Source organism: Lycorma delicatula, chromosome 8 (genome assembly GCF_047948215.1).
Source record: "Lycorma delicatula isolate Av1 chromosome 8, ASM4794821v1, whole genome shotgun sequence".
Lineage (NCBI taxonomy): Eukaryota > Metazoa > Arthropoda > Insecta > Hemiptera > Fulgoridae > Lycorma > Lycorma delicatula.
Genome location: NC_134462.1, coordinates 44,730,229 through 45,194,448, shown reverse-complemented (window position 1 = coordinate 45,194,448; position 464,220 = coordinate 44,730,229). Strand labels below are relative to the sequence as shown.

General features: G+C 30.1%; 4 protein-coding genes and 3 long non-coding RNA genes across 24 annotated transcripts; 4 read left to right on the top strand and 3 right to left on the bottom strand.

Moving 5' to 3' along the window:
- Positions 1-33,742: 33,742 nt before the first annotated feature.
- LOC142329025 (uncharacterized) lies at positions 33,743-187,642 on the bottom strand. 14 transcript variants are annotated; one of them, XR_012757405.1, is made up of 6 exons: positions 187,354-187,628; positions 185,194-185,454; positions 179,269-179,436; positions 146,096-146,288; positions 70,941-71,438; positions 34,701-35,533 (listed from the first exon to the last, which is right to left on the bottom strand). XR_012757405.1 is itself a non-coding variant. In XM_075373275.1 (3 exons), the coding sequence occupies exons 1-2, from the start codon at positions 187,470-187,472 to the stop codon at positions 183,851-183,853; spliced, it is 177 nt and encodes a 58-aa protein (XP_075229390.1). In that variant the 5' UTR covers positions 187,473-187,636; the 3' UTR covers positions 179,167-179,436; positions 183,825-183,850. The 14 variants fall into 14 exon arrangements, 3 of the variants coding, with proteins under 3 accessions (XP_075229390.1, XP_075229388.1, XP_075229387.1); XR_012757406.1 differs by lacking the exons at positions 34,701-35,533; positions 70,941-71,438 and adding an exon at positions 33,743-33,938; XR_012757404.1 differs by lacking the exon at positions 34,701-35,533 and having other exon boundaries at positions 70,713-71,438.
- On the top strand, positions 72,601-79,933 carry LOC142329058 (uncharacterized). The gene is made up of 3 exons (XR_012757416.1): positions 72,601-72,719; positions 78,888-78,956; positions 79,887-79,933. It is a non-coding gene; the product is annotated as an uncharacterized LOC142329058 (long non-coding RNA).
- Positions 112,566-113,378, bottom strand: LOC142329223 (ATP-dependent DNA helicase PIF6-like). Its single transcript, XM_075373626.1, has one exon. It carries the CDS (start codon positions 113,376-113,378, stop codon positions 112,566-112,568), a length of 813 nt encoding a protein of 270 aa, XP_075229741.1.
- A 255-nt stretch (positions 187,643-187,897) lies between the features above and the next one.
- LOC142328931 (uncharacterized) lies at positions 187,898-351,203 on the top strand. 2 transcript variants are annotated; one of them, XM_075373104.1, is made up of 12 exons: positions 187,898-188,015; positions 287,974-288,136; positions 309,199-309,378; positions 326,651-331,407; positions 334,934-335,168; positions 336,158-336,335; positions 337,712-337,903; positions 338,005-338,168; positions 341,588-341,762; positions 342,782-342,976; positions 344,548-344,778; positions 348,420-351,203. In XM_075373104.1, exons 2-12 carry the CDS (start codon positions 288,021-288,023, stop codon positions 349,431-349,433), a joined length of 7,437 nt encoding a protein of 2,478 aa, XP_075229219.1. In that variant the 5' UTR covers positions 187,898-188,015; positions 287,974-288,020; the 3' UTR covers positions 349,434-351,203. The 2 variants fall into 2 exon arrangements, with proteins under 2 accessions (XP_075229219.1, XP_075229220.1); XM_075373105.1 differs by lacking the exon at positions 309,199-309,378.
- Positions 351,204-367,046: 15,843 nt separating this feature from the next.
- On the top strand, positions 367,047-433,831 carry LOC142329201 (uncharacterized). Of its 4 annotated transcripts, none has more exons than XR_012757437.1 (5): positions 367,047-368,080; positions 378,566-378,790; positions 382,706-382,877; positions 420,345-420,452; positions 433,754-433,831. It is a non-coding gene; the product is annotated as an uncharacterized LOC142329201 (long non-coding RNA). The 4 variants fall into 4 exon arrangements; XR_012757438.1 differs by lacking the exon at positions 433,754-433,831 and adding an exon at positions 422,996-423,134 and having other exon boundaries at positions 382,756-382,877; XR_012757435.1 differs by lacking the exon at positions 433,754-433,831 and adding an exon at positions 422,996-423,134.
- On the bottom strand, positions 371,674-400,003 carry LOC142329202 (uncharacterized). Its single transcript, XR_012757439.1, has 3 exons — positions 399,868-400,003; positions 379,884-379,987; positions 371,674-371,908 (listed from the first exon to the last, which is right to left on the bottom strand). It is a non-coding gene; the product is annotated as an uncharacterized LOC142329202 (long non-coding RNA).
- Positions 433,832-437,074: 3,243 nt separating the features above from the next.
- Positions 437,075-462,607, top strand: Arp3 (Actin-related protein 3). Its single transcript, XM_075372991.1, has 8 exons — positions 437,075-437,279; positions 441,119-441,299; positions 442,433-442,589; positions 445,885-446,042; positions 448,084-448,401; positions 451,329-451,547; positions 453,820-453,903; positions 462,425-462,607. The coding sequence occupies exons 1-8, from the start codon at positions 437,239-437,241 to the stop codon at positions 462,518-462,520; spliced, it is 1,254 nt and encodes a 417-aa protein (XP_075229106.1). The 5' UTR covers positions 437,075-437,238; the 3' UTR covers positions 462,521-462,607.
- The last annotated feature ends 1,613 nt before the right edge of the window (positions 462,608-464,220 follow it).

The window sequence follows — 464,220 nt, the reverse complement described above, 5'->3', positions numbered from 1 at the left end:
ATTAAAAACAAATTTAATAATTATTAGGGACTTCCTTGGGCCTATCTTGCAAACCAAAGTTTTTCGAAGGAAGGTTTAATATTAGAAACAGACGCTGAATTCTTTTTCTATATTATCTGATATCTATATTTTGTCTTCAAAACAGCCACCTCAAAAAATCTGATTTTGCAAAGGTAAGATGTTGAAAATGATAATAGTATACCAAATGCTCTTGTTTTCAGTGCATAAAACTCATCATCTACCCCTGCCCAAAATTCAAACAGTGATTTATTGCTAAATTGTCTTTTGATTTCGCCACTTGTCACTTTTGTTTCACAAGTGCTTGTATACTTTGAAATCTTCCAGGCATTGAACGAGCATCATTAGTGCATATTCCGACGCAATTTTTACACTCTATGTTTGCCTTGTTTATAAAATCATTTAAGATAGCAAAAATTCAAGTGCTGTTCTTTTGAGTTCTGTTGGTTTGCAGAAAATTAGTTCTTCTGCTGCTGACTTACCACAACTAAATGAAACATAGGCAATGAAATGGGCATCTTTATTGTTATGTTGCCTCATGAAGCTGATGCTGTACATCAGCTTCCCAATTTCCCAAAAAGCTGATGCTGTACATCTTCAATTATGTCACCAATTCAACGGGCAACAGTATCAATTGATATAGGTATGGATTGCAATTGTTTGACAAAATTATCTCCAAATATAGTTTCTACAATCTCAATTGCAGCTGGCAAAATAAGATCTTCACCAATGGTATGAGGCTTTTTACATCTGGTGATTTTATATGAAACTTTGTAACAGACAAGTAAAGCTTTTTCATTCACAAAGTTTTTTTTTTTTAAATGATGTTTGCTTTTCATATGATTATAATTTTAATTCGAAGAATTCTCGGAGTTTGTTAATGAACTCATTATGAAGCGTTTCCAAATGTTTAAGTTTATTAAGTTTCATGCTGTCTGCTACCAAAATTTTTGAGTAAATGATACACAGGGACGTTTCTTCTTCATTTACTTCAATACTGGTAAACCCAAAATTTAAATATTCTTGAGAATATTTTCTTGATTTTATTTTCATTGCATTTGTTGATCCTTCACTAACATTTAATGCTCATTTATGCCTACTTAAAAATTTATCCATGATTCTGTATAAATCTACTGCCACGAATATTTAATATCATGAATTACAATTAACACGCAAATTACAACATACTCACATTTACAATAGATTCGATTGCAATAAAACGATCAAGTTGACTGAGATTGGCTGGAATTGAACGAAGTGCAGCATTTATACATGTTTGCATAGACAGTCACGCAGACGTTCCAGAATGTTATAGACAAATCAGAACTTTTCGCGAAGCAGCAAGAATGTCTGATATGGTGGACGAAAGACAGCAAAAGAGAGGCATCGATTCTGGTTTTGTCAATACAGCGGATCGGTGTTGCCAAATATCAATAAATCTACTTATTCTTGATAATTTGTAATTAAGATCGTGCTGCAGCTTTAGCGTCAAAATACTCAAAGTACATTGTTATTGGACGAGAGGGGGATGCGATGAAAATTATGATTGAAAATTGTATTGCAAATACTGAAAAATTGAGAAATGCTCTCCTAGACTGTTAATTGTTTTCTTAGGTGCCAAAGATTTTTCGTTAAGACAACTTCTTCTTCTTTTTTTTGTTTTCACCGGTATCCATGATCTAGTATTCAAATCCGTGTAAAAATAACTGGCTTTACTAGGACTTGAATGCTGGAACTCTCGGCTACCAAATCAACTGATTTGGGAAGATGCGTTCACCACTAGACCAACCCGGTGGGTCTTCGTTAAGACAACTTTCATCCAATACAAAAGTTAAGTTAATTTTGCTGATGAGCAATCCATGCTCAATGAACTGATTCCTGTACATCAAAAAAGTTAAGCAATTGATATTTTAAAAGCACAAACCTGATTTAAAGCCAAAAATAAGCGGTAGTGTCTCAGTCTTTCACCCAGAGGTCTTGGGCTCAAACCTGGTCAGGCATGGTAGTTTTCATACACTACAAATTTCCATTTGAGCTTAGAGATCACAGCAGTTGATGCCCGCCTATCTCATTAAAAAAAAGTAATCTTTTAAGTTTTGAAAAATAAACAATGAAAAATATGCATACAAAAAGAAAATATTTAAAGAAAATAACTATTATGTTCATGAATGACAAACATATTTAAAAAATAATAAAATTTGTACTATCCCGCACAAAAATTGTGACTAAATTTTAACTAATTAAACACAGAATCGTAGTAGAATAGCACACTTTTTCTATTCATACTTTGCATTTTCAGGCAAGTAATATCAAAGATTTTTTAGTATTTAAATTATTTAACACACTTTATTTAGTTGTCTTAATATAGTACTTCTCTGGGTACATTCTAACTCTCATTTATATGCTAAAAATATGTCAGAAAATACCCAACTTACATTTAAAAAACAAAAGAATAATAATTAAAAAAGACCATGATTTTTAATTCATACCATAAAGAAATTTTTACAACTGTAAACCTGAACTGGTCAACTATGTTAGAAAAAATAATAAAAATGATTCGCTTTAATTTTCATACTTATTTTGCAAACATGTAAAAGTGATACTGCACCTAGAGTTGCGATTAAAATATTAATATATAAAATACAAATCACACGAAAATTACAAAAATCTTCAAAAAAATCTGAAAATTTGCACAGCAAGAAACAGCCGCATTCAATAATCAGTGAAGAATAATTTCAAAATAAATATGTTTAAATCATCAACTAATAAATACATAAAATGTTGCTTTATTTCAGTGAAGAAATCTATTAAGAGAAAAAGTTTAAAAATAATTAAGTATAATTATATGCTAAACATACATTCTAGTGGTATAAGAATTAAAATTAGACAAATATGAAACAATACAACCTGAGGAAAATCCACACCTAAACACCTACAAGACAAGTACATTTTACAACATGTTTATTACCTTTGCATCTTTTTTTTTGCTTTCAGTTTTGATTAACCTTTGTATATTTTAAGTGATTGTTAATCTTCTTTGATAGGCTTAACTTTTCTATGGGGCAATACTCTCTTTAATAAGAAAAGCTAACAAATACCTTGCCAGGTACCAATTTGAAAAATTAAAAATATCAATGTTGCATACAATTCTGATTCCATTATGAACAGTAAATATACTTTCAAATGAGGGCCCATGTTGTTAGGGACACCAGTAGTCCCTAGTAAAATTCTGATCCACACAAAATAGCTTGCACTTAAAATGTGATGAAAATGCAATAACAAAACAGCAAAGTATAAAAAAATAAAAGCTACAAAATATACCAGAACAAGAACTTAATGTCATTTTGATAACAGGTAAGATAAAAAGTTATTAAATAATAACTAAGGGAATATTTCATGAAAATTAAAATTAAGCGAAAATTAAAATTAAAATTAGGCATATTAACCAAATGCAATAAATATGATACTTATTTTTCATGAAAAATTACATAACACATTACTATAGATTTTATAATATATGCATTGAAATCTGTTCAATTAGTGAAAAATAAGCAACCCCCCATACCCCAATTTGATGACGATGATACGTATGAAATTCAATTTAGGTGAATTCTTGTACAGACTTTAGCCCACCATTTCTGAAATGTCATCACTATAACAGTTATAAAATCAGTTTATTTCATAAATATAACAGTTAACAGTTAATATATTAGTTAACACAAAATAAAATAATAGTTAACAGTTTATTTCATAAAATCAGAGTAGTATAATCAGTGATTTATTTAAATAAAAATATACATGTAAAAAATAAAAAAAAATTAAAAATGTAGAATATGTAATAGAAAAGACTTAAAGAGTGTAGTAGGATTTTTTTTACCGTTTTAAGGTCTGAGTAAAAGACTAGTAGTTGTAATTCTTTGCGGATCAAAATTTAAAATACATCTTATCGAGTATCAACGTCATGGCATACAGAGAGTCAAAATGCCCGACCCCGATTAGGAGAGGGAATTCGTGATGTAGTTTAGGGACTATTCGTCCACACTCCGTGTGCCCTATGTTGTATAGGCGGACTTTGAATCGTTTATCGTACCGAAGGACACCGCCAACCAGAAACCGAACACCAGGTTTATTGACACGGTAGCCTTACACACCGTTCGGTTAATTTTTGTAATCGTGGAAGTGACGGGGGCATATTTGGGTTGGTCCTGTAGTATAATGATCCACCAGTGCAGACGACAACGTAATAGAAAAACTATAATATGAACTGCTGGCCCATCGTAAAAAATTGCGTAAAGAAATGACAGTTAAAAAAACAATATTAATGACACAGAAGATACTGTGGTATTTAACAGTAAAGCTATTTGTGAAGTTTGTAGGATTACGTGCTAAGATATATATTTTACATTAAAGAGAAGAATTTATTGAAGGATGTCCCGAAGATAGTACTAGTACAAATAAGAAAGTAGCCCCACTTTCGTACTACTATCAGGAATGCTTCAAAATGGTCAAATGATTAAAAACCAATAATGCTAAAATACAAAGACATTTACTACAATTGCAATTCAATTAAATTGTAAAATTTTAGACCGAGCAGTGGACTTAATACAAAGTCACACGAAACAGTATTTTACAAGTTGCCTTATTTCAAGGGTGTAAAGAAAAAAAAATCTTTTTAACCTGACGATAATTCAACGCTGATTATACTGATATACAAAATAAAACTTTCGAATTTAAGTCCGTCACAAATCAGTTATCATATTAACACTCTATAAGCCTTTGTAACGGTTTTCCCAACAATGAAATAACTGAGAGGAAATGTTCTTCAAGTTAATCACTTTCTGCCGTCAAAATTAGATATGAAAGCACAAAACTGACTTTTAGTGACTTATTATATCCCACCGCTCTGTATGAATTTATCACTTTATCTATAATATCCTGGTAATTTTTTGATTTATGGAAACCTAGAAAATTTTCGCAAGTTTCTTTAAACGCTGCCTAAGCAATGTTTAAAAAATATACAGATACAACATTTCATCTTTGACCAGTTCCGTTATTAGAGGATCATAAAAGAAATCCCTTTTTAAAAACTGCTTTTCTATTTTTGAGAATTTCTACCATATATACAAGAATCCTTGATTGTCCTTCTTCATACATTTAACTTTTTATTTATCCCAGTTTGATGTGATGGGATGGTAAAAAGTTCTTCTTGTTTAACTGGAGGCTCATGAATAATGTTTTCTTTTCACCAGAAGTTAACTACTCACTTTCTTCCGCTGCTTTACTACGTACCTGCTGATCCCTAGATCAAGTGCCACACTCACAAATAAAACAAAAATTTGTATGTTTAACAAAAGTTAGTTTATTTGTACCAACACTATGGATAATAAAAAAGCTACTTCCTTTTAATATACACACACATTGCAAGTATGCTTTTTATGTTTTACTTTTTCAGTAAGTTTCATAATATAATACGTTTATTATTAAAAAAGTTCCTTTATTCACAAATATATTCTCAACTGCTGTTTGAAAATTCCTGAATATAATTAAGAGGTAATGCAAGAATACACAAACCCAATCAACCCACTTGCTACTTATAAAAAACTTTGATACTTATAAAAAAACTGAACACAAATTTGTTAAAGCTTTTTAAACCAAAGTTCGTCACCAATATCAATTGATTAGCAGTTATTACACCACAATATTCTGATAGAAACCCGAGCTATAGAAAGTTCAAAATATTTTCGAATTTATTAAAACCCTCTTTGAATGCTTAAATTATAGCATTCAATTGTGTGTATGCCTTTGTGTGTGATTGTGGATAACGATTTTTTTTTACAGCATTCCGATCGGCTAGTTCATTTCCGTGCTGTGACTGGTAAAAATAAATTGTTTTCAAATTGATTAAAAGTATTTATACTCGTTATTGGTTTAGAAGTCGATGTTATTTCAGGTTAAAAATTATGACAATAATATTTTACTGAACGAATACTAGGAAAAGTGAATAAAACGTTCATACTTCTACTCAATTTTTTCAATGTAAGTACCAGATTTCCTCTTTATAAAATAGAAAAGAATATTTTTATGTAGTTTGGAATTTATTAAGACTATCTGGTGTTAAGACAGTAATTAGGTTGTGTGTGTCAATAAAGGTGGGTAATTTCGATAAGCTAACTAAATCTGTAAGGTAGTAAACTCATGTTATGTTCAATAATAAACATGGCTGTGTAAATGGGAAATTCGTGTATAAAGAACGAAGACAAAAAGACAAGTGCATAGATTATTGCATTTTAAAATTTAAGGTATCGATTTTATGGTGGGGGAGTTTTCCCGGGAAAATTACGAACAATGGGTGGGTGTTTTTGTCACCTCCTCTTAGTAAAATAAAAAATATAATCTCTAAGTATGAGAGGACGTTTTGTTAGCTCGAAGATTCGGATTATCGAAATTTAAACCCGGTTGATCATCTGATTCAAACACACTTTCATTAAATTTAGCCCTGCCTACTTATTATCTTCTTGAAGACGTGAAAATACAGTTTGGGAATTTTTTCCAAGCTTGGTTTTTTACATGCTAAAATTCAATCCTTAACAATATATACCTAAAAAATGTCGTACAATTTCTATCTCTACTTAATAACTGATATAAAGAGAATATATAATAGGATTGTTCCTCGTATGAGACCTAATGAAATAATATCAGGTATTAAGGACAAGAAATAATGCAATCCTTAGCCAGATTTCTTGGTTTCAATTCAATCAATATAGAATAATTCTGAATAAATAAGTAAAATAACTTAAAATAGATTCCACGTAAACATATCTTAATATTATAATAACAAAATGGAAAATAAATAAATTTTCAAAAGTTAACTATCTCTCTAAAGAATATACAGTTATTCTTTGGAATATTTTAAAGGGAACTAATTCTTTTTGAATGACGATCAGCCTTCGCTTTGATTTTGTTATCAAAATATATACCAAGTTATTCAGTGATACAATTTCAAAAAAACTATTTCGACAAACAGAAAAAGAAAAATTGGTTTAATATTTTCTGATAACTACAAAATTTAAATAATCATGTTTTACCCGCCAAGTTGGCATATTAAATAGAACACCATTTATAACAAAATCTGAAATTACTTTACACTTCGTATAAAATAATTTAGACATTTATTTAAACAATATATTCATATATTTATTATGTTTATCATTTTCATTATCAAAGATAATGATAATCGCATACATATTAACGATTCGTTGTATCCTATCGTAAAGTTATATATTACATCAAAAGAAATCCAGCAGTCCAAAAAAGGAAGGAATTTATGAGGGTGATAATTATTTAACACTATGAGTACGTTTAATTTAACGTATGATTAAAACATAATGTAAATAAATATTAATTTAAGCTTACGATAAAGATTATCGAAACTCGGTAATCACTATCGTGAGAACAAAATTAAATATTGTGAAAATGTTCCATAATGTTAACTAGAAACAATATGTTTGTAGGAGCAACCACGTGTTCCAGCTAAACTGGTATCACATTTAAATAGGAAAACATCCCCGTGTTTTCCTATTTAAATGTTTGCTGCCAACTGCACATATCTCAGTATATTTCCCAATTAAGGACCTTGCTTTTTTTTTAGTTTGCCTATTAATCGTATATAAGATTATGAGAGGAAATGAAAAATTGATTTTATCTCAGTTTGTCTTATGTCAAAAACAATTAATAAATTATAGAAGCCAATGTTTAATTTTAATCCGTTTAATTTTTTTTATATGCAGAGTGTTTCTAAAATGGTGAGGCGGCTATACTTTTTTGGTTTCTACTTGTAAAACTGAAAAAAAAAGTAGGAAAAATAGCAATTTCTTTTTCGTTCTCTCCCTGTCCACCATTTTGTTATTTTTACATTAAAACTTATATCTCAAGATCGGATAAAGGAATCACATTAATATTTGGTAAGCGTTTTTGTAATAAGGTTTTAAAATTAACAAAATATCAAAACTTAAATATCTTCCCAAATTACAAAATGGCAGCCACGTTTATTTTTCAATCCGTTATATTTCCATAAATATAAGTTTTATCAAAATACATGTTACTTGCTAAAGTATTAAGCCTTTTATTTTGAAAAAAACAAGATTTTATTCAAAATCCGAAAAAGTATAGCCAGACCACCATTTTAGGAACACCTCTATAGGAATTCAACATTGTATTTTAATTTATATAAACAAATCAATACATAAACCGTGAATTAATAATGAGATATGGTTTTACCCTGAATAAAATGAAAGCTAATCCCACCTCAATTAATCTATAAACTTTTATCAATATTTTTTATTTGTATTCCGTTTTCCTTAAATTAATATACAAAAAGAGCATATATTATTACATGTAAATGAATTCTGCTTCTAAAGAATATATCGTACAGTCAATTTGTATTTTTATTTGAAAATCCTTACCTACCGATTGATGTTTTTTCCATATTTTAGGGGTGATGAGGGTAGCTTAACTCAAGATTTTTAACACCCCCTCCTATAGAGCATTTCAAAAAATGTTTGAGTATTTCGAGTTTTTCAAAAGTCTATGTGAGGGGGATGTTAAAAATCTGGAGTTAACCTTCCCTCATCACCCCTAACGCATGAACAAAAGATCAATCAGTAGGTAAGGATTTTCAAATACAGCCTATTTTGATGACAAATTGCCTGTACTAATATATATTTGTTTCATCAACCACATAAAAATGAAGTGTCCTATAAATACGTTCTATTTAAAACGATATTGAGTAAGTAGAAAATAAAACGCAATGGGAATTTTCCGAAATATTTACATAACTGTAGTAAAAGGAATGAAAAATATTCGTACGTGTATTTTCAAAAAAGATGACAATGTCTCTATGACTGATTTTCAACCGCTTTACTTTTTCTTTAAATATGTTCCGATCTTTCCTGCGGAGTATTTTCAAAAAATGCATCAATGACCAAAAACAAAGATGGGAGTACTTGCTTTCCTAACTGTACAGTGCTCAGGAACTGTTATAATAAATGTAACAATTCCTAAAGGCATAAACAACATTTTTCTATCCTTGCTATACTTTCTTACACCTATTTTTATTGTATAAGGAGCATATGCTTGGCCAAAATTACTCGTGAACATGATGCATTTTAATGACTCCTTGAAGACTATGGGAAATAAAGATTGCAATAGGCTAAAGTACCGAGGACGTTATTTCATATGCTTGTCATTTATGATTTGGATTTCTAGAATGGTTGTCCCGTTCATAATCCTACTGAATATCTATCGGTTATTATCTATGATAGTAAAAATAATAATAATAACATCATTAGCTACGGATCTTTATGACGGAATAATGTTGTACGCTGCTAAGGAATTATTAGATATGTACAATGATTTTACGAGTTCAGCATCAAACTACTGCAAACATATCTACTCCAAAAATCCTCACAAAAACAATCCTACGTTAGATGAAAGAAAACGGATGGATGATTATCTACAGCTTCATGAGAAATTATCTAAATGTATGAAAACGTATAACTCAATGTACGGAGACTACTTATAGTGTTTTTCTTCCGTTTTTAAGTTTCAATTATTCAACTGTTAATGCGGATTTAACTAGCAATTAGGAACAAATATGAATGCAATAATCTTTGTGAGTGTTTTAAAGCTGTTGATGACTTATCTGCTGGCAGACACGGGAACCAGATTTTCTAAATTGGTAGATTTTTTTTAGTTAGTAAGAAATTGCCCCTGAATTATACAATTTTTGTTTTGAAATTGAGTCCATAAATTCTTAATTCTGTGCAATACGCAATTGATTAATACATATCAAATATCGGAATCCTCCATATATCTTGCGAAGGTTCTTGATTTGGAACTATCTGTGTAATAAGTGTAACTCTCTATGTAGATGTAACCAGAAAAACCCTAACTTATTAACAGTATCGATTTATAAGTAAAAATTTCTTATTACTTAAAATCCAATTATTTCCGGAGACAGCATTGTTAATTCATTACCGTTAAAATATTTCTGGTTCACCAGAGCAACCAACTGGAAACAGTGGCCAGAAACGATATATCACATACACACTCATTCTGAATATGATCTCAAATTACATAAGGTATCTGAATGTTAACAGAAGTTTTTATTAATCCAAATCTTTCAATTAAACCTAACTAAATATACAATGATTTCAATACTTGGAAGAATTTTATTAATGTTGATACAACGGAACAATAATGTATGGATTAATGCAGAAATAATAACGTAGTTACTAAGTCTTTTAATTCCACCCTTCCAGAAACTGAAGGACTTACCATGAACAAAATTATTTAATAATATTCAGAAGAATTATCTAGACTTTACTACAATCTATTCCCATATAATAACAACTTAAATAAAATTACACTAATTTATACTGGTACTCTTGCAAAATAATTATGTTACAAATTAATAATGATCATTTCATATAAATAACAAAAAAAGTTATCAATAATTAAATAGATTTTGCCGAATAAAACCAATATTCAGCTTATCATATTGGTAGTATTTTACTAGGCAATATAATTTTAGCTTAAGTAATACTGACAGGCATTTACAAATTATTTTATTTACTTTGGTTTCAGACTTCAAGGCTGATAAACGATTTGTACGAAATACCTACCGTTTGTACGATTACAAACTCCAACAGAAAGTAAGTAAAATAATAACATTTATATACATTTGTAATACTCAGTCGATAAAGGTACTGCACGTGTAAAAATAAAATGAAGAAACTAAAACTGAAAATAGTAAAGCAAAATGTTGTGCTGCAACTTAAATATAATCTCCTCGTATTAAATTTACTAAATAGTAATCATTGAAGTTAGAGCAAACACTTGCCCGTATCGTACGGAAACTTTAAAACACAACATTTTTTTTTTTTAATACAGTTTTACCTTGTTTTGTGGCTAGCGCAAAATTACATTTGTGAATTAATATGATGATCAAATGATCTATTAAAGTGAGTTAAATGAATTTCCCTTCACTTAGCGACGTGATGTCGTATCGCATCTAGAAGCTACACGCATTGCTAACCAAAACGAGGGGTCTGACGTTTTATTCCCATTAGGAGTTCTGAAATCTTTTTCTTACCTTGCAAACTAATTTTTAAACAATATCGATAGTAATTTTTACTAACATAAGATATTTTATAAGCAACAGATCTATTAGTGAAAACCTATTCAATAAATCACCCCAAATACAGAGTGATAAAAGTGAAAACTGAAATTTTTTGGCAGAATTAATGATTTAAATGCACAATATTAACCAGAATATTAAAACAGAAATGTTGAGGTTAAAATATTTGAAAGACATAGAACCGGTCAAATGAATGACGAAAAAATAATAATTTAAAAATACAAAGAGATGTACTGCAATTGCAATTCATTTCAATTGAATAAATTTAGAACAAGTAATCGACTTTATACAGTTACACAAAACAGTGTTGTACAATAAATTGCCTTAACTCAAGGGTGTAAAAAAGAATATAAAAATAATCTTAACCTGACAATAACTCAACGCTGATTACACTGATAACAAAATAGAAATTTTATCATGTTTCTCTGTGTTACATGTTTTCTCTATTGTTGTTATTTTTTTTTTTGTTAATTACCAATTTGTAAAAAGAATCTTTCTATCACATTCCGTTTTACAGAAATGGCATTAAGCGTCTATAAAAGTTTAAATGATTATTTTCATATACTTTTAAAAATGCGGTTGAACAAAAACCTTCTTTAATTTTTGCTTTAGGCATTTTTGAAAATTTCACATTATGTACAAGAATCCTTCTTCATAACTTTTACAAAACATTTTGTAATCCTAGTTTGATATGATGGGGCGGTAAAACGTTTCTCTGATTGAGCTAGAGATTCATGACGTTTTTTTTCCATAAGAAGTTAACTTCTCACTTTCTTCTACTGTTTTACTACATATTTTGCGCATTCACAAATAAATTAACATTATTTTGAATACCCTAACCGCAAGCCTAACAAAAGAGCTGTTATTTTTAAATCTCCAGACACGTTGTAACTACGCCTTAAATGTTTTACTTTTGCAATAATAGTTTTCATAACATCGTGCATTTATTTGCACTAATTCCATAACAGATCGGTACAGAAATATATTTATTATTATTGTGAAGTAGAATTGTTTTTAAGCTATACATAATGGAATCAATAAAAAGGCCTCACTCATCAGGTTCAAGAATTTAACCAAATTCTAACATAAGCTTATCAACATTTGTAAAGAAATCTAAGGAATTTCTTTTAGCAAAATATAGTGAAGCATCTTTCAATAGCCTGAGAATTTTGTATTTTTTTACAAATAAATTCCAACTTTGAAATTTTGAACTTAAATGTCAGCTTGATTTTTGATAACATATAATCCCTTTGGTAAATTAAAATCACGATTATCTTCTTCCATTAAGTCCATTTCTTCATCAAGGCTAGGTGAAAAAACAAGTTTACAGGAATATTGAAAACTGGAATGGATTCCCGTTTTTACACCTGTAACATGAGGTAAAGGTGTGAGTGCAGATGGCAATAAGGAAACAAACTTCTTAGAAATTCTAGGCACATTAATTAAATAGAAATAACAGCCGTTTAATTGATCTCTAGGTTCACAACAAACCATAGAGACTCCAAATTCATGGCCTTTTAGCCATCTGAAGTTGTCCGCACAGTGACTACATATTATATGAAGAACCCATATCTTATCCTGATCACTGAATTTACAGTCAAAGAATAATTTATAAGCTTTTTTAATTAGGGTTTAATGTTTTTCTTATGTGATATTGTAGTGAACTTACCACTCACGTAACAAAAACTTTACGAATCATTTCCACGCTTATGAGACATTATGAGACTTCACTGTTCTCTCACTTAGCACAACTTAGTAACTGATTGGCTGAATATATTATTATTTTAAAAGCAGTAGGATAATAAGCCAACAAATCTTATGTTGTTTTGAATGGTTCAAAACAAGCTTACTTTTTCAAGTAAGCTTCAAAAGAGAGGTATGATGTCGATATATGATGTTTATCTTAACAAATAGTTAATGGAGTTAAAAATATATACTGAGCACTTAAATATTGTTGCGTACTCGCGGCTCAATCAGGATATTGAGAGATTGACAATTGAAAATGTTTACATAATTACAATTTATTGGTTTAGAAATATGAGTAAAACAAGACAAATCAATAATAATAAAAATGACAATAATAAAACAAATAATAAAAATGGTAATCTCAACCACAATACATACTTGGCGTTTATAGACCTAGAAAAGGCATTCGATAACGTAGACTGAAATAAAATATTCAGCATTTTAAAAAAATTAGGGTTCAAATACAGAGATAGAAGAACAATTGCTAACATGTACAGGAACCAAACAGCAACAGTAACAATCGAAGAACATAAGAAAGTAGCTGTAATAAGAAAGGGAGTCCGACAAGGATGTTCCCTATCTCCGTTACTTTTTAATCTTTACATGGAACTAGCAGTTAATGATGTTAAAGAACAATTTAGATTCGGAGTAACAGTACAAGGTGAAAAGATAAAGATGCTACGATTTGCTGATGATATAGTAATTCTAGCCGAGAGTAAAAAGGATTTAGAAGAAACAATGAACGCCATAGATGAAGTCCTACGCAAGAACTATTGCATGAAAATAAACACGAACAAAACAAAAGTAATGAAATGTAGTAGAAATAACAAAGATGGACCACTGAATGTGAAAATAGGAGGAGAAAAGATTATGGAGGTAGAAGAATTTTGTTATTTGGGAAGTAGAATTACTAAAGATGGACGAAGCAGGAGCGATATAAAATGCCGAATAACACAAGCTAAACGAGCCTTCAGTAAGAAATATAATTTGTTTACATCAAAAATTAATTTAAATGTCAGGAAAAGATTTTTGAAAGTGTATGTTTGGAGTGTAGCTTTATATGGAAGTGAAACTTGGACAATCGGAGTATCTGAGAAGAAAAGATTAGAAGCTTTTGAAATGTGGTGCTACAGGAGAATGTTAAAAATCAGATGGGTGGATAAAGTGACAAATGAAGAGGTATTGCGGCAAATAGATGAAGAAAGAAACATTTGGAAATAGGCCACATACTAAGGCATCCTGAAATAGTCGCTTTAATATTGGAAGGACAGGTAGAAGGAAAAAATTTTGTAGGCAGGCCAGGTTTGGAATATGTAAAACAAATTGTTAGGGATGTAGGATGTAGAGGGTATACTGAAATGAAAAGACTAGCACTAGAGAGGGAATCTTGGAGAGCTGCTAGACAAAATAAAACAATAATAATAATGAGAATTATACAACAATAATAGTGAAAATAATGGAAAGTAACAATAATAGTACTAAAAAATAGCTATTACATATAAAACAGAATTTAATGTAATCGTCAGGATTCATTCACACGTAGATAAATATTGAGAACCAGAATTCAGTCCCATTGCCAAAAAACATGATCGCTAGACTAAACACTTTTAACCACTAGTCTTGTATTAACAACAATAGTACAATAGATAAAAGACAAGTATAAAGTTCTTACCTGCAAATACCTTTGCTTTCACAAATAAAACTACCCTAAGAATTTACGAAAGAAGTAGAGTAAAATATCTCTTCCACTTATAGTCTAACAGTAACTCTTCAAACCATTTCAGTTTTCATGTACTGTCGCTCTCTTTATTCCTGTTTAGCCTCCGGTAACTACCGTTTAGATAATACTTCTGAGTATGATATGTATGAGTGTAAATGAAGTGTAGTCTTGTACATTCTCAGCTCGACCATTTCTGAGATGTGTGGTTAATTGAAACCCAACCACCAAAGAACACCGGTATGCACGATCTAGTATTCAAATCCGTGTAAAAATAACTGGCTTTACTAGGACTTGAACGCTGGAACTCTCGACTTCCAAATCAGCTGATTAGGGTTCACCACTAGACCAACCCGGTGGGTCTTCATTGGAATTACTTGTCACGTCACCTTAATCGTGTCGAACTTAATTCAGACTAGAAATTCGCTTCTTTTCTAACCTCCTCGCAGAATATTCTCGCTGACTGACATTCCGCCGAACTTCATCTCGCAGATTGTCATTATAACGTCTCGCAAAGACTGACTGTCAACTTTCCTTCCCCGGAGTATTTAAACTCCAAACCTCTTTACCTGCAGGACCGGACCAAACTCTATGCGTGAGAATAATCCCTCTGGACAGCCCTCTCATTTTCCCATGAAATTCCAAATCTGGGTCAGGTAATTCTTCTCACGGAACAAAATTTGTTTATCTGTGTCTGTGAGCAGTATTACAAAAGATGATACTTAAACTGACCTGTTACTAAAAGGGTTCCTTTTATTCCCTTTTTGGATTCCTCCCGTTATTATATTTTATACTACTTTCTTCTAAATGGACAGGAATCGGTTACTCAGATCTGTTATACCAGTCTTGTTATAAAAAACAACAAAAAATTAAAAATGTTATGTATATAAACATGCCAGCATGTGTACAATTATTAAAACTCTTTTTAAAATAAATTTTGGAATTATTCAAAAACGTAGGGCGATGAAAGAATTCTGACTCCAGATTCGTTTTCAGATTACAAGATAGATTGGTTTCAGTTATTAGGAATATTATTTATTATTAATATTAATATACAATGTAATGAAAGAATCAATGAAAATAATGTAGCGTTAATTGTAATTTATTAAGAAACTATATCCACAATAAGATATAAGCTTACCTGAGTTTCCTAAGTATTTTAAAAAATGACTTTATTAAAAATCACTCTTGGCAAATTTTAATTCTGACAGTAATTTTTATGACTAATATATTTAATGATTTCTATCTCCTAAATGAAAAGAGACCAAAACACGAGTATTATTATTATATCCTATTTTTAATATTTATTCAACCTACATAATTAGGGAAATCCATTTAAAGAACAGATTTGGATGATGACATAGATAGAAAATTACTATCTAAATAACAAACAATAACACCTCTCATTTCATTTTGCTTAGCTAAACATAGTTTACGTTGGCCCCATAGAAATAAGTTACATAAATAATATTACTTTATATAGCAATTTTTTTTTCTTTTGCAGTTTATCAGCGCATTTATTTTCCAGTTATCTAATCGTGGCAATATAATTCGCTCCAGTACTTACCGGGTTTTTTCAAAAGTAATGTCAAAATGAAAAGTTGTTAAGAACAGGAACACAAGAAATAATATAAAACTATGTCAACGTATAATAGAATAACAACAAAAAATCAATATTATATAATATGGTTTAATATAATGAAAATAAAACACGTTACTTTACGATAAATAATAAAAGTATGTTATTATATGTTGAGATAATCCACGTTTACCGCTAAAAAATTGACCACTATGGGAAACGCCATAGCGGTCAATTTTTTTATTTTGTTAGTCAAATAACCGGAGGCAAGTGCAGCCAGTCACGCATACAGAAACGGCGGCAAAGGGCTGTGGTGATTGAGCAACAGCGAAGTACACCTTTGCACCCATTGAAAGAACTGAAAATAACAAAAAACCAGTAAAAATTATATAAATACAATTAATTTTTTTGTTTACTTTAATAACTATTATCAAATTTATTGTAAATTATAGATGATATGGTATAAAATTTGAACAATATAATATATAAGAACTATTTGTTGAATAGATTAGACTAAATGGGATAATTGATGTAAAACATTGGTATTCTTTAATGTAAAAAATTATTTATTTAAAACTATAAAAAAGTGTTTGAAATTGTAATTTTTATACCCGAATTTAACATTAATTAAAAAAAATATTCATTGAAGTTTTAATAATGTTGGCCAAAAATTAATAATTTTATATAATTTTAATAGTAGTATAAATGTTAATTATATTAAATGTACAGGTGATTCAAAGAAACGGGAAATTTTGAAAGTTGTGTTGGTAGCCGTGGGTGATTGGTACCACTTGATAAGTGGCGCCAGCCTCTCTAACCTAATCTGCCATTTAGTTGTCATGGATCCTTGGATTGGTGCGCAATGTGTATTTGCTATCAAAGCGTTTTACAAAAACATTGACAGTGTGGAGGGGGCGCGTAGAGAATTTCGCCTTCATTTTAATCTGGGACGGCACGACCGTGTTCCATCAGCACATGCAATTAAAATATGGATATCTAATTTTGAGTAAACTGGTTCGGTAATGAAAAAGAAACCTCCAGGCCGTGAGCGAACCGTCCGTACATCACAGAATGTTCAAGCTTTACAAGATGCTGTCACACGAAGTCCACATCGGTCAATCCATCGTCTCTCAGCATCTTTACAATTGCATAGTTCAAGCGTTCGAAGAATGTTAGTGAAGGAGTTACAATTCCATCCATACAAGTTGCAGATCGTCCAGGAACTGAAACCGAACGATGCAGTTGTGCGAGCACAATTCTGTAATGTAATGCTTCAGAAGATAAATGATAACAAAGAGTTTGTTCACGAACTGTGGATGTCAGACGAAGCGCATTTCCATCTCAGTGGATTTGTTAACGAGCAAAATTTCAGATACTGGGCACAAGAAAATCCTACGCAGCTACACCAGCGTCCGTTGCACAGCCAGAAAGTGACCGTGTGGTGTGCTATGTCATCTTACGGTGTTATAGGCCCTTATTTTTTTGAGGATGACAACGGTCTTGCGATTACAGTGACGTCGGCTCGTTACGTAGCCATAATTGAAACCTTTGTTGTGGAACAACAAAAGAGATTTCCAATTCTTAACACAGCCTGGTTTCAACAAGACGGAGCAACGTCACATACTGCACGAATATCGATGGCAGCTGTACGCCGATTGTTTGGACAACGTGTAATTTCACGAAATGGTGACATTAGATGGCCTTCCAGATCGCCTGATCTCTCAGCTTGCGATTACTTTTTGTGGGGTCACCTTAAAAGCAAAGTGTTCCACAGTAGACCTCCTACAACGGAAGAACTGAAGGCAAAGATTCGAGAAGCAATTGCGGAAATTCCAGTTGAGATGATACGTCAAACCTTGAACAATTTAACGAAGAGACTTCGTGAGTGTTTACGTAAAAGAGGAGGTCACCTGGAAGATGTCATCTTTAAAAAATAAACTAAAATGTATGTATCCTAAAATGGCAACATTTGTACAATTACATGAAATAAAATTCATTTTCTAAAACAAATTTTTCATATGAATATATGAATTCTCTTCTTTATTTTCACCAGTTGAACACGGACCTGTAAGTTTGTTATATTCTTCTTGAATCATCCTGTATATATATATATACAGGATGAATACATATATATATATATATATATATATATATATATATATATATATAAAATACTACTGTAATTTTAGTTTCGTTATCTTTTATTTCGTAAATTAATACAATCCAAAACATTTGATTAATTCAATATAATTTATTTGAAACATACTTTTAGTAAAAATAATACGTAACAAACAAAACATTATTAAAGAACAGACAAGATGACATATTTCTAAAATATAGTTGGATGACTGAACAACAGACGACACAACTATTATTTTTGATTTAAAGATTTTAATTTTTAACGCGTCATATACGTGAAGAAAAGTAAAAAAATGAAATCGTAAATGCTCCCGCTCTGGAGTTTCCAAACTAGACGGAAAATAATGACATTAACATCGTTTTATAAATCTAAATAACGTTTTCAGTTTACCAACCAAACCTCAAGATTGAATTTCACAATGTAAAATTTCCCAAAGTAAGAAGAAACGAACTCGATCAACACACCTGATTCACACTCATAACGAAATAAAATAATATCAGTTAAAGCTTCTTTACACCAAACTCCATCCCCAGTTTTACTTGATTAGTTGTTCTTTACACCTTAAAATTCTGAAAGAAATATCGAGTCACATAAAGTTCAATAAATTGACGAGTTTTTATTAAAAACCTTCCATTCTTAAATTATAATTTTATATTTTGTGTATATATATATATATATATATATATATATATTGTTTGTGTGTGCGCGCGCGCGTGTATGTCTGTATGCTTGGCGAAAATTAACTGCATTCCGATAAGTCAGTTCCTTTCCTGGTTGTGACTGGTGAAAAAAGTTTAAAAAATTTTTACACGTGATTGGTTAAGAAAATGAGATCTTATGATCGCTTAAAAATGAATGTAATAAAGTTTTACTGATCGTTTGCTGGGCAACATAATTTTTTATTTCTACTCTACGTTATTAAGAAGAAACCTTGCATTAAGAATTATTTTTATTTCACCTAGTATTTTGTAAGATTATACGGAGTTAAGAGAAAGTAATTAGGTTGTGTAAGTGAATAAAACTGAATTTGTAACGTATCACACTCATGTTATTTTCAGTAATAACAATCACTATATATATACAGTAATGTTCATGAAAAGAAGGTATAATATTAATTGAAAATTATGATTTAGAATCGTATTATTTTTTTGATTTTCTACTTTAATTTCTATTTAATTTTATTTAATTATTCTCAAATTTCTGTTTCATATTATCTACATTAAATTTAACTACAAAGTGACTGAAAAAGAGACCCTGACAAGAACAACATATACACTGAGGCATACATGCCCGATCTGTGATAAATTGCAAAAAACTCTTATCTTTTAGTTCATTACTCCTCTGATATTGTCGAACAATTATCTCCCTCAGTCGGAATTGACCATCATCTCGATTATTTGTTTTTTGTTGCCAATCATTTAATCGCTATTTGGTTGGAATTTGATGTGGAAACCATATGACTTCCTTGTACGCGTATTAAATTGTCTATGCACTTTTTTTTTTTTAAATGAAAAGTACATAAAATTTTATTTCATTAATAACTTCTGATTATTTTCATTTTTTTTTATTATTATTAAATTATTACTTACGGTAAACTTTTTTTGCAAGCAGAGATAATAATTATTAGGAATTGAATATATTTAAATTAAAAAAAAAAAAAGTTAAAAAGGAAAAAATAAATAAGTCTGGTTTGAACCGATGTACTTTTTAAGATCCAAATATTTTATTTACTAAAATTTTATTTTGTTATAACTCTGGACCAATGAAAATAAGTATATCATTGAAAAGCTCTCGATAAAGGCTTATTATTGCGATTAAGAAAAAGACCAAAATTCAATTTTTTTGGATTTTGAGTTAAGGGTTTTGATCTAATTGTTTTGAGTTATACGAGATACATACGCGCAGACGTACGTATGTACAGACATCACGCCGAAGCTAGTATAAAAGGATTTAGAATGGGTCAAAATAGATATTCCCGTTGAAATCTGAAAACAGAATTTTTCGCGATCACAATACTTCCTGTACTTCGTATAAAGAAGTAAAAAATATAATTAGTAAATTAAAGACGCCGATGTTTACTTTTATCGATTTTTCTACGTAAGAATTGATGAAAAATTTTTATGTATTTAAAATAATAACATATTAATCGTGAATTAATAATGAGGTAATGATTTTCCCTGATTAAAAGCTAAATAATTTAAACTCAGCTACCTTTTATTTTTATTATTACTTAAATGTATTATAGTATTATACTTTATAGTATACTATAAGTATAATTATACTTATACTATTATACTATTATTATACTTATACTATTATTATACTTATACTATAAGTATAAGTATAGTATACTTTATAGTATATATTACTTTATAATTATAGTATGTATTATACTTTATAATACTTATATATATATATATATATATATATATATAAAGTATTATAAAGTAATTTGGAGGTTATTCAATTTAGTAAATTAATAAAAAATTAGATCTTATAATTGTATTTTTTGTAAACGAATTCTGCTTTTAAAGAATACATATTTATTTCATCAGTCACATATTATTGAAGTATTCTATTAAATCCATCTATTTAAAAGGATATTGAATGGATAGAAAATAAAACGCAATGGAAATTTTCCGAAATATTTACATAACTGTTGCAGAAAAAATTAAATATATTCGTACGTGTATTTTCAAAAAAGAAAACGATGTCTTTATGAATGATATTCAACCGTTTTACTCTTTCTTTAAATATATACCGATATTTCCTGCGGAGTATTTTCAAAAACTGCATCAACGATCAAAAACAAAGATGGGAGTACTTGCTTTCCTAATTGTACAGTGCTCAATACTTGTTGTAATACAGGAAATTTTTTTCCCAGGTATAGGTAACTTTTTTCTCTTCTTAGCATGCATTCTTTCAGATGTTTCTATTGCATACGCAGCATTTGCATGGCCAAAATTACTGGAGAACATGAAATATTTTAATGACTCTTTGAAGACTACGGGAAATAATGATTGCAAAAGGTTAAAATACCGAGGACGATACTTCTTGTTCTTATCATTAATTAACAGTATTTCTTTCGGTATTTTGCCGGTCATTAAACTATCGAGTACCAATTTGTTACCTTATACGTTATTAACAATCGTAGGCGTAGCTACGGATCTTTATGACGGGATAATGTTGTACGCTGCTAAAGAATTATTAGATATGTACAATGATTTTACGAATTCGGTATCAAACTACTGCAAACAGATCTACTTTAAAAATCCGCACAAACATAATCCAGCATCAGATGAAAGAAAACGTTTAAATGGATATTTACAGTTACATGAGAAATTCACTAAATGTATGGAAATGTTTAATTCAATCTACGGCTATTACGTAATAATTTTTTTTTTCCGTTGCGGAATTTCAGTAATTGTGGTATTAGTAAGAATGTATACTACGAAATTGCTGCTAAATCAGAAAGTAATGATTTTTCGGCAAATTTTAAATTTGTTGAAGATTTATCTGCTTGCAGACACAGGAAGCAGATTTTCTAACTTTGTAAGTTTTTTTTTAATTTGATAAAAAATTACTTCTTATTTATATAATTATTATTTCTGAAATTAAGAAAATTGTTTTTCCATTTAATGCAATGCATAATTTGATATGTTCCATTTATCAGAAACCTATATAAACATTGCAGTATTCTTCATTTGGAAGCAAATGTGAAATAGGCTTAACTGTTCATGGCGTAGATGTAACCAGAATGCGTAACTTGATAAACACATGGATCTACAGATAAAAATACACTATTTTTGTCCGGGGTTAATACCATGGTGCCGTTACGGTTAAAACATTTCTGGTTTATTCGGGCCACGAAATATTAAAAAAAGAAGACAGGAATAAAGATAAGAACCACTTCGTTCTTCATTCTCAGTAAATTTGATAAAATGAATTATTAATCCAAATCTAAGGTTCGTAAAGGTACACAAATGTTAATTAAAGTTTTTGTTTATTCAAATTTTCAACCTAAACTTAATTAAATATCAAATAACCTAAATATTTGGAAGATTTTCATGAATATTGTTATAACAGAATCCAACAAATGAGAGAATGGAGAAAATTTAACGTAATTTTGATTAAAATTTTTAATTACATCCTTCCAGGAACTAAGACATTAATACTCAGAAGAATTATTTACAATTTATTCCCATATAATAACAACTTAAATTCATTACACGTATAAGAACTGTTATCCTTCCAAAATAATTGTATATTAAAAATGAATAATGATTAATTCGAATAAAAAATAAAGAAGTTTATATTAAATTCATTTTGGCGAAAAAAAATATTAGGCTTATATTTATACTATTTTTCTAAGCAATATAGTTTTAACTTAATTATTACCGAATGGTATTTTAATGTTTGTTTCAGACTTCACGGCTGATAAACGATCTGTACGAAATACCGACCGTTTGTTACGATTACAAACTCCAGCAGAAAGTAAGTAAAATAATTATTTTTATACGTATTAATAATAATCAATCATAAAAAATAGTTCATATATAAAAGTATAATGAAGGGAATGAAAGAGTAAAGCAAAATGTTTCTTTGTAACTTGAATATAATCTATTAATATTACTGTACATTGTTAACTGACGTCACAGCAAACTCCTACGTATCGTATAGAAACTTTAAACAACAAAATGTTTCTTTTATATACAGTTTTATCTTGTCATCTGGTTACCGAAAAATTATGAGATGAAACAAAAGGGATTGGAGAAACAAAATGTAAAACAAAAAGGATTTTTTATATAGATCACAAAGAATGTTAAAAACTAGATGCTTAAATAAACAATATTTTTTTTACACTTACAAGCGGAAACATTTTGGCGTAAATGAATTTATTGACACCATTGCGCGAGCGACGAAATATCGTTTGCGCATGTTGAACTTGGTAACAAAGACGAAATGGATGCCGCGCTAATCGCATTACGAGCTCAGATAATAATTTTTCTTAACTTATAAACTAATTCAGAAGCGGTGGACAATTTCAATGGTTATTTTTATTAGCTTCAAATATTTTATAAGGAAGAAATCGATTACCAGTTATATACTATTCAATAATTCGCCTCAAAAACTGACCCAGTAAGAGTAGTTAACACTGAAATTTATGGCAGAAGATTAGGAAAAGAATGGCAAATATAATGGAAGTTTAAATGCACAGTACTAACCCGAATATTAAAAAAAACAAACCAGACAACATCATCAAAGAAACCACATGCATCGAACGCAAGTGAATGATGAAAAAATTTATTGAAATTATAAAGATTTATGAAAATTATCGTCCAAAAAAGGAACCTCAACTATATCTTTAAGGAGTTCAATACCATCAACACAGAGACAAATATTATAATATTGACACCCGTTTATTTAACCAAATTATAAAAAAATAAAAATTAATAATGAAGATATAGTCACCTCAATTACCGAAGAAAAATAATTTTTTTGCATTGCAGAAAATAATGAAACATATTTTTATTTACTTTTGATATATGTTATTAATATAACTTTGTTTTTATTATTTTAGGTAACACACTTCGTTCAGCAAATAAAACTACTTTCACCAAAAATCAGTGCAGCTGACTACTTCATCGTTGATAGACGGCTGATTGCTAATGTAAGTATTAACTAACTATTCAGAATTTAACCATCGGCTTCTACAATTTGTACCTAATATAAATTTGTAGTATTAATCTGTTTATTGCAGAGATCTAATTATTTAAAATCCTGTGTTTTTATGTGTATTTTATTATTTGGGTAGTTAGCCAGGGTTTCCCTAGCCCGCTGGATTGTCTCAGGGTTAAAGTGTCAATTCAAAATTAGATGATTTTTGGATTTGAGATTTCCAATTTTCAAGTCTAGTAAACGTCAGTTACGTTTACTGAACTTGAAAATTAGTTCAATTAATACGGAATCGAATGCTAGACTGTGGGTATTGATATTGTTTGGTGATTTTTTCCCTTCATTTCTTGCCCCGTCACCCAGAGCCGGACCTGCATTAAAGCATAAACATAGCTGTGGGAGCCGCGTCAATCGCCTCAAACCACCTGGGAAGGAACTTTGAGCCCGGTTATTCCGTCCACAAAGGCCCTCTCACGGAAACTACGGTCTTATGAGTGCCATACTTCAAGCGAGCAGACCCCAAAAGGGATCCCCGCCGCGACTCTGGTCAGTCACTGCCTTCCCTCAAATAAGGGACCCCGAATGGGATCCGCTACCGGGACTATTTGGTGGTTTTTCTGTTTTTTTAACCTCCGGGACCACCGTTAGGTATTGCTTTCGAGGAGAAGATGAATGATAATTTCTGTAGCATATCAAAATATCATGCATGGCCGGGATTCGAACCAGGGACTTCCCGATAAAATGTCGACACGCTACCACTCCCACCACGGAGGCCGGTGCTTTGGTTTCAATGAACATACGACTCAGATGTGGTCAACCTGAGTCTGCTCCAGAATACATTTTTACCTGAACATTTACAGTTACATTGAAGCTACTACTCAGGCTTGGCAAGCCGGTACAGTAATATTATTTGCCCTTATAAACACATCCCATGTGTAGCTTGAAAACTGGTTGGAGAAAAACAGAAAATGGAGAAAAAAGAATTTTATTAGCAATTTTAATTGTAACAATTCTAATATATATATATAATGGCGTACACCTAATACGTTTAATAAGAAAAAAAACAAACATTTTATTATTATTATTATTTGCTATTTTGTATATAGATTTCACCTTAAAACAAATATGAAAATTGATTTAAAGATCCGATATGGGTGATGAAATTGGTAGAAAATTATTCAAAGTTTTCGAAAGTGAGTAATTTTATTTCAGACTTTTATGAATTGATTGTGTTTAAGGATTAGAGAAGTATTTTGCGTTGAAGGCAAGCAGTAATCCCTCTCGTTTCATTTGGGTACCTTAGATTAAGATTGCACTATAGCAATGAATTACATAAATTATATTGCTTTATATAGTAATTTTGTTTTTCTTTCGCAGTTTATCAGCGTATTTGCCAGTTATCTAATCGTGGTAGTACAGTTTTCTCCAGAACTTGCTATGCTCTTTCAAAGTTAAAACTTACAAGTGGTATAGAACAGAAAAACTAGTAATAATATAAAACAATATCACTATATAATACAATAATTATAACAGGAATAAATTAAGTTAAGATACTCGTAATATGGTTGATACAGATCACGAAAATAATATCCACTACCGTACGATAAATATTGATATTACTCTGTAAGATGAGATTAGCCACGTTTATCGTAGGGCTACTACTATAAAATATGTAACCTAAAACGGATTTGTTCCGCTATTGCAATTACCGACTAAAAAATATCAGCTTTTCCCAAAATGCAGTATGAAATTTAAAATATATATAAAAAATATGATAGAAACAGGAAAACATAATTTAATAAAAAAATAATTATATACGCAGCGATAAAATAAGATTGGTGTAAAAACAGCTTTAGATTTTTTTTAAACTGACTAATTTTAATAACAGATGAGAAACAGAATTACCACTCAGCGATTACTAATTTAAAACCAATGTTCAAGGAATATTTAGTTAAAACATTTTTTTATAAAATAAAAGTTTAGTCGACTAAAATTCTAAAAAAACATTATTATTTGGTTTTCCAAGTTTAGCAGGATCATCTATACACCATGAGAGCAAACGAATGAATCATACAAACTTGAAAGTTTTACTGCATTCCAATTTTTTAAAATAAGTAACAATGCTAGCACTAAGACATAAATATGAATTTATTTGGAAGATGATATTATGTGTGTGAAATATAACAGATGAATTCTGGTCAAAAGTTCTTTCCTTAAAACACTGTATATCATAAATTACTACTAAAAAAAGGATGGACTGCAAGCGACGTTACAGAATTAAAAAATATAAATTTGTTTATGAAGAAGAGTATAAGCATTTCTTTAAAGTTAACAAGTAACCAATCTTGAAGTTACACTCATTCTTTGAACTTAGCCTTCGTTAAAGTTTGCAAATACAAGAATTATAGAACAAACTAAAAAAAAAAACATAACTAAAGTATTGAGGTAATTACAACTAATCAACAGACTAGTATTATGCACCTAATAGAAAAAATAATGTTAGAATGATATAATAAATAATTTATTGTTATTTTTCGGGTAACAATTTATTTGTAAATACGAAGAAATTCCGAAAATTAAATGAAAACGAAAAACTTGTAATATGCAATAAATATAGAAAAATAAAAATAGTAAAATATTATAATAGTATTATATGATTGGCTGCAACTGATATATGTTTGATAAATGTATAAATAGGAGTAAATGAATCCACTTCGCTACCATTAAAATAAACTGCAATTAAATTTTTTTGGTTGATTTGTAACGTATGAATAACTGTGACAAAAAATTAAACTATACGAATCATAGAAGTGTTATGGCACCATATTGTGTATCCTTTAATTGAACAAAAAAAAAAAAAAATATTATTTTTAATTGTAACAAAATGTTTGAAAGTACTAGTACAGAGAACACTAATTGATAATATTTATAAAATAAAAAATATCCAAAAAATGTTAACAGTCTTAGTGAATAATTTAATCATTGTTGTGTAATTATGCAGTGGTAGAAATATTAATTATATTAAATTTAGATTTAGCGTTATGAACTGTATTCATGTTGTATTCAAATTTAGTATGAAACATTAAAAAAAATTTAAACTAATCACAGTTTTGTTGTATTTATTCTAACTAGTTTTATTTGCACACAAATCAGTATAGTTTTTCAATCACTAAGCTGATTAAATAAAATGATTTAGATAAAAACAAGCAGAGGAAAGCTCCCACATTAATAAACCGAATATTCATTTGGAAAACAAGGCTTTAAAACCAAAAAGGCATATCTCCATGGATTATATTTTAGAAAATCTTAAAAAATCAATAGAAATTAGTGTTTTTGTTTACAGACGCATAAACGAAGAAAAGTAAAAGTTTTAACATAGTTTTTAATGAATGAGACCTATTTAATTATTGAAGAAGCCAAAATGCAAAATAAATTCATGATGGACGGTGGATAATGCAGATGTAGTTATAAAGAAGAGATTTCTGCGTTTAATTTTGTTAAAAACATTTCATAAAAAATATATATAAAAATTGGTATATGGCATTTAATTTGTTTGGATTAAATATTGATTGTTTTTATTTATTGTTAATCCTAGTATTGTAAATTAGTATCAAATTACCAATAATTTTCTCACAATAACAGACCTAAGAATTAAAAAAATAAATCAACTACCTGTGATAATCTTGCGTTAATTGTTTTAGAAAGTTAGGTGTATTTCGTTTTCTTTTAAATAAACAGTTAACAATTGTTAAAAGTTATAAGAGATTTTCAAATTATTCACCATTAGAAATTACACTAGTCTTCTGTTTTCTTCGGAGAGATTGTGTTAACCGTATAAATATTCCGGTGGTATTCCTAATTTCTTGAAATCTATTTTGGATCCACTGTTGAAAATTCTCAATGTTCAGTATTGGAGTTGAATAAACAATATATTTCAAATGGTCAAATGGCCCCAAAGGTAGAAGTAAGAGGTTTTAAGTCATTCTATTGGTGTTTTAAAGGCACAAACCTGATTTAAAGCCAGAAATGAGTAGTAGCGTCTCAGCCTTTCACCCAGATGTCCTGGGTTCGAACCTGCTAAAACATGATGGTTTCCATATGCTACAAATTTCCATTCGAGCTAATAGGTCAGCAGTCGCTGTCTGCATTGTTCATTAAAATAAGAAAAAAACAATCTTTTCAAGTTATGAAAAACAAACAGTGAAAAATATTCACACAGAAAAATAATCTTTAAACAAAGTAACTATTATGTTAATGAATGACAATCATTTTTAAAAAATAATAAAATTTGTACCTTCCCAATTTTTAGTTAAAAAATTGTAACCTAAATTTTATCTAATTGAACACAGAATTGCCGTAGAATAACACATTTTTCTATTCATACGGTGCATTTTCAGAAGAGTAATAAAAGGTTTTTTAATACTGAAATTATTTAACATACTCTATGTAGTTGTCTGAACATAGTACGTCTCTGAGTACATTCAAACTGATAAACATAACAGAACCATTATTAAAAATGAAAAACAATTTCATAAAAAAAAAACTAAAATTAATCACCAGGCTTAAGGTTTTGATTTAATTTTATATATGTAAAAAGCGAGATAGTTAATAATATAAATATATTAAAACTATCATTTCTCTTCCAAAAAAAATGTTAAAAAATAATTAACTCTCGTTTAAAAAACAGAAGAAGAATAATAACAAATAAAGAGCGTGATTTTTAATTCCTACCGTAATGAAATTTGTACTTAAACTGAACTGAAAACCTGATCTGGTCGACTAACTTAGAAAATATAATAAAAATGATTCTACCTAAATCTTCTACTTATCATGCAGATATGAAAAAGTGATACTGCACCTAGTCAAAATTAAAAAAATTAATTAAATTTGTTTAAACATAAACTAATAAACACATAAAATATTCTTTTATTTCATTAAACCAATCTACTATGAGAAATGGTCTAAATTGTAAAAACAAAAAATACTTACTCAACAAGCATACTAGTTAACCAAATGCAATGAATGTGATTCTTATTTTTCATGAAAAATTATCTACAAGAAACATCACTATACATTTTATCATGTTTGCATTGAAATCTGTTTAATTAGTGAAAAATGAGCAACCTCCCATGCCTCAATTTGATGACGATGATACGCATCAAATTGGTCAAATGATGAAAAACCAATAATAAAATACAAAGACATTTACTACAATTGTAATTCAATTAAACTGTAAAATTTTAGACCGAGCAGTCAACATAATACAAGTCACACGAAATAGTTTTTACAAGTTCCCTTAATTCAAGGGTGAAAAGAAATAAAAATAATCTTATTAACCTGAAAATAATTCAACGCCGATTATACTGATATATAAACTAAAACTTTCGAATTTAAGTCCATCACAAATCAGTTATCATATTAACACTCTGTTTGCCTTTGTAACGGTTTTCCAACATTGAAATAACTGGTAGGAAATGTCCCCAAAGTTAATCACTTTCTTCCCGAAGGTGTGGCGGGAAGAAAAATAAGATATGAAAGCAGAAAATGGACTTTCAGTGACTTATTACATCCCACAGCCCTGTATGAATTTATCACTTTATCTATAATATCCTGGTAATTTTTTGATTTATGGAAACCCATAAAACTTTCGCAAATTTCTTTAAATGCTGCCCAAGCAATGTTTAAAGAATATACACAGATATAACATTTCATCTTTGATCAGTTCCCTTATTAGTGGATCAAAAAAGAAATTTCTTCTTTAGAAACTGCTTTTCTATTTTTGAGAATTTCCACCATATATACAAGAATCCTTGATTGTCCTTCTTCATACATTTAACTTTTTATTTATCCCTGTTTGATGTGATGGGATAGTAAAAACTTCTTCTTGTTTAACTGAGGCTCATGAATAATGTTTTCTTTTCACCAAAAGTTAACTTCTCACTTTCTTCCACTGTTTTACTACGTATTTGCTGATCCCTAGATCGACTGACACATTTACAAATAAAACAAATATTTGTATACTTAACAAAAGTTAGTTTATTTGTATCAACAATATGCCCAATAAAAAACTATTATTTTTTAATATGCACACACATTCCAAGTATGCTCTTTATATTTTACTTTTTCAGTAACAGTTTCATAACATAATAAGTTTATTATTAAAAAAGTTCCTTTTTTCACAAATATATTCTCAACTGCTCTTTGAAAAGTCCTGAATATAATTAAGAGGTAATGCAAGAATAAACAAACCCAATCAACCCATTTGCTTGATACTTATAACTAAATTGAACAAAAATTTGTTAAAGATTTTTGAACCAAAACCAAACTTCGTCACCAATTTCAATTGAGTGTGATGTTCTTACACCACAATATTCTTATAGAAAACCCGAGCTATAGAAAGTTCAAAAGATTTCTCGAATTTATTAAAACCATTTGTTTGAATGCTTAAATTAGAGCATACTTTGTGTGTATGTGTGTATGTATGTGTATGTGTATGTATATATATATATATATATATATATGTGTGTGTGTGTGTGTGTGTGTGTGTTTGTGTGTGTGTGTGTGTGTGTGTGTGTGTGTGTGTGTGTGTGTGTGTGTGTGTGTGTGTGTGTGTGTGTGTGTGTGTGTGTGTGTGATTGTGGATAACGATATTATTTTACAGCATTCCGATCGGCCAGTTCATTTCAGTTCTGTGACTGGTAAAAATACCCTGTTTTCAAATTGATTAAACAAGTCTATGTTATTGCAGGTTAAAAATTATGACAATAATATTTTACTGATCGAATACTAGGTAAAGTGAATAAAATTTTCTTACTTCTACTCAATTTTTTTAATGTAAGTACAAGATTTCCTCTTAATAAAGTAGAAAAGAATATTTTTATAAAGTTTGGAATTTATTAAGACTATCTGGTGTTAAGACAGTAATTAGGTTGTTTGTTTCTATAAAGATGAGTAATTTCGATAAACTAAGTAAATCTGTAAGGTAGTAAACTCATGTTATGTTCAATAATAAACATGGGAAATTCGGTAACATGGCAATTCAGAAATTCAGAAGACAAAAAGACAAGTGCATAGATTATTGCATTTTAAAATTAAAAGTATCGATTTTATGGTAGGGGAGTTTTCTTGGGAAAATATCAAACAATAGGAGGTGTCACCTCCTCTTAGCAAAATAAGAGATATAATCTCTAACTATATGAGGACGTTTTGTTAGCTCGGAGATTCGGGTTGTCGAATTTTAAACCCGGTTGATCACCTGATTCAAACAAACTTTTATTAAATTTAGCCCTGCCCACTTATTATCTTTCTGAAGACGTGAAAATACAGTTTGGGAATTTTTTCCATGCTTGGTTTTTTACATCCTAAAAATTCAATCCTTAACAATAAATACCTAAAAAATGTTCGTACAATTTCTATCTCTACTTAATAACTGATATAAAGAGAACATATAATAGAATTGTTCCTTGTATGAGACCTAATGAAATACTATCAAGTATTATGGACATGAAATAATGCAATCCTTAGCCAGATTACTTGGTTACAATTCATACAATAAAGAATAATTCTGAATAAATAAGTAAAATTAGCTAAAATATATTACCGTAAACATATTTTAATATTATAGTAACAAAATGGAAAATAGATAAATTTTCAAAAGTTACATATCACTGTAAAGAATATACAATTATTCTTTGGAATATTTTAAAGGGTACTAATTCTTTTTGAATAACTACCAGCCTTCGCTTTCATTTTGTTATCAAAATATATATCAAGGTATACAGTAATACAATTTCAAAAAAACTATTTCGACAAACAGAAAAAGAAAAACTGGTTTAATATTTTCTGATAACTACACAATTTAAATAATTATTTTTTACTCGCCAAGTTGGCATATTAAATAGAACACCATTTATAACAAAATTTGAAATTACTTTACACTTCATAAAAAGATATTTTGCCTTTTATTTAATATATTCATATATTTATTATATTTATCATTTTCATTATCAAAGATAATGATAATCGCATACATATTTATCGATTCGTTGTATCCTATCATAAAGTTATATATTACATCAAAAGAAATCCAGCAGTCTAAACGCGTATGGGAATGTTTTCCTATTTAAATGTTTGCTGCCAACTCCACATATTTCAGTATATTTCCAAATTAAGGACCTTGCTATTTTTTTAGTTTGCTTAATAAAATGGCAAATAAAATTATGAGAGGAAATGAAAAATTGATTTTATCTCAGTTTGTGTCTTACGTAAAAAACAATTAATAAATTATAAATATTTAATTTTAATCCGTTTAATTTTTTTTATATGCAGAGTGTTTCTAAGATGGAGAGCGGCCTGTACTTTTTCGATATTTACTTGTAAAACTCCGTAGGAAAAATAGCAATTTCTTTTTCGTTCTCTCCCTGTCCACTATTTTGTTATTTATACATTAAAACTTATATCTCAAGTTCGGATAAAGGAATCACTTTAATATTTGGTAAGCGTTTTTGTAATAAAGTTTTAAAATTTACAAAATATCAAAATTTAAGTACCTTCACAAATTACAAAATGGCGGCCACTTTATTTTTCAATCCGTAATATCTCATAAAAATAGGTTATTTTTCCATGGATTTGAATACTAGATCGTGTATACCGGTGTTCTTTAGTGGTTGGGTTTCAATTAACCACACATCTCAGGAATGGTCGAACTGAGAATGTACAAGACTACACTCATACATATCATCCTCAATCATCCTCTGAAGAATTATCTAAACGGTAGTTACAGGAGGCTAAACAGGAAAGAAAGAAGAAAGTTTTAAAAAATATATATTACTTGCTAAAATATTAAGCCTTTTATTTTGAAAAAATGGTATTTTATTCAAAATCCGAAAAAGTATAGCCAGCCAACCATATTAGAAACACCTCTATACGCATTCAACATTGTATTTTAATTTATATAAACAAATGAATACATAAATCGTGACTTAATAATGAGATACTGTTTTACCATTAATAAAATGAAAGCTAATCCCACCTCAATTTACCTATACACTTTTATCAATATTTTTTATTTGTATTCCGTTTTCCTTAAATTAACATATAAAAAGAGTATATATATTATTACATGTAAATGAATTTTGCTTATAAAGAATATATATTTGTTTCATCAACCAGATAAACAATCATGTTTCCTATAAAAACGATATTGAATGAGTAGAAAATAAAATGCAATGGAAATTTTCCGCAAGATTTACATAACTGTAGTAAAAAGAATGAAAAATATTCGTACATATTTTGTGCATTCACAAATAAAGAAACATTATTTTGAATACCTTAACTGCAAGCCTAACAAAACAGATGTTATTTTTAAATCTCCAGACACGTTCTAACTACGCCTTAAATGTTTTACTTTTGCAATAATAGTTTTCATAACATGGTGCGTTTATTTCCACTAATTCCATAACAGATCGGCACAGAAATATATTTATTACTATTGTGAAGTAGAATTGTTTTTAAGCTATAATACAGAATGGAATCAATAAAAAAACGTCACTCATCAGGTTCAAGAATTTAACCAAATTCTAACATAAACTCATCAACATTTGTAAAGTAATCTAAGGAATTCTTTTTAGCAAAATATAGTGAAGCATCTTTCAATAGCCTGAGAATTTTGTATTTTTTTACAAATAAATTCCAACTTTGAAATTTTGAACTTAAATGTCAGCTTGATTTTTGATAACATATAATCCCTTTGATAAATTAAAATCACGATCATCTTCTTCCATTAAGTCCATTTCTTCATCAAGGCTACGTGAAAAGACAAGTTTTCAGGAATCTTGAAAACTGGAATGGATTCCAGTTTTTACACCTGTAACATGAGGTAAAGGTGTGAGTGCAGATGGCAATGAGGAAACAAACTTCTTAGAAACTCTAGGAAAATTAATTAAATAGAAATAACAACCGTTTAATTGATCTTTAGGATCACAACAAACCATAGAGACTCCAAATTCATGGCCTTTTAGCCATCTTTAGTTGTCCGTACAGTTACTACATATTATATGAAGAACCCATATCTTATCCTGATCACTGAATTTACAGTCAAAGAATAATTTATAAGCTTTTTTAATTAAGGTTTAATGTTTTTCTTGTGTGATTTTGTAGTAAACTTACCACTCACGTAAGCAAACTTTTCGAATCATTTACACGCTTATGAGACGTTAGGAGACTTCACTGTTCTCTCACTTAGTACAGTTATCTGATTGGTTGAACATATTATTCTATGAAATGCAGTAGGATAATAAGCCAACAAAAATCTTATGATCTTTTGAAAGGTTCAAAACATGCTTATTTTCAAGTAAGCTTCAAAAGAGAGGTATGATGTCGATATATGATGTTTATCTTAACAAATAGCTAATGAAGTTAAAAATATATACTGAGCACATAAGTTCTGTTGCGTACTCGCGGCTCAATCAGGATATTGAGAGATTGACAATTGAAAATGTTTACATAATTACAATTTATTGGTTTAGAAACATAAGTAAAACAAGACAAATCAATAATAATAAAAATGGCAATAATAAAAATTGTAATCTCAACCACAATAATAGTAATGAGAACTATAAAACAACAATAATAGTGAAAGTAATGGCAAGTAACTATAATAGTATTAAAAAACAGTGATTACATATTAAACAGAATTTAATGTAATTGTCAGGATTCATTCACACGTAGATAAATACTGATAACCAGAATTCAGTCCCATTGACAAAAAACATGACCGCTAGTCTAAACACTTTTAACCACCAATGTTGTATTACCAACAATAGTACAATTGATAAAAGACTATAAAGTTCTTACCTGCAAATTCCTTTGCTTTTCACAAATAAAACTACCCTAAGAATTTATGAAAGAAGTTTAGTAAAATATCTCTTCCACTTATAGTCTAACAGTAACTCTTCAAACCATTTCAGTTTTCATGTACTGTCCACATTGGAATTACTTGTGACGTCACCTTAATCGTGTCGAACTTAATTCAGACTAGAAATTCGCTTCTTCTCTAACCTCTTCGCAGAATATTTTCGCTGACCGACTTCCCGCTGAACTTCATCTCGCAGATTGTCATTATAACGTCTCGCAAAGACTGACTGCCAACTTTCCTTGAGTATTTATACTCCAATCCTCTTTACCTGCAGGACCGGACCAAACTCCAGGTGTGAGAATGATCCCTCTGGTCCGCCCTCTCATTTTCCCATGAATTTCCAAATCTGGTCAGGTAATTCTTCTCACGGAACAAAATCTGTTTACGTGTGTCTGTGGGCAGCATTACAAAAGACGATACTTAAACAGACCTAAGGGTTTCTTTTAGCCTTCTTTTTGGATTCCTCCCGATATTATATTTTCTACTACTTTCTTCTCAATGGACAGGAATCTGTTATTCAGATCTGTTATACTAGTCTTGTTACACTATAAAAAAAAACAACAAAAAATTAAAAATGTAATGTATATAATCATGCCAGCATGTGTACAATATTAAAACATTTTTTAAAATAAATTTTGGAATTTTTCAAAAACGTAGGGCGTTGAAATAATTCTGACTTCAGATTACAAGATACATTGGTTTCATTTATTAGGAATATTATTTACTATTAATATTAATATACAATGTAATGAAAGAATTAATGAAAGTAATGTAGCGTTAATTGTCATTTATTAAGAAACTTTATCCACAATAAGATATAAGGTTACCTGAGTTTCCTAAGTATTTGAAAAAATGACTTTATTAAAAATCACTCTTAGCAAATTTTAATTCTAACACTAATTTTTATGACTAATATATGTAATGAGTTCTATTTCTTAAATGAAAAGAGACCAAATATTATTATTATTTCCTATTTTTTATATTTATTCAACCTAAACAATTAGGGAAATCCATTTAAAGAACCGATGTGCATGATGAAGTAGATAGAAAATTAATATCTAAATAAATCTAGAGTTAAAAACAAGCAATAACACCTCTCATTTCATTTTTCTTAACTAAATGTAGTTTACGATGGCCCCATAGAAATAAGTTACATAAATAATATTACTTTATATAGAAATTTTTTTTTCTTTTACAGTTTCAGCGCATTTGTCAGTTATCTAATCGTGGCAATACAATTCGCTCCAGTACTTACCGGGTTTTTTCAAAAGTAAAGTCAAAGTGAAAAGTTGTTAAGAACAGGAACACAAGAAATAATATAAAACTATGTCACGTATAATAGAATAACTAAAAAAAATTCAATGTTATATAATATGGTTTAATATAATGAAAATAAAACACGCTACTTTACGATAAATATTAAAAGTATGTTATTGTATGTTGAGATAATCCCCGTTTACCGCAGGTTAAACCGCTAAAAAATTGACCGCTATGGGAAACGCCATAGCTGTCAATTTTTTTATTTTGTTTGTCAAATAACCAGAGACAAGTGCAGCCAGTCACGCATACAGAAACGGTGGCAAAGGGCTGTGATATTGAGCAACAGCGAAGTACAGCTTTGCACCAATTGAAAAAACTGAAAATAACAAAAAACCAGTTAAAATCACTAATCAATAAAATAACAAAATTAACAGCTCTTTGCAATAAAAAATGAAATTAGAATACAAATATTACTCATTATACACAATGTTATAATAGTTACCTATTATACACAATATTACAATAATATGATATGACTGGATGATACTGATGTGCCTTTAATAAATGTAAGAATTATGTTGGGGGATATAAATGTATTCCTTTTGCACCAATATATAAATAATAAATGCAATTAATATTTTTTTTTACTTTAACAACTATTATTAAATTTATTGTAAATTATAGATGGTATCGTATAAAATTTAAACATTATAATATATTTATATTTTTTATTCATATTTATTTATTTTTGTTTTTTGTGCAACAGAACAGCTTAACAAAGCCTTCATATGTTGCACAGTATTACATGAAAATATATACAATAGTTACAATATCTATAAAGAGTTATAAGTAACAGTTAATATATAAGTTGAAAATACAATATTTAAATACATAAATATCAGTATACAATAATAAAAATAAATTATAAATTTTTCATCATTGGAAATAATAATTAATGCTTAAGTCACTATTTACAAAAAGTTTACAAAAATACATTAATTTCGTTCAACAAACGAACTTGCAGCAAGAAGTAATAATAATAATAATAATAGTTTATTTCTTTATTTTGTTTTTGTGCAACAGAACAGCTTTACAGTGCCTTCATGTTGCGCAGTATTACATACAAATATATACAACAGTTACAATATCTTTAAAAAAGTTATAAGTAACAATTCACATATAAATTGAAAATACAATATTTAAATACATAATTATTGGAATACAATAATAATAATAATAATAATAATAATAATAATAATAATAAAATATAAATTTACAACAATGGAAATAATAATTAAAGTTTAAGTCACAATTTACAAAAGTTTACAAAATACATTAATTTCGTTCACGAAACGAACTTGCGGCAAGAAAATCAGACCATCGCCTTTACCATCTTATAAAGCAATAGCAAATTTACATATATATGTTGATAAATGCAAGTTATGAGTCTGTGCATAATTATAAAATAATATTAATAGAATGGCCCAAAACCATTTTAATAACAATAACCGATATCTATGACATTATCCAGTAATAATAACTACAATTACAAAGAATAACCATTTAGTATTTACACAATTCAGAGTTTATAATATACATAATCAGAACATAATTTTATAATAATATATTTAAAACAGTAAGAATTGCAAAGTAATACAAAAGAATAAAACCACAGCAGTAAATAATTTCTATAAGCAGAAACTAATTCTGAATAAAACTATTTTATTAGTATAAAGTTAAAATATTGTTTCGGAAGATGAATTAAAAGGAAAAGGTTAATAGTTAGACACTGAAATAAGAATGAAAATGGATACAAACACACACACATATATATAAACATACACATATATATATATATATATATATATACATACATGTACATACACACATATATGCATATACACCATCTAACATAACCTAGTCAGTGTTACCAACCATTGCTCGATGTATGTCATCAATAGATGGACGAAAAAAAAGATCTAATAGATCAGCTAAACTATTTGCCAGACCAAAGCATCTTAATGCTGGAGAACACTCAGAAACTCTTCTAATGAAGTAGGGCCTAAAGCTCCTGATGTTCCGAAATGGCACCCGCAGTTGTAATTCACGACATTCCGGCAGGGTACCATGGAGGAGATCTGCAGCAAATTTCAAATCGAAAGCAGTTCGCCGATCTTCCAGTTTCTCTAGCTTCAAATCTCCGCATTGAGTAGCGTAGGAAGTGGTATCAAATTGACCAGGAAACCTGCATCTCAACGCCCAAAGCAGTTTCTTCTGGACGCTTTCAATCATATTGTTAGTGAAACCACGATCCCTGTTCCAAATAACCGTACAATACTCAGCAAGAGGACGAACAAGTGTTTTATACAGCAATAGCCATGTGCTTATTAACATAAAACGACGACAAAGCCATCTCACAACACCCAAATTCCTTCTTGTCAATGAAGTGATGGCCTCATATATAATAACTATTTGTTGAATAGATTAGAATAAATGGGATAATTGATGTTAAGTATTCTTTAATATAAAATATTATTTATTTAAGGCTAAAAAAAAGTGTTTTAACTTTGTAATTTTTAAACCCGAATTTAACATTATTTTTAAAAAAATATTAATTGAAATTTTAATAATGTTGGCCAAAATTTAATGATTTTTATATAATTGTATAATTTAATATTAGTATAAATGTTAATTATACTAAATCTAGAATTAGCGTTTAGAGGTTTAATTGTATTTAATCAAATGATGTACTTGTTAATATAAATAAAAAATTTCAAGTAATCAGAATTTTTTTCTCTAGTCTGATTTTTTTTCACTATTAACAGATCAATCAATTCAATATTTTCAATCACTATATCATTTAATTAATATAATATATATAAGGACACGATGAGGAAAGCTCTAGAAGACATTAAAAATAAAAAGGGGATTTCGCCAACGATTTTATTTTAAGGAATCTGAAAAAATTCAGTAGATATTAGAGTAGATCTTTACTGCCTATGTAAACAAATGTAATATTCATTCGTTTTAAAATAACTCAAAACATCTTCATTACATTTTTTAATAATAATAGTAATTCTTTTTTGACGTAACAACGTCTTATAAATCGATGAACGTCGGCAGCACGCACGAAAACTTGTCCCGTTCTGCCTGGGCCGAGCCGAACCATCGTGCAATGGAATATACTATCATGCCAAGCAGGTTTTGGCGGGCGCGAAGCGCCAGCGATTCTTTTTTAATTATTTACTAACTTTCTTTAAAAATTTCACATGTATGTCATAAGGACAATGGACAATATAAAAAAAACAGAGTTTTACTTCAAATTGCATTTAAGTCCTGTTTAAAATCATGTTTTTTCTTAAATGTTTATAAACAATAAGTAAGAAGAAGCAATACGAGCAAATAAGAGAAAAAAGAAAGAACATATTTACATGGCTGAACATACTGCCTGTCAAAAAATCGTAAAATTTTTTCTTAAATATTTATAAACAATAAGTTTAATAAACAACAGTAATAATAATTGCAAAATAAATTAATAAATTTTACTATCGTAATTCATTCATTCAATATCGTAGCAGATCTTAAAACAACTATTCTCGATACAAATAAATCTATACTGAAAATACTATGGATTCACTAATACCCTAATAATAATAACAAATAAAAATAAACAAAAGTATAAATAATGAGGGATTAAAATCCTCATTATTTTTACTTTTCATTATTCAATTACTTTACTTTACCACACAACACAAATAGTTGTGTGATATAAAAACAATTACATTACCTACAGTTTTTTTTAAATCATTCTTTTTAATAGTTTAATTTAAAATCTGTCAGCGTTAGTTTTAGAAATAATAATAGCTTTGATTAAAAAATATAATAAATGAACATATTTTTGTAAATAAAAATTATAAATTTATGATTTCGCTATTGTGTATTTCATCGTACTCCTTAAGTTTGCTCTAAGGTTCTGTTTATGACGAAATTTATTGATAATCGTCTACTATGCAAGAAATAGATGGTAACGAAACCTTTCTGAAACTGTTTATATGAATTTTCTTCTTTATTTTCAACAGTAGAACACGACCTGTAAGTTATATTCTTCTTGAATCATTCTGAATATATATATAAAATACTACTCTAATTTTAGTTTCTGCAACTTTTATTTCGTAAATTAATACAAATCTAAACTTTTTCATTGATTCAATATAATTTATTTGAAACATATTTTTAGTAAAAATAAAACGTAACAAACAAAACATTATTAAAGATCAGACAAGATGACAAATTTCTAAAATATAGTTGAATGACTTAACAAGTGACAATGCAATTATTACTTTTGATTTAAAGATTTTAATTTTTAACGCGTCATATTCGTGAAGAAAAGTAAAAAAATTAAATCGTAAATTTTCCCGCTCTCTCTCTTTTTCCTATTTAACCTCCGGTAACTACCAAAATTCTCCCGCTCTGGAATTTCCAAACTACACGGATAATAATAACATTAACATCGTTTTATAAATCTAAAAAAAATTTTCAGTTTATCAAGCAAACCTCAAGATTGAACTCCACAATGTAAAATTTCCCAAGATTTTCTATTTCACGCACACCTTGGTCTCCGCTCTCACATAAATCAGAAACGAGTAAATTATATGCTGTAGGACACTGAAATCGGAGGCCGATAATGCTAATTTGTAAGCAAATGCTAACCGTTAACCTACTAAAAAAAGTAAAATTTTTTTTTTTTTGCAAATATACACCCAACTGCAATTTGAAAAATCTGGTAAACCTGCTTTACACCAAACTCCATCCCCAGTTTTACTAGATTAGCAGTTTTTTGCACCTTAAAATTTTGAAAGAAATATTGAGTCACATAAAATTCAATAAATTAACGAGATTTATTAAAATCCATCCATTCTTAAATTATAATTTTATGTTTTTGTAATATATATTGTTTAATTGTGTGTGTGTGTGTGTGTGTGCGTGCGTGCGTGCGCCCGCGTATATGTCTGTATGTCTTTGCGAGAATTAACTGCATTCCGATAGGTCAGTTCCTTTTTATGTTGTGACTGCTGAAAAATGTTTAAAAGAATTTATACACTTGATTGGTTAAGAAAATGAGATCTTATGATCGGTTAAAAATTAATATAATAACGTTTTACTGAACGATTACTGGGCAACGTAATAAAATGAAGTTTTTATTTCTACTCGACGTTTTTAATGTAAATCCAAAGTTTCCTCTTATTAAAGTAGCAAGGATTATTTTTATTTCGCCTAGTATTTTGTATGATTATACGGAGTTAAGAGAAAGTAATTAGGTTGTGTGAGTGAATAAAACTGAATTTGTAAGGTATCACATTCATGTTATTTTCGGTAATAACAATCACAATATATACAGTAAAGTTCATGAAAAGAAGGAAACAAATAATCAAGTGCTTAGTATTATTGTGTTTTAAGATAAAACTAATGAAACATTTGGATCTTGCAAGGAAGGCACATCGGTTCAAATCAGACTGCAACTCTGTTTCTTTTTTCCTTTTAATTTAATCATATTGATTTATTAAAAATTATTAACCAGTGATTCTAAAAAAATTTACAATAAATAATTATTGGATAATAACTGTAAAAAAAAATATGAAAAAAATCAGAAGTTATTACTGAAATAAAATTTTATGTACTTTTAAAAATGTGTAATATTACATATTTACAATATTTCCCTCTTTGGTTTGATATAATTCTTTTAATTTGTGTACACGTTGTCTAGTTTTCTAGTTTTCGTTGTCTAAGTTTTTTGTCTCTTTATATTCATCATCCTCTTTTAATCTTTTATTCATTATATTAATCATTTTCTCTTAATCTTTTTGTTCTTTTCTTTCTGGTTTGCAAAATTTTTTATTTATTTTTTTTTTTAAATTTAAATATATTGATTTATTAATAATTATTAACCTCTGATTTAAAAAGGTTTTGAAATAAATTATAATTCAATAATAACAATAGAAAAAAGAAAATTAAGAAATCATAAGTTATTAGTGAAAATAAAATTTTATGTACTTTTAAAAATTTTATATTTAATTTTAATAGGCGTACAAGGAAGTCATGTGATGTCTATATCAGATTTTTATTTTAGCTAATATAATCAAATCATATAACATATTATGAGCTGCGATGAAACATCAATTTTATCTCATTTATCTTTAGTAAAAAAATTTGATGTGGAAACCATTTGACTTCCTTGTACGCGTATTAAATTATCTATGCACATTTTTTTTAAAATGAAAAATACATAAAATTTTATTTCATTAATAACGACCGATATTTTTCATATTTTCTCTTTTTTCTTTTTATTATTATTGAATTATTACTTATGGTAATATTGTTTTGCTATCGGATATAATAATTATTAGTTATTCAATATTTTAAATTAAAAAAAAAATTATAAAGGAAAAATTAGAGAAATCGGATTTGAACCGATGTAACTTGCAAGTACCAAATATTTCATTAGCTTAAAGTTTATTTTGTTATAACTCTGGAACCAATGAAAATAAGTACCACTTATCGTTGAGAAGCTCTCGATAAAGCCTTATTACTGCTGTTAAGAAAAGGGCCAAAATTCAATTTTTTTTGGATTTTGAGTTCTGGGTTTTGAGCTAATTGTTTTGAGATATGCGAGATACATACGCGCATAAGTACGTATGTACAAACATCACGCCGAAGCTAGTATAAAAGGATTTAGAATGGGTCAAAACGGATATTTCCGTTGAAATCTGAAAACCGAATATTTCGCAATACTTCCTGTACTTCGTATAAAGAAGTAAAAAACATAATTAGTAAATTAAAGATGCCGATGTTTACTTTTATCGATTTTTCTACATAAGAATTGATGAAAAAATTTTTTTTAATTTAAAATAATAACATATTAATCGTGAATTAATAATGAGGTAATGATTTTCCCTGATTAAAAACTAAATAATTTCAACTCGGCTACCTTTTATTTTTATTATTACTTAAATGTATTTCATTTCACTGAATTGAATAAAAAAAGATAGCAAGTATTATTATAGTATAAAATATAGTATAACATATTGCCACATATCATATATATATATATATAATGACATAAGTATTATAAAGTAATTTGGAGGATATTCAATTTAGTAAATTAATAAAAAATTTGATCTTATAATTGCATTTTTTGTAAACGAATTCTGTTTTTAAAGAATATAGATTTATTTCATCAGTCGTATAACAATGAAGTATATTATAAAAACCTTCTGCTTAAAAGGATATTGAATGGATAGAAAATAAAACGCAATGGAAATTTTCCGAAATATTTACTTAACTGTTGCAGAAAAAATTAAATATATTCGTACGTGTATTTTCAAAAAAGAAAACGATGTCTTTATGAATGATATTCAACCGTTTTACTCTTTCTTTAAATATATACCGATCTTTCCTGCAGAGTATTTTCAAAAACTGCATCAACGACCAAAAACAAAGATGGGAGTACTTGCTTTCCTAATTGTACAGTGCTCTGTACTTGTTGTAATACAGGAAATATTTTTCCCAGGTATAGGTAACTTTTTTCGCTTCTTAGCATGCATTCTTTCAGATGTTTCTATTGCATACGGAGCATTTGCATGGCCAAAATTACTGGAGAACATGAAATATTTTAATGACTCTTTGAAGATTACGGGAAATAATGATTGCAAAAGGTTAAAATACCGAGGACGATACTTCTTGTTCTTATCATTAATTAACAGTATTTCTTTCGCTATTTTGCCGGTCATTAAACTATCGAGTACCAATTTGTTACCTTATACGTTATTATCAATCGTAGGCGTAGCTACGGATCTTTATGACGGGATAATGTTGTACGCTGCTAAAGAATTATTAGATATGTACAATGATTTTACGAATTCGGTATCAAACTACTGCAAACAGATCTACTTTAAAAATCCGCACAAACATAATCCAGCATCAGATGAAAGAAAACGTTTAAATGGATATTTACAGTTACATGAGAAATTCACTAAATGTATGGAAATGTTTAATTCAATCTACGGCTATTACGTAATAATTTTATTTTTCCGTTGCGGAATTTCAGTAATTGGGGTATTAGTAAGAATGTATAGTACGAAATTGCTGCTAAATCAGAAAGTAATCATTTTTCGGCAAATTTTAAATTTGTTGAAGATTTATCTGCTTGCAGACACAGGAAGCAGATTTTCTAACTTTGTAAGTTTTTTTTTTAATTTGATAAAAAATTACTTCTTATTTATATAATTATTATTTCTGAAATTAAGAAAATTGTTTTTCCATTTAATGCAATGCATAATTTGATATGTTCCATTTATCAGAAACCTATATAAACATTGCAGTTTTCTTCATTTGGAAGCAAATGTGAAATAGGCTTAACTGTTCATGGCGTAGATGTAACCAGAATGCGTAAATTGATAATCACATGGATCTACAGATAAAAATACACTAATTTTGTCCAGGGTTAATACCGTGGTGCCGTTAATAAACCAGAAAAACATTTCTGGTTTATTCGGGCCACGAAATATTAAAAAAAGAAGACACGAATAAAGATAAGAACCACTTCGTTCTTCATTTTCAGTAAATTTGACAAAATGAATTATTAATCCAAATCTAAGGTTCGTAAAGGTACACAAATGTTAATTAAAGTTTTGTTTATTCAAATTTTCAACCTAAACTTAATTAAATATCAAATAACCTAAATATTTGGAAGATTTTCATGAATATTGTTATAACAGAATCCAACAAATGAGGGAATGGAGAAAATTTAACGTAATTTTCATTAAAATTTTTAATTTCCAGAAACTAAAACACATTATATACTCAGAAGAATTATCTACAATTTATTCGCATATAATAACAACTTAAATTCATTACACGTATAAGAACTGCTATCCTTCCAAAATAATTGTATATTAAAAATAAATAATGATTAATTCGAATAAAAAATACCAAAGTTTAATATTAAAGAGATTTTGGCGAAAAAAAAATATATTAGGCTTATATTTATACTATTTTTCTAAGCAATATAGTTTTTACTTAATTATTACCGAATGGTTTTTAATCTTTGTTTCAGACTTCACGGCTGATAAACGATCTGTACGAAATACCGACCGTTTGTTACGATTACAAACTCCAGCAGAAAGTAAGTAAAATAATTATTTTTATACGTATTAATAATAATCAATAAAAAAAAAATTGTTCATGTATAAAAGTATAATGAAGGGAATGAAAGAGTAAAGCAAAATGTTTGTAACTTGAATATAATCTATTAATATTACTGTACATTGTTAACTGACCACACAGTAAACTCCTACGTATCGTATAGAAACTTTAAACAAAAAATATTTCTTTTATATACAGTTTTATCTTGTCATCTGGTTACCGAAAAATTATGTGAGATGAAACAAAAGGCATTGAACTTGAAAGGAAGGAACTTGGTAACAAAGACGAAATGGCTGCCGCGCTAATCGCATTACGAGCTCCGATAACAATTTTTCATAACTTATAAACTAATTCAGAAGCGGTGGACAATTTCAATGGTTATTTTTATTAGCTTCAAATATTTTAGAAGGAAGAAATCGATTAGCAGTTATAATCTATTCAATAATTCACCTCACAAAATGACCCAGTAAGAGTAGTTAACAGTGAAATTCATGCCAGAAGATTAGGAAAAGAATCACAAAAATAATGGAAGTTTAAATTCATAGTACTAAACGGAATATTAAAAAGGAAACCAGACAACATCATCAAAGAAACCACATGCATCGAACGCAAGTGAATGATAAAAAAATTTATTGAAATTATTAACATTGATGAAAATTATCGTCCAAAAAAGGAACCTCAACTATATCTTTAAGGAGTTCAATACCATCAACACAGAGATAAATATTATAATATTGACTCCCGTTTATTTAACCAAATTATAAAAAAATAAAAGTTAATAATGAAGATGTAGTCACCTCAATTACCGAAGAAAAATAATTTTTTGCATTGCAGAAAATAATGAAACATATTTTGATGTTCTTATTTACTTTGATATATGTTATTAATATAACTTTTTTTGAATTATTTTAGGTAACACACTTCGTTCAGAAAATAAAACAACTTTCACCAAAAATCAGTGCAGCTGACTACTTCATCGTTGATAGACGGCTGATTGCTAATGTAAGTAAACTATTCAGAATTTAACCATCGGCTACTACAACTTGTACCTAATATAAATATGTAGTATTAATCTGTTTATTGCAGAGATCTAATTATTTAAAACCCTGTGATTTTATGTTTATTTTGTTATTTGGGTAGTTAACCAGGGGTTCCCTAGCCCGCTGGATTGTCTCAGGGTTAACGTGTCAATTCAAAATTAGATGATTTTTGGATTTGAGATTTCCAATTTTCAAGTCTAGTAAACATCAGTTACGTTTACTGAACTTGAAAATTAGTTCAATTAATACGGAATCGAATGCTAGACTGTGGGTATTGATATTGTTTGGTGATTTTTTCCCTTCATTTCTTGCCCCGTCCTCCAGAGCCGAACCTGCATTAAAGAATAAACACAGCAGTGGGAGCCGTGTCAATCGGCTCACACAATCTGGGAAGGAACTTTGGGCCCGGTTATTCCGTCCACCAAGGACCTCTTACGGAAACTACGGTCTTATGAGTGCCATACCTCAAGCGAGGTATGGCACCCCAAAAGGGATCTGTCCGCCGCGACTCTGGTCAGTCACTGCCTTCCCTCAAATAAGGAACCCCGAATGGGATCCTCTGCCGGGACTATTTGGTGGTTTTTTGTTTTTTTTTAACCTCCGGGACCACCGTTAGGTATTGCTTTAGTGGAGAAGATGAATGATATTTCTGTAGCATATCAAAATATCATGCATGGCCGGGATTCGAACCAGGGACCTCCCGATGAAAGGTCGACACGCTACCACTCCTACCACGGAGGCCGGTGCTTTGGTTTCAATGAACATACGGCTCAGATGTGGTCAACCTGAGTCTGCTCCAGAATACATTTTTACCTGTACATTTACAGTTACATTGAAGCTACTACTCAGGCTTGGCAAGCCGGTACAGTAATATTATTTGCCCTTATACACACATCCCCTGCGTAGCTTGAAAACTGGTTGGAGAAAAACAAAAAATGGAGAAAAAAGAATTTTATTAGCAATTTTAATTGTAACAATTCTAATATATATATAATTGCGTACACCTAATACGTTTAATAAGTATTCTTTTTTCCTAGATGAAAAAAAAACAAACATTATTATTATTATTTGCTATTTTGTATATAGATTTCACCTTAAAAACAAATATGAAAATTGATTTAGAGATCCGATATGGGTGATGAAATTGGTAGAAAATGATTCAAAGTTTTCCAAAGAGAGTAATTTTATTTCAGACTTTTATGAATTGATTGTGTTTAAGGATTAGACAAGTATTTTGCGTTGAAGGGAAGCAGTAATCCCTCTCGTTTCATTTGGGTACCTTAGATTAAGATGGCCTTATAGCAATAAATTACATAAATTATATTGCTTTATATAGTAATTTTGTTTTTCTTTCGCAGTTTATCAGCGTATTTGCCAGTTATCTAATCGTGGTAGTACAGTTTGCTCCAGAAATTGCTATACTCTTTTAAAGGTAAAACTGACAAGTGGTATAGAACAGAAAAACTAGTAATAATATAAAATAATATCACTATATAATACAATAATTATAACAGGAATAAAATTAAGTTAAGACACTCGTAATATGGTTGATACAGATCACGAAAATTATATCCACTACCGTACGATAAATATTGATATTACTCTGTAAGATGAGATTAGTCACGTTTACCGTAGACTATTACTATAAAATATGTAACCTAAAACGGATTTGTTCCGCTATTGCAATTACCGACTAAAAGATATCACCTTTTCCCAAAATGCAGTATGAAATTTAAAATATATATAGAAAATATAATTTTTCTTTTTAACTTTAAGCATTTAATAAATAAATAAAACATCATAATTTAAAAAGAAATCTTTTAGTAGGAACTAGGAAAATGAAGGAAAATTTCAAGATAGAAACAGGAAAACATTATTTAATAAAAAAATAATTATATACGCAGCGATAAAATAAGATTGGTGTAAAAACATCTTATTTTTTGGTCAGATTTTTAGAAATTGGTCAGATTTTTTTAAAACTGACCAATTTCAATAACAGATGAGAAACAGAATTACCACTTACTAATTTAAAACCAATGTTCAAGGAATATTTAGTTAAGACATTTTTTTATAAAATAAAAGTTTAGTCGACTAAAATACTAAAAAACATTATTATTTCGTTTTCCAAGTTTAGCAGGATCATCTATACACCATGAAAGCAAACGAATGAATCATACAATCTTGAAAGTTTTACTGCATTCCAATTTTTTGAAATAAGTAACAATTCTAAGCACTAAGACATAAATATGAATTTATTTGGAAGATGATATTATTCGTGTGAAATACAACAGATGAATTCTGGTCAAAAGCTCTTTTCTTGAAACACTGTATATAATAAATTACTAGTACAGAAGAATGGACTGCAAGCGACGTTACAGAATTAAAAAATATAAATTTGTTTATGAAGAAGAGTTGTGTATAATACATAACGTAAAAATAATTACATATTATTTGTAGCAATTACAATGAGAACAACTCTTCTTTAAAATAACCATAAGCAATTCTTTAAAGTTAACAAGCAACCAATCTTAAAGTTACACTTATTACCATTCTTTGAACTTAGCCTTCGTTAAAGTTTGTACATACAAGAATGGTAGAACAAACTAAAAAAAAAAAAAAACATAACTAAAGTATTGAGGTAATTAAAACTAATCAACAGACTAGTATTATGCACCTAATAGAAAAAATAATGTTAGAATGATATAATAAATAATTTATTGTTATTTTTCGGGTAACAATCTATTTGTAAATAAGAAGAAATTCCGAAAATTAAATGAAAACGAAAAACTTGTAATATGCAATAAATATAGTATTACAAAAATGAAAGATTGTAAAATATTATAATAGTATTATATGATTGGCTGAAACTGATGTTATGTTTCATAAATGTATAAATAGGAGGAGTAAATGAATCCACTTCTCTACCATTCAAATAAACTGCAATTAAATTTTTTTGGTTGATTTGTAGCGTATGAATAACTGTGAGAAAACATTAAACTATACGAATCGTAGAAGTGTTATGGCACCATATTATGTATCCTTTAATTGAACAAAAAAAAATTTATTATTTTTAATTGTAACAAATTGTTTGAAAGTTCTAGTACAGGGAACACTAATTGATAATATTTATAAAATAAAAAATATCCAAAAAATGTTAACAGTATTAGCGAATAATTGAATCATTGTTGTGTAATTATGAAGTAGTAGAAATATTAATTACATTAAATTTAGATTTAGCGTTATGAACTGTATTCATATTGTATTCAAATTTAGTATGAAACATAAATAAAAAAATTTAAACTAATCACAGTTTTGTTGTATTTATTCTAACTATTTTTATTTGAACACAAATCAGTATAGTTTTTCAATCACTAAGCTGATTAAATAAAATGATTTAGATAAAAACATGCAGAGGAAAGCTCCGACAGAAATAAACCGATTATTCATTTGGAAAACAAGGCTTTAAAAGCAAAAAGGCATATCTCCATGGATTATATTTCAGAAAATCTGAAAAAATCAACAGAAATTAGTGTTTTTGTTTACAGATGCATAAACGAAGAACAGTAAAAACGTTTTAACATAGTTTTTAATGAGTGAGACCGATTTAATTATTGAAGAAGCCAAAATGCAAAATAAATTCATGATGGACGGTTGATAATGCAGATCTAGTTATAAAGAAGAGATTTCTGCGTTTAATTTCGTTAAAAACATTTCATAAAAAAATATATAAGAATTAGTATATGGCATTTAATTTGTTTGAATTAAATATTAATTGTTTTTATTTATTGTTAATGCTAGTATTGTAAATTAGTATCAAATTGGATCCTTTGTTGAAGATTCTCAATGGTGAGTACTGGAGTTGAATAAACAATATATTTCAAATAGTCAACTGGCCCAACAGGTAGAAGTCAAGAGGGTTTAAGTCATTCAATTAATGTTTTAAAGGCACAAATCTGATTTAAAGCCAGAAATGGGTGGTAGCGTCTCAACCTTTTACCCAGACGTCCTGGGCTCGAACCCGCTCAGGCATGGCAGTTTTTATATTCTACAAATTTTCATTCCAGCTAACAGATCAGCAGTCGCTGCCCGCATTGCACATTAAAGTATAAAAAAAACAATCTTTTCAAGTTCTGAAAAATAAACAACAATGAAAAATATTCACACAAAAAAATAATGTTTAAACAAAATAACTCTTATGTTAATGAATGGCAATCTTTTTTAAAAAATAATAAATTTGTACCATCCCACACAAAAATTCAGTCCAAATTTTTAACTAATTGAACACAGAATCGCTGTAGAATAACACATTTTTCAATTCATTCTTTGCATTTTGCAGACAAGTAATAAAAGGTTTTTTATTAATGAAATTATTTAACATAATCTATGTAGTAGTCAGAACATAGTACTTCTCTGGGTACATTCAAACTGATAAACAAAACAGAGCCATTATTAAAAATCAAAAACAATTTCTTAAAAAAACGTTAATTACCAGGGGATTAAGGTTTTTAGATTTAATTTTTATAAGTAAAAAGCCAATTGTAGTAAAATTAAATTATTAAAAGTAAAAACTTAAACAATTAAAAGTAAAAACTTTTAACAATTGTTAAAAGTTATAAGAGATTTTCAAATTATTCACCATTAGAAATTACACTAGTCTTCTGTTTTCTTCGGAGAGATTGTGTTAACCGTATAAATATTTCGGTGGTATTCCTAATTTCTTAAAATCTATTTTGGATCCACTGTTGAAAATTCTCAATGTTCAGTATTGGAGTTGAATAAACAATATATTTCAAATGGTCAAATCGCCCCAAAGGTAGAAGTCAAGAGGTTTTTGGTCATTCTATTGGTGTTTTAAAGGCACAAACCTGATTTAAAGCCAGAAATGAGTAGTAGCGTCTCAGCCTTTCACCCAGATGTCCTGGGTTCGAACCCGCTAAAACATGATGGTTTTCATATGCTACAAATTTCCATTCGAGCTAATAGGTCAGCAGTCGCTGTCTGCATTGTTCATTAAAATAAGAAAAAAACAATTTTTTAACTTATGAAAAACAAACAGTGAAAATTTTTCACACAGAAAAATAATCTTTAAACAAAATAACTATTATGTTAATGAATGACAATCTTTTTTAAAAAATAATAAAATTTGTACCATCCCAATTTTTAGTTAACAAATTGTAACCTAAATTTTATCTAATTGAACACAGAATTGCCGTAGAATAACACATTTTTCTATTCATACGTTGCATTTTCAGAAGAGTAATACCAGGTTTTTTAATACTGAAATTATTTAACATACTCTATGCAGTTGTCTGAACATAAAACTTCTCTGGGTACATTCAAACTGATAAATAAACAGAACAATTATTAAAAATGAAAAACAATTTCATAAAAAAAAAACAAAAATTAATCACCAGGCTTAAGGTTTTGATTTAATTTTATATATGAAAAAAGCGAGATAGTTAATAATATAAATATATTAAAACTATCATTTCTCTTCTAAAAAAAATGTTAAAAAATAATTAACTCTCGTTTAAAAAACAGAAGAATAATAATTAAAAATAAAGAGCGTGATTTTTAATTCCTACCGTAATGAAATTTGTACTTAAACTGAACTGAAAACCTCAACTGGTCGACTAACTTCGAAAATATAATAAAAATGATTCTACCTAAATCTTCTACTTATCATGCAGATATGGAAAAGTGATACTGCACCTAGTCAAAATTAAAAAAATTTAATTAAATTTGTTTAAACATGAACTAATAAATACATAAAATATTGTTTTATTTCATTAAAGCAATCTACTATGAGAAAAGGTTTAAAAATAAGTAAGTATAATTATTTTCTAAACATACATTATAGCGGTGTAAGGATTAAATTTAGAAAAATATCAAACAATCCAACCCAGAGAAAATCCATACCTAACCACCAGCAAGAAAAGTACTTTTTTCAACATGTTTATTATCTTTACGTCAGTTTTGATTAACCTTTGTATATTTCAAGTGCTTCTTGAATCTTCTTCATCATCTTTAGTAGCCTAAACTTTAGTATGGGGTAATATTCTCTTTAGTAAGAAAATCCACGAAACAACTTGCCAGGTAACAATTTGAAAAATTAAAAATATCAAAGCTCCATACAGTTCTAATTCCATTATTAAGAGTAAATATAATTTAAAAAGACAAACCATGTTGACAGATTCATTAGTTTTATTAGCTAGAGATAGCAATAGCCTAAGCAAAATCGCTTGCACTTGAAATTTAATGAAAATGTAATAACGAATTATTAAAACATAAAAAAATAAAAGCTACAAAATATACCAGTTTAAGTATTTAATGTCATTTTGATAACAGAAAAGATAGAAAGTTATTTAATAATAACCGAGTGAATATTTCATGAAAATTAAAATTTAGCGTCTAAACTGTAAAAACAAAAAATACTTACTCAACAAGCATACTAGTTAACCAAATGCAATAAATGTGATTCTTATTTTTCATGAAAAATTATCTACAAGAAACATCACTATACATTTTATCATGTTTGCATTGAAATCTGTTTAATTAGTGAAAAATGAGCAACCTCCCATGCCTCAATTTGATGACGATGATACGCATCAAATTGGTCAAATGATGAAAAACCAATAATGTTAAAATACAAAGACATTTACTACAATTGTAATTCAATTAAACTGTAAAATTTTAGACCGAGCAGTCAACTTAATACAAAGTCACACGAAACAGTTTTTACAAGTTGCCTTAATTCAAGGGTGAAAAGAAATAAAAATAATCTTAGTAACCTGAAAATAATTCAACGCCGATTATACTGATATATAAACTAAAACTTTCGAATTTAAGTCCATCACAAATCAGTTATCATATTAACACTCTGTTTGAAAATGTGGAACTGTGAAATAACCCATACCACATTTTTTGACTTATTACCATAATTTCCTTCTTCAGCACAGCTTTAGAGCAGTGGTCTCGAAAGTGGAGTTCCGGGGGGTATGCAAAGTAATACTTGGGGACAAATAAGTAGTTTAAATAATTTGATTTTTGACTATATACACAAGTGGACGCGCGCGCGCACATACACACCCACACACACACACACACACACACACAAACTCACTCACACACAAACTCACTCTCACACGTACTCTCTCTCTCTCTCTCTCTATCTATCTATCTATCTCTATCACCCACGCATGGACACGCGCACACACACACACACATTATGTTATATGGGACACAACTTATCATTTTCGTCTTAGGGGTACGCCACACATATCTCCGTTGTGTGGAGATCACTGCTTTAAAACTACAATACCAGGCAAGCAAAATAAATTAAACCACTTTGTCCTGTAACATTCTGAGATAAAAAAAAGTCAGGGGTTTTAAAATATAGTTTTTTTAATTAGTATTATTTAATAAATGATTGATAATATAAAATTATTTTAATTAAAAAAAGAAAAAAAAATGTTTAAATAAATTACTGGGAATATCCATGAAATAAGGTCGGTCGGTAAAATATATAAATTTGCTAGAAAATACACCCAAATTTTTTAACAGAATTAGTAACAGATTATGTGTTTATATGTCTTGTCTTTATAAATATACTGTATTAAAAAAATTGAAAACTGTTATTACAATAATGTTTATTTATTCTACAACACACACATAAACACGCACAACATACACATCATGAAATAAGACAAAAAAGTGTACATCTTACTGTTACAATAAAAAAAAACCTTTAAATATTAACAAACAAAAGAAAATAGAAGAGTTGAAATTATATATATATCAATAAACGTACCTTATTTAACTACACGTACTTCGTTGTATATCCAGCGATGACTAACTAGAACGAGTCGGCTGGGTTGTTTGTTACATTCGTTCCCTTCAGCGTACAATCGGTCATCTTCGTTCTTAACTATACAACTGTTGACTCATCTTGTTAGCCGAGTTCCAGATGTACATAACAAATTGTTTTTATTACTTTATTTCAAGAGAAGGAAAATAAAATTATATTTTTAAATTAATAAATCTTTTTTTCAAGAGGTCAAATAATTATTAAATTATTCAATAAAAATTAATTTTTGTAATATATTTAACTAAAAATTATTTATTTATTTATTATTATTATTATTTTGGAAAACAATTTTCATTTACCATATAAATAATATCTGTATCTGTAAAACATTGACTGTACCTAATCGATTGATTCATCATTAACGCCCAGTAAAAACTACTAAAGATAAATTATTGAAAATTTTAATTAATGCACGTTCTTCTTAGGAAGAGCACATTAAGAAATAATTTTTTGAAATTCAGAGTGTTTATGTTTAAAATGTAATAACAATGAAATTTACTTTTTTATAATTTCTTGGTAATAAATTAAGGTATCAACTTGATTTTTGATACGTCTAATTTTCATATGAATATCTAAAAGCTAACATCTAGATTTTTCGAAATTACAAGTTTAAAGAGTTAAAATTGATTTTTGAATTTTTTTTTTCAAAAACGGCTGTTATTTTTTTTTTTAACTTTTTGGTAAGAGATGACGATATCAACTTGAGTTTTGGAGTGCTTAATCTTCATGTACATATCTAAAAAAAAGAAACAATTTCTAGATTTTTCAAAATTATTACACTTAACACTTATTACAAATTTTCCCCATTCCCGACTATACTAAACACGATATTCACTAGATTGGAGCTTGCAAATACTGTTCAGATAAATATCTAAAAACCATTTTCGGGTTTTTGAAAATTTTTGAAGGGTGAGACGGTATATAACGCAACGGTTCAACCAACGTAGCAACTGTTATTGTATGTCCGATACGACTGGCTACATCTGCTCCAGTTACTTGGCTAAAAAAATAAAAATAATTAAAAAATTAAAAATATAAGAAACGAAATACGGTCACCTTGAAATGGTATTTGTCGAGTAACACTAAGAACCGGGTAAAATACATTTTTACCTTTCCGAAGTACGAGTAACTAGTTATCTAAATAAACAAAAATGTATATGTTCGTTTGTTCAAAATCTTATGTCTCCGAAAGTTCTTCAGCAATTGCTTTGAAAAGAAATGATGGCGAGTGAACGTGAGGCTACATAGTCTATCAAAGTTACTCCTTCCACGACATACTCCGCCATCGAATATAGCAATGTAGATAGGGTAAATTAACCATAGGAGGAACTTTTCACCATCGTTAAACAACCGAACATTGACGTCACTGGATCTTGTCTGTTAACTTACTATGGCAACTTACCGTAACATTCAGTATGGCGCAGTAAACCATTCATCACCTGCAAAGTACTGTTTTAATTTGGAAAAAAAACTTAAGATAAACTGTTACATTTTTATGAAAATATTAATTAGGTATATTTAAAAAAAAATTCATATATCTAAAAAGAAAATAAGAAAAAGAGTAAAGAAAAATGATTTTTTGGGAGGCTAATTAACTTACCGGATAAATTCAAATATTGTGCATGAAAAAAAATGTATATACAGAGTTATCATAAAAGAATGGTGCAGTTTTGAACATGGTTTAAATTAAAACAGAATTACCGACGGTTTAAGTTTTTTTTTTCAAATCTTTCGTCTCAAACATTTTTTTACATAATTAATAAATTTCAATATGTGCGCCCTTAGTCGCTCGACAAATGTCCAAACGATACTCAATTTCTCTCCAAACATTAGTTAACATTTCTTCATTGATGGTTGTCATCGCTTCATTAATCCTGTTTTTTAAGCGGTTTAGGTCGCGAATTTTTTGCGTATAAACAACGCTTTTGATGTACCCCCACAAGAAAAAATCGCAAGGTGTCAGGTCTGACTCCTTGGAGGCCAAAGTACGGATCCTTGCCGGCCTATCCATCGATCTCCAAATTTTTCGTTCAAAGCGTCCGTGACCGATGCATTGAAGTGCGGGGGAGCACAATCTTGTTGGAAATGAAGACGATGAATGTTTTCGAGTTCATCCGGCTGAGGAAAGCAATAATCGGTTAACACGTCAAGATACATAACTCCATTAATTGTTTTTTCAGCAAAGAAGAAAGGCCCTGTTACACGATTTTTCATCGCACCACACCAAACATTAACTTTAGGCGAATCGCGTTGTTTCTCGATAATTGCGTGTGGGTTTTCAGAGCCCCGTATTCGTGAATTGTGTACCGATATAACATCTAGAAATTTCTCTGCAATCTTCCTATGAATTACTGAAAACGCACCATTCTTTTACGATAACTCTGTATTATAATTAAAAATTTAAATCGACTAAAGAAAGTTTTCAGAAATTCAAAATTGATATTTTTAAACTTTGATCGCCTCCCACAACCCCAATCATTACTCCGAAAATATTATTTTCGGGTCATTTGCACTGCTATTATGTTTTTTTTTTTTTTTCTTTCTTTAGCCTTCGGAACCACCATAAGGTATTATTTCAGAGGATGATATGTATGAATGTAAATGAAGCATAGTCTTAGGTCGACCGCTCCTGAGAAATGTGATTAATTGAAACCCAACTACCAATGAACACCGGTATTCACGATCTAGAATTCAAATCCGTATAAAAGTAATCGCTTTACTAGGATTTCAACCTTGTAATTCTCCTTCGAAACCGGCTGATTTGCGATGACGAGTTAATCATTAGATCAACCCGGTTGGTGCATTACTATTATGCCTAGGAAGACATAAAAATATCGTTGAAAAATATGAAATAAATAAAAATATAACTTTTTTCGAATATTCAAAAAGGGGGAAAAATTTAGGGCAATCATTTTAACGGTAAGATATATATGTACGCATGTACTGAAATTAATATAAAGTTATATTTGCAAAATTTTGAAAAAATTAACCCAAAGAAACTATTTACTCCATCACCTGGAGATATCGAACCTAAAATTTTACTAATAAATTTCCCCACACATACGAGCCTTTCTGTACAAAATTTCATCAAAATCGATTTATCCAGTCAAAATTTATTAAGTTTCAAACACACCAACACATTTACGTACGAACATTAACCCACCCGCACTTTTTTTTCTTTTTTGGGAACCCCTGGGTCGTGAAACGTTTAGAAATGCAAAACCCCGTACCCTATATTTGGACTGAATACGATACTTTCCTTCTTGCAGCATAGCTCTACAACTATGATAACAGGGAAGAAAAAAGAAAAAAAAAGGGAGAGACGATACATAAGCCCATTATCACATTTCATAATTGAAAAATATTATTTTTTAAAGCGGGAAAAGAATTATTAAATCTTTACTTTGTTAAAAAAAATTTCAGCATAACTACGAACGTAAATCAATTTATGTCAGAAAATTAAGCTAAGAGTAGCCTTATTTTATAAATTTACTAATTAATAAACTTCTGTACTCAGAACTAAGAAAGAACAAGTACTTACTTTGTAATAACTTGAGTTATTACAAAGATTTAACTTTCAAAGTTAAGTTAAACATAAAGTCCTCCGTGTTTAATTTTTTTATTATATAATTTTTCTATTAAATAATCATAGCGCTTAACTTTTAAGTCCGGAAAAAAATCCTTAAATATTTTTTTCACGGGATAATTTCCTTAAAATTATTTTGTTTTTATCAAAGGAACTTTGATAAAAAATTTTAAATAAAAAATTTTATTTCGTTTTTACTTCCTTGTACGAAGTAAAGGAAGTAATGCGATCGGTTTTCAAATTACAACGTAAATATCCATTTTGACCATCCCTGAATCCATTTTGACTAGTTTCGCCGTGACGTCTGTATGTACGTATGTATCTCACGTAACTCAAAAACGATTACCCGTAGGATGTTGAAATTTTGGATTTAGGACTGCTACAACATCTAGTTGTGCACCTCTCCTTCAGGGGTGCAATTGACCGGACCAAAAATTTCCAAAAGAGCTCAAAATCCAAAAAAAAAAATGTATTTTGGACTTTTCTTTAATCGCAGTAATAAGCTCTCATCGAGAGCTTTTCAACGATATAACATAAGTAGTACTTATTTTCATCGGTTCCAGAGTTACAGCCAAATAAAATTTTAATTAATTAAATTTTTGGATCTTACAAGAGGAAGGCACATCGGTTCGAATCCGACTTCATTTACTTTTTCTTTTTTCTAATTTATATATATTAATTTATTAATAATTATTAACCTCTGATTGTACAAAATATTTTACGATAAATAATTCAATAAAAACAATAAAACAATATATATATATAAAAAATATTAGAAGTTATTAATGAAATAAAATTTTATGTACTTTTCATTTTAAAAATATGTGTATATATAATTTAATAGTCGTACAAGGGAGGTAATGTAGTGTCTACATCAGATTTTTTATTTTTATTTACTTTTTTGTAACTTGATTTCTCGAATTATATTTTAATCAATCTTTATACTTAATATTCCAAAAATATATGTCAAATTAATATTATTTCTGACACAATTAATATTAGACTAATTAAAAAAAAAAAAAAAAAATTAATGAAAATTTTGGTGGTATATAGTTACTAGGAAATATTTATATTTAAAGTTTTTTAAGGTTCGACTCTATAAATTTATTATTAAATTATTTATTTCAAGAAAATTTTATAAGACGTCAGCATCCCGAGTGTATACAAACCCCGGTGGTTATCAGGAACAACTCACTCTCTCACAAGATTCTCTCTCAGACTGTCACTCTCAAATCAAGACGGTTTTGTTCATCAGGGACAAGAACCGTCAAGAATATCGGATACCATCTAACGATCGAACCACCTGCACGACTTCATCATTGTTTCTACCGGATTTTGACTGCCGGATATCAGGACGGCTACTCCAGCCTGACACGACTTGGTTATAAAATTAGTTATATTTCATGTTATAATTATTAGGTGAGAAAATTAATACTTAATTTGATACTAATTTACAATTTAGAATTAATAAGAAAAACAATTAATATTTAATCGAACTGAACGTAAAGCGGAGATCATGAAAACAGACACCTAATTATAACATTAATTTTCTGTCGTAACTCGGCTAATTGTTAACCGATTTTCAAAAATAAAATGTTATTTTTTTCAAAATAAAAAGCTTAATAGTTTAGAAAATAACATAAATTTTGATAAAACTAATATTTATGGAGATGTAAAGGGTTGAAAAATAAACATGGCCGCCGTTTTGTAATTTGCGAAAGTATTCGATCCTAATTTTTTTCTAATTTTAAAACGTTATTATCAAGAGGCTTACCAAGTATTAATGTGATTCGTTTAATCGAACTCGAGATATACATTTTTATATAAAAATAACAAATGGGCGAACAGGGAGAGAGAGAGAGAGAGAGAGAACAAAAGAAAAATTGCCGTTTTTCCTTTGGATATTTTTTGTTAGTTTAACATGTAGATTCGAAAAAGTAGAGCCAGCCCACCATTTTAGAAACATTCTGTGTATGCATATAACAGAGTACATAAGCAGCATTTATAAGCCACTGCTTAAAGTGTGATTTAATCTACATATCCGTAAAAACTGGAGATTAATAAAGCTCCTTTTGCTATATCTCTTCCTTATGGTTGGCTATTACGAATGTTGCTGGATACAAGCGACAACATTCGGAGTTGCTTTCTCTAAGAGTAATGATTTAATTACATACTCGGTCCCTATCTTGAACAAGAATGAAGATACATTTTTAACGCATAATGATCGTCTGAATTTCAGCGAGGGTTGAATATACTATCCCTAGTAAAATCTGCCAAATTTTGATAAATGTATTGTTTTTAATAAAATTACAATTACTTACTTTTGTATTTATATCCTTCTTTTTTTAACTTCCGGGAGCACCATTAGGTATTGCTTCAGAGAATGAGATGAATGATTTGTGCCGTGTATGAAAATGCCATGCCTGACCGGGATTCGAACCCGGGACCTCTTGATGAAAGTCCGAGACGCTACCGCTCGCGCCACAGAGGCCGGCTTACTTTTGTATTTAGTTACTGTAAACTTTATTCATACGATTTTATTCAGAATCAAATTCTCTACAAGTTGGACATAAAACCTTTTCTTCTAAATATAAAATAGTGTCTATTTCGACCCCAATATTTTATCTTTTACCCAAGATTTTTCGAAAATAACTAAAAAAACATATCCGAGAGCAATTTTATTTTTTTCTATTTTTTCATATAAAGCAATTAAATTTACTCCGTAATTTGGGTTTCATGAATTACAGTCTGGCTTACAGTATTACAAAGGGAGGCAGACATTAGGAGGAAATTTTCTACCAGCCGACACTCACAAACGAAATTTTTTCTGAACCTTGTTTATGTAAAATTTTTCTTTATTACACGAGTGCGCAAAAAAGGAGCGTAATGTATTTAGGGTTGAGGTATGTATATATAACCCACCGGGTTGGTCTATTGACGAACGCGTCTTCCCAAATCAGTTGATTTGGAAATCGAGAGTTCCAGCGTTCAAGTCCTAGTAAAATCGGTTATTTTTACACGGATTTGAATACTAGATCGTGGATACCGGTGTTCTTTGGCGGTTGGATTTCAATTAAACACACATCTCAGGAGTGGTCGAACTGAGACTGTACAATACTGCACTTCATTTACACTCATACATGTCATTCTAATTCATCCTCTGAAGTAATACTTGAACGGTAATTCCAGGAGGCTAAACAGAAAAAATAAAGAAAAAGAAAGTAAAATCTGCCAAGTTTTGATAAACGAATTGTTTAAATAAATTTCGAAATTCTTACGTTTGTATATCTTTTTATTATTATATTCATTTTTAAAGTTCATTTTTTAATGAGTTTTTTACAATATACATTTAAAATTAGGGTATTTTTTATGATAAATTGTTTCAAAAAAAAACAACAATATTTAATAAGTTTTTTGCATAAAAATGAAAATCATCGTAACTAAAAGTAATACAGATAGTTAAAAAAACTAACTAAAATTAAACTAATTAAAGCAATTTTTAAAAATAATTGGCTTACATCTAAGATTGCTAAAAAAATCATAAAAACTAGCGTTTTGAAAAGTAAGCAAAAAAACAATATTTAATAACTTGGTTTGAATAAAAGCGAAAAGAAACATAGATTTCAATTTAACAAAGAATATATGTATGATTACAACTTAAAGGAAAATTAATGTTTTGTTCTTTGAACAAATTTTCCACTTGCCAAGGTGCCAAATCTTGTAGGAACACTTTGTTGCATACTGGAAAATTTGTTTTACAAGTTGTGTCACAACCCTTTCCTTCAGAATCTTAATATAACCATCACTTTTCAATATATTACCATTTGGAAGTAATGAACAAGGGCCTTCAAACGTGAAACATCCCTAAACATTTTTTCTGGGGAATGGGGATGTTTTACCGATTGCTGGATATGAGCCAGTGATGCATTTCTAATATATGAAACCTTCTGCCCCTGATGAAAAAATGTGACTCATTGGAAAACAAAAAATTTTTCTCAGTATTCTTTGGTCCAGGTTTATGCTTTGGCCCTCAAAGCATAAACGCCAGCAATTTACACACTGCTGGCGTTAATAAAAGCTGCTTTTTAGCTGGCCAATGGGCTTTCCATCCAACTGCAAGAACTATAACAGTTTCACATGTAAATCTGTTTCACTGACTGCTAATTCTCCACTTAAGTCCACAGCAAACAACTTTGGATCAAGTTTAATTTTCTTTAATAACTGATCGTGTGTTGGAGTATTTTTTTACAGCCAAATTTACCTTTCTTTGAGGTGAAAATAAACCAGTTTCTTTAAATTGTATTAAAATAGCATTCACTGTCCCTAGTCTAACACCACACTCAAAGGCTACTTGTTGTTATGTCATACTGATAAGTTCAAAAAAAGAAATAATTTCCGAACGCTTTCTAGGAATATGTCCATTATTATATATTCAAGACACAAGAAAAAATACAAAAATATGATTTTGTAATAAAAAATGAAATAAACTCTCACAAAACACTATTCACAACAAGAAAATTGCTAAATAATCAAAGAACAATAACCTCACGTTACACAGGTAACTTAAAGAATGGGTGTGGTCAAGCAGTGTAGGCACAAAATAGAAATAAACAGCAAATCACCTGTGTTCAGATTAATTTGCACCCTATTATATACATTGTAACATAGAGTGAAATTACAACATATAATTTAAAATAAATTGTAACAACCTGTAGTCTAATTTTTAACTTGTAACATTTAACAGTTTTAATTACTTTACATGTAGTAGTTGTAAACAAACTGACACGAGAGACAAAGCCATCTCTAAAAACATCAATCATGAATAAATACAACCCATAATAGGCTTACTGTGGTATAAAATTTGTCGTATTATTACTGATAAACATGTAAAATAAAATAAAATAAAATAAAAATATTATAATTACAACTCGATGTTACTTTAGGTTTGTAATTCCTTAAATTATCGCAAGAAGTTTATATGTCAGTCAGCAAACTGGGAAATATCTTATAAAGCTAACCGATTTAAAACTTATGTTTTGAAACATAATTCAGTTTATTAACGTAAATACCTTTAAGGATTGATTGTTTGAGGAATTAGATTTCAGATGAGTTATTTATGGCGCGGCGTGTCAAAAATTGTAAAAAGATGTAAAATTAGAAAATGTTATGTACGCTAAAAAACGTTTACAGTAGAACTCAACAATTATTGTAGATTTATTGTTCGTGTTTCTGAATAAGATCGGTTGAACATTGTAATTAAAATACCCTACATTCAAAATTATTTTCTTACTTATTCCTTATACAAATAAAAAAGAATTTTTTTTTTTTTTTTTATTAAAATTGTACATCATCTTAACTAGCGCTCCAAACCCTCACATGTTTTAAATATAAAGATGTATATAGAGGGTTTGGAAACCCTCTATAAAAAAAAAATCATTCGATAAAAAATCTTTTGTGAACCTTTTTTGTTTAAGTTCCCCGGTAAAAATTTGAAATTATATTTCGACCAAAGCACCTCTAACCCTTTTCTCCAATCTTTGAAAAAATTTAATACATCCTTTCTCTCCGAAGGTAATACCGGTCTACAAAGTTTAAATTTCAAATTTTTACTGGGGAACTTTAACAAAAAAACGTTTCGCAAAAGATTTTTTATCGAGATTATAAATTAACAAAACCCAAAATATTTTCATATTTTCCACTCCCCAAAATTTTATTATTTATACGATATAAGTATGTACATTTTAGCTATATTTTGCTTAAAAAAAAGGGGTATAGGAGTTTGTTACATTTATATTTTGTACATCAATAGGGCTTTCAGACTGTACCGTAAAAAACCTTTTACCCGTACTGTGGTAAGAAAAAATAATACTATTTTAATTTAAAAAAAAAAAATTAATTTAAACTCATCTTTCGAGTTACCCGTTACATTTAAAACGTAAAAATCTTAAAATTTGATCTTTGTATTTTTTTTATTCTGTAATTTTGACTGTTAACGTACAACATGAAACCAAGCATCACGGCTGAAAAACACCTTGCCTAGAACAGAAGTGACATTTCGAATGAAACTTCTAAATCGCCGGCAATACTGCATTCGTTTCTCCTTATCTGGTTGTTGGAGCCGATGACTTACTTTAATCCGGTACGGATGCGATTTTATAATTTTAGTAGCCTTATGAACACTTCCGTAAGACAGCGCGATCCGGCTAGAAAGTTCTGGAAGAAACGTTTTTGGAGAACGAACAAGTGTTTCATTTATCGTCTGCAGACTGTCGTCAGTTAAAACAGTCGGACCGCTTGTACGCTTACGGTCGTGCGCGCTAGCTGTATCCCGAAAACGATTAATAAACGACATATAGAGGATCTGTTTGGCGCATTAGCACCTGGAAAAACATTTTTAAAATCTTCTTGACGCTTCGCGTACGATACCGTTTCGCAGGAACTCCCACAATAAAGGCGCGTTGTTCTTGCGTAAAAGAGATTGCTGCTCGGACTAAACAAACTGCTTTTTTCCACACCGACTGTTGCCCGTAGGCGTAATCTACATGTGCTACCGTACATTATTCTGTCGCACAAAAAATTATCCAAATTAAAATATTTTTTACATTCCTACAAAGCAGAACAATTTGGGTTGCGCGACTTTACCGTCACCTGTAGATGAAAGTTTGCTCTCTGTATTCCTTTCTGCCGACCGAAACGCTCTTTGTTACTTGATCGATTACATTTGTTACTGATTACAGGTTTGACTGCCGTCCAAAAAAAGCATCACCTTCCCGCGCCGATACAATTTTTTCAGGCCTCCGTCTATACAAAGTTTCGTCTCCTTTGGGAGATACGTCGACTCTCTTGTAATCCACCTTGCGCTTTTTTTTTACAATACGGAAGCTTATCGGTGACATTGTTATGAACTTTACCGACACTTAGTCGTACTATTTCGGCTATAATCTGAACTGTAACTCTCGGAAATCTTAGATGAAAGAATTTTTACCGTTTTGAAGGCTGAAGTTGACACTTCAATAGGTCGCCCGCAACGGTGGCCGTCAATCATTCAGTTCGACTGTATTTAAATTTTTCTATCCGCTTGTAAAAATTTCAGCGGTTCGTACAACTTTGACTGTATTGTTTGATCGTACGAGATTAAATTTTAACTTATTTTTCACCTAAGGAAGGTAAAAAAAACAGATCGCTGCATTCGGTTCAACTAATTCGCAAACTTCAAGAGAATTCACCATGGTAAAATGAGATTTTGAGGTTATAAAGAAAACAATTTTATTCAAACGGTTGGCAAAAGCCATCTCAGGGTTACCGACTTTTATTCTTTTTGTGTTTAGCTTCCGGAATCACCGTCAGGATTACTTCTTAGGATGATATGTACGAGTGTAAATGAAGTGTAGTGTTGTACAGTCTCGGGTCGACCGTTTCTGAGATGTGTGGTTAATTGAAACCCGACCGTCAAAGAACATCGATATTCACGATCTAATATTCAAACCCGTATAAAAGGAACCGCCTTTACTAGAATTTGAACACTGGAACTCTCGACCCTTCGAAATCAGCTGATTTTCTAAGACGCGTTCACCACTAAACCGACCCGGAGAGTAGGGTTACCAACTCAACTGTTCTTAAGGTATCGTAACCCTCTGACACTGTTTTGTGTCCACAGCTGTTTACGTTTTTGATAATTAAATGACCCTCGATTCTATCCGTTTTTTATATTTAAAATTTCATTGAAAAAGACAAAATGGTGGACAGAGAAAAAAATATATCGAGGTAAGCGATTTTTCCGCATTTTTTTTTTTTAATTTGTTTTGATATTCTAAATTAGTGCCTTAAGTTTGTCCAACCCCTTCCTGGGATATTTTGTATTTATATTCCTTACGTAAAAACGATAAAAAAATTCATATAAACATACAACGGGGGAAAGGCTTTGTTTTTTTAGCAAAAATATCGTCCGATTTCTCACTTTAAAGATCAAATAATACTTCATAGTAAAACTTAATAAATATAAATTACCGAATAAAATAATGTAATCTTAAGATGAGAAATTGAACTTCATCGGACTTTGAATGAACGATCAAAGCAGTCCGACGGACGGACGATATTACATAAGGAGTAATTCAACTAATGTTGAAAATAAACGTCGTAACCCTTATGAGCGTGAAGTAAATTTTAAGTGTTTTATTTATAAGTAAGTTAAAAAAACAAGCGTGATACAAACGATATTAAGAATAATTAATCGGCATAAAATATCATAAAAAGTAAAAAATTTATCTAAAACTTTTCCACTATAATACAACATTATTAAATTATTTTAAAATTAGTTTTTGAAAATTAAATAAAACGTTCTACCATTAATTTTTTTAATATTTTTTAACATCACCGTCATATTTCTTTTTTCTCATTATTTTTAAATCCTTGTTACCAATTTACACGCTGCATATTTTAACAATAATTTTAATATTTAAATCTCACCGTTATCCTAGTTTCGATTAAAACAATTTTTATGAACGATATAATAGTTATTTAACTTTCTTTCTTTCTTTTATAAATCTTTCGAAATTTTTTAATCTTTGATTAATTTATTAATTTTAATTAGTTTTCTAATGATGACCTAATACAAAAAAATGTTTTAAGTAAATTATTTGCACTTTAATTTTTTTTTCGTAATTCATTGTTTATTTTGTGTATGCGTTCGCGCGTAAGCGAAAATTCATTCGAGTTTATTATTAAAAAAATAATTTATGATAAAAAAAAACAAAACAGACCAAAGATTGTAGGTATTTCAACAACATCGACTTAAGAAATCGATAATAAAAAATAACGTATACATTTTAAAATGTATGGTTTTTTTTCACAATAATTAATCGCAACACGATAAAACAAGTGTTAATTGACGTATTTATATGTATTAGCGTATTATGATTAATTTCAAACTATAATTTATATCAACAAAGTTTATTCTTTGTTCGACAAACTTTTTAATCGTTGAAAAATTAAGTTTTTACTTCGCGTTCAACATGATAGCTGTCGTTTGTAGTAGCGAGATTTTACTGCAGCGTGTGCGATTGCGTTAGCGATATAATCCACCGGGTTACTCAATTTATTAGTCCCCCCACCGTTATTTATATAATGTCCACCGGGTCGGGCTAACGGTTAACTCGTCATCGCAGATCAGCCGATTTCGACGTCGAGAGTTCTAAGGTTCAAATTCCAGTAAAGACTAGTTACTTTTATACGGATTTGAACGCTAGGTGTAGACCAGAGGTGCCCAAACTTATTTTTCTCATAGACCGCTTTCAAAATTTTGCTGGTTCCGGCGGACCCCCTGCAGCTAATTTCTACCGTATTTCCACCCGACGGAAAATGTGAAGATTTAGATCTAACTATGAAAATTTGCGTTACGGCTGAGTTCCACGAACTAACAGCTTCCGAAAAAAAGTGAGAATCGATCGGTTAAGTTTTGATCGACTGTGCTGTGAGTGGATGACAAAAAAGTAAAGTTGGCCGATCAAAAATAAATGCTTCCATCCGACTTTTCATTTTGACATCTACTCACAGCACAAGAAAGCAATAAATTCTCACTTATTTTATTTAGAAAACTTCCCATTCAGAGTGATAAAAACCAAAAAAGAAAAATAGTATATTTTTTGTGTCGCATTTATTCAAATATGTAATCATTACGCTATTAATTATTACTGTTATCGTATTGCAATGTAATATTTTAAAATTGTCGTAATATAATTAAAATTAAACATTAATAACGTAATGTAACTTCTACAATGACGATCACAAAATATTTACAATTTTAATAAAAAAACAGTAGTTCGAAGGCCAATGATAAAATAAAACAATAATTTATAAAATATGCTGACAGACCAGCTAAGAGAAATAAATATTAGAGGTAATTATTTTTTCGTTTAATTTTTTGGGGATGACGCATCAATTAAAAGCATCTCTCAGTCTGACTAAGCTATGCTGTAGAGAGGGGAAGGGGGTTTAAGAAACGCAGGTGGCTTTCTTCGCTCTGATTGGCTACCGTTGGACAGTACAGTATCACGCGATGTAAACTTGTTTACATGTGTACATGTGTGTATTCCTGTCGAGTGTAACAAAGTTAATGTCCATATTTCTTATACAGACGTTCGATATAATTAAATTAAATCAAAATTTGTCGATTATTTTATATTTACTATATTTTATTTAAAATAATAATAATCTCTTCCTTAATTTTTATAGGAATATTTTAAAGGGTACTAATTCTTTCTGAATAACGACCAGCCTTCGCTTTCATTTTGTTATCAAAATATATATCAAGGTATACAGTAATACAATTTCAAAAAAACTATTTCGACAAACAGAAAAAGAAAAACTGGTTTAATATTTTCTGATAACTACACAATTTAAATAATTATTTTTTACTCGCCAAGTTGGCATATTAAATAGAACACCATTTATAACAAAATTTGAAATTACTTTACACTTCATATAAAGATGTTTTGCCTTTTATTTAATATATTTATTATATTTATCATTTTCATTATCAAAGATAATGATAATCGCATACATATTTAACGATTCGTTGTATCCTATCATAAAGTTATATATTACATCAAAACAAATCCAGCAGTCTAAACGCGTATGGGAATGTTTTCCTATTTAAATGTTTGCTGCCAACTCCACATATTTCAGTATATTTCCAAATTAAGGACCTTGCTATTTTTTTAGTTTGCTTAATAAAATAGCATATAAAATTATGAGAGGAAATGAAAAATTGATTTTATCTCAGTTTGTGTCTTACGTAAAAAACAATTAATAAATTATAAATGTTTAATTTTAACCCGTTTAATTTTTTTTATATGCAGAGTGTTTCTAAGATGGAGAGCGGCCTGTACTTTTTCAATATTTACTTGTAAAACTCCGTAGGAAAAATAGCAATTTCTTTTTCGTTCTCTCCCTGTCCACTATTTTGTTATTTATACATTAAAACTTATATCTCAAGTTCGGATAAAGGAATCACTTTAATATTTGGTAAGCGTTTTTGTAATAAAGTTTTAAAATTTACAAAATATCAAAATTTAAGTACCTTCACAAATTACAAAATGGCGGCCACTTTATTTTTCAATCCGTAATATCTCATAAAAATAGGTTATTTTTCCATGGATTTGAATACTAGATCGTGTATACCGGTGTTCTTTAGTGGTTGGGTTTCAATTAACCACACATCTCAGGAATGGTCGAACTGAGAATGTACAAGACTACACTCATACATATCATCCTCAATCATCCTCTGAAGAATTATCTAAACGGTAGTTACAGGAGGCTAAACAGGAAAGAAAGAAGAAAGTTTTAAAAGATATATATTACTTGCTAAAATATTAAGCCTTTTATTTTGAAAAAATGGTATTTTATTCAAAATCCGAAAAAGTATAGCCAGCCAACCATATTAGAGACACCTCTATACGCATTCAACATTGTATTTTAATTTATATAAACAAATGAATACATAAATCGTGACTTAATAATGAGATACTGTTTTACCATTAATAAAATGAAAGCTAATCCCACCTCAATTTACCTATACACTTTTATCAATATTTTTTATTTGTATTCCGTTTTCCTTAAATTAACATATAAAAAGAGTATATATATTATTACATGTAAATGAATTTTGCTTATAAAGAATATATATTTGTTTCATCAACCACATAAACAATCATGTTTCCTTAAAAACGATATTGAATGAGTAGAAAATAAAATGCAATGGAAATTTTCCGCAAGATTTACATAACTGTAGTAAAAAGAATGAAAAATATTCGTACAAATTTTGTGCATTCACAAATAAAGAAACATTATTTTGAATACCTTAACTGCAAGCCTAACAAAACAGATCTTATTTTTAAATCTCCAGACACGTTGTAACTACGCCTTAAATGTTTTACTTTTGCAATAATAGTTTTCATAACATCGTGCGTTTATTTCCACTAATTCCATAACAGATCGGTACAGAAATATATTTATTACTATTGTGAAGTAGAATTATTTTTAAGCTATAATACAGAATGGAATCAATAAAAAAACGTCACTCATCAGGTTCAAGAATTTAACCTAACTCTAACATAAACTCATCAACATTTGTAAAGTAATCTAAGGAATTCTTTTTAGCAAAATATAGTGAAGCATCTTTCGGCAGCCTGAGAATTTTGAAGAATCCATATCTTATCCTGATCACTGAATTGACAGTCAAAGAATAATTTATAAGCTTTTTTAATTAATGTTTAATGTTTTTCTTGTGTGATTTTGTAGTAAACTTACCACTCACGTAAGAAAACTTTTCGAATCATTTACACGCTTATGAGACATTATGAGACTTCACTGTTCTCTCACTTAGTACAGTTATCTGATTGGTTGAACATATTATTCTATGAAAAGCAGTAGGATAATAAGCCAACAAAAATCTTAAGATCTTTTGAATGGTTCTAAACAAGCTTACTTTTTCAAGTAAGCTTCAAAAGAGAGGTATGATGTCGATATATGATGTTTATCTTAACAAATAGCTAATGGAGTTAAAAATATATACTGAGCACATAAGTTCTCTTACGTACTCGCGGCTCAATCAGGATATTGAGAGATTGACAATTGAAAATGTTTACATAATTACAATTTATTGGTTGAGAAACATAAGTAAAACAAGGCAAATCAATAATAATAAAAATGACAATAATAAAAATTGTAATCTCAACCACAATAATAGTAATGAGAATTATAAAACAACAACAACAATAGTGAAAATAATGGCAAGTAACTATAATAGTATTAAAAAACAGTGATTACATATTAAACAGAATTTAATGTAATTGTCAGGATTCATTCACACGTAGATAAATACTGCTAACCAGAATTCAGCCCCATTGACGAAAAACATGACCGCTAGTCTAAACACTTTTAACCACCAATGTTGTATTACCAACAATAGTACAATTGATAAAAGACTATAAAGTTCTTACCTGTAAATTCCTTTGCTTTTCACAAATAAAACTACCCTAAGAATTTATGAAAGAAGTTTAGTAAAATATCTCTTCCACTTATAGTCTAACAGTAACTCTTCAAACCATTTCAGTTTTCATGTACTGTCCACATTGGAATTACTTGTGACGTCACCTTAATCGTGTTGAACTTAATTCAGACTAGAAATTCGCTTCTTCTCTAACCTCCTCGCAGAATATTTTCGCTGACCGACTTCCCGCTGAACTTCATCTCGCAGATTGTCATTATAACGTCTCCCAAAGACTGTAAACTCCCGTTTACCTGCGGTAAACGGGAGTTTACCGCAGGTTAAACCGCTAAAAAATTGACCGCTATGGGAAACGCCATAGCTGTCAATTTTTTTATTTTGTTTGTCAAATAACCAGAGACAAGTGCAGCCAGTCACGCATACAGAAACGGTGGCAAAGGGCTGTGATATTGAGCAACAGCGAAGTACAGCTTTGCACCAATTGAAAAAACTGAAAATAACAAAAAAAACAGTTAAAATCACTAATCAATAAAATAACAAAATTAACAGCTCTTTGCAATAAAAAATAAAATTAGAATACAAATATTACTCATTATACACAATGTTATAATAGTTACCTATTATACACAATATTACAATAATATGATATGACTGGATGATACTGATGTGCCTTTAATAAATGTAAGAATTATTTTGGGGAATGTAAATGTATTCCTTTTGCACCAATATATAAATAATAAATGCAATTAATATTTTTTTTTACTTTAACAACTATTATTAAATTTATTGTAAATTATAGATGGTATCGTATAAAATTTAAACATTATAATATATTTATATTTTTTATTCATATTTATTTATTTTTGTTTTTTGTGCAACAGAACAGCTTAACTAAGCCTTCATATGTTGCACAGTATTACATGAAAATATATACAATAGTTACAATATCTATAAAGAGTTATAAGTAACAGTTAATATATAAGTTGAAAATACAATATTTAAATACATAAATATCAGTATACAATAATAAAAATAAATTATAAATTTTTCATCATTGGAAATAATAATTAATGCTTAAGTCACTATTTACAAAAAGTTTACAAAAATACATTAATTTCGTTCAACAAACGAACTTGCAGCAAGAAGTAATAATAATAATAATAGTTTATTTCTTTATTTTGTTTTTGTGCAACAGAACAGCTTTACAGTGCCTTCATGTTGCGCAGTATTACATACAGATATATACAACAGTTAGATCTTAAAACAACTATTCTCGATACAAATAAATCGATACTGAAAATACTATGGATTTACTAATACCCTAATAATAATAACAAATAAAAATAAACAAAACTATAAATAATGAGGGTTTAAAATCCTCATTATTTTTACTTTTCATTATTCAATTACTTTACTTTACCACACAACACAAATAGTTGTGTGGTATAAAAACAATTACATTACCTAAAGCTTTTTTTTAAATCATTCTTTTTAATAGTTTAATTTAAAATCTGTCAGCGTTAGTTTTAGAAATAATAATAGCTTTGATTAAAAAACATAATAAATGAACATTTTTTTTGTAAATAAAAATTATAAATATATGATTTCGCTATTGTGTATTTCATCGAACTTCTTAAGTTTGCTCTAAGGTTCTGTTTATGACGAAATTTATTGATAATCGTCTATTATGCAAGAAATAGAAGGTAACGAAACCTTTCTGAAACTGTTTATATGAATTTTCTTCTTTATTTTCAACAGTAGAACACGACCTGTAAGTTATATTCTTCTTAAATCATTCTGTATATATATATATATATATATATATATATATATATATAAAATACTACTCTAATTTTAGTTTCTGCAACTTTTATTTCGTAAATTAATACATATCTAAACTTTTTTATTGATTCAATATAATTTATTTGAAACATATTTTTAGTAAAACTAAAACGTAACAAGCTCTTTGGGGTCGATTTACATTGTCGGTCTTTGCAAGACGTTGTCTCGCTCAAATCTCGTGCGAAACGTAGTTCCACACAAACTAAAGTTTTTTTTAAATTTAATTATTTTTTTTTAAATATTAAATTTGTTGGCTTTAATATTTAATTTGTTTCGTTTAATACTTAGTAAAAAATATTTTATTCAAATTCAAATTCTCTACATGTTTTGTTTAATATTACCTGGTTATTTCGCGCCAAACGTGAACATAAGTGTTTTTCGATCCCCAGTCTTTTGTGTATCAGTTTAGACTTCTCAAAAACTATATAATATACAGTTCTAGGATTATACTTCAATATTCATTCGAATTTTTTATTAAATCATCATATTGACCATTTAATTTGGGCCCCACGAATTACACTCTCGCTTATATAAACGAAAGGCGCAGGAATCAGGGCGTAATTTCACCACATAAGATTCTCGGTAACGAAAACTTTCTGAAACTGTTTATATGAATTTTCTTCTTTATTTTCAGCAGTAGAACACGACCTGTAAGTTATATTCTTCTTGAATCATTCTGTATATATATATATATATAAAAAAAATACTACTCTAATTTTAGTTTCTACAACTTTATTTCGTAAATTAATACAAATCTAAACTTTTTTATTGATTGAATATAATTTATTTGAAACATATTTTTTAGTAAAAATAAAACGTAACAAACAAAACATTATTAAAGATCAGACTTAACAAGTGACAATGCAATTATTACTTTTGATTTTAATTTTTAACGCGTCATATACGTGAAGAAAAGTAAAAAAATTAAATCGTAAATTTTCCCGCTCTCTCTCTTTTTCCTATTTAACCTCCGGTAACTACCAAAATTCTCCCGCTCTGGAATTTCCAAACTACACGGATAATAATGACATTAACATCGTTTTATAAATCTAAAAAAAGTTTTCAGTTTATCAAGCAAACCTCAAGATTGAACTCCACAATGTAAAATTTCCCAAGATTTTCTATTTCACGCACACCTTGGTCTCCGCTCTCACATAAATCAGAAACGAGTAAATTATATGCTGTAGGACACTGAAATCGGAGGCCGATAATGCTAATTTGTAAGCAAATGCTAACCGTTAACCTACTAAAAAAAGTAAACATTTTTTTTTTTGCAAATATACACCCAACTGCAATTTGAAAAGTCTGGTAAACCTGCTTTACACCAAACTCCATCCCTAGTTTTACTAGATTAGCAGGTTTTTGCACCTTAAAATTTTGAAAGAAATATTGAGTCACATAAAGTTCAATAAATTAACGAGATTTATTAAAATCCATCCATTCTTAAATTATAATTTTATATTTTTGTAATATATATTGTTTGTTTGTTTGTTTGTGTGTGTGTGTGTGTGTGTGTGTGTGTGTGTGTGTGTGTGTGTGTGTGTGTGTGTGTGTGTGTGTGTGTGTGTGTGTGTGTGTGTGTGTGTGTGTGTGTGTGTGTGTGTGTGTGTGTGTGTGTGTGTGTGTGTGTGTGTGTGTGTGTGCGAGTGTGTGCGTGCGTCTGCCCGCGTATATGTCTGTATGTCTTTGCGAGAATTAACTGCATTCCGATCGGTCAGTTCCTTTTTATGTTGTGACTGGTAAAAAATGTTTAAAAGAATTTATACATTTGATTGGTTAAGAAAATGAGATCTTATGATCGGTTAAAAATTAATATAATAACGTTTTACTGAACGATTACTGGGCAACGTAATAAAAGGAAGTTTTTATTTCTACTCGACGTTTTTAATGTAAATCCAAAGTTTCCTCTTATTAAAAGAGCAAGGATGATTTTAATTTCGCCTAGTATTTTGTATGATTATACGGAGTTAAGTGAAAGTAATTAGGTTGTGTGAGTGAATAAAACTGAATTTGTAAGGTATCACACTCATGTTATTTTCGGTAATAACAATCACAATATATACAGTAAAGTTCATGAAAAGAAGGAAACAAATAATCAAGTGCTTAGTATTATTGTGTTTTAAGATAAAACTAATGAAACATATGGATCTTGCAAGGAAGGCACATCGGTTCAAATCAGACTTCAACTCTGTTTCTTTTTTCTTTTTAATTTAATCATATTGATTTATTAAAAATTATTAACCAGTGATTCTAAAAAAAATGTACAATAACTAATTATTGGATAATAACAGTAAAATAAAAATATGTAAAAAATCAGAAGTTATTACTTAAATAAAATTTTATGTACTTTTAAAAATGTGTAATATTACATAAGCGTGTATGTAATAAACACCTGAGTATTTGAACACCTGAAAATTATGATTTAGAATCGTATTAGTTTTGGATTTACTACTTTATTTAATTTAATTATTCTCGATTTTTTGCTTAATTTTATCTACATTAAATTTAACTACAGAGTGACTGAAAAATAGACCCTCACAAGAACAACATATACACTGAGGCATACACGCCCGATCTTAGATAAGTTGCAAAAACGTTTTATCTTTTAGTTCATTACTCTTCTAATACTGTCGGACAATATTTTCCCTCTTTCGGAATTGACCATCATCTCGATTATTTGTTTTTTATTGCTAATCATTTAATCGCTCTTTGGTTTGATATAATTCTTTTAATTTGTCTAGTTGTCTAGTTTAATTTACGTTGTCTAGTTTTCAAGTTTTTTGTCTCTTTATATTCATCATCCTCTTTTAATCTTTTATTCATTATATTAATCATTTTCTCTTAATCTTTTTGTTCTTTTCTTTCTGGTTTGCAAAATTTTTTATATTTTATTTTTTTATTTTTTATTTTTTTTTAAATTTAAATATATTGATTTATTAATAATTATTAACCTCTGATTTAAAAAGGTTTTGAAATAAATTATAATTCAATAATAACAATAAAAAAAAAGAAAATTAAGAAATCATAAGTTATTAGTGAAAATAAAATTTTATGTACTTTTAAAAATGTTATATTTAATTTTAATAGGCGTACAAGGAAGATATGTGATGTCTATATCAGATTTTTATTTTAGCTAATATAATCAAATCATATAACATATTATGAGCTGCGATGAAACATCAATTTTATCTCATTTATCTTTAGTAAAAAAATTTGATGTGGAAACCATATGACTTGCTTGTACGCGTATTAAATTATCTATGCACATGTTTTTTAAAATGAAAAATACATAAAATTTTATTTCATTAATAACGTCAGATATTTTTCATATTTTCTCTTTTTTCTTTTTATTATTATTAAATTATTACTTATGGTAATATTGTTTTGCTATCAGATATAATAATTCTTAGTTATTCAATATTTTAAATTAAAAAAAAAAAATTTAAAGGAAAAATTAGAGAAATCGGATTTGAACAGATGTAACTTGCAAGAACCAAATATTTCATTAGCTAAAAGTTTATTTTGTTATAACTCTGGAACCAATGAAAATAAGTACCACTTATCGTTGAGAAGCTCTCGATAAAGCCTTATTACTGCTGTTAAGAAAAGGGCCAAAATTCAATTTTTTTTGGATTTTGAGTTATGGGTTTTGAGCTAATTGTTTTGAGATATGCGAGATACATACGTTCATACGTACGTATGTATCACGCCGAAGCTAGTATAAAAGGATTTAGAATGGGTCAAAATGGATATTTCCGTTGAAATCTGAAAACCGAATATTTCGCAATACTTCCTGTACTTCGTATAAAGAAGTAAAAAACATAATTAGTAAATTAAAGATGCCGATGTTTACTTTTATCGATTTTTCTACATAAGAATTGATGAAAAATTTTTTTTAATTTAAAATAATAACATATTAATAGTGAATTAATAATGAGGTAATGGATTAAAAACTAAATAATTTCAACTCAGCTACCTTTTATTTTTATTATTACTTAAATGTATTTCATTTCACTGAATTTAATAAAAAAAGATAGCAAGTATTATTGTAGTATAAAATATAGCATAACATATTGCCACATATCATATATATATATATATACATAAGTATTATAAAGTAATTTGGAGGATATTCAATTTAGTAAATTAATAAAATATTTGATCTTATAATTGTATTTTTTGTAAACGAATTCTGTTTTTAAAGAATATAGATTTATTTCATCAGTCGTATAACAATGAAGTATATTATAAAAACCTTCTGCTTAAAAGGATATTGAATGGATAAAAAATAAAACGCAATGGAAATTTTCCGAAATATTTACATAACTGTTGCAGAAAAAATTAAATATATTCGTACGTGTATTTTCAAAAAAGAAAACGATGTCTTTATGAATGATATTCAACCGTTTTACTCTTTCTTTAAATATATACCGATATTTCCTGCGGAGTATTTTCAAAAACTGCATCAACGATCAAAAACAAAGATGGGAGTACTTGCTTTCCTAATTGTACAGTGCTCAATACTTGTTGTAATACAGGAAATTTTTTTCCCAGGTATAGGTAACTTTTTTCTCTTCTTAGCATGCATTCTTTCAGATGTTTCTATTGCATACGGAGTATTTGCATGGCCAAAATTACTGGAGAACATGAAATATTTTAATGACTCTTTGAAGACTACGGGAAATAATGATTGCAAAAGGTTAAAATACCGAGGACGATACTTTTTGTTCTTATCATTAATTAACAGTATTTCTTTGGCTATTTTGCCGGTCATTAAACTATCGAGTACCAATTTGTTACCTTATACGTTATTAACAATCGTAGGCGTAGCTACGGATCTTTATGAGGGGATAATGTTGTACGCTGCTAAAGAATTATTAGATATGTACAATGATTTTACGAATTCGGTATCAAACTACTGCAAACAGATCTACTTTAAAAATCCGCACAAACATAATCCAGCATCAGATGAAAGAAAACGTTTAAATGGATATTTACAGTTACATGAGAAATTCACTAAATGTATGAAAATGTTTAATTCAATCTACGGCTATTACGTAATAATTTTTTTTTTCCGTTGCGGAATTTCAGTAATTGTGGTATTAGTAAGAATGTATACTACGAAATTGCTGCTAAATCAGAAAGTAATGATTTTTCGGCAAATTTTAAATTTGTTGAAGATTTATCTGCTTGCAGACACAGGAAGCAGATTTTCTAACTTTGTAAGTTTTTTTTTAATTTGATAAAAAATTACTTCTTATTTATATAATTATTATTTCTGAAATTAAGAAAATTGTTTTTCCATTTAATGCAATGCATAATTTGATATGTTCCATTTATCAGAAACCTATATAAACATTGCAGTATTCTTCATTTGGAAGCAAATGTGAAATAGGCTTAACTGTTCATGGCGTAGATGTAACCAGAATGCGTAACTTGATAAACACATGGATCTACAGATAAAAATACACTATTTTTGTCCGGGGTTAATACCGTGGTGCCGTTACGGTTAAAACATTTCTGGTTTATTCGGGCCACGAAATATTAAAAAAAGAAGACAGGAATAAAGATAAGAACCACTTCGTTCTTCATTCTCAGTAAATTTGATATAATGAATTATTAATCCAAACCTAAGGTTCGTAAAGGTACACAAATGTTAATTAAAGTTTTTGTTTATTCAAATTTTCAACCTAAACTTAATTAAATATCAAATAACCTAAATATTTGGAAGATTTTCATGAATATTGTTATAACAGAATCCAACAAATGAGAGAATGGAGAAAATTTAACGTAATTTTGATTAAAATTTTTAATTACATCCTTCCAGAAACTAAGACATTAATACTCAGAAGAATTATTTACAATTTATTCCCATATAATAACAACTTAAATTCATTACACGTATAAGAACTGTTATCCTTCCAAAATAATTGTATATTAAAAATAAATAATGATTAATTCGAATAAAAAATAGAGAAGTTTAATATTAAATAGATTTTGGCGAAAAAAATATATTAGGCTTATATTTATACTATTTTTCTAAGCAATATAGTTTTTACTTAATTATTACCGAATGGTATTTTAATCTTTGTTTCAGACTTCACGGCTGATAAACGATCTGTACGAAATACCGACCGTTTGTTACGATTACAAACTCCAGCAGAAAGTAAGTAAAATAATTATTTTTATACGTATTAATAATAATCAATAAAAAAAAATTGTTCATGTATAAAAGTATAATGTAGGGAATGAAAGAGTAAAGCAAAATGTTTGTAAGTTGAATATAATCTATTAATATTACTGTACATTGTTAACTGACCACACAGCAAACTCCTACGTATCGTATAGAAACTTTAAACAAAAAATATTTCTTTTATATACAGTTTTATCTTGTCATGTGGTTACCGAAAAATTATGTGAGATGAAACAAAAGGCATTGAACTTGAAAGGAAGGAACTTGGTAACAAAGACGAAATGGCTGCCGTGGTAATCGCATTACGAGCTCCGATAACAATTTTTCTTAACTTATAAACTAATTCAGAAGCGTTGGACAATTTCAATGGTTATTTTTATTAGCTTCAAATATTTTAGAAGGAAGAAATCGATTAGCAGTTATAATCTATTCAATAATTAACCTCACAAAATGACCCAGTAAGAGTAGTTAACAGTGAAATTCATGCCAGAAGATTAGGAAAAGAATGACAAAAATAATGGAAGTTTAAATTCACAGTACTAAACGGAATATTAAAAAGCAAACCAGACAACATCATCAAAGAAACCACATGCATCGAACGCAAGTGAATGATAAAAAAATTTATTGAAATTATTAACATTTATGAAAATTATCTTCAAAAAAGGAACCTCAACTATTTCTTTAAGGAGTTCAATACCATCAACACAGAGATAAATATTATAATATTGACTCCCGTTTATTTAACCAAATTATAAAAAAATAAAAGTTAATAATGAAGATGTAGTCACCTCAATTACAGAAGAAAAATAATTTTTTTGCATTGCAGAAAATAATGAAACATATTTTGATGTTCTTATTTACTATGATATATGTTATTAATATAACTTTTTTTTATTATTTAAGGTAACACACTTCGTTAAGCAAATAAAACAACTTTCACCAAAAATCAGTGCAGCTGATTACTTCATCGTTGATAGACGGCTGATTGCTAATGTAAGTAAACTATTCAGAATTTAACCATCGGCTACTACAACTTGTACCTAATATAAATATGTAGTATTAATCTGTTTATTGCAGAGATCTAATTATTTAAAACCCTGTGATTTTATGTTTATTTTCTTATTTGGGTAGTTAACCAGGGGTTCCCTAGCCAGCTGGATTGTCTCAGGGTTAACGTGTCAATTCAAAATTAGATGATTTTTGGATTTGGGAATCCAATTTTCAAGTCTAGTAAACATCAGTTACGTTTACTGAACTTGAAAATTAGTTCAGTTAATACGGAATCGAATGCTAGACTGTGGGTATTGATATTGTTTAGTGATTTTTTCCCTTCATTTCTTGCACCGTCCTCCAGAGCCGGACCTGCATTAAAGCATAAACACAGCAGTGGGAGCCGTGTCAATCGGCTCAAACAATCTGGGAAGGAACTTTGGGCCCGGTTATTCCGTCCACCAAGGCCTTCTTACGGAAACTACGGTCTTATGAGTGCCATACCTCAAGCGAGGTATGGCACCCCAAAAGGGATCTGTCCGCCGCGACTCTGGTCAGTCACTGCCTTCCTTCAAATAAGGAACCCCGAATGGGATCCTCTGCCGGGACTATTTGCCGGGACTATTTGGTGGTTTTTTTGTTTTTTTTTAACCTCCGGGACCACCGTTAGGTATTGATTTAGAGGAGAAGATGAATGATAATTTCCGTAGCATATCAAAATATCATGCATGGCCGGGATTCGAACCAGGGACTTCCCGATAAAATGTCGACACGCTACCACTCCCACCACGGAGGCCGGTGCTTTGGTTTCAATGAACGTACGACTCAGATGTGGTCAACCTGAGTCTGCTCCAGAATACATTTTTACCTGAACATTTACAGTTACATTGAAGCAACTACTCAGGTTTGGCAAACCGGTACAGTAATATTATTTGCCCTTATACACACATCCCCTGCGTAGCTTGAAAACTGGTTGGGAAAAACAAAAATTCTGGGTTTCCTTTATATTTGAAATATGCACCTTTTCTAAAGAATATTATTAGCAATTGTAATTGTAACAATTCTAATATATATATATATAATGTCGTACACATAATACGTTTAATAAGTATTCTTTTTTCCTAGATGAAAAAAAAAAACAAACATTATTATTATTATTTGCTATTTTGTATATAAATTTCACCTTAAAAACAAATATGAAAATTGATTTAAAGATCCGATATGGGTGATGAAATTGGTAGAAAATGATTCAAAGTTTTCCAAAGAGAGTAATTTTATTTCAGACTTTTATGAATTGATTGTGTTTAAGGATTAGAGAAGTATTTTGCGTTGAAGGCAAGCAGTAATCCCTCTCGTTTCATTTGGGTACCTTAGATTAAGATGGCCCTATAGCAATGAATTACATAAATTATATTGGTTTATATAGTAATTTTGTTTTTCTTTCGCAGGTTATCAGCATATTTGCCAGTTATCTAATCGTGGTAGTACAGTTTGCTCCAGAACTTGCTATACTCGTTCAAAGGTAAAACTGACAAATGGTATAGAACAGAAAAACTAGTACTAATATTAAACAATATCACTATATAATACAATAATTATAACAGGAATAAATTAAGTTAAGATACTCGTAATATGATTGATACAGATCACGAAAATAATATCCACTACCGTACGGTAAATATTGTTATTATTCTGTATGATGAGATTAGCCACGTTTATCGTAGACTATTACTATAAAATATGTAACCTAAAACGGATTTGTTCCGCTATTGCAATTACCGACTAAAAGACATCACCTTTTCCCAAAATGCAGTATGAAATTTAAAATATATATAGAAAATATAATTTTTTTTTTTAACTTTAAGCATTTAATAAATAAATAAAACATCATAATTTAAAAAGAAATCTTTTAGTAGGAACTAGGAAAATGAAGGAAAATTTCAAGATAGAAACAGGAAAACATTATTTAATAAAAAAATAATTATATACGCAGCGATAAAATAAGATTGGTGTAAAAACATCTTTAGATTTTTTTAAAACTGACCAATTTCAATAACAGATGAGAAACAGAATTACCACTCAGCGATTACTAATTTAAAGCCAATGTTCAAGGAATATTTAGTTAAGACATTTTTTTTATAAAATAAAAGTTTAGTCGACTAAAATACTAAAAAAACATTTTATTTAGTTTTCCAAGTTTAGCAGGATCATCTATACACAATGAAAGCAAAGGAATGAATCATACAATCTTGAAAGTTTTACTGCATTCCAATTTTTTAAAATAAGTAACAATGCTAAGCACTAAGACATAAATATGAATTTATTTGAAAGATGAAATGAATTGTATTTGTGTGAAAAATAACAGATGAATTCTGGTCAAAAGATCTTTCCTTAAAACACTGTATATCAAAAATTACTACTATAAAAGAATGGACTGCAAGCGAAGTTACAGAATTAAAAAATATAAATTTGTTTATGAAGAAGAGTTGTGTATAATACATAACGTAAAAATAATTACATATTATTTGTAGCAATTACAATGAGAACAACGTTTTTTAAAGTTACCTTTGCTTTACCATAAACAATACTTTAAAGTTAACAAATAACCCATCTTAAAGTTACACTTATTACCATTCTTTGAACTTAGCCTTCGTTAAAGTTTGCACATACAAGAATTATAGAACAAACTAAAAAAAAAAAAACATAAAGTATTGAGGTAATTACAACTAGTCTTCAACAGATCAGTATTATGCACCTAATGGAAATAATAATGTTAGTATGATATAATAATTAATTTATTGTTATTTTTCGGGTAACAATTTATTTGTGAATAAGAAGTAATTCTGAAAATTAAAACAAAACGAAAAACTTGTAATATGCAATAAATATAGAATTACAAAAATTACAGATTGTAGAATATTATAATAGTATTATATGATTGGTTGAAACTGATGTATGTTTGATAAATGTATAAAGAGTAGTTATAAATGAATCCACTTTTCTACCATTCAAATAAACTGCAATTAAATTTTTTGGGCTGATTTGTAACGTATGAATAACTGTGAGAAAAAATTCAACTATAGAAAGTCGTAGAAAGGTTATAGCACCATATTATGTATCCTTTAATTGAACAAAAAAATTTAAATGTAACAAAATGTTTGAAAGTTCTAGTACGGGGAACACTAATTGCTAATATTTAAAAAATAAAAAATATCCAAAAAAATGTTAACAGTCTTAGCGAATAATTTAATCATTGTTGTGTAATTATGCAGTAGTAGAAATATTAATTATATTAAATTTAGATTTAGCGTTATGAACTGTACTCATGATGTATTCAAATGTAGTATGAAACATAAATAAAAAAATTTTAACTAATCTGTGTTTTGTTGTATCAAATCAGTATAGTTTTTTCAATCACTAAGCTGATTAAATAAAATTATTTAGATAAAAACATGCAGTGGAAAGCTCTCACAGTAATAAAACAATTAATCATTTGGAAAACAAGGCATTAAAAGCAAAAAGACATATCTCCATGGATTATATTTCATAAAATCTGTAAAATCAACAGAAATTAGTGTTTTTGTTTACAGATGCATAAACGAAGAACAGTAAAACCGTTTTAACATCATTTTTAATTAGTGAGACCTATTTAATTATTGAAGAAGCCGAAATGCAAAATAGATTCATGATGGACGGTGGGATAATGCAGATGTTGTTATAAAGACTAGATTTCTACGTTTAATTTCGTTAAAACCATTTTATAAAAAACATATAAAAATTGGTATATGGCACATAATTTGTTTGGATTAAATATTAATTGTTTTTATTTATTGTTAATCCTAGTATTGTAAATTAGTATCAAATTGGATCCTTTGTTGAAGATTCTCAATGGTGAGTACTGGAGTTGAATAAACAATATATTTCAAATAGTCAACTGGCCCAACAGGTAGAAGTCAAGAGGGTTTAAGTCATTCAATTAATGTTTTAAAGGCACAAATCTGATTTAAAGCCAGAAATGGGTGGTAGCGTCTCAACCTTTTACCCAGACGTCCTGGGCTCGAACCCGGTCAGGCATGGCAGTTTTTATATTCTACAAATTTTCATTCCAGCTAACAGATCAGCAGTCGCTGCCCGCATTGCACACTAAAGTATAAAAAAAACAATCTTTTCAAGTTCTGAAAAATAAACAACAATGAAAAATATTCACACAAAAAAATAATGTTTAAACAAAATAACTCTTATGTTAATGAATGGCAATCTTTTTTAAAACATAATAAATTTGTACCATCCCACACAAAAATTCAGACCAAATTTTAACTAATTGAACACAGAATCGCTGTAGAATAACACATTTTTCAATTCATTCTTTGCATTTTGCAGACAAGTAATAAAAGGTTTTTTATTAATGAAATTATTTAACATACTCTATGTAGTTGTCTGAACATAGTACTTCTCTGGGTACATTCAAACTGATAAACAAAACAGAGCCATTATTAAAAATCAAAAACAATTTCTTAAAAAAACGTTAATTACCAGGGGATTAAGGTTTTTAGATTTAATTTTTATAAGTAAAAAGCCAGATATTTAACAATATAAATATATTAAAACTCTCATTTCTCTTCTAAAAAAAAAATGTCAAAAAATACCCAACTTACCTTTAAAAAACAAAAGGATAATAATAAAAAATAAAGACCGTGATTTTTAATTCATACCGTAATGAAATTTGTACTTTAACTGAACTGAAAACCTGAACTGGTCAACTAACTTAGAAAATATAATAAAAATGATTCTACTTAAATCTTCTACTTATCATGTAGATATAGAAAAGTGATACTGCACCTAGAGACAAAATTAAGAAATTAATCTATAAAATACAAATTACACGAAAATAACAAAAATCTTCAAAAAATTCTGAAAATTTTCACAGCAAGACACAGCCGCATTCTATTATCAGTGATGGTAAATTCAAAAGAAATTTGTTTAGACATAAAATAATAAATATATGAAATATTGCTTTTATTTCATTAAAACAATCTACTAAGAGAAAAGGTTTAAAAATATATAAGTATTAATTATACGGTAAACATACATTATGGTGGTGTAAGAATTAAATTTAGAAAAATATCAAACAATCCAACCCAGAGAAAATCCACACCTAAACATGTGCAAGAACAGTAAATTTTTATCAACATGTTTTTACTATCTATGCATCACATATTTTGTTTTCAATTTTGATTAACCTTTATATATTTTAAGTGCTTGTTAATCTTCTTTAGTAGGCTAAACTTTAGTATGGGGCAATATTCTGTTTAGTAGGAAAAGCTAAGAAACACCTCGCTAGGTAACAATTTGAAAAATTAAAAATATCAAAGCTTCATACAGTTCTGATTCCATTATGAACAGTAAATATACTTTCAAATGAGGGCCCATATTGAGAGATTCATTAGTTTTATTTGCTAGAGATAGCAATAGCCTAAGCAAAATTGGTATGTACACAAAATCGCTTGCACTTAAAATTTAATGAAACTGTAATAACGTTATCATCAAAACATAAAAAAATAAAAGCTACAAAATACGCCTGATTAAGAAGTTAATGTCATTTTAATAACAGAAAAGATAAAAAGTTGTTTAATAATTACTGAGAGAATATTTCATGAAAATTAAAATTAAGCGTCTACACTGTCAAAACAAAAAATACTCAACAAGCATACTAGTCGACCAAAGGCAATAAATGTGAATCTTATTTTTCATGAAAAATTATGTACATGACACATCACTAACATTTTATAATACTACTTGAACACACACCGTGTTCCCTATGTTGTGTAGGCTGACTTTGAATCATTTTTCGTACCGAAGGACACCGCCACCCAGAAACCGAACACCAGGTTTATCGACAAGGTAGCCTTACACACACCATCCGGTTATATTATTTGTAATCGTGGACGTGACGGGGGATATTTGTGTTGGTCCTGTGGTATAATGAGCCACCACAGTGGCTCGTTGAGTGCAGAAGACAACGTAGTAGAAAAACTATAATATGAATTGCTGGCCCATCGTAAAAAATTGCATAAAGAAATGACAGTTGAAAAAACGACGGTAATGAAACTAGAAGATACTGTAGTATTCAACAGTAAATCTATTTGTGAGTTTACAGATTACGTGCTAAGATGTATATTTGACGTTAAAGAGAAGAATTTAGCGAAGGATGTCCCGAGGATATCTATTGACAACGATCATAAACACAAACTCAACAAAAGTGTCTTTTCGCCGTGCCGTCACGAATACGGATGCGTACAGGAATAGAAGAACACTTCACAATATATTCACCATTTATAAGTAAGAAAGTAGTAGTATAAATAAGAAAGTAGCCCCACTTTCGTACTACTATCAGGTATGCATCAAATTGGTCAAATGATGAAAAACCAATAATGTTAAAGAATAGAGATTTACTACAATTGCAAAAAATTAATTTAATAAAATCAATTAAATTAAATTAAATTGTATTTCAGTCACACGAAACAGTATTGTACAAGTTGCCTTAATTCAAAATAAAAATAATCTTATTAACCTGACAATAATTCAACGCCGATTATACTGATATGTAAACTAAAACTTTCGAATTTAAGTCCATCACAAATCAGTTATCATATTCACACTCTATTTGCCTTTGTAACGGTTTTCCAAGAATGAAATAACTGGTAAGAAATGATCTTCAAGTTAATCACTTTCTGCCGTTAAAATAAGATATGAAAGCAGAAAATGGACTTTCAGTGACTTATTATATCCCACAGCTCTGTATGAATTTATCACTTTATCTATAATATCCTGATAATTTTTTGATTTATGGAAACCCATAAAACTTTCGCAAGTTTCTTTAAACGCTGCGCAAGCAGTGTTTACAGAATATACACAGATATAACATTTCATCTTTGACCAGTTCCTTTATAAGTGGATTAAAAGAAATCGCTTCTTTAAAAATTGCTTTTCATATTTTTGAGAATTTCTACTTTATATACAAGAATACTTGATTATCGTTCTTCATACATTTATCTTTTTAGAATTAACTTTTTATTTATCCCAGTTTGATGTGGTGGGATGGTAAAAGTGTTTAACAAAAGTTAGTTTAAATGTACAAACAGTATGCCTAATGAAAGAGCTATTATTTTTTAATATCCACACACATTCCAACAATGCTTTTTATGTTTTACTGTGGTGTGTGTGTGTGTGTGTGTGTGTGTGTGTGTGTGTGTGTGTGTGTGTGCAAACATGGCTATGTAAATACGAAATTCGGTGTATTAAGAACGAAGACTAAAAGACAAGTGCATAGATTATTGCGTTTTAAGATTAAAGATATCGATTTTACGGTAGAGGAGTTTTCTAGGAAAAATTACGAATTATAGATAGGTCTTTGTCACCTCCTGTTAGCAAAATAAGAGATATAACCTCTAAGTATAAGAGGGCGTTTTATTAGGTGGGAGATTCGGGTAACAAAATTTAAACCCGGATGATCTCCTGATTCACACACACTTTCATTAAATTAAGCATTCCTAAAGACGTGAAAATACAGTTTGAGAATTTTACTCAAACTTTGTATTTTACACGCTAAAATTTCAATCCTTACCAATAAATACCTAAAAAAATTTCGTTTAATATCGACCTCTTCTTAATAACTGAATTAAAGAGAACATATAATTGGAGCGTGCCTGGTGTGGGACGTAATGAAATACTATCAAGTATAATTGATATGATATATTGCAATCCTTTGTCAGGTTACTGGGGTTCAATTCACTCAATATAGAATATCATTCTGAATAAATCAGAAAAATTAGCTAAAATATATTACACGTAAACATATTTCAATATAGTAACAAAATGGAAAATATATTTTCAAATGTTACACATAATTGTAAATAATATACTGTTATTCTTTGGAATATTTTAAAGGGAAATAATTCTTATATATATATATATATATATATATATATTGACAACGAAAGGAAAGTGAATGGTTGAGCATTATTCATAAAGAATTATTTCCCTTTAAATATATATATTTCCCTTTAATATATATATATATATATATATATAAAAGTTATAAAGTGACACAATTTCAAAAAAAAGAAACTATATCCAAAATGAGATATAAGCTTACCCGAATTTCCTAACTACTTGAAAAAATGACTTCATTAAAAATCACTCTTAGCAAATTTTAATTCTAACAGTAATTGTTACGAATGTAATTGTAATGTAACGAATGTAACAGTAATTGTTATTTAATGAGTTCTATTTCCTAAATGAAAAGAGACCAAATATTTTTATTATTTCCTATTTTTCATATTTATTCAACATATACAAACAGGAAAATACATTTAAAGAATCGATGTGGATGATGAAGTAGATAGAAAATTACTATGTAAATAAATCTAGAATTAGAAACAAGATATTACAACAAATGAATTGTGATAGAACCTCTTTCCTTAAAAAGTGGTAATTACGCTATTTCTAAAATTATGGTCAGCAAGTAAAGTTAGTGCATTACAAATATACTTTTGTTTATATAGAAGAATCTTGTGTAAGATACAAACCTTAAGACATTATATATTATTAATAGTAAATAAAATAAGATTAAAGTAACCTTTAACAAAATTTACACAGTATAAGTATTATAATACTAACTAAAAGATATATATTTAAATTACTGAAGTAGATATATCTGATTTTTCTTTAGACTAGTGTTATATACATAATAGAGATAATGTAAGGACGGTATAATAATTAATTTATTGTTATTTTCCGGTTTAAAATTACATATTACATATATATATATATATATATATATATATATATATACTTGTTCCACTCACAGCTTCACCCGCGCTACATGATTACTTCCGTTTCCCGTAGCGGTCAATTTTTTTATTTTATGTTTGTTAGGCAAATAACCGGAGGCATGTACAGCCGGTTACACATACAGTAATGATAGCAAAGGACTATGGTGATTGAGAAACAGAGCCGTATACCTTATCACCCTTGAAATAAATTGGAATTTACAAAAAACCCGAAAATGATTTTTAAATCTTTATCTGTGGAGTATTTGCCAGCACAAATCTACTGAATAACTCGTTCATAGTCAGAATTGGGATAATTGTCAAATATTGTTCAAAAATCTTTTTACCTTTCTTCATCTTCTTTCAAGATCGAATTTCAGAAATCTTGAAATTGGTTTACTGATATGTAGATTACACTCACGAAATATCAGGTTTATTTTTTCATTTGTTACCAAGAAATAAAAAAAAGGGGTTTCAAAAAATACGAAAATAAATTTTAATCCTTGAGACTCAAATAATCTGGAAATTGGTTTTGACCAATTATTCAAAATTGGTGATAGACGCTCACAGTTCTCAATTTATTAAAATTTGCGCTTCGACCGTCAAATCGCAGCTGCTACGCTATCTATCTATCTATCTATCTATATATATATATATATAAATATAAATAAGAAGAATTCAGTAAAATAACACTATTAAAAGGAAACAACTGTTTGCAATAAAAAAATGAAATTAGATTACAAATATTGTACACAATACTATAATAGTATGATATGATTGGACGATACTGATGTGCGTTTAATAAATGTAAGAATTTATTCGGAGGATGCAAATCCTTTTACAACAATATATATATATATATATATATATATATATATATAAAATAAACGTAATTAATTTTTTTTTTTTACTTTAATAACTATTATTAAATTTATTGTAAATTATAGATGGTAAGGTGTAAAATTTAAACATTAGAATATATAACTATTTGTTGAATAGGGTAGAATAAATGGAATAATTGATGTTAAGTACCGTATTTATTCGAGAATACCCCGCCCCCGAATAAGCCCCACCCTCGATTTTCCGGACCGAAAATCTAAAAAAAAAATCGAGTATATACCGGTATTTTAAAGTGCACAAAAAAAAAAGATATGATAAAAAAATACGTAAATACGAAAATATTCAGAAAGTAAAACATTTAATTCGTTAATTTAAATTACAATATAAAATACATTAATAATTAATTACCGTAAGTACTAGTTTAGTTCAGAATCAGTAGTCCATTAAAACGAAAAGAAAGTATCATTTTGAAAAGGATCATTTCAATAGGATTTTTAATATGGTATTTTATTTTTAATTAATCACTATTTTTATTAATTTTTTTTAAATTTTTATTTTTAATCACGTCTTCACTACCTCAAGTTCATTAGATATTCTACATTTTTTAAACATTTTCCTTACTATTTCCGTGGAAATACCTTCCCAAGCATCTTTTATACAAATACAAATCTGGTTAAAATCTGGGCGTTTGAGTCTTCCTGAAGGCGTGAGAAAGAAATTTTCATCAGCCATCCATTTAGTGTACGTGTCTATGTCTATGTATTTTGGTTTAAGCCACGAAAAGCCCTTATATTACCGGTGCCTTTCACCAGAAGTTGTATTTTCTTACGCCAGTCTCGAATGCAGCTTTGATCTACGTCAAATTTTCTTCCTACCGCCCGATTTCCAATTTTTTCAGCCTCTTCTATAACGCGCAGTTTTTCATTTACTGTTCGTAAACGCTGTCCTTTTGTACTCATTTTAACGCCGTAATTAAAATAAATCACCGTATTAAACTTTACAAGAAAAAATGGCCATAACCGTCCACATATACAAACAGTACAATGACTATGGCGAATAGACAAGACGACGATGGGTAACTGATACTATAACTGAAGTGTCATTAGAACCGGATGCAGCCTATACAGAATAAATCAGTTTTATAAAAATACTGTAACTTCGTTACTATCGATAATATGAACAGTATGTTAATAATTAAGGATGCATTCTGTATAACCGGCATCCGGTATTGATAACCGAAAGCGATGACCTTAGTGTAACTAAGGCCACGTTGAGGAAAGCTCTAAAAGACATTAAAAACAAAAAGTGGATTTTGTGCTGTTTAATTAACGTGTTTGTTATACTATTTCAGTGACCTATTTTCAAACATTTTAATTTTATTTGCCACTTTAAGGGATTTTATTTGTGTTTAATTTGGCTTTGGGGCTAGTAAGTACTAGATAATATTTAAAACAGCCCGCTGGGGCATTAATATTCTATAATTAGGGAAACTCCGCCTGTTAACCATACATAACCTTCTAAGTTCAACTGTTTCGACGTTCGGCCCAGCTGATCGTCGTAAACAAACATCTCGACTGTGCTGATTCCTCTGCTTTCTCTAAGTACAGGGAAATAGTTATGAGTGTGACCGACCAAGAAAAGATTTTTAAAAATGTATCTGAGAAGACGCCTGACAGAAACGAACTACAGACAATCTGGAGTAAATTTGGTGAACAATTGATTAAAGCCGATCGCTCACTTTAAGGGATTTTATTTTTGTTTAATTTGGCTTTGGGGCTAGTAAGTACTAGATAATATTTAAAATAGCCCGCTGGGGCATTAATATTCTATAATAGGGGTAACTCCGCCTGTTACGAACTACAGACAATCTAGTGTAAATATGGTGAATAATTTATATATAAGCCAATCGCTCAGGGAATGACACCTGTCTAACTGGACAGATAAAGAGACCAGGAAGTTACGCTACAGTAACCTAGAAACTGACTTAGCCTAGCAAAACTCAAGCCATCGTACTGGATGCCATAGAAGATATTCCGATTAGTGCATGTATCGTGGTCATTGGTAAACTGGTTACTCCTAAGAATATCTTAGGATATGCTGCCCTCCCTGTGGAGGGCAGCAAAGTGGTGGTTGTCCGGTCACAGGGCAAGTCGTATGCTGATCTACTCCGGACTGTAAAGAATAAGATCTTTAAAGACGAGGCAGGGGAAATCCTGTCCCTTCGCAAGGGTAGAAATGAAGACTTGGAAGTCAGAATTAAAGACGCTAAAGATGCGGCTCAGTTTACCGCAACATTGAGAGAGAGGACTTCTGACCTTCAAGTGGATTTTCGTACTAAGGGCGACCGACGCGCAGTGGTACACGTTAAAGACATGGAAGAGAGTACCACAGCGCAAGAACTAAGCGCGGCTATTATGGCTATTATTGGAGACACTGAGTCTTTCAGAATTACCTCATTACGGCAGGCTTATGGAAATACTCGAAATGCGACAGTAATAACCAATCAGAGGGCTGCAACTAAGTTAATTTCCAGTAGAATCCAGGTCGGCTGGGTTCACTGCCGGGCTTATATCAGGACTGATAATATGAAGTGTCAAAAATGCTGGGCCGCTGATCACACGAGTACGGCATGTAAGGGCCCGGATAGGTCAACCCTTTGTTACAACTGCGGTCAGAAAGGCCATGAGATAAGAGACTGCAAGGAGGCCACTAAATTCCTTGACTGCAACGGCACGGACCATCGCACGGGAGGAGTGCAGTGTGGACTACCTAAATAATGTCTAGAATAATACTATCTAACGCCAACAGGAGCATTCTTTCCCACGATCTGGTGGGGGAGACTGCGAACGATCTTGAGGTTGACTTTATAGTCACCACAGAGCCCAACCTGAGAACGGCGGCCAGAGGTGATTGGTGGGCTGATGCGGTTGGGGATGTTGCTATCAGTAATGTCTCCGGCCGTCTTGGCTGGCACCTACTTCATAGAGGTGAGGGAATTCTGGCAGTAGCAGCACTCCCGGAATTTGTCCTTATAGCCGGTTACGTAAGTCCAAACATTAATATCGTGGACTTTGCGCAGTACATCAACGATTTGCAGCGAGTCATACAGCGGGCACCTAGTAGACCTATACTCTTAGGCGACTTTAATTGTAAGTCCATTTTAACTGGCAGCTCTTATACCAATGCAAGGGGACGAATCTTCATTGACATGATGATGACCACAGGGCTGATCTGCCTGAATGACTGCACTTTTACCTACGAGGCAAGAGGCCATAGATCAGTGCTGGATCTTACGCTGGTGGACGGCAGATGGAATCCTTCCATCTTTAGTTTGAGCGTTCTTGAATCTGAAACCGGAAGCGATCACCTAGCAACTTTGCTTGTTATGGAAGGCGCAAGACCTTCAACATCAGCCACTGCACGATTTAGATTTAGTCCAAGACAAATTGAGGTGGTGGTTAACAAGATTGCCAGGACCCTATCTGATGGAAGAGTAGTAACGCCGCAAGTCTTTCAAGAATCAATTAATACAGAACTGTCTAGAGTCCCGCACTTTGGAGGGGGTCGTTAACCAGTATACTGCAGGACGTCTGAAATTGCAGATCAGCGAAGAGTGTTACAATTTTGGAGTAGGAAAAACTGGGAGAGAGTTATATAGACGTCACTTTGGTGACGGGTGACTTGCTTCGGAAGACAGGTGGATGGACTGTCTGGCCCGAGGCCAGTGTGAGCGATCATAGGCTTATAACCTATGATATTGCTTAAGGAGGCGGTCCTAGGGCACCGAATCCAGGTCGCTACAACTTAAGGGGCCTGGCTCAACACAGGCTGAGGCGTGTGTGCGATGCTGCCCTGCAGGGATTGCAGTGGCGCATGGAGTGTAGGGAGGAGGTGGAATTGATGGCGGAGCTAATCGGCCGGGCCATCAAGACTGGCTGTGACGAGGTCCTACGGCGGCCTAGGCCAATGGACGGACCCGTCATAAGCAGCCAGTCCGCTGATCTGAGCGTGCCTGGAGCCGTCATGACCGCATTTTCCGGGGGGTCGTCTGCTGTGGAAGGCAGACGGAGGCCCGCCAAAAATGGTAGTCCTCTGACCTTAGCATGCTGCGCGCAAGAGTGAGGTCCGCGCGGATAAGGTACCAGCGCTGCCCTCTAACGGGGAATATCGTTAACCACGTGTGCGCTGAGCGTCTTCGGATCTACCGGCGTGCCCGTAACACATATGTTCACGCCATCAAGGAAGCCAAACTCAAGTTTTGGAAAGACTCCATGCGCGAGTTGCAACGCGATCCCTGACAGCTCACAAAGACTTGTTACAAGCCAAGGCCATTGCACGTCCGGTGCGGGTTAGGTGGTCGTGACCACACTTTAACATCTGTGGCGACTTACCGGGCGTTCCTGGATACTCTGTTTCCAGATGCTCCGGAGGGTGAAGCGGAAATCGGCGTTAGGACGGGTGAAACACCATTCCCTGGCGTTCTGACCGTGGAACCCGATGATATAGACCGAGTGGTTTCTCGAATGGCACTGAAGAAGGCACCGGGGATTGACCAACTTGACCCGGATATTTTTTACCATCTACTGCCTGTCATAAGAGAAGCGCTTGGCAGACTGTTCACGGGATGCCTAAGCTGGGGCTGCTTTCCGGCTTGCTGGAAGGTGGCCTTGGTAAGGGTACTCCTGAAACCTGGAAAAGATCCTGGTGAGGTCGGCAGTTATCGACCCATCAGACTCTTGCGGGTTTTAGGCAAGTTGCTTGAAAGACTGGTTGTGGAACGGCTCGAGGAAAACATTGATATGAGCTGTATTCTAAATCGAGGCCAATATGGCTTCATGAAAGGGGTTGGCACAGAGGATTGAATCTTAAATGCTCTTACCAAGGTGGAAAGCGCCGACTGCAAATATGTTTTGGCTATTTTTATTGATGTAGAGGCAGCATTTCCTTCCTTGTGTTGGAGTTCTGTCCTCTATGCTTTGGAACGCCACAATGTTCCCAGAGCCCTGCAGGCCATGGTAAGAGACTATTTGTCTAAATAGATTCAGAAATGGTCAAAATGTATATTACCATTGAATTCTGAAAACTGAAATTTTTCGCGATCACGATACTTCTTTACTTCGTACAAGAAAGTAAAAAAGAAAATTAAAAAATTAAAGATGCCGATGTTTACTTTAATCCTCTCTTTTTACATAACAATTAATGAAAAATTTTTATTTATTTAAAATAAAGTAGTACTAATCGTGAATTAATAATGAGGTATTTTTTCCTCTGATTAAAAAGCTGAATAATTTTTCAGCTATTTTTTATCTTTGTTATTATTACTTATTTCTATTTCATTTTACTGAATTTAATAAAAAAGGAAAGGAACTATTATTATAGGATATATATATATATATATAAGTATTACAAACTAATTGGGAGAATATTCAATTTAGTAAATTAATAAAAAATTAAATCTTATTACTGTATTTCTTGTAAACGAATTCTGCTTTTAATGAATATAGATTTATTTCATCAGTCGTACAAAAATGAAGTATATTATAAAAACCTTCTGCTTAAAAGGATATTGAATGGATAGAAAATAAAACGCAATGGAAATTTTCCGAAATATTTACATAACTGCGGTAGAAAACATTAAATATATTCGTACCTGTATTTTCAAAAAAGAAAACGATGTCTTTATGACTGATATTCAAGCGTTATACTTTTTCTTTAAATATATACCGATCTTTCCTGCGGAGTATTTTCAAAAATTGCAACAACGACCAAAAAGAAAAATGGGAGTACCTGCTTTCCTAATTGTTCAGTGCTCAGGAATTGCTATAATACACAAAACTCTTTTTCCAGGCATAGGTAACATTTTTCGCTTCTTATTATACCTTCTTTCAGTTGTCTCTATTGCATACGGAGCATATGTATGGCCAAAATTACTAGAAAACATGAAATATTTTAATGACTCTTTGAAGACTGTGGGAAATAATAATTGCAAAAGGTTAAAATACCGAGGACGATATTTCATATGCTTAGCAATAATGAACAGTATTTCTTTCGCTATTCTCCCATTCATTAAACTATCGAGTACCAATTTGTTACCTTATACGTTATTAACAATCCTAGCCGTAGCTACGGATCTTTATGACGGGATAATGTTGTACGCTGCTAAGGAATTATTAGATATGTACAATGATTTTACGAATTCGGTATCAAACTACTGCAAACAGATCTACTTTAAAAATCCGCACAAACATAATCCAGCATCAGATGAAAGAAAACGGATAAATGGATATTTACAGTTGCATGAGAAATTCTCTAAAACTATGGAAGTGTTTAATGCAATCTACGGCTATTACGTAATAGTTTTATTCTTCCGTTACGGAATTTCAGTAATTGCAGTATTAGTAGAAATGTATACTATGAAATGTGTGCCACATCTCAAAATAAAAATTTTTCGGAAAGTTTTAATTTTGTTGAAGATTTATCTGCTAACAGACACAGGAACCAGATTTTCTAATTCGGTAAGTTTTTTTATTATGAGAAATTACTACTTATTTATACAATTATTATTTCTGAAATTAAGAAAATTGTGTCTCCATTCACTGTAATATTTGATTTGACCAAACAACGGAAGCCTATACAACCATCGCAGTTTTCTAGATATGAAACAAATTGTGAAATAAGGTTACTGTTCATGGCGTAGATGAAACCAGAATGCGTAGCTTGTTAAACGCATGGATCTACAGATAAGAATATCCTATTAGTTAGAACCCAATTTTGTCCGTGGATAATACTGTAGTGCGGTTATCGTTAAAATATTTTTGGTTTTTTCGGGCAACGAAATAAATATAAAAAGGAAGAAGGTCGGAATAACGATAAGAAGCCACTTCGATCTTCATTCTCAGCAAATTTGATAAAATGAATTATTAATGCAATATGTAAGATTGCGTAAAGGTACAAAAATGTTACCTAAAGGTATTTTTTATCCAAATTTTCAACCTAAACCTAACTAATATCAAATAACTTCAATATTAGGTGGATTTAAATGAATATTTTTATAACAGAATCTAACAAATCAGTGAATGGAGAAAAGTTAACATAGTTTAGGTTTTATTTTTATGTTTTTTTTTTAGTTCATCAGTTTTTATCCCCTCCACCCATGGAGCCAGACCCGACACCAAGCATCAACACAGATCCAGGGAGTTTCATCGCCACAAACTGCCTAGTCGAGAACTGACGTTCCCCCAGACAGCCGGGACTCTGTCTTCAATTAATCTTCATGCTTCTACTGAAGGGACCATGTAGAAATTCCCCCACCGGTACTCTGGTCTTGACACCACGCCTAAAGTGAGAAACTCCAAAGCAATCCCCCACCGGGACAATAGTCTTTCTTTGCCCCCCTCGTCAAAGTTCAATCGGACCACTAAGAGAGTCCCGGTCCAATCACAGGCAGCGGGATACATAAGAAGCCAACCCCTCCTGGTCAGGGCTGTTCCAACCCAGGTCTTCCACAAAACACAGGAAAAACACCTCATTATTTGGTCTTAGTCCTGCATCCGCGACCACCGAGTGATTGCTGCCGAAAATTACAAAGGGTACATTTGGCCTCCGGTGGGCAATCCTTACGTAGACGCTCCGCAATCCCACAGTTGAAGTAATGTCCTCGCCTATTGGTACCGCCTCAGGACCCAACTCGGGGCCCAATTCCCCAACATCTATAGCAACGTTCCTCAGCTGACCTCCTTGAAACCCAGCAAGACACTCATCCAATGCGGATGCGGCCATCCTTCAGCAATTTATTCATGAGCGGAGACAGAAAAGCCACCGTCGCCGCTTGTGTATCCTTAATTGAGGGCCTCAAGGAGAGGAAATCTATCGTCACTGAGACTCCGTCTCAGTCTTGTGGATACCACGCACTGAATTCACCTCAGAGGTAAGGGTACGTCCTTTATGAGCAAGTTAACACGTTGAACGGTCCTACCGGCCGTAACTGTCGTGCCCTCCATCTTGTCCAAAATTTGTCAGTCATCAGCCAGGTCTAGATCGGGATGCCACCTATGTAAATGCCTCGGCAGGCATTTGCATCAGAAATCAAACTTTGCCTTCACGTAGGCCTCAAATAGACATGTTCACATCCAACTAAACATGATTTCCTCAAACTAAGAAATCGAAACCGTGGAAGCGCGGACCCCGCGCCTAGTCCAAATTTGACAGCAACGTTCGTGGCTGTGAATGCCTCAGAAAACAAACGAGTTAAAAGTTAAGTCAGTGCTACACTCATACCAATCAAAATTATTATAATTAGTTTTACGCAAAATAGAATTTCAGACCTACAACCAAATAAATCGAACAAATTAAGTCACCTAAAAAGGAGAACGTAACCTCATGGCATTCTCACCCAACAACAACCGAGCTGATTCCATCAAGCGATTGTCAGATATTCCTTTCCCTCCGATAAGTCCACCAACACGAAATAAATCGGTCCGCGTACGTCTACTGACCCACCGGCCAAATTCATCGCAGGGGTATTGCCAGCAACAACCTGACCAGCCCCCAGTGAGCCCGACAGAATCATCAGGCCCGCCCACGGCATCTCCTCCAACAACGCCAATAATGGCGAATAATGGCGCCATTATTCGCCATTATTGGTCACGTTATTGGGCCAACAACGGTGGCCAAATAATCTATCACTCGTGCCAGGTCGACCACCCACGCAAGGCCATCAGCTCCAATGACATTCTCCAGTACGACAGTGGACATAAATATTTCCTTGGGCCATCTCTGAAGGATCAACCGCGGAATTCGCTATTAACAACCCTACTCTCCAATGCCTTCTGCGCATCTATCCCAGGAGTACCTCTATCCGTCGTTTGAGTGGCCACATCAGCCCGCTGCAGGAGGCTGAATATCCCCCTCAAGCGGCTTGGCACCAACATCGCCTCCAGAGACTGAAACCGATCATCTGCAACTCTCTGACACTGCCGAATTGATGCCCCTCCCTTCTTCCTGTCTCGATGTTTACTCATTAGCCGCTCCGCATGCCTGATCTCTTCGACCGCCATTTCCCCAAGACTGTCACCTTCACAACTCTCTGACTCAACCTCATGGACGATAACCCGGGAAGCCTCCCCCCAACCGGAGTAAAAACCTCCGGGGGTACATCACCGGGCTGATCTAGTTCAGCTATAGTCCGAAAAAAAAACAAAGTACAAATAAACGAATCAGTTAATTAATTTAAATCAGTCAATGATTCAAAGTAATTCAATCAACCGAGTGTCCCATTAACAATAATATCCGGAAGACACAAAAAAACTAAAGTCTGTAGTATAATAAAAACCTCAAACTCAAAACAATAAAACAAAACTTCTGGAATACAAAACTGCAAAACTGATTGAATTTATTTCTCAAAATTTCCCTGCTTGAAACAGCTGATAGAAAAATTTTAATTTTTCTAAGTCTATAACATGTAAAGTTCGAGTTAGGAAACTTCATAACTCGAACGTAAACAAACCGAAAAAATTAATATAACCAGCTGCTGGATAACTAATCAACAAGCCTTAGTTACCCTAAGCCAATGTATTAAAATAAAGTTTAATATCACTAAAAAACCACTAAATTAATCCACGAAACTCAAATAACTCCAAAACGACAGCTAATATGTAATTACAGACCAACCAGTCAATACAGGTCATTAATTAGGTCGTAAAGAAAAGTCATCAGCACGACAATAACACAAAGCAACAAAAACAAAAAAAAGCCCAAGAACGTAAAACAACTTAAGGAAACATCACAAAACAACAAACGAAACAACGAATCACAATAAGAACAACAAAAAACGTGAAAACGAAAACACAGTGGGCATCCAAAGACAGAGCAAAAACAATATGTCTGCATTCTCACAGATTTCAACCTAAGCAACATATCTTTGGTTAAAATTTTTAATTTCACTCTTCCAGAAACTAAAGGACTTACTATGAATAAAAATATTTAGTAATATTAAGAAGAGTTATCAAGACTTTATTAAATTTGTTTCTTATATAATAACAATTTGCATTAATTATACAAATGAGAATTGTTATCCTTGCAAAATAATTGTATATTACAATTATTAATGATTAATTCAAATAAAAAACAAAAAAATTTAATATTATAGAGATTTTGCAGAAAAAACAAATATTAGGCTTATTATATTTATACTGCTTTACTAAGCAATATAGTTTTTACTTAATTATAACCGACTGATATATAAATGTTTGTTTCAGACTTCACGTCTGATAAACGATCTGTACGAAATACCGACCGTTTGTTACGATTACAAACTCCAGCAGAAAGTAAGTAAAATAATTATTTTTATTTGTATTCATAATATTCAACCAAAAAAATAGTTCATGTATAAAAGTATAATGAAGGGACAGAAAGTAAAAGGAGTAAAGCAAAATGTTTCTTTGTAACTTGAATATAACCTATTAAAATTACTATACATTGTTAATTGACGTCAGAACAAACCCGTATCTTATGGAAACTTTAAACAACAAAACGTTTCTTTTATATATAGTTTTATCTTGTCTTGTGGTTACCGAAAAATTATGTGAGATGAAATAAAACGATTGGAGAAACAAAATGTAAAACAAAAAGCAATTTTAATATAGATCACAAAGAATGTTGAAAATTAGACGGTTCAATACACAACCATATTTTTTTTTACACATACTAGTGGAAGCATTTTGGAGTAAATGAATTAACAACTTTGCGCGAACGATGTAATGTCGTTCGTGCAAGTTGAACTTTCTAACAAAGACGAAATGGCTGCCGCTCTATTCGCATTACGAGCTACCATAACAATTACCTTATAACTTAATTCTTAAGATAATTCTTACCTTATAAAGTAATTCAAAAGCGGTAGACAATGCCAACAGTTATTTTTATTAGCCTAATATATTTTAAAAAACAAATCGATTAGCAGTGATAATCTATTCAATAAATCATCTCAAAGACTGACCGAGTGAGAGAAGTGAAAACTGAAATTTATAGCAGAACATTTGGAAAAGAAGGACAAAAATTATGGAAGCTTAAAACGTACAGTATTAATCGGAATATTAAAACCGAAATATTAAGGTTAATATATTAGAACGGGAAAAAACATCATCAAACAAACCGGACATCAGCAACAAAATCACATGCATCGAACCCAGTCACGTTTACGTGATGAGAAAGAAAACCAATAGTGTTAAAATATAATGGGATTTACTACAACTGTAATTCAGCTGAATTGTATAATTTAAGATCCACCACTTGATTTTATACAAAGTCACAAAAAACAACCTTGGACAACTTGTTGCCTTAAATTAAGGGCGTAAAAAAAGAATAATAAAAATAATCTTATTGACCTGACATAATGAACATTGATAATCTCATTATTTTTGTGTAAATTAGAGATCTTTAAATAGAATTTTTCTCTCACCCTCAGTTTTAAAGAAATGGCATTAACCCCTAAAAGATTAATATGACCAATGTATATTTACTTTAAAACGTCTAAGAATATTTGCTCGTTTTGTAGGTAGTCTCAGATACAGCTCGAATTAAGATCAAACAGAAATCAGCTAGTATATTAATACCTTATTTCTCTTTGTAATCACTAAGATATCTTGGAGAAAATTTTCAATTTGTTTATTACTTACTGCCCTAAGGTGTGGCGGAAAAAAATAATATGTGAAAGTAGGAAATGAACTTTTACTGACTAAGTACATCCCATAGCTCTGCATGACTACATCAATTTATCTACAATAAACTGGTAATTTTTTTGATTTATGGAACAACCAGAAAACTTTGGCGAGTTTCTTTAAACATTGTTCAAGCAGACAGTTCTACATTATTCAACAATGAGTTAAACAATTCATCTCTGATCAGTTCCCTTTTTAGTGGGTCGACGAAAACCCCTTTAATTTTTTCTTTATATATTTTTGAAAATTTCTAATTTATGTATAAAAATTCTTGATTGTACATCATCATAACATTAATAAACAATTTTATTAATCCCAATTAGGTATGATAGGGCGGTAAAAAGTTCTGGTTTAACAAGAGGCTGTTTTTTGTTCGTAAGAAGTTGTTCTCATTATCTTCCACTGTTTTACTACACATTTGCTAATGCTTAGATCAGCTGTCCCATTCACAAATAAAACAACGGTATTTTGCATATCTAACCGCATGCCTAATAAAAGAGCTATTATTTTTAAAACTACATATGCTTTTTATGTTTACCTTTCCCAAGAACACTTTTCCTCACCTACCGGAATTCGCGCCAAACATTTAACACGACTATTCGCGGGTTGTAATTTATACAAAAGTGAAATTTTTAGTGAATATTACGTGCATTTTGACATAAAGCAAAGAAACTTTTTTTTTTCTTTTTTTTGTGAGTCCGAAAAATGTTTTTAGAAATGCGTATCTATGCCTGCACCATACTGACTAAACCTCCTACCTCACCAACACCTCCTCACGGGTCCGGACCCGCAATTAAGCATTATCATGGCTCTGGGAGGTGCCATAGCCTATAACTACCAGGATGGGGATATGCCAGGCCCGGCCACGCCGTTCCTAGCCGCCGCACCCCAGTAGCCGGGACTCGTTCCTTAATAGACGCGTACTTAAAAGAGATTAATATAACTGGTAAAAGTTTATTGCAGTAAGTAGAAATTTTTGCTGTGTTAAATGTTTTACTAAAATAACCAAAACTTTTAATATAAAATTTTGATTAGTTCATAAAACTTTTACTTAATTTAATATTCCAGCGTGACATCAGTACTAGCGCGTTGCATTTTATACAATATTCTGACATATTTCTGATTAAATTTTAATACCTCAGAATGTATGAAATTTTCGTGAAATTTGTTAACAACATATTACGCACAAGGAACAAATTAAGAAACACAAAAAAAATTTAAAAAGATCATTTTTGTGCTTATAACAATAAAAATATCAAGCCCGAAGGATAATATAATAGGTTTATTTCCTACTAATTCCATAACAGATCGGTAGAGAAGGTTATTTATTACTACTGTGTACATAATCTGCCAACATGTGTACAACATTAAAAAGTTTTTTTTGATGAAATTTAAAAATTTTTCAAAAATGTAGAGCGATGAAAGAATTCTGACTTCAGATTCGTCTTCAGTATTATACAACAGATTGGTTTCACGTATTACGTGGTAAGAAACCAAACACTGTCTTTATCAGTGATATTGAACTGAATTTCTTGAAACAAATTATTTTATTTGAAACAATTATTTCAAAATCAAAGGAAAGAATATGTTTTTCACGAATACTGCGTCAAAAAAAAAGAATCTGTCAGTTATTCTAAACGGTTATCTAAAAAAAATTGTACACAGTTCACATTTCATAGCATAAAAATACAAGACACTTAATATTATTTTGTTTTTCATCGATTGTTCGATGATCAGTAAAACGATAAATAGCAAAAACAAAAGTAATTACAAAAACCGATCATTTAAAATTATTACAGACATTCAGTTTACAAGAATCAATGCAAATAACATAATATTAGGTATCACACATAAAAGTAAAAAGTTTCATTTAAAAAATGTATAATATGTTGTGTTTAACAATTTTATAATTAATTACATATATATAATTTGTATAATTTTATAATATTTTACTAATTTCAGGCGTAAAAATAATTTTATATATAGTTATATATTCAAATTGCATACATAATATTTTTATTCTTCAGTTGTTAAACAAGAAAATTTTTTTTTTTTTTTAATAATTATATTTATTACTTCCTTTGTTCTTGCCGAAGGATAAAAAATAAATACACATTATGTTTAAAAATTTTCCTTGATTCTCGGTCTATGTATTTTTGATTAGAAATAAAAATAAACATTAAAAAAAGTTTCATATTATCTGTCTCTTTTTATACTGAATTTTAAAGCGAAATTTTCCCTTCCGTGAAACTAATTTAATATTTCCCCTACCTTTAGGCATTAAGATTTATGAAAATTATCGTCCAAAAAAGGAACCTCAACTATATCTGTAAGGAGTTCAACACCATTAACACAGAGATAAATATTATAATATTGACTCCCGTTTATTTAACCAAATTATAAAAAAATAAAAATTAATGAAGATGTAGTCACCTCAATTACCGAACGAAAAAAAATTTTTGTATTACAGAAAATAATGAAACATATTTCTATGTTTTTATTTACTTTTGATATATGTTATTAATATAATTTTTTTTTTATTATTTTAGGTAACACACTTCGTTCAGCAAGTAAAACTATTTTCACCAAAAATCAGTGCAGCTGACTACTTCATCGTTGATAGACGGCTGATTGCTAATGTAAGTAAAGTATTCAGAATTTAACCATCAGGTACTACAAGTTGTACCTAATACAAATATCTAATATTAATCTGTTTGTTGCAGAAACCTAATTATTCAAAACCCTGTGATTTTATGCGTATTTTATTATTTGGTTATATTATTAACCTGGGTTTCCTTACCCCGCCGGATTCTCTAACGGTTAAACTAGCCATCGCAAAATCAATAAATTTTTGAAGTCCTGAGTTCCAAGTTTCAAATCTAGTAAACGTCAGTTGCTTCTACATGGATTCGAATGGTAGGCTGTAGATATCGGTGTTATTTGTTGGTTTTAACCCTTCATTTCTTGCTCCGCCCCATAGAGCCGGCCTGTACTAAAACATAAACACAGTTTCGGGGGGTGTCATCGCCTCAAGCCATCCGAGCAGGAAACCTGAACCCGGCTATACCATCCCCTTAAGCCCCACCCAGAAAGCCGGGACTGGATCTTAAGTACCACGCTTCTAATAAGGATATCTCAGAAGAGATCCCCCCATCTCACCGGGACTATTTGGTGGTTTGGTTTCAATTAAACACAAGTCTTCCAGAATACATTTTTTTTACCGGTAATTTTACACTTACATTGCAGCCACTACTCAGGCCTTGCAAACCGATAGCAGTAACTGTATTTGCCTTTATATACACACCCCCTGTGTAGCTTCATAACTGGTTGGAGAAAAACAAAAAATCTGGGTTTCCTTAATACTTGAAATAAACGACTTTTCTAAAGAATATTATTAGCAATATTATACTAACAGCGCTAATATATATTTAATGAGTTTTCTTTTATCCTCAATGAAAAAGATACCAATATATTTTTATTGTTATTTGCTATTTAGTATATTTATTTCACCCTGAAAAAAATCTGAAAATTGATTTAAAGATCTGATATGGGTGATGAAATCATCCATAGAAATCACATAGAAAATAACTCGAAGTTTTACTAAGAGGGTAATTTTATTTCAAACATTTAGGAATTGGCTGTGTTTAAGGATTAGGGAAATATCTTGCGTAGAAGGTAAACAGTAACCCCTATCGTTTCATTTAATCTAATCTAAGGTACCCTAGATTAAGATGGATCAATAGCAATGAATTGCATATATGATATTACTTTATATTGTAATTTTCTTTTTCTTTTGCAGTTTATCAGCGTATTTGCCAGTTACCTAATCATGGTAGTACAGTTTGCTCCAGAAGTTGCAATACTCTTTCAAAAGTAAAACTGACAAGTTGTGAAGAATAGAAAAACAAGAAATAATATAAAATAATATCACTATATAATGCAATAATTATAACAGAAACCAATTTAATTTAATATACTCGTAATATGGTTGGTACTCATCATGAAAAAAATATTCGCTACCGCACAATAAATATTAATATTACTCTGTTTGTTGAGATTAGCCACATTTTTCGTGGGGTACTAAGAAATACGTAACTTAAAACGGATTTTTTTCTTTATTGCAATTACCGGCAAAGAAAACATCATCTTTTCTCAAACTTTTTTCAGCATGAGATTTAAGATATATATTTATATATGTTTTTTTTAACTTGAAGCATTTAGCAATTATAATAAACATCATAATTTAAAAAGAATACTTTTAATAGGAACTAGGAAAATGAAGGAGGAATTGGAGAAAGAAACAGAAAAACATAATGTAATAAAGAATAATCATATACGCAACCATAAAATAAGATTAGTGTAAAAACAGCTTTAAATTTTTATAAAACTGACCAATTTCAATAATCGATGAGAAACAGAATTATCACTCACCGAATACTAATTCGTAGCGATCAAAGAATAATTATTGAGAAATTTTTTATAAAATAAAAGTTTAATCGATTAAAATATTAACAAACATTATCTTTTAGTTTTCCAGTTATCAGGATCATCTATGCCATGAGAGTAAAGCAAATAATGATACAAACTTGAATGTTTTAGTGCATTCCATTTTTTTAAAATAAGTAGCAATGTTAAGCACTAAGACATAAAATACGAATTTATTTGGAAGATGAAGTAATTTGTATGAAATACAACAAATGAATTCTTGTCAAAAACTTTCTCCTTAAAACGTTGTAATTACATAAATTACTAAAAAAGAATGGACTGCAAGGGAAGTTGCAGAATTAAAAAAAAAAAAATTTTTTTATTCAGAAGAGTTGTGTATATGCAACTTAAAAATAATTCCATATTTATAGTAATAACCGTTAGTATAATACTAACTAAAAAAAAAAAAAAAAAACATCTAAAGTATTGAAGTAATTACAACTGATTCTTTAAGAGACTAGTATTATGTGCACAATAGAAAAAATAATGTTAGGATGATATAATAATTAAATTATTTTTATTTTCCGGGTTACAATTTATTTACAAATACGAAAAATTCAGAAAATTATTTTAAAACGAAAACTTGTAATATGCACTAAATATAGAATAACACAAATGATAGATGGTAGAATAGTATAATAATATTACATAATTGGATGAAAATGACGTGTGTTTGATGAATGTATATAGAGTAGGTGTAAATGTATACCCTTTTCCACCATTCAAATAAATTGTAATTACGTTTTTTTGATAGATTTTTAGCACATGAATAATTGTGAGAAAACATTAAAATATAGAAAGTGGAAGAAGAGTTATAGCACCATATTATGTATCCTTTAATGGAACAAAAATAACATTTTTTTTTTTTAAATACAAGAAAATGTTTGAAAGCACTAGTACGGGGAATGCTAATTGATAACATTTATAAAATAAAAAAATACCCCAAAAAATGTTAAGAGACTTAGCCAATAATTTAATCATTATTATGTAATTATGCAACAGTATTAATTATATTAATGTAGATTTAGCGTTAAGTATACACATGTTGTTATCAAATGTAGTTAACATAAATAAAAAATATTAAAGTAATCAGAGTTTTTGTATTTATTCTAACTATTAGCAAACCGATAAGTAGAGTTTTTCAATCATAAGCCGAATAAATAAAATTATTTAGTTAAAAACATGCAGAGGAAAGTTCCCACAGTAATAAACCGATTATTCATTTGGAAAACAAGGCATTAAAGAAAAAAGGCATATCACCATCGATTATATTTTTAAAAATCTGAAAAAATCAATAGAAATTAGTGGTTTTGTTTACAGACGCATAAACGAAGAACAGTAAAAAGGTTTTAACACAATTTTTGAAGAGTGACAACTATTTAATTATAGAAGAAACCAAAATGCAAAATTAATTTATGATGGACAGTGAATAATGTAGATGTAAGTATAAAGGAGAGATTTTTGCCTTGAATTTCGTTAAAAAAATTTTCATAACAAACATATCAAAATTGTCATACGGCACTGAAAGGTAGAAAAACTTACAAAAACGCTAAACAACTACTCATTGCTTCAGCGTAAACTTGTTACGCATAAGAAAGCTAAATGTATTGAATTACAAGTAAAATAACTAACCAACAAGAGAAAAATATTAAAAATTAAAAAATACGACTGCCGAAAACACATTTCTGACAAATATTGCTGTTTAATATAGTATAGTTGAAGAGCGTGCGATTTACAATTTTGATATATATATATATATATATATATATATATAGAGGCTATGATACTCCCGGTAACGTAAGGAAACCAACGCGTAGTCATACATATAAATCAGTTCAGCCGTTGAGTTGCTACAGTGAAACAAATATATATACATACATACAGCCTAAATATATTACAATAATCCTATTTGGACAGCCATATAAAAACACTAGTTACATAAATAAAATTTATCAAATGATATATTTGAAAATATCTATTAGGTGAATGAGTCGTTTTTGAATAACACACATCTCGACGCTTCATTCTGAACGATTCGGAAACCTCGTATCTCATACGTGAGATGCGAGTTATTCAATAAAAGAAATCGATTATTAGTTAATTTCTCGCATCGAAGAACAAGCTTACATGATCCAACATACTGGCCGTCAAAACATCATATGATTTTTTTCGTTAAATGTCTATAAACAATAAATAACAGTAACAATAATTATAAAATAGATTAATAAATTTTACTACCGTAATTCATTCATTCAATATCGTAGCAGATCTTAAAACATAACTATTTTTCGGAACTATAAAAAAAGATTGTTTTCTTTTTTCATTTTGCAGTCCTTTATTTCAATCATAACAAATATAGCTGAACATCAACAGTGATTAAACATTATTTGTATTTTTGACTGCTATGAATTGTCTGTATTGTGTCCATCTCCGTCATTCGAACATCGTATGCTCTGCGTCGTCCACCTCATGGCAGTAGTCACAGTTTGGTGTGTGTCTCTCTTGCCGAATCTTTTTAAATAGTAACCAATAACATCCATAACCCGACATCATCTGTGTTATGTAAAAGTTCACCTCGCCATGTTGGCGATCTAGCCATGCGTCCAAATCACTTATTAACCTTCTGGTCCAGGCCGCAGCATTAGTCTCTGCCCATACTTCCTTCCACCACTGTCGGGTCATCGCCTCGGTCTCAACTCTACTACACCCTTCCGCTTTCACTTTCCTGCTATTGATCTGAAATTCTATCGGCGGGACCGACGGAAGCACACATATAGCTTCATATGACAGGGTACGATACCCTGCCACCACTCCCAACAATGCCGTTCTGTGCATTCTTCGCAGTTTATCCTTGTTTCTTTGTATTCTGATTGCATCAGCCCAAACCGGCGCCGCGTATAACGCCGCAGACACCGCCGCCGACGCAATCAGTTTCCGTTTGGAGGCCCCCGGTACTGTGTGTTCCCCGAATAATCTCCTGATGGCTTTTATGGTGAGCCCTACTTTTCTGCACACATTTTCTATATGCCCACCAAACTTGAGATTAATATCAATTTTCACCCCTAGGTATTTTGTATCCTTGACCTCAGTTATAACCTCTCCACGGATCACGACCCGAACGCCGCGCAGTCTTCTCCAACCCGTGAAGAGGATACACTTGCTTTTTGCCGGGGACACCTCCATGTTGTTGTTTATTAGCCAGTTGTCTATGAGTTGGAGGGAGCGATTTGCCCTATCCTCTACATCACCAATTTCTTTATCTTCCACCAATAGTGCAATGCCGTCAGCGTAAATGACTACGCTAACTGCTTCCGGATAAGGCAACCGAAGCACAATATCGGCAAATAGTAAATACAGTTCTAAAAATTCTAGAAATGTGTTTTTTGGCCCTATTTTTAGTTTTAACTGGGAAGAGAAACTAAGAGAGATACAGTTCTGGGACCTATTTTTTACATTTCCCAGCTCAAAAACCATAAGAAGCAATTGAATTTGCCCCTTAATTGACCTTCCCAGAATTTCAGAAAGCCTTAATTTACCCGGAGGAACTGAAACTTCTTTCACCCTGTATAACTCGCAAACGAAGCGTTTTCGGACCTATGTTTATATGAACTTTTTTCTTATTTTTAGCCTCTAGAATGAGTATCAAGGTATTGTCCTATTCTCCTGAATCACTGGTGTATATATTATACAATATAATATTTCTAAAAAAATTTGTCTTTTCAGCAGTCATTATATTTTCTTTGTTATTAATATTATATTAAAATCAATAAATTAAATAAGTCCGTCAATTCAATTATAACAATTTAACAAATTACTATAAAATATATAACACGATAAAAGTTTCAATTAAGTTTTATTGAATATATATTCTTTATCATAATAGAAAGAACAGTATTTATAAAATATTCATGAGTGAAATAAAAAACAACGGTCTAAAATGAATTAAGACTCCAAAATTAAACAGTAATATTATAATAAATAAAATTATCTTGCACAGCTCTGCGCAAGATGGCTTTTCGTTAATTTAATTTGGTGTTTATATTTTAATATTTTCAATTAATCTGGTTTAATATTGATAACCATAAATACCGCAAATAAAGAAACGTAAGCGTTCCATCTTGCAGATCACAACGAACCAAGCTTCCAACTTAATCCGTTCAAATTTTTTTGCATTAAATTGAGCGTAACTCAAGAATAACCCAGCTTATCTTCATCTCAAGATGAGGTTTAGATCTATGAGAGTACAGACGTGTTATTTTTGCTCTATCTTTGGATGCCCATTGTGTTTTCGTATTCACGTTTTTTTTTCTTGTTGTTATTCGTTGTTTCTTTTGTTGTTTTGTGATGTTTCGTTTAGTTATTATACGTCCTTGTTTTTGTTTTCATTACTTTGTGTTAGTGCTGTACTGGTGACTTATCTTTACGGCCTAATTAGGTACCTGTATGGTTTGGTTGGTCTGTAATTTCATATTAACTGTCGTTTGGAGTTATTTGCCGTTTCGTGGTTTACTATATTGTTATTTTTTTTTTTATATATTACATTTTATTTAATACTTTGGCCTGGGATAACTAAGGCTCGTTGATTAGTTACCCAGTAGTTATTTTTTTCGGTTTGTTTACGTTCGAGTTTAAATGTTTCTAATTTTTCTATCAGCTGTTTCAAGTAGGGAAATTTTGAGAAATAAATTCCCTCACGCAGTGTTGTTTTATTAATGTTTTGAACTTCTCTTTTAATGTAAATACTTCTCTTTTTTATGATTTCCAAATATTCTTGTTAATCGGACACTTGGTTGATTGAATTAATTTGAATCATTATTAACTGATTTAAATTAATTAACCGATTCTTTTATATATATTTTGTTTTTTTTTTTTTAATTATGGCTGAACAAGATCAGCCCGGGGATGTCCCCTCGAAAGGTTTTCACTCCGATTGGAAAGAGCAGATCCGGTAGGGGGAGGGCCTTCTGGGTTATCATCAATGAAGTTGAGTCGGAGAGTTGAGAGGAGCGGCTACTGAGTAAACCTCAAGAAAGGAAGAACGGAGAGTCATCGATCCGGCGGCGGCAGAGAGCTGCGGGGTGCTGGTCTTAGTCTTTGGAGGCGATGTTGGTGCCAAGCCGCTTCAGGGGGATGTTCAGCCCCCATGCAGCGGACTCTCGTGCTGTTGTGATTGTTCAACCGAAATATTTGAAGCCGGCTGAACTTATGATCCTGGCCAGAGGAGGTGGTGTCTAGCTAATAATATGGCTATTCTTCTCCGTTAGTTTTGGCAGGTTAGATCTCTAGTTAGCCAACATGTAGTTACGAATGCAGAGATTAGGAAGTGTTCCCATAACATGGTTGATATTGCTCGGATTGTGGAATTGTTCCTAGACGTGTTGCAGGATACATCTGAGGAGCCAAAGAGAACGCGGTCGACTCAGTTGGACATAGTGGATGAGGCTAAGCAAACGTATTTCATTGTTTCTGATGTGACCACTCAAACGAACGGATGATGGTACTCGTGAGATAGATGCGCGGAAGGTACTGAAGAGTGGCGTAGTTGACAGCGAATTGCCCCTGCTGATCCGTCAGAGGATGCCCAAGAAAGTATTTACGTCCACTGTGGTACTGAAGAATGTTAATCTACGGTGGAGCTGATTGCCTAGCATGGGTGGTCGACCTGGCATGGGGGACAGATTATTGGGCCACCTCGGCGTTGTTGGAGGAGATGCCCTGGGCGGGCCCAATGCTTCTATCGGGCTCACTGAGTGCTGGTCAGCTTTTTGCGGGCAATACCCCTGCGATGGATTTGGCCAGTGGGTCAGTAGACGTAAGCGGACTGAATTACTTGGTGTTAATAGACTCATCTGAGTGTGAGGAACGTTTGGTTAATCGCTTGATGGAATAAGTTCGGTTAGTGTTGAGTGAGAATGCCAATATCTGTTTTTGTGGGCCACAAAAATTCTACATTTAAAAAATGTAGAAATTGGTTTATTGATATGTGTAGATTACACTCTCGAAAAATCAGGTTGATTTCTTCAATTGTTTCCGAGAAATTAAAAAAACGGGATTTCAAAAAAATACGAAAAAAATTTTAATCCTTGAAACTCAAATAATCTGGAAATTGGTTTTGATCAATCTTTAAAATTGGTGATAGACACTCACAGTTCTCAATTTATTAAAATTTGCGCTTTGACCGTCAAATCGGAGCTGCTACGCTATCTATCTACGTATATATAAGAAGAATTCAATAAAATAACATTATTAAAAGGAAACAACTGTTTGCAATAAAAAATGAAATTAGATTACAAATATTACCCATTATACACAATACTATAATAGTATGATATGATTGGATGATACTGATGTGCGTTTAATAAATGAACGAATTTATTTCGGAGGATGCAAATGTATTCCGTTAGCGGACCCGACAGACGTTGTCCTGTACACACGTCTTTAATTCGAAAATTTCAAACTTTTTTGAATAAGCTGTAACAATCTGGACCGTTATGATGAAAATTATTAAAAAGTTATTACAATATCTAACGTCATTACATGTACATTTATCACAATTCGACCAATCGATAGCGTGCGAGTATGTGTATACTGTAGAGTGAAGTAAAATGTAGAAGCTGTGTTAAATAAAAACTTATACTTGTTTTAATTAAAGGTGAAAAACTTTACACTCAAAAGTTTACATATGTATAACATATATTTTTTTAATTTGCAAAAACTTTAATTCATTGTAATGCCATTGGATGTACAATATTTTTGGTTAATCCTTGAGGAGTATAAACGAACAAATTCGATGGTTTTGCAACTCTGGAACACGCAACATATAATTGGCCGTGAGAAAAACACGGATTTTCTAAATCTAAGCCACAAATTGTCATTGTTTGGCCTTGTGACTTATTTATAGTCATAGCAAATGCCAAGCGGATTGGAAATTGCAAACGTTTGAATGGTATAGGTGAATCTGAAGGAATCATTGGGATCCGTGGTAGAAGTACAACTTCACCTTGGAATTTTCCACTCAAAATAGTGGCTTGAATAATGTTGCCCATGATTTTTTTTATAACTAATCGCGTGCCATTACACAATTTTGGGGCATTTAAATTTCGAAGCAAAATTATAGGTGAGACAATCTTCAATCGCAAATTATGTGGTGGCATTCCAGGTAAATCTAGTGAATTTAAAAACTCTACAGGATAGTTGACGACTTCGTCAGAATCAACAACAATGTCAATCGATTTGAATGTAATTTCATTACCAGGCAATGACTGTTGTATTTTAAAATTGATGGCGTCAACATCTAAATTTTTTGCGGCTAAAATAGATCGCTCTCGTAGCCATCCATGATTAGTATAATTATGTATCAAATCTGGAAAGATACTTTTTATTAACTCATCTTTGGTAGCCACCATGTTGCAAAAATTCTCTGGAAGTCGAATGCATTGTGTATCTTCATACAATTGAATTTTACCATTGCCAATGTCTAACAATTGTTCAGAGAATCCTGACGTTAATGGATCATTTTGAAGTTGAACGCGCATATTAATAGTAAGGCATAATTTACTGACACTTCGCCATATATAAGATTCTTTCAAACATACGTTTATTTCGTCCGCATATGTCGCACGTGGAATGACTAGTAATGTTTGCCTGAAATCACCAGACAGTAGCAGTAGAGCACCACCGAAAAGCCTAGTACTATTTTTTATATCTTTCAGGAACCTGTCGAGAGCTTCAAGCGAATGCTTGTGGGCCAAATTTATTGTACCAAATTTTAGATAAAAAACGTGTAATTTTATTTTTTTGTTTTTTTTTATTTAATATTTCCAAAAAGGAATAATTTTTAATAAAAACAATTGAAAAAATTCGTTATGAAATCAATTAGCTACATAAATAAATTTGTAGGTTAGGGTGGTTGTTAATCAACGCACGTGTAAATTTGATAAAAAATTATATGAAATATACTCACTTTGATTCCGCACTAAATTCGTAAAATGTATAGTTTTTTATGCACACTTCAAAACTCTTCAACACTAATTACATTTTGATGTAATATTTTAATTAGCACACGATTTTAACACAAAATTACGAAATATTTTTCTCAATTTGATCACAGCACCAACTGTCGAGACAAACTAAAATTAAAATAGAATATTATTGAATATTCGATACTGCGATGGTTAAATATTAAGACACGTTTAACATTTAACGTGTCAAAAGTACAAACTGGATAATGTCTGACACAACACCAATAACTCAAGGTAAAAACACAAAAATACATAAAAAAAAAAAAAAAAAAAAAAAACATGTTTGAGAGAACTTTTCAGGAGCCGAAAAAAAACACGCCCGGCCACGTGTCTTCGGTTACTAAGACACGTTTAATAACAGTTTCAGCTGTTCATTTATTTGTTTACATTTTTTATTTACTTTTGTAACTTTGTGTTTTTTATGTATTTGTGTTTACCGCAGTCTGCCGGATCCAATGTAAAACATTCCAAAATCAACTACTTTTACTCAAACATTTTCCAGTGGACCAAATTGTGAATCTAAACCATTCTCGAATCCCCTTGAACACACACAAAAAATTTCATCAAAATCGGTCTAGCCGTTTAGAAGGAGTTCACTCTCATACATACGCACACAAGAAATATATATATAAAGATTTGTTGAATAGGGTAGAAAAAATGGAATAATTGATGTTAAGTACCGTATTTATTCGAGAACTGCCCGCCCACGATTTTCCGGACCGAAAATCTAAAAAAAAAATCGAGTATATACCAGTATTTTAAAGTGTAACAAAAAAAAAGATATGATAAAAAATACAAAAATATTCAGAAAGTAAAACATTTAATTCGTTCATTTAAATTACAATATTAAAACTACATTATAATTAATTACCGTAAGTACTTGTTTAGGTCAGAATCAGTAGGCCAATAAAACGAAAAAAGTTATATGTTGAAAAGAATCATTTCAATACAATTTTTAATATGGGATTTTACTTTTAATTAATCACTGTCACTGTCAATGACTCTAGAAGAGTTGCCGGTAGTCTCTACATCGCTCTGCCAAAGGTGATAGATAGTCTTCACTACCTCAAGTTCATTAGATATTCCACATTTTTTAAAACTTTTCCTTACTAATTCCGTGGAAATACCTTCCCAAGCATCTTTTATCCAAACACAAATCTGGTTAAAATCTGGACGTTAGATTCTTCCTGAAGGCGTGAGAAAGAAATTTTTATCAGCCATCCATTTATTGTACAGTTGTTTTAATGCAGATTTGAACGGTTTATTAATGCAGACATCTAGTGGTTGCAATAGATGTCAGTCCGCCTGGAGTTATTACTTGGTCTGTTACACCCTTTTTTAAAATGTCTTTCACTTTATCATTCCTATGCTCTCGATAACTATCCATTACTAGCATACCGGTATTTTTTTTAGTAAGTAAATCTCCTGATCGCTTTTGCCATACACAGGTAATAACTTCATTTACCTGTACGGTAGGAAGAGGTTTTATTTTAAAAACAATGTACGGAGGTAATTTTGATCCATCAGAAGTAATGCAAATCATAACACTTTTTTCACCTTTTTTGTTTACGGTTTTGTCAAATGACATTTCAAAATATACGGGGGTTTGATCAGCGTTTCCTATTTGAGAAGGCAAATAGTTTTATCATTTCTGGGATTTATTATGTATTTGTGAAAATGTAATATTTTTTGTTGATAAGCGTCTGGAAGTCGTTGAGAAATGGTCGTCTTTCGTCTTATTGACAAATTATTTCTTGCAAAAAATCGTTTTTGCAAAAACCAGAAGTTGTTTCTTCTTACGCCAGTCTCGAATGCAGCTTTGATCTACCTCAAATTTTCTTCCTGCCACCCGACTTCTAATTTTTTCAGCCTCTTCTATAACGCGCAGTTTTTCATTTCCTGTAAAAGATCGTAGACGCTGTCCTTTTGTACTCATTTTAATGCCGTAAATAAAATAAATAACCGTATTAAGCTTACAATAAATAATTATTCTATAATAACAGTAAAAAATAAAAAACATATGAAAAAATTAGAAGTTACTATTGAAATAAAATTTTATTTACTTTTGAAAATGTGTATATTTATATTAAATCTCCATATTTACAATTTAATTTTGGCTCCACGAATTGCACTCTCGCTTGTTTAAACGGAAAGAGCAGAAATCAGGGCGTAATCTTTACCGCTTGATAAGATACGAAACCTCTCTGAAATTGAAATAAAGAAGAGAATTCATATATTAACTTCTTTATTTTCACTAGTAGAACACGACCTGTAAGTTTGTTATATTCTTTTTGAATCACTCAGTAAAACATATGCGTATATGTTAATACATATTGTTAAACATCTGATTATTTAATATTAATTGAAAATTATTACTTAGAATCGTATTATTTTTTATGGATTTTCTACTTTAATTTCTATTTAATTTTATTTAATTATTCTCAAATTTCTGTTTCATATTATCTACATTAAATTTAACTACAAAATGACTGAAAAAGAGACCCTGACAACAACATATAGACTGAGGCATACATGCCCGGATCAGTGATAAATTGCAAAAAATTCTTATCTTTTATTTCATTACTCCTCTGATATTGTCGAACAATATTCTCCCTCAGTCGGAATTGACCATCATCTCGATTATTTAATTTTTGTTGCCAATCATTTAATCGCTCTTTGGTTAGATATAATTCTTCTGATTTAATTTGTGTACACGTTCTCTAGTTTTCAAATTTTCTGTCACTTTATATTCATCATTACCTTTTAATCATTTATTCTTTATATTAATCATTTTCTCTTAATCTTTTTATTCTTTATTTTTTTGCAATTATTTTCTTCCTGTTTATTTATTTCTGGTTTGCAAATTTTTTTTTTAATTTTTCTAATTTTTTTAACTTTTTTTTAATTAATAATATTTATTTATTAATAATTATTAACGTCTGATTAAAAAAAGTATTGAAATAAATTATAATTCATTAATAACAATAAAAAAATATTAAAAAATCACAAGTGAAATAACATATTAGTGAAATAACATTTTATGTACTTTTAAAAATGTTATATGTCAGTTAATAGGCGTACAAGGAAGGCATGTGATGTCCATATCAGATTTTTATGTTAGATAATATAATCAAATCATATAAAAAATTATGAGCGGCGATGAAACATTAATTTTATCTCATTTTATCTTTATTAAAAAAATTTGATATGGAAACCATATTACTTCCTTGACGCGTATTAAATTATATATGCACATGTTTTTTTTTTTTAAATGAAAAGTACATAAAATTTTATTTCATTAATAACTTCTGATATTTTTTTCTTTTTATTATTATTAAATTATTACTTATGGTAAAATTTTTGCAAGCAAAGATAATAATTATTAGGAATTCAATATATTTAAATTAAAAAATAAAAGTTAAAACGGAATAAATAAAGAAGTCGGATTTGAACTGATGTACCTTTAAAGATCCAAATATTTCATTAACTAAAATTTTATTTTGTTATAACTCTGGACCAATGAAAGTAAGTATATCGTTGAAAAGCTCTCGATAAAGGCTTATTATTGCGATTAAGAAAAAGGCCAAAATTCAATTTTTTTGGATTGTGAATTATGGGTTTTGAGCTAATTGTTTTGAGTTGATACATACGCGCATACGTACATAAGTACAGACGTCACGCCGAAGCTAGTATAAATGGATTTAGAATTGGTCAAAATGGATATTTCCGTTGAAATCTGAAAACCGAAATTTTTCGCGATCACAATCCTTCCTTTACTTCGTATAAAGATACAAAAAACACACTTAGTTAATTAAAGATGCCGATGTTTACTTTTATTCTTTGTTTTACGTAAGAATTGATGAAAAATGTTTATTTAAAATAATATATTAATCGTGAATTAATTATGAGGTAATGATTTTCCCTCAGCTACCTTCTATTTTGATCATTTTTACTTAAATTTATTTCATTTTATTGAAATTAATAAAAAGGTTTAGCAAGTATTATTATATTATAGCATATAAAGTATTATAGAGTAATTTGGAGAATATTCAATTTAGTAAATTAATAAAAAATTTGATCTATTACTGTATTTTATATAACCAAATTCTGCTTTTAAAGAATATAGATTTATTTCATCAGTCGTACAACAATGAAGTATATTATAAAAACCTTCTGCTTAAAAGGATATTGAATGGATAGAAAATAAAACGCAATGGAAATTTTCCGAAATATTTACATAACTGTTGTAGAAAAAATTAAATATATACGTACGTGTATTTTCAAAAAAGAAAACGATGTCTTTATGAATGATATTCAACCGTTTTACTTTTTCTTTAAATATTTACCGATCTTTCCTGCGGAGTATTTTCAAAAACTGCATCAACGACCAAAAACAAAGACGGGAGTACTTGCTTTCCTAATTGTACAATGCTCGGGAACTGTTGTAATACACAAAACTCTTTTTCCAGGCATAGGTAACATTTTTCGCGCCTTATTATACCTTCTTTCAGTTGTCTCTATTGCATACGGAGCATATGCATGGGCAAAATTTCTAGAGAACATGAAATATTTTAATGACTCTTTGAAGACTATGGGAAATAATAATTGCAAAAGGTTAAAATACCGAGGACGATACTTCTTGTTCTTATCATTAATTAACAGTATTTCTTTCGCTATTCTCCCATTCATTAAACTATCGAGTACCGATTTGTTACCTTATACGTTATTAACAATCGAAGCCGTGGCTACGGATCTTTATGACGGGATAATGTTGTACGCTGCTAAGGAATTATTAGACATGTACAATGATTTTACGAATTCAGCATCAAACTACTGCAAACAGATATATTTTAAAAATCCCCACAAAAATAATCCAACATCAAATGAAAGAAAACGGATAAATGGATATTTACAGTTGCATGAGAAATTCACTAAATGTATGGAAATGTTTAATTCAATCTACGGCTATTACATAATAATTTTATTCTTCCGTTACGGAATTTCAGTAATTGCAATATTAGTAGAAATGTATACTATGAAATCGTTGATAAATCACAAAGTAAAACTTTTTTGGCTAGTTTTACATTTGTTCAAGATTTATCTGCTGACAGACACAGGAACCAGATTTTCTAATTTGGTAAGTTTTTTTATTATAAGAAATTACTTCTTATTTATATAATTATTAGTTCTTAAATTAAGAAAATTGTTTTTCCATTCAATGCAATGCATGGTATGATATGTAGCATTTATCGGAAACCTATATAAACATCGCAGTTTTCTTGATTTGGAACCAATTGTGAAATAGGCGTAACTGTTCATGGTGTAGAAAGGAAGAAGACGGGAATAACGATAACAACCACTTCAAATTTCATCCTCAGTAAATTTAATTATTAATGCAAAATCTAAGGTTCGTAAAGGTACAAAAATGTTAATTAAAGTTTTCTTAATTCAAATTTTCAACCTAAACCTAATTAAATATCAAATAAACTCAATATTTTGAAGTATTTAATGAATATTGATGTAATAGAATCCAGCAAATGAGTGAATGAAGAAAATTTAACATAGTTTTGATAAAAATTTTTAATTTCACCCTTCCAGAAACTAAAGGACTTACTATGAATAAAAATATTCATTAATACTCAGAAGAATTACCTACACTTTATTACATTTTTATTCCCATAAAAATAAATTTTCGGCTTATTATATTTATAATATTTTATTAAGCAATATAGTTTTTACTTAATTATTACAGACTGGTATTTTAATTTTTGTTTCAGACTTCACGGCTGATAAACGATCTGTACGAAATACCGACCGTTTGTTATGATTACAAACTCCAGCAGAAAGTAAGTAAAATAATTATTTTTATATGTATTCATAACAATCAACCAAAAAAATAGTTCATATGTAAAAGTATAATTAAAGGAATGATAGTATGAACAGTAAAGCAACATTTTTCTTTATTTCTTGAACGTAATCTATTAAAATTACTATACATTGTTAACTGACGTCCAGCAAACACCTAGGTATCGTACGGAAACTTTAAACAACCAAACGTTCCTTTTATATATAGTTTTATCTTGTCTTGTGGTCACCGAAAAATTATGTGAGAAGAAACAAAAGGGATTGGAGAAACAAAATGTAAAACAAAAAGGAAATGCAAACTCATTTTTACACTTATAAGTGGAAACTCATTTCGGTATACCCCACTTAAAATTGGGGTATTCCGAAATGGAACGACTAGCATTGGATAGGGAATCTTGGAGAGCTGCCAGTCAAACCAGTCAAACGACTTAAGACAAAAAAAAAAGTGGAAACATTTTGGGGTAATGAATTTATTTACACCATTGCTCGAGCGACGAAATATCGTTCGCCGTTGTTGAACTTGGTAACAAAGAAGAAATGGCTGCCGCGCTAATCGCATTTCGAGATCCCATAAATTTTTTTTTTATCTTATAAACTAATTCAGAAGCGGTGGACAATTTCAATGGTATTCTTATTGGCTTAAAATATTTTATAAGGAAGAAATCGATTAGTAGTGATAATCTATTCAATAAATCATTTCAAAAATTGACCCAGTAAGGGAAGTTTAACACTGAAATTTATGGCAGAAGATTAGGAAAAGAATGACAAAAATAATGGAAAATAAAATGCACAGTATTAACCCGAATAATTAAAAAACAAACCAGACAACATCATAAAAAAACCACATGCATCGAAGTCAAGTGAATGATGAAAAAACTTATTGAAATTATTAAGATTTATGAAAATTATCGTTCAAGAAAGGAACCTCAAGTATATCTGTAAGGTGTTCAACACCATTAACACACAGACAAATATTATAATATTGACCAAATTATAAAAAATTAAAAATTATTAATGAATATTTAGTCACCTCAATTACGAATAAAAATAATTTTTTTGTGTTGCAGAAAATAATGAAACATAATTTGTGTTCTTATCTACTTTTTATACATGTTACAAATATAATTGTTTTTTATTGTTTTAGGTAACACACTTCGTTCAGCAAATAAAACTACTTTCACCAAAAATCAGTGCAGCTGACTACTTCATCGTTGATAGACGGCTGATTGCTAATGTAAGTAAACTATTCAGAATTTAACCATCAACTACTACAACTTGTACTTATTATAAATATGTAATATTAATCTGTTTATTGCAGAAATCTAATTATTTAAAATCCTGTGATTTTATGTGTATTTTAATTGGGTAGTTAACCAGGGTTTCCCTACCCGGCTGGATTGTCTAAGGGTTGACGTGTCAATTCAAAATCAGATGATTTTTGAAGTCGAGATTTCCAATTTTCAAATCTAGTAAACGTAACTGACCTTTACTATACTTGAAAATTAGTTCAGTTGCTTCTATTGGGAATCGAATGCTAGACTGTCGCCCAGAGCCGGACCTGCATTAAAGCATAAATACAGCTCTGGGAGCCGTGTCAATCGCCTCAAACCACCCAGGAAGGAACTTTGGGCCCGGTTATTCCGTCCCCCAAGGCTCTCTCACGGAAACTACGGTCTTATGAGTGCCATATCTCAAGCGGGGAGACCCCAAAAGAGATCTCCCCGCCGCGACTCTGGTCAGTCACTGCCTTCCCTCAAATAAGGGACCCCGAATGGGATCCGCTACCGGGACTATTAGGTGGTTTTTTTTTAACCTCCGGAGCCACCGTTAGGTATTGCTTCAGAGGACAAGATGAATGATAATTTCTGTAGCATGTCAAAATATCATGCGTGGCCAAGATTCGAACCAGGGACCTCCCGATGAAAGGTCGAGACCCTACCACTCCCGCCACGGAAGCCGGAGCTTTGGTTTCAATGAAACATACAACTCAGGTGTGTTCAACCTGAGTTTGTTCCAGAATACATTTTTACCTGTACATTTACAGTTACTACTTTTTGGTTACATTGAAGCTACTACTCAGGCTTGGCAAGCCGTTAGCAGTAATTCTATTTGTCCTTATACACACATCCCTGCGTAGCTTGAAAACTGGTTGGAGAAAAACAAAAATCCTGGGTTTCCTTAATATTTGAAATATGCAACTTTTCTAAAGAATATTATTACCAATTTTAATTGTACCATTGCTAGTATATTGAATGGCTTACAAGTAATATATTTAATAAGTTTTCTTTTTCCCTAGATGAAAAAAAACAAATATTACTATTATTTGCTATTTTGCATATTTATTTCATCCTAAAACAAATATGGAACTTGATTTAAAGATCCAATGTGGGTGATAAAATTGATAGAAAATGACTCGATGTTTTATTAAGAGGGTAATTTTATGTCAAACATTTATGAATTGATTGTGCTAAGGATTAAGGAAGTATCTTGCGTTGAATGCAAGTAGTAACCCCTATCTTTCATTTCGGTACCTTAGATTAAGATAGCGCTATAGCAAGAATGAATTACATAAATTATATTACTTTATATAGTAATTTTGTTTTCTTTCGCAGTTTATCAGCGTATTTGCCAGTTATCTAATCGTGGAATTACAGTTTGCTCCAGAACTTGCTGTATTCTTTCAAAAGTAAAAAATCTAATTTTTTTTTGACTTGAAGCATTGAACAATTAAATCAAACATCATAATTTAAAAAGAAATCTTTTAATAGGAACTAGAAAAATGAAGGAAGAATTCGAGATAGAAACAGGAAAACATAATTTAATAAAAAAAAATAATAATATACGCAGCGATAAAATAAGACTGGTTTAAAAAAAGCATTTTTAAACTGACCAAATTCAATAATAGATGAGGGAATAGAATTACCACTCAAGTGATTACTGATTTAAAGCCAACGTTCAAGAAATAATTAGTTGAGACTTTTTTTATCAAATAAAATTTTAATCGACTAAAATACTAAAAAACATTATTATTTAGTTTTCCAAGTTTAGCAGGATCATCTATATACCATGAAAGTAAAGGAATAAATCATACCCCATCTTCAATGTTTTACTGCATTCCAATTTTTTAAAATAAGTAACAATGCTAAGAACTAAGACAGTTCTAATACGGGGAACACTAATTGATAATATTTATAAATTAAAAAATATCCAAAAAAATGTTGACAGTCTTAGTGAATAATTTTAATCATTATTTTGTAATTATGCAGTAGTATAAATATGAATTATATTAAATTTAGATTTAGCGTTATGAACTGTACTCATGTTGTATTCAAATGTGGTATGAAATAAATAAAAAAAATTTAACTAATGACAGTTTTATTTATTCTAACTATTAGCACACAAATCCGTATAGTTTCTTCAATCACTAAACTGCTTAAATAAAATGATTTAGATAAAAACATGCAGAGGAAAGCTCCCACAGTAATTAACTGATTGATTATTCATCTGGAAAACAAAGCACTAAACACAAAAAGGCATATCTCCATGGATTATATTTTAGAAAATCTGAAAAATCAATAGAAATTAGTATTTTTGTTTACATACGAATAAACGAAGAACAGTAAAAACGTTTTAACATAATTTTTAATGAGTGAGACCTATTTAATTATTGAAGAAGCCAAAATGCAAAATAGATTCATGGTGGACGGTGGATGATGCAGATGTAGTTATAAAGAAGAAATTTCTACGTTTAATTTCGTTAAAAACATTTCATAAAAAACATATAAAAATTAGTATATGGCATTTAATTTGTTTGGATTAAATATTAATTGTTTTTATTTATTGTTAATCCTAGTATTGTAAATTAGTATCAAATGAACAATAATTTTCTCACAATTACAGACCTAATAATTAAAAAAATAAAACACCTGTGATAATCTTGAGATAATTGTTGTAGAACGTTAGGTGTATTTCTTTTTCTTTTAAATAAACAGTTAACAATTGTTAAAAGTTATAAAAATTTTATTTATTTTCAAATAATCCACAATTAGAAATTACACAAGTCTTCTGTTTTTTTTTTCGGGAGATTGTCTTAACCGTACAAAAATTCCGATTCTATTCCTAATTTCTTGAAATCTATTTTGGATCCTTTGTTGAAGATTCTCAATGTTTAATATTGGAGTTAATATGGTAAAATGTCCCCATAGGTAGAAGTCAAGAGGGTTTAAGTCATTCAATTTATGTTTTAAAGGCACAAACCTGATTTAAATCCAGAAATGGGTCGAGCTAACAGATCAGCAGTCGCTGCCCGCATTGCTCATTAAAGTATATAAAAAAACTAATCTGTTCAAGTTTTGAAAAATAAACAGCAGTATAAAATATTCACGCAGAAAAATAATGTTTAAACAAAATAACTCTTTTAATAATCTTTTTCAAAAAAGAATAAAATTTGTACCATCCCGCACAAAAATTGAGACCAAATTTTTAACTAATTGAATGAACACAGAATTGCTGTAGAATAACACATTTTTATATTCATACTTTGCATTTTCAGACAAGTAATAAAAGGGTTTTTAATACTGAAGTTATTTAACATATTTTATGTAGTTGTCTGAACATAGTACTTCTCTGGGTACATTCAAACTGATAAACAAAACAGAGCCATTATTAAAAATCAAAAACAATTTCTTAAAAAAAATGAATTACCAGGGGATTAATAGTTTTTTAGATTTAATTTTATATAAGTAAAAAGCGACATATTTAATAATATAAATATATTAAAACTATCATTTCTCTTTTTAAAAAAAATGTCAAAAAATGACAAAAGGATAATAATAAAAAATAATGACCGTGATTTTTAATTCATACCGCAATGAAATTTGCACTTAAACTGAACTGAAAACCTGAACTGGTCAACTAACTTAGAAAATATAATAAGAATGATTCTACTTAAATCTGTTAGTCTAAGCAAAATTGGTATGTACACGCTTATACCCTTACGTATGTGCGCTTGCACTTAAAATTTAATGAAACTGAAATAACGTATCATCAAAACATAAAAAAATAAAAGCTACAAAATACGCCAGATTAAGAACTTAATGTCATTTTAATAACAGAAAAGATAAAAAGTTGTTTAATAATTACTGAGAGAATATTCCATGAAAATTAAAATTAAGTGTCTAAACTGTAAAAACAAAAAATACTCAACAAGCATACTAGTCGACCAAAGGCAATAAATGTGAATCTTATTTTTCATGAAAAATTATGTACATGACACATCACTAACATTTTATAATACTTCTTGAACACACACCGTGTACCCTATGTTGTGTAGGCTGACTTTTAATCATTTTTCGTACCGAAGGACACCGCCACCCAGAAACCGAACACCAGGTTAATCGACAAGGTAGCCCTACACGCACCATCCGATTATATTTTTTGTAATCGTGGACGTGACGGGGGATATTTGTGTTGGTCCTGTGGTATAATGAGCCACCACAGTGGCTCGTTGAGTGTAGAAGACAACGTAGTAGAAAAGCTATAATATGAATTGCTGGCTCATCGTAAAAAGTTGCATAAAGAAATGACAGTTGAAAAAACCACGGTAATGAAACCAGAAGATACTGTAGTATTCAACAGTAAAGCTGTTTGTGAGTTTATTAGGCTAAGATGTATATTTGACATTAAAGAGAAGAATTTAGCGAAGGATGTCCCGAGGATATCTATTTACAACGATCATAAACACAAACTCAACAAAAGTGTCTTTTCGCCGTGCCGTCACGAATACGGATGCGTACAGGAATAGAAGAACACTTCACAATATATTCACCATTCATAAGTAAGAAAGTAACCCCACGTTTGTATTGCTATCAGTGTATTCATCAAATTGATCAAATGATGAAAAACCAATAATGTTAAATTAAAAAAGATTTACTACAATTGCAAAAAATTTTAAAAATATATAATATCAACCAAATATCAAACCAATTAAATTAAATTCTAAAATTTTAGACCGAGCAGTCGACTTAATACAAAAGCACACGAAACAGTATTGTACAAGTTGCCTTAATTCAAGGTGAAAAAAAATAAATAATCTTATCAACCTGACAATAATTCAACGCCGATTATACTGATATGTAAACTAAAACTTTCGAATTTAAGTCCATCACAAATCAGTTATCATATTCACACTCTATTTGCCTTTGTAACGGTTTTCCAACAATGAAATAACTGGTAAGAAATGATCTTACCGTTAAAATAAGATATGAAAGCAGAAAATGGACTTTCAGTGACTTATTAATCCCACAGCTCTGTATGAATTTATCACTTTATCTATAATATCCTGGTTATTTTTTTTTATTTATGGAAACCCATAAAACTTTCGCAAGTTTCTTTAAATGCTGTCCAAGCAATGTTTACAGAATATACACAGATATAACATTTCATCTTTGACCAGTTCCCTTATTAGTGGATTAAAAGAAATCGCTTCTTTAAAAATTGCTTTTCATATTTTTGAGAATTTCTACTTTATATACAAGAATTCTTGATTGTCCTTCTTCATACTTTTTATTTATCCCAGTTTGATGTGATGGGATGGTAAAAAGTTCTTCTTGTTTAACTGGAGGCTCATAAATAATGTTTTTTTTTTCACAAAGTTTACTTTCATCAAGTTAACTTCTCACTTTCATTCACTGTTTTACTACGTATTTGCTGATCCCTAGGTAAACTGTCACATTCACAAATAAAACAACAATATTAGTATTTCGTATGTTTAACAAAGTTAGTTTAAACGTAAACACAGTATGCCTAATGAAAGAGCTATTATTATTAGCAGTTCCATCATCCGAGCAATTCCATCCATATTATAAACACACTTACTAATCTCTGCATTCGTATATACATGATGTCAAACTGGAGAACTAAGCTGCCTAAAATAATGGAGAAGAATAGCCGTATTATTAGCTAGACACCACCTCCTCTTACCAGGATCAGAAGTCACGCCACTCGTCACCCGCTCGTCCTTGAGCTCATCCTCTTCCATCGGGGAGGCATACTCCCGATTCAGATCCAAGGTCTCCTACCATGAGGAAAGGAACTCCTACTGCCCGCCTTTGGTTTCTTTTTCTCCTCCGTAGTCGGGGAAGAAAGATGCAGTCGTCGTTTCCCGGTCGACTTCAAAAATTTCGGTTCAACACCCACAAGCGTTAAACACATATCCCCCACAAGTGGCTTAGCACAAACATCGCCTCCAGAGACTGAAACCGGCAAATCTGCAACTCTCTGCCACTGCTGAATTGATGCCCCTCCATTCTTCCTTTCTCGATGTTTACTCAGTAGCCGCTCCGCACGCCTGATCTCCTCGACCGCCATTTCCCCAAGACTGTCACTTTCACAACTCTCTGACTCAACCTCATGGACGATAACCCAGGAAGCCTCCCCCTAACCGGAGTTAAACCCTCAGGGGGTACATCACCGGGCTGATCTTGTTCAGCCATAGTCAGAAAAAAAAACAAAGTATAAATAAACGAATCAGTTAATTTAAATCAGTCAATGATTCAATCTAATTCAATCAACCACGCGTCTCATTAACAATAATATCCGGAAAACACAAAAAAACTGAAGTCTGTAGTATAATAAAAACCTCAAATTCAAAACAATAAAACAAAACTACTTGAATACAAAACTGATTGAATTTATTTCTCAAAATGGCCCTGCTTGAAACAGCTGATAGAAAAATTAAAATTTTTCTAAGTCTATAACATGTAAAGTTCGAGTTAGGAATCTTCGTAACTCGAACGTAAACAAACCGAAAAAAATAATATAACCAGCTTGATAACTAATCAACAAGCCTTAGTTACCCTAGGCCAATGTATTAAAATAAAGTTTAATATCACAAAAAACCACTAAAGTAATCCACGAAACTCAAATAACTCCAAAACGACAGTTAATATGTAATTACAGACCAACCACTCAATACAGGCCGTATTAATTAGGCGGTAAATTAAAGTCACCCCAGCACGACACTAACACAAAGCAACAAAAACAAAAAAACCCCAAGAACGTAAAACAACTTAAGGAAACATCACAAAACAACAAACGAAACAACTAATAACAATAAGAACAAGAAAAAACGCGAAAAGGAAATCCCATTGGGCAACCAAAGACGGAGCAAAAACAATACGGATGAATTCTCACAGATTCCAACCTAAGCAACATATCTTTGGTTAAAATTTTTAATTTCACTCATCCAGAAACTAAAGGACTTACTATGAATAAAAATATTTAGTAATATTAAGAAAAATTATCTAGACTTTATTAAAATTTTTTCTTATATAATAACAATTTGCATTAATTATACATATGAGAATTGTTATCCTTGCAAAATAATCGTATGTTACAAATTATTAATGATTAATTCAAATAAAAAATAAAAAAATTCTCTATAATAATTATAGAGATTTTGCAGAAAAAACAAATATTAGGCTTATTATATTTATTCTGCTTTACTAAGCAATATAATTTTACTTAATTCATACGGACAGGCATTTCAATTTTTGTTTCAGACTTCACGTCTGATAAACGATCTGTACGAAGTACCGACCGTTTGTTACGATTACAAACTGCAGCAGAAAGTAAGTAAAATGATTATTTTTATTTGTATTTATAATATTCAACCAAAAAAATAGTTCATGTATAAAAGTATAATGAAGGGACTGAAAGTAAAAGGAGTTAAGCAAAATGTTTCTTTGTAACTTGAATATAACCTATTAAAATTACTAAATTTATTAACTGACGTCAGAGCAAACCCGTATCGTATGGAAACTTTAAACAACAAAACGTTTCTTTTATATATAGTTTTATTTTGTCTTGTGGTTACCGAAAAATTATGTGAGATGAAACAAAACCATTAGAGAAACAAAATGTAAAACAAAAAGGAATTTTAATATAGATCACAAAGACTGTTGAAAATTAGATGGTCAATTAACAACAAAATTTTTTTTTTACACTTACAAGTGGAGACATTTTGAAGTAAATGAATTTACACCTTTGCGCGAGTGAGGTAATCTCGTTCGTGCAAGTTGAACTTGCTAACAAAGACGAAATGGCTGTCGCTCTATTCGCATTACGAGCTCCCATAACAATTACCATCTAACTTAATTCTTAACATAATTCTTAACTTATAAATTAATTCAGAAGCGGTAGACAATGCCAACAGTTATTTTTATTAGCCTAATATATTAAAAAAAAAAATCGATTAGCAGTGATAATGTATTCAATAAATCATCTCAAAGACTGACCGAGTGAGAGAAGTGAAAACTGAAATTTATGGCAGAACATTAGGGAAATACGGACAAAAATTATGGAAGCTTAAAACGCACAGTATTAATCGGAATATGAAAACCGAAATATTAAGGTTAATATATTAGAACGGGAAAAAACATCATCAAACAAACCGGACAACATCAGCAACAAAATCACATGCATCGAACCCAGTCAAGTTTACGTGATAAGAAAGAAAACCAATAGTGTTAAAATATAATGGGATTTACTACAACTGTAATTCAGCTAAATTGTATAATTTTAGATCCAGCACTTGACTTTATACTAAGTCACAAAAAACAGTCTTGTACAACTTGTTGCCTTAAATTACGGGCGTAAAAAAAGAATAATAAAAATAATCTTATTGACCTGACATAATGAACATTGATAATCTCATTATTTTTGAGTAAATTACAGATCTTTAAATAGAATTTTTCCCTAACCCTTAGTTTCAGAGAAATAGCATTAACCCCTATAAAGGTTAATATGACCAATGTATATTTACTTCAAAACGTCTTAGAATATTTGCTCGATTTGTAAGTAGTCTCAGATACAGCTCGAATTAAGATCAAACAGAAATCAGCTAGTATATTAATACCTTATTTCTCTTTGTAATCACTAAGATATCTTAGAGAAAATTTTCAATTTGTTTATTACTTAGTGCCCCAAGGTTAAAAGTAATAACTTACTGCCCGGGAAAAAAATAATACATGAAAGTAGGAAATGAACTTTTACTAACTAATTACATCCCATAGCTCTGCATGAATACATCAATTTATATACAATAAACTGGTAATTTTTTGATTTATGGAACAACAAGAAAACTTTGGGGAGCTTTTTTAACCATTGTTCAAGCAGACAGTTCTACATTAGTCAACAAAGAGTTAAACAATTCATCTCTGATCAGTTACCTTTTAAGTGGGTCGACGAAAACCCCTTCTTTAATTTTTTCTTTATATATTTTTGAAAATTTCTAATTTATGTGTAAAAACTTTTGATTGTCTTTCATCATAGCTTTAATAAACTATTTTATTAATCCCAGTTAGATATGATGGGGCAGTAAAAAGTTCTGGTTTAACAAGAGGCTAATGAATAATGTTTTTTTGTTCGTAAGAAGTTGTTCTCATTTCTTCCAGTGTTTTACTACACATTTGCTAATGCTTAGATCAGCTGTCCCATTCACAAATAAAACAACGGTATTTACCATATTCTAACCGCATGCCTAATAAAAGAGCTATGATTTTTAAAACTACATACACGTTCCACACCTACACTTTTCCTCACCTACCGGAATTTGCGCCAAACATTTAACACGACTATTCGCGGGTTGTAATTTATACAAAAGTGACATTTTTAGTGAATATTACGTGCATTTTGACATAAAGCAAAGAAACCTTTTCTTTTTTTTCCGCAGGCACACCATTTACGGGCGAAGTGTCGGACTCGCGAACAGTTTCCGTAAAATGTTATTAGAATTGCGAAAGTGTGCCTGCACCATACTGACTAAAGCTCCTACCTCACCAACACCTCCTCCCAGATCCGGACCCGCAATTAAGCATTATAATGGCTCTGGGAGGTGCCATAGCCTTTAACTACCAGGATGTGGATATGCCAGGCCCGGCCACGCCGTTCCTAGCTGCCGCACCACAGTAGCCGGGACTCTTTCCTTAATAGACGCGTACTTTTTTCCCCTACATCCCTGGGCCGGACATCCAGTTAAGTATACTCGGCCCAGGGACGTGTCTTTGACTCTAAGGCGGTCTTCCCACCCGCCGGTTTTACACCCGGTACTGCAGGTCAACCGACCCGGTACAGATCTTTTTTTTTGCCTGCCTCTAATTCCCACCAACGGGGGCCAAGCCCGGGTATGCCGTTCCCAACCCCCCCTCAACAGGAAACCGGTCTCGGTCTTTATAGCTTTTCGCCTCTAACCGGCGTGACCAGCACAAGGGGCGCACGCACCCCCAGAACCAGCCCAACCGGCCGGGTCTAGGTCTTTTCTTTCCCCGCGATTTCTCCCCTGGAGACCCCGTCCCCTCATTGAAACCCGCACACCAAGGCGTGCAGGCTCTCAGAGACGGGGCTGTCCACCCTTCCCTATCACCGAATACGCCCACGGTTCACCCGACTTGACTCCTCTTCTTTGGCTCGAAGAACTGTGCTAGCAAAGTTTTTGAAAACATTCCAATTTTGCTCGTTGACTAGCGCCCACTCAATTATATTGTTAGCATCCAAATTGTTGTCTACAATAAATTGTCTATATTGTCCCCACCTCCAGCAGTCAAACACCGTGTAATTCACATCGTCCACCTCCTGGCAGTAGTCGCAATAAGGCGTATCTCTTCTGCCAAATCTTTTAAGGTAGTGTCCAAAACACCCATGACCGGACGTAAGTTGTGTAATATAAAAATTTACTTCACCATGTTGGCGGTCCAACCAAGCATCCAGATTGTGTATGAGCATTCTGGTCCAGGCCGCCACATTGGCTCCATCCCACGCCTCCTTCCAACACCGTCTGGCCATTGCTTCAGCCTCAGCCCTACTGCGCCCTTCCACTCTTAGTTTCCTACTTCTGACCTGAAGGTCTATCGGCAGAACCGACGCCAAAACACACGATGCCTCATATGACAATGTTCTATAGCCAGCCACCACTCCTAGTAATGGCGTTCTATGCATACTTCTTAGCTTGTCTTTGTTCCTTTGCACTCTAATGCCTCTGCCCAGACAGGCGCCGCGTACAACGCTGCAGAAACCACTGCAGATGTTATCAGCCTCCTTTTAGATGCCCCCGGTACTGTATGCTTTGTAAATAACCTTCTTATAGCTTTGATAGTAGGTACAACTCTCTTGCAGACCTTATCGATGTGCGCACCAAACTTGAGGCTCTTATCTATGGTTACTCCAAGGTATTTAGTGCTGCTGGCCTCTGTTATATCCTCTCCACGGATCGCAACTCGAACGCTACGAAGTCTTCTTCTGCCCGTGAAGAGGATACACCTGCTTTTGGCCGGGGACACCTACATGTTGTTGCTAGTAAGCCATGTATCTATAAGCTGTAGAGAGCGGTTTGCCTTGTTCTCCACATCAACCAACTCTTTGTCCTTCACAAGTATTGCAATATCATCGGCGTAGGTAACCACGTCGACTCCTCCCGGATACGATAATCGTAGCACTTGATCATAGAAAATGTTCCACAACAGAGGCCCTAAAACGGACCCCTGCGGGACACCTCCAAAGACTTGAAATTTCTCCACTCCCTCCACTGTACGGACCTCCGTCCATCTCTGTGCCAGATAGTTGTCTACCTGATTCAATAGGTAGTCGCTTATGTTCATTTGTCCAAGCGCTGTTATGATGGACTCCCACGGCACCGACCCGAACGCATTTTTTATGTCCAGTTGGATCATCAACGGGATCTTTCTGGTCCTCCAGGTTCCCCTCCGTACCTCCGCAGCCCAGTTAACCACCTTGTTAATAGCGTCCATGGTCGAACAGCCCTTACGAAATCCGTATTGCCCAGGATGCAGACTTCCGCTTTGATCCAGTTCAGCTTGAAGCCTAACCGCAACAAGTCTTTCAGCAGCCTTGCCCATGTTATTTAGAAGACTAATAGGGCGATACTCGCAGGTACCAGGGTTTGTGCCAGGTTTTGGCAGGAATACTGTTCTAGCCTCTTTCCAAGATTGGGGGAATGTGCGGTGCTGTATTCCGTGACTCAGAACGTGCGTAATCTCCCATGGGATCCTTCTTGCGAGGCCTTTGATGACCGCAGCCAGGATCCCATCTGGGCCCGGACTCTTCTTGTTATTAAGTTTATCAATAGCAGCCATCACTTCGTCCTGTGCGAACCTGCCACGTTCGCACAGTACTACCTCCTGTCTCATCACCTCCTACCGCGGGAAGAGCAGAGACATCTGACGTGTTGCTTCCTCTCTACTCAGCACAGGTACTCTTCTCCGCAGCCGTTTCATTATGATTTGAAAGGCTCGCCCCCACGGGTCAGCGTCAAGCTCACCGCACAATTTCCTCCACTTTGACCTCTTGGCGTTTTTGATCAAAATATTCAACCTTTTCCGAGCCTCCCTATAGGCTTCCATGGCCAGTTCACGATGGGCCTCGGATCCTGGTCTTGCCCTCCGTCGCTGAGCCGTTCGCTTGCATCGTTGTAGTGATGTTCTTTGTTCAGCTATTTCCTGGCTCCACCAGTACACATGGTGATGTCTATGTGTTACTTCCGGTATTTCAGAAATTTCGTGCTTAACTATTTCCTGGAAAACCTCCGGATCTAGTCTCCTGCCATCTGATATTTTCCTTGCCGCTCACTCCACCACAATTTCCATCTGTCTGTCGGTGAGTCTCCTTATCAGTTGCGACGCAGCAGAGGGCGCCAAACGACCTTGTATTTCGAAGGAGACCGCAAGATGGTCACTCCCTGTCTCATCTTCCAATACGCGCAGCACAACTCTGTTAGTGTCCATCCTTCCATCCATAATTGCCAGGTCCAATATGGATTCGTGGCCCCTCGCTCGATAGGTCGGGGGCCTTCGTTTATACATGTAGTGCCGGTAGCCGCCAGGAAGTCCTCCAGGACCCTTCCTCTGGCATTCGTGGTTCCTGCCCCCGCTACCATGGTCCTGCAGTTAAAGGCCCACAAAATAAGAACTCTTTTGGGGGACTGCATCACTAGTCGCTGTAACTGTATGATACCATGCTGATATTCCTCTATTGACATATTGGGGCTAATATATACTCCATATATTATATAATCTTCAAGTTCGACGGCTACCACACCCTCTGCTCTGTGATATAGGCAATAGTCACGACTGCCGGTAGCTCGCTTTACTGCTACTTTCCCTGCCACGTCAGGAAACCATTGTGAGAGAGCGGCCGCGTACACGTTCAGCTCGGTGGCCACTACGAAGTCGTATCTTCCGCGATTAGCTATCTCCTCTACTAGGTCATTGCTGAGAAGGCTCCGATTATTATTTGTTAGTAGAATTCTTAACATGTCTTTTTACATTCAGTGCTCCCGGTCCTGTGTGTTGAGCTTTTACAGTCGAGACATTTCGTGGCCTCTCTACATTCTCGGATGAGTTGCCCCGATCCACCACACAACTATAACACAGATTACCCCGGTCAGGGCCCCTGCAATTCCTGCTACCATGTCCCGTAGCCCAACATCTGTAACATCATTCGTTCTCCGTCCGGATGTAGGCCCGACAGTTGACCCACCCTACCAAGTCATAATCAAGATCCTTGATATGCACCACGGTCCTTCTATCACCTCTTGTTATTAAATCCACCTGGAGGTCTGCCGCTCGGTCCCTTAACATGCTGGTGAATTCGCCAGCCCTCTGTGTTCCCTGAATCCGGACCTCTAACTCTTGATTGCGGCCTTTCCTTATTGAAAGGACTTCACCAGCCTTCTCCTTAGTGACTTTGTTTTTGACAGCCCTTAGGAGGTCCGCATAGGTTTTCCCCGGCGCCCTCACCACCACTGTCTTGCTATCATTGACCGGTGGGGTGGCCCTCCGCACCGAAGCCGAACGGGACCTGGCACGTGCTTGATCCCCCGTACTGGGTATACTCCGTATTTCGGAGGCACCTGTTTTGCACGGGACAAATAAATAATTATCTCCCTTATTATCACAACCTCTTCTCCGGATGGAATGACAAACACAACCTCCTTGCTGACGACTCTTCGCATGGCTCTAATTATCTGCGCCGCAGCTGCTTTTTCTCCCTCCTCCGTACAGTACACAACCGTGTATCTCGTGCCTCTTATTGTGACTCTATTGTCCAACACAGTAGTGTCCTTAATCATAATGGCTCCAGGCTTGGTGCCATGGAATTGACTACCGGGTCTAGTTTTAGTTAGATTTACGTAACGACAACTGTCCTCCCCGTGCTCCAAATTGGTTATCTGGGTGATCCTGTTCATTGCCCAAGATGACCATCTTGTTGGCAGTCTTTCTAACAATTGATCGTCAGTCAAGTCTATATCCAGTATGCCATCCTCCCTACGAGACTTGTTCGTTTGGGTCGCTTGGGTTTTGGTATCCACCTCTGATGTTTCTTCCTCTATCGATTGGAGCTCCCTATAGATATCTGTTAGCTCCCTTTCGTGAGCCTTTATAAATGCCGGGCTGGATTTGCCCAAGCTCTATCGCAGCTGAAGTAAGGCGAGTCCGAACCTGCATGTAACACTTTTAAGAGTGAGCGGGGCATCTTCCTCCTCAGATGATCCCGCCCTAGCCCTTTTAGAACCTTTGGTCTCCACAATCTTCCAGGTCTTTTTTTCTTGAGTCTTAGATGACCCAGGGCCGCTTGTCTCCACCCCCTCCTCCATGGGGTAGAAGTAAATCGATTATTTTAGTATTTCTGGGTACTCTGCCCAATTCCTATTAATTTGATAGGTCATCTGATTCGTGCAGAACCGAAAGGATTTTTCTCTAGGTCCACCCAGTCAAAAGTTATTAGGGATTAAAAAGTTTCCCTAATAACTAGACGATTTGACTTAGTAATTCTTCTCCTGTCTTACAGTAAAACAACAAAAAATTTTCTAAGTGGTTGTTTACTACTTTTGGCAGGCCTGTATTGTCCTGCCAATCGACTTAGAATATTTTAATCTGCCAATCTATTGCTAAGATAGTAATGCAGATAGCTGTCTTCATACCACAAGGTCTTATAATGTATTTCCCATTTTTCCATTGGTATGCAGTCAATTGCTATAGTTTATCATTGTGTTTGTTCCATTAATCTATTAAATTTTAAAGCAAATTCTTGCTGACCGTATACATCAATTTCAACTGCGTTGATGAAATCTTACCAGGACTGTTGGTTGGCCTGCCTAGAAAGTGCCTTTGTAACATTCCTAGGTCTTTTATATGTCAATCTATTGTCATCCATAGCCAAATCCTTAAAAGTAACTATTTCTCACTGATTTCTGTTTGGACTGTTTCATTCCACTGCCCTACATCTTTTCCTTTTAAGAAAGGCTCAGTGCTTCTGCAGTCACCTGTCTCAATGATCCACAAAGACTCTCCCATTCAGCAACAGCATCCTCAACTGTTCCAATAGTGCCCAGCAAGACAGCCAAACATTGTTGATGTAATCTACTAATAGACTCCTCTCTCAGCAAAGATACTTTAAAACACTCTTCCCCTGCACTCTTGATTTGATTTTTACCTGCATGACACAAACTGAAGATATTTCCTACCAGCAGACAATGGTCAGTGTAAATTTCAAATCCCCTAAAGAACCTCATGTTACAAACCATCCTGGCCATTCTCTGATTCACAATAATATAATCTAAGATTGACCTACTTCCTCTCACTGCCCATGTAAACTTATGAATGTCGCGTTTTATAAAAAACTTATTCATAATTTTCAGCTGATTGTAGGCAACAAAGTCTCCATTTTCACAAAAAGTATTGACTTTTGCTTTCTCCAAACAATTTGTTTAAATGCAAGAAACAATACTCCGTTTAAAACAATGTTAGAAAAGGTCTGAATAAAGAGAAATTAAATTATAACACATAACTAGGCAATGATACAAACTGTCAGCACATCATAATAAAACCTAAATATGAGTAAGAAAAAAATAATAAAAATAAAAACCAATCTTAAATAGTGCAGAAAATGGTGTTATAGAGGAAGAAGAGGAAGTTGAGGAGGATGAAATGGGAGAAACAATACTGAGATCTGAATTTAAGAGAGCATTAAAAGATTTAAATGGCAGAAAGGCTCCTGGAATAGACGGAATACCTGTAGAATTACTGCGCAGTGCAGGTGAGGAAGCGATTGATCGATTATACAAGCTGGTGTGTAATATTTATGAAAAAGGGGAAGTTCCTTCAGACTTCAAAAAAAGTGTTATAGTCATGATACCAAAAAAATCAGGGGCATGAAATGTGAAGAACACAGAACAATTAGTTTAACTAGTCATGCATCAAAAATCTTAACTACAATTCTATACAGAAGAATTGAGAGGAGAGCGGAAGAAGTGTTAGGAGAAGACCAATTTGGTTTCAGGAAAAGTATAGGACATGGGAAGCAATTTTAGGCCTCAGATTAATAGTAGAAGGAAGATTAAAGAAAAACAAACCAACATACTTGGCGTTTATAGACCTAGAAAAGGCATTCGAAAACGTAGACTGGAATTAAATGTTCAGCATTTTAAAAAAATTAGGGTTCAAATACAGAGATAGAAGAACAATTGCTAACATGTACAGGAACCAAACAGCAACATTAATAATTGAAGAACATAAGAAAGAAGCCTTAATAAGAAAGGGAGTCTGACAAGGATGTTCCCTATCCCCGTTAATTTTTAATCTTTACATGGAACTAGCAGTTAATGATGTTAAAGAACAATTTAGATTCGGAGTAACAGTACAAGATGAAAAGATAAAGATGCTACTATTTGCTGATGATATAGTAATTCTAGCCAAGAGTAAAAAGGATTTAGAAGAAACAATGAATGGCATAGATGAAGTCCTACGCAAGAACTATCGCATGAAAATAAACAAATACAAAACAAAATTAATGAAATGCAGTAGAAATAACAAAGGTGGACCACTGAATGTGAAAATAGGAGGAGAAAAGATTATGGAGGTAGAAGAATTTTATTATTTGGGAAGTAGAATTACTAAAGATGGACGAAGCAGGAGCGATATAAAATGCCGAATAGCACAAGCGAAACGAGCCTTCAGTCAGAAATATAATTTGTTAACATCAAAAATTAAATTAAATGTCAGGAAAAGATTTTTGAAAGTGTATGTTTGGAGTGTCGCTTTATATGGAAGTGAAACTTGGACGATCGGAGTATCTGTGAAGAAAAGATTAGAAGCTTTTGAAATGTGGTGCTATAGGAGAATGTTAAAAATCAGATGGGTGGATAAAGTGACAATTGAAGAGGTATTGCGACAAATAGATGAAGAAAGAAGCATTTGGAAAAATATAGTTAAAAGGAGAGACAGACTTATAGGCCACATACTAAGGCATCCTGGAATAGTCGCTTTAATATTGGAAGGACAGGTAGAAGGAAAAAATTGTGTAGGCAGGCCACGTTTGGAATATGTAAAACAAATTGTTAGGGATGTAGGATGTAGAGGGTATACTGAAATGAAACGACTAGCACTAGATAGGGAATCTTGGAGAGCTGCATCAAACCAGTCAAATGACTGAAGACAAAAAAAAAAAAATACTGCAGTAAAAAAAATGCTTCATTTAATCTTTAAAATTTGGCCTTTTGTTGTTTACACCAATATTAAAAGAACTTAAAATTCTTAATTTGGTTCTGACTATCAACTGTCAAAATCTTAAAAAAGAAATGAAACAGCACTACTTTTTACTTTTATTGGAATGTTTTAACAACTGTTTTATTTTTGTTTACGATGTCTTTAGACCTATATAATATACTGACCATATGAAAAAATGATTATTCATAAAAAAAAAAAACAAAAGAAAGAAAACTGTGAAACAACAGTGAAAATAAATGTTTAAACAAAATAACTATTATGTAAATGAATGACAATCATTTAAAAAAAAAAAAATAACAAAGTTTGTACCATCTCTTCCTTGCAATATCCAAATGTTTCATTAGTTCAAATTTATTTTGCTATAACTCTGGAACCAATGAAAATAAGTACCACTTATGATATCGTTGAAAAGCTCTCAATGAGGGCTTGTTACGGCAGTTAGGAAAAGTTCAAAATAAAAAAATAAAAAATTGATTTTGGACATCTTTGACCAATTCGATTGCATTAAAAAAAGGAGTTGCTCAACTAGATGTTACAAAACTCCTAAATCCAAAATTTCAACAGGCTACGGCTAATCGTTTTTGAGTTATACGTGATACATACGCACATACGTACGTACGTACAGACGTCACGCCGAAACTAGTATAAATGGACACCGAAATGGTCAAAATGGATATTTCCGTTGAAATCTGAAAACCGAAATTTTTCGCGATCTCAATACTTCCTTTACTTCGTACAAAGAAGTACAAAAGATAATTACTAAATTAAAGATGCCGATATTTACTTTAAATCCTTTTTTTTACATAAGTATTGACGAAAATGTTTTATTTATTTAAAAAAAAATATTAATCAAGGTATATTTTCTCCTCATTAAAAAGCTGAATAATTTCACCTCAGCTATTTTGTTTTAGCTTTATTTGTATATAATTTTATACAACTATAAAAAAAAGGAAGTATTATTATAGTATATATATATATATATATATATAAAGTATTACAAAGTAATTTGGAGAATACTCAATTTAGTAAATTAATAAAAAATTAGATCGTATAATTGTACTTTTTGTAACGAATTCTACTGATAAAGAATATTATTTGTTTCATCAGCCACATAACAATTACGTGTTCTATAAAAACCTTCTATTTAAAAGGATATTGAATGGCTGGAAAATAAAACGCCATGGAAATTTTCCGAAATATTTACATAACTATTGCAGAAAAAATTAAATATATTCGTACGTGTATTTTCAAAAAAGAAAACGATGTCTTTATGAATGATATTCAAGCGTTTTACTTTTTCTTTAAATATATACCGATCTTTCCTGCGGAGTATTTTCAAAAACTGCATCAACGACCAAAAACGATGGGAGTACTTGCTTTCCTAACTGTACAATGCTGGGGAATTGTTATAATACACAAAACTCTTTTTCCAGGCATAGGTAACATTTTTCGCTTCTTATTCTACCTTCTTTCAGTTGTTTCTATTGCATACGGAGCATTTGCATGGCCAAAATTACTAGAGAACATGAAATATTTCAATGACGCTTTGAAGACTATGGGAAATAATGATTGCAAAAGGATAAAATACCGAGGACGATATTTCATATGATTATCATTAATGAACAGTATTTCATACGCTATTTTCCCGTTCATTAAACTATCGAGTACCAATTTGTTACCTTATACGTTATTAACAATCTTAGTTGTAGCTACGGATCTTTATGACGGGATAATGTTGTACGCTGCTAAGGAATTGTTAGATATGTATAGTGATTTTACGAATTCGATATCACACTTCTGCAAACAGATCTACTTTAAAAATCCCCACAAAAATAATCCAGCATCAGATGAAAGAAAACGGATAAATGGATATTTACAGTTGCATGAGAAATTCACTAAATGTATGGAAGTGTTTAATTCAATCTATGGCTATTACGTAATAATTTTATTCTTCCGTTACGGAATTTCAGTAATTGCAGTATTAGTAGAAATGTATACTGTGAAATTGGTGACAAATCACAAACTAATAATTTTTCGGAAAGTTTTACATTTGTTGAAGATTTATCTGCTAACAGACACAGGAACCAGATTTTCTAATTTGGTAGGTTTTTTTAATTTTATAAGAAATTAATTCTTATTTATACAATTATTACTGAAATTAAGAAAATTGTTTCTCCGTTCAGTGCAATGCATATGATATGTACCATATATTGGAAGCCTATATAACCATTGCAGTTTTCTGATTTGGAACAGGTTGTGAAATAAGCTTACGTAGATGTAACCAGAATGCGTAGTTTGTTAAAAATATCCTATTAATTAGAACCCAATTTTGCCCGGGAAATACTGTGGTGCCGTTACCGTTAAATTATTTCTGGTTTATTCGGGCAACGAAATATCAGAGGGGAAGACGGGAGTAACGATAAGCCCCACTTCTATCTTCATTTTCAGTAAATTTGATAAAATGGATTATTAATGCAAACTCTAAGATTGCGTAACTGTATACGAATTTTAACTAAATTTTTGGTTTATCCAAATTTTCAATCTTAAACCTAATTAAATATAAAATAACTTCAATAGTTCGAAGATTTTAATGAATGTTGATGTAACAGACTCTAAGGAATGACTGAATGGAAAAAAGTAACATAGATTTGGTTAAAATTTTTAATTTCACCCTTCCAAAAACAAAAGGACTTACTATGAATAAAAATATTCAATAATATTCAGAAGAATTAGCTAGACTTTATTAAAATTTATTCCCACATAATAACAATATGCATCAATTACAGATATGAGAACTCAGATCCTTGCAAAATAATTGTATGTTAACAAATTATTAATGATTAATACCAATAAAAAACAAAGAAGTTTAATGTTATATAGATTTTGCCGAAAAAAAAATATATTAGGCTTATTATATTTATACTGTTTTACTAAGCAATATGGTTTTTACTTAATTAATACAGACAGGCATTTAAATTTTTGTTTCAGACTTCGCGGCTGATAAACAATTTGTACGAAATACCGACCGTTTGTTACGATTACAAACTCCAGCAGAAAGTAAGTAAAATAATTATATTTATAATATTCAGTCAAAAAAGTAGTTCATGTATAAAGTATAATGAGTAGTATATAAACCTCACGTTTTGGATGAGGCCTCCTGAGCACAAGCCACTGATCCGGAACCTGAGGTTTTTGTCACGAGAGCGACCCCCACTTTTCAGTTAAATTTTCACCATGAAAGCTTGTATCTACTACAAAAAGCACAGCAAAACACGACTCTGTTTTCTTCAATAAATCAACACATTAAAAACTGATCGAGAACCTGAGTAAATAATTCAATACATTAAAGAAAATTCTTTCTAGTTAAATTTTCACCACGAAAGCGTGTATCAATCACAATTCTGTATTACAAAAAAAAAAAATTAAAAATAAACAACTAATTAAAATTTTATGAAATAAACTAATTATGAAGGTTGTTTTATTATTATGCCACTTAATGGTGAGTAAGCCACTATATTTTCATATATTAATAAACAATACGCGATTGTAATTAGTTTAAAATTCTCTTCAACTTCAATATTAATTTTCAACTAATAACACCCATTCTAATCGATTCATCTTGTTGTGAACAATCAATCACATACAAGGGATATTTGTTTTTATAATCTGAAAATGTATATGGTGAATCGGTCAATTATGTATGATTTATTATTATTATGTATGTTATGTATGTTGTATTATTATTTATTTATTATGTATGTATGATTGTTTAAACTCCACATCTTGTACATCAACATTCGATCCCCCTCTAAATCCTCGTATGGATAACAGTTTGAATTTATGAATACTTCAATATTTTTAGCGTACACGAATCAAATTCTGACGCATTCTTTGTAGCTTTATTTAATCTATCGGTTTGAAAGCCTATAATAACGTATCTAGGTTTTTCGTCATTTTTTTCTCTCAATTTTGCCAATTCCAATTGATACTGACTCGACACCTTTAAATATGGTACAAGCCATGCGACATCTGTTATTTATAGTCTAGATTTATGCTCTGAAACTGTGGCCAGTATTGCGTTTACATCATCACTAGTACGTTTCAATAACAATTCTTGTCTGTTGTTATAATTATTTTTTTTATAGTCTTCAGCAAAACCCAACAACAATGATAGGGGTATGTATAAAGTACACGCATATAAATTAATATCTTCTATATTAATTTTATTTCACCATTAACCCAACCGGCTTGTTCCAACAATTGAATCGAATTATTTTTTATTGAAATCACATTTTTCATAATAGAGGTCAAACGTATTATTATTTGTGTTTGCCACCTCTTACCCGTTTATTTTATAAACTACCTCATCGAATAGAAAAGCCCCCCCAAAATTAACTAACTGTTGATTGATTTTATTGTTTTCACCTACATGTTTCCCACGAATACGTAGACAACTATCGTTCGGAACTGTATACTCATCCGGTTGATTTATTCTTATTATAATCTTATCACCCGTTTTATAGTTATTTTCAAATGGAATGTGTCTATCTATTTGCTTATATGTTAACGATTCGCCTGTAGACGCGACTTTTTTAACATTTAAATAATTCATCTTTCAATCTACATAAGAAAAATTATTTTTTTATTTCAATAACTTATTGGTACATTTTAATTTTCTCCCAACAATTTCAAATTCTAGAGATCTTAATTTCTTACTGCTTTTCTCTGTCAATTTATAAGAATTTTTAAACTCTACATCAACACCATCACTTATATATGGCATTTCTAATAAAAAGAAAAAAAATTAAATTGTAATAATTTATTTATTTATTCTCTTAATACCAACGATATGCTTACTCGTTCGCCACGTAGATTTAATAACTGATCTTTTTCATCAATCAATTTTATTATCAAGTTGTTAATTTCTTTTTCATCTACTGGTACAAATGTAATATAAAATGGACATTCTTCAATCATTTCACCAGGATCTACACACAGTGGGAAATCATATAAAATGCTATCTTGTTTCTCGTTTTTATATCCACCCTTAATGATATACATTTTACACGTATTACATTTACAGGAGCGATATTTATTATTCGATCTGAATGATGTGTTAGATTTGGTTTGAGAATTCTTGACCCATAACCCAAGAGACTGCCAATACTTGAATCTGTATCTGAAAAATATATCCACACGGTGCTTTTAATTTCACATTGTAACGTATTATTGTTTGCCTTTAGTGTGATTGAGTTTTTAATTTTTTTTCATTTCGTTTTGTATATATTCACCAATATTTTCAATTTCATAACTACCCGTTGGTATTGTTATGCAATTTTTCTTTGTATATTCATAATTATTATTTTCATCTTTTTTAACGTCCTTGTCGAACGCAAAACACAATTTATTATTTTTGTTATCTTCAACATTTGGAATAGTATTGGCCGTCATCAACCATTTTAATACCAATTTATATTGCCCTTTTGAAAGATCAATTGGAGGAAAAAATGTTTTTTTAATCAACGAATCGTTTTCATCAATCGATAACCAACACATGTCTAAAATAAGAAAAATTAAAGTTAAAAATGTATAATTTATTCCAAAAAAAATTCTAAACACAATCGACCGCAAATTACATCATCATTGGCTTGATACCTGTTATAATTGTACGTTACATTAGATTTTCCAAAATAATTCATCAATTCTGGAGGTGGGTGTATGTTTCCTATACATCAAAATAATCTACATTTTTATCGACTTTTCTAAAGCAAACCCAATGTGTACCACGACCCATTGAAGTGTCCAAATTGATTATAGCATGTTCATTTTTTCTAATTTTTTTGGTAAAGCGTCCAACATAAAAACGCCTCTGAAATGTGGAATTTTCAATTTTTTTGCATACTCCATCAATTCATCATCATATAAAGCATGCCTCGGTATTGAATCGATTATTTTTTTTACTCATCCGCCACTTTTCTTTAATTTTAATCGACCACCAAATTTAGATTTCAATTTCATTACATTTGTTACAGAATATGCAGCTGCTCTTTCAGTCAAACTACTATCCGGTGCAATTACACGTTCCCAAGCTCTGTTAGCCAGTGCTTTGTCGGCTTCGGCTCTGGTTTTGGTGTCTGAATATTTCGAATAGGGAATATATCGTGCAATTTACAGGCATCATCCAACTTATTAACGCCTTTATCCCCCCGTTTTAATCTTTTATTCAATTTCGTGCCAGGTCCACAATAATTATAACCTGGTAAGTGTGCTTCAACTGGTAATAAATCTACAGCTTTATTCACCACAGAACCAATAATACCACGACTTTTTTCTTCGTCTTCGTTATCTTCTTGTTCATGTCTATATATAAAAAAATTTAATTTCAATTTAAATAAATTATTGATATAAAAATTTAAATGAAATATAATAAATTTATCTCAATAAAATATTTATAATATTTCTATGGTTTATCAGTATTTTTAATTTAGTCATTTAATTTTCTCGAATCATTGCCCCGACAATGGATTTAATCTGGTTCACGATGAGATCTTCTGTAATGCGACCATTTAATTCATCGTCTATATACTTTGCAATTTTTTCTTTAAGAGGTTCGAGGGAATCTTTCATAAATTCAACAGTTGCATCAGCAAGTTTCACTTTTTCATCTTCTATATATTTTTTAATGTTTACATCATGATTTATCATCTCCTGATTTAATCGTTCTACACCTACAAACTTTTCCCCGAGAGCTGTTTGTGTATTCGTCAAACGTAAGTTTACATCGTTTAAAATTCAACGCATCCTTATCATCAATAGGATCAGATATATTACACAATCAATGATGTTCTATATCAAAATTTCCATCTGGTGTGAGTAAAAAACCTTGTTCTCCTCGATGACGACCTTTACCTAATTTTATTCGTGACATTTCTCTATATAAAAATTAATATTTAAAAACCTATTCACATTCAAACATCTTTCAATTCTTTAACTACGGATATGATTTCATTTGAAACGCTCTTGTTTCCGCCATTATATATTCACCCACAAGTGTATACAATCTATCAATTAACTCATTTGGTTCGTCCCAATGTAAATATACTGGATTGTAATTGAATTGTGCATGTAACAACCCAGAACCACTAAAAGACGTGGATGGTGTTTTATATGGGGAGATTGAGTAAACGGGTTTTTTTGAAGGGAACAATTTTCTAATCACTTCATTATATTTAAAAGATTTATTAGATTTCACTGAATCTGTATCATGTCGCAACATCAAATGAGGACCAGTATGTTTCAACATTTCTCCATAAGCTTTCATATCTGCTGTGTGAACCTTTTTCAAGTCTGGATTTTTATAAATCACCAACTCTAAAAGACCTGGTGTAGTCGAATAGATTACACACCCCAAATGAATTTTATCATTTTTAAATTCAATATCACCCAAAGTACAAGTATCTGTATTTTTATCATACTTTACAACATATACATGATCAAGAGATACTTTTGGACCAGTTTTTAACATTTCCAAGTATGGTTTAATTATTTCAGTTGTAGTTATATCGGAAGACTGAATGTCTTCTAATATAGGCGTACATTTTGTATATATTCCAGATTGTTCGTCTTGATATTGTTCAGAGTATACTCTGAACAAACAACATTACAAACAACATTACTACTATAGTAGTAATGTTGTTTGTTCAGATAACAATGTTGAAGAGGCTACATCTTCTTTATCATCATCTGAAATTTCTAAATCTTGTTCCAATAAACTCTGTTCACACCTACCTTGGTGTCGTTCTAAATGAGCTGACAATCTATCACGCCCTACTCTATCTACATCAATTTATCCATCGGTTTGAAATGTTTAGCAAATAAAGTTTCTTCTTCAGCCAAACCTATCATGAAGGCTGCACGTTTACGTTTAAAATCTTTATTAAGCTTATCGATTTCAATCATTTGTTTCTCCTTCTTCATTGGTCTAAGAAGAAAAAATACAATTAAAAACTATTATTTTATTAATGTTATAAAGTTTCAGGAAAAGTATAGGGACAAGGGAAGCAATTTTAGGCCTCAGATTAATAGTAGAAGGAAGATTAAAGAAAAACAAACCAACATACTTGGCGTTTATAGACCTAGAAAAGGCTTTCGATAACGTAGACTGGAATAAAATGTTCAGCATTTTAAAAAAATTAGGGTTCAAATACAGAGATAGAAGAACAATTGCTAACATGTACAGGAACCAAACAGCAACAATAACAATTGAAGAACATAAGAAAGAAGCCCTAATAAGAAAGGGAGTCCGACAAGGATGTTCCCTATCGCCGTTACTTTTTAATCTTTACATGGAACTAGCAGTTAATGATGTTAAAGAACAATTTAGATTTGGAGTAACAGTACAAGGTGAAAAGATAAAGATGCTACGATTTGCTGATGATATAGTAATTCTAGCCGAGAGTAAAAAGGATTTAGAAGAAACAATGAACGGTATAGATGAAGTCCTACGCAAAAACTATCGCATGAAAATAAACAAGAACAAAACAAAAGTAATGAAATGTAGTAGAAATAACAAAGATGGACCACTGAATGTGAAAATAGGAGGAGAAAAGATTATGGAGGTAGAAGAATTTTGTTATTTGGGAAGTAAAATTACTAAAGATGGACGAAGCAGGAGCGATATAAAATGCCGAATAGCACAAGCTAAACGAGCCTTCAGTAAGAAATATAATTTGTTTACATCAAAAATGAATTTAAATGTCAGGAAAAGATTTTTGAAAGTGTATGTTTGGAGTGTCGCTTTATATGGAAGTGAAACTTGGACAATCGGAGTATCTGAGAAAAAAAGATTAGAAGCTTTTGAAATGTGGTGCTATAGGAGAATGTTAAAAATCAGATGGGTAGATAAAGTGACAAATGAAGAGGTATTGCGGCAAATAGGTGAAGAAAGTAGCATTTGGAAAAATATAGCTAAAAGAAGAGACAGACTTATAGGCCACATACTAAGGCATCCTGGAATAGTCGCTTTAATATTGGAAGGACAGGTAGAAGGGAAAAATTGTGTAGGCAGGCCACGTTTGGAGTATGTAAAACAAATTGTTGGGGATGTAGGATGTAGAGGGTATACTGAAATGAAACGACTAGCACTAGATAGGGAATCTTGGAGAGCTGCATCAAACCAGTCAAATGACTGAAGACAAAAAAAAAAAAATAAAATTTTAAAAAACGATTATTTTATTAACGTTAAACTTTATGTTGCAATGTTAAACATTACATTAAACATTACGTTCAATAATGATGAATTTATCAATATTGTTTCTATATCGACTTTTTTTATCCTTTTTCTTTTATCAATAACTAGAAAACTATATTGGTTTGTATTCCAAACTTGATCACACATTGATTTAAAATTATCAAAAGACATGTCAACGTTTACATGATCATCGTAAATGTGTTTTAAATTTAAATTTACTTGTTTGAATAAAATTTAAAAAATAAAATTGTCACGTACGAGTTGTTTTGGTATTTTAGTATATGTTTGTGCTACATAAAAACAATCAATTTTATTATGACGACCCCGTGCAAAATAAGAACCGATATTATTTTGTTTCTCTTTGATTACATCATCAAAAATCATTATTGAATGGGGTTCAATCGCCTCTGGTTGAGGGACTTTAATCGTTTTCAGTATATTCATAATAACCCATTTCAGGATTCATCATCATCAAATTTGATAACATTCTATAGAGAGGTTGATGAAGTGATTTTGAGAAAACGTACACCGTTTTCTCGAACTAAAAGAACTACATTTGTTTTACCACAATTCGATAGCCCGCATAAAATATATTTAATAGTGTTTGGCAAGAGAGAACCATGTTTAGTTTGTTTTTTGAATGTATATCCCCTCATTGCATTTACAATAGGGAATTTTGTTTTTTGTTGTACTTTTCTCTCTTATATCTCTCTAATTATAAAAAAATTAAAAAATTATTATAAAGTTAAACTTGTATAAATTAATAAATTATTGAAAAGTTAAACTTGAATCAATTCTAGTGATTGAATCAAAATTACAAGTAATTTTTAGAATTGAAAGCATCATCTATATATATATATATAGATGTAACTATAATCGATATATATATATATATATATATATATATATATAACTATTGAAATGTGTACAAATTACATTGACATACATTATTCATTTAATAAAGTTATATATATATATATATATATATCGAAAATAGCAGTCTCTTTTAAAACTTTTAATAAATCATTTTCATGTTTTTTTTCTAAATGACTACATCATCAATACAATAATATTTATCCAAAATAGTGTCACATATACAAACCATTTGACGACAATCTATTTTCAAATGTATTGTTTTATTTAAATTATTATTATTTTCGATAAAAGAATAGCATTAATTAATAATTGTTAAATATATTCATCATCATTATAGCAATTTATAATTACATTATATTTAATGTAGATGATGAATTTGGTGAAACAATTTTATTATTGTTGAAGCTTCATTTTGGAATCTATACAAAAATTAACTTTTTTTTAATTCAAATAGACTAATGATAATAGTAGTTTTTTGATTTATTTACAAACTCTATAAAATTAATAATTTTAAAATTTTCAATTTAAACATTTTTGTAATTTTATAAATAATTAAAAAAATATTTAAAATTAATATTTTATTGTTGTTAAAAATTATTCAATTAATTGATGATTATTATTCACAAAAATTAATCGGGCCAACAAAATATCCTATATAAAGTGAATCCAAAGGGAACAAATCCATTAGATTTAGTAATTTCTGGTTTGTAGATGAAAATAATGGAATATTATTACAATAATTTAAACTTTTCATTTTATAGAAAATATTAAACTATTTTGCAATTATGTAAAAAAATTAAAAATAATATTTTATTGCTGATGAAAAAATTTTATTTTTATATAGAAACAAAAATCATACTACACTATTTGGAGCTTTTAATATTTAATAAACAATTTTAAAATTTGGATATATTTTTTTAAGTTTATTCAATGTATTTTCTATTTTTCTATATTGAGTATAATATTTATACTCATTTATACTATGGTAATATACCATAACAATATATCCCAATTTTAAAATTGTCTATCAAAAATTAAAAGCTCCAAATAGTGTATAATTTTTAATCTTGCTTTTAAAGATTTAAAATTTAAAGAAAAACGTAATCATTTTAATATAAATACAGAAGTTGATGATTTTATACAAAAGTTGGATTTGTTGTATGAAAAAACTTTTAATACATTGGAAATCACGACAGTAACAGTAGAAGACGAGTAAATTATTATTTTATTTCTTTTTTAGAATACATGTCAATTAAAACTGATTTAGGGAAAGAATTACACAGGCCAGCTAAACGTAATTATCCTACTAGAAAGACCATATTAAAGGGGGTAGACGACCTAGTAAAAGCAGATAAAGTTGAAATGATACCTTATTCTCGATCCAATAAATGTTATAAATATTGCACCAAATCAAATAAACTATGCACCAAATCATCTAAGCTATAAGATAGAAATTGGTACGAATCTATAAATCGATATGATATTTCATTCTTGAGTTTTTCACAGTTGTTTGCAATACAAGAAATTTCAAATTTATCTTTCAATTCATCCATTGCAATTACAATATGATGTGAATCGTATCCACGTAAATTATGAAATACAACTGCAATAAATGTTGCGTGTTTACAATTTAAATTACAATTTTCATGGGCAGGGCCAATAAATTTACCACGTATGAGAATGTCTTACACGATTCCCATCAATCTCATCTCCACATATAACACATTTGGTATGTTTTTCAATATCTTTTTCACTCGTAATACACTCTTTATTAGTTTATAATTCCTTTTTGAAATATTCGTATTTATTATATAAATCAGAAACTTTTCAACACCTTATCATCATTCTACAACACATTGATTTTCATCAATAATAATATAACAATATCCAGATGGTTTATGAGTATATGATTTTGTAGTATTACTAGTACCTGGTTCAGGGTTTGCAATATGATTTGGAATTATAAACAATGCGAAATCTGCTTATATATCAAAAGGCATGCGTAATGTTGAAGAATAGTCTTTAAACAATACTATATTACCTCGTCCACGATTCTCTCCTACACCAATCATTCGAATGGCATCGTAATTCTCTGAACCTTTCCTTGTTTACAATCTTCAATATGTTTTGCAAGCTTTTCTTTAGCTTCGCTTTCACTAGTCCAAGATTTAAAATAATACAAATAGGGGCAATATTCACATTTTCTAAAACTTTTATTATTACCACTCAACATCCTTGATAAACCGTTATGTTTGTTTGTCATATTTATCAGAGTATAATGGGAGCGAATTAATTTAACATTAGTTAATAATAACAACCAAACAACGATTTTTCGATTATTATTCACTCATCTTATATATACATTATTCGGATTAAATGATTCTTTGTCATCTTCGATATCATAACACAACACATTTACACCAATATCTGGGTTTTGAGCTTCAAATTTATCAACGTCTTTAACAAACAGGATATTCCATTCCTTTCATGTTTAATCGATTTTCAAATTGTTTATAGGATGAAACACGACACTTATTTATATTGCAAGGAAATAGATGTGCTAGAACAGACCATAAAAAACATTTTTCATCATCATTTTGTACTATTACACATTTGTAAATATGTACTATTACTCCCATAAAGTGGATCGAATTCTGATGCTGAAAGAAAAATTTAAAATACTAATTTACTAACATATGTCTATATATATATGTATATATATATATATATATAGACACGTAAAAGAGTGGGGATTCCCATGATGTCATGAACTAATTTTAATTAATCATGCGTTATATACATGTAAAACAGTGGGGATTTCCCAGTAATTTTTATTTTTTATAATGAATGAGTATTGCACAATCATCTTTAATGTGTTGAATTATTTACTCATATACTGCCACAATCTTCTTTAATGTATTGAATTATTTACTCAGGTTCTGGATCAATCTTTAATGTGTTGATTTATTGAAGAAAACAGTCGTGTTTTACTGTGCTTTTTGTAGTAGATACACGCTTTCATGGGGAAAATTTAACTGGAAAGAGGGGGGTCGCTCTCGTGAAAAAAACCTCAGGTTCTGGATCAGTGGCTTGTGCTTAGGACTGGTCGGCCTGATCCAAAACTAGAGGTTTATGTACTACTATAATGAAGGGACTGGAAGTAAGAAAGAGTAAAGCAAAATGTTTCTTTGTAACTTCAATATAATCTATTAAAATTACTACACCTTGTTCACTGACGTCAGAGCAAACTCTTACCTTTATCATACGGAAACTTTTAACAACCAAACGTTTCTTTTATATATAGTTTTATCTTGTCTTGTGGTTACCGCAAAATTATGTGAGATGAAACATAAGGGATTGGAGAGAAACAAAATGGAAAGAAAAAGAATTTTTATATACATCACAAAGAATGTTGAAAATTAGATGATTCAATAAACAATTTTTTTTTTACGATTACTAGTGGACACTTTTGGAGTAAATGAATTTTATTTACACCTTTGCGCGAGTGACGAAATATCGTTCGCGCATGATGAAATGGCTGCTGCGCTATTCGCATTACGAGCTCCCATAACAGTTTTTCTTAACTTATAAACTAATTCAGAAGGGGTGGACAATTTCAATGGTGATTTTTATTGGCATAAAATATTTTGTAAGGAAAAAATCTATTAGTAGTGATAATCTATTCAATAAACTCAAATCTATTCACCTCAAAAACTGACCGAGTAAGAGAAGTTAATATTGAATTTATGGCAGAAGATTAGGAAAACAATGACAAAAATAATGGAAGGTTTAAATTCAACAGTATTAATCGGAATATTAAAAACGAAATGTTGAAGTTAAAATATTAGACCGGAAAAAAAAAACGACAAACAAACTGGTCAACATTAGCAACAAAACCACATGCATCGAACCGGTCAAGTGAATGATGAAAAAATGTATTAAAATTATAAAGATTTATGAAAATTATCGTCCAAAAAAGGAACCTCAACTACATCTGTAAGGACTTCAACACCATTAACACAGAGATAAATATTATAATATTGACTCCCGTTCATTTTACCAAATTATAAAAAAATTAAAATTAATAATGAAGATTTAGTCACCTCAATTACAGATGTAAAATAATTTTTTTGTATTTCGAAAATAATGAAACATATTTTTATGTTTTTATTTACTTTTGATATATGTTATTAATATAATATTTTTTTTATTATTTTAGGTAACACACTTCGTTCAGCAAATAAAATTACTTTCACCAAAAGTCAGTGCAGCTGACTACTTCATCGTTGATAGACGGCTGTTTGCTAGTGTAAGTAAACTATTCAGAATTTAACCATTGGCTACTACAACTTGTACCTATCATGAATATGTAATATTAATCTTTTTATTGCAGAAATCTAATTATTCAAAAACCCTGTGATTTTATATGAATTTTATATTTGCTTAAATAGTTAACCTGGGTTTCCTTAGCCCGCTGGATTATCTAATGGTTAAACTTGTCATAAACAAAATCAGCTGATTTTTGAAGTCGAGAGTTCTAACTTTCAAGTCTATTAAGCGTCAGTTGGTTTTGCACGGATTCGAATGCTAGACTATGGATATTGGTAGTTTTTCCCCTTCATTTCTTGTCCCGTTCCCAAGAGCCAAACCTGCGCTATAGCATAAACACAGCTCCGGGGGGTGTTATCGCCTCAAACCACCCGGGAAGGAACATTGGGCCCGGTTAAGCCGACCACCATGGCCTCACCAGGCAGCCGGGACTAGGTCGTAGGTGCCACGCCTCTAATATGGGATCCCCTCATCAGGAGACTACAGTCTTACGAGTGCCATGCCTCAAGCGAGGAGACCCCAAAAGGGATCTCCCCGCCGGGACTCCAGTCAGTCTTGCCTCAATTAAGGGACCCCGAACGGCATTATTTGGTGGTTTTTTAACCTCCGTTAGGTATTGCTTCAGAGAGATGAAAAATTTCTGTAACATGTGAAAATATCATGCGTGGCTGCGATTCGAACTAGGGACCTCCCGATGAAAGGCCAAAACGCTACCACTCCCGCCACGTAGGCCGGTGCTTTGGTTTCAATGAACATACGTCTCAGGAGTCTGTTCCAGAATACATTTTTACAAGTAAATTTACAGTTATAATGAAGCTACTACTAAGGCTTTGCAAGCGGCAGCAGGAATTGTATTTACCTTTACACACACACCTCCTCGATTTTTCTAAAGAATATTATTAGCAATTTTAATTCTAACAGTGCTAATATATTTAATAGCTTACAACTAATATATTTAATAAGTTTTCTTTTTTCCTAAATAAAATATATATATATATATATATATATATATATATATATTACCTATTATTATTTCCTTTTTTGTATATTTATTTACAAAATTTTGTATATTTATTTCACCCTAAAACAAATATGGAAATTGATTTAAAGATCCGATATTGGTGATGAAATTGATAGAAAATGACTCAATATTTTTCTATGATGGTAACTTTATTTCATACATTTATGAATTGACTGTAAGGATTCGGGAAGTATCTTGCGTTGAAGGCAAGCAGTAACCCCTCTCGTTTCATTTGGTTTCCTTAGATTAAGATGGCCCAATAGCAATGAATTACATAAATTATATTACTTTATGTAGTAATTTTGTTTTTCTTTTGCAGTTTAGCAACGTATTTGCCAATTATCTAATCATAGTAATACAGTTTGCTCCAGAACTTACAATACTCTTACATAAGTAATGCTGACAGGCTATTAAGATCAGAAAAACAAGAAATAATATAAACCATCACTATATAATGCAATAATTATAACAGAAACAGAATTTAATTTAATATACTTGTAATATGATTATCGTAAAAAAAATATTCGCCACCTCACGACAAATATTAATATTACTCTGTATGTTGAGATTACTCATACTTATCATAGTAAAACGGATTTTTTCTCTATTGCAATTACCGACAATGAAAATATCAGCTTTACCCAAAATTTTTTCAGCATGAGATTCAAGATATATATATATAAAATATCTAAGTATTTTTTTTAACTTGAAGCATTTAACAATTAAAATAATCATCATAATTTAAAAAGAATACTTTTAATAATAATAGGAAAATGAAGGAAGAATTGGAAAAAGAAACAGGAAAACATAATATAATAAAAAAGTAATTATAAACGCAGCGATAAAATAAGATTAGTGTAAAAACAGCTTTAGATTTTTATAAAACTGATCAATTTTAATAATAGATGGGAAATAAAATTACCACTCACCGATTACCGATTTGAAGCCAATGTTCAAGGAATAATTATTGAGAAATTTTTTTATAAAATAAAAGTTTAATCGACTAAAATACTAAAGAACATTATCTTGTAGTTTTTCAAGGTTAGAAGGATCATCTACACACCGTGAAAGTAAAGGAAATAAATCATATAATCTTGAATGTTTTACTGCATTCAAATTTTTTAAAATAAGTAACAATGTTAAGCACTAAGACATAAGATATGGTTTATTTGGAAGATGATATTATTTGTGTGAAATATAACTAATGAATTCTGGTCAAAAACTCGCTCCTTAAAACGTTGTAATTACATAAATTACTAAAAAAGAATGGACTGCAACCGAAGTTACAGAATTAAAAACTATACATTTGTTTATGAAGTAGAGTTGTTTATGATACATTACTTAAAAATAACTGCATATTTATTGTAGTAATTACAATGAGGATAACATAACCCTTCATTAAAGTTTACACAGTACAAGAATTTAGGAGTAACTTAGAAAAAAAACATAACTAAAGTATTTAAGTTATTAAAATTGATTCTTCATTAGACTAGTATTATGCACATAATAGAAATAATAATGTAATGAATAATTATGAGATAAAATTAAATTATATAAAGTCATAGAAGAGTTATAGCACCGCACCATATTATGTATCTTTAATGGAACAAAAATAAACTATTTTTTTAAAATACAACAAAATTTTTGACAGTTCTAGTACGGGGAACACTAATTGATAACATTTATAAAATAAAAAATATCCAAAAAAATGTTAAGAGTCTTAGCCAGTAATTTAATCGTTATTATGTAATTATGCAGCAGTGTAAATTTTAATTATATTAAATGTAGATTTAGCGTTAAGTATACTCATGTTGTAAACCAAATGTAATAGTAAACATAAATAAAAAATGTTAAAGTAATCAGAGTTTTGTTGTATTTATTCTATTAGCATACCAATCAGTAAAGTTTTATTTAGATTTCATATGAAAGCTACTAGTTGTAATGGATACCATGATTCGACTTCCGGAAAATTTTGACATATCTTTGCGTTTCACATCCTCCAGACCCAAAAACCACCGTCAGTTCAAAAGTTTACAAATACATTTACATACTCATGTATATAATATATATATATAAATTTTCTCCTAAATTATTCTTTTTGAAAGATTTACTTTTTCTCTACTGCAATAAGGGAACTCTTCCCTTGACGAGTTTTAACACGTTCAGTGTATTTCTAATCAGCAAAAAATATATTAAACAAGCAGGAAATTAATAAGCCGTTGAACTGGTAATTAGAAAAGACGTCAGTGTAAAAACAATATCATGTTATACTGTTCTGATCGATGCAAAAAATAGCTTTAATGCGAAAACCCCAAACGTTTCGATGTGTTCCTACGTTCCAATGCGAACGTTTTTTTTTTGTTTTAATTTCAGACCCATTATATATTTTATCTTACTTCAGTGCTCCATAAGATGGTAAGGTTAAATTCCTTTAATCAGACCTCCGTGTTAATACCTCCTCATAATCAACCATCAATACAGTAACATAAAAAGCCTCCACATCCCTTTTTTTCTTAGTTTTAATCTTTCCACACGATTACAGGATTTTCCATCTCTGTAACTACATTGCAACTGCAATCATAAATAGTTAGGAGAACCACATTCTCATTTGAAACACGTACTAACTAATTCGACTGCTGTTGCTTTCTATCCAACATCTTCAATTCTCTTACCAACTTTTTCGTTTCGGTTTATTCAAATAACTATACAAGTTACCACTACTTGATATGTGCTGAACTAAGTTACATTAATACATATAAATTCCAGCTTTTCCTTTCATAAAGCTTTCCTAATCTTCAATACTTCATTGTCAGACTCATTTTTTTCTATATTAGAGATGAGTACAAACGACTTGAGATTCCAATCATCATACATACAAATGTTTTTTTAATAATGACATTTTTTTTCAATTTCGATACATTGTTAAATTTAATAATTGTATTTGTGTTATTTCCGGTATTTAAACGTGAATTACTAGCACCAGTAATCAGTATGATTACTCTTGTGATCCCAAATGTAATCATCACGAATAAATTTACCTGTTAAAAACAAGGCTATCATAATCTTCATCCATAATACCAACACATTTCAAATGCTTTTTGGGTTTTTTATCCAAACGTTGTTAGATCCTAAAATGGCCAGAAAGTAGACAAGTGCACTACAGACACTTCTTCAAAGTAGAATATACAGACTGATAGATGTTAACTGATGTAAAGTCTAATGATGTCTGAAAATAGAGGGCTGTAAATTATTGAATCCTAAAGTAGACCTGTCAAAGCAACCTAGTTATCCTAAAATTTATTATTTTTACTCAACAATGTCATTATTATAAACATTTCTCAAACCTCTTTTGAAAAAATCAGATGGGGCTGTATCAGGACGCACAGCCATTGGTTTAACGTGAATCGTTACAGACCTTAGATGAAGTTCCTCCGAGCTACAGGCAGACAAACTTATCTGTAGAATCAAATGGGAGAACCAGCATCGTATTTTTTTTTTACAAAAGTGAAAGTCTCTGATGGAAAATTGTAGTTCCTTCATTTGGCCAACTCTACAGATAAATTGGTAGGTCTGTATACAACGAGTCACTTTTAGTGTATTGGATTTAAATAAAAACGAGACATTGACTACATACCTAAATTTAATTTTAACATAAAACAGACACTAAATGGTACATGATATTTATTTTGACTAATATTAGACAACAATTTTGTTCAACATAGGTGTGTGATACGAGAAGAGACATAAGGCATAATAAGCAGTAATAGAGGTGCTTGCGTCGACGGCATTGTTTACTGAGTCCACCGTGCCAGTTTGCAACGCTCCCGAAACAGTCTCACTCGCTCGGCACCGGATATGTCCGTCCCCATTACAGGATTTTTTCCAGCATGTTTCTCTCAATGCATACACTTATTCACACCAGGTTGGGCTGTATTATGTATGATTTTTCTTATTATTTGAGTTTAATACAAAAACGTTTATAAAACAATAAAAATCAGCTGTTTTTGTTATATTTTAAAGAAAACGAATGGTAATAGTAGAGGTTTTTTACTCAACAACCAATAATGTAAGATACCTGAAAGCACAACTGTGCCCTTACATAAGTATGAGTATATCAACAAACTTTTTTTCAGTAATTACTTGGACGATGGCAAATGAATATATAAAAATGTATAGATTTTGTTGTTTATAGAAATGCAATAATTAAATTACCTAAAACTCTTTTTATCACTCTCAGAAAACTTGGAAATCTCATAATTATATTAAAAAAATAATAATTTCATTGCTTTTTTTAACCTAATTGATTTATTTTCTTTTATTTTAATATACAATTTGCAACAGAGTAAAGCAGAAAGAAAATTGGATGTAAAATTTACTTGTTAACAAATAATTTTGAAGTTTAAACAAAAATCAATATACTAGTATTATATTAAAACTGAAATACTATCTACGCGAAAAAAAATCATCATTTATTATTGATTAAATTATTATTTTTTCATTAGACATAATTATACTAAGAACTTTTTACCCTTTATTTCTTCTATTACCAATTTTATAATTTAATAAGTGAAGATAAATACATTATAATATATGTATATACAGAGTGTTTTTAAAATGGTGGGCCGCTATACTTACTCAAATTCTACTTCGAAAACTAAACATAAAATATCTTTTGGGAAAAATGGCAATTTCTCCTTCGTTCTTCCCCTGTCCGCCATTTTGTTATTTTTATGTAAAAATTTATATCTCAAGTTCGGGTAGATAAATCACATTAATACTGGGTAATAGTTTTAAAAAATCAGGACTTAAATACCTTTGCAAATTACAAAATGGCAGCCATGTTTATTTTGCAATCAGTTATATTTCCATAAATATTAGTTTTATCAAAATTTTAAGTAATTAGCTAAAGTATTAATTTTTTATTTTGAAGAAAATGACAATCTATTTTTTTTTTTTAAATCGATTAACAAATAGTCGCATTACAGGAGAAAATTAATTTTTTGTCATAATTATTAGGTCTATTATTGTGAGAAAATTATTACTTGATTTGATACTAATTTACAGTACTAGAACACAATAAATAATTTCGAAAGATATAACGGACTGAAAAATAAACATGGCCGACATTTTGTAATTTGCAAAGGTATTCAAGTGCTGATTTGTTTGCTAACTTTAAAACTTTATTATCAATACGCTTACCAAATATTAATGTGATTCATCTACCCGAACTTGTGATATAAATTTTTATAAAACAAATATCCAAATGGTGGACAGGGGGAGAACAAAGTAGAAACTGCAATTTTTCCTAAGGATATTCTTTATTTAGTTTTACAAGTAGAATCCGAAAAAGTATAGCCAGCCCACCATTTTAAAAACATTATATATATTGTCGCGTATTCGCAGCTCGATCAGGATATTGAAAGGTTGATAATTTATAATGTTTATAATATTACAATTTATTATTTAAAGAACATAAGTAAAACAAGACAAGTTAATAATAATAATAATGACAATAGTAATAAAAATAATAAGCGACAATAATAAACTCACGTAATAATTAGAATAACAATTGCAACAGCGAACAATAATAATAATGTCAATAACAAACAAATAATAATCATAGTAATCATAGCCAAAACAACAACAATAATAAGAGACAGTGCCCTGAGGTAGATATTCCCCACGTCCGGAACACAACATCTACGTTCCACGTCCAGGGCGGCAACAGCTGTACTCAAGTACATTACATATAGCTGGCTAACGGGGTTCCGAGTGTTGTTTCTCGGATATGCTTTTTCGGTCGATTTACATCTATAGGCCGAATTACAGGACTGGACTTTACGGCCATCTGCAGATACGACAATATTAACGATTACGGAAATGGATTAATACCGCCTTTAGAGCTGGCGATGTGGCGGCCACGGTCAAAGTTATTTGCAGGTGTAACGGAGACCTTTCGTCGTCCACATGCCCCCCGCGATGGCAAGCATGTAGTTAAGGTGCCCATGTTCGGAGCATGGGAGCCCTGAAAGCTTCGGTGTGTAGGGGCCTGGAGTCAGTGCAGAGACTGCGCATCCGCTCTCTGCCAGGACAAATGCCGGTTCCACCGGAGTACCGGAACGGACCTCCAGGGTTGGTAGCCCTGGAGTGGGGGTGTACCCCGGCGGCTACCCTTACTACAGAAGGGATTATTTGTTCATGGAAACTGAACAATTAAACGTGGCAAAGGGTTCACGCAAACACCCTCGTTTAGAACCGGCTGTTTCGCCTGAGGCGAAACGTCGAAAGAGTACGGAGATTAAGAGGATTGAGATTGAGGCTAGAAAAAGCTTGCAGAAAGCTTTTTTTAAGAGCAGCATCCTAAAACCTAAGTATTTGGTTATCACGAAGGAAGAAGGTAATTTCTCGAAGGTGAGTCCTTTCCTCATCGCTCGGGAAATAAACAAATGTGCTGGAGGCCCTGTTAAAGAAATAAGAAAAACTTTCACGGGACTTCATGTAGAGACTGTTAATAATATACAGTCTCAGAAGATTCTAGGACTAAAGAAAATTGGAGAGCTAGCTGTACGTGTTGATCCCCACAGCACGCTCAACACCTCAAGGGGTGTTGTGGTCTGTCGGGATCTTCTTAACTGTACGGAGCAGGAAATTGTAGAAGAATTAGCGCCGCAAGGAGTATTAGAATGTCGGAGGTTGAACATGAGAAGGAATGGCGAAGTCCTTCCTTCTGCATCCCATGTTCTTACATTTAACCGGCCTACTTTACCGGAGAAGATAAGAGCGGGCATACATCGGTTGGATGTGCGAGCATTTGTCCCACAGCCAATGCGATGTTTTAAATGCCAACGCTTTGGACACACCCCTGTTAGGTGTGAGATGCCGCAAATATGCGTGTGCGGTGATGCAGTTCATGAAGGAGAGCCGTGTAAGGAGCCTCCTACCTGTATAAACTGCAGAGGACAGCATTCCTGTAGATCCAGGAACTGTCCTGTTTACAAAGACGAAGTGGCTGTGCAGGAAGTAAAAACCCTGCAAAAAGTCAGCTACTTTGAAGCAAAAAAGATCGTAAACACCCGCAGACCTAAAGCAACAACAACATATGCTCAGGCTGCGGGTGCTGTTCCTGCTCCTGCTCCAGTTGCTGTTGATGAGAGTGTAATCATCAACAAACTCGCACCTACCTTGGCTGGCTTGATTGAGAGGATAATCGAAAACAAAATGAAGCCTCTCAGCACTAAAGAACCTGTTAAGCCAAGAATAATTGTACAGCCTCCTGAAGACACATCTGCAAAACAAAAAGTCGCTCCAGCACAGAAGAAAACGGATACTAAACCTGATATCCAAGTCCGTCTTAGCGAGATTTTAGTTGAAGATAAGAAAGTGACAGCTACAGAGTCTGTTATGGAGTCTCCCAAGCCTCCTGTAACTGAAGTGGCCTCTAAGCCTCAGAGGCCACAAAAAATTTCACAGGGGGGACGAGTGTCCCCCCTTCCACGGGCGGTGACCGGTGCGCCCCCGTGTCGGGGAGCGGCCAGGTTGCCGCCTCTCAATCGGCGCCGATCCATGCCCGTCGTCGTCGGCGGCTTCGGTGGTCTCCGATTCGGAGACCGGAAGCTACACCGGCGACGATGTTCTCCGCGAACATGATGCCGTTCGCAATATGGAGAAGAAAAAAAAAGGATGGCCGAAAGGAAAAACAAGGTCATAATTTAATTAAAAATTAGCGAGTCGATTGTACAATGGAACATCAATGGATGTTTTTCAAACATCCATGAGCTCCAACGCTTGGTGCATGATGTAGACCCGATTTGTATATGTCTGCAAGAAACGCATTTCCGCCGAAATGAAAATTTTAAATTAAAAGGTTTCGATATATTTCGGCGAGATCAACCGCCAAATGTAAGAGTTAGAGGTGGAGTAGCTATATTAACATCGACTAGAGCTACCACCGAAGCGGTTGTTCTAAACACAAACCTACAAGCGGTCGCCGTTAGAATGAAGCGTCCGCTCCAGGTCACTGTCTGCAGCATATACTTGCCGTATTTTGATTGGAATAAGGATGACATAGCAAGACTAATTTCCGAGCTTCCCCCACCTGTTTTACTGGTGGGTGACTTTAATGCTCATAATTCTCTTTGGGGATCAGATCAAGTAGATCCCCGTGGAAGAGAACTGGAACGGTTCCTGATGAATTCAGAACTTATTATTTTAAACGACGGATCAGGAACCTTCTTCAATGCCAGAGATGGATCGACGTCCTGTATAGATCTTGCACTTATAAGCGGATCGATAGCACCGAGGTACAGCTTCCATGTCATAGACGATCTGCATGGAAGCGATCATTTCCCGGTGCAAATTGTAACTTATGTTACAAGAAAAACATATCCCGTCTCTAAAACATGGTTATTTGATAAGGCAGACTGGAGGAGCTTCACAGCTAGAACGATACTCCCAGAAACAACTGGAGTTATCGGAGACGATGTCGACGCCATAACAAATGCAATAATTCAGTCGGCATCGAGATATATTCCCAAAACATCTGGGAAACTTACAAAGAAACCCGTTCCATGGTGGAAAGATGAAATAAGTGAAGCTATAAAAAGAAAGAAAAGGGCGTATAACGCCTTTAAGAAGCGTCCTAGTATAGAAAATCTTGTTGCCTTTAAGAAATACAGGGCGTATGCAAAACGTCTTATGATAGATTCGAAAAAACTATCCTGGCAGCAATACGTGTCATCCATCGACAAAACTACTACTGCATCAGATGTTTGGAGGAAAGTGAAGGCGATTTGTGGGCGTAATGATTTTGCTCCCATAACTAGCCTTCAAGATGAAGATGAAATAAAAGATACTCCATATGAAATTGCAGAGCTGTTATCCAATCACTTCGAAAAGGCCAGCAAAACAGCCAACTACGAGGAAGGTTTTCGAACCAAAAAAGAAGAACTTGAAGGTCTACTAAATTTCAGAACTGAGCATAATTACTCATATAATGTACCATTTAAAATGGAAGAATTCGCGAAAGCGTTGGAAAAATCAGGTAACGCAGCTGCTGGTCCGGATGAAATCCACTATAATATGATCAGGCAGCTGAATACCACTGCAAAGCGTAGATTATTAGAACTTTATAATAAAATATGGCGGGATGGAACGTACCCGCAGCAGTGGAAAAAAGCTCATGTTGTTCCAGTACCAAAGAAAAATAAAAATTTAACAGACCCCAATAGCTACCGTCCTATTTCTCTGACGTGTGCTATGGGGAAAATATTGGAAAAAATGATTAATAATCGACTCGTCTGGGTTTTAGAAAAAGAAAACCTGATATCACCGTATCAAGCAGGTTTTCGGCAATACCATTCTACCACTGATCAAATGATCAGCTTAGAGGACATTATATATAACAGCTTTATTAAAAGGAAACATTGTGTCGGTGTTTTCTTTGATCTTCAGAAGGCTTTTGATATGACCTGGCGTCATGGTATAATGCTCCAGATACATGAATGGGGCATTCGTGGCAATCTGCCTATACTGCTCAGCAACTACATGAATGACCGTACCTTCCAAGTACGCGTCAACAATGAATATTCATGTGAAAGAATCTTGGAAAATGGCATACCGCAAGGTTCGCCGTTGAGCGGTACCTTGTTTACCATTGCCATTAATAAATTGATATTAGCCATTCCAGTAGAAGTCAGCAAAAGCGTCTATGTTGATGATCTGGCAATCGTATATGCCAGCAACAAGACTGCTATGGTGAGGTACAAATTGCAACGAGCGATCAATGCTCTAAATGAAGTTGCAAGGAACAATGGATTCCAATTCTCACCAGAAAAAACGTGCTGTGTACACTTTTGTAGGAAGAGAATTCCTCATCAAAGTCCTGCGTTGACAATTGATGATAATCCAATACAATATAAAGACAGCGTAAGGTATTTAGGACTATTATTGGATAAATCCCTTACATGGGGATTACATATACAGGACTTGAGTGATAGATGCAAAAGAGCCCTAAACATTATAAAATGTTTATCGAACTTAAATTGGGGCTCAGAAAAAGAGACATTATTGAGATTGTATAAAGCATTGGTTCAATCTAAACTAGACTACGGATGTATCGTATATTCATCCGCTAGAAAGTCGCACTTAAGAAAGTTAGACGTAGTTCATAATAGCGGAATAAGATACGCAACAGGTGCTTTCCGCACAATCCGGCGGCTAGTCTGATGTCTGAAGCCGGAATAATGCCACTACATTATAGAAGAGAGATCCTCTTGTTAAGATATGCAGCAAATATATGGGCTTTCCCTGCTCATATAAATAATAAATTGTTTACGAATCATCCCATGGCTGCATTATACGAACGTCGTGCTACCTATTCCAGACCAGCCGGAATTAGGTACCACGAATTAAGAAATAAATATGAAACTGCCATTCCAGATACATTGGCAATTTCTACTAGAGAAATACCGCCAGGGCTCTTGCCAGCGGTTAATACAAGTTTGGATCTCTATCAAGGAGAAATAAAAAAGAAACCAGCAGTGATCATCCAGCAGGAATTTTTGGCAACCGTCAGTAGTTACGAAGAACATATTAGAATTTATACTGATGGTTCTAAAACCGAACATGGTGTTGGATGCTCGATATATGTAAATGAAGAAGCCCACTTTTGGAGACTGCCAGATGTGGCCAGTGTCTACACGGCAGAACTCACTGCAATTCAGCAAGCTCTTCGCTACACTGAACACTATTGCGAAGAGAGAGTGCTAATATGTTCCGATTCATTAAGTGCACTCATCGCAATTCGGAACAAGAACATTAAGGATGTCCTAATTGCAAACATCCTGTCCATTTTATACGTACTAAAACAACGAGGACAGCGATGCGTATTTGTATGGACTCCGGGGCATGCTGGTATTACAGGTAATGAAATCGCAGACGAAGCTGCCAGAAAGGCTGTGATGTTTTGGATGCATTTCCTGTAAGAGTGGCAGATGTTAAAAACCGTCTAACAAACATAGTAAAAAACCAGTGGAATGCTGAATGGAGGAGATTAAATACAAAATTAAACACAGTAAAATCTTCTTCTTATAAATGGAAAAGCGACTATAAGTTGACTCGCCGTGAACAAGTAGCGGTGACCAGACTTAGAATCGGTCATACGCGATTAACAAATTTATATTTGTTAACCGGCGAAGTGAGACCAATGTGCGGTGTTTGTAATAAAACACTGACAATCAAGCATCTTATAGAAGAGTGTACCATATATGAGGACCTCAGAAAGAGGTTCCGTTTTAGAAATAATATTACTGCTGATCTGGATAATGGAAATGAAGAAAATATAGTTGCATTTTTACACGCCAGTGGACTTCTTAAAAGTCTATAAAAATGAAAGTTTAAAGCTGTGACAAAAGAAACTCTAAGCGGTAGCTTATATATATATATATATATATATAAAGAAAAAATGGTATTGATAAGTTTAATTTTAAATTTATGCATATATACATAAGGGAGTCTCGAAACGTGGCACGTATAGTGACGGGAGGTAGGCCTCTTGCCTAGGCCATTTTGGCTCACCTGCATTCAAGAGCAGTGAGTCGAGGTGTCCGATGATGGCATGGGGGACCCTCAAGGGTGGATTGAGGGCGCGAGGCTGTGGGTGTACGCTGTGCATGCCTATAGCCTGTTTATAAGAAGGATTCAACTGCCACGGCACCCTGGCGCGACTGATATACTGCTCAACGGCGGTTCTGGTCGCCCCGAGGGTGCTTAAACAAACTATAAATGAGACTCTTAGAAGAAAGAAAGAAAGATATGGTAGGATAAGTTTTAATTTTAATTTAATGGTCTTTTGGGAACCTATCTCAAATTTTAATATTGGGGCCCTTTACACCCCATAAGTGTTTTGTGATTGTCCTTGTCTTTATGTCTTAAATGTTTTGTGTAGTTCGTGTTTTTTAAATAAAATGTAAGGGCCCTTTACACCCTTACATATGACGATCCAGATGGTGATAGTAGTTTCTTTTAAAGATTGTGACGAGGGCTAATGACCTTAGCAGTCGATGCCCATAAAAATTCAGAAAAAAAAAAATAAGAGACAGCGATTACTTACAAAACAGAATTTAATTTTTTATCGTCAGAATTTATGCATAGATGAATAAATAATGAAAAATAGAATTCAGTCCCATTGACAAAAGATACTAGCATGACCGCTAGTCTTAACACTTTTAACCACTAATTTTGTATTAACAATAGATAAGACAAGTATAAAGTTCTTTCACTTGCAAATACCTTTACTGTTCACAAATAAAACTACCCTAACATTTATGAATGAAATTTAGTACATTATCTCTTTCATTTTCACTTATAGCCTTACAGTAACTCACCAAACCATTTCTTGTTTTCATACACAAATAATTCCAATTTGTGACATCACCTTAATCGAGTCGAATTCACATAATTCCTCTATCATACCACTTTCGCAGACTCACATCATAACGTCTCGCTTAGACTGATTTCAACTGGTCTTCCCCGGAGTACTTATACTATTATCTTCTTTACCTGCCACACCGGACCCAACTTGAAACATGAGAATGACTGACCGAGCCCTTTTAGTTTCCCATGCATTCCTGACCTGGGTCTAGTAACTCTTCTCACAGAACATCTGTTTAGGTGTGTCAGTAAGTAGCATTACAAAAGACGATTATTAAATGGACCTGTTACATTTACTAAAAGGGTTTCTTTTAAATCCTTTCTGCATTCCTCAAATTATTATATTTTCGACTACTTTCTTAATTGGCAGGAATCCATTACTCAGGTCCGTTATACTAGTTTTGTCTTGTATATATTTAAAAATGAATGTTTGTTTGTCCCACATACGTTCCTATACCATTCACCAGATTGCAATGAAACTTCATGAGTTGCGCGCAAAGATTTCTGAATTAGTTTGGACCCGCTAGGTGGCGCTGGGGTCGAGATATTTCATAAAATTGTATTTATGGTCCGATTTGGCTGATATTCAGAACATATGTTAGTTACAAGAAAAAAATTACAAAAATTTTTGCAAAAAAGGTAAGAAGGGAAAGAGGTGAAAAGGGAAAAAGGAAAGGTTAAATTTCGTGATGTTCCGTAATGTTCAGTTTTTTAATGTTTTATCAAACTTCCGTTTGTGTTCATTTCATCTAAGTATATACTAAAATCTAGCAATAGCGGAGCATTGCCGGTTCAACTAGTTACAATATATATGTATATACTTTGAAGGAAAAATCAATATGCAATAAGAAAGCAAAAACTAAAATGTTTCTACGAAATAGAAATCATATTTCATCTCGATTCAACATTTGGCTTGTATTTTAAAAAATGGAATATTTTCAGAATTTGTATCAAATCCTAAGAAATACAATACGTTCTTTAATTAAAATTATATTAAAAAATAGAAAATAATTAATTTATGAATGATCTTCAGTCGCTGTCTGTTTTCTTTAGATATGTACTATTAATATCCTGCAGTTTATTGTAAAAAAAAGCCTCAGCGACCAATTAAAAAACTGGATTTAATACCTTTCTTAATTGTTCAATGTTTTGCAATAGTTTTAACATGTGCATTCAGTAAAAGGCACGGAATTATTATTCATCAATACTTAACTTTCTACTTATAGTTACAATCACGTATGGTGGATTTTCATACCCAGAACCACAAAAAAATATGGAAAAGTATGATTTATTGATTAGTGTCGAACATAATGTACTGAAAAGACAAAAATATCAAGGATTATCCTTCATACGTTTTGCTTAGGCAACAGTATTTCTTTAGTTCAGTTTCCCTTTTTTATGCGTTTCAGTATAGCTGTGCTTTTGACTGCAATCGTACTTAAAACAAACTTTGTAGGTAAAATAAACAGAACTATCTTGTACATGTATGTTGCTAAGAAATTACTAATATGTAGAATGATTTTACGAATTTTGCAAACAATCTACTTTAAAAATCCGCACAGAAGTAATCCAGCATTAGATGAAAGGAAGCTGATAAATGAATATGTTACTTCATAAAAAATTCTCTAAATGTATGAACGCTTTTAATTCAGTGTACAGTTACTATACAATACTGTCATTCATACATCCTGGAATGGGGGTTTTTATTTCCTTGAACATAATCACGAAAGAGAAATCAAACACTTCTTATGATTGTAATGCTATTATGAAATATTATCTATCTATTGTTAGTTTATCTACTGGCTGACATAGAAACAAGATTTTCCAATTCGATAAGTTGTTTTTACAATTAAATTATACAGATAATACTTTGCTGATTTTAAAAATAATACTTTCAAGCAAATCGGTTGATGATTGGGCAAAGTATGATGAAAAACTGGTGTCATAAATCACAGATTAGTAACATATGTTAATATAAGTAAAAGTAGATTCAGAAAATTGTTTTATAAAAATTCCCACCACTGAAAAAGGTATTCAGATTGACAAAAAAACAATTTTTATTGTATAGTGTTATTCATTACGAATCATTATGTGTTACATATCAGAAAAGATATTTATAGACCTTAAGTAAAAGTGACGTATTTATGACGTATATCATAATTTATTATGTGTTTCAATACACAGATATGTTGCTACTAAGAAAAGCTATTTTTGTAAATAATAAATAAATCCATAATCATCATAGCAATTATAATACACAAGTCTCACACACACACACACACACACACACACACACACACACACACACACACACACACACACACACACACACACACACACACACACACACACACACACACACACACACACACACACACACACACACACACACACACACACACACACACACACACACACACACACACACACACACACACACACACAAGTACAGTTCTGAGAAAAAAATGGTCATATTCTTTCTAGTCTAAATAAAATATTTTACATCGTATAAACATCGTCGTCGTTCAAATTGTGTAATAAAACTGATTCCTTTGTGAAAATAAAACAAAATAATTGACTTAGATGCAATATAAAATGATTTTGTAACAGCGTTTTAAAACTGACGCCGTACATAACCAGTTCCAAGACTAAATGATCTGAATAGGTTAAAAAACATTTTCTATTGGATTAAATTGTGAATCTAAATCATTCTCGAATCAACTTAATCACACACAAAATTTCATCAAAATCAGTCCAATCGTTTAGGAGGAGTTCAGTCACATACACAAGGACAGAAGAAATATATATACATATATATATATATATATATATGATAAAATTATCTTGTTCTGGTGTTATTACCCATCAATTTGTAAATTCATTAATTAAAATATATATAAAGTCCTACTACTGACATCTAATATAAAAGATAACTCACTAATTTGTCTACTAAACTAAGAGCATAATTATAGTAATTGTTTATTATTATGTTTATAAAATAAACTAGAATTTTTATTATGTATTAAGATTTAGGTATTTGTTTATACACACAGTTATGTGTTACATATTGTACGCATTAATTGTTTACAATGAATGATTATCCCAAAATTATGTCACTATGACAGTAAATAAAATAATTTACACAATTTATAAATAATAATATAAAATGAAAAAATTAACAATGAGATTAAAAAAGAATTAAAGTTTTACAAAATAAATTTAAAAAAATATATCGCAGGATATAGTAAAATGAAATTTTAAGATTAAAAAAAAAAAAATGAATAGTGTGATGAATCAGCCCACGAACACCAAAAATAAGTGAAATAAAAATGAAATGGAGAATGAATGACCGTGGAAAAGGAGTGATGTAATGACAGTAACAGAAGCAAGGAATTAAAAATTTTGTATTAAACATATTGAATTGAAATTAAAATTATTAAAGATAACTTTACATTTGATATGAATTTTTTTTATTTTATTAGATGTTGGATTATAAGAATTAGAAATACTATATCTTAATTTCCAAACTAATCGTATATGCGATCACCTGTCTTGTTTCAAGAGTTCAAAGTACATTAAGTACATTGTTACTTGATTATTATCATGATACAAAATTATTAGTACACGTTGAGACCTGGTATTTTGGGGTGAATTACTAAATTTATTCTAAATATATTTTGTACACTTTTCAATACTAGTAACAAATCTATCCAAAAACATATCTTTCTTACTTTCAATATCTTTAACATTAATAATGAAATTTTGGTTTTAATATATTTCAGTAATAGATAATTTAATTTTTAATTTAAAGAAAGTTAAAAACTGCACCCTAAGAATAGAATGGATTTGCTGAACATATTACTGATTCAACAGTTCAAAGAAATAATCAACTTCTCAGTTAATAAAAGGAATGGACACATTTTTATTACATTTAAACGTTTTTAAAAGAAGTAACATGTAGGATTGATAAAGCAAATAAACAACTTTATTTGCGAATTATATTATTTGTATAAAGAAAAAAAAATTTCTGGCAAATTTTCTTTTATTAGATGTTTATCTAATTTCATTTTTATTCTGATAAGCATAAACCAAGGTGGTTTGATATGTTTTTATTATTACAAGAGCTACATAAAACAAAATTCATTAAAATATTACCCTCTCTTTTCTCATAGGCTTTTACATCTATAAGCCTTGTCTAATAACTTATTCTATGAATATTGCAATAGCCGATATAAAAAAATACAAACATTTCAAAAAATATAGACCTGATACTAATATATTATGCTGCAGAATATGATCCATATGGTATTTAAACTGTGATATTATATTCTAAACTTCTGTTAATTTAACCTTAATTATAATAAATTGTTCTACGTACTAAGAAAATCGTTTTTTTAATTTCAAAATTATGCTATTAATCCCCTATCTATACCATTGTAGATTAAATGTTTTCTGCAAAATTAAATTAAATGCCTAATGACTAGTTTTAGAATCTATACTTCAGGGAATACAGCATGAAAACTGATACATACATTTTATTTACGGTAATAGAAATGATGATATTAATATCCTCAAACCAGTTTATACAGTTCAAAAAATAACCAAACTTTTTTAATTACACACCAACAATACAACATATTTAGGTGTTCGTAGCAATTTTTGTAATGTGCGACTTTTTGATGATTGAATTATCTCAATGTCGTAGCCATAAACCCAGCTTTAGTCTCCCATTATGATCCTTTGCATGAATGTTTCATTGTCATCGGCTTGTTCAAGGAGTTGCCAGCAATTATCCACTCGATTTCTTTCTGCTGTTCAGTCATCAAACGAGGAACAAACTTTGCTGCAACTCGATGCATGTTCAACTTTTCAGTCAAAATGTCATGGCACGAGCCACTCAAGATGCTAACCCTTTCTGCAAATTCTCTGACAGTCAATCAGCAATTTGCATGCACCAGTGTCAATTTTCTGAACATATGTGTCATCAGTTGAAATCAAAGGTCTTCTTGGTCGAGGGTCATCTTCAATTGACTGATGACCACTTTTAAATCGTGAAAAAATTTGCAGCATTGCATACGGACCTACAGCATCATACCCATAAGGTTCTAATACATAAACATGTTGCACTCAAATAACAATAACATGGTAAGTAAACAAGATATCAACATTCAAGAACATGAGGTACAGAGGTTATGTGGAACACAATGCTGCCAACCACACGTCACTAAATATTTCTGTTAACATGTAACCTCAGCGAAATAATTTAATTTTTAATAATAATAGTTCTTATGTTATTTAAGTACAACCAATTGAATTTTTATAACCTATAGGAAAATATAATAATTATTTTATTTTTACTTAATGCTTTATATATTTATAATACAAAGAAATTCCACTATCATTATTGGAAAAAAAAAGTATTAAAGAAAAAATTAGAACAGAAATATTTCAATATGATTAGATTAACTGATCGTGTCCGATGAATACAACAACGTGTGTGTAAATGTATCCATTTTTATATCTATAAAATTTATTGTAACCACAAATTTTATTGATAAATTTATACCATATGAACATCTGAGACAAAATAAATTAAATTTTCCAGTTATTGTTTAGTTACATCATCTGCTAGTAATTTTATAGGGATGATGTATAATATGATTTATAATGAATTATATAAAATTTCCAGATCACACTTACAGAAATAATTAGCTGAATTTATTAGGCAGGTTTGATAAAATGATGTAGCATTTTTTAATGAAGATTACATATATAAATCTGCTTAAAAATGTAAGGTCACAGTAAGTACATAATATAATACTTGGTATATTAATTATAACTAAAATAGTTAGAATTATAGTTGTAATTAAGCAATGTAGTTAACTTATTAAAAAAAATTTAAAGAACTCAGTGTTTTGTTTTTTATTTTGACTATATCTATTAATACATCAATTAATGATGATTTTTCAATAATTTAATAGTCAATAAATTATTTAGGCACAAAAAAGTTGAGGACAAACCTTAAGTTAGTAAACAAATTATTAATTTCGGAAAACAGGATTCTTTTAACAAGATTACTTTTAAAGATTGGAGTGATTTCAAGTAATCAACTTAAGAATATTTCACAGTAGGGGATGGGTAGTGGAACAAACAAATAATTATCTCTGTAAATATTCAACATTTACATTATCAATTCTTTTTTGTACTGAAAACATATTTTAATACATCATTCAAAAAATGATTAGAAATGGAATGGGGGAAATTTTTTACAGCCATTTTAAGGTTCATTGATATAGAAGATATTCATGTAAAAATCTCCCATTAACTTCTTTTTTTGAAGCAAGAAATAGCTAAAAAGGAAAAAAAATATTGGGTGGAGGTGAATATTAAAAATATTTTGACAATTTTATCCTGTTGAAAAGGACTTTGTATAAAATTATTTTGATAAAATGTTGCAACAAAATTTTTTAATTAATTTCCGTCTAAATACTTTCCCCTTATTTTTCCCATTTTTGCAAAAATTTAATTAATTAATGCCCCTAAAAATGAAATGTTCCTACCAAATGTTTGAAGAAAATTGGTTTATAGAGTCTGGAGTTAAGCTTCAAACTGGCCAGCCAACATGCAGACTTATAAGTTCACTTATAAAAACGGTTATTTTGGGCTTAGGGATAACATTAAAAAAAGGTTTTTTCCAATTCTAATATAAAAAGTTTGTATCTTTATTTTGTGAAAATTTACCTATAAACGTAGTTATAAACTCTTTCAATATAATGTTAGCTACATCTTATTACTATATAAGAAACAAAATTTAAAAAATTTTCAAGACAATTAAATCAATCATTTTTTTTCATGATCTGAAGAAAGTTAACAGAAATAAGAAACCTTTTTTTAAAACTAAGAACAAGGATCTTAATGTGTGGAGGTTCAAGACTGCCAAAAATTACAGAGATCGACAGAAATTGTATAATATAAATGAATTAACTTGTACTATTTAGAACACATTTTAATACTTTCAGAGAACTTGGAAAGTACAGAGTATTTATTAAAAAATCAAATAAAATAAATTTTTTTGCGACTTTTTTTTTTTTATATACATGATATTTTACATTTTACTTCAAGATTAAATTTATAATAAAATATAGGACAAAGAAAAACGACATTTTGAAAATTATGTAAAATATATAAAAATATATACTCATATGTATTCAAATCAACATTGATTAATATATTAAACTGAAATGCTAAATAAGTGGATAATAGATAAGTTAATATTTATTAAATTGTTGGAAATGAAGCAATATTTTATTTTTTATACTAAAATTAAAGAAAATCTTGAATAAACCTCCTTTAAGAAAGTAGTATAATATATAATCATTTCAGAACAAATATAAAATACAATCTTATTAATTCTATTAACAGAATAATTTAATATTACACACAAATACATAATAATATATGTGTATAAATTTATACATTTGGAAATTTACTTTTAATATAACAAGTAAGAAGGCAAAAAATGCAATGTGTTTATGCAATAAACACTAAAAGGCTTGTATTTAAAGCAAAATGTAACATACTTGAAATTTGTATAAAATCCCTGGAAATGAAATGCAATACTTTATTTAAATTTTATTAAAAAAGGAATATTATTAATTTATGTACGATATTCAGAATTTGACTACATTCTTAAGAAATATACCATTGTATCCTGCTGTTAACTGTCAAAAAACGTTTCAGAGAAAAATAGGAAAAAGGGATTTAATACTCTATGGTTTGCAATATTTTTAGTAGATAAAATGAGTACGAACTCTATTGTTAGTAATCAACAAACAATGAATTTTCAGTTACTATCATGTATGTTGCACTTTCATGACCAGAATTACAGATATATACCATATTTGTTTTGCTAAATTTAATTTTTATAAAATTATATTGTAACTTACATTTAAATTAAAATCAATACACAAATTTAAACGGGTTCAGAAATACAAACTGTTGACTGCTTCATTGCTTCATACAATTTTCAGAGATGTGGCTGACAAACTATGAGACTTTGAAAATGTACCTAATGATCTTTGATTTGAATTTGATTAGCTATTTCTAAGCTTGAACCATTTACAGCTGCACATCATAAGAGCAAACCGATCTTTAAATGGATTTATATAATCATATGTTCTTCCTTTATTAGTGGGTAAACAGGGTTTACACCCGATCAACCAAGACATCTAATTAGCCTTAATGCTACCTGCTTGAGTTTTTCACTTAAGCTGATGATCTAAATCCAAAATAACAAAAAAACATATACTTGAGGAATTACTTAATCATTAAAAAAAGATTGGGGGCAGTTATATTGATAAATGTAATAATAATGTGTTCAGAGAAGAAAACTATCTAAAAATCCTAGGAATTTATTCTGAAATAAGGTGTTTTCCCCTTAATATAAGATTAGTGTCTTTTAATGATTTGAAGAGAATTCTTCAATTACTTTCAAGTGAATCAGAAGTAGGATAATTGATCTTAAGACACTAATCGATTTGGTGGAAAAATTAATAAATTTATTAGTGTAAATACATAAAATGCTACTGCAGAGTTTTTGAGAAGGAAATCTTCGATCCTTTTTTCTTCTTTTTTTTTATAAAACAAATTTTTAATTAATATTTATATTAAAATATTGAGTTAACCGTTTTAATAGAATATAAAATTCCTTCTCTTACATTTCACCAAGTTTCACTTGTTACTTTGCCAAGAAACTAGCAGGTCTTCTCATGTTAATTTTAAACTGTATACTTTAGATAAGTTAACCATTAGTAATTTTGAATTGTAGTTGATAGAAAGAAGCTTAAAAAAATCATTCAAAAACATTCAATCAATTGCCCATTTTACTGTGAAAGTAGAATTTAATGCAATAAAAGATATTCACAACCACGTGATAAAGTTTGGAATCATAAACTAGTTTTTGTTATAAGACATAAGAATGCTATATATATATATATATATATATATATACACAAGGATAAGTAGACGATACTTATCCCTAAAAGTGATACCTTCACTCTACAGGGATTGGCCTGAATAATGAGTATTACTGCTCAGAGAAAGCAAATATGACTGGTGTCAATTACATCGCAAATGCTTCATACATCACAGCTGTAAGAAAATACAGACTAATAGAGTAAAGCAACAAATTAGCTTATCCCTTTTCTGCTTAGAAACAATTACTTTATACGCATTGTCTCTGCTACTAATTGGAATATGTAACTGATTATTACCTACAACAATCATAGCAGTGAAATTAAATACATGTCAGTAGTACCCATGAGTATCCCTGGTGGACTCATAAATTTTTCAATATTTAATTATCACCGTCAATAAATGCTGATATTTCATTAATATATTAACTAGATTTAATTTTTTTTTTGCGACCCATGGTAACAGTTATGTTGCAACAGTCAGTCTGTTAAGGACAGGAGTTTCCAAACTGCAACTTGATCACAGAAAAAATGTTTAAGTCCTTAGTATTTATTAACATACAAAAAATAAAAATAATAGCTCAGGGGAGCTATATTTTCTAAAATCTTAGAATTTTAATAGACTACAATGAACATTTGTTAATGAGGATAAAAGGTGATCAGAGTATAAAAAAATCATCCTTTGGATTTTAATTTAATTAAAGACTTTTTAAACGGTGTTAAGGATAAAGGATGTGCAAGATAACAGAATGAATGAATAATATTCAGCATTTATTAAAATGTGATACAAATTACATCTACTAATACAAGAGATAGGCTATAAAAAATCAGCTTGTACTTATTATTATGAAGTCCCATCTATATTGTGTTTATTGATATCGTTCGATTTTGGGAAGACTGTTGATGTATAAATTTCTTAAACTTACGTAGTAATATGGAAAATCTCATCAACATTATTGAAAGCAATAGAAGGTTTCAAGTTGTAATAGGAGAAGGGTAGATAAATAAGGAAACTGAACACAGAACTCAAGATCAGTACTATCATTTCTGTTGTTTGATATCTGTGATCTCCCAAAAATTACAGCAGAGAAGTGTTCTACAGTACAATCTGATTTAGGTGTCTGACATAAAGAATAGACAATAACTAAGATAATACTGACAAATTATTTGTCTAAGTATGAGAAGTATTTTAAAATATAGAGTTTGTCCTAATATCAGTAAAGCAGGATATATACTTTCACTTAAGTAATAAACTTACTCAGAAAGAATTACAAGATAACATTTTGTGGCACACCACTCTGGCACAAAAGCATCTATGTAATACTACGTACAGTAATAAAAAAAAAGGTATCCTAACATAGGCTATGTGGAACAACTTGCAATCATCAAACACCTTAAGCATCTCACCTATAGCACTGAATTTTTGAAATGCTGAATATTGTCCATTTTAAATAAATAGTCTACAATGAAGATAATTGATATTCAACCACGCTTTAGGTATTACATCTAGGACTATAAGATCTACCTCATTATACTGGCTTTTTCTGCTGTGCTGAGATAGAACCACCTGATTAACAGAACCAACCACTTCTTTGACCTATGAGTAAAATTACCTGTGGTAGTAGAAAATGTTAGAAGTTGAGGAAATAAGTTCTCTAATATAGAATGACATCATTATGCTTACATATTACAAATTAGTATAATTTAAAATCCTGCAGAGGGAATATTAATAATGTTTTCTAGCCAACAAATAAAGCAGTAGTTTGGAAAAATAAATATCTTCATTAATATTTAATTTTATGGCTTTTAATTTAACCACTTTTAGAATTTCTAATAAATCATTAAGCACCTTATAATTAATAGAAATAGGATGGAAAATAATAGTCCAAAGAAATGTTAAATTAATTATTAAGTATCCTTTTAGTGGAGTTACTTGCAGCAATGTTGTTAAAGTGGCTACATATTCAGTTAGAGCTAACATTTTCAGAATCATTTACATATCTTTAAAATTTACTAATAAATGATCCTCAATGGTCAAGTAGTGTAAATAAATGTTACGGATACCCTAATGAAATATACTTATTAAATTTTAATAAAGAATGAAATACTATATCCTGAGCTGTACTTGAGTATAGGATTCAAAATGTATATGATTCAAGATTTATATATTTTAATTTGTGCAGTGATGAATGAGCAGGGCAATTATTAATCAATAATAAAATTTTTCTGTTATTTTTTTGCAATTCCAAATCCCATTTATGAATTTCTTGTTCAAAAATCATTGAAGTCATCCATGATTTAAAATTACACACGTAATTGACTAGAAAGTTTTTTTACATTCTTAAAACATTTTGGATTTCCTGATTTCCCTATTAATAAAAGTTTCAGTGTTTCTGTTCTAATTGAATTTGAGCACAACAAAATCGATAGCCTGACCTTTGACTGTTTCCCACCAATACAGTTTTCACCTTTAAATTTAAAAGTTTTGTCAGGGGGTTAATTTATAAAACAACCTGGTTCCAACGACATTAAAAATGTCCTCTTCATTATAACCTGATTTAATAAGTAGCCAATTATCATTCACCCAACTGCTCACAATTGAACTGTCTATGTTCTTAGCTTCCCCATTAATTTTTAAAAAGCAGTCTGATATCTGTTTCTAAAATGGTCTAACCATCTGTTGCTACAAATGAAATCTGCATAGCTGAAATTTATAGCGAATTTTCCAGCCTGCATTTTTAAAACTGGACCACTGATAGGTATATTTTCACTTTAAACCATGATAAGAGAGCGTAATCTAAGTCATCTTTGTCACATAGTCTGAGATTTTTGCTTGCATGTGATTTTTTCAAAAGCACTTCTAAGTTTCTCGTGACTCTTTCATACTGTTAAAACTGTGGATGAAGAAAATTCATGTTTTTTCCAAACATCTGAATTTGATAGGTCTCATTCCAGTTTTTGGATAATTTGGATTTTATCACTCACAGACAGTTTCCTTTTGATGCCCACCATCATCCATTACAAATGGACCTGAGTTAATAGAGTTTTACTTTAACTTTTTTTTAAATATACTACAGTTTTTTTAACAAGAAACACTAAAATGAAAATGCATTCACTGATGCAAGTACAATATTACAGTACTGTATATGGCTACTAGGTATCTGATTGATCACTTTAATGCAATACTGTTTTTTTAACTGATTCATGGTACAGTATTGTATTTTTAAACTGAAAATTATGACTATTGAATTTACCAATGAGGGTAGGACAAGTAAAATTTATTTTTAACAAAAAAAATTTTATAATACAACATTACAAAATACTAATAACATAATGATACATCACTCACAACCAACTTCAAAATATACATATAATACATGATATTAAATTTGACAATTAAATGCCAGTGATGTATGCTAAATGCAAAATAAAACCACAATGAAATATTACGTTAATAATCTAAATTATAACAATAAAATTACCATCTGCTACAGGTCAAATAGCATAAATAGCTAAAACATGCTATAGAAAACTCAAATATTTGAATATTAAAGGATGGCCCTAAGAAATCGTAAAACAAAAAAATAACATCACTTAATTTTTCCCCAACATACTTCACATGTTAGCCCCTAGTTCAAACTTGCGACGCAATGCCACATAACAAACACAATTAGAGAATATTTTTTACTTTTACAAAGGAAATTAAAAAAATTGTAGTGTAAATTAATAAGCACCACACTACAAGATAAATATAAAAAAAAAACTTCTTTACAATACATTTTTGAAATTCAATTTACATATGATAATTAAAAGTAGACGATTAAAAAAAAATTAAATTTGAAAAATCTCAACTGAATTAGTGAAGAAAAAGTAGGATAATGAAAATACATATTAAAAGTACACCAAAAGTATAACAGAACAAATAAGATAATGAAGAAGTAAGCCCACCCATATGACAGGTAAAGAAAAGACATTTTACGCGTTATTAAATTACAGTCAGTAAATTAACACTTTATATTTGAATATTTAGTTACACAATTTAAATTTAAATTAACAATAATTTAATAAATAGAACTATACCCACCTTATTACTGTGTATATAATACAGTCTATTTAATAACTGTTGTATTACTATTTTTAATTCCCCTAACCTAAATTTTACATTGACATTTGATAAAAGTCCAGCTAAATCCATGTTCACAAAAATCAAGTATCAGATAAAATGTGTAACATTATTTATTGAATTCAGTTACTGCAACAAATAGAAAAACATAAAATTAAGTTATTAATAATTAGTAATAATAATATTATCAGCAAATAAATAAGTCACTCAAACAAAAGTAGTACTATCAAGGCATTATGCAGAATAATTCAAAACTATACAGCAATCTCTCAGGAGCTAATTCTATAGTTAAAAATAGTAAAAAAAAAAATTATATAAATATAGGCCTGAAAATGCTTCATTATGGCTAGTGAAAAAATTCGCCTGGCTTTTGGTTCCCTGGGGAAATGAAGACTTCCTGAAATTCTGGAAAGATAAATTAAAGGGCGAATTTAGTTGCTTTTTTATGATTCTTGACCTAAAAATGTTAAAAAACGGGTCCCAAAATTGTACCTCCATTAGTTTTAGAGATATCTGACATAAACACAAAAATTGGGTGTAAAAAAAATAACACATTTTTGGGTTAAATGTAAGAAAAATTTATTACATGGTCAATTAACTTTATTTTTTTTCAATTAGAAATATTAAAAAATTTAATTCTTAAACGATTCATGTAAATTACTTAAGAAAAAATTGAATATAGAATATTGAAATTTAACTTTATTAAAAAACAAAAGACGAATCGTGAAAAAAGTTTTTACAGCATGAAATAACTAATTTTGACCATAGGTTGGAAACAGATTTATTTATTGAACATAAAATGAAATTAAACTTTGATAACAACAGAAAAATTACATTAAAGATTAGTGAAGGCTTCATTAATTAACTTTAAATTTGCTCAAAGTGGCCTCCATTTCGTTCAATACATTATTTCCCTAGACAAATCCATTCTTTTCTAGTCTTTTTTGTCTCATAATGTTAAGAGTATTCTTAATAGTTTCTGCAACTTCTATTATGTGATTTCTTATTCCTCTTGTGTGTTAATCCAATTTGAATAAACAACTGACTTCATCCAACCCCACTGAAAAAAGTCTAATGGTGTGAGGTTGGGATCTGTTTTGACCAATCCATTGTCTATATGTATTATTTAGATAATCCTTATTACATTATTAGTAAAACGAGGAGGTGCGCCATCATGCATGAACCCCATCTCCAACCTCTTTTCATAAAAAAATATCTTCCAAGAGAGTGGGCAGATTTGTTTCCAAAAAGTTTAAGTACGCTTCTCCTGTAAGTCTCCTTGATAAGAAATATGGATAAATTAAATTATCACCCAGAACATCAAACCATACATTAATTGAAAATGTATGCTGGAAATGTCTTGTTACAAATCTCATATGGGTTTTCATCCGCCTACATATGAGTGTTAGGAAAATTTATTATTCCATTTCCTTTGAAGCATGATTTATCAGTTATGAAAATACAACAAAGGATATTGCAATTTCGTATCCATTTTCTAGTTAACTATTGGCAGAATACCTTCTGTTTATTATGATCTTGTGATAATAACTCTTGTTGTACCTGTGTTGCATGGAACCAGTACAACTGTGCCCACCGTATACTTGATTGGGAAATATTTAAACCCATGATACCAATCTGGTGCTTGTAGTTACAGATAACTGAACAGCATTTATTATTATTGTTCATTATTATGGTTTCGTTGACAACCAGTATCTACTCATTTTGGTTTAAAACTGCCGGTTTCTCTAAGCTGTCCCTCCACAGAGTCATAAATTTTGCGATCAGATGCTGTTTGATGTTGATAAGTATCACAATATTCTTAAAATGCAGCCAAACCATTCTTGTTTACTTTACCATAAATTAATATCATGTCCGTACACTCTTCAAATGAATACATATTTGCTTTGTCTCCCATTATGTATTAAAAAAAATTTCACAACATTTTGTAAAAACTGTTTTCTTAATTGTACACAGATTCTCATAAATATCTTAATACAATAAAAAAACCACCATCAAGATTATTCAAACACTGTTTCAAAAAGTTAATTGTTGATCAGCTGATATTGCCAACCTATGAAAACAAATTCATTGTGATAAAAAAGTAGTAAATAAATGATCATCTGTTATTTCAACCTATGGATAAAATTAGATATTTCATGCTGTTAAAGTTTTTTTCACAATCCAGTCTGTTTTGTTTTTTAATAAAGTTAAATTTCAATATTCTATATTCAATTTTTTCTTAAGTAATTTACATGAATCTTTTCAGAATTAAATTTTCTAAATTTCTAATTGAAAAAATAATTCAACTTAATTTAATGAGTTTTCGTACATTGAACCCAAAAACGTATTATTTTTTTACCTCCAATTTTTGTGTTTATGTCAGATATCTTTAAAACTAATGTAGGTACAGTTCTGGGATCCATTTTTTTAATATTTTCAAGTCAGAAATCATAAGAAATAAATTCGCCCCTCAACTTTCCTTCTCAGAATTTCAACTTTTGTGGCTGAAGTACAATATTTTAATGTTCTGTTACATATAATACTTCTTAATAGTCTAATAATTTTTTGTCAGATTAAGTAAGTAAAAGTAAATCTTTAGCAGAACTTTCAAGGCTGTATATACAGTTTGACATTTTATGAAATTTAAAGGAAATATATTTGTTAGTTTATATAAAATGAAAATAAATGTTGTGCTGTTTCTGGTAACTGTATAGTAGGGCCAGTATTTTTGATCAGACTGTCAATAAATAAATGTACTATACGATTTTCAAAGAATTTTATGCTCAGTTAACAAGTGACAAAGAATATAGCTTCTGCCAACATGATGGAGCAACATATCATAAATCAAATGATTCATTAGCACATATTCATACAGTTTTTACAGAATGAACTATCGCAGAGGATGGTGGCCTTTTGTTCCCAGATTTTCTTAGTTGTAATTTTTTCTTTTTGGAGCTATTTCAAGGATACAGTTTATGAATTAAATTCTGACACTATCAACAAACTGAAGGCAAACAAGAAATCAATGGCATTGACAACATTGTGTGTCAGTGACTCTCAATATGAACACTCAAGCACAAAAGTAGATTGCAGCAGAGGGCGCTTACTTGAACATCTTTTTTAAAAGTAAGGTAAATATGTAAACACGGAATTTAATTTACATTTTCAGTTATTGTTACATATCACTACTGTGTTTAGACTGAAGCAGTTCGGTTTTAAATTGTTCAACTGATACGTAGCTGCACAAGAGATGCTGGATGTTACATAAGCAATGCTGCTTGCTATCTTTTTAGTAGACTAGTTGAGTGGAACTGAAGAGATCTGAGGTTCCTACATTTCACAAGAGTAAAAGTACAAATAGGTTTTAACCTAAAAGAGGTCCCATCATTCAATAGTTTATACTGAACGCAGCATATTTTTGTTAAAATGCATATACTGTAGTGAGATGGGTAAAATAATATGGAAGATGTTGGTACAACTGGAGCTGGAATGAGAACTATTTATTGCACGCATATTGCTAGTCTATGCATATCTGAGTCCTTGGCTTTTGAACAAGGTCGTGTGTAATTGTGTGTTGTTGTTTGTTAAAATGTGGTTAATGACACAGGTTATACAAGATATTAAAGCGGCAGTAATAAGATTTCCTCATAAATCTTTATCAAGACTAAGTTGGAAAAAAACGTTTCATAAGGTTCAGTTCACACTGCAGTGAGGAATGAGGAAATTGCTGAAATTTTATCCGTATCAAATGCGGTTTTTCCATGAGTTAACTAATGCTGATTGGACCTAAAAGGGTTCACTACTGTTAATGGTTCAAGAACTTCAATCCACAAACTCTGCAAGAATCAAAGACAGCCATTACCAATGCCATCCAGGAAATAGGCATGGTACAGAGTAGCCAACAACATGGCTACTCTTAACAAGAGTAGCCAGGAACATTGTCAAACGTGTTGTCAAGTGCATAGTACGGATGGACGGACGGACATTAATTTCAACACCCTCTGTAAATTATTCAAGTGTTTGCCAATAAACTAATATGATGGAGCCGCTTCTAAGTTGAACACCATATATTAAAAGTATATGGTAGATCTCAATAACAAGTAAAATATAACTAAATCATTATGGATAAAATGTTGATACAAAAGTACTAAGAATCATCAAATTTTCAGTTTGTAAATCAATTATATGACTTATGTTAATGCCCTCTCAAGATATTACTAATATTATTTGGCTAAGTAATCTTTTATTTGTAAAGAATTTCAAAATAAACAGTATAATACGTTAAGTATAAATTTCATTTAGTTTAATCTCAAGAGAATAAGAAATTACTGTATACCAAGGCTGTATTCAATAATAAAAATTATATAAATGGGTTACAAATATACATCTTCCGAGGAAATCAGGATTGGAAGATCTATAACATAAATGAAGATTATACTAATGTTTCGCTATACTTATTAATACTCTTTTACACATTTTTTTTTTCTATAAAAATAGATACTAAAAGATAATATTACCCCTTCTTCTGGATCAAGCAAAAAACTTACTTCAATAGCAATAACTTTTTTAAAATTTTCTTTTCTGTTGTTTTAAACATGTCACTGAAAAATAAAAAAAATTAACTTATGATAAGTGTTTGTAAAATGTAAAATACCCTGATTGATCTTCTAATAAGATTTACAGCTACTTCACTTTTGAAATAAAATATTGAAAAAAATGAGCGAGTGAAAAATTGTATAATGCTTTTATTACCTACAAGTAAAATATTGAAAAAAATGAATGAGTGGAAAATTGTATAATGTACAATTGTCTGATCAGTGCATTGCATTATAATGTATTATGTAGATCACATTAGGAATGAATAGATATACTTCCATAGATAAAGAAAAGAATTGCCCCATGTTTAGCTAGATGGATGACTGTTTGCTCATGGAATCATATGTTATTCCTTCTTATCTAATTGGTTTGTTATAAACTGCTTCTACTTAACTGTTACTTTTACATTAAAAACCACATTGTCTCATTAGTGAAAAAAATTTATTTTTAAATCAACATAAAACTTAATGAATGTTCAAGCTAAATTATTTGTGAAATCTGTTTAAAATTAAATATTAATACTAAAAATGATCTAAAATCAAAAAAAAATATTATTTATTTAATTACGTGAATATTTGTAAATTTATTTGATGATCTGGCACCTCTATGGTTCAATGAATTGACCTCTCAATACACCAAATGGAAATATTCACACATTGAACAATGACCACGGAAAACCAAGGTAAAACTAACAGAAAAGCATCACAGAGAACACTATTTATTATACAGATTGTCCTATGAAAAAACAAAGAACTTTCAGGGCATGTTCTACTTGTGAAAATAATAAAAAAAGGTCATATAAACAGAGGTCTGGAAACATTTTATTTTCAAGTTACAGCAAGCGAAAGATTTCACCTGGATTTCAGGTTTCTAATAAAAAGATACTGTAATTTTTGTGACCCAAATTAAAGAGTATACTTGGTGTTTCCTGATGTAATTTGAGCTGGGAAATAGGATGAAACAGGTCCCAGAACTGTAACTTTAGTAGTTATTAAGATATCTGACGTAAAACACAATATTCAGTGTCAAAAAAAAGTTTTTTTTAAATTTGTAATAGAATATATTTGTTAAATGACTAATAAATGTGTAAGATAATAACAAAACATGTAGAGAATTTAATTCTGAGAAAATTAACATAAATACGGCCAATAAAAACTTCTAAAAATTGATTTCTTATTGAAGCAAAAAGATGAAAAACAGACAGAAAATTGTATTAGGTACCTAATAAATATTATTCTTAATATAGCAAAACAAAAAAATAAAATGATAAATGGCAACAGAATAACAAACCTCAGTTATAGTAATTGTTCGAAATTCCCTCCTTCACAATGTACACAGCACTCTGCCCAATGTAAAATATTTCTGATGGTTATCTGAATCATCTCATGATCGTTTCTTATAAATTCAACATATGCATCATTGTGCTGGAAAATCCTTTGCAATCTAATTTGTAAAGGTACATCCTCCAAAAGAGCCGGCAAATTATTTTTCAAGAAATGGACGTATGCATCTCCCATAAGGTTTTCATTAAAAACAAATGGTCCCAGAATTCTGTCATAAATAATGTCACATCAAACATTAATGTGAAATCTATGTTGGACTAGTTTCCACAGTACCATGTGGATAGTCTTCGCTCCATAAATGATTATTTTTAGAACTGAAGACTCATTTCTCGTAAAAGTGGCTTCACCAGTAAATAAAATTGAATTTATCTTATCAGCATTGTCTAGAAGCCAAATAGTTATATGAAAAAAATAATGGTATTAAAGTCATATTAATTGTTGAAAATATAAAACACACGAAACAACATTACGTTAAATAAACCAAGATAGAAATATAATAAATAAGAACAAAATAATGCACAATTTAGAAGGTGTTAATAAAAATTATTTTAGTACATATATATATACATATTAATTTGTCTTTTCACATACATGTCATAGCGGTTGTTTGTGCTTTTAAGATACTGATGGTTTCTTGTATACATACGTAATATTAACCAATTAATAACTTATATATGTTTTAAATTTACTATGTATATATCAGAAAGTTGTGTTTTTTACTTACTTAAGATCCTCTCTAGAAATCTAGAGAAACTGAGACATGCCTTTGCAGTCTATTTCAATGCTGGTGAATCCTGACATTCACCTCCCCATGGTAGAGAGGGCGCAATGGCTCTTTATAACATGTTGTTATGTGCAGGCAGCAAACGAATAAAGAGACCGAGTATCTTCCAGGATAAGATCCCCTCTACAAATGCCAATAGCCTCTTTGAGAATGGATGAAAGGGTAGAGGTTATGGCACTCTATTGTCCTTGGAGCAGAAAATGCCTCCAAAATTGCCAAAGAGCCAAAATTGGTAAATAGCATTAGGCAACAGGAAACCACTGAATTAAAGTAAAGATCCTTAAGCATATCCCTTTGAGTTTACATGGCATGGCTCTGTTCAGTATAACTGCATGTCAGAGGAAGCTGTAGCATCACATTTGGAGCTGGCTACGTGAACCACCAACCATCACTAAAAGAAGATGCTTAAAAAAAGAAAACTCAGGAACCACTCGCTGACATAAATTTTTCTTATATTTACAAAGTATTTACTGAACTTCAAGGAAGGTTTTAAGCATAAATTTATAAACTCTATTACTGGGAAAATATTAAGGTTCATTTTTCATGAATAATTTAAATTTGCCAAAGATTAAACATGGCTATACACAGAAAAAGAATCAATTATCCATTAAAGATGTACTAATAAATGTATTATAATTAACAAAATAAAAGTGTATTACACTAAAAAGTTGCATGACCGGGTATAAAATTTGTATTTATTTAATAAAGAAAAAAATATGCTAAATTATACAATTAAAACACACAAAATACTAAACTTTTCTAAAAATTCTATTGCATACCACTGCACTGTAATGCTCTTTAAATTATATGACCACTTAAGAAGTTTATTAATTAATTTTATTTTCTGTTTGTGAGTAACAACCATTTTAATAAAATGTAAACAAAAATGGTGCAGGTTTATATATCATTAACATACATATCGTTAAATATATGCATAAATTGAACTTTCAAGAAATAAATCAATACAGTAAGCATAAAATTCATCAAAAATTGTAAATTTGATTAAATTTCAACAACTCGAGTTTCTTTAGAGCAATTCAGCAAACTTATTAACACTTACCTAATCATGTTTTAGATAAATTTTCTAACTAATACAAAAACAGGAAATACGCCTAAAAAATTATTTGCAGAAATAGTTACTGCAACATACAAATTTAAAAACCTATTAGTAAATCTTCTTAAGCCTGTAGAATTTATTGCTCTCTCACGAAGTCTAGCAAAATAAATGAGTAGATATTAAACGAAGTAGTTATACACTATAACACTTTTTTTAAATACATTTATTCACACAAAAATCAAATAACCCCAAAAAATATCTCTTACCTGTAACTACCCTGTCCGATTTTCGCAATGTTTTCATATTTGAAAGCGTCATCAACAAATTTTTCTTTTGTATTCATAAACCAGATATTTGTTTCTTTTAATTTACCCTTACCCAACATTTTAACGTACTCTACACGTGCATAAGCAAATAAGCTTTCATGATCATCGACAACACTTCAACTAAACAATTAATGTTACCAATAAAATCTTTGTTCAAGGTTTACGTTACCTGAAATAAAAACACATAACTAATCCAATATACCTGTTACTACAGACTGTACATACTGGAAAAATTATGAGTTTAATTATTATTTGAAAGTATAAATAGTATAGATAAATTAGAAGTTATTAAAGTATAATTTATCACTCCAGACTAATTGACGGTTAATATTAGTATTGTATGAATGCCTTTAAACAATTGTTTCAGAAATTTATCTAGTTATTTATAATAAAAGTGAATTTGGTATTCACGAAAAAACATTTAGGTGTGACCTACATAACGTTTCATTAGTTTATTCAACTACCACAATATCAAAGCGGCAGTGGCAGTATCAGAACGAAATGTCTGCTATTGTAAATCTGTCATTTCGTTTAGTTAGTCTTGTTATTAGAATGTGTTGAAGTGTAGTTTATCTACTGACGGTATTGTTTTTTACTCAAAGGTAAATTTTATGTTACAGCTGTTATTTTATCTATTTTACTGAAAGTAGCAATGATAACAATTTTTTACAAGTGGGCGTTTGATATAAATCGGTGGCGCCTGGATTTATTTTAAGTAGGCTAATTTAGTGAATATTAAACAAAAATGTATTTAATTCATTTAAAATTAATTAAAGTTTGTGACGTTATATATGATATAGCGGCCCGTTAATGAGTTGTATTTCAATTCTTATCTCCGGCTGATACACTCTGTCTACATTTTGTTAAAAGATATATTTTCATTTATATTCGCTTGTTTTTAGGAGGGATTGTAATAATTTTTGTTTTTTCGTTTGCTAGAGCTCTGTATTTTATACCGATTTCTTGGATTTATGATTTTTTTTAATATTTAGTTGCATAGATTATTGAGTGTTCTGGTGTACAAATGAAATATCTTTTTAATCTGTTATTTTGTGTACGAAAATTTATTTTTATATAGAAATATTAAATTTTGAAATTTTATTTTTAATTAGTTATTGTCGGCTGATCATTTCGTTTTTCAAAAGTTGTTACTGTAGTTATATAATATCATTCATCATTTTTAAAATAATGTAGCCATATGTTCAATACAATTAATATTTACAAATTAGTGTCTGTATACATATGTTATTCTGCATGGGAAACCCATAATTTTCGCAGTTGTGTTAAATTTATTTCATCCAAGATCATTAATATTACTAATTTATCATTGATTTTAATATACATGTAAATTGATATTTTACCTCCTAAATTTTTTCTATAAATTTTTAAGTGTAAATAAAATACACTTAAGGCTTTTTTGTATCACATTTTCTACATTTTTATTTTTGTGTTTTTTTTTTTTTAGTTTTTTATATGTATATTTTTATTTAAATAGAATCATTGATTATACAATTATGATTTTATGAAATAGTTTAACTGTTATAATAATGAAATATCAGGAATGGTCAGCTTAAGTATGTACAAGACTACATCTCATTTACACATCATAGATATCTTACTCATGTCATGGGGGAAGTGGGTTGCTTATTTTCATTAGTTAAACAGATTGCAATGTGGACATAAGGAATATATATTATAGTGATGTGATAAAATGTTTCATTAATGTAGATATGGCCCTTAACACCAGATTACTGTTCATGATAAATATCACTTTTATTGGATCTGGCTGACTAGTATACTTGTTGAAGTGTTTTGACAGTTTAGATACTTAATTTTAATATTCATAAAATATTGTCTCAATTACTTTTAAATATTTTATTATCTTTTCTGTTGTCTAATGACATTTTTATTCTGGTATATCTTATTTTTTATGTTTTGCTGTTATTGCATTTGTAAGCTATTTTGACTAATTTGAAAGCATATTTTATGTAAAGAACTATATGAAACTTTGATTTTTTTGGTATCAAACAGATACCAGGCAAAATATTTGTTAGCGTTTCTTATTTAAGAGAGTATTGCCCCATACTAAAGTGCAGCCTACTAAAAAAATATAAAATTAACAAACACTTAAAATAAAAAAAAGGTAAATCAAAACTGAAAACAAAAGAATTGTGATATGCTGGAAATGTTGAAAAATATTTTTTTTCTGTTAGGTTTAGGTGTGAATTTTTTTCCTGGTTATTTTGATATTTTTCTAATAATTTTAATTCTGATTTTACGAAAATGTATGTTTAGTATAGATTTATTCTTAATTATTAAAAAAAAATGTTTAATAGTAGCTTGCTTAGTAAAATGAAATGAAGCAACATTTCGTATATTTCTTTTGAAATTATCCATCGCTAATTACAGAATACAGATGTGTCATGCTATGCAAATTTTTAGAATTGTGATTTTGTCATTTAAAATTTAATTTGTTCAACCTCAACTTCTAGGTACAGAATCACTTTTAGATGTGTGCATGATATGTATGTAAATTTAAGTAAAACCATTTTTATTATTTTATTTTTAAGTTAGTTGACCAGTTTAGGTCTTCATCAGTATAATTTTGATTTTATATGAATTAAAAGTCGTGGTTTTTTTAATTCATTTTTTTTAAGTGGGAATTTTTTGACATTTTTTTAGAAATGGAATTTTCTTAATCCAAAGTATCTTGATTTTTAATTTTTTAAATTAAATTTAAAACTTAATCCTGTTAATCTTTAAAATTATTTTTTAAGAAATTGTTTTTCATTTTTAATTATGATTTTGTTAGGTTTATCAGAGTTGGATGTACCCTGAGAACTACTCTATTATGACAACTAAATAGTTATGTTACATAATCTAAATATTAAAAAAAAAATTTGTTATAACTTGTCTGAAAATTCGTAATATGAATAGGAAAAAGTGTGTTATTCTACTCCTGTTATGTGTTTAATTAGTTAGTTAAAAAAAACTTGGTCACAAACTTTTTTTTTGTGAGTTAGTTTGAACTTTTTTTTTAAAAATAATTGTCATTCATTAACATGATAATTATAAAACATTTATTTGGGGGTTTTGTGTGCATATTTTTACTGTTGTTTATATTTTAAACTTGAAAAATTAATTTTTATTTGTGGCTTCAAATAGGGTTTTTTTCCACGGAAGCATCAATTGCTTAACTTCTTTGATGTATAGGAATCAGTTCATTGAGAATGGATTTCTCATTAGCATTTTACTTTACCTGTCATTTTCATTATTTTCTAATATGCTATTCCCCTAGATATTCCAGATATTGCAGTACCGTGAGGTCATGTAAGAGATGCGGTTTACTATCTTAGGACGTAGGTGTCTTTGTAAACTGTTGTAAATAATAATAGGAAAAAGGTGTTACTGGATGAGGTAGTGTTTATTAATTATTTACTCAATCAAGTAACCACCAGATGATGCCCAGTTACAGTTAATTTTCTTTTTTTGAAATTGTTAAATTAACTTTCTTATTAGTGAAAAATGTCACATCTTGCTGAGATTCAAACCCAGAACATTCCGAATCTTATCTTTCTGCTACATTTTATATAAAATAAAATCTGCTGTATTTATTTAATAAAATCTGCCATATTTTATCAAAATAATAAAATTAATGAGGTTTGAATTTCTTAAGTAATTCATAATTTGGACATACAATTATTTAAAAACTAGTTTGCTAAACATAAAATAATAATTAATTTAAATAATAAACAGAATTGATAAAAATAATGGCAAGATAAAACATATATGTACCATCTATATCTAGATTTACATACTGGAATTCTTTTTACCATTCAATAAAGAAATGAAAAAATAACATGTTACTTTGTTCATATTTTTAAGAATGATAATTACTCTGAATATTATAAAGGAACAAATAAATAAGCGAGAGAACATTCTTTAGTTCTTTTTTTGGTGAAAATCAGTGACCATTTACAAATAGGAAGTAACTTACTCAAAACAATATTTACATCATTTTAATACATACACATATTGTTTGTAAGTAAATAGAAACTTATTTTCTAAATTAATGCTTCACCTTATTAGGATCAGTTAATCAGTACATTAACCATGTATTATCATGCCTAACTATACCTAACTATTGTTTCTTTATAAACACTTTCCCTCTCAATCATCTTGGAGAGAACTTTATTTTTGTCAAGACATGTTAAAATAACTTTCCAAGATATTTAGCCACTTAACTAAATAGTATATCAGTTTGACCATTAAAAATATTTTGATAAGACTTTATTTTCTTAGAAACTATGTTATATTGAAGAATCTTGAAGTAATTATTTTTACCATTGAACTTCAGGTAGTTGAAGAACATAAAATGTATATACATATTTTTTTTAGACTGTTATTTATATTTTATTCATTATTTATACCAGTATTATAGCGATTATTGTTATTTTTTTTATTAACACATTGAAAGAAAAAACAATTGAGTGATGTTGTTTAGTGTGTTTTTTTTTAATAAATGTGATTACTGGGATGCACGATTATGTATATTAATGTATTATACATTAATTTTTAAAAGTTTCATTGACAGGTTATTATCTAACCAAGGCTAATATCTTTTACTATACAATATATATTATTTAATGGTTAAGATTCCAAGGTGAATATCTATTTATGGTTACTTACTCATGTGTTATTATTTTTAGAGTGTATTCATTTTTCTATTATTTTTAAGATTTGCATTTAAAAAAAAGATTGTTATAAAGTCAAAATGGATTAATTTCATTTGTATTTATGTAGTATTTCTCTTATGATTAGATTTTGATCATTTAGTTGCTTAATTTTGTTGATAAGAAGTCAAATGTAATAAAATTTTCATGAGTGGCAGATTTTATTACTTCTTGTGTTTTAGTTTTGTCCCTTTATTCTTGAAGATGAATTTAGTACATTATATATTTTGATTATTAAATCAGAGTGTGTAGAAAACCCAACACAATTCTTCAGAATCCAGTTTATCTTTAATCATATTTTAACAGCAGTATACTTTCTTTCTTTTCAATTAATGTCCTCTCCTGGTAGTGGTACTAACAGGTTGTTGCAAGGAATTGTTTTATTATTTTGTCTGGAAATTATTCATTTGATGTTAAGTATTTGCTATTTGTTTTTTTATGAGGGCAGTAGCTGTTTTGGTTTTCTTTTGATAGGAAAAGTTCATTTGATACTCTTTTGTATTTTTTTTTTTGCAAATAAAATTTTAGTATTTTAAATGATAAAATATATTGATAATTCATATGTGGCCAATTGATAACATTCTCCTCTCTCATTGCTTGAAGTTGGATTTTTGAAATGTTCTATTTCAATTTTATTTTGATATTAAAAGTTTTTTCATACAAAAATTCAAAATAATTAGTAGGAAAATAATGGTTAATGTGAAAGGTAAAATAAACTTTCTCACACTTTGAGCCTTAATATACTCTAGTGATATTTCTCTGAACAGTTTTCATTATGATGCAAGTTTCTTTTGAATAAACTTTCTTTCATACAGGCAGTGTATTATGTAGGTCTATTAACATTGTAAATAAAAATAAAACTATTGATAAAATAAAAAAGAAACTAAAAAATAATGCTGTTTAACTTCTTTTTTTTAATTTTAACAGTTGAAGTCTGAACTGAATTAAGTTGTTTTAAAATTGGTGTAAACTTCAACAAGCCAAAATTTGAGTGATCCTCACTTCACTGCAAGGTCTTGTTATGAACTGAATGAAGGTGTCACTTGTAGTGTTTAATGTCACCTGCATTTCAGTGAGTTTGGTTGTTGATATGCAGTCAGATATTTGGTTTAGTGAATAAAACATCAGGAAACTGCTTCCCTAGTAAGAGTGGTGACATGTGATGCTTGTAACTCTCAGTTAGGTAATTTTGTGGAAGTTAGTGTAACTCATGTTGCCTACAACTGTTATGATTATGGCACTTTATTTAAGCTTATATATATAAATATATTACTTTCCTGTCTAGATTGTAATCTGTCCAATTTAGCATGTGTGGTTTTCACCAGATCTTGACATTTTGATGCCTTTTTGTTTTTTAAACCCAAAAAACTGGATGGACATTTTGCAGATGTTAATGCACATGTTTGTTTGGTGTTGGCCTTTAAATCACCATATATTTCCAGAACTAGCCTCGTGGCTATACCAATCTGCCAACCATACAAGTGAAATTTGTTCTACATAAATTTTGAAATTACATTAATTTGGTTAGTACTGACCGTCACTGCTACTACTGCCATACCCGTGCGTGCATATGGTATTCGTGCACGCTTAATTAGAATCATTGAATTAAATAAGTGAAAAAAATATTATATTTAAATAAAATTATAAGTATTTTAAATTAAGTTGTGTGTTTAAACGATGCATCAGAAACAACCTACAGTTGTAAGACTTTCCCAGAAAGTGGCTTTAGCCGTGTGACTGGAAAGTCCTACAACTGTGTTGTCAGCTTTTTTTTCAAAATGTTGATAGTATTTTTTTTTTACCTTGTGTGCTTTAAGGCCAATACAGATCTGCCAAGGAAGTGTTATAATTTGTTAATTATTTATAATATTTTAGCAAATATAAATTTGCTTGTTAGGGAGGCAGTTTGAATTGTTGTTTGTTAGCTAACAACTATAATTTTTATTAGCGATTGTCTTTAGGCACAACTCACTTCCTAAAATAGCTTAAATATTATCAAGAGTAATCATCATCACTTTCTGAGTAAAGCGACCAGAATTGTTGCTCATCTTCATGTCAAGCACACTGAATGCAAGTAATATGTTTAAATCCATAAGATGAATCATTCACCAAAGATATCAGCTGTACAGTAAACATTAATATCATTACTCTCACAGAAATATTAAGCAACAATTTAATGAACCTCTTCTGTTTTGAAACACTGCACTGCACACACTCATCACAGCAATGGACCAGTTTGTGAATATGAAACAATAATTTTGATCAATTTACTCTAAAAAAAGTGATTTTTAATATTTTTATTAACTTAAAATATGACATAATCAGCTTTTTAAATAAAATATTAATATGATCATAAATGTATATTTTACGTTGTAATGTGTATTTTATCATGTAATCAGCCTGCATATTATTACTTATATGCCTATTAAAAAAAAATAGTACTTTTAATTCTTTTATATTTTCTTTTTTTTATTGATTTTTATGTGTTGAATGTAGATGAAGTTATTGTTATTTTTATATATGATTTACTTTTGATACCATTAAAAACTTACATAAATTTACGATTGCAAACCACTAAATTGTTTTTGAATATGTTAATATTGTAATAAAAAAATATATCAGTCATACTATAAAAGTAATTCAACTGAACTGTTAAATAATTTTCAATAAAAATCCAAAAGAGGATAAACTCTCTGAGGCGATAAATTTCAATTATGTATGCTTTCACTTAAGCAGCTAGTACTTAGCATAAATGACATTGTAGTGGTGGGGAGTGTTAAAGGAACAGCTGTTTAGAAAGATGAAATGTTGAACAAAATGGATAAAATCTTGGAAAAATGCATTCTTTATTTTTTAATTTTGTTAAATTTCAGGTTGTTATAAATTATTGTTTATCTGTTAGATATCTCTTCAGTTTTACCAAAGTTGGTTATGTTCAGTTCGTAATAGATTTTTTAACAATAAATGATTTGTTTTACTCTAATTTATGTTATTCCGTAAATAAATTTATTAACTTCAATTGTACACTGCCATTTCAGATTTGTTTAATTAAGGATTGGTTTTTCCTGTTAAAAATCGTTTAACTTTGACTTATAATATAAACAAGAAATCTTTGTAAGAGTGTTATGATGTTATCAGTGGTACAAATGCACTTTAGAGAACACATACTTTCGCATGCAGATTTCATTAATATGATTACATGCAAGTGTCCATTTAGATGCAATACATTTATATTTTTTAATCATTTGTACATGCGCATACTTGTTATTTTCTATGTTAGAACTTGTTAAGAAAGAAATACATGATAAATATATAATAATTTTTTTTTTTACTTTAAATGTTGCATGTGAAAAAAAATGTTATTTTTCCATTTTTATTTATTTATTTTTAACAGATTTGATAATTTGGATATTATATACTGGTAACAAGTTGAGCCCAAACATTTACCTGGTTGCAAAAATATTACAACCATAATTGCAGTTTGTCACATCCACTGTGTAGTCTTCCACCATTGTGTACAGATTGATTGGTCTCATTAGTTGATCTCATCCACCAGTCAATAGTTACCATTATTGATAAATTTGTTTTATTAATGTTCTATACTTCCTTTAGTTACTGCTGAACCAATAAACAGTTTTTATATTTATCATTGGATACTATATCATTTATGCTGCACTATAGTACTGTCGAATCAAAGATTTTTTTCTCTGATGACCTTTTTCTTTGTCAGAAATCTTTAATTTTTGCCAGTCCTTGATTATTGGTTGAAATTTCTTTATTTTTCTACAGATTATTACTTAACATATCTTCATAGTATAGTTTTTATTTTTTTGTTAGTATTATTATGTATGAGGGTGATGAGGAGACTTGTTTTCTGTGTGCTGGAGGTTGGCAGTTGGAATTGGAGGCGTAACTGAACCAGTTATATTTTAACGCTTTCGGTTCCTCGATACTGTTGACTATGATTTTATTGTTGGGATCTAATTAACAAAACATCCAAGCCTTGCAATACAGGAATGAAAAGGCCATGGATTCCCACGACCTCTCCAAATCAGTAGAATTCCTATATGTATATAAAAACCCTTAAATATCGCACGTTTCAGGTAATATTTTTTAATGCGCGGTTATCGTATAGTAAAGCTGGTTTGTAATTTACTTGATCTCCTGACTTTCGTCGAGTTTCTGGGGTACGCATCTGATTTAAACGTTTTCCACTTGTTTGATTTAGAGTTTGAAAGGTTCCATATGTGTAAAAGTTTTCAAATTAAGAGTGCGCTGAATCAGGAAATTACGATTTAACTAATAGTTAAATTAGCGTTTACTAAAAATATAATCTGTTTTGATAGGTTAAACGAATATAAGAAATAATTCTTTCCCTGCGAAAAGTATATCATTCGGTAAAAAGATCCAATCGGTAACTCAGAATTTATTAATATTATACAAATCAGTCAGCAGAATGGATGTCCTAGCTGTAGTTATTAACAAATATTTAAAAAATAACAGAAAACACTGGATTCATTATTATTTAACTTTGTAAGAATATTTATATTATTTGATGATTTGTTAAGTACATTGAAATCATCAAGAAGTATCTGGGATACGAATTTAGATCTTTCATTTTGCTGAAGAAAATTAAGCAATTCAACCAGGTGGTAGCTCTGTGCGTTGCTCATGTTATCCTGGTTCCCACGACCAAGTGCGCATACCCTAATTATGAGTTTAGTGGTTGTCGCAAACTTGAATCGTCAGCAACCGATTGCTAGTGCGTAACGAGTCTTATCATTTAACTGTGAAACTTTTACTACAGTTGAAACAAAAACTTGTATTTCACTTGAGGGCTAGTATTATAACCCTCTGTAAATAAACAAATTAAATATTTATATTAAAAAAAAAAATTATTTATTGGTTATAACTTTCATATTAATACAGTAATAATTTGTAATATAAATATGAAAAATAAAAATAATTAGTTATGTTATATAGGTAAAAATATAGCAAAAAATATATATTTTATGTTAAGACAGATTGCATGGAAACTGAAAAATAATGCAATGAAGATTCAAAAATTTAATTTTAAAAAAAGAAAATTTTTCTGCGCCTAAAATTAAAAATAATTGACCAATAGTTCGCTGCCCCTTTTTTTAGGAGTTGTAAATTTTTAAGATGTGTTTAGGAGGTAAGCCGGACTTATGGCTCGTTGTATATAAGCCTGTTACGGCAGTTTTTGTTTGGTAACCGTTTGGAAAAAGGATAATGAACGTACAGTTTTTTGTGCTTTTTTATAATAATTTTTGAATTTCCCCACTCTTTAAAACGATCTCTTAAGCTGAGTGCTACTAGATTAATCCTCTTTATTATCGTCTTATTGCAATACTGCCTTTTTAAATACTTGTTATGTAAATGATTAGCTTTCAAATTGTACGAACAGTCTTGATTTGTGAATTTAAAACTACGAAGATTGTCGTATACTAGTAGCATTTATAATTGTTGGGCAATATTTAGTTGACTCATATGTTTATTTTTGTATCTTAGAGCTATCCGTTCTGTGTTTGCTGTGTGAGATACGAGCCACACACCATGAGGTCTTATAAACAATCATTCTCATTAAAAAAAAAAAAAAATGTAGCCATCATGTTATATTCTCACTTTACAGGTCATTTGTTTATAGTGGTTTTCTAAATATTCAACTGTTTATCTCAAATAAACTGTAACTCCGTACATCTTATGTTAAGTAATTTTTCAAGTAAAACGGCTATAATAATATAGTGAATTCATATGTATTAAAAAAAAAAAAATAATTAACCGTAAATATGTTTAGAATTAATTTGTTAAATAATTGCCTTCTTGTAACTAGTTAAAAGGAAAAAACAGTTGGAATAGGAATTTATGTTTTATACAATAAATTAATAGTAATGTTTTTACGTTATAATCCAATTTTTTTGCAATTTATGTTTTCATTTTATTTTATTTTTATGATGCTTAAATTAATGATTTTCTTACGGTTTAAAACTATTTCTTGTTGTCGGTACTAGATTTAAACCATCATTAAACAAAATTAAGGTTAATAGAAAATATCCCTCAATTCTGTTAAGATTATTCTTGATTAATAAAAATGTATTTTAAGATGCTAGGTACCATGTTCTAATAGGCGTATGCAATTTGACACAAGGTGTCAATGATTTCTGAAATTGGTATACCTATTCCCAAGATTAACAAATACACTTTTCCAGGCTCGCTAGTGACGGGTGAGGTAGTTACCGTTATCCGTTTGTCAAGCTCACTGAAATAGAGATGATATTCAATCCTGCAGGAGATACTTTTGTCGTTTTCATCACAGAGATCGACTCTATAATACTCATCGTTACTGTCAGAAACAGCAAATCCGACATAGTGTCGCCTGTACTTAAGATATTATTATTGCTTGTATACGTCGTAAGGAAGATTGGAAAAGATTGTTGAAACGATGTATTAAAGTATCCTTTCTTTGGGAAACGATTTATTATCCTAATATAGTTTTCAGAGTGGTTGGGTAAAACATGTATTCAGATTTTATAGAAAATTCAGATAATTATTTTACGTTTAACTTTTAATACGAAAATTAATTTTTATTTAATTACTTTTCATAAGCATGTTAAAATCAAAAATAATTTTTAATTAAAATTTTTGATTTCTGGAATCGGCAACGCTTTAAAAAAATATTAGTTTTTCATATTGTAATGAATTATAAATTGCACACCACTGGGAACAGCTGAACGGTTTTTAGTTAAGTTGAATATTCATTCCCAACAAATTACGGCGTTAGGTAAGGTTATTCTTACGCCTATTTTGAGGTGGCTCTTATTTTTCTGGAGGATAAGCAGTTTTTTCGGTATATATTTAAACTGGTCAGCTCAGACTCGTTAATCTGTAACGTGTTATTTCCATTTGGATAAAAATAGGTCCAACTATCGGGGTTATGAGTTGGTTGGGCAACCGTTCATTAGCCTAACAGGCCTTCATCTTTCCTCTCAGCGGGGTTGTGTCTCTTACAAACAATTCCATATCATTATAAGGAGTAATAAATATAAATTATAATTTTTATTAAAACTTTTTGTGTGAATTTCCTTTCAGGTTTTCATTGACGTGTCATTCTCTTTTTTGGTAAAAATAGCAACTAACTTGTTTTATTTAAAACCTTCTTTTAATGTATTTATTTTTTATGGTTTAGAAGTTATTTTTTTATCATTCGTTTGGCTGTACAATTTTTCTCTTATTTATATTTGAAAAACGTTATAAATATTAATTTAAGTAACTTTTTATTGCGCGCGTATGAGAAAGTGACAGTTGTTAGTCAATCGGTGTCAAAAAAGATTTGTCTAATGTCGTAAACATGTAATTTGCCAAATAAATTGCTCTTGGTACAAATACGCACAAACATTTATTTTTTTTTAATTGGGAATACAGTAAGTTTTTCCCAGAATTTTTTTATTCTGTAAAATTCAGTTTATTTTGTGTTCCAGAAATACGAAAACATTTTTACCAACGGAAACAAATATATAGTCTTATCTTGATTCTGAGTTCAAATCTCTGTCTGGCTTTGTATATTTAACAAGTTGCAATCACTTCTCATCCATGAGAAGTAACATTTTAATTGGAAACAGACTATGATTACTTTATAAATTAATAATAAGTAATAATTAGTTACGTAGGTACGTATATTTGTAAATAAAAAGTATTAAAAAATCAAAATTTATATTCAGTTTAAAAAAAAGCTGTTTTGTGTAAACAAAAGTCCCAAAGTGTGATGTTTTATAATTTTAATTTTATTGTCATTTTAATTACTAATTTTATTGTGTTGTATGCTTTAACTAAATATAAATAACTAGTTCTTATTCGTAACGAATTGATTTGAAAAGCGTGTACAGATCATGTTATAGATTCTGATTATACGTGCTTTTTTAAGATGTCGTTTGGAGACAGCTCGGCAGAGAATGAGCAGTTGACATTTACCGGCAATAAACTGCGTCATATTTAAAGTTAGTGTATTGGCGTGGATGTCGTCACTGCAGGAATTTCGCCGTATAGAAGTTTGTTATGATCTTGTCCAAAGACGGTCGGCGATGATATAAATTTGAAATGTAAATTTTTGTAACTACATTCCCAACAAAATTGTATAATAAAACGTTTTCAGTCGTCTTTATGATCATTTTTAGTGACTGGTGCTAATGTTTTTCCAATTGGTATTGCTGCCGGCGATATTTTTTTAATTAGAAAAACACAATAGAAAGATGATCGGAAAGTGCGTGCGTGTGATTGAATCGTGTCTGGTTAATTTTTTGTATGTTTGTTTATGTTTGTATATTTCATAATATTCAAATATGTTAAGATCTTCATTTTTGTGTATGTATAGAATACAAAGGCTGTTAATGTTGGTAACTTTGTGATTTGTGTCCGTGAGATGGTTAACAAATAATGTTGACTACGTTACTGTGGAAGGTTTTTAAATGTTCGCTGGAACTTTATAAGCTGCGTCCCGTTTGATCGGTGTATAGAACATTGTGCAATGAAACAGTTTAGTTTATGTGCTCCAGGAGCATTCCAAAAGTTATCGTCCTATCTCCTAGACTAGTAGCCTGTGCAAGGTGATGGAACGAATGGTAAACCGTCGTCTAGTATGGTACCTTGAGAGAAATGCCCTAATTGCCCTAGAACAATGCGGTTTCCGACAGGACAGATAGATCGTCCATTGATCACTTAGTTGCCCTACAAGCTGTTATTCAAACCGCCTCTTTATTTCACAAACATCTGATTGCTGTATTTTTTATTTTCAAAAGGCGTACGACACGACATGGAAGGGAGGAATCCTAAAAAAACTTCGTGAATGGGGTATACAGGTAATCTCCTCTCATTTCATCAGGGGTTTCCTCAGTGGTCGGTCCTTCCGAATTAGAGTTGGAACGACGGTATCTGAAAGTTTCACACTAGAAAACTGAGTACCTCAGGGAAATGTTCTAAGTTTTACTTTGACATAGCCATAAATGTAACTGCGTGCGCAAACCCATTCTGTGTTCTCTATTTGTAGATGGTTTTTCTATTTACGTAGCATGCAGAACTTTAGCTACAGGTTAGAGGGTGCTTCAAAAAAACACTATAACCAGCTTAAAATCGTGGTGTAAATCTACTGGATTCACGTTTTCCCCGGAAAAAACGAAGTGAATTTGCTTTTCCCGGTTGAGGGAAGATTTGAACCTCGACTATATTTACATGATGAACCATTTAAGGCACTACCGGGTTAGATTTCTAGGAATGTTGTGTGATCAACGACTAACGTGGGAGATGAAGGTAAATTGTCTAAAAATGTTAGACATACTGAAAGTTCTAATACTCGATGAGGAGCCGATCGTATATTCATGTTGCGCTTCTACCGAGCTCTGGTCCGTCTCCGCTGAGACTACGGCTGCGTGGATTATTCGTCGGTAACGGCCACCGCTCTAAAGATGATCGATGCAGTCCATTCATTCATTCATCCGTCTTGCCACAGGTGCGTTTTGATCAAGCCCCGAGGTAAGGCTGCTGGTGGGCAGTGGTGAACCGACGAAAGCAAATGATGTGCTCTTATGAGGTTCGCAATAAAGCGCAACCAAATCATCCAACCAGTGATGCGGTATTCTCCAACCAACACGTTAACCGCAGCCGAGATCTGCTCCGCCAGGCATTAGTGCTCAGCGCCTTTTCTCAGCTCTAAATATACAATTACTTCCAGTCCTTACTGTTGCTCCATGTTATTACACCCCTTGGCGGCCTTCTCTCGTTAATTACTGCTTCGGTATTTGTTTGTATCATAAAAAGAACCAGTTCCGATTATTTTACCAAATAGAATTTATAATATTATAAATAGCGTGAATCCTGCTGTTATAGTTTATACGGACGGCATTAAAAACGTTAATTCTGTTGGTTGTGTTATTACGATTGGCAACAAAACATACATGTTTGGTTTTCCCAGCATCGTCAGTATTTTCGTTACGGAGCTGTATGCTATTAATAAGGCATTAAAAATAGGTAGTCCAACATTTCAACATGTACTATTTGCTCAGATTCCACGAGTGCCTTACAGGCGATTAGTGACACGCATTCCAGACACCCTACTGTTTGTGAGATTCAATGTTTTATTTCGCTAATAACAACGTAATACAACCGTTAGCTTCTGCTGGATCCCCAGCCAGATCGGAATTTCAGGCAATGAGCGCACTGATAGTGCAACAAAAGAAGCTTGTTTCCAACCTCCTTTCATCAATCTTGGCCTCTCTTTCACGATCTTGTTTGTTTTCTGAAGAGGAAGGTTCATGTTAAACGAGAAAGTGAATGGAATGCTACCACGGACAATAAATTTCGCCCAGTTAAGAACACTGTGTCACCGTGGAGCTCCTCGTGCAGAAATAACCATCGAGAGGAGATAATTTCTCCAGTAGGGCATTGTGCCTTTTCCTTTTTTCCTGTGATTACTTCTGAGGTTTATTTATGAAAAGTTATTCAAACGTAACAGCTTTTGTTGGTAAACGAAAAAAATTATAAAAGTTATTTTCGTTTCATTTTTGTAAATTCTTAATTTTATTAATGGAAAAATTAACGACATAATATTTTTAGTTTTTATGTTTCTATTAATTTTATTCTCTCCTTTACGGCGGTATCCCGGTGAAGATAAAGCTTATTTCTTATTTTAGGAGTTATAAATTTAGTATACAATTTGGTGTAGTTTTTTCCTATAAAATAGATAGATCTTGAAGATTTCTAGAAGAATAAACAAAATAACTTCAAAACTAACATTTTGTCTTGCAAATAAATAATCACGATTGTCAAATTGTAATATCACTTAATGGTGAACACAAGTTGGAAGTATTATCGGCGAAAAAAGAATTCATTCTTCAATGAAATATGTATATATTTTGTTCGATTATGTAAATACACATTTCTTTAATGATTTTCAAATTCGTTTTAATTTTTATATTTTACAATAAGATTTTATATTACTCAATTACGTGTTAATAACCTGAAATAACTTTAATTAGGTTTTCGATGCGAAAGTTGCCCCTAATTTCGTGTAATATAATCTATTTCATCTCATTTTTAGAACTTTTACGTACATAAATTTATATTCAGGATCCTATGTAGATGTACTAGCGGACGAGGAAATTTATTTCCAAACAACTATAACATATTATTGAATAATTTGAAATTGAATTTCTTTAACGATATTCTAGACCAAAATATTTAGTAATTTTTTTTAAAAACTTACTTCAGACGTCTTTGCGACCGTTGTTGGATTATTTTTAAGGCGAACATGTGTTCAGAATGTTGTTGAAAAATATACACAAGCATCAGAACAGGAGAACTTGTCTTGAAGGTGAAGTTTTGAAATTACTTTTTCTTTTAATCGCTTTATGCAATTTTATACGATATAGTTAAAAAAGTTTAAATTTCAAATTATATATCGCCACCGCCATGGACAAGGACATAACAAATAATTAACTACATCTATATGACCTAATATTTTGACCATCATATATCTGGCATACTGACTATCTAGAAATGATTTTTCAGCTACACAATGGGACAAATTCGATATCTTTCGGTATTTGTTCTTATGTCCAAGTAAGATATGCAGTCTTATATGCAAGTAACCATGCATGGTTTAGATACTCTTTTTGAAATCATTCGAATATCAACTGCATAGTGAGAGTTGATGACCCAAAGTTTTAAGCCACAAGTTGGAAGAAGTATCGAGCCCGTTTATCATTCCTAAAAAATCAGTTCTACTTTCACAACTAAAATTGAGCAAAAAAAGCCTTGACGTGAAAGAAAAACATTTGTTCAGCTCTCAAATACGTTTGCTAACTGTTATAAAAAAATAGATGGGCATGCTCCGTAGAACAATTTCTCTGAAATATTGCCTATTCCACAATTTTAATTATCCTCACGAGTCCTTGTGTAATATAACAAACAATTATACCTCTGTTATCAGGTTTGTTGGGTATTTCTGGGTAAGGTTCATGAGAATCAACGTCGGCCATTGATTGAGCCTACATATGATCGTTTTGATAATTGAATCGACGGATTGTCTAAATAAAAACTCGATTAATTGGAGCTAGATACATGACTAATTTTAAAGATAATATCAAAGTCGATCTTATATGATGATTTCAGTCTTGAAAGAATTTGAATGGCTTGAAAGGGTTTCAAATCGGCATTCAGTCGATAATATTAGATGGTTTTATCTTGAACGGTCTGATTGATTTTTGTGATTGCTTTTACGGTGAATTTGTTTCTCTATTTTCACTTTCTACTGTTGGGTGGGGAAAGTAAAACGATTAATTACTCTCGTAACACTTTTTACCCTTTTCCAAATTTTGTCCAAATCTTCTTTTTTTTTATTACACTTTACTCATTTTGTATAATTTTCCATTTGGTTTTAATGAGTGCTCCTCCAGCCTCTGTACGGATTAAATGCGATTTTCATTTTTCTGTTCTTCGTTTAATGTTTTTCAATAAACCTAATCTGTAATATATGATCATGACTCGCAAAAATATTCTATCCTCCATTTTTCACCTACGTTATAAACCAATAGAGAATGGTTATCTATGATCCTGTGTGTAAAAAAGGTCAAATATAAACCTGTCGCTAAACGTGGTAGTGTAGAAACGTGCTTTTCATTTTATCAAGAAATTCGTTCGCACCGATAAGAGTCTGCAGAAAACTGGACGGCACGGCAAAGTAAACTTGCTATGCAGTTCTAAACATGACCTAACCTTAAAGTGAAATGAAAATGGGAAAAAGGATTAATAAATAAGCATGAAAATATATATTTCAGTTGAATTAGATGTATAATAAAGAATAATTTCAAAAAATACCTCGAATTTTGTTAGACAACGCTCTTTTTCTTCCATTTGATGATGCGCGGGACTCGAATACGTCACTTTTTCCTCAAAAAGGTCGGTTTACGAATCGTGCCGCAAGGTAGCAGTATTTGGTAGTACTAGGTAGCGTACAAAAACTTAATTGATAATGTACTTGAAATGATAAAATTTAAAAGAAAATATACTACACTTGTTTTAATGGTAAATTCTCTTATGCAAATGAAAGTACTGAAGATAAAACAATTTTTTTAATTCCATCACTTCATTAAAAGAAATAAAAGTATTAGTTTACAATAGGTTTTAACTGCTAATACAAAAAACACGAACAGAAGGAAAGTGTTGCAAATGTGCAAAAAAGATTTGTTACGTAAAAAGAAATAAATTTGATTGGTAAAATTTTTATTGTACAATTAGAACTATTTGAACTAATTGATAGAGAAATTAAAAAAGTTAATTTAGTAATAATATAAAAAGTGTGTCTACGGATACGATTAAAATTGAAGGTTACAAAATAATAAGTGCAATATTACATCACGGATCTTCGATTGAAGATCATTATACTAGTTTTATTAAAAAAGGCAAAATATGGTATGAAGTGAATGATATGACTATCAAAAAAAAAAATTGGCCGAGAAATTTAAAAAAATGTACATATGTTTGTTCTATAAAGACAATAAATTCTAATAAATATAACAATCGGTAATTCATAAAAAAAAATAAAGTAGTCTTAACAAAACGAAGTGATATCCAAAAAATTACAATGAAATTGTAAACCGTACGGTAAGATTCTCGCAGATATCATTTCTTCCGCTCAAATCATTTTTCTGATATCAAAAAAGGTTAAAGAGACTACATTCCTATTATCAAAATTTGTTATTAATACAGAATTTTGTTTAAAAAAAAGTACATGTTAAATATATGTACAATAATAGATAATAAAAAATGTTTAAGCGTTCCATATAATACGCAAAAAATAAAAAGATTTGTTACAGAACTCTTGCCGGCCGGATTTCATTTATTAAACAAATTCATATAATTATCAGGGGGTAGTATAAAGTCGTTACCACAGTTTTTGTTAAATTTGACAATTATAAATTTGCTGTTACAAATTTATCATTTACTCGTATTAGCGTTTATTTAATCGGGCCGGTAAGAGTTTTGTAGCAAAATTTTCTATTTTTTGCTTATTATATGAAACGCTTAAACACATTTTATTATCTATTTATATATCTTTTGTCTAATACATACATATAACATGTATTTTTTTTTAACAAAATTATAAATTAATAACAGATTTTGACAGTAGAAATGTAGTCTCTTAACCTTTTTTGATATCAGAAAAATGATTTGAGCGGAAGAAATGATATCTGCGAGAATCTTACCGTACGGTTTACAATTTCATTGTAATTTTTGTTTTTGCGTGTATTTATTTTGTATATTTATTCAAAATAATATTTAGTTAGGTTTTTTAAATTGACAAATTGTTATGAAATATTAAAAAATGTAAGTAAGAACATAATAAGTCACCCCATAATTCAAAAATGTTAACATTTAATGTACAACAAAATGTGAGTACGGTATTGATTTTATTTTTGCTGTTAAGCAAAAATAAATTATTATTATTAAGCGATAAATTGAGAGAATTTTTAGCCATGAAATCCCATCCAAGTAAATGATGGTTGTATGCAAATGAACTTTTAATGAAACTGGATAGGCAGTCATTAAAATTTATATTTTTTTGCAGCATTTTTTGATCAATTTTACTTATAATTTAATACATAGTTCGTCTTAAGCAAGAGTGAAAGTTAATCGGATGTGAAATAAATGTTTTACCCTGCACATGGTTGAATTAGAATTAAGGTCTAGAGATATTAAAATCAATCGAAACATTTGTTGAAAATTTTCACAATTGAAAAAGAAACATAAAACATTTCACCCTTATTGTTTATTTGTTTATGTATGTCGTTTTCACCCTCTTGCTTGTGTAGTCTAAGTTTACTTTCACTTACGCATTAATCAGTACTATATTCTCTTAGTTTTTTGGACTTTCCTTTGGTAAAATTTTAGTCAATATATTATTTATTTTTTTACTTACTATGAATAATGGTGAGGAGTATAAAAGAAAGATTAAATACAATTTAATATTTAAAATAAATGTATTTTTATTTAATAATGAACGTTAAAAAAATAAAAAACATCATGTAAATAATATTAAAATTACATCATTGCCATACTGTGCTCTTTTATAACAAATAATTATTTGATGTTTTAACCTTGTTATTTTGTAGTTATAGCTTACCTTTGTGTAATACATGTGGGCGTTAACATTATTATAATGCAGGAAATGACATTGATTTTCATCTTCATTGTTTGGGAAAATAATACGGTTTATTTATGATACAAAATGCATTAAATTTTTTTCTTAATTTTAAAAAAATCCGTTAACGTTCTCTTTACTACTTTTATATGCAAATTGTTTTGTTAAAATGAGATAGTTTTTATGTTTTTTTTGTTTTTTTTTAAAATAAATAATGAATTATTTTTTAACGTGTGATCACCTTTACAACGATATTCGCCTGTTTGAATGTTTTTTTGGTTTATCTCTGTTATAAGTTGTAGCCGAATCATTTCTTATAGACATTTTTAATTTGCCAAATATGTAGTATTGTTTGATATATATTGAAGAAAAAATATTTAAACAAAATTTCCTTTTTTCAAAGATATATTTGACAACATAATGAGAAAATTAACGAAAAGATTTATGTTTTTAAAATTGTTAATTGCTTTGTCAAATTTCTTCAACGTATCTATATTGTAAATATATTGTTTTTCCACGTATTTGCAATTTCTAGCATTCATTAGCTTGAAGTACATAAATTTTAAATTTATCTCGCTAATTTTTTTTAAAAATATTTTTAGTTCTAAAAATTTGAAAAAAAATTAGGTTTTTTTTTCAATTTCCAATATGCGTAGAAGAAAAATAATTTCTGATCGAATAGGTTATTAACCTTAACGAAATTTAAAAGAGAAAACTATATGATTTCTGAAGACCAAAAATAGATATTATACCAAATATTCTTAAAAAGTATATACTACCGATGGTCCGCCTGACTGAGGCTAAGCAAGTATATATATTCCTTTCATCATATTTATTTTTATTTTCTCTATTCTCTTGTAATTTTTTAAAGAGTAGATCAATTGGAATGGACTTTTTACTAAATGATTTGTGATTTCTTTTAGAAGTTTTGGGGTATTTAAAATATAAAAAATTTATAATTTGTAATTAATTTTTAGCAGTCGTTTGTAAGAGCGAGATAATTTTTTTTTCATGTATGCAGTATTTTTTTAGGGCTATAAATAATTTTTAGTAAAAATACAGCATTTTAAAAATTTAATAAAAAAGTGTATAAATAAACCACAAATATTGAAATTTTAAAGCTAACCCTTCTGTTCATTTTTGCCCTTTTGAGAGCTCAATACACGTTATATCTGCAAATAAATTTTTACATTGTATAATAAGTCAATTCAGTTTGATATTTGATTTTTGAACGGAATCTATTATTAGATATCTGAAGTTAAGTATTAGATATCTGAAAGTTTGTACTTCGTAATGCTTTATTGCCTCGTATAATTTTGGAATATTAATTGAAAATACGAAACCGTTTTGTTGATTTTCTGATTCTTAATATTGGTTTAAGGAAAATCCCGAAATTATCAAAACTTAAATTAAATATTCCTTTTGCCATATCCATAATACATCGTGCGATCCAATTCCAAAATACAAAATAAAGTTAAATGACAGTAAACTTGGTAAAAAATTAATAAATAAAAAAGCCCCCGAAAGATTAGAAAGTAATTCTTTGTTAAGTCTTTAAATTTTGACTTTGAGAACTCAGCATCAAAATAAAAATGCACCTACAAATAATTATAATCCTTAATTTGGCGTTGACAAAAAATAAAATTAAAAACTGGAAAAGTATTGCATCCTAATTTTTTGGATGGTTTTTTTTTTGTTACGGCCCGGAACGACCAATTAGTCACTTAGTTTTAGTCTTTGTTATCTTCCAATACTCTCTCATTTTCCTGGAAAAATCCCTTTTCCGTTCCTCTGTCCAAACCGTCCCCGTTTTCTTTTTAGGCTTTTCTGAAAATTTAATTACTTACGTTCAATTTAAGATCGATAAGAGACAATATAGCATCAGTTTGAGATATTCTTTTCGGTCGCATGCTGGTATTGGGGAGTGAAAATTAATTTTTTTTACCATTTTAGTTATGAGGATTACGAAAATACCGTTCATGTTTAAACTTTTATGGTTCGAAAATCTCCAAAACTACTTGATCAATTTCATTTAAATTTAGATATGCTGTAGTACTGCAAATTTTTGGATCGTTTATTTATACGTTTTTTTTTATTAAATTTTTTAAAATGCTATATTTTTATTAAAAAAGATTTATTTCCCTTTATTATCTTTATACGGTTTGATAAAAATGATTAAAGCAGAGAATCGATATAAAAAAACTGTTACGGAGCGTGTGCTAAGACATACCAGCCATACACAAGTGTGGCTTGTAAGATTATGTATCATTTGTACTCTAAGTTTTCCAATTGGTATTCTTGAATTTTCTCCCGAATATTTTTTAATTATTAGAATGATATTTGGATATATCAATCTAATAAGTAAGCAATGAACAGAGATGAAAGAAATATGCTTCAATCGTCTATGTTTTGGCTTTAAAATTTCTCACATCAGATACGTGGAAAAAACTTAACAATGGGACTGACCACCTGAAGAAGTTACTCCACAAAAAATTTAAAAAAAACTTAGAATTGAGAATCTCGTTTTTGGAATTTTTTTATGAAGAGCTAAATTTAAATAATAATGATACAAATAAAACTGAATAGAGTAATAAACGCCTGTTGGTATAAAAATAACCGTGATTTTTTTTTTACCAACCTTTCGTAAAGTACTGTATTACTTTCGGTCGCATGTTGGAAGTGGGATGAAAATTAATTTTCTTTACGTTTTGAGATACGAGGAGTACAAAAATAATCTCTTAAAATTGAATTTTCTTTTATATGTAGGCCTATGCATAAAATATTTGGCTCGAAAATATCCAAAAGCGGTAGATCGATTTTATTGAAATTTATGCTATATAGTATATCTAAGTTATTTATGAAAATTTGATGAAGACTGGTTTAGTCATTCCTTACTTACGTTCAATTTAAGATCGATAAGAGACAATATAACATCAGTTTGATATATTCTTTCCGGTCGCATGGTGGTATTGGGGAGTGAAAATTAATTTTCTTTACATTTTTAGGTATGAGGATTACGAAAATACCGTTCATGTTTAAAATTTTATGGTTCGGAAATCTCCAAAACTACTTGATCAATTTCATTTAAATTTAGATATGCTGTAGTAGTGCATATGGAAATTTGATGAAGATTGATTGAGTTGTTCTTGAGTTAAGCTCAATTTAAGGTGGACAACAGACAACATAATTTCAATTTGAGGTTATGTTGACTTTGTATTCGTGTATTTCTCATACGCGTTTATGCAGCGAGTCACAGAGATGAGTAGTTGAGTTAATTGAGATTCAGAAAGGTCTTAACTTCGAAAACGTTCACTACAGCAAATAAATTATTAGAATGGATTCGGAAAAATATGTAAAATAAATGTATGCCCTAGCGGAAATGAGCGAGCGAATAACTATTTAATTTGTTTATTAGCAAATTATGCGTGGCCTATTTCTTATATAAATAATAAATAAATAATGCAATCTTATCGAACGGTATCGTATAATTCTTCAGCCTTATCTCTTTATGTAGACCGATTTCCAATCTTTACGTTCTTCTGTTGCATCGCCAACAATCGAGCCGGTGCACCATTCCGGATGTAGAATTCCACATTGCTGAAAGTATTGTACTGTATTCTAATCGATGGACGAAGTCGTTACTTGATGAACATCCATCATAAAAATAAAAAACAACCTAAATATGTTACAAGATTTTCACAAAATTTATTTAAAAAATCACTACACCTGTTTCGGTACACAGTACCTTCCTTAGGTGTTTCGAACAGTACTCTATTCGTAAACAGCTGTTGTGATTTTTTTTAAATAAATTTTGTGAAATCTAATAACATATCTTTTTTTCTTTTGTGCTGCATTGTCTTTCGAGTTAACTTTCTCGGCATGTTCAAACAAGGACATTGTTCTTCTGTTATAACTAAATTCAAGTAAAGGAAAGTTCGTATTAGCTATTGTAAAAGAAATTAATCAGAAACGATAACGAACAATTTCATTTAATACGAAGGATTGTACATTAATATCCCTGATAACAATAGAAAATTTGTTTGAATAAGAACGCAATCGCAAAACTACTAAAATAAAATGATAAAATAAAACTTATAGATAAGAGTTTCGGGAACATTAAAAAAAAACCGTAATTTAATTGTGATGCTGAACGTAAAGCAAAACTTTAAATATCAGGCTGAATGAAATATTGTATGTTCTGCCTCACTTATTCTGTCAGTCGATTTTATTTGTTGTTTCATTGGTTTGCCGATGTTTGCAGTATGAAATTTATACCGCTGTGCAAAAGATAAATTCTTTCTAAATTGTTTTTATATCGTCTACCGGTCAACTTAGTTACTCCTACTGTATATGAAAACGTTTTTGTTTAATCTGCGGGACACCGTTAGGTATTGCTTTAGAGGATGAGATGGTTGACAATATAGGGTGTGAAAATGCCATGCCTGACCGGGATTCGAAGCCGGGACCTCCAAATGAAAGGCCGAGACGCTACCACTCGCACCATAGAGGCCGGCATTGTATATGATTACTAGACAGTATTTATGTAATCCACCAGGTTGGTCTTGTGGTGAACGCGTCTTCGCAAATCAGCTGATTTCGAAGTCGAGAGTTCTAAGGTTCATATTATAGTCAAGTCAGTAACTTTTATGCGGATTTGAATACTAGATCTTGAATACTGGTGTTCTTTAATGGTTGGGTTTCAATTAACTGCACATCTCAGAAATGGTTGACCTGAGTCTGTACAAGACTATACTTCACTTACACTCATACATATCATCCTCATTCATCCTCTGAAGCTAATACCTAACGATGATTCCGGAGGCTAAACAGGGGAAAAAAGATTGTATTTATGTACTGTATATATATATATATATATATATATATATATAATATTACATTACTTTTCTACCGCATTCGGATAAAAAAGTAAACTTTATAAATCTTTATTTGGTGAAATAAATGTTAATGTTGCGACTAAACCTTTCATACGATAATCGTTCACTTACGTTTTACTTTAATATTAAGAAAATGACAGGTAAACGAATTTAAAAAAAAAATTGTCTGTTTTCTTTTAATATGATGTTCTATTTTATTTATTTGTGACTTTTTTCTGATTATTTTTTAAGTTTAAATGAACGTTACTAAAAGTTTATAAATGTTAAATTAGAAAATTGATTTGAAATATTCATAGTGTAGCCTTGTAATTCAGGAAATCTGTGTTATGCATTACATTAGTCTGTATCTCTTTCCTGTATTAAATGATTTCTTTTGTCTGTTTCCAGAATAATATTTTATGTTGTATACGTTCAAAATGTATAGTTAATCTAGATCTAAAAACAAATGGTTTTTATATTTCATTTACATATTTAACACGGGAAATCAATTCCAAAAGTAGGAGTGCTGCAAGTTCCCGAAAATATACGATTTTTTATTGGCAGACTAGTATTATATTTTTCGTCTTTTTAACAAATTGTTGCTTTAACTCACTGTTGGATTATTATAGCCTGATTACTTGATAAAAATTCAAGTAAATTAGTTTCACATCTTATGGTGAAAAAGGAATAAATATTACCTCATTCCAAGAAAGCTTCGTAGTAGTTTCCTTATTATTATCCTCTGCGTTATTTTTCGTATTTTCATCATAATTTCGTATGTACTGTTACTTTATGGCAACATAGCTCTAGAACTGTGCTGCAAGAAGACAACCAATAGCAATAACTCAAAAATGGGGTATGGTTTTTTTTGCGTTTCTTGATGTTTGATTACCCAGAAACCCCAAAAACAAAAATGTAGAGGGGTAATGTTCGTAAGTACGTATGTGCGTATGTTGGCGTGTTTGAAGATTAATAAGTTTTGATTGGATAAAGTGACTTTGATGAAATTTTGTAGACTCGTGTATATGGGGCAATTTATTGGTAAAGATTTGGAGTATATATCTCCAGTGGGGTAGACAGTTTTTTGGAGTTAATTTCTCAGAATTTTGTAAACATAACCCCACTTGTACATGAGTGCATGTTTAACTTACTATTTTTAAAAAACATTTCCGCAAAATTCTCCCTTTCCCAAAAATAAAAAACCTATATCTTTATTTATTGCATATTTTTAACAAATGTTTACTTCCTTGTTCAAAGTAAATAAAGTATTGTTTGTGATCGCGAAAAATTTAGATTTTCAGATTTCAACCGAAATATTCATTTTGACCATCCCTGAATCCATTTTGACTAGTTCCAGCGTGTCGTCTGTACGTACGTATATAACTCAAAAACGATTAGCTGTAGAATGATGAGATTTTGGATTTAGGACTGCTGTAACATCTATTTGTGCACTTCCCCTTTTGATTGCAATCAACTGGACCAAAAGTGTCCAATAAAGCCCAAAATCCAAATTTTTAGATTTTGGACTTTTTCTTAACTGCAGTAATAATGTCTGATTGAGAGCTTTTCAACTATATATCATAAGTGGTACTTATTTTCATTGGTTTCAGAGAGACTTATAGTTAAATGAAATTTTAATTAATTAAATATTTGGATCCTACAAGGAGAAGGCACACATCGGTTCGAATCCGAACTTCATATAATTTTTTTTTTAACTTTTTTTAAATTTAAATATAGATTTATTAGTAATTGTTAAATTTTGTAAGAAAATTTTTGCAATAAATAATTCAATAAATACAACAAAAAAAATCAGAAGTTATTAGTGAAATAAAATTTTATATATTTTTCATTTTAATTCAAAATTTTTTACAAAGGTTTATAACTATTAATAAATCTATGTATTTAAATTAAAAAAAATATATGTATATAAATTCTGTTTTACACCACATAACTACTTGTGCGACATGAAACAAAATTAATTTATAAACTGATAAAAAATGCTGATACGGACGAGAAAAAAATATGATGCATTGTGGTGGACACCGCAATGCAAGTATGTAACTGTCCACATTATTAAAGAATTGCAGGATCGTATCTCACTTTCAAATGAAATAAGTTTGAATAAAGCGCAGCAAAAAATGTGTGTATGTAATTTAATAGGAGTACAAGGAAGTCATGTAGTGTCCACATGAATTTTTTTTTATATGGATACTTTTAGGAGGCCACATCTATTTCATACTAAAAATGAAATGTTTAAATATATTTATTTAATAATTTACTAATACCTCTTTAAATTCTTATCATTTTTAAGTCGGCGCCAAAATAAGTGTTAATAAGAAGTTATTCATTCTTTTTTTTTTAATTTGTGGTCTTCAAAAAATCCTAACGTAATTATTGAGTTGACAAACTGCTACTTTAATTATTGACATTATACGGATTTTACTTTTTTGTGCGTTTTTTAAGCTTGTTTTGCTGCTTGAAAAAGGCCTTTTTTTATAATTAATTTCGTTATGTATTTATTATTATAAAATTGAATAAGATAAGGATTTTTTTTTCTTTTTTATTTGACTGATTAATTTTACATTCATTAAAAACCATTAATAAATAATTATACAGTGAATACACTGACAGGTGTGATTAGATATAACTTTTTCGTAGCAGCTGTTGAGCAAGAGCCATATTATTAAACAATTTGTTGTATTTTTTTTTGCTTGTATTTTGTTAATTTTTTTTTTAAATAGTCAAAAGAATTTGTAATAATTTATATTTAAAAACTAATTTGAATATCTAGTTTCATGAACATATATATCTTATTGTATTACTGGATTTTAAACCTGTTGTTTCTTTTCTTTAGAAAGTCATGAATCTCTTTTATTCTTTATGCACACGATTCATTAGATACGTTGTTAATTATTTATCGTTTAATTAATTTAAACATCTGTTTGTTATTTTATTGTATTTTATTTTTATATTATGTTAATTACTTATTTACTTAATAGCTTATTATTATTAAAACGAAATTAATCTCTTAATATTATTATTTTTTTTATAAATTAGTAACTGGATTATTATTTGGTATTCACTTATGATGTTACTGTTATTCCTAATAACACGTTTACCTTACGTTACAAGTTTATAATATTAAAATAGTTTACGAAGATTAAAATTAATAATATGACTGTATTAACTTTCTAGGTTTTTATATTCTTGTACGGGGGTTTAAAAACTCATTAAATTTTCATTTCTGTTTATTAATATCGGTGATTACTTTCTCAGTAGTATTTTTAATAAAGCCAGGTAAAAAATAAAATAAAGAAAAAAATGGAATGGCGTCTGGCATGCTAACGTTTTCTGTATATAACCTTTTTGTGTTAATATATATCTTCAATTGCTCGTCAATTGAAAAAGTAATTTTATCTCCCACTTTTATTCAGAATATGTAGTAGCTTTTACCATCTGTATGTATTATATCTTATGATACAATTGTTCCGGTTGTTTTTACTTGATTGTTATTATTATTATTGTTGTTGTTGTTGAGGTATTTTAATTTACTTTGGTTATTTAACGGTTGGTTTAATTATTTTTTAAAAAACTGGTGTATTTTTTAGTATTATACATTTATTTCTTTATTATAATATTATGTTTCGGTTAGACGAGTGAAAGCTATGACTCTTATATGTAGTCTTAGGTGTGAGAGTTGGCTTCGTACGGTTAGGAAACATTCTCCCAAAAAATAATTTTATTAACTGTAGTATGTACCTTATCTAATTTTATTAAAATAAATAAATAATCGTTATAAATAAAATAATCAAATTTTCGACAAGTATTTCAGATTTGGAAATACAGTTGATTAATTGCCAGTTGAATGTTTCTAAACCTAAAAACCCGTGTTTTGTAATTCTCTAATTTTTTTATGCTGATTTGGATAAAATTTAAACTCATAAGCCTGATGTGTTATTTTCGAAAAAGTGTTTCTTTTTGTAAAGTGAAACAAAAAATTGAAGTCAAAAGAAAATCTCCGGATAAGAACAGTTCAGATAGCTTAGAAAAATAGTTCTTAAAATGTAGGCGTAGTAAAGGAAAGTTCAAGTCGGGGTTTAGAAATAACAAGGAATACCGCGTCGATAAATTGAACTAAGGTTAATTGAAAGCAAGGTGACATAGCGTTATTACTAAGTACTTAAGAACAGTGTAATGTTTGATACTTTTTACAAGAGCCGGGACTTACTCTTTACGAAAACAGTTCTTTAATATTGTTTGACAGAATACGCAATATCATGATACTTTCTTTTTCGTGTTTAGCCCCGGTAATTACCGTTAATACTTCAGAGGATGATATGTATGAGTGTAAATGAAATGTAGTCTTGTACAGTCTGAGTTCGACCATTCCTCCTGAGATGTGTGGTTAATTGGAACCCAACCCACCAAAGAACACCGGTGTCCACGATCTAGTATTCAAATCAGTGTAAAAATAACTTACTTTTACTAAGACTTGAACGCTGGAACTCTCGAATTCCAAATCAGCTGCTTTGTGAAGACGCGTTCACCACTAGACCAACTCAGTGGGTTAATATCATGATACTATATTGTGAAAAAGAGCACGTTCACATTTACATCTGTATCACGTATATGTGTCATCTTTCCGTTGCACATACTTATATCATTTTTTTTTATGCATCGAGAAAATTTCATTACATATATTCATTCATGATTTGATATATGAGTAAACCCTTGGTAAAGAGCCTTTCAAAATAACTGTATGTAAAAAATTCCATCCGTAATAGGCCGGTTTACTAGGGTAAACAATTTTTCAAGTGTGAAAAGCAGTTACAATTTATTTTTAAACTGGTGTATAAGAACATTGCTTCCGCCCTGGGTAGAAATGTTTCGATCTCCCAAAGATTTATGGCAGAAATGGGCATTTGCTGTCTGGAAGGGGTTTTGAAACCATTCTATTGGTGAATTCCTCATTTACTCTTCGATTTCTCTATTCGAAAAATATTTTTTAGTTCTTATTCTTTATTTCTTCTTCCCCATTTTGGGTTCTGTGGTTTTAAGTAAAATCCCAAATACTGTTTGGACTATTGCGAATAACTATAAGCTGGTAAATCCTTGGTGTGGCCGATAAGGCTTCCTGTAAATCCGTTCGATGTGTACAACAAGCCCGTCTCTTTATTTCTCCTGAAATAAAAAATCGAAACTATATAATTTAACACAAAGCAAATTGAACACACTGTATGTTGCAAAGTTATATAAGAGGATACAAAAAAATTGTATTCAGTATAATCCAGCAGACTCGAATTAATGTGGCCTGAAATGTGGCTATTACTGTCAGTAATGTTTTTAATGGGTAAACTTTCTAGAAAACTGTCTCGAAATTCTATCGTTTCAAAATAGTGGACGTACCCACTGAATATTTTTAGTTGATCGCTAAAGTAGCCTGTCCTGATGCATTCTGAAGCATTTCTATGATGTTATTAATTTTGCTTTTATAAGATTTTATTATATCGTTAAAGTTTTTAGAACGTATTTTGACAGCATATTTTCCCACAAACTTACTGTACCGATTTACGTTGTCAATAAATGAATTTTCTGTTATATTTTATTATTGTGTCTTGTTCATGGTTTCGAGTCGGCCGATTTAATGCCTAGGTAGCCCCATGAAAAATTAGTTCTCACAGAACATAAAAAGTTTTGTTAAAACTCAAGTGTATCTTGGGTTTCATTAGTTTCGCCACAACCTAATCTTATTTACAGAAAAAATATTGACACCTGATTTTTGATGATGTTCTGTAAAAAAGTAAATTAGATTATTCAATTCTTGCATTTGTTGTATTTATTTTTATTCTTACACTTTTTTTTATCATCATACTCTTTATTATTTGATTTTTTTAAATTAATATTTTACTTTTTTTTTAATATAAACCAAGAATTAGGTGATTTGTATTTGATTTTTTACTGCAGTATTATGTGACAGGCCTCATATATATAAAACTGTTCACAGGTAACCGACCAGGTGTGGTCACCATACTCGTGCATAAAGAAAAATGCTGTCTTTTTCTACGGGACAATGACCGCTGTATGTGTATGGACTCTTTTTTTATGCTTGCGACTAACCGACCATACCAGTATCAATCAGATTAGTTACTTGTTAAAACATATTACCTCTTGTAGTTTTAGCTAAGCATAAACGTTATTCAGATAGCGTTAAACTTTTCTAAAATTTTTAAGTCGTTTGTATTATATTTTTAATGCAAAATAAAGTTGTTGTTTACTTCCTGAATAATAAAAGTTTGGCGGTGGATAGGGGTGTTATATGCAGGATTTTGTACGTTAACTTACATTTATGGTTCCATTAAATTGTATTCAGTTAACTTTTAACACGTTTTATGGTGTAAATTTATATATATATCCTCTGATTACAGCAGTTTATTTTGGCTTTTTTTAAAGTTTTTACAAAAGTAGTTCTACGGCTATCATATGGAACCTGCGCTGTTACAGTTTAATTTCAGCAGTATACTTCCGGGTTTTGAGAGAATTAAAATTATACTAATTACTCGTAATAGATTAGAAACTTAGATATTAACTCGCATTCGTAATATACAACATTAGAAACGTAAATAAAATTTTTTATCGTGACTGGCTTGTGAATCCATACAACAGTAATTGAAATGCGATCTCTCTTGAATGAAACTGCTTTATCTAATCTGCGTTGAGAAAGCTAACTATCGTTCGGGTCCGTTGTTTATACATAGAAACGGAAGTTCGATTAGCTTTTAGATGTTATGAATTCAAAACGTTCTTGTAGAGGGGTAATCTTGATCACATTGATTATTTTTAGGATAAATAATATTTCTTTTGGAGGTAAAAAAAAAATAAAAAAGTAATTAAATAAAAAGTATTCAGATTTAAGAGAGTTTTTAATTTGTCTATAATCATAAAACTAAAAACACTTGATTTAATAAAGCTTTAAAGGATATGAGAGAACTAAATATCATAAGAAGAAATAATCTTAAGTAGAAATAAATTTAGAATTATTGAAAACAAGGGTTTTCAGGAAAACTCCGAAACAGAAATATGACTGCAGATGGAGCGAAGAAATAAAGCGAAAACAAGAGAAGAATAAAGAAATATTGCAAAGAAAGAAAGTCAAAAGAGAAAAAATGATTAAGATATTTATTGTGTTCTTAAGGTAGCCAATTCAAAAAAAAAAGAGAGAGTGCTATAGTGGGCATTACGATTATTCCCTCCTACGGTTCCTGATTTTGATCCAAAAGAAAGAAAATTCTAGTTTCATATGGCCATATATTTGTTCTGAAGTAGATAATTTGCAGTATTTCTGTGGTTTGTTATTGAAAATGTCAAAACAGTATTCTTATAAATTTTTGACCCAGTGTTACTGAACTTTAAATGCTTTCCTGTTTGATAAATTCCTACCCATTTAACGCCATTTAAAAGAAACAGAGGTGGTAATTCCGGTCGTTGTTCCTTACACGGAGTGGTTGTCGATCAATACTAGTTATTAAAAAGAGTGAAAGAAATCAACTGTTGCCTTGTATATATATCTTTTATCGATTTGTTTATCAGAACAAGTTAGAATATATTTTTAAATTTATGAATTTTCATGAAGTAATTTTATGAACTGTAATAACGATTTTCTATTATTTAATATGTCTGCTGTTATTTATTAATTGACTATACCACCGTATATGCAATGGATTTAAGTGTGTTTGAATATAAGGTGATGCGTACATAAGTTATGGTGTTGTACTAATTTAACTGTAATGTAATTTAGGTCGTTTAATAAATAAGTAGTTCGTATAATAACTCATACTCAGTTTCTGTTTTTTAAATTCATTCAGTTTAAAACAAAAAAATAATCAAATTATTATAGCATGTATGGAAACAAACTTCGAGTTACTGACGATTCTTGTTGCCGTTTTAAATGTAAACATTTTTTACTTAATTGTTGATTTTAATAAAAATCTCACTCATACATACAGAGACAACGTCCTTTTCGTATGTCCCGATAACCCTGAAAACTATTGAACCAATCATTACGAAATTTTAACTGTAACTTTCTTATTAACCCCGGAATGTTTACCGCATTTCAAACCTCACCAACCTCACTACTATATGTCACAAATAAAAAAAAAAAAAAACGTACAAATAACTAACCTAGAACTTCTTTTACTAATGTCATCTATATTGATGTCTATATTATGTCTATATTATATTATATCTATATTATCTATATTATGTCATATACATTGTCTATAAAAGATCAATTTGTATTATTATTATCATAATATACGTAAAGTACATTATTTCGATAATAAAACTATTTATATATTTAACAAAGTTTTGATTGTTTAAGGAATATTAAATTTCAACATCGATGTAGACTTCTTCCAAACGTTATGGAAAAAATAGGGTATTTTACGAAATTTAATGTCATTTTATAATCTGGCTGCGACCCGCGAGAACTCATCCTCACGAAAGCAAAGTAGCAATCTGGTAATTTTTATATATGTCGATCTAAGAAGTTCCACGAGGGTATTTTCATACACATAATTAGATAGATTTTACTTTCAATTTGTTATTAATATTTTTATAACGGGTCGGTCGGCGAGGTCACTGATAGAAAGAATTTCTAGGGCTACTAGAATATATAATGGGAGAAAACGTGAATCTACGTCAGATCGTTCTCAAAGACTTGAAGAACAACATATACGTTTGGCTCAAAATCGGCTTCAACCTTCGAGAAATATGTTAGGTCTTAAATCAGCTTTTCATTATCACGCTGAAATTTACTGTCTGAATTTGGAAATATAGTCAAATAGATGATATAATTAAAAAAAAAAAACAATACAAAATGCCAAAAAGTTTAATGATGAAACTTTTGGATTTTGTTGTGCCAGTGTCAAAGTAGTTGACACTGGCACAGCCAGTGTCAACTGTTGTTCAGAGGATTACAACTTCAGTATCCTCCTGATTTCATTAAAGTTTCGATTTTGGCCACAAATCTTTTACCGAAACATTTTAATTTGTTGGGTAAGTTTTTAATAACTACAAGAGCAAAGCCTAATGATTACTAAAAGCTATTTCCAATTTTTGAAGTTGTACAAAGATGTAGCACGAGCGAAGTCGTGACGGTGGATGCTAGTGTTATTAGGCTTCCGTTATTTGTTATACGGCTTTTCTCTGTATTATGTTCATTACCGTTTTAAGTGTTTCATTACGTTTTGTGTATCTCGATCTTAATAAAGCTTCACAAAAAAACCGTTGAAAAATATTTAAAAAAATTAATACTTTAAAAATTAAAATTTCTGTACATTACATTGAAACAATATTAAATTTATCTCTTTAAAGTGTATGAATTATATGTTTGACTTAAATTTATTGATTTTTCAGCATTCATATTACACTTATTCTTCTAGATTACCTGACATACGATTAGATACTGCTTTATACTACTAGGTACTGTAATCCTACAGTTAAAATCTAAATATTAATATTTTTTTTTAAAATGAAGGCTGCGGTATTTGCGGTAAGATTAAAAAATAAATGTGAATTCCTATGTAGATGTGCTTATTATTATTATTATGCGTCCCTGAATTTAATTCTAAAACGTGTTTCTTTCTTTCTTTTTGTGAATTCCAATGATTTTTGTTTATTTATTCGAACAGTTACAACAGATTCAATTATAATAATTATGATAGATAGTAATATATTTTGCTCTTGTGAACATTACCATGCTTGACTCCAGTCAAGCTCAGGCAGATTGGAGTCCTGTTTCGAACCCGGAACCTCCGGATGAAAGACTTTACGACTCCGCTAGAGAGGTCTTTATAAAAGTATATATCAGAATTGACGTTTTTGGAATGATTTATCCTATCGAGGTTTTTTTTAATAAAACTATAAATTATCAGTTTAATTCAAACCTTACTCAGAATCAAGGTCTTTACTTTTAATTCTTAATAACAAGACTATCGTTACCACAGTTTTTCTTAATGTATCTCGGTTTTTATGGATCTGCTATAACTTTATATTAGTTTCCTGTATTTTCCTTTCAGTTTGATCATATTACTTTGTTTATGAAACAACCAACGCGAGTTCTCTTTAGAATCCTGTCTATCGGTTTGGCTGTTTTAAACTGATTTATACGTAATTATTAATTATATACTGTATACCTTGCAGTGTTAAATTTATGAACTTTAATTATTTATCTATAAACCCAATGTCTAAAAAGTCACGATCAGCTAAATATTTTTATAGGGTGTAAAATTAGGGTTTCAAACTCTCATCGTAAATTCTTTACAAGTATAAAAATAGGTTTTTAATTTGTTTCGACTTCTGGAACATATTGACAAATTTTTTAAAGCCAGCGGTTCGTAATAAAATTTTAAGAGAAAATCCATGATGAAAGCCGATTTAATTATTTTCTTATCGTTATTATTTTATTATTTTCCTATCAGAGGTTATATTTTATGGAAATATGGAAAAATTATTTAAAAAAAAAAATTATTAATTGATACCGCGTTGAAACTTTCACGACAGGGCTTTTAAATATGCTGGGTGCTCTCCGATTTTATTTGTAATACATTATTACGGCAGACGTTCAAAGGTAATTATAATCCATATTAAGTTCCATTTTTGATGTATTAAATAAAACTATGCAACTTTGATTAGGCTATATTTCATGAAATCTATCTTGTTTAAAAAATATTTTAACGAACTGTAATTAATTTTTTTTATATTATTTTGTATATTTAAATTACTCTTATCACTATTTTTATTTTACTGTTCCTACAAGTTATGTATATCTCGATTTATTTTTTTTAAATAAGAATTACCTTAACATTTTATAAATTCTTTAACATTACGTAGGTGCTCGTCCCATCGATAACAGAAAAAAATGTTATCTGTTGCTTAACAATAGAGTACTGGTCATGGTAATAAAACAGTACACAGTAATGAATAATTTGTAATAAAAAGATTAATAAGTAAAATAAACAGGTTAGTTAATAGAAAACAAGATTGACAGCAATTAAATACAGACCGGATACAGGTGCAAACCGACATCATGAAATCATTGTGAGAGCATTGAAATATTATAAAATTAATTTCTAACAACATTGTTGACTGTAGCGCTACACAAAATCAGAAAGGTGGACGCAACCGGGCAACAGTAAGCTATTAATATAAGCATATATTTTAACTATTTATTAGTATTGGTATGAATAACGTTATAATTTAAATCTTTTAAACGGCAAGTGTCTGAGATAAGTGATTTTAAGTAAATTTAAAATAGAATTACGTGACTTTAAAAAAAAACTATTTTATTTGCTATAACTACAATATTTATGTTGTATATCTCAAGGTAAATATTTTTATACAGTATTATGTATTACCGACAACACGTATTTTTATTCACAAAATGTTTGCGAAGATTGTCTAATTTTTTTCTAAAATAATTCTAGATGAAGTAAACTGTTTGAGAATAATATAAAATATTTAAAAAAAATAAAGTAATTCATTATCTTTGCTTATAAAAAACTTGGAATATAAATTGTACAGTAATTTTTAATAAATCATACTAGAAATTGTCTTCTTAGGCAATGTACAACTCTATAAAATCCATTTGTTATTAAAATTATTAATGTGACAAAGAAACTTTAACCGTTCCATTCAATAATTAATCCTGTTGCTTCTAACGTAATCTTTTTTTTGTCTTCAGTCATTTGACTGGTTTGATGCAGCTCTCCATGATTCCCTATCTAGTGCTAGTCGTTTCATTTCAGTATACCCTCTACATCCTACATCCCTAACAATTTGTTTTACATATTCCAAACGTGGTCTGCCTACACAATTTTTCCCTTCTACTTGTCCTTCCAATATTAAAGCGACTATTCCAGGATGCCTTAGTATGTGGCCTATAAGTCTGTCTCTTCTTTTAACTATATTTTTCCAAATGCTTCTTTCTTCATCTATTTGCCGCAATACCTCTTCATTTGTCACTTTATCCACCCATCTGATTTTTAACATTCTCCTATAGCACTACATTTCAAAAGCTTCTAATCTTTTCTTCTCAGATACTCCGATCGTCCAAGTTTCACTTCCATATAAAGCGACACTTCAAACATACACTTTCAAAAATCTTTTCCTGACATTTAAATTAATTTTTGATGTTAACAAATTATATTTCTGACTGAAGGCTCGTTTCGCTTGTGCTATTCGACATTTTATATCGCTCCTGCTTCGTCCATCTTTAGTAATTCTACTTCCCAAATAACAAAATTCTTCTACCTTCATAATCTTTTCTCCTCCTATTTTCACATCCATTGGTCCATCTTTGTTATTAATACTACATTTCATTACTTTTGTTTTGTTCTTGTTTATTTTCATGCGATAGTTCTTGCGTAGGACTTCATCTATGCCGTTCATTGTTTCTTCTAAATCCTTTTTACTCTCGGCTAGAATTACTACATCATCAGCAAATCGTAGCATCTTTATCTTTTCACCTTGTACTGTTACTCCGAATCTAAATTGTTCTTTAACATCATTAACTGCTAGTTCCATGTAAAGATTAAAAAGTAACGGAGATAGGAAACATCCTTGTCGGACTCCCTTTCTTATTACGGCTTCTTTCTTATGTTCTTCAATTGTTACTGTTGCTGTTTGGTTCCTGTACATGTTAGCAATTGTTCTTCTATCTCTGTATTTGAACCCTAATTTTTTTTAAATGCTGAACATTTTTTTCCAGTCTACGTTATCGAATGCCTTTTCTAGGTCTATAAACGCCAAGTATGTCGGTTTGTTTTTCTTTAATCTTCCTTCTACTATTAATCTGAGGCCTAAAATTGCTTCCCTTGTCCCTATACTTTTCCTGAAACCAAATTGGTCTTCTCCTAACACTTCCTCCACTCTCCTCTCAATTCTTCTGTATCGAATTCTAGTTAAGATTTTTGAAGCATGACTAGTTAAACTAATTGTTCTGTATTCTTCACATTTATCTGCCCCTGCTTTCTTTGGTATCATTACTATAACACTTTTTTTGAAGTCTGACGGAAATACCCCTTTTTCATAAATATTACACACCAGTTTGTATAATCTATCAATCGCTTCCTCACCTGCACTGCGCAGTAATTCTACAGGTATTCCGTCAATTGCAGGAGCCTTTCTGCCATTTAAATCTTTTAATGCTAACGTAATCACAGAAAGTATAATCCAGAAGTGATTGATTTGGGGATCTGATTGGTCGTTTACCGATCCACTTGCAAGAACACCTCATTTAAAAATGCTTGATCAAAATCCAATAGCTGCATCACCACCTATTTTTAAATCATGTTCATGTTCAACATTTTAAACGGTTAAATTATTAACATTTCCTGGTAACATTTTTACCAGGAAAGCTGTTTGAAAGTCGGAAAGATGTTTGTTTCGACTAGAAAACATTTCTTAATCGGGTAGTTTATTTGCGTAACATATTTAGTTATATACTTTTTTTTTAAGGTTAAAACGCCTAAGTAAATTTCGTCATTTGTTCGAACTTGTAAAAAATTGTGTTAAAATTTTCCTTGAATTCAAATTTTTTTTTTCGCTATCTTGTATCATCGCCTACTACTCTTATATGAGATTGTTATTTGTTCAGGATTGGGGATCTGTGCCAAATTCATTAGGGTTTTATTTTAGTAAAAGGTTGGTTAAAAAGGGAATGCAATCAGTTTAAATTGGAATTCTGTTTGTGCTTTTTGTGTTATTTTTTTATTCAGTACAAATTAGTTTATCATATTCTTTTTTTAACTATGAATCGTTAGCGTAATTTTTGTATTAATGAATAAAATTCATTTGGGTTACAGTAATATTTTTATTATTGTTGTATTGTTAAAATTAAATATTATTAATTGACTAGAGCCTTGATTTATTCTCTTTTTTTGTTTTATTCAGTAAAAATATTAACAATACATTTTTATAATCCGTAACAATTAAGAATACAATATTTTTAAATGCATATACGCTTTTAATAATTTAAATAAAAGAAGTTTTCTGTTGTTACGTATTATTTAAATACAGGGTGATTCAAAGAAACGGGAAATTTGAAAAATTAAATAACGTTAATGAAAAATTTGTTTTAGAAAATGAATTTTATTTCATGTAATTGCACAAATGTTGCCATTTTAGGATACATACATTTTAGTTTATTTTTTAAAGATGACATCTTCCAGGTGACCTCCTCTTTTACGTAAACACTCACGAAGTCCCTTCGTTAAATTGTTCATGGTTTGACGTAACATCTCAACTGGAATTTCCGCAATTGCTTCTCGAATCATTGCCTTCAGTTCTTCCGTTGTAGGAGATCTACTGTGGAACACTTTGCTTTTAAGGTGACCCCACAAAAAGTAATCGCAAGCTGAGAGATCAGGCGATCTGGGAGGCCATCTAATCTCACCATTTCGTGAAATGAGACGTTGTCCAAACAATCGGCGTACAGCTGCCATAGATATTCGTGCAGTATGTGACGTTGCTCCGTCTTGTTGAAACCAGGCTGTGTTAAGAATTGGAAATCTCTTATGTTGTTCCACAACAAAGGTTTCAAGTATGGCTACGTAACGAGCCGACGTCACTGTAATCGCAAGACCGTTGTCATCCTCAAAAAAATAAGGGCCTATAGCACCGTAAGATGACATAGCACACCAAACGGTCACTTTCTGGCTGTGCAATGGACGCTGGTGTAGCTGCGTAGGATTTTGCTGCGAAGGGGATGCATTGGACCCTCCGCAAAACTAGGACCCCCTCATCTGCATCTGCTAGACCGAAAGGCACTAGCCCATTCAGTGGACGGATTGAAGGGGAATCGCGTCGGGAGAAGGGCGCAAATATCTCGCTAATCACCCAAGGAATAACCCGAATAAAAATACTTTTACGTCCACGATCTTTTTTTTGTTTAGCTTCCGGAACCACCGTAAGGTCTCGAGGATGAATGAGGACGATATGTATGAATGTAAATGAAGTGTAATCTTCTACAGTCTTACGTCGACCATTACTGAGATGGATGGTTAATTGAAACTTAACCAAAGAACACCGGTGTCCACTATCTAACATTCAAATCCGTATGAAAGTAACTAACTGCCTTTACTAGGATTTGAACCTCAGAACATTCGACTTCGAAATCAGCTGATTTGGGATGCAGAGTTTACCACTCGATCAACCCGTTGAGTTTACACCCACAATCTACAAAGATTCGCAATGAAGTCCCAAACTCCATCTTAAAAAAAAAAAATTGTAACCGTCATTAAAATCAAATTCCCATCGGATAAGTAGAAAGACCCAGCAGCAAGGGACTGATATCCAGGCTTTGCAGTAAATTCCGTTCCGTTCCATTCCGCGCGCCCGCGGGTGTGTGTGTGTATATATATATATATATATATATATATATATATATATATATACACAAAAAATATATATGTATATATATATATATTTTTTTTTTCAGAGAACTGTATAGCATACCATACGGTGACTAGATGCTGTGCAGTGGTTATTAATGCATTTATTATGGTTATTTGTTTCCTATTACTGAAAATCTTATTTATCACATATCCATGTAAGTGGAAATGTGATTCATGAATATTAACATATTGTGACATTAGTAAATTCAGAAGTTGGCTGCAAAAAGTCGTACGATTAACGCGGTTAGAATTATTTAATGGCTGAATTCCTGTGTAAATCCTTTTGAAAAACCCTTGTGTGGTCGACAGGTCGAGTGAAAGCTAATGACGGCAGGTAGACCCGCGTTGGGACTTCGTAAAACTACAATTCTTACGGATCTATGTTTTCAGCTGTAACGTATATTCTGTTGTTTACCAGGTGGCTTATCATTGAACCAGTTTCTTCAAAATTCTCCACCGTATTTAATGCCATGGATTGATGGCATCCCATTACTTTTATAGATAAATGGAAAAAATTTCGAAACAACGTTCGTTTTTTAACTCGGGTGATGTCAAATAGTAACACTATTTGAAAGTAATTTTAATAACACTGAAAAAAGAGAAGTTTTTAAAAAAATGTTGTGGCTTTTGACGTTTTCGGCATTCATTGTAACTTCTTTAAGGTCTAAAATTACTCATCGATTATTTACTGTCCAGAATAATTGGCTGGATTAGTAATAAACATATACAAATGTTAAGGGTGAAATTCCCTTTCTTTAAAATAAGTTAGGGGATAATCTATGTGCTTGTTATTAATTTGGTAAGTCTTTTTTGTAGGTTTAATAAATGTTACTTAATAGCTCCCGCGCAAACAGTGCCATTGCATTAGAAAACCGACAATGCACAAAGTATATTTGTCTTTGGATAAATTTTAGGCACATATGCATTAAATTGTAAAATATTTGCAGTATCTTTTAGCTGTTAAACGCGAGTCCTCCGTAACACATAATCATTTTTTTATTATTTAATAGAGTTCCTTGTTGGTTTAGGTCATATGTACTGGTTTATAGATAGATCTCTCGCCCGGTAATTAGATTCACCTGAAATTAATTGTCACACAGCAGGAAGAACAGGAATAATGGATCGATCCAGTAAATGCGTCAACGGGATTTCCAATTTTCTACCTAAAAAAAAAAAAAAACAATTTCATTATCCCCTACAATTACCAGTATATTATACTCAGCGTTTATTTTAAATTAGTTCTCTTTATTTTGTATTCAGAAAAATTTTAAAGTGAATGTATATGTAAACTGTATTACTTGAACGCTGCTTTAACATGAAATTATATTAACACGCCAGATTTTACGTATTTCTTTTCTATTCAACATTGTTTTTAATCACTTGGTTCCATATAAGTGCATTAAACGAAATTTTTTTCAAATCCGTTACCAAAATTGTTTAGCAAATCCGTTGACAAACCGAAATACCATGGTACTTCATAATAATTATTCTACATAACTTATATGAATGAAGTATCAATAGTTTCCTTCCTTAATTAGTTACTGAATTTCCCATTTTGACAGTTATAAGAATACCAATCGTAGGGGGTCATCTTCAGTCGTACCAATCACCCCCTACTGTACCTACTCAACTAGCCTCCAAATCGTAATAGTCGTCTTCTTTTCAGGAACATATTTTTTCTTATAATGTTAACCCATGTACCCTTGGGAGCCGAATGCGCAACTGAAATTCATTGCCATTAGACAGGAACACAATTTCCAGTCTGTACCCTTTATCCACAGAAACAAAACAGCAAATCTTTTGGTAAATATTTAAAATTTTACTTTATTACTTTATACTTTACTTTTATACTCTTAATAAATATTTTTACTCCAGCGTTGATTTCTAATTAGATAGGCCTTGTAACCATAAATCTGAAGAATTTAATCGGAGTGAAAGTTTCACGTAAAACGTTTGTGCGCCTTTTTTTTTTGTGAAGGCCATTTGATTTTGATTAAAATAGTTAAATCATTTTGAGGGTAATTGTAGAAAAATGTAAATTTATTGTTATGTTTCGTTTACGGTAACTCTTAAGTATGACATCAGATGACAGAAAGTCACAATATTTCAGATTCAAGAAAATTAAATCCATCTAAATAGCCTGTATTAATTGTTATATTTATGTAAAAAAAATTACGTCTTATAAATACTTTTATTGTTGTCCTTATCTTAGTGATAGTAATTAGGTACGGGAGTTCCTTTGTTTTACATGAAATGAGCTTTTATCAGAAAAACTTAAAATTGTAAGAAGGAAGTTGAATAATAAAATTACGTTTGTTTCTATAAAAAATAGGTTAAATCCTGTTTCATGTATGATATTAATTGTGTAAGTACTTATAACATTCGCAGTTTTCATTCATAAGTGGCTTTCTCCTTTAAAAATACTCGTATTCTCTTTAAATCTTTGTAAAAAATTAGATTTTCTTCTCCGAAAATGTATGGCACAATCTTTGAATTACCTCTTTTCACTGGTTTTTTATGAATAGTTAAACCAAGTAATATTAAACGGTCTATTTTCTTAATCCTTTTCGTGAAGTAACTGTTTGCCTAGAGCCTCATGGCCCATAAAATGTTAGTGATATTTTAAATCAAGTAAGTTAAAAAACTCTTTTAGAGTTTAGTCTTTTAGAGAAATAGCTTATTGTAATACCTTATTATCTTTGGAATTCGGTTAACGGTAGTAAACTAAGGTTTAAAAAAACTATTTATCAGTATTTTCTGTTTTCATTATTTTGTTTATTTAGCGAATGAAAAAGAGATTATATTTGATTGAATTAATAATGAATTCATCAAAATCACGTTCATGTTTTGATTTTTTTTCGTATTGTATTTCGTTCATTGAGCAAATTGTATTCGTTCAAGGAGCAAAAATTTGAATTTTTTGTACTTTATGCAACATAAAACAAAAATATTTTCTTTGAAAAGTTATTTGTTACGAATTATTTGATGGTATTAAAATTTAATTTTATGCAGTATTAAAACTTATTATTTTCTGCCGTATTGATGTTGTCAAGAAAATCTTTAGGAATTAGAGGAAATTATGTATAAATAACACTCAGTTTTTCGCCTATTATACTGATTTATGATTTCAACGTTATTCGATAACAGGTTACATATTTAAAAACATTTTGTTTACGTAGAGTTTTACCTGAAGTTTAAGTATTTAAAAATTAGTCCGGTGATAGTTTCAATTTTGAGGCGATTTTTAAGGTAAAATTCTAACTGGTGATTCCAAAAGGACTTCACAACTTTAAAAGCATATAACAATTTATTTAGAAAACTTACGGATTCGGTTGGGGTCTCATTTCATAGAAAAACTCATCAAATTTTGACTCAGGTAATTCATTAGTACTGAATTTGGCCACCGGCGCTATTAAAAATGGATACATTTACTGGTGCGGAACGTTATCGCTGTGTGTTTTGATTTCACGATTTGCAGTCAGCAACTGCAGTTCAACGTAATTTTCGTAGAGAGTACGGTATGGAGCCTCCTAGTAGGCATACGATTTACTCTTGGCACCAAACCTTCGTTGAGACAAGCTGTTCTGTTAAACATACAAAATCACCAGGACGCCCACGTGACCCTCTGAAGCTGCTGTGTAACAATTCAGAGAAAGCTTTGCATATAGTCCGAAGAAATCAACTCGACGTGCGTTCAATTGAGACTGGTATTCCGCAAACGACTGCTTGGCGCGTATTACGTGAACGATTGCACTTGAAGCCATACAAACTAACCATGGTTCAACACGTTACAGATGACGACTAAGTTGCTCGGCTGCAGTTTGAGTGAAAATGATGGATTGAATTGTACACAATTGTAATTTTTAGTAATTCATCAACGTTTCACATCAATGCCAAAGTAAACATCCATTACTACCAAATATCGAGGAGCGAAAACCGTCATGAAACTTTGCAGCAAATTCGTAACACCCTAAGGTCAACGGTTTTTGTGCTCTAAGCAAACAAAGACTGTACGGCCCGTTCTTCCAGGATGCAACCATAAATGGTATCGTTTATCTGGACATGCTTCATAATTTTCTAATTCCTCAGTTAGACTATGTTGAACAAGATGGATCCTTTACTAACAGCAAGACGGTGGAGCACCACTTCACTACCGCCTTAAAGTCCGAGATTTTCTTGATACTAGATTCCCAGGTCGGTGGATCGGTCCTGAAGGTCCAATTACATGACTACCTCGCTCCCCAGATTTGACCCCGCTAATTTTTTTTCTTGTGGTGTTTCATTAAAGATCGAGTTTATGTACCAGCCTGCCTGTTGATCTTGTTTAGCTGACTTCGAATTAATGTCGCATCTGCCTAAGTAACGCCAGACTTGCTTGGCTTCAGTCTGAAATGAAATTGACTATAGGTGGGATGTATGTCGCATTACAACCATATCGAACCGAAATGAATGTTAGGTGACAAACTTGATGTATTTTTCTATGAAGTGAGACCTCAATCAAATCTGTAAGTTATCTCAATAAATTTTTATATGCTTTTAAATTTGTAAAGTACTTTTTAAATCGCCTGGTATTTTGGCTATTAGTAAAAGATAAGAAATCTGTTTTCTTTAAACCATGTATTTTATAATAACTACTGCGGTACCGCACATATTATCTATTAACAATGAGATGAAGAAAGGGTTTTTAAGGAAAGAAGAATCTCCATCAAAATGGGCAGGAATCTTGACTTCTATAAGTAAAGCATAGAATACAGTACAGTTCATCCTTCTGCCTTATACTGTAGTATATTATTTTTTACTACTTTTTGTATTCGCCTTTTTTCAAATCGTTATAAATAGATGTAATTTTATTTTTATGATCAATCCTTACTCAACAGATTGGGACTGATATCTATGATGCATTTTTATTTTATAGAGGAAGTTGCTGTGGTAGTCATAATTAATTTTTTTTTCATTTTTTCTTAATCATTCCTGTTACAGAGTTACGGTATACATTTACACTGATCTGATGTCACTGATATCCTAAGAAATTTCGAGTGAAAATTCAACATTATTAATAACTAAAATAATAAAACATATCCAGTATTTCAGAACTTTTTTAGCACATTTTCGTTTGCAGTCTTTTTATGTCACCTCTGAGCATTCCTTTTCTTATTTTTCCCTCGCTTTCGTTTGTATTAGGATTTTTTTTCAATATCAGCAATTTTTTATATCCTAGTAATATTTTACTTAATTAAAAATTTTAAAATAAAATTATTTTAAAAAACAAACTTTACTGTAATGCACTAAAAAAGTTAAGTTCTTTAAACTTCAATTTTTTGATGCTGACTTCAGATTGTCGAAATTGAAACAATTGTGTATAGCATTATCTGATTTTTGAAGTCATTGTAAAACGCCATAGTTTTTGTAGTCTTTCAAAAAATAGATTTTAAAAGTTAGTTATTCATTAATTATTATTTAAAAATAATAATAATGGAGATAATAAAAGGATTCTGATTAAAATTTATTCTGTGATATTATCTTTTTGTCTGTTAACTTGTACACACTTAAAACAGCTGTTCTATTACCATATTATAATTAGCATAATTAATAAAAATTGTAATTAAAAATATTTCTGCGCGGGAATATAATATAAAGTGACGTGCTTTGTAATAAAATAATGTATTAATTACTTATACAGGTTCATAATTTTTTTTTTTGCGGAGTAAATATATTGTAATTATTTTTTGTTTGTACAAGGATATCGTAGTGAGTAATCATTTTACAGTAAATATATACGTTTGCACACACGTGCATTTTTGCTTTAAACACTGCACGAGGTTACTTTATTGTTGATAAATACAGTACATCATTAACAATAGAGTATCGCGTTTCTTGTTATTACATCATTCCTTATTTACTTACATCGTATATTCTCTCTTTCCTACCGCCATCCCATTTGCTTCTCTTTCTATTTATCTCCCTCTCTCTCACACACACACGCACGCGCATGCGCGCACATGATATGCTGATTGGAGTTAGTTAATCGTATTTGAATTACTGCTTTTTTAAGTAACAAAAATATAATTTAGAAACTTCATATTTATTTCGCTTATTTAACATTGCCGGGTGTAATACAAGCACTATGTGATTAAAATTCATTTACCGCCGCCTCTTGTGCATATATAGCGTTCATGACACTTGACGACTGACGTATTATATAGTACTTCTTAGTATTCTGTCACTTATAGTCAGCGATACAGATCATAGATTACTGTAGGATTTACTATTTATTTTTTATATCTGCCGATGAGTTTGAAATTTAACTAGATTTTTATTAATGTTATTTTTTTTTCACCATTCATTTTTCAGTTAACCTATCAAATCTCATTTTATTTGTAAAATTTTCTTTCAAAAAATTAAATAGGAAACAAGTTAGTGCCCGTTTTCGACTTCTTTTTAATCTAAAACGATTTTACACATCAAATAATAGGCTCATAAATCAAATAAAAATGTATTCTATTCTTACATAACATCCTTTATTACCTTATTGTCTTCGCTAAATGTGAATATATTTCTGTCTACGGTTTTTCAGTATCGGACATTTTACAGTAACTATTTCGCTGCAGAAAAGCTCTCTCTCGCTCACCCATATAAATAATTAAAAATACATATATATATATATATATATATTTAAATCCACCAGATATAGTTCAAATATAAAGTAAGAACACTCACCTATCTGTAGCGCTTTCAATATTTACTCCATCATCAGCAGACAAATTTTATAAATTACACACAATTATAAATTAAAATACATAGTTAAAGTTTAATAAAATCATTAGTATGTATATAAATATTGATGTATCCATATAGGATAAATATTGTTCATTAACTTACCATAGTCGATACAAGAGGTTTTAAGTATGAAACTAATATACTAGGGGTATCACGAAGTTCTCCCGGAACTTTATAACACTTTCTAGTTAAAATTCTAATTAAAATTTGTAATTAAAATTCGAATTTTTCTAACTTTTCTTTATTTTATTCAGTTATCTTACACCATTTTGTTGAGAATTTAATTCACTACAAGTGAATTGTTTTAAAATTTTTAATGTGTTCAATGTTTTAAATTTTTAATGTTTTAAATTTTTATGTGTTCATTGCCCGTTTAATAAAGTTTTTGTACGTCAAACATATAAAACAGGGTTTTTACCCCAATTTATTGCTTTTCACCCCAGATATTTTAAAACTTGCCACAGATACGTTTCTAGGATCTATTTTATTCGATTTTTTCAAAACCATAAGAAATTACTAATTCTGCCCCTTAGTTAACGTCCTGAAAATTTCAGTAAGACCTCACTTCACCAGAGTAGCTGAAATCCGAGCGAAATCTTTCACTAGTTGTAATTCGCAACGAAGCATTTTAGGATATATGTTTAGATGAACTTTTTCGATTATTTTCACGAGTTGAATAGGTTATGAAAGTCCCGGAAGAACTTTGTGATTCACTCTATATACATACTAATGACTATAGTTTTAATTATTTATTTCAGTTTATAATTGTGTGTAATTTTTAAAATTTGTATGCTGATGATGGTGTAAACATTGAAAGCACTATAGGTGAGTGAGTGTTCTTATCTTTTATGTCAACTGGTGGATTTAAATGTTTGATCTTAAATAGTTTTTTAGGTACAGTGTTATATAATATTTGAAAAAATAAATAAATATATATATGTCGGAGAGGCGAGGAGATTTGTCAGGGATTCAACGTTTTGTGTTTCACTCATTTTTATTATTACAAGTGGAGAATATATAAGATTATAATAAAGTTCAATTAATAAAAATGAGTAGATAACTCGTACAATGAAACAATTACAAATGATAACTATCACTTATCAACAACTCAGTAGTACACGAATTATAATATAAGATTAATCCAATCTAGAATTCAAACAATATTAAAACAACCCGCGATAGACCGAGGCTCAGGGAAATAACGAATTCGCGATCACCAGGACGTCTGTTCGATCTGGTTTCCAAAGCAAGACTACCCTTTCTCCATATTCTCAAATAATATACCTACTGCATATTTCCTTTTCCTTATTAATTTTATGATACCCCTATCGTCCTGGGATCCCGACTACGTTGACAACCATGTGCCTACCTAGGCCTAAGCCTACCGCAATAAAACAATTTAAACCTTATTTTACAAAATATTACAAGTAATAGTACATTTCTTAAAACTACTAAAAATACCGATATTCTAAAGAATATTCTCATCGTTTTGTCGGAAGATACTCCACTGTACTTTATTCTCCGACATATATATATACACGAGGGCTATATCTCTGAAGCAAAGACCAAAGGGAAATTTCTCTCCTTAAGGTTGGTGAATCTGTGTTGTTCATGGCCACGTTAGTAATGTACACACTGCATTGTTGTCTGTAACGTGTCGCGTTGTAGTATCTGTGATTACATGTGATTTATTACGTAATAAAATGAATAGGAAACTCTACATTACCGCCGACTGTGAAATACGTGGAGTCAAGTTTTTTAAACCATCAAAACGTTAAGCCGGCTGAAATTCATAGGCAGTTGGTTGCTGTATTCGGTGATAATGTAATGAATGAAAGAAACGTCCGAAGACGGTGTGAAAAGTTTAGAAATAACAGAATTAATATGCATGATGAAGAACGTTCGGGGAGACTCTCGATGATCACCGAGGACTTGTTGAATCGCGTCGATGATGAAATCAGAAAAGATCGTCGCTTAACGATTTCCGACCTGGTCCTTCTTTTTTCTAATGTTTCAAGAGCTGTTATTGGCCGCATTGTTCACGACCATTTAGGCTTCAGAAAGGTTTGTACACGTTGGTGCCGCACATCTTAACGGAACGTCACAAAAAAAATCGGATTGGGATCTGCTTTGGAATTTTTGATGCGCTGCACAGAAAAAGATGATGAGTTCCTTAATTTGATTGTTCGTATTACACGCCAGAGAGAAAAAGTTAGTCAAATGAATGGCGTCATCCTCGACCACCAACCAGACCAACAAAGGTCAAGCTACAGCCATTTGGACGCAAACTAATAGTCACAGTCTTTTGGGATCGGTTTGGCGTACTGCTTATTGATTTCATAGCGCGTGGAACGACTATACATGCCTACTGAAAAACTATGTAAGTTACGGCGCGCCATTCAAAATCGACGACGTGGGCGGTTGACCACGGCGTTGTCCTACTGCACGATAACGCATGTCCATATTTTGCGGGCCCGACACTTGATTTACTGAGAACATTTGATGGGAAATTTACGATCACCCACTATATAGTCCGGACTTAGCTGCTGATTACTATTGGTTTGGAAATTGAAAAACCTTTGAGTGGTAAGCAATTACCATCATCACGGTTCATCATCACGGGTGATGATGAACTTAAAACTGCTGTTAATCAGTGACTAAATAGATTGGCGGCAGAAGAATACGACGAGGGTATATTGAAGCTGGTGTATCGCTACGATAAATGTCTTAATTCATGTGGCGATTGTATAGAGAAGTAGTGTAAGGTATGTAGTTTAAGAGAAAAAAAACATATTTATAATGTTTTCAGAATAAATTTTTCTACAGTGAGACAGTCTTTACTTTAGAGGTAACCTCAATTACATATTTTAATGAAATTTGGTGTACATGTACCCAAAGACACCTAAAAAATAAATAAATTTCAAAATGGCGGCTATTTTCATTGTTTAATCCTTAATAACTTCTTTTAATATTAGTTTATCGAATTATCTTTTTTTAGATTAAATTTTTTAAACCTTTAATTTTGGATAAAATGACCTACACCTCATCTGTTCAAAACTATAAACATCTGAGATGTGGCTGAAATTGTTAATGGATCGCATAATTTAAGCCTATGGACCTAATCTAGTGATTAATTCGTTGTCGCAAATCAATTATTTTAACAGCTGATTTTCGAAGTCGAAAATTCCGAGGCCCAAATTTTAGTAAAAGTTAGTTGCTTTTATACGGATTTGAATATTGGACAGTGAATACCGGTGTAGTTTGGTGGTTGGGGTTCAATTAGCCACACGTTTCTGGAACGGTAGTTCTGAGTTTGTACAAGACTTCATCTCATTTACATGTCATACATTGGGCTTCGGGGAGTTTGCTTATTGTTCACTAGTTGAACAGACTGCAACGTACACATTAGGGAAACAAAAAGTTATATATTCTGAAAATTTTTACCTGTTCTATTATTATTTCTAAAAAACAAAATTATTAATTATATTTGATTGAATTAGTGAAGGAAGTTAAAACAGGCAAAAAATTGTCATAGTACAACATTTTTGTGACCCATATTAACAATTTCAAACATATCTCAGGTGTTTATAAAATAGCTGGAAAATGATGAGAGGTAGACGTATTTGTTCAGATGAATTTTCTTTTTGTTTTATTTTGATGTTCTGAATCGGTCCCTTAAGTTTGACAATTACCTTTAAGGATACCTATATAAAATATTCATTATTAGAAAAGCTGAAAAAATTTAATTTTAGTAAACTGAATAAGAAATGTATGTATTAATTAGAAGTAACCATTATTACGGGGAAGGCGAATTATTATTAAAATGAATTAAAAATGTACATATTTTATTTTTATTTATTTACTTTTGCGGAAATGAAAGTAACCATCACGTAACAAATAAACCACAAAGCTGTTTTTAAGATAAGGGTCGGTATAATCATTTCCTCGTGAATTTATTATTCAATTTGACTTTTAACTATATATACCACATAATAGTTGTGTTTTTTATCATACTAAACTTAGTGTGAATATAACCTTTTTTATTTGAAAATTTAAATCCCGGATTGGATAGTTATTTATTCGAATAATGGCCATTAATCGGGAAACCTTAGGCAAAAATTTCCCAAATTAAGCGTGATTAATTAAAAAATATCAGTTGTTTAGCGGTTAATTGAGGAAAAATGTTTAGATGTTTTCTAAAGCGCATTTTATTTACTTTGTCTTAATTTTGATGTAGGTTAAAAGTACTGTCTGAAAGTGTACTTTTATATATGTTTTTGAAAACAAATTTCAGCAATGAAATGAGTAAATTAAAAGAAAATTCTCTGTGAAGTTAAAAGTACTCTTGATTATTTTTTTATTTATTAATATTACTAAACATTTAAGCGATATTTTTTTCAAGTCTTTAGCAAAGATATAGTTCTACCATAGTATGTGGGGTAAGTTTAATCGAAACAAAAGGTTTTTTTTGTTCAAGTATGTAATAAAAATATATCGTTTTATAATTAAATTTATTACTTTTAATTCATTTGCTGCTTAAAAGTATTAAAATTAAGTTAGTATATTTATTAAACATTCATTATAGTATAAAATAAATATACATATTAGGAGTAATTTGTAGGTTTGATCAAATTGCTTAAAATTTCTACCATAGGAAAAAAATAAGGTTCCAAGATTTTCCCTGGAGTATGCTGTTTTTATAAGAGTTATGCGGTATAACTATTTTGCGCCGTGCAGATTTCTCCATTCCACTTGACGGCTACAATTGTTTCTCCATTGTTTACAGATCGTCAGTATTTTTATTATCTGCGCATGACAGTTACTGAATTGTCATGCTATTGTCGTTTTTGTTACAAAGTTATATTATTTAGGGATTAGAAAGAAATCTGTTATTAAAAAATTTGAATAACCTTGTTTATTTTTCACTTAAAAGAATTTAAATAACAGGCGGTATGAAAAAAGATGTTTCAGAGTTAAAAATTTAAACTGTAAAGAAAACACTTCGTACAATTAATTTAATAGAATTTGTCTTTTTTTTATGCTGTATTTTTCTTCATACATCGCATGAATTTTTATTTAATTAGGATTAAAAATCAGCTTTTTTGGGTCTTACGTTTGAAATTCTTGATTGTTTCTCTTTACTTAAAGGAAGTTTAATACTTGTGGGAAAAATAAATTGCTATTTTATCTTATAGAGTGGAGTGTTATTGCTATCTAAGGCATAGTGAAAAGCGGATAATAAAACTTGTATTGTTTAAAAAAAATAACTGTAAAAAGTCGATTTATTTATTTTATTTTATAAATAAATCTGATTTATTATGAGAAATGACAGTTAAGAAAGAATTGTTAAAATCTTTCAATAAAATTAAATTTAAAAGCATGTTAAAAGTTTAAAAAAAGTGTAATTCTTTAAATTACAACTTTTTAAAATAAGCGCCAAATTAAAAATTAATTATCTACTGATTTAGTTTGATGCCCTTCGAAAAATTAGAAAGTTTAATAATTTTTTTTTTAATTTTAATTTCATTTTTTTGGTAAGTTAATTTTTTTTACAATTTTCAGCGGATTTCCAATGAATTTTGAAATCGCTAGCTACACCCGATCATGTTTATTATATACATATGTATGTATAAGATTTTTTCGTTCGCCCTACCGGATGCAAATCGTAATAGATTTTGACGAAACTTGGTGGGGCAATGTAAACGTATTGGGAATAGAACACTATTGATTTTTAAGCAAATCGGTTCACAGGAAACTTAGAGGCAACAAAACTGGGTCTTTGGGTACGTTTTCTAGGTTAACTAAAACCGGGATTCCGCCCTTCTGACGCACTTACTGTGACACTTTTTTATTATTAGTTTTCTACTTATTTAAAACGTCATTATGCCTACAAAAATTGCTAACCGTATGAAGAAAAAAGTTTGCAAAAAACTAACTTTTATAAAAGAATGTGTGACAGCACAGATGTAGGACTTCCTGACACACGGCTTTTTTCTACAACTGTGGGGTTGTTTCTGATGCACGGCTTACACACACAACTTAATTTATAATATTTATCATTTTATTTAAACATCAATTATTTTAGTTTATTTAATTCAATGATCCTAACTAAAGCGCGCGCGAATACCGTATTTAATTCGCGCGGTTGTGGCGGTACTAGCGGCGACGGTCGGCACTAACTAAACTAATGTAATTTCACAACTTACGTTGAACAAATTTCTCTTCTACGGTCGGCAGACTGATGTAGCCGCGAGGTACCAGGTACCGATGTTAACGCACCAGGTACCGAGTCAACCGGGTGATCGAGTTCTAGTTCAACGAGCCTGACCGAGTTCGTTTTTACACTTTAAAAATAAATAAATTAGCCGTTCAGCCGTGTTCTATCCTTAGCGATTAGGTATTGATGTTTTTGCCATTGAAATTTTCCTGGCAGTTTTTATGGGTGGTTTCCTCCACTGCCTTCCTAATGTGGTTAATTGATACCCAAACACCAAAGAACACCGGTATCTGAGATATAGTATTCAAATCCGTATAAAACTAACTGCGTTTAGTAGGATTTGATCCTTAGAACTATTGACTTCGAAATCAGCTGATTTGCGATTACGAGCTCACCACTAGACCAACCCGGTGGGTTTTTTACACTATTAATATTATTAATTTATGTAATTCTACCGCTCGCCGTTGACGTCACAAGATAGCAGACGACTATAACTGCATTTTTTAGGGTGGGGCGCAATTTTTTGCAGATATTGTTATTTTTTAATTGTTAAAAAATTTAAGAAAAATATGGCCTTAATAAGGCGAAATCTCGAGTTATGAGGGTGACCTTGCTCTACAGCCTCACCCCTTGCAACTGTTGTTGAAAATTTAATGGCATAAATGCCCCGTTTATAGAAGTAATCTGACCAAGTTTGGTCAAAATCCGTCCAGTAGTTATAAAGACTGGTGATATAAGGAGATTTAGAGACCAACACCGAACACACACGTACAGACGAACATCAACATCCGGAAAATTTCCATCCGGTGAAAACCGCCTGTACCCAAATTGGACCGATTACAATACCTTTCCCTTCTACAGATGTAGAATTATCTAGACGGGAAAGTAAAAAAAACAAATACAGAGACAACGTCTTTATCTAGCATAACCTACGGCTTTCTTGAATGTTTATTGTTCTTTACTTTAATATACAGCCTGTCCCCGGAGATGGTGGCCAAACTTAAGGAACTGATTCATGACATCATATTAAACAAAATGAGCTCAGGTTGTCAAATTGACATGAACCCAACAATTTGTTCTACAAAATAAATAACCTTGAAAATTTCAAAATGGCGGCTATTTAAATTTTGTATTCATTAATACTCCGTAAATATTAATTTTATCAAATTATGTTTTATTAGAAAAGTATTAAATCGTTTGTTGGGAACATAATTCAATAAAACTTATTGAATTAATGATTAAATATTTTTAAATTGCTGCCGTTTTGGAATTTTAAAAGTTATTTATTTTGTAGAAGATGTGGGTATATATATATATATATATATATATATATATATATATATATATGTATCAAATGCCATTAAAATATCCGAATCCTTTCTAAAGATGTTAATTTTTGTTGAAAAATACAAAATGGCAGACGGAAGGAAAATGACGCGAGGTACGGCATATGACCACATGAACTTTTTTATTTTGACATACTGAATTTGTTTGATTTGTGTCCTTAAGTTTGGCCAACACCTCCCGGGACATATGCATGTGCGTATATATATATTTCTTTTCTCTTTTTCCACCTTCTACGTCAGGCTGGACCCACGTAAGGCATAAACACGGCCCGGAGGAGTGTCCTTTACTCTAATGAGCCCTCCCGTCTACCAGTTGTAAGTCCGGCATGACAGGCAGGCCCGCCGGTAGGATCTTGATTTCCTTGCCTGCCTTTAACTCCCAGTGTGAAATCACTAGGTCCGACAAAGTCGTGCCCTGCGACTCACCCCGGGAGCCGGGACTCGGGATTGGTTTGCCTGCCTCAAACGGAGGTAACCCGAAGATCACCTCCTCCGGGACTCAGTCCTTTAAGTGCCTGTCTCTACTAAGCGCGACCCACAAGCCGCACCTGCCGGGACTCGGTCTTACCAGCTCCTGGGCACTAGAATCTCCATGCTTCATCGCCGACGGCCACCCACAGACGCCGACTCCACAAGGGACTATCCAGCTCCCCATCGCTACCCCACCCTTCATAGTACTAAAATAAACCAGAACGCCCCCATACAGGAGGAACCAAAAGCCAGACATTGAACAGACAGCTACCACTCTCCACAACGTCTGTAGACACCAGGACAGCAACTCATCTTTCCGGTGATCCGCTTTCCCACAAATAACGCATACCCACAATTGGCCCGCTGATGGCCAGGCTGTCCGCAATTGTAACACAACGCCGAGCGATCAGTCCCACAACAAGTCAAGGACATGAACCGAAGACACTCGAAAATCAGCTGTCTCACCAACCACCCGACGTATGGCCGTAGTAATCTCTACCTCAGTCGTGATACATTCAATATCCCGCAAGTAGACCACCACCGACATGCGACCATTCCTAGTCTTCATGTCGACATGCAAGTCCTTGGTCTTATCCTGAAGAACTACCTTCAACGTGGTTGAAGGTATCAGCGCCCTCAACTCGAATACGCAAATCTCCAGCAGGTCCCTGTTTCACTGACAGCACATTACCCACTTCCTCCTTCGCTATTGTCTCCTATATATGCGTATATATTAAGTATATTTAAATTAAAAGACTCCAATTGTCTTGGAAGTTTAGCGTAGCGTGGAAATAGTTAAGACGACAAACAGTGGGTTCTTTATCATGACTCTATAACAACCCAAAACTAAAGAGTGTTGATAAAAAACATTTCCGATTGTTCCATTTAGATTATGAAAATTTTTTGTTAACTTTTTTTTATAACTTTCTCTGAAAGAATCTGACGACGTGATTACTCCGAAACTTTTTCCGCAAAATAAGAATGAATAAAAAACAGTTCATTTGATTCAATTTTCTTCTAATCTACCAGTTGAATTGAAAACGTCCTTTTTCTGAAGTTCAGTAATAAAAAGGTGGCTCGGTTTTCGTTTTAAAAGATTGAAAAAAAAACTATATATACATATAATACCATATATTTTTTATTTTTGTTATTAAAAAATATTTATTTGGCTGAAGGAAGTTATATCAAATAGTTATATCATCAATTGCCTAGTTTTTTATTAGTATTGCTTTTTTGTATGTTTTTTTTATTAATTACAAAAAATGTATCATAACAATTGCGAATTTTTTAATTGTTCTTTTTTTTGTTAAATTATTTTTAGCTAGTTTGCACTGTTAACACAGTATGCACCGATTCAATTTCGCGTATATTGTTCATTGCATTGTATCGAGGTGATGTTCTATGTCGGTTATAAGTTATACAACGTGTATAAAGTTTTACGGTAATAAAATACGTGTTGTTTTTACTTTATGCATGAGTGAAGGCTATTTGTTGAAAGGACGGTCGTGAAATAAATGGACATAAGTTAAAAAACTTAGCGTGAGTTTTTGGTGTTATTAACTGTCATACTGTCACGGATTGATTATTAATATATATTCTTTATTTTTACTTTTACTTCAGCATATATACCGTGCTAAGGTCTTTTTGTAATTTACTGATGGAGTTAATCAATTTAATTCCCGAGTGGTAATTATATGTTTATTTTGTTCCCTTACGAGGGGTTAATGGAATAATTTCCGGAGTGCACTAGCAGTTGGGCTATAGCTTTTAACAAAATATTTTTGTAGATCCTAACCGTTTTTTTTTTTTTTTTATTATTATATTGTTGATTGTAGCGTTAAAATATCAAATTTTTTCACGATATTCTTCTGATAATCGTTTTGTCTTTATAGTCCTTTTTTTAGTTAAACTCTGTACCTATCAATAAATTATTCACGTAATAAGATTATGCAATTCCTCAAAGTGTATTTTGTTTATTGTTAACGCAATTAGCCTTCGCGATATAGTATGATGATCGTTTTAACATTTACTTTCATATAAAACATTAAAGAAACATCCTATTACGCTAAAAAAAAAGTGTGAGGTATAATCATTTCTATAATTACCTCTTACTAAAACATATTCGCTTTATAATGATATTCTTTACAGTAGTATTATCTATCTAACTGCGTAGTTTAATGAATTAAATATTATTATATTTTTCAAACCTTATTTTTAAAAATATGAAAGTATTATTTTCATTTAAAAATAATAAAAAATAAGATGCAACCCTTTTGATTAGTATTTTCGCAACAACAAAAAGTTATTTCTGCTTAGCCCCCTGAAATTCGAAGGATAATTATACACAGCTTGCAATTTTAGTACAAAGTATTTTTTATTACTGTATTTAAAGAAAATCACATCGAAACTGGTTGATTTGTTTTCGAGTTATATATCCGTTTTCGTTCCGTCAGGAATAAATTAAATCTTATTTAAATATATGATAAAATGAATTTTTTCTTGTCTCAAATTTTTTTAGATTTTAAGTGTGAATGGTGTTGAAAAAAAATTGTAACAATTCATAATTGACCTGTAAAAAAATTCTAAAATGGATTGTTTCACCATGTTTTGTAAGAATGTAGAGGTATAATTTTGTTTAAACGAAAAAATTATACATCTACATTCTTATATGTGTTATTGTGTAGAACGTGGGTTTCTTTGTTGTTAAGATTATGTAGGGTTAAAAATAAAATGTTCTAATATTTTTTATTTTTGTAAAAAAAAGTAAAATAATGTTAAAAGCTGTACAAAACAGTTTTCAATAAAATTTAAAGAATGAGTGATAGGAAAAACTTATTAATAATTTTTCTTTGGCGAATGCTTTACAGTTTACCCAGATCTTCGATGGTAACCCAACGGAATGGTTTACTGGTGAACGCGTCTTCGCAAATCATCTGTTTTCGAAGTCGAGAGTTCCAACGTTCAAATCCTAGTAAAGGCAGTTACTTTTATATGGATTTGAATACTAATTTGCGGATACCGATGTTCTTTGGTGGTCGGGTTTCAATTAACTACACATCTCAACCAGAGACTGTACAAGACTGCACTCATACATATCATCGCCATTCGTCCTCTGAAGTAATAATACCTGACGGTGATTCCCGGAGGCTAAACAGGAAAAAAAGATCTTCTATGGAAGAAGATCTACTGAATGGTTTCTAGTTTAGTCGGATATTATTGGCACTTCACTATTCCAGGACTAAGCTGTTCTTTTAGGAAACCTTTACGGTGTTTTTAGGATTTAATTTTTTGAAAAAGAAGAAACTTCAGTTATAGGACATTTAAGTTAATCAACACAAATTCATTATTCGGTAACGTACGGTCAGATCTCAGTAAAAATGTTCCTTACCTTGTGACGTCGGCTTGATAGGCGTTTGGTGATCCTGAAATACCTCTGGGTGCTATTGTTTATTTCGTGTCGAAGTTTCTTGTCAGAACATCCGTCGTCATTACACACTCATTCGATTACTATATTCTTTATCTTTTCTTTTTCGTCTTACTTTTACTTTGTAAAGCTAGCGCAACCATGATATGTGGGAGGAGGATTGCCTATAACTTCCAAAGGAAATTCTGTTTCTTGATAAGTTGTTTTGTATTTCGCATTATCCAAAGTAGCTACCAGATAAATCGGGCCTTGCATTCCTCAGAATAATAATGCAGTATATAGTACAGTCCAAAAATTGGAGAAACAAATAATTAAATGTAGTTGAATTTGAATGACTAGATATAATCGACTGATGTAAATTTTGTTTCGCAGATGTCATTTCTGAATGATATATTGCATTAACAGCTGTTTTTGAATATTTGTTTTTATTCTTATCAGACTGGGAACTTTCAAATCTATATAAGTGAGAAATATGATATACTTCGTTTCTTAATTTTTACTACCAGTAATAATACAGCAGAATTCTCTAGATGAAAATTTTATAAAAGAAATTTTGAATTTTAGAATAGCCCAAGAATTCCAATCTATAATCGGAAACATTATTTGTTAGAATATAGTAAAGTTATTGATTCTTCTGTAGTTTACATTTTTTATATGGCTAATACACTAATATTGGTGGTAACTGGCATTGCATGTTCTGTAATTGAAAGCTTATTATCAATAGCCAAGGGCTATTGATAATATCTTTCAGCATTAATATCTTTAATGCTGCCTAGGCTTTATTTACGTGTTTTTAGCTTGGTTACTCTTCGAACTTAATTCAGCGAATAAAAAGACAATTGTATTTTTCGTTATTTAATTTTAAGTTTTACAATTGTTTTTTTAATTTTTTTTTTTTTTAATAATTCAAATTACAGATTGCAGTTTAAAAGTCAGGACTTCATTGGAATTCTTAAATTAAAGTTGTATTTCCAAATTCGATTAAACGGGGTGGTATTTACCTTTACTAGTAAGAGAATTTTAAGAGATACTATGTTTTTCTTTACCGATTTATTAAATCTCGACTTGTTTTACACAATTTGTTCTTGTTACTCCTCAGAAAAAGAAGTCTAAAAAAATGTTTGGCAGACTCTACTCTTCCTTGTTACCGCTTAGTAAGAAATGTCGCAGCTGTCACCTATTTCACCCTACGCCCTTTCTTACAATAAAATTCAATCTTTTTTCTTTCATCTTTGTATCTTCTGAATTTTATTTTTATCATATTGTCTCCATTTTATTTTATACATCAATAGAGTACTTATTTGTTTCTCTAAATTCGTCTGATTTCTTCATCCATCTAAGTAACATATAAACATTATACGAAGTTAATGAATACTTGAGTTTTAATTCAAAGTGTAGAGTAGTTTTGTTTGTTTTAAATGAGTAAGTTAATGGTTACCGCCCTGATCAGGATTGCCTTGGAATCTACTTTTTCGTGATGATGTGATATTAAACGAAATTAGTGTACCAAAAATAGATATCTTTATTCAGTTTATGCATATTTATTGCTTTTCTTTTCTAATTTTATTTTACCATATTAAATTACGTTTTTAGGTTTACGATGAAAATCTTGTTGTGACATTAGGGCGTTTCGCTCCTTTTCGTCAGGTAGGAATACAGCCGAAATTTTCAACCTAGTACTTTAAAAATATGTTAGTATCACTATTTCTACCGGAAGAAAGAAAACAGAAACATTACTGATATTCTTAAAACTGTTTGGTATCGAATGAAAAATTTTAATTTCACATTTTAAAACCCAATCTACTATGTGTATTTTGCTAGAATCAGATTTTTTATTAGAACCAAATACATGTGAAAAAGTTTCGTTGTTTGTTTTCTTCGTCAACTTAAAAAAGTTTAAAACGCTTTTATGATGGTGTACTCCATTTTTATCGTTCAACTTAAATCTAAAGATTACCTATTACTACCTAAATAAATTATTACTATGAAAGGAAAGGGATTCTTCAAAATAATGAAGTATCTTTTAATTAACTTTTTTTAGCCTTTTTTTGTCGCAGAAAATTATGACAATTTTCCTTAAAATTTGGTCCTACTAAAGACGGATCACTTTAAAATAATATAGTTCTATGTACTTCCACAACCTACTTGTTTCATTTATTGTGATTTAATTATGAATGACTAAATTTCTTTTAAAATGTTTAAGCCTATCATTAATTACTTCTTCTTTGATATATAATAAATGAATAATAGTATTTTTTTTAATTTTGAAATCATCTCCAAAACGGTATTGAGTAATATACAAAATATGTTGCTTGTATTAATTTATTCTCAGCACGCCTAGATATTAATTTTAGAGCAAAGATATTCGAGCTTATTTTTTATAAATGTAATTAAACTATTTGATAATTCTAAGAGAGGTTTAAATTAATCATTATACTTAAATATCTCATTATCGATGACCATTTCTAAAGTATTATAACCTATCCTGACAGTAGTATTATTTACGTTTTTGTTTTATTTACTTTTAAGTTTGTAAAGTTGAATTTATAGCTGCTTTAAAAAAAGTTGAATGTTCGTATCATACCTATAAAAAGAATCATCAATTTTTTCCATTATTCTTACTGGATTAAGTCAGTGTCGTGTCATTTACATTGATTATTGATTGATTCTACGTATAATCACTGAAGGTAGCGTATTGATGAAAATAAAAAATTAAGTTGAACTAGTATTGAACTCTGTGGTATTCCTGCTAATATTCGTACAAATTGGAACCGGTAATTTCTTGTTTTATCTCCACGTATTATTTTCTACCATATGGTCTTAACAGTTATTGGATGCACCTGTTAACTGCCCTACATCCTGTCAACGTATATTTGTACGGTTTTGTTATATTAGTATAATTTTCCTAAAGTGCAGCTTTGTTAAATCGATCGCAGTTGTGTCCCTTGTTCGATGTAGTTTATTTTTTAGCATCCGAGACCATCGTTCAATATTGCTTCAGAGGATGAGATGAAATTACAGTTTTGTAGCATGTAAAAACGCCATTCCTGATCGGGATTCGAACTCGGGACCTCCGGTTGAAAGGCCGAGACGCTACCATTCGCGCCACGGAGGCCGGCTTGTTCGTGTAGTTATTAGTGATCTTATGCACTGTTAGATGTGTTGATATTTTCTGGTCATCAGAGAATTTTGCACGTACACCAGTCTGTCTAAGCTTCTTTTAGCAGTCGCAACAAGAGGTCTGTTCAGAAAATAACCGAACTTTATTTTTTTAATCTTTATTATTAATTTTAGAGATTATTAGTTCTTTTTCCCTTCTAAGTACTCCCCTCCCCTATTCATGCACTTTTCCTGGCGGTGTTTCCACTTCGCAAAGCAGTTCTGGATAGCTTCATTTGAATTGTTCGTTAAGGTTCCTAACGAATTTGCTTTAATGTCATCAATAGTCTCAAAACCGCTTCTTTTCATCACTGATTTTAATTTCAAAAATAAGAAAAATCGCAAGGAGTTAGGTCTGGCGGGTAACGAGGCTGAGGGAGGACATTCATATGATTTTTGGCACAAAACTAATGAATTGACAAAGCTAAGTGTGCGTTCACATTGTCGTGATGAAGGAATCATGAGTTATCTCGTCATAACTCTGGTCTCTTTTTGCGAATTATTTCACGTAACCGTTGGAAAACGCCTTGATAGTACGCACGGTTCACTGTTTCACCGTGATAAAAGAATTCAAAATACATAATTCCATTAAAATAGAAAAAAACATAAAGCATTACTTTGACATTGGATCGACACTGACGTGCTTTCTTGAGGCTTGGAGATCCTTTGCCAGTCCATTGTGATGATTGTGAACTTTTGTCTCGATGTCGTACCCATAAGCCCAGATTTATTCTCCCGTTTTGATCCTTTGCATGAATTTTTCATCGTCATTGGTTTGTTCAAGAAGTTTCCGACAAACGTCCACTCCTTGTTCATTTTGCTGTTCGGTCATCAAACGAGAAACAAAGTTTGATGCAACTCGATGCATGTTTAATTTTTCAGTCAAAATGCCATGGCATGATCGAATCGAGATGATAACCTCTTCTGCAAGTTCTCTGACAGTTAATCGGCGATTTACACGCACCAGATCGTTGATTTTCTGAACGCGTCATCAGTTAAATGTCGAAGGCCTTCCTGGTCAAGAGTCATCTTCAGTTGATTGACGATCGCTTTTAAATCGTGAAAACCATACGTAACACTGCGTATGATCCAAAGCATCATCTCCATAAGCTTGTTTTAGAAGTTGAAACGTTTCTGTGAAAGTTTTCCCCAGTTTCACGCAAAATTTTACGTTGCATCTTTTCTCCCGAAAATCGTACATTACAAAAATCGCTGCTAACACTTAAACATGTTGGACTCAAATAAAAATAACACGAAAATTAAACGAGATATCAACAATCCAAGAACATGTGGTTACAGAGGAGATTTTGCGGAACACAATGCTTCCAACCGCACCTCACGAAATATCTCCGTTGGCGCGTAATTAAAAATGTTAGGTTATTTTCTGAACAGACTTCGTACGTGGCAGTTTCTTCTGGATTTCAAGCAATGAACGATCCTTTGTAGCCACTCAATTACTTTTAACAGCCATCTTTCGTGGACTGTGTTGTCGATTTCCTATTTTACGTGGAAAATCGATGAGTCTTCAGTTGAGAGAAGTGTGACAATATTGTTGTTTGTTCTTTTTGTTTAACTATCATGGAATTGTCACTTTATTCTTCATTGTATAGGTTATTCACCATTGCAATGTCTAAACTAGCTTATGAAATTACTGTTTTCTTAAATGACGCTACCGGTTAAAATTTACATATTTGTTTTATTAATTTTAAATCGTAAAGATACGCCCGGATCTTATTATTATTATTTTATACATTTTGATTTTTTTTCTCGTTTGTGCAGGTGGGTTTATTTTTAAGCAAATTACATTTAGCGTTTTGTTTTCTGGTTATTTATATTCAGGTGATAAATCATCGATGGGATTATCAGAATAAAAAATACAAATTTTCTCCTGCATTAATATTGATATTATTTTTTCAATTTACTTGTGTGTTGATATAATGATCAGCATTAATGGATTTTATTTTCAGCTGATATCTTGTAAGATTCGATTTCTACAGTTAGAAATTTTTCTTCTGCATTAATATTGATATTATTTTTTCAATTTACTTGTGTGTTGATATAATGATCTGCATTAATGGATTTTATTTTCAGCTGATATCTTGTAAGATTCGATTTCTACAGTTAGAAATTTTTTTCTGTATCGTAAGTCTTGTACTGTGACTAGGAGTTAGCCTGAGGCATTAATTATCGTTTTAAATGAGTACTGTATAACTGCATAAAGGAGGTCACAAAAAGAGCGGAATGTTTAAAAATCAATAATGTAGACTGTAATTTAATCTACTGAATCTCGTTGGTAGTATTAGGAATTTCATTTTATGTCTTAATTGAATTTTTAATTATCGTTTCATTATTTTGGCATGTAAAATATAATTATTTTTTCATTCCGATTATACGAAATGCTTAATTACATATGTAGTTTATATATCAATATTTGTTATATAATTCGGTTAATTTTAATAAACTGTACGTGTATATTTTGTGCCCTGGTAGATGTAACCCTATTCACAAATTTGCTGTGCCCTAAATTTATCGTTAAAATAAGTGTTATTGAAATTATAATAATAAAGCATTCGTATTCATATAATTTAAAACTTTCCATATTTCAGTCAAATTATTTCCACTTCCTTTAAAATTTTTAAATAATTATATATGTATTGATAGATAGATAGATAGATCTTTTCAACTTTTATTTTTGTTAAAAAAAAAAAAATATTTTAAAATGTTTTCTTAATCTGTAATAAATAAATCGAGAAATGTGAATAAAATCTTGCTGTGTATTACAGAAAGCAAAAAATGAATGTATATTTTGTAATTAACTAGAAAATGATAGTTCAAATATAACTGGTAAAAATAAGTGTATATTAATTAAATTTTATTATAGTAAATTAAAGTTTATTATAATAAATCTGAGTATGTAACAAATCTGAAAACGCTAATTCGCGCACAACAGTTTTTTGAAATAAAATTTCGGTGGCAGAAAGTATAGAAAAGTAAATAAAACAGCTAAGGAAGTTAGACTTGGACGATATTCGTAGAGCGTGAGATTCATTTCGATTATATGAGGTTTAAAATTATTTATGTTGGTTTAACACTGTTTGGCAAAGCGAATCGTTAGCGGTTGGGCATTATATAAAAAACTGTATTCGCGTCAAAATTATTGTGCGTCAGTTTCTGTAAAGAGATAATCCTTTGGTCGATGAATCAAGTAGATTCCTCTTGTAATCTGATTATGCTTCAGCATGTCTCTTCCAATTGTCATAATGGTGCATAACATCCTCTTTGATCTTTTACTTAAGGTTGCAGCGCATAGGTAATTCAATCTAATACAGAAAATTGGTGGCGTTAGAGGTGGCGGTGTAGTCAAAATTGACCAGCATTATAAATGTTTGAGATATGTTTGTTAGGTTATGTCCATTAATGTGTTTGTAGTTACTTTTCACTTTTAATGGAACTCATTGGTGACTCCTAGAAATCTATTGTTGTGAATAATGGATAATTTAACAATTTGTTATTTCTTTTTCTATGGAATTACTTTCCGAACCTTAGTAGTAGTATTGTTGCTGTTTGTGTGCCGCTGCTTCTTGAAAATGTTCATTTATGCAATTTCATGGCTGTTGCTTTGCATTTTTTCTTCAATAATCGTTTGTTTAATTGGTTTTTTGGTTTAATTGCAGCGCGATTTTTTGTATTCGATAATACCGCTCTGATTATTTACAGCGCATAACAACAAAAATTCTTTGTTCATATTGGCATAATTTTTTTAAAATTATAATTGATAAATAGTTGTACATTTCACTTTTTTGCTACCTTATTTTGGTGTCTACAATATTTTGTGGTCTCCAATGTATAAAGTTGATCCATCGTTTGGATAATGGATTAAATTCAATTTGAGGTGTAGTTTTTTTAATGCTCGTATAACCGGTGTTGTTGAATTGCTCAGTCACAAACTGATTGGATTGGTGATCAATTCGACAGTTGCCAAATCGGTCTCATTTGCCTATTGTGTGGCTGTATAATCTAAAAAAACTGATGTGGACACCACATAACTTCCTTATACGCCTATTAAATTACATATAAACATTTTTTTTTAAATGAAAAGTACATAAAATTTTATTTCATTAATAACTTTTGATATTTTTTTTTTATTGTTATTGTTGAATTATTATTTATTGTAAAAAGGTTTTAATAATTATTAGTAAATCATTATATTTAAATTTAAAAAAAAAAGGAGTTGAACCAGATTCGAACCGATGTGCCTTCCCCTTGTAAGATCCAAATTTTTTATTAATTAAAATTTTATTTGGCTATAACTCTGGAACAAATGAAAATAAGTACCAGTTATGATATGATATATCGTTGAAAAGCTCTCAATGAGAGCTTATTACTGCAGTTAAGAAAAAGTCCAAATCCAAATATTTTGGATTTTGGGCTTTTATTTGGACGCTTTTGGTTCAGTCGATTGCAATCAAAAGGAAATCTAGCACAACTAGATGTTAGAAAAGTCCTAAATCCAAAATTTCAACATCCTACGGCTAATCGTTTTTGAGTTATGCGAGATAATACGTACGTACAGACGTCACGCCGAGACTTGTCAAAATGGTTCAGGAATGGTCAAAATGGATATTTCCGTTGAAATCTGATAACCGACATTTTTCGCGATCACAGTACTTCATTTACAAGGATGTAATAAATATTAATTTTATCGTAAGTTTTTTCCCATCGTTCATTTATAATTGTCCATTTCTTAATTCTTTTCTGTTGTGAATTAATATTTTTATTTTTACTTATTTCTTACATCGTACACGTATTATTTTATTTATTTCATAATATAATTCGATTTTTAATTTCGTCTTACATTTTGTAAGCCTACCTTTAACACATATTTTTATTATTAAGTTTTTTAATGATTTTATTTGTTAATTATTTTTGCTCATTGTCGTAAGTCGTCTTCTTTCTTGTTAGTTTCTAATAAAAACCTTTCTGTTCTTTAACTCCTCTTAAAACTTGTTCATTTTGAACTTTATAAATTAGGTTAATCCTTCCTAATCTTATTTGAAAAATGATTCAATATTGTAATTAGCAGAATTTTGAATTGAAGTTAGTGTGATTTTTAAAAGTGTGTTGTGAAGTAAATTTTCACAATTTTAAATGTACACACCGTTTTATCTCGCACACAGTTTTTTTTATCGGTTGGCGATTTTCTTTTTATAAGGATGCACGTAAATGTAGATTTTCTTTTAAATTTTATTTTACGCATTAGATTTTTCAGTGAGAGTTGTACACAACTCTCAACAAAATTAAAAATCGAAGCAACATGGAATCTGCGAAAAAGATTTTTTTTTTATTAAAATAAATGACTATATTATTTTTTATTATACTCTATATTGCTTGTAAAATATCTTAGACGTTTAAATTTAAAATAATTTAAAATGTTATCTTTTTTTAACTAAGCATAGTGCATTTTGGGTTAGGAAAAAAATTTCTTTAATTTTCAACCTTTATCAGTTTCGTTTGACGTTAACGTAGAGTTAAAGGGTCTGTACACTAGTTTTCATAAGGTTCTTTCCCTTTTACTCTACTTCCAACGTAAACACAACCCTCGTCTGGATAAACAGCTCCCCACTTCACGTTATCTATAATTATTTATATGCTTATATGTGATTTTCAACTGTTTACTTTTAAGGAAATTAAGATCGTAACATTTTAATACTGTCGAATTATATTTTTATTAATAAGTATAAACTAATGCTTACTAATAATCAAAATATTAATACAAACTCAGGACTGAGGTTTTATATATTAAAATCGAGGAGGTGGTTTTTCGAAAAAAATATGTTCCATTTACTAGCAGCAATTATTAGCTATTTTTCTCAACAATGGTTATTTTTAAAAATGAAAATAAGTAAAGAAAATATTAGTAGTTAGGCAGTAAATTCAGTTAGAAAATATTAGTATTTTACATGGGCCTAAAGTCGAATTGAGTCAAAAAGATTAATCAAAAGGGATTAATTTCTTTTTTACTTTTTTTTTAAGACATTTAGATCGATTTTATTTTTCTCTTAGCACTGTCTAACAGAAAATCAAATTGAGGACTGAAATAAGATAACTCAGTTTTTTACTATTATGAAACGAGATATTAAAACCTCAATTCATCGGCAAAGATATAGGTTGATTAATATTAGTGAAAAAACAATCGGGTTTTTTTTGGCTTAAGGCGTAATATACCCCTTTTACCGACTGAGGACCACATGAAGCAATATTCTGCATTCATTTCTCTTTCTTTCGTACGTTTTCTTTCCTGGTCTTCCAGTCCTTCATTTCTTTCGCTTTGTTTTTGCCTTCTTTCTTTTGACTAAACATTGTTGGTTTTTTTATCCTTCTTTTATTTTTTATCTTTATTAGCTGCTATTTAATAGTGTTTGCTTAAGACTTTTACCTTTATTGGTCTTTGAACGAATTATGTTCTTTGGATGTGGCTTTTGTTGTTCATGATGTTTTAGATTAATTCATAAATATTTTCTTTACGATTGGATAAAAATTCTATTTTAAATGGGTGTGAGATAGATATTTTAACTAACATTTCTTTTTGTAAATTTTATTACATTTATTGTTTCTATTAGATAGATTTCATTAGAAAGCTTCCGGAAAATTTCGATATATCTTCGCGTTTCACATCCCCAGACCCCAAAACCGCCGTCATACATTTTTATATATATATATATATGTGTGTGTGTATATATGTATATACATATACATATTTCACTTTCTTGACACGATAACTGCCGTCATTTTGCGCCAATCACTTTAAAATTGTTTCATAAAAAAAAAAACTGGACTCAAAATCTCAGTCGAGTTCCTTAACGGCCAAAATCGGACATGGAAGTGGAAATTGGGTGGCTTTTTCGAAAAAAAACCAAATATATTGCTATAACGTTTTTATTAATTAAAATATCGAATTCATTTAAAGTTTCTACGATTCTTTGGTTAAGGGCCTAAACCCTATACAAGTAAAGCTTTTTGATATCACCAACCATTATCCCAGGGGGTGGAAAAAATGGGGTTTTTAAGACAAAAAACCAAACCTACCTTAATTGGCACAATATCGAATCGGATTAAAATGTTCGTTAGTCCACTAAACATTACCTAAAACATTTGTCTGAAAAAACGTTTGATATGACCAACCTTTACGGCAAGGAATGAACATAATGTTGCTGGAAGATGGGGCTTGTCGTATGCTAAACATGTGAAACTTTTTTTCACTTGCAACCATCGTATTGAGTACATTTGAAGTTTTTCAACTTTAAGGTAGAAATCTTTTTTATTCCCTACTAGCACCGGTTAAATCTACCTCCGTCTTCCGGTGTGCCGAAACGGTTTTTTTTATATTGTATTTATTACAAGATAATAAATAAATTTACTCGTTTACATGACGTATAATTGCGGAATAAATAAATTTGAGTCGACTAGATACTATGATTTTCGTCGAATTTATTTCATTCTTAAATATTAACCATCGATTAAAATAACTAGAATAAGATAAATTCAATTTTAGAGTAGTAGTAGTATTTACAGTTTTATTTATCAAATTGGGCCTATTCATTGTTAACCGAACAATGAACCGAATATAGTGGTGGTTCTTTCAATTTTAAACGATCAAAAGTAATTGATACATTAAATAATTTGATTGAATTTGTTTACAAAACTCTTTATAAATAATTACCTGATAAGGAATTAAGTAATTGACAGCCGGTCAAGATAGTGTTCGTTTAAGTGGTGGTGGGGGGTAGAGGGTTTCTCTTCATCTTTCTTGATTTGCTTTTAATTATCTTTGTTAGCTAGCATGACAAGTTTCTTTTCCTTTCAGTTCAAGTTCAGTGTTAACGTAGTTATAATAGGACCGAAGTTTGTTGCTGTTGTAGTTAATTGTTTTGTGTTTATTTTATGCGTTGAAGTATTTATCTGACTTCATGTTATTTTAGGTAAAGTTGCTTGTTTTTTCTTCTTATTTTTAATATTGTTATAGTGAAATATTATTTATGTAATTAAGTAAATCAAATTTATATCTCGTAGATCTACGTATATATTATTATTTTTTTTTATTAATTAAATTTCACTAAAGTTCTGTTCATGTGATAATTTTATGTAATAGATGAATCGTCATATCACTTCAGGATTTAACGTGTAAGGTTCCTTTCAAATACACACCTGTAGTAATAAGATTGGAAGTTTTATCATTTATATGTGTATGTATTCTGTTACGCACATACGTGTACTTGTAGATAAGTATATTCTTTAAGTACGAAAAGAATTGTAAGCAACCTTAAATTTATTTCTTTTCAATATTGACTGATTATAAAAACGATGGATAATAATTAGAATCTAGTTGTGTGGAAGATAGGAAAAAACCAGCTTGAATAGGTGAATTTTAGTTGTGTTCCTGTTTTCGTATCCGTGTCACGTTTTTTAATTTAAGGTCACATTTTACTTGACGGTATGCGTTATACGGCGGGAGTATTGCGAATTAAATTTACTACCACGTATTGTAATTGACGGTATTTCAGGTGACGATGTGATCAAAATAGATAATTAGTTTTTTTTTGTCATCAGATAACATAATACTTCTTTACTGGATTATTTTATTGTTTTAATATTTCGGTATGCATCAGAAGCTACTTTATTTTTTTCTTAATTAAGATTTTTAGATTAAAGAATATATTATATAATTTGTTGTTGCAAAACAAACAATCATCAGTTATTTATTTCTTGAGGTTTTACAATTCCTGATTAAAAAAAAAATCTTGTTATATTTAAAATTTAAACAAATTATAAATTTTGTAAAAATTTGTTTGGAATTACTTTGATAACTACGTTGTTGTTATATATTTTAGGATATCTAACTCACTATTATGAAATTTGCTGTCTTAATTAGTATTTGATTGAACTTATAAAATATTTTATTAATTTGTTGTATAAAAAAAAATGATACTATTACGAATAAAATTATATATTCTGACTGTTTTTGTACGAAACTTCAGAAAATTAGTTTAAAAACTTGTGTAAAAAATAGTGCTATATTCCTCATTTCCGTACAGCTACAGCTCAGGTTGATCTAGTAATCTCCTTACCTCGTTTCTTTGCATTCCTTCTTTTATTTCTTTGCAATTGTTTGCAGTTTTGTGGTTTTTAAGTCGTTTTATTATTTATTTAATTTTTTGTTTTTATAAATTTTATATATTTATATCAGTATTAATTACATATCTATTTAGTTAATTTTTGGCCGAGGTTTATGCCCGTTTTAGAGGTTTCTTTTTTGTTTTTCCCCTTCACATACACACCTTTATAAAATTATCCTTTTTATGCAGTTTGTTTGCGATATAGTTTCCTTTTAATTATTATTGTCCATTCTTTTAAACATATATATATATATATAAAAGAAAAAAAAAATAGGAAGCTATTAGCTTTTTCTTTGATGTATTATGTTATCATAAGACTAATTTGATCCGTAAAGATTATTTAACTATTTTCTGTACGTACAATATATATTTTTTTATGCAAAAGTTATCATAATTATGGTTAACGAAACAGATGTATCTGTTACATGCAGCGTAGCCTTGACAGTAACTATAGACTTAATGTTCGGCACGAAAGAAAAAGTTAGTCTTTAAAAAATTATATCTTAAAAACTCGACCGAGAAGGTTAAGTTTTATACCTTACTGTGTGTTTTTTTTTTTTTTGTAATCTTGAGAATTTCGATTTATTTCAACAATTCTTCTAGGAATTACGGCAAGTTAATATCTCGTTTAATGTATATTTTTCTAGCAGTGCAATATATGTAGCGTTCCTTAGATTCGTCAATAAATATGACAATTTAACGTTTTAAAAGTAATTTAATTAAAAATAAAAAAATACTGAGTTTTATCTATTTTGGTTTTGTAATTTAAATTAACAGTGGATTGTTAAAAGTTTTGGTTTATAGACGAAGTTTCATTTAAACTGCTGGAAGTATTTTTTTCTTTGTCTCAAAATATTCATCGTTTTCACAGTGCTCTCTCTTTTTCCTGTTTAGCCTCCGGGAAATACCGTTCAGGTATTACTTCAGAGGATGATATGTATGAGTGTAAATAAGTGTAGTCTTGTACAGTCTCATTTCTTCCTGAGATGTGTAGTTAATTGAAACCCAACCACTAAAGAACACCGGTATCCACGATCTAGTATTCAAATCTGCATAAAAGTAACTGCCTTTACTAGGACTTGAACGCTGGAACTCTCGACTTCCAAATCAGCTAATTTGGGAAAGATGCGTTCACCACTAGACCAACCCGGTAGGTTTTTCACAGTGCTCTACTGTGAAACAACTGTACGAACAAGTAAATGCAATGCCTGCACATTATTCAAAGTTTACGTGAAGCGTCTTTACTCTTTCCAGACTAATTGATAACGGAAATAGATAAATGTATCTTTCTTTCTCGAATCTTTACTATCATGTATGTAATCGTAATATTGTTATTGAACTACAGTATAGTTTAGTGTAAAATAAATTCCCCATCATTACTGCGAAACGAAATATATATATACAGTATATATTAATGACCTTAATAAAACAATAATTCTGAAAAATTAGAAAAAAATACTTAAACAGTAGATAAAACAGGTACTTAAATGATATGATAGTTTTTATATAACCTCATAACGATATTGTGGAATAATAAAAGTGCATTACCTTTAAAACGGGTAAATAAGTAATTTGTATCATTAATTTATCGTCGTAATTTTTACAGATTTTCTTTAAATAGATGTAAACACTCAAGAAAAACACACACAATAATAACGATTAAAATTGGCATATAACACTCAGTTTTTTTTCTTATTAGATGGTTCATAAGATATTCAGAAACAAGATTTTTTTCATAATTGATAAAAATTATGTTATGTAATCATTAAAGATTAATAAATTTCTACTCTAAAATATAAAAAATTATAAAATATAAATATTTCTTCCCCGAGTTTGCGGAATCAAGTATGAATTTGATTGATAGTATTTATTAAAAAAAAAATTCAGCCAAAATTTCCATACAAAGTAAGATGAAGTGATTGTTTTTTTATTGTAGTAGTTATGTAAATGTTACTCCCGAATGAAATTTTGTTTACTATTGTATTTTTAACATAATTTTAATTTATAAAGTGATTATTATTCTTTTTATGTTGTAGATAAACTAAATTAATTATAAATTATAATTAAAAATTTTATTAATATTCAAGGTTGCTGCAATTGACAATAATAAATGTGTCTAATATTTTTTACTTGTACAATATTTATCATGGAAAAAGATATTTAATTTTTGTATTATCTTTAGAAATTAATGTATTGCGTGTTGAATTTAATATCGGTTGTACATTATGCTGTACTATATATTTTGTACGTGTTTATGAATTTAGAAAGGAAAGTTATGATAATAATATACCTTTATTGGAGTTTCTCTTATATTATGAAAATGCAGATAATGGAAGGGCGTGTAGGTTAGTGATAAATTATGAGGCATTTGGGACTAAATTCTCAGGATATTGTATACACTATTTTGGTACATTATAATTGTAGTTTACTACTGACTTTCGTATGTAATAACGAAACGGAATTTATAAGTTATAAATTCTGGTTATCGAATATATATTACGGCATTCGTAATGAAGTTACGACCTAAATAATCTGATTATTATCAAATATTGTAATTATTTGATTGTCATATTTTCAATTTGTTCGTACTTTTGCTACTTGTCTAAACCTTTATTTTATATACACCTTTTTTTTTTCTTTTTCCTATTTATCCTCCGGAAATTACCGTTCAGGTATTTCTTCAGAGGATGATATATATGAATGTAAGTGAAGTGTAGTCTTGTATAGTCTCAGTTCGACCATTCCTTGAGATGTGTGGTTAATTGACATCCAACCACCAAAGAACACCGGTATCCATGGTCTATTATTCAAATCTGTATAAAAGTACCTGCCTTTACTAGAACTTGAATGTTGGAACTCTCGACTTCCAAATCAGCTGATTTGCGAAGACGCGTTCACCACTAGACCAACCCGATGGCTTATATACACATACTTAGTTTGACATCATTTAACTGTATTTGGTGTGCGCCTAATTGGATTAAAAAAAAAACACAAGTAGTATAGGGTTTTATTACGGTTTTGTTTGATTACATAAAAATAGTTTTAAGTAGCAGAAGGTTATAATAATTTTTCCTTTTATGAATGTACGATAGGTCGAGGCTTTTATAGCCGTATGCCTATAATTAATTCTTTATGCTATTCTGACTTCCTGATTCTTATTTGTTGTCTGTATGTTCTGGTAAACAATAGTTTTGATGTGGTGAATTCCTTCTAACGCGGATCCCGATTATTTATTTGTTCCGATTGAATAAATGATATAAATTAAATCTACGGTTACCTCATTTATTTAATGTTATATAGTGATCGCTTGTTAGAGGGGGATGTTTTTATCGCGAAAGCCATATGCGATTAATTTTGGATACTAGGAGCGTAGGCACAGGGATTCTAATCGTAGTTTGTATTTTTTAGAACATTATTTCTTGAGTTTTTTAGAGTAGCAAGTAAAATATTAAAATAAATAATTAATGCTGTAGGAAAACCACATGCTTTACTGGATTATGTCTGTACTTGCATCAGAATAGTAAACAACATTTTATTTACTATAGTCCATAATCAGTTGACCGTAGGTTAGAGGTCATAGAGTAAATTAGGAAAAAAAAATAAAATGATTTATAACATTGATATTTTTCATAGTGTCCCATTTTAAATGCCCTGTTTTGGCCCGCGCACTTCCAGCATCGCTAAACTGTTTTACAATTCTGTTCACAGAAGAACGAGTATTTCTATCGGGAAATCGTAGAGCATGCAAAGCTACTGTCTGATTAACATTTCGGTGACATTCCCCGTAAAGCAAAATTACCTCAGTTTTTTTCTCTAATTGTAAATCGTTCCATATTTTCCAATAATAAAAACTAAATAATTTAATATTTATTAATAGTTGGCGAGTAAGAAAGTAATAAAAAAATTAATTGAAGACATTGATAATACGTTCACTTACTCAAATGTCATTTGTAACTTGAACTTCACTTTTAGGATATTTTAAAAAGTTCGCTGGTGTTTACATGCTTAACTTCTTCTTCCTCATTATTATTAGCATTCATTGTTTTTATACTTAAAATTTAATTTTTTTTTTAATTTATAATTTAACATCAGCTAGATGTAACTCTTCAGCTGGGCCAGACTTAATAAAACTAACCCACCGGGTTGGTCTAGTGGTGAACGCGTCTTCCCAAATCAGCTGATTTGGAAGTCGAGAGTTACAGCGTTCAAGTCCTAGTAAAGCCAGTTATTTTTCACGGATTTGAATGCTAGATCGCGGATACCGTTGTTCTTTGGTGGTTGGGTTTCAATTAACCACACATCTCAGGAATGGTCGAACTGAGAATGTACAAGACTACACTTCATTCACACTCATACTATCCTCATTCATCCTCTGAAGAATTATCTAAACGGTAGTTACCGGAAGCTAAACAGGAAAAAGAAAGAAAGACTTAATAAAACTAAAAACACCAATTTGTAGGCATACAGCATTTTTGAAAATAAATAACTAAAAAAAAAAACTATAAATTTTAGAAACAAAAGTCTGAAATGATATTTTTGCAAATAATTCGATTCTAAAATAAAAAATATCGGTTCCTACTTCATTTTTTTAAGTTGACCTTGAAATTACCTTTTTTGATCTTATCAAGGACAACATAGGTTGTGAACGTAATTCCCCTTTGAAATGGAGAAACTTAATAGAAAACATTTTTTTCCTAAAAATGTGTAGTTTTTGAGATATAGATGTGTCATAGTTTAAATGAACCACCCGGTATATCCTCACAGATCCCCCTCCCCTTCTGTTTAAAATCGCTTAAAATTCATTAATTATAAACATTTCTTGTTAATCACTAAAAATTTGAATGTGAATTCGATATATTTTAACGTGATTGTTTATTCTATAGACAAGCTGTTTCTCGCAAATTTATAGAAAGAGGCATAAATCGTGTAAAAAATTGCCGTTAATGAGCTTAACAGGAAGCAAAATATGTTTTACGCAAAAAGAAATCCTTCAAAGAATACCAAACCTAACTAATTCATTTGTGTAAAATTCATACATCACGCTATAAACCTTACAAAACATTTAAGAGTTGAAATTCACAAAAGTCTGGAATATATACGAATAAAGTAGAATTTTTATTATCGTAATCTGAAAAAAGTGTTTGTGTACTTTATATAGCTCTGCCCTCACTCCTTTCTACTGTCCATAAACAATGTACCTTGGTATTCAAGAAAGTTCTGGTATGACATACCTTGTTGTACACTTTGTACATACTAGTAGTATTTGGCAGAACAAATATTTGCTGTAAAAAAGAACGACTTTTTTCTAGGAATTCAATTATTTTATGTTCCGAATGATTCAGTTTTTAGATAGTGAATAGTTTTTTCCTGATATTCGAACGAGAAATAAGAAAATATTGGTTGTTGATTGTAACAGAAATCGATTTTGTTTAATTTCATACTTTTCTTTATTTTTATGATTCTCTAATGTCCCACACGTACAAAAAAAGGAAAAGTTCTCCTTTCAAATACCAGTATTTTTTTTAAAGTAATTATATAATTACCGATCTGGATTTAATCTGTAAAAAGTATAATTGTATTTAAGATTAAATTACTACTCTTATTTTAATTTACTGAAATGTTAGTGGTTGTATTAGTCCATCTGTTTGATACATGTTCAAAGTTTGAACAAATGTTTATTTTTGTGCTCATTTTCCAATTACTTGTTTTATTTTCTTTACATCTGACATTTCTTTAAAAAAAAAAAAAAAAAAAAAAAAAAAAAAAAAAAAAAAAGTTATTGAAAATGTTTATTATGACCTTCAGACGTTTTTTATTATTTATTTTTTCTATTGAGTTGTATAATACTAAAGTTGTTTTTAATATCGAAACAAATTCTTTGATGCAGAAGATTATTCTACTAGTTTTTCTGTTTTTTTCCCAACTGTGTGACTTGTTTTATACTACTTCGTGATGTATAATTTTTATCGGAACAAAGTAACTCTACAGTACTAGTTCTTTTTTTTTATTTTATGGATAATGAAATTAGCGTTTAAAAAACCTATATATAGTGTGTAATCAGTCCTCCCCCTCCTTACGTTCTTGTGAAGGCCAATCCTTAGAGAATTTACGAGTGTAAACTAGTTAAATAAAAATATTTTTGATTTTTTTTTTTGGTGCTTTTGGATGTAAAACAAGAATTTAATTTTGTAGAAAGGAATTCTTCGGCGTTATTTGTTGTTACTTACGATAATAAAAAAGGTCTGTTTATTTTTACTTTTCGCATTATTTGTTGAAGTATAGCATAATGCAATTTTTATACCTTACAGCTGTTCCCTTTAATAAAATATAACGGATAAATATAAAAAAAAAGGTAGTTACTTCGTAATTTACGAATAAAAATCTTGGGTCCTATTGATCGCGTAGTGCTCTGGGGGATTGGATTTTTTTTAGTTCAGTTAAAAAATAGCTGTTAATATTTTCGTGATCTGAGAAGTACTGAAACTTGTTTTGAAAGATTAGAAAAAAATAAAGAAAAGAATTTTTTACCACTTGCTTGATTTTACACGAGTGAAAAACGCGAAAATTAAAATAAAATATGCTGTATTAATTAATTCTTTATATCATCACAGAATTTGGGTGTTTTCAACCAGTTAATATGGTCATTTTCGTAATTTTTTTATATTAGCTATTGCAAGAGAAATGGTTGTTTTTAAACTTTATAAATCTGATAGTACAAGTTTATAAAATAAGAAATTTGTTTTGGTAGTAGTCGATAAACGACGGTTAATTCGTGCGGATAAATATATATTAAAAAAAAAAAAAAAAAATTAATTATTTATTTCGTGTCGGTACGAGCGGTATATTTTACTCCCGCCAGAAAATATCAACTTTTTGATTTAGGGCAAACGCGCACTTACGCGGCTGCGCCCACGGCCAGGAAAGAAATTTGTACGGAACTCCTATGAATGAACGCGCACATGGCTGGCTGTTGAGACAAACTGGCCGCTGTAGCCAGTGGTTTATCGTTCTGGTCGCCACGACTAACCGAAAGGCAACAATTTCTATTGTAATGGGACAACTCCCGTTAAAGCCCATCAGGACTATGAACAGGGGGCGGACGACCGGAATCGTCACAAGGTGGGCGTCTTCCCCTACGGGAGTTGGGATGTAATGGGACAACGCGCAGATAGACGGCCAGTATGCGATCAGACAGCGACCTGTTCAGTTTCGTGCAAACGTATGCAAAATTATATTAAATTGTAATTTTAGTGCGTAATTTAGCAAAAAAGTGCAAAAGCATATATTTCAAATTCGTTTTTGCTCCACTCTTTTTTTTTAAATATTGATAGAATATCGGAAATTGATTTCAATACAGAAAAATTCATTTTTGAAGTTAAAGAAAGATCAAGTTTATGGAATATATCTTCCGATGAATATTCCAACAAAAATTTCCTATACTCAGACGCAATGATGTGCCTGTACCTCTAATGTTGTCCGCAATTTTATTAAATGAATCATTAAAAAACTTTTGACATTCAAAAAATCTTTTTCAGACTGACTGATCTTTTTTTTGACTGATATTGTGAAATTAAAAAAATCTTTATGTTGACGCAGATCACAAAAAAAAATTATAAAACTGTCTTTTGAAAAACGACTTCGTAAAATGGAATGTAAATGTACCCAGTACTTTTTTCTTTGCTGTTTCAAGCGATTATACAAATATACAACTGCAGCTATCTCTGTGACAACTGGACGGCCGAGGTACAGCCACTACCTTGCTGGCCGCTTGTTCGGCCGTTTGCAATGCGGCCACGACCGGCGTAGTGCGCGTTTTCCCTTATTTGTAGCGATCCACAGAAGCAGGTATTTAGTTTAGTATATTATATGATCATTACAGTGTTATTTCCACTCCGTATTAGTTAACGTAAAAGTTATCACCGTCTAAAAAATAATTACTATTTATTTTTACGAAAATAACAGTTTTTAAAATTCTTTTAAAATAGCCATTCCTTACAAAAGTGAATTACCTTGAAAAACGTGGCCGGTACTAGAATACAACGTTGATGAAAAAAAAAAATTCATCAATTACAATTTCAGAAGAATGTTTGTTATACAGGTTATAAGATATATGTTTTTTTATTATATATATTCTTTTTTTTAATCTATTTGAATTTGCATCATAGATCATTGTCTTTTGTTGTATGTAATACATAAAGAATCTTAGTGTATAAGCAAAAATGCCTCTTAATTAACTGTAAGTTGTATTACGTACAACGAATGATGAAGTCTTAGTTTTCGTCACGTACCTTAGTTAAAATTCATTAAATAATACATGATTCTAAAGCGAAATAAATTGTGGTTGCAGTTATTATGATAGTAATTCTAGTTGAAAACCACAACTGTTAGATATTAATTTTTTTTTTTTAAATTAACGGGAATTATCGTCAAATGTTTTATTTGTTATATTAAAATTTATATATATATATAGATTCATTAAATTTAATTTAATCTATTTATTTAAATATTTACATCAGGGATAAGCCTACTTAACGATTATCAAGACAAACTATTATTTTATTAAATAATACAATGCTCTAGTATTATAGCTCCAAGCGATGTGCTCTTATATTTAACAAAAATTTCTATTAAAAGTAAAGTTTTCTGTATATAAATTATACCCAGAAAATTATTCTTGGATGCTGCTATAAAATACAAATTACTGAAGCAAATTAGATTCTGATTGATTGAAAATTTAGGTTACAGATTTAAAAAAATCTGATTTGGACATCACATGACTTCCTTGCTTGCCTATTAAATTACATATACCCTTTTTTTTTTTTAATCGAATTATTATTTATCGTAAAACTTCAAATTTACTCAATACGACGATGGTTGCACGTGAAAAAAGTTTCACATGTTTAGCATACAACAAGCGCCCTACCTTCTTGAAATACCAGCAACATTTTGATCATCCTTGCCGTAAGGGTTGGTCATATCAAAAATTGTTTCAGACAAACGTTTTAGGTAATGTTTGGGGAAATAACAATCACTTTAAACAGATTCGATACTATGCCTATTAAGGGAGGTATTTTTTTTTGTCTTTGAAACCCCATTTTTCCACTTCCTGAGTTAATGGTTGGTGATAGAAAAAAATTTTACGTAGATAAGGTTTAGGCTCTATGCAAAGAATAGTAGGAATTAATTCGATAATTTAATTAATGAAAAAGTTATAACAATATTTTGTTTTTCGAAAGTGTGTGTGTGATATTTTTTCAGCCTCCGCAAATTACAGAATTAGAGAACACTTGCCTTTACTTTTTTATGTTCAAATACGTTTTCTGGTCTAAGCACATCTTCAGTGATATTTTTTAATAATTCATCTGTTTACATTTTTTACACATTAAATTTCATCTTTTTACTTTTATTTCGTAAAAATTGTTGTTAATAAGATTTAAAAACATTTTAAAAATTGAGAACAAATATTTGTTCAGTCAATAGAACGAAAAAGTATTGCAATACTTTTTCATTCTTTTTTTATTACATTATTGCTTTTAAGTCCGATCTGATCTCCTTGATCAAATGACGTTTTTTCCTTAAATGTTATTTAGTATAAAAGTATGAATGAAAAAAAATCAAAATTCTTAATAAATAAAAAAGAAAATGTTGGTTCCTTGTTGTTCCACCAAATGACATTTTCATCATAAGAATAATACCGTATTTATAGTAAAATTTCCAAAAAAAAGTCCCATTTGACGTGACCCTTCGCTGGACATTTTAATATCTGTATTGTTTTAATATATGTCGCAACTTGAAAAATAAATAAAGTATTAAAAATGATTGATCCCAGTGATCTTTTTTAAAAGGTTCCCGTGTCGTGTCAGTTAATACTAAATACAGTTAGATTTTCAATCTTAAAAATTAATGTTTAAAATACTTTACCTTTTATGTTCGGGTTCCATTCAGCTCCTTTTTTTGTGTGTTTGTTTGTTTGAAAGTTTATTTATTGGAGTAAGTATTTACTTCTGGCTAAAAATAAGTATAATTTACTAAAAAAATAAATATGGGTATAGTTACGGCCCCGTTGTCCAGTGATTCAAAAATAAAGCAAAGCTGAGATATATACATAACCAAATTCTTACTTTTTGGGGTAAAGGATTTTCGGGATATGTGATAGAAGCTGTTCAAATATAGTGTCGAATATCCCTCTTATCTCTAAATTCGATTGATAAAACTTAGGAATTTTAAATAAATATGTGCTTTCATCGTATTAAAGCTCAATTCTCTTGTATCATTACACAAATTGTTAAAAATTGAAATGACGAAAAGTAGCCTTCTCCTTTTTTAATGTTGTCCTAAACTACAATGGTCAAGATATACAAATTTTGTTAGACATCTTCAAAGAATCTATATTAAGCACGTCCGGAGGTATGATCAAAATACAGACAAACACACTTATAGCCGAGCAGTTGTAGCAAGGCGCTTGGAGATGAGAGTAGATGTACGGCAGTAAGTAGAGGAAACTTAAATTATGTAGGCCATAGATTTTAAACTTTAATTAAAGATTTTTTTTATTTTCTATTTGAAGAAATCACTTATGAGAATTTAAGTCAGACGAGGCTATATTTTCTAACAATTTAAACTTAAATGTACATAATAAATTTGTTCATTTATCTGTTATGCCTTTTACATAAACTCTTTTTTAAAGTTAATTTTATATTGTAAAGATTGTGCGAGTGATTTTTATTGACTAGTTAGAATTAATGTAAAAAAAAAGATGATTCAGCTTTTCCTAAAGTAAAATTAATATTTTTTTGCAATTATTAATTTATAAATAGTTTATGATTTATTAATATCAATAGTGAGCGAGTTTAAATTAAAATTATTCTGTAAAATGTATTTAAATTTTTTTACATTCGTAGTTGTCGGAGAGCTGGGTACTATTTTCCATCAGTCGTGTAAATGGACAAATTATATTGCAAATAGTAGTGGGGGGTAGGGTACTGAGAGTATCTCAAATCCCGACGAGAGACACGTGACAAGAGTCCCCGAGCAGGAATAAAGTTGAAAAAAAATCAGTTTCTTCCGTATATCTCTAGAAACATTTGTCGAGAAAAAAAGTTTAGAACAAATTTTCTTTCCTAGCTCTAAACTATTTTCCCTTTTAAAGCATTTTGTGAATCAATTTTTGCAAAAAATGAGAAAACGGCTTAAAAAAATAGTTGTTATTTGCCTTTAATTTCCAAAATAACTCGTTTTTTTTCAAAACGTTTTCATTGAAAATGTCTTGCCAATTAGTACGGAGGTCCTCTTCGGTTCCCTGATACCAAATCCTGAAGCACAGACACGTAGATAGGGCCCAAGAGCCCCCGGGCAAGGGTAAGTTGGCAAAAATCAACTTTTTCCGTAACCCCGAGGCATATACGTCGTATAAAATACGCTTAATATCAATAAACACTACTGTAGGTTACATAAAATAATAAAAATGTAAATAAAATTGAACTTTATTTACAATTCTGAATTACAAATTCATACATAATAATATTGTTATTGTATAATATTAATTTTAATAACGATAATCTTCAGTTAATTCACTCGGTTGTTATAATAGGTGATATATTTAATTTAACAATTTTAATACTGACAAGTTTCTAGCAAATGAAAAATTGTGCACATTCACAATTTTCTTGATTTTCAATGTTAATCGAGAATTATAAATACATTTTCGATAGTCAATTTATAATGCTGCTTATATAATCTTCATTATATAATCTAATCACTTCCTCATTTTTTACGTAAACTATTGATTTTACAAAAAAACTTGTTAAAGGAAAAAATTGTAGAACTTGGAAAGACAAGCACGATTTATTTTAAACCCTTTTCACCCGAAGCATATTTCTCGAGATAGATAGAAAAAGCTGATTTTTTGGAGCTTTATCCCTGCCCGGGGGCTCTTGTTCGTCACCTAGTGTCTGCTGTTTAGAATTTATCATCAGGAAACTGCATAAGACCTCCATACAAATGGATAGACATGTCCAATGGAAATCTTTTGAAAAAAAGTTTTTGTTTTTTTTTAAACTAAAGTCAAAAAAACAAAAATAAATAATATAAACATATACTATTTTTTATGCATTTGTCTCATTTTTCGCAAAAACTATTGATTTCATAAAAAAGGTGTTGAAGGAAAATATTGTGAGCTTAAAAACAAAATTTGTTGTAAAGTTTTTTTCACCCGACGCATATTTCTCGAGATATACGGAAAAACTGATTTTTTGCAATTTTACCCTGCCCAGGGACCCTTGGTCCCCAGTAACGTGTTTGCCCGTTTGGATTTGAGACACTCTGTACCGTCCACCATTTCCAATCTAATTTATCCACGATTGGAGGAAAAATCGTACCCAGCTCTTGTTTAAAAAAAATCTCGAATAAAAAAAATCTGATGTGGACACCATATGATTTCCTTGTACGCCTATTAAATTACATATACACATATAATACATAATACTTTATTTCATTAATATTTTTTAATTTTTTTTTTATTTTTACTGTTGAATAACATTTTTATTATTTATTGTAAAATTTTTATGATCAGAGTTTAATTTATTAATAAATCAATATTTTAAATTAAAAAAAAGGAGATGAAGTAGGATTTGAACTGATGTACCTTTCCCTTGCAAGATCCAAATATTTCATTAATTAACATTTTATTTGGCTATAACTCTGGAACCAATGAAAATAAGTACCACTTATGGTATATCGTTGAAAATCTCTCAATGAAGGCTTATTACTGCAGTTAAGAAAAAGTCAATTTTTTTTTAATTCTGGGCTTTTTTGGACACTTCTGGTTCAGTCGATTGCAATCAAAAGGGAAGGTGCACAACTAACTGTTAGAGCAGTCCTAAATCCAAAATTTCAACATCATACGGCTAATCGTTTTTGAGTTATGCGAGATATATGTATGTACGTATAGACGTCACGCCGAAACTAGTCAAAATAAATTCATGGATAGCCAAAATGGATATTTCCGTTGAAATCTGAAAACCGAAATTTTTCGCGATCACAATACTTCCTTTACTTTCTTAATCATTCTTTACTTTCTTTAATACATTTCTTAAATGTGTTTTTTTTTTCGAATAATTGAGTAAATCTTTATTTGTTTAAATAAAAGTAAATTATTTATTTACTAATATGAAGGATTGCGACCGCGTTCAAAAAAATTTTAACTATAATATGTAAAATTATTTAAAATAAAAAAGTATTTATTTTTATTTTTTAAATTAGTCGTTCAGGATTATAAAACGGATCAATACTATAAAGGAACTCAGTGTTATTTCGTTTCGTGATTATAGGTAACGATCCATGTCATTCAGGTATTTCCTAAACGAAGTAGAAAATTCTCACAAAAAAAAAGGTCTCCACCTGACCATCTATTATATATAAAAGGTTGGGAAAATCGAATCTTGTAGACATCTCCCACCCTCTCCAATTGTATTGGCTTACACCTTTTCGTTACTACTTATTCATGGAATTTTTTATTGTTATAAAAGCGATGTAGGTTTTCATCAATATACAACGTTTTATTTTGTTGTTGTTACAATATGATTTGAATTAACCGAATATTTTTGCTTACTCTAATTTTAAAACTTCAAATCAAAATTCGAATTCTTTCGTCCTGTTTATTAATGCTAACCCGTTTCTATATGTAAACATAGAAAAAACATCTTATTCTCTAAATTCTTTTATTGTTTCAGTTTAAATGAAATTAAAAACGTGTTATTTATGTTAAGTGTTCATTTTTTTGTCATATGGGATTAGTTATATTGTTTAATTAACAAAAGTCTTCTTTTATTATTTTTTAGTTATTTTTGTTTTTGTTAGGTTTTTATGATGAAATAATTGAATATTTTTATTGAACAGTTGAATTTTTGTGGACTTATAATTTTTGTTATTGGTTTGTAATTCAGTCGTTTTTTGTTTTTTTTAAATAAGAAAATTAAAAGATCGTAAGAATAATTTTTTTAGCTTTTTTCAGTTGAAAAGAAGTTAAATTTTGTAATTCAATCCAAAAACGGTAAAATTTAAGATTTTTTTTGGGGGGGGGAGACTATGGTTACACAGAGTTGTATGAATACGATAAAAAAATTACAAATATCAGTTTTTTGTTTGAAAGGTATCATTAATAATTTAATAGCTATTGCGGTTTTTCTTAAGTTTATTTTATGTTTAATTTAATTTTTTAATGTTAAGAAAAAATTTTTAATTAGAATAATTAAAACTTTCTTATGCTTCTAACTTTTCATATTAAAATTATATTTTTAAATATTCGCATCATTTTATACATCATTCTTAAGTTTGTTTTTTCAACTATAACGTTATATCCATTTTTTACCATGTTTAAATATCTGTTAATTATTACTATTACTTAAGAAGTGTGAAGACAGATTTCACGGTTCTGATTAATTATAGAAGCTTACACAGTATTTAATATAGTAGCACATTACTATAAAAGTTTTTTTTATTTCTAAGATTAAGATAAAAAAGACGAAAATCATTTGTGGTATAATTCTTCCTTATCTTGCATTTCTTTCATCAGCTTTCTAAAATAGATTTCCTTTTGAACTATCATTAAGGCAGAGATATTCTTGTTTAATTATAATTATTTCTTTTTTCCCTTATTTCGTTTAATCCTCTTGTTTTTTTTATTTTTTTGTCCTTTTATAGAAAAAGAGGTTTCGATAATACAATACACAGTCTGCATTCCTTATGAAATACTAGTAATTCATTATATAGCGTAGTATTAAATATTTTACACGTCGCACAATTTTAGAATTTTGTTCGTTTTTTTTTTTGCAAAATTTATAAATTAAAAATGAGTTATTCATTATTAGTAGTTATTCATTCATTAATAAATAAATACAATCCTTTAAAAACTATTTAAGGATTATAAACCTTACTTAAGGATTTATATAAAGCAATAATTCGCTTTTAATAATAAAATATTCGAGGGTTATTTTATTTATCAATAATTTTTCTATTAATTCTTGTTTCATTTCATTAATGTTATAAGTTGTATTTAAAAAAAAAACACACAAGCTTAACTAAAAGAAAGTATAACCTTTTAAGTAATTTTTTATTAACTTGTCCTTTCGTCCCTGTCTAATACGCAAAAATAAATTCTAAAAATATGCTTTTTATAACGGTTCAAAAGGATTTTCTTATTGTTCTCACCCAGATAGAGTGTTTTTGATCAATGATTTTTCACTTATAATTGCTTCAGAATTGTTAAAAGAATTAGATCACCTTTTCATTCTGTAAATTACTTATTAAAATTTGTATATTTCCCATTTCTACTTAACTGATTTCGATAATTTTTTCATTATATTTAGAGAGAAAAAAATCTTAATTATTGACCTTTCAGACTTTTCTGCCGTAGAAAATTTTAATAAAGTACTTATCAGTTACTAAAATGAAAGTGTTTTAGTAAGAGATAATTAATTGAGATATATTTATTTTAATTTATGATTCTTAGATGTTAAGGTAATTTATGGAGAAAGATTGTTTAACAATTATTCTAATTTTCATTTCTTTTTTTGTGCACACGTGTATATATATATATATATATATATATATAATATGTTTTATGTTTATTTACTCTATGCTGCTTACATGTTAACTACTAATGATAAAAACTGTCGTGAAGGGTTTCCGGGAGGTTCTGGCTGTGTTTTGTTAATAATATTATTTTATCGCATGCCTGATTTTGAACTAGTTGTAACGTTTCTTGAAGTTTCGGTCTCTTAAGATTGAATATTTTTACTTAATTGCCGGTGGAGGCGTTTAATAATTGTTTATTTCTTATTTTTTAAGATGTTGCAAGAAGGTACCCGTTTATTGTTTTTTTTTTCCTTTTTGACCGCTAATAGCATTACGCCAGTTGCGTGTTTTACACCTACATTTTTATACGCCTACAGATTTTATTTAAATTTTACATTGTCGGTTTCTTTATTATTACTATTGTTTTTTCTTCTTTTTTTAAAAATATAACACAATGTTATTATGAGAGCATTATTATTATGTGTATTTCATATTTATTTTTTATGATTAGTATTTGTGTTAGTTTTATATCGTAATATATGTTCTTAGTTTGTTTTTATTAATTTGTTTATTTTTTTAATAATTTTCGAAATAGTAAAATTATTTAAAATGGAATATGATGTGATGTAAGAGTGTTATAATTTGTTTTAACTTTTTTGTTTAATATTATTATTATTGGGTTCGGAGAGGTTCACTAGTCACGCTAAAGTTTGGGTGGGGCAACAATCCCTTACTCTGTGAAGTACATCTCAACCATGACCTCTAATATACTCCTTTTCTCCCTGAAATCTCTTCCCCTAGCCCCATTCTCCTTTTACAGTTCACTCTACCTTCAGGGTATTTTATAGGAATACATCATACATTATTAATGTTATCAGTAGCTTGTAATTTTTTTTTCGCTCTTGTTGGTTCGCTTCACTTTCCTTAACATTTTTATTTTCACCTCTTTTCTGTGACTGGTCTTTACTACTGTTATAGCTAAAAATAAACGTAATATATTGCGTTACTTAAATTATTGAGTGAAAATAAAAACAGAACGAAAAATAATCTTGAGTAAATTTGATTCAAAGAATATTTTAAGTTAATACTTCATTATTTATAAGCTAGCAGTACATGAAGAGATTATTCTGAGATAATCTTCGTGTGAATTACTCTTTAAATATTCCTGTTGACCAATTTGGCTAATAATCCATCCATCTTTATTTATTTAGTGTTTAGGAAAGAGAACAATTTCTTTATTTAAACTCCTAACTTTAAAAAAAAAACTAATGTTTGATGTGTTCCTAACTCAAAAAATATGTGAAACTATTCTCTTTAGGTGGGTGTTCAAATAAATAGCTAGTTGTTACTGCATATATGACGCGATTTAATGGAACTCTGTATCTCTGTTCTTGGTTGGTGTTTTTAATTTATGGATAAAAATAAACTTTTGTTGCAGAATATATGCAATGGTACTCGGTACAGAAAGTCAGATTTTCCACCCTCGCTGAATGCTACACCTCAAAATGCCAGTATTTAAATAGTGCTCGGATTTGAGTAATGATTGCATGTAATGGCTTGTACTTAGTGATTTGTTGTTCCAAACGTAATTTTTTTTTTCAACGATGCAATTGCAACATTTAATAACGCAGTAAATAACATCAAAAAACTATTAAGGGTAGTCTTAGTATGGATAATTTATTAAATAAAAACTTGATTAGCACATTCCACTTACTTTCTTCTTTCTTTGTCCGTTTAGCCTCCGGAACCACCGTAAGGTATTACTTCAGAGGATGATGTGTATGAATGTAAATGAAGTGTTGTAGTCTTGTACAGACTCAGGTCGACCATTCCTAAGACGTGTGGTTAATTGAAACCCAACCACCAAAGAATACCGGTATCCACGATCTAAAGTATTCAAATCCGTATAAAAGTAACCTTTACTAGGATTTGAACCTTAGAACTCTCGACTTACTGGAACAATGTTTCGTATGGTGCTATTATTATTATTATTATTATTATTATCAGGATCAATATTGTAACTGCTAATAATAGAATTATAAGAACAGAAATGAATTTTTATTAATCAAAACACACATTTCGATTTAAAAACTCTTTAATATCACTTTTAACCTCTTAAGTAAATTGAATTTTACTAAATAAATAATTACTTATGCATTATGTTAATACAACTTTAACTTTGATTTTAGTAACATTAAAATTTTTATCTTCCTACCTTGATTTCAGCACATTTACTGATATTATCGTCAAAGTAATTTGAACAGCTTTTTTGTGCCCGACTGATAATAGCCAAATTTGAAAGCCTATACTGGCTCATGGTGGAACAAAGATTACTTTTAATCAACTTAGGTTTATAAAAACTTTGTTCACACGAAGCAATCGGTATGGAAATTGTCAAATAGTCTTAGGGGTAAAGCCAAGTATGGAACCGAGTCAGAAAATTTAATTTCAGTTATGAATTCCAAAAACTTCAGCGATGACTACTTCTTAGTCAGTTTAAGCTACTTGCAACTAAGTTCTCAGCATCAATAATGCTGTCTTCTTTTGAGAATTCAATGAATGTTTGGATAAAATTTGATGATTTTGAAGGATACGATTACGGAATAAGATTTGATGAACTTGAAGATCTCCTGCTAGTTCTTTCATGAAAATGACACTTTTGTGACATCTGGTGCCAACCACACACCTCCTAGCTACACCATTGCATGTATGAAAAATTGTCAAATAAAAATTGTTGAGTATGTGCTTGTACGTGCGGATTCCGCTGCTAAAGATGCATATTGCCAACCGTCTTTCACCACTCCAGTTACAAATAGCGACTTTATTAATTCCATTAAACATACGCTTCGAAGAGGACTGGACTACTGCAGCGTATAATAAACTCCGGCACATCAAATATAGGGTGTTATCATGGGACTTTTCATGCTGAAAAGTTCGCCGAAAGGAAATGTTCCTGTGCCAATTGCGATTATGACATACCAGAGCTACTCACGGATTCCTGATATCGGTAGAAAATGCGCCACTTTGCGTACGATGGGACTGCCGCTCGACTGTGCGCCACATCCTTGTGAACTGTATTTGTTATGCGACTTTACGTCGCAAAATTTAAATTACCGAAGGACATTCGGCGCATCCTAGGAAATGATAAGAATGTACTAGACCGGGTATTACTTTTAAGAAGAATCAATGTACTTAATAAGATTTAATGATAACCAATAAATTTATTTTATTATTCGTGTTACATATTTTATCCTAATGGTTACGTTTATTTTATTATTTTAGTTTTAATATTATTACTATTTTAGTTTTAAACTTATTAAACTGTTTTTATTAATATTTTTATATTCGAGGTTTAAATTTTTTAAACTAAATAAATATTTTTTTTAAATTAAATATTTGCTGCTTCTGTGTAGATGAAAATACAATATATTATTTATCTGTTGAGAGAAAGTTGTCAGGATGGCATTCGGTGAGTTTTCCTCTGCATGGAGTATTTGTTTTGTACTTAAATTCTTCTATGGGCTTTTCGCTTCTTCCCTTATTCTTGATCCGAACCTTTCTATTTTGGGTTATGTAGATGTAGGTTTGATCCTGGTATATCCATACTTAGGATGCCAAGGTGTTAAATCAGTGCATCCTCTGTATAACCTGGTAGTGGAATCTGCGCGATGACTTACTTGAAGCCGGTTTTCCTATTCAGTTAATTATTCATTAAATACAAAATATAAAATCAGTGCATTTTTTTATTTTGGAAATTGTACATAGTACGTTTTCAAAGATTTACTTGCTTAAAAAATTGGATACCGTTTTGTTTATTACAGATTTTTAAATTTCAATTTAATCTTTTGAAAAATGTATTGCGCATAAATAAATTTAAAAAAACCAGTTTTAGAATAAGCTCAGTAAATTTTTTATGATCTGTTTAAAAAAGATTTTCATCATTCTAAACCTGCGGTTTAGATGACTACGGTTTAAGTGATGACTTCATCTTTCATTTTACAGAGCTTAATAATGTTCACATTCGATTTATAACCTGCCGACCTCCATGAAAGAGTGATAATATATCCAAGGCTCTTTATATCGAAGGTTGTGGGTATGAAAACTGGCACAATTTGATGTTTTTATATTCTACAAAAATTCATTCATCATTAAGAAACTGTAATTCACTGTCAGATTATTATTTCTGGAGAAAATAAATTTTGTTATTATTAAAAATTTTTGTTTAGTTTTTGTAAAAGATCTTTCCTGTGATTTATTTTTCTTTAAAACTGTTCAAAATAAGATATGAATCTGTTTGAAATTACATTTTTTAACCGAATAAATGATAAATAACCGTTTTATTTTTGTTACCATTTATTATCTTAAGAATATTTACAAAACGGAAAATATTTAGATATATTACAACTGTAGGTTTCCCAGTGACTCATCAATTTTTTTTTTTTGTTGAAGGATCTTGATCTGTTTTTAGAAATTATCATCGGTTCTTTTTATTGAATCACGAAATGTATATTGAAATGTGTATATATATATATATATATATATATATATATATATAATTTTAACGCTTTTTTTTTTTGTAAAGTGTTTTGAATGTGATTTATGTAACAGATCTATTTTATTCCTTTGTTTACTTTTCTTTTTGTGTTTTTACTTTATTAGAACATATATATATTAATAGTTCTTATTTAGTGTTTTAATTTTTTTACAACTTCAAGGAATTTTTTTTAAAAAGTTCAATTGTAATTATTATTTGATTCATACGGTACATATTTACAGTAATAATTTATTTTGTCTTAACGTGAACCAAGAATGTATATATCAATTAATTTTCTTGTACCTCGAGATATAATTTGGTTCTTGATTAGAATAAACAATTTTGGTGCAAAAATTCATCATAATTGGTAGATATGTATTAGAAAACTTAAAAAATAAATCTTTGTTATATAGAAAATATAAAATTTTCCATGATTTCACCGAGACGTTTTTGATTTTTCTTCCTGCATCTCATTTAGCTTCACATTTAATTCTGAGTGTTGCTGCGTTTTAAAAAGCATCAGGATTTGGAGAAAAAATACTGTTAATGGATCATTAACATCTTTGATGAGAATTTTTTATATAGAAGTTAGTGAATTGTTATAAACTATATTTATAAAATATAGTTTTCTACAAAATAGTTTTTCTCATAATTATTTTCTGCTATTGACTAAAATAAGAAGGCGAAAATGATTATTTGGATTTTGGCTATAATAAACTTTTTGTTACCATTTGTATTTCTTACCTTTAAACGTCCTGTTTTTGAAAAATGCTCCTGTATATGATTTTATGAAGAAGTTGGAATTATATTGTATTGATTTTTATTCTAAATGTTGCTTTTATTATGTCTATAACCTAAACAGAATTATCAGTTTTTTACATTTGTCTTTAATTCATAAAGAGAAAAGATAAGTACAGTCAACTTCCGATTATTTGCGAACGGTTTAATCACGATGCCTCTCGGAAAAAAATTAAGTTTTAAAAACTTATAAAGAAGTTTGAAGAATTTGAAGTTTTTTCATCGTTCTGTAATAGCTTTTACTCCATTCATTCATTCGTTACTTGAATGTGTGTGCTTATTTTTAATATGATATTGCTGCACGTGGTTCATTGTACGATATTATTAAGCCACGCAAACTACATCTAATACATCTGATTGTATTTTTTTTTTTTTTAAATCTGAAAGAATAAAATGCACAATTATCAATTTTTACTTCCTTGTACGAAGTAAAGGAAGTATTGTGATCGCGAAAAATGTCAGTTTTCAGATTTAAACGGAAATATCCATTTTAAACATCCCTGAATCCATTTTGACTAGTTTCAGTGTGACGTCTGTACGTATGTATGTATGTATATGTACGTATGCATGTATCTTGCATAACTCAAAAACGATTAGCCGTAGTATGTTGAAATTTTGGATTTAGTAATGTAACATCTAGTTGTGCACCTTGATTGCAATCGACTAAACCAAAAGTGTTCAAAAATCATCAAAAAATTTGGACTTTGGACTTTTTCTTAACTGCAGTAATAAGACCTCGTTGAGAGCTTTTCAACGATATCTCATAAGTGGTACTTATTTTCATTGGTTCCAGTTATAGCCAAATTAAATTTTAATTAATGAAATATTTGGATCTTAGAAGGGAAGACACATCGGTTCGAATCAGACTTCATTTCCTTTTCTTTTTTTTAATTTAAGTATATTGATAATTATTAACCCGTGATTGTAAAAGAATGTACAGTAAATAATTATTCAATAATAACAATAAAAAAAAAATTGTAAAAATCTGAAGTTAATTAGTAAAATAAATTTTATGTACTTTTTGATGTGTAAGAGATATGGTTAAACATGATTAGTGATTATTTATATTAATTGAAAATTTTAATTATGAATCGTTTATCTAGTTTAATTTCTGTTTAATTTTATCTACATTAAAGAACTATAGAATGACTGAAAAATAGACCCTCACAAGAAAAACATATACACTGAGGCATACATACCCGATCTTTGTTAAATTGCAAAAAATTCTTATCTTTTAGTTCATTACTACTCTGATATTGTCGGACAATATTCTCTCTAAGTCGGAGTTGATATCATTTAGTTTATTTGTTTTTTGTTGCCAGTCATTTAATCGCTCCTTGATTTTATATAATTCTTCTGATCTTAATTTGTGTACACGTTCTCTAGTTTTCAAATTTTCTCTATATTCATCGCCTCTCTTAATTTTTTTTATTTTTTCTTTGTTTGCAACATTTTCTTCCCGTTTATTTTTTCGTTTGCAGCATTTTCTTCCTTTTTCATTTTCCTTTTTTTAACTTTTTTTTTTTTTTTTTATTTAATTATATTGATTTATTAGACATTATTCACCTCGGTAAAAAAAAATTACAATAAATAATAATTCAATAATAACAATAAAAAAAAATATGAAAAAAATCAGAATTTATTAGTGAAATAATATTTTATGTACTTTTAAAAGTGTGTATATGTAATTTAATAGATATACAAGTAAGTCATGTGGTGTCCACATCAGATTTTTTTTTTAATGTATGTATTTTTTTCTCGTTAGTTACTGTAATTTATATAAGTGTTTGTTAATGCATTACGTAATACATACACTACTGCAATCTATTTACGTACAGTATTAATGATAGTGAAAATTTGTAATATATTAATACGTATGTTGAATAAACTTCTGGATATTACTTTTACCAGATACGTAATAGTGTAGTGTAGTATACTTTATTTTATTTTATTATCTCCCGTTGTTCATTAATATAATAGTGCATGTAAATACTGTATTGCATGGCGGTATTTGGTCATTTTAACACACTATTAAATATTATTTTTGGATCAACCGCGATTTTGTAATGATTTTAGATTATCCGAGATCCTCTTCCCAGTTATTATCGCAGATAATCGGGAGTTGACTGTATTTTACTTTGTAAAAAAAAAATTAATATTAAGAAGCTGTCTTTAAAAAATTGTTTTAGTTTTTTTTGCTTAAAAAACAAATTATGTACGAATATTTCCTACTCCAAAGTTATTGATTTTTATGCATCAGAATTTATTTACTCGTACATAATCACTGATGTTTTCTCATCTTTCTTATCTATTAATAATATCCAATGTATTTGATGAAGGGACATTGATTTTGATATTCATATTTTTATCTATTTGTAATGATTTATTGATGTTTACCAAATAATGAATAAATCTCTCTCAGTGATAGAAAACCGGTAAACTTTTTCTGTGTACATAATTCATTGCGTCTGGGCTTTTAGCAATGATGACATTGTTAATGGTTTCAAACTAGCGTTATGTTTGTAATAGTGTGTTGGTGTGTGTGTGCGCGGGCGCGCACACACAACACACACAAACATAGGAAAAACGGAAATAATGTGGGAACTGATTCTAGAACTTAAAATACGAAAATGTTAATTCAAACATATGCCCGAAAACACTTTTTTATGGAGTTATGGCAGCGAAGAATTTCGCCTGGATTTCAGTTCCCTCGGTGAAATGAGGTCATACTGAAATTTTTGTTGACTTTATATTGATAACTTGATGGTTAACTTGATAAAGGGGTAAATTTCATGGTTTCGTATATCTTTTGACTTGAAAAATCGAATAAAACACGTCTCAGAATTATAGCAGTTTTGTCAATGGGTTAACAATAATTACCACTTAATTCCGTTCATACTATTTTCGTGCGAAGCTACTTTTACTCGTGAGTTCACATAAGTGGTCTGAAGAAAGAATCTCTCGTAAATTCGAGAAAAATTATAAAATTTCTCGCAAATTTGGAAAAATTAATAATTTCTTTCAAATTTGGGAAAATTTAAGAATTTCTCGCAAATTTGAGAAGAATTTAGGAGTTTTTCACAAATTTGAGAAAAAGTTAAGAATTTCTCACATGTTTGGAAAAATAGAAGAATTTCTTGCAAATTTTGCAAGTTGAAAATTAAAGTGGCGAGTCATGAATTAAAATTCCCAGTTTATTTAATTTCATGTTAAGAGGATAAAAACTAGAAGACAAAGATTGAAATTTGTGAAATAGATTGCTGAAGATATAGGATTTAGTGCTTATGTTGAAAGTATATGTTTTGCACTGAACAGTAAAAATTGAAATAGCATCAAAGTAGTCAAATGATCGAAAACTTTAAAAAATTCCTTTTCATTGTAATTTATGTAATCTTCTATATATATATATATATATATATATATATAAAATGTTAAGTTCGTTTGTGTACGCTTCAAAAACTCAAAATGTTCTGCACCGATTGAGCTCAAATTTTAGCACGATATATAAACCGCGTCCAAGATTGTTTTCATCAATTATTAATTTGGAAATGTAAACAAAGGAAAACCAATCAGATCAATGCAAGATGGCCGCTGTCTCAAACACAACAACCAAATTTCTTTGAATTATATTTTAACAGCTAAAACATCTGTATTTTATTAAAAAAATAAAAAACACGATAAAAAAATTTTTTGCACGATATATAACCCGCATCAAAGATTGTTTTCATCTATTTTTAATAAATCTATCTATCTATTTTTAATTTGTACAGTTTTTTAATAAATAAGAAGCTAATGAATCAGAAGGAAATGTAAACAAAGGAAAACCAATCAGATCAATGCGAGATGGCCGCTGTCAAACACAACGACCAATCACAAAGAGCCCTATGGCCGTTGCCAATGTAAACAAAATCACAACTGATTAAGTAACAAATTTCTTTGAATTATATTTAACAGCTAAAACATCTGTATTTCATTAAAAAAAAAAAAAAAACACCAAAACAAAAAGAAAAGCCACCAAGAAGGATGACTTACAGTAAATAAATTAAAACACCCAACTTTCTTATAGCCCAGATAGACTTAAGACTATGCAAACAAAAAAAGTCGAAATAACCAAATACACAGAAAATAATATCCCTACATAATGACCAAAAAATTCTTTGTTAGGTTAAATATTCACTTTTGTCTGAATTTACAGAAGGCATTTACAACGAAGCATTGATAAATATTGAAGACAAGTGCTTAACTAATGCAAATAAAGTTCTTAGTCAATTGGGAATGCCAGCACCCACCCGAGCTGCGATTGCTTCATTTGATGTGGATTTACGCCGTGAACAGAGTTACAACATTGGTGATCTTCAGTCATATGTCCAATCAAACATTCCAAAAATAACGCGTGAACAGAAAGGCATTTATGATCGCATAATGCAAATGATAAATGACGGAGTTGGGGGGGACCTTCTTCTTGGATGCGTCAGGAGGAACTGGGAAAACATTCCTCATTAGATTGATTATAGCAACGGTTCGATCAAAAAATGACATAGTCTTAGCTCTTGCTTCGTCTGGAATAGCTGCGACATTTTTACCAGGTGGAAGGACTGCGCATTCAGCTCTGAAGTTGCCATTAAACATGCAAATCATTGAGACTCCCACGTGCAATATTTCCAAAGCATCCTGTATGGGAAAAGTATTGCAAAAATGTAAACTCATTGTTTGGGATGAATGCACGATGGCACGTAAAAAATCGCTTAAAGCTCTTGATCGATGGTTACAAGATTTGCGTGGAAACGTTCAACCATTCGGGAATGCTTTGATATTGCTCGTAGGAGATTTTAGGCAAACATTGCCTGTAATTTCTCGACCGACATCAGCAGATGAAATAAATGCTTGCCTGAAATATTCAACACTGTGGCGACACGTACGTACATTGCAGTTGACTACGAATATGCGTGTCCAGTTGCAGAATGATCCATCAGCTGAGGTATTCTCACGACAGTTACTGGACATTGGAAACGGACAGCTGCCAGTCGAAGAGACGTCTAGACTAATATCATTTCCTGATAATTTTTGTAATTTAGTAACATCAAAAGAAGAACTGATCGAAAAAGTATTTCCTGATATTCAAATTAATCATAGAAATCATGATTGGCTTAGTGAACGAGCTATCCTTGCAGCAAAGAATAAAGATGTCTGTCTATCAACTTAATAATGTTATTCAATCCAACATTCAAAGTGAGGAAATTACATATAAATCTATAGACACCGTTGTGGAAGCAGATGAAGTAGTTAATTATCCAACGGAATTTTTAAACTCACTTGATCTGCCAGGGATGCCACCACACATATTAAAATTGAAAATAGGTGTGCCAATTATCCAGTTGCGGAATATTAATTAGCCAAAACTCTGCAACGGCACGCGACTTGCAGTTAAGAAATTGATGAATAACGTAATGGAAGCAACGATTTTAACGGGGCCTTTCAAAGGTGAAGATGTCCTCATTCCTCGAATACCCATGATCCCGACCGATACACCATTTCAATTTAAAAGATTGCAATTCCCAATTCGATTGGCATTTGCAATCACAATCAATAAAGCTCAAGGTCAATCTTTAGAATTGTGTGGTTTAGATTTAGATGCGGATTGCTTCTCACATGGACAACTGTATGTGCGTGTTCCCGAGTCGGTAAACCAGATAGCTTTTATATCTACGTAGACAGTAGAAAAACAAAAAATATTGTATATCCACAAGTATTGCAAAATTAAACTTCTATGAAACGTATGCTTTGTTTTGTTTCTCATTTCTCATCCATGCAACCACAATGTGCCACAGCGAAGCGTGGCGGGTACAGCTAGTAAATTATAAATTACATAATAATTAATAATGGTGTAATTTATCTTACATTATATAAGATATAATGGATTTTAGTACTGATAAATATTTTAATTGCAAATATTCTGACCAAATTATTTACTCTTAATCTTCAATCAATTGTGTTATTTATTTGACACAGTAAATTTATTCACTTTTAAAATACATTTGTAGAAGAGATTGTTATAATGTTTTCTTTCACAGTAATATAGTCATTTAATTTTATTTGCTTTTTTCTAATAGTTGTTTAAAAACTAATAGATGAGATTGTTGAATTCGTCACTTTTTTCTTTTAAAAGAGAGAAAAAACAGTTTAGTCATGTTTTAAATTATTAATAAAATGTTTTCCTTTAAATAATCTTTACTCAAAAATATTTTTATTTTATGATTTTAATGACTTTTTAAATTGTAGGTATAACCAAGTACATAATAGATTTTACACTAAAGTGCATTTACATATTTATTTTTAAAACTATTTAATTGTTTTCATTTATTTAATGAATAGGATTTTTTGAAGGTAAATCCTAATTCTTCTAAGAAGCATTTTCTGTTATTTTGTGTCGTAATTCATTGTAATTGCTATTATTATTGTTTATTTTTTCTTAAAATATACAGAATTTTCAGGGGTTTTTTTTGGTAGTACATTTTGATTTATTCAATGTTAACATTTGATTTATTTGACATCCTTTGCTGATGAGGATTTTATTAATAGTAAGTTGTATTATGGTATTATTAAGAAAAATCTGCAGTCGGTCATTTATTTGAGTTTCAAGTATGAACTTACCTTTTGATACGAATTGTAAATGTATTGCCTTGTGGGTCAGTTATTCTTTATTTTGCAACATGAAATAAAATTGTTTTTCTTTTAAAAAAATTACTTCACAAGACTGCTATATAAAGATCCATGTTTGTTTCTGAGGCAAAGTCACTGTAGTTAATATGTAATCCATTTTCTTTTGTTTAGAAAGTTAATATGCTTAGAAACTGAAGTTAAGTAAATCGTTTCAGTGTAAGATTAAGTAAAATCATTTCTATTACAGGCAATAAACTTCAGCATTTTTTGCCTCCTAATACAATCAAGTGTCTGATGCGATAAGAAAAATAAAGATAACCCACTTGTAAATAACCAATTTAATATTATATTTTTTGTTTGTATTATAAATATTGTTAATATTGTATGCGTAATCTAATAGTACTTGGATGTACTGCACTAATCATTTTCAGTGAGCACAAAGATCCAGTTCACCAATAACTGAGTAAAGTGTAGATTTGCATCAGTTACAAGCGTAAGTTGAATGAAGGTTAGACTATATTAGCTTGCTTTGAACGTTTCAGTTGTTAATCTTTGTTAAATCACAATACGTAGTTTTAATTTTATACTTATTATTTGTTATTACATTTTTAATTAGATATTTTTGAGGAAATGGAAGTGTTTTTATTATTCATTTAATCGTACCATAATGGGTCAGATTCTAAACCTGAGACCATAAAAATTCAAAGACCTATTTTTATTTTAATGTCGTTGGCTTTTGTCGATAAGGTGTTTAAACGTGATGAGATCATTTAAATGGTGCCACATTTATCTTAAAAAGTTTTATTTTTTTATTTTTTAGGGTTATACAAACCTCTCTCTTAATTTATACAATTCTGCTTCAAAATGTTTCTATCAGATTTGAATATATATATGAAAATTGCTTCCTAAATTTTGTGTATCTATATAAATAATAGATATAAAAATAATATAAATTATAGGAAGAAATGGGTTGAAGGTAAGGTGATAAACTTCATACTGTTATTTGCAATACCTGGAACACCTCAGAGAGTAGAAGCTTGAATTTTGAAGGGTACAAAGTATTAATATGCCAAAAGCAGAAGCCATGTTAATTACATATTTTGGTAACCAATGTTTGCAGAACATGAATTCAAATAAAAATGGCTCTGATCAACAATTAAATTAACAAAAAGGTCAAATTTAAAATTGCAAATTACTTGTATTTTATCAGCTTTTTGATTTTTACTTATGTAGATGCTACTTTTTATTTGCCACTTAAAACAAATACTGAAACTTAATTTTTTGTTTATTTGGAACATCGTTATTTTTTAAGGAAAATTTGGGATATGGATATCTTGTCCAGTTACGCATAAATCAAATTTTTAATTTGATTTTCTGTATACAGTTAAATAAACTATTTGTTTTTGTTCTTATATTTTTACATCAAGTTTTGATTAATTGGTTCTCTGGATTAAAATAATTGCAGTTTGCCTCCATTGTTACTTCTAAATTCCATATCATTTGGGTAAATGATCTCTTTTGTGATACTGTAACCAAGATTTAAGCCCTACTTTAAACAAAAAAAAAATAAATTTTAACTACATTTAATTAATACAATTTGTGTTCAAATGTTGCATGATCATTGGATTTAAAGTAATGGCCTTATATCAGGAAAAAGCCCAAGACTATTGCTTAATTCTAATTAGGTTTAGCTAAGCTAGTTACTAAGTTTCTGACAACTCCTTTTTTGAGATAAAAATAAGTATTATAGATATAAACCATGTTTTAGTGGCAAACATGCTTGGATGTACCACCAGTGTCAGTTAACAACCATTTAGCAAGTTTTCATTCGCAAAGTTAGCAATATTTCCTTTCAAGATTAAGGGAAAATCTTGATTTCATAGAAATTAATTCATCTTTAGAATGAATTTCAATGGAATTGAAATTTCATTTGATCTTGCTGCAGTTTCTTATAGTACAACATAGAGTGTATATAAGCATTAGGTAGAAAAGAACTGGCTGTAACTTGTTTTCTCAAGTACATACTAAAACATCTCTTGTTTGCTAATACAGGTTTACATAAAATCAGATTATTAGCACTGGTAAGATTCATATCAAACACTGAACTAATTGCTAAGTACTTGTCTTCAAGTACTATATTCTTTAATGTTTATTTTTATAGGAAATTGATGGGGAGTGAAAGAGCCTGTGTTAAAACAGTCATGCCTCATGGAAGAAAGGATCGACGGAGTGTCCTTTGCGTTGGATTTTCAGAAACAAATCACTGTTGAGCTTGCTTTACTTAATGAAAAGCTTAGCAGTCAACTTCGTGATGAAATAAGCAGGTAAATTACCAAAGTAACTTTCTTCAATCTTATTTATTTCAATATGTTTATTTAAATTTTTGTTATGATTCGTTGTTTAGTTAATTTGAATTTTAAAATACTGTTTACTTTTTGTTACGATTAATTTTCATTATAAAAGAAATTATAGGATTTTATTGTTGTTTTTTTTAATTGTTGAGTTGTGTAACTTACGATTTAATGTAAATATATTAAGAAATTTTTATTATCATTTGTTCTTGTTTTAAGTACTAATATGTTTTACATTTGAATATAATGTTAGATTATTTTAACTTTGTTCATAGATTTTATTGCCTTTTATAACAACTGTAACATATTGAAATTAAAAATTTTGTAAATAACATTCTTTGTAAAGCCTTCAGTATTTTAAACTGTTAATCTTTCTGTATTTCTAAATAAAAATGCAGAAGTTATTTGTTGGCATTGGTATTGAAAAAATGATTGAAATATTTTACGGGCAAAAAATGTTTGATAAATTAGGTAATTAATTGCAAGTTTATACAAAATAGAGTATAAACACCTGAGAAAATTATGATTATAACTTTTATTTATTTATTTTTAGCTTGGGATGTTTGCACATTTCATTGCTGTTAACCTTTCTAAAGTTATTGTTCTCATTCATTTCATTTCTTATTAAGTTTCATTAATGTTCCCAAACCCTCAAAAAAGGGTATAATTTATCTTTTGAGTCTTTGACATTCTGATGTTGAAATATCCTCCTTACAAACTCTTTATTACTCCATGGTCTTTGTAATTCCTAGACTTTCAACATCTGAATAAAACCTTTGTAATTCCTAGACTTTCAGCATCTGAATAAAACCTCCAGATAATGATATGTTATCTTAGAGCAAAAAAACACGTATGTATCCTTTCATGCCTAAATTTTTACTTCTTAAGGAATTTGTTAAGTTGCAGCATTGTCTTCCTTCATGAATATAAAGGTAGGCATATCCAAACTGAAATTTAAATCTCCATGAAATTATACAGCCATTTATATATATATATATTTAGAGGTGTATTAAAAAATGAATCCACACCTTGATTTAGATAAGTCTTCCAAGTTCTTTCTTTGTGTCTAATTACATGTTTCGGAACAAGTTCTCATCAATCATCAGGTGTGATTATACTAGTCCATTATTGCTGATTGTGATGAAATTTAAAATGAAATAATGATATAAGCAAAATAATAAATAATGCAAAACTTTACATATATTACATTACGTTCTGACCTGTAATTGCAAATAAAAATTTTATACATGTTGTGTACCCAAATTCTGATTGGTTTCTAAGTAATTTTAACTGGAAAAGTATTTGGAAATAAATTTATTTTAGAAAAGTCATCGTAATTTATTAAATGTTGTTCATAATACTTTTATTTTGTAGTTAATACATTACTATATAAATACTTCTTAAATCTGTCTATGAATTTCCTTCCACAACAGGTATGCAATTTGTTGCAATCAACATATCTACTCTTATAAATCTCTGAGCAGTTTTCATGATAAGATTTTTAAGTTTTTATTTTTAATGTAATTTGGCAGAAAATATTAAAAAGAAAACAAGGTATTTGTAATTTTTTTATCTTATTTTAGCAGCTTACTTTGAATGTTTAATGATTCTCTAAATGCACTTAATTTATAAAATTATTTTACTTCTCCTTTTCTCTTGATATTTTTAAAAGATTTTTGAAAATTTCAGGTTAATTTACTTTAAAAACAAAAAATTGGTAAAATTTTACTGTAATGAAATATTTGGATTTGATTAGCTTAAAAGCCATTTAGTCTACCACATTAATAAGTTTATTGCACAAGACACTATCATTTTTAACAAGCAGGCATTTCTTCCAATTCTTCTTACATGTATTGAGCTAAGTTCTAAGAGTTTTGCTTTAGAGCAAGAATGCTTATTGTTATATATTTTATTTACTTATGTCATACAAACCCAACATACCTCACGTGAATATCAGGTAATAATAGTAATTATTATAATTGTTCACAAATATTAACAAAAATTAACTTCATTTCTGTTAATGAAAGGGATATAACATGTACTACAGACTGTTAACCAGAATGTTATATTGCCTCAAGTATTTAATGGTTATATGAAGTACTTTTCGCATTGTTAATTAAGTAAGAAAATCAGTTATGCCCATTTATTAATCTAAATATAAGTGTTATTTAGATTATCATTTAATGAGACTTAAAATAAAATGGCGTTCTCTAAGGATAAAAATTACTCTTATTGATTACCTTGAAAAAAGTATTGATAACAATGCATTTTAATTATTACAGAAAATTATTTTATTTAAATAATTTACAGTGCACTTTTATCGTTTTTATGTCTGTGTAATTATTTTTGTTGTTTATTTTATTTTTCAAGTGTTGAGTAAACATTTTGTTATAATATGAAATTAAGTACTGTTAGTTTTACTAATCTCAGTTTATTTAGTAAATTTAATTTCCTTATCAGTTTCTTAATACTTATTTCTTTATATTCGTATTCTTTTTAAATTCTAGTTAGGTTAAGTAGAAAAAAATTAAACAAGTACTTGTAATATACCTATAGTATTACTATGCAGTATTATGATATTTATTAACGCATTTTGTTTGATTTCTATTTGTATCTTGTGTATTTTATTATATCTTATACTTCAAGAAAGTAATAAACTTTTGTTTTTTAATGGTCTGAAGAATTCATTAATTAATTTTCTGAAAGGCAGTTGGTAGATAAAATATATCATAAATTAGGTCCTGATTTCAATTCCTGGTAGATATTTGATCTGTTGGTTTTTATATTGTAATTTTATTAATTTATAATTGTGAATTAATTGATGCTTTAATCAGATGTCAGGTTAGTTTCACAACAATTTTATCAACATTTAATTTATTTTTTCTCATCAACATTGCTTATTTGATATGATATAATTTGACATCAGTCTGTTTCAAGATAATTTGTGAAAAAAAAAACTCTAATTTGTATGAATTTGATAAGTTTGACATAAGATCTTGTAGTGTCAGAAGTTTTAATTATGTAATATTTATATTTATTTCTATGAACAGTATAACATGTATTTGATATAATTAATTATATGTCATAAGAGGTTATTATATACAATAAGTAAAATGATATGTTTCCTATTTCTTTCAATTAATTATATTTATACAGTTACAGATAAAACAAAAAAGTTATTTGTTGAATAAATTATGCATTATATGTAGGAACAAACAATAGTATCCATACAAAGTTTGTTTGTTTTCTTTGTTATCAAAATAAATTTATAGGAGAAATTTTGAATGTTTATTACTGTTTGTAGCATTGTTATTTTTACATTGAAAAGAAAGTTTTATTTTTATTAAATCAAGGAAATTCATTTAGTTCAAATTTTACTTTAGGATTTTGAGTCCACCTTGTTTTACATGTAGTTTCAGTTAATTCATCATGATTTTCTACAAAAAATGTTTTCTTTTATTAGTTATTACAAAAAAAAAAAAAAAAAATGGTTTACATAAGTAATGCTCTTTTCTATCAGTTAATGAAGATTACAAAGAAAGTTTTATTATAAATATGATAAGGTTTTTGAAAATCATTTATAGAATTTCACTATTTATTTATAAAACATCACATTTTCGTATCAATATTTCGGTGAAAAGAAAAATCAGTCTCTAGGTAGTATACAGATATTTATTTATGCATTAGAAATTCATCTATACCAAAGTTGTTTTTAAAAACTTCATAAGTATTTAATCGATTGCTTAGCATAATTATATTATAATATTATAAATAGTGTATTATGTTTCTCATTCTCATTGAATAGTATAAAATTTGTCATTTTGAAAATCTATGCAACAAGACAAGAGATGATTTAGTGACCTGATAGATAGTCATTGTGTAAGATTTTCCATAAAAGTTTACCTTATAGTTTAGATATATTTCTTAATTAAATAACCTGATTTGTTCAATCTTATTTACATTAAAGGTTGGTGTAGAGATTTAATATTTATACATTTTATTATTACTGTAGTGCCCTGTGATGACACAATGATTTACATTTTAATATCTTCAAAATTTAATTGAAGAAAGTATTTAATTTATAACTTATTTTTAATTAATTTTCTTGAAACTTCTGTAAATTCCTTCCTGAATGTATAAAAATATTATTTAGCCTTATTTTTTGTACCTTGTAAACTCTGCTATAATGATATGCAATTAAGAAACTGCTCCAAAGCATCATGTATAATAAATATCACTGCAGAATTTTACAATCTGACTTAAACATATATGGTCAAAGATATCCTATCAAATATATGAGTTAAATGTATATTCTCATTCTATCAGTCAGGGTAAAGATAAGTAAAATTATTTATCTTATTATTATTGTATTTATAATTATAAATAAAATAATTTATGAAAATATCAGTGTTCAATATTCATTAACATTCCAAAGTAATTATAGTTTTACAATATTAAATCACCTAACATTACTAAGTTTTCATCTAACCATAACTAATTAATTTCTGAGATAATATAAAGCAGTTTAAAAGCTTAATCAGTAAGGTTGAGCATAAATATATCTTTAATTCACAGTTACCACTTGAGATTCAGAGTGCAGAGTTCATATTTTAAAAGTTCAGTTTTTCAGTTCAATAAATAATAAAGTAATCTTCATTAAAGTTCTTCACATTATGTTTCAGTGACTGTTCCAGTAGATTCCTTATTTTCTGTTCAGTTCAAAAAGAAATTCCCATTATCTTATTGTCTTTCTTGCTGAGGAAAATACTTTTTCGTAGTTGTATGATATACCTACTGAAATTTAAACACTGAAATTGATTCTACATTCTTTTCACCATAATCTTGCAGAAAACAAACTTCGAAGGACTGATCTCTTTTGTATCTTTGGAGCAATCATCAAAGGAAAGCAAGTAGAGCAGATAATGTAAAACAGATAGTTAATTTACTCCTTTTTGTTGTGAAAAAGCACATTACTAAAAAAAGTTCTATTCAGTCTGAAAGGAGTGCTGATTATAATTGTATAGTATTTTGAGTTAATCTAATATTCTGTTTTCATTTAATGTTGAGAATTTTCATTGTCCTATTTTAATTACTGACTCATAACAGCATGTTTTATAGATGTTGAGATCAACGACATTAACTATTTTTAGTCATCGTGTATTATGTACTTTTCGACATCACGTCAATTGACTAATCGACCTAAAACAATCTTGCTTAATTCACTCATTATCAAAAATTAGTTATTACCCGATGACCTCCTGGCCCTATTTAGGTAAGATGAGCTAGTTGCTGCTAGTTTTAGAGATAGATATATATGTGATGAAAAGTGTGTTATATGTAAATATTACATATCATTTTGTATTTGATTTTGTGTGACAAACACAAAAAAAGAAATACATAACACGTTATAATGTGAGTTTGGAAAATATTAATATATTTTTTCAGTTTATCTTTTAAAAAACTGATAGCTTTAAACAAACTAATAATGTTTGATGAATTAATTATAAGTAATGGTGTTTATTAATTTAATAAGTATAATTTTAAATCTTTCAAGTGTCTTGTTTTTATATTTATCAATATTATCTTCTAGTTGACTATTGTCTTATAGTTGAATATTATCTTCTAGTATATTTTATTGGTGATATTATTGGTAAATTCTATATATTTTATATAAGTCGGTTACCTTTATTCTTGTTTTTAATAATTATAGAGCTAATGTTTTACTCCCTTCTTTTTGTATGTGTTTTGTTCAGCACAGATTCAAAATTAGACTCATTTAATAGTCATTTCTATTTATATATTTTTTGATTGATGAGTAAGTTTATCACAGAAGTTTGTATATGAGAATATGAAAGTTGAAATTTTTAGCATATGAAGAATGCCATACCCAACCAAGATTCAAACCCTGGACATCTGGGAGAAAGTCCAAGATGCTATCACTCTGCTGTGGAGATTGGCAATTTATTTATTTGTCTTTCTTTGCTTGTATTTGTACAGTTTTATTCAGTCTGAATTAAATTTTACTATACATCATCATATTTACTATTCTAGTAAATGAACTCTCATTTACTAAAATATTCTGTTCTTTTGATTTTGGAACATAAAATTTGAGCACCAGTCTCACTAGATTGATTTAAAAAAATGTAGACTTAAAAAATTATTTTTTATGGAAATTTGTAAATGATTTTGTGTGTGTGTGTGTACTTTTTCAATTTAAAAAAATAATCATCTTTCGTAAAGTTTTTTAAAAATCGCTGAAGGTCATTTTCAAAATATTTACCGATTTTTTTTCAGTAAGAAATCTCTAAAATATTCATATGTATTTGAAATAGAAAAAATGTTTGTGTTGTTGGTATATGTATGTTTTTGTTATAAAGTGCTTAATGAGTTATGTGCATAGTGCTCTTGGATCTAAGTATCCAAGCGGTTGTAATTCTTTGTACTCTTAAAAAGTTCACAATTCCAAGAGGGAAGAAACTGATAGAAGGTGAAGTACTCGTATGTGACAAAATTATGTTTTATCCCTTACTTCAACTCGTCAAATGCTTTATTATACAGACTCTTCATAAAAGAATGATGGGGTTATGAACATGGATTAAATGAAAACAAAAATATTTGCAGTTGTTGTTTATTTATCAAATTTGTCATCTCAAACAGTTTTTTTTTTTACATAACTAATAAATTTCAATTTGTGCACCATTAGTTGCTTGGCAAATGTTCAATCAATACTCAGTTTCTGCCCATACCTGAATTAACATATTTTGTGTTATGTTTACAATTGCTTCATTAATCCTTTCTTTTAAGTGATGTAGGCCGCGTATTTTTTGCAAATAAACAATGTTTTTTTTTTATATATACCCCTACAAGAAAAAAAATTGCAAGGTGTCAGGTCTGGACTCCTTGGAGGCCAGGATATAGGACCTTGCTGGCCTATCCATCGATGTCCAAATTTTCTGTTCAAAGCCTGGCTGATGAGTGCATTAAAGTCCAGGGTGCACTCTGCATTTGTTTGAAATGAATTTGTTGTATGTTTTCAAGTTTATCCAGTTGAGGAAAGCAGTAATTTTTTAACATATAGAGATAAGCATTTCCATTAGTCTTTGCAGTGAAGAAAAAACACCCGATTACTCAACTTTTCATCACAACACACCAAACATTAACTTTAGGCATATCGTGTCGTTTCTAAAAAATTATATAGGTTTTCAGATCCCCATATTTGTGTATTGTGTCTGTTAATGCACCCATTTATATGGTATGTAGCTTCATCCATAACAATTATAAAAAATGATTCGTTTTTATTAATTTTGTGGGAAATTTCAACAGAGTGATTGGAATGTTTTTCTCCATCATCAGGTTCCAATTCCTGCATTAGCTGGAATTTTACTTACATGTAATTTCAATCTTTTGTGTAAAATGTTGTGAATTGTTGTGGTTTTTGGAATATTACTCAAGGCTTTCTCTGACTAGAAATGGATTTTTTTATGATTTCTAATTACAGATTTTCTAATTCATTCAACAGTATCGTCTGATACTTACGGTCTACCAGTTGATTTTTCCTTGAGAACAGATCCAGTTTCTTCATAATGTTTGAACTAACATCGTATATTATTTTCATGTAGTGGTTGTTTTCCATATTCACTTGGAACTAAACTTACGGACTTTAATTCAGTCTGCCATAAAACACACTACGTTTTCTTCAACAGTGAATATAGTAACAAATTAAACACACCTCAACAACAATTTAAAAACTGGTGTGGTGGTTAGAACTGCTGTTACATAAACTTTCGGGTTAGTTGCTGTCAGGACTACCAACATAACTTCTCAAAATTTCCCTACTGTTTTGATCTTTTTTTCCTGTTTAGCCTCCGGGAATCACGGTCAGGTGTTACTTCAGAGGATGATATGTATGAGTATAAGTGAAGTGTTTTCTTGTACAGTCTCAAGTCAGCCATTTCTGAAATGTGTGGTTAATTGAAACCCATCCACCAAAGAACACCGGTATCCATGATCTAGTATTCAAATCCATATAAAAGTAACTGCCTTTACTAGGATTTGAACATTGGAACTCTCGACATTGAAATCTGCTGATTTGCGAAGATGTGTTCACCACACCAACCTGGTGGATGTACTGCTTTGATCTGAATTATAGAAACCCCATCTTTCTTTTATGAAGACTGTATTTCCGGATTTTTTGTTTTTCTAATGTAAATCAAGACTCAAGTATAATTATGGTCATTAATTGTTTCAAACTGATGGAACGTCACCTCAGGAGTAAATATTAACCATTAAAAGATTAAATCTCCAGGAATTTTTCTTACTTTGTCTTATACAAAAACTTAAATTTACAAAATAAAAAGTAGTTCTTTTCTTTGATAAAATTATTGTGTCCAGGAAACATTTTAATTAGGTTCTTAGTAAGGTTCTGAATTCTATTCTGTTTACAGATTTGGCAGTGTTATCGTCTCATATAATTAATATTTTATCAGGATAAATAATGAAATTTTAATATATATATAAAAAATTAATTAAAGCTGTATAATATTTATTCATATTTCCTTATAAAATTTAATCTCGATGGAATGAAAATGTGTTTATAATGAATCTGGTTTTTCTTTTCTTTTTTTTATTACTTATTGTAATAATATTACTTTTCTTTTACTGTGGACAAAAGTCTTTTCCAATATTATAATTTTGTGTTGTTTTCAAGAACAGCTACTGGTTCATAACTGTATCAGTTGTCACTACTTCAGATCCACTTCGCCTGACTGCCAGTTTCTAATGTTTGTTGTTTCTAATCTTAATCACTAATGTGTCTATCAAAGTAACAAATGCTAAGATGTTTAGCCTATGCTGTAGATAATTATTTAATCTACTTTTTTGATCTCCAAATCACATTAAGTAAAACCGTGCATGTTTTTTTTTTTAATACTATTACTATTGCTTATCAATATTGCCCACAAATATCTTATATACTCTCTTATATTACATTTTAAAATAATGCAAAAGGTATGCTGTAAAAGTTTTCATTTTTTATTATTACTAGATTTCATAATTAATGTAATGTACATAATTATGAATTATCATTAATTAAAAGCAATTAAAATTTTGCTACACGATCAAAAATATTAACATCAATTAGTTTTTAGTTATTCATTTTTTTTTAATTTAAACAAAAAAAATATGCATGCTAAAATAAGAAGATAGGTTTTATGTTTTAATTGTTTTATTTCGTTGTTTATTATTTTTTAATGATAATGCTTAATATAATAATTTTACGATTACAATAATTAAATTTAATTTATAATTTGTATTATATATGAAAGTTTTTTTTTCACGAAGCAACTAGGTAATTCATTGTAAAGAAACATAGTGATTTATATTTTTTGTAATTATTTCATAAAAATATTTAATGATTGTATGTGGAAATTATATTTCTGTATAGACTAGTAATAAAATAAGTATGCTTATTTGAATTGTTTTTTTTTTTCATGTACGACTATAAAATGAGTCTAAAGATAATTTTATTTCTCACATATACAGAATTCATTTGTGTATATAGACTCGCACTCGTAAAATAATGTCATAATATTTTTGTTTAACGCGTATTAATTTTATTTGCATAAAAAATTATTATCGTTGATTTATGTTCTTTATTTATAATACTCGTATATATGTTAATGTTAATTCAATTAAAAAGATTTTTAGACCTGTAAGTCATCAGACTGTATTTTTAAGTTCATTAGTTTTATTGTAGTTTTTAAATGTACACTTTTTGGTTTTACTTCCATTATGTTGGTGTATATGCGCACATACACAGGTATACAGAGCTTCATATAATAACTGTTTTTATTAAGTAACAAAACATATATACAGTTATAGACATACCCAATAGTTAGACTGTCAGGAGTTGTTGCAGCGAACTAGATTTATAAATTAATCTCTGAATTGTATAAAAATTAAGAATATATTTTTAATTTAAAATCATATATACTTATATACACGTCTATTCAAATAAAAAAGGTAACTTATAACTTCACATACTCATAATTAACAACAAAGAAAAGATTTAATGTTTTCTCTTCTGTTCAAATAAAAGATAACCTTTTTGCATAAATCATAACTTCCTCATAAATTGTAATTCTTATTCAATTTTTTTTTTTTTTTAATTTTACATACACTGCTTTTACAAAAAGACTTGAGCTTATACTTCATGTCCTTTTCTGTACTAAAACAAAAAGAAAGCTATTTAATGTTTATAAAAGTAATTTCAAAAACTCATAAAATAATCTAGCAAATAAACAAATTGACATAATAAACAACAAAAATAAAATTTCCCAATAAATTTACAGAACTAATTGTATTCCTGAATTAATACATATTTGTAATCCCTGGCTAATTTTGTAAACATAATTAAATTCTGGAGTTCATACCATTTAAATCGATAAATAAGTCATCAAAATCAAATTCTGTCTTCTTAAAACAACTATTACAGAATCCTTTTAAAATGTCCTACTTCTCTTTTACATTGCTTAACGAACATTACTTGATTTGATTTGTTTATCACAAATGTTTTTTTTCTTACTCGATGAATTAATTCACCACAAACTTTGCTTAAAGCAAAGCTTCTATGTGGGAATATGGAATGGAATTTTGTAGCGTATGAAAGAGTGCCATTTCTGTCCGGGATTCGAACCTGAGAACTCTGGATGAAAGACCGAGATACCACCACTCCGCCACGGAGATAGGCGATTATATTTATAAATTAATAAAATTAATTATTTTATATTTATAATTTGTCGTTTGATTTAAATAACCACTTAATTAAATTTTCATTTAAATCCACTTCATAGTTTTTGTTTTTTTTTAAATTATCGATATGATCTTACTATTTTCTGCCCTAACTTTAAAATCGTTTGTTAAACTTTCTTCTTTTCCTTAAAATGTTATCTATATTAGTTTTACACGGGTTTCATATAATTATTTTATTATTTAATTGTATAAATTTTGTCGTAGACAAATTTATTTACTTTGGTATTACTAAATTTAAACCTAACAGTAGTATTTATTTTTGTCCACAAGAAACTAGATTGTACTTATCTGTAAACAAAGTTTTCACTTATGTTAACGTATTAATTAATATACGATTAGTCCATTCATTAAAGCTCATTTCATTAAGAAAATTATTTGTTATTGATAAAGAAAATGTCAACTATTAACAATTTACTGGTTATTTCAGTTATTCAGGATCAACAAATTGAATTAAGTTTAAATTCATGTTTTTTCCGCAATTCCTATTTTTGTTGCTTGTTTGGATGTATAAATTTCTTTCTCTGTCTTTGCTGATGAGTTTGAAGCTTGATAATTCATTTCATAACACTTAAAAATAGAGAATGGTTTTATTTTATTACCTATCTTTTTTTTTATTAGCCTACACAATTACATTTCATTATTTTATCTTCAAAAGAAAAAAAATTAAAGAAAATGATATAAAAGTACTCATTTTGACAATCTTTTTTATCTAATTCGGATTTTACTAGTGTGAAATGTGTATAAAAATATGCCGTATAAAAAAAACGTTAATTAAAGTATTTTTAACGTTAAATAAAGTAATTTTTAAAAAATTAAAAGTTTTTTTTTTAAATTTAATTGTTTCAATGTATATAACGCTTTAATATTGGAGGGACAGGTAGAAGGAAAAAATTGTGCAGGCAGACAACGTTTGGAATAAGTAAAACAAATTGTTAGGGATGTTTAATGTAGGAGGTATACTAAAATGAAACGACTAGCACTAGATAGGGAATCTTGTAGAGCTGCATCAACCATTCAAATGACTGAAGACAAAAAAAAATGTATGTGCTGCCTAATAACAATATTTTATTGCCCTTTTACCATTTGTACGTTTTTCGAGAGACTACATTGTATTTATTGAAAATTTTTCAATAATCCTATTTCTGTTAGAAATGATTATTTTCAAGAATGTACTGATGCCGGAACGCCTTTCCGGTACTGCTTTTTGAAAGAAATAAAACTTGTCTTTTCACGTAAAATTTCTTTTAACTTAAAGCCGATAAAAAATATAACCTAAATTATAAAAATCAGACCGAAAGAAAATCGTCTTTACGTTTGTATATCCGAAGACAAACGACGACAAAATAAGTTGCTAAAAATCTAATTCACAAAAAAAATTAAACGTTTATTTATTTATTTTACGAATGTGTACGTTGCAGTCTCTTCAACTAGTGAACAATAAGCAACAGCAACGCGTCTTCCCAAATCACCTATTTGGAAGTGAGAGTTCCAGCGTTCAAGTCCTAGTAAAGTCAGTTATTTTTACACGGATTTGAATACTAGATCGTGGATACAGGTGTTCTTTGGTGGTTGGGTTTCAATTAATCACACATCTCAGGAATGGTGAAACTGAGACTGTACAAGACTACACTTCATTTACACTCATACATATCCTCGTTCATCCTCAGAAGCATTATCTGAACGGTAATTACCGGAGGCTAAAAAGGAAAAAGAAAGTGAACAATAAGCAATCCCCCCCTACGGTCCAATGAGATGAGGATGACATGTATGACGTGTAAATGAGGTGTATAGTCTTGTACAGACTCAGGTCGACCATTTCTAAGACGTGTGGTCCATTCAACCCCAGCCACCGAAGTATACCGGTATCCATTGTCTAGTATTCAAATCCATATAAAAGCAAGTAAATTTTACTAGATTTGAACTTCGAAAATCATCCACAACTGATTTGCGACATGAAAAAGATAAGTTTTGCTTTTTATCAATGTAAACATCCAAATAATGTGCATTTTTCATAGCACTGTAATGTAGCTAGCCGCCTGTGGCTGTGGAAAATCTTCTTCCGGTCTAATACAGGTGGCGCAGAGAAACGGGAAAATTTTGAATAATTAGAAAAAATTAAGTAAAGTTACTAACCTTTATTTGATGTTGAAAATATGTTCTACTAGAGTATAGAATTTCAATATACATTCCTTTTTAAAAATTACTTCACCTAAGTGCTGTCCATTTTTTCGTACACATACATTAAGACCATTCTGAAAATTTTGCTTAGCGTAGTGCATTGTGTGTTCTCCGAGATGTTGGCGATTTCCTCTTCAATCTGTGTTTTGAACTGAGCAAAGTTTATTTTCTAATCTGGTACACAACGCTCTTCAGACGTCCCCGTAAAAAGCAAGTCGCAGCCGAAAGGTCTGGAAACCGGGGCGGCCAGACGATATTAGCAGTCTTTAAAATTATGCAATCCCCTAACAAACGTCCCACTGCTGCCATGGACTGTCGGGCAGTGTGTGAAATGGCTCCGTCCTGTTGAAATCAGATATGCCGAAGGTCAAGGTTTGGAAGAGCATGGTGTCTAGGACCAAAAAATTTCTCTAGCATGTCGGCATAACATTGAGACCTCACAGTGACGGTAGAGCCCCCTTCATTTTCAAAGTAATCACCCCACGTCACGAAACTGCTACAGTAAGTTTATCATTGTGATGCTGAAGCTGAGTAGTGTTTGTTTGTGCCCTGTAACGGAAGTTCTGCTTATTCACGTATCCACTTAAATGAAAAGGGGCCTTATCTGACTTCCAAAGATTTTCAATAAAGTTAGCATTCTCATTAATTTTAGACAATAGTTTTTCACAAAATTGCAGACACAATACACAAGCGTTAGGTTTCAGTTCATGACAATTTGAATCTTGTAAGGATGAAATTTCAGGTTATGGAATATTCTTTGCACGCTCCGACATCTGAGCTCCAATGACGAGACAATTTTCTGCACCGAACGACAGGACTTCTTCCTTGTTACTACCATAGCTTTCACTGTTTACTGACGTACGCACAGACAGTACACGCCCGCTAGGTTTTTTCAAAGCCGAACCGGTCTCTTATAGTGATTACGCGGAACCCAAGTTTTGATTGCGTGTGAAGAAGGAACTTGACTGCAAGGCAGGATCTCATAATGTCGCGGAAATATTCTTAGTGCAGCTATCATACTGTCACCATGTCGGTAAAACGTCCTGACGGCAACCGCGTGCTCTAGACCATTCCACTGCACCATCACAACTAAATGTCCATTACTCCTGTACAGTTTAAAGTTTTTCTCCCACTTACGGTACTCCTACAGGGCTGACAACAACAAATTCAAAATTCCCCGTTTCTCCGCGCCGCTCTGTATAATACAAAATCAAACTTGTACTGGAAAATTTACGAGTCCACCTCTGGTTATTTTTAAAAATAAAAAAAAACGTTTTTTTGTTTTTGTTAAGCCGAGTAAGAAAATTTGTATAGTAATTATTACTAATACAGCAAAGGTGAGAAAATATTTGGAAAAAGTCTTCTAAACACTGCTATTACATTAACTTTGTATGGAAAAAAAAATATATTGTTAGGGGAACATATAATGGGCGCTATTGTGGATCCTGGCTCGTAGACAACGCCCCGGTTGATCATTTTCTCGTAAGTTTTTGTATGCGGCTTGTACTGGCATGAAATACTTAATATTATTTTAAGTAAAAATATAACTTTTGTCTTACGTATTTAACGGTGGGTTTTCATTACTATTGTATTTTCTTACTCATAACGAGGAATATAAGAGGGACATTCAATAATTATTAAATACAAAACAGTTGGTAAGAGAGTTATGATACAGTATTCAATTTTAAACTTGTTTGGAATTTTGTAACATGACTGATGTATAGATTGGAAATGTGTAACATGATTGATGTATAGATCTCAAATTTATTACACTTCAGTTTTCTCCAAATAAAAATTGCAGAAAGAAATTGGAAAACAGCTGTAACGTTTTTAATCCTGTTTTCCAAAGAAATTGGCAAGATTTATTATATTACTTAAATAAAATCTAAAATCGTTAAGGATTTAAATTACTAATTCATTAGTATGTCAACTACAGTATTTTGATTTTTACCATATTAATGAATGAATGAATGCGGTCTTCATTTATTAAACCTACATGAAAACGTAGGACTTGAAATTTTAGTCTCCTTACCTGCCGAACCGTCTCTTTTTCTAATTGTATTTGATGTCATTATTATGCAAAGAATGTTGAACGTTTTATTAATCGTATTTAAGTACCACTTTTATTTTTAACCAGTCTTTTATTTTTATTGCTGTTTAAGTATGATCGAATGTCGGATAATTATTTAAAAAATCCCTTTCGGCACGCCGGAAGGCGGAGGTAGATTTCTCCGGTGAGAAATCTATATAATCTATAATTTTTTATAGATAAGTAGTATAAGGTATGTAGTTAAGAGAAATAACATATTTATAAAGTTTTCAGTATAAATCTTTTTACAATGAAACAGTCTTTACTTTAGAGGAATAAAATACAAACTACGTTTGCATTTGTTGATTAGTACTGTAATTATCTTTTTTTTTAGTTTTTCAGAACTTTTTGGATTTATTTAAACTTTTAATGGTATTAAAATTTTTAAAGGAAAACCTACAACTTTTAGTTTTAAAACCCAAAAATAAAACGTAGGTTTTGTTGTGTAATTGAGTATATTGTGTACCAATGTAGGTACTAGGTCAAATTTACCACTTATTGGTTGTACTTTTTTTTTTGTATATACTTTTTTTTGTTTTTGTTTCTTCTATTTAATATAGTAAACGTAGAAAAGAAAATAACAAAAATTTAGAAGGTGATTTTGGAGGTAGAGAAGCAGGAAAAAAGATACTGATTGTTTGAATTTTTAAAACGTTTTTTTAGTTTATTAAACATATAATGATAATTTTACAATAAAACTTCATCATAAATTACCTCCAGCCCAAAAAAGAAATCTTCGGTAACTTTTTTCATGTATAATTATTTTTCCACTATTTAAGAATAAATGACCAATGCCAGGAAATTATTACGACTTTGTTGTCAGATTTCCTCTTTTTTTTTTTGTTTTACAGTTAAGATATATTTAGTTATTTTTAAATCGGCTTGAGTAAATTAGACAATGATTACGGTTTGGATTTAATGTGTCGAGGTACAACCGAAAGTTTGCCGGTTTTATAACCGGAGCACTTTCACCCATATTAAAAGTTATAATTATGAAGATATTGACTGTTTTTGTTTGTTTTTTTTTTGTTTTGTTTTTAATTCTCCTAAATCTAGTCTGTAAGTATGATCGTAGTTTTTTATAATGATATAATAAAAGAAAACAGATTTTGAAATAATTATGTTAGCCTTTCCAATCAATTAACGTTTTTATTTCTGTTTTAGACAATTCTGAGTAGTATGACAATAAAATATTGTTAATAAAAATTTTATTTTGTTTATATATATTACATAATTCTTATTAGATAAAATAATTTTTCAAATTATTTGAATGTCTGGAAAATACTTTTTTGGATTATAAAGTTACACGTATTCTGTACGTATTTTGTAGACAAATAAAAATTATAAATATGTGACCAGAAAAAGCATTCTGATACGCGTTTATAATATACATTTATAATGAAATATTAAGGTACACGTATATTAAACAAAAATTCTAATTGTTAAAGAACATATGCAGTTAAATCAGTCAAATTGAATTCAATGAATTAAGACTAGTGATTAAAAATGAATATGCTTCGATTCGGTTATTACAAGAGAATGGTAAATGTTTGCCGAACCTATTAATTTATAGTAAATTGAAACAAGATTAAAATTAAATTTTCGCTTAATATAAGTAAAATAAAGTTAGCAATCGATATTCATTTCAGTGCGATTTTAGTAGAAAATAGTTTCGATCAAAAATGTTTTCATAGAAAAGAAACAGTTCCGATCCAGATCTGACAGTTGCCACTTGATCAGAACTATACCTTGATTTTTAAAGGGTTCTTAAATCTATCTCCAGCTGAATAAAAACATACTACGTATAAATTACGTCAAACTCATTAAATTTTTTGCTAATTTTTATAATTATTCATTTGATTGACATCGAACTTACAGAAAAAAGTACCCTTCAGCTGTTTAGATAACCTTTATATCGATCGACCTCCTGAGAAGCAAGAAAAGATATATCATTCCGTAATCTTTTGTTTATACAAATTTTAACTATTATATTATGTATAATGTATTTTAATGTTCATTATGTGTGTTAATTATGTTAAGTGTTATTTTTTCTTTGATGTAGCAAAAACTGTGTCAAAATTGTAACTGTAACTAATGTATGTTTATGTGCAAACAGTACATTTTATAATAATTTATTATAAATATTTGTAGGAGATTATTTATTTGTTTAAAAAATAATAATAATAATAAATATATAAAATGCAAATGAAATTTTCTGAAATACGCACAGGCTGCGGAATTATCACATTCTAACGAATGCAGTTTATTAGGGATCATCCGTGAAGGATTTCACGCATGTTTTGGTTTTTTAAACCTTTTTCTGTTGTCGAATTTGTCACAATTCGTTTACCGCCATCTAAATGAACGTCATTTAGAAAAAAATACCCCTGTTTAGTCTTAGAATAAGTTCATGTAGATATTTTTAATTTTTATTATGTTATAAATTGTGGATTTTAATTTTGCATGTTCTTTAAGAATAAAATGTATTTACGGCAGAATTGCATTACTTTTTTTACTAATGTTTATGGAACGTTTAGGCGTAAATTTATCCGAATAATTTTACTGTTGGGTGAACCAATAACGCTTAAACTAAGAACTTAAGATTTAGCAATATTATTTTTATGGTAATTTTATTTTGAGTCGCAGTTTAAATCACGTTATGTTATCGACATGGTTTCAGAGTATGAAGTATGGATAATATATTGAAATTTATTAACAAAATTTGATAAAACTTTCTTGAGATATCGGCGATTTAATAGATTAAGTGACCTTAATTTTTATTTAGGGACGCAGACGATTGAACGATTTGTATTTTTGTTATCCTTTCCATTTCATATATTAACTCAAGCAAAGATCCATTATTTCATTACGCCTACTTCATATTAGCCGTTTATCTCGATTTTTTTTAGTCGTGTGTGTGTGTGTGTGGTAGGGGGCGCGCGCACAATTAATAAATAAATATTTTCATTTATTAATTTTGTTATATTTGAATAGTTCCATTTTACTTGATTTTCTAGTTTATTTCTCTGACATATTTTAATTAAGTTGCTGATGTCATAACATTCATTGTGACATGCTGTGCAGGGAATTTTTCCTCTTTGTACCAGATGAATAGACGTCTCCCATTCTGTTCTGTCTTTAATCTTACCTCCTTTGTTACATCCTACTTACTTTTTCTTACTAGAAAGAATGTGTTATAATTTTAAATACTTTTTATTTTTAATTTTTGAATTATATTTCGTGATTTACCTTTTGTTTTATATGTTTCTTTATATGAAATTATTTTCAATAACTTGAGAAATAACCATCTAGTAAAAATGAAATTTTAATAAAATATTTTTATATTTTTTCCAAAAAAAAGATTCCATTAAGTTAAGTAATTTTTTTTGCTTCTAAATTCTATATACTGTTAAAAATCGTAAGCTATTGATTGCTAACATCATGCAGTCCATCTATTTAAAAGAAATAGCATTAAAAAAAAAAGATTAAATGTAATCCTTAAAATTTTTCCACACAGTAGTGTGAACTATCACAATATAAAGTCTTAGAACCAAAATGTTATTAAAAAACATAAATTATGTCCTTACAAAATATTATCATTTCATTTATTTATTATCAATTAAATGTACAACAAATTTTCTTTTAAATTGCTTTTTAAAGTAGTAGAAATCCTGTAGGAATCTTTTTTGCTGATGAAATTAAAGAAAAAAAATTGTTTTCTTTTTGAGATAAAGTTGTGGTAGAATATGGCTCAAATTTTAGCTTAATTCTCTTACTAGTGAATTAAATTCTGCAATCTTTTGCTAATTTTGTGGAAAATTTGGTGATCTCTATATATATATATATATATACAAAACAGTATGTCTTGAATGACTCATAATGAACGCCCAGCAAGAACTACTGAAAATAAATTTAAAATGTTTATACACCTTACGCTGTAAGTGCACTGTAACAAAGAATTTTTCTAAATTCCTAGTTTAAAGGATTAAAATGGAGTAACATTGAATTTTACTATTTTTTTAATTTCTCAGTAGTAGATGAGGTTATTAACTTGCTTTTTGGCATATAGAATTTCCATGTGAAAATCTAAAAACCAATTTCTAGATTTTTGAAATTCGACCTTGAAAGAGTTGAAGAAAGGTAAAGTAGTTTGAACAATGATTGCAAATTTTCCCCATTTCCAACTATACTAAATGAGATGTTCACTCGATTTGCTTGAAAGTAATATATATACACACTTATAAAGCAACTTGTCGTGATTGACCGACAAGCAACGCTGCTGATTCATCAACGCGCAGCAAAAACATCTAAAGATAAATTGATGAAAATTTATATATATATATGTTCTTACGGTAAAAGTGCACACTAAGAAAGGATTTTTTTTTTTTAAATTATAGGTTTAAATTGGAGTAACAGTGAAATTTACTATTTATTTAATTTCTCGGTAACATATATATCAACTTGATTTTTTTATGTGTAATCTTCATGTGAATATCTAAATTTCTAATTTTTTTGAAATTCTGAGTTTAAAGGGTTAAAATAGATTTTGAACTTTTTTTTGAAATACGGATATTTTTTTAATTCCTCAGTAATAATTGAAGATATCAACTTAATCTTTGGAGTGTGTAATTTTCGTGTAAATATTTAAAAACAAATGTCTAGATTTTTTTGAAATTCGATCTTGAAAGGGGTGAAAAAAGTTTAAAAAAGTTGCACAACGATTGCAAATTTTCCCCATTTACAACTACACCAAACGAGATATTCATTTGATTTTGGGCTTGCAAATTCTGCTTTTCAGATAAATATCTAAAAACCATTTTCTTTTTTTTTAATCTTGATTTTTTTAAGGTTTGCGAAATTGTACGGCACAGCGGATCAACCAATACAGCCACTGTTACTGTATGTGCAACGCGACTGGTTGCATCTGCCTCCGGTTATTTAAAGAAAAAACATATAATTAAAAATAACGCTAATTTGGGTAACACTAACAAGCAGGCAAAATACATTGAAACTACATTCTTCAGATCACTCAAAGTTTCAGGTCCTATACTGATAAAACTGTTGTTCTGAAGAAATTACTATACAATGATAGTTTTTATAAATTAAACAGGTTTTAATTTTTATTTATCATTATTATTCTCACAAGCATGAATTTAATGAACACGGAGGGGTTCAGGGGGCAGAGCCCTGATCCTTTCTACCTTTTTCAACTCGTGCACATTTCATACTACGTATTTGTGTTCATTTGTTTTGAGACACTTATTATTTTTGAATTACTAATTTTTTGTAATTAAAAAAATAAAATAAGCTTGGCAATGAGGAATTAATTTTTGTATTCATGTTCAAATTCTGATTATGTATTTCACAATCGAAGCTGCGACAGGAAATGCTAGTTAAGTTACACACATATATATATATAAAATCATTTTCTAAGATCACTTGTATAGATCAGGGATTATAAATCATATGAAAAACCAGCTTAATAAAGCAAAATTGCACAATATAATATTTATTTTATTTTCCTGGTAAAGTATTAGTTGTTCAAGGTTGTAATAAATGTCTGGAAAATTTTTATAAAGTAGCTGTTACAAAATTTGTAATGATTACTTTTCTGCATAAATATTTAAAACAATTTTAATTTATTTAGATTTTTTCCTATTTTTTTTATTTAAAAAAAAAATATATGATATGTTTTAATTATATGATTTAGAATATTGTTAACATAAAATTATTTCATTAAGAACTATTCAGTTTTCACATTGTTGATAATTAATAATATAAGCAGTAGATCAGGACTAAGTAATCAAATGATGATAATAATTATGAGATTAAAATTAATGAATGTATTTTAAAACTAGTTAATTATTATAATTAAAAATGAACTATAATAGTTTTAGTTACTGTTCTTTGTAATGTGTTTTTTGTTATTATTTTCATTATTTGATAAAAAATATTTTAGGGTATATGAAAGTTCACTTTATACTGATTTGGAAATAACATTAAAATCAGAATCGATTAAAACACATAGTTGTATATTACAAACAAGAGTACCAAAATTCTACTCAAAATTTTTTACAAATAATAAATCTCTTTATTTACCAGATAAAGTTAATCATCCTTCTGTTGAATCTTTCATTAGGTAAGGTGATTTCATATAAGTTACTTAGTGTTATGTTTTGTTTTTTTAACTGATTTTATTATATTTGATAATGTTACAAAAGCATTTATAAATATTTTCATATGATAGTGCATGATTTTTTTTTATCTACGTTTATAATTTTTTTATGCATGTAGTAGATTGTGTTGAATACTGTACTTCTCGTTTTTCTGTTTTTTCTTTTTTTATCATTAGTTTTAACATACCTGTTTAAAGTTTTGATTTTGATTATAATTTACATCGCATGACGTATACATTATATTCCACTTATAATTGACAAGAGTGCGTCTTATGTTAAATATTGTGACCTTGGCGAAGATAATTTTTGTACTATGGTTTCTGTTAACAGTCTTCAGATCCATCTTATGTGTATAATATATGTAAGGTATATTTATAATTCCATATCTATACTTGCAGTAAATTATAATCACATTAATTGATTATTAAGTTGAATATTTGTATATTGAATAGCTGAATATGATTTTTATCAAGATATAAACTACGCTTTCAAAACACTTTAGATAATTCATCCACATATGCTGTCATAAGATTGCATTAAATTATTTTACTTTTTTAAATTCTCAGCCTACTGAAGGTTAGGCATAATATCTTCAGGTTATATTGATTACTGGAAATGCAAAAGCCTTGAACTTTACCTTATCGGTCCCTTAGCTATTGCAATGTGATTAGTTTGCTTAATTTGAAATCAGATAGTCTCAGGTTCAATCCCTGCTACTTTTCACTCATCATTTCATTCATCTCATCTTCTTTAAAATATATGTAAAAGCTTTCTAACCTAGATAATGTCTAAGAAATTGTAACCTAGACAAGCCCCAGAGAGAGGCCCAGTAACAAAGTGTATTTTCCATAAATTACCAGATGAAATAAGCCTGGTATTACAAATAGAACTAGACTGACACAATTCCAATAATTCCTGTCTAGGGTAAAAGACAATAAAAATAAGGAAAAGGACAAGATTGGTGGTAAGGGAATGCTAACTCACAGAGAACTACTTACCAGCTTCTTTAGGTTATTTTATCTTTTGCTGATAGCTGTAGTGTCTTTAACTCTCCTGAGTTTAAATTTGCAGATGTAGATTTTTTCTTATTCTCACTCCAGGTCAAGACCATCTCAACAAAACCACCTAATATGATAGTCTTGATAAATTTTAAAGCCATTTTTTACTACTATTTTGTAAGGATTATTCAAAATTGTTGTAATTTAATGTGAACTTGTGAAATAAGTGGAGTAAGTTCGAATATCTTTGAATACTTGTCAGCATTTGATTAGTCAGTTAAGTGTTGGTCAGACCTACCAATAATCTTATGATCAATTCCACAGGTATTATTTGCTGAACCTGAAGTGGTAATATGCCCTGTTGTTAGCCCTTCATTACAATCTTATTATGCACTTAGTTTGTTCAGCAGTGATTGATGATCAGGGCTGTTGTACCATTTTGCATACCGACATATTATCCTGTTTAAATCAGAATGTCCTATACTTCTTCATTAGTGTGACATCTTCCTTTGATGTTTTAGACTACTTTCAATGTAAATTTTCTGAAGAAATATTTTCATGGACAGTTTTGTTCATTCTTTATTTGCGTAGAAAGAAAAACTGAGGGTTGTAGTTTTGCAGTGATTGTAAGTGCTAATAAAATTCTTCTGAAGTTTCATATACCAATCTCACCCGCTTAAAGGTCATATGAACTCTTTGAACTCAACCCTTGTGTAAACTTTAGTTCCTTTGCAAATCTGCAATTCCTATTTCATTATTGTTTCAACAGCATAGTTTCAGGATAAATGCTCTTTTAAATTTCTAACGATTCATTGAACAAAGAATGGATAACTAAAGTTGGATAGATATTGTTTTCTTTATTGAAAGTATTTTTTAACTGTTTGTTTAGTTAAATGAATAGTTTAATTAATTTATTTACTTTTTTTGATTTTATCGCTAGTGGTGTGCTATTCACAGAGTTCTAAATAAAGTTGTTCATTGTGAAATAATATTTATTTTTTTTACTTTGTATAACATTAAGTTAATTTTTTATTTATTTAGCACAACATTGATAGATGCAGATTTCTATCAAGGGAGGTGTATATTTGAAATATGAAATTAGTTAGTCGAAGATTATATCTAAGATATTAATGGAATAATGTTATTATGGAAGGTAATAAACTAAAAGATGTTTCACTGTCACTTTCAGTTGTATGCTTTTAGGTTATCTTGAAGTATTTATTTTACTTTTTTTTAATATTTTATTTACCAAATCACCTTTTTATATTGTATTTTTTTGGGGTGTGGAAGTGAGTAGTGGAATAGTTTTGATTGTCATCTGCACTGGATCAGATATTCTGTTGAATATCAATGCCCAGCCCACCTAAATGTTTGTTACATTCAACCATACAAGTGATATTTTCTGTCTAACATTACTGGATGTATAATGTACAAAAATAGTTGTTGCACTTGGACAAAAAAAGTCAGACTACAAAAGTGTCATTTATATATTTGATGCTTCATGCGCATCACTGGGAAAAAAAGACTGAGCTAATTAATATAAGACAAATTATGCATCCCATGATACTTCATAATATGATTAATGAAATTAAATACAGGCACATTCAAATTCGATTACTTTTTACTTTGTAAAAAGTAAAAAGTGTCACTTATAAAAATCAAATTAATTTTGTTTGAGTATCAAGCCTGTGAAGTAGAATTTATATTTACCAAGTTTCTTGTTTCAGTACTGCTCGTAGTTTGATTTCAATTCTTCATTTACTCATACGTACTTTAAGTAAAACTGATAAATTCAGTTGTGGAGAATTTTATTGATATTTGATTATGTTCATTTATTAATACTTTTTGTTTATTGAAAATTAGGTAACTTTTTTAAATAGATAAATAATGTATTTTCTACCTGTCCTTTTACATTATTATTTTAGTTTGTTCAAATGTTTTATGATGAAGTGATTACTTACAGAATTATGTTTTGATAAAACTATGGTCAAAGAGTTTGTTTGCTTAACAGATTTGGACCTTTGAATATCGGTCTGATTGTCTGTCAGTATTTTATTTGTTGAATAATCTTACCTAAAAAACTTTACCTAACTTCACCTAAAAAACCTTAGTGTTTAACCATTCTGACACTATAGGGAAGACACCCTCCATGTGACAGTTTTGGTTACCACACCAGCCCCTCCATACCTAGTCTTTATGGGCTTTACCGGAGGTCATCTTCAGTACCTCGGCAATGAAATCTTGCAGTTAAGCCTCAGTCAGGATGCCATCAATGGGAATGTCGCTTGTGGCATTCCCATCAGTGTACTACTCACATAAACTCCAAACAAAACACATCAAGCCAAGTCTCAAACAAAACTGAATGACTTTCTAAGAATGAAGGAACTGAACTGTACTTACCCAAAGGTAAAAATGAGTTTGACACACAACAAATCATGAAACACAACATAAAAACACTAACAAAACATAACAATAACAATAAATAATGTAACATAACAGTAACATAAAACCATAACCAACGAAAAACAAAATCTATAACCAAACAGAAATAAAAACAGCTACAAAATAACAATAAAACCAAACATAAACACAAAGAAGGAAAGTCCAAGCGAACATCACATCCCTTCAGCCATCCTTTCTTTCAACAAATATGCAATAAAACTTTCCACGATCACCCATTCGACCTGGCTTTTCCAATTAACACGTAGATCAAGTGTCGACCCAATAATATCAAACCGACAAATGGTCTCTGTGCACATTAAGTCATACCTAGCGCATTCATATATCACATGATAAGAATCGTCCAACAGTCCGCATTGCGGACACATACCAGAGTCTGCCAGGTTGAATTTCTGTAGTCTGTCCTGAAAAGCACCATGCCCTAAAAGAAACTGCATCACATACTTGTCCGGGTGTACCCAAGAGGCATCCTGCAAATCAACAACATTAGGAAAAAGATCATGCGTATAATGCTTACAGGTCTCATCCCATCTGGCCTGCCACAGGGCAGCACCATGCCGTTCTATCTCTTTTATTTTCTCCGAAGTCAATTCACCTGACTTCTTAGTAACATAATGCTGTTGCCTCTCAGACACAATCAGGTCTATTGGTTTCACGCCTGCAATCACCAAGAAATGGTATGCCGTGAAATGGTACAGTTACCGCTCGTTACCATTAGCAATATTAGGCATTGAGCCCGCAACAAAATATCCCAATAGCTTTTAAATTTTAGCCTATCCGCCCAAACAGGCACCACATATAGCATTGCCTCACAGATGTCCGTATACAAGAGTCCTAAAATTAAGACCCCAATCAGGATTAAAAGATGCTCAATATGAACTATTTTTCTGTTATCTTTCTATAAATTTGTGGCTCTGTGGTCAGCTGATAAGAAGTTGGGATAACCATCAATAATAATTCACATTAAATTTATTAGAATGATATTTTTATACACATGCATAGTTTCTGCTTATAACAGACTTTATTAATTGATTACTCATTCCAAGTATATATATGATGTTCTTTTCTATTTTATGTATTACATATCCCCCATTCAAGTATTCTTGAGCTGGTTAATTTTTTTAGCTGATTTAATAAATTTTCACTTTACAGCTTTTCTTTAAAAATTTTGATTTTAATTTGTTTTATTTCATATTTCTTAAATCCGTGTTTTTTTAAATATTTTTCATTGAGTTTATTTATGTAAGTGTGCAATTAATACAAATTTTTATCACAAATTTATATTTAATCAGTCACTGAAAAGTAATAATTTATTTTAAATGCTATTGGTTTTACAATCCTTTTATTTTTTGTAATTATCTTTAGCTTGTATTCTTATAATCATTTCATCCTATAATCAGTAATAAGTAATAAAAGATAATTATTTCTGTGACTATCATAAATACATGTTTGCTTTATTAACTGATAAGGTTACCTAGGATTTTTTGTATTATATTATTCAGCTGAATTTAAACTAATTATTATAATACTATTTAAAAAATAGTTAGGTATAAGAAATAAAGAAGGAAAAAAAATTGATTGCAGAATCTTTGTATAGTTCTCTTCTTTCATATTCTTTTTGCAAGTAATAATAATAATAACCTCCTGCTGTTCAAAACAAGTGAAATTAGATAAGCAATTAATATTCAATGTAGTACTTCAATGTTGTTATCGTATTCGTTGTCAGTTAGTATTTTTATACCTACATCGTATTGCACACCCAAACAATAGTTCCGCTTTGAATCTTGATTATTCAAAATTAATACTCTAAACAAGTATGTCGTATTTTTGTGCCATTGCATATCATTTTTTTTCAAATATCATCACATATCATTGTTACTTATAACATTATTAATAACCCTTTTTGTTACATTTTTTTTTAATCAAACATATTTTAATGCGTCAAATCGATAATTTTTATGTTTTAACATTTTAAAAATATTTCTATTGCAAGGATTGTGTGAATTGTTTAGTGTTCGAATACTTTTGTGATTATTTTACTGTAAAAATTTAGTGAGTTGGTTTATTATTTAATTTTATTTCTTTGTTTGAACATATTTACTTTTTTATTCAGGTAAGTATTATTTTTGTTAAAATAAAACTTTTGTTAAAAGTATTATTGTTTATTAAAATATTTTTTATGTGAATTCATATTTTCATTTTAGATACATAATTATTTATATATTCATTTTATTTATACTATCAGAAATTGTGTTATGTATTCTTTTCAATAACTACAAATAAAATTAGACTTACTACTGAGTATATATGTTTTATTTTATCTTTATCAAACTATAGAGCCATGTTGGTTTCTATCCAAAATCTATTTTTTTAAAGTTACGAATAGTGCATCACATATGCACCCATTCACCCACATGCATACAATTTTGTATGTAGTAAGTTATATGAATTGACTGGTAAATACGTAAAATAATCATAACCTTCTTCATAGTATGTATTTTTTCTTAACTACTGCAGGGAAGACTGCTTTTAGTTATTCTAAATTTTTTTGGTAAATAGAATTTTACCAAAAATTTTTAATAGAATTTTTTTATAACAAATTATGCAAAATAAATAAACTTCCTAATCCTGTATTCCATGAAAATACCTAGTGGTACAAAAAAATTTCATAAGGTTCTGTTTAAAAAATTATAGATTAATTACATGTATTAGAATCTAATTTTATTGAAGACCTGTTAAATTAGATTAGATTGTATGAAATTAGGAACCCTGGCTTTATACTATGGACACCTCAACCAGAAGTTTTGCTTTTTATTAGTACCATTCCACAGATATAGAGGATTGCCACCTCACTTGGTCCCATCAAGGTGTCAGCATAATGCCGATACTCCAATTCCCATGATAGTCTTCTATGAAAAGAGGATTGACAATTTAAGGAGTAGTGAGGAAAAAGGAAGTGGGTAATCAGTCTGTAGAAGCCTCTGATGGTTTAGATTTTGACATTTTTACTTGTAAATTTTTGATTATCTTATTTTTCTTGTTATACTGTTGATTTATTTTTTACTTCATATTGTAATATGTTTTCTGTTTTTTAAGATTACATTTTAGCATGTTTTTGTTATATAAAAAAGTTTAGTTGTTTGAGTGCAGTATTTTCTAACATCATGGTCATTTTTTTCTGTGCATGATGAATTTTTTTTTTTTTTGTTTAGAAAAAAGTGTAATATGACATTTAATTGATTCAAATATATGAATTTTAATTTTTTTTAAGGTTTTCCTAGTTAGGTTATAAGTTCAGTTACTGTTTACTGGCTAATATTTCTTACCTCAAGCCAGTTGATCAGTCCCAAGTTAATGCCATTAATTGAAACTCTATTACCAATGTTTACTAGTAACATGTGTTTAAATTTACTGGATTATTGCTTCCTTTAATTGGAATTGAATCCAGATACAGCAGTTTTGAAAAAAATTGCTTATGTTCTCTATCTACTTTCTTTAGTTCTATCTTCTGAAAATTAGTATGGTTGCACCAAATTCTTTTCTTAATCTGTTTTTTCATAATGGTGAGAGGGTAGTTTTTATTGAAAACCTTAAATGTTTTAACTCTGGAGCAGGCTAAAATCGCGTTCACTTAAATTGAAATCATTTAAATAAATTATTTTTGAAATCCATTGATTTAATTGATTATTATAATTTTTTTTCACAATTTACATACTGCTGGCTATTGGTGGAGGGTTTTCGATATGATGTACAACATGGATGTAAATCTTTGTATTCTTATTAGAAAATAAACAGTCATTTGAAGAAATTAACTCTGAACCAGATTTAATTAATAATCAAATTCAAATTAGTTTGAAATTGAAATCTATCAAAATAACACAATTTAATAATATTTAGGCTTATTAGGGCAGTTTGTTTTTATTCAGATATAAATAACTATAATTTTATCTGTATGTATTAGATGTGTGATCTGTTTTATCAGATGTATTATCTGTATGGTTGATAGCATTAGCCATGAAGTCATTATTAGTCAGAAGTGTTTAGTACTGACTTTTATTTTGTTGATCAGGCACTACTTTGTTTAATAATAATAAAAAATAAATAAAATTGCTGCAAAAAAAAAATTAATGATGATAATTAAACAATCCTGTGAAATCAAGAATACTTAAAACTTTGTGTTAAATTACCAAAATAAATATCTTTAAAAACAATTTTAAATATCGTACTATCCATTCTATATTTTTATTGTTTTAGATTATTGGTTAGACAAGAGTTATGAAAAAAGTTTTTTTTCAGTATTTTTCTTTCTGTAGAGGGTGAACACTCCAGAAAAATTACATTTAAAAGTTATTAGTTCCTTAATCCATCTCTTGGACATTATTCTGTTATTAGTTTCTAATTAATGACATGTCTTGGACTGCCAATCTAGGGGTGCAATGTTCTATGAATATCATCCCCATGAACAAGGCAATTGTTTTTGGATTAAGTTTTATCAAACCTACACAAGGTATCGGGAGACACAAGACATATTAAGTAATCAAATTATCCGAAAATACATTTTCAATTTCTCTTTTTAAATAATTTTACTATTTTAAATGTTGATAAGTTTATAAAACTGACAAGATTTTGCCATTTCTTTTTTACAATTTAAAATGTTAGACATTTTTATCCATAAATTAAAAATCCATATTAATTCAGGATAATCAGGTTAAAAAAGTAAACTGTTATTTCACAATATTAACTTTGCATTATTTACTTCTTAGAACTGACTGTTCTTACAGATCCCTTAAATTTTCTACATAAACGACTGAAAGTGGTTTACTTTTTGTTATAAACACTTATCTAAAACGATTCACCATTCATATGAAATATTCTCAACATTCAGGTATGTTTGCTCATTTAGAGTGAAATTTTGAATGAGTCACTGACTTTTGCTCTAGAAAACTCTGAAAAAAGAAGTCCAGGCTTGATAGTTTATAGAAACATTTTAGCCACAATTACTTAGAAATTAGTCTGTCTCTAAAAAACCCATCATGGAAATCCATCATGATGAACACTATCATCCATCATGATGATCATCTGTAGGAAATCCATCATGGTGTGAACACTGGGCAAATGGCATTTTTCTGTTTTAACCACTAGTTTTTCTTATTTTCTTTTAACAGTGATGAACAATCTCTTGGTAACGTTAGGAATATAAAATTTTCTCAAAAAATATTGGTTCAACTACTCTCTTTTTTGACACAGAAAAACTACTTAGGGACTTTTGCAAATGAAGGTTTAGTACAAAGCATGTGGGTTGTCTGCTGCGTGCCTCAAATAGTAGTTATGGCTGTTTATTTGTATATTTGAGTGAGACTAAGCCTCATCAGAAAAGAATTTTTATCCAAAAAGTTTCCTAAAAGTTTTTAAACAACAGTTAATAATTGTTTTATTATTACCTCATTCAAGTCATGGTAAACTTATTTATGTGCAGATAATCCAAAAGGTTTTCTAATATCTAGTCATATGAAATATTGTCCTGTTCAAAATTCTTTGAAGATTTGTGTGATGATAAACCCATTTTTTATAAATTTTATTTATTACTCAATCTGTTAAAGTTGAGATCTTTACCTAATTAAATTTTGGTCTCAAATAGATCCATATTGTAGAAGTCTTGAATCAGTTTCTTGACAACTGTTATTTTATTGATGGTGTCTTTGTGAACTTGTATGTAAATTCATTCATAAATTGTACATGAGAGGCCTTAGTGAAATACCATTTGACATTGAACACTCTTTATCAGTTTAATGCATCTTATAATATTTAAGAGTTCTAAATTGTTTAAGTGCAACACTATGCACCAAGAATTGCATTTTAAACTACTGAATCAGGTGAGATCTAGTCCAACAGTTTTGCCCATTCTTGCAGACTTTACCTTTCCAAATTGCTAATTGTTCCTCATTCAACAACAATATTGATTGTACATGAAAATCACCTCAACAAGGTCTCATATCATCCTGTATTTGTAAATTGTTATATTTCATCTTATGTAGTATTTAATCAAGTATTTAAGAAGTCACATGATTACAAAAGTGAAGAGATGTATTAGTTTATGAATAAAGAATATCAATTTATTTTTTTTATTAAACTAAATTTGGCTCAGCCTCTGATGAGTAAATTACATTATGTATAGAGAAAAATATATATTTATTTGTTTTCATCTATTCATTGTCTATTTCTTAGTTCCATAAGCAATATTCGTTGCATTATCTCAAGAAATGCAGAATTAAGTTTTTTCAAATTTCCACTTTTGTTCATTTATTACAAAATTTTTAATTGATCTCAGAATGCAAAGCTGTTTCTTTGTTATCATACAAGTCATTCTATAATTAATTTTTAAACTGCTTCATTTTGTTTGTATGTCATATGAATGGAGTGTTATTAGTTTACGATTAATTTAATTTTTTTTTTTGCACGAGTTTAATTGATAAAAATATATTACTTTGTCTAATTTTTTACATAATTTATTTACAAAATATAGATTTTCATTTACAAATTATTAAATGAAAGACTTCAATCTATATATACGTTGTAGGATTTTTAAATATTCATTATGGTTTCATTTTTGAACTACCAAAAATAGAAGTTGTTAGTTACTTGCTTAATCATACAGTTTTCATTAAGACAACATCACTGAAATATAATGCAGCAGTAGTAATGTGAGTGCTGTTCTGAATTTAAATTATTTCATTAAAACTAGAATAACACTATGTGCATTCTAATTCAAATATATACTTTACTTGTATTAAGTATGAGTAGTCTTTATTTACAACTTTAAAGATATTCTTTATTTCAGCTATTTTTCATTTATTGAAATTCAATTAAGGGGGTCCTTGATTTTTTAATCTGAAAATGAAAAAAATTGGCAAGGCATATAGATTATTGTGAGACAATTTATTATTCAAATAAATTAAAAATTCTTTTATATTTTTTCCTCTGATTATTTCCATTGATTATTTTTTTTTACTTTCTTGTATAAAATAAAGCCAGTATTGTGATCGCGAAAAATTTCAGTTTTCAGATTTCAACAGAAATATCCATTTTGACTAGTTTCAGCGAGGCACCCGTACATACGTATGTATCTTGTATAACTCAAAAACAATTAGCCGTAGGATACTGAAATTTTGGATTTAGGACTGTTGTAACATCTAGTTGTGAACCTCCCTGTTTTATTGCAATCAACTGAACCAAATGTCCAAAAAAATCTGGATTTTGGACTTTTTCTTAACTGCAGTAATAAGCCCTCATTGAGAGCTTTTCAGTGATATATCATAAGTGGTACTTATTTTTATTGGTTCCAGAGTTATAGCCAAATAAAATTTTAATTAATGAAATATTTGAATCTTACAAGGGGAGGGCACATCGATTCGAATCAGACTTCATCTCCTTTTTTCTAACTTTTTTTTTAATTTAACTATATTGATTTATTAATAATTAGTTAACCTCTGATTGTAAAAAAAAAATTACAATAAATAATAATACAATAAAAAAATATATGAAAAATTATTATGTACATAAAATTTTATGTACTTTTCATTTTAAAAAAATATGTATGTAATTTAATAGGCGTGCAAGGAAGTCATTTGGTGTCCACATGAGATTTTTTTGTATATTAGCAGACTTCTATGTGGCCTTTTGATCATTGGGTTAAAATAATTTACTTTAACTAAGATAAAAATAAATACTTTTTTTTAATTAACTGGATTCATTTGAAAGTTATATTTAATGATTTATTCTCTTTTTTATCTTCTTACATGGAGATGAATAATATTGATTGGTTTTTTAAAGCTCTTCATTTAGGATATTTTTGTGAAATTGTAGTAAGGTTATATTCTTGAACAGAAGAGATGATCTCTTTAAACAGAAGGAAGGGTCAATCAGTAGAACTGATTGTTAGTGTTTATTACTAAATTTCAAATAAAGTTACATTATTCTATTGATAAATATATGATATAGCCTCTCTAATGTGAATAAGTTTAAAAAGTTGAAGAAGTGTGTCTTCCTTTACTACTATTTAGTAATTAACTAAATAGTTTTAATATAAATTTTGATGGTTGTTCATTTGCAGATTATTTTTCGTATAAAAATTGAAGGAAAGTAAAATTGAATTTTTTTTTCTCTGTTACTTATAATGATACAGAGAAATATCAAATATTAATCTGGAACATTGAAGGATGATTTGTGCTTTTATCTATTTCCTTCAGTCAATCATTAATTGCTTGTTAAAAATCTTCCTTATATATCTTGTAATGAATTAAGCTAATATTACATTTTTGAATCCAGTACCCACCCACTGAAAGTGAATATTATCATATTTGTCTGCATTCTATACAACCAGGTGATTCCATAACATATTGATCATATTAAAAGTGAAAAGTTTGAACTAAAAATAAAAGAGTTATGGATAAAGGTGTGAACTGATTTCTATAGATCATTATACTAACAATAATACTATTGCATGCATGATATTGGTATTAAGTTACTAGTAAGTAATGAGCATAGTAGTCAGTGCCTCTTAAAGGTAATAACCATTACTGAAAATTCCAAACTCATTTACATATAATGTTTTTTTGAGTGTACATGCTTTAGCAGTTGTTTTTTTGAGTGTATGTGAATTTTAGGTGTTATTGGTTGTTATGATCATTAACTGCTAACAGTATTCAGTAAAACTGCACCCAATATTATTTCACTAATCACTAATCTACAGGAACAGTTTATTAAATGTAGCTGTTGCTATTTGTATTCTATCCATATGGATAAGGCAATATGAAAATGAAAATTGGAGGTGTAACATATGTTACACCTCCAATTTTCATTTTCTTTATCAAAATGAAAATTGGAGGTGTAACATATGTTACACCTCCAATTTTCATTTTCATATTGCCTTACATGTTCCTGATTTCACAGAACCATTGTTTAATTTCTGTATACCATCTAACCCCAGTACCTGTGATTGTACTTCTAAATTATTATGATTACTATTGTTGATATATATATATTATTTTTCTGAAATTTCCTCTGTACTGTTAAATTATTTTTTAAATTCTAGTAATGTAAACCAGCACGTGTACAAAATATTGAGATAAAACATATCTTACCTTAATTTTACCATGAAGGTACTTTCATGGGATCCCACATCCTCATTCATGATTGAAGTATTTAATTAAACTGCATAAAAAAAATTAATAATATTAAAGTAATTGAAGTTGAATATTAATTTATTTCTTGAGTGCTGCTGTCTGTTGCAGTTTTTACAAGACTGCCTCCCTCAAACACTGTGTAATGGTTTTTCAAATTGAAATTTTGTTTATATTTAATACATGTAATATTTTTCTAATATATTTAATTTTGTCATCTTTATCAATTTCTAATATCTCTAAATTTATAATATCAGAAATAGAATATTTATTGCTTATTAGATAATTTATTGTTTTTTTTTTGTAATTTCTATAAAAATTAGGTTTATCTAATATGGCAGCCCATCTAATAAACAATAAACATGCCATTTCTGATATTAATTTAAATAAAGATGACAAAATTAAATATATTAGAAAAATATTACACTTATAAATACAGAAAAATGTTTTTAATATGCAGTTTAATTAAATATTTCAACCATGACTGGGGATGAAGTAAAAATGTGCAAAAGTACTTCAATGATAAAATTAAGGTAAAATATGTATCATCCCAATATGCTGTACTAGATAGTTTATATTAATAATATTTATATATATCTATATTTAAAAATAATTTTGAGGAAAAGATTATGAACTAAAACATAAAAACAAGTCTTTTGTGGCTTGCACCAAACTTAATTATTAAGCAGTATTCTGAAATGCCTTTACATTTTATTGGAAGGTTATTAATTTATTTCCTGAAAATGACTCATTTATTTATTGATAAATGCCCTTTTCCGTGCTTTATAGATTAATTTAGAATGAGATTAATGAAGTTAATAGTTGAACTGGTAGATAAAGGGCTATTATTATTATCTACCCATAAGCTTTCCTTACCTATATATTACATAGCCGATGTGGCCTTCCCACATTCTTTGGTTTTGATTGTCATTACTGAAATCTTAGTTAAGGAATTGAATATTGCAATTGTATTTTTTTATAAAGTGGACATTTTTCCTATGGTTAATCCAAACTTTGATGTTCCACACGTAGTGTAGTAGTCCCTTCAGGTTTATATTATTTGATTTTTACTTTATACTTTGTTAGCATGTTCATTTACATTTTAACTCTTTAAAATACACATGTTTTTATGTTGCATTTTTATTTCAGAGTAATCAGTGATAAAGTACTCAATTATCATACATTATTTATATTAATTTTTTTTTTGTATGTGTTAAACTACATGTATACGTTGTAGTACTTATGGGTTACAGGTTAATATCACAGGATATGTAGAACCTTGCGGCTTGTGTAGTCCTCATTTTTTTTGTTGATGATTTCTACTAAAATAGAAATCTATGACTCATTTAATTATCATCCATACACTATTTGCATTTCAGGGGGGAACCACAGACGACCAGCTTTAATTGATAGGTACTTCTGGCATTAATTTGTTGCTCAGTCACCAGAAGCTGAGAACTTAAAGAACTTTGTTGGAAGAAGCTGAGATCCAATTTGGTCCGGATGGAATTTTGTCCCATGAAGTCACACTTATGTTCTATAAGTATTGGCATCCCCATACAACTTTAGCTAGGTTATATTTGCAGCAGAGCCAAAAATGGAGAAGTAGTGTTTAAAGAAAAGAGTAGGTATTAAGAAAAAACAATCCACCCTCAGTGCAACTTCATAGATGAAGTTGAGTTGTTTTTTATACGCCGCCCTGAGTTGTTTTTTAGGCAAAAAAAAAACAACTCAGAGGATACAGCAGGATCTCTCCTGATAGCAGTTGTCCATCTTGACCAAAATCCATTAGAATTTAATTAATTTTACTCATATAGCACATTACTGTTAAGATATTTTGTGTTGACTAATATAAATATTCACTGAAATAAAATTCTTTGCTCCAGAATTCTTAAAGGAACAATCCCATCCAATCCCTGGAATTGTTTGGCTTGTTGAAGTATCTATTGAACCATAAACTGTTCAGACAGAAAGCCACAGGAGGTGGTGTGCGCTCTAAAATTATTGCTCCAGGAAATTGCCACAGCTCTAACCAAAACATTTTTGTGGAAGTAATGCTCTGATATGTTCCAGCTTCACAAAACCCTTCATTTTACTGTTTTTAATAAGTTTATCATTTTGATTTATTTAATTATTAGTACATTTAGTGTCCATTCGACTGGCCTTAACAGGAAATTTTCAAACCTCTAACCAAAATGTCTTTGTGGGAGTAGTGCTCTGATGTGTTCCAGCTCCAATAAAACCCTTTGTTTTACTGTTTATTTTAATTTGTCATTTTGTTTTAACGATTAGTTCATTTAGTCTTCATTTGACTGACTTTAAATCTAACTGCTCTTTGGTTACATTTTCATTTTTAAAAAGAATATTGAATGTACTTTTTGAAAAATATAATAATTATTGAATTTATGTTATGCCTGTTGTGATATGCTCTGATAAATAAATATTCTTCTAGTTTACTGTGATAATTATGATTTAATCTACATGTTATTATAAGCAGATGGTTCAGCAAGATCAAGATTATTTAATAAAGTAATATATTAGTAAAGTATATTGGAAATTTCTTGTTATTAGTTTACTTTTTTGACTGTACATTATTTGTAAGTATAATTTATTTTAGAACTATTAATTTGTAGTGACATAGGCATGTCATTTCACTCCATTATTACACTATCTTGTCAAATTTTGTTTATTTTTAATATAGCAAGATTTAGCCTTAATTATTCTTATTGTAAACCAAAATTGATTACATTATAGAAATATTTTGATGTGTTACTGTATTAAGTGCATATTACATAAAAATTTCATGAAGTAAAGTTTACTTTTTTTTTTACTTATTTTTGCATGAATAATGTTTTGGTAATGATTTATTTTTTTTTAATTTTAGTTGAAATTATTATTTTGTAAATTTATTAATTAATGTATGTAGATTATAATTGAAGATATTTGTTGCATGTTAAAATATAAATAATTATTTATGTTTTTTGTGTGGTTTTATTCATAAAAAATGGTGTAGTTGTTTTAATTTTTGTTAAATAATCAACTCTTGTATGTTTATCCCTCAAGTGATCTTTGTGAGAGATAATTTTTAATAATTGGATTTTATATGATAGTTCTGAAGTCTCCAGATATCTAGTGCACCTTTCTTGATTTGGAATCCATTGGCAGCATCCTTAGTTCATACATTAAATGTACAAATACACCTATGTATTATTAAGCTAGAATGTGTTAATTAAAACCCAACAACAGAATGTTGATCAGGAATTGTTAGTGTTAAAATATGACAGATTTGGCTAGGCTTCAAACTATTAACCTTGATTCGTCTGTTTTATTTATTTAATACTAATTGTGTATTAGCTGTAAAATTGCAGATTTTTATAATTATAAAGTTAAAATATGTTATTTTTTGGTCAGTTAAATAATAATATCTGTATTTAATATTTTAGTATACATGACATTAGTCAATTTCTGTTACTACAAAGAAAGGACTAAAAAAAAAAAAAAAAAAAAGTGAACACCGGTCTTTACAAAGAACTTTCAGAAATGCAGTTTAATTATCTTCGTAATTTATAAATATTTACATTTTTCAAATTATTTTTATACACAGAACACCTCTAGTGAGGATCTGGTTAACTGTTTATACTTTAGATAATTCTACATGCCTTGCAATTTTGGAGAGAATCAAGGTTGCCATCACCCTTCCCTGGATTATTGCCAGTTATATTTTGTAAAATTGTTGTTCTGTAAAAACTGTAAATTGTTGCCCCAATCTATAAAAATGTTTTGATCTCCTGAGGCGTATGGGTCGGGTGATGAATGCTTACTGTCTGAAGGAAGACATGAGTTTTCCTCAGGGAGCTTAGAAGAGTTGTTTTTCTCATGTGTAGTTTCTCAGAGGTATGTTATCCTCTCTCACTATCCACCCCTTTTCCATTGCACTTCACTTATTCGTCTCTTGGTGTAGTAGGTCTATCTTGTTAGGTCCATGCTGAGGGATTTTGGGATCTAGAGCATCCATTGTAGGGTCTCAAAAAAGCTGCCTCTGGATCAGTCTGGGGATTCTATTGTTTGAAAATTGCACAGATTTGCATCTTTCATTATAATGCTCTAGTATTTGATCTTGAATTTATGAAAATTTATCACTACAACTGCATTGGTTTCCTGAAATTTTTTTTAGCATTGTTTTTTAGTTCAATTTTTTGGATAGAATTTTTACAGTATTTATTTTTTTAATTCCTGATTATTTTAATATTTATTTTAATGAAATTTGTAGAAAGAAAAATTCTTTCATTTCTTTTCAAGTCAATTTGCAAATTAGATTTACTGATGAAAAATCAGTTTTTGTATTTTAAATAAGGTTATTTTTCATATATATATGAATTTGTTATAATATTAAAATCTTTTATTAACTTTTAATTATTAGCACAACTTTGATATTTATTCATGTAACTGAATATTTTTTATATCATTTCATGATGGTATTATCTGAAGTTTCTTTAAATTCTCTTATTGATTAAAGCTAAATTATGAACAAAATAATTTTATTTTAAATTGCTTTATGTTTTTGTTTTAAATTTTATCTCCTGTTTGTTTGTTAATAGGTCATTATATATTGGAAATGATATCAGTAAAGAGGAAAGAGATATTGTTCAAAAATTGGGAAATGTAAAAAATTTATATAAGCAACAAGCAGCACAAGTTGTAGCTACACCAGAATCTGATGTTTATTTAACACCACAGGCATCACCTTCAGAACAGCGTTGTAGCAGTCTTCATTCACGTTGTTTATCTGATAGTTTAATTGATGAATTACAAACACCAAAAGGGAATTTGTGTAGAAATAATGCGCTTTATTATTCTCTGGTACCAGTAGATGAAGTATTTGATAGTGATTGTAGTGGTGTTTTGGAAAAAGAGCTTGCTGAACAAGACGAATTATTAGAATCTTTCAAGTCTATTATATCAAAGGAACGTAAAACTGTTAAAACTAAGAAAAGAAATAAGCCTACTTCTTTACCATTGACATTATCTTCTAGTCATGTTCCTCCGAAGCAATCTAACATAAATAATTCAGTTCAAAAAATTTACAGTAAAAGAAAACAGGATTTTGATACTAAAAATAGCAATAAAGTTAATAATAATAATAATAATAATAGTAATAGTAATAATACTAATAATAATTTAAATAATTCTCATTTTGTTGAAGAGTTTAATAAACATTATAATAAAAATTCAAGTTTACAGGAAAGTTGTACTTTTCCACCAGTTTCTTTTAAACAATTTGATTGTAATGTCATATCAGATTTTAATAATTCAGGATGTGATGGATTACAGAACAGAATGAGTAGTTGTACTAATAAAAATCCAAAGGTTGAATCTTGCGTCAAAGAATCTGATGACGTTATGAGCAATCCAGAGACTGATATCATTGGGCAGGATTCAGTCTTAGATGCAGGCTCATCCGGTTATATGACTGGTAGTAGCCCAAGAGATCATACTGTCTCTGAAACATTTGGTGTTGATGTTACTGAAGCTGCTTCAAGTGAGGATATTCCACATGATAATGATCGTTCGGTCGCATCTTCTTCTGTTTCATCAGATGCTGGAACATGGGATAGTACATTTCCAGCAACTATGGAAGAAGAACTCACACCAAATGTACCGTGTAAATCTAATTCATGTGATTTATTAAAAGAAGGAAACAATAATTCTAATGGAAAAATTGAACAAAAGAATTTTTTTAACCAACATAACCCTACAACTAATGTAGCTGCTTCTACAAAAAATGGATCTAATTTACCAGATTTAGTACAAGTTGATTGTTTAGAAAATGAAAATTTAGATTTATTTAAACGTACCAGTACACAAAATAATGGCCATAATTGTACCAGTAACAAATCGTCTACTATAATTAATCCGGAACAAAAGTCTAAAGAAAAAGAAAGTACTTCAGTTTTAAGCAGCCAAAATATTATAAATAATGATGATGTATCAAAAAACGATGCTGGGATATCAAATTGTAAAGCATCAAATTTTATTCCAGTTTGTCATCGAGATAGTCTAGAAGCATGTAATGATGATGTTATTGTTGATAATAAAAATATTATACCTAAAAAGAAATTATCACCAGATAAAATATCGTCCGATAGTTTCAATATTAATGGAAATGAAAATAAGTCATCTTCATCAAAAAATAATTTTTTTATTGATGCATCTAGTTTACTTGATGAAAATGAATTACTGCCACCTCCTAAAATAACCAATAAAAATAATGATGAGTATCTGTTTGAAAAAATAATCTCTGGTAATATTGTGTCAAATAATAGTCAAATTAAAACAGGAAAACAATGTATTGATAAACAGGAAAATATTGAATGTAGTTCACTAAATAAAGAAGAGCAACAAAAAGAAGAAAAGATTGAGAGGAAGTATGACAATGTGATAAATAACTGTGATGAACTTAATGATGATAGAACAAAAGACTTGAATTTAAATCTTCAGGATGATAATACTAATAAAAAAATTAATGTTGGTAACCATGATTTGTTGTCTCCTGAACTTTCTATAACATCAGAAGGTGAAAATGAATTATGTGTTAAAAAATCTAAGTCTGAAAATTTGTCATTTGAAGAACGTCGAGCTAGTTTAATTAGAAGAAATACATTTGAGTTGGAGCCTGATGATGAAAAATTAGCTATATTAAGGCAAGAATATGAAAGAAGACAAGGTAATCAACTATTTAATGATTCTCCTAATAATTGCAATGACAATCATTATGATAAGGATGATTATGATACTAATTATGATGATCGAAATAATTTTGAATCATTGACCAGCTGCAAAGAAGATAATATTTCGCCAAAGAAACAACCACCACCAGATTCATTGTTTTTAATACCAAAGAATTTACATTTAAATGATGAAGATATGCATTCACCTGATTCATTAAATAATGATAACCCTGGTGATATCATTTTTGAAGAAAAGATTTCAGCTATTAAAGAAACAGATAAACGCAATGAAGATAGTAAATCAGTTCATATTCAAGATATTGAAGATGAAATTTCTAGAACAAGTCTAGGTTCCAGTTCCAGTCATGAAATTAATCAGACCAAAGAACAAATTAATAATAGGAATTTGACTGGTAACAAAGATGATAAAATTGATGAACGTAACAGTACATCGTTATCCAGTTGTAGTAAATTTGATTCCAATAGTCAAGATGGGAATAATTCTTATGTTGGCAGTACTGATAGATTAAATAAAATTGAATGCATGCCAATAGTATCAGGTGGTGCATCCATTAATGATTTTTCACCACCAGTTAGTTGTTCAAGTCCATTAATGTCTCGTCGTAAAACTGAATTAGCACCGATATTATCAGGAGGTGCTGTTAGTATACCTGAAGCTGAACCGAAACCTAAACCAAAAGCAAATCCTGTATTTACTGCTTCCTGGGTCGTTGATATGAGTGATGCTGTCAAATCTCCAGAAATGAGAAAAAAACGAGCTGATTCAGCTAGAAGCTCTAATTCAAGTGAACATAGTGATTTAAAAGATGAAAGCACTAATAAATCAGAACAGAAAAATGTAATGAGAACCAGTAATCCTGCTTTAGGGTTTTTCATCCCGTTAGATGATCCTAAACCAAATGAAAAAAATTGTAGAGGTAACAACAGTAGTAGTAATAACTTAGCTCAGATTAAATCTACACCTTTGTCATCAGAGTCAGCATGTGAATCTAAAACTAGTTCCCAGAATAATTTGCATTCATCTTCTTGTGGTTTTTATGTTGATTTAAACAAAAGTAATGATCAGTTTGAAACATTTAAAGAAAAATCAATTGAAAAGAATTCAATTTTACCGGATAAAAAGTTATTTTCAATGTTTATTGATATAAGTGAATCGTCTTCTACAAAATCTACTGAAAATGGTTCACCTAAAAGTAAAACTAGCTCACCAAATTTATTTTCAAATAAAAAAGTTAAAGCCAAAACTCATACAAACAGATTTTTCTCAAAACACATTGAAGAACCTAGACCATCATATGATTCACAATTAAGTTCTGAATCGAGTATTGAGTTATCGGAACATCCTGAAGTATCGAAAGGTAAACAACTTTTTTGTGATAACAGTTTAAGTACACCACCGCCAAGTCGGCAGATATCTACGAATGATAATTCAACAACAGATCTGACTGAAAGTAGAAAAAAAGGTGGTTTCTTTATGTTTATAGAAGCAGAATCTTCTTCTCCAGTACCTAGAAGAAGAACTCTACCATCGGGTTTAAGGCCAAACTTTCAAAGACATTCATGGAATTTAGAATCTAGGAATTTACAATCTACAGAAGATGAAATAAATCATAAAAAAGAACATAAACGAGCACATAGTGTGTCTGTTGACAAATCTTTATTGTTTAATGTTAATCCTGATGAGAAAAAATCATCGAGTGTGGCATCGTTATCAAAAAATTCTAGTAAAGAATTTAGTTCTGGTGTGTTTGAATCTGGCCCTGCATCAATGGATGAAACTGTAATTAGGTTTTCAGAAAAAAGTAGCAGAGCAATGATTTCTTCATGGCATGGGCCTGTTAAACCTAGTTTTGAACTTCAAAAAGTAATCGCTCGAGGTGAAAGAAAAGACATCAAGGAAAGTAAAACAATTCTTGGATTAAGTAAAGCAGTTGAAAATCATAAAATCATTAACAGAGAATCTTCTGTAAATTTAATAAACAATAGTGAAAATAGTATTAGCTGTAGAAGCGATGAAACATTTGATGTCAGTAACTTTTCAGACATATCAAGTCATAAGGAACCAAATGATGCCACTTTTATTGTTAATGATGTGTCAAATGTCGCTAATGCAACAAGTAATGCTCTTGATTTATCTACACCAAGTCATGATATTATTAGTGAATTATCAAAAGATGACAGTGAGCCAGTGGAAACTGACTTAATACATACTGCTGAATCATATAGTGATTTAAGTAAAAATAATGCAATTAAAAAAGATATTACATGCATCATTGAATCACCACGAACCCCTGATCATAGTTCTTCTCAACCTTTAAAAACAGTTAATGAAGAAGTAAAATCGAGTTTTGTTAAATTATCTGATTTAGATAAAGAACCTGCTAAATTAGTCATTGAAGAACGTAAAACAGTTAATAGGATGAGTCGTAGTATACCAGAAACTTCATGGATCGAAAGTAAAATGATGACACGTTCTGCGACTAGTAGGTCATTGAGTAGAATTTTCCCTCATTTGAATATACATACACCAGAAAATGATGATCAAACTACTGATGTATCTGATAACATGAGCAGTATGCAAAGCAGCATGGAACCTTCAGCCTTAGGTAACATTTTATTATTGTTATTTTATTTAACAGATAATATTTATCAATACTCAAATAAAATGTTGAAACCCATTAGAATTTTTCAAGTGAGACTGAAATCAATCCAGCTTGTCAGTTCTCTGTATAGTTAAGAAAAAAATTGCTTGAAAGTAATAATGTAATTTTGATGTATATTAGCTCAAAGTAAGATGTAAATTTTAGAACAAAGAAAAATACTACATTTTAAAGATTAAATCATTCCAGTATGTGTTAATTGGTTGTTTACTTAAAAATAAATTAGTCTCTTGATTTATATATAAATAAATTAGGTCATCAATGTTGTTACATATGCTTATAATTACCCTAAACATATTATATTCTTTTAAAAGTGTACTATATTTAATACCCCTAGAAACATGATTGTTTTTATCACTGGTGTGATATTGTATTGATCTATTATTAGCACGTTTCTACATAATTTTGACTTTAATTAATTACTTATTGTGCATTTATCTACAAGGGCAGTTCAAAAGAATCGAGGCAACAGCTGCAGTTAGAAAATAACTTATTCTGAATTTACATTTACATGTTTCTTTTCAAAATAGTCTCCTTTAAATGCACCTAGCACTTCATCCAGCTTTTCAAACATGAAATCTAGGCTATTTTTCGAAAGCACTTTGCATTTCGCCTCCACAGCTTTTACCACTATAAATTATCAAATGTTTGCCCTTTAAGTTCTTCTTCATCTTTGAGGACAGGCAGATGCTGCATGAGCTAGATCTGGGCTATGTGGAGGTTGAAAAACTGTTTGAGTTTTTTTTCAAATTTAAAATTTTGCAGACTATCTGAACAACATGGGGGTGCAGGATGCACCTTATTGTGATCCATCAGAAATTCAATTTTTTTTCTAGGGTGTTTTTTATGAAATGATTCAGCATTGTCTTCAGCACATTGATATCCAAGAGAGCATTTACAGATGTTTCTGTAGAGCAGCTACCTGATTTTAGTAAATGAATCCATCATTTACTAACAGGTAAATGACTTTACCTGTGCTACTTACAGTTTTTGTTTTTTTGAGATTGTAAAGAAGTTACCTTCTATTGGGAGCTTTGTTGTTTCATCTCAACATGATAATGGAACTTCCAAGACTCATCATAGTGTTAGCAGATTATACAAGAAATATATTCCTTTCTTCTTGTAGTGAGCCTACATTTCGTCACAGAATAATTACACAGTACTCCCATTTGGTCAGGCAGTATGAGCTATGGAAGCCAACAACACAAAATGCATTTCATAATATTGTTCAGAATATTGTACGCACTGCTTTTTCTGATGGGTAGCAGTTCCCCCAACTGCCATATACCAATATAACATCTTGAATGATGACATGTGCTGTGTTCACTGAAACATCATTACTCAACATGCTCAGTTGACCCATTCTTGCCATATCTTCCACAATTGCTCAAAATATTTTGTGCACTGCTTTTTGAGATGTGTAGCAATCCCCAATCTGCTGAACACCAGTATGACAATCTTCATGAATGATGAAACTTGCTGTATTCACCACATTGTCATTAATCAATGTGCTCAGTCTTCTATGCTCTACCATCTGGCCAAAAATGCAGTATGCCAACAAAAACATATTCCATGACCCACACTGTTCATTGAATGCTTCTTTTAATATTTTGTATATTTTGGAAGCTAATTTTTTTAATCAAACTGAATCATATAATGTTGATAAGTATTTTTTTCTGTGGTAAGTGATTACCCAACATTTAACGCAAATGATCACTAACACTCAATAACTACCAACAATCAACTTGAAATTGACACCGGAACTAGTGAACACATCTGGATACTTATATGCATGCAGGACTGCCACTGTGTGCTTTTTATAAATTTCTCTGTGAAAATCAGTCTTATTACTTTTTGGACACCTCATATTATTTATAATTTTTTAAGACAGAACCTTTTTTCTTCATAACTAAGTTCAGATCATTACAATTGGTTAATCGATAACATCTGAATAATGAAGTTATTAAAGATACTTTGTAAAATGCCTGGCTTATATCATACGTAGATGAAATACAAAGAAGCAAAGTTGTTAAGAGATCTGTTTCTTTATAGTAATGTTTACATAAGATAACAATATTACAAATATATACTAGTTGGTCCATTTAAAATTAAATTACTGTCAAAATACTGCGACAACAGAAAACATGAAATAGCAGTGGCTGCGGCAGTCATTGCAGATTCTCATGTTAATTCAAGAAGAAACTCCAGGATATCAAAAACCAGTGTTCTGAGAATATTAAAATGCCTGAAATTCTATCACCATATTTCACTGCATCAGGAATTGCATTGCAACTACTTTGAATTAAGAGTAGCATTTTGGGCGCTGGAAAAAGTACAAGTAGATCAAAATTTCTTTCTTCATGTTCTATTTTCTAACAAATCAGGTTTTACTAATCATGGAACAGTAAACAGACATAATATACATTATTGAGCAGTGTGAAACCACAGTAGCTAAGGGAAGTAAAACATCAATGTCCGTGGACTGTCAATGTTCAGTGCGTAATCATAGGCTGCTATACATTAATCAGACTGCATTTTTTTTATGGAAATTTGAACAGAGAGAAATACGCAGATTTTCTAGAAAATCAGATGCTTTTACTGCTTAATAAACTACCCCTGGAGAAGAGAAGAACGATGTGGTTTCATCATGATGGCTGTCCTGCACATTATTCAGTTATCACTAGAGTAATTCTGGACAGAATTACTAGAGTAATACAGTGATCATTGGAGTGGTCGAGCTGGTATAGTTCATTGGCCTGCTCCATTTCCCCAACATTACTCCAGTAGTCTTTTTTTAGGGGGTTACTTTAAAGAAAACATTTAGAAGTACCATTTAGAAGAAAACATTTACCTAGAAGTACCAACTACCCCTAAAAATGTAAAAGAGCATATAGCAAATGTCTGTAGAGATATCAAGAGAGAAACTCTATTAAATGTTCATGGGTCATTCTTAAAACATATCAAAAAATGCATAGAAGTAGGACACCACTTAGAAATTTGTTGATATAATTTATGAAGAGTAAGTTTTTGTAATTGTTTTAATTAAAGAGTATTAAAAAAAAAATGTAATGTGTCAGTAATTCATTAAACCAGATATTTTCATAGAGTCAACATAATTTAACTGACTAAAGCATGCAAGGCTATGTACCATATCGGTATATATGTATTATCTGATTAAAAAAATGCATTAAAACGTAAATGGATTATATTTAGATTAATCCTTTAATTGATTTTTTTTTTTTTTGCTATATTATCAGATTTAAATATGTAATAAATGCAACAGAAAGTAATGTGTAAGTATTTGGTTTTTTGATCTTAGCTATTATTTATTTTAAACATGTTTCACAACTTCCAATCTGTTATTAGCAGCTTCTATTATGTTGTGTATATCTGTGTATGTGTTTCATAATACATATTCCAGGTCTTTATTGTTATATTCAAAATTATATGTTTTGTTTTTATTATTTTATAGAAGGTAGTACTGAAGAGACTGATGCTTCTTCTTCATTATCTGGACCATGTTCACGATTAGGAGAAGATCTTTTACGAATGTTTCTTGACGAAATAAGTCCAGATGTGACAGTTGAAGTCGGTGGACGTCGTATTAAAGCTCATAAATGTATATTGTCATCAAGATGCCAGTACTTTGCTGCAATGCTTAGTGGTGGTTGGGTTGAAAGTGCAGGAAATGTTATATCATTACAAGGGTAAATTTACCCTCACAAGGGTCACATTTTCCTTAGTTTTATTTAAATTATGCTTATTAACAGGTATTTATATGCTTCTGGCTTGTAATTTATGTAGTCCTTAAGGATTTTACATAGCCCTTCGTTAATATTTGATGTTTTAAAATTAAATTCTGGACTGATTGATTGTTAAGCTCTTTTAATAATATACCTTTCTTGATTCTTCAACAACAGGTTGTTTTTCATTTTTGAAATTTTTTATAAGTCCTATCATGGTTTTATGATTTATATATAAATTTTTGTGTTCATAGATTTATAACAGTTATCAAAAAAAAAAAGAAACATCATAATATAATATCTGAAACGTAGATCTAAAAGGAATTTTAGTGTAAACCAAAGCTTTTTTCAGTTGATAAGCAGTACATTTTCACTCTTAGGAGGAATTTTAAATTATTACTTTTTTTGTGATTGTGGAAGAAAGATATACTTCCATGAGAAGGTGTTGAAATTAAATTTTATATTATTTCATTTCATGCTGTAACTGATACAATAAATTGTGTATATTTAATTGTTCTTTAATTTTTTAAATAATAGAGTTATGCACTCAATGCTATCATCAGCTATTGTATAAAACCAAGGCATTGCTGCAAGCACTAATCTAAGTTACAAGGTAGATAAACAATTTCTTTTCCCATTAAAATCATATAAACCTGGATAATGATTTCCTCATTAACTAAATAAAACCACCATATAGTCATATTCATTCATATTATTAACTATTACCAATTCAGTAACGTTGTCCATGAGTATTCTTTTATTCTTATAATTTTAAAGTAATGAAATGAAATGTAAGTGAATCACTTATTTCTATTTGAGCCCTATTTATTTTATTGTTTTTTTTTTTGAGGTTTTTAAATATGTTCATAATTAATGATAGCTGCCAGATCATTTTGCACATATCATTTTATTTTACTGTATATTTTTTTAATAATTAAATATTCTGTTTTTAGATTTTCGTACAATGCTGTCCATTTTGCATTGTGTCATATATACAGTGGCGCAAGTAATATTCCTGATTCTATTAACATTGTGGAATTGGCTACATTAGCTGATATGCTCTGTTTAGAAGGTTTGAAAGAAGTAATAATGTATACATTGAAAGTGAAATATTGCCATTTCTTTCATAAGGTAAATCAAATGTTTTATTAGGCATTATATTTTTATGATTATTCGTAATATTGTACATTTTGTATCTTTTATCATTATATATATATAAATGTACATACATAGTTTTATCATTTGCAGCAGGACACCACTATGTTTTGTAACATCCATAAATTACAGTAATGTCTTATTTTTGTTAATTCTCTATATTTACATTACACATAATATTGTAAAAATCTGAATTATTTTACTGGTATCACAAGTCTGTTGAAAATGTTCTTGCATGTATTTGTGATCTTCACTCATTCATAATTGTATGAGTTATACATTATACATAGTTTAGTTATACATTTTAAAGAAAAATAGAAGAACTGAGGTTTATGTGTTATGTTTACAAAAATAACTTTGTGGTTGTTTATTTGACGATGCATTTACTTAATGTGAAAAAATGCTGTAATTCGTAGGTCAGAATGATGTTCACGACAACATTTCAAAATGATAAACCATCTTTGATATTCTTTCTAAAATTAATAGTAAAATTTGTAAAGATTATAAAAATATGACATGTAGAAAACGGAATGAATTCATGCTTAACATTAATTCCTAATTTTGTCAGTTTTAGTCAACAATTGTTTTTTTTATATTATAAACAGGTAGAAATACTTCTGTTGTAGTATTTTGAAGAATTGTCAATTTTATTATTAATTGTTACCATTATTATATTTTATTTTATTAAGTGTTTAGTTTTTACATTTAATTCTTCAGTATTTATGAATGATTGCTTAGCAAATAAACTGGCAGTCTGGTTTTAGATTTTTGTACAGTTTTTAGCAGACAGAACTCTGTTTATTGTATGTAATAATATATATTTCCAATCCATATCCTCCATTAACGTTATTATGTATTAGAAACATATAGAAACAACAGTTCAATATTTCTGCCTACACATTTTAAGTGCTGAAGTCTAATTCATACAAGTTATATATTTTTAACCAACTTTAAAAAAGAAGGAGGTTCTCAATTCGACTGTATTTTTTTTTAATGTATGTTATGCAATATCTTCGGCGTTAGTAATCCGATTTTTAAAATTTTTTTTTAATCGAAAGAGTATACTGGGACTTCAAAAATATTTATTTGTTGTAAATACTTATACTTTAGTTAATAAATAAAAATGTAATTATTTGTAACTTTTTAGTACTATTATTTTTTGAATTCGGTTTTTATTTTATATATTTTAATTATTTTATTTACAATTAACTAATTGAAAAGAGTAACAAAAAAAAAATTTGATTTGTTTATGATTTGTTTTGTTTGTTAGTTGATAGTTATTTTATTTGTTTAAAATAAAATAGTTTTAAAATCGATTTATATGACACTATTACTACTTATTTTGATTGCAGCCATGCCAGATGTGTACTGTTGGTGTATTAGAATGTCTTCCATTAGCTGCAGCGTATGGTTTAGATGAAATATATCGAAAAAGTTTACGTTGGATAACAAAATATTTTGTGAGAGTTTGGCCTACAAAAGGATTTGCACAACTACCAAGAGAATTAATTGATAAATGCTTTAAACAGCATATTGTTCATATGGTTAGTGACCTAAATTTATATTTCTGCATTTAAATATTTTAGTTGTTAAAACATAATTTTTTTTTTGTATATTAACAAATTCTTTGTCTCTTCTCTTTTAGGGTGTTGAGAATGTATTAGAAACTGTTATCTGTTGTGAAAAGTTGCAAGCAACTATTCCACAAGTGCGCTGGGCTGATCCTGTTTTTGCATTAACTCATAAACTTCTTGAAACTTCCATTAAATACATTACTCAACATTTTAGTGGTGTTCTCTCAAGTGAAATGTAAGTTTATGTTTTTTAATTAGAATTGTTTAATGAAATATAATTTTATTAGTTTCATTTTTGTATCTTTTACCGCTTTATTAAAACACTGAATGGAGATAAATAGGTTTTTTTTTTAATTATCCATTCTTATACAAACATCTCTGTAGATATCTCTCATTGAATTAGAGTTGTCTGTTTGTTAGTAATGATAAAATTTCCCATTGTTATTATAAATTTATAGTGGTATGTTGTGATATACTTGCTGATAGCCAAAAGGGTTTTGTCTTTTAAACATAAATTGTCATTTTTAGTGCTAGGCATTATCATCCTGAGATTTAAGTATATTAATATAGGATATGTTGACAGAAGTATGAAAAGTGGCAGCAGTTACTGGTGGAATTGAGGGTTATTTAAATAATTCAGATTTAAGTAATGGTGTAAAATTTTAGTACATTTCTTTTTTTGTAGTAATTATTCACTTATTTCTTATTTTAAATTTGTTATGTATATTTTATAGTTTATTGTTGTGTATCTTTCATAAACTACTGCAGTGAACTCTACACCTAGTCCCATTAGGAAATTTTGTTTATGTTTTTCTTATATCCCCAATTTTCTTAACAAAAAGTTTTGTTATGAAGGTTTTCTTAATATTTAATAGAAATGATTGACAGATTCTTTGGCCAAAACTTGATTATCATTTGCTCGAAATATTAGATTTTTTATTTACGTTTATTTAATTTTGGTCATGAAATTTTTTCTCAATAATATTCATAATTTTTTTTGTTAGACTATGTATTGAATAATTTTCTGTAATTTTTGTACATTTTTGATGACATTTGTTAGAGTTTCAAAATAAACAGAAAGGTACTAAGATTTTTAATATTTTGTATGCATAAACATTTTGCGTTTCATTTTTCCATTAAAATTAAGTAAAAGTATTTTAAAATGTAGTACAGTTGTTTTTTTTTTAAACACAACCTAAGCAAAATACTTTTCAGAAAAGTTGATACAATACAATAATTTCAGATGAAGAGGTTAGCAGCACTGCCTATTGTTTTAAAATCAGCTGATATAATTTTCTATTTATTTTTTTGAACAGTTAGTTATCTTTGATTTTCCGTTTTTTTTTTTTTTTTTTTTTTTTTATTAAGAAGAAATAGTTTTGAACACAAGATTGCTTTTATTGTGGAAAATTATTTAATAACTAAATCTTTTCTTTTGTGCCAAGAAGCTTTTCAATTGCAGTTCGTAGTTAAGAATGTACCAAATAAATCTTCAATTCATTGTTTGATAAGTAAATATAGAGGGACTGGTTCTGTTTGCAATCAGAGACATAGCCAGAAATGTTCAGTACTTAACACAAAACATTGGAAGATTATAAAACATTGGAACATTGACAAAATATCAGAAGATGTTAAGGTAAGCTTTTTAAACTCATCCCAAATAAAGTATTACAAAAACTTGAGCAACAATAAGAAATATCTCTGTGCAATGCCTTTAAAGCTACCTGGCTACTTAAATCAAAACCATACCAAACTCATGTATCCCGAATGAATTACATCCAGTTGATTATGCTGCTAGGCTCCGCTTCTGTCAGTGGTTTAATCAGTTTGTTCGGCGGCAGCATTAAAGTGTTGGATAATGTATTTTTTTTTTGCAGATGCGACTTGATTTCATTTGAGTGGTTATGTTAATAGTCGGAATGATTGCTATGGAGCTCCAACAATCCGCACATCATCTATTCACAACATGTACACCCACAGAAAGTTGGTGTGTGTTGTGCAATTTGCAGACAGAGAATAGTGACCCGTTATTCTTTGAAAACACTCTTATTGCAGACCTTTACCAAGAGATTCTAACACGATTTATTGCAAATTTAGAATTAAATGAGAGAGATCTGTAGTTTCAACAAGACAGGACCACATGTCACTTGGCAAGAGCAAAATGGACCTTTTGAGAAATTTCTTTGGTGAAAGAGTAATATCGACTAGCTTCTGGCCAGCTAGGTCACCTGATCTTTCCCCTGCAGATTTTTTCTGGGGCTGAACTTGCCAACATAACTCAAGAATTACAATAAATTTGAAGAGAGATAATTAAAAAAATTGCACAGAATATGGAAAAGAGGATAAAGGCATTCATTGATGAAAATTAGCCATTCAGATTTTCTTTAAATTGAATTGCTTATTTTGGGTTGCATTTTAAAACAAACACCTAGTATATGTAAAACTCACGTATAATGTATATTTATAAAACACACAGTTTGCAACTGTTTGAACAATGAGAACTGAAACTGCTACAAAAAAATTGAAATAATTCTTACAGCAAAATAAAGTTACATATTTTCAATTTAATCTCACTTACATATTTGAAACAATTTTAGTAGCACTTAAGAAATTCCCCTTCTGTTACCGTTTCCAACCGGTCAGTCACTCTAGCCTGGATGTCAACATAGTCTTGTATCACATTCGCTTCGTGGCTCTTTTGATCTTAGGAAACAAAAAGTAATCCGTATGGTCCAGAATGTTGAGTAACTGGATTGACTGTAATCCCTTTTTGTGTCAAATAATGCCTGATGTTTATGACAGAATAGTTAGACACATTATAATGAAAAAACAATTACTTTTTAGTGTTAAACATTTTGTATCTAACCCAGCAAGTTTAATTCCACATTTTCTGTAATACTCTTCTTAGAACCTTTTGTGATACTGGTTTCTTGAGGAACAAATACCCTATGAGAATAATTCTTTTGATTCTGAAAATGATAATCAATATTGTTTTCGCTTCAATTTATTACCAAAGTTTCTCCTCATATTTCAGCAAAACTGGGAGTTTAATCCTTAGGAATTTATGATACTCAAATCCCAAAAATGTACTACAGCCACTAGTCCACTTGTGACACATGATGAATTTGAAAAAATCACTGATTATACTGCTACTAGTTGGAAGTTTTTTGTATCTCAAATGAAATTTAAATATAACAGATTAAATCTTAACAATTTGTTGTTACAAAATGTTAAATATTGTGCAATGAATGAGCAGAAATTTAGGCTTGTTTTTAAGTAAATTTGAATAGTATATACTTTGCAGTTTCTATGTGCAATAAACTGTCATAATCAGAAGAAATTGTTACGGTAAATAAAATGTTCTCTGTTTAAAAAACTAAAGTACATAATCCTTGGTTATAGTATTACATATCTTCATGAACTTAGTAAATCAGATATTTTAAGTTAATCATACTGCTTAATTTTCTATTTACGTATTTCATAAAAAAAGATACCTTCACAAGTTACTTGTGAAAGTTTTTTTTTATAACCTTTTCTTTTATCAAATGTAAATCTTTTTGAAATAAATAAAAATGTATTTTTTTTCTGCTATTGAAATAAAACTTTTAAAATTGAGTTTTTGATCTTTTATAAACTTTTACTTTACTTTTGCAGGTTCCTATCATTAGGTAAAGACTCTAGCTGGAATTTAGATCGTTTAGAAGAAACATTAGTAGGTACTACAGATCGATTGTCACCTGATCAAGCATGCCGTAGTCATTCAAGATTGCATACAATATTAACTGTTGCAGAATCTGCTGACCCACCTCCTGAAATGACATGGAGTCCTGTAAGTTATGAATTTCTGTGTTATTTTCATTTATATTGTATAAAAAAGTTGTTAAGATGGATACTGCTGATTGATCAGTAATAATTTTGTGATAAGGGAATGGAAGTGTAATACTTAGTCATACATAACTAACAATATCTCACTCACTCCTCATTGGCTGGAAAAGTTATTTTAATCAGTTGCTCAAGTCTGATTTAGAAAATGTTAAAACTTATTACTGTACTTAAATAAAGCATATTGTATATTTGCTTAATCATAAAAATATAGCAAATCTTTGTAATATATAAGGTTTTTTCACTTTTTGTAATATATTATTAGCAACAAACGAGAATGTTTTGTTGAAATGTATAGTTTTCCTCAATATCACTCTTTGAAAACAATTTATATAAAAGCACCTACCTTTTGTTACTTTTACATATACATTAGGAAAACAGACAATCATCATTTACTGAAGAACATATTTGGTTGATCTTCACCAAATGCCATTCAGATTTTCTTTGTTCATTTTTAAAAAGTAATTACGAACAGATGGATGTTAGTTCACTAGAATATACAATAGCACAGCAAACTGGTAAGACAACTTTACAAACATTAAGTCTACTTCAGAGTAATGAAAAATTCAAAATTTGTGAAATTCTTCTATGAACTATCATATTTTGGTATAAAGAAAAGCACAGAACATCTTAAAAGATAAGAATAACCTTTTAAATGATTAAGAAAACATGAAAGTTTATGTAAATAATGAAGTGTTAAAGTTTTACAAAAACTGAAACATTGTAATAAACTACCTGATAAGATATTTTTTTCTTATAAAGGTTAAGAAGAAATGCTGTTAATTAGGTTGTTAAAATTTCATATTGTAGGCTTTTTAAGAGCAGTTGATAAATCTTTCAAAATTATTAATAATTAGTATTTATTTAAATTTATAACAAATACAGAAAACTTAAATTTATAAAAAAAATTTCTTTAATAGAAAAGTTTGATGCTAAATTAGTTATGTCTTCTTTTTCTATTTCCAGGAATTCATAGCAATGTTAAGGAGGATTGCTGGAGGTGTTGAGAATAGTTTAATAAAACAAGCTGGAAGAGCAGCTCGCACTCCAGCTTGGGCACAAATGGAGCCACAGTTACGACATAGAATACAGGATGCTGCATGCCTCATAATTATACCAGGAGACGATAGGCGACGTGCTAGACATTCATCACTCCTAAGGGTATAACCAATTTTTTTTAATTCTTTTTTTTTATTTTATAGTAAATTGTATTTTAATAATAAGCGTAAAAACATTAACCAATTTGACATTGAAAAATTAAGTAACAATTTTTTTTTTTCAAATTGGTCTGCACTGTTGAAAAACAACAATTTTTCTAAAACTGTAATTACTTTTTGTGATTAATTTTTTTTTTTCATTAAATTCTTCAAAAAGAAATTTGTTTGTAAGTAGATGCTTGAGAAAACATTTTGTTGTTATACTAGTTGTATACAGTAACCAGAAATATTTTCAGATTTTTTTCTACTTAAGTTTTTCATATTTATTTAATGTTTTTAGGCTTTACACATCTTTCTGACTTACATGAAAAATAGTCTCTGTGCTTGAAGAACATATTTTAATATTAGTATTAATAAGTTGATTTTATCTGTACATAAAAACTCTGTTTAGAATGTAATAGAAGTAGTGTAGTTCACAGTATTGCTTAAAGCAGAAGAAATTTTATTTTTATTTTTAAAAATGTTATGAAAGATATTGACTGATAAAACTGTACTAGGAATTTGTTTATGTATGAAGGCTTTCAGTGTAAAGTCATAGTTAAGTTCCTGACATTGTTGCTGATTATTATTTCCTGTTGGAAGGTTCATTCCAACCCAAAGTACAATAATAGAAGTTGTTAGAAGGTAATATACTGAGATTTACATAGCTCAAAAACAAGTGATTTTTGTTTCTTTATGTAATTAACTTTTTTTCTTATTACTTGAAGTACAATTTACATATTTCAAGTAAATAGTAGCAAGTTTTTTTTTATTACTTTTAGTAACTGACTTTTAGCATAAACACTTAGTGTATATGTTACACATAATATTAAGAGACTTATTAACTTAAGCTTGCAATATACTGAGATTTACATAGCTCAAAAACAAGTGATTTTCGTTTCTTTATGTAATTAATTTTTTATCTTATTACTTGAAATACAATTTACAGATTTCAAGGAAGTAGTAGCAAGTTTTTTTTTTATTACCTTTAGCATAAACACTTAGTGTATGCTATACATAATATTAAGAGACTTATTAGCTTAAGCTTGCAAAGTTTTTAAGGACAAGCTAAAATCATATCAAGAAAAACACACCAAATTTATTTATTTTCTAATAAATATAATCCCGATAAGAGAGAATCATTATTTTGTAATAATGATGATGATATGTCTTTCTGTGAAGCTGTAGCTAGAAACTGCATAGGCTTTAAAGATCCACAAGATCACTTGAATAAGAAAACAGTATGTTAGGTTATAGCTTCTTAATATTATTTAATACTAGTATTAAATCAGGCAAATATCGGTTATAAGTTTGATAATTTTCTAAAGCTAGTTAACATGTCAGTGTGGTTCATGATATTGTAATTAGAATTAGCGCAAAACTTAGTTCTTTTTATTCTGTGGAATTTTTAATTTTTTTTTTTTTTTTTTAATTAAAAACAAAAATTATGAGCCTACTTTAAAAAAATTTTCTTAACTTTTAGATAATAAATATTAGTAAAATTTAATACAATAAATTAAAGTTGCAATTTTCTAGAGATCTGAAGGAGGAAGCAGTGGACTTCGTTCAAGTGATTTACATCAAGTCAAAGTGGCAATGACTCAACAGAATGTTGGTAAAAAGACACCGTCAACCACTAATACAGCAACAACTAATACGACTGTTGTTGCTAATCGTACATCTTTACCTAATCAGGCTTCAAAACCTGCTACTAAAACTGATGAGAAAACATCAAAAACTAAATCTTGGCCTTATAAATTGGCAGAGGTAATTAACATATTAACTCCTAGTTATTTATATGTAATTCTGTATGACATGTCTGTATTGGTTTTTTGAGTAAAACTACCTTCTAGCTGAAAAAAAAGTCCTCATGTCTGCTGTAGTTAAAACACAATACAAGGCAATTCTAAATGATGGACTCAATTTATTAGACTTGTCCAAGCCAAATTTGCACAGATCTGATATACTCGATGGTTGCCTAGCCAGCTCGAGGCTATAATATGCTACTTGTGGAAGACAGTATATATATATATATATGATATAATACCTTTTACAGTATATATATATATATATATATATATATGCAGTATAATGTTTCTTTTACCACTTACATTAACTCGCTCTTGGACTTTATATGCGAGGTTCATTGTATGGAACCTTTCAGTCGAATTTTTAAGCACTTCTGCTAATCCATTTGCTCTGAAATTTTGCATCAGGTTTATCCTGATGACAACACATTTAAGCAATATTTTCAAGTCACTAAGATGCTCCTAACTTGCTAAGTGGAAAAAATGCCCCTGAACTTACATAACCTCATTTACATGCATATTTTCTTAGTGAAAGAAAACCTAACCTTTAGTAAGTTTAGATCTAAAATTTTCGACCAAAGTTTTGGGAACATTTAGTACTTTTTAACCAGAGCCGAATTTTTGAGATGAAAATCGCAAATATCTCAAAAACAGTCAGTCTTAGCACTATAAAAAATTTTTTCGACCCCCCTCACTGATCTCCACTATCATTTCAAACATTTTGCACCCAAATTCAGTTGATAAAAACAATATAATTAAGAACTTCATGACCAAAACATGCCAGCAACACTACACCAGACCACATTGTTGCATCTTCAGCAGAGTTATGTTAAAGTACAATCAGAATAACTATATTTTAAGTAGCTGTGAATGGTTAACTCTTTTTAATAAGTGCTGGTTTCTGTAATTGAGTTTAAGAAATTAATTTTCTTCGCAATTATCTTAAAAAGTACTGTTAATAAAAATTAAATATTTACATAATTATTTTTAATTTAATTTTAATTAATTACTTGTACTTAAAAAAAATTAAATTTGACCATTAATTTATTATTATTTTTTTTAATATCTTTAAAGTTAAAAATTAAAATATGTTTTAAATTAAAATTAAAAACTAAACTTCAAAATTTTAAATACCACTGAAAATTTATTCTTGTGGTGAGTGTAAGTGATACTCTTATTGAACAAAACCTCATAATTTTCTTGCTGCCATTGTTTTTATTTTAATTATTTCATTAGCTTTTATATTCTCGATAATGTAATTGGCATTTTTTTAAAACTGAATCTCTTCTTTACAAATTTAATCTGTTTTTTATTTATCTACCAAAGTTTAATAGATAGGAAAAAGTTACAATTTTATTTAAAAATGACATTATCATAAATAATAATAATAGTAAAAAATGAATAATTTATACAGTAGATTTTTCTTTTACTTGAATTGTATTAACCGCTTAATTAATGAAGACATTCTACCATTCAACTCAGCAAACTGAATTAATGGAAAAATTCTAAGATGACAAGTTCCAAGTACCTTGGTGATATAGGCCCAAGGCCCAGGGCCCAGGTTTGATTCCTGGCTAGGCTCTAATCACTGTTTGATAAATTTTTCCAACAATGTTTGTTATTCATGTATTAACCCTCTATTGTATAATATAGAGAATTATTTCATTTTATGAAGAAAATGTAAGATATAGTGCATGGTTTATTCAGCATTTAAAATCCAATTTTACTGGCTGGCAGATAATCAGCCTCAATGAATTAAATTATTTTTAAAAAAAAACAGAAAAAGATTTTTTTTTAGATTGGTAAAATTTATTTTTTCATACAATTATGATGTATTATACTACTATTAGGTATTTTATTTATTATTTAAAATCTAAAATTTAGGTTCTTCTAACCCAAAGATGAGTAGAAATCTGTTGTGTTAAAGCAGTTGATTCCTGAAATACATCATGAATTAAACTTTACTCTGCCTTTATTGAAGTAAGAAAATATAATGATTTCTGTAAGGTTTTGTTTTACAATAGTGTATGAAAAGATGTGGTTGGAAAATAAATATAAAAGGAGTTGTCATTTATCCAATATTATTATATAAAAATGTTTTGTTATATTTGTTTATAAGTATTTTTGAAATTTAAAATTTTTTTATATGTTCATGAAAACGGAATATATCTTGTTTTGTTGTTTAATTATTTTAGTTTGTTACATGTTTTATTTTTATTTCTCTGTAAACATTTGGTTGAAAATAATTATTTCAATTGTTGGATTTAGAAGATACAAGAATATATATTTAGAAAAGGAAATATCTAATTGGACTAGGAGTCTATTAATTAAAAAATTACTGGGCGATGATAACGCCAAACGTTTTTCACCCCCCCCAAAAAAAATACAAAATTAAAATCCTTCAAATTTGGAAATTTTTGTGTAAAATAGGCCTTTGTACTCAGAATCAATCATGTCAATCTAAAGCCTTCACAGTTTACAGATGTATACTGTATATATGTGTGTTTGATGTTGGCCCCTAAATCACCTTGTATCTCCAGAACTACTGAACTGATTTTGACCAAACTTGGTCAGGTTACTTCTATATATGGGGCATTGATGCCATTAAATTTTCAACTTAAAAGGTTGAAGGGGCAAGGCTGTAGAGCTAGGTCACCCTCAGTATCTCGAGATTTTACCTAATTAAGATCATATTTTTCTTACTCACAATTGTTAACAATTAAAAAGTAGCAATATTTTCAAAAACATTTTTACAAAATTACATTCCCACTCCAAAAAATGCTGTTGTTCTTGTCTGCTATGTTGTGACTTCACAGGTGAGCTGTAGAATTAAATAAATGAATAATATTTAGAGTATGAAAAAGTAACAGTTTGGCTGGGTTTGAAACTCAATCGCCTGGTTGACTCTATAGCTGGTGCAATTAAGCCTTGTGGCTTCACTAGCCTACCGACCGTACAAGCGAAATTTGTTCTATGTTAGTTGTGAAATTATATTAGTTTAGTTAGTGCTGACCATCACTGCTAGTACCACCACACCCACACAAATTAAGTACAGTATATGCACACACTTTAGTTAGAATCATCAAATTAAATAAGCAAAAAATATATTTAAATAAAAGATAAATATTTTAAATTAGGTTGAGTGTGTTTAGCCATGCTACAGAAACAACCCACAGTTGTAGGACTTTTCCTGGAACACAGCTTTAGCTGCATAATGGGAAAGTCATACAACTTCGTTGTTAGTTTTTTTATATTGCTAATTAAATCAATTATAAAATTTTGTGTTGAAGAAAGCTAGTTTTACTGGTAAATTCCATAATTCATCTGTCAAAGTAAAAAATCAAGTACATACATAACAGCATAGTTAGATATTACCTGTAATTACAAATTGTGTACGTTCTACAGAAATAATACCAACAGAATTTTGTTCCTAATAATATGACAGTGTGTACATAAAATATACAACAGCTAAAAACATTGATTTTGAAAAGTAATGTACAAAATTTTTGCTATTCAATTTATTATTTATTAAAACCTTGTAAATAAGTAATAGGGATGATGATTGTTTTGTATTTTTACTGTTGTTCTTTTTTGTTTTAGGTTAAGTCACGTTATCTGGAACAAAGAACTCCTGTTAAAACAGCGGCAGCTACAAATAATATTAAAGAAAAAACCTGTTCAAGTGTCCCAGCCCAAAGAAAAAATCCACCTGGTAAGCCTATTATTTCATCCTCAGACTCTTCAAGAACTTCTTCACCGGCTATGAGACGATCAGTCGGTCAAAGAACTGGAAGAACTCTGCTGAAAGATATACCTAAAAAGGAATCAGAAGGTTTGAATATGTCAACAGATTCATTAGTAGAAAATATACCATCCAGACCGTCCACTAGTGGTAAAATAAAAAGTAAAAATTTTAATGAGTATAATGAAATAAATGGAAATGTTCGTACACCAATTCTTGGTGAAAAAACACGTAGAACTTTGCCTAATAAAATTGACGGTATTAAGATGAAATCAGCCGAATCATTGACAAAAGTTAATGGAGAAACAAAACCGTTAAAATCTAATAGTGTTTCAGGTTCTCAAAATATTTTAGGTAAAGAGATCAGCAATAATAAACTGAAAACATCACCGGTCCCTTTGAGTAAAAAGACTAGCAGTCAGGGATCTCCAAGAGTTAAAGAATCACCAGTGATAAGTAGAGCAAAACCAATTGTAAATTCTACACCGTCACCAGCGTTACGAAGAAATAATATTATATCATCTACAAATAGTCAGCAGATGAGTAATAAAAGTAATCAAGATAATAAAGCAAATACTACTATTAAAAGAACATCGACTTATAGAGTTCAAAATAGACAGACTTCAAGTCCGACCAAGACCTCCACACCAGCGAAGACAAGAGAACCATTAGCCACGACTTCAAATAATAGGGGAAATATTAATAATTCAAGGATTCAAAAATCTGTAAATAATAATGCTTCTTCTCCGGTTATTAACAGAGTAAAACAGCAGCAGCAACAGCCTCAGTTGACTGTGGGTTCTAGATCGGGAACGTTTCTTAAAGATGAACCAACTGTAATGAGGAAAATACAGACTACAAATGTTGATTAAGTATAATTTAATTATAAATAATTCTAGTTGTAGGTAATTTATATATAATTATTGTTTAATTTTTTGTAAGCTTTAATTTTGTAATTTTTTGCAATATTTGACACTAGTCTTGGTGCCATTTTAAGGCTTTTTTCATGATAATTTATTATGATTAATATTGTTGCAGCTAAAATGTCAAGTAAGAATTTATTAAATTAGTAGAAGGGAATGTATTTTTCTGTTATTAAATAACATATACTGTAGATAAACAATAATCCAATCATAGCTGAGTGAACTGTTTGGTTAAAATATTCATATGTATGTAAAATATTTATGTTCGTACCAATTAACCCTTTCACTAGTGATCTTTGCCTGAATAATGACATTTCAAAAGTGTCATTGTTTAACTAAAGTTTCTGTAGAGTTTTCTGTATGAAGCATTCAGCATACTATAATTAATTTTAAAACTCCTAACATCTAATTATATTTGACATTATTTCTGCACGTACAATAAATATTACCTCAAAAACATAAAATGCTTTTCAACAATAACTTACAAATATCTGAACTTTAAAGTATTAATGCCATTATGTAAAAATCAAACACTGCTGCTAGGTATGAATTACCCATGGAGTTGACAACTCTGTGCCTGGAGCCAAGAAGAAAAATGGAAATTGACTAGCCATCTACAATCCATTGTTTGGCTCTGGAATAATTGAGAAGAGAAACAAGGTGCTCAAATTATAAATAAAGGTAAATATGTATTACCAAGACAATAACAATGATTACAACACCCCTATCTTGATTGCATTGTCTTTTATTTTGATGATACTAACACAAAGCTAACTTAAAACATCCATTATGTAAACTTTAAGAAATTATGACAGAGTTCACATGGTTAACTTTTTCATGTATAAAATAACTTCACTTGATTTTGTTGTGAAAATAAAATAAAAGAGAATAATGAAATTTGATAAATAATCGTCATTATTACAATCTTAAGAATTTTGTAAAATTTTGCCTGTTAGGCATTAAAAGTGCATAAGCAAATAAAATCACCAAATTTTTGGTTACAGGTAAGAGTAAATACCATTTGTTTTTTGAAAAATGATTTTATTATCAGTAAGAAAAAACAACGAAATTTGAATTCTAGTTAACTTAATTTGTCAGAATTAAACAAAAAACTTTTATGATTGAAATCCTCCACAGATATTTACCATATTACATCTTCTCAACATTTTTATAAAAAATAAAGCATTCACTGTAAGAGAGAAAAGTTCAAAGTTGTATCATTTCCAATAGAGGGAGTTGTCAAGTTTTCATTATTTTTTTTTTACAAAATGGTATTTATACTATGTCATTTCTCGGTTAGTATTTATTGTTATTCATATATTATATGTAGCAGTTTGTTCTTTGAAATTTGAAAAGCCATTTTGGAATTATAATAAAACATTTTTAATTATAATTCCCACTTAATCAAGTTGTAATGAGCAATACCACTCCTTGAAATGAAATGTGGCTAATTGTTTATTGATATATGAAGTCAGTGTTACTTATTACAGAACTTGTTTGCCAAAAAAACTTGTTTGATTATAGGATTTTTTTTACTATATAAATATTTAATGAGTATTTTTATAGATAAAAATATCTTTACCATTCCTTTTTTGTTAAAATATGTTGTTAGTGAACAATGTAAGTTGTCTAAAAAAATTAAAATTTTTTGTCATAAAAACGTATAATTGCATTTTTTATATTTATTTAAAATGAAACAAAATAAAATTATGAGTAGTATCCGAATAAACTGGATTTAATTTGTGTGTAATTTTTTTATTAATTAAGGAATTAATTTTAAAAAAAAGTGAATGAAAGTATTTTTTAAATATTAAGCAATAACCCATAAATTAAATTATGAAAAAAATAATTTTTTGTTTAATGTTTTTTTTTTTCTGTAGTTCTAATTATTGTTAATCTATTTTCGTTTTTTTAAATATAAATTTTGAAAAAAAAAATCAATTTATCATAGTTAGTTTATTATGTTAACTTAATTATTTATTATTGCATTACGTTAATAATAGTTGAGATGATTATTATTAATTATAGTATCAAAATTATTTTTTTTTTTTTAGTATAAATATTGCGGTGGTATATATTGTGCATTATGTTTATTATTATTATTATATCATTACATTATCATTTTTAATAGAATGTTATTTCCATGACTTGAATGTTTTTAGAAATAGTATAACAACAGTAAGTATAATAAGAAAAAATAAAAACGTAATTATTGCTTACTTTTAATCATAGAACTTTTTTCCTTTTACAATTTCATAATGAAGTAGTTGTTCGAATATTGAAGTTGTTAAGCGTCAGGTAGTGAATATTAAGTTAGATTATAAAAACATCTGTATCTCATAATTTTTTATATAGCCAACTGTATAAAGTAGTAATAATTTATTAAATGTTATTAGTTGTGTATGTAATGTTTGAGAACCTGATTGTTTACCTAAGCTTTTGTGAAATATTATTACATGGCAGAATATTAATTATAAGCTTTTATTTTTATTTATGTTTTCTAGTTTTGAATGTATAGCAATAAAGTATGCTTTTTTAAGCTTTGGATCATCTGTGTATAACTTTATTAGGGATAATGAACTGATGATGAAAGTTTTTGATACAATTTTTTGATAAAAAAATGTAATTTTGAAAGTTCCTCTTTATTACTGGTGATATTAATATTTCTGCGTACAAAAATAAAAGACAAATTAATATTGTTTATTGTTTAAAAAAAAAAAAACAGAAAATATTTCATTTTTTTAGCCCAATAAGTCTGTTCAAGGTTAAATAAGTATAGGTTTCAATAAGTAGTTCAAGGTTAATGACTTGCATAACTGAAAGCAGCATCTTTTTTTATCATATTTATTACTAATTTTTTTTTTTTTTTTTACATTTAACCCTTTTAACCTAAGGTTATGATGGTTTAGTATCAAATTTTGATTATTTCTTTATCTATAGAGAATTAATACTCTGATTTGTACCAAAATTGTCAGATTGTAATTTTATGATTTCTCATCATTTTCTCATATATGAGATAGTCATCAACTCAACATAACAAAAATAATGCAATCTAGTTGGGATTTGTTTATTGTAATAGTTCATTAGTCATTCTGTTAATGCAAAATGTGTATATTACTGGTGTATGTTATTTATACAGATATAACTTTACCACTATATTTCGTGTAATATATAAATATAAGCTAATTTACCTGTATAATAGTAAAGGACTCAAAAAATATTTGAGTACATTAACCCTGTGGCAAGGATTTATTCAATGTTATCATTCTTTAGGAGCTATCATATGAAAATAAAATTACTTAATTCTAAGAAAAAATATCGTGTAAGAGAAGTTTTCATTTATCTGATGCAAGATGTATTCTAATTCTACCTAATCCAAAGTATAGTAATCTAGCAAAGCCTTTTTAGAGATTTACAAGAAGCGAACATGTTTTTATGTTAAAAGTAAACCATGAATATTAATGTGGATTTTTAATTTAACATCTCTGAAAGAATTATATGAAGATCCTGTTTTTTTTAATCTATTTCTTCATTTTAGAAAATTAATAATTATTCATGATAATATTTTTGTACAACTGTACAAAATATTTCAAAACGGCTAATCCAATTACATTCATGATTTTCCATACATGTGGTATAGATGTCAGTGTTATAGATCAGTGTGTCATAAACAACTAGTTCATAATTGACTGGTTCCTTCACTTGTGTTGTACACTATTTTCCTTTCATCATATTGTAGAGTTAAAAGGGTTAATAATTTAATGAGTTATGAAAGATATCTAAAGTAAATTTATTAAAATAATTTCATATATAATTGAAAAAACTTTCTTAATGAAAGACTTTTTTAATTTTTATATTACAAAAAAAAACCTGTACATTTTAATAAAAATTTCATGATATTAACAGAAAGAGGAAGATTTTGTGTAATTAAGTAACCTAGATGACATTAATTAATTATTATGCGATGTGTTATATTTTTCAGTTCATGACTAATTAGTAACTAAGTAATATAATTGTGTGTAATAAATTCTCCATAAATTCTCTGTCTGTAATTCTTAGATACCAGAACTGTTTAGCAAGTAAAATGTTGTGTCAGTAATAATATTACCAATAATAATTATATCCTGTTAACTGAAAGAGTAAAATTCAATTTTTGTATTTTTTTTATTAAAAATGTAGTTCTGTAAATTATGTTATTACAGTATCTGCAGATTTTTATATTATTTATGATTTATCTCTAAATAAATAGCTTAATACATATTTTTTTTTGGAAGTTGCACCAAATATTGTTCAGGACTACTTTAATGTACATTTGAAAATGTTATTAACATCTTTAATTAAATTTGTTTAAATTATAGATGGTTACAATAGGTTATGCTATTTAGAGAATGTGCTTACCTAAAATATAGATTTTGAAACTGATCTGACTGAATTTTGTAAAAAAAAAACAAAATGCTGTTTCTATTGTTCTGATTAACATATGTCTTTGATTTTTTTTATGGTGATTGATTATAAACAAAATCTTAGTTTTTTACAATGTCTTTGAAAAATATTAACATTTATTGATGAAAAAAATCAAGAATCTAATAAATTTAACCAACATATTTTTTTAAACCTTTGACTTATGATCAGAAGCTCTTAAAACGAAGTTTTACTGTGTTAAAATATTTTCATTTTATTTATTTTTTGTTACAAAATGTAGAGTAATGGAAATTAGATATAATCTTATTTTAGATATAATTTTAATGCTTCTTCTTTGTAAAAAAAAAGTAAATGGATTAATCTGTTCTTACATCTCTCTGTATTCTTTCATCTTTTCTGTATCGGTTTCTTTTCCAGAAGTAGATCAATAAAAAAATACATTTGCAATTATTATACTTTGTTTCTTAAAACATAAAATTTAATTCTTTAACTATTTAAAATTGAAATGATATTATTTTATTTCATTTGATACATGTTACATTTCACATTTCTTGTATATAATGGTGTTAAAGACCATTTTTAAGTTTCTTAAATGTTTTTTAGCACAAAATCTAATTATTGCTTACCCCATAATTGAGATCAGTCTTGGAAATATTTCCTGTTTTAGTCTTATTAAATAAATAAATAAGAGTTGAAATTACAGAAATATTAAATTGTTTTATGGAAAATACATATGGTATTTAAATTAAGTTAAGGTTTTAAAAATACTCCAGAATTAGTAGCTGGAACTACAATGAACCTTGTCTGAATTATATAAAAAAAATTAACAAATTATATGCAAAAAAAAATATAAATAAAATAATAATAATTATAACAATAATAAAATAAAAGCAATAATAATTATAGTGTTTATAAAATAACATACACTTTGTTTGGAAAACCCAACAGGTTATTTAAAGATATATTTTTAGAAAGTGTGAGAGCATTTAAAAATAATACATAATTAAATATGTCATCCACAATTAAATAAGAAGAATATTATATTATAAATTTAAAAAATGTTTCGGTTAATGAATTCTTGGGCTAAATGTAGTAGAAATAGTTCACAATTAGCAGAAAATGGAAATAAAAAATTATTTATACTTTATTGTTTATTTTAGGTGTTCAACAATTGCATGGATTACTTAAAAAAACAAGATGTCTTTTTTTATAAGAATTAATTTTTCCACTTGTTTCCTCCAACTTTAGTTATTTCACAGACATCCTTGCTTCATTAAAATCATAATTCAATTTTTAATTTGATTGTTTTCTGCTGTTCAGATGCTATTTACTAGACCATTATTATTACAGCTTTATTATGGTATCATCTTCTAGTGATTTTATTATTCAAAATAAATAAATAATATATCTTGTATTTCTCCACCTAGGGAGGATTCAATAATAATTTTATAATTACATAATTTTATCAAATTATGTTTTTACTAATTATTATATAAGAGTATCAATATTTTCTGTGATTGTTGATAGGAAACCATTTAATAACTATCAAAACTATTTTTTTTTATCTAATTTTGAAGTAAAGATTTTTCATGAGTTCTTTAGCATTCATACTTTGCATTCAATAGTTTTCTTGTTAAAATCTTTTCGCTGGTATTATCTCTTTCCTGAATGTCTGTTTATATTAACCAGTTTTTTCAATTTTCCCCATCGGTTTGTTAAATGTTTATTTTTCATTTTTATTTAAAAAATGTTTTATTCAGCATTTACTTTATGCATTTATTTTTTTAATTTTGTTATGAATTAATGTAATGAAGCTTCTTCTTACTCGTATCTTTCATAAGCCTGCTGTACGTAATTTTATTTTTTACATGTATTTTCATTCCATTTTAAAAATATCTTATTCTAAATATTATTTTGCTACTGTTAAGCCAGAGTGGGAGGATCCATACTTTAGTGTTTTTATTAAGATTATTGTGTGTTTTCTGTTTACTTGATTAAACATGTACTGATTTTTCAGATATTTTTGTTTATTCATAATTTTTTCTGTTGTATTAGTCTGATTTAGACATTTTCTTTATGTATTATGTGTTATGATCTCATTAGCTCTTCAGGTATTTATGGGAAAATCAGTTTTACTTTGTTACATAGATGTAAACATTCTTTTATGCATTGATGTTTCAAGACTCTTATAATTTAAACATATTTTACAGATGTCTGCTTGGAGTGAAACTGACAAACAGATGTCTTATAGATTACAATATGTGCCCATAATAATTTTTCCTGAGGATAACGTGCATTTTTTCTTCCTCCTATATTCTCTCCTAGGATAATCCTGTGTCTCTTATTAGTCCATTCTACAGTTATGTGCTGAAGTTAATTGTGCTTCCCTTCATTGGACATCTTGGAGTATCGGCAGAATGGAAATTATGGAGTAACTTTATGATTAGATATTCTTTAGTGTAGCTGTGTCATTTCAATGAACTCTGATATTCAGCCTTGGGTTACTAGGACTTGGCTGGATTTCTTACTAATTAACAGTCTCTATTAATTTTGTCTCTCCCTTGCAAATAACTGAAGATAAGTGTTACAGTAGTGAGGAACTTGATTTTGATGAAACCATGACAATTTCATCTTGAGGGCAGTAATTTGAGATCCTTAGAAGCAGAAGTTTCCTTAAGGCAGTGAATTCTGTATTTCATGATATATTAATGAGTACAAATTGCTCATTATTCAATTTATTATCTAAAACTCTCAGAGAATTAGTCAAACAAATTTTTGTACATATTAATTGTGAACCAGTAAAAATGCTGTTCCAAGATGTTTGACATAAAGATTGGATGAGATTTCACTACGAACGTAAAATACCTCATCACTGTTGTATTAGAATTCACCATCCTTGTCTCTATTAATATCAAATTGACTGGCTCATCAGTCAATTTTATCATGATTCCTTTGACAAGAGTAATAATTTTTTATTCTATTTGTTAAAGTAGATTTATTTGCTTTTCTTTTTTTCCTTTGTTACCTGGTAGCACAAGTTTGGTTACAGGATTCTGAAATAATCAAGAACTATAAATCTACACAGCCAGTATTAGCTGTATGGTGTTTCAGTGTAAACCTGGTGTATTACCCATACTTTACTTTTATGCAAACGATCTACAGCATGTTGATGGATTTTTCTAATACAGGGTTTGCAAATACAGCTTAGACTTTTAAGCCAAGTACTTCTAGCTATCAAAGGGATCCATTACAGATTTTGTCTTTTTAGAATTTACATTTGTAATTTTTAGGAAGCCTAAGCACATCAAAGCAAAATTCTGTAATACTTTAAGCTTTGTGATGTGAGTTTTTGCTTTTGAAAACTAAACCTCACAGCAACGTATAATTTTAAATTGTAACACATTGAACAATCTCCTTTTATCAATATCAGACCTGTAATCTCTAATTAAAATCATGTTCATTATGATTTATTAGCATTCTTTCTTTACATTCATTAGTTTTCTTGTTCAAATCTTTTCACTGGTCATTATCTCTTATCTTTTTTATAAACCAGTTTCATTTAATTTTCCTTGATATACTGTATACAGAAAGTAATCTTTCTAGCTTATTATTTCTATTACCATTCTGGTAAATGTACGTAGGAAAACTGCACTCAATATTTAAATGGTCGTCAAACTAAACTGGTATTTTTAAGATGGATTTAATTATTGGTATTTTTATCATTGCATCCTTCAATTTTGCAGTATATTTTTTGAAATGTTTTTGTGTTGTGAGATAGTCAAATTTTAAGGACTTTTAAAAGTAATTTTTACATTTGTTTGTGTTTCTAGAAATGTTTAATTACATGTCAATACAGGTTTCTTGAGATTTTAGGGTTCTGAATAGTTTTGAAATAAACTGACGAATGATTTCAATGGTTTCACTTTCATAGAAGTTCTTATTCCCTCTTCAGTGATGAACATCTAGTAGTGTAAAAATTTATTCAAATGCAGATCTTGAATAAGTTTGTATTGGCTGGTTAAATTTTTTTAACAAACAGGCATGTGTATTTCATGTTCAGTTAATCCATTTATCCTTCATTAACTTTTGTGTTCTAAACTGTTTCTGCAGATTTTTTTATAAAAACAAACTATTTCTTTAGTTACTTATTGATTTTATAATTTATTAACACATTTATCATGATCTCTATATCTGGTCTTATGTATTTACTGTTTTTTTTAAATAATGAGATAACATTTATTTATGTATTTATTTTAATGTATTTTGTGGTTGTAGCACTTAGAAATTCATATCTTTTGTAATAATTATATGTATAATATTTTTATTGTAAATAGCAGCTTGTTTATTTATTTGTTCATTAATTAAATTTTTATAAATTAAATTAGTTCAGTTCTTGAATATTTGTATGTATTGATATTTTTTTTTTTTTGTTTAAAATGTGAATACCATTTCATTAAGTATTATTTTTTGTTTTGTTGAATGTAGGCCTTAATTATAATTTTGTATCGTATTTGTATTGTGCAATAAAAGCTTGTATTATTATATAACTGAGAGTAAAAATATGCATTGCATTTATTATAAATTTTGTTAACAATAAATTCTTTGTTTTAATAAATTCTTTGTTTTCAATTTTTTATATTAACAACTTATTAATTCACTATGTGGAATTATAATTTGTAAAATTTATTAATTATTGTCTTTTAATTTTAAGAAATACTATGTATTTGTTAATATTATTTATGTGTTTATATATATAATTAAAGAAATAATGAATTTATTGGTATATATGTTTATATATTATATATTGAAAATCCATAAATTAATATATTATGTACACATATATACTTTTCTGCCAAAGCATATAAAATAAAATTGTTTATTATAATTTTTATTTTTTTACTTAATTATTATAAGATAAATTGTCTTGTCTATTGTGAAAGTAAAATGTAGATAGGTTATGTGTTTATGATTATTTATGATTACGATTATTGTATGTTAAATTTGTTTTATAAAAATAGATAATTTGTAATATAATATATTATATATGTTATGTTATATGTCTATACGCATTAAATAATAATAGTAAATATTGTTGTTAAAATGCTATTATACAATAAATTAAAGATTTCAATATTTATCAACTGGTATTTTTTTTTTACATAGCATAAGTTGCTTTGGTCATTACCATGTTTCCAAAAAAATATCTTGGACAATTATACCTTGATACATGTTAGATTTTTTCATACAAGTATGTTTAAAAAGTTAACTTTTTTAAATTATTATGTTTTCTTAAAGATTTATGTGTAAGTTCAAAAAAGTAAAATAAAAACTTTAAGGATTCTTTTTTATGGAATTTTGGTCTGTATCAGTGTCCTCCTGCAATTCTAGTAATGAGATTTTACACTCTCAGATGAACCTCCAGCAGTTAATTTATTATTCAGGCCTCCAATGTTAGATATGTCTATGGACCTTTCTCATTGAGGAAGGCCATGGAGCCTGCACAGGATAAGTGTTCTGAAAGACCACATTTTTGATTACATGACATTTTCTCAATTTTATTCTTCTCTTGTGCCTGTGTTTTTTTTTAAGTAAATTTACTTGATGGATATTATTTTAATTTTGGCTTATGTTTTGCTATAAATATGTCAAGAACAGGGAAAAGAGCAGGTTTGATCTGCTTCATTGTGTTTTCAAGAGTTGTAGTGATAGTTTTTTCAAAGATGGATACTGGTGTTCTTTGGGTGGTTGGGTTTCAATTAACTACACATCTCAGGAATGGTTGATCTGAGACTGTACACGACTACACTTCATTTACATTCATACATATCCTCATTCATCCTCTGCAGTAATACCTTGTTATGGTTCCGAAGGCTAAACAGAAGAAAAGAGAATATATTCAAAGAGTTGCTCCCTGATTGAATGCTACACACATTGTGTGTAGCATTCTTTGATGTTTTAGAATTCACATTTTCTTTGCTTCAAAATGGGGAATCTTCCATAGTATTTGTTTCTTGAGTTACCACTTGTACCTTAAAGACCAGATCTTCCATCCTAAAATTTATAAATATTACTGAGTATTATCTAGCATTATTTAGACATGAAGGATTCTCTGTACAAGCTAAATGTAATACTTTTTAACAAGCATATATATAGCATCTGTAGTATGTCGTGGCCAAAATGTTGATATTTAAAACACTTCGTTGGCAAAAAACCATGATTCTTTTAAAAATTATTCAGGTTCAGAGTAAAGATTAAGACAACTGAAAGTACCTGTATATTGATATAAATTGCATTCATTATTCACAAATCATATATAATTACATATATATATTTTTTTTTTTATAATAAAAAAAACCAACTTGACAACCCAAGTACTGAATTACAATTTATTTCATACATTTTGTAATTCTGTACTTACGTTGCTCAAGTTTGTTTTTGATTATATAAAAAAAAGGAACAATATGTTGGTACAGAGGAATATGGTTCTTATATATATATATATATATATATGAGTGCAAAGGTTTACTGATTTTTTTAGTTTGGAAATAAATTTTTATTTATATTGTTTATATTAAATAGTAGATAAAACAATCAACAATGTGTTTGTAAAATTTAAAAATTCATTATAATCTATTTATTGTTAAGTGAAAACTAAATAACCAAACAGAAAAACAAAAAATGTTGCCCTAAATTAATTTTTTTTAATTTCCCATTATTTTGAAATGTTTAATTAAAATGTGAAAAGAAAGTTTAACATTATTGTATGTAGAAATAAGCTGTTGATCTCTGAAGAATGCTAGAGGTAATAATAAAACGAAACATATAAAGCAGATTTTTCATTATAAGTACAAAGACATGAAAATTCATCGGAGATATACGATTTTTAGGGAATTGTCATTAAAAAAAATTTATTATAGTAACATTTGTAAAAAAATGTCCATGAGTTACATACTTTATATAAGTAACAGAATAAGTGGATTATTCAGTTATGACAGAGGACTAATATCTAAAAGCAAGCATTCTAGGATGCTTTTTAAATTTTTTTTAAATTCTTTGAAATGTACATAAAGATGGTTCCTTCATAAGGAAATTAACCACAGAGCAGAGACAACTTATCTTGTCAGGAAATTTCTTTTTATTTTGAAGTTTGTTATAAATGGGCATTCTGTATGTTACCCTACTTTAAATTATGGCTAGTCGTACAACAGTTCACATGATGTTAAATTTTTCAGACTTTTTTCTTTTATTGTGGATTACCCATGTACAACGTATTTCTTTTTTGTTTGGAACTGATATAAGCAAACTTTTCTTGTCAAAGCTTAGGTTATTAATATTATTCCTACTGTGGCCCAAACACTTTAATATATATTGTTTCTCTTGATGTAACTAGGTGTTGATAATGATACAAGAAAAAGATATTAAACTTATTTATTTTTTGAATAATTAAAGTTTCACTCATTTTAGTGTAAAATCTAAACTGATCGCTTACCTATTTTACAGTATTCATGATATGTTCAGACAATTTTATCAGGCATGCATGCAATCTACATGTTTTCTACATTCTGTCAGTTAAAAATCATTTCTTGATAAGAAGAAATAATGCTTCTTCCCACTGCTTTGGAGCGAAGCACTCTTCTCATACTTCCCATATCATATTTTTAGTATGTGTCAAAGATAATCAAAAATACTCCTTGATTTGGACTGTATTTATTTATGGATGAGAAACATAGGTATAAAGAAAAAAGTAAAAAACACTTGAAATGTGGGCATGGAAAACATAAATCAATAATTTGTGCAAAAAAGAAATCCTTCTTTGCTTCTACTGTAAGAGTAATTCAATGGACAGATAAAAGGAAAATTCCAGGATGTTCTTTTATTAGCAAATATTGAGCATGAACCTAAATAAAGTTTCTGTAACTAATGAAAAACACCAAAAGAAGGTGTTGATTGAAAATGACCGTCACATCACACAATGCACTGCCGCCCAGATCGGCATATCAAAGCAACACATTATTGGGCAACTGGGCTATACCGCAAAAACTGTTCATGTTGAATGCCATGCAAACTCAGAAAAAATTAAACGATGACAAAAAAATATTGTGAGCAATATCTGAAACATTATCATGACAACCTGACCTCTATAGGAAAAGAGACGACTCACCTTGTGACAATCCTGGTCACCACACCAATCATCTTTTCTTAGCCCTGATGGGCTTTACCTGAGGTTATCTTTTAAGCTTTTTGTAAGCTTGATAACACAACACAATCATCAGTTTGGCCCCTGTTAGGATGCCACCAATGCAAATACCTCAGCAGACATTTCCATCAGTGTATTTACACAACCTATGCTTCTTATAATGAAATAAGGTATGCCCTGATTAATTCTCAAGACACTTCCCCTGGAAATGATAATATCAGGCTCAGTATGTTATCACATCAACTAGATCACATACTACAACATCTTTTGTGTATCTATAATAAAATTTTCTCTTACCAGGTGATTCCAAATTCTTGTTCATAGGTACTAGTAATCACCGTACTGAAACCTGGTAAGGATAAATCATGCCCAACAAGTTATCATCCTATCTCCTTGACCATTTCCCTGTGCAAGATGATGGAACAAATGGTAAACAATCGTCTAGTGTGGTATCTTGAGAGAAACTTCCTAATTGCCTCAGAACAATGTGGCTTCTGCCAGGGAGATTGTCTATTGATCATATAGTTGCCTGGGAAGCTGCTATTCAAAATGCCTCTTTACTTCTCCAGTGCCTGGTTGCTGTATTTTTGATTTGAAAAAGGCATATGACGTGGCATGGAGAAGAGGAATCCTAAATACACTTCATGAATGGGGTGTACAAGGTAATCTCCTTGCATTTGTTAGAGATTTCCTCATTAGTCAGTCTTCTGTGTTCAAGTTGGAACAACACTATCTGAAAGTTTCACCCTATAAAACTGAGTACCCCAGGGAAGTGTCCTTAGTGTTACATCGTTTGCCGTAACCATAAATAATATAACAAACTGTGTGCTAAATCCCATTATGTGTTTTGTTTCTAGATGATTTTTTAATTTATGTAGCATGTAGAACTTCAGCTACAGGTGAGAGGCTGCTTTAAAACACAATCCCATTTAGAATTGTGGTGTAAATCTACTGGATTCACATTTTCCGTGGGAAAAAACCAAGTGCATTTGTTTTCCCAGTTGAGAGAACATATTGACCCTCTATTGTATTTAAATGATAACCCATTGAAGCATGCATGCAAGTTAGATTTCTAGGTGTGTTGTTTGACCGATGACTAACAGGGATAACATATTTGAAGGAGCTGAAGGTAAAATGCCTAAAAATGTTAAACATGCTGACAGTTCTGTCTTAATACTCGTTGGGGAGCTGATCATGCATGCATGTTGCGCTTTTACTGAGCTCTGGTACATTCCTACTTGGACTACAGCTGCGTAGCTTATTCGTCAGCATGGGCCAACACACTAAAGATGCTCAATGCAGTCCAACATTGAGTCATTCATCTTGCCAGAGGTGGGCCAATTTAGGTGTTGTAAATTGTATGTTGATGTAGCTACAACTGTTTATATCCATTTTTCAAAATAATATGGACTTAATGAAAAATACTGATATGAAAGTACTTATATGACTTAACGTAATTTTTAATAAATAAATTACACAGTATTTTAATATTTCTATTGGATATTTTTATTTTTTCCAGAAATTAACTACTAATTAATAACCAGACCCTGCATTGTGCGGTTAGTAACTGAACTCTTGTGTGGTGCATCCTAAATTCGATAGCGTTTTAAATTTGAAGAACTATGGTATTAAAATAGACCCCTTTACTTCATGAATTACATAGAATTTGGTCTACACAAAATAAAAAGAAAATAATTACACAAAAAAATTATTTTTTTTGAGTTTGCCGTTGAGAACGTTGCAATCTGCTTGGTCATCAACTTTCAACACTGAAAAAAGGATCTAATGATAATGATGAGTGTTAAATTTCTGGATTTATATTAGAAGGCAAATTCTCATAAGAATCAAATTTATTGCAATAAAATCAAACTGTACTCTTTTGTTTTAAAGCAGCCAGTTAGTTAAATGCTAATCTTGTTATAATTTTAAATATTTATTATACCTACATAAATTCATCTGAAATTCATCTACTGGAATCCCTCTGGAGATCTGAATGGGTATTCAGTTACAAAAATGGACAATCAGATCATTGTTTGGAGTCTAAAAGTATAAATCATGTAGAGTGATATTTAGTAAATCAAAGATATTAATGCATCAAAATTTATATTTACAAATGTGTGCAACCGGTGTTAAAAGAAATATTTACTTATTCTTAGAAAATAATAATATGCACCTCTATCAGAATAGACAACAGAACCTTTTTGTTTAACTCCACATAATAATACTTTAGTGTATGAGAGTCTTTAAACGCTAATGTTGCCATTTTTAACAAATTACTGACTGCTTAAAAGATATGCTATATTCTTATCCTTTCTTTATTTGTTTAAAATAGAATTAAAAGATTTTGTTTTATGAAAGTAATTTTTAAAATAATACAAATTAAAACATAATTAAAAAATACTGAATTTTGAATCTGTTACAAATAATTTTTGTTAATGACTTATGAATTATTTATTTTGTATCTTCACATATTTAATTTACTATAATTTCATATATTTATTATTAATGTGGACTTGAACTACTACTACTTTTTATTTCATCATTAATTAAAGGTGGTAAAGTCTTTACCACCTGATTCATCCAGGAAAATATAGAAACAGTTGCTTTTTTTAACTGTGGAGTAACATATCTGTTCATTCCCGATGCAATCTTACCGTGTATTACTATGTATCTATCTGAATTTAGACACCACCCTACTTCAATCTGCAGAAGCATACTATCATCATAAATTATCTTGCAGGGAAGCAACTTCTGCCATGGAACTGTCTAAAGGAGTTTGTTTCCTCTCTGGGCATTGCGCAAAAAGCTAAATAATGACTAGGTAGAGCTAGGCTTTCATTTCTTCCTAAAACTTAATCTATCCCATTATGTGATGATTTAATTGTTGGATGAAAAGAGATTAAAATAAAATCTATATCTTTCAGTTTATTTAGGTTAATATTTTCAAATTATATTGTACAATTCATAAAATGGTGCTATCATGGTAAATAAAAAATTTTTACCCACATCTTGTTATGTTATTATGTTAGTTAAATTGTTACAAAATTGTATGTATTTTGTAAGTTTAATTGTTTGTTAATAATTAATTACTTTTTTTTTATGTTCTGATGTTAAATTAAAGGAAATATAGTGATGTAATTTTATTAGCTATTATTTTGCATTTGAACAACTTAATCTTAATTTACAGTTAATAATTATAATGAAATTACAAGATATTTAATTGTTAAAGTTGTAAGAAACAATAAAAAATTTATGTCATAAGTATAAATATTCTATAAAAAGAGATGAAGTGATCAGTACAAGAAAAGTAATATGAATTCATTAAAACTAGGCTTAAATATTATTCTATTTTCATTTCTTCTAACAATGTTCTTTATTGTTGCACAGGTTGAAGGTTGTGCTGCAGATGGTGGATATGTAAGCATAATTATAAATTTTATTACTTGTGTTTATTGTTTTGCTGAAAACTAAACTTATTGTTAAATTCACAGGTAGTCATTTTGAGTTAATATCTTTAATATATTTCTGGCACTTATTCACTTGAAATGATGAAAGATTTGGAAGTGGTAGAATGGTTAGTATTTTTAACACCCTTAGCGCCATGTGTATCAATCTGATACATTTTTAGCAATGTCAAAATGGCCACGTGTATAATTTTGATGCACACGTAATGATCTTAATAAATAATTAAAAAATGTCTGGCCTGGGGTGAAGTTTTACTGATTTAGGCGTGGCGCTAAGTGTTAAGGAAAGAAATGAGATATGTCAAACTAGTTACTATTACTGAGGATTATGAACATGGTGTTACCCAATAATATCTTTAGCTACTAGTTTCACTCTTTGTAGAATCGCTGGGTAGAGTTTTATTACACTTCTACAAGCAACTCTGAGGCTTAAAGTTATATATAACAAAAGGATTTACACTTTTCTTTCTTAACTGGACACAGGAAAGACAAATTTTTAGATTGGTTGTTACTTCACCGCCTTTTGTAAACAAACAAACACACACGCACACAGAGAGAGAGAGAGAGAGAGAGAGAGAGAGAGAGAGAGAGAGACAAACATACACATTAAACTTTTTCAGTATTCTTTTATAGTTTTAACTTCCGTTATCAATTACTACTTGATGTGATTGTTGCTGTTTTCTTAGGATTATATACCATTTATAATTTGTTAAATAAATGTGTATTCATATGCATTAAAGTTGAATAATCGATTTTATTGCATGTGATAAATACCAAATCTGATTAGGATTTCATACAAAAAATTCTGCATGAAAAGTAGAAATGTAAATCATTCTGTACTGGTAGTATTCACAATCATCAGTATTTTACTAAATGATCATGCAACACAACAATTTACGGTATTCACAAAGCATTTAGTGACCAGAATGCTGTTAACTATGTGCAAAACTGTACATTAAATATATTTAACTGCAAAAACTTAACAGCAACATAATTTAAAAAGGAACTAAGCTATTGTTTAACAACCTGCATCACTGTTTTTGGAAAACATTTACTTTGAATTGAATTAAAGTTTGAATTTTTATAATCAGGGACTCTCAAAATGGTGAGAAATGAAATTTATCACAAAAACGGATATCCCAACATTTTGACCCATTACAATAAGTTCTTATAATTTAGTATTCTATACAATAATAGCAAAGAAAGAATAAAATGTTACTGAAAAATAAATAAATATTTTTAAAAATTACAATTTCAAATGTGTTTTTGACAAAGATATTTTTAATCATTTTGCGCCAATACAATATTTTCACTTTTAGCCTCATATACTGCTGTTTAATTTGGGATAAACATTTTTCTGATATTCCACCTAGAAGTATTTTTTAAAAGTTTTTAAAATTATTTTACAGCACAGATTTTTTATTCTTTGCTGCATCTTCAATTAAGTCAAACATTTTCTGGTTATGCAAGGCCTAGAAGGCTATGGCTAGTTTTATTTTGTAGAGCTTGTTTTGCTTGTAAGGTTATGTTCCTCTATAAAGTATGGAAGTACAAGTGTGATTTAGATTTTGTTAGTGTTAATTTTTTGGAAAGTGACTTTTAGGCCGTTTTTTTTTTTTTTTTACTAAAAAGTTCTTTGTTATATTTTTCGGCAAATAATTACGATGGGATGACGAAACTTAATTGTAAGTTCATCTATAAAAAAAAAAATTGATAATTTTGATGTGAAATATGAAAATCTAGGTGTAGTAATGTAATTATTGATCCAGTTGTTTTGAATAAAATAATTTCTGATAATTTTAGTTGTAAACTGTGCAAGGGGGATGTAATTTCATCAGAAATTTTGAGCGCTTGGAATGGTTTAGTTTGTAAATTAACTGCTGCCTAAGAAATATAAATCTAGCATTCAGTTTTGGATATTAGAAAAGTGTAGAAACAGTAAAGTACAAATGTAAGATTTTTTTACAGATTGAGATGTTAACATAGTAGTTTTCCTGCCAGTAGAACATTATGTTGCATAATGAATCTTCCAAGTATACAGAGCTTATAAAGGAAAGTGCAGATACATTACCACACAGTCTGTGAAAGCTGTTGCAGAAGAAGCAGTTGTTTTGAATTATGATTATTCTGACATAAGTATGAACGACACATGGCAAAAGAGGGGAAATGTTTCTAAAAATTCTTGTTCATCAGTGATTCAGATTCTGAAAAACGTTTTTGTTGGAAGATATGCGCTACAACTTGGTGTGTACAATGCTGTGGTGACTTTCAATGATGGAAATATTGGTAGGTTAAAGATACTTGAACATTGGAGGTTCTAATTGGGCAAAATAGTGAAGATGCATTGTGCTTGCTCAACAAGGACTGTATCAGGAAAGCAGAAATAAATATGAAAAATGTTTCCAAGGAAGCCAGGACTGCAAAATGAGGAAAACTACTTAAGGAGAATACAGAGGAGGATGAGAATTACCACAGGCTGGATTCTTCTAGTTATCCTCCGAATATAATTTAAGGTAAGCAGTAGTTACATCTTTGTTGTTTATCCAGTTTCCTGAAACATGCTTTTTTTGGGACAAAAGACCCTTGTTTCAGAAAGTACTTGAGGTACCGGGCTGACATGTTTACAGCTTTTTCTAGTTGTTTAGTTTGTTTCCATCCTCTAACATCATTGTCTTTGTAATAGTTCTTGATTTAAAAATTAAATTAGCCAAATTCTCTGTAAATTTGGATGGCTTGATAAAAGAATTTTTAATTTTTTTCAAAACCCAGATATTTTAACCAAAGAGCATCAGTGTTATCAAAATAAAATAAGAAACATTCTACCATGTTTCATCCTCTTATCACTGTTAGTTTCTGAAATAATGAGTCGTAAATTAGGCAATTTTAACATTTAATGGGATAGGCTTCCAATCTTACCATAATCAAAAACTATCTTTTATTGAAATAAGATTCTAAAGTAAATTTTTTCTCAAATTTGGGGGAAATAAAGCTTCTTTAACTAATTTTTCTGAAAGTTAAAATATTAATAAATTGTTCATGTCTTCAAATTTTTAAGAATGATGTTTATTAATTTGTAATTAATCAAAACGTGCCGACCTCTGTGGTACAAATGGTAGCATTTTGGCCCTGTGTTCAAATCCTGAACAGGCATGGCATTTTCACAGACTAAAAAATCGTCATTTCAATGCTTTATTCAGTTAAAACCATTTTGCTTAATCCAGTTAAAAAATTTGTAGATTAATGTTTTATCCAGTTTCCTGAAAAATCCTATTTTTTGGTACAAAAAAATAAAATTAAATTTGTTTTATCAGGAAGTACTTGATTACAGGGCTGAAATCTTTACAGCTTTTTCTAGTTTTTAGTTCCTTGGTGAATCTAAATCTTTTGTGGATCGCAAAAAAGTATTTACACTAAAAACCACTAAAAACCTCAGAAAATACTATTTTACGTCAACAACATTATCATCAAATTTTAATAAACCATAATTTTATGACAGCATACCAATATGAAATGAACATTACATTAATGTTTACAAAATAATGTGAATATCCCCATATTCCAAACTTTGATTGACTTAAAACTTTGGAATTTTAAATAACTTTCATCGTACTAAACCTCTTTTCTACAACCATTATTCAGAAAATAGTGAAACTATTTCCCAATAGTGAAACTATTTAGTGAAACTATTTAGTGAAACTCCTTCCACTTTTTTGATTTTGTGCAAAATTTCACGCCATCAATGCACTATTTTGTAAAAATATGTCACTCATTTTCAAAAAATTTATGTTGAGCCAGTGCAAAGATATTAATTAAAGTACAGGCCAAAAATACAGAATTTTTTCAACTTACTTTTTCATATTTTTTGCTCTAAGGAGATCTTTTAACTGTCAATGTTTGCAAAAAGAAACTGATTCCCAAAATTTTGGCAGATAGCTATACCTATTTCTTTTTAGTTGTGCTACTTGCTGCAGGAACAATAGAGTTACAGCGGGGAAAGTAAAAACAGCTACCAGTGAGTAGAAAAAGTGAAATTAGGTTTTTCTTAGAGAAACTGCAAGTCAATAACAAACTGAAGTAAAATAATAAGAAATTAATTTATTGGCAGAGACAGAGAAAATGAATTGTTTAATGGTTGGATATATTGTGTAATAGCAGTATAATATTTATAATTTTGTTAAAATGTTTCTGATAATTTTTAAACTGTGAAGAGTAATTAGAACATTATAAGTATAATTTAAATTTGCTTTCAGGTTTTCTTCAGGTCTTTTTTTTAATTAATTGTAGACATATCAACAGAACATTTTTCACAGATTTGTTTACCACAAGTGATTATATTCAATTTCTTTACAGTTTTCTTAAATTGTTTTAACAAGTTTTTTTAACTTTTTGTTTTAAAAGATATGTTATATTTTCTTGACAACTAGTTCAACAGTCTACATTTTCATGCCGCATTTAATGGTTAATTTCTCTTTAATAAAATTAAATAGAACCACCAAATATTGTCTAGTTAAAATCTCCCACAGCTTTTATCTTTTCTGCTGCACCTAGGCCCTACTTTTTGAAATTTTCTAATTAGGATTTGATAATTAAGTGAATTAAAAATACTGTTTATGTTTATTATTATTCTATTTAACCCAATAAAAAGTAAACAATAAGATTGAATTATTACAAACACATTCTGATTTTATAAGTTAAGCAGCTTCTTTTGTATTGTGGCTTTTATGGTATTTATTTTTTATGGTATAGAAATTTCAAACATCACATGTCAAAATAAAATGAGATCACTAGTTATTCATTATTTCCTAATTATCATTGGACACATGTTTGCCAACCTTGATAATTCTTTAACCCATTAAAACAAATATTGCCATATGAAATTTTACAAGTTGAAAAAATGAATCATGATTGTTACCAATAAAAGCATTATAAATTTGAATTTGTTATAAGGAATTGCCGAATAATAATAAACTACCATTATCCTTTAAAATGAAAGAAATTGTTTTCTCTGTAAATACCTGATCTTCATTTGATTAATAAAACATCTTTTAGGAGTATGTAACTAGATTTGGTAACAGTTTGAAAGTACATAAATCCAGAAATATTTCCAATAAACAAGATGAGGAGAATGATATATGACAATATTTTAACTGTATTTTTCTGCTTTTTTTTTTTGCTGGATACCTTTAAATTTGGATAAACCGTAAATTTAAAAAAAATTAAAATATTGTAGTATTTGAACCAATCTTTCTCAATATATATTTTGCCTTGAGATAAGAAAGTTTATGGTTTCAAAGTAACTAGACCTTGCTTATGATTTATGTTCATGAGGTAAAAAATAAATAAATTTTCAGTATTAATAATGCTAATAATATTTAATAATTTATGTTTAAATTTTAAGAGGGATTGGTCACAATTGTAATTAGTAAAAAATGCCAACAGTATATGCTGAAACCTAATGTTGTAATATTAATGATCTTCAAAAAACAGTTTCTTGAATACATGGGTTACCTATTTTTAAGCCTTCATATACCAGAATCGTATTTGTTGTGACATTATAGTGTTGCACAACATCATATTTTAATAGGCTGCTGTTCACAGTTTTAGCTAGGACCCAGTTAACTTTATTACTGCTAAATTGATGAACTTGTGGCAAATTAACATTTCTTAGTCTTTCATCCAGAATGTTCTGAGTACAAATTCCGGGTAGGTTAGGTATTTCTCATAGAATGTTTCTATATCATATTTCTAAGTAAAATCTTCAAGATTATGTGATAAATTAATCATTAATTTTTTTTTTATAGAAATTATGTACATTAAAAATATTTTCATTTATTTCCTATTGTTTTTAACTTATTTATTTTATAATGTAATGGAAATATTTAATCAGTTTGTTATATATATTAAGGCAGTAGATTAGAGTAGGAGTAAAAAGCTGGATGAATGTGTCTGAAAAATTAGAATAATAAAGAATTTCAGGCAAGATGGAAGCAAAACATTGATTGAAGGATATAAGGAAAAAATTAATTTAATAATTTTAGTTAATAACAGATTTAATATTACACAGATAATATAATGAAACATAAAATTCATAACAAGTCTGTGATTAATAAATTATTTACTGAATTATCAAACATTTAAGCATGCATTTAAGAAAATTCTCCCATTGACATTCTAGATTTTCAACATCTTTTTTAAAAAAATCATTAGTTTCATAAGTTTGGTTTACTATATTAATTGAATTTTTCACTGGCTTCGTATTTTCTATAATAGCTGGTGATTTAATGCATTTGAGAAAACAAGTTTTGCTTGAACTGATATTTCATCTCCATCAGATATTTTATCTGAAAATATCACAGATTTATCTTATTAATTTTTAATGAAAATGTTATATTACAGAAAAATTCATGGTTAAAAGCTTTAAAGCAGGTTGTTTAGTCAGCTCATTGCACCGTTATAACCAAATATCAGTAAAAACTAAAAGACAATTCTGAATTTAAAAGTTAAATAAATAAAAAAATACAATTGAGTAAGCTTTAAATAAAATTTGGAATAATGTTAAAAATTTTTCTCCTCTGTTTCACTTTAAACTGAACTTATCTTGTTAATATACTTACTATATCTTGTTAATATAAACTATCTTACTTTAGTAATCTATAACTTGTTAATATAAATTATATTAACTATTGTTAATATAAACTTGAACCATCTTGTTAATATTAAGTTTTATTTTCAACTAGCGTACCCCGTCGCGACTTCGCCCACAATATAGATGTAGCTTCACTTGCAATACATTTTTAAGAGCAAACTTCTTTTTATAAATAAAAAATATTTAATCTACAATATTATATTATATTTAGATTTTCATTAAATCCTGATAAAACGGTAAATAAAAATTTGTATGAAAAATACTGAAGGAATATATATAAAACAATGAATTGTTGCCCAAAACTTAAATAAAGGAAATCAAAAAAAAGGAAATAAGAAAATTGAACAATATTTGTTAGGTCAATCCATTTTATGAATGAATTAAAATAGTCCAATATAAAAGTCCAATAAAGATAAACAAAAAATTGATTACAATCCCAAATCTAGCATCCCCATCGCCGCCCGTGCTCTATGGTTACTTGCGGTTCCCGTCACGATCAGAAGGTAATGGCTCGCTTCGCTCTCCCTTCCCGTTTTCCTTTCCTTATCCCGTTTCCCTTTCCCCTTCCTCTTCCCCCTTCCCCTTCGCCAATTTCCATTCCCTTTCCTCTTTTCCATTTCCTTTCCCCCGTTTTCCCCTTTTTCTTTTTCCCATTTCCCCCTTCTTTTCTTTTACCTTTTTCGATTTTTTCCTATTTCCCTGTTCCGATTTTCTCTTTCTCCCTTCCTCCCCGGTTTTCGATTCCAGTTGGTTTTCGATGAATTTCGGTATAGGTTCATTTTACCGCTAAGAAGAAATCATGGTAAAATTCTTTGTTATTCCTAATTTAAAAACAAAGCCTTTTCTGGACACATGTTTATTATGAATTTTTTTCATTATCTTAAACGGAGAAATACAGCTGTAAAATTTAACGGCATTCTTCAGGAGCACTCACACACTCATTCTGTCGCTCTGCGCGCGCACACGATGTATTAGTATTACTTGACAGATGTAATGAATTACTTCATTTCCATGCTTTACCTACGCTTTTAATCTCAACCAATTTTTTTGCATCTGACATCGTCAGTTATTTGCTTCACATATTCTAATTTTTTAATTCCATTTAATTTAATTATTTATTTATTTATTTTAAATTTAATTTTAATTAAAAGCATTTAATCCTCTTCATCTTCACCCATTTCCCTTTTCCCCGTTTTCCTTTTTTTCTTTGTTCCATTTTCCCCTTCTTCCCTTTTACCTTATTTTCCTTTTCTGATTTTTCTCTTTCTCCCTTCTTCCCCGCGCGTAAATCGGTCCAGTAGTTTTTTAGCCTATAGCGGACACACATATCGGAAAAATTGCAATGGAATCGTAAAATATTTAGTATAGCGTATGTTGCTGTTACGTCCAACAGATAGCGCTGTTAACACGAAATTTAGTTTTTTATCGATTTGAACCCCTTAAATCAAAATTTCGCAAAATCCTTTCTTAGTGCACGCCTACTTAAAGATATGAAGGTACCCTGAAAATGTCAAGTGTATACCTATAATAGTTTTGGTTTTACGTTGATTATGAGTCAGTGAATCGATCAGGACATTCTCTTTTATATAAGAGATATGGATTCATCCTCTTTTATAATGGATAAATAAATAAAAAATACTTCAGTCATGCATAAACTTCAGATTGATCTAATTTTCCACAGAATTTTTTCAGTCTTCAGCAATGATACAAATAAGCAAATTAATGACAATAAATTTTAATAAAATGCAATTATTTTAAATTACCTCACCTCAAACTAAACACGTTGTTGTAAATTACAGATATGTATAATAAACAAAATTATAATCGATCAATCAACAGTTATACTAAAGTACGAAAATGTTAGTAGTAATAAATTTCAATTTTTTTAAATAATTTATTCAGCACTAGAAGTTTAAAAAAAATCTTCATTTATGTGTTGTTATTCAATCGTGAAATAAAATTTATTTATTAAAAAATGAATCAAATATATATATTATCTGGAGATTTCAACAATATAAAAGTGTGATAGAATAAGTCTTTTTTAGATTTTTACGTAAATTGTAAACTTAAAATGGTGTTATTTTTTTTTCAACTGTCAAAACTTCTCAAAACAAGTCCGTTAGTAGTATACCATAGTCAGGAAAAGTCAAACACTTGTTTGCTGTAGATTAAGTAACTATATCGTAAACGGAGTTTTGTTGGCTACAGATAATAAATAACTGCATTTAATCACTATTGCAAACTATGCATGGATGTATGCTTTATGAGCTAATGTAGAAAAATTTATAATGAAAGCAAAAATGAAATGAAATTTTATCTTATTTTTTTATGCTGTAATTTTATGTAAAAGTAGTAAAGTAGTTGTGTAGTCCATCTCAGGAAACGGTACTGCAGATATAAATATGAATTCAGAATGTATGAGTAATATCTTGGTAGTTAAGGCTGAATCATTTTCTCTTTTCAATGGGCAAGTGCGATTATTGTTTTATATGTATAATACTGTATTATCGGCATACCGATAATAAGCAATTAAACATTATGTTAAGTCTTTTTTATTGATGTTTAATAACGATACCATCATTTGTAATACTTCACAAAATGATTCAGTTCAGTAAACGAAAGTATTTCAATTTATGTTATCATGTTAACCTTTACGGTACGATACAGTTTTAGTCAGTTATTTTCATTAATTTTCCCTGTGTTTTTGTGCCAGTCAATTTTTAATAATAAATGATTCTGTCTCGGACTGCAGTGGCTTAATGCGGTGGAGTGCTTTTTATTGGAAGTAAATTTCTTGAATGTTTTCAGCACACGTCGTGAGTGTTGGTAACATGTATTTTTTAACCACGTCCAAGTACTTCAAAAAAGTACGATCTAAGTACACCAAAAGTTGATATCGCCCCACAAATGCTCACACCTGGTTGATTGATTTGTTGCTCTAACAAAAGATGTTGGTTTTCAGTATGTCAGTAAGTGAAGTTATATCTAAATTGGCCTCATCAGATCACACAATTTTAATGAATATCTCCGGATCTTGTTTCTGTTCGTTAAGCATCATTTCACAAAACTGAAGACATCTATCTGGGTCATCTTCAAGCAACCCAAGAAGTAAATGTGGAATGTAGACTTAAAATTTATGTTTGTGTAATATTCTTTGTACAGTTCTTAAGTTATTAAATAATTCTCACATTATTAAGAAAAAACCCTTAAATAAAGTAAGTTAGATATGATGAAACATAATGGGAAAAGTACTCTGAATTATATTATTGGTTTGTTCCTTCTTTTTAACCTTAACTTACTTCTACTCTTTCTTTTTCCTGTTTAGTCTCTGGTTATTACCTTTCAGATAATACTTCAGAAGATGAATGAGAAGACATGTATACGTGTAAATGAAGTGTAGTCTTGTACAGTCTCAGTTTGACCATTCCTGAGATGTGTGGTTAATTGAAACCCAGCCACCAAAGAACACCGGTATCCACGATCTAGTATTCAAATCCGTGTAAAAATAACTGACTTTACTAGGACTTGAACGCTGGAACTCTCGACTTTCAAACAGTTGATTTGGGAAGACAAATTCACCAACCTTACTTTTACTCGTATTCCTTTCTGTGAACTTTGCGCCATCTTTGCCCCACAACCAGAAAATAGTAGCCCTGTAGATTTCCATTAATTGTAAACAGAATTATTAGAATTCTGTAAAAAAACTTATAAATAAACTAATAATAATAATACAACAATTCACTTGTTCAAAGAGGCTAACATAATTATGCTTAAAGACCCAGTAACAATACATTATGTAGATCATGTCAGGAATGGATAGATATGCTACTTCATAGGTAAAAAAGGAACTGTTCCAGCATTCCTCTGGGTGGATCCAGGTAAAACCGTGTTCATAACAGCATCGCAAAATAAATACTTAATTATAAAATCAAAAATAGATTTGATTAAAGTTTACATTAATTATTAAATGCTTGAAATAATATTAAGGTAAAATGCATGATGAAGATGACACTAAATATGAAAAATACCTATAACAATGAGTTTCTGCTGGGTCCCTAGCCATGCAGATTCCGTTACTAAAGACGCAAGTAGCCAATCGTCTTTCATCACTTGTGTTACTACTACCGATTTTATTAATTCTGATAAACTCTTCGAGGAAGGTGGCAAGGTGACCGAACTGCTATAGTAGATAATTCACTTCGACCCACCAGGTTGGTCTAGTGGTAAACTCGTCATTCCAAATCAGCTGACTTCAAAGCCATTAGTTCTAATATTCAAATCCTAATAAAGACAGTTACTTTTATACAAATTTAAATCCTAGATTGTATCCATGATCTGCTACTCTTTGGTGGTTGGGAATCTAGGATTCTGTGGTGGTTAATTAACTACACATTTCTTAAATGATCGACCTTTCTTTCCTTTACTGTTTAGCCTCTGGAACCACCACAAGGTACCATTTTAGAGGACAAATAAGGATGATAAGTATAAATGTAAATGAAGTGTAGTCTTGTACAGTCCTGGATCGGCCTAACCTGAAATGGGTGTTAATTGAAACCTAACCACCAAAGAACACTGGTATTCAAATGTGTATAAAAGTAACTGCTTTACTAGTATTTGAACCCTACAACTCTTAACTTCAAAAAGAAATGGTCAATCTGAGACTGTACAAGTCTACACTTCATTTATATTCATACAAGTCATCCTCTGAAGTAGTACCTTAGATGGTGGTTTCAAAGGCTAAACAGAAAAACATGATAAACTCTGATTCACCAAGGATTCTGTACTACCATGGAGCTCTTCAATCTGGAATAGCTATCGAGAGGAGGTTATTATTTGCTATTTAAGAATAGAGCATACTGTTTTTACACATGGACACCTAATGTATCAGACTGATGCACTTTATGAGATTCACCACTAATGATCTGAAGGCCCATTTTTTTTTTTTTTTATCTTAAAAGCTTATGTTTTTGAAGAAGCCCAAAAATCGGACATTACACATTATACGAGAAAATGTTTAGGCATAATAAATATTCAATAATGATTACAAGCTTAGTGTTTTATTAAGATGCTTCAAAGTAAAACAGTTCACTGCATTTTTTTACAAACAAAATCAATTTGATCATCCCACAAGAATTTATCAAATAAAAAATCCAAAAGTTTTGTTTTGCAGACAACAAAAATACTATCGATATCACTAATGGGAATTATGGCCAAGCAATCTGCAATGTTATGTCTACCTGAGAATACAATGTGACAGCTTTATCCATACTTTAGGTTAGATGGTTAAAATCCATCCAGTAAACATTTTTTAAAGCTGCAATTGTGCAATTTTTTCAATCCCTTTTTAATAATTATCTTTAGAAATAGAAGTTGTGTTTCCTGTGAAAATGGTTATAATGAATGGCTCAAGATTTTGAGACAGATCATTAATAAAAAATAAAAAAGCAAAAACTTTTCTCTGAGGCATTCTACATCTTGAAGTGAGGACCGAAATTTACATTTGCATTCTCGTTAAATGATAAAATTTCTACTATTTGTTCACAGTTTTGTGAGGTACGACTTGAAATGCAAGTTACTCCTCTGATACAGATACCACAGCTACCAAGTTGTTTCATCGGTATAAATAAATGTTTTACAAATACTGAAAAAAATTGATAATGGAATTTTTTTTATATAAAGAATTAAAAATATTTTCTAAAAACTGGGAAATGGCTATGTTTTGTTAGACGTGTTTGCTAATGGAAATAAAAAAATTAAACTATCTTATCAGTGTAATAGTACACTTGCTGTTAAGCTGTCCCGTCAGTACACTACGCAATAATATCTATCAAGAATAAACATAGCAATATAAGTATACACTTTCTTTTAATTACCACGCATTTGAGTATGATATTTTAAGTACGTCATAATACACATCTTACCCTGTTCAAGTAAGATTTGGGTAGGTATTGCAGAACGTATTTTAAGAACTGATCCAATATATGAAAAATAGAAAAAAGTCCATTTATTACCATCAACCATTCTATCTCCCTACCTATATTATCTGTCCCTTTTTTAAGTTTTTTTTTAAATTTATTGCTCAGTAATATGTTCTGAGGTATCTTGATAATATTTGATATAGTACATTTTCTGATATACTAATAGATCTGTGACAAATACACTTTCATTTTGTAGTAAATTTAACAATAAATTAGGCTCTAAAAAGATATAGAATAAGTAAAGTGTAAAATGGAATTTTTGTTTGAGATAGTATTGTAGTTTACATACAGATTTATAGTAACAATATTTTTAAAGTTACAACCACCATATCCCCATTTTTTTTAATATATTTTCTTTTTTTTGTTCACAAAAGATATTTGAAGGTAGAACGATAAATAATAAATTTATAAGATTAAGAAGAATTTAATATTGTACTAAGAACAAAGTAATGTTATATGATAATAGAATGATCTTGGAGACAAATGTTAGATATAGAAGTGCATTAAATCATGAAAGTGTATTTAATGTGATGTTTTCAAGAATAAATTGGAAGTGACAGATTATGTTGATGGTAGGCTGCATCAACAGCAGCTGTAAGGTGAGTTCAGTTTTTCTAGAAACTATGGTTTGATAACAGAAACTTTTCCACCACTGTACCTCTCCTGAGCATTACAAATTGCCAAATGTTTGATTTAAAATAGAATTTTTCTTTACTATTGGAAGTATAATGATTACATTAATTTTCAAATCATTATTACCTCTTCATCTCATAAGTTCTATAATTATCTTTTTTGGCTTTTTATTATGATAAAATGACATGATTTGTTAAAATATAATTTCAAACTAGGTTAAGGCAGAAACTACATGTAGATGCAGGTACAGAAATGTTTTGTGGATAAAAAAAGTAAATTATTTACTACCATAATTTACACGTAAGTTGCAATTAAAAATCACACCTGAAAGTGAATTAATGATGTAAAGATGTTTTCATCTTGGCGAGTTTTATTTACTTAACACTTATTCATTAATAATGATAAATGATTCTTATATTGGATGAAAATTATAATACTCTAGCAAATTTTGTAAAATCTGCATAAATATTATTTCCCAATAGTAAAAGTGGAGGTGTCACTCTTATTCCAAAAAACTTAATTTTCCCTTGAAAATCAAACAGACTGTTTCCCTCTTTAGTAGATACATTAAAACCCAACAGGATACACTTCATCTCTTACAGTCTTACAAGTAATCCATAAGACTTGAAATAACCTGGAACTTTCGATGCTATCCAAATTAATCGCATCATTACTAATATTCTATTGATTTTCAAGACAAATTATTTTTGATATAATGTAATATAATTAAATTCATAAGCCTCGATATAGAACTAAGCCTTTAAATATTATAATAAAATAAATGAAGATTTGCAGAATCAAAAAGCGATGAGTAAATCCCAAGTCTTCCTAATCCTTTTTAATGTTTTCTCCGAAGTTAAAAAGAACCCATGGAACTTTTCTTTTTTTTTAGTTAAAGCCCTTCTAATTTTTCCTTACAACTTTCTTCCCCTTCCTTAGAGCTGCTGGACACTCTTAAATGTACACTGGTATTACCACTTTTCTAAATTAATTTTTGAATGGTTTTTATGTATTGTATTGCAAATTTTATATATTTTAATAATTAAATTAAAAACTCACCGATTACAGTTTCCTCTACAATCTAATTTGATGAAAATGAAGATTCTCTTTATGATTAAATTCTGGAATAAAAGTTCTTCAAAACCGTACCCCTTACGACATTGCTAAAAAATTACCAGTTTAGTTGTTATTAAAAAATTATTACAAATAAATAATAAACAAATAACAAGTCTATAAGTTGTATTAATATAATTTTTTGTTTAATGATATATAGTTCACACACAATTCAGTCCACAAATAAAACATAAGATCTATCTTTATGCTTGTTATTTTGAAGAAATTTTGTAAATAAATTGTAAGAAATGAAAATTAATTCATCAAGACATCTAAGTCTAGTATGTTGTGGTTTTAATATAATAATTTGCTTGGGAAATAAGTCTCATAAGCAGATAGGTATCCCTCTATAAAGTGGTCATTAAGAAGGTAGCTATGCCTCAGCCTAAAAGATAAATCCTGAGTTTTATCAAAGACAAAGCTCAAAGATGTAATCGATATTCATGGAATCTATTTGAGGAAAAGGGATTCCAATCAAAACAATGAGTCTAGTTTGCAATAATAATGATAATAATATTTTTATGTCTCTGAAGGAATCATAACTCAACAGATAACTTGATATAACACATATCTATTCCCAAAAAACACTAAGTCAATCTTAATAAAAACTCAACATCATGAGTTAGGCTTACAGAGGAAAATGAGAATTTTAAGTGTTTTTCTGATGCCTTTTCAACAAAAATTATTGCATATCAGAATGTGAAATCGACCAAAGTATAGCTGATATTTAGCCCTGAAATTGGTCCCTTTACTATGTTCATCATATTGACTGGTTATATAGTGTCATCATAAATATAAAGAAATCAACTTTATATGGTAATCACTTATCTCTCATGAATTATATAGCACTGGAATCACAGATCAGGAATTTATATTCTACTCACATGTTCATCCACTTCTTCATTCTGTTTAGTGCTTATAATGGAGCAATTGATGAAAGAAATTATGATATCGCTTTTTCCAACAGCGAGATGTGTTTGGTAATTCATTTTTTGTGAGCAAGCAGACAGTGAATCTGAAATGTGTAGATGATAATCTCATGTTTATACTAATATTATGAGCAACATAGTTATGATGCCAAAAAATCAGACAGAAGTGAACCAAACAAATTCAAATGGGATTTTTGAACTGAAAAATGATTGTTGCAACATTTTGGGAACAAAATAATTTACTAGCAGAATTCATGGAACTTAGGATTGCAACGTTTTCGAAGTCTTATTTTTAAGGAGGTTAGATAAATCAAACTGCAGGCTGCTCTTGATGGCTATTGTTCTTCTGAATGAAAATGCATAACCTTGCGTTATAGGCCACTCGAAGGTTTTAGTCGTTGGTTCAAGTTGGAGATTTTTATCATTACTCCTACAATCTGGACTCTGCTTGAAAACCATTAAGATAAAGATCTGTCTGTTAATCGGTATAATGAAACTAGCAAGAGGTTACCCTGGTGGTGAATTTCTCAAATCAGTTCTACAAAAGAAGTTGCTGTTGTGGTGCAAGTGTCCAGGAGTTGAAAACAACTATGGGAAAATGTAGTATGAATATGTTTATAAGAAATTTTAATCTAAATAACAAAATATTTAGTTACTGTTTTTTTTTTTTTTTTTTTTTTTTTATTATACAGAATTCATATGTACATGCCTTATTTGTTTATATATTGTGTAGAATGGACTTTTTACGATAACTTTAGATTTTTATTATAGTAAAACTTGCCAATTTTTATCCATTTGTCCTAACATTGCATAAAAACAGCTAAACAATTTTTTGTAATTAAGAATTACCTTAAACCTGATTGAAGTTTAGATATTTATTTAAAAACATCATAGAGGCACTGCAGTTGTTATGTTAATTATTTTTTATTTCTACATATACTTTGGAAAAAAAAAATCAGTAAAATAATTAGTTATTTATATATGTCATTGACCATAAACAAAAGATTGAATGCGACAAGATATGAAATACAAATACCCACAAAACAGCATTGCCATTCTCAAGAAAAAAATCATTTCATGCCAGGCTTACTAAGAAAAGCGAGGGCTGAATCAATTACCCATTGTCTTCTACACAGAGTTGAACTATTACAAGGAGTATACCAAACTGAGGGGGGAAATTTTTCAGCTCTACAAGCGACACTGTCGCTCTGTTCACCACTGGAAATAGTTGCATATGAAATACACTATTCTTAATGAAAGAGAAAGCAGTTGTACCTCTTACCTCTGTGGTGCTTCTTTATATGCATCACAGCAATAAGAAAGATTGTGACAGATTATGTAATTGAACAATTTTAAGATAAAACATCTGCTAGATCACAGAAAATGAATCGCAAAACGTATCTCAGAGTTGGGAACAGTAACATCAAGTGTTTCATCGACTACTCTTTTACCAGCATTAAATCGAATGAAATGAATGAACTTGTGATTAGATTGTAGATAGCTGATTGGTAACAGCACATTGTTTACTTTGCTTCTACTTACTAAAAATGTAGTCACAGACACTAATTAATTCTTTTAATCTGACATTATTACAGATATAAAATTGTTAATTAAAACTATCCATTTTAAATACATTCGAGTAATCAAATGTTTGTTTAAATGTAAATATATGTCAACATTTGATAACACTGTATTGTCAAATGTTGAAATAACATTGTCAACCGAAAATTTGTATCTAACATGTTATACAACTTTTCTCACTGTAATTTGATCTATTATTGTAATAACCTATGCTTATTATTTATTTTCATGTTTTGCTACAATTTTCATGAGGAGAAGATTAAGTGAGGATTTTAACATATATAATGAAATATGGATAATGATTCCAGGAATTGAACAAAAGGCCGAATAAATATATCAAACAAAAATATCTGTTTAACTGAGATTTTAACAGAAAGCAATATTTTTTCTTTCAAAAAACAAATTGATTGATGATACTTCTAAAAATTATGTAAGTATAGAGCCTTGAAATTAATTAAATACAATCAAGCTTTACAATATCCCAATAATTTATTTTTTATACCTCGAGTATCTTACTTCAAAATACAAAACTGTAATTTTTAGAAAACATTTTAATTCATAAAGTTTTTTAGTAAAATATTTTAATGGCTATTTTCTCTTTCATTGCATTACATCTTCAGGTGATTAAAGAAAATCCAGTTGCTGATAAAAATATAAATATTTAATTGATTTATCTGTATAACGAATGATTAATTTATACATAAAACAACAAACAATTGTACATTTACACGTTGGTAATTTAGTGTGACAAAATAAAACTTTATAACGGCAAGGAAATAAAATTAAAGAAAATTTAACCAATTAATTTTTAACTAGCGTGTTAAAAGTATTCTAGCATTGCCTACATTGTAATAAATAATAATAGAACTTCAGAATAACTTTTTTGGTATAGTTTTAATACGCATGAATTAAATTTTTGATTTTCATTCAATTTCTATCACATTGCAACCAATATATCAATAAAATAATGCATTTATTTTAAAAACCTGTTAACACTTGCTTATTCTGTGTTTGATATAGTTTATTGAATATTTTTAAAACTTTTTATGTTAATATATTCTTTTATTACTTGAAAATGATTTTAGTACAAGTCGCTACTTTGTTACAAGATTACAGCATAAAACTTATTAGACATAATTAATTTGCTTTCATATATTTCAGGCAAATGTTTTTGAATCATACACATCAACTTATAAACCATACATGATCCCAAAGGGAAGACACCCTCCATGGCAATTAGGTCGCCATATTCCACCCCTTCCATACCTAGCCATTAGGAGCTTTACCGAAGGTCATCTTCAATACTTCAGCAACAGACATCTCCCAGTCTCAATTGCCTCAGTCAGGATGCCACCGATGTGAATGCCACGAATGATACTCCCATCGCTAACACTAACCTAAATGAACGTACTTACAATAGTCTCAAACAAGACCATACCAATTGAGCTGTTCCACCTTAACCTACCCAAAAACAGTTAAAGGTGAGCTAGACACGCATACCAAATGAAAAACAAGAAGATAAACTGTGAACAAGGAAAACACAAAAATATGTAAAACATTAAAACAAACAAAACCTTGTTTTGTTTGTATAAAATAAAAACCCAACTGGTTACACAACAATTAATCTAAACTGCTAACTAAACATAAACATAAATAAAGATGTTCATAACCTAGACAAAAACAGAAACACAAGATAGACATAAATAAAGACAAATGGAAAAACATTAAATAGCAAAACGAGAACATAAACCATAAATAGAACACCAAAATAACCCAAAAGCAAAAACATAAACCAAATATAACCTCCAGAATGTTAAATTACCCCAAAATCACATAAACATCAAATGCTAATGCTGATAAAACATAAACGTAATAAAAAACAAAAGACAATAGAAAACAAAACAATAAACACAAGCACGACTTAAAACACAAAAACATACACGCATCCATGGTTTGCATTGGTGGTACACTTATGATTTTAGTAATAAAAGTTTTTAATAAATAAGCGTTTGGATTAAATCGACTCCTAAGCCTATATGCTGCTGGGAATGCCATTGGTTGTCTGATTTCACTAACAAGACGCTTCTGTGCATGGCCATCCATGGCCGTTGTCCTGGCATCATTAAGGTTTAGTCTGCGGTATATCATCAATAATCTGCCTGATCCACGTTTTATTTGGAGTTATTTGTTGGAATCTCCAATGAGCTGGTCGCCAGAGGAGTTTGTATGGTAGTTGGTTTCCACTCATTCTGCAGACATGGTCAAAGCATTGCAGTCTTCGTTTTTGAATCTGTTCTTCGAGTGTTGGCTGCTGTTTGCAGCGATAGCGGATATCCTAATTTCGGATGTGATCGTGAAGTGAGACTGATGATCTGGCTTAGCTTGCATTTGGAACACTTCCGATTTGCTCAGATCTGTCTTAAGTAGTGTCAATGTAGAAACATTGACTGATTCTGCCAATTTTATTGTATAGATCAGAAGATCTATACAATAAAATTGGCAGAATAAGGGTTCGGAAAAGACGAACTTTGATCTTCAGCAAGATGTTGCTTTGTTTTCACAAGCACCACTTCTGGGAAGCAAAAGCTGCGATTGCTTGGCCAATTTGGTTGTGGATTTCCTCCGTAGTTGTTACTTTCTTCTCCTGGACCATTGAGCCCAAATATTTAAATTCTTGCAGTTGTTCAGTTTGCACACCATCCAATTGGACATGTTAGAAGATGTTGGACATCCAGTTGGATGGCGCGTGAGCCGTCTGTTGTTAGTACAAGTGTCTTATGTACACTTATTTTCAGGCCATAAGATTGGGCAATGCAAGAGATATAGAGAATATCAGTGGCTTCAGCATCACTGTTGTTCAATGCCACTATCATTGGTAAACATCAAGTCAGTCAGAAAGCTATCCTCTCCAAACTAAATTCCTCTTCTGCCCTGGAAAAATTGTCACATTATGAAGTCAACTACGATGTCAAAGAGAAGTGGGGAGGCAACATATCCCTCACGGACTCTTGTTCGGATGGAAAACTCAGATATCTCATTACAAATGCGTATCTGACTCAACGATCCATTGTAGCTGTCTTGGAGAAGCTTGATAACTTTTGAAGGGATGAGCTTTGTCTTCAATGCCTTCCAAAGTGCCAGCCAGTGGATGCAATCAAAGGTAGATAGAAAGTCAATGAAGACGATAGCTGTTCATTTTCCACTTCGAATTCTTTCTTCCATTAGTTGACAAATGGCAAATATCTCGTCACAGCAGCCTCAGTTTAGTCAAAAGCCGGCTTGTTTGCTCTTGAAATTTCTGCAGACATGATTGGATGACTTTCATAAAAACCTTTCCAACAGTTGATAGAAGACTTATGCCACGGTACTTTTGCAGTCTTGACTATCGCCCTTCTTGTGGATTGGAATGATGACAGCCTTTTCCCAAGTAGCTGGTACCTTTTCCATGCGCCAGATGGTTTGAAGGAGCACATGAAGACGTTGAAGCAGAAAAACACCTTCGGCTTTGATGGGTCTGTGGTGACCCCATCTCCTCCAGGCACTTTTCCATTTTTCAAGGCATGGGTAATTGTTTTCACCTCTTCAATATTGGTTTGGCATCAGACATCTGGAATTCAAGTGGCTCAACACACGGTGGCTTCACTGATGGTCCTTGTGGTGGGTTGTGGTTGTAAAGCCTTTCAAAGAACTGCCGCCAGTTCTCAATGCGCTCAATTATTGAACTTACAAAAGGTCCATCATCTTTTTGGATGTTGTCGTTTGTTGACTTGGCCTTTTCACTCAATTTTCAGAAAGTTCATTAGAGTGTGTGATATTCATGATTCAAGGCTGCTTCTTCCAAGTCAGTTGCCACTTAGTTCAGTATGCCTTCCACTCATGTTTCAGGCGACAGCAGATTTTCTTATTGAGTTGTTGATATTGTTCAAATTTTACTAGTTTAATTCATTTTCATTCATCTACCGTATTGAGATACTGATCAGAAATCCACGGTTGCTCTCAATGTCTGGTGGTTGGGCACAAAGCCTTTGCACAGTGTATGAAAGCATGTGAGAATTGCCTTTCTTCAATGTCAACATCTTAAGTTTGGGCTAGTGCTGTAAAACGGTTGAATAGCACAAGCATTTGGCTCTTTGTAATTTGAGTTTCATCACTGCACACACAAGGTAGTGGTCTGACCCACAGTCAGGTCCATGCATTGAACAGATATCCTTAAGCAATGATCAGAATCGAGAATCGGCAGTTGATCAGAATGTAGTCTAATACAGAGTAGTCTTTGCCAGCTGGGTTTCACCATGTAAGCTGATGTTTCTGAGGATACTGGAACTGGCTATTTCCAATAACCAGGTTATTAGTGTTGGCAAAGAACAGGAGATGCAGTCCATTGTCGCTGATCACTCCATATCCAAAGTGACCCATTGTTCATTCCCAACTAGTGTGGGTATTGAAATTGCCGGCCAGAAAGATCACATCATTCTGTGGGTTGGAATCCAATGTATTATGGAGCTGGGCATAGAATTCATCCTTGGCCGAGTCTGGGCTGGCTAAAATCCGATCACTCTCTGAATTGCAGGTTTGGCCAATATGAATCCGACGTCTGCCTCTCATTTTGTTCTGCCCGACTGGAAAAGAGTCACAGTGATGAACAACCATTGTTCCGGATCCAGTGAGACGTAGTTAAGATTGTGCTGCAATGGTGATTTTGCAGTTTGTCAGTTCTGGACGATGATTTTTTTTTTGCCAACTTGGTGTCCAGTTTGTACATTCCATGCTGCAAAGCGAATCCTCTTTTTTGGTGTAACTGCCTTGGATTTGAATTGGGGGTGGCCAGTAGCCTGTTTTTCACCAGCATCCTGGCTCCACAATACTGGCGCATTGACTGCCCCAGATGTAGTAGCATGAATTGTATTGTTTGAGTTTGTAACTTCCATTGGTTTTGTGCCTGGTTTTCCCAGTTTGAGGCAGTTTTCTGGCTGCCTCAATAGGGTAACCACCAAAAATTTACATTAACTTATAGTATATTATTAACAAAAGATAGCAACCCAAAATGTAGCATTAAGAGTAGCTAAGATGTCCAAATCACATACAATCATAGAAAACCTCATATTGCCTACTGCAATTGATATGGTCAATGGAAGAAGCTAAAAAATTATGCTTTCTAACGACACAGTATCAAGGTGTGATATGGCTACCAATCTTTGTTATCAGATAATTCAACAAATGAGTTCAACTGAATTTTCTAGTATTCAATTTAACGAATCAGCATATGGGGAAACATTTCTCAGTTTTAATGTTTTGAAAGATATGAATGTAATAGGGACAGATCAGTCAAAGAAAATATGTTTTGCAAATCAATACCTGGTCATGCAACAGGACAATGCCTTTTTTTATGAAGCTACTAAAAACGATAACATAGATTGGACAAAATGTATTGCTGTGTGTAGTGATGGTGCAAAGGCGATAACAGGTAAGAACAGTGGATTACTGAAAAAATTACAGATTGTGTTATACCATAGATGGAATGGATGCACTTCTTTCCTCACAGACATGTTCTTGCCACAAAAAATATGCTGAAAAATCTTTAAAAAAATTCTTTGTAAAGCTGTAAAAATGGTTAATTTTTATTAAAAGTCACAGAATAGACTGTTCCCTAAACTAAACAATGAAATAGGTTAAAAGAAAAAAATCTCTTCTTTTCTATACAGAAGTTAGATGGTTATCACTGGGAAAAGTGTTAACCAGGTTATTGGAACTGCAAAATGAATAAATAATATTTTTCCAGGATAAATAAACCCTATTCTTAATGTTTGTGCAGAGTAACATTTATTGTTGTTAGCTTACTTAGTTGATGTATTTTTTTTTTAAACAACTTGAATGTGAATTTACAAGGACGTGATAAAAACATTTTATTAATGACTAATTTATGCTTTTATTAAGAAGCGTGATATCAGGATTAAAGCAAAAAATTTTGTTATGTTTCCACTCACCTCCGATTATATTGAGAAAGATTTGGTTGAAGACACATAAAGGTGCAGTTGCACAAGCTAAAAATTCAGTTGGCGGAGTATTTACCAGAAGAAAAAAATGATTTCTTGAAGAGACAAACACTGAATCCGTTTAGTGAAAATGTTGCAACTACTATGTTACCAGTTGTGATTCATGACCAGCTCATTGAAATGTGTGCCGATAAAACGTTACAACTACAACTCACATCTGAAGATTTAGATACATTTTATCTTGCTCATCAAAGTGACTATGGAAATATTATCACTGAAGCAGTGTCTACTACTACTACTACTGGTAGTACTAGTACCAGTAGTAGTAGCTACTGCTACTATTGCTAGTGAATACTAGTCACTGAAGCATTGAAAATATTAATCCCTTTTGCTACGTCTTAAGTCTGTGAAAAGGGTTTTTTGTCTGTGGTTGCAAAAAAAATAAATATTGGAATCATCTTTTATCCTTTGAAAAGAATTTGCTTCTGTATGTTTTAACTCAGATCTGTGTATGGAGAAACTTTTAAATGTAAAACAAATGCAACCATCTCATTAATTTATTTTCTTTACATGTGTAGTTATAAATGTAAGTAAAATCTTTATAATAAATGATTTTTTCTTTATAATAAAATTTCATAATTGTTTACGTGTAAAGTTGTAGGCTAATTTTGTGACCCCCCTCTTTCATATTACCGTGACCCTCAGATTGAGAAACACTGCTGTAAAAAAATTGAGTATAATCATGGGGAAAATTAAATGTGATGTTCAAGCAATATTTTCTCTACTGATAATTAGACTGATGCTTAATTTCAGTTGTAGGTGCTGTCATGGATTTTGAGACTTGCTGCCCAATAGTAGATATTACGCTGTATATTAACCATTCCAAAAACATTTCTTCAACCAGTTTTCACAAAATAGAATTGGTTTTTTGTTTTACTCTTTACAGTCCTCTACAGAAATTACTGCTGTGAATAGATGTTAAGTAATGTTAATTACAATACCACTAGTAATATTTCTTTCTAAAAGTAGTTTTATAATCATCAACATTTTATTTTTCAAGAGATGAAATCATATTTCAGCGAAGAAAGAGTATTCTTCTTAAAAAACAAATGAATATAATGAACTACACTAAGGAACTCTTACATTCACAATTTTATTTATGAATTAACTACTACCAAACTTATTAAAAATATTATTTAGTACTACACAAAGTAATAACGAAACACAGCTAAATACACAGTATTATGTAGAAACAAATTAAATACACATCAGCATCCCAAAAGTGTACAAATTGAAAGCCAGTTAGTGCACTAAATACTACATTGAACAATTAGAAGGATATATTTACCCACTAACATAAGCATGATATAAAGGCTCATGAAACCTTTTGAAAATTATATTTTCTCTCAACTTTACTGTATTAAAACTTCAGTTTATATTATATAACATAATTACATAAAATTATTGTTATATAATTAGTAAGTAAAATTTTATTAATAATCCATTTTGTTATTTCAGTGTGAGACAGATAAAATTGTTTTTCTACAAATTATGGTTTATAGAAAAGTACAGGATGATATAAGGAAACAGGAAATTTTTAAGTAACTCTCTTTTTTTTTTTTTGTCTTCAGTCATTTGACTGGTTTGATGCAGCTCTCCAAGATTCCTTATCTAGTGCTAGTCGTTTCATTTCAGTATACCCTCTACATCCTACATCCCTAACAATTTGTTTTACATATTCCAAACGTGGCCTGCCTACACAATTTTTCCCTTCTACCTGTCCTTCCAAAATTAAAGCGACTATTCCAGGATGCCTTAGTATGTGGCCTATAAGTCTGTCTCTTCTTTTAAGTATATTTTTCCAAATGCTTCTTTCTTCATCTATTTGCCGCAATACCTCCTCATTTGTCACTTTATCCACCCATCTGATTTTTAACATTCTCCTATAGCACCACATTTCAAAAGCTTCTAACCTTTTCTTCTCAGATACTCCGATTGTCCAAGTTTCACTTCCATATAAAGCGACACTCCAAACATACACTTTCAAAAATCTTTTCCTGACATTTAAATTAATTTTTGATGTAAACAACTTATATTTCTTACTGAAGGCTCGTTTAGCTTGTGCTATTCGGCATTTTATATCGCTCCTGCTTCGTCCATCTTTAGTAATTCTACTTCCCAAATAACAAAATTCTTCTACCTCCATAATCTTTTCTCCTCCTATTTTCACATTCAGTGGTCCATCTTTGTTATTTCTACTACATTTCATTACTTTTGTTTTGTTCTTGTTTATTTTCATGCGATAGTTCTTGCGTAGGACTTCATCTATGCCGTTCATTGTTTCTTCTAAATCCTTTTTATTCTCGGCTAGAATTACTATATCATCAGCAAATCGTAGCATCTTTATCTTTTCACCTTGTACTGTTACTCCGAATCTAAATTGTTCTTTAACATCATTAACTGCTAGTTCCATGTAAAGATTAAAAAGTAACGGGGATAGGGAACATCCTTGTCGGACTCCCTTTCTTATTATGGCTTCTTTCTTATGTTCTTCAATTGCTACTGTTGCTGTTTGGTTCCTGTACATGTTAGCAATTGTTCTTCTATCTCTGTATTTGAACCCTAATTTTTTTAAAATGCTGAACATTTTATTCCAGTCTACGTTATCGAATGCCTTTTCTAGGTCTATAAACGCCAAGTATGTTGGTTTGTTTTTCTTTAATCTTCCTTCTACTATTAATCTGAGGCCTAAAATTGCTTCCCTTGTCCCTATACTTTTCCTGAAACCAAATTGGTCTTCTCCTAACACTTCCTCCACTCTCCTCTCAATTCTTCTGTATAGAATTCTAGTTAAGATTTTTGATGCATGACTAGTTAAACTAATTGTTCTGTATTCTTCACATTTATCTGCCCCTGATTTCTTTGGTATCATTACTATAACACTTTTTTTGAAGTCTGACGGAAATTCCCCTTTTTCATAAATATTACACACCAGTTTGTATAATCTATCAATCGCCTCCTCCCCTGCACTGCGCAGTAATTCTACAGGTATTCCGTCTATTCCAGGAGCCTTTCTGCCATTTAAATCTTTTAATGCTCTCTTAAATTCAGATCTCAGTATTGTTTCTCCCATTTCATCCTCCTCAACTTCCTCTTCTTCCTCTATAAAACCATTTTCTAATTCATTTCCGCCGTATAACTCTTCAATATATTCCACCCATCTATCGACTTTACCTTTCGTATTATATATAGGTGTACCATCTTTGTTTAACACATTATTAGATTTTAATTTATGTACCCCAAAATTTTCCTTAACTTTCCTGTATGCTCCGTCTATTTTACCAATGTTCATTTCTCTTTCCACTTCTGAACACTTTTCTTTAATCCACTCTTCTTTCGCCAGTTTGCACTTCCTGTTTATAGCATTTCTTAATTGCCGATAGTTCCTTTTACTTTCTTCATCACTAGCATTCTTATATTTTCTACGTTCATCCATCAGCTGCAATATATCGTCTGAAACCCAAGGTTTTCTACCGGTTCTCTTTATTCCGCCTAAGTTTGCTTCTGCTGATTTAAGAATTTCCTTTTTAACATTCTCCCATTCTTCTTCTACATTTTCTACCTTATCTTTTTTACTCAGACCTCTTGCGATGTCCTCCTCAAAAATCTTCTTTACCTCCTCTTCCTCAAGCTTCTCTAAATTCCACCGATTCATCTGACACCTTTTCTTCAGGTTTTTAAACCCCAATCTACATTTCATTATCACCAAATTATGGTCGCTATCAATGTCTGCTCCAGGGTAAGTTTTGCAGTCCACGAGTTGATTTCTAAATCTTTGCTTAACCATGACATAATCTATCTGATACCTTGCAGTATCGCCTGGCTTTTTCCAAGTGTATATTCTTCTATTATGATTTTTAAATTGGGTGTTGGCAATTACTAAATTATACTTCGTGCAAAACTCTATAAGTCGGTCCCCTCTTTCATTCCTTTTGCCCAGCCCGTATTCACCCACTATATTTCCTTCCTTGCCTTTTCCAATGCTTGCATTCCAATCTCCAACTATTATTAAATTTTCATCTCCTTTTACGTGTTTAATTGCTTCATCAATCTCTTCGTATACACATTCTATCTCATCATCATCATAGGCGCTTGTAGGCATATAGACGTTAACAATCGTTGTCGGTTTAGGTTTTGAATTTATCCTTATTACAATGACTCTATCGCTCAAGTAACTCTCATAAAAGTAAAAAAACAATGGATTTACAAGTTTATTGTTGAAATCAAAAAATAAATTCCATGCCAATAAGTGCCCCAACACAAAACAAATTTCAATTTTTAAAAACAATGTCCATAAAATGATGGCCATTCGAACGTATGCATTACTGGAAGCAAATGCTGAGATATTACACGGCACTTTGAAACACTTTCATGGGAAATGCAGTGATTTCTTCTTAAATCCTTCTTTTCAACTCAGCGACTGTCATTGAGCGAGTGATGTACAGTTTACTTTTGAGGTGGCCCTGCAAGAAAAAATCACACACTGACAAATTTGGTGATCTTGGAGGCCAGTGAATGTCGCCAAACCATGAAATTACGTGGTTACCAAAGAACTATCGAACAGCTGCCAGTGTTGCTTCAGCAGTAAGGTCCGTGGCTCCATCTTGCTGAAACCAAGGATTATGAAGATCAGGAAAATTTTGAAGTTGTTCTGCTACAAATGTTTCAAGCATAACAACTTATCATTCAGACGTTACTATCATTGCATTCCCTCTCCCAACCTCAAAGATGTACGGCTCAATCTCCCCTTGCATTCATATGGCACACCAAAGTGTAACCTTTTGGCCGTGTAATGGTTGTTTGTACAATTGACAAGGGTTTTCAACTGCCCAATATCCGCAATTCTGCTAGTTTACATACCTGGTGATATGGAAATGAGCCTCATCTAACATGAAAAGGTTTTCATCAAAATTGGGGGTCATCATAAATCTTTTCAATCATTTTATCACAGAATTATTGTCGCACCACATAGTTTGATGGTTTCAGACCCTGTACAACTTGAATTATGTAAGGATGAAACTTCAAATACCTGCGTTGTATTCAGCAGACGTTGTTCAATTTAGGTTCAATGCTGCTGTTTGTTTTCTTGCCGATTGTCATAGGCTCTTTCCAATTAATGCCTGAACTACTTCAGTGTTTTCTGGGGTTTGTTGACATCCTGATGGTTCCTTTTTTATAGCTGAACCGTCTCCTCAAAATTCTCAACCCATGTCTTGATGGTGTGGCAAGGTAAAACACGACCTTGACATCCTAAATTGTAATAACATCGGAATTCCTGTTGAGCAGCACTTACACTCACCATTCTTGTAAAATGCCTTCACCCCAAATACATGTTGTGTACCAACCCACTGGTCCAGGATTAGTAAGTGGCACCGGGTTGGTCTAGTGGTGAACTCATCATCAAAAATTAGGTGATTTTGAAGTGGAGAGTTCTAAGGTTCAAATCCTAGTAAAGGTAACTTTTATATAGATTTGAATACTAGATCATGGATACCAGTGTTCTTTGGTGGTTGTGTTTTAATTAACCAAACATCTCAGGATTGGTCAACCTGAGACTGTATAAGACTACACTTTATTTACATTCATGTATATTATCCTCTGAAGTAATACCTTATGGTGGTGGTTGCGTAGGCTAAACTGAAAAAGAGAGAAAGGTATGCGCAGGTCAACCTGAGACTGTATAAGACTACACTTTATTTACATTCATGTATATTATCCTCTGAAGTAATACCTTATGGTGGTGGTTGCGTAGGCTAAACTGAAAAAGAGAGAAAGGTATGCGCAGAAGGTGCCATACCACCTTTCTTTACCAGCTCCTCATGGCTGCCACTACTACTTTCAAAAATTTCCGTTTCCCTGTGCCACTCTGTGTAAACCAAAACCAATAATTATAATAACATCTTACAACACCACTAACATAAAAATGTTAATAATATAATTCTATGAACAAATACTAACATATAACTATACATAAATTATTAGTTTGAAGTTCAAAAATATTTTTAATTAATAGATGTATTAAGAATATAATTAATAATAAATATTACAAATATTGATATATTTTATAATTAAGATGTGATAAATAAAAGAAGCATAAAAATAATTATTTATTTTCCTTTTATCCTGACGTAAGTACTCGTATCAGTTTATCCTTCGAATACTGTATGTTACCGAAACCTATTAATTTTAAAATGTTTATGTCTTCCTTGTCATTAGTTCTTTCATATCCAGTCTCCTTTGCTTTTTCAAATCTATTCTATTTTCTGGAATAAATAAATAAAGTTGGTTGTTATTAAAGGTATTTATACCATTTTCCTGTAAAACACTTACCCAGCAGTTTTATTTAAATTATCAATACTAATCCCTTTCAGTCTAGGAAATATCTGTAACTCTCCTTATCTGGACTTCTCTTATATGCTTTTATTCATGAGATAAAATAAATAAAATTATGTAATGATATTAATTACTTGTTTAAATTTTTAGAGGATTGGTGACAATTGTCATTAGTTAATAAAGCATGCCAACAGCATGTAGTGAAACAGTGTAATAGTGATCTATGAAAACCAGATTCTAAATTATGCCTTCACTAGTTTAAGCCCTTCAATTTGCAAACTGCTCTTTGTCAAGACAGTAAAATTATGTAGAAACTCACGTTTTAAGGGGATGCAAATTACAGTTTTATCCAGGACCCCATTTACTGAATTACTGTTAAATTGATGAACTTGTTGCAAATTAATAACATTTCGTTATTTTATCCAGAATGTTGTGGGTTCAAATTCGAGGTAGGTTAGGCATTTTGCATATAATATTCCCATGTAAAAGCTTTAAGCTTATGTTATAAGTTAATTATTAAAAAAAAATTGTTTTAGCAGTTACATATATTAAAAATATTTTACTTTTATCTGCTATTCTTTTAACATTCATATTTTATAATGGAAATATTTAATTAATTTATTGTACCGAGTAATATTTAAGTATGGAAACAACTTTGTACTCCATATCTGAGAGGTATTTGGAGGCAGAAAGGAATCTACATGTTACAAAAAATCTGAATTATGTTGGGTTTTTAATTTTTGTGCGACATATTGAATCAAACTTAATTACTTCAAATTACTTAATTTAATTACAACTTAATTACATAATTGTGATCGCCAAAAATTTCGGTTTTCAGAATTCAACAGAAATATCCATTTTGACCATCCCTGAATCCATTTTTACTAGTTGTGGCATGACGTCATTACGTACGTATCTCACATAACTCAAAAACGGTTGGCTGTAGGATGTAGAAATTTTGGATTTAGGACTGTTGTAACATCTAGTTGTGCACCTCCCCTTTTGATTACAATCAACTGGACCAAAAGTGTTCAAAAAGCCCAAAATTCAAAATATTTTGATTTTGGACTTTTTCTTAATTGCAGTAATAAGCCCTCATTGAGAACTTTTCAACAATATATAATAAGTGCTACTTATTTTCATTGGTTCCAGAGTTATAGCCAAATAACATTTTAATTAATGAAATATTTTGATCTTCAAGAGGATGGCAGATCGGTTCAAATCCGACTTCATCTCCTTTTTTTTAACTTTTTTTTCCTAGTTTAAATATATTTATTAATAATTATTAACCTCTGATTATAAAAAAATTACAATAAATAATAATTCAATAATAACAATAAAAAAAATATCAGAAGTTATTAATAAAATAAAATTTTATGTACTTTTCATTTAAATAAAATGTGTATATATAATTTAACAAGTGTACAAGGAAGGCATGTGGTATTCATATCAGATTTTTTTTACTAGGAGGGTGGACATATGACACATGATTTCGATATAAAATTTTACAAGAAATACAATGTTGAAACCCATTTTTCTATTAATGACTTCCTTATCAAAGTTAACTTCATTATCAAATTATAAGCATTCAAAGTTGCAATGACGGGAAAATCTTGTTAACAATAAAACGAGGTAAAACGTGCTGCATGAACAATTTTATTGCATTTTACATTCATAATGCATACAATAACGAACTTTAAACAGTGCTATAATCCTGATAATAATAAAAAATAACTAAAAATTAACAACACAACAAATTAAACGGCTATATCAAATGATAATATTTTCTAAATAAAAATTAACTTCCAGTGTTAATATCAGCTGAAATTTGTTACTTATCGTAAATGAAACAAATCAACTGGAGATACTTACTAAAAAGTTCATTACAAATTTAGTTGAGTATATCAGCTGTTAATTTACATCAATGCAGTTTGTATTACGTTGAAACAATGCAACTTATTAACTCCTTATTTCACCTTTTTGTTTCAAAATACTTGTAATGGTAAAATTTAATAGTGCTAGTAAAAATTAAGTTGTAGGCCTAGCGGTTCAAATTTGTTTTTTTGTGTATGTTTTATTACTAGTTTTCTCCTTCATTTGCTTAGTTTTATTAAATATTAAAACTTCAAACAGCAATGCCTTCTTTAAGTGAAACCAAAAGAATAACTCTGTTGATGATGTATGGATATGGTGACTAGAGTTTGGCCTTTATAAGAGGTATGTGATATATTTAATAATAGATTTTTAAATAAAGAACCAATAAGTAAATCAACTATAATAAAGACAGTACAGTGATTTGAGGAAACCTGTACTGTAAAGATCGCCCTCACACTGGTAGATCAAGAACTGTCACAACTTTTGCAAAGTTATTAAATGCATTGCAGACATTTTTTTGAAGACCCTCATTCATCGATTGGGAAAGCTGTTTTTCAACATGACATCAGTTATTTTTCAGTTCAAAAAATTCTTAAAACAAATAAATTTCACCCTGATAAGCTACACCAGGTAAACTTTCAGAAGATGATTTTGACCTCGGCGGTCAAATGACTCAACTCTGCGTTGAGTATTGTGATACTATAATCCAAAAATTAGACATAGACGTCAATTTTTCTAATTCAATAATATTTTACCATAGAAATGACTTTTATGTTAAATGGCCATGTGGATAAGTAAAACTATTGATATTGGACCGTTAATAACCCCAGATGGATGTTGAAAGCTCATATGCAGGCTCTCAGAAAGTGAATGTTTGGGCGGGAATCTCGGTAATTGTATTGTAGGACCTTTTATTTTAGATGACAATCTTAATGGATATGCTTACTGCGACCTGTTATTCAATAGGATTTTACCAAATATCTGGGAAAATGTTGGACAAGTATTAAATAGACGTATGGTTTCAGCAAGATGGGACAGCACCTCATTATTAAGGACACAGCAGATTTTAAATGAACAATTTCCAGATCGCTTGATAGGGAGTAGAAGTAGGTCTGGAAGTAGGGAGTAGGTCTGGTACCCAGACCTGTCTCCTCTGGATTATTTTTTTGGGGGTACCTGAAACAATATTTATATAGTAAATAAACAACATAACATTTCATGAAGTACTAGCCACTTTTTTTCATCAATATACATGACTAAAAGTTGTTTTTGTATGTAAATTGTAAACTTTTAGCATTATATTGTGTATTTTTATTTTTGAATACTGGTTTTTATAGAATAATGTATAATAATTGTACATGTGAATTTTAGTGGAAATAAAGAATTTGAAAACTATTTACAAAACAAAACCGGCAAATTGAAAAAAAGAATAATTGACGAATCTGCTCGTGTACCACCAGACATGATAAAAGTTATAAATGGATATTACTTGAGATTTGCACACTGCCAAGCTGTAGAGGGGAAGCATTTTGAACATTTATTGTAGAATGGTATGCTTTCAAAATTTATTTCATTAATAATTTGCGATCGAAAACATTTAAAATAAATATTGTAATATTTAAAGTAAATACTATAATTTGATAGCCATTTAATTTGTTGTATTGTTAATATTAATAATTATTTATTATTATCATCAATATTACAGCACTGTTTAAAGTTTGTTATTGTATGCATTGTGAATGTAAAATTCGATAAAATTGTTCATGCAGCGTGTTTTACCTTATTTAAATCGTTAACATGATTTTTCCATCATTGCAACTTTGAATGCTTACAACTTGATAATGAACTCATTAATAGAAAAACAGTTTCACCATTGTTTTTCTTGTAAATTTTAAATTGAAATCACCTTACTATTTAAAATAATTAAATTTGATTCAATATGGTGGATCCAAGACGTGGACAAAAATTAAAAACCCACCATAATGCAGATTTTTTTATTAATTATACAGAATCCCATATCTTTGTCTCAAAAATTCCTCACAGATATGCACTGTAAAACTGTTTCCATACTTAAATATCACCCTGTTTATGTTAAGGCAGTGGATTAGAATAGGAGTAAAAAGTTGGATGGTTATGTCTGAAGTAATAGAATAATAAATAATTTCAGGCAAGACTGAAGCAGAAATGTTGACTGACGGACATAAGACATAAATAAATTTAAAAAAACTTGGTTAATTACAGGCTTAACTTGACCTGACTTGTTTGTTGTAGATTAAGTAACAACAATGTTGTAAATAGAGCTTTGTTGGCTACAGATATTAATTAAATCACTGTCAGTACTATAAATTCATTTTTAATTAAAATCACGTGTGTACACCATTGCTAACCATGCACAGATGTATGCTTTATCAGCTAGTGTTTATGATTTTGAAAAATTTGTCTGAACTAAATGAAAGCAAAAATGAAATGAGATTTTATCTAATTTGTTTTATACTGTGATTTCATATAAAAATAGTGAGAGAGCTAAAATTGTTTTCAAGAAATAGAAAATGAAAAATATATTACATATAAACTTTGTAAAAATACGTAATAAATTACATCTAAACACAGAACAACCTAGTGTTACAAGTTTTTAACAAAAATAAAAAATAATTATATATAATATTTTTGTACTGACTGTGGTTGAATATAAGTTTATTAAATATCTAAAATTTAATACATAATTCATGAGTGTTACAACTATCCCAAAAATAGTTACTATTATATTTTTTTTCAGTAGCTGTAATAAATTACAATGTCGGAAATGTTAGTTAAATCCTTTTATCACGCTAGTTAAAAATTAATCAGTAATATTTTCTTTAATTATATTTTTCTTGCTGAATGTAAAATTTTATTTTATCACATTAAATTACCTAATTAAATTAATCATTTGTTAAATAGATAAATCTATTAAATATTTATATTTTTATCAGCAACTGGATTTTGTTGGGTCACTTGAAGATGTAATGCAACGAAAGACAAAATAACTATTAAAAATATTTTATAAAATATCTTTATGAATTAAAAATATTTGTAAAAATTACGGTTATATATTTTAAAATAAGGTATTTACTTTAGCGACAAAAAATAAATTACTTCATACTATTAATAATCACTTACTTTAACTATAATAAGTTATAATTAAAAATTTATGATGATTTCTTGAGAATTTCTCAGCATTCAATTTCAACAGCATTCTGGAAGCTGAAGGTTCTAAAATAAATAAAATGCCAGTGCTAAGCCATGTTGAAGAAAGTGATTTTTGTAGATCACTAAAATTAAACAATGTTTGGTGTAATTTGCCACATCCTGTTGATATTTAATATCAGCTATTAACAATTACGTTCATTACCGCTTGAAATTTAAACAATAAGATAAATATTTTATATATATAACTGAATATAATTACATAATTTTTTTTTTAAATCATGTATAAATAGCATGCAAACTTCTAAATAGACAGTTACTTAAATTTCTAAAACATGGTATTTCATTGATACCAAAATTTTAACTTTTAAATGACCAAATATAAGAACTAGAAATAATCCTTAAATTTATTTTTATATATTTATTTTTTTATTATCTTTAAATATCCATGCCTTTAATGTAACCATAACTAGGTGTAGAAAAAGTTGACCTCTATCTCAGAAATGTGAAACATAAAATTAAATTAGTAGACAGACATTATAGCAAAATGTAACGAGACAATAACAGTAATTTAGGATATTTGATAAAAAATTAAAATAATATGGCAATTTATCTAAAAAACATAGAATATATTTTTATATATTCTGGGCTAAGTGATTTTGATATTTTTAAAATTTAGAATTAACACTTATCTTTTGTTTGTTTTTTTTAATATAAGTCTTCTTAAGATTTGCAATTCGTTGATAATAGTTTTCTTTACGTTTCACTACTTTAAATATGATTACTGGAAAAGCGCCTGACTACTACTTCACAGTCCAGGAACAGAGTTTAATCATATAATCCAATCTGTAAGTAGATTTGTCTACAGTTAGGTAGAAGACCTTTTATTTTTGTGTTTTTGTTAATTTTATAAATATATATAGACATTTTTAGGTGCTTCAGAATGTTGGTTTTTGTATTTTTCTATTTATCTAGTTTTTTAGTTTGGCTCTTTTTTATCATATTTTTCTATAATTGATCTCTTAATATATAGTGATAAATATTGTTTGGCAATAAAAATGCACATTTTGGTTACAGATTTTCATGTTTTGTGAACAGTTCTTGGGCATTTTTCTTTGTAATTTTACTCCATTAACCTCAAGAATAACAATTAAGTTGGGAAGTGCAGTAGATTTTACTGTGAACAAAAAGATTTCTTAGATACATTGTATAAAATCACTTTTCAACTGAAAAAAACAATTTAAAAAAAGAGATGAAGAGAAGAATGTATAGTTTTACTTTATATAACTTTGTTTTGATTATATATATATATTATATTATATATAAATGCAAATAGAAAAAAAATTTCACTTGATGAATGTTAATAAAAATTAATAAATAATATTAACATTAATAATTATTAAATTATATTCATACAAAAATATTAATAAAAATTAACTTAATTTTATAGCCATATCAATTAAATAATTATTTGTTTATTAGTTTGATCAATTATTTATTATTTCAATTAATAAATTTTTTTTATTGATGCTAGTTACTACTTTCAGAACTGTCCTGACAATGAAAAAATTAGTATAATTAATTCAAATTATTTATTGCTCTATAAAAGTTTATGTTATACTTTTTTTATTACTATACTTTAAAAAATTGATAAACAGTATAATTCTAAAACATACTAAAACCAATTTATTTAACTTTGATTAAAAAAGCCTGTTTATATGCTTACTTTTATTTATTTTCTTTCACTGATAAAAGTTTGATTTATTTAGAAAAAGAAATAATTAAGGTAAATTTATGAGTAAATTAAAGTATAAATTCAACAGGAAAATAACAGCTCTTATTAGTTCTGTTGTATATAGTTGATTAGAGAACACTGCTAGCATTTTTAAATAATTTTACTGAAATGAGGCTCACTGGAATTTTATTGCTTACTTTAATAACTTTGCTGAGTTTCTGTTTACAAGTAACTCAACAAAACTCAGATAACCTACATTCTGTAGATTTAGGTAACGTATAATATTCTTTTATTAATTACTTTATTTTAAATAAAAGATGGAGTTGTTGATTTTTATGAACACCTCAAAACAAAAGACAGCCTGACCAACTTCCAAACATCCAGCAAAGAAATTGTGAGAAGAGATTGTTTCACATATTCCTACTTTACAAATAAGATTAAAAAGAAAGATAGGCAAAAATGTATAAACTACTTAGTTTCTATTCGATCGATTTCTTTTAAATTATTTATACTTACTTAGTTACCTAGGTAACTTTATAACTAAACATTCAGTTGTAATAATAGTCTATAACCTCTATTTCTACAGGATCGATTTTAAAGGTTCCGATGCCATGTGAAAGATCTTCTTGAGCAAAATTGCAAAACAGCCAGAAAGTTTTATTTCCATGGAAAATTTCTACGAAAACTTCCTTAGTATTTAACTGTTAGAGATATCTATTGGAGCCTTTTTATATAAATTCCTCGTCGCATATAATTAGAGAGAAATGATGTCAAAACATAAATTCCTTGAATTCTATCGCAGTGTTTTCTTCTTTTTTTTAAAGTTTGGAGAACTATTTACAGCATGATTTGATGAGTACTTTAGCCAAATTGCGGAGCATTGCCACGCCATGTTTCCACAGCAGCTTCAGCCAACGCTGCAGTCGTTCAATGCTGTTTCAACCATCAGTGGTGTTGTTCGTCAGTTTCTTGCTAAGCGTTTTGAATATTTTTAACAGTATACGTTATTAACATCGTGCAGTAATTAAAGTAAATACTATACAAGTAGGCCAATCAAATTGTCGAAAATACCTCGTTTTTTTTTTTTGCCAAAATTAACACCGTTTGGTAAGACGTGTAAAAAATTAGAAAAATTCCGTAGAATTGAATGAACTACTTTTCCATCTTCCCATTTTTCCGCATCATTTCAAAATGGCGTCCAAAGTTGGCGAAAAACAGTTTTTTTTCGTTTTAAAGAAAAACTAGACGTTTTAAATAAAAGTTGTAGAACTGTTTCAAACAAAACTTTTAAGCCTTGCCCGATGTCAATTGATCAATAAATAAATTAGTTATTGCAAAAATAACGTTTCCTTCAATTATTACCTTTAAAATGAAAAAAGATTTTTTGACGAAACTTCCAGAATAACCTTCTTGACGTTTGCAAAATATTCAATCGTTTTTGCAAAAATCGAGTTATTCGAAAAAAATACGTTTTTTTAAAATTCGAATAACTCATACTATAATGCACCTACGTGGCCCATCCGTGGCTTAAAAATTGGTTATACTAGCCTGTACAAATAGTGCGCGTATTGCAAAACAATTGTAAATATTCGAAAAATCAACCAAAAACATCGACTTTTTTTCGGCTCAAAAAACTTAAATTATTTTTTAAAGTTGGAATTCCATCGTAATGGCGTTCTCAGCTACTCTGTCAACCGACGAATCGAAGTCTCTCACCCCACCACGCGCATCAACGTGCCGAATGGAATATTTACTGGGTTCAACATAATTTAGCTTACAGTGAAGAAAACGAAATCGATCGCTGCGCAATAAATTTTATATTAAAGTTCAACTATTCGAGGACAACGTGTGCAAATTCAGACCTTAATATTGACAAATGAGGTCGTAGAAATTAAAAAAAAAATTATCTTTGCTCCAATAGGTCGTAGAGCAAAATTTATTTTATTAAAATTATTAGAAAAATGACAGCTGTCGAATGGCAATAATTCCATTTCGATGGAATTCCAACTTTAAAAAATAATTTAAGTTTTTTGAGCCAAAAATAAGTCGATGTTTCGCATATTTACAATTATTTTGCAATACGTGCACTATTTGTACAAGTTAGTATAACTCAAAGAAATTTTTAAGCCCCGGATGGGACACGTAGATGCATTACACTATGAGCTATTCGAATTTTAAGAAATCGTATTTTTTTCGAAAAACTCGATTTTTGCAAAAAACTATTGAATGTTTTGCAAAAATCAAAATGCTAGTTATTCTACTCGCCAAGGACTACATATTCTGGAAGTTTCTTCAACATTTTTTTTTTCTTTTTAAAGATAATAATTGAAGAAAACGTTATTTGAAGCAGTTTTTTTTTTTCAATAACTAATTTATTTATTGATCAGTTGACATCGGGCAGGGCTTAAAAGTTTTGTTTCAAACAGTTCTACAACTTTTATTTAAAACGGTTCTCTACTTTTTCTTTAAAACGAAAAACTGTTTTTCGCCAACTTTGGACGCGATTTTGAAAATGATGCGGAAAAATGAGAAGATGAAAAAGTCATGTCTTACCTAACTTTGGCGCGTAAAAATCTAATTTCATTGGCCTATATATCGATGAACTGGATATGCGATATAAAAAAATCGGATTTATCGATACACATATCGTTTATTGTCTGATCTGCATTGATGTGTTTATTGTTTACAGTGGTTTATTATCTTCTCTGCATTGATTTTTATTGTTTTTTTGTTTATGGTGGTTCATTAATAGGTCTTTTTATTTTGGTTTTTTATCTTATTCAGGCTTTTTTTTGTAATTTTTTTTTGTTGTAGGCCGACACGTATTTATTATGGCTCCACCAATTTATAGATCGATTGCTGATAATGGAAATTGTTTATTCAGGTATATTACTTTTTTTCTGTATAATTCTCAGTCGCAGTATGACGAATTACGATCTCTATTCAAGAAGTGGTTAAAAAATGGAATGAATATTTAACTTTTATTCCAGGAGGACCACTTACCGGCCATCCATAGAGAATTCTTCTTAATTATTTAAATTTTATGTCTACAAATGGTGAATATACCGGTAACGTGAAGATTGCGGCAGCAGCAAGACTTTGCCGATAATTTTAGTTTAGAATTTTTAATGAAAATTAGGTTACACTAAGCATGAAAATTAGTAGCTTACACAGTAATCTGGTATGGTGCTACAGTGAGTAGTTTTAAGATTCTCAGGCATCGAGATAGGGAATATTATGACGTCTTGGATCTTAATTATGATGGAGATATGTCTTCTGCGACTGAGCCCCCTTGCTGTAGTTTGATTCTTGGTCGCCAAAAAAAAAAAAAAACAACGAAAACTGAAAACAGTATCGCGTCGTCATGAATTAATGGAAAATTGCAACAAACTAAAACGAATCAGAAGTAAAAAAAAATGTTATCAGCCACGCAATAATGACATAGAGATGAAGATGAAGTAGGTGGACACTATTGTGGTGCCTTAATCAGATCTGTCAGTTTAGTAGCACGAAACGTTTTCTTGGAGAGATATCTTCTTCCAATAGAACATATTCTCTATGTTGCTCCAAAGGAGCAATTAAACTAAACCGCATCCGTATTTCCCCATTAATTCGACAACTTATAAAAAATGAAAAACATTCTAAAAACTACGAAAAATATGCATTCAGTAAATAGTTCTCTGATATTCGCTTCAATGGGAGCAAAAATGACTCCTCCACCAGGTTATGGACCTTATTGTTTTAGAATTAATGGAGCAATATATCACGCGCTGGAGTATTGCACCCTGATAATGGTGAGCAGCACATATATGCTCAGTTATACATTCTTCATCCTGATGAGGTTGCAGTCCAAATAATTAAAATAGTGCAATGAAAGTCTGTTACAAATACTAAATACATTTATGACCTAAAATAATTTGTTTGTAGATGCGTGTAAAATGCTTTTAAAGTTGAGCAAGAGAGCAGGTAATCAAGATGCTTATATGAATAATACATTTCCTTCTAATAAATCAATGGCCATTAATTAAGATTACAAAAATGATCAAAGGAGATATATAATTCATTATAATCTAATGAGGTTCTCATTATACTTATAACGTAGATTACGAGCCACCCTCCGCCAGAATTGACCTCCGCAAGTTCGCTAATTACTTTGCTACGTTCAGTTTCGTATCTGAGCAGTCATATTAACGTGGCGCATATCATTAATGGCCCTATATTCCGGACACAAGCCTGAATTAATCAAACTAAATCTGGCCAACGTATCTCGAAAAGCATCATTTCCATAAAGAAACTGTCAATCTTGCACCTATCTACATCAACTATCCCTTAATTAAAAAAAAAAAACCTTCAAAGACGATAATTTCCTGTAAAACTTGCATTTGCAATGACAATCAATAAATCGCAAGGTCAAACAATGGAAAAATTAGGTATTTTCTTTCAAGAAACGGTGTTTGGCCATGGACAGCTGTATGCTGCGTAGTCAAGATGCGAAGATTCGATGACGTAAAAATTCAAATCGTCCACGCACTAGATCAAGGCAAGTTACAGAATATATATTCTGTAACTTAACTTATTCTGTAAGGCAAGATTCAGAATATATATTTACAAAAAGTATTTTTTATAAAGAAATTTTCCATTGTAACTAAACTACAACATAATTGAGTGCAGATATAAATTAAAATTGTAAGTTAATGAGTAATGTAAGGAATTTAAATTAAGAAATAACAGTAAGCAAAACATCTTTAGAGACGGGAAGGACTATTTTAAAACTGAAACTAAAGAATAGGATCTTTAGGATAACCAGTAGCCGCTTGCACGTTATGTATTTTCTATCAAAGAAAGTAGCATATGTTGTATAGGACGAGCGAAATATAATATACAAAGAATTCTAACACCTGTAGTTTTTTTTTCAACGGGCTTTATTGTTAGTGTATAAATAAATTCTAAACATTTTCAGAAATTTGTTCGTCATTCAATGTCAAACACATTATTTTAAGACACAAAAATCTTATTTTATGAATGGATGAACAAATACACAATGCACAAAACCACATGGTTTTAGAAAAATGAACAGCCGATAGTGCAGGAATATCAGTAATTGCTTTATGAAATATCATTGGAAGCCACATCATTTGTTGTAGAACAACACCATTTAGGTCTTTCCTAGATAAAGATTTTTTTATGGCAATCGAAAACAAAAATTGAGAATCCTGTAATCATTCTTAGTACATTTATGAACCGAAGGATAGAATTTGAGAAGTCTTGACCATTTGCTTTATGTTGTTGCAACGAGTTACAATGAAACCTGTATTCATGATTATTAGAGTTCACATATGCGTTTATAGAAATTAGTTTAATTATTGACTTTTATGTAAAACTGACATTAAATGGCATAGTTTTAGTCTTTCGCTGGCCATAAGTAAAGAAAATAAAAAAGTAAATTAAGATTTTATTGCGTGCTTATCGAAATAGTTCATTCTGGCGTGTCATCTGCATAATGATAATGAGATCAATAATTAAGATTGTGAACAACTACAAGAATGTTTACAGTTTTTACGAGTGCCTTGTTCTCAAATCAAATTGTATCAAAAAAAAAAGGTACGTTCTTAAGTCAGTTGTGCACGAAGAAACGGAAAAACTTTCAGTACATGTTCTATTGGTGAAAATAATGAAAAATGTTCATATAAACCACGTCTAAAAACGCTTGTTTTCTAGTTTATTTATTTATTTATTTTTTTTTTTTTGGTTTAATCTGCGGGACCACTGTTAGGTATTGCTTCAGAGGATGAGATGTATTATTTGTAGCGTGTGGAAAAATGCCATGCCGACTCTTTTTTTTCCTGTTTAGCCTCCGGTAACTACCGTTTAGATAATACTTCAGAGGATGAATGAGGATGATATGTATGAGTGTAAATGAAGTGTAGTCTTGTACATTCTCAGTTCGACTATTCCTGAGATGTGTGGTTAATTGAAACCCAACCACCAAAGAACACCGGTATCCACGATCTAGTATTCAAATCCGTGCCATGCCAGACTGGGATTCGAATCCGGGACCTCCGGATGAAAGGCTAAAACGCTACCATTCGCGCCACGGAAGCCGGCGCTTGTTTTCTAGTTACGGCTAGCGAAAGATTTCGCCCGGATTATAGCTCTTCTAATAAAAAGAAGCCTTATTGTAATTTTGGGACCCAAATTAAGGAGTAAAGTTGATGGTTTCTTATGTAATTTGAGCTGAGAAATAGGATAAAATAGGTTCCAGAACTGTAACTGTAACTGTAGTTTTTTAGATATCCAACGTAAAAACACAAAATTCGGCATTGAAAAACGAGTTTTTGTTAGGTTTGTAGTACAATAGCTTTGTTAAATGACTAATAAATGCGTAAGATTTTGTAACAAAACTTACAGAGAATCTAATTCTGAGAAAATTAATGTAAATACAGCCAATAAAAAGTAAATAAACACTTATAAAAATTGATTTTTTATTGATGCAAAGCATGAAAAATAGACAGAAAATTGTATTATTCTTTCTGCACCGAATAAGCATTATTCTTAATATTGCAAAACAAAAAAGTAAAATACATGAAAAGATACAAACTGTAACAGATTAACAAACCTCAGTTAGGTAATTGTTGAAATTCCTACCTTCACAATGTACACAGCAATATGCCCGACGTAAAATATTTCCAGTGGTTTTCCGTATCATTTCATGATGGTTTCGTATAAATTCAGTAGTATTTCATATTTTAATGAGTAATACTTCTTTAGTATTAAGTTTGTGTTGATATACTATACTTTTCATATGGCCTCAAATGAAGTAATCTAGTAGCGTTGTCAGGTATTGTGGTGACCAATCGCTTGGCCCACCACATCCAATCCAGTTTATGAAATTAGCATTCAAGTGATTTTTTGCTACTAAAACAAAAAAAACATATTTGGCGTTGCACCATCGTGCTGGAAAATCATTTGCAATCTAGTTTGTAAAGATACATTCTCCAAAAGAGCCGGCAAATTATTTTTGAAAAATGAATATATGCATCTCCCGTAAGGTATTCATTGCAAATGGTCCCAAAATGTTTTCATAAATAATGCCATATCAAACATAAAAGTGAAATCTATGTTGTTAACTCGTTTTCCACAGTACCATGTAACTTGTTTGTGCTTCATAAATGAAGATTCTGTTTCTCGTAAAAGTGGCTTCATCAGTAAATAAAATTGAATATACCTTATCAGCGATGTCTAAAAGCCAATGACACATGTTTAAACTTTGGGGGATAATCAGTTGGCCGCAAATTTTAAACCTTCTGCAGGCGCAGATGATAAAGATTTTCTTTCCGTACGATGCGCCACACTGTTATTTGACAAACCAGTGCGACATGAAATTCACGTATTACAAGTGCCTGAGCTACGCTAAGTATACTGAATCACACAATGTTTATCATTAATACGATGATTTACTTGGCGTTCAACAGAAAACGAAGGCGTTGGAAATTATCCGTTCGTTAATAAATGTTGATACACTGAAGAATGTATAAAAGGAATGTTTATTATGTATAGAAAGAATAATACGATTTTCTGTCTACTTTTCGTCTTTTAATAAAAAACCGTCTTTTTAAAATTTTTATTGGTTATATTTATATTAATTTTTATAGAATTAAATTCTCTACAAGATTTGTTACAAAATTTTACGCATTTATTAGTCATTTAACAAAGTTATTGTACTACAAACCTGAAAAAAGATTTTTTTCGACAATGAATTTTGTGTTTAAAATCTACTAAAGTCGGATATCTTAAAATCTACTAAAGTTATAGTTTTGGAACCTGTTTTATCCTATTTCCCAATTCAATTACATAAGAAACCATCAACCTTACTCCTCAATTTGGGTCCCAAAAATTACAGTAGGGCTTCTTTTTATTCGAGCGTTTCTAGACCCATGTTTATTTGAACTTTTTTCATTATTTTCACGAGTAGAACATGTCCTGAAAGTTTCTCAGTTTTCTTGTGGATCACTCTGTGTATGTATTTATATATATATATATATGTATGTATGTGTGTATATATACTGAGTGATTCAAAGCTATGCGGCAGTCTTTCGGGAGTGATTCTATAGCTAAAATTAGGGGAAAAAGTCATATAAACATAGGCCCGAAAACGTCTCGTTAGCGAGTTACGGCTAGCGAAAGATTTCGGTCGGATTTCAGATACCCCGGGGAAATGAAGACTTCCTGAAATTCTGGGAAGGTAAATTAAGGGGCGAATTTAGTTATTTCTTATGATTTTTGCCCCGAAAATATTTTTTTAAAAATGGATACCAGAACTGTACCATCATTAGTTTTAAAGATATCTGACGTAAAATAAAAATTGGTGGTAAAAAATAACACGTTTTTGGGTTTAACATATAACTTTAAATCGTTAATTAAGTTGTATTTTGTTCAATTAGAAATGTGGAAAATTTAATTCTGAAAAGATTCATGTAAATTACTTAAGAAAAAATTGAATACAGGTTATTGAAATTTATCTGTATTAAAAAACAAAACTGACTGAATTGTGAAAAAAAATTTAACAGCATGAAATAACTAATTTTGTTCATAGGTTGGAAACAGCTTTTAACATAAAATGTAATTTAACTTTGAAAACAACGGAAAAGTGACATTAAAAATTAGTGAAGGCATTATTAATTACCTTCAAAGTTGCTTGAAGTGACCCCCGTTTTGTTCAATACATGATTTCGCGCGACGAATCCACTCTTTTCTAGCGCGTCTGATAACGTTAGAAGTATTCTTAATAATCTCTGCAGTTTCTGTTATACGATTCCTTAGTTCCTCTTGAACATTAATCTGTTCTGAATAAACAGCTGACTTCATCCAATCCCACTGAAAAAAGTCTAATGGCGTGAGGTCGGGAGATCATGTTGGCCATTTCACTGGTCCGTTTCGGCCAATCCATTGTCTACCGTATGTATTATTTAAATGATTCTTTATATTATTAGAAAAATGAGGAGGTGCTCCATCATGCATGAACCACATCTCTAACCTGCTTTTATAAGGAATATCTTCCAAGAGGATGGATAAGTTTGTTTCCAAAAAGTTTAAGTTTGCTTCTCCTGTAAGCCTCCTTGGTAAGTAAAATGGACCAATCAAATTATCCCTAGATCACCAAACCGTACATTAATTGAAAATTTATGCTGGAAATATCTTTTCGCAGTCTCATGTGGGTTTTCTTCCGCCCAAATATGGATGTTAAGAAAATTTAATATTCAATTTCTTGTAAAGCATGATTCCGCAGTTACCAGAATACGACGAAGGCAATTGCAATTTCGTACCTATTTTCTAGTTAACCATTGGCTGAATATATTCCGTTTCTTATACTCTTGCAGTAATAAGTCTTGTACCCGTGTTACATGGAACGGGTACAACTGTGTCTCATTAAGTGCCCGCTTGGTTCTAGGGTACTGGCTTCACCTTTTCACCTGAGAAAACAAAATGTGTAGTCTTTTCTCGGCTGCGGGAGCCTTCCATTCTGCAAGTTTTTCTCAACGGAGAGCTAATTACTAGCTCACCCGATATTAGGTTTTTATATTTATTTTTTGATATCCTTGATAGATTTATTTTTATTACTTGGGTCAAACACATCAACGAATTAAAAACAAAATGTTCCAAACTTTTAAATATGCTGCGAGTCCTTAGGAACACCAATTGGGGAACCGATCGCTCATGTATGTTGCGATTTTATTATTCCGTATTTCGTTCCCGCTTAGATTATGGTTGTATCGCCTACTCTTCAGTGCGTAATACTGCGCTGAAAATGTTAGATGCTGTACATCATGCTTTTTTCCATCTTGCTTCAGGTACTTTTAAATCAAGCCCTGTTACAAGCATACTTGTTGACTGCGGTGAACCGTCACTTTGGGATAGACGTGACCAACTTCTAGCATCTTACTTTGCCCGTCTTAAAGGGCAACCGAATCACCCGGCTTTAACCGCAGTTCTTGAAAATGCTAATTTACAAAGATATGAAGACCATCCACGTTATACTGCATCTATGGGTGTACATACCCGGCGGTTACTACAGCTTTTAAACGTTTACATACCTTCTATTTTCCAACGTATCCCTGTTCATATCCTCCATGTTGAATCAACTGTATAAATTTTATTTTTTATGTTACCATATACAAAAAACAATCAATACTACCTGTTGTCTTTCAACAAAATTTTCACCACATTCTCTCCAAAATAAACCCAGACGCAATAGTATACACAGATGGATCAAAACAAAATGATACCGTTGGATGCGCATTTATTCTTAATAGCAGAATCTATATGTTTGGTCTGTCTAATATTACAGGTATATTTACTTCTGAACTACACGCTATCAATAAAGCTTTGAATATCGTTAACCCGAAATACTGTCATATCCTTATTTGTAACGACTCGTGTAGTGCACGCCAAGCTTTAGAAGATTTCTACTCCAGACATCCTTTTGTCACTGAAATCAATAATGCAATCGCTGAATTGAACCATCGCAACACATACTTCTGACTATTAATTGTATAAAACAGTATCTTCGTGCAAAGTGGCAAGGCGACTGGACGGCTACCGTTGATAACAAACTCCGGCACATTAAAGATTCTGTGTTGCCATTGGACTCCTCATGCAGAAAAATTCGTCTGAGAAAGTGGTCCTCTGACGATTGCGAAAAGGATACACCAGAGTCACGCGAGTATCTGATGGCAGCAGGCCACGCACCCCTAGGCATGCAACTGCCGCATAATTGTGCGTCACATACTTGTGGATTGCATATGTTATGCGGCTTTGCGTCGTAAATTTAAATTATATAAAGAAATTCGCCAAATTTTGGGCAATAATAAGGAAATTTTAGACCGGGTGTTGTTTTTTTACAGTGTTAATATTTTATACAAAATTTAAAATTGTGGTACATATTTTTTTATTCTAGTGCTGAAGAATTATTTTAACGTTTTTGTTTTTCTGTTCATTTAATTAGTTTTTTTTCTATTCGAGATGGGACCTTTTACACCCCTCTCGGACTTCGTTAAACTTATTGAGTTTTATTTTAATTTTATATATTTTTTTATTTGTTTCCTTTTGAACAAAATTTTAGCTTTTTAAATATTTTAGTGTTTTACGTTAATTTTTTTTAGTCTTCTCGTTATCCGAGTTGGGGCCCTTTATACCCTTCTTGGACTTTTTTTAATTTCTTTTTATTTTTAGTTAAATTTTACTTTTTAGTTTTAAGCTTAATTTTAATTTTATCTTTACAGTTGTGATATTAGTTTTAAGTGCTTTTTAAAAATAAATTTTTGGCTGGGATATTAGTTGTAAGTTTTTGTTTAATTTTTAAGACAGTTCTTTTTTACTATTTATTTTCTTTTATAAAATTTTATTCCGGGCGATGATAACGTCGAAGCGTTTTTTTGCCCACCAAAAACACACAAAAAAAAATAAAGTGCCCACCATACACTTGATTCTGAAATATTTAAATGCTGTGATACCCGTCTGGTGCTTGTAGTTAGCGATAATTGCACAACATTTATTATTGTTTGTTGACGACAAGTATCTATTCGTTTTAATTTAAAATTGCCGGGTTTCTCTAAATCGTCTCTCGACAGTTTCAAAAGTTTTGCGATCAGGTCCTCTTTGATGTGGAAAGTATTACTATAATCTTGAACTGGAGCCAAACCATTATTGTTTACCGTAAATTAATATCGTATTCGTATACTCTTCAATTTAATACATATTTGCATTGTCTCCCATTATATGTTAAAGAAAATTTAGCTAAAGTTTTAAAAACCGTTATTTGAATTGTACACAGAATCTCACAGATACCTAAATACAATACAAAGACCGCAATGGAGATTATTTAAATAGTGTTTCAAAAAGTTAATTATTGATCGATCAACTATTATTTCCAACCTATGTACTAAAGTAGTTATTTCATGCTGTTAAAATTGGTTTCGCAATACAGTCCGTTTTGTTTTATATTAAGGTTAAATTTCAATAACCTATATTCAATTTTTTATTAATTAATTTACATGAGACTTTTCAAAATTTAATTTTCTACATTTCTAATTGAAAAAAAAATACAACTTAATAAAAAAATACACTTAACAAAGTTTTCTTACGTTAAACCCTAAAACGTGTTATTTTGTACTCCAAATTTTTATGTTTTAGTTTACGTCAGATATCCTTAAAATTAACTTTTTTTTTGTTTGGGGGCGAAAAACGCCTGTGCGTTATCATCGCCAGGAATTTTCTTTAATAAAAAGATAAAATAGCTCTAAAATAATAAAACTTATAAGGTTTAAAATTAAAATAAATCATATAATAAAAATTTATTAAAACAAAAGTCAAAAAAGTGAAATAAAACTCACTAATATCGCAAACGGAGTCTTTAAAATATAAAAGCTAAAATAATAGAAAAAATAAACTATATAAAACTTACCTAATTCTGATACGTTGTGCAAAAGGCTCCCTTCTCGGATAATAAAATTAAAGACATAGAACCAAAAAAATCAAAATTAAAAGTAAAGGAAAAAATTATCAAAAACTCTTCTAGCATAAAAATATATATGATAATATTAAATTTTTCGCAGTAACCTCGTACTACGCAAAAATAGAAACATCCGGTTCAAAATTTCGTTATTGTTGTACAAGAAACCACGGATGTTTCTGGGTAGATTAAATTTACGACGCAACGCCGCATAACATATGCAGTCTATGAAAATGTGGTGCACAGTAATACGGCAGTTGCATCATGTGCATAGGGGTGTGTGTCCTCCTGACATTAGTTACTCGTGTGTGATCCTCGTATGTCCTATCCGTAATCGGCAGAGGATTACATCCTCACGACGAGTTTTTCTGCAAGAGAAGTCCCATGGCAACACTGAATCTTTAATCCGTCGGAGTTTACTTTCGACGGTAGTCGCCCAGTCACTTTGCCTCCTTGCTCTCAGTGATTGTTTTACACGATTAATAAAATCAAAGGTAGTAACTCGGGTGGTGAAAGAAGGTTGAATACACGCTTCTTTGGCAGCATAATCTGCTTGTTCATTACCTGGAATCCCTACGTGGCTAGGGACCCAGCAAAAACTTACTTCTGTGTTGCGATTACTCAACTCGGCGATTGCATTGTAAATTTCAATGACAACATGTTTGGAATAAAAGTTTTCTAACGCCTGGAGACCACTACACGAGTCACTGCAAATAAGAATGTTTCTATATTTAGGGTTAATGATATTAAGAGCCTTATTTATAGCTAGTAGTTCAGCGGTGAACACACTCGTAATACCGGGTAGGCCAAACATATAAGTTCTTTCATTGACAACAAAAGCACAACCAACGGTATTGTCTTGTTTCGATCCATCAGTGTATGTCACCGCGTCTTGAGAATACACTGAAACATTTTCCGGAAAACAGTAGGTGGTGTTGATTGTTTATCGTATGTCGTAAGGTCAAATGTAAAATTTACAAGGTTTATTCTCCACGGAGGCTATGAGCACGGACATGATGGAAAGAACGACGGAGTGTCAACATTTATATGCTGCAGCAGACGTCGGGTACGAACACCTACAGCTGCAGTACAGCGTGGACGGTCCTCATACTTTCTTAAATTAGGATTTCTAAGAACTAGGTCAAAAGCCGGGTGATTTGGCTGTCCTTTGAGATTGGCAAAATAAGATAAGTTGGTCTCGTCTATCCCAAAGTGATGGCTCGCCACAGTCTACAAGTAAGCTTGCGATAGGGCTTGATCTAAACGCACCTGTGGCAAGCCGAAGAAAAGCATGATATACACCATCCAGCATTTTAAGCACGGTTTGACGAGCTGAAGAGTAGGCGACACAACCATAATCTAAACGGGAACGAACAAGGGAATAGTAAAAACGTAACATACATGACCGATCGGCTCCCCAATTGGTGTTACTAAGGACCCGCATCATATCTAAAAGTTTGGAACATTTTGTCCTTAATTCCTTTATATGTTTGACCCAAGTAAGACGGTTATCAAAAAGCAAACCTAGAAACTTGACATAAGGAGAGATAACAATAAGCTCTCTGTTCAGAAAAACTTGCGGAATAGAAGGGTTTCGTAGCCGAGAAAAAACTACACATTTCGTTTTGTCGGATGGAAATGTAAAACCAGTAGTTCTGGACCAAGTCTCAAGGCGAAATATAGTGTTCTGTAGTAGTCGCTCTGCAGTGGGCGTTGAACGGCTCGCAATGTAAATAACAAAATCGTCAACAAATAGAGAACATGAGACAGGAGCCTGTACACAATTGGTAATACTGTTTATGGCTGCAGCAAAGAAGGTGGCACTTAATACACTACCTTGACGTACTCCATTCTCCAAGACAACACTATCTGAAAGTGAATCGTCTACACGAACACGAAACGTTCGGTGATTTAAGAATCCCCGGATGAAAGCAAGCATATTGTCCTTGATTCCCCATCTCTTGAGGTTGTTAAGAATACTACGTCGCCAGGCCGTGTCGTACGCCTTTTTTTATATCGAATAAGATAGCAACGAGGTGTTGGCGATTTAGGAAGGCGTTTTGTATGACTGTTTCCATTGATACTAAATGGTCAATGGAAGATCGTCCTTGTCGGAAACCACACTGTTCCGAAGATAGAAAGCCATGTTTCTCCAAGTACCATGTAAGCCTGTGGTTTACTATTCTCTCCATTATTTTACACAACACGCTTGTTAAAGAAATAGGGCGGTAGCTTGAGGGATCGGTTTTGTCTTTACCAGGCTTTAGTACTGGTATAATAAATGCTTTTGACCAGCCGGGTGGAACGACTTGTTCGGAGAATAAACCACAGTAAATATTCAAAAGATGTTGTAGTGCTGAGTTAGGAATGTGTGAAAGCATACCAAGGCGAACGTTGTCTGGTCCAGGGGAAGTGTCACGTGAGTTCTTAAGTGCGTGTAACAATTCTCTAAATACGAATGGAGTGTTCAATTCACCAATCGAATCACCAATGTTTAACGACAATATCGTTTCCATCTGTACTTTGTACCTCTGAAAATCGTTATTATATGATTAAGTGAGAGACACCGAGCGGAAAGATTTTGCTAAAGTATTTGCTACAGCCGAAGAAGATGAAAGGAGTTCTCCTTCATCAATGAGACCGAGAATAGATTGTCTCGGCGATCTGAAAATTGCATGGATTTTTTCCACACAGTAGACGTGGGACTAGTACGTGAGATGGTGTTCACATATTTTGTCCATGAATTCCTCTTAGCATTCAAGAAGACCTGATGGCATACCGCTCTAGCCCTGCGGTACAAATTTAGATGTTCAATTGTGGGTCTATTATTAAATTTGCGTAGTGTTCGCCGTCGATTCTTAATAGCACATTTGCAATCATCATTCCACCATGGAACGGAAGGACGTTTAGGATTACCCGATGTTTGTGGAATATATCTGCTGGCAGTTTCAAGTATCATGGACGTAAAAGAGGAACATTGCTCAAGGATATTCGCACTGTCGTCATACTGTGATTGGAAGGCTTTATGATATCCATCCCAATCCGCCCTTTCAAAAATCCACCTCCGTGGCCTCTTAACCTCGTGGTCCACACCGAAACGAATAATAATTGGTTTGTGGTCACTGCCGTGAAAGTCATCACAAACAGACCAATCAAGATGAGGGAGTAAATTCGGTGAGCATATGGAGAGATCCATGGTAGACATAGTACCAGATGATAAAGACATGAATGTGTGAGATCCATTATTCAGCAAACAAAGGTCTCACACTGTTTACTACATTTCCTCGAGTGGAGCAGAAGGTCGCGAGACCCAGGAAACATGGTGGGCATTGAAGTCTCCTACTATTAACGATGGAGATGGTATTTGTGTGAGGAGATTTGAGATATTCAGAGCACTGAACTCAGTGTTCGGAGAGAGATGCATATTGCAGATATGCAACTTGAAGGGGATAGAGACCTTTACTGCAACAGCAGGAACGAGAGTGGTCAGTTGAATCCTTGTAGCCGATACCTCATCCTTCATGAAAATAGCCACTCCACCACTCTCTAATGTCTACTATACAGTCGTATCTCTCACAGAAATATCCTCTGAGTGCTATTGGGTCATGCTGTAGAAGATGAGTTTCCTTGAAACACATGATTATCAGATCATGTACGGGTGCCAGTACTCCATATCTTCAACGCGGGACCGAAGACCTCTAACATTCCACTGAATAATGTTCATAAGGGAAAAAATATAAACAAATAAAAAAAATAATAAATAAATATACGTAGGAAATCGTATAAAATTTAGTTGTATGTGATTAGGTTTTTCTTTTTCGTATTCTTTATTTCAGATAACTCCGACGCCTTTGGGTCGGGAGGTTCTTCAACCATACCCTCCAGTATATGGGGTGATGGTGGAGGAGACTTATTAGAATGGGATGCCGCTATTAACATCCCAGAGGGGGTGGTTATGTGGGTTCCTTTTACGGAAAGCTTATTAGTTGGCTTACTGTCAGCTCTTTGGTAGTCTCTGCCCGTATCGGTAGGACTTTGGGAGCAGGAACTGTCGTATGGATCACACTGCTGGATTCATTTACTGCGACGTAGAAGTTTTTATTCGTCTTTGTCAGCTCTGAAATAGTGACTGTAAGCGAAGCAACTTGATCAGAAAGCATCCGAACAAGTTTCTTAAGTTCATTGCAGGATCCGCACTGCTGATTATGAACATTTGAAGGAGTTTGTTTTGACGTTGCGGTGGCGAAAGATACATCTGGTTTAACGAGGTTCCGTGAATTAACTATCTTTCTATATCCCTGCGTACAGCCGGGAAAGATAGTTTCTGCTCAGTACAGATTTTGAGAATTGCCTTTTCTTCCTTAAAGGCTGGGCAATCTCGGGGAGCAGGCTGTATGTAAACCACTGCAGTTCGCACATTTTTCACTTTCCTCGCAGTTAGTGTCATTGTGACCTTCGTTAGCCCATCGAGCACAGATCTCCGTTCTTGAGCAAGATGTTGTAATGTGACCATACCTTTGGCATCTGAAACATCGCCGTGGGTTGGATATGAATGGGCGTACCCGAACGGAGAGGTAACCCACTTTAATCTTCTCTGGTGGAACAGGAAGACTGAATGCCAGTATAAGAGACGGTGTCGGTTCTTCTGTTCCGTTCTGCCGTTTCATTATACGTTTCACTTCTACAATACCTTGAGTACGAAGTTCATCAGCAATTACACTTAAATTCATTTCCAGAAGGTCACGACAAAAAATTACTCCTCAGCTGGTATTTAGGGTCTTGTGGCATGTCGTACTTATGTTTATGCCGCTCATATTGGTGAGACGTAATAGAGAGCGACTCTGCTCATCGTTAAATGTTTCCACCAGAATTGTTCCATCACGTAATTTCCTAATGTTCCTCGGAGAACCAATACAACCTGTGACGCATTTGTTAATCAGGAAAGGTGAGACCTTTTGAAAGGAGCCACCTTCCTGATTATTTTGAAGAACAGCAAAGCGAACATTCTTACACCTGACACCATCTTCGTCCGCTGTAGCAAGATTATCCTCGTCAGACGAAGCTGATCGAGGCCTTTTCACTAGACTGAAATTGGTGGTTTTTTCAGATGGACCAGCAAACATCAGAATTTCAAACAAAGAATTTACTGAAGGAACTGAAATTTTGGTCCCACTAGAACCGGCGATATAACAGACCACTCCAGCAGAGCGCACGCGTACTAGAGCTAGAGCTAAATACAACTGGGTTGGCTCTGGTGTCCAGAGGACATCGTTCGAGACTCACTACGTAGAGCCATTCACCCATCGGCACGATAGTTCCCATCTTAGGTTACGGTTGCGTTTCGTAAGATGTCGCAACACCACCTAGTGTAAATGAAAGAGAAAATTGTGTTGGATGTTGTTGTGTAGTTGAGTAAATGTGTATGTTGTAATTTGTGTAATGTTCTTGGTGTAGTATATGTGTATAGTGTAAAGTATTCTGCAGCTAAGTGTGTAGTGGGAAGAAAAGCTGCAGAGACTAGGCCCGTGGGGACTCCAACCCCCAAAATCTTAAAGAATAAGACTCCCCGTCGGGGGAAACTAATGGAGGTACAGTTCTGGTACCCATTTTTTTTTTTATATTTTCAGGTCAAAAACCATAAGAAATAACTAAAATCACCTCTTAATTTGCCTTCCCAGAATTTAAGGAAGTCTTCATTAACCCAGGATATCTGAAATCCTACTGAAATCTTTCGCTAGCCATAACTCGCTAACGAAGCGTTTTCAGGCTTATGTTTGTCTGAACTTTTTCCACTATTTTTATCTATAGAATCAGCTCCAGAGAGATTGCCGTACAGTTTTGAATCTTCTATATATATATATAGTGTCTAGGCTCACATTAATGTTTATTTATAATAATTATTTCATATGGTTGGTTATTGGTTGACAAATGGCTAATCAGTGTTAATATAATTATTCTGCATTTAAAGTTATGCTCTATTATTTCAAACATTGAATCATAATAGCAGTTGATCATGTGTACCTCTGTGCATTAAGTTTGTTTGGTGAGTGAATTATGTGTGCAGACAATTTATATCTATTTATAAATTATTTATATATAATTTTTTAGAAAAGTCTTTTTTTAATATTTGAAATTCAAGTATTAATCTTAAGCATGTTGTGATAAAAATGTATCAATTATATTATATATATTTACATCATATTTCAGCCAAAGAAAATGATGTACAACTAACTAACCGACGTGCACGCCTACGTGGATTCAAGAAACCGAAACCAAAACCAAAGCGTCGTCATTAGATTTTACTACTGGTACTAGGTATCTCTCTGTATTATTCTTTAATGAATTTAATGTAGTTGATGACTGATAAGAAATATGATGACAGTTTACTGAGTAACGCCAATTTCGTTAGAATTATCCACCACTCCTCTGTCAGGCTTGGCATTTATCATAGACTAAATTTATTTTTCATAAGTAACTAATTGTACAATTTGCTAAATAAATAAATGTATATTTTTAAATTTATTAGTTATTTATAATTTTCTTGTTGTGTAATCAATATTATTGTTATAAATTGTTTTGATATCGACATTTGATTGAAAAACAATGAAATGTAAAATGATTTAAAAACCTATACATTCATGGAATTCAAAATACATTTTTCTCATATGTATAGTTTTATGCGATAAAACCCTGAATGTTCTACTCGACTTCTCCAGGAACTTTCTTTCTTTGTGCCACTGTAACTGTAAAATGGCTTTACCAGTTTGATGAAGACAGAATAAAACAGTATATTTCCAATGACATCAGTGACATTGGCTGTATGACTATTTGAATAAAAAAAAAAAAAAACTGGCATACAACAAACATTATATCTCTCTGCCTTAAACCTAAAACTGTTTGAAGTACACTTATTTTCAATAGCAAAAAAAATGTATGTTTAATTTTTTCAAAACACATTTTCTCAACCTCACTACTTTCTGCTATGCAATATGTATGCAATATTTTTATAATAGGTCAATTCCAATATACTTAATATTTAGTTGTAGAATTATAAATTCTTTCTATATTATTTATGTTATGTTTTTTATAAGTTACTTAAATTCTTTCATGTTTTATTGTTTGTCCCTAAATTTTTTGATAAATCATTATGAACAAATATTACATTCATAATATTATACAAATATTACATTCTTTCTTGTGTACCAAAAGAAAGATTAGAAAAAGAAGTTATACATGTTTTACAATCCTGTTATACATAATAAATTCATATGCAGGCTATCCACCATAATCAGATAAAAAAGGGGCCAAATTTTGAAATTCTAGAGATGTGTTAACATTTTGATAGAATTAATTTATTTGTAAAAATATATTTATGAGAAATTTTTGCTGATAGAATTTTTTTAAATATTGTATAACTGCGTTTCTAAATCCAAATTGATATTAAAATCTTGCATTCAAAATGGGAAATTTCATATGGCTGAGTGAATAAAAATAAGTGGTTAATGCATTTTCTTTTAAAAATAATAAAATTTGTTTATAACTAAAGAATGGATTATGGAATTTTAAATTTTAAAGTAGCATATCTAAAATGTTTATAAAAAGATGTATTGAAAAGCAGCAATTTATTGTGTCCTTTTGTGTTAAACAATATGTTATTCACACTACTTCAACTCTGAAGGAGAATTTTTATATTATTAATTAAATTATCTGAAAGAGGTATTAAAATCACTATAAAGCCTTATGCAATTCTTATAGGTTGCAGTTAATAAGTCTTACAGAACATTTATCACTGTGAAAGAAATAAGCTTTTAAATAGTGAAAAACCTTTTATTTGAGATTGATTTGATTGTAAGATTAAACAGTATTATTGATAAGACAGGAGATTTGTAATATAAGCGTATGATTATAGGAGAGCTTATTTACTTTCTACTTTGAAACAAACAATACATTTTCTAATTTTTATCATTTTCGAGGTATAAACCCTCCTTAGTAGTAATCATCCATGCACGATTTTTATAGGAGATCTGGTAGAGAAAAACTTGTAAAGTTATTTCAATCGGACTAAGTTACAACATTCAAAATTTATTGCCTGTTTGGTGCAACTCCTCAGTGAAGAACACAAAAACTGTTATTATCTGTCACTAGTTGAAATATATAGAGAACTTTATTGATTTAGGCTATTTTGATATAGCTTAAATCCCAGGGATTTAGTCAGCTGTAAAAGTTTTACATATATAAAATGAATAGAATTTAGGGTAAGACTTCCTTCTAGGAATCAGAACCTGTAGACATTTTTCTTCTTAATAATAAATGGCCTCAACTGAAAAACGAGAACCTAACGAAAAAATTATTTTCCAGTACTATTTACATTATTATGATGCTATATGCGGAAAGAAAAGTTAAAAATTTACAAATGTTGTCACAACCATAATTGTGATAATAAAAAAATGTTGAAGGAGCAATAAAATTAAAATTTGCAAGGAAGCCTTGAATCACAAAATTAATTAAAGTTTTTTTTTGTTGGAGTTGAAAAAACAAAGAAAATAGTAAAAGGTCAACATTTATTTGCTCCAGGGGTTCAGGAGCTGAAGATATGAAAGAAACTTCTTAAATGTGTTATAAGAAACTTTTTAAACAATATCAGACACAAATTCTAAAAAAGAGGTCTAGTAGTGACACACATTTTTAACTTAAAAATTCTTCAATTTCCTCAAATTTTAAATTATGATATTTATATATTTAGAATTAACACTCAAGTGGAACATGTTTAAAGGAAGGAATTAAATTCATTGAAAATTATTCAAATAGTCTTGATTAAGTAGGTGTAATTTTATTAATAATCTGTTTCTTTGTTTCAGTTTGTAACAGATCAAAATTGTTGTTCTACAAATTGTGTTATTACAAAGATAGTATTTAATAGAATGGTGATTTGAAAAGGTGTAAACTACTAAAAATTACATCTTATATCACTACCATAAACAATTTTATAATCTTAATTCTGTGAAAGAATACAAACATTATAATTAATTCATAACAATTAACTTATAACAAATTCATAGTTTACAATTAATGTATATTTATAATTTAAAAAAATAAATAATAATAAATATTACAAGTACAGATCTGTTACTTGATAATATGTACCTGATAAATAAAAAGAAGCATTAAAATAGATTATTTATTTTCCTATTATCCTGGCATAAGTACTACTATCAGTTTATCCTACAGTTTACTGTATGTTACCATAAGTAGAATTTTATTAATTGTCACTCATTTAGCTTTATTAATTTCTGAAAAAATGTGAATTTTTAGTTTTAATCTATATACAATATTTCTTTAGTTTTAATTTATTTATTTGTCTGGGGTAATTTTAGGAACTTTAAGACCAATCCAAAGAATTCCTTTACTGTTCAACTGCTTTCTGAACAGTAAAAAAGTAAGCTTCTTTAATTCTGACAGGAGGGGGATGTCATTCACTATATGGGAGTTATTCAACCCATTTAACCCTTTCCTTAATTAAACTAACTTTGAAATCTCTTCATTACCGATCAAAGTAACTAATCATTACCAATCAAAATATGATTGCTGATAGTTAATTAAATATAATAAAGTACAATTATGAGAAAATTGTTTAACACAAATCTAAAGAACTTTGTTGATGTGGTTTTCGAAGTAAAGGAGCTAGACTTATATCAGTTTGATATAAATCTCCAATCATTCTCAATGATCAAGATACAGAAAATGAAATAATGACAATAATTAAACTGTTTTTTTTTCTCTAAAATAAGAAAGCCAGTAGTGACCAAAAGATTCAAGACCCCTTGCTTCTCAGGCCTACTGTTCTCCTAGCCCCTTCCCTATTAAAAAAGTACCATTATAAAAATTGTACATTATTATTAAAAAAAAAAAAATACTCTTGTCCCTGGAGTAAGAAAAAATAAAACGTTTGATAAAATTTAGACCTTCCTTTTTCTCCAGAAGCCCTTCAACTTTCTCTCTGTAAATTAATATATTGTAATATTTGAACAAATGAAATATTGTTTTATTCAAAAATGTTCTTTTTCAGTCTATTCTGCTTTCCAAAATTACTAAAGAAATTTATGAGCCTTTACTCTTCTGTAGCACCTTAAACACTTTGGTTAACACAATTTGAACTATTATGATATTTGTATCATTTTCCTGAAAAACACTGTATATCCAACAGTGTTATTTAAGTTTCCTACAAATCTTAATTCCTTTTCAGTTTAGTTAATATACCTACCCTCTTTTGTGGACTTTACATATATGCTTTTTGTGTAATGACAAGAAATTTTTGCAGCAATATTCAGTAAGTATTTTGTTTGTTTTGGCATTGATCCCAATTGTCATTAGTTAGTAATAAATGCCTACAACATGTAGTGAAGCTGTACCGATATATTTTAATTCTGGTTATATACAAGAATCAGATTTTAAACATGGCTTAGCCATTGACGTTTTAGTTATTTTAAGCCCTTTAATTTCCAGAATCCATTCGTTGAGACATTCAAGGGTTGCAGAATCTCAGGTTTTAAGATGATGTAGTTTACAATCTTACCCAGGACCCTAATAATTCTATTAGTGCTAAATAGATGAACTTGTAGCAAAGTGATAATGTCTCTGTCTTTCAGATTGTTCTCAGTTCAAATTCTAGATAGATTTAGCTTTTCCACACAATGTTTTTATGCCATATACATATATAAAACTTAAGTTTATGTGATAAATTAATTATTAAAAAAGTTATAGCAATTATTTATTTTAAATACATTTTCATTTACTTGTTACTGTTTTAATATACACATTTTATAATATAATGGAAATATTTAATCAATTTATTATATGTATTAAAGTTGATTAATTGCAGTAAAAATGTTATCATCTATTATTTGGTTTTTAATATTATTTTCAAAAAGAAGAGATTCACGTAGATATTAAATCCATTAAACGGTCTACATCACTGTGTATATGTATATACTTTTTTTAATTGTATTAATTAACCAGTACCCATTACAACAATCACCTTAATATAAATGCTTTGAAAAGTTTATATGAAATTTGTCATTATTTTTATAAGAAGTATTTGCCCGTAAAGTAAGGCAGAAACTTCTTGAAACACTTAGTATAATAATGATAAATTTTTTCATTTATAATAAATCATATATATACATTGATATATATTCTAATTTTTATTTATCTTCTAATGGTATTTTACCTCAATTTTATCAGAAGCCTCCTAGTAATTATTGTTGCTGTAACAACAAATAATTGTATGATTACAAATATTTATTGTTGCTGTAACAACAAATAATTGTATGATTACAAATATCTTTAATATCTTATGTTGAATTGTTCAAATTTTGTTATTCATGGTGTTTCAAAAATTGAAAAATTTTTAAAAGCAGTTAAATGTTAGTAAACTTTATTTATAGGTAAAAGTTAAAAATACTTTATCTACGATTAAACTAGCTTCTGCTATATGTATAAATTATTCAGTCCGAGATTTAAAAAAAAAAATTTTGATAATAGTACAATCACATCAAATTGTCCTTAATTTTATGGTAGATTGCTGAAGTAGGATGTGTGAATTAGCATACTATTTATTACCAGGTTCTAAAACATAAATTTTGATCTTAAATAATTTTAAATATTAAAATGTGAACAGCCTAACAAAATAAGATGATACTCTAAAATTATTAAATATTAAATATTTTGTTATATTATGTTAATGATTTACAATTATTGAATAGACATGTGATTGATAATTGAGAATTTAGAATACTAGATTTTAAATTAGAAAAACTTCACTGTTTGGAAATTCTTTTCTTAAAATTGTAAAATGTTTGTTTTGTTCTAATTTGTAAAGTGGAAATAGAAAAACCACCAACATCTTGAATAACTTATAACACTAATTATAATGAACATAATACAAGAATAAAATAACTTGAAACTGTTAGTAATGCAATCACTCACACAGGATTGAGTGAGTAGTTGTCACGAAAAGAAACAAAATTAGTTGAATGATCTTTTTAATTACAATTATATTTCGAATTTATTTAATTTTTATTTTTTCTAACCCTTATTTCTACATCAATAATATTAATTGGATTTGAGGAATGTAATTTTTGATGAATTTTCCGTTCTATTTTTATATATCTTAAATTTCGTTTAACTGATATTTCTGAGAAAGTCATGCTATTTTAAAATTATAGATTTGTCAAAGAAATAACATTAACTATCATAAGATTCATTTTAGTACTACTAAAATGAATTATATTAAAAAAAAAATAGTTTTATAATTACTTAAAAAATACATTAAATAATACTACATATTATGAATATAAAACTTTTAAAATATACAGATCACTGAGACATGGAAATTTGTAAAGTTTCAAAATATACCACAACTGAACATTTGCAACTGAGATCTGATGTTGAAATGGTAGAAAATGCAAGTTGACTAAGGAATAGGAGAGGAAGAAGAAGAAATGTGAAAAAATACTTAGACCTAGGGAGAGGGATATACCATGAAAAAGAAATAATCAGAAACAGAGAAAGAAAGGAAATGAGAGTTAGTAGAAATTAGGCCCATTTCTCAGTATATGAAGCTATCTAAGATATAGACGACAAACAAATTTTAACTTAAGAAATATTATGTAAGAGCCCATGATAATAAAATTAAACGGAAAATTATCCCAGTGATAAGTTAATCAGAAAATAAAAGATATTAAAATTGAACTAAACCAGCATGTCTTAAAACAAATAAGTAGAAAATAAAATTTAAAAACAAAATGTTCTTCCTTAAAATACAAAAAGAGAACAGATCCCATATTTAAGGCTAAATAAAAAATCAGTCTTAACAAAAATTAACAAACATAACAGCTGTTACAGAGTTATATGTCTGACCAGGGACTGATAAAACCAACTGATGAATTGTAATTGAAATTACGAGCTCTTGTAAGGAAATAAAATGTTAAAAATATATGTACCAAGTAAACTGCCTATTTGCTTGTTCTGTGCTTTCTAAAAATCTCCTTGGACTAGAAATTTGAAATTTAATGGACGGACTTTCTTAGACACAAATAATTATAAAGAATATAATGAAAGATATATAAATAATTTTTTTTTCAAAATACATTGTGTACATACTGCAAAAAAATGTTCATTTACACCACTTGATTTTCACAATTTTTTTTTTTTAATTTGAGCTGATAATCAGTTTTCATTTTGTTAATATTGAGTTTCAGACTTAAGTAGTCATTTCAATATTTGAAAAGTTCTATTGTTTTTATTTGTACTATTTAGATTTATCTCTAGTTAGTTTCACATAGGGTGCTTGTTATTCTTGAGGATTGCTATGTCATTCTTGGAAGTCATCTGCAACCACTTATCAGTCTAATCACTTAATCACATCTGCAGTTATGATGCAACATACATACACACAAATAACATTTCCTATGTACTTTTGTGCCCTCCAGAAAATAAAACTTTTTGTTTTAGTTGTTTGAAATTTTATATAAATTTATCCTCCGAGGATGTGAGAATAAAAATTACGATATTTATGAGGAGGATTCAAAAATGTTAAACAGAATCATTAAATTTAGTTTTATTTCATATTCCAAAAATATTATGCTTTCGCTTTTCAGCAAGATGATATGTGATTAACTTTTAAAAATTAATTTAAAATATGCCTGCTTTTTAAATATACGAAAACATTCTTTCAGGAAGTGTATTTAGAAGTATTTTTCCAATTTCTTAATTAATGGTGTTGTATGTAATAAATTCGTCAATTACACATGCACGTGTGCATACACACACACACACACACACACACACACACACAAATAATTTAAGTATAGTACTTACTGCATTTTATTGATTGTTAATATTGATATTAATAAATAAATAAACCATCAGATACAGAAATTGAAAAGAGCTCTTCAACTGACAGCACTTTTAAATTATTTTACCTTGAATTTTTAATTAAATAATAATACTTTTGTCTATGTTGTTAATATAAAAATATGTGTTTAAATAAATATGTGTTATTACCATTTGATACTGATACTTTTAATTTTATTAAAAGCTTTTTTCTTAATATACATATTACTAATCAATAAAACATGTTATTTAGAAAATATTTTATGCAGTTTTTATAATATAAATTACTGAATTCTACTTTTTTCAGTTTTTCACATCAAATGTTTGCATTTTTTTATAATAAACAGAAATCTTAGGGCAAGTTAAAGATAGAACGGATAAGGATTTTTCATTATAAAATATTATCATATTAATTTAAAGCTGAACTTTTATCATATGAAATGAACTACAATCATTTATCAGTGAAAGAGTTTCAACCACTGGTTTTTAGTATTAAAATATATTCCTTTGTATCGCATTGACTACTTGAAAGCATCTGAAAAGAAAGAATCGGAGATTATACAAGCAGTACAGTTTATAATTATACAATTTGCAACAATGATCTGTGTAACTTATATCAATTTTAATATATCAAATATCTAGCATATTCAGACAGCATTATTTGTTTTACCAGTAATTAATAAAACATACTATGCTATAAAATTTTTTAATTTTATAGCATATATAGCAAATTGGAAAATTTCAGTCATTTGATGCTTTGTTAAAAGAAAAAAAAATAACACGTCAAACATTTAAGTACTATGGCCTGTGTTGGATTGTACTTCCTAACACTCTATTCTTCCTTTGGTCTCTAACTATACTCTACTCTGTTCCACCAGTTATCACACTTTTTATGATACTTTTATATTTTCCAATTATTTCTCACATGAGCATGATAACATTCATTGGATATGAATTGCTGCAATGATATAAATATCTGCCAGATTCGGCATCATAGTATTGTAAACAGATATATTTTATAAATCCTCATAAAAATAATCCAGCATTAAAAGAAAGAAATCAACTGAATGAATACAGTTTGCTTCATAAAATGTTAATTGACTGTGTAGAAGAATTTAATAAATTGTTTGGATACTACATATTGTATATGTCTTTTTATTTGGGAATGAAAATTCTTATTTTGAGGCAGTTTTTTGCAGCAAAGAACTATTTAGTTAATGTAATTGTAATTTTAGTTGGAATATTACCAGTTGCCATATTTCTATACCTTATGGCAACTACAATTGTGCAATTTTCTTCAGCAGTAAGTATTTTTAGAAGTTATTTGTATTAAAAATTGTATATATTATCAGTGATGGATCTTGGAGGAGGGAATACAGTGAGTAAATTACACCCCCATACCCCTATTATATTTGCATATCTTTAAAAATGTTTGGATGTTATTCAAATTATTGTGCATTTTTGTCAGTGTAACCATTTATTCTTTATTTAAAATATATTGTATAAGACAAGTACATGTACAAGCTTCAGATTCAAAAGCACCTAACTTACATTTATATTATATGCTCTTTTGTATCAGGCGCAATTAGTTGTATGACTGTTTGCTGCTTGGTAAAACTGAGCAGTAAACCAGTGGTTTGGAGAACTAAATTTGTTTGTTTCTTACTACATTAGTTTCTTGTAATTAATAGAAGACTATTATTTTTTTTTAATTTATTTCTTTTAGTATTATTACATCATTTACTATACAATACAATTATTTACATTAATTAACAAACAATTTACATTAATGTAATGCAATTATTTACATTTTTCATACAATACTTGTTATTTTTCAGAAATACTATATATTAATTATATTACCCATAATTTGATTTATTATTCTTTTAATGTCATATTATTATTAAATATAAACAGAATGAGTCAAAAGTATGAAAACTCCTCAACAATTTAAAACCATTCCAGATAGAATACTGTAATTTTCAGACTAAGGTATCAGTCAACTACTTTACCTTTTAACAAGAAATAGAATCTCAGCCCCTTCTTGGAGGTGGCCCAGGAATTGTATCTCAAATATTTTAAATGGTAACACTCTTTGTGCGATAGATTATTTTAAAGGTCTCTTTAAGACTAGAAAAATGTTATAAACAAAATGTTGGTACGATGTCTGTACCCAAAGTGGCAGAGGGATAACATCTGGATTTAGAAATAATGACATAATTTAAGGAACTGTTATTGCAAGTAATTAAATAAATCTATAAAAATTTGATTAAATGGATATTATCAAATAAATTTGTAAAAAAAACAAACAATTTTTTAAGCATAACATTTTCTTATTTACTTACATTTCATTTTAATAAATGTTCAAAATCTTCTCCTTCTAATGTTTGACAGTGTGCCAGTCTGTTGTAAAAGAATGATACTGCATTATTCAGTGATTCCCTAGTGATATTTTGTGTTGATTCTGGAATTCTGTTTTATAAATCATTGTTATCTTTGGGTTTATTATGATAAACAATACTTTTCTAAGTAGCCCCGTAGATCTAGTAGTGGCAAGTCAGGTGATCACATTGTCCATTCTATTTGACCTCATCTTCCAGAAAAAAATACATTTAAAATTTCATGTACCTGAAGACCAAAATGAGGCAGGGCACTATCTTGTTGAAACCAAATGTTTTGGAAGTTGGGGGCCAATAACATTGGAATGATATGGTGAAGAAGCAAAGTCTCATATTTCACTGCATTTAAATTTCCATCAATAAATAAATATAGACCTCATCAATTGTCCATCAACAATGCTTGCCTCTATGTTTACTTTCACTGGATACTGTGTATCTGTCTCATGATACCAGTGTGGATTAACATCAATCCAATATCGACAATTATGGGGATTTACATTGCCATTTAAAAAAAATGTGGCCTCATCACTAAAAACAATGCTTTTTAATAAATCAGAATTTGCACAAATATTGTTCATATCATAATTTTGCAGAACTCAAGTCTTTGATCATAGTCATAGATGAATTTTGAAGGGTTTGAAATTTTCACTTTTTAATGTTTGAATCACTGAACTTTGGCCAATGTTATGTTCTCATGCTGCTGTTTGAGTTGAGGAATGAGGATTCTTAATAAATTCTTGCATAATTACCAACTATTTTTATTGTTTGTTGCAGATTTAGGCCTCCCTGGTTTTCCCAATTTTATTAATGCTCTCTGTTTTTTCAGCTCTTTGATTGTTTTTGACACTGTACCTATTGAAATAGAATTACAATTATTAAATGCTGCATTGAACAATTCACAAACTTCATTATACAACCTAACTGTATAAGTAAAGCCCCTCATCATTAAAAGTGTGACCCTCTCCAATTCATTAAGTGACATATTGATAACAATGTTAGCAGGTAGCACAGAAAAAACTAATTCAGTAAAAAAAAAGTACAAAAAAGATGTAAGTAATAAAAGTGGCTTACAAGTGTAGTAAAGGTAGACAAACTCAGCCAACTGATCACAGTAAATTCTCATAAGAACTAACAATGTAGTAATGAAACACTCTAAATGGAATATTACACAATGAAGAAAGCTTCATTTTTTCAACAATGGTAAGAGACATCAATGATCAGCTGATCAGCATGATTAGGTGACAATATTTTTATTTATTTACTCATTAAATTGGAAAAAAAAAATTTGTGTTAAGAAATAAAAACGATTTAATTTTTTTAGTTTAAATTTAACTTTTAAAATAAATTTTAATTAAATTAGACTAAATTTGAATTTAATTCAGTTTAATATCTTTTTATTTAATTTTATTATTTGAACTTACAAACTTTAGTAATTTTCAAAATTCAGAATTTATTCCGCCACCACTTTGGATACAGACATTATACCAACTTTTTATTTATACCATTTTCCTAGTCTTAAAGAGATCTTTGAAATTATCACTCAAGGCATGTTACCATTTAAAATATCTGAGTTACAACTCCTGGACCACCTGTCAAGAAGGAGTTTAAATTCTATTTCTCATTGAAAGGTAAAGTAGTTGACCAATATCTTATCCTGAAAGTTATAGCATTCCATCTGAGGGAAGGTTGTTTGGCTATGGAGATGGATGTGCTGCGCAGGAGTTGTGGAGTTTCTAGAATGCAGTGTGTGAGAAATGAGGAGATCAGAAGAACTGGGGCAACTGGTATAATGATTGATGTTTTGGAGGGAAGAAGACTACAATGGTATGGGCATGTTCAGATAACTCTTGGGAGTTATCCTAGATCTGTTTAATTTATACATTTAAACTGTCTTACTCCATTCTGTGTTCCATCATTTATTGTAATGCACAAATCTCAAACCTTTCTGTAATGTTATCATTCCTTACCCTATAATTTCTTATTTTTCCAAATTTACTCAGTAGTAATTTCACCTCATATACATATGTTATTTTCTTCTGTTTCTGCTTAATTTGTAAGGAATATATCTGTCCTGTAAAATAACAATTAGAACAAAAAATGTGTTATAGAGGAGTCTTTGTGTTTGTTAACCGTCAACTATCTTAGTTTTCACATAATAGCATAACTTCATAGAAACAAACAAAAATAATTATATTATTGTTCGAGTTAAGCTTATTTTTATATTGTATGGTTTTCTACCTGAATTTCATGTTCTAGTCATATATTATCAGCAAACAAAAATACTGATTCATCAACAAAATTATTCAAGAAAGTCTTATTTGAAAAAGAAAAAAATATGATTGTTGCAGAAAATACTAACATTAAATTTATGAGCTACCACTTGAATAAGAGACATGTTATTAGAAGTAGAGCCCTTTGTATTTTTAATGGGGCTGTTTTATTAGTTTTCATAAAAAATTGTTTTTCCTTTTTTTAGGAGACAATTTGGGTTGTTGGTGAATAATATTAAATTATCATTATACATATATTTTTTGCAACAGACTAATTAGATATTTCACAAAGATAGAAATTTCTTAAGTGTACTACTGCTAAAAAATACAAAGGAAAGAGAAGTTACAAAAGATAATAAAATTGATTAATTAATAAAATCATATCATATAACTTTCTGAACCAGAAATAGGAAGAAGAATTTCGAAAAATAGAAAAAGGAGAGGTTAGCAGATGATCTAGACAGGGAATTGATAGTTGAAGAAAACTGTAGATAAAGAAAGGAGAAGCGTCTTCTTAACAGGTTTTAGATATATCATGGATCAGTTAGTTGTGGTCATAACTGAAGAAACATTTTTCTCATGTGACAACATAATACTCATATGTAAGTCACAAAGTTGTGTATTGTAATACCATACTGATGTTTCTATTGCTCATATAACCATGCAGTATAAAACCCTAGAAAATAATAAATTTGTTTCTTTATTTTTGTTTCAATAAAAGTAAAAATAAAACTAGTATAGGAAAACCTTGTTGAAACAATATCCTAACATTAAGTAATCTGATTTATAAATTTGTTTTTACTAAATATATTTTGTACTGTTTGACATGTACTAAGTTAGACTGAGACAGCTACAATGATAGATAAATAATCAACAAATCCAGAAAATTGTGACTAATAAAATTGTCATTGATTATTTTCCATAGATTCATCTCAGTTTAATGAAAATAGGGCTGTGCAATTCATTTATAGTAGGATGACATAGCTCTCTAGGAGAATGCAAACAACAACATATGCATTACAATTTTGTATCTAAATTTTCTTTTTCTTTTTAGGTATCGCAGTTTGTGCAGCAAATGTTTATACAACTGCTTTCTCCAAAAATCAGTGCTGCAGGATATTTTATTGTTGACCGCCAGCTGATTGGTAGTGTAAGTGTGTATAGATGTTAAATTTGTTATTTAATAATAGTGAATGTATAAATTAAAATCTCCTGACTAAAATGTATACAACTCAAACAAAATTTTTGATTAAGTTTAGATATGAACTTAAAAAGCTGCTGAAAATTTTAACTTATATAAAGTTCATACAGCCCCTCATTGTTAAAAAAAAAATCATTAATTCATCAGAATAGCAGATACGGAATTATTAAAAAGTCGTTATGAAGAACTGAAGATGAATATACGAATATACATGAAAATATAATAAAATATTATAATGTAATATATATGAGGGCTGTCCAGAAAGTAACTTACGTTTTGAAATAAAAAACCAACCAAATAAAAAAAAGAAATTTTATTATATACACTTGAAAGGGACAATCATAAAACTATTTTTCTATATAGTTTCTATTTAAATTGAGGTACTTATCATAACGATACACAAACGTTTCAATTCCTTCTCTTTAAAAATCTGCCACCTTCGATTTTTGGCATCCATCTTGTACAAAACTTATGACAATCAAGCTACCGCGATACAATTTCATGCAGTAAACTTCATGAAATTTGGGGGAAATGAAACGAGAGTTCTGTAATTGTAATGCAGTGATTTTCAGGAATTTTATCGTTGATTTTCATTGTCAGTTCATCAGTCACAAGGCTAGGCCGACTACTGTGTTTCTTATCATGAACATTGGTGCAGTCATTTTTAAACTGAATGCACCACTACCTCACTCCACCTTCACTCATTATCAGTAAACCTCCATTGGCTTGAATTGATGAAATATAGATACACATTATAGAGAAATCTGACCTTTGTGAATATATCAGGAAGATTTATATGTTCAGTATAATATATTAGATTTTGTATCAAGACAAGAGCATGACCATTAACAAAAATAATACTTAAAAAATAAAAATCTAAAATTAAATGTACAATTCGATGGTTAATCATTAGTAGATTCAGGGAAAATAATAGATAAATCATTAATAATAATCATATAAATTTAACAGGATTTCTAGTATTGCTATATACAAACAGAAAATCATAATAAGAAGCACTAAAAAGTTATACAACATTACTGTAGGTAATCCAAGTTGAAAGTAATAATGTAATAACATTTTTTAGTGCTTCTAAACTACATAAACTCCCAATTTGACTGGCTACCCTGCCCTAATCCATAGCCTTTAATTCAAGAAAGATAAAGGTAATATTAACCTTCAACTCTCATAGAAATGTCTCCAATATTAGAAAATGTTTAGCTTACATAAACATTTAATTTTCTAATAGAAAACATTCACTTTCTTTAGATAAATTTAAAATTCTAAAGTGCTTTTAGAAATTGGATTATTATTCAACACTATCAAAATAAAATTTGCTTTTATTTTCCAGTGAAAGTAACTTTTAAACTTTGATGTATAAATTATAACATTTTCTGTGACTGGAATAAATTTATAGTTAAACAACTGATATTTATTTTTATTTTACCTGAATTTTCCTATTCTCCTAACAGCATAAAAATATTGTTTTTTTTAACACCAAATAAAGATGTAAATATCTAAAATATGAAATATGTTGTTTTTATGTAATAATAGTTCACTCACAAAAATATCATTTTAACAGTATGTTTCCTTATTTTGATTAAATCAGTGTTTACAACTACATAATTCATCAATGTGGGAAAATTTTCCAAATTGAACAAATATTTACGTATTTTGTAAAAAAAAATGTATTAACATTAGTGACATGGTACAGGTCTAGACAAATTCTCTGGTTCTTTTCTGCATGCCACCTCCATGGGATAAAGATAAATATCTTCTGTATTTTTTATTTTTGTAATTTTTAGCAGTTTGTAAATTGTTCTGTTTAAAATCATATCACTTTTCCAATTCAGTTAGTGTGTTTTGTTTCTAATTAAAGTTGAACTTCTCAAATTTTTTTTTTTAATTTTAATAGATGTTATTTATACAAATTTTCTCAATTTAAATTCTCTACAAAGATAATTAAAAATTTTTATTTTTTTATTGATAAAATTAACAGTTATTTTATTCCAAACATAAAAAAGTGTATTTTCCAACAATACTTTTTCATATTTTACCTTGTTTTTCTTAAAAGCTAAGTAAGATAGAAGTCTAGAACCACTTTTATTGGATTTCTTAGATCAAAAACCAAAAGGAAGCACCTTTTTTCCACTAAATTTGTACCCCAAGAATTTTAGTACAGTTTATTTCACAGAGGACACAGAAAGCAGAGCTAAATGTTTTGTGAGCCAAAATACACTAACGAACCGTTTTCTGACCTATGTTTATAAACTTTTTTTCTTATTTTTGGTTACAGAATCATCTCCCGAGAGATTGTCATGAAATTTTTAAATCATTCTGTACATGATGTGGGGATAGATAAAATAATATATGTGGAATCTTAAATATTTGATAAAATAACAAATATGTGGAATCATAAAAATCTGGGAAGATTTTCAATTAAATACCGAAAAGTATTACCAGTACATCTCTGAAGGGATTCAGTTTCAAGGAAGGAAGTCAAAGTTAAATGCTAGTCAAGAATTAAGAATTTTTAATAGAAAAGCAATGTCTTATCAGATAGCTACATAACCACCAGGGATTAGTTCTGAAACCTTTTTCATTTTAGTATGGACTCCTTAATGGTTTCTTTCTCTTATGAAAGAATCCAAAAGCAAATTTCATGGTGTAGTTTTTATGCAGATAATTTTAGTTGCTAACAGTCAGGGTGAGAAGTAAAATATGTTGGATTAAAAAATGAAGATATTGGAGAAATATGGGATTTCTAAATCCACACCAAGAGTCTATACTTATGTGCCATGCAACAACAGAGATGAAAGGCTAGATCCAATCAATAACTGACATATTGAATCCGCATTTATAAATACAACATTAAATTAATATACTTGCGTTCAATACTGATACCAGATGTACAGAAAGAGAACAATGTTAATAACAGATAATCTGACTGATATAAATGGCATTTGACAGAAATGCTGGTAACTGATACAGAGACGTTAATAATTTATTCTTTTAAAGAAGTACGGAACCGCTAATCGAAAAGCTTTTCCTACTCCAGTTTAGAAGCAACCAAAAGTACTACAGGTTGCTTCAAACTGTCGATATATCAATAATGAATAGAATAATGTATATATCGATATTATGTATCGTTATGGCTCTGTCCAGTCGATTACTCATGGTTCTGATCGGGCGGGGGAAGGGAGTTACTCCAGCTGAGTGACAGTTTACGTTTGTTCGCAGTGTTTTGTTATTTTTACATTAATGTTGGATTGTATTGTTGAACTGCTGTAAAAACTCTTGAAGTGTATATTTAAATTGTTTGAACTATTTTTGTGAAAAAAATGTCGAGATTACCGGCTTGTGTGATCGACGTTGGAACAGGGTGAGGCATCAAGACAATCTTGTTATTAACGTTATATCAGTAATTCTCAATGCGTTATTTATAATAGGCTCATATTCATTTTATTGGTTATTTGTATGTTTCATATGTAATAATTTTATTGTAAGGTTTCATCTTTATATTTTATATAAGCTGTAAATAAATTAACACTACGATGTCACGCCCTTCTGCAGTTGATGGAGGAAGTGTATTTAATAATGACGCTTGTTGCACGACTTTAATTTTGAAGTTACCTATTTTCATTTTAATCCTTTTTATCTTTAGAGAATGATGCTTTTAAGGAACATGTATTTTTGTTTTTATAAAAATTTTGTGATGTTCCAGAACATAATGCTAACCTATAAACTAGAGTTACCGTCTTTTCTGTGAATTATTTTATAACCTTATCGTAAATTTTTCGGATAATTATATATCAGCAATTAAAAATAATCGATACATTATTTTATGGTTTGTATTTTATAAAATTGTGGCAGAGTGTAAAAATAATTTACTGGCTGTATTTGCCCCTTTGTGTCTGCACATGTAAATGAGGGCCAAAGAAACTACATTCTTTAAAAACTAGAAGATCTATAATTTTCGAACGTAGAGCTGTATTTCCATTTTAGTAATTAATTTTAATGTAGTATTGTAAGTGGATGGTTTCTTTTATATGAAAAAATGTAATCTTCCCTTTTTTTTTAAATGTGGTATTACATTTCCCCATATTATTTCCATACACACATACTGAGAGAGAGATTAAATTTATATTTACTGGCTGCTTAATATTTACTTTTTTTAAGTGCTTTTGCAAAGAACTTTGAATTTAAATTTAATATTTTCTTGATTGGATGCAATTTGCTGTGCTAGTAATAATTATGTATATGTATTTAATTATTATGATATATATTAAAACCATATAGGTTATTGTAATTTAAATTGACTTCTTTTAAAATTTGGAATTGTGCAATCATTTTGAAGTTACTGTACTATTACTTTGAGCTACAAATGATACTGTTTTTGTGCCATTTAAAAATTTACAATTAACAATTGACTCATAAATTCACTGACCAAAAAGCCATACAATAACTTAAAAAATTGTTTGAAAGCATGATTAGGATTTATAATTTGAAAGTAAATTATTTTACTTTCTGTTTTCAGTAATTTTGTTTTACAGTTCATACTTTTAGCATTAATCTTTATTTGGTATATTCATCTGATGATTTACCTCCTGTATACTGTTATGATATAAGGTGCCTTATTCTTTCAAGTTCAACATTAACGTTTACTTAAAATATATTAGAAAATAGTGAATTCAGATTTGTTTCTTGAAGTCATTGATTTGCATTATGTTGATAAACTTTGATGATGGATTTTTTTTAACCAAATGATATCTTGTCAAAAACTTGAATTTATTTAGTTATAAAAATTTTCCTGCCTCAGGTTATCTGAATAAATTAAGTATACTGTATTCAGTTAGCTTATAAAGTGAAGAATAAACAAATGTGTTTGTGTTGGTGATTTCGTCATGATTCTGCTGAGTCACATTCCTTGCATCAGAGCTGATTTACAACCGTATATATATATATATATATATATATATATATATAGATACAATGCTATAACCATTACTCATATATTAGTTACTGTACAATTAATCTGTCATACAGTAGTCAATGTAATGAAAAGTTTATATAATGTTATGTGTTCTCAGCTCTATTAAAACCTAAAATATGTATCTAAAATATCTCAGTTCTATTAAAATCTTTTCATATGATCACTTGTTTTTTCTTGTGTTCAATATTTTTGTTTCTGTTGTTTATTTACTCTAATATTATTTAAAGTTAATATAATGCAATCTTTTAAAGTTTACCGAAAGGTGATGAGTGTAGTGTATTCTAGATTTGTGTCTGCGACTTTAATTACACCATTATTTTGATACTATGTCTTGATACCAATTCAATTGATAATAATGCACAGTTATTGATACCCCCTCCAAAAAAAATACCGCGATAAAGCCCTTAAGTCATGCGGAAAAACACATCGTTGATTTCAGATATCATTAATAAACAACTAATGTAGTGGAAGTTGTGCTGCTTCAGTGTACAATGAATCTACTAAGGAATTATGGTTTCCTAAAAGTACAAAACCCTGCAGGTCAGTTGAAGAAAAAGTTGAAGATTTCGATAACATGATTTGTAAAAAAGTACACAAATTTTATTTATTGAGAATTGGTTTAGTAATGTGTTACCTCCTCTGGAAGATAATTCTGTTATTGTCTTAGACAATGCCTCTTGTTGTTCATGTAAAAAGGAAAGAATTCCAGCTATATCTTGGAAAACGAATATAAAAAGGTGACTTCAAAAGAAGTAATTTTTGAAGTGGATGAACTTAAGGTCTAATTATTGCAAAAGGTTTCGCGTATTAAAAGTAATTTTTATGTGTATAAAATTGATTTGATTGTGTATAAAGTTAGCAAGATGCAGTGGCAGAACCGTGCTTTGATTACCTACACATCATTGTGTATTCAACTCAGTTGAGCTAATTTGGAGACAAATCAAAAGTTACGTAGCATTAGAAAATACTGCTTTTAAGATATCTGATGGTTAAATTTTATGCTTAAAAGTCATCAATAAAGTAGGCCAGCAGGAATGGAAAAACTGTACAAAACATGTAATGGATACTACTATACCAAATTATTGGGAATTGGATAAATAATAGATAACAAAATTGAGCCTCCCATTGTGTCTCTTAATACTGGCAGCACTATGGAATTCTCACAGTCAGGTGACAAAAACTGAATTGAATTTATTATTTATTATAATAAAAATTTAATCCAAGATATTAGTGAACTTCTGTTTGTGGACAGTTGACAATTTCATAACTCTTTAAAAACTCAAATAGAATGTCGTAATTTATTTAAATTTAAAATACATATATAATTTTTATAAACTATAATAATAGTACATGGTTACTAAATATTAACACTGCATCGTTTTTTTATATGCATCAGGATTTACAGGAGATACTTGTGAATTGGCCATCTGAATACTTGCACGCACAGTCTGTTTGAACTCTATAAGCTAACTGTATAAGATATAATTATAAGCTACTATAGCCTGACCAACCAAGTTAACACTGCATACAAAATATGTGAACTAAAGATTTCTAAACCACCAGCTGAGTCACTGATAAGTAAAGATGGGTTGCAAGTATCTGCTACAGTTATTTACTGTAATGTATATTAAACATTGTTATTTTTTTATTTTTACTAATAAATAACAGATTTTTAATTTTATTACTCCTCTCATTGTCTTTGTAGTATTTACTTTGTAATAGTGACAAGTTCACAAATATGAAAAAGCTATACTTTGGTAGTATAGGTTGAATATTAACTACATTATTGAAAAGGAAAAAGTTCAGGTAAATTATTTTATCTATTTCAGACACAAGTTTTTAAGTTGTGTTTTCCCTCATGTAGAGTTAAGTTGGTAACACTGTAGATTGGTGTTGATGCAGTGTTAATTTAATTTATTCATTACGTTTGGAAGTTCAATTTTTGAAGGTTAAAAAAAAAATATTAGAAACATATCTTCTCCAGTTCCGATTATTATTATTATTATTATTATTATTGTACTTTGGTTAATGCTGATCGTCACGAAGAACTTTAAAAATTATGGATTAACTTCACAATTCTGTAAGTATAGAATTATTTGAATTCTTTTAAATAACAAAATTGTTAATGTTTTTATGTTTGTAATGTGTTGGTACAATTTAAGAACTAATAAATATTGCCATAACCTTTAAACCTTAGCTAAATTATCATATTTTTATTTTGTTCTCAGTTATTGCAAATTGGGTTTTGCTGGAAATAAAGAACCTCAGTTTATTATACCATCAGCGATTGCTATTAAGGAAACTGCAAAAGTTGGAGATCAAGCTATTCGTAGGCTTACAAAAGGTGTTGAAGATTTGGATTTTTTTATTGGGGATGAAGCATTTGATGCGACAGGTTATGCAGTTAAGGTTTGTATTTGTCTCAGTTGAGATTTTTATCTTCTTTTTTTGTGTGAAATAGTTTCACTTTTATATTAATCAATAAATAACATTTTGTATTATACTTAAAAATAGACTATGTTTAACTCATTTTTTTGTGAATAATTTTATGCAGCTATAAGTGATTCATTTATCAAGGGAGTACAGTGATACAGCATTGAAAGTTTCATTTAGATATCTTTCAAATTAAAATTCAAGGATTTTTATTTTGTTGCTGGTATCTATTGCACAGTGGGTGGTTATTATCTTTCAATTTATCATGATTCATTCCTGAAAAGACATGGCATTTTTCACATGCTGCAAGTTTTCATACTTTCTTTTCTTTATCATGTCAGCATCAAGAGAGAGGTGTTTGGCTGTTAAAATCTTCCAAATCCGTTAAAAGTAGGGAAAATGGCTATTAATATATATATATTTTTTTGTTAATTATAATTAACTATCTCTACTCATAAGATTTCTATAAACCCATTAAAGCTTTGGCTTATGTACATACTGCATATATATTTTAAAAATGAGTGATAAAATGATGTATCAAAAAGTGCCAGTTTCTTGCGAAATTCAACCCTGATTTAAGGTTATGTAGAAGCCATCTTTGTGCAATATTTGTGTATATTTTTAAGCTATGCAAATGTTTATTTAACATATTTTGTACAAGTTTTGTTATACAATAAAAAGTCTACTCCGATGTAGATAATGGGAATTGAGTGGTAGTATATTGACATTGTCATGTGCAACGAAGAGGTAGAATGTGTATTGATTTCTTAAATGCTCTTGATTAACAAAGAAAAAAGTAAAAGCTTAGTTAATCTGAACCTAGAACAAACATAGACATTTCGTGATATTTTTTAGTCTTTTCCACTGTCATTTATTGTTTTAGATGGTTATTTTTAATTGAATTAAATTAAGTAATTTTTTTTTTATGGAAAATGGATTTAAAAAATTTAATTTAGGATGACTAATAATTTAGTACAGCTTGAGAAAGATAGAGAAACGAGAATTTTATTTTCCTCTTCTCTTAAAACACTCTATAGTATTTTTTTTTATTGCAGTTTTATAGTTTATAATAAGGTAACGGTTTTAAATAAAATTACTCTTGTTTACAGTATCCTGTTCGTCATGGTTTGGTCGAAGACTGGGATCTAATGGAAAGATTTTTAGAACAGTGCATTTTTAAATATTTACATGCTGAACCTGAAGATCATTATTTCTTACTGACTGAACCACCATTAAATACCCCTGAAAATCGGGAATATATTGCTGGTAATTTGTACTTCAACATTTATATTTTTCAATTAACTTTTCTATAAGTATGGAAACTTGTTTGTAAAAATGTATTTTTTTTAATTTTACTTTTTTTTATGATTAGTTTAGTATTTATATGTATTTGAGTTTTGATAAAATTTCTTTTGTTTTTTTTTCAGCTGTCTATATTGAAACTGAAGAATTAATCTATTTCATTTTAAAAGATTTCCTAATTATAAGATTAATTTTACTTTCCATATTCATTTCCATTAAATAACATAACAAACCATACCTAAATTTTATGTCAAGTTTAAAAATATATTTTTAATATTTCCTGACTAAAATTATTTCATTTTCTCAGTATAATAGTTAAAATGCTTTAAAGTCCTTTATCATCCGTGTGTTTATTTAACACAACACAGCTTTATAATTTATGAAAATATAAATGTTTTTATCCTTTCTTGATAACTATAGTTCATGTGTGTAAGGTTGATTTTACCTTCCTATGAGGAAAGTTTACAGTATAAGGTGCTCTGCCAGACTTTAAATATTTTAATAACATCAGATAAATATTGTCTTGGGACTATTAATATTAATATATTAATAAAATTACATCAATAACATTAATATTTACATATTAATAATTAATACTATTATAATTTAATACCATTAGTATTGTCTTGGACCACCATTCTGTGTTTAACCCTAATTAAAAACATGTTAAAAATACAATCGATAACTGGCCTGGCAATCAGGAGATGTTAAAAATAAATAAGAAATACAGCTGCCTACAAGCTAAATCCAACAAAGCTAAACTACTTATAGATTTACATAATATCTCACAAAATGACATCTGATTATTTATCACAAACTATTTTGATAAATGACTTCTAAGAGATAAAAAAAAATCTAATACAGGGGATCATTCCATTTTAATTCAAAAAAATTTTATTGCATCACTATTTTTGATACTTGGTATATGATATACCCACCTTGTATCCAAAAAATATATTTTTTTTATTTAAAAAAAGTTTTTTTCTTGAGTAATTGACTACTTTCTAACTTGCCAACAGGTAAAGACAGCCATTTTCATCACTTTTCCCATGAGATGTAGCATTCTTATTTTACATTGTACAGAGGGTCAAAAAGGACTTTTTGAAAAGAGTGAAGATGGAACTTCATCTTAGTATACCCAAAATTCATTTTGTTTTTTCAAATTTTGGATCCAAAATAAATAATGAAGGGCTTAGGGTAATAGCCCTGTTTTTTACCTTTTAAGTCCTTTACCTTATGTACTAGTAGTACTTATAACAAAAAAATTGTACTGTTACCAAGTGTCTTCATAAAAAAAAAAATGGCTGCCAAATTGTACGATTTTGAAAATGTCTCATTTTTGGGGCCTAAAAACCACATGCGGGACAGGGGCAAAAATCTGAAATGTTTACTGCAGTAAGCACTTTTTATATACTTTAAAACTATATAAAATTTATTTTGTTACTCAAAGGGGTTGACGAGTAATGAAGCCATCAAAGCTGCTAAAACCATCAGTCCTAACCGTGAACATTGTATCCAAAAAATTCACTGCATGCATTTTTTCAGATAATTATGTAGGCCTACTATACAAAATATTTTGATATGTCAATAACAAGATAGCTTATATTCTAGATATTTTGTTACTTAAAAGTATGACTCATACACACAAACTCATGTTTAAACACGACAGTGAATGTTTGCATCATCCTGAATGTAATAATTGTAGAAGGCTCGAATGTAATAATTGTAGAAGGCTCAGTTACTGTTTTGATTCTAATGTGATATGTGGTATTATTGTTGGTATTAATACTGTGGTTAGGTAATGTACACTTTATAAAGTAATTTTATTAGCAGTGAACTTCTCTTTTACATGATATTTTTTATTTTATTAATTAGAAAAATTCTTATTTTAGCTGTAGAGAAACTGGGAAAGACAAAGTTAGGTGCAATTGGTAGTTTTATAATTTACACTAACTGTATTGTTATTGTAAAAACCCTTGCATTTTATGAAAAAGGATTATTGAGTATTCAATTGACATTCACACTGAAACTGTATGTCACAAATTGACTTAGAATAAATCTTCAGTATTGCACGATATTTTAGGGTTTACTGAACAGAAAATAACATTGATATCTAAGTGGTTGTAGTGAAACAAAAAATATCTGTACTTTTCATAAAACCGAGTATTTAGATAAATATTTTCATATTAATGGGAAAAGTTGCTTTGGCCCATTTAGCTATCACACTAAACTGGATAAGAAGTCTCTTTGAGAAATATCTTTGACACTTTCTACAAGTAATTAAATTTAAAATTAATTCCAGGCAGAGCACTGGACAAAATGCTTAAACAAAATAAAAAAACCATAAGGTGATTCAGAAAGCAAACCGGAATGTCAAGATATATTTGAGCCTCAATGTATTATAGTCAAATCAGTGAATAAAGCTTGTTCAGCATTTGGCATTTCCTCTGAGTTAAGGTTCAAAAATTATCGACCAGCGCAAAGAAACCAATTTTAAAAAATAAGGTTACAAAAATAGCAGTTAGTTATCAGTAAATTAAATGATTCCTTTGATTTAAATATTTATACAGAAGAAACCAGTTTAATACCAAAAAATCATGCTGATTTAGGTAGGGAATATGAAGAATCAGTCATTAAAATAAAGGATAAAATGAAAACAGTTCCATCAACCCAGGAAAAGATTAATATTTTAAGTTTATTACCAAGCCACTGGAGCATTAAAAAAATTCAAAATGAGTATAGTGTTAGTCAGTATTTAGCCCATCAATCCAAACAATTAGTTAAAACAAATGTAACTTTGTCACAAATTGGCAAAATGTAATGTGTAGTGGCCACTACAAGGTGGGTAGTGATACCAAATATCATGAAAATCAAAAATAGTGATGCACTAATCATTTGTTGAATTAAAATGGAAAACCCTGAGAGTGAATGAATGCACAGAATACTAATTTAAGATTTTCATTTTTTTTAAATATAAAAATACATTAAAATCATGAACACATTTGACAAATGTTTGTTAAATGGTACATCAACATAATTCCATCTCAGAAAAATACCTACAACCGCCTCATCCATTCTGGATAACACATTTTATTTCGTTCTAAAATACTTAATAAACTTGTGCTCTTAAATATAATTTCACTGATACATATTGTATTTTTTTTTTCAGTAGTATGTTTTATCTCACACTTTTATTTGTTAGGTGTAAAACATTATTTAGGAATACATTATATTTGTATACTGTTTTACTGTGTTTCAGAAATAATGTTTGAAACATTCAATGTACCTGGATTATACATTGCTGTACAAGCAGTCCTTGCATTAGCTGCTTCATGGGCATCACGCCCTGTTACTGAACGAACTCTTACTGGCATTGTTGTTGATAGTGGTGATGGTGTGACACATGTTATTCCTGTTGTAAGTTTTATTTTTTTATGTGTGTCTGTTTGCAGAAGCAATTTATTATTATTTTCAAAATAGTTTTGTCTATCAGCAGTAATTACTGATAATTATTCCTCCATACCTGTCATATCCAAGTTTGCCCGAGTAGTACCTTTGTTTTTGCCATTCAACAATCATAAAAATTTTAAAAAGTGAAAAAATTATATAGATTTACTTTTTGTCTTTTGTGTTGCCTTAAAGTCGATTCTTATTTCTTAACATGAAAATAATAATAAATAAAATAATAATGATAAAAATAATAAATTGATTATTAATGCATAATATTATTGCATGTAATATTTTAATCTATAAAATGTGTTCCTCCTATTTTAGTATGAAGTTTGTTTAAACAGAATAATACCATTTTCCAAATGATCACTTGTCAATTCACTTACTAATTACTCTGAATCTTAACTCTATATTGCCTTGAGATAGAGCATTTTTCTTTTTATCTCTCTATCAATTAATTATTTTAAATTCCCTTGCTTTTCTGGTAATTCTCCCTATATGATTTTTTTTTTTATATTTACTCATCTGCTGCATGTATCTTTACTTTGCTTTTCGCTGTTATGCATTTGAATTTTTCATTTCTTGTAAATGTGAGTTTTTGCAGAAGGAAACTTTTCAAGAAATTTTATTCTAACTGTTTTTCAGTTTTTATTAGTTTTAATAAATAATCGCTTATTAATTTTATCATTGTGCAGTATTAGGAATATATACAAAAAAAGTCTTTGCTTTCTGTTCACTAACCCACCAGTAATTACAGTAAAGATGGAAATCACTGAACCTTTTTAACAGAATTGTATATTTTTAATTTATAAATTTAATTGATTACAGTATGCGAAAAAAATATAATTTTTTATTTTTTCAAATATTCAGAAAGACATCAGTCTTTTTCTAGCTGTTTAATAGAACATTACATTTGCATTTTATCAAGTGATTAGAAGACGGATGCTAACATAATACCCAGAGATGCTTTATGGATTCATTTTTCAAGTAAAACTATGCTCTGAACACATTCCAATACAAAAAATTATGTATTATGAGTAGAATGGGTCATTATAATAAAAAAGTTTATAGATCACAGTAATACTGGGTTAATGTTTTCATCACTGAAGGTAGAATTTTGTGACTTCTGTAAACGGTTATATTTTGATATGTTAAAGTTACAGTCCATCTGGGTGTATTATAGTAATTTTTAGGTTTTTGTATCTTAAATGTTTTATAATAGAAAATTTTACCTTTTATATATATTTTATACTAAAGGACTAAAATACTATAATCTTAAACAATAATTATAATTACATAACATGATGAATGGTTGTAATTTCCTGAATAAAATTTTTATTTTTCTGTGAGAAATAAGACTGTTCAACTTATCAATTTTTTTCTACAAAATTCTTATGAATTTTGTAGAAAAAAATTCATAAGAATTTTTTAATAAAAATTCAATAACAAATGTTTTAGATTAAATGTTTTCTAATTTAAGGTAAAAAGAATAGTTTTCAATTTTGTGTTTAAAATAATACACTTGAAAAAATTTATAAGATGTATTTTACATTAAAAATATAAGCATATTAATTGATATAATACTTAGAAACTTTGTAGATAGGACAATTTTACTTTCTGGTAATAAAACTAGAAATGATATTTTATTTCTCACTGTAAATAGCAATTTGCTTTAGATGTATAATTTAACCATCCAGTTCTTCCATTTGTTTGGTCAATAACAAAGCAAATATAATTTTGATAACTGCTTAAATACATTAACTGCAGACACTAAATATATGATTATCTATGGATGTTATGAAAAAACAAAATATTCAGTTTATGCATGTGCAACTCATTTCTTCTTTTATTTAGCAATAAAAATATCCAGAAAGGTTGCATGTACAACTTTAAATAGCTCATAATCAATGGTTAATTAGATAAGTATTCTTTTACATATTTCTTATAAAGTTTATTTCATGAATAATTCTAATTAGTTGATATAAAATAATTTTTGTTATGCTTATAGGCTGATGGTTATGTGATTGGAAGTTGTATTAAACATATTCCAATAGCAGGAAGAAATATAACGTATTTTATTCAGTCACTGTTGAGAGAACGTGAAGTTGGAATTCCACCTGAACAAAGTTTAGAAACTGCAAAAGCAATTAAAGAACGTTTTTGTTATATTTGTCCTGATATTGCAAAAGAGTTTGCTAAATATGATGCTGACCTTGCTAAGTGGATTAAAAAATATGATGGTATCAATGCTGTTACAAAAAAACCATTCTCCGTTGATGTGGGTTACGAAAGGTTTTTAGGACCTGAAATTTTTTTTCATCCAGAGGTAGGTTGACATATATTCATTTAATTCTATGGTAAGAAGTTTTGTTAAATTGTAAATGTTCTGAATAAATTGATGCTCAGATTTTATGAATTTTTTTTTTATTTGTACATTATGTTTTTTCTATAAAAATGTAATTATTTGTTGAATAAGTAGCAATGATTTGATTCATAACCTCTTTTTGTATTCAAAAAATTATAGAATCAAATTATGCAAGTTTACTATTCTATTTCTATGTTTCTAGCTGTTTAATAAACTTTTTAGTCTGATCATCATGAATACACATACAGCTACACTTTATCTAATCTATAAAAAATATGCAATTTGTAAAAAAAAAATGAATGTATAATATTTTTTTATATATTTTCTCATGTATAAAAAATACATATTACTTTCTGTAATTTTTGTAAAATATTTTATATCAGATTTGTCATTGCTTGAGTGAATGAAAGGGTTAGGATGGCTTTCTTTGGTACTCATAGTCATGGTTCAAGATTTATATTTTTTTATATGTTAAAATATTGTTTATTTATTTTACATAGAACATTTAAAATTATTTTTTTAATTAGTTATTTTATTTGAGAATTCATCATGTAATTAAGTATTGAATGTCTATTTTATCTTTTTAAAATACACAAAAATTAGGTATATCCATCTGTTATCTGCAAAAACATAAGAAATATATAGTTTACCTTCTAATTTTACATTACTGTATGTATGCCTTTGTATCATTTTTGTATTTTATACTCTGCACTTTTGTTACATGCAGTATATTAGATAAAACTTATTTTAATATTGTCAATTTAATTATCCCAAGTTTTTAGAAAATCTGAAAATATAACTTTATTTACTTTTTTATTGATAAATATTCTTCAGATAGTAGTTTTCAAAATACACTAAAATGCCTTTTTAGCATTATCAGTTTAAATTATATTTATCTATAGAAAACCTTTTTGTCTGTCAAATGCCTGTAACAATATTGTTTCTAGCATTCAAGGTCTGTAATAAAGTAATGAGACTAGCTTTTTCTGGCAGCCAAAGTGGCAACACTGTAAAGTTACTAGTAAACATATGGTTATATGAACAGCTGATTTATATTAGGTATTAATATTTTTAATCTGTTGTTGACACGTTAGACGTAAACAAACTTTTTGTGAAATGAGTTTTTGTTGTGCATTACAAAAATGAGTGATACTAATTATGAGCAATGTTGTACAATCAAGTTTTGTGTTAAACTCAGTGAGTCTGCTACTGAAACTTTTTAAAAATTGAAAAGGGCACATGGGGATGACGCTCTGTCATGAGCCCAAGTTTTTAGATAGTTTAAAGCATTTTCAGATGACGGGGAATCAGTTACAGACAATCCATGCTCTGGAAGACCGTTGTCAAAAAGTGACGACAATGTTGAACAAATTAGAGACTTGATATGGTATGACTGGCGATTAACTGTCAGAATGATTACAGAACAATTGAATTTGAACCATACCACAGTCCATCAAATTTTGACAAACGAATTGGATATGAAAAAAGTTGGTGCAAAATTGGTCCCATAAAACCTCACTGTTGAACAGAAAAACAACAGAGTGAAAGTGTGCTCTCGATCTTCTAGGTGAATTGTAACTGATCCTGATTTTCTAAAAATCGTTATTATTGGTGATGAATCTAGGATATTTGAGGACAACCCAGAAAAATACGCCAGAGCAAAAAGTGTGCCACTTCAAACTCACTACGTCCCAAAAAAGCAAAAATGAGCAGATCAAAAATCAAAACCATGTTCATTTGTTTCTTCGATAGTAATGGCATTGTCCATAAGGAGTTTTTGGCTACAGGACAGACTGTAAATCAATATGTTTACTGAGAAATTCTTGGAAGACTGTGGAAAAGAGTTGCCCGCGTGAGACCAATCAACAAAGACAACTGGATGCAGCATCATGACTTGCACCTTGTCGCACTGCACTCTCAGTTAATGAGTTTTTGGCAAAGGAAAAACATTCCTGTAGTTCCTCAACCTTGCTTATTCACCTGACTTGAGTCCCTGCGACTTTTTCCTGTTCCCGACTTTAAAAAAATGGAGACAAAGATCACCATTTTGTAACAGTAGAAAACAAAAAAATAATGTAACCAACCATCTGAAGGATATTCCGGTTTCTGAGTTCTAATACTGCTATGAAGAGTGGGATAACCATTTGAACCTTTTCATAGCTTCCCAAGGGAACTGTTTCAAAGGGTAGGGAGCCCACGTATAATTGGATTGTAAATAAAAGTTTTTCTGAACCAGTCTCATTACTTTATTTACAGAATTCATACATTATCATATTAAACCCAATGGCAGAAATACGTAAGAGCTATGTTTTAATCTGTCTGGATGATAATATTTAATTTTTCATTTCCAGGAAATTAAAAGGTAGAGTAACAAATTATATTTTCATGAGAGAAGGAGTAATTTAATTCTCGACTATACCACCAGCAGTAGTAATGCTCAACATACATTATGTAGTTCTGCAAAGGTGTACACTGCTTGGATAATAATTATGTTTTTGTTGTTTGGAGTTTGTAGTTATTTATTGTTTGTCATATAAGTGTCTGAAATTGTCATCTGCAGGAATTATTGACATTGACATACAGTATAATGCTTAGTATTATAGGCATATATGTACACATAATGATGAACATTATATGGCAAAGAAAATATGTATGAATTATTAATTGTTGCAATGTTATTTCATGAATTCCAAACTTAACTTTCAGTTGTGATATTATTCAGTGTAATTATTTAAAGATTCTATCAAATGTCTTATAATTCTAAATAGCTATTTTCATTGAAACATAATTGTGAATGTAAAACTAATGATAATAATATGCAAAGTTCAAGATGAAGTATGAAATTTTTTAGTTCTCTGTATAACATTGTTTACGGTTTTAAATTTCAGTTTTCAAATCCTGATTTTACTACTCCGATCTCAGATATTGTTGATACTGTCATTCAAAATTGTCCAATTGATGTCCGACGTCCATTATATAATAATATAGTACTCTCTGGTGGATCAACAATGTTTCGGGATTTTGGTAGGCGTCTTCAGCGTGATATTAAAAGGGTTGTAGATGCTAGACTTAGATTGTCTGAAAGTCTTTCTGGAGGACGTGTGAAAGTATGTATAATATATTTATCATTCATTTATATTAGACTTATTCTTTTACTTAATTTATATTTTTACGTTCAGAAGAATTTCCAATTATTTTGATAGCAATTTTTATGTATAATATCTATTTTCTTTTTGGTTGATGAAATAATAAAATGATTGGTTATAATAATAAGTAAAACCTAACTAATTCAAAATTTGAGGGTAATTTTGATTTTTGAGTATAGAAGTTTTGTTAATATGCTTTAAATTTTTCCAAAAAATAATTTCAGTCTGAAAAGATTGTTTTTAATTTAGTTAAATAGTTTTGTAAAAAAATGATTTACCTTAAAATTATTTTTAATTATTTTTTTCTGAAAAAAAAAAGTACATTACTATGCCATAAACAAGTATTATGTTTGTCTACTTTTCACAAGGATGACGTGTGCCCACTTTTTTAAGCATAAGTATAACAAAAAATCTTCCAGCTACCATCCTCTTTACTCTCAGAGTACACTTGTAGGCAGAGATGAATCCAGGACTTTAATGAGAAGTTATGGACAGGTTTTATGTGTTCTTGTATGCATGAACATTTTGAAGTATTGATAATATTCTATTAAAATATTTAAAAAAAGACTCAATCACTTGCTTACATTTATTGGATTCTAGAATTTTAATTTGAAGCCTAAATCTAAAAGATAATCTGTGTAATTTATCTTACATAGATTATTATTATTTTTTGTGATACTATAAATTCCAATTTATAAAATTTGTAAAAAAGCTGTTTGTAGACATCTTAAAAAAATATTTAATTATTGAAACTCAGAGAATCAAATAAATCTTTTTTGAGGTTTTGTAACTAAGTTGGCTAAAACAGTTTTATTTCAGACATTTGAGTTGAGCCTCCTTTTTGTCCTTGTGCTCTTTCTTTTCGAGGGTACTCAAAAAGAAAGAGTACAAAGTAAAGAGGTTCTACTTTCCTCTTCCAAACATTTTATCTCACCAGCAATGTCTAGTAGTGGTTGGTTGATTTTCATGGAATGACTTTCATTTTATCTTTGTTAACAAATAAAGTGGTTGAGTAGCCAGTTCATTTTTTTTAAATGACTCATCTATTAGATAAAAAATATTACTTTATAAGCATTCTAGTCTAGTTCAGTATAACTGAACGTCTTTATTTTTTATAAATGTACAATTTCCTGTGTTTAATCTTATATAAGATGTAAAGAAAGATAAATTGTCTCTTGTCTTAAAACTTTAGTTATTAGTAGATTGTGTAATTAACAAACTATTTTTATTAAAAAAATGTTTAAATGTTGAATTTGGTGTAATGTAAATTAATTTAGTAAAATGATGGGCAAATGTAATTTTTTGAATTATTAAAAGTTTTATATTATATTTGATCAAATGATCACAGTTTTATTGCAGTTAAAAAATGTATTTATTAGTAAAATGGCTGTACCCTTTCACTCAATAATAACTTATAAATTAACCCTTTCCGCTTTCAAACTCAGGTGAAATCTTTTCTGCTAAGGTCATATTGTATTTCAACTTTATTTATTAATAGTTCTACTTTATACTATTATCAGTTTTATATTGGCAGAGCACCATTCCAAAAATCTACAGCGAATACTAGGCTTGGGCCATCCTTAAGCAAAAATCAACTGCTATTATGTATAGCTGGTTCGTGCAGTCGTCAGATGGGCATGCTGGAGTTGATCCAAAGCTGAAATATTGGTGTGTACACGTAAAATCTAATTCTGCAGCTCATCATGACATCATTTGAGCACATTTGGAAGTATGATAATCTGCAGTCTACAATGAGCAGTTAACCTTGCATAAATAAGGTATGGTAGTGCTCAGGGTGCAGCTGATGCAGTGTTCCAATCAAGATTAATTAGCTACCACATGACCTATTAAAGTTTATCAGGATATGAATGGATCATTTGTCACTTCATTTGTTCATTGACACTGCTTTATATAGTCCTGTTAAGAGAGCAATGATGCCCTTCTATATTGTAACTAATTGTAAATAAATTTTTAATTTAATGCTATCATAGAAGTGACTGACTGTAACTATCCTTTTTCTAAAATCATTTTTTCCATCTGCTTATTAAAATTTTAGAAAAAAGTTTATATTTTGTTTTTTCATCTGTGAGATGCTAAAGTTTGTGAATAAATATTTGTTACTTTTAACAGTAAAAAACACTTATAATGAACTAACAGTTAAATAAGAAAGATTTATGAAAGTTTAGTTATGTAGCAAGTTTTATTATAATTAATAAATTCTTGCTTTTTGCAGCCTAAGCCAATAGATGTCCAAGTTGTTTCGCATCATATGCAACGATATGCTGTGTGGTTTGGTGGTAGTCTTCTTGCATCGACTGTAAGTATTTAATTAAAAAAAAAAACAAACATGATTAACAAATAATTTACTTTTTATTTCTTATTTATGGCTGTTTTTAACCTTCCATTATTAATAAAAATTTATAACATGATATATCACTATGATCAACATCAGAATCTCATTTCTATGCATACCTTTATCCATGAAGTGACCTTCATTTGTGTGTTGTAGAATCACTTGAGGAGTCAGCTATTACTACTTTGTTCTGTTCTACATCAATGTTTTCTAATATTAAACATAAAAACTTTTACTGATTTCACAGGTATAAAAATATTTTCTTTCTTTTACTCAACTTTAAAGGAGCTACTGGATTGTTATAACACAAAACTGCCAGTTTTCATTCTGGTCTCATTCAGTTGTATTTTGTTAAAGGGTGTTTATTCTTTATTTTGTCATTGTAATTATTTATGTTTTTTTTTTTTTAATATCATATTTTTAGTGATGTTTTTTAAGCTAACAATATGAATCATATTTGGTATCTTAAAAATTGATTTAGTAGGTATTTATAAATATAGTTTAGTTATAATAGTCATGTAGTGTGAATAAATTTTTATTTGTGTAGATTGAGTTTTAGAGTAAAATTTGTTGTATTACTCTAAAATTTGACAAATAATTTTTTTCTTTTTTCACTTTACCCCCTAGGCCGGATCCACAACAAAGCATAGCTTAGCGCAGGAGGTTGTCTACTTAAACAGGCCTTCCTGTTCACCAGCCAGGTATGACAGGTCAGCCTGCTGGTTAGATCTTTTCATCACTTGCCTCTAACTTCTAGAGTGGGGTATCCAAGCCTAATATGTCATTCCTGGACCCACCCTAGAAGCCAAGACTCTGTCTTGATGCCAATGCCTCTAGTGAAAGCACTCTGTGAAGGGCACTCACACACTAGGTCTTGGTCTTATTCATGAAGGGATGAGGGAGTCTCAGTGCCTCATCACTGATGTCCATTCGTGCAAGCATAGAAGAATGGCAGCATCACAGGGGGCTGTCCCTCAACCCCTCGTCATCCCATCCTCTCTGTCTGTGCTGAAGTGTCCTTGTTATAATGTCAGTTATCATACGAAACCTTTCTGTTCCTGATAACATACAGTCTATGATTGTTTCAACTGTAAATGGCCCAGTCACCAACTCACAGCAGCAACGTTCAGCAGCCCATGTCTGGCAGTCAAACACATTGTGTTCCGGTGTATCGAGCTCTTTGCAAGAAAGGCAAAAGGAGTCGTCAGCACTCCTCCTGGCATGTAAGTATACCTGAAACAGGCTGTGGCCAGATAAAGATTGGGTCAACCAGTAGGTGACCTCACCAAAGCTGTTGTTGACCCAAGGCTCAACCTGCTGGATCAGACACTGCGTCCATCGCCCAATGGAGGATAGGTCCTAGCAGACCTGCCATTCCCAGAACAGCATCCTGTAGATATTACTCCTGTCAGCCCCTCTAATAATCCCAGTCCTCATCCTGGCTAGTAGTTTAAATGGCGGAATGCCCGCAATGACTAACATTGTCTCAGTTGAAACTGAAGAGTATGCCGAAATGTTGCAGAGGGCATTCTGCCTCTGCACACCCTCCAGTACCCACCGATTTTGATCGCACCCCAGAGCTTTCAACCAAACAGTGACTCCATATAGCAGTACAGAATTGATCACATGACTGTACAACTTCCTTTTGGATGACCAGGGGCCGGCCACGTTGCCCAGGAGCCTACTCAGTGCCCACATCATCGCTCCTGCACAATCAGATGTCTCTCACACATGTACGGAAAACGTACACTGTCAGGCCATCCCAACCCCATAGGGGAAGACATCCGCCTAGTGACGTTCCGGTCACCTCACCAACCCCCTGTTACTAGCCCTGTTGGGCTTTAACAGGAGTCATCTATCGCCCTTTGACTTTTTACATCTCATAGTAATAAGCCTGGCCTTGTTGGGATGCCACTGATGTAAATGCCTCAGTAGACATTTGCATCAGTGATTTATTAACTCAGATTTTGCCTTCGCTGTAGGCCTCGTCCGGACATCTGGAATATCCTACATCGTATCCCTCTGAACTAGCTAACCAAGTTCGTAGAAGCATGAACCCCGTGCCTAGTTCTACTTAGTATGAGCCAATGTCCTGTAAATCAAGGCAAATTAAACACAACATACCACCAAAGATGTTGATAGCAAAAAAAAAAGTTTATTCCTACTTTCCCTTACTGAACTCAACTTCAGTTCAAACCCCAGACTTAGGTTAAATTAAATTATGGACTCCAGTCTGGTACACTACCAAGAGGCGGACAGACCTCCTACTTCCACTTGGCCATCACAGAGTCCCGCATGACATTGACCTCATAAACCATCGTCGAGATGCTGCTACACCTCACGGCGACATGATATCCCATGCCCATCGGCAGTGCAGTCACCATTCTGCCAACAGCTTCTACAATTATAATACTTCTTGTCTGACTAACCGTGGCTCGCTGCCAAAGCGCCTACCTTCAGCCAATCAAACTGTCCAGGCGGACCCTAGCCACCCAGGTTTCTACTCTACTAGATCTCCTCGGCTGTCCTGCATAGGGCGAGGAATCGAAGGAAGCAGCAACAATTGCTCAGTCTCTGTGAGTCCTCCAGTTGACTCGCAGATCAAAGAAGGAGTTTACTCTCTTATGGTCCCTAACAACTCTGGTACGCTCAGCTTCATACCGGGGACAGACATACAGGACATTGTCCACCGTGTCATCGACCCTACAAGCTGGAGTCAACCAACCTAAACCTAACCAACCTATCTCTAAAAGTACCATATCCCAAAAGAAATTGAGTAATAAGCCGATTGGGGGAAACCCAGCTAATTGCTCGCAACTCCCAAACATTTGGAAAAATATGTGTATATCGACCAGTAGAAAAATCGTTCCAGCTAGCTTGCCAAGAGTCAAAACCTTGCTCTTGAATTTCTCGCATAAGCCCTGACATTAGAAGGCCTTCCTTCTTGGAAACATATTGCTGGCTATGTTACATAGCCAAAATGTCAATGGGTTTTATGCTAGCGATCACAGTGACTGCCTCTTGAAAACCAGTTCTATAGCCACAGACAACAGCTAACAATAGAAGATGCTGGGCTCGCAAAAGAATATCCCTATAACATTGGAATTGTAAACGATGAGCCCAGACGGGCACAGCAAACAACATTATGGCCTCAGAGACACCTTTGTAAAGAATGTGCATGATACAATAATTCAACCCCGAATCAGGATGAACGACTATCGACACCGAAGAAAGCATCAGTGGCCTTCTTCGCTCCAAACTGGAGGTGCTTCTTGAAGAGAAGCCTCTTATCAAGGATAACACCCAGATACTTATGAATGGTAACATACCTAATCGGAAGATCGTCCATCACAATCCGTGAGTGACGGGTTGCGGCTAGGTGACCCTTCAATAACAGCATAGTGGTTTTCTCCGCACTGAAAACCATCTTATGCTGAAGACTCCATAACTTTAATACCTTACATTCTGTGTTGCTCTGAGCTCTATCTTGGCACGCGAGTTGCCCTCGACCAGCAGCAGCGCATCATCAGCATAAGCCACGATGCAACAGCCACTGGGCATCTGCATTCACATGAGAGAATTAAACTCAACAACCCAGACAAGTGGACCTAGAACACTGCCCTGTTGACAACCTTTAGACAGAGTCTTTCCTACCTCTGAACTGCCGTCACGAAAGACAATAGTTCTGTCACTGAAGTAACTCGAGAGAGTTCTGATCTCATATAGCATGCAACCACGCTGCTGCAGTTGAAACAAAGCAGAGTGCCACCACAAGTTGTTGAACGTCCCAGATATGTCCAAAAAGACACCAAGTACATACTTGCACTCACTGGCCGAAGCCAAATGCTTGACCCTAAGAAGCGCATCCTCTGTGCCCTTGCGGGGGCGGAAACCATACTGATCTGGTCGTCCAAAAGCGTATGGTTAGAAGTTAACCTACTATTAATGCGGAGGTACAAGACCTTCTCGAAAACCTTACCTACTACAGGCAAGAGTGTCAAAGGATAGTAAGAGGAACTTACAGTGGAATCCTTGTCAATTTCAACACACATTGTCAATTTCCAACACGCTGGGAAGTGAACAGCAAAAAACAGCCTATTGAAAACTCTAGTCATCAGAGCACCAACAATCACAGTGGAGCTTCTTGCTCGCAAGAAGCTCCACTGTGATACCATCATATCTGGGGCTACAAATTACTTGACGGACTTCTGCCTCAGTAATGTCTGAAGACAAAATCTCAGAGCGAAAACCTACAACTTCTCTTTGGATACGTCGATGATATGTGATCTCACCAACCTTTGTATAATCTGGAAGCAGATCATCCATCAGATGAGTGAGGATGCGATCTTTATCTATAACAACACCATCTTGAGTCAAGAAAGAGCAAACAGAAGAATGTCTTTTTTCCACTTATGACCAAGAACTTGATAAACAACACCCCATGGGTTTTTATTTCTCTGCTCTTGCACAAAAGAGCGCCAGGAATCACGTTTAGAAGACCCCTAACCTTATAAAAATGCTTGGTTCTCTTCCGATTATAATCCGCAATTAAGACTGCACGCCGATCAGGATCAGGAACATGGACTGCATTGGCTCCCTGGGCATTAAGTTGTCTGAACCTAACCATCAAGAGAGTTAAAGTACATCTCAGCTGATCAAGTAACAACCACACTCCTTACTATTAACCGAGTGCCTATGATGTTTGCGCAACCTTTTACATTTAACGCAAGACGGAGCCTCTTTCTTTTGCGGACAGTCGTCACACTTATGGCCCTCCTCAGCACAATGCGCACAGACTGACACATACTTACAGAACTTGGTCCTATGGCCAAACCTACAACATTTGAAGCATTGCTGCACGTCATGGTACTCCTTGATGCGACAGGATGTGAAATCTACGGAGATTCATCCCTCCAATACGAACTTCTAATGGGACCAGCCCCTAACTCAAACACTCCGTGATACTGTGGGGCATCATACTTACCAGTCTTGAAGACAAGCCTACACTGTTCCTTGAAAGAAGCCTCGTCCATGTCAGTGTTCTGCTGTCAGATGCGAGACAGAACTTCGTCATCGGAGAGGCTTCGTTTGATGTCATCCATGATGACACAGGGCCTTCTCAGATGCTTGGGGTCTACCTTCACCTCAAACTTCGTGACTGCAGGAGACTCCTTAATGACACGGACTGTCTCCTTATTTTCCGCAACAGCTACCAGTCCTTTGCTGGTCTCCTTGATGTCCATGATCTTCAGCTGATTCTGGTCGCCACGAAGGGCAGCCTGGAAATCACGCTTCAGTTCTTGGCTCATGGTCTTTGAGCCCTCTGCATGGTTTACAAATAGGACCTCCGGCTTTTTAGCCGCCTTGCTGGACTTGTTCTTGATCTTCAGCACGTCAGTGTAGTGTCTGGGCTGTGCTGGGGCCTGGACCACCTTGGGTTGGACTTTTACCTCATGGGGCTTAGAGGCCAAAGTCTAGAAACCTTCTACCATTGCTGAAATGCCTCCTTGAATTTGGCAAAACAGGGAAGAACAGTCTTCCTTGTTCCCATGTTGACGCTGCGAGGAAGTGCCAAGAATTTAAACAAGTAGTTTAGGTCCTCCTGGACTACTTTAGTCAGCAGGGCAAAACTGCTAGGTCTGTCCTTCGCTTTCTTGAATGCCAGGGTAGGTGCACCCCTGTCCATCTTGCTGACCTTGTCCTCAGAGGAGCTCGTCGATGGCACAGGTTCAGGCTTCCTCTTCCGCCTGGACTTCCTAACCTCTTGGAACTCGGTCATGATTGAAGATTACCTAACCTGACAAGACGTAACGAAACTCTCGCTGTCTTCCTTCCAACTGAAACTCTGGGCAAGCCCACAAATGTGATGACTGCCTGCAGCGAGCACGGGCAGCTGGGGATCTTCTGTATTCCCCTTTCCTGCACCTCTTGGCCACTATTGGACCAATTGGGTGTAATATATAAACGTATGGCACAAAATCACAGATTATGGCCTCTGCTCTGAAAAGAGCGCAAGCAGGGCAAGGGTAATCCCTTGCTTGTCACAGGATCTTATGACCAGGAGTCGTTGCCACCTTTCAGCCTCGATGAGGCAGGTACACGTCTTATAAATGCAACCCTTTTACCTCTCTTGAAGTAAGAAATGACAAGCTTAAAATAGACAAGCGCTAACTTTGTCCACAGTCTGTTAATCAACGAAGCCTTGATACTGCTGGAAGGTACACTCAGCCAAAAAATGACTGAGAATAGACCAAAACACAGGAACTCTGGATGAACTTAAAGAGGCCAGAGTTACATGCCGTTGGGCCAGCCGTACCCCCAAATACTTCCCTGACTCCACCTAGGATACTAGATTAAGGTTGGCAGAGCCTTAGTATCCTAGGTGGAGTCAGGGAAGTATTTGGGGGTACAGCTGGCCCAACGGCATATAACTCTGGTCTCCTTAAGTGCATCCAGAGTTCCTGTGTTTTGGTCTATTCTCAGTCATTTTTTGGCTGTGTGTACCTTCCAGCAGTATCAAGGCTTCGTTGATTAACAGACTGTGGACAAAGCCAGACAAATGAATGATGTTTTTTTAGGAGACAAGGTTAGCCCCCCTAACCATCAGCCAGTACTGCACTAGGTTGATAACTTCATTGGCCGCTGTCACTACATCGTCTACAACCTTTGCTTTGCATCGTCTACCACCAACGCCAGATCATCAGCAAAGACCAGTGGCACAACATCTCTAGGTACCTCAACCAGAGCACCCCATGTTTGTTGAATTATTTAGCAGACATCTGTCTTCTGAATACCTTTGTACCACTCACTGTACACTGTCATCCACGTGCTTGTCCTGTAGGACCCTGATCATGGCACCCCAGTGCAACGAGTTGAAAGAATTTTTTACATCAAGCATCACAACCATGGGTATGCTTCTCATGTACTAGGGACCAATAGCCACCGCCTCTACCAGCCAATAAACACATTTTACCGCATCGGGGGCAGACCTCCCCCTAGAAAAACCATACTGGTTCCTGGAGAATCCACAATTTTGCTCAATTTCTTGCTTCAGCCTGACATCAAGAATATTTTCTAACAGTCTGAATAAAGAATTCATCAGGTAGATCAGACAATAAGGGGAGGTGCGGGCCTCCCCTACCAGCCAGAACAGCATTGTTTTGGCATATGAAACGACACCAAACGGGACGTTTTCCATGACCTCGGAATCCACTCAAAAAGAAAGGTTCTCTGTTTTTTTTTTAGTTTTGATTGGTGAATCCAAATGTTTTCACTCAAGAATTTGCCGTTTGGATTTGGGCTCGAAATGGTGTATCCATGTTTCATCACAGGTTATTATATGATCTAGAAGTACCTTCTGCTTCAAACTGTTCTTTGAGCTCGGAACAAATTCAAGTGTCTGACAGAAGTCAACAATCTTCAAACCCATCTCGAACATGTTTTGCAATAATTCAGCATGTCATGAGTAATTGCACAGTTCCAACACTAATATTACACAAACTAGCAATTTGGGAAATTTTGACTCGCCTGTCTTCACGAATAAGATCATTTATGCAATTTGGCAGTGGTTTAGTCGAAACTTCAACCGGTTCTTCCAGAGCAATAGGTCACACTTGTTCAGCCTAAATTTAACTGTTCCACCCACTTATACATGTTACTGTGGTTTAAACACTTTTCACTATACTGTTTCAACACTTGAGTAAATTTCCACCAATTTTACACCTTCTGATAGCAAAAATCTTGTCACTGAACATTGCTCTTCCAGTCTGTGCACGTTTTAAGCGATGCTGACATTCTGAAATCAGCAAAAGAGGTTATTTTTAGATTGAACGGCTAATTAAATGTGTTCCCAAGGTTGACCTCAAAAGGTTTCATATTGTCATTGACTGAACCATTTTTTCTCTACATCAGTTTGTCTCATGAATTATTAACCGTCCGTCGTGTACTAGTGATGATGTTATATCAGAGTTAAAAAAAATGAGATTGATATTTTTGTAATTTAGACATCCAGAGTTGAGATATACATTAATGTTGAAATAGAAAAATATCTGAATTTAAAATAAAATTAGAAACATAAAAATATGAAATAAACAAAAAAAATAGAGAAAATAACCTGAAGACATTTCATTATTGAAGTTGGTAATATTAGTTGGTTAAGTAAAAATTTTTTATTAAAATGTTTTATATTAGTATAATAATAGGTTATTCCGGTGATATTGTAACTGAATATTGTAACATAATTTGAAACATGACTTAATAAATATTACATTTCTGTAAACTGATGGGCTTCAAATATGATGCCGTAAAATAGAATATACTTTTGTTATTTATTTTTACGGTCCTTTTTGTTACATTATACATTTTTTATAGTCTTGAAACTTCTATAAATTTTTTTTGCATTAAAGTGTTATAATTGCTATCATCTTCATTTCTTATATCCATAACATTACATTTGTATTTAAATTACATATTTTTTTGTTTTCAGCCTGAATTTCATGATGTCTGCCATACAAAACAAGCTTATCAGGAATATGGACCGAATATTTGCCGCCATAATCCAGTGTTTGGAACAATGACATAATTTTTTTTAATTTATTTTGTTACTTTGAATTTTATATAATTAAAAATAAAACAATAACTAAAATAAATTACAGTTTTATTATAAAAAGTTTTTTTATCATTTTATAGTTTTAATTGTGATATTTGTTATTAATATTACATAATATAATGCAATGATTTTAGTGACTGCCACTGCTTAGACTTTGGCACATATTTTCCTTGTCTACATTGGAAGTAAGAATGTTGATATGAGAGATGTTTCATATATTTCATTTTTTTACATTCAGAACAGACAAAAGTTTTGCATGTGGGCATTACAAGCATAGTAACATAATACATTAGTGCAACCTAGGTAATGTGTGTTATGAGTATATAGTAAGTGAACAACACTTGCGTAAAAAATTCATATTGAGAGTAAAATGTATTAAAAATGTAAAACTATTAATTATTCTTTATTTCATTTAGTGTAACTATCCAGGTCAAAACTTTTTATTTTACTTTTTGGAACTGATGTCTTTCATTTCAGTGATTCTGTACTTTTTGAATCATTACATTTACATGAAAGATATGATTGCATTAATCTAGAACTTGAATGTAGACATAATTAGCAATTGCCAAAAAAAAAAGAATCGTTTGTTTTAAATTTATTAAATATTATGTAATCCATGTATTGTGGTGCAAATAGTGATCAAACCATAATAAATGATTGGTTTATTAGCAAAATCTTTACTGTCATGTATGGGTTTACGTGGACAATTCAGTCAAGTTACAATTTTAAAAGCAACATATTTTTATTAGTTAAATTGTATTTTACAAACAAAATTTTAACGGGAGTAAAGGAATCCTCATATTTCATAATTTTGAAATTGTATAAATTTAGCATTGTTTGAACAAATATCAATACTTTAGTAGCTTTTTATATTGCTATAATTTTACAATATAAATTATTCTAAATTATGTTATTAAAATAAATATAAAAATGAAAAAATTTAGTACCTATTCCATTTAATTAGAACAGATCTGGATGAAATTTGCACTTCTGTTTCACACAGTAAAAATTTATTTTTGTTAAATAAATCATTTTTATATATCTATGTCTCATTCCCCTGATTTAAAAAGTAGCATGGATCTTGGATTTATTTTTTTTTTAGTAATTTCCCATTGTTTTAAATGATGCCCTACAATATTATTTTTTTAATTGTAATATCATATTGTACAGAAAAAAGGTATGAATTTCAAAGTAATACATTTTTTATACGCAATCTAATCTCAAAAATCAAATTTAAGTAACATCTGCCATTATTTTTACAAAACATAACGCCATAATTATATTCACAATATTAAAGCTTGAACTTGGTTGATTGATACATATAATCCGATAATAGTGGATATATTAATCTGTAATATGTTCTTATGTGGTTTTACATCCACTAGTAAATAGTATATTATAAATTGTTTTGGGGGATTAACTTACCAATACTCTGTAACTAGACTGTATTATTTTTAAAAAAACTAAGCAATCTGAATTTTGCCCATGATAAATAAAAAAATATAAATCTATAAAATGTTATATTATTTACAGTTTTATAACTGTAAATAAAATTTGAAGTAAATTGAATTTGAAAATTTTTCTGAAGTAAATTTAATTGCTTCCATGTACTTAAAAAAAATCATACATTATAATTAATACATACATTAAACTACATACAACATAATTAAAAT

Excerpts from the sequence above, each read along its gene's own strand:
- LOC142329223 (XM_075373626.1), bottom strand. The coding sequence starts at position 113,378 with ATGCGCGTTCAACTTCAAAATGATCCATTAACGTCAGGATTCTCTGAA.
- LOC142329025 (XM_075373272.1), bottom strand. The coding sequence starts at position 187,472 with ATGTTGGGTAAGGGTAAATTAAAAGAAACAAATATCTGGTTTATGAAT. Across the intron at positions 185,455-187,353 it reads ATCGGACAGGGTAGTTACAG|AATTCTGGGACCATTTGTTT; the intron begins GTAAGAGATATT and ends TATTTATGACAG.
- LOC142328931 (XM_075373104.1), top strand. The coding sequence starts at position 288,021 with ATGGAAGAAAGGATCGACGGAGTGTCCTTTGCGTTGGATTTTCAGAAA. Across the intron at positions 336,336-337,711 it reads ATTGCCATTTCTTTCATAAG|CCATGCCAGATGTGTACTGT; the intron begins GTAAATCAAATG and ends TTTTGATTGCAG. Across the intron at positions 338,169-341,587 it reads GGTGTTCTCTCAAGTGAAAT|GTTCCTATCATTAGGTAAAG; the intron begins GTAAGTTTATGT and ends TTACTTTTGCAG.
- Arp3 (XM_075372991.1), top strand. The coding sequence starts at position 437,239 with ATGTCGAGATTACCGGCTTGTGTGATCGACGTTGGAACAGG. Across the intron at positions 446,043-448,083 it reads TGACACATGTTATTCCTGTT|GCTGATGGTTATGTGATTGG; the intron begins GTAAGTTTTATT and ends TTATGCTTATAG. Across the intron at positions 451,548-453,819 it reads TTTCTGGAGGACGTGTGAAA|CCTAAGCCAATAGATGTCCA; the intron begins GTATGTATAATA and ends TGCTTTTTGCAG.